The sequence below is a fragment of the Lissotriton helveticus genome, chromosome 7 (assembly GCF_964261635.1).
Source record: "Lissotriton helveticus chromosome 7, aLisHel1.1, whole genome shotgun sequence".
Taxonomy (NCBI): Eukaryota; Metazoa; Chordata; class Amphibia; order Caudata; family Salamandridae; genus Lissotriton; species Lissotriton helveticus.
In genome coordinates this window covers 1,652,309,767-1,652,886,482 of record NC_136068.1, presented here as the reverse complement: position 1 = coordinate 1,652,886,482, position 576,716 = coordinate 1,652,309,767, and the positions used below count along the sequence as shown (strand labels likewise).

General features: G+C 43.0%; 1 protein-coding gene across 1 annotated transcript; it reads right to left on the bottom strand.

The window, feature by feature from the left end:
* Positions 1 to 319,332: 319,332 nt before the first annotated feature.
* On the bottom strand, positions 319,333 to 567,570 carry LOC144769611 (uncharacterized). The gene is made up of 90 exons (XM_078653774.1): positions 567,537 to 567,570; positions 565,367 to 565,393; positions 558,318 to 558,451; positions 555,657 to 555,935; positions 554,470 to 554,607; positions 553,537 to 553,696; positions 551,263 to 551,672; positions 550,062 to 550,626; positions 549,088 to 549,686; positions 547,977 to 548,541; positions 546,854 to 547,452; positions 545,919 to 546,480; positions 540,160 to 540,359; positions 538,762 to 539,154; positions 535,005 to 535,291; positions 534,076 to 534,350; positions 529,352 to 529,766; positions 528,068 to 529,131; positions 515,996 to 516,588; positions 508,316 to 508,972; positions 503,379 to 503,949; positions 494,216 to 494,808; positions 490,818 to 491,379; positions 489,629 to 489,828; positions 487,922 to 488,314; positions 483,560 to 483,846; positions 478,625 to 478,899; positions 477,741 to 478,333; positions 475,598 to 476,165; positions 471,815 to 472,407; positions 470,330 to 470,891; positions 466,454 to 466,653; positions 465,546 to 465,938; positions 464,344 to 464,630; positions 460,694 to 460,968; positions 459,809 to 460,401; positions 458,166 to 458,733; positions 456,530 to 457,122; positions 455,059 to 455,620; positions 451,115 to 451,314; positions 450,187 to 450,579; positions 448,985 to 449,271; positions 432,227 to 432,501; positions 431,343 to 431,935; positions 429,697 to 430,264; positions 428,062 to 428,654; positions 426,590 to 427,151; positions 422,475 to 422,674; positions 421,615 to 422,007; positions 420,413 to 420,699; positions 416,760 to 417,034; positions 415,875 to 416,467; positions 414,229 to 414,796; positions 412,594 to 413,186; positions 411,121 to 411,682; positions 406,531 to 406,730; positions 405,639 to 406,031; positions 404,437 to 404,723; positions 400,785 to 401,059; positions 399,900 to 400,492; positions 398,254 to 398,821; positions 396,619 to 397,211; positions 395,147 to 395,708; positions 391,338 to 391,537; positions 390,506 to 390,898; positions 385,781 to 386,067; positions 384,274 to 384,548; positions 383,312 to 383,904; positions 380,316 to 380,883; positions 378,522 to 379,120; positions 373,151 to 373,706; positions 372,583 to 372,782; positions 370,308 to 370,700; positions 369,164 to 369,447; positions 368,215 to 368,480; positions 367,265 to 367,312; positions 363,306 to 365,822; positions 360,843 to 361,090; positions 360,129 to 360,690; positions 353,823 to 354,025; positions 352,116 to 352,505; positions 350,093 to 350,379; positions 348,822 to 349,093; positions 343,797 to 343,910; positions 335,174 to 335,358; positions 334,518 to 334,681; positions 333,640 to 333,888; positions 331,118 to 331,280; positions 325,190 to 325,301; positions 319,333 to 321,320 (listed from the first exon to the last, which is right to left on the bottom strand). The coding sequence occupies exons 1-90, from the start codon at positions 567,568 to 567,570 to the stop codon at positions 321,151 to 321,153; spliced, it is 37,335 nt and encodes a 12,444-aa protein (XP_078509900.1). The 3' UTR covers positions 319,333 to 321,150.
* Between the last annotated feature and the right edge of the window lie 9,146 nt (positions 567,571 to 576,716).

Below are 576,716 nucleotides of genomic sequence, written 5' to 3'. Positions count from 1 at the left end.
AAATATGGTAGCCTAACTTTGGCCATTTAAATATATTGCCTATATTAAATACAGTCATTTAGAATGGAGTACAGCGTCACCAAAAAAGGTGAATGCTGAGGTGTAAAACCTTCCTTATTCACTTGAGTGAGTTACGTCCTCTGCATGGATCTTGGTTGAACTATGCATAATCAGGAACTACATGTTTAAGGAAAAAAAAACATCAATGAAGGCCGATTAATCACTTATTCGGGCCTCATGAACACCCTCGAGTTCGATAGGTGTTTAAAGTAGTGTGGGCCGTGTACGGCTCGCCTTCCTTTTTGGATGTTTACAACGGATCTGGAACACCGACTCAGGGCTTCCTTAACAGCACTTGTATGGTATTCATAACTTTTCATGCAATAAAAATATATATACTTCTGGGACTTATCAACCAGTTACCCTGCTGCAATTGCGATCTATTCCTGTAAAGTGGAAGTGCATAAATGTTACAACCCTATATCGAAAACAGGCCCTAAAAATTATATTTTATTATATGCAGATGGACAATCAATGTTTTAAAATATGTATCCCATACCCACTTATGGCCCGAATACATATAAACTATTTTTATTTCTCATCTGCCATGCATATGATAAATATCTTATACGTCCTGCACCCTGCCACTGGGGGGATTCTGAGGCCCTGGGATTTGTAAAGGGCTCCAATTTTCCAGGCCGGACTACTGCCTTGCATCTGAGCCCCTGCCATCGACTCCTGGGTGGGTTTGTGAACAGCCACAGCCCCTGCATGTATTCATTGATGGGGTCCATGGCTCTCTAAAGCCCCTCTTGTTTCCTGTAGCCTTGCATAGGGGGTGCCAGGCCTCACCAGCTTCCTGTAGAACTGCCCTCATTAGCCCCCCTCCATGGTTCGAGTGCCGCTGTACTTGACCAGGCCCTTGGGACATATCCCCGGACCTGGGAGGGGCTTGCTTCAGTGCCTTTGGCTCCACTCCTTGCGATTGGGCTGGTGGATTGTGCACCTGGGACTGGACGTCCTCCCTCTTGCTTCTCTCCAGCATATTTAGTGGCCCAGACGTGATCCACCCCAACGCTGAGCTGCTGGCCTTGTCAAGTTCCACCTCAGAAAGATGGGCAAATACAGGTCTGCCTATTCATCACCTACACAGACACCGACAAAAATTAATCAGTTCACAGCAGGCAATTCCACTGGGTCCTCGGGTCAGCCACGCCCCTCAACTCCAGACCTTACCATGATACTACAAGTGAATCAGACCTCACAATCAGTGGTGGAGAACAAGATAGGGGAGGTTTGAATGGATGCGGCCCCACTGCACCAGCATCTCTGCAATTCTACAGCAGGCCGAATACCAGATCTCCTCCACTGAAGATGACATCTCCACTCTCAAAAAAACAGATTTCCACTCTACTCACAAGGACGGATGATGCCGAAAATTACTCTCAATGCAACAATATCCACTTGATTGGAGTCCCGAAATGGTGGTGGACCATGTGGGGAGTTGGATAGAGTCTTGGATGCTACCCGATCACCTCTCTTTAAGGTTTGCCATTGAGAGGGAACATAGAGCCTAGACCCACCAGGCCTCCTTCCGGGGGCCGACACCTCACCGCATCATCGCCCGAATACTCATCTTTCAGGACAGGGATGACATACTTTGACAAACCCTACAACAGGTGCAGGAGGTCCAGCAATGTCAGCGTTCCTACACAGAGGTTAAGAAGAAGCTGAGAGCAATTGGGCTCCAATATCACCTGCTCTTCCCGGCGCTCCTCTGGGTTCTCCACCTGAACAAATCACACTTCTCTGATATACCTGAAGCAGCCTGGCAGTGGCTCAAGGAGGAGCGTCTACTGCTTGGCCCTGCTGCTTCCCCCTCCGGACACTGGGAGGCCCCATGCGCCTTGGGAATGCAGACCACATAGACAACGGTAATTGAAAGGGGTGATCCTTATCACCTGAGGGATTCCCCAGGAGGCCCCCCAACATCTTCTCAGCTAACCTTGATTCCTACCTCTGGAGGAGGGAAAAGGTAGTTGCGGCCAAAGAATAGTTGGCCTCACTTCGGGACTTGGCTGTCCCCATTCCTACCCGACCTGTCCTGCAGCCCTATCATTTGATGGCCAGCTGACTAGCTACTCCCTGATCTAAAGGAGACCCTGATTTCCCCTTTTGGTACTGGCACAGCAATGCAGAGGATGCATAGCAACTGTGTATATCCCCGCCATGAGTGCCCGACTCGTTTGAGGAAGAGTATCGACAACGGGCACAGACACCATGGCACCTGGGTAAGGGACAGTCTCCTTTCTCATCATACCTCGCTTGACCCGGCTGCTGTTCCAGGTGCCCTTGCAAACTTGCCATGGGCAAAAACTAGGCCTGGGTGGAGTTTGCTGAGTTGCGCTACGAGGAGCTCGAAGAAGTGCAAAAAATCTTTGTTCCCCAAGCCGCGAAGTGAGTTAGATAACTGCTGCTCGCATTGATTTTCAGTGCTGGGTGTTTGTCCGCACAGTGCAATCATCCCGAACAGCATCATGCACAGCGCAAGTGGGCGCTGCTTCTTTTCTGCTGCTCCAGTAGATTTTTTACTCGAGCAACAGCTTTCTCAGCACGATTGGATGGTTTCTCAATGTGAAAAAACCCATTGAAAAATCTCGCTAGGATATGGAGTTTCCTTGCTCACCAACTTTACGTTGAAGAATGTGAGTGAGGAAAAAAACTCAGCAAGCTCCACATAACGTGTAGTGAGGACAAATCAGCATACTCCCTGAGCAGAGTTTACAACCCAGGCATAGCAAGAACCTGAATCTAATGACAATGCCTGCTCCTAATCTTTATCCTGCCTCACGGGCCTACTCATAATGTGGCTAAGCTAACGCCTCTGGGCCCCTTAGGTCTGCCAGATGGGCAAGAAGCTTCCACCTGTCTGTTTGACAACAACTTTTGTCAAACTTTCAATGTTAAGATGGGGGCTCTCTCCCCCGTCAAGGCGTACAGAATGCTGTCAGGCACCTTGGTTCCTGTTTTTTTAACCTTTTTTACAGGGCAACAGATTCTTCTGGGGTAGAAGTATCGAGGGGTGGGTGTTGGGGGTGGGGCTATGTTTACAAAATGTTATTTCTTCTTTCGATTAACCTTCCTTTTCCTCCTTAGGACTTGGCACACTCACATGTTGTACTTCTATACATAGTCGAGGGATAACAGCCATTTACCACATTTGACTAGCACACTTTTTTTGGGTTTCACAGGCCCTTTCATAATAAACATAAACTCACACCCATATGACCATCTGAGTTATGTCATGGAATGTCAACGGCCTGTTGGACTGAGTGAAACATGTGGTGGTATTTGCTTTTGCTCACCGACATGTCCATTCATAGCCCGGAGGTGCTACAACAGAGTCTCCCATGCGAGGTACTCCCATGGTGCGGGGGGGGGTTACCATCCTTCTGCACTGTTCCTTTATGCTTGGAAGGGAAAGGGGCAAGGGGGCTATATCACCTTGGAGGGCTCCTTAGAGGGCCAGGAGAATTTAGTGGTGTGCATCTATGTACCACCTGCATCTCTGTCCTCTTGACTTCAGGACCTCTCCCGTCTCCTGACCCATGTTCCTTAAGGGTGCTAGGAGGTCATTTTAATGCAGTGCCTGACCCTGACATTGATAGCTCTGTCGCCCCCACTGCTTCCCATGGGATTGGTGCCAGTCGTCTCACCAACTTGGCTGCGCCCTTGGGGCTTTGCTACGCTTGGAGATTCTGCCACCCCCAGTGTTGGCAATTCATGCACACCTTGTTGGCTCACCACACCCACTCCTGTATAGAACTGGCCTTCTTACTCACTCCTGATTGCCAAATGTTGACCCAGATTCAGATTCTGGGCTGTGCTTTTTGGACCACTATCCTTTACTCCTGCACCTGGGCCTCCCTTTGATGGGCCAGCGACCAATGTGGTGCATAAAACCCTGATACTTCCAGGACAAAGAGTTAATTTGCCCACTCAGGTCTGAGCTTCGGTCCTACTTTGAGACTAATGCAGGCTCCGTGGCCAGGGTGGAAGCAATAGGGTCCGCGAGTAAAGCTACAATGCAAGGTCTTGCTAAGAGCTATATTAGGGGCTGGGAATGGGACCGCTCAAATCTCATTGCTCAGCTGGAAGCGCAGGCCCTGTCAATTATCAGAGGGGCATCGCTCGCCAGTTGAGCCTCATCTGGGAGGATTTTGGTTACACTCCATAGAGGCGGACAATCACATTTGGAGGGTCACAACGACCAGGATTTAAGCTGGGGAGAGATTAACAGGAAACTAATTTACTGGTTGATCTCCCATCAACAGGCCAACAGGATCATCCCTGAGGTCCACAATGTGTACGGACAATCTGGGTGCTCCCTCCCAGAGATAGCTCAGATCTTCACACATTACTACCAAAAAGTATAAGCTACACTTGTAGCTGGGGACGTGATGGTATCTATGGATTTCCTTGACTCACCCCCTTTTCCCTGCTTATCCTCCTCTGGGGCCTGCTCACTGGATGAGCAGAAGAAATTGGAGAGGCACTGTCTGGCATGGCACCGGGCAAAACACTGAGCCAGATGGTGTCCACATAGAGTCCTATAATACATTCTGGGAAACTCTCACTCCCTATCTTTTGTAGCTCTACCAAAGGCTGTTCAAGTTGTGTCCTCTCCGGATGAGGTGTGATACCTAAGACGCAGCCCCCCTCCACCTCATGTGTGGATTATCATCCGGTATCACTCCTTAACTGTGAAGTAAACATTTTGAGGTGATGTTGAAGAACCGGCTTCGGCAAATCTTAGCGAGTCTTGTGCACCCACACCAATGTGGCTGCATGCCATCCCATAGCACGAGACACTGTATCCGAAGGCTGCATGTGGCCCTGGCTCAGAGTCACTGACTGCCTCTGGGCTCATCTCTACTCCTTACTGATTTCAAGAAGGCCTTCAACTGGGGCTATCTACAGTCGGTGCTGGCTCGGGCAGGAGTCAGCCCAAATTTCAGGGCATGGTCCAGGTTCTTTATACCCATCCCACTGCCCTGATTCAGGTAAATGGAGTCCTCTCCGACATCTTCCTTATAGAAGTGGGGACCAGACAAGGTTGCCCCCTGCCTACCCTCCTTTTTTCTCTGGCAATAGAGCCTCTGGCTGAACTCATCCATACAGATCCCCCCTACACTGGTTGGATGTGGGGCCACGAAGACTGCATTGTGTTTTATGCGGATGATGTACTACTATACCTGGCCTGAACAGCTATGAACGAACCCAGGTGTATTGTGCTGCTTGCACAGTTCAAAATTACAAAAAACAATTTGATGGACAGAATGTAGATCAATGTCTTACATTCACCCCAGTACAAGGATCTGGGCCTAAATCCATCGTTTTTTGCACTCCACACCACCCTGGGTCAGATAATGGCTTTATGCAAATCAGCTCTGACCCTGTGCCCCATGGGAACAGTCCAGTCCGAACTACAACAGCCATATCTTTCCCAGACCGGAATCAAGCATCCGAGGACCGGACCGGTTTCGAGGTAACACCTCTCATCAGCCCGGCTAGCTTGACTCCAGTGGTGTGGAGGCTCTGGGACCCACGTCTGGGCTACCCCAGTACACTCAGGGAGAAAATTACAAAAAACAATTTGATGGACAGAATGTAGATCAATGTCTTACATTCACCCCAGTACAAGGATCTGGGCCTAAATCCATCGTTTTTTGCACTCCACACCACCCTGGGTCAGATAATGGCTTTATGCAAATCAGCCCTGACCCTGTGCCCCATGGGAACAGTCCAGTCCGAACTACAACAGCCATATCTTTCCCAGACCGGAATCAAGCATCCGAGGACCGGACCGGTTTCGAGGTAACACCTCTCATCAGCCCGGCTAGCTTGACTCCAGTGGTGTGGAGGCTCTGGGACCCACGTCTGGGCTACCCCAGTACACTCAGGGAGAAAATTACAAAAAACAATTTGATGGACAGAATGTAGATCAATGTCTTACATTCACCCCAGTACAAGGATCTGGGCCTAAATCCATCGTTTTTTGCACTCCACACCACCCTGGGTCAGATAATGGCTTTATGCAAATCAGCTCTGACCCTGTGCCCCATGGGAACAGTCCAGTCCGAACTACAACAGCCATATCTTTCCCAGACCGGAATCAAGCATCCGAGGACCGGACCGGTTTCGAGGTAACACCTCTCATCAGCCCGGCTAGCTTGACTCCAGTGGTGTGGAGGCTCTGGGACCCACGTCTGGGCTACCCCAGTACACTCAGGGAGAAAATTACAACAATTTGATGGACAGAATGTAGATCAATGTCTTACATTCACCCCAGTACAAGGATCTGGGCCTAAATCCATCGTTTTTTGCACTCCACACCACCCTGGGTCAGATAATGGCTTTATGCAAATCAGCTCTGACCCTGTGCCCCATGGGAACAGTCCAGTCCGAACTACAACAGCCATATCTTTCCCAGACCGGAATCAAGCATCCGAGGACCGGACCGGTTTCGAGGTAACACCTCTCATCAGCCCGGCTAGCTTGACTCCAGTGGTGTGGAGGCTCTGGGACCCACGTCTGGGCTACCCCAGTACACTCAGGGAGAAAATTACAAAAAACAATTTGATGGACAGAATGTAGATCAATGTCTTACATTCACCCCAGTACAAGGATCTGGGCCTAAATCCATCGTTTTTTGCACTCCACACCACCCTGGGTCAGATAATGGCTTTATGCAAATCAGCTCTGACCCTGTGCCCCATGGGAACAGTCCAGTCCGAACTACAACAGCCATATCTTTCCCAGACCGGAATCAAGCATCCGAGGACCGGACCGGTTTCGAGGTAACACCTCTCATCAGCCCGGCTAGCTTGACTCCAGTGGTGTGGAGGCTCTGGGACCCACGTCTGGGCTACCCCAGTACACTCAGGGAGAAAATTACAAAAAACAATTTGATGGACAGAATGTAGATCAATGTCTTACATTCACCCCAGTACAAGGATCTGGGCCTAAATCCATCGTTTTTTGCACTCCACACCACCCTGGGTCAGATAATGGCTTTATGCAAATCAGCTCTGACCCTGTGCCCCATGGGAACCGTCCAGTCCGAACTACAACAGCCATATCTTTCCCAGACCGGAATCAAGCATCCGAGGACCGGACCGGTTTCGAGGTAACACCTCTCATCAGCCCGGCTAGCTTGACTCCAGTGGTGTGGAGGCTCTGGGACCCACGTCTGGGCTACCCCAGTACACTCAGGGAGAAAATTACAAAAAACAATTTGATGGACAGAATGTAGATCAATGTCTTACTGTTGTGTTTGCAATTACCGCTCTAAGTGTACTGGGGATGCTCAGACGTGAGTCCCAGGCACTCCACACCACTGGAGTCAAGCTAGCCGGGCTGATGAGAGGTGTTACCTCGAAACCGGGCCGGTCCTCGGATGCTTGTTTCCGTTCTGGGAAGGACATGGCTTTTGTAGTTCGGACTGGACTGTTCCCATGGGGCACAGGGTCAGTGCTGATTTGCATATCGCCATTGTCTAACCCGGGGTGGTGTGGAGTGGAAAAACGATGGATTTGGGCCCAGATCTTTGGACTGGGGTGAATGTGTGACATTGATCCACATTCTGTCCATCACACTTGTGTTTGCAATTACCGCTCTAAGTGTACTGGGGATGCTCAGACGTGAGTCCCAGGCACTCCACACCACTGGAGTCAAGCTAGCCGGGCTGATGAGAGGTGTTACCTCGAAACCGGGCCGGTCCTCGGATGCTTGTTTCCGTTCTGGGAAGGACATGGCTTTTGTAGTTCGGACTGGACTGTTCCCATGGGGCACAGGGTCAGTGCTGATTTGCATATCGCCATTGTCTAACCCGGGGTGGTGTGGAGTGGAAAAACGATGGATTTGGGCCCAGATCTTTGGACTGGGGTGAATGTGTGACATTGATCCACATTCTGTCCATCACTGTTGTGTTTGCAATTACCGCTCTAAGTGTACTGGGGATGCTCAGACGTGAGTCCCAGGCACTCCACACCACTGGAGTCAAGCTAGCCGGGCTGATGAGAGGTGTTACCTCGAAACCGGGCCGGTCCTCGGATGCTTGTTTCCGTTCTGGGAAGGACATGGCTTTTGTAGTTCGGACTGGACTGTTCCCATGGGGCACAGGGTCAGTGCTGATTTGCATATCGCCATTGTCTAACCCGGGGTGGTGTGGAGTGGAAAAACGATGGATTTGGGCCCAGATCTTTGGACTGGGGTGAATGTGTGACATTGATCCACATTCTGTCCATCACTGTTGTGTTTGCAATTACCGCTTGCACAGTTCAAGCAGGCATCCGGTCTGCAGATGAACCCCTCTAAGTCAGTGTTAGTTCCTCTGGTACTCTGGTATATGGATCCCCTTGCATCCTGAGCTAACCTGGGCCCTTCATCTCCAGCCTCTGATCCGGAAAACTAAGTCAGACTTTTCAAGTTGGTGTACTCTCCCCCTCAATCAATCAATCAAGCAATCAAAGCATTTATTTATAAAGCGCGCTACTCACCCAGAGGGTGATGTCCTGGGACATTTTTCCCTCTACAAATTGATGATTCTCCCGTGCTTCCTTTATGTTTTGCAAAACTTGCCTTTTGACTTTCCCCAAATTTGGTGCTTAGCGTAAACATTTATGTGGCAGGGCTCTCTGCTGTTCGTCACCCTTGAGTATTGTCAATGGGGGTCCTATGATGGAGGCCTGGTTATGCCCAATCTCTATCTCTACTACCTATCCTCTCATCTGCTTGTCATCCTTACTGGTTCAATAGGGGGTGGTAGGATCCCGCCTACCAGGTTTAACTCTCCCTTTTAGGTTTCCCTCATCTTCAAGCCATGCTGTATGTGGTGCCAAGCTCTCTCACATTGCCCCTGGTGACCCGGTGGTGTGGCATGTACAATGGGAGACCAAGCTTAAGCAGCAGAAACCACTTGGGCACGACCCTGGTTAAAGGAAACAGTGGCTCTTAGCGGCTTCTATTCCTGGGACCTCATTGCCATTAGAAGGATGGATGGTCGCGGGCACATGTGCAGTCCTTACAGGATCTCTAACAGGTGTACAACTTTACAAATGCCCAGTTCTATAAATACCTCCAACTCAGACACTTCTTTCAAGCCCACTCCTACCCAATGGATACTCTCCCAGAGTTCAATCTCTTGGAGGTTTAGCTGTGGATGGGGCCCATGGGCCGGGGTGGAATTTCTCAGATTTACCTCACACTTATTATCAATTGACCCGGATCGCTAGACCACCTTAGAACCCAGTAGGATGGTTGGATAGGCTCTGTGGAGGACAAGCAAGATGCACTGATGGCTGCCCGGGAATTCAAAACCTCCTGTAAGCTGAGTATCATTCAAACCAACTACCTTTACTCTATATTTACTTATTATGCAATTTATATTGCGCAAACTAAACCCGAAGGTGTCAAGGCGCCTATCAAAAGGTCAAAATTGCAGAGCACCGCTACAGTTATGCGCGTACAAAGAGGTGGGTCTTTAGGGCAGATCTAAAAGCTTGTAGAGTGGGGAGAGACCTTACTCCAAGAGGGAGAGCATTCCACCATTTAGGGGCCAGATTGGAGAAAGCTTTACCCCCCCATCTGGTCTTCCGAATACGAGGAACGGAAAGAAGAAGTCTGTTAGAGGAACGAAGATTCCTGCCAGGATTATAATGGGACAGAATAGATCCAATGCCAGTGAGGCTGGTTTTAGCTAAAGCCTTGTAGACCATGCACATGATCTTAAAAAAGATACGGTCCACAACGGGAAGCCAGTGAAGCTGCTTCCGGGCAGAGGTGGCAGAGGCACGTCGGGGTAGATCGAGAACAAATCTGGCTGCTGCATTCTGGACCACCTGCAAGCGCTGCAGCTGACTTTTATTCAGTCCAGCATACAGCGCATTGCAGTAGTCCAGACGAGGCCCAGGAGCGCAACGGCAAGTTGCTTTCTTGCCTGTAAAGAGAGATAGTGCCTGATTTTCCTTAGTATATGGATGATACCCCAACAGGTCGATACAGTCCTGTTGACCTGTTGGCACATGCTAAGGATAGGATCGATCATAACCCCCAGATTTTTAGCCGAGGAGGTAGGATCAGGGCAGGCACCCAGTGAATCCGGCCAGCACTCAGCTGACCAGATCTCTTCCTTTCCTCCAAACACCATCACCTCAGTCTTCTCCCCGTTCAGTTTCAATGAATTGTGAATCATCCATTGGCCGACTGCCTCCATGCAAGATCTAAAGTTGGCAGCAGTCGACGTAACTGACTGGGAGAGAGAGACGAGGATCTGGGTGTCATCCACATAGGAGACTACCTCCATCCCAAAAGATCTAATAAGTCTGGCAAGGGGGGGTCACATAAATGTTAAAAAGGGTAGGACTAAGCGCTGACCCTTGAGGGACCCCACATTGCACAGACAGGGATGGAGATAGAAACTGACCCAGCATCACCCTTTGCTCTCTATGATCAAGAAAAGAGGAAAGGAGCCCCAGGGCCGCCCCCCGAACCCCAATCTCCTTCAGTCGAGATGTTAATACCGAGGGAGAAAGGGTATCGAAGGCAGCCGTGAGGTCTAAAAGGATCAGGAGAGAGGTCTGTAGCCATCTACCCGCGAGCGGATGTTATCAAGCACTATGGTGAGGGCAGACTCGGTGCTATGTTCCCTCCTGAATCCATGCTGGGATAGATCCAGACAGCCCGAACTCTCCACGAAGGCAGCCAGATGTTTATTTAAGTAGGCTTCTAACATCTTCGCGGGAGCCGGGAGCAGTGAGATGGGGCGAAAGTTTTTTAATACCCCAGGGTCAAGAGAGGGCTTCTTGAGCAGTGGTTTAACCACAGCATTTTTCCACTGCTGGGGAAAAATGCCCTCCTTCATCGCCCTATTCATGATGTCAACCAAAGGGGGAAGGAGGGATTCTCTACACTGCTTAAGGTTCTTTAGCGGGCAGACATCTACCGGAGAACCAGATTTAGTTTTGTTAAGGAGAATCTCAAGATCTTGGCAAGAGAGAGGAGGAAAGTATTCCAGATCCACGAGCCGAGATAGTTCTACAGGATTAGAGCCCAGGACAGCGGGCACCTGAGGCTCGGCGGTAGAGGATCTTTGCGACTCCAAGGCAATGTAAATGTCCGATATTTTGGACTGAAAGAAGGAGGCTATCTTGTTGCAGAGCTCCTGAGATGCAACAACAGAATCTGGGATCTGGAGAGAAGTAAGAGAGTCGACAATCCTGAAAAGCTCTCTAGGAGATGAGAGTGAGGATGTGAGGACCGTAAAGTATTCTTGTTTGGTCTTAATCACTTCCAGCTTGTATCTTTTTAACAGGATCTTGTGGACTTCTCTATCCTTTTGGTCCCAGCTTGAATGCCATAGGCGCTCCTGTCTCCTTACTTCTTGTCTAAGGAGCCTTAGTTGTTCTGAGAACCAGGGAGCTGAAGGTCTTTTCCTGACTGAGTAACAGGACCTAGCAGGAGCCAGTTCATCCAGGGCCTCCGAGATGGTCTTTTCATATTGCGAAACCGCTGAGGGAACATCCATCCCCTGAGTAGTGAACAGACTAGATGTCCACGGATAGAAAGAGTTTTCCCTGATATTTTTAAAATTCCTTCGTACTTCCATTGTACTCGGGGCCCTTCTAATAGTATCCTGGATCGAATAGGTCAGATTAAAGGGAACGGCCAAATGATCCGACCATGAAAGATGGAAGGGGTCGGTTACAGTCAGCCTCTGATCGTTAGAAAAAATCCCATCGAGCGTGTGCCCCGCTCGGTGGGTGGGTCCTTTCACCAATTGGGTGAGTCCACAGGCTGACATAACTTCCAGCAGGGAAATAGTGTCATAGGCCTCCAACAACTCTAAGTGAAAATTAAAATCACCCAGAATAGTGAGATTTTGGCGGCCAAAATAAGGTTCCAAAACCTGAAACAATTTCAGCCCAAAATCTGTTCTGGGGCCGGGGGGACGATAAAGCAGAATCCCATTAAACGCGGGATTAGAAGAGTCGGACAGGGAAAAGTATAGTACTTGGAACACATCCTTGGGGTCAGAGACAGGTATAATGTGGCATTGGAACCTGTCTTTATACAGGATAGCCAGCCCACCACCACCTCGGCCCATCCTGTCCTGCCAGGCTAAGTAGTAGCCCTCAGGGACCGCTTCAACAAGATCTGGACATGAAGAGTCTTTAGCCCATGTTTCGGTAATAAAGACCCAAGAGGGTTTCCTTTCTAGTATGAGCTCCTTAAAGACCATATTATTTTTAATGAGTGAGCGAGCGTTGATTAGAAAACAATTTTTGCTCAACGCACTGAAACCAGAACAGGACTCCAAGGGAGAGGGGGGGAGGGTAGGTTGGAACCTCTCGAGTCTACCTGAAAGCAGCCACATCCCATGGGTAGTAGGAAGTCTTCAGGTGTGCACCTATGGAAACAAGGTGCTAGTGGAGGTTTGAGCCGTAGTACATCCTGTAAGGAGTATTTCAATGAGTGATGGCCTACCTTATCCTGACCTGTAGTCCAGCCATCCAGCCTGTCCTCGGGCTGGACTCTGGCGTGACTCCGGCGTGGCTGCGGCGAACACGCTGCGCGCACACGCTGCGCGTCATTATGACCAGTGTAAGTAGAGCTCTAGCCAGTCCTCCTGACTGCTAGAGCGCGGGAGAGTCCAGCGTTTCCCTACACCCACCCAAGATGGCGCTCACCAAATCCTGAGCGCGAGGGACCGGCCCGCCAAAGTAGCGGTGAGGAGCCTATTAAGGTGCAAGAATGCGAGCGGGGGTTTAAAAACAGGGGATAACAGTGAAAAACAAATTAAATTAAGGACAAAAAGGGGATAATTAAAACAGAAAGTATCCTGAGCACGAGCCTAGCTGTGTTAGTGCTAGCAAAGCATATATACCTATCTCCACTCTGTCTGCAATGAGCAGACCCGCGTACCCACATGTTCTCGGTGTGGCGCTGACCAAGCCGAGAACCAATGTAATGCTCCAGTACTGGACAGGGGTGACCCAGGAGTTGTCAGAGGTTCTGGGATGGGAGGTTCCTCTTTCCCCCTTATTGGTCCTTTGTGGGGTGTTCAAGGGTTCCGGGGTTACATGGGCTGAAAGGTCTTTACTGGGTACGGCCCTCCTGGTGGTATATTCCCTCGCAATGAATGGACTCCAGACCATCCGCTCTATCCTAGTGAAGAAGGTATGTTGATTGGGGTCTTTTAAATCGGTGGCTGCCACCAGAAACATGCACAGGTGTGGGGGAAATGGCTTGAACAACTTGCTTAATTGGCTGTATCCCTGTGCTGGTGGGTTGTGCAGGCAAGTCTTGTCTTACAATTTCTGGATGTCTTGCCCTAGATGGACTATTTATCAGTTGCAATGATGATATGTGTTGCTTGTTCCACTGTTTCACCAGTGCTACTGGTCTAAAACTAATTACGTTTTAAAGTAATACACAATTTTTCTCAAGTGATGAGGTCAAAAGCAGCACGTAAGTCAACAAAAACTAGTTGAATATGTTGTTTCTTAATTGTCACATACTTACAAAGAATTTTTTAAAATTAAAAAATTCGATCCCTGGTCCCTTCTAAAATCCTGACTTTCAATCTTCCAATCAAATGCCTGGAAAACAGCTTCTGTGATATATCAATGAGGCTTATTGGCCTGTAATTTGATTGCCCCCGGCTCCTTATTACATGCTTTAAGAACTGGCACCGCCTCAGCACCTAACCAAGACTCGTGTTCCTAAGCCCCTATAATAAGGTCACCCAGGATTTTATTCAAGCCCAGGGCCTTATCCCTCTGTTGGGTGGAAAGGGCAATCTACGTCTCATTTAAGCTAAAAAGATCTAAATCAACAGGGCATGACTCCCCAAAGCTCTCTATGCATTCTTTATCATCTTAAACTAAAGGGGTGTATGACAAATTTGCATATAGAGCTCTAAAATGATTAACTCCGAGGTGCGGTTGAATGTAAATGATTTCCTCCACAATACTAATCTTGAAACCCTTAGCTACCATATGCCAATCCTGCTTACAATCCTTTACTGTTGCTGCATAAAGGAATTCTTGCCATAACTTCCTACCACTTTCTTTTAGCCCTTATGTGTGCTACTAGATACTTTTTCCTTTGTTCTGTTACAAGGTGGCTGTTTCTAATTTTAACAGAGGGCATTAGTTCTGCTCTACAAGCCTTACAATTGTCATCATACCATTTAGTTTTATTGGTACTAAATGCCTTACCTTTAATCTCCTTAACAAATATTTTTTTGATTTTCCTGTATAAATGTTTTAATGATCTAATTATATGATGTCCCACATCTGCATATTTTTAAAATTCATACATGACTGGAGGACACCGTTGTAAATTTGCGCTAGAACTGTTGAGTTACCTTCAATCTTTGACCACTTAACCCTCCTCTTATTATTACTAAGTATACTCGGATTAAGATTATTATCTTCAATTGATTATTGTTGTAAATCAAAAATCGACTCGAATTCAGAATAAGAGATTTTCTAATCACTGTACCTTTACACTGCTGAATTCTGACACCAAATGAACCCACTTCCTTAAAGCATCAAGGTAAAGCTGTTCCTACTGGATCAAGTATTGTAGAAAAATTGACAAATAGTGGTTTGGCTTTACCATGGTTCTGTATCAACACAAACAACGCAGACTCTTCATGTTCCTAACACTAGAGCATAAAATCATTTTTGTAATAAGGCATTCCCAGAGCCTGGGTGGGACAGATACTTTCTATAAGCTCTGGAAAGGTGTATATGCATTTGTTGTCCCAGAGTAGCAGTTCAGACACAGCTTTGTGTGTATGTCTATGTAGAGGTTTTAACACTATGAAAAAGTTGGGAATTCTCTGACAACAGTAGTCCACCATTCCTAGAAACATTCTGACTGCTCTCTGTGTCATAGGGAAGTTCATTGTCAGAATTCTCTATTGGGGCACTTTCCTAGTTCCCTTTCCAATGTGATGCCCTAGATACAGATCCTCCCTGTGACAGTACTGCAATTTTGAAAGAGATACTTTGTGTCCGTTCTCTGCTAAACGGTGCAATAAGGCAATGGTATCCTGTTTGTATTCATCTTGTTTTGTCGATACCACAAGTAGGTTGTTGATATTCTGAATTGGAACATAATCACACACTAACTGCAAGGCTCATTGATTTTTTCTCAGAATCTGATTAAAGATCGAGGGCCCTATGTATATGCCTGTGAAGCATTGCATAATACCATCATTTTGTTTGGAATCTGAATACAAAGAGGAATTGATTATTGCCATGCAGAGGTTTGGACAACAATACTTGACACAGGTAAATGACTGAAAACCATTGAGCATCATAGGGGATTTGGAATAGTATCACCGCAGGATTCAGAACCAAGAAACAACATGGGACAACTATGTGATTCAACCTTCTTCAAATTTGAACAATCCTCCACTATTTATTCGGTTCTTGCAAACCCATCACAGGGGAGTAGCAGGGACTCACTATTATATATTTTAGGATGCTTTGCTCTAGCATGGATTCAATTATGATAATAACTTCTGCCACTACACTGGTGAGAGGTTGTATTAAGGTGTTTGGGATACTCTGCATCTAGTTTTATAGTTATTCTCAAGGGGTAAACTTCTTTGATTAGATCAATGTCTTTGTCAGTAAAATCCCAGACATCCTCTTTCCCTGATAGTTGGAGGCAAGTTTTCCCTTGGCAGAACTGGGATCAGCCTAATTGATTCTCAATTTAAAGCGTGTATTTTTATTTTTTGTCTGGAACTCAAAGCCACCAAGTGCACAATAGATCACATAGTTCACACTGCAATGTGAATCCTTGCAAAAATGGATTTTAATCTCATATTAAAAACTGATGATCTTCCTCCCTAGGTATGTTTTCACATGGAACTTAGCTGAAATGGAGTATGTGTTATTAGCAACACTTACATATTGGGCTTGAAAACAATCTACCTGCATCACTGCACCAGCAACAGGACTTGAATTATTTCCTGAAAATTGTCACATATGGTCGATTGTGACATCCTTTCTATGGCAATTTAGTTTTTAATTACATGAATTTCTCCTTAATCTTCTTCTGCCTCACTTCGAGTTAACCACTGTAATACTTGCATACCTCAAAATCTCATCAAGGGACTTTGACTGCCAACAAATGATGTTGTATTTGGGTACAAATCTATTGAAGCAATCCAAGAATTATAATGGAAGATAAACCACTGAAACTTTCACACTATTTGATTTCTGCTACACCCCATAAATACCTGCACGAACTTCTAAGCATACTACAAAACTAAAGCTCTTCATTATTGTACACATCGATTAACCTTAACTCAAGCCAAAGTAGAGTTTATTGGGTAATTAATTAAAATCATTACAATACCATAGCGTTCACAATAGTGTGGCCCTCACCACTATAATGCAAAAAAACAACCTACCTCTTAAAAAGCTTGCAATATTGCAATGTCTCATCACCATTTAAGAGCTTTTTCTATAGGTAAGCATATATATATATATATATATATATATATATATATATATATGCGGTGCTGGCTCCTTCCGAAAAAAGAGAAAACAGAGACCCAAGGGGATATATTTGGAGGCTTTATTCAGGAAATTGCCGGATGCATTTCTTGCTGGTGTTGTGCATTCGTCAGTGCCCAAAGCCTCCACAGGAATATCACTCTGATTGCGAGTCCCGCCTCTCTTTTGAACTCGGTGTCACGAGTCCGCACCTCCCCCAGAAAACCTAAAACAGCACACCTGTGTAGTGTCCCATGCATCTGGGAAAACTGCAGGTCCCAGAGTCCCTTGTCAGTGGACCATGGGGGTTAGTGCTGGGGGGATCAAATTAAAATTCTGTGCAGAAAGCGGGAACACAGCAAGGTGAGTCCATAAAAACAAAGCAAAATGTCATGCTCCGTATTTTTCGGCTGCTTTGTCCATAGCCAAGCCTCCTCAGCTCCCCTTCGTACGCCTCAGCCCCAGGTTGCAGGTATCCATTAAGCAGGGGCGGCGAAGACAATGCCTGCAGCCCACAACGAGGTTAGAATAACCTCGCCACTGCCGGTTTTCCTCCTGTGCTCTGGGGCGGGATTAGGACCAACCAAATAACTCTGTTGAAGTAAAAAATTAACTGAGAACAGTCCAAGCCTGTGAAGTCCGATCCCAAGGTGAGGAGGGGTGCTCTGTGATAGCGTCTCAGCCTGACGCGTGAATATGTGCGGTGCTGGCTCCTTCCGAAAAAAGAGAAAACAGAGACCCAAGGGGATATATTTGGAGGCTTTATTCAGGAAATTGGCGGATGCATTTCTGGCTGGTGTTGTGCATTCGTCAGCGCCCAAAGCCTCCACAGGAATATCACTCTGATTGCGAGTCCCGCCTCTCTTTTGAACTCGGTGTCACGAGTCCGCACCTCCCCCAGAAAACCTAAAACAGCACACCTGTGTAGTGTCCCGTGCATCTAGGAAAACTGCAGGTCCCAGAGTCCCTTGTCAGTGGACCATGGGGGTTAGTGCTGGGGGGATCAAATTAAAGTTCTGTGCAGAAAGCGGGAACACAGCAAGGTGAGTCCATAAAAACAAAGCAAAATGTCATGCTCCGTATTTTTCGGCTGCTTTGTCCATAGCCAAGCCTCCTCAGCTCCCCTTCGTACGCCTCAACCCCAGGTTGCAGGTATCCATTAAGCAGGGGCGGCGAAGACAGTGCCTGCAGCCCACAACGAGGTTAGAATAACCTCGCCACTGCCGGTTTTCCTCCTGTGCTCTGGGGCGGGATTAGGACCAACCAAATAACTCTGGTGAAGCAAAAAATGAACAGAGAACAGTCCAAGCCTGTGAAGTCGGATCCCAAGGTGAGGCGGGGTGCTCTGTGATAGCGTCTCAGGCTGACGCGTGAATATGTGCGGTGCTGCCTCCTTCCGAAAAAAGAGAAAACAGAGACCCAAGGGGATATATTTGGAGGCTTTATTCAGGAAATTGGCGGATGCATTTCTGGCTGGTGTTGTGCCTTCATCAGCGCCCAAACCCTCCACAGGAATATCACTCTAATTGCGAGTCCCGCCTCTCTTTTGAACTCGGTGTCACGAGTCCGCACCTCCCCCAGAAAACCTAAAACAGCACACCTGTGTAGTGTTCCGTGCATCTGGGAAAACTGCAGGTCCCAGAGTCCCTTGTCAGTGGACCATGGGGGTTAGTGCTGGGGGGATCAAATTAAAGTTCTGTGCAGAAAGCGGGAACACAGCAAGGTGAGTCCATAAAAACAAAGCAAAATGTCATGCTCCGTATTTTTCGGCTGCTTTGTCCATAGCCAAGCCTCCTCAGCTCCCCTTCGTACGCCTCAGCCCCGGGTTGCGGGTATCCATTAAGCAGGGGCGGCGAAGACAGTGCCTGCAGCCCACAACGAGGTTAGAATAACCTCGCCACTGCCGGTTTTCCTCCTCTGCTGTGGGGCGGGATTAGGACCAACCAAATAACTCTGGTGAAGCAAAAAATTTACTGAGAACAGTCCAAGCCTGTGAAGTCCAATCCCAAGGTGAGGCGGGGTGCTCTGTGATAGCGTCTCAGGCTGACGCGTGAATATGTGCGGTGCTGGCTCCTTCTGAAAAAAGAGAAAACAGAAACCCAAGGGGATATATTTGGAGGCTTTATTCAGGAAATTGGCGGATGCATTTCTGGCTGGTGTTGTGCCTTCGTCAGCGCCCAAAGCCTCCACAGGAATATCACTCTAATTGCGAGTCCCGCCTCTCTTTTGAACTCGGTGTAACGAGTCCGCACCACCCCGAGAAAACCTAAAACAGCACACCTGTGTAGTGTCCCGTGCATCTGGGAAAACTGCAGGTCCCAGAGTCCCTTGTCAGTGGACCATGGGGGTTAGTGCTGGGGGGATCAAATTAAAGTTCTGTGCAGAAAGCGGGAACACAGCAAGGTGAGTCCATAAAAACAAAGCAAAATGTCATGCTCCGTATTTTTCGGCTGCTTTGTCCATAGCCAAGCCTCCTCAGCTCCCCTTCGTACGCCTCAGCCCCAGGTTGCAGGTATCCATTAAGCAGGGGCGGCGAAGACAGTACCTGTAGCCCACAACGAGGTTAGAATAACCTCGCCACTGCCGGTTTTCCTCCTGTGCTCTGGGGCGGGATTAGGACCAACCAAATAACTCTGGTGAAGCAAAAAATGAACAGAGAACAGTCCAAGCCTGTGAAGTCGGATCCCAAGGTGAGGCGGGGTGCTCTGTGATAGCGTCTCAGGCTGACGCGTGAATATGTGCGGTGCTGCCTCCTTCCGAAAAAAGAGAAAACAGAGACCCAAGGGGATATATTTGGAGGCTTTATTCAGGAAATTGGCGGATGCATTTCTGGCTGGTGTTGTGCCTTCGTCAGCGCCCAAAGCCTCCACAGGAATATCACTCTAATTGCGAGTCCCGCCTCTCTTTTGAACTCGGTGTCACGAGTCCGCACCTCCCCCAGAAAACCTAAAACAGCACACCTGTGTAGTGTTCCGTGCATCTGGGAAAACTGCAGGTCCCAGAGTCCCTTGTCATTGGACCACGGGGGTTAGTGCTGGGGGGATCAAATTATAGTTCTGTGCAGAAAGCGGGAACACAGCAAGGTGAGTCCATAAAAACAAAGCAAAATGTCATGCTCCGTATTTTTCGGCTGCTTTGTCCATAGCCAAGCCTCCTCAGCTCCCCTTCCTACGCCTCAGCCCCGGGTTGCGGGTATCCATTAGGCAGGGGCGACAAAGACAGTGCCTGCAGCCCACAACGAGGTTAGAATAACCTCGCCACTGCCGGTTTTCCTCCTGTGCTGTGGGGCGGGATTAGGACCAACCAAATAACTCTGGTGAAGCAAAAAATAACTGAGAACAGTCCAAGCCTGTGAAGTCCGATCCCAAGGTGAGGCGGGGTGCTCTGTGATAGTGTCTCAGGCTGACACGTGAATATGTGCGGTGCTGGCTCCTTCCGAAAAAAGAGAAAACAGAGACCCAAGGGGATATATTTGGAGGCTTTATTCAGGAAATTGGCGGATGCATTTCTGGCTGGTGTTGTGCCTTCGTCAGCGCCCAAAGCCTCCAAAGGAATATCACTCTAATTGCGAGTCCCGCCTCTCTTTTGAACTCGGTGTAACGAGTCCGCACCACCCCGAGAAAACCTAAAACAGCACACCTGTGTAGTGTCCCGTGCATCTGGGAAAACTGCAGGTCCCAGAGTCCCTTGTCAGTGGACCATGGGGGTTAGTGCTGGGGGGATCAAATTAAAGTTCTGTGCAGAAAGCGGGAACACAGCAAGGTGAGTCCATAAAAACAAAGCAAAATGTCATGCTCCGTATTTTTCGGCTGCTTTGTCCATAGCCAAGCCTCCTCAGCTCCCCTTCGTACGCCTCATCCCCAGGTTGCAGGTATCCATTAAGCAGGGGCGGCGAAGACAGTACCTGTAGCCCACAACGGGGTTAGAATAACCTCGCCACTGCCGGTTTTCCTCCTGTGCTCTGGGGCGGGATTAGGACCAACCAAATAACTCTGGTGAAGCAAAAAATGAACAGAGAACAGTCCAAGCCTGTGAAGTCGGATCCCAAGGTGAGGCGGGGTGCTCTGTGATAGCGTCCCAGGCTGACGCGTGAATATGTGCGGTGCTGCCTCCTTCCGAAAAAAGAGAAAACAGAGACCCAAGGGGATATATTTGGAGGCTTTATTCAGGAAATTGGCGGATGCATTTCTGGCTGGTGTTGTGCCTTCGTCAGCGCCCAAAGCCTCCACAGGAATATCACTCTAATTGCGAGTCCCGCCTCTCTTTTGAACTCGGTGTCACGAGTCCGCACCTCCCCCAGAAAACCTAAAACAGCACACCTGTGTAGTGTTCCGTGCATCTGGGAAAACTGCAGGTCCCAGAGTCCCTTGTCATTGGACCACGGGGGTTAGTGCTGGGGGGATCAAATTATAGTTCTGTGCAGAAAGCGGGAACACAGCAAGGTGAGTCCATAAAAACAAAGCAAAATGTCATGCTCCGTATTTTTCGGCTGCTTTGTCCATAGCCAAGCCTCCTCAGCTCCCCTTCCTACGCCTCAGCCCCGGGTTGCGGGTATCCATTAGGCAGGGGCGACAAAGACAGTGCCTGCAGCCCACAACGAGGTTAGAATAACCTCGCCACTGCCGGTTTTCCTCCTGTGCTGTGGGGCGGGATTAGGACCAACCAAATAACTCTGGTGAAGCAAAAAATAACTGAGAACAGTCCAAGCCTGTGAAGTCCGATCCCAAGGTGAGGCGGGGTGCTCTGTGATAGCGTCTCAGGCTGACGCGTGAATATGTGCGGTGCTGGCTCCTTCTGAAAAAAGAGAAAACAGAGACCCAAGGGGATATATTTGGAGGCTTTATTCAGGAAATTGGCGGATGCATTTCTGGCTGGTGTTGTGCCTTCGTCAGCGCCCAAAGCCTCCACAGGAATATCACTCTAATTGCGAGTCCCGCCTCTCTTTTGAACTCGGTGTCACGAGTCCGCACCTCCCCCAGAAAACCTAAAACAGCACACCTGTGTAGTGTTCTGTGCATCTGGGAAAACTGCAGGTCCCAGAGTCCCTTGTCAGTGGACCATGGGGGTCAGTGCTGGGGGGATCAAATTAAAGTTCTGTGCAGAAAGCGGGAACACAGCAAGGTGAGTCCATAAAAACAAAGCAAAATGTCATGCTCCATATTTTTCGGCTGCTTTGTCCATAGCCAAGCCTCCCCAGCTCCCCTTCGTACGCCTCAGCCCCAGGTTGCAGGTATCCATTAAGCAGGGGCGGCGAAGACAGTGCCTGCAGCCCACAACGAGGTTAGAATAACCTCGCCACTGCCGGTTTTCCTCCTGTGCTCTGGGGCGGGATTAGGACCAACCAAATAACTCTGGTGAAGCAAAAAATTTACTGAGAACAGTCCAAGCCTGTGAAGTCCGATCCCAAGGTGAGGCGGGGTGCTCTGTGATAGCGTCACAGGCTGACGCGTGAATATGTGCGGTGCTGGCTCCTTCCGAAAAAAGAGAAAACAGAGACCCAAGGGGATATATTTGGAGGCTTTATTCAGGAAATTGGCGGATGCATTTCTGGCTGGTGTTGTGCCTTCGTCAGCGCCCAAACCCTCCACAGGAATATCACTCTAATTGCGAGTCCCGCCTCTCTTTTGAACTCGGTGTCACGAGTCCGCACCTCCCCCAGAAAACCTAAAACAGCACACCTGTGTAGTGTTCCGTGCATCTGTGAAAACTGCAGGTCCCAGAGTCCCTTGTCAGTGGACCATGGGGGTTAGTGCTGGGGGGATCAAATTAAAGTTGTGTGCAGAAAGCGGGAACACAGCAAGGTGAGTCCATAAAAACAAAGCAAAATGTCATGCTCCGTATTTTTCGGCTGCTTTGTCCATAGCCAAGCCTCCTCAGCTCCCCTTCGTACGCCTCAGCCCCGGGTTGCGGGTATCCATTAAGCAGGGGCGGCGAAGACAGTGCCTGCAGCCCGCAACGAGGTTAGAATAACCTCGCCAATGCCGGTTTTCCTCCTCTGCTGTGGGGCGGGATTAGGACCAACCAAATAACTCTGGTGAAGCAAAAAATTAACTGAGAACAGTCCAAGCCTGTGAAGTCCGATCGCAAGGTGAGGCGGGGTGCTCTGTGATAGCGTCTCAGGCTGACGCCTGAATATGTGCGGTGCTGGCTCCTTCTGAAAAAAGAGAAAACAGAGACCCAAGGGGATATATTTGGAGGCTTTATTCAGGAAATTGGCGGATGCATTTCTGGCTGGTGTTGTGCCTTCGTCAGCGCCCAAAGCCTCCACAGGAATATCAGTCTAATTGCGAGTCCCGCCTCTCTTTTGAACTCGGTGTCACGAGTCCGCACCTCCCCGAGAAAACCTAAAACAGCACACCTGTGTAGTGTCCCGTGCATCTGGGAAAACTGCAGGTCCCAGAGTCCCTTGTCAGTGGACCATGGGGGTTAGTGCTGGGGGGATCAAATTAAAGTTCTGTGCAGAAAGCGGGAACACAGCAAGGTGAGTCCATAAAAACAAAGCAAAATGTCATGCTCCGTATTTTTCGGCTGCTTTGTCCATAGCCAAGCCTCCTCAGCTCCCCTTCGTACGCCTCAGCCCCAGGTTGCAGGTATCCATTAAGCAGGGGCGGCGAAGACAGTACCTGCAGCCCACAACGAGGTTAGAATAACCTCGCCACTGCCGGTTTTCCTCCTGTGCTCTGGGGTGGGATTAGGACCAACCAAATAACTCTGGTGAAGCAAAAAATGAACAGAGAACAGTCCAAGCCTGTGAAGTCGGATCCCAAGGTGAGGCGGGGTGCTCTGTGATAGTGTCTCAGGCTGACGCGTGAATATGTGCGGTGCTGCCTCCTTCCGAAAAAAGAGAAAACAGAGACCCAAGGGGATATATTTGGAGGCTTTATTCAGGAAATTGGCGGATGCATTTCTGGCTGGTGTTGTGCCTTCGTCAGCGCCCAAAGCCTCCACAGGAATATCACTCTAATTGCGAGTCCCGCCTCTCTTTTGAACTCGGTGTCACGAGTCCGCACCTCCCCCAGAAAATCTAAAACAGCACACCTGTGTAGTGTTCCGTGCATCTGGGAAAACTGCAGGTCCCAGAGTCCCTTGTCATTGGACCACGGGGGTTAGTGCTGGGGGGATCAAATTAAAGTTCTGCGCAGAAAGCTGGAACACAGCAAGGTGAGTCCATAAAAACAAAGCAAAATGTCATGCTCCGTATTTTTTGGCTGCTTTGTCCATAGCCAAGCCTCCTCAGCTCCCCTTCGTACGCCTCAGCCCCGGGTTGCGGGTATCCATTAGGCAGGGGCGGCGAAGACAGGGCCTGCAGCCCACAACGAGGTTAGAATAACTTCGCCACTGCCGGTTTTCCTCCTGTGCTGTGGGGCGGGATTAGGACCAACCAAATAACTCTGGTGAAGCAAAAAATTTAACTGAGAACAGTCCAAGCCTGTGAAGTCCGATCCCAAGGTGAGGCGGGGTGCTCTGTGATAGCGTCTCAGGCTGACGCGTGAATATGTGCGGTGCTCGCTCCTTCTGAAAAAAGAGAAAACAGAGACCCAAGGGGATATATTTGGAGGCTTTATTCAGGAAATTGGCGGATGCATTTCTGGCTGGTGTTGTGCCTTCGTCAGTGCCCAAAGCCTCCACAGGAATATCACTCTAATTGCGAGTCCCGCCTCTCTTTTGAACTCGGTGTCACGAGTCCGCACCTCCACGAGAAAACCTAAAACAGCACACCTGTGTAGTGTCCCGTGCATCTGGTAAAACTGCAGGTCCCAGAGTCCCTTGTCAGTGGACCATGGGGGTTAGTGCTGGGGGGATCAAATTAAAGTTCTGTGCAGTAAGCGGGAACACAGCAAGGTGAGTCCATAAAAACAAAGCAAAATGTCATGCTCCGTATTTTTCGGCTGCTTTGTCCATAGCCAAGCCTCCTCAGCTCCCCTTCGTACGCCTCAGCCCCAGGTTGCAGGTATCCATTAAGCAGGGGCGGCGAAGACAGTGCCTGCAGCCCACAACGAGGTTAGAATAACCTCGCCACTGCCGGTTTTCCTCCTGTGCTCCGGGGCGGGATTAGGACCAACCAAATAACTCTGGTGAAGCAAAAAATGAACAGAGAACAGTCCAAGCCTGTGAAGTCCGATCCCAAGGTGAGGCGGGGTGCTCTGTGATAGCGTCTCAGGCTGACGCGTGAATATGTGCGGTGCTGCCTCCTTCCGAAAAAAGAGAAAACAGAGACCCAAGGGGATATATTTGGAGGCTTTATTCAGGAAATTGGCGGATGCATTTCTGGCTGGTGTTGTGCCTTCGTCAGCGCCCAAAGCCTCCACAGGAATATCACTCTAATTGCGAGTCCCGCCTCTCTTTTGAACTCGGTGTCACGAGTCCGCACCTCCCCCAGAAAACCTAAAACAGCACACCTGTGTAGTGTTCCGTGCATCTGGGAAAACTGCAGGTCCCAGAGTCCCTTGTCAGATGACCATGGGGGCTAGTGCTGGGGGGATCAAATTAAAGTTCTGTGCAGAAAGCGGGAACACAGCAAGGTGAGTCCATAAAAACAAAGCAAAATGTCATGCTCTGTATTTTTCGGCTGCTTTGTCCATAGCCAAGCCTCCTCAGCTCCCCTTCGTACGCCTCAGCCCCAGGTTGCAGGTATCCATTAAGCAGGGGCGGCGAAGACAGTGCCTGCAGCCCACAACAAGGTTAGAATAACCTCGCCACTGCCGGTTTTCCTCCTGTGCTCCGGGGCGGGATTAGGACCAACCAAATAACTCTGGTGAAGCAAAAAATGAACAGAGAACAGTCCAAGCCTGTGAAGTCCGATCCCAAGGTGAGGCGGGGTGCTCTGTGATAGCGTCTCAGGCTGACGCGTGAATATGTGCGGTGCTGCCTCCTTCCGAAAAAAGAGAAAACAGAGACCCAAGGGGATATATTTGGAGGCTTTCTTCAGGAAATTGGCGGATGCATTTCTGGCTGGTGTTGTGCCTTCGTCAGCGCCCAAAGCCTCCACAGGAATATCAATCTAATTGCGAGTCCCGCCTCTCTTTTGAACTCGGTGTCACGAGTCCGCACCTCCCCCAGAAAACCTAAAACAGCACACCTGTGTAGTGTTCCGTGCATCTCGGAAAACTGCAGGTCCCAGAGTCCCTTGTCAGTGGACCATGGGGGCTAGTGCTGGGGGGATCAAATTAAAGTTCTGTGCAGAAAGCGGGAACACAGCAAGGTGAGTCCATAAAAACAAAGCAAAATGTCATGCTCTGTATTTTTCGGCTGCTTTGTCCATAGCCAAGCCTCCTCAGCTCCCCTTCGTACGCCTCAGCCCCAGGTTGCAGGTATCCATTAAGCAGGGGCGGCGAAGACAGTGCCTGGAGCCCACAACGAGGTTAGAATAACCTCGCCACTGCCGGTTTTCCTCCTGTGCTCTGGGCCGGGATTAGGACCAACCAAATAACTCTGGTGAAGCAAAAAATGAACTGAGAACAGTCCAAGCCTGTGAAGTCCGATCCCAAGGTGAGGCCGGGTGCTCTGTGATAGCGTCTCAGGCTGACGCGTGAATATTTGACCGCGCGAAAATTTGAAAAAAATAGGTTTTTTTCGCACATATGGGCCTCCTCAGCCACCCTCAGAAAACCTAGGGGGTCAGGATACGTCTACCGTGCCCCCTTCCACCCATTCTGAACATTATTTGCCCTCCATCTTGTATCTCAATTCTACCGAAACACAAAATGGAGGACTCCCGTAACGCTGCCGGTTCGCGTACCGGGGCGCGCACCGGGAAGCGCTCGCTCAAAAAAGGTGGGAAAGTAATATACAGAAAAACCACTGGAGACACTTTCACCAAATATAGATTAGCTCATACTACATACCAATCCCTACCATTTTCACACATTTGATTGGAATTCCATTTAGCCATTTAGCCTGTAGACCTCTCTAAATACCCTGAGGTGAATTACTTCACAAAACACATCTGAAGTGTTGGAATTGACAACCAATTAAAATGTTACTTTCATTTTCTACTTTTTTTACCTGACATTTGATTAGTTATGTACCTGAATATATATAAAGAAAGAGAGAGAAACACAGCCATTTTGACTACTACTTCCTGAACTACATTGCAAGATCATTTTCACTGACAACTTAAACTTGTTTTTAAAAGGTAAGATGTTATTTTATAAATTTGAAAACATTTTCAGATAGTTATATACTATCCCTCTGTAAGAGTTAGACATTGAGAAAGGCTTGTTTATTATAATTATTGATTGATTTAGGTTTCTGTGGTATAATTATGAATTTACTTAGGCTTTTTCACAGGCACTTTTTAATAGTACTACTTCACGCCTGAAAAGTACCTGTCTGAACTTAAACCCAACAGTGCCCCATCTCTACTGATAGATTTATTTTTTATGCAAATTTCAGCACAAAAATGGAAGGAGAATAGAACGTTTCCTTTGAAATTGTCCTAGAGATGAACAATGAGGAAATCATTGAACCCATTGACTTGGAATTCATGGATGAATCACGAGACCATGAACTTCTACAATGTGTAGAATCTGTGGATTTCTTACTTCAATATGAGGACGGTCAAATGTGGGAAGTTATGTTCAGTGAAAAAGAAGACATATCGGACAGTCAAATGTTAGACGTTCTATTAAATTTTGAAAAAGAATCAGAAAAATAAGATTATATTTAATAATAAAAAATTGTTTGAGTCTTTAATCATTTTTATATGTAATTCATAAACTAGTACTAAATTGATTATAATGTAAAGTCAGACTTATAGTATACTGTGCACAATCACAAAAATAAATTTATATTTAATAATCATAAATACTGCTACTTAAAAAAAAAAAAACAACAACAAAAAACAATCAATAAACATACAATATTTCAAAATATCATAGTCTATCATTCTTTTTTCCTTATAGTACGCTCCCCAGACTGCTTCCCGGTGCGCGTACCGGGCGCTCCTGGCCAAAAAAAACAAAAATATATATATTTTTTTTTGCCCCGCGGGGCCCTTTTAAAGCCTCCACATCAAACCTAGGGGGTCAGGGAGGATCTACTATGCCCCCTTATGGTCATTTCCCCCTTTGTTTTGGCCTCCTCTTGTCTCTCGATCCTACCGAGAGACAAGATGGCGGCCGCTCCGGACTGTTTAGAATGTTGACAGACACCGGAGAGCCAATCAGCTTCGCTTCGCGAAGTTCCGTTACGCGTCAGGTACGCGAACCGGGGCGCTGCCCGGAGCACGCTTACAGATATATATTTTTTTTTTAACGTTAATTTCTCAAAATCCACTGGAGCACATATATTGAGACCTAGCAAAGGCACATCGGGCTACCAGTCCCTACAATTTTGCCAAGTTTCGTGAAAATCCATTCAGCCATTCGAGCTAAAAGTGAGGCCAACCGCCCTATGGAAAATTGCATGGGAAAAACACGTTTTGGGACCCCCCTTTTTTCTCGGCCCCCCTTGACAAAACCCCCCCCACATTTTCAGGGGCTGCTCAGAAACAAAATGTGCCATTTTCCTGAAAATTTCAGCGAATTCCGTCCTCAAACGCCAAAGTTATTCGACATAGAATTTTCAAAAATCCCATAGAGAAAAAATCCTAACTATATATACCTACTGGCGACCGCCAGTAGGTAATATATATATATACATATATTTTGGGGACACCGGAGGCCTTGCAGATGCGGATGGCAGCTCGGGACAGCGGTGAGAGCGGCTTGTGGGTTCACCTGGTTCCGCATTCCTGCGGTGGTCCCTGCTAAAACATTGCATGCTGGGACTTGGAGTGCACTCCACCATGCTAGAACTATCAGTAGGTGGAGCTTACTTGCACTCTAATTGGGGCGTCAACCTGCAGCAGCATTTCCACTCACCACCCGTCACACTCTGGGCGCTGATGAGGCCACACGGCCGAAATGCATACGCCCGCTGATTTTGCTGTACCTGCATTAAAGAGACTTCTACTGTCCCCATACTGGGCCTCTGCCTTTTTCTTTGAAGAAGGATTCTTGGACATATATATATATATATATATATATATATATATATATATATATATATATATATATATATATATATATATATATATATATATATATATACATATATATACATATATATATATATATATTCACTAAAAAAACATATGTTTCACACCAGTTATAGTTAGCTGAACATTTTACTCATACAAAACCATTGAAATTCCCACGTTATAGTTAGTTGGACTCACTATAACGCGCGCGCCCACAATCCACTGCTGATGATGTTACATATTACATCATTTATGACATGGTCAGTGACATCACTGATGACATCACTGATGACATCACTGATGACATCACTGATGACATCATCCAGTGACTGTGTGTTTCTGTAAAGTTTAAATAGGTTTTACATATTCAAGAATGAGTGGGTGTATAAGTGTTTGGATGAAGGATTTAGTTGGTGCGTGACTGACTTTATGAGTGAGTGATTAAATGTGTCTTACTGAATCCATGGCTTAGTGACTAAACTGTCTGAATGTGTGCATCAGTATGTGTCTGTTGTTGTGTAAGCTGCTGCATGTGTTGATCAATAGCTATATGAGTGTCTATATGGGTTATTGATTGGTTGCCCAAGTATTAGTATGTGAGGCTCAGTGTGTGTATGGGTGGTAGGAGGTGTGTGACTCTGTGCATAGATGTGTGAGCAGTTGATTCACTAGGTGTATGGGTTCAAGAGTGCATGAGGAAACCGCTGTATGGCCGGTTGACTGTGTGCATAGCTGTGTTGGTGAGTGAATGGATATCTCAGTGCTACATGTCCAAGTAAGTACATATGTAAAACACAGTGCATGTGAGAGTTCACATATATAAATTACTATACATGAGACCCAGTGATTGTGTGAATGGCTGTATGGATCAATGTGTACTTGTATCAGTGATTGTATAAAAGAGTAAGTATGTCTTAGTATATGTTTGTATGATTGAGGTGTTGTCTGTATAACTGTATAGATGAGGAAATGGGAGTCTGATTGATTCTTTGGATGACTGACTAGATGTGTGAGTAACTCCATGGATGAGTGGCAGTGTGTGAGTGTCTGTATAGGTGTATGAGTGCATATGATTGTGTTGCATTGATGAGTGGCTGTATGTATGAGTGATTGTATGGGTGAATGAGTGGATGTGTGTGTAGACCTAGGAATCAGTGAGTGCGCATGTAGTAACTAGTATTGGTGTGTCAATGGTTTCAGGAATGGTAGTTTATATTTAACATTGGGTGTATCAAAGGTTAGATTAGAGTGTGAGGAGGTGCATCGTATTATCACATGGATGATGTCACCAGTGATGTCACTGACCATGTCATAAATGATGTAATATGTGACATCATCAGCAGTGGATTGCGGGCGCACGAGTTATAGTGAGTCCAACTAACTATAACGTTGGAATTTCAATGCTTTTGTATGAGTAAAATGTTCAGCTAACTATAACTGGTGTGAAACCTATGTTTTTTTCTGTGAATTTCAAAGGTTTTTTAAATGCTAATTCCTAACTATAACGATTGTGAAACCTATGTTTTTTTTTAGTGAATTTCAAAGGTTTTTTTAAATGCTAATTCCTAACTATAACGATTATGAAACCTATGTTTTTTAGTGAATTTCAAAGGTTTTTTAAAAGCTAATTCCTTGCTATATCAAGTTTGTAACCTTCGATTTTTAAAGTGAATTATTATTTTGTCAATGTATTTTTCATGTAGGTTTTTTTTATCATTTTGCCTCGGAGCGCTTAGGGTGCGCGCACCGGTAAGGTCACCCGAGAGCGCAGCGAGAGCGATATTCCCGCGTGCGGTAAAAAAAAATTGTATTTAAAGTAAAAAATAATGCAAGACATTTAGTGGCATACTTATAAAAGTAATATTTTTGATTTTAAATACCCGTATTTTAACTTTAAATGTATTTCCGAAAAAGTAGCAAAACGTCATTTAGGCGCGGCGCGTAAGCGCCCCCGGACGCGTCTACGTTCGTGCCGCGTAAGTGCCCCCGGAAGTGCTCTGGTGCGCGCAGTGTAAGCGCGTCAAGTCACGTGACCTTAAAATAACACTTTTCATTGGTTCTTTACAGGTTTTTTACAACTAATGAAAACACCACCCATTTCCTTCACTACCTCTTTCACTTTGGAGAGAGCAAGACCTGTTCCCTATTTCTCTTCATTACTTTTGAAAGAATGGCTGCGAGACCACCTAGCAGCAGTGAGGACTCTGATGAGTTTATCCAGGAGGACCCTCTTCAGCCAAAGGTGAAGGAGCACTTTATATGGAAATTTTTTACAATTCCACCAGGAGAAAAGAAAGTAAATGCTCCTAAGATGGAGTGTAGGATTTGCCAAACAGTGCTTTCACGGGGTGACCCTAGAAGGAAATATAGTTTTGGTAACTCAACAATGATCAGGCATGTTCAAAGGAGGCACCCCCAGAACTATGCCCGGGAGAGTGTCAGAGACCTGGCACGTAATCCCCCAAGAGATGACGCCTCAACATCCACCGGAGGAGCAACATCATTGGGGAGAGGAAGAGCAGTGGAATTGGAGATGATACCGAACATTCAGCCAGTATTTTCTGACATCACCATTAAATGTAAGCAGTGTGATGAACTGCTTTGCTTCGAAGAACAGAGTATCAAGCTAATTGCACGCAAAAGAGAAGACCATCGGTGCCCTCCCCAGCCCTAATTTTTCCCCTTTTATTTGCTCCTGTTGAGCAGTTTGGCATTCCCTATCTAAAAAAGTTCGGAAAAAGTAAAAAAAAAAAAAAAGAAGAAAAAAAACAGTTCTTTTTAGAACTACCTCCAATTCTCCAAAAAGAGCTGTATTCTTTACAAATTCAAAAGGACTGAGTGAAGTGGAGTGCAGTGAGAGAGGAAAGGAAAATGAGTGAGGGAGCTAAGAAAGGGACGAGAGGGGAAGGGAAGTGAAGTAGGGGGATTGAAAGAAGGTGAGTGTGGGAGGGGAGTGAGGGGAAGGGGAGTGAACATGGGGAATGAGGATAAGTGAGGAAAGCAGAGTGAGGGAACAGGGGTGAGGAAGGGTAAGAGAAGAGCAGTGAGGTTGAGGAAAGAGGGATGATAGAGAGTGGATAAAGGCAAGTGAGCGTGATACAAGGTGAGTGAGGGAGTGAGGAGACAGAGGAAGTGAAGGAAAGAATGAGAAAAGAGGACTGAGTGAGGGAGCAAAGAAAGATATGTGAGGGAATGTGGCTGAGTTATAGGGAGTGAGTGTAACAGAAGAGGAGTGAGAGTCTAAGAGGACGGATAGAATGTGGGTAACAGAGAGAGAGTGACGGAAGGGGAGTGAGTAAGTAAGAGGACAGAGGGATTGAGAGAAGGAGTTTTTGAAGTGGAGTAAGGAGAGTAACAGAGGGTGAAAGACTGAAGAAGTGAAGGAAGGGAAGAGACAGGAAGGGAAGTAAAACAGGAGAGCTGAACGAAAGTGAGTGTGGGAGTGTGGCTGAGGTTTAGGGATTGAGCGTAACAGAAGAGGAGTGAGAGACTAAGAGGACGCAGAGAATGAGGGTAACAGAGAGAGAATAAGAGAAGGGGAGTGTAGAAGTAGGAGAACAGAGGGAGTAAGAGAAGGAGTTATCGAAGTGGATTAGGGAGAGTAAGGGAAGGGAAAAGAGTGAAGAAGCGAACGAAGGGAAGAGAGAGGAAGGGAAGTAAAACAGGAGATCTGAAAGAAAGTGAGTGAGGGAGTGTGTCTGAGTTTTAGGGAGTGAGCGTGACAGAAGAGGAGTGAGAGACTAAGAGGATGCAGAGAATAAAGCTAACAGAGAGAATGAGAGAAGGGGAGTGTAGAAGTAAGAGGACAGAGGGAGTAAGAGAAGGAGTTAGTGAAGTGGATTAAGGAGAGTAAGTGAAGGGAAAACAGTGAAGGAGCGAAGGAAGGGAAGAGAGAGGAAGGGAAGTAAAACAGGAGATCTGAAAGAAAGTGAATGAGGGAGTGTGTCTGAGTTATAGGAAGTGAGTGTGACAGAAGAGGAGTGATAGACTTAGAGGACGGAGAGAATGATACTAACAGAGAATGAATTAGGGAAGGGGAGTGTAGAAGTAAGAGGACAAAGAGAGTAAGAGAAGGAGTTAGTGAAGTGGAGTAAGGAGAGTAAGGGAAGGGAAAAGAGTGAAGGAGCGAAGGAAAGGAAGAGAAAGGAAGAGAAATGAAGGAAAAGGTCTAAAAGAAGGTGAGTGTGGGAGGGGAGTGAGGAAGAGGGGAGTAAACATGGGGATTGAGAATAAGTGAGGGAAGCGCAGTAAGGGAACGGGGGTGTGGGTGGGTGAGAGAAGAGTAGTGAGGTTAAGGAAAAGAATGTTGAGAAACTACATTTTGTACGTCAAACTTACCTTATAGGTAATGTAAACTTACTTACATATTTATAGTAAATTTAATATCTGTGGAAGAGAAAAAAAAGTAATTTATAATATATATTTTACAATACAAGAGAGAAAGCAGGAGATTAAAAGTCATAAAAGGGTAGTAAGAGATAAAGTAGGAGAGAATAACTCAGAAAGAAAAACAAAGGAATGGTGAAGGTCAGAGAGAGTGAAAAAGAAATAGAGGGAGAGCAAATTACAAAGAGGATAATGACATGGATACATTCAATGACAGAGAACAATAGAAGGAGAGAGAAATGAAAGTGAGTAAGATACTAAAGGAATGTGCATTAGGAAAACTAAAGAAAGAAAGGAGAGTAAAGAAAGGGGAGTGAGTGACAGGGAAGCTGGAGTGATTGATGGTGGATTCATGACATTGAGGGATGGAATGTGAGTGAGGGTGAATGTAGAGTCGTAAGACAGTGAGGGGACAATGGGAGTGAGGGTAACAGAGAGGAAGTGAGGGAAGACAAGTGAGAATATGAGAGAACAGAGGGAGTGAGAGAAAGAGTGAGTAAAGCGGAGTTAGGTGAGTGAGGGAAGAGAAATGACTGAGGGAGCATAGGAAGGAAAGAAGGGGAAGAGAAGTGAAGCAAAGGGACTGGGAAAATATGAGTGCTTGAGGAGAGAAAGAGGAAGGGGAGTTAAGGATGATGAATGAGGATAACTGAGGGAACCAGAGTAAGGGAACAAGGGTGAGGGAGGGTGAGTGAAGAGCAGTGAGGTTGAGGAAAGAGAGAAGATAGAAGGAGAATAAAGGCAAGTGAGCATGAGACAAGGGGAGTGAAGGAGTGATGACATAGAGGTAGTGAAAGAAAGAGAGACAGAAAGAGATTGAGTGAGAGAGAAAAGAAATGTAAGTGAGAGAGTGTGGGTTAGTTATAGGGAGTGAGCGAGACAAACGAGAAGTGAGAGACTCAAGGGATGGAGAAAGTAAGGCTAAAAGAGAGGGACTGAGGTAAGGGGACTGAGGAAGTGAGAGGACAGAGGGACTGACTTAAGGAGTGAGAGAATTTGAGAAAGGTGAGTAAAGGAAGAAGAATGAGTAAGGGAGCAAATGAAAGAAAGAGTGGGGGAAGGGAAGTGAAGAAGGGAGACTGAAAGAAGTTGAGTGTGGGAGGGGAGTTAGGGAAAGGTCAGTAAACATGAGGAATGAAAATAAGGGAAGTGGAGTAAGGGAACGGGGGTGATGTAGACTGAAAGAAGGGTAGTGAGGTTGAGGAAAGACGAGTGATAGAGAGTGGATAAAGGCGAGTGATTATAAGACAAGGAGACTGAGGGAGTGAGGACATAGAGGTAGTGAAGGAAAGAGTGAGAGAAAAGAACTGTGTAAGGGAGCAAAGAACGGTAAGTGAGGGAGTGTGGGTGAGTTATAGGGAGGACCGTCATGGAAGAGGAGTGAGTGAGAGAGGGAGGGGACCGAGAGAGTGAGGCTAAGAGAGAGGGAGTGAGGTAAGGGGAGTGAGGATGTGAGAGGACAGAGGGAGTGAAAGAAGGAGTGAGTGAAGTGGAGTAAGGTTAGTGAGACAACGGGAATTATTCAGGAAACAAAGAAAGAAAGGAAGGGGAGGGGGAGTGAAGTAGAGTGACTGAGAGCTGGAAAGTGGTAGATGGGGGAGAGGGAAAGGGCAGTGAAGAAATGGAGAATGAGGATAAGTGAGGGAAGTGGAATAAGGAAAGTGAGGTCAGGGAGAGTGAGAGTAGGCTAGTGAGGGTGAGTTAAGAGGAGTGATAAAGAATGGAAAAAGGTGAGTGAGCATAAGACAAGGGGAGCATAATATATATTTGATAATACAAAATACAAAATAATTTGTACAACATGTTATATGGTTTATTTTTGCTGTTCTCAGAATATATTGAATTTCACTTAAAACAGTGACTTCAATACTACTCATCATATGACAGCGGGCAAAAAAAAAACAACGGGAATTATTCAGGAAACAAAGAAAGAAAGGAAGGGGAGGGGGAGTGAAGTAGAGTGACTGAGAGCTGGAAAGTGGTAGATGGGGGAGAGGAAAAGGGCAGTGAAGAAATGGAGAATGAGGATAAGTGAGGGAAGTGGAATAAGGAAAGTGAGGTCAGGGAGAGTGAGAGTAGGCTAGTGAGGGTGAGTTAAGAGGAGTGATAAAGAATGGAAAAAGGTGAGTGAGCATAAGACAACGGGAGCATAATATATATTTGATAATACAAAATACAAAATAATTTGTACAACATGTTATATGGTTTATTTTTGCTGTTCTCAGAATATATTGAATTTCACTTAAAACAGTGACTTCAATACTACTCATCATATGACAGCGGGCAAAAAAAACCAATCAAAATGATTGTGCTTAAAAAAAAACATACAACGTTTCAATAAATAATGTAAAATTTAGAAAAAACTTATCTTAAGTCACTTTTGATCCAGGTACTTTTCCACGAGGCCAAATAGTATATGGAAAGTCCTTTTCTTTGGAAATTACTCACGAGTGTTCTTAATCTCCCATTTACCCGAGTTTCTGAAAGAAAAGATCCAACATCTTTTACATTATGAAACAATAGTTTTATTTCCAACTCCTCACTTACTTTTCATTAATATTTCCTACAATACTCACATCACACACTACGTGATACACTTATACTACCTCTATGACAACTACATGTTTTTTATTATCTTCAGCACTCTCACTCGGAAAGTAATTTTGAACATCAAACTAATTTTTATTAACTGCTCCAATCTTCATAGGCCAGTTACCTTCCCTAAAATTTCGGTTGTAAGAACACTAGGTAAGAATTTTGTAAGTCAGAAGGCAAACGTTGTTTTTGACATTTGACATTTTAAATAAGCTGTGTAATGTCCTGATGTTGTAGAAGGACCATCATGGTAAATAATTGCTGCAGTTGCAAAGGTTCTTCCTGAAATTGACAATTGAGAAGCCACAACATTTTTAAATAAAGTTGTCAATTTAGTTCCATCAGGTCAACATCGTTAGAACATTAAAATTACATACTGTCCATAACTTTGTATAAATAATGTTGATAGCATTGCAGATTTACATCGAGTACAGACCATGTTTTGATTTGCTTCTCTAACTAGATTATTAAAAGACACTGATTTGCAGTCTGGTAAAGTCAAATATATAAATCTTTCATTGTCTATAGTAGTACTACTTGAAAAGGAGCAATTGTCGCAGTCATGTTGCCATTTATAAGAAAGGCCAAAAAGATTTTCTACATCTACACCTTCATCTTGCAATACAACAAGCATATACATTAGAAATTCCTGACAATCTTGTTGAATATTCTGTGAAAATTGATTTAGACCAGAACATATGTCTAAAACATTTCGAATTTCAGAAACACTTTGTATTTTTGTTCTATCACTCTCAAACACAGAATTCAACAAACAACAAAATCTTTGATCTCGATTTTCAGCAATCTGCTCTTGTACAGTTTGGTGAAAAAAAACAGCATTAACCACTACATTAGCATAGCACTTGATGCCAGAACTGTTTTCAAACTGAAATCCAACAACATCTTTAACTGAATCCTTTTCCTTTCTGCTTACAATTACTGGTTCATCTACTTTTTTTCTTTTTGCTACAACTTCACTACAATTTTTCTCATTTCTTCTTTTTCGGCCTACTACACGCTTTCAAATAGAGGATATTGAGGTAAATTTGGAGCATACTCTCTTCTTAACCTATTATATTCTTTTACACAATTTAGATCTGCACTAATATTTGTGTCATCAAAATCAATCAAGTACAATCCAAATAAAGTTCTAACTAGAGATAAAGCAACATATGCCATACCCTCCTTGAACACAGAACTTCCAATATTCACCAAAGCACTATCTACACTTAAACCTTGAGATTTATGAATAGTCACTGCATATGCCAAAGAAACAGGAAACTGTTTTCTGTGGACATATAAATCTTTCACAAGCAAAAACGACTGATTTGTTGTACTTCTTCAATACCATCAAATTAAATTTTTATAAATTCAATTCCATCTCTATTTCGGTAATTCACAAAATCCACAACATGACCCATTGCTCCATTTACTAAACCTCTTTCGACATGTAAATTACATCGTATAATTATACGACAATTTAAAGATGCATACAGAGTCTTTTCCAAACCAGCTGTTTTAGATATTGTCTTCTCTAATCCAATTTTGATTTCAACTTTTCTGACAAAATAATAGTTGCTCCTTCATGTTCGATTTTATCAATAGCTTCCAGTTTTACAATCTCTTGATTTTCCAACTTTAACATTTTGTTGTTGAAGATTGAACATTCTTGCAGAGTTGGCATCAAGCATATGACAGATTTTTTTTCAGGAACTTTCATAAAAATATTCTCTGGGAGAATATTTTCATTTGGAAACAAATTTGAAATTAATCGTCCATGTAAAGCTTCTTTGCCATGCTCAGTTAGTTTTCCAAATCTTACATCTTGTAGAATATTTTTATAATCTTCATCCTTTGCCTGTCGCATATTTTGAAGCAGTTCTGCATATTTGAAATTTAACCATATGTTAACATTTCCAATGCTTCCTAAGCACTTCCTGATATCTTCATGCGTAAGCATTTTAAACACTGGCTGTCCTTTCACTGGAGTTAGTTGCAGTAGATCTCCAAAAACAATGACGTGTTTGCCTCCAAATAACACATCATAGTCTGTTTTAAGAATTTCTTGCATTCTTAAATGCACAAAAGCAAGCATTACATTTGATACCATGCTTACTTCATCAATGATAAGAAGTTTCATTTTCTTTAGGACTCTTGAAACTTCACAACAACCTTCTCCAGATAGCTTGTGGTATTGTAATTTATTATCATGCTCTACTGGCAGCATCAATAAGCGATGTAAAATAATCCCTTTAATGTTGTGTGCTGCCTACCCAGTTGGAGCAGTAACAACACAAGAGAGCGATGACTCCGTTCTTTTCTGCAGATATGTTGCAATTGCTTTAATCAAGAAACTTTTTCCAGTTCCTGCTTCTCCACTCACGTACAATTGGACAGGTATGAATGATGTACATGAGCACTCTCTTTTCTCAAACAATGCTCAATGTGTTCTGTGACTTCGTCATATATTTGTCTCTGCTCATCGTTTAGTTCTTTTTCCAAATCTTCTAAGTTAACTCCATCCTCCTGAGCTTGTTCCATGGCTCTTTCAACTTCATCCATGGCAGTGGCAGATTCATTTTGTATAATTGGTCCTCCTAGTGGATCGTGACTCAATGAAGCAGAACTCTGACTATCTTGAAAACTGTCTCTAGCAATCTCTGCTGCAATTGTAGCTTCTTGCTGTATTTCCTCATTCCACATTTGCAGATAATTTGAAAAAACAGGACATTCTATGGTATCCTTGGTTGCATTGAACGAATCTTCATAAGTAAGAAAATCTCCAAGTAGTTCCTCTTCTGTATGCCAAGGCTTAAAGAGTTGCAAAAGAGCTAAGTAATAAAATTCCCTTTTGTCTGGAGATTCACAACTCAATTTTCGATGATTAATCAAATGGCCTTTTCTTTACTTCACTAGACAGCCTTCACATCCAATTACAGCATATACACCTTTATTGATGTCTTCTGTGACGTTCCTTTTAAAAGTATAGGTTTGCAGAACTTCATAGAGACAAACGTTCTCAAGTTGAGTACTTTTATTTGGATAGTATGTATCCAACATGTTTGTCTTCAAAATATCTGTACTGTCTGGTTCTTTCTCCGCCAAATACTCTATTTCTTGTATAGATTTCAAAACTCGGTTTCGTGTTGCAGCAAGACCTAGACTCACCCAAATGATGGTACTAGATTTGGCAAATAGACTTGCTGATTATAACCGATCAGAACATTCTTATGCTCCAATTTCTCGATGCGACAACATCTTGAGACTGTAACTGTATAACTTCTTGCTTAGACTCTTTTCATGTGAAATTTCCTCCCACATTTCGTTCAGTTCCGTTTTTTCAGATTTTGTGATGTAAGACGTCACATATCGAGCCACAGCAATAGAGTTGTCAGCCACATATTGAATATCCATGTTAGCATTCCACATGGACAAAATGACTGGGTTGTAGTCATTTATGTATTTGGACTCCTCATTTCTTCTTAGGTTGTATGTATTTTTAGGTGATTTTCTTGTCACAGTATGTCGCAGAGAAGACATAAAATTGTTGACTCTTCCTTTCGATGTTACTGGACGTGGAAATGCAAAACGACATTTCGTGTAGAACTTGTCCTTGGATTTGTATTTTCGACGACAGTATTTTCCACAACGATGGGTTTGAAAGCGTAAAACTTGATGTCTCAAATTGTTTTCTTCTGTACTTTTCGGAACAGCACATGTAGAATACTGCTCAATGAAACTCATCACTTTCTCATCTGAATATGTTCCAAATATTGGTGCATCTTTAATCCACAGCAGCATATGTATGTGAGGAGCACCTCTTGCTTGATACTCCTTTCTCCAAAAGAAATCAAACACCTCTCCAAGCGGAGGATTTTTTTGTTTGTAATAAAAGACATCATAGCTTCAAGCCTATGATTGAAATACCTGCATACATTAACTGGATCCAAAGAGAACAGTTCTCCAGGTGTCTTGTATTCAATATTTTCAATGTTTTTATATGCCTCTCATAGAAATTCAAGTAAGTCTTCCCAAGCATACTCAGCACAGCTAAGAGTAAGGAACCATGTAGGAGTTCCTAAGTTTCATAGCATACATTTCAATTCCCCATGACGATGGTACCAATACTTGTTAGTACCACGCTGACATGCCATGAGATTAATTAGCTGAGATTCCAAAACACTGTCTTGCAGTTTCACTTTATCCATAAAGTCCTTTGCCGAAACATTTTGTAGATGTGCTACACTTTTCAGTATATGGTTCACTGCATAAGAAAGTCCAGAAAAGTCCCTCTCAAACAGTAAATGGAACAAATATGGAATGCATTGACGAAACCTTGGATCTTCTGCATATAATCTTGAAGTCCGGTATTCAGATGCAGGAATTTGAACAGGTCGGTCGTCATATCGTCCACCTTCACCTGTTGGAAATAACTGTGGAAAACAACAAGCTTCCAAACTTTATTCCCATACACTAATGGGACTTCCTTTTGCTTCTTTCATTTGAAACAAGTCAATAGCATTCCCCAATACTTCTTTGGAATGCAATGGATGAACACTATAATGTTCATACATTTCTTCACTTCTGGAGACATCAACTTTTTCTATTTGCCCAGCGGAGAAATCACTGTCCTCTTCTACAGTTGTTTCCTCTTCTCCCACATACACATTTTTATAGTACTGATTATTTTTTACCAGATACAACGTTGCCTTTTTGACTTTCCTAACATCCACTAATTATTGCCAGATTTTCTTACTCTTTGTCGGAACACAATTAACTAGAATAACCAGAGGTTCCTCCTCTACTTTTTCTACACCAATTGTATCAATATTTTTCTTAAAATCTAGAGGCACATAAACAATTCTTCCCTTTAATCCTCTCTGTAAATCTGAAGGAGGCAATTTCCCTGTCTTAGGCTCCATGTGAACAATAGCCTGAAAAGGATGCACACATTGAATCAGAATAGACCCATAGGTAATTAAATCCATCAATTCAGAAGGAATGTCTACCAACTCCAGATTATTATGAACAGCTCGAGCAGGCATTCTGTTTTCATTTAATTTATTATAACAATATTTACAAATACATTGATCAGAACCCAAATCAAAACAATTTTCTACCAACAAATAAGTTGCAAAATCCTTCCACTCATTATTATTTACCTTTTCGCTTTTTACATATAAATCAACTAATACTGTACTTGAAATCTCTACATTCTCTTCTACATTACCTTGTATTACTGTATCAATTTGTGCACTGTCCTCTTTTTCACCAAAGTAACAAAACTCAATTTCTTCACAAATGTTTTTCACATCTAATTCAGTCCCATGCAAAAGAGCACTGTTTAACTGTTTTAGTTTAAGTGCTGGACTTTTTGCATAATACAACCTTCTCATTAATTTCCTCACTTTATTATGATGCACTGCTAACATCCTAAAAGGGTGAAAAACACTCTGACATACTTTTCTTGAAAGACAAGCCAGTGAATGCCCTTGCAAACCTGTTTTTTCTCTCGCTCTACAAGGATCTAACTCTTGCATAATGTTCAGTTTTTGTTTTAGACTTTTCTTAGTATATGTCCGTAAGAAACTGCGAAACAAATCAATTGAATCCTGTCGCACACTACAAATACTACTACAATTCCAAGTATACACTGGAGCCTTAGCACATCTCCCTAAAACTTCACCAGCTAACACCTCTTCTGTATTTCTAGGCACAATCTTTTCTTTTTCAACCGGACAACCGTCCTTCACCTCATATGCTCGATCACTGGTGTCAACTGCATGCACCAAATCATTATCCTGAAAGTAACTTTCTTCATCAAAAAATGACTCACAACTTGAACTATGCTTCCATTCTCCAGAAAAAACATCACAAAAATTAGTCTGATTAATTATTCTTTTCCACTTACATTTTGATTTTAACACATTGATTACCTTATCTAGTGTACGTATTCTATTCATTACTAATCCATATAACTTATTTTTTACTTTAAATGCTTCATCCACAATCTTTACTATGTTTTTTTGTTGTTGTAAAAAGCGGTCTTTTTTTGATACCTCTTCCCTTTTTTTAATAAATTGAATACTATTCTGTTATAAAACATTTGTCTACGAATTTCAATAAATTGATTTCTCCTTCTATTGCTATAGACAATATCATCTCCTTCTACAGGTCTAAACATTTTTAAGGAGCACAATTTCTTCTTTCTTATTAAAGGTGTCTTGTTCTTCTTTGAAACATCATCCTTTTTTTTGACATTTCAATAACTTCCTGAGAAAATTCTTAGTTTGCTTACCAGGAGCATTATTTTTTTTCACTGAAGATTGTGTTTTGGATGAGTCTTCTATTTCGCTTTTCTTGGACCTTAAATCTTTTTTGTTACATGTAATCTACCATGTCTGTCTCTACATGCAATATGTGTGTCTCTGGTCATACTATTTCACTGTCTCTACTGGCAAAAAACAGACCACATATATATAAGCAAGACATAACATTCCTCGTTCATTTCAAAGGCACACCCTGGATCTTGATTGCACAGCTTAGAGCCTATTTCTGAAGTAAGAGGCCTAACACAGACGCTGCCTAAGATTCCCTACTAGAACATATACTAAAGCCCAACTGACTTTAAAAAAACATATACTTCAATATTTTTAAATACATCAACTAAGCATATTATTCACCCAGATCCATTTAAAATCAAGCTTGACTCACAGTGTGATCTTAGACACATGACCAGGATGCTACATGTAATCTACCATGTCTGTCTCTGCATGCAATATGTGTGTGTCAGCTCATACTATTTCACTGTCTCTACTGGCAAAAAACAGACCACATATATATAAGCAAGACATAACATTCCTCGTTCATTTCAAAGGCACACCCTGGATCTTGATTGCACAGCTTAGAGCCTATTTCTGAAGTAAGAGGCCTAACACAGACACTGCCTAAGATTCCCTACTAGAACATATACTAAAGCCCAACTGACTTTAAAAAAACATGTACTTCCATATTTTTAAAGACATCAACTAAGCATATTATTCACCCAGATCCATTTAAAATCAAGCTTGACTCACAGTGTGATGTTAGGCACATGAGACACATGTCATGACACACACATAAAGAGAGAAATGACACACAGAAAAAGAGAGATTATGCACGTGCAAAGTGACATGAGACACAGACACAGAGTACCCTATAAGCCAAGAGAGGCAAACTGTTAGAAGGTACAAGTGACATTATTGAAAAATGTGAAAATGTAATTCCTTATTTCAAACAGGCACTCAGTGTGAACCTTGACCAAAATTTAAAAGCCAGACATTTTACCAGAAAACATTTTCCATAGTAAATCATTTTTTACACAAAGCACAGCCCATTTAAATGACCACTACAAAACAAAGCAGAAACCTAACTCATTTCAAAACTTTCATTTCAAATATGCACCATTCAATTTTTAAACAGCATTACAAAAAAACATGACACACAATACTAGAATTAAGAAGCACAATATGCTTCTTAATCTTCCTCATAGTACATACAGCAGTCTATCTTTATTAAAAGAATCATTACTCACCTTTAAAAATGCTTTGGAAGATGGAGAACAGTGTCAGTCACACACACCAGATTTCCTTAAGCAGAATCTCTAAATAATGCGTCTGTCACTGGAGCCTTTCAATAATGGCAGAGATTCCCTCTCATTTCAGACCCATATTCTTGTACATAACCAATCAAAATTCTTCCCACACAAATTCAAACCAAACTGCACATTTTAATTGGTTGTACATTTCAACACTTTGAAACTCACATAATATTCACCCATCCCCCCAGTGCTCATTCAGCCTGTTACCATGGTAACTCCCACCCAACCCATAACACAGTTCAAAAGTTCATCATAGAATGCAAAAGAATCCAGCAAGGGTGTTTGACCTTTCAATGTACTAGCTAATCATGTGCAATGTTTCTTTAAATGACCTTTTCTCAACCATTAAAATGACTTCTTACAACAACATAAAAAGCATACACCCTAATTTTCAGTGCTGAATTTTAAGAAAGCACCAATCATTGCACTGAATCTCAACCACTTTTTTCATAATTCCTACTTACAAACTGCCATTTCATTTCCACAACTCATCTGAATAGAAGCACATCTACCTTCAAGATGCCAAAAGTCTGGTTTGTGGGTCATAGCTTTGTCTACTGGAGTGAAACATTTGCAAATAACAGAGGTATTTACAACCTTGATTTACCAAATGTGGACATTGTGTGGATAGGACAGAGAGGATTAAGAAGTCACCAATTGATACCATTGATAAAATCGTTTATGCATCTACCACACCCTGACCTCATAATTGTGCACTGTGGTGGCAATGACTTGGGCACTTTGACTGGGGTTGGTCTGGAAATGCTTTTAAAGGACATCTTTGGACAATTGATGTCACTTTTTCCAAAAACTGCATTGGTATTTTCGAATATATGACAAAGGCAAAAATGGAATTGGTCCAACAAATTTTGTCCACAGATTGAGAAAGCAAGGAAACATGTGAATAAATCTGTTTGTGCTTTCCTCAGAGACTACGGTATGGGTTCCATATACCACAACAACTTGCGTTACAACATGCAAGGCATCTATAGGAGAGATGGTGTACATTTCACAGATGAGGGGAATAGAGTCTTCCTCTTGAATTTGAGACTCTGCAGTGGTACCTACTTGTAGGTACAAAAACACCCACATAACACAACAGCTCTTTTCAGAGCTACTCTACCTCTAAGCACTCTAAATTATTTTTGTACTCTAATTTTTACACTGTTTTTCCCCGGGGTGCGCGCACCGGTGAGCGTACATGGGAACGCACCCAGCGCTCACCTCGCGAAAAAAAAAAAAAACTTTTATTGCCCTTCAGGGTCCTTCTAGGCCTCCCTCTAAAAACCTAGGGGGTCAGGGGGTGTCTACCCTGCCCCCTTTTAATCATTTCCTCTTTTTTATTTTCACCTCTTGTGTCTCGATTCTACCAAGACACAAGATGGCGGACTCTCCGGACTGTTTGGAATGTTGACAGACACCCGAGAGCCAATCAGCTTTCCGCTCGCGCACTTCCGTGGCGCGCCGGGTGCGCTCCCCGGTACGCGTACCGGTAAGCGCTCGAAGCGCGCTTATTGAGATATATGTGTTTTTGAAGTTGCTTTTCATAAAAACCACTGGAGCGATTTCAAACAAATATGGAAAAGGCCCTACTACGTACCAGTGCCTATCATTTTACCAAGTTTGGTGTAATTCCATTCATCCGTTCGGGCTGTAGCCGTGTCTAAATGTCCTATGCAAAATTGCATGGGGAAAACACATTTGAAAGTATTGAAATTTAGAACCAATCAAAATGTTACTTTCATTTTGAATTTGTGTGTGATGAAGTATGATTAGTTATGTATATATCTTAAATAAGAGGAAAACACGGCCCTTTTGTGATACTCCTGTCTGAGGTACTTTTGAAAGGAATTTTGGGGGCTCAATTTCTGTAGTTTGAATTACACAGTACTAACTCTTCTCCTACTTTCAAAAAGGTGAGTTGTTAATTTGTAAGAGGAACTATGTTGCACACTTTAAGATAATTTGGAAAATGTTTTCTGTTAGCTATTTACAGTCATTCTGTTATAATTATGGATTAAGATAGGCTTCATCACATGCAGTGCTTTATATTTCGAGTACCTGCCTGATACTATACACTACCAATTAATACTAAATACTTGATTAAGCTACTTTTCTATTATGTATTACTAAAAATGTTAAATGAAAGTGATTACTTTTTTCTGCAATTTACAGCAAGAAATTTGAAATTAAAATAGATCAGAATGAGGAGACCAAGACCATTTTATCACAAGGAGGAGATGACATAAATAATTTTTGGGATGAATCTCTTGACGAACAATTTATCAAATGTTTGGATACAATAGAATTCCAACAATCATCATGTCACACTTATAATAAGGAGATTCCTGATCATATAATTGAAGAGGAAATTCCAGATGAGGACATGCTACAAGTTCTATTAAATTATGAAAATTCTGAACAATAAATTATTATTTTCAAATTAAATATTAGTTGACATAGTATTAATTTTTATTTCTAATTTTTGAGGTAGTACCGGTGAGCGTACATGGGAACGCACACAGCGCTTACCCCGCAAAAATTGCAAAAAAAAAAAATGAAGGGTTTTTGCCATTCAGGGTCCTTCTAGGCCCCCCTCAGAAAACCTAGGGGGTCAGGGGGTGTCTACCCTGCCCCCTTTTAATCATTTCCCTCTTTTTGTTTTCACCTCTTGTGACACAAGATGGCGGACTCTCCAGACTGTTTAGAATGTTGACAGACATCCGACAGCCAATCAGCTTTCCACTTGCGTACTCCCGTGGCGCGCCGGGTGCGTTCCCCGGTACGCATACCGGTGAACGCTCGGAGCGCGTCTATAGATATATATGTGCTTTTGAAGTTAATTTAAAAAAAAAAACACTGGAGCAATTGTCACCAAATATAGCAAAGGCACATCTGCGTACCAGTTCCTGCAATTTTGCAAAGTTCGGCGTAATTCCGTTCAGCGGTTCGGGCTGTAGCCGTGTCAGAACGTCCTATGGAAATTAACATGGGGAAAACACGTTTTGGGACCCCCCTTTTTTCTCAGCCCCCACTTCACGAATCCCCTCAAAACTTTCAGGGAAAGAGCGCAGCGGAGCTGGACAAAATTTGCGTTCAACTAAACTGAGAAGCCAATTGGAGGGTTAATTCACCAATTATGTGGGAGTGTCTTAAGTAGCACAAACTCAATGTCGTGCCTCTGAAGAGAGCGGAAGCTCAGAAACGCGTCAGGCTATTATTACCGACACGAGAACTGTAATCAAGCGGGACTGCAGAGTTGTCTTTTACCCAAACAAATGCCTTCTGGTCACCTGCTGCCGTGTGCGTCCTTACCTGTGGGTACTTGGAGCTTGAATGTAAACACGGCAGCCAAGCCGCGAAGGATTGCATCACCCCATGAAGGCAGGGGGCCACGTAGCCCGGAATCTTGTTGAGCTCCAAATGTGAAACAGCATGTGAGGGATCTATGGACAACACGCAGCCCGAGGCCCATCAGAGGGCTTCGTATGCCACAGTACAATTAAAGTGCATGGAAGTAAGTACTTAAGACACGGACTATAAGACCCAACATACATTGCGTTCAACTAAACTAAGAGGCCCATTGGAGGGTTAATTCACCAATTATGTGGGAGTGTCTTAAGTAGCACAAACTCATTGTCGTGCCTCTGAAGAGAACGGAAGCTCAGAAACGTGTCAGGCTATTATTACCAACACGAGAACTGTAATCGAGCGGGACTGCGGAGTTGTCTTTTACCCGAACAAATGCCTTCTGGTCACCTGCTGCCGTGTGCGTCCTTACCTGTGGGTACTTGGAGCTTGAATATATATATATATATATATATATATATATATATATATATATATATATATATATATATATATATATATATATTTTCTCCACCAAGGTTGCCCTTATGGAGCCACCACACAAGGAAGAGTTTACCGCACACGACGCCACAGGTGATTGGCTGTCAGCATGTAGAAATCCTTCACAGCAGCCATACGCGTTTCGCCTTTACAGCTTGTTCACTGGCCAAATGATGAGATGTGAGCTTTGAACATTTCGAACACCAATTTTATTAAAGAGTCCCGCCCAAGTGGGCGTTACCACAGGCATGCTGGTAGTAGTAGTCCTGATATGCCTGAAGACTCGGCAGTTCGTTAAAGCAAGTGCGCTGACAATCCATCATTAAATTGTAATCCCGGTTGGGCAGAAGGTAATTGCAGCATGATGTACAGCTTCCCAATATAAACCTGTGGCTCAGGCCCCCTCCTTTCCATACGAGTGTTAATAATTCCAACACCCAGGATCCGCTGACAGCGGAGGGGCAGCTCCGCGACCGGCAAGGCCGCTCAAAATTCTCTCCACCAAGGTTGCCCTTATGGAGCCACCACACAAGGAAGGGTTTACCGCACACGACGCCACAGGTGATTGGCTGTCAGCATGTAGAAATCCTTCACAGCAGCCATACGCGTTTCGCCTTTACAGCTTGTTCACTGGCCAAATGATGAGATGTGAGCTTTGAACATTTCGAACACCAATTTTATTAAAGAGTCCCGCCCAAGTGGGCGTTACCACAGGCATGCTGGTAGTAGTAGTCCTGATATGCCTGAAGACTCGGCAGTTCGTTAAAGCAAGTGCGCTGACAATCCATCATTAAATTGTAATCCCGGTTGGGCAGAAGGTAATTGCAGCATGATGTACAGCTTCCCAATATAAACCTGTGGCTCAGGCCCCCTCCTTTCCATACGAGTGTTAATAATTCCAACACCCAGGATCCGCTGACAGCAGAGGGGCAGCTCCGCGACCGGCAAGGCCGCTCAAAATTCTCTCCACCAAGGTTGCCCTTATGGAGCCACCACACAAGGAAGGGTTTACCGCACACGACGCCACAAGTGATTGGCTGTCAGCATGTAGAAATCCTTCACAGCAGCCATACGCGTTTCGCCTTTACAGCTTGTTCACTGGCCAAATGATGAGATGTGAGCTTTGAACATTTCGAACACCAATTTTATTAAAGAGTCCCGCCCAAGTGGGCGTTACCACAGGCATGCTGGTAGTAGTAGTCCTGATATGCCTGAAGACTCGGCAGTTCGTTAAAGCAAGTGCGCTGACAATCCATCATTAAATTGTAATCCCGGTTGGGCAGAAGGTAATTGCAGCATGATGTACAGCTTCCCAATATAAACCTGTGGCTCAGGCCCCCTCCTTTCCATACGAGTGTTAATAATTCCAACACCCAGGATCCGCTGACAGCGGAGGGGCAGCTCCGCGACCGGCAAGGCCGCTCAAAATTCTCTCCACCAAGGTTGCCCTTATGGAGCCACCACACAAGGAAGGGTTTACCGCACACGACGCCACAGGTGAGTGGCTGTCAGCATGTAGAAATCCTTCACAGCAGCCATACGCGTTTCGCCTTTACAGCTTGTTCACTGGCCAAATGATGAGATGTGAGCTTTGAACATTTCGAACACCAATTTTATTAAAGAGTCCCGCCCAAGTGGGCGTTACCACAGGCATGCTGGTAGTAGTAGTCCTGATATGCCACTGCTGATGATGTGCCATCACTGATGACATCACTGATGACATCATCCAGTGAATGTGGTTTGCTTCGTTATTTAAATATGCATTATATATATAGCAATTTGCATTGAAGAATAAGTGGATATATATAAATAAATATTTGGATGGAGGATTTAGTAGCAGTCTAATTGACGGTTTACTTGACCAATTTATAATGTCTCACTAAATATAGTGGATAGTGACTAAACTGTGTGAATATCTGTATCACTTTGTCAGTTGTTGTGTAAACTGATTCTACAGTTGGTTACTAGCTATGTGAAAGTCTATATTAGTTATTGATTAGTTAACTGAGTATTTGTATGGGAGTGTGAAAGTTAATTCCTAACTATATAACTCCTGAAACCTATGGTGTTTTTCAGTGAATTTCAACGGTTTTTTAAATGCTAATTCCTAACTATGTAAGGCCTGAAACCTATGTTTTTTTCAGTGAATTTGCAAGGTTTTTTAAATGCTAATTCCTAACTATATAAGGCCTGAAACCTATGGTTTTTTCGGTGAATTTGCACGTTTTTTTTAAATGATAATTCCTAACTATATAAGGCCTGAAACCTATGTTTTTTCAGTGAATTTCAAAGGTTTTTTAAATGCTAATTCCTAACTAGATAAGGCCTGAAACCTATGGTTTTTTCAGTGAATTCGCAAGGTTTTTTATATGCTAATTCCTAACTATATAAGGCCTGAAACCCATGGTTTTTTCATTGAATTCGCAAGGTTTTTTAAATGCTAATTCTATTAGCGGATAACGTTTTTATATATTAAAACGTTTTTTTAAATCTCAAATGCCTGCTTTGCTAACAGAGTTTTTAAGCACAGGCTCTTTTGTCTCTGGTGACCATTTTGGGAGACTGCATATCAGAATTTTTTAATGAAATATAAGAGGATTTGAGAAGTCACTCAAAATGTGCCCTAATTTTTCTTTCTTCAGCACTAATCATAATTTCTATGGCAAAATGAACCCCCTCATTTTGTTCCTTTGCAAATTAAATGTTTTAAGTGTTAACACTTTATTCCAACCAAGCTGACTTCAGGTGTGCCATACTTTTGTCATAAGTAAGACTGTTAGCGCTCTAGTTGTTCTTTAGAACACTCTGGGACATTCTGTCATTGGGCTATAGTTGGGCTACATCTGGCTGATATTTGGGCTACATTTGTTTTTTTTGTCTCTGGTGGCCATCTTTGGGCTACATTGGGCTACATTGGGCTACATTGGGCTACATTTGGGCTCTAACATATATATAGCCCAATGTAGCCCAATATATCTTTTTTCAAAGTTAATTTTCGTAAACACCACTGGAGCACATATCTTGAGACATAGCAAAGGCACATCGGGCTACCCCCTTTTATCTCGGCCCCCGCTTGACGAATCCCCCCCAATCTTTCAGGGAAGGACCGGAGTGCCGCAAGGCAAAGTTAAGGAAAATTTCAGGAAGATTCCTCAACCAGCACCAAAGTTATTCCCAATAGAATGTTGCGATTTCCCTATGGAAAACAATCCTAACTATATATACCTACTGGCTATCGCCAGTAGGTAATATATATATATATATTCACTGAAAAAACCATAGGTTTCACACCAGTTATAGTTAGCTGGAAATTTTACTCGCATAAAACCATTGAAATTCCCACGTTATAGTTAGTTGGACTCACTATAACTTGCGCATGCAATGCACTGCTGATGACGTCACATATTACATCACTCATGACATGGTCAGTGATATCACTCATGACATCACCGATGACACCATCCAGTGAATGTGTGTCTTTCTGAAAATTAAATATTAGTGAATAATGTTTAAATATTTAAATATATGTATTAGTGTTTCACTTTGTGTATAAGTAGCTACATTGGTTGGTGAGTAGCTACATGTGTATGTATATGGGTTATTAGATGTATTTTTTAATATCAGTATGAGTGTCTATATGGTTTGGTGAGGGTATTACTTAGCACATAGATGCATGAATGACTGACTCTCTGTTTGTATGTGTTTTGAAGACAGCATATGTGCAGGACTGTATGGGTGGATGAGTGTGTATGTGTCTGTGTTAGTGAGTGAATGACTGTCTCACCAGTGTCTTTCTCAATAACTACATATGTTTTAATCTAGCAAATGTGAATATTAATGTATATAGGTGAGTATATGTGAGAGTGAGGGATTGTAACTTTCAGGGAAGGACCGGAGCGCCGCGAGGCAAAGTTAAGGAAAATTTCAGGAAGATTCCTCAACCGGCGCCAAAGTTATTCCCAATAGAATGTTGCGATTTCCCTATGGAAAACAAGCCTAACTATATATACCTACTGGCTATCGCCAGTAGGTAATATATATATATATATATATATATATATATATATATTTGTATATATATATATATATATATATATATATATATATATATATATATATACAAAGAACACCTCTCCAACAAAGAAGCATGAGGACACAGCGGGGAGCTTGTCGGGGGTTCTTTATTCAGCAGCTTTTTGTGGCATGATGCATTTCTGCTCGCATGAGCCTTCCTCAGATGCCGCAGCTGAATCGAGGTGAGTCCAACTTCCTCCTTGTAATACTAGGCCCCTCCCATTGTTGTGAGGTCAGCAAGCTCCTCTGAATGTGTTGCAGCTGTAGTCAATTGTTCCGAACTACAGTTCCCAAAATTCACCTCTCCAGTGAGACCAGGTGCGGAGCTGCGATAATGTCCTGCAATGGACGCTGAATTGCCAGTCAAGGGGGGAAGTTTGATGATGCGGCCAAACCCCGAAGCTTGAATCAGGAACTCCCTCGAGTCCCCAACGTTCTGCCCCTGAATATCCAGTCAGGCTGGGCTGTGGATTTGGTGATACCGTGATCCCTTTTCCCCCGTGCAGTCACGGACTGTTATGCACAGCAGACACCAGCAAGGCTTGATCCAGAGGCGATCCTGCAAATTCCGTTAACACGGAAACACGAATGCCACATTGCCAGTACAATGCAGGATGCTTGTAGAACGAGGTCCTCAGAACGCGCACTAGCAAGCGCGTGAAATATACAAAGAACACCTCTCCAACAAAGAAGCATGAGGACACAGCGGGGAGCTTGTCGGGGGTTCTTTATTCAGCAGCTTTTTGTGGCATGATGCATTTCTGCTCGCATGAGCCTTCCTCAGATGCCGCAGCTGAAACGAGGTGAGTCCAACTTCCTCCTTGTAATACTAGGCCCCTCCCATTGTTGTGAGGTCAGCAAGCTCCTCTGAATGCGTTGTAGCTGTAGTCAATTGTTCCGAACTACAGTTCCCAAAATTCACCTCTCCAGTGAGACCAGGTGCGGAGCTGCGATAATGTCCTGCAATGGACGCTGAATTGCCAGTCAAGGGGGGAAGTTTGATGATGCGGCCAAACCCCGAAGCTTGAATCAGGAACTCCCTCGAGTCCCCAAAGTTCTGCCCCTGAATATCCAGTCAGGCTGGGCTGTGGATTTGGTGATACCGTGATCCCTTTTCCCCCGTGCAGTCACGGACTGTTATGCACAGCAGACACCAGCAAGGCTTGATCCAGAGGCGATCCTGCAAATTCCGTTAACACGGAAACACGAATGCCACATTGCCAGTACAATGCAGAATGCTTGTAGAACGAGGTCCTCAGAACGCGCACTAGCAAGCGCGTGAAATATACAAAGAACACCTCTCCAACAAAGAAGCATGAGGACACAGCGGTGAGCTTGTCGGGGGTTCTTTATTCAGCAGCTTTTTGTGGCATGATGCATTTCTGCTCGCATGAGCCTTCCTCAGATGCTGCAGCTGAAACGAGGTGAGTCCAACTTCCTCCTTGTAATACTAGGCCCCTCCCATTGTTGTGAGGTCAGCAAGCTCCTCTGAATGCGTTGCAGCTGTAGTCAATTGTTCCGAACTACAGTTCCCAAAATTCACCTCTCCAGTGAGACCAGGTGCGGAGCTGCGATAATGTCCTGCAATGGACGCTGAATTGCCAGTCAAGGGGGGAAGTTTGATGATGCGGCCAAACCCCGAAGCTTGAATCAGGAACTCCCTCGAGTCCCCAACGTTCTGCCCCTGAATATCCAGTCAGGCTGGGCTGTGGATTTGGTGATCCCGTGATCCTTTTTCCCCCGTGCAGTCACGGACTGTTATGCACAGCAGACACCAGCAAGACTTGATCCAGAGGCGATCCTACAAATTCCGTTAACACGGAAACACGAATGCCACATTGCCAGTACAATGCAGGATGCTTGTAGAACGAGGTCCTCAGAACGCGCACTAGCAAGCGTGTGAAATATACAAAGAACACCTCTCCAACAAAGAAGCATGAGGACACAGCGGGGAGCTTGTCGGGGGTTCTTTATTCAGCAGCTTTTTGTGGCATGATGCATTTCTGCTCGCATGAGCCTTCCTCAGATGCCGCAGCTGAAACGAGGTGAGTCCAACTTCCTCCTTGTAATACTAGGCCCCTCCCATTGTTGTGAGGTCAGCAAGCTCCTCTGAATGCGTTGCAGCTGTAGTCAATTGTTCCGAACTACAGTTCCCAAAATTCACCTCTCCAGTGAGACCAGGTGCGGAGCTGCGATAATGTCCTGCAATGGACGCTGAATTGCCAGTCAAGGGGGGAAGTTTGATGATGCGGCCAAACCCCGAAGCTTGAATCAGGAACTCCCTCGAGTCCCCAACGTTCTGCCAGCAGGTAATATACATATATATATATGTATATATATATATATTCACTGAAAAAACCATAGGTTATAGACCATATATAGTTAGGAATTAGCATTTAGAAAACCTTATTTTACTCACACAAAACCATTGAAATTCCATATATAGTTAGTTGCACTAACTATATATCGCGCACCCGCAATCCACTGCTGATGATGTCACATATTACATCATTCATGACATGGTCAGTGACATCACTGATGACATCACTGATGACATCTCAAATGACATCACTGATGACATCACTGATGACATCTCATTTGACATCATTCTTGTGCTAATACGATAAACCTCTTCAGACTCTAATATAACCTTAGATACACTCAGTGTATACAGACACTCACACACTGTCACTCATCCATGGAGTTACTCACACACCTAGTCAGTCATGCAAAGAAACAATCTCACCTCCATTTCCTCAACTATACAGTTATACACACCTTACTTATTCAAACATATACTAACACATATTTACTCTCTTATACAATCCCTGATACAAGTTCACAATGATCCATACAGCCACTCACACATTCAGTGGCTCTCATGCACAGTTATTTATATATGCCAACTCTCACATGTACTGTGTTTTACATATGTACTTACTATGACATGTAGCATTGAGATATCCATTCACTCATCAATACACTCATGCACACAGTCAACCGCCCATGTAGCTTTTTCCACATGCACTCTTGAACTCATACACCTAGTGAATCAACTGCTCACACATCTATGCACAGAGTCACACACCTCCCAGCCACCCCCACACAAACTCAATCTCCCATAGAAATACTTGGGCAACCAATTAATAACACATATAGCCTCTCGTATAGCTAATGATCAACACATGCAGCAGTTTACATCACAACAGACATAATGATGCACAAATTAAGACAGTTTAGTCACTAACCCATGCATTCAGTGAGACACATTTAATCACTCACTCATACAGTCAGTCACGCACCTACTAAATCCTTCATCCAGACACTTATACATCCACTCATTCTTCAATATCTAAGACATATTTTAACTTTACAGAAACATACAGTCACTGGATGTTGTCATCAGTGATGTCATTTGAGATGTCATCAGTGATGTCATCAGTGATGTCACTGACCATGTCATGAATGATGTAATATGTGACATCATCAGCAGTGGATTGCGGGTGCGCGATATATAGTTAGTGCAACTAACTATATATGGAATTTCAATGGTTTTGTGTGAGTAAAATAAGGTTTTCTAAATGCTAATTCCTAACTATATATGGTCTATAACCTATGGTTTTTTCAGTGAATTTTCAAGGTTTTGTAAATGCTAATTCCTAACTATATATGGTCTATAACCTATGGTTTTTTCTGTGAATTTCATTGGTTTTTTAACAGCTAATATCTGTAGCTGTAAAATGTATTCTTCTTTAAATCCAAAAATATATTTTATATGTTTATGAATAATTTTTTTTTTAAATATTTTTTTTTCTTCGTTCCCGCTTCGCGAATCGGGAAGCTTCCCGTTAGCTGACCTTGATGCCGCGAAATAGACCGCGAGCCGGTAAACGTTTCTTTACCGCAAGTGCCGCGTTAGAAAACAACATCGTGACGCCTCCCGTCCGCATGACGTTTCACGTTGTCGCGTGATACGTCATATGACGTGCTACGTTAGCGAACTGGTACGCGAAGCGAGTGCCAAAGCGCAGGTTTCTGGAAGCAAACCGGGAGGCCCTGCAAAGCGCTTAACGTAAACACAGCAAGTCATGTGACTTGGTAATAACACTTTTCATTGGTTCATTTCACTTTTGGTTTCCTAATGATGTAAGACTAGGTCATATAATCTAAAATGAACACTTTTGATTGGTTGAGAACTCTTGTTTTTCCCACATGATGAAAATCCCTCCTTCTTTCCTCACTCTGACTTTCATCATTGTGAGAGAAAGACCCTTTGTGATCACTGAGCAATGGCTTCTTTAGTAGCTTCAGCTGGTGCTTCCCCACCACCTCCACCACATCCAAGGAAGAGTGGACCACCTGCTCAAGTTGTAATTCAACAAGAAGAAGAAGAAGAGGAACAGGAGGACGAGCACGAAGAGAGGCAGTTTTTGCCTGAGCAGCCCAAGACGTCTCACCGGAAAGAAAACTTCATTTGGCAATTTTTTTAAATTCCCAAAGGTCAGAAAAAAGTAAATGCAAGATACGTAACTTGCCTTATATGTCAAGATAGACTGTCCAGAGGGACCGACAAAAAATACAGTTTTGGAAACTACACAATGCATCGCCATATGACTAGGTGGCATCCTAACAACTACAGTGCTGCACAGTTTCGGAACGACCTAGATAATCTCCCTATTATGGCCAGAAGATCTGTTGTACCGGAAGTAACGGGACCAGAGGGCAGGGAGATGGTGCCAAATATACAAATGAGATTTGGTGAAGTAAAACACACCTGCGTATTTTGCGATGGATTCATTTCCTACGGAGAAAGAAGCATCACTCTGATCAACAGAGCTATTGACTATCATATGCAAGTTTGTCCGAAACGCCCAAAATAATAAATACTTCTTTTTTTTGTTTTGTTGCTCCTGTTGAGCCCTTTACAATGAATCGTTTTCATTGCCCCCTCCAAGAAAAACCCAAAAAAATATAAAACTGTTCCGAAAAATTCAAAAACAGTAAAAAAATGTTCAGAAAAATAAAAAAAAAAGTTCTTTTCAGAACTACCTCCCCGTTATTAAAAAATTGGTACAATATTTGGAACTGTGCCAACCTCTATTTCTCTTAGTTCGCTTCCTAGTTCGCTCGCTGGTACGCGAACTGGAAGCGAACCAAAAACAGTAAGTATAAGGGAAGGAAACACACACTTATGTTAAAAGAAAGACAGCTATAGGGGAGTAAACTAGAGATACTATTACCCATAATCCACTGCTGATGATGTCACATATTACATCATTCATGACATGCTCAGTGACATCATCAGCAGAGGATTGCGGGTTTTTTGGCAACATGCCTTATCCACGGTTTAATAACGCTGCCTTTTGCTTTATATAAGTTTTCAAATTGTATGAAATATATACCAATAGGTCTTTATGAACCTTTAGGTAGTGCTTTTGTTCATGAGGTCTGGTCGCTTCCATACACATACAGATGTTTCAAAGATGATCAAGAAGTTTATCTGAATGGAGAGGAATGCACTGAGACGCCAGATCATTCACTAATGTGTAGGCACATACAGTTACACGATTCATGCAACAAACACCGACCAAATATGGCTTGCGTGTTGCAAGGCACGCCAGTTCCTGCTATCATCCCCACGTTCAAGTTGTTGGAAAATGGTAGTTATTTGATGCTCAATAATGAAGATTGTTCTGAGTTAATTAAAAGTATTCCTTTTATCGTAACAGTAAGTGAACGGGTTATTTGCTGCAGAAATGTTCTATTTCCTCCCACACATGAACATAGGGAGTTTTCAATCTGGCCACAAATACCAACCTTGGGACACGTTTCAACGGCATGGCAAGAATAAGAGCTCTTTTGTCTCAGAGAGAGGTGGCCTTGAGTTCGGCCCGTGAAACTTTCGTACTTCACATAGCGAACACCCGTACACAGGTTTGCCTTTCAATTTCAGCAACATGTTTCCGACTATCTTTAACGCATCCTCCACAAAATCCCTGGCACACTTTTTTAAAGTTGTTACCAGTGGTCTCGTGACTTCATTTGAGAAAATCTTTGGAGTCATCCCTGCTCCCTTTCATTGTATTTTCTGCACTCTGGTTCGTGGATTGGCATTTTTACTTGCATTACCAGCGGACGCTCTTGTGCTTTTTTACATTTTTAAATATGGATGTCCCTCCTATGCAACCTCCGACCCTGCAGCTGCTGACACTGTTCCGCAATCGCATGCTAGAATATTATGGCACAATGCCGTTGGCGATATTAAGCACGGCATATGGATTATCTTTTCGGTTCTCCTACTTCACCTGTGTCCAGCCTGTATTTCACTGCCTGACCTGTGATTTCGATTGGGCCATTGATTTGTGTCTCTGCGGACCGGTTTCTCCTGACGTCGACTTTAATCAGCTGATGACTCCTATCATTACTCACGAGTTGATTTGTCCTGGCGAAAGGATTATGGCTGTGGCATTGATGCATGGACTACTTGGTCCCTGGAATTTACTGGCGGCAGCACAGTCTTTCTTGGAACACAGCTTTCTTGAAAACCCACCGAGCTGTCCTCTGATGGTGATAGAGGATCCGGTGCTGGGAGAGCACGTATGTTCTTTTCCGCTTTTAAATTGGATGGCTGAACTGTTTTCGGATGAAGACGGTGACTTCCTATTGGAGGCTGTTGCAGCTTATTTTGCATACACAGTTATGTCATAGACCTTTTTCATGTTTGATATGCTGAGTACTAGCATTTCATTGACAATTCATTGACTTATTTGTCAAGTTTTTATTATTTACCTTGCCTATTGGCTTAAGACTCGATAAAGTACTTGGCTGTTTTATTTTTCTTTAGCATTGAATTTTCCTAGTTTTTAATGCTTTACCTTGCGGACCGTCCACATATAAACTTGCAATCTGCTCTCATGAGATGGCACTTCTATTATCTTATTCAGTTCGTTTCCGGATCATGAGGAGGTGTCATCTAGGTCCTGGATATCTTTACACCGTGTTAAGTTAGCATGGGCTCATTACCGGTTTAAACGCCATTTTTCCTTTTTTGCAACTTCTGCACACGACACTTAGTTGTTGCTTTAGCTTTCCACCTAGTAGTTCATCGTGGTTTACATGAGAATAATATGTTATTGGTCTACTATCTGCTTTACTTGTTAAACTATATCTGTACAGCGAGTGCTAAAGTTTCAAGAACAACACGATACAGAATTGTTATGAGGTCTGATCTCCACGACTTCATACTCATAACATAAGTGCAACTTCTGCCAATTCTGGGCATGAGGCGGGTTTTATATTGCTTTGCCGAACACACATACACAACAGTTGATGCGGTTCACATGAAGAGAGAGCTGGTGTATGCTGATGTGATTCCTTCAAATCTAAGACACTAAAGTATGGGCACGCCCTAAACCAACACAAAGAGACCTTCTTAGCAAATAATATAATATGTGTATTAGGGAGGGTGAGATATAAGCAGCCGCGGGCCGTGGAGGGAGTTACGATGGGGCAGGGAGGCGGGGAGGGGGAGAAGCAGGGTGGAGCCCTCTCTACCTTGCCCCTCCCCCTCCCCGCCTCCCTGCCCCACCGTAACTCCCTCCACGGCCCGCGGCTGCTTATAAGTGTTGCTAACTCTTATTCATTTACAGCATGTTAACATACTGTCACCATTCGCTTTTTATGTACTAGTAACTATGCTGGTAATTTTGCTACTGATAATATGTGTACTTGTATTCTCCACCCTGCTTCTCCCCCTCCCCGCCTCCCTGCCTCACCGTAACTCCCTCCACGGCCCGCGGCTGCTTATAAGTGTTGCTAACTCTTATTCATTTACAGCATGTTAACATACTATCACCATTCACTTTTTATGTACTAGTAACTATGCTGGTAATTTTGCTACTGATAATATGTGTACTTTTATTATCTAAGGTACTACGCCTGAGAAGACGGCATTAGTAAATAAACATTTCAAATACACATCTGTTCTTCTTAACTCCATGTTCTGGTTTCTAAGAAATCTATAACGACCGACTGTTCATGAGTTCCACGTATCCTGAGGTACTATAAGTTCATATTCTGGATTGTCTAAACATTGAGAGTTTGTTATATCCAATGTGACACTGTACCTAGCTTGCTAAATAGTTTTTGATTACTAACGTGAGTTTTGGGACACCCTAATTCGCCAAGGTTCCAATCCTCTGTCCACAGTTCTGTGTGAGAACAGAAACCCTGCGACAGGGGCACCCCCGACCCTTGCTGGAGCTTCATCACACTTGCGATACAACTCCAGCAATGCGCCACCTTTACGGCACAGATACATCACGCATCTGTGCTGTTTTTGCCCCATGATGCGCCGCATTGTAAATGCAGCACACCATAGGTGACGGAACAGCGGCACAGAATGACTAACACATCCCTGGTGATGCGCCAGTAATCATAAATCTATCCCTATGCTTCTTATCTTGTTAGAGATGAACCGCCATATGTATCATCAAAGTTATTTGCATTTCCTAAATAGCGAACTTTAAGGAATAAATAGCGATTCTTTACCATTCCTAGTTTGCGATGAGCTATTTGCTAATTAGCCGAATGTAGCCCAATGAAGCCCAATGTAGCCCAATGTAGCCCAAAGATGGCCGCCAGACACACAAAAAAACAAATGTAGCCCAAATATCAGCCAGATGTAGCCCAACTATAGCCCAGTGACAGAATGACCAATCAGCTTCGCAAACCTCCGTTACGCGAAGCGGAGCGCTGTTACAGATATATATCTTTTTTTGAACGTTAATTTCTCAAAATCCACTGGAGCACATATATTGAGACCTAGCAAAGGCACATCGGGCTACCAGTCCCTAATATTTTGCCAAGTTTCGTGCAAATCCATTCAGCCGTTCAATTATTATTTTTATTATTTTTTTTTGCCCCGCGGGGCCCTTTTAAAACCTCCACATCAAACCTAGGGGGTCAGCGAGGATCTACTATGCCCCCTTATAGTTATTTCCCCCTTTGTTTTGACCTCCTCTTGTCTCTCGATCCTACCGAGAGACAAGATGGCGGCCGCTACGGACTGTTTGGAATGTTGACAGACGCCGGAGAACCAATCAGCTTCGCTTCACAAAGCTCCGTTGCGCGAAAAGTCCGCGAACCAGAGCGCTGCCTGGTCCGCGCTTACAGATATATATCTTTTTTTAAACGTTAATTTCTCAAAATCCACTGGAGCACATATATTGAGACCTACAAAAGGCACATCGGGCTACCAGTCCCTACAATTTTGCCAAGTTTCGTGCAAATCCATTCAGCCGTTCGGGCTAAAAGTGAGGCCAACCGCCCTATGGAAAACTCAATGTTAAAAACACGTTTTGGGACCCCCCTTTTTTCTCGGCCCCCCCTGGACGAACCCCCCCCAAATTTTCAAGGGCTGCTCAGAAACAAAATGTGCCATTTTCCTGAAAATTTCAGCCAATTCCGTCCACAAACGCCAAAGTTATTAGACATAGAATATATATATATATATATATATATATTACCTACTGGCGGTCGCCAGTAGGTATATATAGTTAGGATTTTTTCTCTATGGGTTTTTTGAAAATTCTATGTCTAATAACTTTGGCGTTTGTGGACGGAATTGGCTGAAATTTTCAGGAAAATGGCACATTTTGTTTCTGAGCAGCCCTTGAAAATTTGGGGGGGGTTCGTCCAGGGGGGGCCGAGAAAAAAGGGGGGTCCCAAAACGTGTTTTTAACATTGAGTTTTCCATAGGGCGGTTGGCCTCACTTTTAGCCCGAACGGCTGAATGGATTTGCACGAAACTTGGCAAAATTGTAGGGACTGGTAGCCCGATGTGCCTTTTGTAGGTCTCAATATATGTGCTCCAGTGGATTTTGAGAAATTAACGTTTAAAAAAAGATATATATCTGTAACAGCGGACCGGGCAGCGCACTGGTTCGCGGACTTTTCGCGCAACGGAGCTTTGTGAAGCGAAGCTGATTGGTTCTCCGGCGTCTGTCAACATTCCAAACAGTCCGTAGCGGCCGCCATCTTGTCTCTCGGTAGGATCGAGAGACAAGAGGAGGTCAAAACAAAGGGGGAAATAACTATAAGGGGGCATAGTAGATCCTCGCTGACCCCCTAGGTTTGATGTGGAGGTTTTAAAAGGGCCCCGCGGGGCAAAAAAAAATAATAATAATAATAATTGAACGGCTGAATGGATTTGCACGAAACTTGGCAAAATATTAGGGACTGGTAGCCCGATGTGCCTTTGCTAGGTCTCAATATATGTGCTCCAGTGGATTTTGAGAAATTAACGTTCAAAAAAAGATATATATCTGTAACAGCGCTCCGCTTCGCGTAACGGAGGTTTGCGAAGCTGATTGGTCATTCTGTCACTGGGCTATAGTTGGGCTACATCTGGCTGATATTTGGGCTACATTTGTTTTTTTGTGTGTCTGGCGGCCATCTTTGGGCTACATTGGGCTACATTGGGCTTCATTGGGCTACATTCGGCTAATTAGCAAATAGCTCATCGCAAACTAGGAATGGTAAAGAATCGCTATTTATTCCTTAAAGTTCGCTATTTAGGAAATGCAAATAACTTTGATGATACATATGGCGGTTCATCTCTAACAAGATAAGAAGCATAGGGATACATTTATGATGACTGGCGCATCACCAGGGATGTGTTAGTCATTTTGTGCCGCTGTTCCGTCACCTATGGTGTGCTGCATTTACAATGCGGCGCATCATGGGGCAAAAACAGCACAGATGTGTGATGTACCTGTGCCGTAAAGGTGGCGCATTGCTGGAGTTGTATCGCAAGTGTGATGAAGCTCCAGCAAGGGTCGGGGGTGCCCCTGTCGCAGGGTTTCTGTTCTCACACAGAACTGTGGACAGAGGATTGGAACCTCGGCGAATTAGGGTGTCCCAAAACTCACGTTAGTAATCAAAAACTCCTTAGCAAGCTAGGTACAGTGTCACATTGGATATAACAAACTCTCAATGTTTAGACAATCCAGAATATGAACTTATAGTACCTCAGGATACGTGGAACTCATGAACAGTCGGTCGTTATAGATTTCTTAGAAACCAGAACATGGAGTTAAGAAGAACAGATGTGTATTTGAAATGTTTATTTACTAATGCCGTCTTCTCAGGCGTAGTACCTTAGATAATAAAAGTACACATATTATCAGTAGCAAAATTACCAGCATAGTTACTAGTACATAAAAAGTGAATGGTGATAGTATGTTAACATGCTGTAAATGAATAAGAGTTAGCAACACTTATAAGCAGCCGCGGGCCGTGGAGGGAGTTACGGTGAGGCAGGGAGGCGGGGAGGGGGAGAAGCAGGGTGGAGAATACAAGTACACATATTATCAGTAGCAAAATTACCAGCATAGTTACTAGTACATAAAAAGCGAATGGTGACAGTATGTTAACATGCTGTAAATGAATAAGAGTTAGCAACACTTATAAGCAGCCGCGGGCCGTGGAGGGAGTTACGGTGGGGCAGGGAGGCGGGGAGGGGGAGGGGCAGGGTAGAGAGGGCTCCACTCTGCTTCTCCCCCTCCCCGCCTCCCTGCCTCACCGTAACTCCCTCCACGGCCCGCGGCTGCTTATATCTCACCCTCCCTAATACACATATTATATTATTTGCTAAGAAGGTCTCTTTGTGTTGGTTTAGGGCGTGCCCATACTTTAGTGTCTTAGATTTGAAGGAATCACATCAGCATACACCAGCTCTCTCTTCATGTGAACCGCATCAACTGTTGTGTATGTGTGTTCGGCAAAGCAATATAAAACCCGCCTCATGCCCAGAATTGGCAGAAGTTGCACTTATGTTATGAGTATGAAGTCGTGGAGATCAGACCTCATAACAATTCTGTATCGTGTTGTTCTTGAAACTTTAGCACTCGCTGTACAGATATAGTTTAACAAGTAAAGCAGATAGTAGACCAATAACATATTATTCTCATGTAAACCACGATGAACTACTAGGTGGAAAGCTAAAGCAACAACTAAGTGTCGTGTGCAGAAGTTGCAAAAAAGGAAAAATGGCGTTTAAACCGGTAATGAGCCCATGCTAACTTAACACGGTGTAAAGATATCCAGGACCTAGATGACACCTCCTCATGATCCGGAAACGAACTGAATAAGATAATAGAAGTGCCATCTCATGAGAGCAGATTGCAAGTTTATATGTGGACGGTCCGCAAGGTAAAGCATTAAAAACTAGGAAAATTTAATGCTAAAGAAAAATAAAACAGCCAAGTACTTTATCGAGTCTTAAGCCAATAGGCAAGGTAAATAATAAAAACTTGACAAATAAGTCAATGAATTGTCAATGAAATGCTAGTACTCAGCATATCAAACATGAAAAAGGTCTATGACATAACTGTGTATGCAAAATAAGCTGCAACAGCCTCCAATAGGAAGTCACCGTCTTCATCCGAAAACAGTTCAGCCATCCAATTTAAAAGCGGAAAAGAACATACGTGCTCTCCCAGCACCGGATCCTCTATCACCATCAGAGGACAGCTCGGTGGGTTTTCAAGAAAGCTCTGTTCCAAGAAAGACTGTGCTGCCGCCAGTAAATTCCAGGGACCAAGTAGTCCATGCATCAATGCCACAGCCATAATCCTTTCGCCAGGACAAACCAACTCGTGAGTAATGATAGGAGTCATCAGCTGATTAAAGTCGACGTCAGGAGAAACCGGTCCGCAGAGACACAAATCAATGGCCCAATCAAAATCACAGGTCAGGCAGTGAAATACAGGCTGGACACAGGTGAAGTAGGAGAACCGAAAAGATAATCCATATGCTGTGCTTAATATCGCCAACGGCATTGTGCCATAATATTCTAGCATGCGATTGCGGAACAGTGTCAGCAGCTGCAGGGTCGGAGGTTGCATAGGAGGGACATCCATATTTAAAAATGTAAAAAAGCACAAGAGCGTCCGCTGGTAATGCAAGTAAAAATGCCAATCTACGAACCAGAGTGCAAAAAATACAATGAAAGGAAGCAGGGATGACTCCAAAGATTTTCTCAAATGAAGTCACGAGACCACTGGTAACAACTTTAAAAAAGTGTGCCAGGGACTTTGTGGAGGATGCGTTAAAGATAGTCGGAAACATGTTGCTGAAATTGAAAGGCAAATCTTAATTGAAAAGGGTGTGCACCTCTGTATGGGTGTTCGCTATGTGAAGTACGAAAGTTTCACGGGCCGAACTCAAGGCCACCTCTCTCTGAGACAAAAGAGCTCTTATTCTTGGCATGCCGTTGAAACGTGTCCCAAGGTTGGTATTTGTGGCCAGATTGAAAACTCCCTATGTTCATGTGTGGGAAGAAATAGAACATTTCTGCAGCAAATAACCCGTTCACTTACTGTTACGATAAAAGGAATACTTTTAATTAACTCAGAACAATCTTCTTTATTGAGCATCAAATAACTACCATTTTCCAACAACTTGAACGTGGGGATGATAGCAGGAACTGGCGTGCCTTGCAACACGCAAGCCATATTTGGTCGGTGTTTGTTGCATGAACCGTGTAACTGTATGTGCCTACACATTAGTGAATGATCTGGCGTCTCAGTGCATTCCTCTCCATTCAGATAAACTTCTTGATCATCTTTGAAACATCTGTATGTGTATGGAAGCGACCAGACCTCATGAAGAAAAGCACTACCTAAAGGTTCATAACGACCTATTGGTATATATTTCATACAATTTGAAAACTTATATAAAGCAAAAGGCAGCGTTATTAAACCGTGGATAAGGCATGTTGCCAAAAAACCCGCAATCCTCTGCTGATGATGTCACTGAGCATGTCATGAATGATGTAATATGTGACATCATCAGCAGTGGATTACGGGTAATGGTATCTCTAGTTTACTCCCTTATAGCTGTGTTTCTTTTAACATAAGTGTCTGTTTCCTTCCCTTATACTTACTGTTTTTGGTTCGCTTCCGGTTCGCGTACCAGCGAGCGAACTAGGAAGCGAACTAAGAGAAATAGAGGTTGGCACAATTCCAAATATTGTACCAATTTTTTAATAACGGGGAGGTAGTTCTGAAAAGAACTTTTTTTTTTATTTTTCTGAACATTTTTTTACTGTTTTTGAATTTTTCGGAACAGTTTTATATTTTTTGGGGTTTTTCTTGGAGGGGGCAATGAAAACGATTCATTGTAAAGGGCTCAACAGGAGCAACAAAACAAAAAAAAGAAGTATTTATTATTTTGGGCGTTTCGGACAAACTTGCATATGATAGTCAATAGCTCTGTTGATCAGAGTGATGCTTTTTTCTCCGTAGGAAATGAATCCATCGCAAAATGCGCAGATGTGTTTTACATCACCAAATCTCATTGGTATATTTGGCACCATCTCCCTGCCCTCTGGTCCCGTTACTTCCGGTACAACAGATCTTCTGGCCATAATAGGGAGATTATCTAGGTCGTTCCGAAACTGTGCAGCACTGTAGTTGTTAGGATGCCACCTAGTCATATGGCGATGCATTGTGTAGTTTCCGAAACTGTATTTTTTGTCGGTCCCTCTGGACAGTCTATCTTGACATATAAGGCAAGTTACGTATCTTGCATTTACTTTTTTCTGACCTTTGGGAATTTTAAAAAATTGCCAAATGAAGTTTTCTTTCCGGTGAGACGTCCTGGGCTGCTCAGGCAAAAACTGCCTCTCTTCGTGCTCGTCCTCCTGTTCCTCTTCTTCTTCTTCTTGTTGAATTAGAACTTGAGCAGGTGGTCCACTCTTCCTTGGATGTTGTGGAGGTGGTGGGGAAGCACCAGCTGAAGCTACTAAAGAAGCCATTGCTCAGTGATCACAAAGGGTCTTTCTCTCACAATGATGAAAGTCAGAGTGAGGAAAGAAGGAGGGATTTTCATCATTTGGGAAAAACAAGAGTTCTCAACCAATCAAAAGTGTTCATTTTAGATTATATGACCTAGTCTTACATCATTAGGAAACCAAAAGTGAAATGAACCAATGAAAAGTGTTATTACCAAGTCACATGACTTGCTGTGTTTACGTTAAGCGCTTTGCAGGGCCTCCCGGTTTGCTTCCAGAAACCTGCGCTTTGCGACTCGCTTCGCGTACCAGTTCGCTAACGTAGCACGTCATATGACGTATCACGCGACAACGTGAAACGTCATGCGGACGGGAGGCGTCACGATGTTGTTTTCTAACGCGGCACTTGCGGTAAAGAAACGTTTACCGGCTCGCGGTCTATTTCGCGGCATCAAGGTCAGCTAACGGGAAGCTTCCCGATTCGCGAAGCGGGAACGAAGAAAAAAAAATATTTAAAAAAAAAATTATTCATAAACATATAAAATATATTTTTGGATTTAAAGAAGAATACATTTTACAGCTACAGATATTAGCTGTTAAAAAACCAATGAAATTCACAGAAAAAACCATAGGTTATAGACCATATATAGTTAGGAATTAGCATTTACAAAACCTTGAAAATTCACTGAAAAAACCATAGGTTATAGACCATATATAGTTAGGAATTAGCATTTAGAAAACCTTATTTTACTCACACAAAACCATTGAAATTCCATATATAGTTAGTTGCACTAACTATATATCGCGCACCCGCAATCCACTGCTGATGATGTCACATATTACATCATTCATGACATGGTCAGTGACATCACTGATGACATCACTGATGACATCTCAAATGACATCACTGATGACATCACTGATGACGTCTCATTTGGCATCATTCTTGTGCTAATACGATAAACCTCTTCAGACTCTAATATAACCTTAGATACACTCAGTGTATACAGACACTCACACACTGCCACTCATCCATGGAGTTACTCACACACCCAGTCAGTCATGCAAAGAAACAATCTCACCTCCATTTCTTCAACTATACAGTTATACACACCTTACTTATTGAAACATATACTAACACATATTTACTCTCTTATACAATCCCTGATACAAGTTCACAATGATCGATACAACCACTCACTCAGTGGCTCTCATGCACAGTTATTTATATATGCCAACTCTCACATGTACTGTGTTTTACATATGTACTTACTATGACATGTAGCATTGAGATATCCATTCACTCATCAATACACTCATGCACACAGTCAACTGCCCATGTAGCTGTTTCCACATGCACTCTTGAACTCATACACCTAGTGAATAAACTGCTCACACATCTATGCACAGAGTCACACACCTTCCAGCCACCCCCACACAAACTCAATCTCCCATAGAAATACTTGGGCAACCAATTAATAACACATATAGCCTCTCGTATAGCTAATGATCAACACATGCAGCAGTTTACATCACAACAGACATAATGATGCACAAATTAAGACAGTTTAGTCACTAACCCATGCATTCAGTGAGACACATTTAATCACTCACTCATACAGTCAGTCACGCACCTACTAAATCCTTCATCCAGACACTTATACATCCACTCATTCTTCAATATCTAAGACATATTTTAACTTTACAGAAACATACAGTCACTGGATGTTGTCATCAGTGATGTCATTTGAGATGTCATCAGTGATGTCATCAGTGATGTCACTGACCATGTCATGAATGATGTAATATGTGACATCATCAGCAGTGGATTGCGGGTGCGCGATATATAGTTAGTGCAACTAACTATATATGGAATTTCAATGGTTTTGTGTGAGTAAAATAAGGTTTTCTAAATGCTAATTCCTAACTATATATGGTCTATAACCTATGGTTTTTTCAGTGAATATATATATATATATATATATATATATATATATGATTGGCTATATATATTCTCATCCCCTCCGAGGCTGCTGCTTCTTTCTTTGAGAGGAGGTATTTTCTGCATTTGCCTGCGCGCTATCCAGAAGCGCGGTTCAGTAGCCCCCTCATCGCAAGTGGCCAGGAGACTCTGGAACCTGCTTCGGCATTCTTCTTTTCTACAAGTTATTGTAACTCTCACTGGCTCGCCGGCAGTCCTCGCACCTGAAGCGATATTGCGAGACATTTCTCTCCACTTGGGCGGGGCCTTAATTCTCCCTGCTCACGCTACACAAGGGGCTTGGACCTATGGTTGATGGGGTCTGGGGACTGGAGGCTGCACCCCGAGTTTCAAATTCTGCGGTTTCATGGACGCTTTGCAGCGCACCTTGCCCTCTGCTATTTTCTTGTATTTATCAAGACCGCTCCACTGCCATACTCACCTGGGAGCTACTAATGCATCCTGGGACATGGAGTCCGCTGACTCACTCGGACCCGTCACATTGAGGATTTGCTTGCTGAGGGGCGGAGCTGTGACATTGTACCTATCACAAGGTGGCAGGGTGCTTCATTAGGCTGCAGAACGCCAGGACTTCCGCACAGACTACCGCAGGCGCTGATGAGGCCATACCGGCCGAAATGCATACGCCAATTGCTTTTGAATAAAGGTGTTGCCGCTTCTCATCCCCTCCGAGGCTGCTGCTTCTTTCTTTGAGAGGAGGTATTTTCTGCATTTGCCTGCGCGCTATCCAGAAGCGCGGTTCAGTAGCCCCCTCATCGCAAGTGGCCAGGAGACTCTGGAACCTGCTTCGGCATTCTTCTTTTCTACAAGTTATTGTAACTCTCACTGGCTCGCCGGCAGTCCTCGCACCTGAAGCGATATTGCAAGACATTTCTCTCCACTTGGGCGGGGCCTTAATTCTCCCTGCTCACGCTACACAAGGGGCTTGGACCTATGGTTGATGGGGTCTGGGGACTGGAGGCTGCACCCCGAGTTTCAAATTCTGCGGTTTCATGGACGCTTTGCAGCGCACCTTGCCCTCTGCTATTTTCTTGTATTTATCAAGACCGCTCCACTGCCATACTCACCTGGGAGCTACTAATGCATCCTGGGACATGGAGTCCGCTGACTCACTCGGACCCGTCACATTGAGGATTTGCTTGCTGAGGGGCGGAGCTGTGACATTGTACCTATCACAAGGTGGCAGGGTGCTTCATTAGGCTGCAGAACGCCAGGACTTCCGCACAGACTACCGCAGGCGCTGATGAGGCCATACCGGCCGAAATGCATACGCCAATTGCTTTTGAATAAAGGTGTTGCCGCTTCTCATCCCCTCCGAGGCTGCTGCTTCTTTCTTTGAGAGGAGGTATTTTCTGCATATATATATATATGTACACTCACTCACCCATGCAGCCCCTTGCAGATCTACTCATGAACTCATATACCCAGTGAATCACCCGCCCACACGTCCATGCAGGGAGTCATACCTACCCCACCCACCCACACATGCACTCAGGCACCCATAGAGGTACTCGGACAATCAATCATTAACCCATATAGACACTCATGTAGTTACTTACCAATCCATGCAGCCACTTACCACCAATTGACAGACTGATATAGACATTCACACAGATTAGTCTTTCACCAATGCATTCACTAATGCCTCCAATCGCTCAGCAATGATAAAGAGAACTGATTTATTGGCGGATAAAAACAAATCAAAAGAGGATGAATCAGACAAAATTCGCTTCATCACAACCCATTCAACGGCCAACCAGGCCTTCACTAAGATTCTCAAAAAAAACTGGCACATTCTCCATATGGATCCCACAGTAGCTCAAATTGTAGGAGATCACCCAAATGTAACTTATCGAAGGGCAAAAAACTTGAAAGACAAATTGATTCACAGTCATTTTCAGGAACAAAAGAAACCGGAAGCATGGCGGAGACCTAAAGGATTCTACAAATGCTCAGGATGCAAAGTATGCTGTATTGCTAAGACAACCAAGGAGATACAAATGGCAAACAAAAAAACTTGGAAAATTGAACAATTAATTAATTGTAAGACTCAGTTTGTTGTTTATGCCCTTGAGTGCCCATGCTCCCAGAAATATATTGGTAGCACCAAAAAAGAACTAAAACTCCGGATTCTGGAGCATGTTCGTGCCACAATCAACTGTGATCGCAGCAATGCCATGGCAAGACATATGGAGAAGGAACACAAAGGTGAATGGAAATCTTTGATCTTTTACGGAATCGAAAGTGTTGGACCAAATCGAAGAGGCGGAGACCGTGAATTGGTGATGAGACAAAAAGAGTCGAAACACATTATGAATTTCCGCACTCTGAGCCCGTTCGGGCACAATCAGGACGAAGAACTACACTGCCATCTGTAAAGTTGCACTTATCAGAGAATGACTGATGCCTACTCAGTATCTTTTTTACAAAAACTCTTTATTCTCACAAAATGTTTTTCAATCAGGACATGTTGAATGTTAAAGCATGAATTAAGGTGCAGAACCCTTTGTTGCCCACTAGAGGGCTGTGATTAGATTTGTGTTTACTTCATTTATTTTTGATATTAATTGAAATGTATAATTTAAATTGCATAATTGACGACCTCATGCCAATAACCGTAAAAATGAAGGTACCCACTTGAGGGCTTCATTAAGATTGTGTTGAGAAATCGAAATTCCGTTATGGTCCGATTATAATACATTATGCAGTAGTTTAATACTTAAGGTGCAAATAAGTTTGAATTGTGTAAAAAATAATATGTATATTTTCAAAAAGACCAACAAACTCAAGGTTCTGCCACACGTATGAACAAAATTAACAAACTACATGTCCCAGAATGCCTGTACAAATGTACAGGAAGTGATGTAATTTGCAAGGGTCCCCACCCCCTTTTTTCTCTCCTTTTCTTTTTGTACTTAATTAACAGTAACACTTGTTTCAAAAACACTAACCTGTGAGCAAGGTCTCCGTAGAGACCGAAACGCGTTGGGTTTTGCTGGTTGCTGAATAAAGAAATTATAATTTGACTTTAAACCCGGTGTGGTTTTGGAATTTGTCACACGGGAGTGCACGAGGAAAAGACTTCCCTATGGGAAAAGCTGAATTCATATATGTATATATATATATATATATATATATATATTACCTACTGGCGGTCACCAGTAGGTATATATAGTTAGGATTTTTGAAAATTCTATGTCGAATAACTTTGGCGTTTGAGAACGGAATTGGCTGAAATTTTCAGGAAAATGGAACATGTTGTTTCTGAGCAGCCCCTGAAACTTTGGGGGGTTTTGTCAAGGGGGGGCCGAGAAAAAAGGGGGGTCCCAAAACGCGTTTTTCCCATGCAATTTTCCATAGGGCGGTTGGACTCACTTTTAGCTCGAACGGCTGAATGGATTTCCACGAAACTTGCCAAAACTTGTAGATATTGTTTGCCCGATGTGCCTTTGCTAGGTCTCAATATATGTGCTCCAGTGGATTTTGATAAATTAACGTTAAAAAAAATATATATATCTGTAACAGCGCTCCGGTTAGCGCCCCGGTTCGCGTACCTGACGCGTAACGGAACTTCGCGAAGCGAAGCTGATTGGCTCTCCGGTGTCTGTCAACATTCTAAACAGTTCGAAGTGGCCGCCATCTTGTCTCTCGGTAGGATCGAGAGAGAAGAGGAGGCAAAAACAAAGGGGGAAATTACCATAAGTGGGCATAGTAGATCCTCCCTGACCCCCTAGGTTTGATGTGGAGGCTTTAAAAGGGCCCCGCGGGGCAAAAAAAAAATAAATTTTTTTTTGCGTGGGGAGCGCCCGGTACGCGCACCGGGAAGCGGTCCGGGGAGCGTACTATGAGGAAAAAAGAATGATAGACTTTTCAAATATTGTATGTTTATTGTTTGCTAAGGTGAGAAAAGATTCATTTAATTTAGATAGAAAAGTATGCTTTAGGGAGAAATTTAGGAAGAAAGTTGTGTATTTAAAATGTTGCTTTCTGTCAAGTGTTTTACAAATAGATTTAGTTTCTTTGAGTTTCATAGCCATGTTAAAAGTGACGCTTTCATGTGTGTTAGGGCATTTTAAGTCACTTCCCCATGAATCTGGGTGAATAATTAACTTACTTAATGTGTTTAAAAACGTTTCTTGAAGTCAATTAGGTTTCTTGATATGTACTGCTAGAGTTTCATAGGCTGCTTGGGGCATATTTACAAGGCCTTTGAGTCACTTTGACGTTATTTTCCCCATTTTAATTAAGTCATTTCCCCGTGGTGCAAAATGTTGCTTTGTGTCAAGTGTTTTACAAATAGATTTTGTTTCTTTGAGTTATAAGTGACGCAAAAATGGTGCAAGGGCCTTAAAAATACGCTTTCATGTGTGTTAGGGCATTTTAAGTCACTTCCCCATGAATCTGGGTGAATCATGTTTTTTACTTGATGTGTTTAAAAACGTTTCTTGAAGTCAATTAGGTTTCTTGATATGTACTGCTAGAGTTTCATAGGCTGCTTGGGGCATATTTACAAGGCCTTTGAGTCAGTTTGACGTTATTTTCCCCATTTTAATTTAAGGCATTTCCTCGTGGTGCAAGGTCCTTGTAAATACGCCCCCATGTGTGCTTGGCAAATTTAAGTACTGACAGGGTGTGCTTGTACATAGGAGCTGTGTTGTGTTTTCAAATTATAACCACAAAATCGTTTTTTTTTTTAAAAGAAATGCTTTTTACATTTCATAAGAACGTCAATATGGTGTGTGCTTCTTTAAATAAATATTTAATTTACACCATGAATATGGGAGAATAATTCTATTGTTTGCCGGTTTAAAAACACGTTTCTTGAAGTCATTAAGGTTTCACAATATGTTCTGCAAGAGTTTCATAGTCAACATGGAGGCAAATTTACAAAGCTTATGAGCCACATTCACGTCATTTTCCCCATGTTAAAAGTGACTTTAAAGGTGGTGCAAGGTCCTTGTTAATAAGCCCTCATGAGTGCTTGGTAAATTTAAGTCATTTCTCTGTGGTGCAAGGCTCTTGTAAATATGCCCGCATGTGTGCTTGGCAAATTTAAGTACTGACAGGGTGTACTTGTACATAGGAGTTGTGCTGTGTTTTCAAATTATAACATGAAAATGGTTCATAAATAAAAGGAATGCTTTTTACATTTATAACAATGACAAAAAGGTGTCTGCATCTTTAAATACATATATCACTTCTCACCATCAATCTAGGAGAATAAATTATTTGTTTGTTGGTTAAAAAATCGTTACTTTAAGACATCTAGGTTTCACAATATGTACTGCTAGAGTTTCATAGTTACAATGATGATAATGACATACATTTAGAACTGTGTAGGAGGCATGGAGAAACTGAGCCTTCTGTAAGTGTCAAGGAAGGTGAGTAATGTACATTGCTCTGTTGCATACAGTGCTCACCTTCTGCGTAATCTTGGATATGCTAGACTACATCTGCACAATGAGATACCTAAGCTGAGGAAATACAGGTGATGTGATTGTTAAATGAGCAAAAATATGTGCACGTTTTTCAATTGTATCACCTGTGTTTCCTAACATTACGAATCACATTGTGCAGATGAGGTTTAGGCCTGTCCAGGGAGACAGAGGAGGTCTGGCCTTTGTTCAAGAGTGCAGTGGACATGACTCCCTTCGTTGGTAGGCCTGCACATGTATTATCTCCTCTGTACTCTTCAACAAGCCTCAATTTAATCTGTAACTCTGAGTAGGCCTCACCTCAAACAAACCTCTAGATAGGCCACACCTTATCGGCATCCAGAAATAATAATTTAAAATGTTAGGGGCAGATTTATGATGGCCGTGCGCCTCTTTTGCGCCGCCATTGCGTCACTTTTGTGACGCAGCAGCAGTGCAAAAGATGCACCATGTTGCAAGAAAGGCGTCACTTCATCTGCAACAAGATACCGTCAGTTTAAACTGTATATATTTAGGACTGTTTTGGGGGCATGGAGAAGCTGAGGCTTCTGTAAGTGTCAAAGTTGTTGCATACAGTGCTCACCTTCTGGGTACTCTTTCATATGCTAGACTACATCTGCACAATGAGATACCTAAGCAAAGGAAACACAAGTGATGTGATTGTGGAATGAGCAAAACAAATTGCACGTTTTTAAATTACATTACCTGTGTTTCCTAACATTATGAATCACATTGTGTAGATGAGGTTTAGGCCTGTCCAGGGAGACAGAGGAGGTCTGACGTTTGTTCAAGAGTACAGTGGACATGACTCACTCCGTTGGTAGGCCTGCACATGTATTATCTCCTCTGTACTCTTCAACAAGCCTAAATTTCATCTGTAACCCTGAGTAGGACTCACCTCAAACTAATCTCTGGAAGGGCCACACCTTATCAGCATCTAGAAACAATCATTTAAAATGTTAGGGGCAGATTTATGATGGTCGTGCGCCTCTTTTGCGCCGCTGTTGCGTCACTTTTGTGACGCAGCAGCAGTGCAAAAGATGCACCATGTTGCAAGTTAGGCCTCACTTCATCTGAAACAAGATACCGTCAGTTTAAACTGTATATATTTAGGACTGTGTAGGGTGCATGGAGAAGCTGAGGCTTCTGTAAGTGTCAAAGTTGTTGCATACAGTGCTCACCTTCTGCGTACTCTTTCATATGCTAGACTACATCTGCACAATGAGATACCTAAGCAAAGGAAACACAGGTGATGTGATTGTGAAATGAGGATAAAAAATGCACGTTTTTCAATTACATCACCTGTGTTTCCTAACATTACGAATCACATTGTGCAGATGAGGTTTAGGCCTGTCCAGGGAGACAGAGGAGGTATGGCCTTTGTTCAAGAGTGCAGTGGACATGACTCACTTCATTGGTAGGCCTGCACATGTATTATCTCCTCTGTACTCTTCAACAAGCCTAAATTTAATCTGTAACCCTGAGTAGGCCTCACCTCAAACAAATCTCTGGATAGACAACACCTTATCGGCATCCTGAAACAATCATTTAAAATGATAGGGGCAGATTTATGATGGCCGTGCGCCTCTTTTGCGCCTCCGTTGTGTCACTTTTGTGACGCAGCGGCGGAGCAAAAGATGCGCTATGTTGGGACATATTTACAACTTGATGCATCTAGGCAGATGTGTCACGCTGTAAAATCTTGCCCCACATGAAACCTGCGTCAGGTTTCATGTGGGCGTTTTGTTGCAGGGTGGGCGTTCACTTGCATGAAAGCCCTGTAAAACTAACACAGTGAAATTTACAAGATTTCACTGAGTCAGCTTTATGGCATTGCTGAATCAAATCCTTACACCTGTTTGAAAGGAGTGACGAACCATGCAATGTGTGGCTTGCCAATGTGCATTGCAGTAGTCATGTCGCGCTTGCGACGTGATTCCTGCAATGCGCTGCTTTTGCGGCACAGATGCGTGACGCATCCGTGCTGTTTTTGCCCCATTGTGCTCTGCATTGTAAATGCGGCACACCATGGGTGGCAGAGCAGCAGCGCACGTTAACTGGTGCATCCCTGGGGATGCGCCAGTTAACATAAATCTGCCCCTTTACATTTAAGTATGAGCAGGGGACACAGAGTCGGTGAGGCTTATCCAAGGTTAAGAAGAGATCAGTCCTGTTCACTGAAAACTTGGACATAGGCCTCACCTCCTCAGCATCGCTGGACATGGTTAAATAATATCTGCAAAATGTTACTCTTGTTAAACAATTTTACTATTATAGTCTCTGAGATTTGTCTCTTACTCTGCAACATCTCATTGTTATTCTCTTTCTTTGAAGATAACGACAACATCAAGCATGAGTGATAATGAGCAATCTGTTAATCTCGATCTTATCATTGAACTTGTCATTGAAACGTCAGTGGAAGTAGATCCCTTGGATGATTTATATCCTGTGGATGATGAAGAATATGATGAGGATGCTGATTTGTCAGAATTGTATGACATAGGGTGGGCAGCTGACCTATTCGAGCCTATTAGCCTATAAAGACTTTTAAAAATAAATTTAAGTTACTGGAAATGAAAAGTAACCATGTTAACCGTTTCATTTAAAATTAAATACAACTTCAAAAACAGCTTGTGTGAAGTGTCTTTAATAAAATAGTGAAATATGCTAATAAAATTAGTTCAGATTCACATATAAAAGAGCACAGGTCAAATGTAGAAGCATTCCATTTCTTTGCTACTATTTGTCAGTTTTAAATTTGCCAATGCACTAAAAATTATTGTATGTAGAATTGACAACTAGTGTGTTAATTTTTTGACGACTGTTATTGATTTACTGTTTGGTAATAGTGGTTAATAAAATTTTTTATTATATTTTACCACAGATTCAACTGCAGATCATTTCAAAATTACACAATGCCATCGAAGGAAAGAAGGAGACAGGCTATAAAACGTCAAACACAGCAGCTTACTACATGCTTGCAGCTGTCCTCTACAATAAAAACTCGTCAAGTCACCAAGAAAGCTCCGGGTAAGACAACGAAATCATTCCTAAGAAACATTTCCAGAAAAAAAAGTATCACTACAGAACATGTTTTAGTCCAGAAAAAGAGAGCCAATTTAAACGGAAAGGGAAGGCCAATCAAAAATGTTACTGCTAGAGCAGGAGATAACTCTGTGCATGGTAGTAGAAGGAAAAATCAGTTTAGGGACATTCGTAGACGAATGTTCCGCAACAGGATAATTGGCAATTTGTTACAAAATATTAAGAAAGGTCAACAGAAAGTGGCTTTTTATAAAAGAAAGAAAAATCATGAGAAAATTATTGATCAGGCATTCGAAATTAAGCGAAAGTTATTTATTTTGATAATCAATAGAATTAGGAAACTAAACAAGGCAATTTATGATTTCAAATCAAATAGTAGATGATAGAGAACAGTTAATCGTAGTAATTTTTGTGAAGTTTTTTCAGGAGAATGGATACATAGTTCAAGTTGTGAGGCATTTTTTAATGAGGAGAGTTATTTCCAGGATAATGATTTGGTGCATGCAGTTGACACCAGTGGTCGAGCATATGAGGTGAAAGATGGTTGTCCGGTTGAAAAAGAAAAACTTGTGACAACAGAGGCAGAAGAGGTGTTAGGAAATGAGGTTTTAGGAAAACGTCCTAAGTGACCAGTGTATACCTGGAAGTGTAGTAGTATTTGCAGTGTGCGACAGGATTCCATCAATTTGCTTTGTGATTTTCTATGGAGATTTAATAAGAAAAGTTTGAAACAGAAAATGAAGTTGTTGCAAGAATTAGATCCTTGCAGAGTGAGAGAAGTGACGGGTTTGCATGGTCATTCATTGGCTTGTCTTTCCAGGAGAATATGCCAGAGTGTTTTTCATCATTTCAGGATGCTAGCAGTGCATGATAATAAAGTGAGGAAATTAGTTAGAATGTTGTATTATGCTAAGAGTCCAGCAATTATGCATAAACAATTATGCACTGCTCTTTTGCATGGTTCAGAAGTAGATGTGAAGAATATTTGTGCAGAAATTGAGTTTTGTTACTTTGCTAGTAAAGAGGAGAATGTTGAAATTGACCCAGAAGAAGAAGGTAATGTGGAAGAGAGTGTACAGATTTCCAGTACAGATAATTTTCAGAAGGAAATTGCCACGTTTCAGGTGAAATCAAGTGAGAGGCCTAACTTCACTTGTGTGTGTTGTCGACGCACTTATTATAAGAATCAGACTAAGTTAGTGGATTTATATGCAAAAAGTGAAATGGAAAATAATAGTGAATGGAAGGATTTCGCAACATACTTGATGGTAGAAAATTGTTTTGATTTGGGATCGGATCTACGTGTGTGTACTTATTGTTGTAGCAAATTAAATCAAAACCTGATGCCTGCTAGAGCGGTTCATAATAATCTGGAATTGGTTGACATTCCTTCTGAATTGAAGGATTTAAATACTTATGAATCTATTTTGATTCAAAGTGTCCATCCCTTTCAGGCTATTGTACGAATGGAGCCAAAGACTGGGAAATTGCCTCCATCAGATTTACAGAGAGGATTAAAGGGAAGAGTTGTTTATTTGCCTCTAGATTTGAAGAAAAACATTAATACAATTGGAGTAGAGAAAGTGGAAGAGGAACCTCTGGTTATCTTAGTTAACAGGGTTCCGACAAAGAGTAAAAAAATCTGGCAAGATTTAGTGGATGTTAGGAAACTCAAAAAGGCAACATTGTATTTGATGAAAAACAATCAGCACTACAAGAATGTATGTGTTGCAGAAGAGGAAGTAAGTGAAGAAGAGGACAGCGATTTGTGTGCTGGACAAATTGAGAAAGTAGAAGCCTCTAAAAATGAAGAAATATATGAACATTATAGTGTTCATCCTTTGCATTCCAAGGAAGTCATGGGGAATGCTATTGAGTTGTTTCAAATGAAACAAGTCAAAGGGAGTCCCATTAGTGTTTGGGAGGAAAGTTTGGAAGCTCGGTGTTTCCCACAGCTATTTCCAACAGGTCAAGGAGGAAGATATGATGAGCGACCTCATCAAATTCCTGCTTCTGAATACCGGACTTTACGATTGTATGCAGAAGATCTTAGGTTTCGTCAATGCATTCCCTATTTGTTTCATCTACTGTTTGAAAGTGATCTGTCTGGACTGTCATATGCAGTGAACCACATTTTGAAAAGTGGTGTACAGATGCAAAATATCTCGGCAAGGGACTTTATGGATAAAGTCAATGTGCAAGACAGTATTTTGGATTCTCACCTGATTAATCTCATGGCGTGTCAGCGTGGTACTAATGAGTACTGGTACCGTCGTCATGGTGATTTAAAATGTATGCTGAGGAACTTAGGAACTCCCACATGGTCCCTCACTCTCAGCTGTGCCGAGTATGGCTGGGAAGACTTACTTGAATTTCTACGAGAGGCAAATGGAAACATTGAAAATATCGAATTCAAGACACCCGGAGAACTGTGCTCTTTGGATCCAGTGAATTTATGCAGGTACTTCAATCATAGATTTGAAGCTATGATGTCTTTCATCATGAACAAGAAAAATCCACCTCTTGGAGAGGTGTTGGATTTCTTCTGGAGAAAGGAGTATCAAGCAAGAGGTGCTCCTCATATACATATGCTGCTATGGATCAAAGATGCACCCAAATTTGGAACAGATCCGGATGACTTAGTGATGAGTTTCATAGAACAGTATTCTACATGTGCTGTTCCAAAGACAAAGGAAGAGAAAAGCCTAAGAGAACAGGTTTTACGCTTTCAAAGCCATCGTTGTGGAAAGTACTGTCGTCGTAAATTCAGAAACAAGGACAAGTTCTACACAAAATGTCGTTTCAGCTTTCCACGACCGGTGATTTCTAAAGGAAGAGTGAACAGTTTGATGTCTTCGCTGTGACATAATACATACAATTTGAAAAGAAACAAAGAGTCCAAGTACATCAACGACTACAACCCAGTGATTTTGTCCATGTGGAATGCTAACATGGATATACAGTTTGTGGCTGATAACTGTATGGCTGTGGCTCGTTATGTGACATCTTACATCACAAAAAAAGAAAAGACAGAATTGAAGGATATGTGGGAGGACATTTCCCATGAAAAGAGCCTCAGGACGCCAGGCGCCAGGCCGCTCCTTCGCTGGAGCAGCTGTGCGCCTAATAAAAGTGCATAACATAACATAACAGTAAGAAGTTGTACAGTTCAGTCTGAAGAAGTTGTCGCATCGAGAAATCGGAGCTTACGAATGTTCTGACCGGTTATCTTCAGCAAGTCTCTATGCCAAATCTAGGAGTATCATTTGGGCGAGTCTTGGTCTTGCTGCAACGCGTAATCGAGTTCTGAAACCTGTGCGGGAAATTGAGTATTTGGCGGAAAAGGAGCCAAACAGTACCGATATTTTGAAGACCAACATGTTGGATACATATTATCCAAAATGAAGCAGTCACCTCGAGAATGTTTGTCTGTATGAGGTTCTACAAAATTACATATTCAAGAGGAACATCAAAGAAGATATTGATAAAGGAGTGTATGCTGTAATTGGAAGTGAGGGATGTCTGGTCAAGCAAACAAAATGCCAATTGGTAAACCATCGAAAATTGAGTGGCGAATCTCCTGAAAGAAAAGAGTTTTTCTATTTAGCTCTTTTGCAACTTTTCAAGCCTTGGCGAGCAGAAGAGGAACTGCTTGGAGATTTCCTCTGTTACAAAGACTCTTTCAATGCCGCCAAGGAGACCATAGAATGTCCTGTTTTTCCCAAATATCTAGAAATATTGAATGCGGAAATCGAGCAGGAAGCAACGATTGCAGCCGAGATTGCTAGAGACAGTTCTCAGGACAGTCAGAGTTCTGTTTCATTGAGTCAGGATCCACTAGGAGGACCAGTTATCGAAAATTAAGCTGCCACTGCCATGATTGAAGTGGAAAGAGCCATGGCACATGCTCAGGAGGATGCGGTTAACTTAGAAGACTTGGAAAGACAACTCAACGTTGAGCCGAGGAAAATATATGACGAAGTTACCAAACAAATTGATCATGGATTAAGTCATGAGAAGAAAGAGTGCTCATGTACGTCGTTGAAGCCTGTCCGACTGTACGTGAGTGGAGAAGCGGGAACTGGAAAAAGTTTCCTCATTAAAGCAATTTCATGTTATTTGCAGAAAAGGACTGAGTCGTCGCTGTCTTGTGTTGTCACCGCTCCAACTGGACTGGCAGCACATAACATTAAAGGTATTACTTTGCATCGTCTACTGATGCTGCCAGAGGAGCATGATAACAAATTACAATACCACAAGTTATCTGGAGATGCTTGTTGTGAAGTTTCCAGAGTCTTGAGGAAAATGAAACTTCTTATCATTGACGAAGTAAGCATGGTTTCCAATGTCATGCTTGCCTTTGTGCATTTGAGAATGCAAGAAGTTCTCAAAACAGAGTATGATGTGTTATTTGGTGGCAAACACATCATTGATCTTCTGCAGCTGACACCAGTGAAAGGACAACCAGTTTTTAAACTACTTACGCATGAAGAAACCAGGAAGTGCCTAGGGAGCATTGGCAACGTTAATATATGGTTAAACTTCAGTTATGCTGAACTGCGTGAAAATATGCGTCAAGCGAAGGATGAAGATTATAAGAATATTCTACAAGATGTTAGAATCGAAAAAGTGACCAAGCATGGGAAAGAAGCTTTACGTGCACGATTACTGTCAAATTTGTATCCAGAAGAAGACGTTGTGCCAGAGAATATTTTTCGGAAAATTACTGAGAAGAAATCTGGAATATGTTTGATGCCAAGTCTTGCAGAATGCGCCAGCTTCAACAACAAAATGTTGAATTTAGAAAACCAAGAGATTGTGAAACTGGAAGCTATTGACAGAATAGAGCATATGGGAGCAACAATTATTTTGTCTGAGAATTTGAAATCTAAATTGGATTAATTAGAGAAGACTATATCTAAAACTGCTGGTTTTGAAAAGACTCTGAATGTGTGCTTAAATTGCCGTATCATTTTGAGAAGGAATTTACATGTTGAAAGAGGTCTGGTAAATGGATCAATGGGTAATGTTGTTGATTTTGAGAAATACAGAAATAGAGATGGAATTGAATTTTTAAAAATTAAATTTGATGGCATTGAGGAAGTACAGCTAATTGGTCGTTGCTCTGCTAGGTTTTTGCTTGTAAAAGACTTATATGTTCGCCGTAAGCAGTTTCCTGTTTGCTTGGCATATGCAGTGACAATCCATAAATCGCAAGGTTTAAGTGTAGACAGTGCATTGGTGAATATTGGCAGTTCTGTGTTCAAGGAGGGTATGGCATATGTGGCATTGTCACGAGTCAGAACTTTATCGGGATTGTACTTGATTGAGTGTGATGTCACAAACATTTGTGTGGATCTAGATTGTGTTAAGGAATACAATAGGTTAAGAAGAGAGTATGCGCCACATTTGCCTCAATATCCTTTGTTTGAGAAACGTGTGGTAGGCCGGAAACGAAGAAATGTGACCAATAGTAGAGAGGTTGTAGCAAAAAGACGAAAAGTCGATGAACATGAAAATATAAGCAGAAAGAAAAAGGATTCTGTTGAAGATGTTGTTGGTTTTCAATTTGAAAATAGTTCTGGTGTCAACTGCTATGCTAATGTAGTGGTTAATGTTGTCTTTTCTCTAGAAAGTTTAAAAGAACAGATTGTGATCAATTCGGATCAAAGTTTTTGCTGCTTGTTGAATTCTGTGTTAGAGAAATGTAGCACTGATAGAACAAAAATAGAAAGTGTGTCTGAAATTCGAAATCTGTTAGACAAATGTTCAGGTCAAACGCAATTCTCTCAAAATATTCAGCAAGATTGTCAGGAGTTTTTAATGTATATGCTTGATGTATTGCAAGATGAAGGTGTAGATGTAGATCATCTGTTTGGCCTTTCTTATCAATGGCAGCATGACTGCGAGAACTGTAGGGTATCAAGTACTACTAGTGTAGACTCAGAAAGATTTATATATTTAACTTTGCCAGACAGTAAATCAGTGTCCTTTAATAAGCTAGTAAAAGCAGCCGATCACAACATGGAGTGTAGCCAATGTAAGTCTGCAATGCTGTCCACATTATTTATACAAACATATCGCCAGTATGTCATTTTGATGTTCCAACGATGTAGGCCTGATGGAACAAAATTGACAACTTTAATTAAAAATTTTGTGGCTTCGCAGTTGTCAATATCAGGAAGGACTTTTGTAACTACAGCAATTATATATCATGACGGTCCTTCAACAAAATCAGGACATTACACAGCTTATTTGAAGTCTAGAAACGGCTGGTCATTCTGCAATGATTCTGTTTTAACTTTCAAAGAAAAGTTGCCTTTTGACCTTAAAAATTCTTACCTGGTGTTTTTACAACCAAAATTTTAGGGAAAGGATCTCGGGATTTGCTCTGAGGAATTTCAAGAGGTTCTAATGGCTCCTACACTATTTGGCCTTGAGGATAAGTGTAGTACAGAGTAAAAAGTTATTTTTGAGTTTTAAGTAGTTCCTGAAAAAAAAGAAGGTTTTCTTACAGAAAGTGGTGGGCACTGATTATTTAAAGGACAACAGAGTATTTCCCAAAGCAAACGGTGTTCTTACCATAACACTTGACGTCATGGAAAAAAAACTGCACTTTGAATGAGTTCAGAAAAACTTTTTCTTTTAATAAGCTAATTCAAGCAGCCAATCAAAACATGGAGTAGAGGTAATGTAAGTCTGCAATGCTGTCCACAATATTTGTACAAACTTTTGGTTATAATGTCATTTTAAAATTCCAACTATATAAACCTGATGAAAGTAAGTTTTCAACTTTAATTACAAATGTTGTGGCTACACAGTCGTTGATTTTAGGAAGAACATTTGTAACTGCAGCTATTATATGACATGATGGTCCTTTGACAACATCCACTTATTACACAGCTTATGTAAAATGTAAAAAATGCTGGTGTTTCGTAAATGATTCCCATTTGACTATGATACAATGTTGCCTTTTGACTTAAAATATTCTTACTTTGTGTTTTCAGAAGAGAGAATTTAGGGCAGGTAACTGGCCTATAATGATTCTAGGAGTTGATATAATTTTATGTACTGTTTTAAATTGCTTTGTGATTAAAAGTGATGTAGAGAACTAAATAATTGTAGTAGTCATAGAGGTAGTGTAAGTGTGTCTCATAGTAAGCAGTATCAATGTCATAGGAAATGTGGAACATGAGTGAGCAAGAAGGGTGAGATATTACTAGTACAGGATTGTGAAAGTGATCTTGAACGTTTTCTTTCTGAAAGTTGCGAAAAAAGAAAATGACGGGATTTGCTTAGAAGAATTCCAAGAGTTATAAATGGCTCTTACATGATTTGGCCTTGAGGAAAAGTGCGGTAGAGAGCGAGAAGTCATTTATTGTATGTAACATATTTGTCAAAACGATGGAGCTTTTCTTTCAGAAAGTGGCGGGCTGAAAATAATAACAGCACAACAGAGTATAAGCTGTTCATAGGACATCCTTCGACGTCATAAAAAGTAAGTTACTTTTAAGGAGTTCTGATTTCTGATTGGTTATGTTATATGGTTTTTTTAAACACAATCATTTTGATTGTGTTTTTTTTCCCCGCTGTTATATGATGAATACCTTCAACTCACTGTTTTTAGTGAAATTTGATATATTCTGAGAACAGCAAAAATAAACCATTTAACATGTATAATTAATTCTGTACTTTGTATAGTTAATTTTAATTTGTACTCGTCTTATCTCATGCTCACTCATCTTTTACTACCTTCTATCAATCCTCCTTACATACTCACATTGCCTTTTGTTTTATTCTCTTTCACCCTTGCTCTCTAACTCCACTTATCTTTCAACCTTTGTTTCCCTAATCCAACTCTGCTTTTTTCTTTTCTCCCTTGCACCATTTTCCAGCTTTTAGACCTTCTGATTCGCTTGTCTTTTCCATTTTTCCTCCCTTTGTTTTCTAAATTAAATATTTTTGGGTTCTCCTTTTTTGGTGCAATCAGTTAGTATAACTCACCCTCACTCATTTATCTTTCTTTGTTGCCTCACTCAGTCTATATCTGACACTCTTTCCTTCACTTCCTCTGTCTCCTCTCTCCCTCACTCTCTTTTCCTTATTCACCCTTTCCTCATATAGTTTACCTTACTCACTTTCTTTTAGTAGCTTACACAACTTCAATTTAGTTTTCTCTTCTATCCTTCTTTTCTGTCACTGAAAGCATCTTCCTTTTTTTCTCTTAGTAATTTACTCTATTACAATTTCTTTTTGTCTCTGACTGTCTATCACCTTTTCTTTCTCTTTTTTTTTCTGCATGTTTGTATCTAACTTTATTTCTTTGTAAAATTAGATGATTGTCAATCTTTTCCCTTGTCTTTTCTAATTTTTAAATACATGTTTTAATATTTTTCAAATTTTTGTTGTTTCTTTCACCGATTGAAAGTATAAAAATAACAAGTGACTAAGTTAACGACAATTATAAGGTAAGTGTTGTGTACTCTTTTCGTTACATTTCTATCACATTTAACTTCTATTAGTTCCACTGCTTCATTTATTTAACCCTCAGTTTCCTGCCTTTGATACTTCCCTCATTCCTTTTTCTATTACTTACATACTCTACTCCCTCCACTCCTTTTCTCAGTCCCTCTGTTCTCATAGTTCCTCACTCCTGTTCACTCACTCCGTCTCTATTACTCTCACTATCTCTGACTCATCACTGTTTCACTACTTGTTCATTATGCTTTCTCCCTGTAGTTCAAGCACACTAAGGGGCATATTATCAACACAGGCGATAAAATTATCGCTGCTTTTATCGGCAGAAAACTGCTGCAAAAGCGGCTTTAGCCGCAGTTTTCTGCCGATAAAAGCAGCGATAATTTTATCGCCTGTGTTGATAATATGCCCCTATGTTATTTACATTTCTTTGCTGTTTCAATCATTCCTTTTCTGTCACTTCTTCTTTTCTGCTTTCTGTTTTTTCTCTCTGTTATTCCACATGTTTTAACTTTAGTCACTATCATACATCTTGTTTTATTCCTATTTATTATCGCTCACTATTTTCTTAACACTTTCCCTTAGGATTGTTCTTTTAGTCCGGTTCTATCCCTACCTCTCATTCCACATCCTTTACTGTTTTTCTTCTTAATTTGAACATTCACTCACATTCTCTAAGAAACTCTTGCTTATTATTCTTCTACTCTCCTTTTTTTCTTTCACTTCCTTATCTATTTTGTTTTTCACAATTATACCCTCTTCCATCTTTTCTTCTGTAAATAGATCTATTAAACAGTATCTCTGTGTTACTGCCTCTAGCTGTCTTTCTTTTAACATTACTCTCTGTTTCCTTCCCTTATACTTACTCTTCTTTTTAAAAAAAAAAAAAAAATTCTGGTTTGCTTCCGGTTCGCATACCGGCGCGCGAACCAGGAAGCGAATCAAAAGAAATAGAGCTTGCCAGAGTGCTAAACATTCTAGCAATTTTTTATAAAGGGGAGGTAGTTCTGAAAAGAACTTTTTTTTAAATTATTTTTGTTGTTTTATATTTTTTTTGTTTTTTTGGGGGGGGGACGAAAATGATTCATTATAAAGGGCTCAAAAGGAGCAACAAAAAAAAAGATAATTTATTTTCTGGGGTGTTTTGGACAAATATGATTGTCAATAGCTACGTTGATTAAATTTATGCTACTCTCCCTTTAGCAAATCAATTGGCCGCAATAAACGCACACTTGTTTCACATTCCAAAACTTCATCTGTATATTTGGGACCATCTCCCTCGCCTCTGGTCCCGTCACTGCCTCTTCATTTGATGTTCTGGCCACAGGAGGGGGGTTATCCTGCAGGTCACGTACCTGCGCAGCACTATAATTTATAGGGGGCCACCTCTCCATGTAGCAATGCATGGTGTAATTGCCATAGCTGTATTTCTTATCAGTCCCTCTGGACAGATCTTTTTTGCAGATGAGGCAGGTAACATAGCGGGTATTTACTTTCTTTTGGCCCCGGGGAAATTTGTAAAATTGCCAGATGAAATTTTCTTTTACATGGGACCTCCTTGGCTCCTCAGGCAAAAAATGCCTCCCCTCTTGCTCCTCTTCCTCTTCTTCCTCCTCTTGCTGAAGGATAACCTGAGTAGGTGGTCCTCTCTTCCTAGGAGGTGGTGGTGGTGGTGGGGGTGCACCAGCTACAGCTACTTCTGAAACCATTTTTTAGTAAGCAAAATAGGTCTTCCTCTCACAAAGTTGAAAGTCAGAGTGAGAAAAAAGGTGGGGGCTTTCATCATTTTGGAAAAAAAATAGTTCTAAACAAATGAAAAGTGTTATTTTTAGGTCACATGACCTAGCCTTACATCATTAGGAAACCAAAAGTGAAATGAACCAATGAAAAGTTTTATTAACAAGTCACATGACCTGTTACGCTTACGTTACGCGCTGCGCGCCGCGCCCCGGATCGCTTCCGGGGAGCTGCGCTTCGCGCCTCGGTTCACGCTCCGGAGCACTTCCGGGTGCGCTAACGCGGCGCGTCATAAGACGCATTACGCGAGAACGCCATACGTCGCGCTTACGCGACGCGTCACAATGTTGTTTTCTAACGCGGCAGTTGCGCAAACGGAACGTTTACCGGTACGCGGAGTGGGTCGCGGCACCAAATTGAGCTAACGGGAAGCTACCCGGTTCACGGACCGGGAGCGAAACAAAAAAAAAATAATGAAAAAAAATACAAAAATAATTTGTATTAAAAACATATAAAATATATTTTTCGATTTAAAGAAGAATACATTTTAAAGCTTTTGATATTTGCTATTAAAAAACCATTGAAATTCACTGAAAAAAACATAGGTTATAGACCATATATAGTTAGGAATTAGCATTTACAAAACCTTGAAAATTCACTGAAAAAACCATAGGTTATACACCATATATAGTTAGGAATTAGCATTTACAAAACCTTATTTTACTCACACAAAACCATTGAAATTCGCATATATAATTAGTTGCACTAACTATATATCGCGCACCCGCAATCCACTGCTGATCATGTCACATATTACATCATTCATGACATGGTCAGTGACATCACTGATGACATCACTGATGACATCTCAAATGACATCACTGATGACATCACTGATGACATCTCAAATGACATCACTGATGACATCTCATTTGACATTACTGATCACATCACTGATGACATCATTCATGTGATAATACGATGAACCTCTTCAGACTCTAATATAACCTTAGATACACATGTGACATGATCAGCAGTGGATTGCGGGTGCGCGATATATAGTTAGTACAAATAACTATATATGCGAATTTCAATAACCTATGGTTTTTTCAGTGAATATATATATATATATATATTCACTGAAAAAACCATAGGTTATAGACCATATATAGTTAGGAATTAGCATTTACAAAACCTTGAAAATTCACTGAAAAAACCATAGGTTATAGACCATATATAGTTAGGAATTAGCATTTACAAAACCTTGAAAATTCACTGAAAAAACCATAGGTTATAGACCATATATCGTTAGGAATTAGCATTTAAAAAACCTTATTTTACTCACACAAAACCATTGAAATTCCATATATAGTTAGTTGCACTAACTATATATCGCGCACCCGCAATCCACTGTTGATGATGTCACATATTACATCATTCATGACATGGTCAGTGACATCACTGATGACATCACTGATGACATCTCAAATGACATCACTGATGACATCACTGATGACATCATCCATTGACTGTGTGTTTCTGTAAAGTTTAAATATGTTTTACATATTGAAGAATGAGTAGATGTATAAGTGTCTGGATGAAGGATTTAGGTGCGTGACTGACTGTATGAGTGAGTGATTAAATGTGTCTCACTGAGTGCATGGGTTAGTGACTAAACTGTCTTAATTTGTGCATCATTATGTCTGTTGTTCTGTAAACTGCTGCATGTGTTGATCAGTAGCTATATGAGTAACTATATGGGTTATTGATTGATTGTCCAAGTATTTGTATGGGAGACTGAGTGTGTGTGTGGCTGGCTGGGAGATGTGTGACTCTGTGCAGATCAATGTGTACTTGTATCAATGATTGTATAAGAGAGTAAGTATGTGTTAGTATATGTTTGAAAATGTAAGGTACTCTATGTTTAAATGGAAAATGGAAAAAATAGAAAATGGAAGTGTGATTGATTCTTTACAGGACTGACTAGGTGTGTGAGTAACTCCATGGATGAGTGGCAGAGTGTGAGTGTCTGTATAGGTGTATGAGTGCATATGATAGTGTTGTAAAGATGAGTGATTGTATGTATGAATGATTGCATGGGTGAATGAGTGAATGTGTGTGTAGACGTAGGAATCAGTGAGTGCGTATGCAGTAACTAGTATTGGTGTGTCAATGGTTTCAAAAATTATACTCTGTATTTAACACTGGGTGTAACAGAGGTTATATTAAAGTGTGAGGAGATGCATTGTATTGTCACATGAATGATATCATCAGTGATGTGGTCATTGATGTCAAATGAGATGTCATCAGTGATGTCATCAGTGATGTCATTTGAGATGTCATCAGTGATGTCATCAGTGATGTCACTGACCATGTCATGAATGATGTAATATGTGACATCATCAGCAGTGGATTGCGGGTGCGCGATATATAGTTAGTGCAACTAACTATATATGGAATTTCAATGGTTTTGTGTGAGTAAAATAAGGTTTTTTAAATGCTAATTCCTAACGATATATGGTCTATAACCTATGTTTTTTTCAGTGAATTTTCAAGGTTTTGTAAATGCTAATTCCTAACTATATATAGTCTATAACCTATGGTTTTTTCAGTGAATTTTCAAGGTTTTGTAAATGCTAATTCCTAACTATATATGGTCTATAACCTATGGTTTTTTCAGTGAATTTCAATGGTTTTTTAATAGCAAATATCATAAGCTGTCAAATGTCAAGTACGTGGTAAGTAAAAACATTTTCGTGTTTATGCACACTGATCTGCTTTGAATGCTGCCCCCCCCCCTCATTTCTATTAGGAGTACTCTCTCTTTGCAGATAGTGAAGGGTAGTTAACGCAGGCCTTTGCCCCCGTTGTAATCCGTCGTGCCTGCTTCTCTCTCCATTTGATTGATTGTTCTCTTTGGTTCATTCTCTATTTACAAACAAGCACAGAGTCGCAATACTCTGTTTAGTCTTTGCAGATAGCGAAAAATCGTGTAAAAAAACTAAAGGAATCGAGCAAAATCAGTAGGCCACTAATGGGATCTCTTTTTGACCTCGCTAAAATAGAAACATTAGGAACAACCTGTTGAAAATAGCAATGTGTATGTACATAAGCGGCGTTCATTTGTGTTCACAGTACCCCTTGTTGATTGTTTGAATCGAGCATTGAATTGTTCGAAGTTGGTTCTCTTAAGGATCTTCTCTGCCTGCAAACGAGGAAGAATAGGAATATTCTCTCTCCCTTTGCAGATAGTGAAGGGTAGGTAACGCAAACCTTTAACACGTCGTGCCTATTTCGTTCCTCATTGATTGATTGTTTGCCCGAACATTGACTGTTTGGGAATTGGTTCTTTTTGGAGGTATTCCCTGTTTGCAAATAAACGTAGGAAAATCTTTTCAAGTAGTGAAAGGGTAGGTAATGCGGACCTTTCTCACCCGTTGTAATCTGTCATGCCTATCTACTCCCCACTGATTGATGCACCTGTTTCACCCGGACCATTTACTAGAGATAGGTCATCTGGCCCGACCAGAGAGCACCCCTAGTGAAAAGGGCATATGCAATAATAACGAAGTGATCACTGTATCCTGTTAACAGAAACTTTAGCATGAAACAACCTGGAAAGAAAGGAATAGGAAAACGAAAATCAGTAGGCCACTAATGAACTTTTTATTAAATAACAAACAAAGAAACGATAACAATGCGTAATGATAAAACCTATTATTGTCCTAGAAACAAGAAACGTTAGAAGTAAGCCCGTAATAAGAAACCTGAAAACAGTAAGAGAAACCAAGTGTGACATTGCAACGGCCACAAGGCAACGAGGCTTCATCGCCCCTCACTGCCCCAAAACGTGTCTGTCCCAACGCCTGCCACGGCCAAATAACGGCAAACTGGGAAAGATACAAGTCAGCAGACATCCGCCCCATTCTGGAAACTTCCAAAGTGCAACAGGTTTCCAGCTACGCCCAGCCGGAAGCAACACATATAAGGCGGGTCCTGCTGCCAACCGTCGGCCAGGAGATCATCACGTAAGGAGTAGCCAGAGGAGCGGCCGAGGCCAGCGGGACCCGGCCAGGGGGATTGACAACACTGGAGAGTTGCAGGGGGGGGAATGTCTATGTCCTCGACCCTCCCCTCTCTCTCCCAGTCCGGCCGTGGTGGCACTTGAGAGTTGCAGGTTGTCCCCCCACTCTCTCTCCCGGTCCGGCCACCAACGGCCGGGGGCTGGGGCCGACGGGATCCGGCTGCAGCCGATGAGCCAAGGAACCCGTTCATGGGGCCAGAGCAAAGGGCGTCCGGCCGCCATCCACCGGAGGTCCGGCCCAAAGACGGACGGGACATTTCTTCTTTCTTTTATAATGGCTGCGACAACACTGGGGGGGGATGTCTTGCACATGCCTCCGACCCCCCCCCTCGTCCTCATCGCCTGGTCCGGCCATAACAAATGTCAAGCGAGACGCCGTGGGGTGCACTGGGTGGGAGAGACGGTGCGAACAGGCCTCTCCCGCCTCCCCAGGTGGAGGCTTCCCAGCTGCACCCTCAGCGCTCCAGGCGCCCGGAAAAGGGTTCTTCCACTGTGGCGATGCTGCAACGTCTCGCCCGTCAGGGTGGAGCCCGTCCGCTCATTTGACCCCGCGATCGCCAGTAGCTACCGAACTCTCAAAATGGCGGTCGACCTGGCAAGAGCGGGCCCAGCATAAAGAAATGGCCCGGTCACTGGTTGACTCCACCACCGTAGTCCTCCACGACCTTGAAGATTCTAGAGGAGCCGCGGGAGTCCCCGACCCCCGCAGACACCCCCGATGGGGAATGACTGCCATGATCGCCCGTGGAGTGACGAAACTGTAGCCGCGGGACGTCGGCGCTCCCATGCTGGCGCCAGCCTCAGTTTGAATGACTAGAATCCTGCAGACCTCAGTTCCGGTGAAAGCACGGTGTGACCCGGTAGGAAAAATTGTTGCACCCCCTCCCCTTTTTGACTGATGGTTCAAACCACCGATCCTTTCCTTTGCCCTTTTAACAGAACTTTGGACTGCCTCCCCCCCCCCGCGGCGCCCCACGCCGTTATTTGCTGGGCGGCAACTTACTAGACATCACCTTCGTGCCATCTAGATTTCAGCGCGTTCTGCTGCCTTGGAACTATTCGCACAACAGACCGCTACTGATGACCCACCCCCAGGCAACATCTTCTGAATTTTCATAATTTGAAAGAACTAGTAACATGTCCTCATCAGGAATTTCCTCTTCAATCATCTCATCAGGAATCTCCTCATGAAAAGTCTGCAATGATGATTCTTGTAACTCTATGGTCTCCAAACATTCGATAAATTCGCCATCAAGAGATAATTTCATTAAATGTAGTGGATAATTCAAAAGAAATTGCCACGGTCTCTTCATTGTTTAAATGTTTTTACTGTTTTTGTTTTGTTGTATATATTTATAAGTTATTAAAGTTTTATATTCCTACTACTTTGTTGGAGTGCTATATATTTTTAATGTGACACATAATTGTAAAAACTTTGATGTACAAAGAGTCATCCCTGGAATCTTCCGCTTCAGGCTCGGTCCCCTCCCCAATCACAATACAGGATGGTTTTCAGATAGTAGGAATGCGTGTGGTTTGACGGATCTCATCGGGTGTGGGCCTTGATCTACTATAACTCCTTTGAAGAGGGGTGATTCTTTACAGCTGGGGCCATAAACTACATCTGCAGGGCTAGCTGATAGCCTGGACAATCGGACACAGAGGAAGAGGAGTGTCAGAGGGTGCGGTAGTGAATAGGGCGAAAGGGAGGTGTCGGGCGGGCACAGAGTGTGATTCTCAGGGAAGAGCAGCGCAGATGGGGGGAGGTTTATTGCCGATGCATAAGACAGAGAGTGGGGGTGACCAGTGCCTGGGGAAGATGCTTGCGAGGGTGGGGAGCCATGCTACGGATCAACAGCGTGCAGAGAGTGGGTCTGGTCAAGGCATCTAAAATGGCTGCCGTGCACGACAAAAGTGTGGCATTTCAAAAAAGGCAAGATGGCGCAGACAATGTTTTTCAACACTTCCTCATTTCCTTCTAATCGAACGTTAACAGACGTTGGTGCATATTACCAAAGTTAAGCGATATTTATCGCTAACGATGCTTAGCAACGAATTTTTTACCGCTAGGCATCGTCAGAAATTATCGCAGATAAACCTTGCTATTATCAAGGTTTATCGCAAATGCGATAAAAAACGGCCGCAATGCATGAATATCGCTAAAAAGTCAGCGATATTCATGCATTACCGAGCTAATGCTCTTAGCCATGTTATCCACCTCCCATTGGATAACATGGCTAAGAACTGCTCAGGGCAGGTGTTAGTTTTTGGAGATATTCGCGCTTGGCGCGAATATCTCCAAAAGTTGGTAATAGGAGATAGATATCTTGCATGTTGTAATGCAAGTTATTGTGGTATATGGAACTCATACCATAATCTCTCAGGAAAACAGAAACTGATCCTTTTGGGACCGCCTGAGAAGGCCTAGGGGGTGAGGGGTACTCTACTTTGCCCCCTTTTCACGTTCCGAACTATTTTATTTTACTCTCTTCTGTAATTACACAAAATGGCAGCGATGAGATGCATCAGAGACAGACAGTGAGAGAAAGGAGGCCGGAGATGAAGAAGAGATGTCAAATACACATTGGAGATAATATAGTGGGAGAAGGGAAGTAAATATGAGTAAACTTACCATGTAACATAAAAATGTTGCACTATATACTATAAGTCTCATTTTATACTACAATCACTTCGCTACAACCTCATAAAGTAAAAATAAAAATGAATAATGTCTCAAACAATTTTTGATTTCTAAATATAAATTTATTCTTATGAATTTTCAAAATTTGAAAGAACTAGTAACATGTCCTCATCAGGAATTTCCTCTTCAATCATCTCATCAGGAATCTCCTCATGAAAAGTCTGCAATGATGATTCTTGTAACTCTATGGTCTCCAAACATTCGATAAATTCGCCATCAAGAGATTGATCAAAAAATCATTCAAGTCATCTCCTCCTTGTGAGAATACTTCATTATTGGTGCTGTCAATTTCAATAAATGTAGTGGATAATTCAAAAGAAATTGCCACGGTCTTTTCATTGTGAGCCATTTTATTTTGAAATTGCTTGCTGTAAATTGCAGAAAAAAATAATCACTTTCATTTATCGTTTTTAGTAATACATAATATAAAACTAACTTTATCAAGTATTTAGTATAACAGAAGGACTGTAAATAAATAACAGAAAACATTTTTCAAATTATCTTAAAGTGTACAACATAGTTCCCCTTACAAATTAACAACTCACCTTTTTAAAAGTAGGAGAAGTGTTAGTACTGTGTAAATCAAACACCAGAAATTGAGCACCAAAAATTCCTCACAAATGTACCTCAGACAGTAGTATCACAAAATGGCTGTGGTTTCCTCTCATTTTAGATATATACATAACCAATTAACTTTCATCACACACAAATACAAAACCAAAGTAACATTTTAATTGGTTCTAAATTTCAACACTTTCAAATGTGTTTTCCCCATGCAATTTTCCATAGGACATTTAGATACGTCTACAGCCTGAATGGCTGAACGGAATCACACCAAACTTGGCAAAATGGTACATCAAACCTAAGAGGTCAGGGAGGATCTACTATGCCCCCTTATGGTCATTTGCCCCTCCGCTTTGGCCTCCTCTTGTCTCTCGATCCTACCGAGAGACAAGATGGCGGCTGCTACGGACTGTTTGGAATGTTTACAGACGCCGGAGAACCAATCAGCTTCGCAAAGCTCCGTAACGCGAAAAGTACGCGAAGCGGAGCGCTGTTACAGATATATATCTTTTTTTGAACGTTAATTTCTCAAAATCCACTGGAGCACATATATTGAGACCTAGCAAAGGCACATCGGGCTACCAGTCCCTAATATTTTGCCAAGTTTCGTGCAAATCCATTCAGCCGTTCGATTATTATTATTTTTTATTTTTTTTGCCCCGCGGGGCCCTTTTAAAACCTCCACATCAAACCTAGGGGGTCAGGGAGGATCTACTATGCCCCCTTATGGTCATTTGCCCCTTCGCTTTGGCCTCCTCTTGTCTCTCGATCCTACCGAGAGACAAGATGGCAGCCGCTACGGACTGTTTGGAATGTTTACAGACGCCGGAGAACCAATCAGCTTCGCTTCACAAAGCTCCGTAACGCGAAAAGTACGCGAACTGGAGCGCTGCCCGGTCCGCTGTTACAGATATATATCTTTTTTTGAACGTTAATTTCTCAAAATCCACTGCAGCACATATATTGAGACCTAGCAAAGGCACATCGGGCTACCAGTCCCTACAATTTTGCCAAGTTTCGTGCAAATCCATTCAGCCGTTCGGGCTAAAAGTGAGGCCAACCGCCCTATGGAAAACTCAATGTTAAAAACACGTTTTGGGACCCCCCTTTTTTCTCAGCCCCCCCTTGACAAACCCCCCCCAAATTTGCAGTGCCTGCTCAGAAACAAAATGTTCCATTTTCCTGAAAATTTCAGCCAATTCCGTCCACAAAAGCCAAAGTTATTAGACATAGAATTTTCAAAAATCCCATAGAGAAAAAATCCTAACTATATATACCTACTGGCGACCGCCAGTAGGTAATATATATATATATATATATTCACTGAAAAAACCATAGGTTATAGACCATATATAGTTAGGAATTAGCATTTACAAAACCTTGAAAATTCACTGAAAAAACCATAGGTTATAGACCATATATAGTTAGGAATTAGCATTTAAAAAACCTTATTTTACTCACACAAAACCATTGAAATTCCATATATAGTTAGTTGCACTAACTATATATTGCGCACCCGCAATCCACTGCTGATGATGTAACATATTACATCATTCATGACATGGTCAGTGACATCACTGATGACATCACTGATGACATCTCAAATGACATCACTGATGACATCTCACTTGACATCAATGATCACATCACTGATGATATCATTCATGTGACAATACAATGCATCTCCTCACATTTTAATATAACCTCTGTTTCACCCAGTGTTAAAAACAGAGTATAATTTTTGAAACCATTGACACACCAATACTAGTTACTACATACGTACTCACTGATTCCTACGTCTACACACACATTCACTCATTCACCCATACAATCATTCATACATACAATCACTCATGTTTACAACACAATCATATGCACTCATACACCTATACAGACACTCACACTCTGCCACTCATCCATGGAGTTACTCACACACCTAGTCAGTCCTGTAAAGAATCAATCACACTTCCATTTTCTACTCTATACAGTTAAACATAGAGCACCTTACGTTTTCAACCATATACTAACACATACTTACTCTCTTATACAATCATTGATACAAGTACACATTGATCTGTACAGAGTCACACACCTCCCATCCAGCCACACACACACTCAGTCTCCCATGCAAATACTTGGGCAATCAATCAATAACCCATATAGTTACTCATATAGCTACTGATCAACACATGCAGCAGTTTACAGAACAACAGACATAATGATGCACAAATTAAGACAGTTTAGTCACTAACCCATGCACTCAGTGAGACACATTTAATCACTCACTCATACATTCAGTCATGCACCTACTAAATCCTTCGTCCAGACACTTATACATCCACTCATTCTTCAATATGTAAGACATATTTTAACTTTACAGAAACATAGTCACTGGATGTTGTCATCAGTGATGTCATCAGTGATGTCATTTGAGATGTCATCAGTGATGTCATCAGTGATGTCACTGACCATGTCATGAATGATGTAATATGTGACATCATCAGCAGTGGATTGCGGGTGCGCAATATATAGTTAGTGCAACTAACTATATATGGAATTTCAATGGTTTTGTGTGAGTAAAATAAGGTTTTTTAAATGCTAATTCCTAACTATATATGGTCTATAACCTATGGTTTTTTCAGTGAATTTTCAAGGTTTTGTAAATGCTAATTCCTAACTATATATGGTCTATAACCTATGGTTTTTTCAGTGAATTTCAATGGTTTTTTAATAGCAAATATCATAAGCTGTCGAATGTCAAGTACGTGGTAAGAATTTTTTTTTTCGTGTTTATGCACACTGATCTGCTTTGATTGCTGCCCCCCACCCCTCATTTCTATTAGGAGTACTCTCTCTTTGCAGATAGTGAAGGGTAGTTAACGCAGCCCTTTCCCCCTTTGTAATCCGTCGTGCCTGCTTCTCTCTCCATTTGATTGATTGTTCTCTTTGGTTCATTCTCTATTTACAAACAAGCACAGAGTCGCAATACTCTGTTTAGTCTTTGCAGATAGCGAAAAATCGTGTAAAAAAACAAAAGGAATCGAGCAAAATCAGTAGGCCACTAATGGGATCTCTTTTGACCTCGCTAAAATAGAAACATTAGGAACAACCTGTTGAAAATAGCAATGCGTATGTATATAAGCGGCGTTCATTTGTGTTCACAGTACCCCTTGTTGATTGTTTCAATCGAGCATTGAATTGTTCGAAGTTAATTCTCTTAACGATCTTCTCTACCTGCAAACGAGGAAGAATAGGAATATTCTATCTCCCTTTGCAGATAGTGAAGGGTAGGTAACGCAAGCCTTTAACACGTCGTACCTATTTCATTCCTCATTGATTGATTGATTGTCCGAACATTGACTGTTTGGGAATTAGTTCTTTTTGGAGGTATTCCCTGTTTGCAAATAAACGTAGGAAAATCTTTGCAAGTAGTGAAAGGGTACGTAATGCGGACCGTTCTCCCCCGTTGTAATCTGTCATGCCTATCTACTCCCCACTGATTGATGCACCTTTTTCACCCGGACCATTTACTAGAGATACGTCATCTGGCCCGACCAGAGAGCACCCCTAGTGAAAAGGACATATGCAATAATAACGAAGTGATCACTGTATCCTGTTAACAGAAACTTTACCATGAAACAACCTGGAAAGAAAAAAATAGGAAAACGAAAATCAGTAGGCCACTGATGAACATGAACTTTTATTAAACAACGAACAAAGAAACGATAACATAACGTAATGATAAAACCTATTAATGTCCTAGAAACAAGAAAACGTTAAAATATGCCAGTGGTGAGAGACCAGAAAAACAGTAAGAGAAACCAAATCACCCCTCGCTGTCCCACCGCCTGCCACGCCAAAAAAATCGATAGACTAGGGAAAATGCAAGTCAGTAGAACATCCACCCCCACTCTGGAAACTTCCAAGGTGGGGCAGGGTTCCGGCTACGCCCAGCCGGGAGCAGCCCATATAAGGCAGGTCCTGCTGCCACGCCTCGGCCAGGAGATCCTAACGTAGGGTGTAGCCGGAGGAGAGGCCGAGACCAGCGGGACCCGGCCAGGGGATTGCCTTTACAACGCTGAACAGTTGCAGGGGGGGGGAATGTCTCCTCGACCCTCCCCTCTCTCTCCCAGTCCGGCCGCGGTGGCCCTTGAGAGTTGCAGGTAGTCCCGCCACATGCTCTTCCGGTCCGACCACCAACGGTCGGGGGGCCGAGGCCGACGGGATCCGGCTGCAGCCGATAAACCAAGAAACCCGTTCATGGGGCCAGAGCCAGGGGCGTCCGGCCGACATCCACCGGAAGCCCGGCCCGAAGACGGACGGGACACTTCTTTCTTTTATAATGGCTGCGACAACACTGGAGGGGGATGTCTTGCACATGCCTCCGACCCCCCCCTCGTCCTCATCGCCTGGTCCGGCCATAACAAATCTCAAGCGAGACGCCGTGGGGTGCACTGGGAGGGAGAGACGGTGCGAACAGGCCTCTCCCGCCTCCCCAGGTGGAGGCTTCCCAGCTGCACCCTCAGCGCTCCAGGCGGTGGCATCCTAACAACTACAGTGCTGCACAGTTTCGGAACGACCTAGATAACGGTTCTTCCACTGTGGCCATGCTGCAACGTCTCGCCCGGCAGGGTGGAGCCCGTCCGCTCATGTGACCCCGCGATCGCCGGTAGCTGCCGAACTCTCAAAATGGCGGTCGACCTGGCAAGAGCGGGCCCAACATAAAGAAATGGCCCGGTCACTGGTTGACTCCACCACCGTAGTCCTCCACGACCTTGAAGATTCTAGAGGAGCCGCGGGAGTCTCCGACCCCCGATGGGGAATGACTGCCATGATCGCCCGTGGAGTGACGAAACTGTATCCGCGGGACGTCGGCGCTCCCATGCTGGCGCCAGCCTCACTTTGAATTACTACAATCCTGCAGACCTTACTTCCGGTGAAAGCACAGTGTGACCCGGTAGGAAAAATTATTGCACCCCCTCCCCTTTTTGACTGATAGTTCAAACCACCGATCCTTTCCTTTGCCCTTTTAACGGAACTTTGGACTGCCTCCCCCTCTTTTACATTTTCTAGAGAAAACAAAACATTAACCACTACATTAGCATAGCAGTTGACACCAGAACTGTTTTCAAATTGAAAACCAACAACATCTTCAACAGAATCCTTTTTGTTTCTGCTGTGACCCTGCTACAGCACAGGCATTGTCCCCAGCAGTAATTCTGCAATGCCGGTAAGAATAGCTGTGGTGCCTACTGGACTCACTCACCCCCGCGGCGCCCCACGCCGTTTTTTGCTGGGCGGCAACTTACTAGACATCACTTTCGTGCCATCTAGATTTCAGCGCGTTCTGCTGCCTTGGAACTATTCGCACAACAGACCGCTACTGACAAGAATATTTCATTATTGGTGCTGTCAATTTCAATAAATCTATTGGATAATTAAAAAGAAATTGCCACGGTCTCTTCGTTGTTTAAATGTTTTTACTGTTTTTGTTTTGTTGTATATATTTATATGTTATTAAAGTTTTATATTCCTACTACTTTGTTGGAGTGCTATATATTTTTAATGTGACACATAATTGTAAAAACTTTGATGTACAAAGAGTCATTCCTGGAATCTTCCGCTTCAGGCTCGGTCCCCTCCCCAATCACAATACAGGATGGTTTTCAGATAGTAGGAACGCGTGTGCTGTGACGGATCACATCGGGTGTGGGCCTTGATCTACTATAACTCCTTTGAAGAGGGGTGATTCTTTACAGCTGGGGCCATAAACTACATCTGCAGGGCTAGCTGATAGCCTAGGACCGGCCTGGACATTCGGACACAGAGGAAGAGGAGTGTCAGAGGGTGCGGTAGTGAATAGGGCGAAAGGGAGGTGTCGGGCGGGCACAGAGTGTGATTCTCAGGGAAGAGCAGCGCAGATGGGGGAAGGTTTATTGCCCATGCATAAGACAGAGAGCGGTGGTGACCAGTGCCTGGGGGAGATGCTTACGAGGGTGAGGAGCCATGCTACGAATCGACAGCGTGCAGAGAGTGGGTCTGGTCAAGACATCTAAAATGGCTGCCGTGCACGACAAAAGTGTGGCATTTCAAAAAAGGCAAGATGGCGCAGACAATGTTTTTCAACACTTCCTCATTTCCTTCGAATCGAACGTTAACAGACGTTGGGGCATATTACCAAAGTTAAGCGATATTTATCGCTAACGATGCTTACCAACCAATTTTTTACCACTAAGCATCGTCAGAAATTATCGAAGATAAACCTTACTATTATCAAGGTTTATCGCAAATGCGATAATAAACGGCCGCAATGCATGAATATCGCTAAAAAGTCAGCGATATTCATGCATTACCGAGCTAATACTCTTAGCCATGTTATCCACCTCCCATTGGATAACATGGCTAAGAACTGCTCAGGGCAGGTGTTACTTTTTGGAGATATTCGCGCTTAGCGCGAATATCTCCAAAAGTTGGTAATAGGAGATAGATATCTTGCATGTTGTAATGCAAGTTATTGTGGTATATGGAACTCATACCATAATCTCTCAGGAAAGCAGAAACTGATCCTTTTGGGACCGCCTAAAAAGGCCTAGGGGGTGAGGAGTACTCTACTTTGCCCCCTTTTCACGTTCCGAACTATTTTATTTTACTCTCTTCTGTAATTACACAAAATACCAGCGATAAGATGCATCGGAGACACACAGTGAGAGAAAGGAGGCCGGAGATGAAGAAGACATGTCAAATACACATTGGAGATAATATAGTGGCAGAAGGGAAGTAAATATGAGTAAACTTACCATGTAACATAAAAATGTTGCACTCTATACTATAAGTCTCATTTTATACTACAATCACTTCGCTACAACCTCATAAATTAAAAATAAAAATAAATAATGTCTCAAACAATTTTTGATTTCTAAATATAAATTTATTCTTCAGAATTTTCTAAATTTGAAACAACTAGTAACATGTCCTCATCAGTAATTTCCTCTTCAATCATCTCATCTGGAATCTCCTCATTAAAAGTCTGCAATGATGATTCTTGTAACTCTATGGTCTCCAAACACTCGATAAATTCGCCATCAAGAGATTGATCAAAAAAATCATTCAAGTCATCTCCTCCTTCTGACAATATTTCATTATTGGTGCTGTCCATTTCAATCAATGTAGTGGAATCATTCAAGTCATCTCCTCGTGACAATATTTCATTATTGGTGCTCTCAATTTCAATCAATGTAGTGGAATCATTCAAGTCATCTCCTCCTTGTGACAATATTTCATTATTGGTGCTGTCCATTTCAATCAATCTAATGGAATCATACAAGCCATCTCCTCCTTGTGACAATATTTCATTATTGGTGCTCTCAATTTCAATCAATGTAGTGGAATCATTCAAGTCATCTCCTTGTGACAATATTTCATTCTTGGTGCTGTCCATTTCAATCAATCTAATGGAATCATACAAGTCATGTCCTCCTTGTGACAATATTTCATTATTGGTGCTCTCAATTTCAATCAATGTAGTGGACAATTCAAAAGAAATTGCCACGGTCTCTTCATTGTGAGCCATTTTATTTTGAAATTGCTTGCTGTAAATTGCAGAAAAAAATAATCACTTTCATTTATCGTTTTTAGTAATACATAATATAAAACTAACTTCATCAAGTATTTAGTATAACAGAAGGACTGCAAATAAATAACAGAAAACATTTTTCAAATTATCTTCAAGTGTACAACATAGTTCCCCTTACAAATTAACAACTCACCTTTTTAAAAGTAGCAGAAGTGTTAGTACTGTGTAAATCAAACACCAGAAATTCACCACCAAAAATTCCTCACAAATGTACCTCAGACAGAAGTATCACAAAATGGCTGTGGTTTCCTCTCATTTGACATATATACATAACCAATTAACTTTCATCACACACAAATACAAAACCAAAGTAACATTTTAATTGGTTCTAAATTTCAACACTTTCAAATGTGTTTTCCCCATGCAATTTTCCATAGGACATTTACATACGTCTACAGCCTGAATGGCTGAACGGAATTACACCAAACTTGGCAAAATGGTACATCAAACCTAAGAGGTCAGGAAGGATCTACTATGCCCCCTTATGGTCATTTCCCCCTTCGCTTTGGCCTCCTCTTGTCTCTCAATCCTACCGAGGGACAAGATGGTGGCCGCTACGGACTGTTTGGAATGTTGACAGACGCCGGAGAACCAATCAGCTTCGCAAAGCTCCGTAACGCGAAAAGTACGCGAAGCGGAGCGCTGTTACAGATATATATCTTTTTTTAAACGTTAATTTCTCAAAATCCACTGGAGCACATATATTGAGACCTAGCAAAGGCACATCGGGCTACCAGTCCCTAATATTTTGCCAAGTTTCGTGCAAATCCATTCAGCCGTTCGATTATTATTATTTTGTTTTTTTTTTGCCCCGCGGGGCCCTTTTAAAACCTCCACATCAAACCTAGGGGGTCAGCGAGGATCTACTATGCCCCCTTATAGTTATTTCCCCCTTTGTTTTGACCTCCTCTTGTCTCTCGATCCTACCGAGAGACAAGATGGCGGCCGCTACGGACTGTTTGGAATGTTGACAGACGCCGGAGAACCAATCAGCTTCGCTTCACAAAGCTCCGTTGCGCGAAAAGTCCGCGAACCAGAGCGCTAACCGGTCCGCTGTTACAGATATATATCTTTTTTTAAACGTTAATTTCTCAAAATCCACTGGAGCACATATATTGAGACCTACAAAAGGCACATCGGGCTACCAGTCCCTACAATTTTGCCAAGTTTCGTGCAAATCCATTCAGCCGTTCGGGCTAAAAGTGAGGCCAACCGCCCTATGGAAAACTCAATGTTAAAAACACGTTTTGGGACCCCCCTTTTTTCTCGGCCCCCACTGGACGAACCCCCCCCAAATTTTCAAGGGCTGCTCAGAAACAAAATGTGCCATTTTCCTGAAAATTTCAGCCGATTCCGTCCACAAACGCCAAAGTTATTAGACATAGAATTTTCAAAAAACCCATAGAGAAAAAATCCTAACTATATATACCTACTGGCGACCGCCAGTAGGTAATATATATATATTACCTACTGGCGATAGCCAGTAGGTATATATAGTTAGGATTGGTTTCCATAGGGAAATCGCAACATTCTATTGGGAATAACTTTGCCGCTGGTTGAGGAATCTTCCTGAAATTTTCCTTAACTTTGCCTCGCGGCGCTCCGGTCCTTCCACAATGTGCCTTTGCTATGTCTCAAGATATGTGCTCCAGTGGTTTTTACGAAAATTAACTTTGAAAAAATATATATTGGGCTAGATTGGGCTATATATATGTTAGAGCCCAAATGTAGCCCAATGTAACCCAATGTAGCCCAATGTAGCCCAAAGATGGCCACCAGAGACAAAAAAAAATGTAGCCCAAATATCAGCCAGATGTAGCCCAATTATAGCCCAATCACAGAATGTCCCAGAGTGTTCTACGGAACAACTAGAGCGCTAACAGTCTTACTTATGACAAAAGTATGGCACACCTGTAGTCATCTTGATTGGAATAAAGTGTTAACACTTAAAACAATTAATTTGCATAGGAACAAAATGAGGGGGTACATTTTGCCATAGAAATTATGATTAGTGCTGAAGAAAGAAAAATTAGGACACATTTTGAGTGACTTATCAAATCCTCTTAATCCATTAAAAAAATTCTGATATGCAGTCTCCCAAGATGGCCACCAGAGACAAAAGAGCCTGTGCTTAAAAACTCTGTTAGCAAAGCAGGCATTTGAGATTTAAAAAATACTTAGGATTGTTTTCCATAGGGAAATCGCAACATTCTATTGGGAATAACTTTGGCGCCGGTTGAGGAATCTTCCTGAAATTTTCCTTAACTTTGCCTCGCGGCGTTCCGGTCCTTCCCTGAAATTTGGAGGGGATTCGTCAAGCGGGGGCCGAGATAAAAGAGGGGTCCCAAAACGTGTTTTCCCCATGTTAATTTCCATAGGGCGGTTGCACTCACTTTTAGCCCGAACGGCTAAATGGTTTTCCACCAAACTTGGCAAAATTGTAGGGACTGGTAGCCCGATGTGCCTTTGCTATGTCTCAAGATATGTGCTCCAGTGGTTTTTACGAAAATTAACTTTGAAAAAATATATATTGGGCTACATTGGGCTATATATATGTTAGAGCCCAACTGTAGCCCAATGTAGCCCAGTGAAGCCCAATGTAGCCCAAAGACGGCCACCAGAGACAAAAAAAACTAATGTAGCCCAAATATCAGCCAGATGTAGCCCAACTATAGCCCAATCACAGAATGTCCCAGAGTGTTCTAAAGAACAACTAGAGCGCTAACAGTCTTACTTATGACAAAAGTATGGCACACCTGAAGTCATCTTGATTGGAATAAAGTGTTAACACTTAAAACATTTAATTTGCAAAGGAACAAAATGAGGAGGTTCATTTTGCCATAGAAATTATGATTAGTGCTGAAGAAAGAAAAATGAGGGCACATTTTGAGTGACTTCTCAAATCCTCTTATATTTCATTAAAAAAATTCTGATATGCAGTCTCCCAAGATGGCCACCAGAGACAAAAGAGCCTGTGCTTAAAAACTCTGTTAGCAAAGCAGGCATTTGAGATTTAAAACATAGTTAGGATTGTTTTCCATTGGGAAATCGCAACATTCTATTGGGAATAACTTTGGCGCCGGTTGAGGAATCTTCCTGAAATTTTCCTTAACTTTGCCTCGCGTCGCTCCGGTCCTTCCCTGCAAGTTTGGGGGGGATTCGTCAAGCGGGGGCCAAGATAAAAGGGGGGTCCCAAAACATGTTTTCCCCATGTTAATTTCCATAGGGCGGTTGGACTCACTTTTAGCCCTAACGGCTGAATGGTTTTCCACGAAACTTGGCAAAATTGTAGGGACTGGTATCCCGATGTGCCTTTGCTATGTCTCAAGATATGTGCTCCAGTGGTTTTTACGAAAATTAACTTTGAAAAAATATATATTGAGCTACATTGGGCTATATATATGTTAGAGCCCAAATGTAGCCCAATGTAGCCCAAAGATGGCCACCAGAGACAAAAAAAAACTAATGTAGCCCAAATATCAGCCAGATGTAGCCCAACTATAGCCCAATCACAGAATGTCCCAGAGTGTTCTAAAGAACACTAGAGCGCTAACAGTCTTACTTATGACAAAAGTATGGCACACCTGAAGTCATCTTGATTGGAATAAAGTGTTAACACTTAAAACATTTAATTTGCAAAGGAACAAAATGAGGAGGTTCATTTTGCCATAGAAATTATGATTAGGGCTGAAGAAAGAAAAATTAGGGCACATTTTGAGTGACTTCTCAAATCCTCTTATATTTCATTAAAAAAATTCTGATATGCAGTCTCCCAAGATGGCCACCAGAGACAAAAGAGCCTGTGCTTAAAAACTCTGTTAGCAAAGCAGGCATTTGAGATTTAAAACATAGTTAGGATTGTTTTCCATTGGGAAATCGCAACATTCTATTGGGAATAACTTTGGCGCCGGTTGAGGAATCTTCCTGAAATTTTCCTTAACTTTGCCTCGCGTCGCTCCGGTCCTTCCCTGCAAGTTTGGGGGGGGATTCGTCAAGCGGGGGCCAAGATAAAAGGGGGGTCCCAAAACATGTTTTCCCCATGTTAATTTCCATAGGGCGGTTGGACTCACTTTTAGCCCTAACGGCTGAATGGTTTTCCACAAAACTTGGCAAAATTGTAGGGACTGGTATCCCGATGTGCCTTTGCTATGTCTCAAGATATGTGCTCCAGTGGTTTTTACGAAAATTAACTTTGAAAAAATATATATTGAGCTACATTGGGCTATATATATGTTAGAGCCCAAATGTAGCCCAATGTAGCCCAAAGACGGCCACCAGAGACAAAAAAAAACTAATGTAGCCCAAATATCAGCCAGATGTAGCCCAACTATAGCCCAATCACAGAATGTCCCAGAGTGTTCTAAAGAACAACTAGAGCGCTAACAGTCTTACTTATGACAAAAGTATGGCACACCTGAAGTCATCTTGATTGGAATAAAGTGTTAACACTTAAAACATTTAATTTGCAAAGGAACAAAATGAGGAGGTTCATTTTGCCATAGAAATTATGATTAGGGCTGAAGAAAGAAAAATTAGGGCACATTTTGAGTGACTTCTCAAATCCTCTTATATTTCATTAAAAAAATTCTGATATGCAGTCTCCCAAGATGGCCACCAGAGACAAAAGTGCCTGTGCTTAATAACTCTGTTAGCAAAGCAGGCATTTGAGATTTAAAAACGTTTAATATATAAAAACGTTATCCGCTAATAGAATTAGCATTTAAAAAACCTTGCAAATTCAATGAAAAAACCATAGGTTTCAGGCCTTATATAGTTAGGAATTAGCATTTAAAAAACCTTTGAAATTCACTGAAAAAACCATAGGTTTCAGGCCTTATATAGTTAGGAATTAGCATTTAAAAAAAACTTGCAAATTCACTGAAAAAACCATAGGTTTCAGGCCTTATATAGTTAGGAATTAGCATTTAAAAAACCTTTGAAATTCACTGAAAAAACCATACGTTTCAGGCCTTATATAGTTAGGAATTAGCATTTAAAAAACCTTGCAAATTCACTTAAAAAACTATAGGTTTCAGGCCTTATATAGTTAGGAATTAGCATTTAAAAAACCTTTGAAATTCACTGAAAAAACCATAGGTTTCAGGAGTTATATAGTTAGGAATTAGCTTTTAAAAAACCTTTGAAATTCACTCAAAAAACTATAAGTTTTAGTGGTGTTATAGTTAGCTGGACATTTTACTCATACAAAACCATTGAAATTGCTACTATATAGTTAGTTGTACTAACTATATTTCGCGCACCCGCAATCCACTGCTGATGATGTCACATATTAGATCATTCATGACATGGTCAGTGACATCACTGATGACATTTCAAATGACATCACAGATGACATCACTGATGACATCATCCACGTGACAATCACATACACCTTTTCATACACTATTACAATTTTTCATCACTCTTTGTAAAATACAGAGTATCATATTTAAATCCATTGTCACAGCAATACAAGTATCTAAAAATCCACTCAGTGATTCATAGATGTATTACCACATCTAATCACTTACCTATGGATTCACTCATACATGCTGTCAATGAACAATAGAACACTATAAAAAATACTTATACATCTATATCGACATTAAACAACAGCATGCATCCTATTCACATATGAAGTCATCCTACTCACTTATGCAAACTATGGATCATACTTACATATTTACTTAGCAAAACACTTATACAAACACCACTTCTTCTATTCATTTAGATAGTAAGTCATACTTAGTGAATTATAAAATCATTATTACAAGTATAGAATTATCCATACAGTCACTCACACAATCATTGTGTCTTACGTATACTTATTTATATACAACAACTGACATATACACTGCCTTTTATTTTTCTAGTTTGTTGGACCTGTACCATTGAGAAATATATTTGCTCATCACCACACCCATAAAGATATTCACTCACCCAAACAACTGTTAGAACATGTAGTTTTAACTTCATATATCTACTGAATCAACTATTCACACATCTTTGGACAGTCACACACCCCCCACCGAACCACACACTTTCACACTCCCATACAAATACTCAGTTAACTAATCAATAACTAATAGAGACTTTCACATAGCTAGTAACCAACTGTAGAATCAGTTTACACAACAACTGACAAAGTGATACAGATATTCACACAGTTTAGTCACTATCCACTATATTTAGTGAGACATTATAAATTGGTCAAGTAAACAGTCAATTACACTGCTACTAAATCCTCCATCCAAATATTTATTTATATATATCCACTTATTCTTCAATGCAAATTGCTATATATATAATGCATATTTAAATAACGAAGCAAACCACATTCAGTGGATGATGTCATCAGTGATGTCATCAGTGATGTCATTTGAGATGTCATCAGTGATGTCACTGACCATGTCATGAATGATCTAATATGTGACATCATCAGCAGTGGATTGCGGGTGCATGAAATATAGTTAGTACAACTAACTATATAGGAGCAATTTCAATGGTTTTGTATGAGTAAAATGTCCAGCTAACTATAACACCACTAAAACTTATAGTTTTTTGAGTGAATTTCAAAGGTTTTTTAAAAGCTAATTCCTAACTATATAACTCCTGAAACCTATGTTTTTTTTTCAGTGAATAAATATATATATATATATATTTGTTTGTTTTGTTTTTATAAAGCCGAGCATGGCCGAAACGTGTTTGTCTGCCGATAGGAGCAGAATAAAAAACAATGGAGAGAGAGTAGCAGCCAATTTCCAACTAGGCATGCTCGCCTTCAGTAACTGGATGGCAGAAAACTGCCTTAAGCTTAACTCCGATAAAACGGAGGTTATGGTTTTTGGCAAACTCCATCCGATCTGGTCCAGCTCCTGGTGCCCTACTGACTTGGGTTCACCTCCCAATCCAGTGGCTAAGGTAAAAAATCTTGGAGTTATTCTGGATGGAAAGCTCACCTTTGCTGCGCATGCAAATACCATCGCATCTGCGTCCTTCCATAAAATCAAAACCATCAAAAAGATATTACCATACTTACCTCCCTGTTCAGACAGAACACTGATCACTGCCTTTGTAATGTCCTCATAGGACTATTGCAATGGGTTGTTTATGAACACCCAACAGAAAGTGATTCGTAAGTTGCAAACGGTGCAGAATGCAGCTGCCAGAATGCTCTCAGCCACACCTACATTTATGCCTATTGCCCATGTAATAAAAAGTTACCATTGGCTTACTGTGAAGAACAGAATAAAGTTCAAGGCCTTGTGCATTGCTTATAAAGCAACCCGCAACCAAGGACCGCGCTTCCTTTTAAATGCCTTTTCATTTCATGTCCCCAATAGACCACTACGGTCCGCTAATGCCTTCCTGATGTCCGTGCCTAGAACTAGAACGGTCTCCTGGGGTGACAGACGTTTCGTGGTCTCCACCGCAAAACTATGGAACTCATTGGATTTGCAGATACGATCGTCCCAATCCTTGATGATTTTTCGCAGAAAAATCAAAACATGGTTATTTAATCAATAGCTCCCCGTTGCACGCCCTTTAGAGTTTAGCTACTGTTTCTAGCGGCGAGACGCCCTCGGGCATTTGTGCGCTTAACAAGTTTCATAAATAATAAATAGTAAATAAATAATAATAATAACATAATTTATTCATAATCGCGAGTGTGCGCCACGCTTTGTCGTGTCCTTATCGTAAGGGGAAAAAAATATATATATATATAACATTCTTAAACCTTTTAGAAACACACACACTCACAGAATTATGTCATCAGTGATGTCATTTGAGATGTCATCAGTGATGTCACTGACCATGTCATGAGTGATATAATATGTAACATCATCAGCAGTGCATTGCGGGGGCGCAAGTCATAGTTAGCTCAGCTAACTAATGGCTAAATGACTCTGCTTTTGTATGAGTCAAATGTCAGCCTAACTATAATGTTCGGAAACCTGTGGTTTTTTCAGTGACTAAGGTTTTTTAAATGATAATTTCTAACTATAACGTCCCTGAAACATGTGCTTTTTTCAGTGCATTTCTAAGGTTTATTAAATGCTAATTTCTAACGATGCCTACATAGGTATTACATGTACAGAAAGAGGGTGAAAGGCGCAGAAAGAAGCAAGAGAAGTGCAGAAAAAAGCAACAGAGGTTCAGAAAGAGGAAGAAAGGTGCAGAAAGTATCAAGAGAAATACAGAAAGAGACAATAGAAGTCCAGAAAGTTTCATGTATTCCTATAGGTTCTGAATCGATCCCCCTATTCCTGACCCTATTCTGGTTAAACTAACTATCAAGTTAACTAACAGTCAGCCCATGAGGCAAGAAAAGCCCCCATGATGCAGATACCGTTATCTGACGCAGTCACACTACGGCACAGGAACGTGTTATCTGATTAGGTCATAACGCTTGAGATCTAATTAGACAAGCGACATTCCTCCAGCCCCTGATAAGGCATACGACGTTCTCATAACAAATCAAACCTATGACAACCTGGAAAATCCGTGCGGCCATTGTTTTGATTTCACAGAGAACTTTAGTAAAGAATGTGCTAACGAGCAAGTCGTATGACATCTTTATTGACGTATCTATGTCCATCCTTACGTCAATCTCGGCACCTTTAAGGTATAAATATTGCCGATCTTGCCCTATGCAAACACACGCGTGGTGACGAGACAGAGCAGCCATACTTGCCGAAGCCGAGAGCAGAAGCAGACCCCGCTGGCAGCAGCCCCGCCTTCCTGACGCGCTGAGAGACGCGCTGCTATCTCAAGCCGAGAGACCCAGCACCGGCGCTTCTGGGCAGCCCTCGCAGGCAGCCTGGAATATCGAGAGCAGAGAAAGAGATACCATTCCTCATTCATCCTAACTTCCAGGTACAGAACTGAATAACCCCTCACAGAGAATTCTTTAGTTATTCACTTGGCAAAAACAAACTTAACTTAAACTGTAACTTTCTATTCCCGCCCACGCATTAGACTTAGGTCAGGTACACGGGGTAGGCGTATTTAGAAACACCAGTTGAGTACGTTTAGTCAAATGTATATGTGTATGTAAATATATTTTAATCATTTTAAACATCATATGGCTCAGAAACCATATCAATGTTTTTACAGTATTATTTTATACTATTGCTTTTAATGTATGCACTTTACTTAACTATAAGTATTGCAATAATATCGATCCATTTCTCTTGTACGAGAAAAGAGACTGATCAATAAATAACACCTTTTTATTGAACACGCCCGTCTCTTCCTTTTCTCTACAATCTGATGAGACTAAGAATGCACGTACTGACTGAGTAAAATAATTGCCTTGTGCTCACACGACTCTCGAGATTGACTCTTGATTAGGGGAGAGCAAAGTTGTCATGTTCTATGGTTGTCAGAAACTAAATCCCTTCTTGTCTAATCAGGGGAGTTAATTCTTTCCTGAACATTCGAGAAAGTTTCTAGCGAACTCTGAGCTACGCTGGCAAACCCAAAACTTAAGTCTAGTATCGACAGTAGTAGACCTAGTTAACGTCTGGCCTAGGCCTTTACTGCTGTAGGTATTATTCCAATGCGCAGAGCCTATTGGGAAGATAGGAACTACACTACATGGCGCCCAACGCGTTTGGAAAGGGCGATAAAACTAACATAAGACATTTAGAGTAACTCAGTCGTGCTTTCTCACTCAGACCCCTTTTCCCAAATACTCCAAAGACGTCTGGAGTGGGTGAAAGGTAATATCCTCCAAAACCGCACAGGAGGGAACTCCTATGTATGGTTCTTGGTATAGTCAACGTTGAAGGATACACTGTTCCAAAATATTGTGCATCTAATCTCTGTTTCCATAAGAAACCTGATCTGCAAACAAAAAGAATAACCTTTCTAACAGTAAAATGTCAGAAAGTGATGAAGAAAGAGAGGCAGTTAGATTAGCAGCTGAAATAGTAGCAGCTGATACTGCAGCACTAGATGCAGACGGGGATATAATACTCATCCCGGTCGCCAAAAGGAAATCTATAACCTTAAAACTTATAGAAAATGGACTGACACCTAGAGGTGGCACAGTCATATTCGTAATTGAGGCACACGAATATCGGCAGACAGAGGTATACTATTCATGGATACATTTTCCAGCAGCAAATGCTGTAACAAAGTACTTCCACTATTACAAAATAGAGGTTCCACCCGACATTTACACTCCTTTCGAGGAGGTGGAAGTACCACTCAAATTCCAAGAGCATTTGCTCTTATTTGATGGCGCCCTAAAACATAACAATCACATTACAAGACTCGGTCCTTTAGGTAGACCAGGAGCAACGTGGCCGGTCTTAGCCGGATACACACCACACCCAGACATCGAAGGAATGTCTACAGGAGAGCTGTTAATACAGCTAAAACAATTACTAAAAATTCATAGACAATTAGTTCAGTATGTAATGCGGACTTCAACAATTCAGCCAGCGATTAAACTACCACAGCTGACCCCTCACCAGGGGAACACAAATAAAATCACACCACAGAACATCCAATCCTGCCTAGGTAAAGTTCCGGCTAAACGGGAACAGATACCATTCTGGTTGGCACAGAAAATCACCCAAATAGAGGCGGTGTTTCCTGACACCACCCCGCTAGAAAAACACAGGATTCTGACTATATGTCTCCCAATGGGAATCGCACCACACATAGAGGACTGTGACACTTGGGGTACAGTCTTTGCTTCAATCTACACAAAAACGCACGGTGTTCCATCCATTTCAGTGATACCAGATGTGCTAAAACAAATTCAAGATGAATACGGTCCAGAACCAGCTTTAACTCTTGGTATGAAATTACTGAAAGACTTCAAGCAGGTCTCGGCTATATTACTAGCCAACATAAAAGGTGAAGCAGCAAACGTGGCGATCCGCCAGAGGTTAAAAGAGACAGATATAGCAGACCAACCAGCTGAAATTGCCAGAATCATAGAAAAATCCTATGAGGAGCTAGGTAGAGATAGTTTAGGTGGAATACCAGTAAAACCGCAACTGACTGAAAGTCCAGAAAAAATATTTTTTAATAATAATTCACCAAAAAAGAACTGGGATGGAAACAAACAATCCAATCCAAAAGAAAAGAAATTCCAGTCCAGAGGTAGGTCTCCTAGGCGAAGAGAAAAATCTCCAAACCGAAGACAGAGGTCACCGCAGAGTGACCCCTCTGGGAATAGATATAACCTTAGAAATAGGGATAATATTAAAAAACCTGATAGATATCAAGACATTGATACATGTCCCTCTCAATCTTTTCAGACTTCCTCGCAGAAATCGGAAAGAAGAGGACGATCAGAACAAAGAGAAGAGCATGCCAAGTCCAAAGACAAGGAACCTGCTCAGCTAAAAAAGAAATTACAATTTCCAAAAAAGAAGGTAGCCAGTATCAAGGTAGTTAACAATGCAGAGAATACTGAGGACACAACTGAAAAACGGAGAGTGGGCTCAGACAATGCTAGACAGCGCAGCAGAGGTGAGCATAGCTCGCAAAGTCCTTATGAATCATCTGGAGACAGTGGACACGAATGAATATCTTCAAGTGGAAACTGCAGACACCAGAGTTAGCAAACCCCACAAGATATACGAGATAACATTACGTATAGAGAGAGATAAGACTAGGAAAATAAGAGGACTATTTTGGGATAATCTCTCCAAGGGCTATGATATCCTTCTTGCTGAAAAAGACTTGCCACCAGAGTTTGTCAGGGAGTGCCCTCATGGCGAAGAAGTAATTATGCCTGCCTTCTCGAATCAAATCCCGATTCATAAAAAATACTCACTTGCTAGAAAGTCACATGAACAATTTTTCCCACCAGTTCATGGACAACAATTTTTTAGCAGCCCCAAATTATTTTTTACAAAATTTTCGGGACACTTATCTTCTGCTTAAAGTAAGAAACTATTCCTAGAGAACTAAGATTTCTATTTTTAGATACTTTATAAACTTTAGTTGCCCGCTGGGATGTTCACGAATATTTTATTATGTGATGAAATGGTCTCGCACTTCCTTTCTGTATAGCTATGTTAAGAGCCATTTCATGTGTATTTCTCATATACCAAATAAGCAATAATGCATACCAATGCGTGTTTACTTTAGCGTTTAATTCATAGCTTAAGTGCATACAATATATATGACTGCAATTTTTCAGTATATTTGAAAATTTCAAAATGCATTAATGTATTTTGGGGTGGTAAGGTATACACTATACTCTATAGTATGTTGTACTATGTTATACTATGCATAGATTAGTAAATATGACCATAGTTAGCGTGGAGTGGGTGTCATGTATTCCTATAGGTTCTGAATCGATCCCCCTATTCCTGACCCTATTCTGGTTAAACTAACTATCAAGTTAACTAACAGTCAGCCCATGAGGCAAGAAAAGCCCCCATGATGCAGATACCGTTATCTGACGCAGTCACACTACGGCACAGGAACGTGTTATCTGATTAGGTCATAACGATTGAGATCTAATTAGACAAGCGACATTCCTCCAGCCCCTGATAAGGCATACGACGTTCTCATAACAAATCAAACCTATGACAACCTGGAAAATCCGTGCGGCCATTGTTTTGATTTCACAGAGAACTTTAGTAAAGAATGTGCTAACGAGCAAGTCGTATGACATCTTTATTGACGTATCTATGTCCATCCTTACGTCAATCTCGGCACCTTTAAGGTATAAATATTGCCGATCTTGCCCTATGCAAACACACGCGTGGTGACGAGACGGAGCAGCCATACTTGCCGAAGCCGAGAGCAGAAGCAGACCCCGCTGGCAGCAGCCCCGCCTTCCTGACGCGCTGAGAGACGCGCTGCTATCTCAAGCCGAGAGACCCAGCACCGGCGCTTCTGGGCAGCCCTCGCAGGCAGCCTGGAATATCGAGAGCAGAGAAAGAGATACCATTCCTCATTCATCCTAACTTCCAGGTACAGAACTGAATAACCCCTCACAGAGAATTCTTTAGTTATTCACTTGGCAAAAACAAACTTAACTTAAACTGTAACTTTCTATTCCCGCCCACGCATTAGACTTAGGTCAGGTACACGGGGTAGGCGTATTTAGAAACACCAGTTGAGTACGTTTAGTCAAATGTATATGTGTATGTAAATATATTTTAATCATTTTAAACATCATATGGCTCAGAAACCATATCAATGTTTTTACAGTATTATTTTATACTATTGCTTTTAATGTATGCACTTTACTTAACTATAAGTATTGCAATAATATCGATCCATTTCTCTTGTACGAGAAAAGAGACTGATCAATAAATAACACCTTTTTATTGAACACGCCCGTCTCTTCCTTTTCTCTACAATCTGATGAGACTAAGAATGCACGTACTGACTGAGTAAAATAATTGCCTTGTGCTCACACGACTCTCGAGATTGACTCTTGATTAGGGGAGAGCAAAGTTGTCATGTTCTATGGTTGTCAGAAACTAAATCCCTTCTTGTCTAATCAGGGGAGTTAATTCTTTCCTGAACATTCGAGAAAGTTTCTAGCGAACTCTGAGCTACGCTGGCAAACCCAAAACTTAAGTCTAGTATGACAGTAGTAGACCTAGTTAACGTCTGGCCTAGGCCTTTACTGCTGTAGGTATTATTCCAATGCGCAGAGCCTATTGGGAAGATAGGAACTACACTACAAAAGAGGATGAAAGGTACAAAAAGAAGCAGGAGAAGTGCAGAAACAAGCAATTGAGGTGCAGAAAGAGGCTTACTTTGACTGTACCTTTCCACAGACTCACACAAATTAGCCTAATCACTAATCCTTCTCCCAAGATGTCTTAAACCTCAATTATCTCTTGAATGTTCACTATTCATTGACTGCTCAGAATGTTAGGCCTACCAAATGTAAAACAGCAATCCTAACCATATCACTGTTGTGAGTCTAACCTGGTTTGGGAAGGTATGCATGCGTGTTTCTCTGCTTTTACCTAGTGACATGTTACATAAAAATAGACATATAAAAACTTGAATACCTGTGTTTCAAACAGCATACTCTGTAAATGTGTGTACCAAAAGGTTGAAGCAAGAGAAGTGCAGGAAGAAGCAACAGACATGCACAAAGAGGAACACGAATTTCAGAAAGAGGCAACAGAGGTGCAGACACAGACAGGAGAGGTGCATAAAGAGGAAAGAGAGATATAGAAAGAGGTAAGAGAGGTGCACACAGAGGGAAGAAGGGTTGAAAGAGACAAGAGAAGTGCATAAATAAGCTACAGAGGTGCAGAAAGAGGGAAGTGGGGTGTACAAAGAGGAAAGAAAAGTGTGGAAAGAAGCAACAGAGGTACAGAAAAAGAAAAGAGAAGTGCAGAAGGGGGCAACAGAGGTGTAGAAACAGGCAGGAGAGGGGCAGAAAGAGGGTACTGGGGTGCATAAATAGGTAAGAGAGGTACAGAAAGAGGGAAGAGAGGTGCAGAAAGAAGCAAGTGAGATGCAGAAAGAGGCAACAGTGATGCAGAAAGAGGTAAGAGGGGTACAGAGGCAGGCAAGAGAAGTATAGAAACAGGCAAGAGAAATACATAAACAGGCAAGAGAAATGCGGAAAGAGAGAACAGGGATGAAGACAGAGGCAAGAGAGGTACAGAAAGAGGGAAGAGGCATGTATAAGGAAGCAAGAGGGGTACTGAACTTTGCAAGGGAGGTGCAGAAAGAAGCAAAAGTAGTGCAGAAAGAACCAACAGATATGCAGAAAGAGGTAAGAGGTAAGAGGGGTACAGAAAGAGGCAAAAGAGGTGCAGGAAGACGCAAGACAACTGCAGAAATAGGAAGGAGAGTTTCATAAACAGGTAAAAGAAATACAGAAAGAGAGAACAGGGGTGCAGACAGAGGCAAGAGAGGTGCAGTAAGAGGGAAGAGGCATGTATAAAGAGGCAAGTGGGGTACTGAACTTTGCAAGGGAGGTGCAGAAAGAAGCAGAAGCAGTGCAGAAAGAACCAACAGATATGCAGAAAAAGGTAAGAGGGGTGCAGAAAGAGGCAAAAGAGGTGCAGGAAGAGGCAAGACAACTACAGAAATAGGAAGAAGAGATAAAGAAAGAAGCAAGAGAGATACAAAAGGAGGCAAAAAAGTTGGAGAAACAGGTAAGAGAGGTGCATAAAGAAGGAAGAGGGATGCAGAAAAAGGGAAGAGGGGTGCAGAAAGAAGCATGAGAGGTACAGAAAGAGGGAAGAGGGGTACAGAAGGAGGCAAGAGAACTGCAGACAGAGGCAGCAGAGGTGCAGAAACAGGCAGTAGAGGGTCAGAAATAGGCAAAACAGGTACAGAAACAGAGAACAGCGGTGCAGAAAGAGTTAAGAGAGGAACAGAAAGAGGGGTACATCAAAAGGCAAGAGGGGTACAGAAAGAATCAAGTAAGGTGCAGAAAAAGGCACCAGTGGTATAGAAAGAGGCAACACAGGTAGAGAAAGAGGCAATAGAGGTACAGAAAGAGGCTAAAGGGGTACAGAAAGAGGGAAGAGGGGTGCAGAAAGTAGCAAGTAAGATGCAGAAAGAGGCAACAGTGGTGCAGAAAGAGGCAAGAGAGGTACAGAAGCAGGCAAGAGAAGTACAGAACCAGGCAAGAGAAATACAGATACAGGCAAGAGAAATGATGAAAGAGAGAACAGGGGTGCAGACAGAGGCAAGAGAGGTACAGAAAGAGGGAAGAGGCATATATAAAGAAGCAAGAGGGGTACTGAACTTTGCAAGGGAGGTGCAGAAAGAAGCAAAAGCAGTGTAGAACGAACCAACAGATATGCAGAAAGAGGTAAGACGGGTGCAGAAAGAGGCAAAAGAGGTGTAGGAATAGGCAAGACAACTGCAGAAATAGGAAGGAGAGTTGCAGAAACAGGCAAAAGAAATACAGAAAGAGAGAACAGGGGTGCAGACAGAGGCAAGAGAGGTGCAGATAGAGGGAAGAGGCATGTATAAAGAAGCAAGAGGGGTACTGAACTTTGCAAGGGAGGTTCAGAAAGAAGCAAAAGCAGTGCAGAAAGAACCAACAGATAGAGGTACAGAAAGAGGGAAAATGGGTACCGAAAGAGGCAAGAGGGGTACAGAAAGAAGTAAGTGAGATGCAGAAAGAGGCAAGAGAGGTGTAGAAACAGACAAGTGAGGTACAGAAACAGGCACGAGGGGTGCAGAAAGAGGCAAGAAGAAGCAACAGAGGTTCAGAAGGAGGCAAGAGTACTGCAGAAAGAGGCAAGAGAGATAGAGAAACAGGCAAGAGAGGTACAGAAAGCAGGAAGAGGGGTGTCGAATGAGGCAAGATGGGTATAGAAAGAACAAACAGATATGTGGAAAAAAGCAAGAGAGGTACAGAAAGAACCAACACAGGTATAGAAAGAGGCAAGAGGGGTGCAGAAAGAGGCAGGAGAAGTGCAGAAAGAAGCAACAGAGGTACAGAAAGAGGCAAAAGAACTGCAGAAAGAGGAAAGAGAGGTGCAGAAAGAGGCAAGAGAGATGCACAAAGAAGGAAGAAGGGTGCAGAAAAAGTGATGAGGGGTACAGAAAGAAGCAGGAGAGGTGCAGAGAGAAGCAAGACGGATGGAGAAAGGAGCAAGAGAAGTGTAGAAAGAGGCAAGAGAACTGCAGACAGAGGCAAGAGAGTTGCAGAAACAGACAAAATAGGTATGTAAAGAGAGAACAGGGGTTAAGAGAGAGGCAATAGAGGTGCAGTAAAAGGGAAGAGGGGTGCAGAAAGAGGCAAGAGGGTTATAGAAAGAAGCAATAGAGGTGCGGAAAAAAGCAATAGAGGTGCAGAAAGAAGCAATAGAGGTGCAGAAAGAGGCATGAGAACTGCAGAAAGAAGAAAAGGGGGTGCAGTAAGAAAAGAGGCAAGAGCGATGTAGAAAGAGTCAAGAGAGTTGCAGAAACAGGCACAAGAGGTACAGAAAGAAGAAAGAGGGGTGCAGAAAGAAGCAAGAGAGGTGCAGAAGGAGGGAAGATGGGCGCATAAAGAGAGAACAGGGGAGCAGAAAGAGGCAAGAGAGGTACAGAAAGAGGCAAGAGGAATGCAGAAAAAGCAAGTGAGGTGCAGAAAAGGCAATAGAAGGCAGAAAGAGGCAAAAGAAGTGCTGAAAGAACCAACAGAGATGCAGAAAGAGGCAAGTGGGGTGCAGAAAGAGGCAAGATAAGTGCAGAGAGAAGCAATAAAGGTACAGAAAGAGGCAAGAGAACTGCAGAAAGAGGCAAAAGAGGTGCAGGAAGAGGCAAGACAACTACAGAAATAGGAAGAAGAGATAAAGAAAGAAGCAAGAGAGATACAAAAGGAGGCAAAAAAGTTGGAGAAACAGGTAAGAGAGGTGCATAAAGAAGGAAGAGGGATGCAGAAAAAGGGAAGAGGGGTGCAGAAAGAAGCATGAGAGGTACAGAAAGAGGGAAGAGGGGTACAGAAGGAGGCAAGAGAACTGCAGACAGAGGCAACAGAGGTGCAGAAACAGGCAGTAGAGGGTCAGAAATAGGCAAAACAGGTACAGAAACAGAGAACAGCGGTGCAGAAAGAGTTAAGAGAGGAACAGAAAGAGGGGTACATCAAAAGGCAAGAGGGGTACAGAAAGAATCAAGTAAGGTGCAGAAAAAGGCACCAGTGGTATAGAAAGAGGCAACACAGGTACAGAAAGAGGCAATAGAGGTACAGAAAGAGGCTAAAGGGGTACAGAAAGAGGGAAGAGGGGTGCAGAAAGTAGCAAGTAAGATGCAGAAAGAGGCAACAGTGGTGCAGAAAGAGGCAAGAGAGGTACAGAAGCAGGCAAGAGAAGTACAGAACCAGGCAAGAGAAATACAGATACAGGCAAGAGAAATGATGAAAGAGAGAACAGGGGTGCAGACAGAGGCAAGAGAGGTACAGAAAGAGGGAAGAGGCATATATAAAGAAGCAAGAGGGGTACTGAACTTTGCAAGGGAGGTGCAGAAAGAAGCAAAAGCAGTGTAGAAAGAACCAACAGATATGCAGAAAGAGGTAAGAGGGGTGCAGAAAGAGGCAAAAGAGGTGTAGGAATAGGCAAGACAACTGCAGAAATAGGAAGGAGAGTTGCAGAAACAGGCAAAAGAAATACAGAAAGAGAGAACAGGGGTGCAGACAGAGGCAAGAGAGGTGCAGATAGAGGGAAGAGGCATGTATAAAGAAGCAAGAGGGGTACTGAACTTTGCAAGGGAGGTTCAGAAAGAAGCAAAAGCAGTGCAGAAAGAACCAACAGATAGAGGTACAGAAAGAGGGAAAATGGGTACCGAAAGAGGCAAGAGGGGTACAGAAAGAAGTAAGTGAGATGCAGAAAGAGGCAAGAGAGGTGTAGAAACAGACAAGTGAGGTACAGAAACAGGCACGAGGGGTGCAGAAAGAGGCAAGAAGAAGCAACAGAGGTTCAGAAGGAGGCAAGAGTACTGCAGAAAGAGGCAAGAGAGATGGAGAAACAGGCAAGAGAGGTACAGAAAGCAGGAAGAGGGGTGTCGAATGAGGCAAGATGGGTATAGAAAGAACAAACAGATATGTGGAAAAAAGCAAGAGAGGTACAGAAAGAACCAACACAGGTATAGAAAGAGGCAAGAGGGGTGCAGAAAGAGGCAGGAGAAGTGCAGAAAGAAGCAACAGAGGTATAGAAAGAGGCAAAAGAACTGCAGAAAGAGGAAAGAGAGGTGCAGAAAGAGGCAAGAGAGATGCACAAAGAAGGAAGAAGGGTGCAGAAAAAGTGATGAGGGGTACAGAAAGAAGCAGGAGAGGTGCAGAGAGAAGCAAGACGGATGGAGAAAGGAGCAAGAGAAGTGTAGAAAGAGGCAAGAGAACTGCAGACAGAGGCAAGAGAGTTGCAGAAACAGACAAAATAGGTATGTAAAGAGAGAACAGGGGTTAAGAGAGAGGCAATAGAGGTGCAGTAAAAGGGAAGAAGGGTGCAGAAAGAGGCAAGAGGGTTATAGAAAGAAGCAATAGAGGTGCAGAAAAAAGCAATAGAGGTGCAGAAAGAAGCAATAGAGGTGCAGAAAGAGGCATGAGAACTGCAGAAAGAAGAAAAGGGGGTGCAGTAAGAAAAGAGGCAAGAGCGATGTAGAAAGAGTCAAGAGAGTTGCAGAAACAGGCACAAGAGGTACAGAAAGAAGAAAGAGGGGTGCAGAAAGAAGCAAGAGAGGTGCAGAAGGAGGGAAGATGGGCGCATAAAGAGAGAACAGGGGAGCAGAAAGAGGCAAGAGAGGTACAGAAAGAGGCAAGAGGAATGCAGAAAAAGCAAGTGAGGTGCAGAAAAAGGCAATAGAAGGCAGAAAGAGGCAAAAGAAGTGCTGAAAGAACCAACAGAGATGCAGAAAGAGGCAAGTGGGGTGCAGAAAGAGGCAAGATAAGTGCAGAGAGAAGCAATAAAGGTACAGAAAGAGGCAAGAGAACTGCAGAAAGAGGAAAGGGAGGTGCAGAAAGAAGAGGCAAGAGAGATGCAGAAAGAGTAAAGAGAGTTGCAGAAACAGGCAAGAGATGTACAGAAAGAAGAAATGGGGATGCAGAAAGAGGCAAGTGAGGTGCAGAAAGAGGCAAGTGAGGTGCAGAAAAAGGCAACAGTGGTGGAGAAAGAGGCAAGACAGGTACAGAAACAGGCAAAAGAAGTGCAAAAAGAGAATTGCTGGAAGAAGCAACTGAGGTGTAGAAAAAAGCAAGGGAAGTGATGAAAGAGACAAGAGAGTTGCAGGAAAAAACAAGAGAGCTGCAGAATAAAGCAAGAGAAGTGCAGAAAGAGGCAAGTGAGGTACAGAAAGAGGCAGGAGAAGTACAGAAAGAGACAGACGAGGTGTAAAAAGAGGCAAGTAATGTGCAGAATCAGGCAAGAGGGGTACAGAAAGAGGCTAGAGAAGTACAAAAAGAAACTACAGAGGTACAGAACGAGGAAAGATAACTGCTGAAAGAGGCAAGACCATTGCAGAAACAGGCAAGAGAATTACAGAAAGAAGAAAGAGGGGTGCAGGAAGAAGCAAGAGAGATGCAGAAAAAAAAGAGAAGTGCTGTAAGAACCAACAAAGGTGCAGAAAGAGGCAAGAGGGGTGCAGAAAGTGGCGAGAGAAGTGCTGAAAGAATCAACAGAGATGCAGAAGGAGGCAAGAGAGTTGCAGAAAGAGGCAAGAGGAGTACAAAAAGAAGCAATAGCGGTGCAGAAAGAGGCAGGAGAACTGCAGAAAGACGAATGAGAGGTGCAGAAAGAGGCAAGAGAGGTGAACAAAGAAGGAAGAAGGGTGAGAAATAGGGAAGAGGGGTGCAGAAAGAAGCAAGACAGGTGCAGAAAGAAGCAAGGCTGGTAGAGAAAGAAGCAAGAGAAGTGTAGAAATAAGCAACTGAGGTGCAGAAAGAGACAAGAGAAGTGCTGAAAGAGGCAAGAGAGGAGCAGAAAGAGGCAAGAGATGAAGGAAGAGGGTGTAGAAAGAACAAAGAGAAGGGAAGTGCAAAAAGCAGATGAGATGTGCAGAAACGCAAGAGAAGTGCAGAACAGGAAAGAAAGGTGCACAAAGAAAAAATAGGCAAGAGAGGCACAGAAAGAGGCAAGTGGTTTGCGCACTATTAGTACTAATTTAACACCTACATATAGGAGTAACAGGTGACCATTCCCGGCTTGCAAAGGGCCTTCCACTACGCTGTAACACTTGTCGCTGCATCCTTGGTAACGTTTGAGCAATTAGAGATAGAAATAAAGTTTTTTTGTCCAAATTTGCAGATTATGCAGCAGATTATGGATTATGGATTATGTGGCCACTAAAGAAAATGTTTAATCATGCGAAATATCGGTGCAGCTGAACAGTTGCGTAATTTCACTGACCCTGCTCATACCTCCCACTAGGTCCAGAAGTGCTCCTCAGTGGTTCCTTCTCTTTAAGTCTCATTGAGTTTATAGTTTAACTTCTATGGAAATGAAGAAGACTAAACATGAGGTTACCACTCCACAACACAGCCTACCATACCACATAATTACTTTCCATAACATATAATTCCACTCTACATAATTCCTATACGCTAAATACCATATACTTTCTATCCACATAATTTAATTGCATAACATACCACAGAAATCCACTACATACAGTGTACATGCACTCCACTCCAAAAACATTAGTAAAAAAACTTTTACATTTACAACGCCAATAGCCATAACTTTTGCAAATGCAAGTCCTATTACATTGGAAATGCTTCTTTAACTAGTAGTCGCATTTACAGAGTGGCGGAGAAAGGGGCTGAGCCTCCGACCAGCACCCAGGAATTCTGCTGCATAGCACTTACAGGAGGTACCAGGAGGGCTTCTTGGCCTCCAAAGTCCCTCAGAAGTAAAGTGGACTTCATCCGTCAACCAGTAGTGTGCCAGGAGGTGCATTTTCAGAGTGGTGGAGACAGGGAGGTCTTCTCTCCAATGACCCTTAGCATTCCTACTGTGTTGGACTTACTGGAAGTAACAGGAGAGGTAGTTACCCCTACGGACCCTTACAATTCAAGGAGATGTAATCCCCTAAACCAGAACGTACTAGGAGGTGTGTTCGCAGAGTGGTGGGGTAAGGGGGCAGGGCCTCCAGTGAGATGTCGACTTCTCTTTTCTGTATTCGTTTTTGTAAGGAAGGCTGTGTGGCCCCCCCTTCCCTTAATAAATTTTGGGTCCTGGGGACCCCATGCCCAGGTCCTGAGTCATTTAAAAATAAAAACAGGAAGGGGGCCCCCTATCGAGGCTGATTTTGGCCCCAGGGACCCCATCCCCAGGGAATGGCAACTTCTATTTTTTTTATACCTGGATTTAAAGGACGGGGGCCGTGAAGTGCCACCTTAATAAAAGGAATTTTCCAAAAAGAAAAAAATATATAATAATCAGAAAACACAAACATTTACTCATTACAATCTAAAAGTACAGCCGTCTGTGAATGCAAAAGCAGCTGGTTAATGGTAGAAAATAGGATGCAGACAGTGGAGCAGTGTGTTCATAGCCCAATATGTATGTTCAAATCTTCCTCTTTGTTCAGACCGAATGGAGTTCTAGTGTTTAAATCAATGATGTACTTAGGTTCAAGAATTCTAAGATGTTTCTCCATATCGCCATATCGCCACCTCGTATATGTTTAAAAACTATCAATTCCACAAAAGTTGAGCACATTTTTGAAGTGACGTGCATGAGCTTTTTGAGTGGATGTTTGGTACTACCTATGTAGCGCATGCCACATGGACTCTCCAATTTTCTATACCACATATTCAGTGGTGCAGGTAATGAATTTTCTAATCATTCATTCCTTGCCATCATGGGTTTTAAAGGTTTTGCAGTTACTAATGAACTTTAATGCTTTACAGGCATTACACTTGTAAAACCCCTCCTTCCTTTGTAGCCATGTCCCAGTGGGTTGTATCTGTTGGTAACTGTGAACCAACTTGTCTTTAAGTGTCATTGGTCATCTGTATATAATAGTAGGTGATTCTCCCATAGCTTTGTCAATGACGGGGTCAGCTTTTACAGGACCCCAATATTTCTTCATAAGTGCTCTGAGGCTCCTTGATTTAGTGTTACATGTTGTAATCATACGTGGATTGTTTCCCCGGGGTCTCTCCCATTCTTGTAATTCTCTCTTCACTAAAGAGAACCTCTGATTGTTTGACATTACTCACTTTAAATGTGGCTTGTTTCAAAACCCTCTCAGAATAACCACTCTGTTTGAACCTCTAGATCATCTTAGCGCTTTCTGCCTTAATGCGTTTATCAGTGATACAATTCCTGCGTGCACGCAGCAGCTCCCCATATGTAATACTGTTGATAAGGGAAGATGGATGGTGACTGTGTGCATGAAGTACTGTATTCCCTGCGGTTTCCTTTCTATAAAGGGTTGTTTCAGGTTATTATTCTTAACCGTGACTCTGATATCCAAAAAGTCACAGCATGTCTCGCTAATGGAGTGTGTGAAACTCAAGTTGAGATTGTGGGCTGACAATACATCGATGAAATCGGTGGCCAGATCCAGGCCACCATCACACATGATAAAGAGATCATTGATGTATCTCAGCCATAGTGGGATGTGCTCAGTGTATTTTTCCGGGTAACTTGACAAAGGCCTTCACAACTGAAACGCTTTATTTGTGAGCAATAAAATCCTCACAGTTATGGACGGTGTGCCGCCTCATTCCTTTCTGGTTTAAACCCTTTGAGATATATATATATATATATATATATTCACTGATATAGACCATATATAGTTAGGAATTAGCATTTACAAAACCTTGAAAATTCACTGAAAAAACCATAGGTTATAGACCATATATAGTTAGGAATTAGCATTTAAAAAACCTTATTTTACTCACACAAAACCATTGAAATTTCATATATAGTTAGTTGTACTAACTATATATCGCGCACCCGCAATCCACTGCTGATCATGTCACATATTACATAATTCATGACATGGTCAGTGACATCACTGATGACATCACTGATGACATCTCAAATGACATCACTGATGACATCACTGATGACATCTCAAATGACATCACTGATGACATCACTGATGACAACATCCAGTGACTGTATTTTTCTGTAAAGTTAAAATATGTCTTACATATTGAAGAATGAGTGGATGTATAAGTGTCTTGATGAAGGATTTAGTAGGGGCATGACTGACTGTATGAGTGACTGATTAAATGTGTCTCACTGAGTGCATGGGTTAGTGACTAAACTGTCTTAATTTGTGCATCATTACGTCTGTTGTTCTGTAAACTGCTGCATGTGTTGATCAGTAGCTATATGATTAACTATATGGGTTATTGATTGGTTGCCCAAGCATTTGTATGGGAGACTGAGTGTGTGTGTGGGTGGCTGGGAGGTGTATGACTCTCTGCATAGATGTGTGAGCAGTTGATTCACTAGATGTATGGGTTCAAAAGTGCACGTGGAAACAGCTGTATGGGCGGTTGACTGTGTGCATGAGTGTATTGGTGAGTGAATGGATATCTCAGTGCTATGTCAAAGTAAGTACATATGTAAAATACAGTACATGTGAGAGTTGACATATATAAATAACTGTGCATAAGAGCCAGTGAATGTGTGAGTGGCTGTATGGATCATTGTGAACTTGTATCCAGGATTGTATAAGTGAGTACATATGTTTTAGTATATGTTTGAATAAGTAAGGTGTGTATAACTGTATAGTTGAGGAAATGGAGGTGTGATTGATTCTTTGCATGACTGACTAGGTGTGTGAGTAACTCCATGGATGAGTGACAGTCTGTGAGTGTATGTTTATACTGAGTGTATCTAAGATTATATAAGAGTCTGAAGAGGTTCATCATAATATCACATGAATGATGTCATCAGTGATGTGATCAGTAATGTCAAATGAGATGTCATCAGTGATGTCATCAGTGATGTCATTTGAGATGTCATCAGTGATGTCATCAGTGATGTCAAATGAGATGTCATCAGTGATGTCAGTTGAGATGTCATTTGAGATGTCATCAGTGATGTCATTAGTGATGACATTTGAGATGACACCAGTGATGTCATCAGTGATGTCATTTGAGATGACATCAGTGATGTCATCAGTGATGTCATTTGAGATGTCATCAGTGATGTTATCAGTGATGTCATTTGAGATGTCATCAGTGATGTCATCAGTGATGTCACTGACCATGTCATGAATGATGTAATATGTGACATGATCAGCAGTGGATTGCGGGTGCGCGATATATAGTTAGTACAACTAACTATATATGGAATTTCAATGGTTTTGTGTGAGTAAAATAAGGTTTTTTAAATGCTAATTCCTAACTATATATGGTCTATAACCTATGGTTTTTTCAGTGAATTTTCAAGGTTTTGTAAATGCTAATTCCTAACTATATATGGTCTATAACCTATGGTTTTTTCAGTGAATTTCATTGGTTTTTTAAAAGCTAATATCTGTAGCTGTAAAATGTATTCTTCTTTAAATCCAAAAATATATGTTATATGTTTATTATAAAAAAAAATTTTTAATAAAGCTTCCCGTTAGCTCAATTTGATGCCGCGACCCGGTCCGCGAACCGGTAAACGTTCCGTTTGCGCAACTGCCGCGTTAGAAATCAACATCGTGACGCGTCGCGGAAGCGCGACGTATCGCGTTGTCGCGTAATGCGTCTTATGACGCGCCGCGTTAGCGCACCCGGAAGTGCTCCAGAGCGCGAACCGAGGCGCGAAGCGCAGCGACCCGGAAGCGATCCGGGGCGCGTTCCGCAGCGCGTAACATAAGCGTAACAGGTCATGTGACTTGTTAATAAAACTTTTCATTGGTTCATTTCACTTTTGGTTTCATAATGATGTAAGGCTAGGTCAGGTGACCTAAAAATAACACTTTTCATTGGTTTAGAACTATTGTTTTTCCCAAATGATGAAAACCCCTCCTTCTTTCCTCACTCTGACTTTCATCTTTGTGAGAGGAAGACCTTTTTTGATAGTTCAGCAATGGCTTCATTGGTAGCTTCAGCTGGTGGACCCCCACCACCACCACCACCTCCTCATGGGAAGAGAGGACCACCTCCCCAGTTCATCAGCAACACAGAGGAGGAAGAGGATGAGCAAGAGGAAGAGGAGACAGAAGGACCACAGTTTTTAGTAGAGCAGCCCCGGGTTTCTCATCGGAAAACCAGTTTTATTTGGCAGTTTTTTTCGATCCCTGAAGGGCAGAAGAAAGTAAATGCCAGATATGTCACCTGTCTCATATGTAAGGAGAAGTTATCTAGAGGCACCTTAAAAAAATACAGCTTCGGTAACTACACCATGCATCGTCATATGAGCAGGTGGCATCCTTTAAACTACAGCCGGGCAGAGATGCGTGACCAGCAGGACAACCCAACAACTCCTGTGGCCAGGTCATCATCACACATATCTTTGACACCAGCAGAGGCACGGGAAACCATATGAAGTTTACCTGCTTGTATTGTGGTGCATTATTGTCTTGTGGTAATATGAGTATTACCTTAATCAACCGAGCTTATGAAAATCACAATTGCCCTAAACGCCCCAGACAGTAATTTTTTTTTTGCTCCTGTTGAGCCGTTTCCAATGCCTGTTTTTTGTTGTTTCCCCTCCATCAAAAACAAAAAAAAACATAAAACTGTTCAAAAAATACAAAAAAAACAAAAAATGTTCAGAAAAATAAAAAAAATATATAAAACAACAAAAACATAAAAAAAAGTTCTTTTCAGAACTACCTCCCCTTTCAAAAAAATTGCTAGAATGTTTAGCACTCTGGCAAGCTCTATTTCTTTTGGTTCGCTTCCCCGTTCGCTTCCCGGTTCGCGAACCGGGAGCGAACCAAAAAAAAAAAATAAAAAAATAAAAGAAGAGTTAGTATAAGGGAAGTAAACAGAGAGTAATGTTAAAAGAAAGACAGCTATAGGGATTAAACCAGAGATACTTGTTTAATAGATCTATTTACCGAAGAAAAGATGGAAGAGGGTATAATTGTGAAAAACAAAATAAAAAAGGAAGTGAAAGAAAAAAAAGAGAGTAGAACAATAACAAAGAAGAGTTTCTTGGAGAATGTGAGTGAATGTTCAAAATAAGATTAAAACATGTGGAATAATAGAGAGAAAAAACAGAAAACAGAAAAGAAAAAATAACAGAAAAAGATTAATTGAAACAGCAAAGAAATGTAAATAACATAGAGCCATATCATCAACATAGCCAATAAAAGTTTTGCTGCTTTTATCGGCAGAAATGTGTCGCTAAAGTCGCGAAAACCACTTTTGCAGCAGTTTTCTACCCATAAAACCAGCAATAATTTTATTGGCTGTGTTCATAATATGCTCCTTAGTGTGCCTCAACTACACAGAGAAAGCATTATGAACAAGTAGTGAAAGAGTGATCAGTCAAAGACACTAAGAGTAATAGAGACGGAGTGAGTGAACAAGAGTGAGGAACTATGAGAAGAGAGGGACTGAGAAAAAGAGTGGAAGGAGTTGAGTAAGTAGGTAATAGAGAAAGGAATGAGGAAAGTAGCAAAGGCAGGAAACTGAGGGTTAAAGAAATGAAGCTGTGGAACTAATAGTAGGTGAATGTGATAGAAATGTAACGAAAAGAGTACAAAACATTTACCTTATAATTGTCGTTAACTTACTCACTTTTTATTTTTATACTTTCAATCTGTGAAAGAGAGAACAAACATTTGAAAAATATTAAAACATGTATTTAAAAATTAGAAAAGACAAGGGAAAAGATTGAAGGACAAACAGTTTTTCAACAACTTTGACACTTACAGAAGCTTCTGCTTCTCCAGGCCCCCTACACAGTCCTAAAGATATACATTTTAAACTAACAGTATCTTGATGCAGATGAAGTGAGGCCTATCTTAAAACATGGTGCATCTTTTGCACTGCTGTTGTCTCACAAAAGTGTCGCAAGACACTAACATTTTAAAGGATTGTTTCAGGATGCCAATAAGATGTTTCCTATCCAGAGGTTTGTTTGAGGTGAGGCCTACTCAGGGTTCCAAATGAAATTTCGAGTTGTTGAAGAGAACAGAGGACATAATACATGTGAAGGCCTACCAATGAAGTAAGTCATGTCCACTTCATTCTTGAACAAAGGCCAGACCTCTTCTGTGTCCGTGGACAGACCTAAAGTTCATCTGCACAATATCATTCGTAAACTTAGGAAACACTGGTGATGTAATTCAAAAATGTGGAGTTTCTTTTCCTCATTTCACAATCACATCACCTGTGTTGCCTTTGGTTAGGTATCTCATAGTGCAGATGGAGTCTAGCATATCAAAGAGTACATAGAAGTTGAGCAGTATATACAGCAATTTTGACATTTACAGAAGACTTAGCTTCTTATCTTGTTGGAGATGAAGTCAGGCCTGTCTTGCAACATGGTGCATCTTTTGCTTCACTGCTGCATCGGTTTCATGTGGCACGGGTTTTTTACAGCATGACACATCTGCCTAGATGCATCAATTTGTAATTTTGTTGCCTCATAGCAAATCTTTTGCACCGCCGCTGCATCACAAAAGTGACGCACAGTGGTGCAAAAGAGGCATACACCTATCATAAATCTGTCCCTAACATTTGAAATGATTGATTCAGGATGACGATAAGGTGTGGCCTCTCCAGAGGTTTGTTTAAGGTGAGGCCTACTCAGGATTGCATATCAAATTTATGCTTGTTGAAGAATACAGAGGAGATAATACATGTGAAGGCCTACCAATGAAGTAAGTCATATCCACTTCACTCTTGAACAAGGGCCAGACCTCTTCTGTGTCCGTGGACAGACCTAAACTTCATCTGCACAATGTCATTCGTAAACTTAGGAAACACAGGTGATGTAATTGAAAAATGTGGAGTTTCTTTTCCTCATTTCACAATCACATCACCTGTGTTGCCTTTGCTTAGGTATCTCATAGTGCAGATGTAGTCCAGCATATGAAACAGTACCCAGAAGTGCAGCACTGTATGCAACAACTTTGACACTTACAGAAGCCTCACCTTCTCCATGCCTCCTACACAGTTCTACATGTACATCATAAATGCAAACAGTACAGAATTAATTATACATGTTAAATGGTTTATTTTTGCTGTTCTCAGAATGTATCAAATTTCACTAAAAACAGTGACTTGAAGGTATTCATCATATAACAGCGGGAAAAAAAACACAATCAAAATGATTGTGTTTAAAAAACCCATACAACATAACAAATCAAAATTCAGAACTCCTTAAAGTTAACTTACTTTCCATGACGTCGAAGGATGTCCTATGAACAGCTTACACTCTGTTGTGCTGTTATTACTTTCAGCCCGACACTTTCTGAAAGAAAACCTCCATCGTTTTGAAAAATATGTTACATACAATAAATGACTTCTCACTCTCTACCACACGTTTCCACAAGGCCAAATCGTGTAAGAGCCATTTATAACTCTTGGATATCTTGTAAGCCAATCCCGTCATGTTGTATTTCCGCAACTTTCAGAATTAAAATGTTGAAGATCATTTTCACAATCCAGGACTACTAATATCTTACCCTTCTTGCTCACTCATGTTCTACATTTCCTATGACACTGCTACTGCTTACTATGAAGCAGACTTACACTACCTCTATGACTACTACAATTATTTAATTCTCTACATCACTTTTAATCACAAAGCAATATAAAACAGTAGACAGCATTGCAGACTTACATTCCCTCTACTCCATGTTTTGATTGGCTGCTTCAATTAGCTTATAAAAAGAAATAGTTTTTCTGAACTCATTCAAAGTGCAGTTATTTTTCCAGGACGTCCAGTGTTATGGTAAGAAGTTATGTCTCTGTACTACACTTATCCTCAAGGCCAAATCGTGTAGGAGCCATTAGAACTTCTTGAAATTCCTCAGAGCACATCCCGAGATTCTTTCCCTAAAATTTTGGTTTTAAAAACACCAGGTAAGAATTTTTAAGGTCATACGGCAATTTTTTTTTTGAAAATTAAAACAGAATCGTTGCAGAATGACCAGCCATGTCTACACTTTAAATAAGCTGTGTAATGTCCTGATGTTATTGAAGGACCGTCATGATATATAATTGCTACAGTTACAAAAGTCCTTCCTGATATTGACAACTGTGAAGCCACAAAAATTTTAATTAAAGTTGTCAATTTTGTTCCATCAGGCCTACATCGTTGGAACATTAAAATGACATACTGGCCATATGTTCGTATAAATAATGTGGACATCATTTCAGATTTACATTGGCTACATTCCATGTTGTGATCGGCTGCTTTTACTAGCTTATTAAAAGAGACTGATTTACTGTCTGGCAAAGTTAAATATATAAATCTTTCTGAGTCTACACTAGTAGTACTTGATACCCTACAGTTCTCGCAGTCATGCTGCCATTGATAAGAAAGCCCAAACAGGTGATCTACATCTACACCTTCAGCATGCAATACATCTAGCATATACATTAAAAACTCCTGACAATCTTGCTGAATATTTTGAGAGAATTGTGTTTGACCTGAACATCTGTCTAATAGATGTCGAATTTCAGACACACTTTCTATTTTTGTTCTATCAGTGCTACATTTCTCTAACACAGAATTTAACAAACTGCAAAATCTTTGATCAGAATTGACCACAATCTCTTCTTTTACATTTTCTAGAGAAAACAAAACATTAACCACTACATTAGCATAGCAGTTGACACCAGAACTGTTTTCAAATTGAAAACCAACAACATCTTCAACAGAATCCTTTTTGTTTCTGCTTATAATTTCAGGTTCATCGACTTTTCGTCTTTTTGCTACAACCTCCCTAGTATTGGTCACATTTGTTCGTTTCCGGCCTACCACACGTTTCTCAAACAAAGGATATTGAGGCAAATGTGGCGCATACTCTCTTCTTAACCTATTGTATTCCTTAACACAATCTAGATCCGCACAAATGTTTGTGACATCACACTCAATCAAGTACAATCCCGATAAAGTTCTAACTCGTGACAATGCCTCATATGCCATACCCTCCTTGAACACAGAACTGCCAATATTCACCAATGCACTGTCTACACTTAAACCTTGCGATTTATGAATTGTCACCGCATATGCCAAGCAAACAGGAAACTGCTTACGGCGAACATATAAGTCTTTTACAAGCAAAAATCTAGCAGAACAACGACCAATTAGCTGTACTTCCTCAATGCCATCAAATTTAATTTTTTAAAATTCAATTCCATCTCTATTTCTGTATTTCACAAAATCAACAACATTACCCATTGATCCATTTACCAGACCTCTTTCAACATGTAAATTCCTTCTTAAAATTATACGGCAGTTCAAGCACACATTCAGAGTCTTTTCAAAACCTGCAGTTTTAGATATAGTCTTCTCTAATGAATCCAATGTTGTTTTCAAATTCTCAGACAAAATAATTGTTGATCCCATATGCTCTACTCTGTCAATAGCTTCCAGTTTCACAATCTCTTGCTTTTCTAAATGCAACATTTTGTTGTTGAAGATGGCACATTCTGCAAGAGTTGGCATCAAACATATTCCAGATTTCTTCTCAGTAATTTTCTGAAAAATATTCTCAGGCACAACATCTTGTTCTGGATATAAATTTGACAGTAATCGTGCATGTAAAGCTTCTTTCCCATGCTCGGTCACTTTTCCAATTCTAACATCTTGTAGAATATTCTTGTAAACTTCATCCTTCGCCTGACGCATATTTTCATGCAGTTCAGCATAATTGAAGTTTAACCATATATTGACGTTGCCAATGCTCCCTAGGCACTTCCTGGTATCTTCATGCGTGAGCATTTTGAACACAGGTTGCCCTTTCACTGGTGTCAGCTGCAGAAGATCTCCGAAAACAATGATGTGTTTGCCACCAAATAACACATCATACTCTGTTTTGAGAACGTCTTGCATTCTCAAATGCACAAAGGCAAGCATGACATTGGAAACCATGCTTACTTCGTCAATGATAAGAAGTTTCATTTTCCTCAAGATTCTTGAAACTTCACAACAAGCATCTCCAGAAAGCTTGTGATATTGTAATTTGTTGTCATGCTCCACTGGCAGCATCAGTAAACGATGTAAAGTAATCCCTTTAATGTTATGTGCTGCCAGTCCAGTTGGAGCGGTGACAACACAAGACAGCGATGACTCAGTCCTTTCCTGCAAATAACATGAAATTGCTTTAATAAGGAAACTTTTTCCAGTTCCCGCTTCTCCACTCACGTACAGTCGGACAGGCTTCAACGATGTACATGAGCACTCTTTCTTCTCATGACTTAATCCATGATCAATTTGCATGGTAACTTCGTCATATATTTTCCTCTGCTCAACGTTGAGTTGTCTTTCCAACTCTTCTAAGTTAACCGCATCCTCCTGAGCATGTGCCATGGCTCTTTCCACTTCATTCATAGCAGTGGCAGCTTCATTTTCAATAACAGGTCCTCCTAGTGGATCCTGACTCAATGAAGCAGAACTCTGACTGTCCTGAGAACTGTCTCTGGCAATCTCGGCTGCAATCGTTGCTTCCTGCTCGATTTCCGCATTCAACATTTCTACATATTTGGGAAAAGCAGGACATTCTATGGTCTCCTTGGCGGCAGTGAAAGAGTCTTCGTAACAGAGGAAATCTCCAAGCAGTTCCTCTTCTGCACGCCAAGGCTTGAAAAGTTGCAAAAGTGCTAAATAGAAAAACTCCTTTTTTTCAGGAGATTCGCCACTCAATTTTCGATGGTTTACCAAGTGGCATTTTCTTTGCTTGACCAGACATCCCTCACTTCCAATTACAGCATACACTCCTTTCTCAGTATCTTCTTTGATGTTCCTCTTGAATATGTAATTTTGTAGAACCTCATACAGACAAACATTCTCGAGGTGACTGCTTCGATTTGGATAATATGTATCCAACATGTTGGTCTTCAAAATGTCGGTACTGTTTGGCTCCTTTTCCGCCAAATACTCAATTTCCCGCACAGGTTTCAGAACTCGATTACGTGTTGCAGCAAGACCAAGACTCGCCCAAACGATACTCCTAGATTTGGCATAGAGACTTGCTGAAGACAACCGGTCAGAACATTCGTAAGCTCCGATTTCTCGATGCGACAACATCTTCAGACTGAAACTGTACAACTTCTTACTGAGGCTCTTTTCATGGGAAATGTCCTCCCACATATCCTTCAATTCTGTCTTCTCTTTTTTGGTGATGTAAGATGTCACATACCGAGCCACAGCCATACAGTTATCAGCCACAAACTGTATATCCATGTTAGCATTCCACATGGACAAAATCACTGGGTTGTAGTCGTTGATGTCCTTGGACTCTTCGTTCCTCTTCAAATTGTATGTGTTTTTAGGTGATTTCTTCATCACATTATGTCGCAGCGAAGACATCAAACTGTTTACTCTTCCTTTAGAAATCACCGGTCGTGGAAAGCCGAAACGACATTTGGTGTAGAACTTGTCCTTGTTTCGGAATTTACGACGACAGTACTTTCCACAACGATGGCTTTGGAAACGTAGAACTTTTTCTCTTAGGCTTTTCTTCTCCTTTGCGTTTGGAACAGCACACGTAGAATACTGTTGTATGAAACTCATCACTGAGTCTTCTGGATCTGTTCCAAATTTAGGTGCATCCTTGATCCACAACAGCATATGTATGTGAGGAGCACCTCTTGCTTGGTACTCCTTTCTCCAGAAGAAATCCAACACCTCTCCAAGAGGTGGATTCTTCTTATTCATGATGAAAGACATCATAGCTTCAAATCTATGATTGAAGTACCGGCATACATTGACTGGATCCAAAGAGCACAATTCTCCGGGTGTCTTGAATTCGATGTTTTCGATGTTTCCATTTGCCTCTCGTAGAAATTCAAGTAAGTCTTCCCAGCCATACTCGGCACAGCTCAGAGTGAGGAACCATGTGGGAGTTCCTAAGTTCCTCAGCATACATTTTAAATCACCATGACGACGGTACCAGTACTCATTAGTACCACGCTGACACGCCATGAGATTAATCAGGTGAGAATCTAAAATACTGTCTTGGACATTGACTTTATCCATAAAGTCACTTGCCGAGATGTTTTGCATGTGTATACCACTTTTCAAGATGTGGTTCACTGCATATGACAGTCCAGACAGATCGCTTTCAAACAGGAGATGAAACAAATAGGGAATACATTGTCGAAACCTAGCATCTCCTGCATACAATCGCAAAGTCCGGTATTCAGAAGCAGGAATTTGATGAGGTCGCTCATCATATCTTCCTCCCTGACCTGTTGGAAAAAGCTGTGGGAAACACCGAGCTTCCAAACTTTCCTCCCAAACACTAATGGGACTCCCTTTGGCTTGTTTCATTTGAAACAACTCAATAGCATTCCCCATGACTTCCTTGGAATGCAAAGGATGAACACTATAATGTTCATATATTTCTTCACTAGTAGAGGGTTCTACTTTCTCAATTTGACCAGCACACAAATCGCTATCCTCTTCCTCACTTACTTCCTCTTCTGCAACATAAACATTCTTATAGTACTTATTATTTTTTTTCAAATACAATGTTGCCTTTTTGACTTTCCTAACATCCACTAAATCTTGCCATATTTTCTTATTCTTTGTCGGAACCCCATTAACTAAGATAACCAGAGGTTCCTCTTCCACTTTTTCTACTCCAATTGTGTTAATGTTTTTCTTCAAATCTAGAGGCAAATAAACAACTCTTCCCTTTAATCCTCTCTGTAAATCTGATGGAGGCAATTTCCCTGTCTTTGGCTCCATTCTTACAATAGCCTGAAAGGGATGGATACTTTGAATCAAAATAGATTCATAAGTATTTAAATCCTTCAATTCAGAAGGAATCTCAACCAATTCCAGATTATTATGAACTGCTCTAGCAGGCATCTGGTTTTGATTTAATTTGCTACAACAATAAGTACACACACGTTGATCCGATCCCAAATCAAAACAATTTTCTACCATCAAGTATGTTGTGAAATCCTTCCATTCACTATTATTTTCCCTTTACCTTTTTGCATATAAATCCACTAACTTAGTCTGATTCTTATAATAAGTGCGTCGACAACACACACAAGTGAAATTAGGCCTCTCACTTGATTTCACCTGAAACGTCGCAATTTCCCTCTGAAAATTATCTGTACTGGAAACCTGTACTCTATCTTCCACATTACCCTCTTCTTCTTGGTCAATTTCAACATTCTCCTCTTTACTTCCAAAGTAACCAAACTCAATTTCTGCACAAATATTCTTCACATCTACTTCTGAACCATGCAAAAGAGCAGCACATAATTGTTTAAGCATAATTACTGGACTCTTAGCATAATACAACATTCTAACTAATTTCCTCACTTTATTATGATGCACTGCTAGCATCCTGAAATGATGAAAAACACTCTGGCATACTCTCCTGGAAAGACAAGCCAGTGAATGACCATGCAAACCTGTCACTTCTCTCACTCTGCAAGGATCTAATTCTTGCAACAACTTCATTTTCTGCTTCAAACTTTTCTTACTAAATGTCCGTACAAAATCACAAAGCAAATTGATGGAATCCTGTCGCACACTGCAAATACTACTACACTTCCAGGTGTACACAGGACCCTTAGGACGTCTTCCTAAAACCTCATTACCTAACACCTCTTCTGTCTCTGTTGTCACAAGTTTTTCTTTTTCAACTGGACAACCATCTTTCACTTCATAAGCTCGACCACTGGTGTCAACTGCATGCACCAAATCATTATCCTGGAAATAACTCTCCTCATTAAAAAATGCCTCACAACTTAAACTATGCATCCATTCTCCGGAAAAAACTTCACAAAAATTACTACGATTAACTATTCTCTTCCATCTACTATTTCTTTTGAAATCATAAATTGCCTTGTTTAGCTTCCTAATTCTATTGATTATCAAAATAAATAACTTACGTTTAATTTCAAATGCCTGATCAATAACTTTCTCAACTTTTTTTTTTCTCTTATAAAAAACCACTTTCTGTTGACCTTTCTTAATATTTTTTAACAAATTGCCAATTATCCTGTTGCGGAACATTCGTTTACGAATGTCCCTAAACTGTTGTTTCCTTCTACTATCATGCACAGAGTTATCTCTTGCTCTAGCAGTAACATTTTTGATTGGCCTTTCCTTTCCGTTTAAAATGCTTCTCTTTTTCTGGACTGAAACATTTTCTGTAGTAATATTTTTTTTACTACAAATATTTCTTATAAATGTTTTTGTGCTCTTACCCGGTGCTTTCTTGGTGACTTGACAAGTTTTTTTCTTAGAGGACTGCTGCATTATATAATTTACCTGCTGTCTTTGACGTTTTGCAGCCTTTCTAAGTCTTTCTTTAGTTGGCATGCTGAAATCTTGAAATGATCTGCAGTTGAATCTGTGGTAAAATATAATAAAAAATGTTATTAACCACTATTACCAAACAGTAAATCAATAACAGTCATCAAAAACTTAACACACTACTTGACATTTTTAGTGCTTGGCAAATTTAGAATACAGAAATAGCAGAAAAGAAATGGAATTCATATTCATTTTACCTGTGCTGTTTTATATGTGAATCTGATCTAATTTTATGAGCATATTTTAATATTTTATTGAAGACACTACACATAACCTGTTTTTGAAGGTGTCTTTATTTTTAAATGAAACGGTTTACATTTTTACTTTTCATTTATTATAAATGTTTAAAAATAAATGTTTATAGTTCCATAGGCTCAAGCACGTCAGCTTCCCACCCTATGTCATACAATTCTGACAAATCTGCATCCTCATCATGTTCTTCTTCATCCTCAGGATTTAAATCATCCAAGGGATCTACTTCCACTGATGTTTCAATTACGAGTTCAATTATGAGGTCGAGATCAACTGATTGCTGATTGTCGCTCATGTTGATGTTGTCGTTATCTTTAAAGAAAGAGAACAACAATGAGATGTTGCAGAGTAAGGCACAAATCTCAGAGACTATAATAGTACAATTGTTTAACAAGAGTAACATTTTGCAGCTATTATTTAGCCATGACCAGCGATGCTGAGGAGGTAAGGCCTATGTCCCAGTTTTCAGTGAACAGGACTCATCTCTTCTTAACCTTGGATAAGCCTCACCAACTCTGTGTCCCCTGCTCATACTTAAATGTAAAGTGGCAGATTTATGTTAACTGACGCATTCCCAGGGATGCACCAGTTAATGTGCACCGCTGCTCTGCCACCCATGGTGTGCCGCATTTACAATGTGGAGCACCATTGAGTGAAAACAGCACAGATGCGTCACGCATCTGTGCCGCAAAAGCAGCACATTGCAGGAATCACGTCGTAAGCGCAACATGTCTACTGCAATGCACAGGAGCAAGCCACACATTGCATGGTGCATCACTCCTTATGCCTGTTTCAAACAGGCGTAATGATTTGATTCAGCAATGCTATAAAGCTGAGTCAGTGAAATCTTCTAAATTTCACTGTGTTAGTTTTACAGGGCTTTCTTGCAAATTAATGCATACCTTGCAACAAAACACCTATATGAAAACTGACGCAGGTTTCATGTGGCACAGGACTTTACAGCATGACACATCTGCCTAGATGCATCAATTTTTAAATATGTCGCCACATAGCAAATCTTTTGCACCGCCGCTGCGTCACAAATGTGACGCACAGCGGCACAAAAGAGGCACACGGCTATCATAAATCTGTCCCTAACATGTTAAATGATTGATTCAGGATGACGATAAGGTGTGGCCTATCCAGAGGTTTGTTTAAGGTGAGGCCTACTCAGGGTTGCAGATTAAATGGAGATGGGGCACCCCTGAGCCTTGCTGGAGCTGCATGGCACTTGCGATGCAGCTCCAGCAATGCGCCACCTTTACGGCACAGATGCGTCACGCATCTGTGCTGTTTTTGCCCCATGGTGCGCCGCATTGTAAATGCAGCGCACCATGGGTGGCGGAACAGCGGCGCAGGATGACTGGCACATCCCTGGGGATGCACCAGTCATCATAAATCTATCCCTAAGCTTCTTATCTTGTTGGAGATGAAGTGAGGCCTGTCTTGCAACATGGTGCATCTTTTGCATCACTGCTGCATCGGTTTCATGTGGCACGTTTTTTTTACAGCATGACACATCTGCCTAGATGCATCAATTTGTAATTTTGTCGCCACATAGCAAATCTTTTGCACCGCCACTGCATCACAAAAGTGACGCACAGTGGCGCAAAAGAGGCATACACCTATCATAAATCTGTCCCTAGCATTTTAAATGTGGAGCACCATTGAGTGAAAACAGCACAGATGCGTCACGCATCTGTGCCGCAAAAGCAGCACATTGCAGGAATCACGTCGTAAGCGCAACATGTCTACTGCAATGCACAGGAGCAAGCCACACATTGCATGGTGCATCACTCCTTATGCCTGTTTCAAACAGGCGTAATGATTTGATTCAGCAATGCTATAAAGCTGAGTCAGTGAAATCTTCTAAATTTCACTGTGTTAGTTTTACAGGGCTTTCTTGCAAATTAATGCATACCTTGCAACAAAACACCTATATGAAAACTGACGCAGGTTTCATGTGGCACAGGACTTTATAGCATGACACATCTGCCTAGATGCATCAATTTTTAAATATGTCGCCACATAGCAAATCTTTTGCACCGCCGCTGCGTCACAAAAGTGACGCACAGCGGCACAAAAGAGGCACACGGCTATCATAAATCTGTCCCTAACATGTTAAATGATTGATTCAGGATGACAATAAGGTGTGGCCTATCCAGAGGTTTGTTTAAGGTGAGGCCTACTCGGGGTTGCAGATTAAATGGAGATGGGGCACCCCTGAGCCTTGCTGGAGCTGCATGGCACTTGCGATGCAGCTCCAGCAATGCGCCACCTTTACGGCACAGATGCGTCACGCATCTGTGCTGTTTTTGCCCCATGGTGCGCCGCATTGTAAATGCAGCGCACCATGGGTGGCAGAACAGCGGCGCAGGATGACTGGCACATCCCTGGGGATGCACCAGTCATCATAAATCTATCCCTAAGCTTCTTATCTTGTTGGAGATGAAGTGAGGCCTGTCTTGCAACATGGTCCATCTTTTGCATCACTGCTGCATCGGTTTCATGTGGCACGTTTTTTTTACAGCATAACACATCTGCCTAGATGCATCAATTTGTAATTTTGTCGCCACATAGCAAATCTTTTGCACCGCCACTGCGTCACAAAAGTGACGCACAGTGGCGCAAAAGAGTCATACACCTATCATAAATCTGTCCCTAGCATTTTAAATGATTAATTCAGGATGACGATAAGGTGTGGCCTATCCAGAGGTTTGTTTAAGGTGAGGCCTACCTACATTCATGGGGAAATGAATTAAAATGTCCTTAAGACACATGAAAGCGTTTTTTTAAAGCCTTTGCAGCATTTTTGGGTCACTTTTAACATGGCTATGTAACTTAAACAATCAAAATCTAAATTTGCCAAGCACAGGTGGGAGCATATTTACAAGGAATTTGCACCACGGGGAAAGGTCTTACATTAAAATGGAAAAACAACATCAGAGACACTCAAATGCCTTATAAAGAAGCATACACCATTATGTCCTAGTCATAAATGTTAAAAGCATTCCTTTTCCTCAAAAACGATTTTCAAGTCTTAATTTGAAAACACTGCACATGGGGAAATGACTTAAAATGTCCTTAAGACACATGAAAGCGTTTTTTGATTGCCTTTGCAGCATTTTTGGGTCACTTTTAACATGGCTATGTAACTCAAACTATCAAAATGTAAATTTGCCAAGCACAGGTGGGAGCATATTTACAAGGAATTTGCACCACGGGGAAAGGTCTTACATTAAAATGGAAAAAATAACATCAGAGACACTCCAATGCCTTATAAAGAAGCAGACACCATTATGTCCTTCTCATAAATGTTAAAAGCATTCCTTTACCTCAAAAACGATTTTCAAGTCATAATTTGAAAACACTGCACATGGGGAAATGACTTAAAATGTCCTTAAGACACATGGAAGCGTTTTTTGATTGCCTTTGCAGCATTTTAGGGTCACTTTTAACATGGCTATGTAACTCAAACTATCAAAATGTAAATTTGCCAAGCACAGGTGGGAGCATATTTACAAGGAATTTGCACCACGGGGAAAGGTCTTACATTAAAATGGGAAAAATAACATCAGAGACACTCCAATGCCTTATAAAGAAGCAGACACCATTATGTCCTTCTCATAAATGTTAAAAGCATTCCTTTACCTCAAAAACGATTTTCAAGTCATAATTTGAAAACACTGCACATGGGGAAATGACTTAAAATGTCCTTAAGACACATGGAAGCGTTTTTTGATTGCCTTTGCAGCATTTTAGGGTCACTTTTAACATGGCTATGTAACTCAAACATTCAAAATCTAAATTTGCCAAGCACAGGTGGGAGCATATTTACAAGGAATTTGCACCACGGGGAAAGGTCTTACATTAAAATGGGAAAAATAACATCAGAGACACTCCAATGCCTTATAAAGAAGCAGACACCATTATGTCCTTCTCATAAATGTTAAACGCATTCCTTTACCTCAAAAACGATTTTCAAGTCATAATTTGAAAACACTGCACATGGGGAAATGACTTAAAATGTCCTTAAGACACATGGAAGCGTTTTTTGATTGCCTTTGCAGCATTTTAGGGTCACTTTTAACATGGCTATGTAACTCAAACATTCAAAATCTAAATTTGCCAAGCACAGGTGGGAGCATATTTACAAGGAATTTGCACCACGGGGAAAGGTCTTACATTAAAATGGGAAAAATAACATCAGAGACACTCCAATGCCTTATAAAGAAGCAGACAACATTATGTCCTTCTCATAAATGTTAAAAGCATTCCTTTTCCTCAAAAACGATTTTCAAGTCATAATTTGAAAACACTGCACAGCTCCTATGCACAAAAACACCCTGTCAGTACTAATACTTCACATTTTCTCCAATTACAATTTCTCAAACAAACAAAATCTATTTGTAAAACACTTGAGGCAAAGCAACATTTTAAAAACACAACTTTCTTCATAATTTTCTCCTTAAAGCACACTATTCTCTATCTAAATTAAATACATCTTTTCTCACCTTAGCAAATACTTTATGAGTTTCAAAACAGTCTCAGAAACACACCACTTTGTCTTTAGCAGAGCAAAAGGTATGCACTCCAGAGTCTGCAGCTATCAAAAGCACAGAAATGCTGTAATTCTTCACACATATCTCTCATGTCACCCAATCAAAACTCTTCCCTCACTTTTTTCAAATCAAAACCCTTCCCCCCTCTGCCCTCTCTGCCTTTTTTGCATAGCAGCCACCTCTGGGAAGACCTCTGGTGTTTGCAAGTTCACACAACAATGTTTCAATTGAACTCTGAACTCTCAGTGCACCTGCATATCCAGTGCAATCTTTCATTTAATGATTTTTTCTTGACCATTCAAAATACATCTTTCAAAGAACTCATCCATGCACCCTAACTTTCTGTTTCAGCAATCAAAATCCACCAATCACTGTTACTGCTTCATTAACACAGAAACTCCACAGTTTTTTTCATTTTAAACTCTTATTTTTTCAACTGCCATTTCATTGCCACACTTCATCTGACTGCAGCAGAACCTTCCCTCACCATGTTTTCTGTCTGGATTGTTGGACATAGTTACATCTACTGGGCTCAGAGGTATGCTGATAACAGAAATTTACCTAACCTCAATTTACAAGATGTGGAAATTAAGTGGTTTGGCCACAGAGGATTAAAATGTCACCAATTGATACCATTGGTGAAAACCTTTATGCATTTGCCAAAACCTGACCTGTTAATTGTGCACTGTGGAGGTAATGACTTGGGCACTTTGACTGGGGTAGGTCTGGAAATGCTTTTAAAGGACACCTTTGAGCAATTAATGGCACTTTTTCCTCAGACTGCCTTGGTATATTCAAATATATGCCAAAGACAGAAATGGAGGTGGTCGAACCAATTTTGTCCACAAGCACATATATTGAGACCTAGCAAAGGCACATCGGGCTAACAGTCCCTACAATTTTGCCAAGTTTCGTGCAAATCCATTCAGCCGTTCGGCCTAAAAGTGAGGCCAACCGCCCTATGGAAATTAACATGGGAAAAACACGTTTTGGGACCCCCCTTTTTTCTCGGCCACCCCTTGACGAATCCCCCCCAAATTTCCAGGGGCTGCTCAGAAACAAAATGTTCCATTTTCCTGAACATTTCAGCCAATTCCATCCACAAACGCCAAAGTTATTAGACATAGAATTTTCAAAAATCCCATAGGGAAAAAATCCTAACTATATATACCTACTGGCGACCGCCAGTAGGTAATATATATATAATATATATATATATATATATATATATATATATATATATATATATATTACCTACTGGCGCTCGCCAGTAGGTATATATAGTTCGGATTTTTTCTCTATGGGATAGAGAAAAAATCCTAACTATATATACCTACTGGCGACCGCCAGTAGGTAATATATATATAATATATATATATATATATATATATATATTACCTACTGGCGGTCGCCAGTAGGTATATATAGTTCGGATTTTTTCTCTATGGGATTTTTGAAAATTCTATGTCTAATAACTTTGGCGTTTGTGGACGGAATTGGCTGAAATTTTCAGGAAAATGGCACATTTTGTTTCTGAGCAGCTCCTGAAAATTTGGGGGGGGTTCGTCAAGGGGGGGCCGAGGAAAAAGGGGGGTCCCAAAACGTGTTTTTAACATTGAGTTTTCCATAGGGCGGTTGGCCTCACTTTTAGCCCGAACGGCTGAATGGATTTGCACGAAACTTGGCAAAATTGTAGGGACTGGTAGCCCGATGTGCCTTTTGTAGGTCTCAATATATGTGCTTCAGTGGATTTTGAGAAATTAACGTTCAAAAAAAGATATATATCAGTAACAGCGGACCGGGCAGCGCTCCGGTTCGCGGACTTTACGCGGTACGGAGCTTTGTGAAGCGAAGCTGATTGGTTCTCCGGCGTCTGTAAACATTCCAAACAGTCCGTAGCAGCCGCCATCTTGTCTCTCGGTAGGATCGAGAGACAAGCGGAGGCCAAACCGAAGGGGCAAATGACCATAAGGGGGCATAGTAGATCCTCCCTGACCCTCTAGGTTTGATGTGGAGGTTTTAAAAGGGCCCCGCGGGGCAAAAAAAAAAAAAAAAATAATAATGGAACGGCTGAATGGATTTGCACGAAATTGGCAAAATTGTAGGGACTGGTAGCCCGATGTGCCTTTGCTAGGTCTCAATATATGTGCTCCAGTGGATTTTGAGAAATTAATGTTCAAAAAAAGATATATATCTGTAACAGCGCTCCGCTTCGCGTACTTTTCGCGTTACGGAGCTTTGCGAAGCTGATTGGTTCTTCGGCGTCTGTAAACATTCCAAACAGTCCGTAGCGGCCGCCATCTTGTCTCTCGGTAGGATCGAGAGACAAGAGGAGGCCGAAGCGAAGGGGCAAATGACCATAAGGGGGCATAGTAGATCCTCCCTGACCCCCTAGGTTTGATGTGGAGGCTTTAAAAGGGTCTCGCAGGGCAAAAAAAAAAAATATCGTTTTTTTTGTTTTTTTGCGTGGAGTGCGCCCGGTTCGCGAACCGGGAAGCGTTCTGGGGAGCGTACTTTCTTGAAAATTAGTGAAAAAAGTTAGAGTAAAATAATAATTGTGAGTGATCAGATGTAGGGTAGCTCTGAGAAGAGCTTTTGGGTTTATGGTACATTTAGGTACTTATAAGTAGGTACCAATGCACAGTCTTAAATTCAGAGTGAAAATTCTGTTGCCCTCATCTGAGAAGTGAACTCCATCTCCTCTGTAGATATCTTGCATGTAGTAACGCAAGTTATTGTTGTACAGGGAGCCCATTCCATGGTCTCTCATGTAAGCTGAAACAGATTTGTTTACATGCTTCCTCGATTTCTCAATTTGTGGACAAAATTGGTTCGACCACCTCCATTTTTGTCTTTGGCATATATTTGAATATACCAAGGCAGTCTGAGGAAAAAGTGCCATCAATTGCTCAAAGGTGTCCTTTAAAAGCATTTCCAGACCTACCCCAGTCAAAGTGCCCAAATCATTACCTCCACAGTGCACAATTAACAGGTCAGGTTTTGGCAAATGCATAAAGGTTTTCACCAATGGTATCAATTGGTGACATTTTAATCCTCTGTGGCCAAACCACTTAATTTCCACATCTTGTAAATTGAGGTTAGGTAAATTCCTGTTTTCAGCGTACCTCTGAGCCCAATAGATGTAACTATGTCCAACAATCCAGACAGAAAACATGGCGAGAGAAGGTTCTCCTGCAGTCAGATGAAGTGTGGCAATGAAATGGCAGTTGAAAAAATGAGAGTGTAAAATGAAAAAAACTGAGGAGTTTCTGTGTTAATGAAGCAGCAAGAGTGATTGGTGGATTTTGATTGCTGAAAACAGAAAGTTAGGGTGCATGGATGAGTTCGTTGAAAGATGAATTTTGAGTGGCGAAGAAAAAATCATTAAATGAAAGATTGCACTGGATATGCAGGTGCACTGAGAGTTCAGAGTTCAATTGCAACATTGTTGTGAGAACTTGGAAACACCAGAGGTCTTGCAAGAGGTGGTTGCTATGCAGAAAAAGCAGAGAGGGGGCAGAGGGGGGAAGGGTTTTGATTTGAAAAAAAGTGAGGGAAGAGTTTTGATTGGGTGACATGAGAGATATGTGTGAAGAATTACAGCATTTCTGTGCTTTTGATAGCTGCAGACTCTGGGGTGCATACCTTTTGCTCTGCTGAAGACAAATTGGTGTGTTTCTGAGACTGTTTTGAAACTCAAAGTATTTGCTAAGGTGAGAAAAGATTTCTTTAATTTAGATAGAAAATAGTGTGCTTTAAGGAGAAAATTATGAAGAAAGTTGTGTTTTTCAAATGTTGGTTTGTCTCAAGTGTTTTACAAATAGATTTTGTTTCTTTGAGAAATTGTAATTGGAGAAAATGTGAAGTATTAGTACTGACAGGGTTTTTATGTGCATAGGAGCTGTGGAGTGTTTTCAAATTATGACTTGTAAATCGTTTTTGAGGAAAAGCAATGGTTTTAATATTGATGACAAGGACATAATGGTGTCTGCTTCTTTATAAGGTAATTGAGAGTCTCTGATGTTATTTTTCCCATTTCAATGTAAGAAGTTTGTCTGTGGAGCAAATTGCTTGTAAATTTGCTCCCACCTGTGCATGGCAAATTTAGATTTTGAATGTTTGCGTTACATAGGCATGTTAAAGGTGACTGAAACATGCTGCAAAGGCAATCAAAAAACGCTTTTATGTGTCTTAAGGACATTTTAAGTCATTTCCCCATGTGCAGTGTTTTCAAATTATGAGTTGAAAATCGTTTTTGAGGTAAAGGAATGTTTTCAAAATTTATGTGCGCCATATGCCCCCAAATTTCTTTTTCAGGGGTGCAGCAGGGTGTTCTTGAGACACCCCTGCACCCTCGGAAAAATTCGTAATTTGCGATGAGGTAATTGCTAATCGCAAATTGCACCTTCATTCCTACGGGCCTCCTGCTGCATGGAAATGAATGGGTAATTTGTAATTAGCAAATAGCTCATCGCAAACTAGGAATGGTAAAGAATCGCTATTTATTCCTTAAAGTTCGCTATTTAGGAAATGCAAAAAACTTTGATGATACATATGGTGGTTCATCTCTAACAAGATAAGAAGCATAGGGATAGATTTATGATGACTGGCGCATCACCAGGGATGTGTTAGTCATTCTGTGCCGCTGTTCCGCCACCTATGGTGTGCTGCATTTACAATGCGGCGCATCATGGGGCCGTAAAGGTGGCGCATTGCTGGAGTTGTATCGCAAGTGTGATGAAGCTCCAGTAAGGCTCAGGGGTGCCCCTGTAGCAGGGTTTCTGTTCTCACACAGAACTGTGGACAGAGGATTGGAACCTCGGCGAATTAGGGTGCCCCAAAACTCACCTTAGTAATCAAAAACCCCTTAGCAAGCTAGGTACAGTGTCACATTGGATATAACAAACTCTCAATGTTTAGACAATCCAGAATATGAACTTATAGTACCTCAGGATACGTGGAACTCATGAACGCTCGGTCGTTATATATTTCTTAGAAACCAGAACATGGAGTTAAGAAGAACACATGTGTATTTGAAATGTTTATTTACTAATGCCGTCTTCTCAGGCGTAGTATCTTAGATAATACAAGTACACATATTATCAGTAGCAAAATTACCAGCATAGTTACTAGTACATAAAAAGCGAAGGGTGACAGTATGTTAACATGCTGTAAATGAATAAGAGTTAGCAACACTTATAAGCAACCGCGGGCCGTGGAGGGAGTTACGGTGGGGCAGGGAGGCGGGGAGGGGGAGGGGCAGGGTGGAGAGGGCTCCACCCTGCCCCTCCCCCTCCCCGCCTCCCTGCCCCACCGTAACTCCCTCCACGGCCCGCGGCTGCTTATATCTCACCCTCCCTAATACACATATTATATTATTTGCTAAGAAGGTCTCTTTGTGTTGGTTTAGGGCGTGCCCATACTTTAGTGTCTTAGATTTGAAGGAATCACATCAGCATACACCAGCTCTCTCTTCATGTGAACCGCATCAAGTGTTGTGTATGTGTGTTCGGCAAAGCAATATAAAACCCGCCTCATGCCCAGAATTGGCAGAAGCTGCACTTATGTTATGAGTATGAAGTCGTGGAGATCAGACCTCATAACAATTCTGTATCGTGTTGTTCTTGAAACTTCAGCACTCGCTGTACAGATATAGTTTAACAAGTAAAGCAGATAGTAGAGCAATAACATATTATTCTCATGTAAATCACGATAAACTATTAGGTTGAAAGCTAAAGCAACAACTAAGTGTCGTGTGCAGAAGTTGCAAAAAAGGAAAAATGGCGTTTAAACCGGTAATGAGCCCATGCTAACTTAACACGGTGTAAAGATATCCAGGATCTAGATGACACCTCCCCATGATCCGGAAACGAACTGAATAAGATAATAGAAGTGCCATCTCATGAGAGCAGATTGCAACTTTATATGTGGACGGTCCGCAAGGTAAAACATTAAAAACTAGGAAAATTTAATGCTAAAGAAAAATAAAACAGCCAACTACTTTATCGAGGCTTAAGCCAATAGGCAAGCTAAATAATAAAAACTTGACAAATAAGTCAATGAATTGTCAATGAAATGCTAGTACTCAGCATATCAAACATGAAAAAGGTCTATGACATAACTGTGTATGCAAAATAAGCTGCAACAGCCTCTAATAGGAAGTCACCGTCTTCATCCGAAAAGAGTTCAGCCATCCAATTTAAAAGCGGAAAAGAACATACGTGCTCTCCCAGCACCGGATCCTCTATCACCATCAGAGGACAGCTCGGTGGGTTTTCAAGAAAGCTCTGTTCCAAGAAAGACTGTGTTGCCGCCAGTAAATTCCAGGGACCAATTAGTCCATGCATCAATGCCACAGCTATAATCCTTTCGCCAGGACAAACCAACTCGTGAGTAATGATAGGACTCATCAGCTGATTAAAGTCGACGTCAGGAGAAACCGGTCCGCAGAGACACAAATCAATGGCCCAATCGAAATCACAGGTCAGGCAGTGAAATACAGGCTGGACACAGGTGAAGTAGGAGAATCGAAAAGATAATCCATATGCCGTGCTTAATATCGCCAACGGCATTGTGCCATAATATTCAAGCATGCGATTGCGGAACAGCGTCAGCAGCTGCAGGGCGGGAGCTTGCACAGGAGGGACATCCATATTTAAAAATGTAAAAAAGCACAAGAGCGTCCGCTGGTAATGCAAGTAAAAATGGGAATCCACCAAGCACAGTGGAAAAAATAGAATGAAAGAAAGCAGGGATGACTCCAAAGATTTTCTCAAATGAAGTCACGAGACCACTGGTAACAACTTTAAAAAAGTGCGCCAGGCCCTTTGTGGAGGACGCGTTAAAGATAGTCCGAACCATGTCGCTGAAATGCAAAGGCGAATCAGTATTTAAAAGGGTCTGCACCTCTATACGGGTGTTCGCTATGTGAAGCACGAAAGTTTCACGGGCCGAACTCAAGGCCACCTCTCTCTGAGACAAAAGAGCTCTTATTCTTGCCATGCCGTTGAAATGTGCTCCCAAGGTTGGTATTTGTGGCCAGATTGAAAACTCCCTATGTTCATGTGTGGGAGGAAATAGAACATTTCTGCAGCAAATAACCCGTTCACTTACTGTTACAATAAAAGGAATACTTTTAATTAACCCAGAACAATCTTCATTATTGAGCATCAAATAACTACCATTTTCCAACAACTTGAACGTGGGGATGATAGCAGGAACTGGCGTACCTTGCAACACGCAAGCCATATTTGGTCGGTGTTTGTTGCATGAACCGTGTAACTGTATGTGCCTACACATTAGTGAATGATCTGGCATCTTAGTGCATTCCTCTCCATTCAGATAAACTTCTTGATCATCTTTGAAAATCTGTATGTGTATGGAAGCGACTAGACCTCATGAAAAAAACCACTACCTAAAGGTTCATAACGACCTATTGGTATATATTTCATACAATTTGAAAACTTATATAAAGCAAAAGGCAGCATTATTAAACCGTGGATAAGGCACGTTGCCAAAGCAGCCAACCTTTTGGATTTATACTGGAAATGTTAAAGGAAGAATTACGGAGTAGGGCCTGTAAATCTTTAATGGACAACCGAGTAAAATTACTCCAACCATCATATTCCTCTAACTCCGGGATAGTAGGGGTGTTTAATTTTTTAGAAGTAGCCAATCCAAAGCATTTGGTCTGGGAAATTGTTTCATTCACAAACAACATATGATTTGGGATGAGACATGCACGGTGCAAAGCCTCAGTGCCTTGTACCTGCCAGGTTTGTGAACCCCAAACTGATGTAGATCCTGGATATCTTTACACTGTGTTAAGTTAGCATGGGCTCATTACTGGTTTAAACGCCATTTTTCCTTTTTTGCAACTTCTGCACACGACACTTAGTTGTTGCTTTAGCTTTCATCCTACCTGCGTCAAGATCTATGCCTGCTTCAAGCAGGCGCAGGGTTTTGATGCAGCTTTGTCCTATCTGATTGTAAATGCGGCACACCGTGGGTGGCAGAGCAGCGGTGCACGTTAACTGGTGCATCCCTGGGGATGTGCTAGTTAATATAAATCTGCCCCTTTACATTTAATTATGTGCAGGGGACACAGAGTCGGTGAGGTTTATCCAAGGTTAAGAAGAGATGAGTCCTGTTCAGTGAAAAATTGGAGATAGGCTTCACCTCCTCTCAGCATCGTTGGACATGGTTAAATAATAGCTGCAAAATGTTACTCTTGTTAAACAATTTAACTATTATAATCTCTGAGATTTGTCTCTTACTCTGCAACATCTCATTGTTGTTATCTTTCTTTAAAGATAAAGACAACATCAACATGAGCGACAATCAGCAATCAGTTGATTTCGACCTCATCATTGAACTCGTAATTGAAACATCAGTGGATGTTGATCCCTTGGATGATTTCAATCCTGAGGATGAAGAAGAACGTGATGAGGATGCAGATTTGTCAGAATTGTATGACATAGGATGGGCAGCTGACGTGCTTGAGCCTATGGAACTATAAACATTTATTTTATAAATTTATAATAAATAAAAAGTAAATATTTAAACCGTTTAATTTAAAAATAAAGACACCTTCAAAAACAGGTTATGTGTAGTGTCTTCAATAAAATATTAAAATATGGTCATAAAATTAGATCAGATTCATATATAAAACATCACAGGTAAAATGAATATAAATTCCATTTCATTTCTGCTATTTCTGTATTCTAAATTTGCCATGTACAAAAAAATGTTCTATGTAAAAATGTTAAGTAATGTGTTAAGTTTTTGATGACTGTTATTAATTTACTGTTGGGTAATAGTGGTTAATAACATTTTTATTATATTTTACCACAGATTCAACTGCAGATTATTTCAAGATTTTAGGATGCCAAGCAAAGAAAGAGTGAGAAAGGCTGCAAAACGTCAAAGACAGCAGGTGAATGAAAAAAAGCAGCAGTCCTCTAACAAAAAGATTTGTCAAGTCACCAAGAAAGCACCGGGTAAGAGTACAAAAACATTCATAAGAAATATCTGTAGTAAAAAAAATATTACTACAGAAAATGTTTCAGTCCAGAAAAGGAGAAGCAATTCAAACGGTAAGGAAAGGCCAATGAAAAATGTTACTGCTAGAGTAAGAGATAACTCTATGCATGAAAGTAGAAGGAAACAACAGTTTAGGGACATTCGTAAACTAATGTTCCGCAACAGGATAATTGGCAATTTGTTAAAAAATATTAAGAAAGGTCAACAGAAAGTGGTTTTTTATAAGAGAAAAAAAATAGTTGAGAAAGTTATTGATCAGGCATTTGAAATTAAACGTAAGTTATTTATTTTGACAATCAATAGAATTAGGAAGCTAAACAAGGCAATTTATGATTTCAAAAGAAATAGTAGATGGAAGAGAATAGTTAATCGTAGTAATTTTTGTGAAGTTTTTTCTGGAGAATGGATGCATAGTTCAAGCTCTGAGGCATTTTTTAATGAGGAGAGTTATTTCCAGGATAATGATTTGGTGCATGCAGTTGACACCAGTGGTCGAGCTTATGAAGTGAAAGATGGTTGTCCAGTTGAAAAAGAAAAACTTGTGACAACAGAGATAGAAGAGGTGTTAGGTAATGAGGTTTTAGGGAGACGTCCTAAGGGTCCTGTGTACACCTGGAAGTGTAGTAGTATTTGCAGTGTACGACAGGATTCCATCAATTTGCTTTGTGATTTTATACGGTCATTTAATAAGAAAAGTTTGAAGCAGAAAATGAAGTTGTTGCAAGAATTAGATCCTTGCAGAGTGAGAGAAGTGATAGGTTTGCATGGTCATTCACTGGCTTGTCTTTCCAGGAGAGTATGCCAGAGTGTTTTTCATCATTTCAGGATGCTAGCAGTGCATCATAATAAAGTGAGGAAATTAGTTAGAATGTTGTATTATGCTAAGAGTCCAGCAATTATGCTTAAACAATTATGCGCTGCTCTTTTGCATGGTTCTGAAATAGATGTGAAGAATATATGTGAAGAAATTGAGTTTTGTTACTTTGGAAGTAAAGAGGAGAATGTTGAAATTGACCAAGAAGAAGAGAGTAATGTGGAAGATAGTGTACAGGTTTCCAGTACAGATAATTTCCAGAGGGAAATTGCGACGTTTGAGGTGAAATCAAGTGAGAGGCCAAATTTCACTTGTGTGTGTTGTCGACGCACTTATTATAAGAATCAGACTAAGTTAGTGGATTTATATGGAAAAAGTGAAAGGGAAAATAATAGTGAATGGAAGGATTTTACAACATACTTGATGGTAGAAAATTGTTTTGATTTGGGATTGGATCAACGTGTGTGTACTTATTGTTGTAACAAATTAAATCAAAACCAGATGCCTGCTAGAGCAGTTCATAATAATCTGGAATTGGTTGAGATTCCTTCTGAATTGAAGGATTTAAATACTTATGAATCTATTTTGATTCAAAGTATCCATCCCTTTCAGGCTATTGTAAGAATGGAGCCAAAGACAGGGAAATTGCCTCCATCAGATTTACAGAGAGGATTAAAGGGAAGAGTTGTTTATTTGCCTCTAGATTTGAAGAAAAACATTAACACAATTGGAGTAGAAAAAGTGGAAGAGGAACCTCTTGTTATCTTAGTTAATGGGGTTCCGACAAAGAATAAGAAAATATGGCAAGATTTAGTAGATGTTAGGAAAGTCAAAAGGGCAACATTGTATTTGAAAAAATATAATAAATACTATAAAAATGTATATGTTGCAGAAGAGGAAGTAAGTGAGGAAGAGGATAGCGATTTGTGTGCTGGTCAAATTGAGTAAGTAGAACCCTGTACTAGTGAAGAAATATATGAACATTATAGTGTTCATCCTTTGCATTCCAAGGAAGTCATGGGGAATGCTATTGAGTTGTTTCAAATGAAACAAGCGAAAGGGAGTCCCATTAGTGTTTGGGAGGAAAGTTTGGAAGCTCGGTGTTTCCCACAGCTTTTTCCAACAGGTCAGGGAGGAAGATATGATGAGCGACCTCATCAAATTCCTGCTTCTGAATACCGGACTTTGCGATTGTATGCAGGAGATCCTAGGTTTCGACAATGCATTCCTTATTTGTTTCATCTCCTGTTTGAAAGCGATCTGTCTGGACTGTCATATGCAGTGAACCACATCTTGAAAAGTGGTATACACATGCAAAACATCTAGACAAGTGACTTTATGGATAAAGTCAATGTCCAAGACAGTATTTTGGATTCTCACCTGATTAATCTCATGGCGTGTCAGCGTGGTACTAATGAGTACTGGTACCGTCGTCATGGTGATTTAAAATGTATGCTGAGGAACTTAGGAACTCCCACATGGTTCCTCACTTTGAGCTGTGCTGAGTATGGCTGGGAAGACTTACTTGAATTTCTACGAGAGGCAAATGCTAACGTAGAAAACATCGAATTCAAGACACCCGGAGAACTGTGCTCTTTGGATCCAGTCAATGTATGTAGGTACTTCAATCATAGATTTGAAGGTATGATGTCTTTCATCATGAATAAGAAGAATCCACCTCTTGGAGAGGTGTTGGATTTCTTCTGGAGGAAGGAGTACCAAGCAAGAGGTGCTCCTCATATACATATGTTGCTGTGGATCAAGGATGCACCTAAATTTGGAACGGATGCAGAAGACTCAGTGATGAGTTTCATAGAACAGTATTCTATGTGTGCTGTTCCAAACGCAAAGGAGAAAAAAAGCCTATGAGAAAAAGTTCTACGTTTCCAAAGCCATCGATGTGGAAAGTACTGTCGTCGTAAATTCCGGAACAAAGACAAGTTCTACACCAAATGTCGTTTCGGCTTTCCACGACCGGTGATTTCTAAAGGAAGAGTGAACAGTTTGATGTCTTCGCTGCGACATAATGTGATGAAGAAATCACCTAAAAACACATACAATTTGAAGAGGAACGAAGAGTCTAAGTACATCAACGACTACAACCCGGTGATTTTGTCCATGTGGAATGCTAACATGGATATACAGTTTGTGGCTGATAACTGTATGGCTGTGGCTCGGTATGTGACATCTTACATCACCAAAAAAGAGAAGACAGAATTGAAGGATATGTGGAAGGACATTTCCCATGAAAAGAGCCTCAGCAAGAAGTTGTACAGTTTCAGTCTGAAGATGTTGTTGCATCGAGAAATTGGAGCTTACGAATGTTCTGACCGGTTGTCTTCAGCAAGTCTCTATGCCAAGTCCAGGAGTATCGTTTGGGCGAGTGTTGGTCTTGCTGCAACGCGTAATCGAGTTCTCAAACCTGTGCGGGAAATTGAGTATTTGGCGGAAAAGGAGCCAAACAGTACCGACATTTTGAAGAGCAACATGTTGGATACATATTATCCAAATCGAAGCAGTCACCTCGAGAATGTTTGTCTGTATGAGGTTCTGCAAAATTACATATTCAAGAGGAACATCAAAGAAGATACTGAGAAAGGAGTGTATGCTGTAATAGGAAGTGAGGGATGTCTGGTCAAGCAAAGAAAATGCCACTTGATAAACCATCGAAAATTGAGTGGCGAATCTCCTGAAAAAAAGGAGTTTTTCTATTTAGCACTTTTGCAACTTTTTAAGCCTTGGCGTGCAGAAGAGGAACTGCTTGGAGATTTCCTTTGTTACGAAGACTCATTCAATGCTGCCAAGGAGACCATAGAATGTCCTGCTTTTCCCAAATATGTAGAAATGGTGAATGTGGAAATTGAGCAGGAAGCAACGATTGCAGCCGAGATTGCCAGAGACAGTTCTCAGGACAGTCAGAGTTCTGCTTCATTGAGTCAGGATCCACTAGGAGGACCTCTTATCGAAAATGAAGCTGCCACTGCTATGAATGAAGTGGAAAGAGCCATGGCACATGCTCAGGAGGATGCGGTGAACTTAGAAGAGTTGGAAAGACAACTCAACGTTGAGCAGAGGAAAATATATGATGAACTTACCATGCAAATTGATCATGGATTAAGTCATGACAAGAAAGAGTGCTCATGTACGTCGTTGAAGCCTGTCCGACTGTACGTGAGTGGAGAAGCGGGAACTGGAAAAAGTTTCCTTATTAAAGCAATTTCATGTTATTTGCAGGAAAGGACAGAGTCATCGCTGTCTTGTGTTGTCACCGCTCCAACTGGACTGGCAGCACATAACATCAAAGGGATTACTTTACATCGTTTACTGATGCTGCCAGTGGAGCATGACAACAAATTAGAATATCACAAGCTATCTGGAGATGCTTGTTTTGAAGTTTCAAGAGTCTTGAGGAAAATGAAACTTCTTATCATTGACGAAGTAAGCATGGTTTCCAATGTCATGCTTGCCTTTGTGCATTTGAGAATGCAAGAAGTTCTCAAAACAGAGTATGATGTGTTATTTGGTGGCAAACACATCATTGTTTTCGGAGATCTTCTGCAGCTGACACCAGTGAAAGGGCAACCTGAGTTCAAAATGCTCACGCATGAAGATACCAGGAAGTGCCTAGGGAGCATTGGCAACGTCAATATATGGTTAAACTTCAATTATGCTGAACTGCATGAAAATATGCGTCAGGCAAAGGATGACGTTTACAACACTATTCTACAAGATGTTAGAATTGGAAAAGTGACCGAGCATGGGAAAGAAGCTTTACATGCACGATTACTGACAAATTTATATCCAGACGAAGATGTTGTGCCTGAGAATATTTTTCAGAAAATTACTGAGAAAAAATCTGGAATATGTTTGATGCCAACTCTTGCAAAATGTGCCAAATTCAACAACAAAATGTTGCATTTAGAAAAGCAAGAGATTGTGAAACTGGAAGCTATTGACAGAGTAGAGCATATGGGATCAACAATTATTTTGTCTGAGAATCTGAAAACAAAATTGGATTCATTAGAGAAGAGTATATCTAAAACTGCGGGTTTTGAAAAGACTCTGAATGTGTGCTTGAACTGCCGTATAATTTTAAGAAGGAATTTACATGTTGAAAGAGGTCTGGTAAATGGATCAATGGGTAATGTTGTTGATTTTGTGAAATACAGAAATAGAGATGGAATTGAATTTTTAAAAATTAAATTTGATGGCATTGAGGAAGTACAGCTAATTGGTCGTTGTTCGTAAGCAGTTTCCTGTTTGCTTGGCATATGCGGTGACAATCCATAAATCGCAAGGTTTAAGTGTAGACTGTGCATTGGTGAATATTGGCAGTTCTGTGTTCAAGGAGGGTATGGCATATGTGGCATTGTCACGAGTTAGAACTTTATCGGGATTGTACTTGACTGAGTGTGATGTCACAAACATTTGTGCGGATCTAGATTGTGTTAAGGAATACAATAGGTTAAGAAGAGAGTATGCGCCACATTTGCCTCAGTATCCTTTGTGTGAGAAACGTGTGGTAGGCCGGAAATGAAGAAATGTGACCAATACTGGGGAGGTTGTAGCAAAAAGACGAAAAGTCGATGAACCTGAAATTATAAGCAGAAACAAAAAGGATTCTGTTGAAGATGTTGTTGGTTTTCAATTTGAAAACAGTTCTGGTGTCAACTGCTATGCTAATGTAGTGGTTAATGTTTTGTTTTCTCTAGAAAATGTAAAAGAAGAGATTGTGGGCAATTCTGATCAAAGATTTTGCAGTTTGTTAAATTCTGTGTTAGAGAAATGTAGCACTGATAGAAGAAACATAGAAAGTGTGTCTGAAATTCGAAATCTGTTAGACAGATGTTCAGGCCAAACACAATTCTCTCAAAATAGTCAGCAAGATTGTCAGGAGTTTTTAATGTATATGCTTGATGTATTGCATGATGAAGGTGTAGATGTAGATCACCTGTTTGGGCTTTCTTATCAATGGCAGCATGACTGTGAGAACTGTAGGGTATCAAGTACTACTAGTGTAGACTCAGAAAGATTTATATATTTAACTTTGCCAGACAGTAAATCAGTCTCTTTTAATAAGCTAGTAAAAGCAGCTGATCACAACATGGAGTGTAGCCAATGTAAATCTGAACTGATGTCCACATTATTTATACGAACATATGGCCAGTATGTCATTTTAATGTTCCAACGATGTAGGCCTGATGGAACAAAATTGACAACTTTAATGAAAAATTTTGTGGCTTCACAGTTGTCAATATCAGGAAGGACTTTTGTAACTGTAGCAATTATATATCATGATGTCCTTCAATAACATCAGGACATTATACAGCTTATTTAAAGTGTAGAAATGGCTGGTCATTCTGCAATGATTCTGTTTTAATTTTCAAAAAAAAATTGCCGTATGACCTTAAAAACTCTTACCTGGTGTTTTTAAAACCAAAATTTTAGGGAAAGAATCTCTGGATGTGCTCTGAGGAATTTCAAGAAGTTCTAATGGCTCCTACACGATTTGGCCTTGAGGATAAGTGTAGTACAGAGACATAACTTCTTACCATAACACTGGACGTCATGGAGAAATACGTGCACTTTGAATGAGTTCAGAAAAACTGTTTCTTTTTATAAGCTAATTGAAGCAGCCAATCAAAACATGGAGTAGAGGGAATGTAAGTCTGCAATGCTGTCTACTGTTTTACATTGCTTTGTGATTAAAAGTGATGTAGAGAATTAAATAATTGTACTAGTCATAAAGGTAGTATAAGTCTGCTTCATAGTAAGCAGTATCAGTGTGATAGGAAATGTAGAACATGATTGAGCAAGAAGGGGAAGATATTAGTAGTCCAGGATTGTGAAAATGATCTTCAACATTTTAATTGTGAAAGTTGCGGAAATACAACATGACGGGATTGGCTTAAAAGAATTCTAAGAGTTATAAATGGCTCAGACACGATTTGGCCTTGTGGAAATGTGTGGTAGAGAGCGAGAAGTCATTTATTGTATGTAACATGTTTTTGAAAACGATGGAGGTTTTCTTTCAGAAAGTGGCGGGTTGAAAGTAATAACAGCACAACAGAGTGTAAGCTGTTCATAGGACATCCTTGGCCGTCATGGAAAGTAAGTTAACTTTAAGGAGTTCTGAATTCTGATTTGTTATGTTGTATGGGTTTTTTAAACACAATCATTTTGATTGTGTTTTTTTTCCCCCGCTGTTATATGATGAATACCTTCAAGTCACTGTTTTAGTGAAATTTGATACATTCTGAGAACAGCAAAAATAAACCATTTAACATGTATAATTAATTCTGTTCTGTTTGCATTTATGATGTACATGTAGAACTGTGTAGGAGGCATGGAGAAGGTGAGGCTTCTGTAAGTGTCAAAGTTGTTGCATACAGTGCTCATATTCTACGTAGTCTTTTATATTTCATTACTTTCACTGTTTCTGACTGATCTAAAAAATTTTTTTTAAAAAGAACAGTAAGTATAAGGGAAGGAAACAGACAGTTATGTTAAAAGAAAGACAGCTATAGGGAATAAACTAGGGATACTGTTACCCGCAATCCTCTGCTGATGATGTCACTGAGCATGTCATGAATGATGTAATATGTGACATCATCAGCAGTGGATTACGGGTAATAGTAGAGATACTATTACCCGTAATCCACTGCTGATGATGTCACATATTACATCATTCATGACATGCTCAGTGACATCATCAGCAGAGGATTGCGGGTAACAGTATCCCTAGTTTACTCCCCTATAGCTGTCTTTCTTTTAACATAACTGTCTGTTTCCTTCCCTTATACTTACTGTTCTTTTTTAAAAAAAACATTTTTTTGGTTCGCTTCCGGTTCGCGTACCGGCGAGCGAACTGGGAAGCGAACTAAGAGAAATAGAGGTTGGCACAGTTCGTAGTGACGTAGTGATGTCATCAGTGATGTCATTTGAGATGTCATCAGTGATGTCATCAGTGATGTCATTTGAGATGTCATCAGTGATGTCATCAGTGATGTCACTGACCATGTCATGAATGATGTAATATGTGACATCATCAGCAGTGGATTGCGGGTGCGCGATATATAGTTAGTGCAACTAACTATATATGGAATTTCAATGGTTTTGTGTGAGTAAAATAAGGTTTTCTAAATGCTAATTCCTAACTATATATGGTCTATAACCTATGGTTTTTTCAGTGAATTTTCAAGGTTTTGTAAATGCTAATTCCTAACTATATATGGTCTATAACCTATGGTTTTTACAGTGAATTTCATTGGTTTTTTAACAGCTAATATCTGTAGCTGTAAAATGTATTCTTTAAATCCAAAAATATATTTTATATGTTTATTAATAATTTTTTTTTAAAATATTTTTTTTTCTTCGTTCCCGCTTCGCGAATCGGGAAGCTTCCCGTTAGCTGACCTTGATGCCGCGAAATAGACCGCGAGCCGGTAAACGTTTCTTTACCGCAACTGCCGCGTTAGAAAACAACATCGTGACGCCTCCCGTCCGCATGACGTTTCGCGTTGTCGCGTGATACGTCATATGACGTGCTACGTTAGCGAACTGGTACGCTTACCGAGTCGCAAAGCACAGGTTTCTGGAAGCAAACCGGGAGGCCCTGCAAAGCGCGTAACGTAAACACAGCAGGTCATGTGACTTGGTAATAACACTTTTCATTGGTTCATTTCACTTTTGGTTTCCTAATGATGTAAGACTAGGTCATATAATCTAAAATGAACACTTTTCATTGGTTGAGAACTATTGTTTTTCCCAAATGATGAAAATCCCTCCTTCTTTCCTCACTCTGACTTTCATCATTGTGAGAGAAAGACCCTTTGTTACCAGTGAGCAATGGCTTCTTTAGTAGCTTCAGCTGGTGCTTCCCCACCACCTCCACCACATCCAAGGAAGAGTGGACCACCTGCTGAAGTTATAATTCAGCAAGAAGAGGAAGAAGAGGAACAGGACGAAGAGCACGAAGAGAGGCACTTTTTGCCTGAGGAGCCCAGGACGTCTCACCGGAAAGAAAACTTAATTTGGAAATTTTTTAAAATTCCCAAAGGTCAGAAAAAAGTAAATGCAAGATACGTAACTTGCCTTATATGTCAAGATAGACTGTCCAGAGGGACCGACAAAAAATACAGTTTCGGAAACTACACAATGCATCGCCATATGACTAGGTGGCATCCTAACAACTACAGTGCTGCACAGTTTCGTAACGACCTAGATAATCTCCCTATTATGGCGCGAAGATCTGTTGTACCGGAAGTAAAGGGACCAGAGGGCAGGGAGATGGTGCCAAATATACAAACGAGATTTAGTGAAGTAAAACAAGTCTGCGTACATTGCAATGGATTCATTTGCTACGGAGAAAGTAGCATCACTCTGATCAACAGAGCTATTGACTATCATATGCAAGTTTGTACGAAACGCCCCAAATAATAAATTCATTTTTTTTTGTTGCTCCTGTTGAGCCCTTTACAATGAATCGTTTTCGTTGCCCCCTCCGAAAAAAAACCAAAAAAAATATAAAACTGTTCAAAAAAATTCAAAAAAAGTAAAAAAAATGTTCAGAAAAATAATAAAAAAAATATAAAACAACAAAAACAATAAAAAAAAGTTCTTTTCAGAAATACCTCCCCGTTATTAAAAAATTGGTACAATATTTGGAACTGTGCCAACCTCTATTTCTCTTAGTTCGCTTCCCAGTTCGCTCGCCGGTACGCGAACCGGAAGCGAACCAAAATTATTTTTTTTTTTAAAAAGAACAGTAAGTATAAGGGAAGGAAACAGACAGTTATGTTAAAAGAAAGACAGCTATAGGGGAGTAAACTAGAGATACTATTACCCGTAATCCACTGCTGATGATGTCACATATTACATCATTCATGACATGCTCAGTGACATCATCAGCAGAGGATTGCGGGTAACAGTATCCCTAGTTTATTCCCTATAGCTGTCTTTCTTTTAACATAACTGTCTGTTTCCTTCCCTTATACTTACTGTTCTTTTTAAAAAAAATTTTTTAGATCAGTCAGAAACAGTGAAAGTAATGAAATATAAAAGACTACGTAGAATATGAGCACTGTATGCAACAACTTTGACACTTACAGAAGCCTCACCTTCTCCATGCCTCCTACACAGTTCTACATGTACATCATAAATGCAAACAGAACAGAATTAATTATACATGTTAAATGGTTTATTTTTGCTGTTCTCAGAATGTATCAAATTTCACTAAAACAGTGACTTGAAGGTATTCATCATATAACAGCGGGGAAAAAAAAACACAATCAAAATGATTGTGTTTAAAAAACCCATACAACATAACAAATCAGAATTCAGAACTCCTTAAAGTTAACTTACTTTCCATGACGGCCAAGGATGTCCTATGAACAGCTTACACTCTGTTGTGCTGTTATTACTTTCAACCCGCCACTTTCTGAAAGAAAACCTCCATCGTTTTCAAAAACATGTTACATACAATAAATGACTTCTCGCTCTCTACCACACGTTTCCACAAGGCCAAATCGTGTCTGAGCCATTTATAACTCTTAGAATTCTTTTAAGCCAATCCCGTCATGTTGTATTTCCGCAACTTTCACAATTAAAATGTTGAAGATCATTTTCACAATCCTGGACTAGTAATATCGTCCCCTTCTTGCTCAATCATGTTCTACATTTCCTATCACACTGATACTGCTTACTATGAAGCAGACTTACACTACCTTTATGACTAGTACAATTATTTAATTCTCTACATCACTTTTAATCACAAAGCAATGTAAAACAGTAGACAGCATTGCAGACTTACATTCCCTCTACTCCATGTTTTGATTGGCTGCTTCAATTAGCTTATAAAAAGAAACAGTTTTTCTGAACTCATTCAAAGTGCACGTATTTCTCCATGACGTCCAGTGTTATGGTAAGAAGTTATGTCTCTGTACTACACTTATCCTCAAGGCCAAATCGTGTAGGAGCCATTAGAACTTCTTGAAATTCCTCAGAGCACATCCCGAGATTCTTTCCCTAAAATTTTGGTTTTAAAAACACCAGGTAAGAGTTTTTAAGGTCATACGGCAATTTTTTTTTTAAAATTAAAACAGAATCATTGCAGAATGACCAGCCATTTCTACACTTTAAATAAGCTGTATAATGTCCTGATGTTATTGAAGGACCATCATGATATATAATTGCTACAGTTACAAAAGTCCTTCCTGATATTGAGAACTGTGAAGCCACAACATTTTTAATTAAAGTTGTCAATTTTGTTCCATCAGGCCTACATCGTTGGAACATTAAAATGACATACTGGCCATATGTTCGTATAAATAATGTGGACATCATTTCAGATTTACATTGGCTACACTCCATGTTGTGATCAGCTGCTTTTACTAGCTTATTAAAAGAGACTGATTTACTGTCTGGCAAAGTTAAATATATAAATCTTTCTGAGTCTACACTAGTAGTACTTGATACCCTACAGTTCTCGCAGTCATGCTGCCATTGATAAGAAAGCCCAAACAGGTGATCTACATCTACACCTTCATCATGCAATACATCAAGCATATACATTAAAAACTCCTGACAATCTTGCTGACTATTTTGAGAGAATTGTGTTTGGCCTGAACATCTGTCTAACAGATTTCGAATTTCAGACACACTTTCTATGTTTGTTCTATCAGTGCTACATTTCTCTAACACAGAATTTAACAAACTGCAAAATCTTTGATCAGAATTGCCCACAATCTCTTCTTTTACATTTTCTAGAGAAAACAAAACATTAACCACTACATTAGCATAGCAGTTGACACCAGAACTGTTTTCAAATTGAAAACCAACAACATCTTCAACAGAATCCTTTTTGTTTCTGCTTATAATTTCAGGTTCATCGACTTTTCGTCTTTTTGCTACAACCTCCCCAGTATTGGTCACATTTCTTCGTTTCCGGCCTACCACACGTTTCTCAAACAAAGGATACTGAGGCAAATGTGGCGCATACTCTCTTCTTAACCTATTGTATTCCTTAACACAATCTAGATCCGCACAAATGTTTGTGACATCACACTCAATCAAGTACAATCCCGATAAAGTTCTAACTCGTGACAATGCCACATATGCCATACCCTCCTTGAACACAGAACTGCCAATATTCACCAATGCACAGTCTACACTTAAACCTTGCGATTTATGGATTGTCACCGCATATGCCAAGCAAACAGGAAACTGCTTACGACGAACATATAAGTCTTTTACAAGCAAAAATCTAGCAGAACAACGACCAATTAGCTGTACTTCCTCAATGCCATCAAATTTAATTTTTAAAAATTCAATTCCATCTCTATTTCTGTATTTCACAAAATCAACAACATTACCCATTGATCCATTTACCAGACCTCTTTCAACATGTAAATTCCTTCTTAAAATTATACGGCAGTTCAAGCACACATTCAGAGTCTTTTCAAAACCCGCAGTTTTAGATATACTCTTCTCTAATGAATCCAATTTTGTTTTCAGATTCTCAGACAAAATAATTGTTGATCCCATATGCTCTACTCTGTCAATAGCTTCCAGTTTCACAATCTCTTGCTTTTCTAAATGCAACATTTTGTTGTTGAATTTGGCACATTCTGCAAGAGTTGGCATCAAACATATTCCAGATTTTTTCTCAGTAATTTTCTGAAAAATATTCTCAGGCACAACATCTTCGTCTGGATATAAATTTGTCAGTAATCGTGCATGTAAAGCTTCTTTCCCATGCTCGGTCACTTTTCCAATTCTAACATCTTGTAGAATAGTGTTGTAAACGTCATCCTTTGCCTGACGCATATTTTCATGCAGTTCAGCATAATTGAAGTTTAACCATATATTGACGTTGCCAATGCTCCCTAAGCACTTCCTGGTATCTTCATGCGTGAGCATTTTGAACACAGGTTGCCCTTTCACTGGTGTCAGCTGCAGAAGATCTCCGAAAACAATGATGTGTTTGCCACAAATAACACATCATACTCTGTTTTGAGAACTTCTTGCATTCTCAAATGCACAAAGGCAAGCATGACATTGGAAACCATGCTTACTTCGTCAATGATAAGAAGTTTCATTTTCCTCAAGACTCTTGAAACTTCAAAACAAGCATCTCCAGATAGCTTGTGATATTCTAATTTGTTGTCATGCTCCACTGGCAGCATCAGTAAACGATGTAAAGTAATCCCTTTAATGTTATGTGCTACCAGTCCAGTTGGAGCGGTGACAACACAAGACAGCGATGACTCTGTCCTTTCCTGCAAATAACATGAAATTGCTTTAATAAGGAAACTTTTTCCAGTTCCCGCTTCTCCACTCACGTACAGTCGGACAGGCTTCAACGACGTACATGAGCACTCTTTCTTGTCATGACTTAATCCATGATCAATTTGCATGGTAAGTTCGTCATATATTTTCCTCTGCTCAACGTTGAGTTGTCTTTCCAACTCTTCTAAGTTAACCGCATCCTCCTGAGCATGTGCCATGGCTCTTTCCACTTCATTCATAGCAGTGGCAGCTTCATTTTCGATAAGAGGTCCTCCTAGTGGATCCTGACTCAATGAAGCAGAACTCTGACTGTCCTGAGAACTGTCTCTGGCAATCTCGGCTGCAATCGTTGCTTCCTGCTCAATTTCCACATTCAACATTTCTACATATTTGGGAAAAGCAGGACATTCTATGGTCTCCTTGGCAGCATTGAATGAGTCTTCGTAACAAAGGAAACCTCCAAGCAGTTCCTCTTCTGCACGCCAAGGCTTAAAAAGTTGCAAAAGTGCTAAATAGAAAAACTCCTTTTTTTCAGGAGATTCGCCACTCAATTTTCGATGGTTTATCAAGTGGCATTTTCTTTGCTTGACCAGACATCCCTCACTTCCTATTACAGCATACACTCCTTTCTCAGTATCTTCTTTGATGTTCCTCTTGAATATGTAATTTTGCAGAACCTCATACAGACAAACATTCTTGAGGTGACTGCTTCGATTTGGATAATAAGTATCCAACATGTTGCTCTTCAAAATGTCGGTACTGTTTGGCTCCTTTTCCGCCAAATACTCAATTTCCCGCACAGGTTTGAGAACTCGATTACGCGTTGCAGCAAGACCAACACTCGCCCAAACGATACTCCTGGACTTGGCATAGAGACTTGCTGAAGACAACCGGTCAGAACATTCGTAAGCTCCGATTTCTCGATGCGACAACATCTTCAGACTGAAACTGTACAACTTCTTGCTGAGGCTCTTTTCATGGGAAATGTCCTCCCACATATCCTTCAATTCTGTCTTCTCTTTTTTGGTGATGTAAGATGTCACATACCGAGCCACAGCCATACAGTTATCAGCCACAAACTGTATATCCATGTTAGCATTCCACATGGACAAAATCACCGGGTTGTAGTCGTTGATGTACTTAGACTCTTCGTTCCTCTTCAAATTGTATGTGTTTTTAGGTGATTTCTTCATCACATTATGTCGCAGCGAAGACATCAAACTGTTCACTCTTCCTTTAGAAATCACCGGTCGTGGAAAGCCGAAACGACATTTGGTGTAGAACTTGTCTTTGTTCCGGAATTTACGACGACAGTACTTTCCACATCGATGGCTTTGGAAACGTAGAACTTTTTCTCTTAGGCTTTTTTTCTCCTTTGCATTTGGAACAGCACACGTAGAATACTGTTCTATGAAACTCATCACTGAGTCTTCTGCATCCGTTCCAAATTTAGGTGCATCCTTGATCCACAGCAACATATGTATATGAGGAGCACCTCTTGCTTGGTACTCCTTCCTCCAGAAGAAATCCAACACCTCTCCAAGAGGTGGATTCTTCTTATTCATGATGAAAGACATCATACCTTTCAAATCTATGATTGAAGTACCTACATACATTGAATTCGATGTTTTCTACGTTAGCATTTGCCTCTCGTAGAAATTCAAGTAAGTCTTCCCAGCCATACTCAGCACAGCTCAAAGTGAGGAACCATGTGGGAGTTCCTAAGTTCCTCAGCATACATTTTAAATCACCATGACGACGGTACCAGTACTCATTAGTACCACGCTGACACGCCATGAGATTAATCAGGTGAGAATCCAAAATACTGTCTTGGACATTGACTTTATCCATAAAGTCACTTGCCGAGATGTTTTGCATGTGTATACCACTTTTCAAGATGTGGTTCACTGCATATGACAGTCCAGACAGATCGCTTTCAAACAGGAGATGAAACAAATAAGGAATGCATTGTCGAAACCTAGGATGTCCTGCATACAATCGCAAAGTCCGGTATTCAGAAGCAGGAATTTGATGAGGTCGCTCATCATATCTTCCTCCCTGACCTGTTGGAAAAAGCTGTGGGAAACACCGAGCTTCCAAACTTTCCTCCCAAACACTAATGGGACTCCCTTTCGCTTGTTTCATTTGAAACAACTCAATAGCATTCCCCATGACTTCCTTGGAATGCAAAGGATGAACACTATAATGTTCATATATTTCTTCACTAGTACAGGGTTCTACTTTCTCAATTTGACCAGCACACAAATCGCTATCCTCTTCCTCACTTACTTCCTCTTCTGCAACATATACATTTTTATAGCATTTATTATATTTTTTCAAATACAATGTTGCCCTTTTGACTTTCCTAACATCTACTAAATCTTGCCATATTTTCTTATTCTTTGTCGGAACCCCATTAACTAAGATAACAAGAGGTTCCTCTTCCACTTTTTCTACTCCAATTGTGTTAATGTTTTTCTTCAAATCTAGAGGCAAATAAACAACTCTTCCCTTTAATCCTCTCAGTAAATCTGATGGAGGCAATTTCCCTGTCTTTGGCTCCATTCTTACAATAGCCTGAAAGGGATGGATACTTTGAATCAAAATAGATTCATAAGTATTTAAATCCTTCAATTCAGAAGGAATCTCAACCAATTCCAGATTATTATGAACTGCTCTAGCAGGCATCTGGTTTTGATTTAATTTGTTACAACAATAAGTACACACACGTTGATCCAATCCCAAATCAAAACAATTTTCTACCATCAAGTATGTTGTAAAATCCTTCCATTCACTATTATTTTCCCTTTCACTTTTTCCATATAAATCCACTAACTTAGTCTGATTCTTATAATAAGTGCGTCGACAACACACACAAGTGAAATTTGGCCTCTCACTTGATTTCACCTCAAACGTCGCAATTTCCCTCTGGAAATTATCTGTACTGGAAACCTGTACACTATCTTCCACATTACTCTCTTCTTGTTGGTCAATTTCAACATTCTCCTCTTTACTTCCAAAGTAACAAAACTCAATTTCTTCACATATATTCTTCACATCTATTTCAGAACCATGCAAAAGAGCAGCGCATAATTGTTTAAGCATAATTGCTGGGCTCTTAGCATAATACAACATTCTAACTAATTTCCTCACTTTATTATGATGCACTGCTAGCATCCTGAAATGATGAAAAACACTCTGGCATACTCTCCTGGAAAGACAAGCCAGTGAATGACCATGCAAACCTATCACTTCTCTCACTCTGCAAGGATCTAATTCTTGCAACAACTTCATTTTCTGCTTTAAACTTTTCTTATTAAATGACCGTATAAAATCACAAAGCAAATTGATGGAATCCTGTCGTACACTGCAAATACTACTACACTTCCAGGTGTACACAGGACCCTTAGGACGTCTCCCTAAAACCTCATTACCTAACACCTCTTCTATCTCTGTTGTCACAAGTTTTTCTTTTTCAACTGGACAACCATCTTTCACTTCATAAGCTCGACCACTGGTGTCAACTGCATGCACCAAATCATTATCCTGGAAATAACTCTCCTCATTAAAAAATGCCTCAGAGCTTGAACTATGCATCCATTCTCCAGAAAAAACTTCACAAAAATTACTACGATTAACTATTCTCTTCCATCTACTATTTCTTTTGAAATCATAAATTGCCTTGTTTAGCTTCCTAATTCTATTGATTGTCAAAATAAATAACTTACGTTTAATTTCAAATGCCTGATCAATAACTTTCTCAACTATTTTTTTTCTCTTATAAAAAACCACTTTCTGTTGACCTTTCTTAATATTTTTTAACAAATTGCCAATTATCCTGTTGCGGAACATTCGTTTACGAATGTCCCTAAACTGTTGTTTCCTTCTACTTTCATGCATAGAGTTATCTCCTACTCTAGCAGTAACATTTCTCATTGGCCTTTCCTTACCGTTTGAATTGCTTCTCCTTTTCTGGACTGAAACATTTTCTGTAGTAATATTTTTTTTACTACAGATATTTCTTATGAATGTTTTTCTACTCTTACCCGGTGCTTTCTTGCTGACTTGACAAATCTTTTTGTTAGAGGACTGCTGCTTTTTTTCATTCACCTGCTGTCTTTGACGTTTTGCAGCCTTTCTCACTCTTTCTTTGCTTGGCATCCTGAAATCTTGAAATAATCTGCAGTTGAATCTGTGGTAAAATATAATAAAAAATGTTATTAACCACTATTACCCAACAGTAAATTAATAACAGTCATCAAAAACTTAACACACTACTTAACATTTTTACATAGAAGAATTTTTTGTACATGGCAAATTTAGAATACAGAAATAGCAGAAAAGAAATGGAATTTATATTCATTTTACCTGTGCTGTTTTATATATGAATCTGATCTAATTTTATGACCATATTTTAATATTTTATTGAAGACACTACACATAACCTGTTTTTGAAGGTGTCTTTATTTTTAAATTAAACGGTTTACATATTTACTTTTTATTTATTATAAATTTATAAAATAAATGTTTATAGTTCCATAGGCTCAAGCACATCAGCTTCCCATCCTATGTCATACAATTCTGACAAATCTGCATCCTCATCACGTTCTTCTTCATCCTCAGGATTGAAATCATCCAAGGGATCAACATCCACTGATGTTTCAATTACGAGTTCAATAATGAGGTCGAAATCAACTGATTGCTGATTGTCGCTCATGTTGATGTTGTCTTTATCTTTAAAGAAAGATAACAACAATGAAATGTTGCAGAGTAAGAGACAAATCTCAGAGATTATAATAGTAAAATTGTTTAACAACAGTAACATTTTGCAGCTATTATTTAACCATGTCCAACGATGCTGAGGAGGCAGCCGCGGGCCGTGGAGGGAGTTACGGTGGAGCAGGGAGGCGGGTAGGGGGAGGGGCAGGGTGGAGGGACCTAAAAACTGGCATATGAATAATTGCAGGTAAGTACACAATTTAATTATTCAAACGAATTTCGTAGCGCGCACAGCATCGCAAAATGCGATGCTGTGCGCACTACGAATTTCGTTTAAATAATTAAATTGTGTACTTACCTGCAATTATCCATATGCCAGTTTTTAGGTCCCTCCACACTGCCCCTCCCCCTCCCCGCCTCCCTGCCCCACCGTAACTCCCTCCACGGCCCGCGGCTGTGAGGAGGTGAAGCCTATCTCCAATTTTTCACTGAACAGGACTCATCTCTTCTTAACCTTGGATAAACCTCACCGACTCTGTGTCCCCTGCACATAATTAAATGTAAAGGGGCAGATTTATATTAACTAGCACATCCCCAGAGATGCACCAGTTAACGTGCACCACTGCTCTGCCACCCACGGTGTGCCGCATTTACAATCAGATAGGACAAAGCTGCATCAAAACCCTGCGCCTGCTTGAAGCAGGCATAGATCTTGACGCAGGTAGGCTGAAAGCTAAAGCAACAACTAAGTGTTGTGTGCAGAAGTTGCAAATAAGGAAAAATGGCGTTTAAACCAGTAATGAGCCCATGCTAACTTAACACAGTGTAAAGATATCCAGGATCTACATCAGTTTGGGGTTCACGAACCTGGCAGGTACAAGGCACTGAGGCTTTGCACCGTGCATGTCTCATCCCAAATCATATGTTGTTTGTGAATGAAACAATTTCCCAGACCAAATGCTTTGGATTGGCTACTTCTAAAAAATTAAACACCCCTACTATCCCGGAGTTAGAGGAATATGATGGTTGGAGTAATTTTACTTGGTTGTCCATTAAAGATTTACAGGCCCTACTCCATAATTCTTCCTTTAACATTTCCAGTATAAATCCAAAAGGTTGGCTGCTTTGGCAACGTGCCTTATCCACGGTTTAATAACGCTGCCTTTTGCTTTATATTAGTTTTCAAATTGTATGAAATATATACCAATAGGTCGTTATGAACCTTTAGGTAGTGGTTTTCTTCATGAGGTCTGGTCGCTTCCATACACATACAGATGTTTCAAAGATGATCAAGAATTTTATCTGAATGGAGAGAAATGCACTGAGACGCCAGATCATTCACTAATGTGTAGGCACATACAGTTACACGGTTCATGCAACAAACACCGACCAAATATGGCTTGCGTGTTGCAAGGCACGCCAGTTCCTGCTATCATCCCCACGTTCAAGTTGTTGGAAAATGGTAGTTATTTGATGCTCAATAATGAAGATTGTTCTGGGTTAATTAAAAGTATTCCTTTTATCGTAACAGTAAGTGAACGGGTTATTTGCTGCAGAAATGTTCTATTTCCTCCCACACATGAACATAGGGATTTTTCAATCTGGCCACAAATACCAACCTTGGGAGCAGATTTCAACGGCATGGCAAGAATAAGAGCTCTTTTGTCTCAGAGAGAGGTGGCCTTGAGTTCGGCCCGTGAAACTTTCGTGCTTCACATAGCGAACACCCGTACAGAGGTGCAGACCCTTTTAAATACAGATTCGCCTTTCCATTTCAGCAAGATGGTTGGGACTATCCTTAACGCGTCCTCCACAAAGGGCCTGGCGCACTTTTTTAAAGTTGTTACCAGTGGTCTCGTGACTTCATTTGAGAAAATCTTTGGAGTCATCCCTGCTTTCTTTCATTCTATTTTTTCCACTGTGCTTGGTGGATTCCCATTTTTACTTGCATTACCAGCGGACGCTCTTGTGCTTTTTTACATTTTTAAATATGGATGTCCCTCCTGTGCAAGCTCCCGCCCTGCAGCTGCTGACGCTGTTCCGCAATCGCATGCTTGAATATTATGGCACAATGCCGTTGGCGATATTAAGCACGGCATATGGATTATCTTTTCGATTCTCCTACTTCACCTGTGTCCAGCCTGTATTTCACTGCCTGACCTGTGATTTCGATTGGGCCATTGATTTGTGTCTCTGCGGACCGGTTTCTCCTGACGTCGACTTTAATCAGCTGATGACTCCTATCATTACTCACGAGTTGGTTTGTCCTGGCGAAAGGATTATGGCTGTGGCATTGATGCATGGACTAATTGGTCCCTGGAATTTACTGGCGGCAACACAGTCTTTCTTGGAACAGAGCTTTCTTGAAAACCCACCGAGCTGTCCTCTGATGGTGATAGAGGATCCGGTGCTGGGAGAGCACGTATGTTCTTTTCCGCTTTTAAATTGAATGGCTGAACTCTTTTCGGATGAAGACGGTGACTTCCTATTGGAGGCTGTTGCAGCTTATTTTACATACACAGTTATGTCATAGACCTTTTTCATGTTTGATATGCTGAGTACTAGCATTTCATTGACAATTCATTGACTTATTTGTCAAGTTTTTATTATTTAGCTTGCCTATTGGCTTAAGCCTCAATAAAGTAGTTGGCTGTTTTATTTTTCTTTAGCATTAAATTTTCCTAGTTTTTAATGTTTTACCTTGCGGACCGTCCACATATAAAGTTGCAATCTGCTCTCATGAGATGGCACTTCTATTATCTTATTCAGTTCGTTTTCGGATCATGGGGAGGTGTCATCTAGATCCTGGATATCTTTACACCGTGTTAAGTTAGCATGGGCTCATTACCGGTTTAAACGCTATTTTTCCTTTTTTGCAACTTCTGCACACGACACTTAGTTGTTGCCCTAGCTTTCAACCTAGTAGTTCATCGTGGTTTACATGAGAATAATATGTTATTGCTCTACTATCTGCTTTGCTTGTTAAACTATATCTGTACAGCGAGTGCTGAAGTTTCAAGAACAACACGATACAGAATTGTTATGAGGTCTGATCTCCACGACATGAGGCGGGTTTTATATTGCTTTGCCGAACACACATACACAACACTTGATGCGGTTCACATGAAGAGAGAGCTGGTGTATGCTGATGTGATTCCTTCAAATCTAAGACACTAAAGTATGGGCACGCCCTAAACCAACACAAAGAGACCTTCTTAGCAAATAATATAATATGTGTATTACGGAGGGTGAGATATAAGCAGCCGCGGGCCGTGGAGGGAGTTACGGTGGGGCAGGGAGGCGGGGAGGGGGAGGGGCAGAGTGGAGCCCTCTCCACCCTGCCCCTCCCCCTCCCCGCCTCCCTGCCCCACCGTAACTCCCTCCACGGCCCGCGGCTGCTTATAAGTGTTGCTAACTCTTATTCATTTACAGCATGTTAACATACTGTCACCATTCGCTTTTTATGTACTACTAACTATGCTGGTAATTTTGCTACTGATAATATGTGTACTTGTATAATCTAAGATACTACGCCTGAGAAGACGGCATTAGTAAATAAACATTTCAAATACACATGTGTTCTTCTTAACTCCATGTTCTGGTTTCTAAGAACTATATAACGACCGAGTGTTCATGAGTTCCACGTATCCTGAGGTACTATAAGTTCATATTCTGGATTGTCTAAACATTGAGAGTTTGTTATATCCAATGTGACACTGTACCTAGCTTGCTAAGCGGTTTTTGATTACTAAGGTGAGTTTTGGGGCACCCTAATTCGCCGAGGTTCCAATCCTCTGTGCACAGTTCTCTGTGAGAACAGAAACCCTGCGACAGGGGCACCCCTGAGCCTTGCTGGAGCTTCATCACACTTGCGATACAACTCCAGCAATGCGCCACCTTTACGGCACAGACACGTCACGCATCTGTGCTGTTTTTGCCCCATGATGCGCCGCATTGTAAATGCAGCACACCATAGGTGGCGGAACATCGGCACAGGATGACTAACACATCCCTGGTGATGCGCCAGTCATCATAAATCTATCCCTATGCTTCTTATCTTGTTAGAGATGAACCGCCATATGTATCATCAAAGTTTTTTGCATTTCCTAAATAGCGAACTTTAAGGAATAAATAGCGATTCTTTACCATTCCTAGTTTGCGATGAGCTATTTGCTAATTACAAATTACCCATTCATTTCCATGGAGCAGGAGGCCCATACGAATGAAGATGTAATTTGCGATTAGCAATTACCTCATCGCAAATTACGAATTTTTCGGAGGGTGCAGGGGTGTCTCAAGAACACCCTGCTGCACCCCTGAAAAAGAAATTTGGGGGCATATGGCGCACATAAATTTTGAAAACATTCCTTTACCTCAAAAACGATTTTCAACTCATAATTTGAAAACACTGCCCACGGGGAAATGACTTAAAATGTCCTCAAGACACATGAAAGTCTTTTTTTAAAGCCTTTGCAACTTGTTTGGGTCACTTTTAACATGACTATGTAACTCAAACAGTCAAAATCTAAATTTACCATGCACAGGTGGGAGCATATTTACAAGGAATTTGCTCCACGGGGAAAGGTCTTTTAATTTACTATTGGAAAAATAACATCAGAGACACTGAAATGCCTTATAAAGAAGCATACACCATTATGTCCTTGTCATAAATTTTAAAAGCCTTCATTTTCCCCAAAAACGATTTTCAAGTCATAATTTAAAAACACTCCACATGGGGAAATGACTTAAAATGTCCTTAAGACACATGAATGCGTTTTTTGATTGCCTTTGCAGCATGTTTCGGTCACCTTTAACATGCCTATGTAACGCAAACATTCAAAATCTAAATTTCCCTTGCACAGATGGGAGCATATTTACAAGCAATTTGCTCCACAGAGAAACTTCTTACATTGAAATGGGAAAAATAACATCAGAGACTCTCAATTGCCTTATAAAGAAGCATACACCATTATGTCCTTGTCATAAATATTAAAACCATTGCTTTTCCTCAAAAACGATTTACAAGTCATAATTTGAAAACACTCCACAGCTCCTATGCACATAAAAACCCTGTCAGTACTAATACTTCACATTTTCTCCAATTACAATTTCTCAAAGAAACAAAATCTATTTGTAAAACACTTCAGACAAACCAACATTTGAAAAACACAACTTTCTTCATAATTTTCTCCTTAAAGCACACTATTTTCTATCTAAATTAAAGAAATCTTTTCTCACCTTAGCAAATACTTTGAGTTTCAAAACAGTCTCAGAAACTCACCAATTTGTCTTCAGCAGAGCAAAAGGTATGCACTCCAGAGTCTGCAGCTATCAAAAGCACAGACATTCTTCACACATATCTCTCATGTCACCCAATCAAAACTCTTCCCTCACTTTTTTTCAAATCAAAACCCTTCCCATCTCTGCCCCCTCTCTGCTTTTTCTACATAGCAACCACCTCTTGCAAGACATCTGGTGTTTCCAAGTTCACACAACAATGTTGCAATTGAACTCTGAACTCTCAGTGCTCCTGCATATCCAGTGCTTACTTTCATTTAATGATTTTTTCTTCGCCACTCAAAATACATCTTTCAACGAACTCATCCATGCACCCTAACTTTCTGTTTTCAGCAATCAAAATCCACCAATCACTCTTACTGCTTCATTAACACAGAAACTCCTCAGTTTTTTTCATTTTACACTCTCATTTTTTCAACTGCCATTTCATTGCCACACTTCATCTGACTGCAGGAGAACCTTCTCTCGCCATGTTTTCTGTCTGGATTGTTGGACATAGTTACATCTATTGGGCTCAGAGGTACGCTGAAAACAGGAATTTACCTAACCTCAATTTACAAGATGTGGAAATTAAGTGGTTTGGTCACAGAGGATTAAAATGTCACCAATTGATACCATTGGTGAAAACCTTTATGCATTTGCCAAAACCTGACCTGTTAATTGTGCACTGTGGAGGTAATGATTTGGGCACTTTGACTGGGGTAGGTCTGGAAATGCTTTTAAAGGACACCTTTGAGCAATTGATGGCACTTTTTCCTCAGACTGCCTTGGTATATTCAAATATATGCCAAAGACAAAAATGGAGGTGGTCGAACCAATTTTGTCCACAAATTGAGAAATCGAGGAAGCATGTAAACAAATCTGTTTCAGCTTACATGAGAGACCATGGAATGGGCTCCCTGTACAACAATAACTTGCGTTACTACATGCAAGATATCTACAGAGGAGATGGAGTTCACTTCTCAGATGAGGGCAACAGAATTTTCACTCTGAATTTAAGACTGTGCATTGGTACCTACTTATAAGTACCTAAATGTACCATAAACCCAAAAGCTCTTCTCAGAGCTACCCTACATCTGATCACTCACAATTATTATTTTACTCTAACTTTTTTCACAAATTTTCAAGAAAGTACGCTTCCCGGTTCGCGAACCGGGCGCACTCCACGCAAAAAAACTAAAAAAACGATTTTTTTTTTTTTTGCCCTGCGAGACCCTTTTAAAGCCTGAACATCAAACCTAGGGGGTCAGGGAGGATCTACTATGCCCCCTTATGGTCATTTGCCCCTTCGCTTTGGCCTCCTCTTGTCTCTCGATCCTACCGAGAGACAAGATGGCGGCCGCTACGGACTGTTTGGAATGTTTACAGACGCCGGAGAACCAATCAGCTTCGCTTCACAAAGCTCCGTACCGCGTAAAGTCCGCCAACCGGAGCGCTGCCCGGTCCGCTGTTACAGATATATATCTTTTTTTGAACGTTAATTTCTCAAAATCCACTGAAGCACATATATTGAGACCTACAAAAGGCACATCAGGCTACCAGTCCCTACAATTTTGCCAAGTTTCGTGCAAATCCATTCAGCCGTTCGGGCTAAAAGTGAGGCCAACCGCCCTATGGAAAACTCAATGTTAAAAACACGTTTTGGGACCCCCCTTTTTTCTCTGCCCCCCCTTGACGAACCCCCCCCAAATTTTCAAGGGCTGCTCAGAAACAAAATGTGCCATTTTCCTGAACATTTCAGCCAATTCCGTCCACAAACGCCAAAGTTATTAGACATAGAATTTTCAAAAATCCCATAGGGAAAAAATCCTAACTATATATACCTACTGGCGACCGCCAGTAGGTAATATATATATATTACCTACTGGCGGTAGTTATAGTTAGGACCTAGTTTCCATAGGAAATCCTCAACATTCTATTGGGAATAACTTTGGCCCTGGTGGACGAATGTTTGCGAATTTCTCAAAGAAGATGACTCGGTCCGCTGAGCTCATTCTGTAACAGTTTTGGGGGGATTGGTGAAGTGGGGGCTGAGATAAAAGGCAGGTCCCAAAACGTGTTTTTCCAATGTTATTTTCCATAGGACGTTTCGACACGGCTACAGCTTGAACGGGTGAATGGATTTATAAGAAATTTGGTAGAAAGGTAGAGTGTGGGTCGCAGATCACGCTTTTGTTTAAATGGTGTAAATCCGTTCAGTAGTTGCTGAGAAAATTAAAGTTGAAATCAGTTATATATCTGTAAGCGAGCACGGGTGCGCGCGCCTATGCGGGTGTGCACGAGCGGCATTGTGATTTGCTGTTTAACGTCTGTCAACATTCGATTCGGAGGAAATCAGGAAGTGTTGTCCTCCATTTTGTTAGTGCGAGTGAATATATAATACAGAACAAAGGGTTAGTATATGGAAAGGGGAGAAGGTAGAGATTGTCTGGCCGGGTAGGTTTTCTAAGGGGGTGCAGTATGGACCCTGAACGCGAAAAGACCATTTTTTTTGGGAGAAAAAATTTGTGGGGTGCACGCATTCGGTCGCGCACCCCTATTTACAAGAGTGTGAAAAACTATAGTGGTGAGAATGGAAAGGGAGTAGGGTGGAGAGTGTTTGATTTGGTAAGTTTCTTGAGGGGTTTATTAAGGATGACAAAGTGTAAAAGTAGCTTTTTTTCTCAAATAAGTTACATGGTGCGCGCACTCGGTCGCGCACGGTGATCAAAAAACATAAAGAAAGATGGAGATAAATTACAAGTTTGAGTGTTTAGATCTAAGGTGGCTCTTAAAAGAGCCCTTGTGTTAATTGAGTTTTTTCTGCACTTATAAGTAAGTTCTGATGCAGAGTCTCATGTTACAGAGGAAAATTCTATTTCCCTGATCCGTGAAATGAACACCATCTGTTCGATAGATGCCTTCCATGTTGAAACGCAGGTTGTTGTTGTATATGGAACCCATGTTATATTCTCTGAGGAAAGCAGAAACAGATTTATTTACATGTTTCCTTGCTTTTTCAAACTGTGGACAACGTTGATTGGACCAAATTCCATTTTTGTCTTTGGCATATATTTGAATACATAAAAACCAAAGGTGATGATGGACGGAGCGTTGACAATACAAACACTCACCCCCAGTCAACTGATCTGGGTTTAATCCATCACCGTTCTTTAGCTCACTCCGCCACCCCAGTTCAGACATGGCCATATGCAAATCAGTCTGACCCTGTGCCTCATGGAAACAGTCCAGCCCGAACTGCCAAGCCATGTCTTCCCTGGACCGGAATCAAGCTTCCCAGGACCGGTTTCTGGCATTACAGCCGTCTTCAGCCGGGCTTGCTTGACTCCAGTGGCAAAGTGAGCAAGGGACTCACGTCTGAGCATACCCTGCCAACTTAGGGCGAACAAAGAAAAACCAAAGGTGATGATGGACGGAGCGTTGACAATACAAACACTCACCCCCAGTCAACTGATCTGGGTTTAATCCATCACCGTTCTTTAGCTCACTCCGCCACCCCAGTTCAGACATGGCCATATGCAAATCAGTCTGACCCTGTGCCTCATGGGAACAGTCCAGCCCGAACTGCCAAGCCATGTCTTCCCTGGACCGGAATCAAGCTTCCCAGGACCGGTTTCTGGCATTACAGCCGTCTTCAGCCGGGCTTGCTTGACTCCAGTGTCAAAGTGAGCAAGGGACTCACGTCTGAGCATACTCTGCCAACTTAGGGCGAACAAAGAAAAACCAAAGGTGATGATGGACGGAGCGTTGACAATACAAACACTCACCCCCAGTCAACTGATCTGGGTTTAATCCATCACCGTTCTTTAGCTCTGAAGTTCTGTTAAGTTAATGGGGGTTGTGCGCCGTTTCTTCACTTTCTTTCAACTCTGAATTATAGTTTTGAATGTATTTGTGGTAAACTGAATAAACAGCATATAAAATGTAATAAAATAGAAAGAAATTAATTGAGATTTGGGAGTGTTTGTATATAATTTGTAAAGTTGGTTACAGATCCAAAAAGGAATTGGCAGAGACACAGATAATGCAGGTAGAGAGAAAAATAGTTGATTATATGTGATATTGTCGACAAAAAGTGGGAATGCTATAGGTATTTTGGGGCAGATTTATGAAGGCCCTGCGCCGCCGGTGCGTCACTTTTTCCCATGTTAAAAGTGACGCACCGGCGGCGCAAGGCCTTCATAAATCTGTTCCTTTAAACATTAAGTTTGAGGAAAAAATTACAGTGTGGTTTGTGGCCGAGGGATGCAGTTGTTGGGGTGGGGTGAGAAGGAGAAGTGTCCCAGTACAATCAAATGAAAATTTGTGACCATGAGGTTGTACACAGGTTCGTGGAGTATATGCCTTCATAAATTGATGTAGAAGATCAAATACATATAGAGGTTTCTGTGTTCCTCTGTGTGACTCCATTTTCATCTCACTGCTGCTTTCCATATCAGTTGCTTTGTGTTATGTTACTGTGTGTATGTGTGTGTGTGTGTGCGTTCAGTCTGGGCTGAGGAAGTTTGTTGTGCAGGCAGACATAGATAGTCACATCAAAGTACTTGGCAGGTTTGAAAATATTATTTATATAATTGAGATGGTTTTTGGAAGCGTTAGTCAGTGTATGTCGAGTTTCAGAATTACCGCTCGGTGGGCTCCACAGAGCTGAGGGTTTGTTGTGTTTCTGTCTTAGTCAGTTTGGTTTTTTACTTTGTTGTCTGATGGCTGGCAAAGAAGTGTTTGTTATAGTGAAGATGAAAGGGTGATAAGTACTGAAATACGAGATAGCATGTGCTCTGTGGAAGCGGGGGAGCAGTGATTAACATTCTGAGTGAAGCACAACTGCGGCGGTGCTTCGTTACAGTGCTAAATTATTTTTTTGCCAGAGGTACGATTGATGCTATGGTTCACAAGACGTAAAGAAAGGCTTGACTGACCGTCGCAGGCTAGCGGGTTAAACTATGAAAAATTCAGGTTGAGAAAAGATAACATGAACTGAGTGCAGCTGAGATTACGTCAAACACATGAATACAGTTTTAGTATACATTATTTCAGTTGTGAATATGGGTTAAAAGAGGGAACGTATATATTTCAAATTTTTATTTAATGATCCAGTGCTTTGAATGGAAGTTTTTTATCTAATACAAGTAAACATAATATAAAGAAAGTAGTGGGTATAGTTACTATTCCATACAACACAAATGATGGAAATGTAGTATGAAGCAAAATGAATAACTTTAAAAAAACATATTGTACAGCCTTGTAATCAAATATATTTAATTACATTGCATGCAAGAAGGTGTCTTTTGATTTTAAGTTCAGTAATCATATATGAAAATGCTAATGGTTAAACATCACCTCATTAACAGTTAGTTTTCAGCATACGAAGCAGTAACAAGCTTGTTGTATGGTATTGTGAAAGGAAATGAAAAACGCGCCAAAAGCGAGAATTTGGCTGGAGGTGCATGTATGTTATCTGCAGGGACGTTCGAAAATCAGTACTCAGAACAACTATTGTATTGAGATAATTTTTTGAAAGGTTTCAGTACTCGATGTGACATACAGGTTGATAAGCAAGGGTAATATCAGGGTAATCATATACTTTTCAGTTATGAATCAAAAATCTTTCAATAGGCATAAAACAAAAGCAGCACATGTTTGTGAGGCGGAAATAAGGAGCAGAAAGGGAGTATGGTGATAAACGATATAAAAAGTCATTGTAACTATACACATTTATCAGGGCATATTTAGCCATATTTTACGCAGCCTTGCTTGGAGAATATTTCAAATCAGATAAGATCACATAAGGTAGTGATTTGTTGAAATTAGAGCATCATGAAATGTTTTGAACAAAATGGAGTAGGTGGGGGAAAACAAATGAATTCCACATAAATTAAAAAATTGTCAGCAGCAGGAAATTGCAATGTCCAATGTTATTAAAGCCAATAGGTCAGTTTATATAAAATATAAAAATAAAAAAATAATAGGAAAAATTAGGAAGGGAAAAAATAGTCAAGATATCAATGGTTTGCAGAACAGTTATCCTACCATTGAATAGGCAAAGTAAGTGGCAACTGCTTCTAAAAGAAAGTCATTGTTGTCATCCGAAAACAAGTCAGCCATCCAATTGAAAAGAGGAAATGAACATACATGGTCATTAATTATCGGAGCCTCTAGTAGCATCAGAGGAGAACTCGGTGAATTTTCAATGTAGCTGTGTGCCAAGAAATCTTGCGCCGCTGCGAAAATATTCCAATGACCCAGAACTCCATGTATCGCTGCAAAGGCCATAATCCCTCCGTAGGAACAAAGCTGTTCATGATCAAGTAACGGATTCATGAGATCATTGTAATTCACTACAGGAGGTACTGAGTTGCAGAGACATAAGTCCAGGGCCCACATGAAATCACAGCTCAGGCAATGAAATACAGGCTGCACACAGGTGAAATAGGTAAATCGAAACGTTAATCCATATGATGCACTCAAAGTCGCGAGCGGCAGAATGCCATACTGGTCAAGCATCTTGTGGCGAAATAGTTCTAAGTGTTCCAGCTCGTTTGCGAAGGCAGGACGGACATCCATTTTGTAATAACGAAAATAGGAATACAAAAGTTGCAGCTGCTGGTAGTAGATGAGGAAGTTCAGAAACATAGATCTGAAAGTATGGAGTGAGAGTAGTAGAATGCCTTTAAATGATTTGGTGGAAAAAAACACCAAACCATTGGTTAGTAGCTGCAAAAAAAATAGTGCAGCTGGGAAGTGGAGGAGCGTTAAAGATTATGAGAGTCACCTTAGAAAATTGTAAAGGAAGGTCACTATTTAATAAGATATGCAGTTTTCTGCGAGTGTTAGCTAAGTGAATGAGATATGTTTGTGAACAGAGGCTCGGGTAGCTTGATTTTGGGACAATAAGGCTGTTGTTCAAGTCTAGGGATAGAAGTTTGAGTTCAAGGCCGTATTTCGCGGCCAGATGAAAAACATCAAGGTTCCCATGCGTGGATGGATGAAGTTTATTTTTATAGAGAGGCATATGCAGAGTGACTATTACAGACTAAAGTTTGTTGTTTAAAAAGTCATAGTAATTGACATTGCTTGAAAATAAATAATTACTGCTGAGTGTTAAGGTAAAATTCGGCATTATAGGAGAAACCGGTGTACCTTTGAAAACACATGCAACATTAGAGCGCTTCATGTAAAATAAGTGATGCAATTGGTAGTGCCTGGATGTGAACGATTATGTGCGGCATTGATATTTTTGACACTGTGGGCCTTATTTATGAAGGCTTGCGCCACCGGTGCGTCACTTTTTCCCATGTTAAAATTGACGCACCGGCGGCGCAAGGCTTTCATAAATCTGCCCCTGTGTACTTATGAGTAGTGGAGAAGTGACGCAATGAAATGATGTTAGGTGAGCGTAGTGTAGTTACGGAACGGAAAACGTTTACAGAGAGTTACATTTAGTATGAAATACTTTTTATTTTTTTCACAAACTTATGTATGAGAATATTGTTACAGTGTTAGCGGGACTGTAAGTTGAAGTTTTATAACCATTAGTGAGATAAGTAAATTAAGGTTTATTTAAAATGTGCAGCTAATAATCTGTGTGAAAAGGCAATAGTCCACTGTCTTGTAAATAGGGGTGCGCGACCCAATGCGCGCACCACGTAACTTTTTACGGAGAAAAATAAAATAAAATTTCACGTTCAGGGTCTTAACTGGACCCTCTGAGAAAACCTACTCGGTTACACAATGTGTACCTTCTCTCCTTTCCATGTTCTAACCCTTTGTTCTGTACAATATATTCACTCACGGTTACAAAATGGCGGCCAACACTTTCTGATTTCCACAGATTCTAATGTTGACAGACGTTAAACAGCAAATCAGAATTCCGTAAAGTGTATATTTTTGCAATTTTAAATAATAGGCAAAATAAGTAAACTTAAAGTCCTGAAACAATCTTCAAATGTCGTGTGCCTTTGCACCATTAAATTTTACTTATAAAGCACGTGAATCACAGTCTTGCAAATAGGGTTGCGCGACCGAGTGCGCGCGCCCCGTAACTTTTTTAGAAAAAAAAAAGTTGTTTTGGCGTTCAGGGTCTATACTGCACCTCCTGAGAAAACGTACTTGCTTAGATAATCTGTACCTTTTTCTCTTTCCATGTTCTCACCATTTGTTCGGTAGATTATATGCACTCGCAGTAACAAAACGGCGGCAACACTTCCTCATTTGCTCCGAATGGAATGTTGACAGACGTTGAGCAGCAAATTATAATTCCGCAAGCTGTAAATTTTTGCATTTTTGAAAAACAGTCAAAATTATAAAAGTTTAAGACCTATAACTATCTTCATGTCACCTCTCCTTTTGCACCATTACATTTTAATTACAAACCACGTTTCCGTTTCATTACACAGGATTGTTTGTCGGTTTTGTAGATTCAATACATAGACACTTGTTCTTGTGTGTGAATGGCATTGTGATTTGTTGTTTAACGTCAGTAAAGGGGGCATATTACCAAGCAATAGCGATAATTATCGCTATTGCTTGGTTAGAGAGGAAATTTTACCGCTAAGCTGCGGCGATTTGTACCGCAGATAAATCTTGGTATTACCAAGGTTTATCGGAAATGCGATAAAAAACGGCCGCAATGCATGCATATTGTTGAAAAGTTAGCGATATTCATGCAATACCGAGCTAATGCTCTTAGCCATGTTATCCACCTCCCATTGGTTAACATGGCTAAAAACTGCTCAGGGCAGGTGTTAGCTTTTGGAGATATTTACGCTTAGCACGAATATCTCCAAAAGTTGGTAATAGGAGATAGTGATGTTAGCGACTGTTTCCAGTTGCTAAAATCTTGCCACGCCCACTTTAGGATATCATTAGTGATAATTATTAGTGACATGCAAAGTGGCGCCCAAGATGGTTGCTATCTCTTACTAGCTGTCACTAACTGGTGTTAGCGACAGCTAGGTAATAGGGAGATAATTTTATCTTCACTTTCTTGACTTTTAAAGCCAAAAAAGCGGAGATAAATTCCCTTGATAATATGTCGAATTCGGGGGAATTCAGAAAGTGTTGACCGCCATTTTGTTAAAAAATACCCTGCACATAATGTATATGTATTTAGGTAATACATATAGAAAGTAAGGTTGTGTAGTAGTGCATATCAAAAATATTGCATGTAGTATCCTGGTAATGTATGGTAGATTATATTGTATATAATGATTGATTTAAAAAAAATGTAGGGGGAAAAATTTTATAAATAAATGTGGTTCACAAAGACATCTTGGGTCTCATTTATGAAGGCCTTGCGCCGCCGGTGCGTCACTTTTAACATGGGAAAAAGTGACGCACCGGTGGCGCAAGGATTTCATAAATAAGGCCCCTTAAACTTAGGCTTTACGATATATATTGGATAGAAAATTAGGGAATGTATATGGTAGGCATGATATTTGGTAAAATGGGTGTATATTGTGTAATACATATGTGTGTATTATGTTAACTAAAATTCAGTTGTGTATTTTTTTTAAAGAGTGTTTGGTGCTGAAAAGCAACAACCTGAGGTTGAACGTGAGAGTATAGAAACAGAAAATCCTTTTTTACAGGTGAGTTGATAAATTTAAAATGATAACTTATTTTTGAGAAGATTATCATAATATGCATGTTTTAAAAAAAAAATTAACACTGCTTCTCTTATACATGAGGGTTTTAATTTGTACTTTAAACATGTCTGAACATGCTTGTAGTACATATGTATTTTGAAATACGGTTTTATTGTTAATTGTTACAATATTTTGATGGGCCGGGTTCATGTGTTATTTTGTATACAGTTTGGGTTCATCTATCCTTTGATTGTAAGAGTTTTCTGTTTACCTTGGTTAATTTTTGCTAAGTCATCATTATCTCTCAACTTTATGCTGTATCATTTGTGTACAGTAATTTTTGAGAAATTATAGAGGTATATTATGACATGGCTGTTGGCGTGATGGACATTTCGGATGCATTTTTGTGACAGTACTATCTATTTGCATTCTATTATATGCATTTGCACAGGTGTATTATGATGAGGTCACTCGGACGCCATTGAGGGAGTAATGGTAGGGCAGGGAGGGAGGGAGGGGGAGGTGTAGGGTAGAGAGATCTAAAATATAGTATATAGATAAATGTAGGAAAGTATATATTTTAATTAGTAAAATATTTTTTTCAGTGTACACAGCTTCGCATTTTGGAATGTAGTGCACACTGTAAAATTCATTTAAATAATTAAATTATGTATTTACTACAAATTATCTGTATCCTGGTTTTTAGGTCCCTCCAGCAAAGATCCTCCCCTCCTCGTCTCCCTGCCGCACCATAATTGCCTCCACAAGTTGCGGCTCATTGTGGTTTCATATGACTATGATGAAATGTTTTACATTCGATGAAATTTACATGATGAGTATGCTGTTAAAGGTAAAAGCAACTGCCTCTGTGGGAAGTAGCAATCGGTTTAGTGAATGTTTAATTGGTATATTGTGAGTTATTCCTTCAGTTTGCATACAGTTTGAATCACAGTTTATAGTGGTGAAGTTAGAAAATAGATCTCTACAATAAAATTAGAAAGTGTATAAATAATTCTACAGCACGAAATGCAGAAAGCAAATTTCACAGTGAAATGTATTTTTATAGCACAATTTTAATTTAAAAAATTAAATAGGAAACTGTTAATGTCTAGGATGAAAGTATCTGTTTTTTTTTAAAATAAAGAGGAAGGTCTTATAATAATCAATGTAGTTAATGTCTTTAAAAGTATGAAAGTGTATGTAGTTAAAAGATTACTCAAGGTAATCATTGGTTAACTAATAATAAAAAAATATATAATTTAGTCTTTATATTTTTTTAAAAGGAGACAGAAGATAGAAAATTAATAAAAACATGGAAGATTACTATGAAAATGAGAATATCAATTTTGAAATGGCAAAAGAAGTCCTAGAAGAATTAATTGAAGGAGTATTTGAGGATGAAATTTCAACTGAAAATGAGGACATTTTGGACAGCACTTTTGATAGTGCATACTTAGAGATGGTGGAAGAAGAGAATTTAGAAGAGCAAAATAGTAATGAAATATCAGATGAAATTATGCTAAATGTGATTCTGGAATATGAATTATTAAATGAATAAAATAATTTTTGATTAAATAAAAAAAATTGAAAATATTATTGTTGTACTGTTAATCAGTATTCTCTTTTTTAAGAATGACAGTAAAAGTTGTGATAAGGTGGATAAAAGATTAAAGTTATAAAAATAAAAAGCATTAGGAACATCGACAATGCTTGAAAGTTAGAATAGTACTTATATGTCTCAAAAATTACATTCATAGAATACATGTGTAAGGATAACATAGATATGGAGTGTCACAAATTTAGAAACAATATTCACTATAGGATTTCCTACTCTGACCAGAGACTGTTTCTTTGTCTTTATTCAAGTTATAAAATCAAGCATTGGTTATAATTTGTATGGTATATGGTAGTAGGGGTCTATAATATTTTTTAACTTTTTTCCAAACAGGTTATCATTAATATCAGAAACATCAATCAGTATGCCGACGAGAAATGAAAAAAGAAAGCTGTATAAAAAGACATACCATTTGAAGAGAAAAGAGGGACAAGATTTACGTAATCAACAAAGGACGGAGAAAAACAAGAGTGCTCCTGGTAAGAGCAGTAAGGAATTTAAAAAAAAATTGTGTCAGAGGAAAAGTCAATTGGATAATGTTGCAAAGGAAAAACAGTTTTCAGGATCTACAAGGAGAAATGGACAACAAAAGAAAACTGTGTTGGAAAAGACTGGTGAGGAAAATATGTACAGTAAAAGACGTACAAATCAGTTTGCGGAAATAAGGAAACGTATGTTTCATAAGAGAGTTGTTATGAATTTATTACAAAAGGAAAAAGTTTCTAAAAGGAAATCTGCTTTTTATAAGAAAAATAAATATATAGAGGAAGTTGTGGATGATGCGTTCGAGACGAAAAAAAAATTGTTTATTTTAGTGCTTAAAAGAATAAATACACTAAATAAGGCAATCAGAGTTTTAAAAGCTAGGAGTAAATGGAAGAGACACATAAATAGAACTAATTTTTGTAAAATATTTTCTGGTAAATGGATGCATACTTCAAATTCTGAGCCATTTTTTAATGAAGAGAGTTACTTTCAAAGTAACGATTTGTTGCATGCAGTTGACACCAGTGGTCGAGCGTATGAAGTGAAGGATGGCTGTCCTATTGAGAAAGAGAAAATTGAGGTCAGAAATACAGAAGGGGAAATAGGTGGAGAAGTTTTACAGGAATGTGTTCATGCTCCTGTTTATAGTTGGAATTGTAGCAGTATTTGCAGTGTGCGACAGGATTCAATTGATTTCTTTCGCAATTTCTTACGTAAGTACACTAAGGAAAGATAAAAAAAAAAATTGTACTATTGCAAGAATGGAAAGGGGCGACCATTCGGTCCCCCTGAACTTATGGTGGAGTACCTCGATCCCCCCGGGAAGCCATCTTGGGCGGGAGGCGAGTCTCGGCTGGTATGCCCGAAGCGGCGTAGCCGGGGCGCGCCTTTTCCCGCCCTGGAGTGGGTTGTCCTAGACACTGACGCACTCGGCCACGCCCTCGGTGGCGGGCGGGGGCGGGTTGACGCCCGCCCCGAAGACGGATAAAAGAAGCAACAAGCCAAGAAACATCCTCTTGTTCCTGTGCTCTGAAGCTGCACCTCCCCACTGCACGTGAGCTCAGGACGGAACGAAGAGCCAATTTTGAGCGTTGTAATCTTTCTCTTTGTTTTACAGATATCCCGTCTGGGAATGCCTAAGAAAGTCGAAAAGCGGGTCAGTACCGATCAGATGCTCCGCATGCTCATGAAGGAGGTAGCCGATTTGAAGAAGCAGATGGCGGCTAAGAACGGGGAGGGAGGACCGAAACGGCCTTTGCCGGGAGTAGTCCCCGGTGGGAGAGGCAAGAGGTCCAGAAAGGGGGCGCTTGGGGGTGAAACTCCGGTCCCTGATACCCCACTTGAGGAGCCAACCCCGGTGCCGAAGGGGGGGAATCCGATCCCCGTGGTGGTCACCCCCGTGACCAGAGAAGATATGCCTCCCGAGTTAGCGGCACAATTGGCAGCGTGGTTGGGAAAAGATAACGAGGGCACCACGGCTGACGACGCCCGGGCAGTAATGAGACAACTGCGGGAATCTAGGGAGGCTGCGAAAACACCAGCTTCTGTTACCCCGCCAGTTACGGTGGCGGAAAATGCAACGGGCCCAGTTTCGGCGGCAAATGCAGCTTCTGGTTCAGGTAAGCGGCCATTGCCGATCGCGGGGGAAGGGTCCGTACCTTCACGAAGGGAGAAGGTGGCTCAGCATGTTCCACTGGAAATTAGGGAAAAGATTTGGGCGAATAAGTATGTTAATATTTTTTCTTTGCTTACCGACCATTACGAGATGGAGCATGTTAAGAGCCAAAAGGAGCTCATGCATCCGAGTGTTTGGAGCGCAAAAATGGCCGCCTTTAAGGTTGACGAAAACATTGGTACTTGGGGCAGAGCGTGGGGCATTTTTACCTACATCATGGGTGAGCGCAGGCCCGAGTTGCTGACCGAGTTGCCTATTTATCAATCACGTATCATGGAGTACTCCGTAGCGTATGGGGGCAATCAGTGGTTCTGCTATGACAATATTTTTAGAAAAGCTAAGGAACATGACCCAGTTTTGACTTGGGATTGTTACGACTCCGTGTCATGGCAAAAAATGGAAAGTACTGGAATGTTAAAAGTACCATTGTCAGGGAGTAGCGGGGGTGAATCTTCCCGCCAATACGCTGGGCCATCCTTTCGGACGGGTGCAGGTAGCGAGTACCACTCGAAGACGAGTGGCAACGCAGGTAAAAGGGGGATCTGTTGGAATTTTAACAGAGGTAAATGTACGAGGCCCCAGGGGTCATGCAAGTTCAGACATGAATGTGGGGGATGTGGGCATCCATCCCATCCTGAGTCCATGTGCAGAGCCAAAACGGGTGATAACGGTGGTAAGGGAAGCGCCAAACAGGTCTGAAATAGTCCGAGGGGCGACTTTACCTACTCCGATTGATACCATGGCAATGATTCCTTGGCTCAGTGAATACCCGGATCATGCTTCCGCTGGGGTGTTGCGGAACGGGTTTTCATATGGTTTCCGCATCCCAGTGGGGGATTTTCAGGGTGTAGCTAACTGTACGAATCAACTATCGGTCTTACAGCATTCGGCTGTGGTACAGGCAAAGATTGGGAAGGAGGTGACTCGAGGTCGTGTCGCCGGTCCATTTGACTTGCCACCGGTGGATAATTTTGTTTGTTCCCCTCTAGGGGTGGTCCCCAAGAAGGACCCGGGTGAGTTTCGGCTGATACATAACTTGTCAGCCCCACGTGGTCTTTCCGTGAATGATGCGATAGACCCGGAGGTGTGTTCGGTGCGGTACGCATCTTTCGATGAGGCCGTCGCCATGTTGCATCGCCTGGGGCCCGGGGCGCTGATGGCAAAATCAGATATCGAGTCAGCGTTCCGGTTGCTCCCGGTACACCCAGACGATCAGCGTCTCCTCGGTTTTAGGTTTCAGGGTCGCTATTACATGGACAGATGTATGCCAATGGGATGTTCTATATCTTGTGCCTATTTTGAAATGTTCAGTTGTTTTTTGCAATGGGTCTTCACAAAGAAGACGGGTTTCCAACATGTTATGCATTATCTCGATGATTTTTTGTTCTTGGGGGCAGCCGGGGACCCAGAATGTGGACAGGCTTTAAATGAATTTTGTGTCTTGATGAACCAATTTGGTGTGCCATTGGCGCCAGGTAAGACCGTGGGTCCCTCGACTTCCCTCGAGTTTCTGGGGATCGAGCTCGACTCGGTAGAGGGTTGTTTTCGACTACCAAGAGAAAAGGTTTTGAAATTCAGGGCATCCCTTGAAACATGTATCAGTGAGACTAAAGTAAAACTGCATCAATTACAACAAGTGGTGGGCCAGTTGAATTTTGCCCTGAGAGTAATGCCGATGGCCCGCCCCTTTTCCCGCTCGATTGCACAAGCCATGGTCGGCCTGAAGGAGGGTCATCACCGCACAAGGCTCTCGGCAGAGGTTCGCCAGGACATGCGCATTTGGTTGGCATTTCTTGCGGATTTCAATGGTCGAATAGTCTGGATAAAACCGGCGGTGTCCTCTGAGGAGCTGGGGCTGTGGACAGATTCGGCGGGAAGTATAGGTTTTGGCGCCATATTCGGCACACAATGGACGGCTCAAAAATGGCCGTCATGGTGGCATGAGTGCGGATTGACGAGGAACATTGCTTTTCTCGAACTTTTTCCTATTTTGGTGGCCCTGAAAACTTGGCCTGAGGGGTTCCGGGATCAGTCTGTGGTGTTTTGGTCTGACAACATGACCGTGGTAGAGTGTATCAATAATCAGGCAGCACGTTGCAAATGGATGCTGAGACTGCTTAAAGAAATTGTGTTATTGTGCATGCAGTTGAATGTGCTCTTTAGGGCAAGACATGTCCCGGGGGTATTGAACCAAGCGGCTGATGCGCTTTCTCGTTTCCGTATGCAGGCCTTCTGGGGTTTTCTGCCCGCAGCGGACCCGGTGGCAGCACCCTTTCCCGAAGCTCTCTGGTCTCTCGGTGCCCCGAACTACAAAACCTCGTGGGAGAGAGTTTAGCGCCCAGGACAAGGAAGGCATACGAAGGGGCGTTCCGTTCCTACTGGTCCTTTTTGGGTTCTGCTAGGGGGGAGCTTTGGGGCCAGGAGGAGCTTGTCGTTAAATTTTTGCTGTCTTTACATCAGGCAGGCAAATCAGTAGCTACGGCCCAGAGGCATCGGGCCGCCATTTCCTTTATGGCAAGGGCTCATGGGATCCAGGACCCGACAGCGTCTTTCGTAGTCCAGAAAGCGCTACGGGGGTGGCAACGCCTGGAGGGTCGCAAAGCAGATGAGAGGCGCCCGATAGGTCTGGATAGGTTGGCCCTGTTATTTTCCGTACTCCCGGCAACGTGTTTATCACAGTATGAGACAGTGTTATTCCGAGCCGCTTTTGCGCTAGCATTCCATGGGGCTATGCGGGTAAGCGAACTAGTGGCGAGGAACAAGCGGGATACGATGGGGGGATTGTGCCAAGAGCACGTTCAGGTCAAGGGGGAGACAATGACTGTCTCGTTTGTCAGGTCCAAAACCGATCAGGGTGCGTTTGGGGACTGCATAATCATACAGAGGATTCCCGGGTCCCCCATGTGCCCTGTGGTTTGCGTAGAGGAATATTTAGCGCAGAGAGTGGCATCATGGGGGGGGACCTTTTTGAGACACGCTGACACCACCCCACTGACAAGGTTTCAGTTCCAGCGGGTGCTTGCGATGTCGATTTCAGCCGCGGGCTTGAACCCCGGCGAGTTTGGGACCCATTCTTTTCGGATAGGGGCTGCTACAGAGGCTACAGCCAGGGGTCTGAGTGTTGAAGAAGTAAAACGTGTAGGGCGTTGGTCCTCGAACTGTTATAAAAGGTATGTGCGCTTGCACATGTTATGAAGCTGTAATGATGTACTCACGCTTCTTGTTTTGTTTGGTTTTCAGTTGCGCAAGCCTACGAGGCGGGGCGGACTGTGCAGTCGACCCGACACATGGGGACCAGCGGTCAGACATCACCGGCTGGGAAAAAGGAGGTGTGGGTCGTGGGCCACTCATACGTGAGGCGTGCCGCGGACGTATTCAAAGCAGGTGACATGATTCACGTGGCTGGGGAATACGGGTACAGTGTGTCCTTCTACGGAAAGGGCGGACTCTGTATTGACCAGTTTCAATCCTTTTTCGAGGGTTTGTTAGGGCGGACAAGGTCACCGCCGTCTATAATCATAGTCCTTCTTGGGGGCAACGATTTGGTGGCCACTGGTAGACGACTTCTTCTTGAGGCAATGCTTTCCACAGTAAGTTGGTTGGCAAGGAGAGTTCCAGGGTGCACAATTGCATGGTCCCACATGATCCCACGAAAAGTGTGGCGGGGGGCTATTTCTGTTTCTGCTCTGAATCATTCAGTAAGGAAAATAAATAACAAAGTGAGTAGATTGTTTCGTTCAAGTTCTCTGCATTCTGTCTCGCATGGTTGTATCAGAGGGGACAGTATGTATTTGGGGGACGGTGTTCATTTGTCCCGGGTGGGGAATAAGTTACTCATAGGAGACCTCATAGCCTGGTTAAAGAGTTTATAACATGACCTTTAGGCAGGAGTTGTTGTGGGGGGTCCGGATAGCCGGTCAACTATCCGGCCTGTGGCGGTAAGGTCATGATCGGTGAGCAGTAATTGGAAGATCCCTATGGGGGGGCGTCACCCATTACGGATGGGAGCGCTCGGGGGAGGTGGCCATTGGCCCCTCAACGGGGAGGCGGTCCCGTCTAAGGATAGGCCGCCGGAAGGAAAGGAAAGGTGGTCAAGGCCCCTTCCTGGATAGGAGGGGCTACGGGCCCTCCTGGGGAATTTCCCGGGGCCAGGACATCTGCGACGGCAGATGGGTAAGTTGTGTGGGGTTCGGGAGGGGGTTTACGCTACCTCTTAGACACCTCACACGAGTCCTCGGACGACCGTTAAATGGCGTCGAGTTCATTGGGGCCCCCGACAAGTCCAAGGGAAATTGGTAGATGCACTTGAGGTACGCCTCTGTGCGGTTGGTCCTCTCACAAGTGAGGGTTGTATTTATGGTTTAGGGATCTGACACCGGTTACGACCTTGCCGTTGGCCCTTAACGTTAGGATGTACAATTTCAAGTCAAATGTTTTGTAGGATGTTGGATCGGCTAGGAGAATCTTTGTATTAGAGATCTGTTAAGGTTAGCCAAACATCGTAATGTGGAAATGAAATTGTACATAATATGAAACTGTTATTTTAATGTTTTGATTTTGTTTCATATTTTAATAAATACGGCCGGGAGGGTCACTCCCTCCCGCCTTCCAAAAGTCCAGAACCGTTTCGGTTTCCCATCCTTGGGGATTGTGTCGAGAGGGGGTGGCGGGTATCTCAGCCATATGGAAAGGGGCGACCATTCGGTCCCCCCGAACTTATGGTGGAGTACCTCGATCCCCCCGGGAAGCCATCTTGGGCGGGAGGCGAGTCTCGGCTGGTATGCCCGAAGCGGCGTAGCCGGGGCGCGCCTTTTCCTGCCCTGGAGTGGGTTGTCCTAGACACTGACGCACTCGGCCACGCCCTCGGTGGCGGGCGGGGGCGGGTTGACGCCCGCCCCGAAGACGGATAAAAGAAGCAACAAGCCAAGAAACATCCTCTTTTTCCTGTGCTCTGAAGCTGCACCTCCCCACTGCACGTGAGCTCAGGACGGAACGAAGAGCCAATTTTGACCCACCCACCAGCCCCTGAGGACAGCTAGTCGTTTTGAAATACAGTTTTGATGTGGTAACCCTATTTTCTTACAGGTTGTGAGGATTGTCGTGATAATTTTTTGAGTATGCAATAAAGATGGTCACTTTCAGTATGTTGTGCAAATAAAGGATTTTGCAGTGGTGTTGATCAGTAATCATGCTTTTAATAGGCTATAATTCTTTCGTGAGGTAGTAATTTAGGTAGATTTGTCGTATTTATTGTCAGGCGGTAAGGTCATGATCGGTGAGCAGTAATTGGAAGATCCCTATGGGGGGGCGTCACCCATTACGGATGGGAGCGCTCGGGGGAGGTGGCCATTGGCCCCTCAACGGGGAGGCGGTCCCGTCTAAGGATAGGCCGCTGGAAGGAAAGGAAAGGTGGTCAAGGCCCCTTCCTGGATAGGAGGGGCTACGGGCCCTCCTGGGGAATTTCCCGGGGCCAGGACATCTGCGACGGCAGATGGGTAAGTTGTGTGGGGTTCGGGAGGGGGTTTACGCTACCTCTTAGACACCTCACACGAGTCCTCGGACGACCGTTAAATGGCGTCGAGTTCATTGGGGCCCCCGTCAAGTCCAAGGGAAATTGGTAGATGCACTTGAGGTACGCCTCTGTGCGGTTGGTCCTCTCACAAGTGAGGGTTGTATTTATGGTTTAGGGATCTGACACCGGTTATGACCTTGCCGTTGGCCCTTAACGTTAGGATGTACAATTTCAAGTCAAATGTTTTGTAGGATGTTGGATCGGCTAGGAGAATCTTTGTATTAGAGATCTGTTAAGGTTAGCCAAACATCGTAATGTGGAAATGAAATTGTACATAATATGAAACTGTTATTTTAATGTTTTGATTTTGTTTCATATTTTAATAAATACGGCCGGGAGGGTCACTCCCTCCCGCCTTCCAAAAGTCCAGAACCGTTTCGGTTTCCCATCCTTGGGGATTGTGTCGAGAGGGGGTGGCGGGTATCTCAGCCATATTAGATCGTTGCAGAGTGAGAGAAAAAATAGGTTTGCAAGGACATTCTTTGGCTTGTCTTTCAAAAAAAATATGCCATTGTGTTTTTCATCACTTTAGGATGTTAGCAGTGCATCATACCAAAATGAGAACATTTGTCAGAAATATGTATTATGCAAAAAGTCCAGCACTTAAACTTAAAGAGTTAAATAGTGCTCTTTTGCATGGATGTGTATTAGATGTGAAGAGTATTTGTGCAGAAATTGAGGTAAGTTATTTTGGTCGAGATGAAGAGAATGTAGAAACTGATATAGTTATAGAAGGAAATGTGTTCTAAAATGTTGGACATTTTCATACTGAAGAATTTGAACAGGAAATAACAAAATTTAAGGTCATTGCAGGTGAAAAACCAAATTTAACTTGTGTGTGTTGTTGACGCATTCATTAGAAAAGTCAAACTAGGTTAGTTGATTTATATTTAAAAAGTGAAGATGAAGATAATACTCAGTGGAGAGAGTTTGCAACTTATTTGCTGGTAGAAAACTATTTTGATTTGGGTTTTGAGCAACGTATTTGTAAATATTGTTATAATAAATTAAATGAAAATAAAATGCCTGCTAGAGCTGTTCATAATAATCTTTAGTTGACAAATATTCCATCGGAACTGAAGGATTTAAATACTTATGAGACTATTTTGATTCAATGTGTACATCCTTTTCAGGCTATTGTTCGTATGGAGCCTAAGACTGGGAAATTAAATCCTACAGATTTACAAAGAGGATTAAAGGGTAGAGTTGTATATTTGCCACTTGATTTAAAAAAAAATATGGCGACAATTGGTATTGAAAATGTAGAAGAGGAACCTCTTGTTATTCTAGTTAATGGTGTACCTACAAAGAGTAAGAAAATCTGGCAAGATTTAGTGGATGTTAGGAAAGTGAAAAAGGCAACGTTGTATTTAGTCAAAAATAATAAATACTATAAAAATGTGTATGTAGAACAAGAAGATGTAAGTGATGAAGAGAATAATGATTTCTCTATTGGACAAATTAAAAAAGTCAACATGTCCAGAAGTGAAGAAATTAATGAACATTACAGTGTTCATCCACTGCATTCCAAAGAAGCAATGGGGAATGCAATTGAGTTATTTCAGATGAAAAAAGCATAAGGAAGTGCTATTAGTGTGTGGGAAAAAAGTTTGGAAGGTCGTTGTTTCCCGCACTTATTCCCAACAGGTGAAGGTGCGCGATATGATGATCGACCTATGCAGATTCCTGCATCTGAGTACCGGACAACAAGATTATATGCAGAAGATCCCAGATTTCGTCAATGTATCCCATATTTGTTTCATCTTCTGTTTGAGAGTGACTTATCTGGTCTTTCTTATGCAGAAAACCATGTCTTAAAAAGTGGAGTGCATCTGCAAAATGTTTCAGCAAAGGCTTTTATGGATAAAGTGCAACAGAAAGATAGTGTTTTTGGATTCTCATCTAATTAATTTAATGGCATGTCAGCGTGGTACTAATGAATATTGGTACCATCGTCATGGAGATTTAAAATGCATGCTACGAAACATGGGAGCACCAACATGGTTTGTAACTCTAAGCTGTACAGAGTACGCCTTGGAAGATTTATTGGAATATCTTCGAGAGGCAAATGTAAATATTGAAAATATAAACTACAAGACTCCAGGAGAATTGTGTTCGTTGGATCCGGTTATTGTTTGCAGATATTTTAATCATCGATTTGAAGCAATGATGTCGTTTCTTACAAACAAGAAGAATCCACCGCTTGGTGAAGTTTTGGATTTCTTCTGGAGAAAAGAGTATCAAGCTAGAGGTGCTCCACATATTCATATGTTACTATGGATCAAGGATGCTCCTAAATTTGGAAAAGACTCTGATGACACTGTACTGTCTTTTATTGAGGAATATGCCACTTGTGACATACCTAACAGTACAACTGATAAAGACTTAAGAGAAAAAGAGTTACGGTTTCAAAGACATCGTTGTGGAAAATATTGTCTGCGAAAATTCAAATCAAAGGATAAGTTCTATACAAAATGTCGTTTTGGATTTGCACGACCAGTGCTTTCAAGAGGAAGAGTGAACTATTTGATGTCATCTTTGTGACATAACATCAGAAGAAGATCACCCAAAGATACATACAATTTAAGGAGAGGAGAAGAGTCCAAATATATAAATGACTACAACCCTGTCATTTTGTCCATGTGGAATGCTAACATGGATATACAATATGTTGCAGACAACTATATTGCTGTGGCTCGATATGTAACGTCTTACATCACGAAATCTGAAAAGACGGAACTGAAGGAGATGTGGGAAGATATTTCTCATGAAAAGAGCCTAAGCAAGAAATTGTATACATACAGTTTGAAGATGTTGTCACATCGAGAAATTGGAGCATATGAATGCTGTGATCGATTATCATCAGCAAGTCTTTATGCAAAATCTCGAAGTATCCTGTGGGTGAGTTTAGGTCTAGCAGGAACACGAAACCGTGTTTTGAAAACTGTGCAAGAAATTGAATATTTAGCACAGAAAGAACCAAACAGTACAGACATTCTGAAAACAAATATGTTGGATACATACTATCCAAATAGAAGTAATCTGCTTGAAAATATTTGTCTGTATGAAGTTCTTGAAAAATATACTTTTAAAAGGAATATTAAAGAGAATGTTGAAAAAGGTATGTATGCTGTAATTGGACAGGAAGGATGTCTGGTGAAACAAACAAAAGGACATTTGATTATTCACCGAAAACTGAGTTGCGAAAATCCAGACAAAAGAGAATTTTACTATTTAGCTCTTTTGCAACTCTTTAAACCATGGCATAGTGAAGAGGAACTACTTGGAGACTTTGTAAGTTATGAAGATTCTTTTAACGCATCTAAAAGTAGTATAGAATGTCCTGCTTTTAGTAATTATCTCAAAATGTTGAACGACGAAATAGAGCAAGAAGCAACAATTGCAGCAGAGATTGCTAGAGAAAGTTCACAAGACACTCAAAGTTCAGCATCGTTGAGTCAGGATCCACTGGGAGAACCAATTATCCGAAATGAAGCAGCCACTGCCATGGATGAGGTGGAAAGAGCAATGCAGCAAGATCAAGAGGATATAATAAACTTAGAAGAATTGGAGAAGGAATTTAATCTTGAGCAAAGACAGATATATGATGAAGTGACAGAGCACATAGAGCATGGTTTTCGTCATGAGAAAAAAGAATGCTCATGTATGTCATTTCAACCTATTCGACTATATGTAAGTGGAGAAGCTGGGACAGGGAAAAGTTTTCTTATAAAAGGAATTAGTACCTATCTACAGCAAAAAATTCAGTCACCATTGTCTTGTGTTGTGACAGCTCCAACTGGATTGGCAGCACGTAATATTAAAGGTATTACTTTACATCGTTTACTGTTGCTGCCAGTTGAACATGAAAACAAATTACAATATCACAATCTATCTGGAGACGCTTGTTATGAAGTTTCAAGAGTTCTTAAAGAAATGAAACTTCTTATTATTGATGAGGTAAGCATGGTATCCAATTTAATGCTTGCTTTTGTACATTTAAGAATGCAGCAGATACTTAAAACTGACTATGATGTTTTATTTGGAGGGAAACATGTCAGAGTTTTTGGAGATCTACTGCAACTAACTCCTGTAAAAGGACAATCTGTATTTGAAACTGTAACACATGAAGACACCAGGAAGTGTCTTGGCAGTATTGGAAATGTTAATATATGGTCACATTTCAAATATACTGAACTGATTCAAAATATGAGACAGGCAAAGGATACTAAATATGAAAATATTCTTCAAGATATACGGATTGGAAGATTAACTGAAGATGCAAAAGAAACTCTACAAACTCGATTACTTTGTAAGTTGTTTTCCAATGAAGATAATGTACCTGAGAAAATATATAGTAAAGAGGTAAAAGATAAGTCAGTTATATGCTTGATGCCAACTCTAAAAGAATGCTCAGTTTTCAATGAGAAAATGTTGAAGTTGGAAAATCAAGAAATTAAGAAATTGGAAGCAAAAGATAAAATAGAGCATGAAGGAAGTACTATTGTTTTGTCTGATAAATTAAAGTTAAAATTGGATAGTGTACAGACATCTATATCTAAAACTGCTGGTTTAGAGAAGAATCTGTATGTATGTTTAAATTGTCGGATTATTTTACGGAGAAATTTACTTGTAGAAAGAGGTCTGGTGAACGGAGCAATGAGTAATGTTGTTAGTTTTGTAAATTACCCAAATAGAGATGAGATTGAATTTTTACGAATAAAATTTGATGGAATTGAGGAAGTTCAACAAATCAGTCGCTGCTCAAGTCGTTTTTTACTTGTAAAAGACTTGTATGTCCGTCGGAAACAATTTCCAATTTGTTTGGCATATGCAGTGACTATTCATAAATCGCAAGGTTTAAGTGTAGATTGTGCTTTGGTAAATATTGGAAATAGTGTATTCAAAGAGGGTATGGGATATGTTGCTTTATCACGAGTTAGAACTTTATCTGGGCTTTATCTAATTGATTTTGATGAGACAAAGATCAGTGCAGATTTAAAATGTGTAAAGGAGCATAATAGGTTAAGAAGAGAATATGCTCCAAGTTTACCTCAATATCCTTTAATTAAAAAGAGTATAGTTGGTCAGAAAAGGAGAAATGAGGAACAATGTACTGAAGTAGTAGAGAAACGAAGAAAAAAAGATGAGAGTGTCATTGATAAGACTAAGGAAAAGGTTAGTACTACAGAGATTGTTGGATTTAAATTTGAAAATAGGTCTGGTGTCAACTGCTATGCAAATGTAGTGGTTAATGTCGTTTTTTTCTACAAAGTTTACAGCAACAGATTAGAGAAAATCAGGAGCAAACATTTTGTTGTTCTTTAAATTCTGTGTTTGAAAAATGTAGCAGTGGTAATAGTGAAGTAGCAAGTGTTTCAGAAGTAAGGAATGTTTTAGACATATGTGCAGGAGTAAATCAATTTTCTCAGAATATTCAGCAAGATTGTCAGGAATTTATTATGTATATGCTTACAGTTTTGGAAGAAGAAGGTGTAGGTATTGATAGTCTTTTTGGCCTTTCTTATAAATGGGAACATATTTGCCATAATTGCTCATTTACAAGTAGTACTGACATACATACAGAAAGATTTATATATTTAACATTACCAGATCGTAAAACAGTATCCTTTAATGAACTAGTTAAAGATGCGTATCTGAATATGGTCTGTTCTCAATGTAATTCAGAAATGTTATCTACTTTATTTATCCATAGATATGGACAGTATGTTATTTTAATGCTACAACGATGCAGAGCTGATGGAAGTAAATTGTCAACTTTAATTAAAAATTATGTGGCTTCTCAAATATCTATTTCTAGAAAAACATTTGTCACTGTAGCAATTATTTTTCATGAAGGGTCATCTATATCATCAGGTCATTATATAGCTTATTTGAAGAGTCCAACTGGTTGGACACTGTGCAATGATAGTCAATTAAGTTTTAAGAAATGTTTGCCTTCTGAGTAATACTGTAAAGATATGAAAATGTGTTCTTTAGAAATATGATGTGATTAAGGGTGTTCAAATATAGAAATGAAACTTTTATGTGCCAAAGTGATAGCATCAGGTAAGGTTTCCTTAATGTTTCTGCTACAGGACATGTTGGAATTAACTTATACTATTTGGCTACGCGAAAAACAATGATATATGAAAATGTTGACTTAAGATAAATGTTTTTAGAGCATACTTACTGGGAAGTTTGTTGAGAGGTAGTCAAAAAAAACAAATGAACTCATACCATTTGGCCTTGCGGAAATGTATGAGATATCTAAATGTGGACTTGAGATAAATCTTTCTAGAACATACGTACTCGCGAGTTTGTTGAGAGGTACTCAAAAAATAATGACTTATCTCATAGTATTTGGCCATGCGGAAAAAAATGAGATATCAAATGTTGACTTGAGATAAATGTTTTAAGAACATAGTTGCACGGTTATTTGTTGAGCGGTATTTAAAAGTGACTGGTATAGTTTAGTTAGTTTATAATTGTGAAATATGTCTTGTACTTACTCAAGAAATTGCGAATTAGAGAAAAACATTTAAGACATGTTTTTTTCTAGGTATTTATAGTATGTATAGAGATGTTGTACGGGTTTTTTAAATACAATCATTTTGATTGTGGCTTTTTTTCCCCGCTGTCACATGATGATTACTATTGAAATCACTGTTTATAGTGAAAATCAATTTATCTGAGGACAGCAAAAATAAACCAGTAAATATGTTGTTTAAGTTATTTTGTTACATTGGATTTAGAAGTATGTATTATAACAGATTTCCTTATTGTCTTCCACAGATATTACATTTTTAAGGTAAGAAGAATTAATCATATCTGAGTGTTTTGTGTATCTGTCTCTTATCCTTATTTTTTTCATCCTCTTCCTTTGTTACTGGTGTTTAGATATGGTTATTCTCTTTAACTCATGCTTTTACTTTTACATTTTTTTTGTTAGTATTCTATTCAGTCTTTCTTACTCTTCAGTTTCCTATTTATGTTACTTTATAGAGAGTCACCTTTATTGATCCATTATCACCTTTGTTTCCTGAATCTTAACTTCTTTGTCTTACTGTACCTTACAATTTGTTTCTTTACTTTGTTTCCTTTATTTATGTTCAATTTCCAATCTAAAAACTATAGTTTAGTTTTCTCACCCTACTTCATTTCTGTCGATCTGTCTCTCTTATACTCCATGTCTGTTTGTATTCCATTCATGTTCTGTTACTCTACCTTTTTGACTCTTTTTCTCTTAGTATTCTTTCTACATTTTATCTAGTTCTTTAAAACATTTAGGTACTCTTAGTCTGTTTATTTGATAGACTGTTTGTTTCGTGTATTATCACTGATCATACTGTCATTTTGTCTGTCACTTCACTTTCCTTTAGACAGTCATTCTTTGAGTGCTTTTATTTCTTTCAAAATATTCTGTCTCGGTCTCTTTCTGTCCCTCAGTCTTCTTTTCTTTCACTTTCTGCTTCAATCACTTCTACTTTGTTTTGTTTTATGAAATAACACCATAACCATATTTTTACTTTTCTTTCACAGATAGCATGTTTTTCAAATATTTAAAGTTTTTCTTTATTACTATTTCTTAGGTAAGTATAAATAATAAAAACACTTTTTTAACCCAGTGTTATTTCTTTGAGTATCCTGGTCATACTAGTGTTGTGTTTTATGTGAGCATTTCCATGGAGGATTAGCTGCACGGTCACAATGAGCCTCTTAAAAATTAATATAAGAAATCAGCAACATTTCAGTCTGTTAGTTCACTAATGTGGATGTGTGAAAATATTGCAGGTAAATGATGTGTGTTACAGAACTTTTCAGCATATTATCAAGGGAGTTTTATTCTGCATTTTTGATTTTAAAAGGCATTATAGTGCAGATAAAATTGTCTCTCTAGTATGTAGCAGACGCTAACACCAGTTAGTGATAACTAATAACAGATAATAACTATATTGGGATTTGCTTTGTTTGTCTGTGAAATTTAATATAATTGACATACAAAGTTAATATTGCATGATGTTAGTGATTGGAAACAGTTTCTAACATTGCTATCTGTTTTTAAGCACTTTGGAACATATTTGTGCCATATTCGAAAAAGTACAAAATCAAATAGCTGCCCCTGAGTAGTTCTTAGGTATATCATTTAATGGTCGGTTTATAACTTGACTAAGACAAACAGCTTTGTAGTGGATGAATATTGTTGACTTCACAATTCGGCCTGGGTACTGACGAAAAAAGTGGCCCACATTCAAGAGGCGTGGCCCATATTTATTGGGTGTCGCTCACATTCAAGGGGCTTGCCCTTTCATAAAACACCATTTGCACATACAAGGAATGAAAGTAGGAGGATACTGTTCTTGCACAGGACACAGGGCCAAGGTGTCAATGGCGTACATGCTGAGCAACTAAAAAAATAGCAAGGCCCCTTTCTGTCACAAAATTATTCTAGACCTCTAGCACAGGAGCACCTGAAAAGCAGCAAAGCCGCTGCTATTAGTAACCTTAGTCCTTCACAGGCCTTCAGCTCAGGAGCACTTAAACAGAGGTAAGGCCCCTGCAATTAGTAAATTAATCAGCCCTCCAGGCCTCGGGAAAATGTTCTGGCAGGGGAGCACAAAACACAACTAGGTAGCCAGGGGGAGGTTGAGGTGAAGCTGGTGCATGGGAAGTGCACTGCCAGTGTGTTCTGGCAGTTTGAGTGTTTACCATTTACTGTAGTATTACTGTTGTACCTGTGTATGCTACTCTTTTGTAACTTGCACACTTCTCTTTTCTGTGATATCACACTGTATGCTACCTTTCACTTTTGTTTGCTTTAGATACTTGCTGCATGGGTAGGGTGACCAGATTCTCAAAACAAAAAACAGGGACAGGTCATAGACATAGAAGTAGGACTATAGTTTGCAGTAACCATCGACATAAAAGTAGGACTATTTGACAGCTGTCATAGACACAGAAAAGCGACTGCAATGATAGGTCCCTCCACAGACCGAGAGGAAGCATTACAGATGACGAATCAGAGGTATTTTATTACCACTTCCAAGTCCCTTTGTGACTACCAAAATTCATAAACTTAGACTTTTGGTCTAAGGTTATCATTGTGAATCATGCACAAAGTACTAACGCTGTTAAGACCAAGTGCCAATCAGCTTGAAGTGCATATTGTCACTGCACTCTAGCACTAAGCAGTAAGCTCGTCATGTGGACATCTCCATTCTGCTGGCTTACAAGGCCAAAGTCAAGTTGAATTTGGGCATGAGAGGTGTGGCGAGGCAATCGGAAGGGCTGCCTGTAGAGCTTAAGAATGTACAGAATGAGTGACTCCATCGTATTGCCTCTTGGCCACACGCACACACAGACTTGCACATAGCAGCCATCAGGGACATGTACACACAACATGCATGGCACAGCACCTTTCAGAGGCCGGCTGATGTAACATGATTTCTCTGTGCTGGCCTAGATGCTCACTTGACACTGCTTACTAATGCCACTACACATGATCTATCATCTCCCACATAATTGCTTATTAGTAGCTCAAGGCTACCAGCTGCACTGGACCTGACCAAGCACTGCCCGTGCTTTTGGTGGTGTGTGCATGTGGTGTGTTACAGCCTGAGTGGAATAAATTTAGCGGTGGGGGTATCAGCTCAGTTCATACTAATGTACCTCAGGTGTAAGGGTTTAGTAGATATGTCACCTGTAGGATTAGGAAGACCTGTGTTGTTATCCTGGCTGTCCTCACTTGACCGGATTGTGGGATCCTACGCATGACTTGCTCTTAAGTACTTTTGAAAAACAGGGCAGGATGTAAGCAGGCACAACGTTTGAACATAAGCATGATGGAAATTATACAAGATGCAATCTAATTCCTCGCCGCATACTTTGGAAACAGAAGACTGGCGCTGAGAAATGTAACTTAATTTCCTTTTCTGTCCCTCAGTTCTCAATGTGGGCTACTCGAGAACATTAATTTATTCATTCAAGAGGTTTACACTGTATGTCTCATAGGGAATTCATGGGTGTTCCGTATACAGGATATGTAAGAAAGAAAGGCAGTTTGTCTTTGTGTCACAGAATGTGCACTCATCAACTTGCAGAGGAGGCGGCCAACCAGACTAATGAAAAACCGGGACATTTGTGTGTATAAGCCGGACACTGTTCGAAAACGGGGACATTTGACTCATTTGGAGAAAAGTGTCGGGACACGGGGACACTTCTCCAAAAACGGGGACCGTCCGGGGAAAACTGGGACGTCTGGTCACCCTATGCATGGGCTGCATGGGGCCCAGGCGGGCCGAGGTGAAAATGGCTCAAAGGCCTGAGAAACACATTGGCCCCCAGGGAGGCCGATTCTTGGAAACAATCACCCCTCCCCAGCCAAGCCTTAGCTTCATTGCTTGGCAGGCCAGGGGCGTCCGGCCGCACAGCGACGCTGCTTTTATTTTCTCTGTGTGTCTCTGTGTACTCTGTGGGACGTTTTTTTTTTCTCCCCTTTCCAAGTCCACTCTCTGTGGTTTGGGACAGGGGAGAAATAAATGGCCCACAGAGGGCACTGAGGCACCGGCCCTTCGTCCCATGCCTGAATGTCCGCCTTGCCAATCCGCCTCTGACTTTAACCACTGTTTGAAAAAAGGGAGGAGTCTTTTCAAAGGTGGTGTTGGATGTTATTCTGTGGGCAGATTAAAGCACCTAAACTACAGATTTGTGTGTAATATAGTGTAGTGCTCGACTGGAGGTATGTTGTATGTCTGATTGCATGCAGATATGTAGGTCAGCAAATAACTTCACACAAACAACAAGCAAAGACTTTTGGCTTTGAAAATAGGTGCTACTTTATTTACGTACAAAAGCAGTAACCATGGTATTGTTGAATATGTTAATGAAAATACTGCTGTTTAAAATTCATGAGACAATGAAAGAACGTTAATCTGATTTCTTAATTTTCTTTCATACCCTTTTTTAAAGAAACTGTTTCATCATATGCCATGCTGGTGGTTTCACTTTTTTTCATGTAAGACAATGTCTTCTGTTCATTGAGGCAGGAAGCTCCTTTGAGAATTCCAATGGGCGGGTTGGGTGCTCCTGCTGCAGTACAATTCAAGGCCGTTTCAGCAGGGTCTGTCAGCGTTATCATAGTGGAGGAGCGCGCAGCTCTCTGAGATGGATACAGTTACACATAACAGGGTAGTGACGTCTGTGGAATTTACGGACGATTAGGCAACCTAGTGTGCTCCGTGCCCTTGGTACCTCATTACGGCGGACTGGGGAGCCACGGTGTACAGTTTGGGAATCACTAGTTTTAGAATTTAAATTTGATAATTCTATGACTTCTAAGCGTTAAAATTGGCCGCTGGTCTACGAAAAAATATTGGAAGGAAGCCAACATAGTGATAATTTTTGCTAGTTGTTTACGGTTACTAGATTTCTAAACGTAAAAACCGGACATTAAATGAAAATAGAAGAAGGACTATACTTTCATTTCTAGTGATGAGAGTGCATGTAAGCAGAGAATTACAAAAGAGGCAGTGTGAACATAATTTGAATACATATGTGATAGTACTCCTGTGACAGCCTGCGGCACTTGACATTACCGCGTGAAAACACGCGTTGTTTTTATGTACTAATGTGTGCTTTGTAAGTAAGAGAGGGGGTTGATTTAGTTTTAGTTTCCACACCTCCACGTTAACGCTGCCAAATGCTTTCATGAAAGCTGCTCGTGGCACTCGTACGATAAACAACTTTATTTAAACTGTTTTTCTAACAGCCGCCGTGTACGAGATAGCATTTTTGCCTTTAAACAGATTTTGCTTCTAGTTTAACATATGCCTACTATGCATCTCATTAACTGTGTGTGCGGCACACATGCAAATTGCTTTTAGCGCAGGCGGTTTTATGACGTTCTCATAAAGATGTTGAAGAATATTTACAAAGATTCAAAAAATTTTATCGCTGCCTTCAACGGCAGGAAGTTGCCGATATAGCGGCGAAAACGGCGTCCATAATATGCTTAATAAATTGCAGTCGAACGCAATGTTAGATATAAAGGCATATAACGTATGTTTTAATTTGAATTTTGAAAAACAAACGGGCATATTATAATGGACGGTCGATATATTTTAGCCGCTTTCATCGACAGGAAATTGGAAATAAAGCGGCGATAATGGGTTTCATAATATGCCGTATGGAAATCCTATGAAAGCCCATGTGAGATGCAAAAACATGTAGTATGGGCTACGATAGGATTTTCATACAGCATATCATCAAGTGCATTATCGCCGCTTTATCGGCAGTGTCCTGCCGATAGAAATGGCGACATTGTATCGTCCATCCATGATAATATGGCTTATATTATGAAGGCGATTATCGGCGCTTTTGTTACTGCGTTCTGCCAATAAAAGCGACGTGAAATTATCACGTCTTCTTCATAATATGCCCTAAGTATTGCCGCATTTTTTATTATTGTTCTGAAAATGCGGCGATACTTTAGCTTATTAATAGAGCTCTTTTTGGTACAATGAGGTAGTTCTGAAAAGAACAGTTTTTAAAAAAAACTTTTTTATTCTTTATAATTTGTAAAGCTGGAACCAAATTTTTGAACTTTAAAACATGAACATTTGAAGTTGTTTAAAAATTAGATGCATTCGAATCTTTTATGGTCACGAAATCTTTTCTCAATAAGAATGAGGCTCTGCTCCCCGTATACAATCAATCCTTTGCACTTGTTGCATTTTATATGCACTTTTGACATAAATGGTTTCAACTCCATATGTTCAGTCGATGGAGATGTAGGTCGTCTGGTCGATGAAGTACTGGCCTGAGAAGGTGGCAGTTCTGTGGCCATAGCTCTTGTCGCTGCCTGTGCATATTGAACAGGGTGGACTTGGATCATATGCCTCTTCATAGTATGAATTGAAAAGGAATATTTTTTGGTTGGATTTCCTCTTGAAAGTACGGAGCCACAAATTGTGCACGTTACTTTTGGAGCATTTACTTTTTTTTGCCCCTCAGGAAAGGTAAAAAATTGTCAAATAAAAGATTCCTTTTTTTTTTTTGAAAGGAAGATAAACATTTTCTTCGGATTCTGAAGAAGAATTGCATGCGGCCGCCATTTCACCAAAGTCTCCGAAAAGATGAAAAAGGTTGTTCTCTCTTCAGCGCCAAAAAGATAGTGAGGGAAGTTGGTGGTTTCTGGAAAATTGCAGAATAGAAACTACTATGAACCAATAGGAAGTGATCTTTTCAAGTCACATGATTTTACATGCGCGTATTAGGACGTATACGCGGTGACAGAATCCGGACACGTACGTGAATTAGAAGTATCGGTCTAATGTAATGAAGTCTTAAAATGTGAAAAGGAGGAAAGGTATACATTCTAAATGTTAAATACCTTGATATGGGGTCACAAGAACAATGCCGATACAGTATCAAACCTTTTTTATTGTTTCAAAATACCGGGGTGCGCGCACTCGGTCGCGCAGCACAGTACGTTTTTCAACATTTAGTGGCAAGTCTGAAAACGGTAAAATGAAGGTAAGGTAAACAGTTTGTAAAGCTTTTGAAACTTACAAGGAGTCCCTAAGCAATTCTAACAGTGAAGAAAAGTTTGTAATACTATGAAAACATTTCTTGAACATTTTAAATAAACTATAGATTACATTTAAAAAGTATTTCATATTTCGCAATTAATAAAAACAATGAAATATAATGAAAAAATATAATTTATAAACAGCTTATAGTTAGAAATTTGCCTTTAAAAAACCTATGAAATTCACTGAAAAAACCATAGGTTTTACACACGTTATAGTTAGGAAGTAGCATTTAAAAAACCTATGAAATTCACTGAAAAAAACATAGGTTTTACACACGTTATAGTTAGGAAGTAGCATTTAAAAAACCTATGAAATTCACTGAAAAAACCATAGGTTTCACACCAGTTATAGTTAGGAATTAGCATTTAAAAAATCTATTAAATTCACTGAAAAAACCATAGGTTTCACACCAGTTATAGTTAGCTGCAAAATTTTAGTCGCATAAAACCATTGAAATTCCCACGTTATAGTTAGTTGGACTCACTATAACTTGCGCGTGCAATGCACTGCTGATGACGTCACATATTACATCACTCATGACATGGTCAGTGACATCACTCATGACATCACTCATGACACCATCCTTGTGACAGACTGTCGGACCTCCTTTTACTGTAATGTAACCCTTGAAACACATGTTCAATAATAGAAACTAAAATTTTCAAAAAATTGAGATACACATACCAGTTACAACAACCAATTCAATAATACCCACATCTATGTACACATCCACTCATTCACCAACAGTTATATATAGTCACTCATACATATACTAACTCATCATATGTAGTGATACAGCTATACATTTTGTTACACACCGACAGTCATCCAAAAGATACTCTCACACATACTCACACATGCAAATAAACTATTGAACATCCATTTATTTGCATATACAGCTATACACACACTACCACCTTACTTCTAAGGAAACTTACACATACATATATACATCAATATTCACATATATTAGATTAAAACATATGTAGTTATTGATAAAGAGACTAGTGAGACAGTCAGTCAGTCTCTAACACACACATATATACAGTCTTTCACCCATACAGTCCTGCAGATATGCTGTCTTCAAAACACATACAATGAGAGAATCAGTCACTCATGCATCTATATGCTAAGTAATACCCCCATCAAAGCATACAAACAGTTATACTGATACTAAGGAAAATATCTAATAACCTATATACATAGACATGTACCTACTCACCAACCCATGCAGCCACTTATACACAAAGTGAAACACTAATACATATATCTAAATATTTAAACATTACTCTCTAATATATGTATTCACTAAGATACACTTAATACACCAGTTAACCAATCAATTTTAAAAAAAACATCCATATAAACACTTATTTAAACATTTATTCTTCCATCAACTTTTACATATACATATATAACACATGTATTTTTCAGAAAGACACACATTCACTGGATGGTGTCATCAGTGATGTCATGAGTGATGTCACTGACCATGTCATGAGTGATGTAATATGTGACGTCATCAGCAGTGCATTGCACGCGCAAGTTATAGTGAGTCCAACTAACTATAGCGTGGGAATTTCAATGGTTTTATGCGACTAAAATTTTGCAGCTAACTATAACTGGTGTGAAACCTATGGTTTTTTCAGTGAATTTAATAGGTTTTTTAAATGTTAATTCCTAACTATAACTGGTGTGAAACCTATGGTTTTGTCAGTGAATTTCATAGGTTTTTTAAATGCTACTTCCTAACTATAACGTGTGTAAAACCTATGGTTTTTTCAGTGAATATATATATATATATATATATTCATTGAAAAAACCATAGGTTATAGACCATATATAGTTAGGAATTAGCATTTACAAAACCTTGAAAATTCACTGAAAAAACCATAGGTTATACACCATATATAGTTAGGAATTAGCATTTAAAAAACCTTATTTTACTCACACAAAACCATTGAAATTCCATATATAGTTAGTTGTACTAACTATATATCGCGCACCCGCAATCCACTGCTGATCATGTCACATATTACATCATTCATGACATGGTCAGTGACATCACTGATGACATCACTGATGACATCTCAAATGACATCACTGATGACATCACTGATGACATCTCAAATGACATCACTGATGACATCACTGATGACATCTCATTTGACATTACTGATCACATCACTGATGACATCATTCATGTGATAATACGATGAAGCTCTTCAGACTCTAATATAACCTTAGATACAGTAAGTGTAAACAGACACTCACAGACTCTCACTCATCCATAGAGTTACACACACACCTAGTCAGTCATGCAAAGAATCAATCACACCTCCATTTTCTCAACTATACAGTTATACACACCTTACTTATTCAAACATATACTAACACATATTTACTCTCTTATACAATCCCTGATACAAGTTCACAATGATCCATACAGCCACTCACACATTCACTGGCTCTTATGCACAGTTATTTATATATGTCAACTCTCACATGTACTGTGTTTTACATATGTACTTACTTTGACATGTAGCACTGAGATATCCATTCACTCAGCAATACACTCATGCACACAGTCAACCGCCCATACAGCTGTTTCCACATGCACTTTTGAACCCATACATCTAGTGAATCAACTGCTCACACATCTATGCACAGAGTCATACACCTCCCAGCCACCCACACACACACTCAGTCTCCCATACAAATACTTGGGCAACCAATCAATAACCCATATAGTTAATCATATAGCTACTGATTAACACATGCTGCAGTTTACAGAACAACAGACATAATGATGCACAAATTAAGACAGTTTAGTCACTAACCCATGCACTCAGTGAGACACATTTAATCACTCACTCATACAGTCAGTCATGCACCTACTAAATCCTTCATCCAGACATTTATACATCCACTCATTCTTAAATATGTAAGACATATTTTAACTTTACAGAAAAATACAGTCACTGGATGTTGTCATCAGTGATGTCATTTGAGATGTCATCAGTGATGTCATCAGTGATGTCATTTGAGATGTCATCAGTGATGTCATCAGTGATGTCATTTGAGATGTCATCAGTGATGTCATCAGTGATGTCACTGACCATGTCATGAATGATGTAATATGTGACATGATCAGCAGTGGATTGCGGGTGCGCGATATATAGTTAGTACAACTAACTATATATGGAATTTCAATGGTTTTGTGTGAGTAAAATAAGGTTTTTTAAATGCTAATTCCTAACTATATATGGTGTATAACCTATGGTTTTTTCAGTGAATTTTCAAGGTTTTGTAAATGCTAATTCCTAACTATATATGGTCTATAACCTATGGTTTTTTCAATGAATTTCATTGGTTTTTTAAAAGCTAATATCTATAGCTGTAAAATGTATTCTTCTTTAAATCCAAAAATATATTTTATATGTTTATTAATAATTTTTTTTAATATTTTTTTTGTTTCGCTCCCGGTCCGCGAACCGGGAAGCTTCCCGTTAGCTCAATTTGATTCCGCGATCCGGTCCGCGAACCGGGAGCTAACCTCGCGAAATTTTTTTTAAAAATGTTTTTTTTTCGCACATATAAGCCTCCTCAGCCACCCTCAGAAAACCTAGGGGGTCAAGATAACTCTACCGTGCCCCCTTCTACCCATTCTGAACATTATTTGCCCTCCATCTTGTATCTTAATTCGACCGAAACACAAAATGGTGGACTCCCGGAACGCTTAAGGTTCGCGAACCGGGGCGCTCAACGGTTCGCGTACCGGGTCGCTCCCTGGGAAGCGCACCATCAAAAAAGGTGGGAAAGTAGTTCACAGAAAAGCCACTGGAGACAATTTCACCAAATATAGATTAGCTCATACTACATACCAATCCCTACCATTTTCACAAATTTGATTGGAATTCCATTTAGCCATTTAGCCTGTAGACCTCTCTAAATACCCTGAGGTAAATTACTTCACAAAACACATCTGAAGTGTTGGAATTGACAACCAATGAAAATGTTACTTTCATTTTCTACTTTTTTTACCTGACATTTGATTGGTTATGTACCTGAATATATATAAAGGAAGAGAGAGAAACACAGCCATTTTTGACTACTACTTCCTGAACTACATTGCAAGATCATTTTCACCCACAACTTAAACTTGATTTTAGAAGGTGAGATATTATTTTATAAATTTGAAAACATTTTCAGATAGTTATATACTATCCCTCTGTAAGAGTTAGACATTGAGAAAGGCTTCTTTATTATAATTATGGATTGATTTAGGTTTCTGTGGTATAATTATGAATTTACTTAGGCTTCTTCACAGGCACTTTTTAATAGTACTACTTCACGCCTGAAACCATACAGTGCCCATAGATTACTTCTCTGTTATAAACTCACAAGTACCTGTCTGAACTTAAACCCAACAGTGCCCTATCTCTACTGATATATTTATTTTTTATGCAAATTACAGCAAGAAAATGGAAGGTGAGCAGAATGTTTCCTTTGAAATTGTTCTGGAGAACAACACAGAAAAAGATATTGAGGACAATGATGACTCTGATTTCATGGATGAATCACGGGACCATGAAGTAGTTCAATGTGTAGAATCTGTGGATCATTTACTTCATTATGATGACGGTCAAATGTGGGAACTTATGTTCACTCAACAAGAGGACATATCGGACAGTCAAATAATAGACGTACTAATAAATTTTGAAAAACAATCCGAAAAATAAAATTGTATGTAATATTAAAAAATTGTTTGAGTCTTTAATCATTTTTATATGTAATTAATAAACTAGTTAAATGTTAGAAATGCTATTAAATTTTCAACCACAATCACAATAATAAATAATTGCTTAAAAAAGTTAAAAAAATAAAAAATAATCAACAAAACCAACAATCAATTAACATACTGCATTTGAAAAGTCTCTCATTCATTTTTCATTGCAGTACGCTGCCCAGAACGCTTCCCGGTTCGCGGACCGGGCGCTACCCACGAAAAAAAACAAAAAAAAATTATTATTTTTTTGCCCCGCGGGGCCCTTTTAAAGCCTCCACATTAAACCTAGGGGGTCACGGAGGATCTACTATGCCCCCTTATGGTTATTTCCCCCTTTGTTTTGGCCTCCTCTTGTCTCTCAATCCTACCGAGAGACAAGATGGCGGCCGCTCCGGTCTGTTTAGAATGTTGACAGACACCTGAAAGCCAATCAGCTTCGCTACGCGAAGTTCTGGTACGCTCCCCGGTCCGCGAACCGGGGAGCTGCCCGGTCCGCTGTTACAGATATATATCTTTTTTTAAACGGTAATTTCTCAAAATCCACTGGAGCACATATATTGAGACCTACAAAAGGCACATCGGGCTACCAGTCCCTACAATTTTGCCAAGTTTCGTGCAAATCCATTCAGCCGTGCGGGCTAAAAATGAGGCTAACCGCCCTATGGAAAAATCAATGTTAAAAACACGTTTTGGGACCCCCCTTTTTTCTCGGCCCCCCCTGGACGAACCCCCCCCAAATTTTCTGGGGCTGCTCAGAAACAAAATGTTCCATTTTCCAGAAAATTTCAGCCAATTCCGTCCACAAACGCCAAAGTTATTAGACATAGAATTTTCAAAAATCCCATAGGGAAAAAATCCTAACTATATATACCTACTGGCGACCGCCAGTAGGTAATATATATATATATATATATATATATATATATATATATCTATTCACTGAAAAAACCATAGGTTTCACACCAGTTATGGTTAGCTGGAAGTTTTACTTGCATAAAACCATTGAAATTCCCACGTTATAGTGAGTTGGACTCACTATAACTTGCGCGTGCAATGCACTGCTGATGACGTCACATATTACATCACTCGTGACATGGTCAGTGACATCACTCATGACACGAAAACAACATCGTGACGTATCGCGCAATCGCGTGATGCGTCATATGACCGCGTAAGCACACCCGGAAGCACGCGAGCGCATACGATCGCACAACGTCTCGACGCGCTTACGCTATGCGCCCCGGGGCGCACCCCGGGGCGCGTAGCGTAAGCGCGTCGGGTCATGTGATCTGAAAATAACACTTTTCATTGGTGCAGATCAGTTTTGGTTTCCAAATGATGAAAGCCTGGATCATGTGACTTGAAAATAACACTTTTCATTGGTCCAGAACAGTTTTGTTTTCCAAATGATGAAAGCCCCCACCTTTTTTTCTTATTCTGACTTAGTCCTTTGACTGAGGAAGACCTGTTTTGAGTTCTATCTCTACTCTTTACTAGTATAAAATGGCTACAGTAGCAGCAGCAGCTGGAGCATCTGCCCCACCACCACCACCACCACCATCAAAAAGACCACCAGAAGATTACATTGGTGGTCAAGAGGAAGAGGAGGAGGATGATGAAGAGGAACAACAGACAAGGCAGTTCCTGCCTGAAGATAAACAGCCCTACAAACCAAAAGAGCACTTTATATGGGAGTTCTACAAAATCCCAAGGGGTTTTAAAAAAGTTAACGCTGCAAAGGTGACTTGCTTGATTTGTGGTGCTGAGCTATCCAGGGGGAACCCTAACAAAAAATATTCCTTCGGGAATCATACCATGATTCGCCACATGGTGCGTTTGCATCCAAACAATTACTCTCATGCAGAGTTAAGGGACCTCTGCGGTAAGCTACCCCCATCAACATCTAGACCCTCAACATCCAAACAACCCACTCCATCGGGTCCGGGGGCAAGAGACACATTGGCTACTATTCAACCCAAGTTTGGCGATTACAAAATCGTGTGCAAATATTGTAACAAGACACTTAGCTATGGTGAGCAAAGTATCGAACTTATCATGGTTGCTGGTGATAACCATAAGTGTCCGAGAAAACCCTAATTTTTCCTGTTTTTTTTTTTGCTCCAGTTGAGCCATTTACAATTCCCTGTTTTTTGTTTCTCCCCGTAAAAAAAACAAAAAAATTATAAAAGTGTTCAGAAAAGCCAAAAAAAGTACAAAATGTTCAAAAAAAAATAAAAAAAATATAAAACAACAAAAAGAAGAAAAAACCCAGTTATTTTTAGAACTACCTTTAACTTATAAAAATAAACCTGTATTTTTAAAGAATCTCTGTCAATCTTTTTTCTGCAGGGTACGCGTACCGGTACGTGCACCGGGGCGCGCACCCAAAAAAATTTTTTTTTTTAAATAATGAAGGAGTTAGCATGAGGGAAGAACACAAAGAGAGTAACGTTAAGAGAAAGAGAGCTACAGGATGAACACAGAGGGATTGTTTATTACATAGTAAAAACAGAGGAGGTGTAATAGGGTGAAAGTGAGAAAAGTAAAATGACTAAAGGAGCGAAAGAAGGGAAGAGAGAGGAAGAAGACTAAAATAGAGATAGTGGGAGAATGTGAGTGGGTGTGGAAAGAAAAAGAAAGGACAGTAACAACATGGAGAATGAAGGGTAGTGGCGGAACCGGGATAAATGAAGAACGGTGAGGTAGGATGAGAAAAGACCAGTTAGTATAAGTAAAGAGGGGTGAAAGAGGGTGAAAATTTTAATTAAGACATGGGGAGTGACAAAGAGAAAGGACAAAGAGAGTAAAGGAAATATTACCTGAATGGGTTTGAGTGAAACAGCAAAGAAAGGTAAGTAATGCAGTGTGTGTTACTTATAGGAAGTCAGTGGGTGTAGGTCGGGGTGTGGGTGTGTAAGGTATGTCTGTGTGTGTGGGTGTGTGGGGTGTTTCGGTGTGGGTGGAGGTGAAGGTGTGTGAAATATGTGTTAGGGGTGTATGGGTGTGGGGTGTATATGTGTGCGATGTATGTGTGTGTATGGAATGTGTGTGTGTGTGTGAGGAGTGTGTGTGGGGGATTTTTTGTGTGTATAAGGTGTGTGTGTGGTGTGTGTGTGGGGTGTATGTTAGAGGTGTGTGTATGTGTTGAGAGGGGATGAGGTGTGTGTGTAGGAGTAAGGTAAATAATTAAGAAAAACAGAATGAGTGAAGAAGCAAAGGAAGGGAACAGAGGGTAAGTGAAGTAAAGAATAGGGATTGAAAGAAGTTGAATATGAGAGGGGAAATAGGGAAATTGGAGTAAACATGGAGAATAAGAATAAGTGAGGGAAGCAGAGTAAAGAAACAGGAGTGAGGTTGGTTGAGAAAATATTAGTGAGCTTAAAGCAAGGGGTGATGACAAAATACATTTGTTTAGTCATACTTACCATATAATAAATGTAACTTTAATTAAAAAAAATTCTACACTTTGTATCTGTGAAAGAGAGAAGAAAAAATAAGTTATAATTAGTAAAATATGTATTTTAAATTAAAAGATACAAATGAAGAGGTTAAAAAGCTTAACAGTGTATTTAGAAATAAAGTAAGAGTGAAGGACACAGAAAGGGAAATAAAGTAAGGTAGAAGGATAAAAAGAGAAAAAAAGAAATAGAAGGAGAGCAAATTACTAAGAGTAAGGCATATAGATTCACCGACAGAGAGGAAGAGAAGAACAGAGAAATGTACTGAAGGTAAGAAAGATACTAAAACAATGTGAGTTAGCAAAACTAAGTCAGGAAACAGTAGTAAGTAAAAAGATAATAACAGAGACGGAAAAGAGTCTAATTAAGGATGCATTTAGAAGAACGAAGAATAGAAGATAACTAAGAGTAAGTGAAGAACAGTCAGAGTGAAGGGATGAAGGGAGAGAGGATAATATACAATGATTGAGGGAAATGGAGTGAGGAAGTTAGTAGACAGACACACTAAGAGAAAAACTGAGTGAGGTGGAGTACAATAAGTGAGCAAAGGAAATGAGTAAGGGAGCAAAAAAAGGAAAGAGAGGAGAAGACGACTAAAACAGTGGTACTGAGACAAAATAATTTGGTGATGAAAGTAAAGAGAAAGACATTGAAAGAAAGGAAATGAGGGATAGTAATGGAACCAGAGTAAAAGAAATGGGATGAAGAACAATGACAGAGGAGCAGTGAATTTGATGTAAAAGAAATGATAGAAGGTAGATAAACACAAGTGAACATAATACAAGGAGAGTGAGGCACTGAGGACATAGATGTAGTGAACGAAAAATAGAGAGAAGAGGTCAAAAGAAAGGAGCAAACAAAGATAAGCGAGGGAGAGTGAGTGATTTATAGTGATAGAGTGCGACAATACTGCTCAGTGAGTAAAGAGGAATTACTAAAAGAGCAAAGGAGGAAAATACGGAAAAGGGAAGTAAAGCAGAGCGACTGAAAGCTGAAAAGTTATGCAAGGGAGAGAGGGGATGCAGACAGTTGAAATGAGAATGAGGGGTTGTGAAAGAAGTGGAGTAAAGGAACAGGGTTGAGAGAGAGTGAAAGAAAGACATTATAAGTGAGTAAAAAAAGCTGAAAGAGGGTGGAAAAAGAAAAGTGAGTGTGAGACAATGGGACTATAATTTAAATTACAGAATACAAACTATAGATTAACTTGTACAACATGTTACATAGTTCATTTTTGCTGTTCTCAGAATATATTGAATTTCACTTAAAAAAGTGAGTTCAAACTACTCATCATATTACAGCGGGGAAAAAAACCACAATCAAAAAGATTGTGTTTTTTGAAAAAACATCTAAAGTTAAAAATAATAAATGTACACTAATCTTTGATTCACTTACTTTTCCTTTAGGCCAAATAATATATCATGAAGGTCCGTTTCTTGTTGGAAAGTACTCTGCTGTTCACTAAAAATTCCATTTCATCGACTTTCTAGAAGAAAAGCTCCAAAAACATCAGAAATATTTTCATTATTTTCATATACTCCTTTTTTCACTCATGACTCTTTGCTCATTCCTTAACTTTTCCTTTAGGCCAAATAGTGTTAGATGTATGAGTATTTTTTCAAAATAATTAAAAGAAACTCTGAAATTAACGTTTTTAAATAGCAAACTAACCTTTATTAACTGCTCTCGTCTTCATAGGCCAATTACCTTTACTTAAATTTCGGTTCTAAAACACTAGATATGAATTTTTTAAGTCAAAAGGCAAACGTTGTTTAAAAGTCAAATGAGTATCGTTACAAAGGGTCCAACCTTTACACATTTTTAAATAACATGTGTAATGCCCTGATGTTGTTGAAGGACCGTCATGATAAATAATAGCTACAGTTCCAAACGTTCTTCCTGAAATTGATAACTGAGAAGCCACAACATTTTTAATAGAAGTTGTCAATTTCGTTCCATCAGGTCTACATCGTTGGAACATTAAAATGACATAGTGACCATAACTTTGTAGAAATAATGTGGACAGCATTGCAGACTTACATTGGGTACACACCATATTGTGATCAGCTGCTTTAACTAGATTATTGAAAGACACTGATTTGCAGTCTGGTAAAGTCAAATATATAAATCTTTCAGTGTCTATTCTAGTAGTACTTGATAAAGTACAGTTATCACAGTCATGTTGCCATTGATAAGAAAGGTTAAAAAGATTTTTTTATATCTACTCCTTCATCTTCCAATACATCAAACATATACATTAAAAATTCCTGACAATCCTGCTGAATTATCTGTGAAAATTGATTTTGACCAGAACATATGTCTAGAAGATTTCTAATTTCTGAAACACTTTCTATTTTTGCTCTATCACTGCTAAATTTCTCAAACACAGAATTCAATAAACAGCACAATGTTTGTTCCCGATTTTCAACAATCTGTTCTTGTAAATTTTGAAGAAAAAAACAACATTAACTACTACATTAGCATAGCAGTTGACACCAGAACTGTTTTCAAACTGAAATCCAACAACATCTTCAACAGAATTCTTTTTCTTTCTGCTTACAATTACAGTTTTATCTACTTTTTGTCTTTTTGCTAGTACCTCACTGCAATTAATCTCATTTCTTCTTTTTCGGCATACCACACGTTTTTCAAACAGAGGATATTGAGGCAAATGTGGAGCATACTCTCTTCTTAACCTATTGTATTCTTTAACACAATCTAGATCAGCACAAATCTTTGTTTCATCACACTCAATCAAGTACAAACCTGATAAAGTTCTGACTCGTGATAATGCCACATATGCCATACCCTCTTTAAACACAGAACTTCCAATGTTCACCAAAGCACTATCTACACTTAAACCTTGAGATTTATGAATTGTCACTGCATATGCCAAACAAACAGGAAACTGTTTTCGGCGAACATATAAGTCTTTCACAAGCAAAAATCTAGCTGAACAACGACAAATTTGTTCTATTTCGTCAATGCCATCAAATTTAATTTTTAAAATTTCAATTCCATCTCTATTTTTGTAATTCACAAAACCAACAACATGACCCATTGCTCCATTTACCAGACCTCTTTCAACATTTAAATTCCTTCTCAAAATGATACGGCAATTTAAACACACATTCAGAGTCTTTTCAAAACCAGCAGTTTTAGATATAGTCTTCTCTAATGAATCCAATTTTGATTTCAAATTTTCTGACAAAATAATTGTTGCTCCCATATGCTCTATTTTATCTATAGCTTCCAGTTTCACTATCTCTTCATTTTCTAACGTTAACATTTTGTTGTTGAACATGGAACATTCTTTCAGAGTAGGCATCAAACATATGCCAGATTTCTTCTCGTTAAATTTCTTCAAAATATTCTCTGGAAGAATGTTTTCATTTGGGTACAAATTTGAAATTAATCGTCCATGTAAAGCTTCTTTCCCATGCTGACTTATTTTTCCGATTCTTACATCTTGTCGAATATTTTTATAATCTTCATCCTTTGCCTGCCGCATATTTTGGAGTAGTTCTGCATTTTTGAAATTTAACCATATATTAACGTTTCCAATGCTTCCTAGGCACTTCCTGGTATCTAGCATTAGATTTGAGACCATGCTTACTTCATCAATGATAAGAAGTTTCATTTTCTTCAGGATTCTCGAAACTTCGGAACACGCATCTCCAGATAGCTTGTGGTATTGCAATTTGTTATCATGCTCCACTGGCAGCATCAGTAAACGATGTAAAGTAATCCCTTTAATATTATGTGCTGCCAGCCCAGTTGGAGCGGTAACAACACAAGACAGCGGTGATTCAGTCCTCTTCTGCAGATAAGTTGCAATTGCTTTAATCAGAAAACTTTTTCCAGTTCCCGCTTTTCCACTCACATACAGTCGGACAGGCTTAAATGAGGTACATGGAAAGGGGCGACCACTCGGTCCCCCCGAACGTATGGTGGAGTACCCCGATCCCCCCGGGAAACCGTTTTGGGCGGGAGGCGTGGCTTGGCTGGTATGCCCGTAGTGGCGTAGCCGGGGCGCGCCTTTTCCCGCCCAAGAAGGGTTGTCCTAGACACCTACACCGTTCGAACCGCCCCGGAGGCGTGTTGGGGAAGGCCACGCCCTCCCGAAGAAGGATAAAAGGAGCATCTTGCCAAGGAAGCATCCTCTTGTTCCTGTGCTTGGAAGCTGCACCTCCTCGTTGCTCGTAAGCCCGAGACGGAACAAGGAGCCAATTTTGAGAACTTGTAATTTTTGTGTTTCTCTTTCAGTGAGTCCGAAGCTTTGGATCCAGGACCTCGTTTGAATCCCGCGATACGATGCCTGGCAAGAGGGTCGGAAAGAAAGTTGGGACTGAACAACTGCTTCGCACGCTGGTGAAAGATATGGCGGACATGAAGAAGCAGATGGCGGCAATGAATGGTAGACCGAAGAAGACCATCGGGCCAGCATTGCCGGGAATAGTCCCTGCCGGGAGAGGTAAAAGGGTCAGGAGTAGGGCGGCAGGTGGGGAGGCCCCGGTTCTTGAGTCACCACCGGCGAGCCCGGTCGGTCCAGTGGGGGCCCCAGTTCCGATCCCGAACGCGGGACAGCCGATCCCTGTGGTAGTTACGCCCGTGAGTGAGGGGGATATGCCTCCCGAACTGGCCGCTCAGTTGGCGGCATGGTTGGGCAAAAACAACGAGAGTGCTCCGGCACCAAGAGACACGGCGGCAGAGGCCAGGTTGATAATGAAGCAGTTGCGGCAATCGAGAGATGCTGCGAAGGCACCTTGTCCTCTTGTTTCCCAGCAGGTTCCTTCGGATAAACCGGCAACGGTCGTTGGAACAACAGCTGCAACAGATACGGCTCATGGTTCTGGTAAGCAGCCGTTGCCGATAGCAGGGGAGGGATCGTTACCCTCTAGGAGGGAAAAAATTGTTCAGCATATCCCGATGGATGTGAAAGAGAGGATTTGGGCCGATAAATATGTGAACATGTTTTCGTTGTTAACCGATCACTATGAGATAGAACACGTTAAAAATCAGAAGGAGTTGTTGCATCCGAGTGTATGGCGTGCAAAAATGGCGGGTTTCAGGGTGGAGGAAACAATCGCTAATTGGGCCAGGGCGTTCGGTATGTTTACTGCAATCATGGGGGAACGTAGGCCTGAAGTATTATCAGAATTGGCCTGTTATCAGACACGTATTATGGAATTTTTTGAAGCATATGAAGGTAATCAATGGATGGGTTATGATAACAAATTTCGTAAGGCCAAGGAGCACGACTCATCCCTGACGTGGGATTGTTTTGACTCCATTTCCTGGCAGAAGCAAGTTATGCCGAACACGGCAAGGTCGTCTTCTTTGGGCGGGAATGGCGCAGAGCCTCCCCGCCATTACTTGGCGGCGCCCTTTCGGGCAGGCGCCAATGGGGATCAGCACAACAAGAATAATGGGAACTCAGGTAAAAAAGGGGTGTGTTGGAGCTTTAACAGAGGCAAGTGCACTAGGCCACAAGGAACATGCAAGTTCAGGCATGAGTGTGCAGGGTGTGGACAGTCCTCACACCCCGAGAGTTCGTGCAGAGCAAAGAATGGTGAGACAGGAGGTAGAGGGGGGGCCAAACAGGTCTAACATCGCCCGAGGGGCACAGTTACCTACTCCTGTTGACATCATGGCATTGATCCCTTGGCTGAACCGATACCCAGACCATGTCTCCGCTGGGGTGTTGCGAGACGGTTTCTCATATGGTTTCCGCATCCCGGCGGGGGGTTTACAGGGGGAAGCACAGTGTAAGAATCAACTATCTGTGCAACGAAACACGACGGTGGTGCAGGCAAAAATTGCAAAAGAGGTGACCCGAGGTCGGGTTGCGGGGCCGTATGTGCACTCGCCTGTTGTTAATTTTGTATGTTCACCGTTGGGAGTAGTCCCCAAAAAGGACCCAGGTGAGTTTCGGTTGATCCATAATTTGTCTGCTCCCAGGGGTCTTTCGGTGAACGATGCGATTGACCCGGGACTGTGTTCGGTGCGGTACGCATCCTTTGATGAGGCCGTCGCCATGTTGAATCGCCTAGGGCCCGGAGCGCTGATGGCTAAATCAGATATTGAGTCAGCGTTCCGGTTGCTCCCGGTACACCCACAGGATCAGCGCCTCTTAGGTTTTGTGTTCCAAGGACGTTATTACATGGATAAATGTATGCCGATGGGTTGCTCCATTTCTTGTGCATATTTTGAGAAGTTCAGTACCTTTTTGCAATGGGCGTTCACTAGAGCCACGGGCCTCACACAGGTAATGCACTACCTTGATGATTTTCTGTTTCTGGGGGCAGCCGGGGGCACGGAATGTGAACAGGCTTTGATGGAATTCTGTAATCTCATGAAAAGTTTTGGTGTGCCATTGGCACCGGGCAAGACAGTGGGGCCATCTACGTCTCTCGAGTTTCTTGGAATTGAGCTGGATTTAGTAGAGGGGTGCTTCCGTTTGCCCAGGGAGAAGGTAATGAAGTTTAAGGCCGCACTAGAAGTATGCATTGGCGAGAGAAAAGTAACTCTCCATCAGCTGCAACAGGTTGTGGGTCAGCTTAACTTTGCCCTCAGAGTAATACCGATGGCCCGCCCCTTTTCCCGCTCTATCGCACAAGCCATGGTGGGTCTCAAGGAAGGACACCACCGCACAAGACTGTCAGCCGAGGTTCGCCAGGACATGCGCATATGGTTGGCATTTCTGGTGGATTTCAACGGTCGTGTCGTGTGGAACAAGCCAGCAATTTCCTCCGAGGAGCTGGGGTTGTGGACTGACTCGGCAGGGAGTGTGGGTTTTGGCGCCATATTTGGTGAGAAATGGTCGGCACAAACATGGCCGGCGTGGTGGCACGATAGTGGGCTCACAGGTAACATCGGGTTCCTCGAGCTGTTCCCCATTCTGGTGGCCTTGAAAACATGGCCAGAGGGGTTGCATGATCGTGCTGTGGTGTTCTGGTCTGATAATATGACTGTTGTTGAATGTATCAATAATCAGGCAGCACGTTGCAAATGGATTTTGAGATTGCTGAAAGAAATTATCCTGCTATGTATGAGATTAAATGTCCACTTTAGGGCAAGACACGTGCCGGGGGTACTGAACCAGGCAGCTGATGCACTCTCTCGTTCCCATATGCAGGCCTTCAGGGGTTTTCTGCCCTCAGCGGACTTGGTGGCGGCACCATTTCCCGAAGCTCTCTGGTCTCTCGGTGCCCCGGATTACAAAACCTCGTGGGAGAGAGTTTAGCACCCAGGACAAGGAAGGCATATGAAGGAGCGTTCCGTTCATATTGGTCATTTTTGGGTTCAACGGGGGGGGAGCATTGGGGACAGGAGGAGTCTGTTCTGCAATTTCTGGTAGCACTACATCAGGCAGGCCGATCACTGGCAACAGCCAACAGGCACAGGGCCGCCATTGCCTTCATGGCACAGGCGCATGGCATCCAGGACCCCACATCGTCCTTTCTCGTGAAAAGAGCGTTGCGTGGGTGGCAACGCCTTGAGGGTCGGAGAGTGGATGGAAGGCACCCGATAGATCTGGCTAGGTTGTCCCTGTTAATGTCCGTACTCCCTGCGACTTGTTCATCTCAATCAGAGACGGTGCTGTTCCGGGCCGCTTTTGCATTAGCATTCCATGGGGCTATGCGGGTGAGCGAGCTGGTAGCAAGGAATAAGTGGGATACGGGGGGAGGTCTGTGTCGAGACCACATTCAGATCAAGGGTGACACAATGGTGGTCACAATAGCCAGTTCCAAGACCGATCAGGAAGCCATCGGGGACAGTGTGGTAGTGCAGCGGATCCCGGAGTCTCCCATGTGCCCGGTAAAATGTGTGGAGGAGTATTTAGCGCATAGGGCGGCATCATGGGGGGGGAGTTTGTTGAGACACACCGATGCCACCCCACTGACGAGGTTTCAGTTTCAGCGGGTGTTAACAATGGCAATCGCGTCAGCGGGCTTGGACCCGAGCGATTTTGGGACCCATTCCTTCCGGATAGGGGCTGCTACGGAGGCTACAGCCAGGGGTCTGAGTGTTGAAAAAGTGAAACAATTGGGGCGTTGGTCCTCGAATTGCTATAAGAGGTATGTGCGGTTGCACATGTTGTGAAGCCTATGTCATGCACTCACGCTTCTTGTTTTCTGTTTGATTTTCAGTTGCACGAGCAGGCCTTGCGGGGCGGTCAGTGCTGTTGACCCGACACCTGGGGACCAGCGGTCAAAGTTCACCGGCTGAAGAAAGAGTGGTGTGGGTCGTTGGCCACTCATACGTGAGGCGCGCCGCGGATGTATTCAAAGCAGGTGACATGATTCACGTTGCGGGGGAATACGGGTACAGGGTGACCTTCCACGGAAGGGGCGGGCTCTGTATTGACCAGTTTCAAGGTTTTATGGAGGGTTTGTTAGGGCGGACAAGGTCACCGCCGTCTGTAATCATAGTACATCTTGGGGGCAATGATTTGGTGACCATTGGTCGACGAGTACTTCTTGAGTTAATCTTGGCCTCGGTAAGCTGGTTGGCAAGGAGGGTTCCGGGGTGCACGATCGCATGGTCACACATGATTCCTCGGAAGGTGTGGCGGGGGGCCCTCTCTGTGTCAGCTTTGAATCACTCGGTAAAGAAGGTTAATAGAAAATTAGGTAGATTGTTTCGCACAGGAAAGTTGCATTGTGTACCACATGGATGTATCCGGGGGGACCATATGTATCTGGAGGATGGGGTCCATTTGTCCCGGGAAGGAAATGTCTTACTCATAGGGGACTTCCTAGCTTGGTTAAAAAGTTTGAGTAGCCATGACCTATAGTAGGAGTTTTTTGGGGGGTCCGGATAGCCGGTCAACTATCCGGCCTGTGGCGGTAAGGTCATGATCGGTGAGCAGTAATTGGAAGATCCCTAGAGGTGGGGCGCCACCCATTATGGATGGGAGCGCCCGGGGTGAGGCGGCCATTGGCCCCTCACACGGGGAGGCGGTACCCTCTAAGGATGGGGACGCCGAAAGGGAAGGCGGTCATCGGCCCCTCCCTGGGGAGGAGGGGCTACGGGCCCCTCCTGGGAATTTCCCGGGGCCAGGACATCCGCGACGGCGGATGTGGTAAGCAGTGTGGGGTGGGAGGGGGGTCTACGCTACCTTCTAGACACCTCACACGAGTCCTCGGACGACCACCAAGATGGCACCGAGTAAATATGGGGCCCCCGTTAAGACAAGGGAAATTGGAAGTTGGCACAGAGGTACAGTCCTCTGTGCACCCGCCCCTCACAAGTGAGGGGGGAGTTATGGTATTAGGGATCTGACACCGGTTACGACCTTGCCGTTGGCCCGTAATGCTAGGATGTACAATTTGATTTTGAGAAAATGCATCGTAATGTGTAAATGAAATTGTACATGATATGAAACTGTTAATTTAATGTTTTAATTTTTGTTTCATATTTTAATAAATACGGCCGGTGAGGGTAACTCCCTCACCGCCTTCCAAAAGCTCAAGAACCGTTTCCGTCTTCCCATTCTTGGGATTTGTGTTGGGAGGGGGTGACGGGTATCCCGCCCATATGGAAAGGGGCGACCACTCGGTCCCCCCGAACGTATGGTGGAGTACCCCGATCCCCCCGGGAAACCGTTTTGGGCGGGAGGCGTGGCTTGGCTGGTATGCCCGTAGTGGCGTAGCCGGGGCGTGCCTTTTCCCGCCCAGGAAGGGTTGTCCTAGACACCTACACCGTTCGAACCGCCCCGGAGGCGTGTTGGGGAAGGCCACGCCCTCCCGAAGAAGGATAAAAGGAGCATCTTGCCAAGGAAGCATCCTCTTGTTCCTGTGCTTGGAAGCTGCACCTCCTCGTTGCTCGTGAGCCCGAGACGGAACAAGGAGCCAATTTTGACCCACCCACCAGCCCCTGATGACAGCGATTTGTATTGCAATAAAGTCAATTGACATGGATATTATCTCTTCTCAGGTTGTTTCGGAAAAGTTGGGATGGTCGTGATATGACAATAAAATGGTTGCTCTTTTCTGGCGAGGTATCACAGCTAAATGTAAAAACTGTTAGGGCATAGTTGGAGGTTTATGTTTTTAAAATGCCCAGTATAACTGTTATTCTCTTTTAGTTTAAAAACTGTCGTATTTATTTTCTGGTCGGGCGGTAAGGTCATGATCGGTGAGCAGTAATTGGAAGATCCCTAGAGGTGGGGCGCCACCCATTATGGATGGGAGCGCCCGGGGTGAGGCGGCCATTGGCCCCTCACACGGGGAGGCGGTACCCTCTAAGGATGGGGACGCCGAAAGGGAAGGCGGTCATCGGCCCCTCCCTGGGGAGGAGGGGCTACGGGCCCCTCCTGGGAATTTCCCGGGGCCAGGACATCCGCGACGGCGGATGTGGTAAGCAGTGTGGGGTGGGAGGGGGGTCTACGCTACCTTCTAGACACCTCACACGAGTCCTCGGACGACCACCAAGATGGCGCCGAGTAAATATGGGGCCCCCGTTAAGACAAGGGAAATTGGAAGTTGGCACAGAGGTACAGTCCTCTGTGCACCCGCCCCTCACAAGTGAGGGGGGAGTTATGGTATTAGGGATCTGACACCGGTTACGACCTTGCCGTTGGCCTGTAATGCTAGGATGTACAATTTGATTTTGAGAAAATGCATCGTAATGTGTAAATGAAATTGTACATGATATGAAACTGTTAATTTAATGTTTTAATTTTTGTTTCATATTTTAATAAATACGGCCGGTGAGGGTAACTCCCTCACCGCCTTCCAAAAGCTCAAGAACCGTTTCCGTCTTCCCATTCTTGGGATTTGTGTTGGGAGGGGGTGACGGGTATCCCGCCCATATGAGCACTCTTTCTTCTCATGACTCAATCCATGTTCAACCTGTTCTGTGACTTCGTCATATATCTGTTTCTGCTCAAGGTTTAATTGTTTCACCAAATCTTCTAAATTAATTACATCCTCTTGAGCTTGCTCCATAGCTTTTTCCACTTCATCTATGGCAGTGGCAGCTTCATTTTGGATAATTGGTCCTCCTAGTGGATCCTGACTCAATGAAGCAGAACTCTGACTGTCTTGAGAACTGTCTCTCGCAGTCTCTGCAGCAATTGTTGCTTCTTGCTCTATTTCTTCATTTAACATTTGCAGATCATTTGGAAAAGCAGGACATTCTATGGTATCCTTGGTTGCATTAAAAGAGTCTTCATAACAGAGAAAATCTCCAAGTAGTTCCTCTTCTTTGCGCCATGGTTTAAAGAGTTGCAAAAGAGCCAAATAGTAAAATTCTCTTTTGTCTGGATTTTCACAACTCAATTTTCGATGACTAATCAAATGACCTTTTCACTAAACATCCTTCACATCCAATGTCAGCATATATTCCATTATTGATATCTTCTCTGATGTTCCTCTTATAAATATATCTTTGCAGAACTTCATAGAAACAAGCGTTCGCAAGGTGAGGACTTCTATTTGGATAGTATGTATCCAACATGTTTGTCATCAAAATATCTGTGCTTTCTGTTTCTTTCTCTGCCAAATACTCTATCTCTTGTACAGATTTCAAAACTCAGTTTCGTGTTGCAGCAAGACCTAGACTTATCCAAATGATGGTTCTAGATTTGGCATAGAGACTTGCTGATGACATTTGATCAGAACATTCATATGCTCCAATTTCTCGATGCGACAACATCTTCAGACTGTAACTATATAATTTCTTGCTTAGACTCTTTTCATGTGAAATGTCCTCCCACATTTCCTTCAGTTCTGTCTTTTCTTTTTTTGTGATGTAAGACGTCACATATCGAGCCACAGCAATAGAGTTGTCAGCAACGAATTGAATATCCATGTTAGCATTCCACATGGACAAAATCACTGGGTTGTAGTCGTTGATGTACTTGGACTCTTTGTTTCTTTTTAAATTGTATGTATTTTTTGGTGATTTCCTCGTCACAGTATGTCGCAGAGAAGACATCAAATTATTTACTCTTCCTTTAGAAATCACTGGTCGTGGAAAGCCGAAACGACATTTTGTGTAGAACTTGTCCTTGTTTCTGAATTTTCGACGACAGTACTTTCCACAACGATGGGATTGAAAGCGTAAAACTTGTTGCCTTAAACTGTTTTCTTCGGTAGTTTTCGGAACAGCACATGTTGAATACTCTTCAATGAAGCTCATCACTGTCTCATCTGAATCTGTTCCAAATTTGGGTGCACCTTTAATCCACAACAACATATGTATGTGAGGAGCACCTCTAGCTTGATACTCCTTTCTCCAAAAGAAATCCAAAACCTCTCCAAGGGGAGGATTTTTTTTGTTGGTAATAAAAGACATCAGAGCTTCAAATCTATGATTGAAATATCTGCATACATTCACTGGATCCAAAGAACACAGTTCTCCAGCAGTTTTGAATTCTATATTTTGAATATTTGCATTTGCCTCTCGTAGAAATTGAAGTAAGTCGTCCCATGCATACTCAGCACAGCTAAGAGTGAGGAACCATGTATGAGTTCCTAAGTTTCTTAGCATACATTTCAATTCCCCATGACGGCGGAACCAATACTCATTTGTACCACGCTGACATGCCTTGAGATTAATTAAATGAGATTCCAAAATATTAGCTTGCAGATTCACTTTCTCCATAAAGTCCCTCGCCGAAACATTTTGCAAATGTGCTCTACTTTTCAGTATATGGTTTACTGCATAAGAACGCCCAGACAAGTCACTTTCATTCAGTAAATGAAACAAATAGGGAATGCATTGACGAAACCTTGGATCTTCAGCATATAATCTTACAGTTCGGTATTCAAATGCAGGAATTGAAGTGGTCGATCGTCATATCGTCCACCTCGGAAATAGATGTGGAAAACAACGAGCTTCCAAACTTTCTTCCCATACACTAATGGGACAACCTTTTGCTGCTTTCATTTGAAACAAGTCAATTGCATTCCCCATCACTTCTTTGGAATGCAAAGGATGAACAGTATAATGTTCATATATTTCTTCACTTCTTGATACATCAACTTTTTCAATTTGGCCTGCTGAACAATCACTGTCTTCATCTGCAGCTGTTTCCTCTACTTCAACACATACATGTTTGTAGTACTCATTGTTTTTGACCAAATACAACGTTGCCTTTTTGACTTTCCTAACATCCACTAAATCTTGCCAGATTTTCTTACTCTTTGTCGGAACCCCATTAACTAGAATAACCAGAGGTTCCTCTTCCACTTTCTCTACACCAATGGTATCAATATTTTTCTTGAAATCTAGAGGCAAATAAGCAACTCTTCCCTTTAATCCTCTCTGTTAATCTGAAGGAGACAATTTCCCTATCTTAGGCTCCATGCGAACAATAGCCTGAAAAGGATGGACACATTTTATCAAAATAGACTCATATGTATTTAAATCCATCAATTCAGAAGGAATGTCTACCAACTCCAGATTATTATGAACAGCTCTAGCAGGCATTTTGTTTTGATTTAATTTATCATAACAATATTTACAAATACGCTGATCAGAACTCAAATCAAAATAATTCTCCACCCACAAATAAGTAGCAAAATCCTTCCACTCATAATTATTTATCTTTTCACTTTTTACGTATAAATCAACTAATCTAGTTTGATGCTTATAATGAGTTCGTCGACAACACACACATGAAAAATTCGGCCTTTCACTTGCTTTCACCTTAAACCTGGTAATTTCCTGGTCAACCTTTTCTGTACTTGAAATCTGTACATTGTCTTCCACAATACCTTGAATTTCTGTGTCAATTTCTACACTGTCCTCTTTTTCACCAAAATAAGAAATCTCAATTTCTTCACAAATCTTCTTCACATCTAATTCAGTTCCATGCAAAAGAGCACTGTTTAATTGTTTAAGCTTAAGTGCTGGACTTTTTTCATAATACAACATTCTCACTAATTTCCTCATTTTGGTATGATGCACTGCTAACATCCTAAAATGATGAAAAACACTCTGACAGACTTTTCTAGAAAGACAAGCCAGTGAATGCCCTTGCAAACCTGTGTTTTCTCTCAATCTGCAAGGATCTAAATCTTGCAACAACTTCATTTTCTGTTTCAGACTTTTCTTACTATATGTACGTAAGAAATTACAAAACAAATCAATTGATTCCTGTCGCACACTACAAATACGACTACACTTCCAAGTGTACACTGGACCCTTAGTACGTCTCCCTAAAACTTAATCAGTTAACACCTCTTCTGGTTCTCTAGGCACAAGTTTCTCTTTTTCAATCGGACAACCGTCTTTTACCTCATATGCTCGACCACTGGTGTCAACTGCATGCACTAAATAATTCTCCTGGAAGTAACTCTCCTCATTAAAAAATGGCTCACAACTTGAACTGTGCATCCATTCTCCTGAAAAAACTTTACAAAAATTAGTCTGATTAATTACTCTTTTCCATCTACTTTTTGATTTAAAAACATCAATTGTCTTGTTAAGTGTCCGAATTCTATTGATTATTAAAATAAATAATTTTTTCTTAACTTCAAAAGCCTGATCAACAATCTTCTCTACATTTTTCTTTTTCTTATTAAAAAAAAACATCTCTCTGTTTTCCTTTCCTAATGTTGTTTAACAAATTTAAAACCACCCTATTGCAAAACATTCGTTAACGAATGTCTCTAAACTGATTCTGCCTTCTATTCCGATACATATTATTCTCTCATGCTCCAGTAGTAAGATTTTTTGAGGGCCTCTCCTTCCTTTTCAAACTTACTCTCTCCTTCTCTTTTCTACATGATGTCCAACATTTTTTTTTATCTACATATGTTCCGTAAGAAAGACTTAGTTATCTTACCAGGAGCTTCTTTCCTGTTTTTTGAAGTCTTTGTTGTGGAGGACTGCTGTAATTCCGATGCTGTTTTTGTTTGTAACCGCATATCATTTTTCCTTCTTCTTTGCCTTGAGGGCATCTTTCCTAACTCTTGAAATCTTGATTTCAATCTGTGTTAAAGAAAAAAATAGCACATTATAGACCACTATTATCAAACAAAAAAGCAATGACAAAAAGCAAACGGTCTATTCAGGTTTACAGATCAAGTGAGGATTCTCCAGGGGTGCAGAAGAGGTGAGACCTGTATTGAAGAGTGTAGTGGAAGAGAGGTATGTCCACAGGTACAAAGAAAGTGAGACCTGTGTCTAAGAGTGCAATAGGAGATAAGCTTCATGAAGTCTAGTCCACTGCACTCTTACTCACAGGCTTCACCACCTATGCTTCCAAGGAAAGGCCTCTCTCCCACTACAGTCTTGAACATAGACCTCATCGCCTCTGTACCTCTGGACATGCCTCACCTCATCTACACAATCTACTTCCTAATCTAAGGAAATACAGGTGACATTATTGTGAAAGCATGAAATATATGTATTTAATCATGCAGACACTATTTATTCCTTCTCCAAAAACTAAAAGTCATTGATTTTCACTAAAATTGTTTTTTAAATAACATTTTAGACACACAGTGCAGGTCCTATGTACAAGCATTCAGTGTCCATGACTACAGTGGAGAGGACTAACCTCCTCTCACCCTTGGACAAGCCTTACCTCATCTCTGTCCTCTGAACAGGCCTCAATGTATTGAGTATAATTGATAGTAAGTAGGTGCAGATGAGGTGACGCATGTCCAAGGGTGTAAATAAGCTGAAGCCTGTCTAAGCATGCCAATTAGTTGAAGTCTATTCAGATGAGGTAAGGATTGTCTAGGGGTGCACAAGGGGTATGGCCTCTATTGAAGAATGTAGTGAAAAAGAGGTCTGTCCACGGGTGCAAAGAACTTGAGACCTGTGTATAAGAGTGCAGTGGGGGATACGCTTCATGAAGCCTAGTCCACTGCACTCTTAGACACAGGTCTCACCACCTACGCTCTCCAAGAAAAGCCTCTCTCCCACTACAGTCTTGAACACAGGCCTCAACTCCTCTGTCCCTCTGGACATGCCTCACCTCATCTGCACAATCTACTTCCTAATCTGAGGTAACACAGGTGACATGATTGTGAAAAGGTCAAAAAATGTTATGTAATCATGCACACACTATTTATTATTTCTCAAAAATGTAAAAGTCATTAATTTGCCCCAAAAATGTTTTAGTAGTGTAATGAAAAGCTTATACATATGACCTTTTCTCTGTTTTTGAAATGTTATTCTAAAAAAAGATTATGAGGCTTAAGCAGGAGTGCAGATGTGATGAATCCTGTCCAGGGGAGCACAAAAGGTGAGGCTTGTGTCCAAGACTGCAGTGGACAGGACTAAACTGGAGTAGTGTGCAAAAAAAAGATGAGCCTCATTTAAGAGGCCCTGCGTCAGTTTTGCACTGCTGATGCGTCACTTTTTGTGACACATCGGCGGCATAAAACATGTGCCTTGTTGCGCCATATTTAAAAAGTGACGCATGTATGTAGAGGCGTCACTTTTTAAACCTCTTCGCCACATTTTACCTCTGTCAGGTGTAATGTACACAGAGGGGTAATTTCTCCGCAAAAAGCCTCGTAATAGTGATGCAGTGACATCTATGAGATTTCACTGCTCACTTTTAGGACACTGTTACGTCAAAATCTTGCGCCTTCCTCACAACAGACATAAGACTGAGGCAAACGCTTTCACATGGAGCTTTCCCCATGTGAAAGGATGCATTGCTGGAGTACAAACATTCCATTTCAGTACTGAAAACTCACTATTTTACAAAATACATTTCCTCTCTCTTGCAAACAATCCTACCAAGCATTACCAAAAAAATGACACAAACCAACAGCAAAGAAGCTCAGTGTGCTTCCTAATCTGAGATAACACAGGTGACATGATTGTGAAAAGTTCAAGTTTTTTTATGTAATCATGCACACACTATTTATTCTTTCTCAAAAATGTAGAACCCATTGATTCGCCCCAAAATCGATTTTTCAATAACATTTTAGAAACACAGTGCAGGTCCTACTATTTATTCTTTCTCAAAAATGTAAAAGTCATTAATTTTCCCCAAAAATGTTTTAGTAGTGTAATGAAAAGCTTTTCTCTGTTTTTCAAATGTTATTCTACAAAAAGATTATGAGGCCTAAGCAGGAGTGCAGATGTGATGAAGCCTGTCCAGGGGAGCACAAAAGGTGAAGCTTGTGTCCAGGAGTGCAGTGGACAGAACTAAACTGGAGTAGTGTGCAAAAATAAGACGAGCCTCATTTATAAAGCCCTGCATCAGTTTTGCACTGCTGATGCGTCACTTTTTGTGATGCATCGGCGGCATACAACATGTGCCTTGTTGCGCCATATTTATAAAGTGACGCATGTAGGTAGATGCGTCACTTTTTAAACCTCTGCGCCACATTATACCTCTGTCAGGTATAATGTATACAGAGGGGTCATTTCTCCGCAAAAAGCCTCGTAATAGTGACGCAGTGAAATCTATGAGATTTCACTGCGTCACTTTTAGGACACTGTTATGTCAAAATCTTGCGCCTGCCTCACAGCAGACATAAGACTGAGGCAAACGCTTTCACATGGAGCTTTCCCCATGTAAAAGGATGCATTGCTGGAGTACAAGCATTCCATTTCAGTACTGAAAACTCACTATTTTACAAAATACATTTCCTCTCTCTTGCAAACAATCCTACCAAGCATTACCAAAAAAATGACACAAACCAACAGCAAAGAAGCTCAGTGTGCTTCCTAATCTGCGGTAACACAGGTGACATGATTGTGAAAAGTTCAATTTTTTTATGTAATCATGCACACACTATTTATTCTTTCTCAAAAATGTAGAACCCATTGATTTGCCCCAAAATCGATTTTTCAATAACATTTTAGAAACACAGTGCAGGTCCTAATATTTATTCTTTCTCAAAAATGTAAAAGTCATTAATTTGCCCCAAAAATGTTTTAGTAGTGTAATGAAAAGATTATACATATGACCTTTTCTCTGTTTTTCAAATGTTATTCTAAAAAAAGATTCTGAGACCTAAGCAGGAGTGCAGATGAGATGAAGCCTGTCCAGGGGAGCACAAAAGGTGAGGATTGTGTCCAAGAGTGCAGTGGACAGGACTAAACTGGAGTAGGGTGCAAAAAAAGATGAACCTCATTTATGAGGCCCTGCGTCAGTTTTGCACTGCTGATGCGTCACTTTTTGTGACGCATCGGCGGCATAAAACTTGTGTCTTTTTGCGCCATATTTAAAAAGTGACGCATGTAGGTAGATGCGTCGCTTTTTAAACCTCTGCGCCACATTATACCTCTGTCAGGTGTAATGTACACAGAGGGAGCATTCCCCCGCAAAAAGCCTCATAATAGTGACGCAGTGAAATCTATGAGATTTCACTGCGTCACTTTTACGACACTGTTACGTCAAAATCTTACACCTGCCTCACAGCAGGCGTAAGACTGAGGCAAACGCTTTCACATGGGGCTTTCCCCATGTGAAAGGATGCATTGCTGGAGTTGCATCATTTTTGTGACAAACTCCAGCAATTCGTCACTTTTGCGCTTACAGATACATCAGAAATACTGACTTATCTGCAAGTTCTTGAAACATGATGCGTCATACATTAAATATAATGCGTCATTGGTGTCACAAGGAGTGCACATTGAAAAGTGACGCATCGCTGTTTTCATAAATAAGGCTCTCAGTGTGCTTCCTAATCTGAGGTAACACAAGTGACATGATTGTGAAAGCTTCAAATAATTTTATTTAATCATGCACACACTTTTTATTCTTTCTGAAAAATGTAAAAGCTATTAATTTGCCCCAAAATCGATTTTTCAATAACATTTTAGAAACACAGTGCAGGTCCTATGTACAAGCATTCCATTTCAGTACTGAAAAGTCACTATTTTACAAAATACATTTCCTATCTCTTGCAAACATTCCTACCAAGCATTACCCAAAAAATGACACAAACCAACAGCAAAGAAACTCAGTCTACTTCCCAATCTGAGGTAACACAGGTAACATATTTGTAAAAGATTCAAATATTTTTATGTAATTATGCACACACTATTTATTCCTTCTTAAAAATGTAAAAGCCATGGATTTGCACTAAAATCGTTTTTCAATTACCATTTTAGGAACAGAACACAGGTCCTATGTACAAGCATTCATTTTCACTACTGAAAGCCATTAATTTGCCCTAAAATCGTTTTTTAATTAACATTTTATGAACAGAGCACAGATCCTATTTACAAGCATTCATTTTCACTACTAAAACCCATTGTTTTGCACTATAATCGTTTTTCAATTGCCATTTTAGGAACAGAACACAGGTCCTATGTACAAGCATTCATTTTCACTACTGAAACCCATTGATTTGCACTAAAATCGTTTTTCAATTACCATTTTAGGAACAGAACACAGGTCCTATGTACAAGCATTCATTTTCACTACTGAAACCCATTGATTTACCCTATAATTGTTTTTTAAAATAACATTTTAGATACAGAGTGCAAGTCCTATGTACAACCATTCACCTTCACTACTGAAACATCACTATTTCACAAAATACAAATCCTCTATTTTACAAATATAGAAACCATGCATTTTCAAAAAGCATCACACAAACCAACAGCAAAGAAAATCAATGTTCTTCTTAATCTGAACTCTCTATCTAAATGAATCATAACTCACCTTTACAAATGTTTTGGGAGATTCAGAACAGTGTTAGATACACACACCAATATTTCTTTAGCAGAGCAAAAGGTGTGTTCTCCAGGCACTGCAACCATTAATGGCACAGAAAACCTCTAATTCTACACACATATTGCTCATGGTTACCAATCAAAACTCTTCCCTCTCTATTTTCAAACCAACACCCTTCCCCCCCCCCTCAGCCCTTTCTACCTGTTACCATAGCAACTCCCTCCTCACTGAGCTCTCAGGGTTAAAAGTTTATTCTACAATGTTGCAAATGAAGTCAGCAAGGATGTCTGACCTCTCAATACACCAGCTTATCCGCTGCAATCTTTCTTTAAATGACTTTTTCTTAACCATTCAAATGACTTCTTTCACAGAACAGAACCATGCACCCTAACTTTCAGTTTTCAACTATCTGAATCCTCCAATCTTTGCTTGTGATTCAAGAGCACTGAAACTCTACATTTGATTTTTGCAAACTCCTACTGTTCCAACTGCCATTTCATTCCTACACTTCATCTGACTGCACCAGAACCTCCTCTCACCATGTACTCTGTCTGGATTGTTGGACATAGCTACATTCACTGGGTTCATAGGTATGCAGCTACCAGAAATTTTCACAACCTTGATTTACCAAATGTGCACATAAAATGGATTGGCCAAAGAGGATTGAGATGTCATCAATTGATACCATTGGTGAAAACCTTTTTCCATCTGCCACACCCTGACCTCATAATTTTGCACTGTGGTGGAAATGACGTAGGCACTTTGACTGAGGTAGGTCTGGAGATGCTTTTAAAGGACACCTTTGGGCAATTGATGGCACTTTTTCCACAAACTGCCTTGGTATATTCCAATATATGCCAAAGACAGAAATGGAACTGGTCCAACCAATTTTGTCCACAATTTGAGAAAGCACGGAAACATGTGAATAAATCTGTTTCTGCTTACATGAGAGACTTTGGAATGGGTTCAATATACAACAATAACTTGTGTTACAACATGCAAGATATCTACAGAGGAGATGGTGTGCACTTCTCAGATGAGGGGAATAGAATAGTCCTCCTGAATTTAACACTGTGCATTGGTACCTACTTGTAGGTACCTAAATCAGCCACAGAACCCAAAAGCTCTTTTCAGGGCTACCCTACCTCTGATCACTCCAAATGATTATCTTTTTCTAACTTTTTTCACTATTTTTCACCAAAGTACGCTCCCCGGTACGCTGCCCGGTACGCGTACCTGTCGCTCCCCCCGCGAAAATTAAAAAAAATATTTTTGGGCCTATATGGGCCTTCTAAGACCTACTCAGAAAACCTAGGGGGTCAGGGAGTGCCTACCGTGCCCCCTTATACCCATTCCCAACGTTGTTTGTCCTCCATTTTCTGTCTCAAATCTACCGAAACACAAAATGGAGGACTCCCGTTGCGCTTACCGGTACGCGTACCGGGGCGCTCACCGGTAAGCGCTCCCAAAAAATGTTTAAAAGTTAATTTACATAAAAACCTCTGTAGAGAAGTTCACCAAATATAGAATAGGCCATACTACATACCAGTCGCTACCATTTTCCCAAATTTGGTGGAATTCCATTGAGCCATTTGGCCTGTAGCCCTCTCTAAATATCTTGAGGTAAATTACTTGACAAAAACACATCTGCAGTGTTAGAATTTACAACCAATTAAAATGTTACTTTCATTTTCTACTATTATTTCATGACATTTGATTGGTTATGTACATGAATATATATAAAGAAAGAGAGGGAAACACAGCCATTTTGACTACTACTTCCTGAAGTACATTTCAAAAGGATTTTCACTGAGAACTTAAACTGCTTTTTTAAAGGTAAGATGTTATTTTGAAAACTGAAGTATGTTGTGCACTTTAAGTTAATTTGGAAAACATTTTCTGGTAGTTATATACTATCCCTCTGTAATAGTTATATATTGAGATAGGCTTCTCTGTTATAGTTATGGATGGAGTTAGGCTTGTCTTGTATAATTATGAATTTACTTAGGCTTTATGACATACACTTTTTTATATTTCTACTTCCAGCCTGATACCATACACTGCCCAAATATAACTTCACTGTTAAAAAATCAAAACTACCTGTCTGAACTTAAACCCAACAGTGCCCTATCTCTACTGATATATTTATTTTTTATGCAAATTACAGCAAGAAAATGGAAGGAGAGCAGAGTATTTCCTTCAAAATTGTTCTGGAGAACAACGCTGAAAAAGTTATTGAAGACAATGATGACTTAGATTTTATGGATGAATCACTGAACCATGAATTACTTGATTGTGTGAAAGCAATAGAATCATGGAATGAAAATGAGGACATTCCAGACAATATATTGTTAGAAGTTTTATTAAATTTTGAAAAAGAATCAGAAAAATAAATTTATATTTAATAATCAAAAATAGTTCGAGACATTATTCATTTTTATATGTATTTCATGAAGTAGTACCAAAATGATTATAATATAAAGTGAGACTTATAGTATACTGTGCAACTTTTTTGTGTTACATAGTAATTTTGCTCATAGTTACTTCCTTTCTCCCACTTTATTATCTCCAATGTATATTTGATATCTCTTTTTCATCTCCTGCCTCCATGTTCTTTTTGCTTTCCTGACAGACTATGATATGGATTCCATATACCACAATAACTTCTGTAACAACATGCAAGATATCTACAGAGGAAACGGTGTACATTAAATTTAAGACACAGCACTGGTACCTACATGTTGGTACTTAAAACACCCCAACAACACAACAACTCTATGCAGAGCTACCCTACCTATAAGCACTTTAAAGTATTATTTTACTGTTTCACTGGGTTTTCCCCTTGGTACGCTCCCCGGTAAGCTCCCCGGTGCACGTACCGGGCGCTCCCCCCGCGAAAATCGAATTTAAAAAAAAAAAAATGTTGGCCCGCGGAACCCTTTTATGGCCCCCACATCAAACCTAGGGGGCCAGGGGGGGTGTACCCTGCCCCCTTTTGGTCATTTCCCCCTCTGTCTTTTGCCACCTCTAGTGTCTCGATCCTACCAACACACAAGATGGCGGCCGCTGCGGACTGTTTCGAATGTTTACAGACAACCGAGAGCCAATCAGCTTTCCGTGCGCAAGTCGCGTAGCGCTCCCGGTGCGCTCCCTGGTGCGCGTACCGGGGCGCTTATAGATATTTTTTTTTTAACCCAAATTACTCAAAATCCTCTGGAGCACATATCTTGAGACATAGCAAAGGCACATCGGGCTACCAGTCCCTACAATTTTGCCAAGTTTGGTGAAAATCCATTCAGCCGTTCGAGCTAAAAGTGAGTCCGACCGCCCTATGGAAATTAACATGGGGAAAACACATTTTGGGACCCCCCTTTTATCTCGGCCCCCGATTGACGAACCCCCCCCCCCCAAACTTCAGGGAACAGGGAAGGAGCGGAGAGCCGCAAGGCAAATTTGAGGCAGATTCCTCCACTGGCGCCAAAGTTATTCCCAATTGAATGTTGTGATTTCCCTATGGAAAACAATCCTAACTATAACTACCTACTGGCGATATATATATATTAACTATAGTTAGGACCTAGTTTCCATAGGAAATCCACAACATTCTATTTGGAATAACTTTGGACCCGGTGGACGAATCTTCGCGAATTTCTCAAAGAAGATGGTCTGCTCCGCTCCTTCCCTGAAAGTTTTGGGGGGATTTGTCAAGTGAGGGCTGAGAAAAAAGGGGGGTCCCAAACCGTGTTTTCCCCATGTTATTTTCCATAGGACGATTAAACACGGCTACTGCCCGAACTGCTGAACAGAATTACAATAAATTTGGCAAATTGGTAGAGTCTGATTCGCAGATCACACTTTTGCTTAAATGGTGTAAATCCCTCCAGTAGTTCCTGAGAAAATCAAAAGAAAAAAATATATATATCTAGCATTCCGAGCACGAGCTGATTGGCTGTCAACTGTCTGTCAACACTCCAAACCAGAAATTGATGCCGAACCTCGTCCCCTAGCCGGTGGACAGCTCTTTGGGGAGCGCTTTGTTAAAGACGTTTCAAAGTACGTAGGCACCTTTACGTCGCTGGATAAGGCGCAAACTGCAATAAAGAGGTTCTTCCAACAGGGTGTTTTTAATCGGGCCGGACGAGGAAGGGGCCACTCGTCAAGCCGTGGCCTCCAACTGGGCTCCCAGAGAGGCGACGTTGGTCGCGGTAGAGGGGGATGGGACTCCACACGTGGGGGTACCTTTTACTCTTCCCGTAGAAGGTTCAACAAAGGAAGATTCCAGGATGGCAAAAACAGGGCAAGCTTCAAAGCCCAGCATTCCGCAGGTGAGTGTTGTAGACCATTCTCATCTTCCTTTGGGGGGTCGTACTCAGCATTGCCTTCCACAGTGGCAACAGCTGACTCAGGATGCGTGGGTGTTACAAACCGTCAAAGGTTTTCACTTAGAGTTTTATTTTCCTCCTTTTCAGCAATTCCTTCCCGCAGATCTCCATTTTTCCCAACAAGATCGCAGTTTTATAGCCAAAGAAATTGCAGAGTTGCTGCAGAAGCACGCGATAGCGCCGTGCAACGAGGTGCCTCACGGCTTTTGCAGCAACGTCTTTATTGTGCAGAAGAAAGGGGGTGGGAACAGGCTTGTTCTGAACCTCAAGGAATTCAATCAGTTTCTCACATACAACCATTTCAAGATGGAAGGAATCCATCTTCTGGCAGACTTGTTGCAAGAAGAGGATTGGCTGGTCAGGTTGGACCTCAAAGATGCCTACCTCTCAATACCAATCTTCCCGCCACACCGTCACTTCCTCTAATTCAGGTGGGACGGCCAGTGGTATGAATATTTGGCCCTTCCTTTCGGGCTCTCATCGGCTCCTTGGTGCTTTACCAAGGTGATGAAGCCAGTAGTCGCACACCTTCGGGTGAGAGGGGTACGACTGATAATCTATCTAGACGACATTCTGATTATGGCGCAGAATTCAACGACGCTCCTTCAACACCTGCGTCTTATAACAGACCTTCTCCAAAGCTTGGGTTTCGTGCTCAACCTCGCGAAGTCGGTGGTGTCCCCGACACAAGTGATAGACTTCCTCGGTTTCACGATAGACTCCAAAGCAGCTCAGCTGTGCCTTCCCAAGGCGAAGTTGAGAGACCTCAAGAAGGAAATACTGGCCTTACTGTCCAGGCAGACGGTCTCACTTCGAGCCATTGCCAGGGTAGTGGGGATTTTAGCCTCGTCGATTCAAGCGATATTTCCGGGCCCTCTTCATTACAGGGCCCTCCAGCGCCTGAAGATCAGGCACCTTCAGAGAGGGTTATCATACTCTAACAACATTCCGTTATCTCAAGAAGTCAGGACTGAGCTACAGTGGTGGCTGGGCCACGTGGATGCCTGGAATGGCAGGGCCCACTTCGGTTCCCAACCAGAAGTGGTTATAGAGTCCGACACCAGCTGCTGGGGCTGGGGCGCGGGCGCACGCTGTGGCGACATCTCCACTGGCGGAAGATGGTCACCACAGGAGTTGTCTTTACACATAAATTGCCTGGAGCTGCTCGCCGGGTCTTTCGCAATTCGAACATTATCCCCAAAGCGGACCTCCTGTTGCATCCATCTCCGCATGGACAATGTGTCCGCGGTGCAGTATATCAACAAGTTGGGAGGCACGAGATCATCTCTTCTGGTAGAAATAGCCAAGGACTTTTAGCATTACTGCCTCAAGCATCAGATATCGGTAGTTGCGGAGTACATTCCGGGACAGTCCAACCAGGTAGCGGACTGGAACTCCAGACACCTCAGGGACTACAGCGACTGAAAGTTGCTTCCCGAAGTGTTTTGGTGGCTTCAGAAAACTTGGGGTCCGTTTCAGACAGATCTTTTCGCGTCCAGGATCACGTGCCAGATCCCGCACTTCTTCAGCTGGAGGCCAGATCCGATGGCTCAGGCGACAGATGCTTTTCTCCAGAATTGGTTGGGCGTGACGCAGTATGCATTTCCCTCATTCCTGCTGATCCCCAGAGTGATGACACAGGTGATCAGACAACGGGCAGAGCTAGTCCTGGTGACTCCGTGGTGGACGTCGCAATCATGGTGCCCGACATTATTGCAGTGGAGTTGCGACCTTCCCAGGTTGCTCCCACAGTCAAACTTGTTGTTGCTGGGCCCTCATCAGGAACAGCACCCCATGATCATAGACGGACGGCTCACGCTGATGGCATGGAGGCTTTCAGGGAACAGTGGCACTTGCCAGGAGTTTCGGACAAGGCTTCTGAGTTTATCAGGCCATTATGCGTTGTGCAGATTGGTCTTCTGAATCGACTTTTAAGACTTTTTATTAAAAACCGGTGGGTGATGTTACTTCTGTTGTTTTTAATGAGCATTAAACTGGCATAAACTGAAGCCTCCGGTCCTGTAATAGAATCAAAAATTTGCTAGCATTTGCGCCAAGAATGTTCAATTCTATTAAGGACACGGAGGCTGTAAAAAAGCTTACCCGCCCATGTTTACTGATATGACGTTAGTTTATACAGTGGTTACGGTACTTTCATTTCCTTTATTTCAGGATCAGATAAGAAGTCTGAATAGAAGACGTTCGCTGACACGAGCTTATGCTTGAAGAGTTGTTTATTCTTCCACGTTGGAGGAGGTTTTTGGACTGGTATCTGTTGATATTGGACTTGCGTTCTCTGCAAAGAAAGAGGATGATGGAAGCACGCAGAGGGTTCTTATGGACTATGGAGGCGTGGCCTATATGTATGCATCATGGGCAATGTAGTTGTTTATAAGATAAAATGGGTTTTCATTGGCTGCTGTGTTTTGCAGTAAAGATAAGAGAAGCATAATCCTCGCCTCCGTGTCCTTAATAGAAATAAAAATTCTTGGCACGAATTCTAGCAAATTTTTGATTCCTTTGTGTTCTACTGCAGCTTCCCAGAGTGTTCTAAAGAACAACTAGTGCACTAACAGTCCTACTTATGACAAACGTATGGCACACCTAAAGCCATCTTGATTGGAATAAAGTGGTCACTCTTAAAACATTTATTTTAAAAAGGAACAACATGAGGGGGGTTCATTTGCCATAGAAAGTATGATTAGTGCTGCAGAAAGAAAAATTAGGGTACATTTTGAGTGACTTCTCAAATCCTCTTCTATTTCATTAAGAAATTCTGACATGCAGACTGAAACATGCACTTTGAATACCAGCAGCTGACTTCCCTGGTGAGCAGTATCTTTACTACAGTGATCTAATGAGCAACTAGAGTGCTAACATTCCAAATTCATGGCAAATATGTGACACATCTGAATGGCTTCTTGATGGTACCAAAGTAAGCAAGCATTGAAAATCCAATAGGTTTCGCCCTCGTTTAAGTTAAAGCAATTCTGTTTGTAATTAGGTGGATTTTTAGCTTTGCTTGTATTAGTGTTTTTCAAACTTTCATGTACATAACATGCATTTGTATGCATATATGTATATGTATGCATGCATTTATATTTGTATTTATATAGAAATGCATTTTATATATATGTTTATACATGTATGTATATATGTACACACATACATATATATAAATGCATATGCATATATATATATGCATATGTGTGCGTGTAGAGAGAGGTAGAGAGAGGTAGAGAGGTAGAGGTAGAGAGGAAGAGGTGTAGAGGTAGAGGTGTAGAGGTACAGAGGTAGAGTTAGAGAGTAGTAGAGAGAGAGGTTGAGAGTAGAGAGTGAGTATTCGAGAGTAGAGAGTGAGTAGTAGAGAGTAGTAGAGAGTAGTAGAGAGAGTAGCAGAGAGTGAGTAGTAGAAAGTAGTAGAGTGAGTAGTAGAGAGTGAGTAGTAGAGTAGTAGAGAGTGAGTATTAGAGTGATTAGTAGAGAGTAGTAGAAGAGAGTAGAGGAGAGAGAGAAGTAGAGTAGTAGAGAATGAGTATTAGAGTGAGTAGTAGAGAGTAGTAGCGAGAGAGAGAAGTAGAGAGTGAGTAGTAGAGAGTGAGTAGTAGAGTGAGTAGTAGAGTATTAGAGAATGAGTAGTAGAGAGTAGTGGTAGAGAGTGAGTAGTAGAGTGAGTAGTAGGGAGAGGTAGAGTGTGTAGTAGAGAATGAGTAGTAGAGAGTAGTACAGGGCACGTAGTAGAGTGTGTAGTAGAAAGTGAGTAGTAGAGAGTAGTAGAGAGAGAGTAGTAGAGTGAGTAGTAGAGAGTGAGAAGTAGAGAGAGTAGTAGAGAGTGAGTAGTAGAGAGTAGTAGAGAGCAAGTAGTAGAGAGTGAGTAGTGGAGAGTGAGTAGTAGAGAGTAGTAGAGAGCGAGTATTAGAGAGTGAGTAGTAGAGAGTGAGTGGTAGAGAGTAAGTAGTAGAGTGAGTAGTAGAGAGCTAGTAGTAGAGAGCGAATCATAGAGAGAGTAGTAGAGAGCAGTAGAGTAGTAGAGAGTGAGTAGTAGAGATTGAGTAGTGGAGAATGAGTAGTAGAGAGTGAATAGTAAAGAGTGAGTAGTAGAGAGTGGTAAAGAGAGTAGTAGAGAGTGAGTAGAAGATAGAGAGTAGTAGAGAGTAGTAGAGAGTGAGTAGTAAAGTAGTAGAGGGGTGTGGTAGAGAGTAGTAGAGAGTAGTAGTGAGTAGTAGAGAGTAGTAGAGAGTAAGTAGTAGAGAGTAGTAGTAGAGAGTAGTAGAGAGTGAGTAGTAGAGAGTATTAGAGAGAATGAGTAGTAGAGAGTAGTGGTAGAGAGTGAGTAGTAGAGTGAGTAGTAGGGAGAAGTAGAGTATGTAGTAGAGAGTGAGTAGTAGAGAGTAGTACAGAGCACGTAGTAGAGTGTGTAGTAGAGAGTGAGTAGTAGAGAGTAGTATAGAGAGTAGTAGAGTGAGTAGTAGAGAGTGAGAAGTAGAGAGAGTAGTAGAGAGTGAGTAGTAGAGAGTAGTAGAGAGCAAGTACTAGAGAGTGAGTAGTGGAGAGTGAGTATTAGAGAGTAGTAGAGAGCGAGTATTAGAGAGTAAGTAGTAGAGAGTGAGTGGAAGAGAGTGAGTAGTAGAGAGAGAGTAGTAGAGAGTGAGTAGTAGAGAGTAGTAGAGTGAGTAGTAGAGAGAGAGTAGTAGAGAGTGAGTAGTAGAGAGTAGTAGAGTGAGTAGTAGAGAGAGAGTAGTAGAGAGTGAGTAGTAGAGTAGTAGAGAGTGAGTGGTAGGGAGTAGTAGAGAGTGAGTAGTAGAGAGCTAGTAGTAGAGAGTGAATCGTAGAGAGAGTAGTAGAGAGCAGTAGAGTAGTAGAGAGTGAGTAGTAGAGAGCGAGTAGTAGAGATTGAGTAGTGGAGAGTGAGTAGTAGAGAGTGAATAGTAGAGAGTGAGTAGTAGAGAGTGGTAAAGAGAGTAGTAGAGAGTGAGTAGTAGATAGAGAGTAGTGGAGAGTAGTAGAGAGTGAGTAGTAAAGTAGTAGAGGGGTGTGGTAGAGAGTAGTACAGAGTAGTAGTGAGTAGTAGAGAGTAGTAGAGAGTAAGTAGTAGAGAGTAGTAGCGAGTGAGTAGTAGAGAGTGAATAGTAGAGAGTGAGTAGTAGAGAGTAAGTACTAGTGAGCGAGTAGTAGAGAGTAGTAGAAAGTGAGTAGTAGAGAGTAGTAGAGTAGTAGAGAGTGATTAGTAGAGTAGTAGAGAGTGAGTAGTGGAGAGTACTAGAGAGTAGTAGAGAGTGAGTGGTAGAGAGTGAATAGTAGAGAGCAATAGAGAGAGTAGTAGAGAGTGAGTAGTAGAGAGTGAGTAGTAGAAAGTAGTAAAGAGTGAGTAGTAGAGTGAGTAGTAGAGATTAGTAGAGTAGTAGAGAGTGAGTAGTAGAGAGTGAGTAGTAGAGAGTGAGTAGTAGAGAGAGTAGTCATTCAAAACCAGGCGGCGAGACTGGCCCTCGGGATACCGAAGTGGCAGTCTGCCAAACCCCTCCTCATCAAACTGCATTGGCTCCCTGTCAGCCTAAGGGCTGCCTTTAAGCTTGGTTGCCTTATCTTTAAATCTCTCTCTGGCTCTTGCCCCGCTTTTCTGAAATCCCTCATTCGACCTTACTGTCCTTCACGCAATCTTAGATCACTTCACTTACATCTCCTGGTGGTCCCTTCCTTTAAACTCTATAGATCTGGTGGTCGAAGATTCGCCTTCCTCGGCCCCAAATTCTGGAACTCCCTCCCTCTCCCAGTTAGGATCTCTGGCACTCTCATCCAATTCCGCAAATCACTAAGAACCTGGCTCTTTCCACAAACTAGCTAAATTCCCTCTGTCTCTTCTTAGCACCCCTCCAGCGCCATGATACCCACGGTGACAGTGCGCTTTACAAGCACCCCCTTAACATAACATAACATAACAGTAGTAGAGAGTAGTAGAGAGTGAGTAGTAGAGTAGTAGAGAGTAGTCAGTCAGTGTCAGTCAGTGTCAGTCAGTCAGTGTCAGTCAGTCAGTAAGTGTCAGTCAATCAGTGTCAGTCAGTGTCAGTCAATCAGCATCAGTCAGTGTCATTCAGTCAGTGTCAGTCAATCAGTGTCAGTCAGTCAGTGTCAGTCAGTCAGTGTCAGTCAATCAGTGTCAGTCAGTGTCAGTCAGTCAGTGTCAGTCAATCAGTGTCAGTCGGTGTGAGTCGGTGTCAGTGTCAGTCAATCAGTGTCAGTCAGTGTCAATCAGTCAGTGTCAGTCAGTCAGTCAGTGTCAGCTAGAGCAGCTCTGCTGACCTGGTTCTCTGGCTCTAAAGCAGCTCTGCTGACCTGGTTCTCTGGCTCTAAAGCAACTCTGCTGACCTGGTTCTCTCCCTCTAAAGCAGCTCTGCTGACCTGGTTTCTCTGGCTCTACAGCAGGTCTGCTGACCTGGTTCTCTGGCTCTAGAGCAGCTCAGCAGACCCAGTTCTTAGGCTACAGAGCAGCTCTGCTGATCTGGTTCTCTGGCACTAAAGCAGCTCTGCTGACCCGGTTCTATGGCTCTAAAGCAGTTCTGCTGCCATGGTTCTCTGGCTTTTGAACAGCTCTGCTGACCTGGTTCTCTCCCTCTAGAGCAGCTCTGCCGACCTGGTTCTCTCCCTCTAAAGCAGCTCTACTGACCTGGTTTCTCTGGCTCTACAGCAACTCTGATGACCTGGTTCTCTGGCTCTAGAGCAGCTCTGCTGGCCTAGTTCTTAGCCTCTAGAGCAGCTCTGCTGACCTGGTTCTCTGGCTCTAAAGAAGCTCTGTTGACTTGGTTCTCTGGCTCTAGAGCAGCTCTGCTGACCTGGTTCTCTGGCTCTAAAGCAGCTTTGCTGACCTGGTTCTCTGGCTCTAAAGCAGCTTTGCTGGCCAGGCTCTCTGGCTCTAAAGCAGCTCTGCTGACCTGGTTCTCTCCTTCTAAATCAGCTCTTCTGACCTGGTTTCTCTGGCTCTACAGCAGCTCTGCTGACCTGGTTCTCTGGCTCTAGAGCAGCTCTGCTGACCTAGTTCTTAGTCTCTAGAGCAGCTCTGCTGACCTGGTTCTCTAGCTCTAAAGCAGCTCTGCTGACCTGGTTCTCTGGCTCCAAAGCAGTTCTGCTGAACTTATTCTCTGGCTCGTAGAGCAGCTCTGCTGACTTGGTCCCTTGGCTCTAAAGCAGCTCTGCTGACCTGGTTCTCTCCCTCTAAAGCAGCTCTGCTGACCTGGTTCTCTCGCTCTAAAGCAGCTGTACTGACCTGGTTTCTCTGGCTCTACAGCAGCTCTGCTGACCTTGTTCTTAGGCTCTAGAGAAGCTCTGCTAACCTGGTTCTCTGGCTCAAAAGCAGCTCTGCTGACCTGGTTCTCTCCCTCTAAATCAGCTCTGCTGACCTGGTTCTCTGCCTCTAGAGCAACTCTCCTGACCTTGGTCTATGGCTCTAAAGCAGCTCTGCTGACCTGGTGACTGGTTCATTATAGTCTTACACCAGTCCAAAACAAGGAGTAAATAAAGACACGTGCAAGTTTGAAATGTTTATTTCTAATGCCATAATCTCATGCACAGTACCTTAGATATTACAACCAAACATAATAGCAGAAACAAGGTTGTCAGCATTGTTACTATTCTATAAAATACAAAGGGAAAAAGCAACCTATAATGCAAAAGGTAAACAAATGTAAAATATTCCTACATTTCACCCTCCCTACCTAGCAGGTTAGTTTATAACTACAGAAAGTCTCATAAGATTACATGGGCAGACCATACCTCTGGTACTCAGCAGTAGTGGATCACATTGAGTTCTGCACAAACTGTCAAGATACGAATGTTCTCCAACTGTGTGTAACTTTGCCTCCACAATGCATTATGAAACACGCCAGTATCAGAGGTGGCCACAGCTGCATATGTATTATGGCTCGAACGTGCGAGGATCATTCTGAATAACAGACACAGTATTCAAGATAACCTTGATGTTCCATGCTCTCACTATACACCCTAAACTAGCGAGGCAGTCTAAAAATGTAGCATACCAAATTATTCTCATGTAAAGCAAAATACTCAGCCTTCTCTAAACAATATCACAAGTGCGTCTGGTGTGTAAAGCAGAGCAGGAAGGCAAAAATGGCGTTTAAGCTTCTAATAAACCCATGCTAACTTAACACGGTGTGAGTGCAAGGCTCAGCCCACGACACCCTCCCTCGATCGAAGCACGTGATATAAACGTGGGCAAATTAGGAATGCAGAGTCCAAGCCTAAAAAGCAGAGTCAAGTTCAAATTTGCAAAAAAAATTATTTGATTTTTGTTAGAAAACAGTAGCTAAATAATAAAGAATACGTAGAAAAATCAAAGAGTCTTAATCCAACAGCGTATAAGCACAGTATGTAGCAACAGCCTCCAACAAGAAGTCATTGTTCTCATCTGAAAACATTTCAGCCATTCAATTCAATAGTGAGAATGAACATACATGTTCCTCAATGACCGGAGCCTCTATCACCATCGCAGGAAAACTCGGGTCATCTTCAATGTAACTGCGTGCCAAGAACTCAAGCGCCGCTGCAAAAACATTCCAACGTCCCATTATTTCATGTATCGCTGCTAAGGCCATAATACCGCTGCCAGAACAGAGCAAGTCATGTACCACTAAGGGGCTCATCAGCTGGTCATAATCCACGTTGGGAGAAACCATACAGCAGAGACACAATTCCAGGGCCCAGTCGAAATCACAGCTCAGGCAATGGAAGACAGGTTGAACGCATATGAAAAAGGAGAATCAAAACGATAATCAATAATCTGCACTCAGTGTAGCCAGAGGCAGCGCTCCGTAATAACTAAGCATACGGTTGCGGACCAGCAACAGCCGAGACATATTGTCTTCAGCTGCAGGATGTGCATCCATATTTAATTAAACAAATAAATAAAAGCACACCAGCAACTAATGCGAGTATTAAGCGGAATCCACCAAAGATGCTGGAAAAAATCAAATGAAAAAAATCACGAAAAAACACCAAATATAGTTTAAAAAAAAGCCACAAGGCCAATGCTTCTAACTTTAAAAAAGTAAGGTAACCCCGTAGTCAAGAGCGCATTAAAGATACTCTAAATTAACTCCCCAAAATTCAAGAGCATGTCTGTATTTAATAAAGCATGCACTTCTGTGTGTGTGTTTGCTACATGAAGGACAAATGTTTCTCCAGCAGATGTAAGAGCGACCTCTTTTTGAGTCAATAGCGCTCTTATAAGACTTATTTGGTTGACTCTGCTTTCAAGGTCGGAATCGACGGCCAGATGGGAACATCCAGCTTCCCATGCAGAGGAGTAAACACAACTTTTTTATAGCAAACCACACGCTCAGTTACCGTAATCATGTAAGCGATACCAGATAGCATCGCACAACAATCTGCATTATTTCAAAGTAAATAACTCCAGCTTCCAGAAAACTGAACATTGGTATGATAGCAGGTGTCGGAGTGCCTTTCAAAACTCAGTCCAAATTAGGCGCATCTTTATTATAAGAGCCATGCATTTCTAAGTGTCTACAAATTAAGGAGTGATCTGGTGCTATTGTGCAATCTCAGCCATTCAGATTGACTTCTTTTCACTCCCTCAGGCACCTATATGTAAATGGTAATAACCAAGCTTCGTGGAGATAAGCACTGGCTAAAGATCCATATCTGCCTATAGCATAGTATTTTATGCAAACCTCAAACTTAAACAAGCTAAAAAGTAACGTTATGATACCGTGGATGAGTGACCACTTCTAACCATTTTCATAGCGCGCCCTGTGCTTTGACAGTGAGAGAGTGATCGCACCATAGTTTGTACTGCTAATCATTCTCAGCATACGCTACGAATACGCTTTCATGTTACACATCGCATCAAAGTTTCCGTGTGACGTCATGTACGCACCCCTTACTCAAAAGACGCGAATGTTTTTAATTCTTGAAATACATATACTTATGTATTTAATGAACATACTAACAGAAGACATTATCTAGAATAATTAAGAAATAATTTTTTTTTTACTTTCAAAAATCCTATAGTACTTCTATATTGTAAGAGTGGGGCTGCGTTGCTTTCCGCCTGGTGCCCTGGAGTCCACACGCCCAGACCCAGTTCATAAGCAAGCATTATCATCACCACGAAGCCATTAGCATGCATATGGCTCTACCACACATGATTTTACAACTAGTATGCATTTACCACGCATGATAAACGCATAATCTTAATAATGTCTTTGTGGTGAAGAACATGCGTTATAATGGCTGTGGCTTACGTCCTTCAAGTTAGTTTCTAGGTATACGTGTGACCAAGTCTGATAATTTCATCAATCACAGACAAAATATGAGGAGGGTAAAATGAAAGTAACAGGTATAATAAAAATAACGGAGGAAAACTACTCAAATGGCGGTGGACGGAGTATTTAATCAACGTTTGGCGCCTCAACACTACATTTCAAATAAATATAGATACAATATGTTTATTAATATACTACAAAAGTATAGCAGCGGATGATACACACGACCCGGGAAAAGAAAGCGGCAAATTTAATACCTGAAATGAGGAGAGGTTTGCTTGGTGAACTTGAAGCAAAAGAAAAAAAACGTGCGGTTGGAAACAAGGCTGAGTACAATTGGTGCAGAAAAAAAAATTGACATTTTACATACTATCATAGAAATGTAGCTCAAAAAATTTGCCCCCGGAATTTGCCCTCCTGAGACCTAATGAATAAAACGGACTTCTCGTTTTTTTTTCCCTTTTCCATCGCGTATGAGTACCATATGCATACGCGGCAATTTTTTATTTTTATAAATTCTTGTAGTCCAAAGTCATCTAATTTCATGGGATCAGGGTCCCAATATTTATACCCAGAAATCCTTTGTTCTCTGAGGTAAGAGGGGCCTTTGCCCAGTCCAAACCATTTCTGAAGCACTCTGTTTACCAGACTTCTCCTTTCCTTTCAGAGTGCAGGGCATGAGCATCAGACGCCCCATAGGAGGTGGAGCCAGCATTGTGAAAGGCAAGTACAGTCCTGGAGCACTTTAATTACAGGACTCCTTCTCTTCTTTCAGTGTGCAGGGCAGAGACATCAGCCGCTCCCCAGGGGGTGGAGCCAGCATTTTGGAAGGCAGGCACAGCCCTATTCAAGGTTCAGGTGAACTCCTCCCTCCCAACTAGATGCAGATCTCTCTACTCACCACTGGGGCACTCAGCCTGTCTCCTGGAATTCCACAGCCCTGTCATTCACAAAACCAGATATAGGAATACACAAACTAGCAGAGGCAGGTTTGAATGGTTAGACAAGCAAATACCTACTTTCTAAAAAGGGTATTTGCAATGGTGCCCATTCTAACAACGGGGGTGGTGGTTCTGGGAGCTTGAGGGGGGTCATTGAGGTCCCCACACTTCTAATTTTGCAGAGGGGCCTTGAAGCCCTCCACAACCATTTATTTTATAGCCCCGGGGGGTGGCTCTCAGTCTTGTATAGGAAACAGCAATGTTGAGAAAATCTTCCGGTAAGATAACAAAGGATTTTGAAGTCCATATTCGGTGTTTTTGTTGTGGTTTGCAGGCATTAAAGCGACGACAATTTCAATGCCGTCTTTGTAAATATGCCACTAAGTTTTGTAATGTCGACAATCTCGTCTTCCATTTAAATAGGCACAAAGTATTTATTGAAGTTCATTGTCAATCATGAAGCAACACTGTCTAATTGTGATCGATAAAGAATTGAATGAGTTGTGTACTTGTTTTGCTCGTAATGTGCATAGGGGCAGATTTACAAGTTCATTGCGTTACTATTGCATCACTTTTAAGATGGGAAATGATGCGAAAGTGGCGCAAGGGGGTTGTAAATCTGGTACACAGGGTTCTGTTTTACTTTGCTTTTCTTTCTGTAATGTAGAGGATCCAGCATAAATATAACGGTTTCTGTACAGCCAGTACCTTTCAACCCTACCCCCAAATGGTTTTCTGCCTGTTACCATAGTAACAGTTCATGGAACACATAAATGAGCACAGAGGTCAGAAGTTCACCACACTATGTTGCTAATCGAAACAGTTACTGTGCTGGAGTTTTTAATTTTTTCCATACGTACCGTTAGTCGTAGCTATAGATCTGGCAAAGAGTTAGCCTCAGTATTATCAGTATTATACTTCAAATTATAAATATCATTTCTATTTTTAAATATTTCTTAACTATATCATTATCACACTAAATAATAGTGAAATGTTGTCAGAAAAAGAAGACGTATATACTTTTTTAAATTAACTTTTATTAAGACAATAATAAATAACTGGAAACGTAACTTGAGGATGACAATGGAATAAATAACTAGAAACATATCTTTAAAAAAACAATTCCACAAAATGTGATATGGACTCCAATTGAAGTAGGGTAGGTAATCTGCAAAACAAAACTGAAAACAAGCGTTTAAAATAGATTGATGTGACTAAGGGCCCGATGTAGGTCACCAAATACCAGTCGGTAACGGCCAAATTCGGCCGTTAAATGGGAATAAATGGGAAATACCGAATCGGTATTTACCGATTCGGTAAATACCGAATCGTACAGAATCGGTAATTTATTACCTACATCTGCCTGCTTCCGATTTACCGACTCTTAAATACCATATCGGTATGATTCGGTATTTAAGAGTCGGTAATTTGGAATTACCTACATCGGGCCCTAAATGAGGCAACACTTGGCAAAATGTATTTTGCACAACTGCAGTGTACATTATACATTTCACCTGTCTTACAAGCCTGCATTCAAGAGTTGTCTGTATGGAAGTGCCTACTTCGTCAGATTTACACTATGGACCAAAAGGTCTTTAAAATGATTCAGAGATGAGACAGAGTTAGGTGAGAGATCAAGTTATTATGCAGGACAATATTCTTTAGGGATTATTTACAAGACTCTTGCACCACTTTTGTGTTACTTTTCCCATGTTGAAAGTGACGCAAAAGTGGTGCAAGGGGTTTGTAAATAAGCTCTTTTATTCATAATGCATTTAATCGTAGGTATTGTAGATCTAGGCTGCTTTGCTTACCTTGTGTAAACACTGTGACCAACAGAGTTCACAACTTGAACTCAGCTTTGGTTGTACATGTCAGAATGGATGGCAGCGTCCATAACTTTACAAACGATGTGTGAGAGAGAGGAGGGGGGTGTGGCCAGGCAGCCAAGCAATGCGGACGCAACTCGATAAAGCTCCATCCACAGGGCCCCTAATATCCTTCATTTCTCCTGCTGAAGTGCCATTTTCTGTCCCCCCCAAAGCGTAGCCGGTGTGAGAGCATGCCAGGGAGCCCCCGGGACGTGGCGAAGCTTGGATCACTGAGGAATTGAAGGTGGCGAGGTGACCGGACCCCGGCGATGCTAAGCAGCCAGCAGTGGCTTGCGGCCTCGGCTCCCTCAGGAGCCCCCCGCGGCACGGCGAGGGGCAGTCCCGGCAGCGACAGACCCTGCCTTGGACCCGAGGCCACCGGGCGAAGTGCGGTGGACTGAGGCAGCCCCGGAAAGGTGGACGCAGCCGGAGACTGGGAGAGTAGCGGCTGCGGAGGCGGCGGACCCCGGCGTGCCGGAGCCTGGGCGCGGCGGTCTGCCGGAACAGCGGTGAGGAGCGGGAACGGGGCCTGGCCTGCGATACCTGCCCGCCAACACAGCGGACCTGGTCGGGAGACGGCGGCACACTGGACCCAGGCATGCCTACAAGCTGCAGGAGTGATACCCTGCTTCTGGAGCGGGCCCCTAGATGCCCTCAGCACAGCAGATTGCGATGGGCCGGCTTCGAGACAAGTCTCAAACGAAGCAGCAGGGGGCGAAAGACCCGGGCCCCACGCAAGAACACAGACGAGATGACATGGAGCCCATGACCACCCTGGCGGCGAATATGGACACAGTTTTAGCGGCGATGGAGCACATCGGAGTCACCCTGGCGCAAACTAAGACCTCCTTGGAAGCCCGGATCGACAAAGTCACATCCGACTTCACATTACTGCATGCAGACCATCGTAAATTATCAGAATCAGTGGCCACACAGCGCCAATCGGTCCAAGAACTCCAGCCCATTGTGCAAAGCCACACCTCAGTGCTGCAAGACCTAATAGATAAGGTTAACGCACTCGAAGATCGAGCGAAGGATGCAGAAGGGCGCTCCCGGCACAACAACATCTGGGTAGTAGGCCTACCGGAGGGAGAAGAAGAAACGACTCCTGAGCAGTAAACGGAGGCATGGCTGCAGGCACTTATGTCACCTGGGGTGCTGTCCCCGCACTTTGTGGTGGAGAGAGCGCATCGAGTGCCACTGCAGGCCCAGCGGCCCGGGGCTCGGCCTCGACCGTTTCTCTTCACACTCCTGAACTACCGTGACCGAGACGCGGTACTCCACGAAACCAGGAGGATGGATGACCTCAAAGTGGGCAATAGCCGAGTGATGTTCTTCCCAGATTACACGGCTGCAGTGCAGAGGAGCAGAGGTTCGTACCTTGCAGTAAAGAAGCAGCAAGAAGAACTGGAGTTACCTAACTCCCTGCTGTTCCCCTCCCGCCTGCGGGTGGTCACCAAAGAGGGCACGCGCTTCTTCGAGGCCCCATCAGAAGTCTGGGACTGGCTGGAGGAGACCGGGCAATGGTTGGGGACGAGGCATACAGACCCGGGAGAGGGCGGATGACAAGAGCAGCGCTCCAGGAGACGGAAGAGGAAGAGGGGAACTCGGCGGGCAGCGGGCCTGGGCCAGGTCACGCCCAGCCCAGAGAAGATGCGGCAGGAGAGGCAAGTAGTGTTGGAGGCGGTCGCAACACTGGGGGCGTCGAATGCAATCGGCTGTTCAGACTACCGGCAGCAAAGCGAGCAGGACGTGAGCAGCCCGTCCTCACTATCCACCGAGATGTCAGAGGACACTGGCCTACCCGTGGTGACGCCCCAGACTGCTGACATCCTTATATGACTGGCTGTTGAAATATGATGGACAGATGGCGTACTCTGAATTCAATGCCCTGTTCGATGTATCCTTAATGTGCTTGCTGCACTGCGCTGACAGACTACGTTACTGGCTCCCATAGTTGGCGCAACCCTGCGATCACACACTGCAGGCGCGCCTCCCAGCTTAGGATTAGGCACCATTTAGAGGCCTGCGCGCATGATAACCCCTATTCGAGGGCTCACACTGGCCCTGCGCGATACCCGTACTGCTCCAGCACAGGAACTTCTCAGGCACCCAATGGGCCGAGGTATAGGGGCGCCTTGGTTGGACTGCTGTCTGCGTGCTCCACCACATACGCTTTGCGTTGAGTAAACGTGTCATTAAGAGGTAGATTCCCTTTTTCTGGTTTGGACGTATGTCCCGTTGGGAACTCGCCCACCATGTTGAACTGTTAGTACTGGTTTATGCTTTTTGCAAGTGGCACGCAGAGCACCCCCACCCCCCCCGGGAGGCTACCCCCTGGGCCCGCAAAGAACCCCCTCCTGATCCCCGGGTGGCTACTATAGGACCATGCAGATGGCATGCACCGATGTCATGACCTGGAACATCCGCGACATGCACAACCCCTCACGCCGCTACTCAGTCTTCTCCTACATTCAACGTCACAAGGTGGGGATTGCGCTTCTACAGGAGACACACATGTCCCAGTTAGAACTAGACAGACTCCGTAGGTGCTGGAGAGGGCAGGTCTACGGCACAACATACTCAGCGCATGCGCACGGCACGTTGATCTTGGTGAGGGCGGGGGTCCCTTTTATATGCGAAGACACTCAGGTGGACCCGGAAGGGAGATACTCCCTCGCGAGGGGGAAATTAAACGGACAGGAAGTCCTATTGGGATCCTTATATGCCCCCAATACGGACCAGCCCTACTTTCTAGTGAATTTAAATCAGATCCTTCATCCATATATGGGTCTCCCTTGGTTGCTTGGCGGGGACTTTAACATGGTTCTTGACACTCACTTAGACCGCTCATTCCCACCCCTACGTGCTGCCGCAGCAACGTCAATGGCGCAAGCTCTGCGGGACTGGCTGGCACACTGGGGAATGCACGATGTTTGGTGCGTACAGCACCCGACAGACAAAGTGTACTCATACTACTTGCCGGTTCATGATTTGCACGTCTGTTTGGACTGCATTATAGGCTCTCAGTCCCTGCTCCCGCTCCTGGCTAGGTCAGAATACCTCGGTAGGACACACTCAGACCACAACCCTTTGTGGTTCCAGCTTAGCTGGGAGACGGACCGGACCCCGGTACCCACATGGCGGCTGCAGCCCACCACATTGGAGGATGCTGAGTTTAGGTCCTCACTGGGCACGGCCATCCTAGCCTACTTTGAAGTGAACGCGGAGACAGCGAGCGACCCCGGGGTGGAATGGGATGCGCACAAAGCAATTATCAGCGGGAATTGTTTAGGTGCCACGTGGAACATCCGCGCCACAGTGTCAGCTTCCCTGACCCGCCTGGAGTCCAAACTCCTACAATACGAAAGGGAAAGCGAGGGGACTGGTAGGCACTCGACCAGGCTCGGTACCCACAGAGGCGAGCATGCGGCGCTACTTGAAAAATTGAGATGCCATAATTACACGGCGCACACGGCCAGGACGCATGCTAAGGTGGACAGAGCTGGCCGCCTATTGGCCTGGCTGACATAAAAGACGGGCCTTGGTGCTCCGATCGGTGCCATTTGCACAGGAGGAGGGGCCATCGCGTATACACAACGTGAAATTCACCGGGCGCTAACTGACCACTACCGGGAACTTTATAAAGCCCGATGTACTGGCCCTAGACATATCCTACTGGAGTTCCTGGATTCAGATGATTTACCCGCAGTCACTGAGGAACAGAAGGCTTTGCTCGGTGTCCTGCTTACTCTAGAAGAGGTGGGAGATGCGATTCAGGCACTGGCGGCTGGGAAATCCCCAGGGCCTGATGGCTTGCCAGCCGAGTACTACAAGGCAAACAAGGAAACACTAGTGCCTGGCTCCTTCTGCTATATAATGCAGCAATATACGCAGATCTATTTCCACCATCCCTGCGAGAGGCATTTCTAGTGTCCCTACCCAAGCCTGATAGAGACCCCACGGACTTGGGCTCCTACCGTCCGCTGGCCATGCTTAATACCGACTACAAAATCTTTGCCAAGATCCTTGCGTAACGCCTGGCGCCGTTGGTCTCCCACCTAGTTCACCCGGATCAAAATGGGTTTGTGCCAACCCAGTCCACATCCCTGAACCTCAGGAGATATTTCAGGGTAGCGGCGGAGGCAACGAGGGACTGGTCCAGGGCAGGGTGGCTGGTGCTAGATCTAGAAAAGGCATTTGATAGCCTGGAGTGGGGATATTTGTCATCGGTACTGGTGAAATACGGGCTGGCCGTACATTTCCTGCAGATGGTAGACCTCCTATACCGGGATCCTGTGGTCCGTGTGCGGCGGGACCGTACATCTCGGAGACAGTGGCGGTGGGCAGGGGCACCCGACAGGGGTGCCCCCTGTCTCCGTTACTCTTCGCGCTGGCCATGGAGCCCCTGGCAGAAGGCATGAGGCGGACCCTGGGCGATGGCATCCCCCTGGGTGTTGCCACCCACCAAGTGTCGCTATATGTTGACGATCTGTTGGTTCTTCGTCAGGGATGTGGGCTGCATTCCGGAGCAGCTAGCCCAGCTGCTGAGCCGCTTCGCTGGCCTATCGGGCCTCCAGGTCAACACAGGCAAGTCCAGCCTCTACACATTCAGCAATGAGGTCGGAGATCCAGAATACCACCTCCATGACACGAGAGTCCAATGGAGAGCAGACACGATCAAGTATTTGGGGGTCCAGATCCACCGTCAGATGACTGACCTCTTCAACGGAAACCAAGGACGGGCCGTGGCAGCGCTCAAGTCCCAGATTGGCTCCTGGTCCACGCTCCCCCTGACGCCCACGGGCAGAGTGGCTCTCGCTAAAATGGTCATGCTCCCCCGCCTCCTATACCATTTTACTAACTTGCCCATATATATACCTGCCTCTTTCTTTTCCATGCTTAATAAGGTCCTGCGTGACTTTATCTGGGGAGAGTCCCGGCACCGGCTGTCGCTTGGCAAACTGTTCCTACCCGCAGACAAGAGCGGATTGGCCGCTCCCTGCTTTGAGCATTACTATCTGGCGGTGCAGATCCAATGGATCGCCCCTTGGTTAGCGGATAGCGAGAGAGAGGACACTGCAACGAGCGAGCCACCCTACTCCTTCGAGAGGGTCACCGCACTTTTCCATCCGCTGGCGACACCGGCGCGCCCTGCCCTGTTGATATTAGCGGTGGCATTTAAATGCTTCCGCAGAGCATTGTCACTCACGAAGAAAGTGCTCCCCTACGCACCGGCAGTGCTGCTAGAGGGCTCGCCAGGAGGCGAGGGGGTTCTCACAAGCCTCCTGTTGAAACAATGGCTTGATGAGGACGTCCAGACCCTGGGTGATCTATATAGGGACATTAGTAGATAGTGCTCAAACTTTTATTATTTTTAAACAATAAATGTATTTTTGTAACATCTCATAATTTTACAGACATTCCAACACAAGTTTATCAGATATGTCATTCATATAAATTTCCTCGTTAGCAGTTTCTGAATTAATGTGTTCTAAAATTTCAACATAATTTAATACTTCCCAAAAATCTCCATCAAACCTTTCGTCTTCGAAATCATACCTCATTTCTCCGGCACTAATTTCCCCTTCTTCACTCCCATTGCCTGTGACAGATACGATTAGTTCTTCAATTATACTCAAGATATTATCCAAAATCTCCTCAGTATGAGGCTGTTCTCTTTCCATAATTTTTCCTTTATGTTCTTGCTCCTTCTATAAAAATATAAACAGTTAATTTTATCTCTTTTCATAATATATAATACAAAACTACAGTTTTCACCTATTTTGGCCTTCAAAAAATACTATATAAATACTATTATCTAATAACATTCCATTAGTAGAGTTTTAGTCCTGCAAGGTTATATAAATATAATTTCTCATAAGAATATCCTGTTCTTAGCTTTTCTTAACTTTTGAAACCAGTCACTCCTTATGACTATAGGAAAAGACTCAGGCTATTATACTAAAATACACTACTAAAAAATGTAGAATATATCTATTCACCTTACCCATTCCAAAATAATAAATGTGTTTTAGTAAAATGAAAAAGATACTATTCACTGTCCAGATTAACACTGTGTATCTGTGTATATTTAAACATCCTTATCACACTACTTTTTGAATACTTCATGTCTTTACTCTATCTCTATTCCTCATCTATAACTTAGTCTAACCCTACTAATTACCTACCCCTTCAACTTTCGAACTAGCCTCTCCTCTAGTATTTATCTGCAACCTTGTAGCTTGCGGTTCTTTATTTTTTCACTGCTTATAACCTATAATTACAAAAAATTCATTAACCTAGGCCTCTCAGTTTATTATCTAATTTCTATATTATTAATTTCCTTGTGTTCTTCTACTAACCGTTCTTTATGCTGTTGCTTATTATCTATTCTGTCAATCCTTGAATATCTTGTGTTTTTTACTAACGTTCCTTCTTAATTCAACAGTGTTTCTGGTATTCCTCACTCAATGTGTTCTTTCCCTTATGACCTTGCTTATCACAAATGTTCTTGTTTCTCATTTTAGGTTACAGAAAATACATTGAGTGAATATATTCAATATTCTCTATAATGTCAGGTAAGTTTAGTCACTCACTAACTTGTCATACGATTATTTTCCAAGAATATACCTTTGTCAACTATAAGGTATCACTTAGGTTTCTTGTATGGTTTCTTGTTCTCTCTGCTCTTCAGATGCTGAACATGACTGAGTCCGTCTGCCCTGAAGGAGCCGCGACAGGAAAATTAACCGCTGTCCAATGTGTGGGCTTCTTCCAACTCAGAAGCTGAATTCTAGTTGCGGACATGACAACTAAGGTAAGTTTAACCGGGAACCTTCTTTAACTCTCTCACAAATATTTGTGCTTTCTCTTCAGGAATATCTATGGAGCAATAGAAAATGGGTCTGAACTCAGGAACATCATAGGTGAAGCGCGCCTCACCAAGGATTCCCCACAGGTGTGTGCTAAATGACTAGACCACCATCGTGTCTTTCCACGAGGCGGCCATCTTAGAATTACTCTGTTCCACTAAAGCACTCCAAGTATGTTTCCTTGCGGATTCTTCATCTCTTCTGCAGCAGCTAGGGTTTAGATAAGTCATTATCATATCCCCTGATTGATGAGGGGTTTTGACAGGTACATCCAGTATATAATTTTTTGAAATATCCTTAAAAGATACAAACCATCTTTACACACTTACCTTCTCATCCATGTTTTGTTGCTTCAGCTCGTTTGAAGCACATTTCATCGACCATTTTTAGCAGTTACTTGTACTGACCTTAAGCATATTAAATAATGAAAAAAATATATATTATAAAATTACCATCTGTGGAAGACACAAAAAAATATTGTTCCAATATATCTTTTACAACACAAAATAATTTGTAAACTATTAGATTTGCCTTTTTTGCTGTTCTCAGAAAATATTGAATTTCACTAGAAAAAGTGAGTTCAATAGTACTCATCACATAACAGCGGGCAAAAAAAAAGACAATCAATAAGATTATCTTAAAAAGCCATTCAACATTCTCAATAAAAATCTAAAAAATAGAAAAAAACATATCTTAAATGTTTTTTTCTAAGAACAATTTCTTACGTAAATATGACACATCTCAAACAATCATAACATAACAAAACATTATGATTAATTTTCATACACTGTAAATAATATTACTTACAAATATATGCTAACAAAATATATAACAACAAGTCCTTTATGGTTTCACGTACTACTCCATACGGCCAAATAGCATGCGTCAAATTCTTAGTTTGGTAATTGTTCAATAGTAATCCTGAGCGTCTGCCTCCCAGCCTTCTGATCCAAAACCACCGGCACCATTTTCTACGTCTCCCAGTGCTCATCCCTCAGCCCGACGCTTTTCAACATCTACATGGCCACCCTCACACAAGTAGCCCACCATCACAACCTCAACATCATCTCCTACATCGACGACACCAAGCTCATCCTCTTCCTCATCAAGAATCCACATACCACCAAAGCAACCTCCACGACACAAAGGAGGACATCACCAACTACATAAAGAGCACCTCTCTAAACATGAAATCGCACAACATAAAAGTATTCATCCTCAGACCCACCCCCTCAGCCTCAGACGACTCCTGCTAGCTCACTACACTGTGGACAGTACCAACACCTACCAACCATATCGACAACCTAGGATTCATCTAAACTCCTCCTATGTGTAGGCAAGTCTACACCGTCTCCTCGTAGTGCCATAACACCCTCCACATGATCCGCAACATTTACAAGTGGATCCTTACCAAAAGAAGAAGAACAGTGACACAATCCCTCATCAGCAGCAGACTACACTATGGCAAAACACTCTAAACATGAATTCCAGCCAAACACCTACAACAACTACAACAAATCCAAAAGACCACCACCTGACTGATTATGAACGTTCCCTGCTGCAGCCACATCACTCACCACCTAATACACCTACACTGCCTCAATATCAACAAGAGGGTCACCTTCGACCTCCTCACCCTCACTTACAAAATACTCTACAACACCAGACTAATGTACCTTAACAGCAGTAATTCTAAAAAGGCCACATTTTGAATTTAAAATTTTGGCTTTAAAAATATTAGGTAAGAATTTGGTAACTCTTTAGGCAAACGTTGCTTCAAAACTAATTGACTATCAATACAATGTATCCAACCTTTCAGACATTTTAAATAAACAGTGTAATGTCCAGATGTTGTAGAAGGTCCATCATGAAAAATAATTGCAACAGCTACAAAAGTTCTTACTAATATTGAAACTTGACCAGCTACACCATTTTTAATTAAAGTGTTCGATTTTCTTCCATCAGCTCTACAACGTTGCAGCATTAAAATTACATACTGGCCATATGTTTGTATAAACAATGTTGATGACATTTCTGATTTACATTGGCTACACTCCATGTTTTGAGTTGCTTCTCTAATTAGATTGTTAAAAGACACTGATTCACAGGCAGGTAAAGTCAAATATATGAATCTTTCAGTGTCTATGTGAGTGCTACATATGAACAAACAATTTTGACAATCATGTTGCCATTTAGAAGAAAGGCCAAAAAGGTTTTCAATATCTATACCTTCATCTTCCAGTACACCAATCATAAACATTACAAATTCCTAACAATCTTGCTGAAAATTCTGCGTAAATTGACTAGAACCAGAACATATGTCCAAAACATTTGGAATATCAGAAACACTTTGTATTTTACTTTTATCACTACTACATTTCTCATAAACAGAATACAACAATGAACAGAATCTTTCGTCCCGATTTTCAACAATTTGCTGTTGCAAAATTTCAAGAACAAAAACAACATTAACAACTACATTGGCATAGCAGTTGACACCACAAATATTTTGAAACCAAGAACCAACATTGTCTTCAACACTGTCCTTTTTCTTTTTGGTTGCAGGCGCAACTTCATCTTGTTTTTTTTCTTTCTCTATAGTTTCAATACAGATATTCTCAAATCTTTTTCTACCTACCACACGCTTTTCAAATACTGGATATTGACCTAAATTGGGTGCATATTCTCTTCTTAACCTATTACACTCTTTCACACAATTTGCATCTGCACTAACCTTTGTCTCATCAAAATCAATCAAGTACAATACAGATAAAGTTCTGATTCGAGACAAAGCAACATATACCATACCCTCTTTAAACACGGTACTTCACTAAAGTACTATCAACACGTAAACCTTGAGATTTATGACTGGCCAAACAAACAGGAAACTGTTTTCTGCGTACATACAAATCTTTTACAAGCAAAAACATAGATGAACAACGACTAAATTGTTGTACTTCAGCAATTTCATCAAATTTGATTTTCAAAAATTCAATCCCATCTCTATTTACATATTTAACAAAATCAACAATTTTACCGATTGCTCCATTTACGAAACCTTTTTCCACATTCAAATTACGTCGTAAAATTACGCTACAGTTTACACATGCATACAAATTCTTTTCTAAACCAGCTGTTTTACTTATCAATTTCTCTAAAGAATCCAATTTCTTCTTCAACTTTTCATTCAAAATAATAGTGATTCCTTCATGTTCTATTTTATCAATAGCTTCCAATTTTATAATTTCTTCATTTTCCAACGTTAACATTTCTTCATTGAATATAGAACCTTCACGTAGTGTTGGCATTAAGCAGATTACAGATTGCTTTTCTGCAATTCTCATGTATATTTTCTCTGGCCCAATATTTTCATTTGGAAACAAATTCGAAAGTAATCGACTATGTTAAGCTTGTTTGCCATGTTAAATAATTTTTCCAATTCTTATATCTTGAAGAATAGTTCCATAATCAGCATTGTTTGCCTGTCGAATATTTGTAATAACTTCCTTATACTCAAAATATGACCAAATGTTTACATTTCCAATGCTCCGCAAAGACTTTCTGGTATCTTCATGCGACAGTGTTTTAAACACTGACTGTCCTTTTACAGGAGTAAATTGTAGAAGATCTCCAAAAACTATGACGTGTTTCCTCAGAATAATACGTCATACTCTGTTTTAAGAATTTGCTGCATTCTTAAATGCACAAAAGAAAGCATTATGTTTGATACCATGCTTACCTCATCAATAATGAGCAGTTTCATTTTCCTCAAGACTCTTGAAACTTCACAAGAAGCTTCTCCAGATAGCTTGTGGTATTCTAATTTATTTTCATGCTCTACTGGTAGCATTAGTAAACAATGTAAAGTAATTCCTTTAATATTGTGGGCTGCTAATCCAGTTGGAGCAGTGACAATACAGGACAAATGCGACTCAGTTGCTTTCTGTAGAAAAGTTGTGATTACTTTAATTAAAAAGCTTTTGCCTGTTCCAGCTTGTCCACTCAAGTACATTTGGATAGGTTCAAATGATGAGCAAGAGCACTCTTTCTTCTCATGAAGTAATCCATGGTCAATCTGTTCTCTCACTTGCACATATATTTCTTTCTGCTCAGATGTAGTTGTTCTTCCAAGTTTCCTAAGTTTGTTACACCTTCTTGACTTTGATACATTGCTGTTTCCACCTCTTCCATAGCAGTTGCTGCATCATTTTGAACAGTTGGTTCTCCTAGTGGGTCCTGACTCAATGGAGCAGAAGCTTGACTGTCTTGAGAACTGTCTCTAGCAATCTCAGCTGCAATTCTAGCTTCTTGCTGAATTTCGTCATTCAACATTTTCACATAATTAGCAAAAACAGGACATTCCATAGTATCTTTACTTGCATTGAAGGAATCTTCATAGCTCTCGAAATATCCAAGTAATTCCAATTCTGAACGTCATGGCTTGAAAAGTTGCAAAAGAGCTAAATAGTAAAATTCCCTTTTGTCAGGTGTTTCGCAACTCAGTTTACGGTGATTAATCAAATGTCCTTTTCTTTGTTTCACCACACATCCTTCAGAACCAATAACGGCATATATACCATTATTAATGTTTTCGGTAATATTCCTTTTCAAAATATAGTTTGTGAGCACTTCATAGAGACAAATATTTCGATATTATGTATCCAACATATTTGTTTTCACAATATCTGTACTTTCTGGCTCTTTTTCAGCTAAATATTCAATTTATTGTACAGATTTAAGAACTCGGTTTCGTGTTGCAACATGACCTAGACTCACCCAAATGATTCTTCTAGATTTGGAGTAAAGACTTGCAGATGATAACCGATCCGAGCATTCATACGCTCCAATTTCTCGATGAGATAATATCTTCAAACTGTAAGTATATAACTTCTTACTTAGACTCTTCTTGTGGTAAATCTCTTCCCACGTTTCCTTCAATTCTGTCTTTTCTGATTTTGTTATGTAGGATGTTACATATCGAGCAACAGCAATGGAATTGTCCGCAACATATTGAATATCCATATTGGCATTCCACATAGATAAAATGACTGGGTTATGGTCATTTATATATTTTGACTCTTCATTTCTTCTTAAGTTGTAGGTATTTTTTGGAGACTTTCTTGTGATAGTTTGTCGTAAAGAAGACATAAAACTGTTCACTCTTCCTTTTGATATTACAGGTCGTGGAAATGCAAAACGGCATTTGGTGCAGAATTTGTCCTTAGATTTGTTCTTTCGACAACAGTATTTCCCACAACGATGGCTTTGGAATCGTAAGACTGTTTGTCTTAAGTCCTTATCTTGCGTACTTTTGGGTATATCACATGTAGCATATTCTTCAATAAAAGACAACATAGAATCATCTGAGTCTGTTCCAAATTTGGGAGCATCTTTGATCCATATTAGCATGTGTATGTGAGGAGCACCTCTTGCTTGATACTCCTTTCTCCAAAAGAAGTCCAGAACCTCTCCAAGAGGAGGATTTTTTTTATTGGTGATAAAAGACATCATAGCTTCAAATCTATGATTGAAATACCTGCATACATTAACTGGATCCAAAGAGCACAATTCTCCAGGTGTCTTGTATTCAATATTTAGTATATTTGGATTTGCCTCTCGAAGAAATTGAAGTAAATCATTCCAAGCATATTCAGCACAGCTTAGAGTAAGGAACCATGTGGGAGTTCCTAAGTTCCTTAGCATACATTTCAGTTCTCCATGAAGACGGTACAAGTACTCATTAGTACCAGGCTGACACGCCATGAGATTAATTAGCTGAGATTCCAAAACATTATCTTCAGCAGTACTTTATCCATAAATTCATTTGCCGAAACATTTTGCAGATGGACACCTGTTTTCAATATATGGTTTACTGCATAAGAAAGTCCAGACAAATCACTCTCAAACAAAAGATGAAACAAATACGGAATACATTGTCGAAATCTTGGATCTTCTGCATATAATCTTGATGTCCGGTATTCAGATGCAGGAATCTGCACAGGTTGGTCATCATATCGTCCTCCTTTTCCTGTGGGAAACAATTGAGGGAACCAACGAGCTTCCAAGCTTTTTTCCCATACATTAATGGGACCTCCTTTTGCTTCTTTCATTTGGAATAACTCTATAGTATTCCCCATCAATTCTTTAGAATGCAGTGAATGAACACTGCAATGTTCGTAGATTTCTTCACTTCTGGACACATCCACTTTTTCAATTTGTCCAGATGGCAAGTCACTATCTTCTTCTACAGTTATTTCTTCTTTTCTCGCATACACATTTCTGTAATATTCATTATTTTTTACCAGATACAACGTTGCCTTTTTCACTTTCCTAACATCCACTAACTCTTGCCAGATTTTCTTACTCTTAGTAGGAACTCCATTAACAAGAATAACTAAAGGTTCATCCTCTACATTTTCTACACCAATTGTTTCAATATTTTTCTTTAAATCTAGAGGCAAATATACAACTCTTCCCTTTAATCCTCTCTGTAAATCAGAAGGAGGCTGTTTTCGGCTCAATACGAATAATAGCCTGAAATGGAGGGAGCCTGTATGTATGTCGTTCCCGGTAAGCCCTCCGCAGTCCTGGGCCAGCTAAACACAGAAGACATATTAATTACAGAAGCACGGCACGAGTGCGCAGCTACAACAGAAGCACCAGCCGTTGAGGCAAGTACCGTGGAAACAGCAGAAACAACAGAAACAAAACCAGTAGAGTCTACCCCTTAAGCCAAGCATGATAACCCGTTCAGCTTTAAACAGGCACAGCTCCTGCCCGAACAGCAGTAAACGGGCATTGATTACAGACTTTCTAAAGGTAGCAATAAAAACCACTGAGGAAAATCGGAGTCGACACGTGCCCAACCATTCCAAAGTTACCACTACAAACATCCCAACTATCACTGACAAATACTTCCAAAAAGATGACAACACGATTGGTCTAGGTGATAAAAGTATCACCAACAGTGAGGTTAAAAGGAAAGAAAAGAAAGAACCCCGGCACATGGGACTGGATTCCACGGGTGATAAGCATAAAGACACCAAACACCCCCAATTACAAACATCTAAAGCCCTCCTCCTGTCAGAAACCTTCCAAAGCAATCCCTTTCAGGTAACAGAGGCTCTCATTCATTTTAACTCGCCAATTTTGGTTAGGCCCTGCCAGTTCCAGCAACAACAATCTTCATCCAGCTACAGCGGACACAGTAGCCCAAATGGGCATATCAAAATGAAGTCATCACATCAGTCGAATATAATCACCTCGAGCCCTTTGGTGTCGGGAGCTTTCTCCCCTGCCTGTCGGCGGAACTCCAAATCAAATACCTATAATCAAGATAAATTTGTTTCATTGTCCCACTCACTGGAAATAGATAGATAATAGATAAGGTATACACCTGTTACAACGCAATTTTTACTCCGCACTACCACTACAACGCGACCATTACTCCGCATACCATTACAACGCATTGCACTGGGGGGCGCTCTAGGATAGGGAATAAGTTTAATTTTCTATCCAACACCTTCCCTAGTGTCCACGGGGACTGGAGTTGGAATAGAAAATTATACTTACCACTATCCAGCACCTCTAAGCGCTATGCGTTGTAACGGTATTCGTTGTAAATACCGCGTTGTAATGGTATGCGGAGTAAAAGTATGCGTTGTAACGTCATACATCCAATAGATAAATACAACTACCAGGACATCAGTCAGGGCAAAGTAGACAACAAGATATCAAGCCAATCAAGTTACCCAGGATTCTCCAGCTATCTACCACTTTCCGAAAAAAAGGTATCACCCACTATATTCTCTGGCTGGCTAAGCAAGCCACCCACAGGGCACACGCACCACTTGGAAAACCACGCTCGCCAATCACCAGTAGAACGAAATCGCCCTTACACATCCCTAGTCTGGCCTCACCTACTAAACACAATGGACACCATCAGCAAGGCAATGACTCTTCACGCAGACAAATTGGATACCCAAGTCGACCTCCTGAACATTCTCGCCATTCATGTTCAGGGGGTGGAACAAAAGTTGCACAGCTTCAACGAGATGATCTTCAGGGTGCAGCGAGACCGGGAAACAGCTTACCAAATGTGCCAATGCCACTGCACCCAAATCATCGATAAACTAGCCTCAGTGCCAACTTTATTGACAGAATTACTGGTTACAACAAGAAAAGTTTTGACCAAGTCTCCAACACCAATAGAGAACTAAAAAGAAGCTCCAAAGGAAAAGGTCTTGGATGGTCTTAACTCCTGTGTGGGGCTTAAAAATAGCAAAATGAGTTCAACCCCCGGACCAACCGAACTAAGCAAGACAACTACACCTTCACCTAATCCACCAAGCACTCTTGACAATTCCGGTGCTTTGGACTTATCACTTCAAGCTCAATGTAAGCAGTCTCCATCAAGACAATTAAAAGTATCCAAGCCACTAACTAAACGTGAGAGAAAACGACTGAGAAAGTCCAGAAAGACCAAACACACAAGCCAGGCATCAGATCAATTCCGGCTAAGATCTGTTCAAAACGGAATCCCTGAAGATGACAAAGTACCACTAAATAGCATTGAATCAGCCAGGCCCAAAGAGCAATCGACCTCACCTCCTATGCCGCTAGTCATCCAAAGTACTTCAATTCTCAACTCAAGGGAGCCACCTCCGCCAGAAAAAATATATAGTTTATTCAAACCTGCAGCAAGTAAGGTGAAAAACAATCTAAAAACTCAGGCCACACAATCAACAGTATAGAGCATCTCAACGGCCACAAGGGAAACAAGACCGGGGGAGGCTACCTTGACCCAGGAAATTGGCCCAGGTGTAGGCAGTAAACAAATAGGGGAGGTGAAATTCATATACAAAGAAACACTCCGGAATTCCAAGATTTATTTCCGATTTTTCCACAGCCCAAGGTGGCGAAGAACGAAATCAGAAGGAGCTCTGTAAAAGAGTGGCCGCACGACACGCCAAACAATAATAAATTGGCTTTTAACCCCCAATATGTCTCAAGGGGAGTGCATGATTTCCTCAATAGAACTGCACTGCTCAAATTATTTAAAGCTCTCCCCTCCTTGAGCCATATCAATTCCAATGATATCGAACGTATTGAGTTCAAACAAAACTCGAGTCCCACGGGTCAAGAATTAACAATTGCCACATTCGCTAATAAAACTCCTATCGAACACATCTGGCAGCAGAAGGACACGTTTGGCAAATGGGGCTTTGAACTAAAAAAGATAGTCCCTTCCTGTTATCCCAGTCCATTACAACAACCACCTCACTCAATGTGTCTGTTAAAAGGGGCACTAGGCCCAGATCTACGCAGCCTTACAAAGGAGAAAGAGTCCTTGTTCAGGAAAATCACCATCACTTTTGACCATCCTGAAGCCAGCAAGCCCTCGGGTTCCGGCACCTGAGTGTGGCAGTTACCACCACTGGAAAGGCATGAATAACCCCAACAGCTTAACACACATACTAAGGCTGCAATATATGTTCTTGAACGTGCACAGCCTGCACACAAAACTAGAAAATCCCGACTTCATGGATTTCATAACACAGTACAATATTCTTCTTTTTCAAGAATCTTGGCAGAAAAGCCCTTCTCCAATAATTGATTACATAGAATTTCAGAATCCAGCTAAAAGAGCCACTAAATACAGAAGAGCAAAAGGAGGCCTTTCCACCTTTATTTCAACAGAAATCCCATGGCACGCTTCTATAATAAACCTAGACTGCTCTTGGATGTTATGTGTCAAATTAAATGCCTCGTTGCTCCACATTCTCCTTATACTCAACATCTACATCCACCCGGCATCCAAACGAAAGAGCCTAAGAATTGACAGCTAATCACATCTCTAATAACACTAAAACTAGCCTACACAGATGCTAACATCATACTGCCGGGCGACTTCAACATGAATTTACAACACAACAGTAATAAGGACACAACAGAGGCCATATTAGCCTCCAATCGACAGGTCTCCCTCGGTAAGAGATGTGCAGCTCGCCTGAATGATCTCTCAATGCAAGTGCTCAATGGTCAAATCCCAACAGATCGGCCCCCAGCACATACAAGGGTCACCCAAAAATCATGCTCAACCATCGACTACACGTTTACGGACTACGACCTTTTCCCGTACATTGAGAACTTTCAAATAAAAGATAGGGCAGAAAGTGATCATCAACCACAATCGTTCACTTTATTAGGAAGGTTCGTACTTCCAGAGAAACCAAAGGCGATGTCTTCTTTAACCCAATGTTATAACTTAAAACGCCTCTGCTGGAAAAAGGAAAACATTGAGGATATCACATGTATATACTCCAGCCTCTTGGAAAGATCTAATCAAAAAACACTGAGCATAAAGGCCTGGGAGTCCTTCATCCACGTAATAAATAACACATTTTCCAAGCACGTCCATGGCCATAAAGCAGGAAATTTAAAGGGGGCAGCCTGGTACTCCAAACGCTTGAGGAAACAAAAACGACAACTAAATAAGTACATCAGACAATTACGATCACGGGGACCAGAACACCATCAGGGAGTCCTGCTTATAATTGCAAAAGCAAGAAAAGAGCAGAATAGGGACATAAGATTGGCCAAAAAAGAGTACAATTAACATATCTGGGCAAAACTTCTCTATGCATGTAAACTAAGGGACTCCAAGCGTTTCTGGGATCAAATCAATCAGTTAACTAATGGCAGGAATCGACATCATAACTCGGATGTAATGGATACAACTTGGAGGGCCCACATCGAACACCTATACAATGAAACTCGATCTCCAATTGCCCTGAATAACGGAACAATACCAGAAAATGGGGCCGGCGGCGGAGGACAAGCGAACAATACGCTGACCCACGAACCGTCTCAAGACTTAGAGTCTTTTTCTGCTAAAAAACTACTAAAGATAATAAAAAACTTAAAACCTGAGGGAGCTCCAGGTCCCAATGGACTACCAAATTCCCTGTTTCGGCATGACCCTCTATTTTGGTCTCGCCTCCTGACTCCCCTTTTTACTAAAGCCATAACATGCGGTTTGATCCCTGAGTCCTGGAGAGGAAGTATCCTTATCCCAATCCATAAGTCGGGTTCCCGCTTGGATCCCTCCATTTACAGATTAATCGCACTGATAGATGTGGAGGCGAACCTATACGCATCTAATCTTTTTTTTTGAGCTAGAGGCTTGGGTCAGCAGATCAAACTTAATACCTTACACGCAAACTTGATTTCGGGCAGGGATGGGCACCCTCACCAATATTTCAGCGGTTACTCTCATAGCCAATCAGTCATTTGCAAAATCTAAGCCCTTGTACACCTGCTTTATCGACCTAAAAGCAGCTTTCAATAAAGTTTCAAGAGCCAACTTATGGGCAAAAATGCAAGACTGGGGGGTTCCGCCACGACTCCTGACGGCCATCCTCAATCTATACTCACACACGTGGGTACAAATCAAGAAAGGAGATGGGTATAGTTTAACTGACAAAATTCCAACATCCAATGGGCTCAAAGAGGGTTGCGTACTGGCACCCTGCCTATTTAACATTTACACCTCTGACCTCGATAAGCGCCTCAGGTTAATCCAAGCCGACCCTCCAAAATTGGGAAAAAAAACGATCACTTGCGTCCAATATGCCGATGACATCGTCCTGCTAGCACAAACTCCTATAGGCCTGCAGAAACTGATTACAGAATTAGGAGACTATGCCATTTTGAACCAACTCACGATTAACCATAAAAAAACAAAAGTAATTTGTTTCTCGAAATCTATTAAAACATCGAAAATGAAAACTTTTTCCTGGAAATTGGGTGAGCATCTATTGACTAGGGTTATGTGCTATAAATACCTAGGCTTCCAGCTAGATTGTAAGCTTAACTTCAAATCACACTTGGACCAAGGTCGCATGAAAGCCAAACAAATGTTGTTCGCTTTTAAAGCCCTAAGGAAAAAACTTATAGGATGCTCCACCGCCCACCTGCTTAAAGTGATTGCTGCAAAAATGTTATCTTCCATTTCATACGGCTCAGAAATTCTGAATACTAAAGATGCCACAGTCCTAAATTCCGGTCTGGGAAAGACATTATTATTATTATTATTATTAAAATTTTATATAGCGCGCAGTTACCCTTGGGCATCCCAGCGCTTTTCCAGACACCATTAAAAAACGGTACGTTTAGTGCAGTTAAGCAGGAAACAGATGGGTTTTAAGACCTTTGCAAAATCGCAATGTGCAAGTCTCAGCGCGCATTTCAAAAGGAAGCGAGTTCCTGAAAACCTTCTCCCGCCAGTCCGAGCCCTTTTAACTCTGGGGACTAAGAGAAGATGCTTTTGATCAGAGCGCAATGTTCTGCTCGCTTTATATGGGACCACTAGGTTCCTCAGTATTGGAGGGCCCTTCCCCAAAAGGATTTTATGGGCAGTACAGAGTGCTTTAAATTTGACTCTTTCTCGCACTGGCAACCAGTGCAGCGCCTTCAGGGCAGGTCTGGCGGACTGTGTCCTAGGGATGCCCATAAGCAACCTTGCTGCCGCATTCTGGACCTGCTGGAGTTTATCCAAAGTGGATTCCGGGGCGCCCAAAAAAATTGCATTATTATAATCTAATCTTGATGTGATCAGCCCCTGGATCATCAACTTCCTTGATGTTACAGGCAGAAGAGGGAACATTTTGCGAGCTGACCGTAGCAGGGCAAAGCACACTCCTGCAGTTTTCTTGGCATGGGTCCTAAACGACAAATCTTGCTCTAGCCAAACCCCTAGGCTCTTGATCACCTCTTTCGACATGGCTTGGTAGTTCGGACTGGACTGTTCCCATGAGGCACAGGGTCAGAGCTGATTTGCATATAGCCAGTGTCTAACCCAGGGTGGTGTGGAGTGCAAAAAAACGATGGATTTAGGCCCAGATCCTTGTACTGGGGTGAATGTATGACATTGTTCTACATTCTGTCCATCAACTGTGTTTTTTGCAATTTTCACCCCAAGTGGGCTGGGTATGCTCAGACGTGAGTCCCAGGCTCTCCACACCACTGGAGTCAAGCTATCCAGGCTGATGAAGGCTGATAGTCAGAAACCGGTCCTTGGATGCTTGATTCCGGTCTGGGAAAGACATGGCTTGGTAGTTCGGACTGGACTGTTCCCATGAGGCACAGGGTCAGAGCTGATTTGCATATAGCCAGTGTCTAACCCAGGGTGGTGTGGAGTGCAAAAAAACGATGGATTTAGGCCCAGATCCATGTACTGGGGTGAATGTATGACATTGTTCTACATTCTGTCCATCAACTGTGTTTTTTGCAATTTTCACCCCGAGTGGGCTGGGTATGCTCAGACGTGAGTCCCAGGCTCTCCACACCACTGGAGTCAAGCTATCCAGGCTGATGAAGGCTGATAGCCAGAAACCGGTCCCTGGATGCTTGATTCCGGTCTGGGAAAGACATGGCTTGGTAGTTCGGACTGGACTGTTCCCATGAGGCACAGGGTCAGAGCTGATTTGCATATAGCCAGTGTCTAACCCAGGGTGGTGTGGAGTGCAAAAAAACGATGGATTTAGGCCCAGATCCTTGTACTGGGGTGAATTTATGACATTGTTCTACATTCTGTCCATCAACTGTGTTTTTTGCAATTTTCACCCCGAGTGGGCTGGGTATGCTCAGACGTGAGTCCCAGGCTCTCCACACCACTGGAGTCAAGCTATCCAGGCTGATGAAGGCTGATAGCCTGAAACCTGTCCTTGGATGCTTGATTCCGGTCTGGGAAAGACATGGCTTGGTAGTTCGGACTGGACTGTTCCCATGAGGCACAGGGTCAGAGCTGATTTGCATATAGCCAGTGTCTAACCCAGGGTGTTGTGGAGTGCAAAAAAACGATGGATTCAGGCCCAGATCCTTGTACTGGGGTGAATGTATGACATTGTTCTATATTCTGTCCATCAACTGTGTGTTTTGCAATTTTCACCCCGAGTGGGCTGGGTATGCTCAGACGTGAGTCCCAGGCTCTCCACACCACTGGAGTCAAGCTATCCAGGCTGATGAAGGCTGATAGCCAGAAACCGGTCCTTGGATGCTTGATTCCGGTCTGGGAAAGACATGACTTGGTAGTTCGGACTGGACTGTTCTAATGAGGCACAGGGTCAGAGCTGATTTGCATATAGCCAGTGTCTAACCCAGGGTGGTGTGGAGTGCAAAAAAACGATGGATTTAGGCCCAGATCCTTGTACTGGGGTGAATGTATGACATTGTTCTATATTCTGTCCATCAACTGTGTTTTTTGTAATTTTCACCCCGAGTGGGCTGGGTATGCTCAGACGTGAGTCCCAGGCTCTCCACACCACAGGAGTCAAGCTATCCAGGCTGATGAAGGCTGATAGCCAGAAACCGGTCCTTGGATGCTTTATTCCGGTCTGGGAAAGACATGGCTTGGTAGTTCGGACTGGACTGTTCCCATGAGGCACAGGGTCAGAGCTGATTTGCATATAGCCAGTGTCTAACCCAGGGTGGTGTGGAGTGCAAAAAAACGATGGATTTAGGCCCAGATCCTTGTACTGGGGTGAATGTATGACATTGTTCTACATTCTGTCCATCAACTGTGTTTTTTGCAATTTTCACCCCGAGTGGGCTGGGTATGCTCAGACGTGAGTCCCAGGCTCTCCACACCACTGGAGTCAAGCTATCCAGGCTGATGAAGGCTGATAGCCAGAAACCGGTCCCTGGATGCTTGATTCCGGTCTGGGAAAGACATGGCTTGGTAGTTCGGACTGAACTGTTCCCATGAGGCACAGGGTCAGAGCTGATTTGCATATAGCCAGTGTCTAACCCAGGGTGGTGTGGAGTGCAAAAAAACGATGGATTTAGGCCCAGATCCATGTACTGGGATGAATGTATGACATTGTTCTACATTCTGTCCATCAACTGTGTTTTTTGCAATTTTCACCCCGAGTGGGCTGGGTATGCTCAGACGTGAGTCCCAGGCTCTCCACACCACTGGAGTCAAGCTATCCAGGCTGATGAAGGCTGATAGCCAGAAACCGGTCCCTGGATGCTTGATTCCGGTCTGGGAAAGACATGGCTTGGTAGTTCGGACTGGACTGTTCCCATGAGGCACAGGGTCAGAGCTGATTTGCATATAGCCAGTGTCTAACCCAGGGTGGTGTGGAGTGCAAAAAAACGATGGATTTAGGCCCAGATCCTTGTACTGGGGTGAATGTATGACATTGTTCTACATTCTGTCCATCAACTGTGTTTTTTGCAATTTTCACCCCGAGTGGGCTGGGTATGCTCAGACGTGAGTCCCAGGCTCTCCACACCACTGGAGTCAAGCTATCCAGGCTGATGAAGGCTGATAGCCAGAAACCGGTCCCTGGATGCTTGATTCCGGTCTGGGAAAGACATGGCTTGGTAGTTCGGACTGGACTGTTCCCATGAGGCACAAGGTCAGAGCTGATTTGCATATAGCCAGTGTCTAACCCAGGGTGGTGTGGAGTGCAAAAAAACGATGGATTTAGGCCCAGATCCTTGTACTGGGGTGAATGTATGACATTGTTCTACATTCTGTCCGTCAACTGTGTTTTTTGCAATTTTCACCCCGAGTGGGCTGGGTATGCTCAGACGTGAGTCCCAGGCTCTCCACACCACTGGAGTCAAGCTATCCAGGCTGATGAAGGCTGATAGTCAGAAACCGGACCTTGGATGCTTGATTCCGGTCTGGGAAAGACATGGCTTGGTAGTTCGGACTGGACTGTTCCCATGAGGCACAGGGTCAGAGCTGATTTGCATATAGCCAGTGTCTAACCCAGGGTGGTGTGGAGTGCAAAAAAACTATGGATTTAGGCCCAGATCATTGTACTGGGGTGAATGTATGACATTGTTCTATATTCTGTCCATCAACTGTGTTTTTTGTAATTTTCACCCCGAGTGGGCTGGGTATGCTCAGACGTGAGTCCCAGGCTCTCCACACCACTGGAGTCAAGCTATCCAGGCTGATGAAGGCTGATAGCCAGAAACCGGTCCTTGGATGCTTGATTCCGGTCTGGGAAAGACATGGCTTGGTAGTTCGGACTGGACTGTTCCCATGAGGCACAGGGTCAGAGCTGATTTGCATATAGCCAGTGTCTAACCCAGGGTGGTGTGGAGTGCAAAAAAACGATGGATTTAGGCCCAGATCCTTGTACTGGGGTGAATGTATGACATTGTTCTACATTCTGTCCATCAACTGTGTTTTTTGCAATTTTCACCCCGAGTGGGCTAGGTATGCTCAGACGTGAGTCCCAGGCTCTCCACACCACTGGAGTCAAGCTATCCAGGCTGATGAAGGCTGATAGTCAGAAACCGGACCTTGGATGCTTGATTCAGGTCTGGGAAAGACATGGCTTGGTAGTTCGGACTGGTCTGTTCCCATGAGGCACAGGGTCAGAGCTGATTTGCATATAGCCAGTGTCTAACCCAGGGTGGTGTGGAGTGCAAAAAAACGATGGATTTAGGCCCAGATCCTTGTACTGGGGTGAATGTATGACATTGTTCTACATTCTGTCCATCAACTGTGTTTTTTGCGATTTTCACCCCGAGTGGGCTGGGTATGCTCAGACGTGAGTCCCAGGCTCTCCACACCACTGGAGTCAAGCTATCCAGGCTGATGAAGGCTGATAGCCAGAAACCGGTCCTTGGATGCTTGATTCCGGTCTGGGAAAGACATGGCTTGGTAGTTCGGACTGGACTGTTCCCATGAGGCACAGGGTCAGAGCTGATTTGCATATAGCCAGTGTCTAACCCAGGGTGGTGTGGAGTGCAAAAAAACTATGGATTTAGGCCCAGATCATTGTACTGGGGTGAATGTATGACATTGTTCTATATTCTGTCCATCAACTGTGTTTTTTGTAATTTTCACCCCGAGTGGGCTGGGTATGCTCAGACGTGAGTCCCAGGCTCTCCACACCACTGGAGTCAAGCTATCCAGGCTGATGAAGGCTGATAGCCAGAAACCGGTCCTTGGATGCTTGATTCCGGTCTGGGAAAGACATGGCTTGGTAGTTCGGACTGGACTGTTCCCATGAGGCACAGGGTCAGAGCTTATTTGCATATAGCCAGTGTCTAACCCAGGGTGGTGTGGAGTGCAAAAAAACGATGGATTTAGGCCCAGATCCTTGTACTGGGGTGAATGTATGACATTGTTCTACATTCTGTCCATCAACTGTGTTTTTTGCAATTTTCACCCCGAGTGGGCTGGGTGTGCTCAGACGTGAGTCCCAGGCTCTCCACACCACTGGAGTCAAGCAATCCAGGCCGATGAAGGCTGATAGCCAGAAACCTGTCCTTGGATACTTGATTCCGGTCTGGGAAAGACATGGCTTGGTAGTTCGGACTGGACTGTTCCCATGAGGCACAGGGTCAGAGCTGATTTGCATATAGCCAGTGTCTAACCCAGGGTGGTGTGGAGTGCAAAAAACCGATGGATTTAGGCCCAGATCCTTGTACTGGGGTGAATGTATGACATTGTTCTACATTCTGTCCATCAACTGTGTTTTTTGCAATTTTCACCCCGAGTGGGCTGGGTATGCTCAGACGTGAGTCCCAGGCTCTCCACACCACTGGAGTCAAGCTATCCAGGCTGATGAAGGCTGATAGTCAGAAACCGGTCCTTGGATGCTTGATTCAGGTCTGGGAAAGACATGGCTTGGTAGTTCGGACTGGACTGTTCCCATGAGGCACAGGGTCAGAGCTGATTTGCATATAGCCAGTGTCTAACCCAGGGTGGTGTGGAGTGCAAAAAAACGATGGATTTAGGCCCAGATCCTTATACTGGGGTGAATGTATGACATTGTTCTACATTCTGTCCATCAACTGTGTTTTTTGCAATTTTCACCCCGAGTGGGCTGGGTATGCTCAGACGTGAGTCCCAGGCTCTCCACACCACTGGAGTCAAGCTATCCAGGCTGATGAAGGCTGATAGCCAGAAACTGGTCCTTGGATGCTTGATTCCGGTCTGGGAAAGACATGGCTTGGTAGTTCGGACTGGACTGTTCCCATGAGGCACAGGGTCAGAGCTGATTTGCATATAGCCAGTGTCTAACCCAGGGTGGTGTGGAGTGCAAAAAAACGATGGATTTAGGCCCAGATCCTTGTACTGGGGTGAATGTATGACATTGTTCTACATTCTGTCCATCAACTGTGTTTTTTGCAATTTTAACCCCGAGTGGGCTGGGTGTGCTCAGACGTGAGTCCCAGGCTCTCCACACCACTGGAGTCAAGCAATCCAGGCTGATGAAGGCTGATAGCCAGAAACCTGTCCTTGGTTGCTTGATTCCGGTCTGGGAAAGACATGGCTTGGTACTTCGGACTCGACTGTTCCCATGAGGCACAGGGTCAGAGCTGATTTGCATATAGCCAGTGTCTAACCCAGGGTGGTGTGGAGTGCAAAAAAACAATGGATTTAGGCCCAGATCCTTGTACTGGGGTGAATGTATGACATTGTTCTACATTCTGTCCATCAACTGTGTTTTTTGCAATTTTCACCCGAGTGGGCTGGGTATGCTCAGACGTGAGTCCCATGCTCTCCACACCACTGGAGTCAAGCTATCCAGGCTGATGAAGGCTGATAGCCAGAAACCGGTCCTTGGATGCTTGATTCCGGTCTGGGAAAGACATGGCTTGGTAGTTCGGACTGGAATGTTCCCATGAGGCACAGGGTCAGAGCTGATTTGCATATAGCCAGTGTCTAACCCAGGGTGGTGTGGAGTGCAAATAAACGATGGATTTAGGCCCAGATGCTTGTACTGGGGTGAATGTATGACATTGTTCTACATTCTGTCCATCAGCTGTGTTTTTTGCAATTTTCACCCCGAGTGGGCTGGGTATGCTCAGACGTGAGTCCCAGGCTCTCCACACCACTGGAGTGAAGCTATCCAGGCTGATGAAGGCTGATAGCCAGAAACCGGTCCTTGGATGCTTGATTCCGGTCTGGGAAAGACATGGCTTGGTAGTTTGGACTGGACTGTTCCCATGAGGCACAGGGTTAGAGCTGATTTGCATATAGCCAGTGTCTAACCCAGGGTGGGGTGGAGAGCAAAAAAACGATGGATTTAGGCCCAGATCCTTGTACTGGTGTGAATGTATGACATTGTTCTACATTCTGTCCATCAACTGTGTATTTTGCAATTTTCACCCCGAGTGGGCTGGGTATGCTCAGACGTGAGTCCCAGGCTCTCCACACCACTGTATTCAAGCTATCCAGGCTGATGAAGGCTGATAGCCAGAAACCGGTCCTTGGATGCTTGATTCCGGTCTGCGAAAGACATGGCTTGGTAGTTCGGACTGGACTGTTCCCATGAGGCACAGGGTCAGAGCTGATTTGCATATAGCCAGTGTCTAACCCAGGGTGGTGTGGAGTGCAAAAAGACGATGGATTTAGGCCCAGATCCTTGTACTGGGGTAAATGTATGACATTGTTCTACATTCTGTCCATCAACTGCGTTTTTTGCAATTTTCACCCCGAGTGGGCTGGGTATGCTCAGACGTGAGTCCCAGGCTCTCCACACCACTGGAGTCAAGCTATCGAGGCTGATGAAGGCTGATAGCCAGAAACCGGTCCTTGGATGCTTGATTCCGGTCTGGGAAAGACATGGCTTGGTAGTTCGGACTGGACTATTCCCATGAGGCACAGGGTCAGAGCTGATTTGCATATAGCCAGTGTCTAACCCAGGGTGGTGTGGAGTGCAAAGAAACGATGGATTTAGGCCCAGATCCTTGTACTGGGGTGAATGTATGACATTGTTCTACATTCTGTCCATCAACTGTGTTTTTTGCAATTTTAACCCCGAGTGGGCTGGGTATGCTCAGACGTGAGTCCCAGGCTCTCCACACCACTGGAGTCAAGCTATCCAGGCTGATGAAGGCTGATAGCCAGAAACCGGTCCTTGGATGCATGATTCCGGTCTGGGAAAGACATGGCTTGGTAGTTCGGACTGGACTGTTCCCATGAGGCACAGGGTCAGAGCTGATTTGCATATAGCCAGTGTCTAACCCAGGGTGGTGTGGAGTGCAAAAAAATGATGGATTTAGGCCCAGATCCTTGTACTGGGGTGAATGTATGACATTGTTCTACATTCTGTCCATCAACTGTGTTTTTTGCAATTTTCACCCCGAGTGGGCTGGGTATGCTCAGACGTGAGTTCCAGGCTCTCCACACCACTGGAGTCAAGCTATTCAGGCTGATGAAGGCTGATAGCCAGAAACCGGTCCTTGGATGCTTGATTCCGGTCTGGGAAAGACATGGCTTGGTAGTTCGGACTGGACTGTTCCCATGAGGCACAGGGTCAGAGCTGATTTGCATATAGCCAGTGTCTAACTCAGGGTGGTGCGGAGTGCAAAACAACGATGGATTTAGGCCCAGATCCTTGTACTGGGGTGAATGTATGACATTGTTCTATATTCAGTCCATCAACTGTGTGTTTTGCAATTTTCACCCCGAGTGGGCTGGGTATGCTCAGAAGTGAGTCCCAGGCTCTCCACACCACTGGAGTCAAGCTATCCAGGCTGATGAAGGCTGATAGCCAGAAACCGGTCTTTGGATGCTTGATTCCGGTCTGGGAAAGACATGGCTTGGTAGTTCGGACTGGACTGTTCCCATGAGGCACAGGGTCAGAGCTGATTTGCATATAGCCAGTGTCTAACCCAGGGTGGAGTGGAGTGCAAAAAAACGATGGATTTAGGCCCAGATCCTTGTACTGGGGTGAATGTATGACATTGTTCTACATTCTGTCCATCAACTGTGTTTTTTGCAATTTTCACCCCGAGTGGGCTGGGTGTGCTCAGACGTGAGTCCCAGGCTCTCCACACCACTGGAGTCAAGCAATCCAGGCTGATGAAGGCTGATAGCCAGAAACCTGTCCTTGGATGCTTGATTCCGGTCTGGGAAAGACATGGCTTGGTACTTCGGACTGGACTGTTCCCATGAGGCACAGGGTCAGAGCTGATTTGCATATAGCCAGTGTCTAACCCAGGGTGGTGTGGAGTGCAAAAAAACGATTGATTTAGGCCCAGATCCTTGTACTGGGGTGAATGTATGACATTGTTCTACATTCTGTCCATCAACTGTGTTTTTTGCAATTTTCACCCCGAGTGGGCTGGGTATGCTCAGACGTGAGTCCCAGGCTCTCCACACCACTGGAGTCAAGCTATCCAGGCTGATGAAGGCTGATAGCCAGAAACCGGTTCTTGGATGCTTGATTCCGGTCTGGGAAAGACATGGCTTGGTAGTTCGGACTGGAATGTTCCCATGAGGCACAGGGTCAGAGCTGATTTGCATATAGCCAGTGTCTAACCCAGGGTGGTGTGGAGTGCAAATAAACGATGGATTTAGGCCCAGATCCTTGTACTGGGGTGAATGTATGACATTGTTCTACATTCTGTCCATCAGCTGTGTTTTTTGCAATTTTCACCCCGAGTGGGCTGGGTATGCTCAGACGTGAGTCCCAGGCTCTCCACACCACTGGAGTCAAGCTATCCAGGCTGATGAAGGCTGATAGCCAGAAACCGGTCCCTGGATGCTTGATTCCGGTCTGGGAAAGACATGGCTTGGTAGTTCGGACTGGACTGTTCCCATGAGGCACAGGGTCAGAGCTGATTTGCATATAGCCAGTGTCTAACCCAGGGTGGTGTGGAGTGCAAAAAAACGATGGATTTAGGCCCAGATCCTTGTACTGGGGTGAATGTATGACATTGTTCTACATTCTGTCCATCAACTGTGTTTTTTGCAATTTTCACCCCGAGTGGGCTGGGTATGCTCAGACGTGAGTCCCAGGCTCTCCACACCACTGGAGTCAAGCTATCCAGGCTGATGAAGGCTGATAGCCTGAAACCTGTCCTTGGATGCTTGATTCCGGTCTGGGAAAGACATGGCTTGGTAGTTCGGACTGGACTGTTCCCATGAGGCACAGGGTCAGAGCTGATTTGCATATAGCCAGTGTCTAACCCAGGGTGTTGTGGAGTGCAAAAAAACGATGGATTCAGGCCCAGATCCTTGTACTGGGGTGAATGTATGACATTGTTCTATATTCTGTCCATCAACTGTGTGTTTTGCAATTTTCACCCCGAGTGGGCTGGGTATGCTCAGACGTGAGTCCCAGGCTCTCCACACCACTGGAGTCAAGCTATCCAGGCTGATGAAGGCTGATAGCCAGAAACCGGTCCTTGGATGCTTGATTCCGGTCTGGGAAAGACATGACTTGGTAGTTCGGACTGGACTGTTCTAATGAGGCACAGGGTCAGAGCTGATTTGCATATAGCCAGTGTCTAACCCAGGGTGGTGTGGAGTGCAAAAAACTATGGATTTAGGCCCAGATCCTTGTACTGGGGTGAATGTATGACATTGTTCTATATTCTGTCCATCAACTGTGTTTTTTGTAATTTTCACCCCGAGTGGGCTGGGTATGCCCAGACGTGAGTCCCAGGCTCTCCACACCACTGGAGTCAAGCTATCCAGGCTGATGAAGGCTGATAGCCAGAAACCGGTCCTTGGATGCTTGATTCCGGTCTGGGAAAGACATGGCTTGGTAGTTCGGACTGGACTGTTCCCATGAGGCACAGGGTCAGAGCTGATTTGCATATAGCCAGTGTCTAACCCAGGGTGGTGTGGAGTGCAAAAAAACGATGGATTTAGGCCCAGATCCTTGTACTGGGGTGAATGTATGACATTGTTCTACATTCTGTCCATCAACTGTGTTTTTTGCGATTTTCACCCCGAGTGGGCTGGGTATGCTCAGACGTGAGTCCCAGGCTCTCCACACCACTGGAGTCAAGCTATCCAGGCTGATGAAGGCTGATAGCCAGAAACCGGTCCTTGGATGCTTGATTCCGGTCTGGGAAAGACATGGCTTGGTAGTTCGGACTGGACTGTTCCCATGAGGCACAGGGTCAGAGCTGATTTGCATATAGCCAGTGTCTAACCCAGGGTGGTGTGGAGTGCAAAAAAACTATGGATTTAGGCCCAGATCATCGTACTGGGGTGAATGTATGACATTGTTCTATATTCTGTCCATCAACTGTGTTTTTTGTAATTTTCACCCCGAGTGGGCTGGGTATGCTCAGACGTGAGTCCCAGGCTCTCCACACCACTGGAGTTAAGCTATCCAGGCTGATGAAGGCTGATAGCCAGAAACCGGTCCTTGGATGCTTGATTCCGGTCTGGGAAAGACATGGCTTGGTAGTTCGGACTGGACTGTTCCCATGAGGCACAGGGTCAGAGCTTATTTGCATATAGCCAGTGTCTAACCCAGGGTGGTGTGGAGTGCAAAAAAACGATGGATTTAGGCCCAGATCCTTGTACTGGGGTGAATGTATGACATTGTTCTACATTCTGTCCATCAACTGTGTTTTTTGCAATTTTCACCCCGAGTGGGCTGGGTGTGCTCAGACGTGAGTCCCAGGCTCTCCACACCACTGGAGTCAAGCAATCCAGGCCGATGAAGGCTGATAGCCAGAAACCTGTCCTTGGATACTTGATTCCGGTCTGGGAAAGACATGGCTTGGTAGTTCGGACTGGACTGTTCCCATGAGGCACAGGGTCAGAGCTGATTTGCATATAGCCAGTGTCTAACCCAGGGTGGTGTGGAGTGCAAAAAACCGATGGATTTAGGCCCAGATCCTTGTACTGGGGTGAATGTATGACATTGTTCTACATTCTGTCCATCAACTGTGTTTTTTGCAATTTTCACCCCGAGTGGGCTGGGTATGCTCAGACGTGAGTCCCAGGCTCTCCACACCACTGGAGTCAAGCTATTCAGGCTGATGAAGGCTGATAGCCAGAAACCGGTCCTTGGATGCTTGATTCCGGTCTGGGAAAGACATGGCTTGGTAGTTCGGACTGGACTGTTCCCATGAGGCACAGGGTCAGAGCTGATTTGCATATAGCCAGTGTCTAACTCAGGGTGGTGCGGAGTGCAAAACAACGATGGATTTAGGCCCAGATCCTTGTACTGGGGTGAATGTATGACATTGTTCTATATTCAGTCCATCAACTGTGTGTTTTGCAATTTTTACCCCGAGTGGGCTGGGTATGCTCAGACGTGAGTCCCAGGCTCTCCACACCACTGGAGTCAAGCTATCCAGGCTGATGAAGGCTGATAGCCAGAAACCGGTCCTTGGATGCTTGATTCCGGTCTGGGAAAGACATGACTTGGTAGTTCGGACTGGACTGTTCTAATGAGGCACAGGGTCAGAGCTGATTTGCATATAGCCAGTGTCTAACCCAGGGTGGTGTGGAGTGCAAAAAAATTATGGATTTAGGCCCAGATCCTTGTACTGGGGTGAATGTATGACATTGTTCTATATTCTGTCCATCAACTGTGTTTTTTGCAATTTTCACCCCGAGTGGGCTGGGTATGCTCAGAAGTGAGTCCCAGGCTCTCCACACCACTGGAGTCAAGCTATCCAGGCTGATGAAGGCTGATAGCCAGAAACCGGTCCTTGGATGCTTGATTCCGGTGTGGGAAAGACATGGCTTGGTAGTTCGGACTGGACTGTTCCCATGAGGCACAGGGTCAGAGCTGATTTGCATATAGCCAGTGTCTAACCCAGGGTGGAGTGGAGTGCAAAAAAACGATGGATTTAGGCCCAGATCCTTGTACTGGGGTGAATGTATGACATTGTTCTACATTCTGTCCATCAACTGTGTTTTTTGCAATTTTCACTCCGAGTGGGCTGGGTGTGCTCAGACGTGAGTCCCAGGCTCTCCACACCACTGGAGTCAAGCAATCCAGGCTGATGAAGGCTGATAGCCAGAAACCTGTCCTTGGATGCTTGATTCCGGTCTGGGAAAGACATGGCTTGGTACTTCGGACTGGACTGTTCCCATGAGGCACAGGGTCAGAGCTGATTTGCATATAGCCAGTGTCTAACCCAGGGTGGTGTGGAGTGCAAAAAAACGATTGATTTAGGCCCAGATCCTTGTACTGGGGTGAATGTATGACATTGTTCTACATTCTGTCCATCAACTGTGTTTTTTGCAATTTTCACCCCGAGTGGGCTGGGTATGCTCAGACGTGAGTCCCAGGCTCTCCACACCACTGGAGTCAAGCTATCCAGGCTGATGAAGGCTGATAGCCAGAAACCGGTTCTTGGATGCTTGATTCCGGTCTGGGAAAGACATGGCTTGGTAGTTCGGACTGGAATGTTCCCATGAGGCACAGGGTCAGAGCTGATTTGCATATAGCCAGTGTCTAACCCAGGGTGGTGTGGAGTGCAAATAAACGATGGATTTAGGCCCAGATCCTTGTACTGGGGTGAATGTATGACATTGTTCTACATTCTGTCCATCAGCTGTGTTTTTTGCAATTTTCACCCCGAGTGGGCTGGGTATGCTCAGACGTGAGTCCCAGGCTCTCCACACCACTGGAGTCAAGCTATCCAGGCTGATGAAGGCTGATAGCCAGAAACCGGTCCCTGGATGCTTGATTCCGGTCTGGGAAAGACATGGCTTGGTAGTTCGGACTGGACTGTTCCCATGAGGCACAGGGTCAGAGCTGATTTGCATATAGCCAGTGTCTAACCCAGGGTGGTGTGGAGTGCAAAAAAACGATGGATTTAGGCCCAGATCCTTGTACTGGGGTGAATGTATGACATTGTTCTACATTCTGTCCATCAACTGTGTTTTTTGCAATTTTCACCCCGAGTGGGCTGGGTATGCTCAGACGTGAGTCCCAGGCTCTCCACACCACTGGAGTCAAGCTATCCAGGCTGATGAAGGCTGATAGCCAGAAACCGGTCCTTGGATGCTTGATTCCGGTCTGGGAAAGACATGACTTGGTAGTTCGGACTGGACTGTTCTAATGAGGCACAGGGTCAGAGCTGATTTGCATATAGCCAGTGTCTAACCCAGGGTGGTGTGGAGTGCAAAAAAATTATTGATTTAGGCCCAGATCCTTGTACTGGGGTGAATGTACGACATTGTTCTATATTCTGTCCATCAACTGTGTTTTTTGCAATTTTCACCCCGAGTGGGCTGGGTATGCTCAGAAGTGAGTCCCAGGCTCTCCACACCACTGGAGTCAAGCTATCCAGGCTGATGAAGGCTGATAGCCAGAAACCGGTCCTTGGATGCTTGATTCCGGTGTGGGAAAGACATGGCTTGGTAGTTCGGACTGGACTGTTCCCATGAGGCACAGGGTCAGAGCTGATTTGCATATAGCCAGTGTCTAACCCAGGGTGGAGTGGAGTGCAAAAAAACGATGGATTTAGGCCCAGATCCTTGTACTGGGGTGAATGTATGACATTGTTCTACATTCTGTCCATCAACTGTGTTTTTTGCAATTTTCACTCCGAGTGGGCTGGGTGTGCTCAGACGTGAGTCCCAGGCTCTCCACACCACTGGAGTCAAGCAATCCAGGCTGATGAAGGCTGATAGCCAGAAACCTGTCCTTGGATGCTTGATTCCGGTCTGGGAAAGACATGGCTTGGTACTTCGGACTGGACTGTTCCCATGAGGCACAGGGTCAGAGCTGATTTGCATATAGCCAGTGTCTAACCCAGGGTGGTGTGGAGTGCAAAAAAACGATTGATTTAGGCCCAGATCCTTGTACTGGGGTGAATGTATGACATTGTTCTACATTCTGTCCATCAACTGTGTTTTTTGCAATTTTCACCCCGAGTGGGCTGGGTATGCTCAGACGTGAGTCCCAGGCTCTCCACACCACTGGAGTCAAGCTATCCAGGCTGATGAAGGCTGATAGCCAGAAACCGGTTCTTGGATGCTTGATTCCGGTCTGGGAAAGACATGGCTTGGTAGTTCGGACTGGAATGTTCCCATGAGGCACAGGGTCAGAGCTGATTTGCATATAGCCAGTGTCTAACCCAGGGTGGTGTGGAGTGCAAATAAACGATGGATTTAGGCCCAGATCCTTGTACTGGGGTGAATGTATGACATTGTTCTACATTCTGTCCATCAGCTGTGTTTTTTGCAATTTTCACCCCGAGTGGGCTGGGTATGCTCAGACGTGAGTCCCAGGCTCTCCACACCACTGGAGTCAAGCTATCCAGGCTGATGAAGGCTGATAGCCAGAAACCGGTCCCTGGATGCTTGATTCCGGTCTGGGAAAGACATGGCTTGGTAGTTCGGACTGGACTGTTCCCATGAGGCACAGGGTCAGAGCTGATTTGCATATAGCCAGTGTCTAACCCAGGGTGGTGTGGAGTGCAAAAAAACGATGGATTTAGGCCCAGATCCTTGTACTGGGGTGAATGTATGACATTGTTCTACATTCTGTCCATCAACTGTGTTTTTTGCAATTTTCACCCCGAGTGGGCTGGGTATGCTCAGACGTGAGTCCCAGGCTCTCCACACCACTGGAGTCAAGCTATCCAGGCTGATGAAGGCTGATAGCCTGAAACCTGTCCTTGGATGCTTGATTCCGGTCTGGGAAAGACATGGCTTGGTAGTTCGGACTGGACTGTTCCCATGAGGCACAGGGTCAGAGCTGATTTGCATATAGCCAGTGTCTAACCCAGGGTGTTGTGGAGTGCAAAAAAACGATGGATTCAGGCCCAGATCCTTGTACTGGGGTGAATGTATGACATTGTTCTATATTCTGTCCATCAACTGTGTGTTTTGCAATTTTCACCCCGAGTGGGCTGGGTATGCTCAGACGTGAGTCCCAGGCTCTCCACACCACTGAAGTCAAGCTATCCAGGCTGATGAAGGCTGATAGCCAGAAACCGGTCCTTGGATGCTTGATTCCGGTCTGGGAAAGACATGACTTGGTAGTTCGGACTGGACTGTTGTAATGAGGCACAGGGTCAGAGCTGATTTGCATATAGCCTGTGTCTAACCCAGGGTGGTGTGGAGTGCAAAAAAACTATGGATTTAGGCCCAGATCCTTGTACTGGGGTGAATGTATGACATTGTTCTATATTCTGTCCATCAACTGTGTTTTTTGTAATTTTCACCCCGAGTGGGCTGGGTATGCTCAGACGTGAGTCCCAGGCCCTCCACACCACTGGAGTCAAGCTATCCAGGCTGATGAAGGCTGATAGCCAGAAACCGGTCCTTGGATGCTTGATTCCGGTCTGGGAAAGACATGACTTGGTAGTTCGGACTGGACTGTTCTAATGAGGCACAGGGTCAGAGCTGATTTGCATATAGCCAGTGTCTAACCCAGGGTGGTGTGGAGTGCAAAAAAACTATGGATTTAGGCCCAGATCCTTGTACTGGGGTGAATGTATGACATTGTTCTATATTCTGTCCATCAACTGTGTTTTTTGTAATTTTCACCCCGAGTGGGCTGGGTATGCTCAGACGTGAGTCCCAGGCTCTCCACACCACTGGAGTCAAGCTATCCAGGCTGATGAAGGCTGATAGCCAGAAACCGGTCCTTGGATGCTTGATTCCGGTCTGGGAAAGACATGGCTTGGTAGTTCGGACTGGACTGTTCCCATGAGGCACAGGGTCAGAGCTGATTTGCATATAGCCAGTGTCTAACCCAGGGTGGTGTGGAGTGCAAAAAAACGATGGATTTAGGCCCAGATCCTTGTACTGGGGTGAATGTATGACATTGTTCTACATTCTGTCCATCAACTGTGTTTTTTGCAATTTTCACCCCGAGTGGGCTGGGTGTGCTCAGACGTGAGTCCCAGGCTCTCCACACCACTGGAGTCAAGCAATCCAGGCTGATGAAGGCTGATAGCCAGAAACCTGTCCTTGGATGCTTGATTCCGGTCTGGGAAAGACATGGCTTGGTAGTTCGGACTGGACTGTTCCCATGAGGCACAGGGTCAGAGCTGATTTGCATATAGCCAGTGTCTAACCCAGGGTGGTGTGGAGTGCAAAAAAACGATGGATTTAGGCCCAGATCCTTGTACTGGGGTGAATGTATGACATTGTTCTACATTCTGTCCATCAACTGTGTTTTTTGCAATTTTCACCCCGAGTGGGCTGGGTATGCTCAGACGTGAGTCCCAGGCTCTCCACACCACTGGAGTCAAGCTATCCAGGCTGATGAAGGCTGATAGTCAGAAACCGGACCTTGGATGCTTGATTCAGGTCTGGGAAAGACATGGCTTGGTAGTTCGGACTGGTCTGTTCCCATGAGGCACAGGGTCAGAGCTGATTTGCATATAGCCAGTGTCTAACCCAGGGTGGTGTGGAGTGCAAAAAAACTATGGATTTAGGCCCAGATCATTGTACTGGGGTGAATGTATGACATTGTTCTATATTCTGTCCATCAACTGTGTTTTTTGTAATTTTCACCCCGAGTGGGCTGGGTATGCTCAGACGTGAGTCCCAGGCTCTCCACACCACTGGAGTTAAGCTATCCAGGCTGATGAAGGCTGATAGCCAGAAACCGGTCCTTGGATGCTTGATTCCGGTCTGGGAAAGACATGGCTTGGTAGTTCGGACTGGACTGTTCCCATGAGGCACAGGGTCAGAGCTTATTTGCATATAGCCAGTGTCTAACCCAGGGTGGTGTGGAGTGCAAAAAAACGATGGATTTAGGCCCAGATCCTTGTACTGGGGTGAATGTATGACATTGTTCTACATTCTGTCCATCAACTGTGTTTTTTGCAATTTTCACCCCGAGTGGGCTGGGTGTGCTCAGACGTGAGTCCCAGGCTCTCCACACCACTGGAGTCAAGCAATCCAGGCCGATGAAGGCTGATAGCCAGAAACCTGTCCTTGGATACTTGATTCCGGTCTGGGAAAGACATGGCTTGGTAGTTCGGACTGGACTGTTCCCATGAGGCACAGGGTCAGAGCTGATTTGCATATAGCCAGTGTCTAACCCAGGGTGGTGTGGAGTGCAAAAAACCGATGGATTTAGGCCCAGATCCTTGTACTGGGGTGAATGTATGACATTGTTCTACATTCTGTCCATCAACTGTGTTTTTTGCAATTTTCACCCCGAGTGGGCTGGGTATGCTCAGACGTGAGTCCCAGGCTCTCCACACCACTGGAGTCAAGCTATCCAGGCTGATGAAGGCTGATAGTCAGAAACCGGTCCTTGGATGCTTGATTCAGGTCTGGGAAAGACATGGCTTGGTAGTTCGGACTGGACTGTTCCCATGAGGCACAGGGTCAGAGCTGATTTGCATATAGCCAGTGTCTAACCCAGGGTGGTGTGGAGTGCAAAAAAACGATGGATTTAGGCCCAGATCCTTGTACTGGGGTGAATGTATGACATTGTTCTACATTCTGTCCATCAACTGTGTTTTTTGAAATTTTCACCCCGAGTGGGCTGGGTATGCTCAGACGTGAGTCCCAGGCTCTCCACACCACTGGAGTCAAGCTATCCAGGCTGATGAAGGCTGATAGCCAGAAACTGGTCCTTGGATGCTTGATTCCGGTCTGGGAAAGACATGGCTTGGTAGTTCGGACTGGACTGTTCCCATGAGGCACAGGGTCAGAGCTGATTTGCATATAGCCAGTGTCTAACCCAGGGTGGTGTGGAGTGCAAAAAAACGATGGATTTAGGCCCAGATCCTTGTACTGGGGTGAATGTATGACATTGTTCTACATTCTGTCCATCAACTGTGTTTTTTGCAATTTTCACCCCGAGTGGGCTGGGTGTGCTCAGACGTGAGTCCCAGGCTCTCCACACCACTGGAGTCAAGCAATCCAGGCTGATGAAGGCTGATAGCCAGAAACCTGTCATTGGTTGCTTGATTCCGGTCTGGGAAAGACATGGCTTGGTACTTCGGACTGGACTGTTCCCATGAGGCACAGGGTCAGAGCTGATTTGCATATAGCCAGTGTCTAACCCAGGGTGGTGTGGAGTGCAAAAAAACAATGGATTTAGGCCCAGATCCTTGTACTGGGGTGAATGTATGACATTGTTCTACATTCTGTCCATCAACTGTGTTTTTTGCAATTTTCACCCCGAGTGGGCTGGGTATGCTCAGACGTGAGTCCCATGCTCTCCACACCACTGGAGTCAAGCTATCCAGGCTGATGAAGGCTGATAGCCAGAAACCGGTCCTTGGATGCTTGATTCCGGTCTGGGAAAGACATGGCTTGGTAGTTCGGACTGGAATGTTCCCATGAGGCACAGGGTCAGAGCTGATTTGCATATAGCCAGTGTCTAACCCAGGGTGGTGTGGAGTGCAAATAAACGATGGATTTAGGCCCAGATGCTTGTACTGGGGTGAATGTATGACATTGTTCTACATTCTGTCCATCAGCTGTGTTTTTTGCAATTTTCACCCCGAGTGGGCTGGGTATGCTCAGACGTGAGTCCCAGGCTCTCCACACCACTGGAGTGAAGCTATCCAGGCTGATGAAGGCTGATAGCCAGAAACCGGTCCTTGGATGCTTGATTCCGGTCTGGGAAAGACATGGCTTGGTAGTTCGGACTGGACTGTTCCCATGAGGCACAGGGTCAGAGCTGATTTGCATATAGCCAGTGTCTAACCCAGGGTGGGGTGGAGAGCAAAAAAACGATGGATTTAGGCCCAGATCCTTGTACTGGTGTGAATGTATGACATTGTTCTACATTCTGTCCATCAACTGTGTTTTTTGCAATTTTCACCCCGAGTGGGCTGGGTATGCTCAGACGTGAGTCCCAGGCTCTCCACACCACTGGATTCAAGCTATCCAGGCTGATGAAGGCTGATAGCCAGAAACCGGTCCTTGGATGCTTGATTCCGGTCTGCGAAAGACATGGCTTGGTAGTTCGGACTGGACTGTTCCCATGAGGCACAGGGTCAGAGCTGATTTGCATATAGCCAGTGTCTAACCCAGGGTGGTGTGGAGTGCAAAAAGACGATGGATTTAGGCCCAGATCCTTGTACTGGGGTAAATGTATGACATTGTTCTACATTCTGTCCATTAACTGCGTTTTTTGCAATTTTCACCCCGAGTGGGCTGGGTATGCTCAGACGTGAGTCCCAGGCTCTCCACACCACTGGAGTCAAGCTATCGAGGCTGATGAAGGCTGATAGCCAGAAACCGGTCCTTGGATGCTTGATTCCGGTCTGGGAAAGACATGGCTTGGTAGTTCGGACTGGACTATTCCCATGAGGCACAGGGTCAGAGCTGATTTGCATATAGCCAGTGTCTAACCCAGGGTGGTGTGGAGTGCAAAGAAACGATGGATTTAGGCCCAGATCCTTGTACTGGGGTGAATGTATGACATTGTTCTACATTCTGTCCATCAACTGTGTTTTTTGCAATTTTCACCCCGAGTGGGCTGGGTATGCTCAGACGTGAGTCCCAGGCTCTCCACACCACTGGAGTCAAGCTATCCAGGCTGATGAAGGCTGATAGCCAGAAACCGGTCCTTGGATGCATGATTCCGGTCTGGGAAAGACATGGCTTGGTAGTTAGGACTGGACTGTTCCCATGAGGCACAGGGTCAGAGCTGATTTGCATATAGCCAGTGTCTAACCCAGGGTGGTATGGAGTGCAAAAAAATGATGGATTTAGGCCCAGATCCTTGTACTGGGGTGAATGTATGACATTGTTCTACATTCTGTCCATCAACTGTGTTTTTTGCAATTTTCACCCCGAGTGGGCTGGGTATGCTCAGACGTGAGTCCCAGGCTCTCCACACCACTGGAGTCAAGCTATTCAGGCTGATGAAGGCTGATAGCCAGAAACCGGTCCTTGGATGCTTGATTCCGGTCTGGGAAAGACATGGCTTGGTAGTTCGGACTGGACTGTTCCCATGAGGCACAGGGTCAGAGCTGATTTGCATATAGCCAGTGTCTAACTCAGGGTGGTGCGGAGTGCAAAACAACGATGGATTTAGGCCCAGATCCTTGTACTGGGGTGAATGTATGACATTGTTCTATATTCAGTCCATCAACTGTGTGTTTTGCAATTTTTACCCCGAGTGGGCTGGGTATGCTCAGACGTGAGTCCCAGGCTCTCCACACCACTGGAGTCAAGCTATCCAGGCTGATGAAGGCTGATAGCCAGAAACCGGTCCTTGGATGCTTGATTCCGGTCTGGGAAAGACATGACTTGGTAGTTCGGACTGGACTGTTCTAATGAGGCACAGGGTCAGAGCTGATTTGCATATAGCCAGTGTCTAACCCAGGGTGGTGTGGAGTGCAAAAAAAATATGGATTTAGGCCCAGATCCTTGTACTGGGGTGAATGTATGACATTGTTCTATATTCTGTCCATCAACTGTGTTTTTTGCAATTTTCACCCCGAGTGGGCTGGGTATGCTCAGAAGTGAGTCCCAGGCTCTCCACACCACTGGAGTCAAGCTATCCAGGCTGATGAAGGCTGATAGCCAGAAACCGGTCCTTGGATGCTTGATTCCGGTCTGGGAAAGACATGGCTTGGTAGTTCGGACTGGACTGTTCCCATGAGGCACAGGGTCAGAGCTGATTTGCATATAGCCAGTGTCTAACCCAGGGTGGAGTGAAGTGCAAAAAAACGATGGATTTAGGCCCAGATCCTTGTACTGGGGTGAATGTATGACATTGTTCTACATTCTGTCCATAACCTGTGTTTTTTGCAATTTTCACCCCGAGTGGGCTGGGTGTGCTCAGACGTGAGTCCCAGGCTCTCCACACCACTGGAGTCAAGCAATCCAGGCTGATGAAGGCTGATAGCCAGTAACCTGTCCTTGGATGCTTGATTCCGGTCTGGGAAAGACATGGCTTGGTACTTCGGACTGGACTGTTCCCATGAGGCACAGGGTCAGAGCTGATTTGCATATAGCCAGTGTCTAACCCAGGGTGTTGTGGAGTGCAAAAAAACGATTGATTTAGGCCCAGATCCTTGTACTGGGGTGAATGTATGACATTGTTCTACATTCTGTCCATCAACTGTGTTTTTTGCAATTTTCACCCCGAGTGGGCTGGGTATGCTCAGACGTGAGTCCCAGGCTCTCCACACCACTGGAGTCAAGCTATCCAGGCTGATGAAGGCTGATAGCCAGAAACCGGTTCTTGGATGCTTGATTCCGGTCTGGGAAAGACATGGCTTGGTAGTTCGGACTGGAATGTTCCCATGAGGCACAGGGTCAGAGCTGATTTGCATATAGCCAGTGTCTAACCCAGGGTGGTGTGGAGTGCAAATAAACGATGGATTTAGGCCCAGATCCTTGTACTGGGGTGAATGTATGACATTGTTCTACATTCTGTCCATCAGCTGTGTTTTTTGCAATTTTCACCCCGAGTGGGCTGGGTATGCTCAGACGTGAGTCCCAGGCTCTCCACACCACTGGAGTCAAGCTATCCAGGCTGATGAAGGCTGATAGCCAGAAACCGGTCCTTGGATGCTTGATTCCGGTCTGGGAAAGACATGGCTTGGTAGTTTGGACTGGACTGTTCCCATGAGGCACAGGGTCAGAGCTGATTTGCATATAGCCAGTGTCTAACCCAGGGTGGGGTGGAGTGCAAAAAAACAATGGATTTAGGCCCAGATACTTGTACTGGTGTGAATGTATGACATTGTTCTACATTCTGTCCATCAACTGTGTTTTTTGCAATTTTCACCCTGAGTGGGCTGGGTATGCTCAGACGTGAGTCCCAGGCTCTCCACACCACTGGAGTCAAGCTATCCAGGCTGATGAAGGCTGATAGCCAGAAACCGGTCCTTGGATGCTTGATTCCGGTCTGCGAAAGACATGGCTTGGTAGTTCGGACTGGACTGTTCCCATGAGGCACAGGGTCAGAGCTGATTTGCATATAGCCAGTGTCTAACCCAGGGTGGTGTGGAGTGCAAAAAAACGATGGATTTAGGCCCAGATCCTTGTACTGGGGTAAATGTATGACATTGTTCTACATTCTGTCCATCAACTGCGTTTTTTGCAATTTTCACCCCGAGTGGGCTGGGTATGCTCAGACGTGAGTCCCAGGCTCTCCACACCACTGGAGTCAAACTATCCAGGCTGATGAAGGCTGATAGCCAGAAACCGGTCCTTGGATGCTTGATTCAGGTCTGGGAAAGACATGGCTTGGTAGTTCGGACTGGACTGTTCCCATGATGCACAGGGTCAGAGCTGATTTGCATATAGCCAGTGTCTAACCCAGGGTGGTGTGGAGTGCAAAGAAACGATGGATTTAGGCCCAGATCCTTGTACTGGGGTGAATGTATGACATTGTTCTACATTCTGTCCATCAACTGTGTTTTTTGCAATTTTCACCCCGAGTGGGCTGGGTATGCTCAGACGTGAGTCCCAGGCTCTCCACACCACTGGAGTCAAGCTATCCAGGCTGATGAAGGCTGATAGCCAGAAACCGGTCCTTGGATGCATGATTCCGGTCTGGGAAAGACATGGCTTGGTAGTTCGGACTGGACTGTTCCCATGAGGCACAGGGTCAGAGCTGATTTGCATATAGCCAGTGTCTAACCCAGGGTGGTGTGGAGTGCAAAAAAACGATGGATTTAGGCCCAGATCCTTGTACTGGGGTGAATGTATGACATTGTTCTACATTCTGTCCATCAACTGTGTTTTTTGCAATTTTCACCCCGAGTGGGCTGGGTATGCTCAGACGTGAGTCCCAGGCTCTCCACACCACTGGAGTCAAGCTATCCAGGCTGATGAAGGCTGATAGCCAGAAACCGGTCCTTGGATGCTTGATTCCGGTCTGGGAAAGACATGGCTTGGTAGTTCGGACTGGACTGTTCCCATCAGGCACAGGGTCAGAGCTGATTTGCATATAGCCAGTGGCTAACCCAGGGTGGTGTGGAGTGCAAAAAAACGATGGATTTAGGCCCAGATCCTTGTACTGGGGTGAATGTATGACATTGTTCTACATTCTGTCCATTAACTGTGTTTTTTGCAATTTTCACCCCGAGTGGGCTGGGTATGCTCAGATGTGAGTCCCAGGCTCTCCACACCACTGGAGTCAAGCTATCCAGGCTGATGAAGGCTGATAGCCAGAAACCGGTCCTTGGGTGCTTGATTCCGGTCTGGGAAAGACATGGCTTGGTAGTTCGGACTGGACTGTTCCCATGAGGCACAGGGTCAGAGCTGATTTGCATTTAGCCAGTGTCTAACCCAGGGTGGTGTGGAGTGCAAAAAAATGATGGATTTAGGCCCAGATCCTTGTACTGGGGTGAATGTATGACATTGTTCTACATTCTGTCCATCAACTGTGTTTTTTGTTAATAATTTGCGCATCATGTTGAACGAACATTACACATTGTTTTCCACTCTTTTTTTAGTTTCAGGGTGCGTGGGCATTGTAAATATCCTTAATCCTCTTGGTATACATATGATTTCTATCTACTTCTCCAGAGCAATCATTTCCCAGCTTTTGTTTGTTTCTTTTTCATACATTCTTTCTACCTGGTTAAATAATTGCTTGAGGGTATTTGGTTGTGGGGACCGCTGCACTGCTCCCACTCGTTGTTTCATTGGCTATGTCTCATGGTGGCTTGAAGAGATTTGCTGGCTTCCCAGCGCGTTTGGCTACTCGGGCCTCCATGTTATGTTAAAAATTGCTGGGTTAGCTTTTCCCAGTACCACGTTTGATTCTCTCACTCCTTCGAGTCTTGAAGTGTTTCACAATTCTGTTTCCCCCAGTCACTGTTTGTAGAGCTTGTGAACCGCCGTATTGTGTACAGATCGGCTGTGCTTGTAAGCTCTCTCAAACTGTATCGCCCCACTGACACTTTTTAATAGCTGATGTTGCCACTCACCTCCTGGGAGACTCCGACTCCGCCACACAGCGCTCGACCTTCCGGTGATTTTTCTTTTGCTGCAACTTTCCCTGCAATGGGGCAGGGCCATTCAGGTCACTTCCAATCTCTCTATGTGACCCTCGGACCGTGATGCGCTCAGCTACCGGTGCTCTGCCTAGGGGCCGGATTATGGCCCAAACAACTAATTTAATCAAGGGACGCGGCATTCGAGACTGGGGTTTGTTTAAAGCTTGGTTTATTTACACTTCAGCTCGAATCAACATGTTTCAGCCTACCTCGGCTTTGTTCACTGTAAGTGAGACATCATTTGTTTTCACTTTATATCTCATTTCTGCCATAAAGGGGCATTATGGGACATGTATTATTCTTATATTCATGCAATATATTTACAATTTATCAGACGTTAATCACTTTTTAACTTATATACATTGAGATGGTTTAACAGCAATTTTACGTGCCTACTATGGGGTATAGTATCCATTTTTTTTACATGTTTGGCAGTCTCGATTGAAAAACTAAATTATTTCAGCTCTTATGTTCAATGCTGGTGTGTGCAGTGCAGCGTTTTGCAACCAATTGTCAAGCAAGTCAATATATGTCTAATCCTGGTGCAGTTAAGTCTCCTTACGTTACAGCAATGTGTCCCACGCAAAGGTTTGGTACTTCTCTTATGTCCCATTTCTACTTTTCATTTATATTTTGCTGTTTCTTTGTTTCTGTTTCTGGTGAAATTCACTTCTGATTCATTCTCAGTTTGTGAGGCATGTTGCGTAGGATCATGGTATTGTTCCGATGTAGTATCTCTTTTGATTTTAATGATTCATGCTTTGTACACCAGTTCCAAATGTATTAATTAAATAAAATAAAAAATAAATAATATATATATATATATATATATATATATATATATATATATATATATATATATATATATATGTATATATATGTCAGAATAGGTCACCACACGTAACTGGGGAGAACACAAAAGACTCGCACTCTAGGGTCCGTGTCGGAGTCGTTTATTGGCGACGCGTTTCGACCTGACGGTCTTCTTCGATAGCCAGTATGTATAAATATATATCTATATATATATATATATATAAACACGAAGTTGTAGCTGTTCCCAGCCTCTGTATCGGCGGGCTCACGGCAGGGGTAGCCACCCCCTAAATCAATCCCTTCCCAATATTCGCGGAAAGAATTACACAGGAGCCGTGGCCTCAGTCAAAGTGCAGGTTTATTTTCCAGACACAAAGTCCTATGCGTTTCGGAGTCAGACTACTCCTTCATCACGGGCAAAGATTGTGCATTTCTACAATACTAATAAAGTAAAATAATGTGTCACGTGATACAACAACATAAACAAAATACTTCGTACTTGTACTTTCTTGTGAAAAATTATTCTTGACTTTGTACGTTATTTTCAGGCGAGTGACAACTTGCTAATGTATTAAGCAATCATATTAAGAAATTGTTAAAACAGTGCTGCCGACCAGTATGATTACGAAATGGTCATCAATATTTTAAACAATTAAACAGAATTAATTGTTTGCTGTTAATTACACCTTTAGTGCTAGTATTGCGCCAGTCTTTGCAAAATTCAAATAAAGTCAAGTGAAAATGAAAAATAAATAATCATCTCCTTGACGCCAAGCGCGAGACTCGAACCCTCGGTCTCAAAAGACAAACCATTTCAACAGTCTATTAGCCGCTTGCGCTAAACAGTTTTACATTGCTCAGTATGAAACTGCCATCGTGTCATGGAGTTTCACGGTATCAGAGAGCATCAAAACACTTAAAGCTATTACATGTATTGCCCGAGTGGGCCAAAGCTGCTCATCTGTATGTACAAATTAAACACTTCTATGGTATCATCCAAAAATCACACGGTGTCAGCAAACTCATATACATGAAACAAATAAAAGTATTGCCCTAGTGGGCCAAAACTACTCTTAGTTAATATTGCGATCGGGTTAAACAAAATCATGCCCTGGTGGGCTCATGGTCTTGGTCAGCAAAGTAGGTTCTCATCACTCACTCTTGTACACTCATCGGTAATATCTAGAAAGATAAGATAAAGTCCTGTTAAAATCTTCATAGCCAAAAGAAGGGTTTCTGAAGAAAAAGCACAAAATTCTAAAAAACAACAAACGGTATAAGCAGCAGCAACTAGTACTTAACAAGTGCTAAATTTAATGCAAATGTACTGATAGTTCCTCGTCCATGTTCAAACCATGGGGCACCTTGGTGTTGAATCTGATAATAAATTTGGACTCAAGTTTTCTAAGTTCAAGTAGTCTATTGCCCCCTCTCATATTGGGAGGAACACAATCAATGGATGCAAATCTGACAAGATTGGCGTTACTTTTATGGTACTCTTGAAAGTGTCGGGCTATCGGATAGGTTTTATCATTATTACTGATTGCCCTTAAGTGCACCAGCACTCTCTTCTTTCCTTTGTGGATGGTGCTGCCGATATAATATTTGGAACAGGGGCATTTAAGGGTGTAGATGGCATATTGAGTGTTACAATTAAGGTGTTTTTGTATGACCCATGGAGCCTCATTGTCCTGAAATTTCAAGGATTTGATACTACTGCTGAATTTGCAAGCCTTGCATTGATTACAAGTAAAAAAGCCTTGCACTGCGTTCTTTTTAGTTGGAGTCGGGATCATGTTGCTACACAACTGATCACGTAGTGATTTGGGTTTTCGAAAGGTTAGGGATGGATAATCGCCTATACAATCTTTCAGGTCATTATCAGTTTTTAAGACCTCCCAAAACTTCTTGAGGCTTTTTCTAACTTCCCACGCGTGAGTATTATACGTCGTGATGAATCTTATTGTTTCCTTAGGCTTATTTAAGGATTCCTCAGATTTAGGAAATATAAGCTCCTGACGTTTGAGAGCATCCACTCTATTGATGGCTTTTTTGACTATTTTAGAACTATAGCCTCGTGTCAAGAATCTTTCACTCATAATGCTTTTCTCTTGTTCAAATTTCAAGGTTGTACTGCAATTTCTGCGAGCTCGTAATAGCTCACCATAGGGTATGCTCTGTATAAGATTGCGGGGATGGCAACTGTCCGCATGAAGTAGACTGTTGCCAGCCGTTGCTTTTCTAAATAGAGAGCTCACAATAGTGTTATTATCTATCTCAATTTTGAGATCTAGGAATTCCATGGAGTCCCTACTTATGTGATGCGTGAATTGGAGATTCATTTGGTTGTTATTCAGTATTTCCACAAATTCCAATGCTTGTAAGTCAGTGCCACTCCACACACAAAAAATGTCATCTATATAACGCAACCAGAGGACGGCGTGGTCTTTGAAAAGCCCGATCTCATGGACAACCTGCTCCTCCCACCAGCCCAGGTAAAGACCCGCAAAGCTGGGGGCGAAGCAGGTTCCCATCGCCGTCCCCTGGGTTTGTCTGTAGATGTTTTTGTCGAATAAGAAAAAATTGTTGGTTAGACATAACTCAATCATTTTCAGTAACATGTCAGTATGCTGAAAGAAACCCAATGGTCTACTTTGAAAAAAGTGTTTGCAGGCTTCCAGACCTAGTGTTTGTGGAATGCTTGTGTACAAGCTACAGACATCTAAGCCTAGCATTAAGTACTGGGGGAACCATTCAATGTCACTGATGTGTTTCAGGAAGTCGCTAATATCAAGGACAAATGAAGGAAGAGATTGCACCAAAGGCTGTAGAAAGTGGTCTACATACTTCGAAGTGTTTTCCAGGGCACTCCCACAGGAGGAGACAATCGGTCTCCCAGGTGGTCTTTGGGCATTCTTGTGCAGCTTGGGAAGCAAGTACAAAACAGGCAATCTTGGATATTTACAAGCCAAGTATGAAAATTCATCAGCACTTAATATGCCTTCATCTTTCCACATAGTAATAGGTTTGGCAACCCTTAACATAGCTTGATCATAAACTATTCTGGTTGTCTGACAATATCTACTGGTGTCAGACAATTGTGAATATCCTTCTTGTCTATACATTTCTAGGGGCCAGATGACTATATTCCCACCTTTATCACTTTGTTTAATGATAAAGTCACGGTTAGATTCAAGACTGTTCAACGCTTCTTGTTGTCTTTTAGTCAAAATATTTCTCATTTGAAATTTCCGTGATTTCAACTTTTTCAATTCACTGACCATTCCTTTCTCAAAACAATTGATTGCTTCACAGTTGATTTGAGGTATGAATATTGATTTGGGTTTAAATGGAGTCAATGCCATCAAATCTAAAGTCAAGTCATTATTTGTTACATTCAGGATGGGCTCTTCAACCCTCCCCTCGACACCCGCCAATTCATATACCTCCTGTAAAGTCTCAATGTCACCAATGCGGAGATCTGGTTGTTCATTAGAACGTTCAGTAGTTTGTTTCCTAGGTTTGTTTGAAAACCATTTTTTAAGTTTCAATTTTCTTATATAATGGAATAGGTCAATCCTTGATTCTGTGTAGTTAAAACTGGACGTAGGACAAAAAGATAAGCCTAACATTAAAACATCTAGTTCATCCTCACTTAAAATGTAATTTGAAAGATTTACCACAGTCTTGTTCTTCATGTTTTCTTGGCAAACTTGCCCCTTGTTCTTGTTCCCACCGGGCTGTCTGACTGCATAGAATAGTTTTGCTTTTTGCCTCCTCTTCCTCCTCTTCCACGCCCTCTTGCCGGGCTGTCGCTGTTGGCCATCGCATTTGACCTTTCTTTTGCCAGCAACTCGTACTCCCTTAAAAATCGTACTTTTAGTAATTCTGCTTCATTGTCATGTCCTTCAGGTATTGATTCAGAGTCACACTGCATGATTAGTTCAGTTAGTGTGGATACAACACCACCAGAAGCTGTGTGTTCTTCTGCTCTTTTGGGTAATCCTTCACTTTGTTGTACTTGGGTGGTATGTTCACTCCTTAATTTTTCAAACTTCTTTCCAAAAGTCAAAATTTGACTATTCTTATAGTCAATTTCGTCTCTCTCGAACTTGGATAATTTTTTCATTTTGATTTCCTCCTCTAATTTCTCAAGCCGTTTGTTCATTTTCTCCATTTCGGTATTGAATTCCTCATTCCCCAGTAATTCTTTTAGTTTAGCAATTATTTCTTCACTTTCTAGTGTTAGTTTTACACTTTCCTTTTCCGCAGATTTAATCAGTAGCTTCAACATGTTCATTGAACAGTTGTGATTGTTTTCCATCCATTGTGTTATTAGTTCTGAATCTGGTTGTTGTAGTGTGGGGGTTATGAAGATGCGCAAGCCCCGAGGTATTCTGTTACAATCCACGTAGTGTTGTAGGGCCGTGGCCTCCCACCACTTGGATTGCTCTTTTTTGAGCACTTTCCATAGAGTATCCCATAATTTCCGTTTGTCTTTCCCTATGTTAGGAGCAGTTGTGGTTTTGTCGCCGCCATTGTCAGTGCGGGCAATTTTATCAAACAGTAATGTCGCTGCCGCTTTTCGCTTGATGTTTCTTGTGTCCGCCATATTTATTTTACGGTTTGATACAAACACGTAAATCCCGATATTGTTTTCGTGCTGCACGTCTTTTTAGCAACGTGAGTTGTATTATCACTCACTCGCTCATCCGAATAACACAATAGTATTTACCATTTGTACGCAGCACCCGTGGCGTGTTCGCCGACTCACCGGCAAAGTCCAAGTTAGGAGATCGCAGCTCCCTGCTCCTCCCTCTCTTTGCTTCACCTGTGCTCCGGTTACACAGTCCTTCCGCTGCTTCAGTCCAAATGGCGATATCGTGTGGGCAAGGGTTTTTAAAGTTTATAAACACGAAGTTGTAGCTGTTCCCCAGCCTCTGTATCGGCGGGCTCACGGCAGGGGTAGCCTCCCCCTTAAATCAATCACGTCTACACCAGCGTTTTCCTTCCCAATATTCGCGGAAAGAATTACACAGGATCATACTGGTCGGCAGCACTGTTTTAACAATTTCTTAATATGATTGCTTAATACATTAGCAAGTTGTCACTCGCCTGAAAATAACGTACAAGGTCAAGAATAATTTTTCACGAGAAAGTACAAGTACGAAGTATTTTGTTTATGTTGTTGTATCACGTGACACATTATTTTACTTTATTAGTATTGTAGAAATGCACAATCTTTGCCCGTGATGAAGGAGTAGTCTGACTCCGAAACGCGTAGGACTTTGTGTCTGGAAAATAAACCTGCACTTTGACTGAGGCCACGGCTCCTGTGTAATTCTTTCCGCGAATATTGGGAAGGAAAACGCTGGTGTAGACGTGATTGATATATATAAGTGGAGAAACAACTTGTTTTTAGAAATTGTAATAAGCACTTTTGCACTTGTTTTGCATCTTTGCACTATGCTAAAATAGCTGCTCTTAGTCATAATATGGGATATTCTCATGGTAACCTTGAAAATTGCTATATGTACTTTTCATAGATCCCCACTTGGGGTATATTTATACATGAGCTTTATATTGTAATGAAAACAACAGGTCTCTAATGAATTTGGAGTTTTATATCTTAATTGGTATTTACATATCTATATAATCTAGTAGATTTGAATATATGACCATTAATGATGTCTTTTACATTTTTAATCAAAGTATATTGTTTCACATGAACTATTCAATATATTGAGACTTAACTCACTATGAGTTTTATTTTTAGACTAAATATGGGAAAAGGATGAAACTATTTCTTCAATCCGATGTTTTGTTCCCAGTCTGTTTTTCATTTCATTTAAACTTGTGACGTATTTGAAGTATGTACCAAGAGTCCGCCCTTTGTTTTGACTATTCATAACTCACCTGTGACTAAGCAATCACATCATGTGATCAAGACTGTGGACACAGTCGAAACGCGTCATGGCGGCTTGTTAAGCTTTATATTTGCACGAATAAAGACACCTTGAATCTGGCACCAGACCTGGGTTCCATTCTTCGTCATTTACCCGATTTTCAATCTCAGATCGGTGACGCTGTCGGCGTCTGGCGAGTATCTGCTCATATATATATATATATATATATATATATATATATATATATAAATATATATATTATTATTTTTTTTTTTTCCACGGGGACTTCATCCCCCAACTTAAAACGTGGCACAGGGTGTGTTTGCACAGAAGTGAAGGGAGGGGGCCGGAGCCTAATGTGACATGTGTGCAAATGCGCCCTGTGGTGTGTTTTAAGTTGGGGGATTAAGTCTCCTTGAATCCTGAGGGTCCCGGGGAGCCAACTAGCCCATCAGGTATCTCCAGTAAGCGCCACAGAGTTGCGTTCCAGAGAGATGTAAAAAGGGGCGAGCCTCGGACCACCTCTCTGCACTGCAGCCCTGTGGCACTTACCGAAGGTTACTGGCGGGCCAGTTGGCCCCCAGGGAACCTGAGGATTCAGGGGGAATTAATCTCTCAACTTAAAATGTGCCACAGGGCACGCTTGCACACTTGTCACATCATGCCCCGCTCACTCCCTGAACCACTTTGCAAACGGGCGCTCACCGGCATTGTAAGTTGGGGGATTACATCCCCTTGAATCCTGAGGATCCCTTGGGTCTAACTAGCCCACCAGATACCTCCAGTAAGCGCCATGAGGTGCGTTGTTGAGAGGTGTACAAAGGGGCATTGCCTTGGAACCCTTCTCTGCAACGCAGCTCTAAGCCGCTTCTTGGAGGTACCTGGTGGGCTAGTTGGCCCCCAGGGACCCTTAGGATTCAAGGGGACTTAATCCTCCAACTTACAACAGGGTCGGGACTGATGTAAGAAGTTAGCAATCTTGCTGTGTTGGACTTACTCGTGGCAATAAAAGGGATCGTTGCCCCCCAAGGTTGACGTTGGGGCTAAATACTACTCCTGTTACCTCCAGTAAATACCACACAGGTGTTTCAGAGGCCACACTCACCTTTCTCCACCACTCCACCATAATGTGACTGGTATGTTATAGTTAGAAATTAGCATTTACAAAACTTTAAAATTCACTGAAAAACCATAGGTTTCAGGGACGTTATAGTTAGTAATTAGCATTTAAAAAACCATTGAAGTTCAATTAAAAAAAAACATAGGTTTCAGGAACGGTATAGTTAGTTCACTCGTACAAAACCATAGAAATTGCCCCATTATAGTTAGTTCAGCTAACTATAACTCACGCACCCCCAATGCACTTCTGATGACGTCACATATTACATCATTCATGACTTGGTCAGTGACATCGCTGATTACATCACTGATGACATCTCAAATGACATCACTGATGATATCACTGATGAAATCATCCATGTGAATATCTGATGCACCTCCTCACACTCTAATATAACCTTTAATACACCCACTGTAAAATACATACTACCATTTTCGAAACCATCGACACACCAATACAAATTACTACATAGGAACTCACTGATTCCTAGGCCTACAAACACATCCACTCATTCACCCCTACAGTCACTCATACATGCAGTCACTCATCAATACAACACTATCATAATCACTCATACATCTATACAGACACACACCACCACTCACCCATGGAGTTACTCACACAGCTAGTCAGTCATGCAAAGAATCAATCACACTTTCATTTACCGACCTATACAGTTATACACACACCACATCACTTATTCAAACAGAAACAAACGCATATTTACTCTCTAATACAATCACTGATACAAGTACACACTCACCTATACAGCCACTCTCACAGTCACTGACTCTCATGTATAGTAATTTATATACTCCAACTCTCACATACACTGCCTTTTACATATGTAGTTACTTGGACATGTACCACTGAGACATCCATTCTCACACCAACATACCCATTCACACACTCACCCACCCTTATAGCTGTTTGCACATGCACTCTTGAACCCATACACCCAGTGAATCACCACTCACACATCTATGCACAGAGTCACATACCTCCCACCCACCCACACACAGACTCAGGCACCCATACAAATACTTAGGCAACCAATCAATAGCCCATATAGACACTCATGTAGCTAATGACCAACCCATGCAGCAGCTTACACAACAGGCAGACTGATACAGACATTCACACCGTTTAGTCATTAATCCATGCATTCAGTACGACACGTTTAATCACTCACTTAAACAATCAGTCACACACCTACAAAATTCTCCATCCACACACTTATACACCCACTCATTCTTCATTACACCTTGGCATATATATATAAAACATATTTAAACTTTATTGAAACACACAATCACTGGATGATGTCATCCGTAATGTCATCAGTGATGTCATTTGATATGTCATCAGTGATGTTATTAGTGATGTCACTGACCATGTCATGAATGATGTAATATGTGACATCATCAGAAGTGCATGAGTCAGTGCATACATAGAGTCTGAGTGAATGGATGAGTGCATCTGTAGTGCCTGAGAGAATGGACGAGTGCATGGGAAGTGCCTCAGTGAATGGTTGAGTGAAAGAGTAGTGCCTGAGTGATTGCATGAGAACCGATTCTGAAAGGGATTTATTATGTTTGTGAAAAGAATGTTTACTTTATTTTGCTGCATAATTGGTTTGGTTCTTGTTAGCTTGTTTTAGTGTTTCCTAGTGGTTAACATGTGAATGAAATGGATAATGCTGTGAATGTGAAAAGAGTGAAAAAGAGCTTTAGAAAGTTAGTCTTTGATATGTTAGATGTTATGTTTCCTTCTGCACATGTGATAATGAATGATGTGAAACTTAGATGTCTATCTACTTTCATTGATAAGCTTGCAATAGATACTCCTGGAGCATTAAAGCAGATATATGTGTAAATTATTTTTATTAGAGCTATGGTTGTGCAAAATCATTTAGCATTAGATATTCTTCTCATGAAGGAATGAAAAGTTTGTAAAGTAAGAGCCATTAAGAACTGTTGTACTTACATACCTTATAATAGTGGGCTAGTAATTCTTATATCACAAAACATTGTTAACCTTTTGCATGTCTTCCAATATTTCTAAGAGCCTGTCCTATGGGAAACTGTATGCTCCTTGTTTAGTAAGTTAAGAAAGGGTTTTTCCAAGGTTGATGACAGGATAGATAATTTGGGTGGGAGTTCTCTGAGCCTAATTTTACATCATGTAATAGACATAATGGCTTGAACAATTTTTTTGTTTCTCTTGCTAAAATGCTAAGACTGTGATTAATAAATATGCAAAGAAAGGTAATAAACGTTTGAAAAAAAGAATTAAACAAATGTGAGATGGAATGTATTAAATATTGTGCCTACAACAGCTGAAGTGTTGGAGGATTCCAGAAGGAAACAGAAAGTAATGACGCTGCTGATTAATAAAGTTTTATTAGTGATTTTTTTTAGTGATGTGATTATAATCAGAGGAGGAACTGAGACAGTTTTTAATGGGTTATTATTTTTTATGAAATAATATTATCATATAATTTTTATGATGGATCCAATATGTATATGTTGAATTAATATTGAAATGTGTTTACTGATGTAATTTAGTTATGCTACATATTTTAAAGAATCACCATATTGGGTAACATGGGTGCTGTTCTTACATTTTTCCAACATTCACTCCCATCACATCTACTCTACTCACAGACAAGTTAATGTCATGCATTTTTACTTTGTGTGTGTTTAATGAACTTTCTACTGTTCCTAACTGTAACATTTTCAATGTTTCATATTACATGGACATCTCCAGATAGCAATAACAGAGGACATGCTGGATGTTTTCTTAGAATGGGTAGAGTGAGTTTCTACTTAGGTACGTAATAGTGGCATTGAATTCTCTGATTTGCTAAAGCATGAGTTACTTGTGGCCATGCCATGATGAGTCTGTATTTCCTCTTACTGGTTATGCAAGAATTGTATATAAGACTGCCTTGGTTTAAGGGATTGTTGGACTAGGCCCTTTTTGCAGGGTCATCCCTGAACTGTTTGCCTTCCTCTTAGCCTTTATTCTGACATGGTTTGGTGGTTTTAGGACTCTGGGCACTTTAGCACAACTGGCCAGTGTAAAATGTGTGTGCTCTCGGTGGTAAACACCTGTTTGGCATATTTAATTTAACTGTTGGTCCCTTTTAAAGCGGTATCTCATACCCTGGGCTGGTATATAAAATACTACTGGTGGGCTTGCAGCACTAATTGCACCACCCACCAAAGTAGGCTTTCAAACCTGTCTCAGGCCTCTGTCTTTGCCGGGCATGTGTGTGCAGTGTTGCTGCCGCTGTGACGTGGCACCTAAAGTGCGTGCCATGTCTGTGACCACCCCTTTTATCATGCATGTCAGTCACCCCTAGGGTAGGCCCTAGCTAGCCTCATGGGCAGGTTGCATTGTAGGTAAAAGGTAGGACATGTACTTTAAGTGTGTGACATGTTCTGGTAGTGACAAACGGCCAATTTTGGTTTTTCACTGCTGTGAGGATGCCATCCCATAGAATGCATTGGGGATTCCATGATAATTGTTTTGGTGGTAATTCCTGATATGAGAGAAGCAGCATGGTCAAGTCTGGTATATTTGGAATATTAATAATAAATGTTGCGCAATGGTGTGCACAGATTTATTATCACTATTTTAGAAATGCACTTTTAGAAGTTGGCATTTCTGTGTGCTATGTGTCTGTCTGCCTGATGTGTATAGCATGTCGGGCTGGTAAATGACAGGGGCTGGTGAGGTGCGTGTGGCTCCAGGGAGGGCAGGGTGAGTCAGCGCTAGGCTGAATAGGAGATCTGCATTTGGAGCAGTGGGACGAGTAGTCCCCTGACCCTGAAAAGGTCTGTGCCTGCCTAGGTGAATGCTGGCTCCGCCCCCTTGTGGTGTGTCTGATGACAGACACCCAACCTGAAAAAGGAGAGAGAGAGCCCTGTAAACAAACTGCTCCACAACCTCCAGAACCAGTTGAGGCTGGATTCCCCTAAGCCCTGTGCCAGGTCAGAAAAAGAAAACACTGTACATATCCTGGTGGCTGTGACCCCATGTTTGGTGTGCTTTCTTTGTGATTTGGGACTTGATGCTGCTGGGCCCTGGGAGGAACCTCCACTAGGGACTGCCTCCCTGTTGGGGGGCCCTGTGAGCTGGTCTGCCTAGGCCCAGCCTTTGCCCTGGACCTTTTGGGGGTTTAGTGCCTCATGAGTACTATGGGGCATATTAGCAAGGAATAGCGATATTTATTGCAAAATGCGCTTAGCGCATTTTTTTTATCGCTGCCTATCGCTGGATTTGTTAGCAAAGAAAACATGCTATTAGCAACGTTTTTCTCGATTGTGCTAAAATATCCAGCTATGGCGGCGAAATGCATGATTATCACGCATTAACGCCAATGGAGACTTAACCTGAAAATCCACCTCCCATTGAATAAACAGGTAAGTCATGTCTTTAGCAGGCGTTAGATTATAGCGATAATCGCTCTTAGCGCGATTTTTTTATCGCTTTGCCTGCCTTGCTAATAGACGTTAGCTGTATTAGCGACTGCTTTCAGTTGCTATCAGTTTGGATACACCCACTTTGCATGTCATTAGCATTAAATTTCGCTGACATGCAAAGCAGTCCCCTAACCAGTCGCTATCACCTAAAAGCAGTCGTTAACTGCTGTTAGCTATAGCTTGCTGATAGGGCGATAAAAATATAGCCGCTTTATCGGCAAAAAGTGCTGCTAAAGCGGCGATATGGCCCTTGCTAATATACCCCTAATCTTTCATTCCAATAGCGTGGTGTGTTCTGCAGCGCTGGGCTGCGAAGTATTTGGAGGGAATCCCAGCATAGGGATTCCCCCGTGCGGCTGGAGGAGAAGCAGGAGCCCACCCCGCAAGCTAGTGCTGTTATTTGTGGAGTGGGTGCCCACCCTGCATTTGTGTGTTTAAATGGTGGGAGCCCACCCCCATTGTGCGCTCCTTGAGAGGCAAGAGCCTACCCCGCACTGTGGCACAGAGAGAGAGATTGTGGCCGCGATCGGCAGACCGGAGGTCAGGCATCTTGCCTGGTTGTGGGCAGGGCTTAGGGCATAGGAGCAGCCAATCATGAAGCAGAAGGCAGGAAGAGGCTGCCTGGGCCCAGGCAGGGCTCCCGTGTCTGGAGAGAGCCCCACGCGACAACAAACTACTGAAACTTTGATTCGGGTCCTGCCGCCACTGTGCCAAGCCTAAGGAGGCTGACGGTGGATGGGGCCCCCGCTGGAAGTCATACAGTCGGACCGCATATCCGGAAGGGAGCTGCTGAGAGAGTGGGGCCGTCGTTCCATGCTTCCCTGGCCGGGAGAGGCCCAAACCGAGAACGTCTGGCGTCCGGCCAACCATTCAGCCCTCGCAAGGGTGAGCTAGGGTGTCACGTCGACTGCGTCACCTTGCCGCTTCTGCCACTCCTGGTAGCAAAGGGCAGCAGTCACGTACAGCTCTAGTCTGTGGGACGGGCCATTGCCTGTGTAGAGCATGTGTTATGGAAGGCATGCTATGGGCTTGCTGCACCCCCTCCCTGCTGATGTCCGAGACTAGGGAAAGTCTCCCATGTAGGTGAGTCTGCCTGTGTCCACAGTTGGCATCACCCTGATTTGACCTCCGCATTTGTTTTCGCAGTCACACTGCATGCTACGGGACTGCCGGGGGTCATTTCTGTTAGCAAGGGACTGAGTAAGGCCTCTCTACCTACAGGGGAAGTCTTTAAGTGCTGCATAAGGGGTAAGAACACAGAAGTGCAGAGTAGGCACAGCGTTCATGCTGCCTGTATAATGCATGACTTGAATTGGCATGCATCGCCTGCTCTGAGATGACGTATATGTGGTGTCGTTGGACTAGAGGTGACTCTACTATAATGTGTGGTACCTGCTTGTAGTTACTGGGGTGCACTGTTGAGGATGTATCTATGCATACCGTGCTATGCTAAGTACCAGTATGGTGCTTAGCCCTAATGTGATACATAATGTGTGTTTTACGCCTAATGAGAATGCATAATGTGTTTATGCTTCTGATTTATGCATAATGTGGTCTATGCTTAATGCTAATGTGATATAATGCTGAGGTCATTATTGTGCCAGTAGTTACTGGTGGTATTTTACATTTGCTACTTGTGCTGGGTGATGGTTCTGACAGTGGCCCGATTGGCCCTGTCATGTATATAATCCCCTGTAAAGTGATACCTAACTACCAGTTGGCACAGTGTATATTGTGTGATTATGATTCTAATGTGTTTTGGATAATACAAAGGCTATTTTTGATATAACCTTGTGTGGAGTTTCTTTTGTGGTGTGCCTAGTGTGTTGCTGCTGTGTGTGTTGCACAAAAGCTTTACACTTGGCCTCTGGGATAAGCCTGACCACTCGAGCCAAGCAACCAAGGGGGTGAGAAGGGGTTATCTTCAGCGTGTATCTCCCTTGCCCTGACTAGAGTGGTGGTTTCTGCCTGGCTAAGGCGCTAGCACTAGCTAACCAGAAATCACAAGCCAGAAGAAGCATATCCTTTTCTACTAGGGAGATTATTACTCAGCTAAATTGAAGTTAGATAAGGTACCTTTCTACACATGATTAGACTGAGCAAGAACTGTTGATGGTACTTTTGGGGGTGATTAGATTTGTGAGGTGAACTGAAAACCCCAGTTCTGCTCCTACAATAGCAAACTGTGAACCACAGTTGAGCATTCTTAGGGGTATACATAGCTGATTTTCCTGGTCATCATGGGAGTTGGGACATTGGTGCTTAGAAAAAACACGTCTATACTGCAGAATGATCCCGCACTCTGCGAAATTGATGAGAGTCTCCCATATCTCACAGATATTCACATGTGTTGGGCAGATTGTGGGCCCCATGTGGTTGATGGACCATGTGCCATAGAGTCTGGAGGGTCCTGTGGTACATCCTTAAAGTAATACAATACGCTGTGACTGATTTTTAAGTATACAAAAAGTGATTGAGGGAATGCTTGAAATAATCTCAGCCATTGGTAATTACTTAGGTCGCATCCTAGTCCATCGTCATTTTGCACACCATGCCATCTTAGTATCGTCCCTTCCAAATTCAAATCAGTCTTGAGTAGAAAAAGTCCAGTCCGAACTGCTAGGCGAAGGCTTCCCTGAACTGGAGGGTCAACATTCAGTACAAAACAGCTTTAGTACTCGAAAGTTAATTCGTCATTGATGTTTGCGCTGCTTTGCATTTAACACTTCTTTAGCAAATCTGGGCCTGTATTTGGTATAAACAATTACAAAAGGCACCAGGGTGGCATTTCTTTTAGACTAGAGAAGGTAAGTTTTGTTTTCATGGTGGCAGTGGTCAGAAAGGAACTTCTTTGGACACTCATTTATGAATTGATTATTCAAGCTTTTTTTGCACTGGTCATTGCTAATGTGTGTTTGGATAAACAACTGTGTGGTAGGAAAAATTAAATCTGCCCAACTGGCTGGATGAGGGCATAGTGAGTAACAGTTATGATTGCCTGCGTGGATCTGGATTGGATGCAATTAGGAATCCCTGATGCTGATTTATTATAATCATGATCTAGGATATAAGAACTACAGAAGAGGGCCAGGGGCAATCACATTAAATGCGACAAGACTAGGCAGCCATTTTGAGACAGACCTGAGCACAAAACCTAACAAACAATTTGCCAAGGATAAGAATCGCTCCATCTGGGACTGCTGATCAACACAAAATGTGCAGTTGTCAGCAAGGATCGAGAAAGTGAGACGTATGCTGTAGGCTATTTGTGCAACAGACAACTAGCGAAAATCAGATAGGAGCCTCTCAGTTTGAGCAAGAACACGGCTTAGAGCGGGCTGGGTAGAAGTCTTATAGAGAGTAGGTCCATTTACATGCACGGCCTCTGAAGTGCCTGGTTAGTGTAAACAGATGGTTTTGCCATGAGGATGACTCGTCTATTGGCTTTAAGGGAAAGTGGGCAGAGTTCGGTCTCCAGTATTAGAGGGATGGTTAGGAACTGGTCAGTGGCTACAAAAGGTGGGGAACCAGCCTGCCCAGCTTGGCTCCGTAACTTCCTCTTCGCAAATGATAATCAACCAGCCACAGCCCGTGGAGGGAGTTTACCGTGGGGCAGGGAGGCGGGGAGTGGGAGGGGCAGGGTTAATAAAACGAATTTGGTAGTGCGCCTTGCATCACAAAATGCGATGCAGTGCGCGCTACGAAATTCGTTTTATTAATTAAATTGTTTACTTACCTGCAATTATCCATATGCCGGTATTTAGCACCCTCCACCCCGCCCCTCCCCCTCCCCGCCTCCCTGGCCCACCGTAACTCCCTCCACGGGCCGCGGCTGTAAACAACATATTGTGATATATAAGACATTACTCATCAGGGTCCAGATTTACTAAGGGATTGCGCTTTTGTTGTGTCATGCAAGGTGATGCAAGGTGACTCAAGCCCTTAAACAAGATTTACTCTGCCATGCAGAGCTACCTTGCATTGCATAATAAATCTGGAGTAACACAAGGCAGCGCAATGTGCCACCTTGCTCTACTCTTCCCTGGGAATGCATGGGTGTTCATACACATCCACCAAAGGATTTTGGTTATTTCTCCTTGTTTTTATCTCTTTCTAAATGTGCTGCATTCTGAAAGAACACCTCAGGGGACTGTTTTCGTAAACATTCTTGCCTGCAATACAGGCACCCTTGCACCATGGCACAAATAATCCTGCATTGACACAAGGCTGCACTAAGTGAGCCAGCACAGATTAAGAGCAGGTATGCACAATTGTCAGAAAGTGCCTCCTTTAGTTATGGTCAACCACACTTTTTCTGCTACTGGTACTGATGTTTTAGCGATTGATGTGCACTGGGTCCATGGTAGCTAGGCCCCAGTGCCAGTGCTGTTTCTCAAAAATAAGGTAAAATGGCCTAATTTTAACACAATTGGCACACACTTTGGTACCCCTGTAAGTCCCTAGTTAGTGGCAACCCAGGTACTTAGGGTATGAGCACCAAATATGGTTCCTAAGGGTTGCAGCATGCATTACACCACCCTGAGGGACCCCCATACAAATTGTATGCAGCCTGCCATTGCAGACTGCGAGTCATGGTGCAAACCATGAGTGAAAATTTCAGACTCACTCTGTGCCATGCCTAAGTCAATGCATGTAATATATGTAAATGTTAGACTTTGCATCCATGGCGTAGTTTCCCCGGATTTTCTTCCTCTACTGCCTGTATTTTGACAATATACTGGACTTCGTTTTTGCCTGCTTTAATGTTCTTGGTACTTTGCCACTGTTGATCAGTGTCAGAGTGCAATTGCTCCCTGTGTAAATTGTAATTCTGAATGGTTATCCATGATTGGCATATTTGATTTACTGGTAAGTCCCTAGTAAAATGCACTGAGTGTGCCCAGGGCCTATAAGTCAAATGCTACCAGTGGGCCTGCAGCACTGACAGTGCCACCCTTGAGTAGCTTGGTAAAAGTATCTCAGAACTGCCACTGCAGTGTCTGCTTGTGCAGTATTAAACTGCCATGTCAACCTGGAAGTGCACCCACTTGCCAGAACCTATCTTTCCCTTTTCTTACATGTAAGGCTCCCTTCAGGTAGGCCCAAGCTACCCTTATGGGCAGAGTGCAGGGTATGCGAAAGGTAGGACATGTAGTGGTGTCACATGTCCTGATAGTCAAATACTGCCAATGTTGTTTTTCACTATTCAAAGTCTAACTGTCCAATAGGTTAACATGGGAGTTGCTTTGAAACATCTTACAAGTATTACTTTCCATTGGGACAAGATGGAGAAATACATCTTAGGCTCTCAGAATTAAATAACACATCTTTTTAGGAAGTTGGTTTTAAAATTGTCTGCTTTAAAATGTAACTTTTTAGAAAGTGAACAGAGCAGACATTTTCTTGTTTATCCATTCTGTGGGCCCTGCTGTTTGTGTATTGACTGTCTGGTTTTGGAGAGACGGGTGCTGGGGATGTGCATTCACTGAAGACAGTGACAAGGGGGTTTGAGGTGTGTCTTGGACTCATAGCTGGGCTGAATAGACCTTGGCTGCATTTAGAGTGGTGGGAGGGGTTGCCCTTGCACCTGAATATGTTCTGTCTCCTATGCACAATGCTGTCTCCACTTCCTGTGGTCATTCTGCACCAGAGAGGACAGAACTGGTTTAAACTGGGCTCAGAGACCTTTGCCACAAAGAGAACAAAGAGAAATTTTTTTATTAGTATTGGACCTTAAACCCCAGAGTATTAAATCACTTCTGGACTCAAGAGGAACCTCTACCAAGGAGAATAACTAGAGAGCTGGGGGGAGGAGTACTACTGCTTTGCTGTGTTGCTTTGCTCCTTTGGCCTGCAGGTGCTACTTCTGCCACAGAGAGGAAAAAGACTATAACTTTGCTGTGAACTTGCTAGAAGAAGAATCTCCAAGGGCTTGTGTGGGCTTGCCTTCTGTTCTGACGTCTCAGGGCCACAAAGACTTCACCTACACCCACTGACTAGCACCTAGACTACTCTGTGGAGTCTTGTATTCAAAGGGCACCAGTTCCAATTCCGGAGCCCTGATAATTTTGTGGAGGTTGCTGCAAAGCAAGAAGAACAACCCTGATGCCGTCATCGCCACCGCCAGTGATGCCGCAACCTGCACTGAGGCCGGGTGAACCGCTTGTGAAGTGCACGATGCAGGGCCCCACCTACATCGCAGCTCCAACGCCCTTCGGCGCCTGCCGGTGCCTGCAGTTATCGGCCTTTCTGATACCTGAGCTCACACCGATGACGTCATCGCCAGCGTCAGCATCATACTATCGCGGAGATGATAACCGATGCGGATGACTTCACAAACTCTTTGACATCGAAAGCTGCTCTTCAACAACAACACCTCACTTCCATGACCCGTGCATCGCCTGCTGAATTAGTTTCCAAGATACTGTTTTTGGGAGTCTATGTGACTCCGTGCCTGATGTGCGCACCACAAAGTCATGCTGTCATGACATCCTAATAGGCCCAGGTGGAGCAATTTTATTTCTATGGTTTTTTGAAGTAACCAGTTTAAAAGCCATAACTTGGTACATGTATGTTAGATGTTTTTCGTTTTGGCCTTGTTTGGTTTAGATAAAAAAACTTTATTTTTCTAAACTGGTGTGGTTTTCATTTGTGGTGTTTTCACTGTGTAACTGTGTGTTTGGGTCCAAAGACTTTACTCATTGCGTTTGGGATAAGTCCGCCTACTTGTGCCAAGCTACCAAGGGGGTGAGCAGGGGTTATCTAAAGTGTGTAACTCCCTTACCCTGACTCGAAGGAAGGGTCCCTACTTTGACAAAAGTGCATACCTCTGCCAAATAGAGACCTCCATTTCTAAGAGTAAGTCAGCCCTACAGCAGGCCTTGCAGCCCTAAGGCAGGATGCATTATATTACATATGATGGCAGATCTGCATGAGCAGATATGCCCTCGTGCTCTCTAGTCCAATTAGTAGATGGTAAAAAGAACAGGGAAGCCATCTTAAGTATATGTACTCGGCACTGGTCATTACAAGTTCCCCATCTACATAATGGATATATTGAAACATATTGTGTTTGGTATCAAACAGTGTCCTAATCTATCTATACTGTTGCCAGTACAAGATTTATGACATGCACTAAGAGGGCACCTTAGAGTTGCCCCTGAAAATCTACCACTATCTAGTGTCCTGCCTGACTGGTATCGACCAGCCTGCCACCACAGTTTTTGACCCCCAGCAGCTGGGAACCCTTGCTCTCGGAGGCCAGAAAGAATGCCTGCTCCAGAGGAAGGTGTTCACCCCCCCTGCAGCAGGATGGCCAGTGATTTAGCATATAAATGCCAGGGACTTCAAAGTCCCAGCTGCCTTTGATATGCGACCCCGGCTTACCCCCATACCTGGGAGATACCACCCTCCCGCCCGAGGCCCATTTGTTGCCAAGACAAGTTGCTCAATTTGCTGTGCCCAGCAGGCTAGTCGCACATCAAAGATGGACTGCCTGATGTGCTCCACCAAAGAAGGATTCAACAATATGGTTTTTGGCGGAATTAGGAAGTCTGGGACAGGGTTATGCCAACTCCCCACAGGATATGGTCATATAGGTGTTGTGGTGACCCCAAGGCTAAGTAGTCCATTAGCTACTACCCTTCACTGCCCTTAATGCCCCTAAATTCTGTATTTAGGTGCCCCCTGACACCAGGATTTTAGATTCATTTGAAGAAGAAGGACAAAGTAGGGCCAAAGAAGGCAAGAACTGTGGACTCACTGAGGACTTGGAGCCAAACCTTGTCTGGCTGCTACTTGTCTAATAATTGCAAAGATCCTGCAGCTGTGCATCCTCCCAAAGCCTTGTAGGGCTGTCAGAACTTTGCTAACCAGTCAGCATCTCCCTAGAAGTGGAAGAGCCAAGTCCCTGCAGTCTTCAGGCACCGACCCCACCATCTGGCACAGAGATCAGTTGGCCACTGGGTACACTGATGCAGCAGCTGTCCAGGAAGAGGTCAACATGCTCCAGGCAGTCAGATTCATCTCTCACTAAGCTTGGAGATGCCAGGACCTCCTGTACAGAAACCCGGTGTACCGGAGCCCTTGCAACCGCCAAGGCCTGTTCAGTGTTCAGCCAGCACCACCAAGCCAGACCTACTGACACGGGCATCAGCCCTGGAGAGGTCATTAGTTAGAGTGGCTCAACTGTTTTGTCCTCATCTCCAGATCGACCTAAAAGATGACAGCCTCCAACGCAAGCAGACCACAGGACAAAACACATCTGCACCTGAGCCCCACAGCCTGAGTCTGAACCTACCTACAGTGCACTCTTGCCCCAGAGACCCTCAAAACCCGAGACCCCCTTTGGGTTTCAACAGAACTTTCCAAAGTCCCCACTTGCAGCATTTTTCTGTTACAGGTATTGCCTATAGACTTCAGCGGAAGCATCAAGGCTACCCTTGACATCAACACCTCTGCACCCGCACACACCACCCTGTAACTTGATTGCAAGTACCCCTATGCAGTTTATGTTTCTCTCATTGGATAACATTACAGCATTCAAGACTGATGCCTCAAATCAGACAGCTGTATTTTTTGTGTGTCTGAAAATCCCTAACTCAAAAAGTACTTACGTAATCTTGTGGACTTGGTTTCTAAATTAATTAAAAAATCTATGCTGTTTTTCTAAATTGGTGTTGGATTTCCTTATTGAGTGTGTGTCTCATTTATTTACTTTGTGTGTGCAAAAAATGCCCAACACTTCCCTTTGAAAAGCCTAAACTGCTCGACCCCACTTCTCCAAACGAGAGCATTTGGGAATTTTAAAGGAAGCCCCTGTACACTAGTAAGGGATACCAGAACTCTCTACAAAGTGCACCTCATGTTGGTACATTATAGAGAAAGCTAGCTTCTACAATCATATGCTAGATAACATGGTGCACTCCTGTTCTCTCAACTTGATATTGCACAGCAGCACGTTGACTTGCTATATTGTACTCATGAAATGTTAGTAAATCTCAATATCTTTTTTTCTTTTTCACTCTGTGGCTTCTAAGCTCATCTGCCATTCTGCATTCATTTATCTCGTTTCACGCATAATCCCTTCCCTGGTCCCTTATGCTGCTTCAAAATACTATATTCAGTTGGATTTCAGACTGCTTTTATCGCACCACTGCAGTCACCGGCCCTCCTCTCGACCTATATGGAAGTGATATGTTCCTTTTAAGACTGGGTAATATTTCACAGCTCATTTGAGACCTCAAGTTAGCTGTGTCTGGCCTGCTCGGTATAGTTGTTCCATTATGTGCAGTGGTGGCTGCCTGTGAACAGGGATGGTGAGGCGAGGGAGGGATAAAAAAAGTACCTTCTTTGCTGCTGTCGCCACCTCACCGCACACCTCTCTCTCATCTCTCCTCCGTCTTCTGTTCTGCTGGAAGAAGCACTGGAAGTACCCAGGTTTCCGGACACTGCGGCCAATAACGACTCCGCAGGAGCAGCGTTGTGATTGGTCTGAGCAGCCTGTTTGGCTGCTAAGCCAGTGCCTGCGGAGGCTGGGTATGTTCTCCACGGGGCTGTGCAACACAGCCCAGTGAAGAACATGCCAATTGCGCATGATGGTTTGGATGACCCTAGAGGGCCGGTCAAAGCGTCATGCGCACATACGGAGGGAAAGCAAACCACTCCTGAACCCTCTTTGGTGAGCTAGCCCCACCCCGCTCGACCTAGCTGAAGTCACAAAGAAAAATAAAATGATAATAACTTCTTGTTATTATCATTTTTTTTATTTTCCACTGCTCAACAAGCAGTGGGGATATGTTCCTACGCCTTAGCGGAGGAGCTGCCACTGATTATGTGATGGAAACTCACTGAAATGAATACACTAGTATTCCTATATAGCCATCTCTGTGTTTAACAATATTTGAGCTTGCAATGATAAACAGTTTGCCCTGTTGACTGATATTGTCATATGGTGCAGCAAGGTTTCTTTAACTCCAGCCTGAAATCTTAACAGATCAACACTGACTGCTTGCTGTCGATGTCTATCAATATATGCAGCCCTTGATTACTCTTGATCATTGATTCCGCGCATAAATGAGATATCTTAAGCTGACAACACCATATTGACTACCTAAAAAAAGTAAAACACCTCTTTGTGCAGGAGCCACTACAATGACAGTTCACACGTTAGTAATCTCCTGCCTGGGCCCTGCATCTTCCTGGGCCGTGCAATGCCATCTTGCATTCTGCAGCGACAAATGTTTTAACTAAAATGATAGCTTCGAGCGTGTCTATTCTCACAAACTCCATTGACTATCATAAAACACAATGCACAAATACGAGGCCGGGGGGAGGCGAGCAGCAGCGCATACCTTGCAATTTGACGAAGAACGGCGATAACAACAACAGCGCTTGAACAGCGCTTGAGTGCTTGAGCCGCGGGAGACTGGGATAAAGAGAGGCCGAGCCTTGGCCACCTTGATAGATATAGCGAGTTGGCCCCTCCCACCTGAGGGCCCTCCCCTAGCCTGTGAATGGTGAATGCGGGGTGCCCTATCAGTGTCGGCTGGAGTTGCTGCCGGGTGGGACTAAAGCGCTGTCCCGCCCATGTTCCCATGCGGGTCACACGGTCAGCGGGCACAACCTCCATTGACTATCATAAAACACAATGCACAAATTCAAGCTCAGCTGCATTCCATAGAGGGCAATATACCTGAAAATCCCCTATTCTTCGCACCTCTTTTGCTTATCTCTTGGATTAAAACGTCTTATGCTCCTTCTGAAGGTCGACAATAGCCTGAGACTCTCCTCCACTCAAGATTAGAGCCCACCCTTGCACTTCTGAACCAGGACACAGCTAAAGAGACATCTATACTGTCTACTCTTGGGCTGATCCGTAGACTCCTTCAACCCACTTTTATGATCCTCTTGTGTGTTCCTTTTCTGTACTACCTTTCCTTTATGTTTTCTATGACATGTGACTTGCTATCCATGCATTGCTACACACACCTCCTCAGGGGTGGTATTTGCTATACAAATGCAATTTCAATAAAAATTCAATTAAACACATAATAAAGTAACTCTCATTCCTGTTATTGTATTGTCATCCTGCTGCGAGTAATGGTTCTCTCTCATTGGTAAAGTGCCTAAATAAAATAATTAATGAGGAAATCCAGTCAGAAACATGCAGAAGACAAGAATTATAGGATAGCACAATTAATGCACAGAAAGATTTATTTTAAATAATAAATATTCTTACAGGGATGGATCATCACGCACCATGAAAGCAATCAGTATAAAGTTGCAGATGTATACATTGCACAGGACATAAAGGACCCACAATTTTAAATACAGAGATGATTCAAACACAGACGTTTTCTCCATCAAAGTGAACACACAAACATTCCTTCATCGAAATGGACATCTATAAATAGGCAAATATTGCTACCTGTGATGAAAAGTGTGTAAATTCATGTGTGCAATCAAGTAGTATAGGCACATCAATGTATGCAAGACCGTTCACAATGCTTTTTACTGTGTCATTTGTAAAGGGTTCACACAGGAGCAGAAGCATGTCTCAAGCATGTCTTGAAGGGAAAAATTTTCCTCAAATTTGATATACTTTTTCTTCTAAATACATATCTTTCAGCTTTTGGAAAATATGTACATTTTTAAGATATTTTCTACCTCTGCTCTCAACGGTGTAGAGTGTGGCTCGACTTAATTTAATGTATATGTAGTGGAACAGAAATGTACACCTTTTACATTACACATTGATTTATTTCAATGAGATGTAGAGTCATGTTTGGCAGAATACCCAGTGACCCAACCTGAAACTGACTCAGAGGTCTTTTGACCAATAGTACTAATTTTTCAACAGTCATAAAATGTATTTAACAGAGCAGATCACATCACCATTAGTTTATTGGCGTCTGAATCTATGACAGGCAATACTGCTCTCTGACTAGTGCGATTGAGCTGAATAGTATAATTCATACAACATCTCTCCCCATGAAGGTACGAATGAGCGATAAATGTAACCAATACAATAACATTATAAGGCAGCCACATACAATCAGGTGATCAAACAATTCACAAAAGTGTGACAATGCTGCCTATATCCAATCAAAGCAAGTTATCATTATTATTTATTTAGAAACCCTCCACCTAAATATCAAAGAACATCTTAGACAGGAGCCTGGTTATCTGCAATCAAAAGCTTTGCTTTAGCACCAACCACCCGTTTAAAAAACGGAGAGTTCAGAAATTAGCAGTTTTCCAGGGTTTTAAAGAAAAGTGATGATGAGGTAGCCAAGGAAAAGGGAAAGCCTGTTTAGAAATTCAGCTACGAAATTAGATTAACTGTGGTGAAAGTCAGAGACAACCGTCTAAATTTGTAAAGAGCAAAGTTCATCACACTTGTCATGGTCAGCAAACTATAAATTGGTGATTTATTGTGAGCAACATGAAAGAAGGGCAGTGAGTTGTCATGGACAGTGTTTTATCTTATAATCAGTTTTTAAAATATGATTCAGTAACCAAGTAGGTTAATCTATGGCAGCTCTTTTTAGTGCATATTGAGAACCTAGGACTGGCAATGCCACCAAGGATAGATGATGAGGGGTAAAAGATTTAAGGTGTTGAGGTCTATCAAACAATCTGCTTTCAAAACCATTTATATAGAGATTGCAAGCATCAAATTCATTGCCCTATTGTACAAATTCTGAATTCAACACATAGATATCCATCTGAGAACAGTTGTAGGGTTTACTGTCTTCAAAACAGCCTGTAATCTGCAAGATGGTGAAAATAAGTGTTTCAATCCTTTGTTTGATGCAAGACAGCTGCTTGAGACTTTTGTCTGACTCCTGCTTCTTTTTACAAAGCAGAGATGCATCTACCAGTTGCTGGATCTTAAAATGGCTTTCCTTTTTCTGGAGTTGTATTGAAACATGCTTTTCAGAAGAGGTGGGATTGATGGCTTTGGAACCCAATTCTTCTTTGTCAGTGAGTTTACTTTGTTCCTCGGGATCTTCAGCTCATGACAAGTACCAGCCAGCAGAGCAGCAGCAGCAGTGGTAGACAAGCGGCAGCAGGAGGGTGGGAGTTATTCACCTGGGATTGAAGCATCAGTATTTCATATAGTTCCTCATCATTGCTGCTGCTATTGTTGTTGTTGCTGATAGAGGACGATCCTACATAAGCTGAACAGAAACAAAACTTAGTTTGCAAAGCTCAGGCTATACATTTATAAATCAAGTATACTATATGACCCTTCAATCCTTACGAGGATATAGCAGGCACAGCTCAGGATATTTGTACTGTCATAAACGTAGAATGCTATCTACTAGCTTCATCCCTCTAATAGAAGACAAAAGTTCCCCTCTCATCTAGATGCATTTATTCTTCTGTACCAAACACTCAAGGGAAAAAATAAACTAGCCTGCATCACCTTTTGTCAATTCTCCTACAATTCCTTAGCTCAAAGACTTGAGAAAACCAGAACAAATGTGAGTGTTGCATGCATTATTTTATCTAAAGGGAAGCACCTTCCCCAATGTCTTCTGTGCTTGACCAATGTCTCCCGGACTTGAGGTAGGTTTAGTTTAAGGTGAGTATGTGTACAATGGATAAAAGAAGCTAGTAGTTCAAAGCATTTAGTAGCAAGGCAAGTTTCTGAACTTAGTACCACAGCCCAATTACAGAGTACAGTTGTTTCGGTAAGGAGTCAAAATGACATTAGTCCAAGAGCTGCTGATTTCAACCATATTCTTATTTCAACCATATCTAACTAATGGTAGAGGAACTATTTAAAGTTTACAGATTCTAAGTCTCCATATTTCTGAAGTAGGAGTACAGTTTGGGTGCTATAATTGCTTACAAACCACAATCATATAGACAGAGGCCAAAAATTGAAAATACCTACACCCACCCATCAATGCTCATTTAGTCTTCTGTCCAATATACTCAAGGGACACTAGCTTGCGTCACCTACCACCAATTCTCCTACCATCCCACAGCTCACAGACTTCAGAAAACCACAACAAATGTGAGTGGTGCATTTATAACATTTTCAGAAGGGAAGCACTTTATCCAATGTTTTCTGTGCTTAATCAGGTATTCTGGACTTGAAATACGTTAAGTGTAAAGAGGTGAGTATGTGCACAGTGAAAGAAGAAGCTAGTTGTGGAAAGGGTAGAGGCAACAAGGCATTTTTCTGTACTTCTTTACACAGTTCAACTACAGAATACAGTTGTTTCAATAAGGAGTCAAAATGGCATTAGTCAGGGTGATGATGATTTATTAATTTCCTTGCTTCACCCATCTTGCAGCAATCACACCAATGGTAGTGTAACTCTTCAAAGTTCACAGATTCTAAGTCTCCACATTTTGCAGCAGGAGTTGAGTTTGGGTACTATCATTGCATAAAAGCCACATCAACATAGATAGAGGCCAAAAAATTGAATACCTACACTGGAATTGCATATTGTCTTCTCTTTTGGAAGCCCTACATGTTTACTGACAGAAATGAAATGGTTATTGGTCTATACCAACATGCATGTGACTGTATCCCCCTGTCACTGAGCAATTCCATTTGATGGCTCAGAAAAATTAAAGCTTGCCCGAAAAATGGTGACACACAGATCAAACATTTAGGCCCCAACATTGACTTCCATCCTTCTGCAGCAAGTTATTCAAGCACAATTCAGCCTAGGAACAATAGCTCTTGTCATTTGCAGCACAGTAAAATCCACTAAATGAAAAAGAATGTATTGGTCATTGATCCGGTAGCCATGAGGTCTCATGTACAGGCATTTTTAACACAACATTGCCCATAGTAAAGCAAGTAGTCTTGCGGTAGTGAGGGATTACGAGGCAAGCAACCTCACTAGATACTGTCACACTTTTCAAGTGTTACAGTTCAAAATCTGAAGTTATCACTAACATTGTATACTAAACAATTAAAGGTTCTCTCATATTGTGTGTCAAATCAGAGGTAAGTATATTTTGATTAGAAAGAAGTTATGAGCACTGGCATACTTTTAAACGAATCTGTTTGTCCTTTCCTAGTTGAAGTTATTGTAAGTCGCCATAATCAGTGTTGAAGGTCCACCAAGGCACATATAGAACAGCATTGCAAACTAACTGTACTTGACTTAGTCCACTGTAGAGGTGGTTGTATTATTGAGTTTGGAGATTACATTTTACCACTGACACTATAGAATGTTAAAAGACTTCCAAAAACTCTCTCCTAGGTTGATCGATACTCATGGACGAATACTCTTTCACTACTCAATTTAATGCCATATCTGAGCTTTGCCCTGTTTTTATTGGACAGCTTCCTGATGTTGATCTTGGTGGACAGCACAATCAGTAAACTGCCTGCTTCTCTTCTACCTCAGCAGCCATCTCCACAAATACTGAAACTTTAGGCTTGCATGATAACCCTTCCAAGGTTAGCTACCCTCCACAGTTCACCTCACATTTCAGACTGTTGCCATAGGTTTTTTGCATCCCAAATCTACAAATGGCTACACCATTCCATTATCTATGTAGTCTATGAATTTGCACAATGTGTAACTCAAATCTACAACATTTCTTAACATGTTTGGAGGGTAAATATTTATAGGAATCTCATGGTAAGTGTATTTGAAGCTTAACTTCCTTACCTTCTATCTAATGACTGTCTGATTAGAACATCTAGCATATAGGTCTCATTGCATGCCTGCTTAGCTTGCATAGGAGAGTTCTCTGTGGAAAAATTGTAGTAGGAGAGGTCTATAGGCATCATTATCTAAAAATCTAAATCTATATTCACAAAGTCTTTAATATATATATATATATATAACCTGTACACTGCAGGTTGAAACGTTTTGCGGGGACTTGAGGGGTTCTGAAGTTTTTATCGACTGGATGAAGCTCGCCCAGTTCTGCATATGGCCTTAAACACAAGGATTCCGCCTTGGTTTCCCCATGTACCACCAGCCCAGGTATGGAGCATTTTGGGAGTTGCAGTGTTATTAGCCCTGCATTGCAATCAACGATCACATGGTTGGGGGAGGCGTGCACCTAGCATTTTAAGAGTGCAGCAGAGACTGACAACAGCTGGGTGTTACGGACTTTCAGTTGGGCAGTGGCGTCTGAGGAAGGCTCACGCCGAAATGCATCACGCCTTACCTGCTTACTAATAAAGAACCTCGCATCTAATCCCCGCTTGTGGCTCCTTCCTTCGGCATCGGTGGAGGTTGTTTTGTGATATTTTCGTGTTGGCCAGAAACACGATAAGGAGCCCACGTTTCATCAAGCTGGCTGCCTGTCATCTGGTTCCTGCGCAAGCAGTTTTGTTTCCAGCCAAGGTATTGGCAGGGGGCAGCCCACCTCCAGCAAGCAGGAAAGCAAGGGATGCTGCTGGATGGCAGTCTGTGACTTCATGGATGAGGTTGGTGCACTGTTACATGCCCAAGACCCGGCGGACCTGTACACTGCAGGTTGAAACATTTTGCGCGGACTTGAGGGGTTCTGAAGTTTTTATCGACTGGATGAAGCTCGCCCAGTTCTACATATGGCCTTAAACACAAGGATTCCACCTTTGTTTCCCCACGTGCCACCAGCCCAGGTATGGAGCATTCTCGGAGTTGCAGTGTTATTAGCCCTGCATTGCAATCAACGATCACATGGTTGGGGTAGGCTTGCACTCAGCAATTTAAGAGTGCAGTAGAGACTGACAACAGCTGGGTGTTACGGACTTTCAGTTGGGCAGTGGCGTCTGAGGAAGGCTCACGCCGAAATGCATCACGCCTTACCTGCTTACTAATAAAGAAACTCGCATCTAATCCCCGCTTGTGGCTCCTTCCTTCGGCATCGGTGGAGGTTGTTTTGTGATATATATATTTTTTAGTATAGCCTGCTATTTTCAAGTCGTCGGTTACGCAAGTTTCTGGCCAACTCTCACATTTATGACACACCCATACAAGTTATCTTATAACTAACATGAGATGTGAAAAAGAAAAGTGGTCAGGTGTACTCTAACACAACAGGACGGAGTCAGAGGTTTTTTAGACGCCCTCCTTACCATGTGTATCTGACATTGGTTCTGTTCCATAGACAAAGGGCCCAGTTGATATGAGTGATCCTTCCACCACTGGACTTGCCTGCGCTGCTCGGGCAGACCTTGATGAGCACAGCTGAAGGAATAAAAGAGAAAACCACTTAAATGACCCTTTATCCAAGACATGGTAATAAAAACTGTGCTTTCTCATGAGTTACAATTCTCAAAAACATACATCTCACTTTTATGCACTGATAAATCCAAGATAATTGAAATATCATCAATTAAAATATCACCTCCAACTAGATAAAATGGAAAATGCAGCAACAGAAGTACCCTGTAATATGTATTGTATGTCAGTAAATGCACTCTTGTAAAGAATATTTGCTACAACACAGCATGCCAAGTCACTTTGTTAACATCTTTTATGGTGTAACATATGTCAATACTTGTAAACATTTCCTATGAGAACCTTTCAGAAATGGGTGACAGCAAGCATATGTCATCTTTTACTAATATATTGACACTCTATGGGGTGAGGTGCACTCTACAAATATACTTGTTTTTCATCTTTTTTTACTGCTCCTTACATTGAAAAATGAGGTGGAATCTTTAAAGCAATTGCGCTCAACTTCACATCATGTATCACTCCACATAACAGAAAACTGTACACCCTCATTACTGCACTACTGCTTGAGGCAGTGATAAACGGTTTATAAAGCGTTTGAAGAGGTACACACAATGTCACATTGTATTCTTTAGGGGCCAGATGTAGGTTGGTCGGTAACGGCCGAAAATCTGTATTTTCGGCCGTTACCGACCGGTAATCCTGAAATGGTATGTAGGGCCCTGAATTTTACAGAATCGGTAAATTTACCGATCGGTAAATTTACCGATTCTGTAAAATACCGATTCGGTATTTTTTACCGATTCGGTAAATATGAGATGTAGGTGGGACTCTTCTGAGTCCCACAAGCCGTACAGAATCGGTATTTTACCATCAAATCTATTTTATGGTAAAATACCGATTCCGGTGTGCATGCACATGTGTGCATGCACACCTGTGCCATATGACAGGCAGACCTGCCCTTAGGGCAGGTATGCCTGCCACATGGCACCCGAGCCTCTTTTGGGGGTGCCAGAGGGTGTCAAAGTGACACCCCCTGCACCCTTGTGTCAGTCGGTATTTACCGATTCGGTAAATACCGAATCGGTAATGCCCATTCATTCCTATGGGCTTCAAAGCCCATAGGAATGAATGGGCATTACCGGTCGGTATTTACCGAATCGGTAAATACAGATTTTTACCGATTCGGTATAAGGAACATCTGGATGCTCCTACATGTCCCCCCTTCTCATTTACCGATTCTTATTTACCGAATCGGTAAAATTCGGTAAATAAAAATCGGTAAATGAGTCCTACCTACATCGGGCCCTAGGTGTATTAAAAAAACAGGCAGTTGGGGTGAGCGATATGCACTGGACATCTCCCAGCCTGGATTCTGCTCCAACCGCAGCACTGAAACTGCACTCATCACTGCCACCGATCACATTAGACCACACCTTGACTGAAGAGAAACAGCAGCCCTGATCCTCCTTGATCTCTCAGCAGCTTTTGACATCGTATCCCACCCCACCCTGATCAAGAGACTCACCAACATTGGAAACCAAGGGATCGCCTCCTTCCTCACCGGGATAACCCAGAAAATTCTGCCTGCCTCCATATACTTGCAAACACAAAATCATTATCTGCTGTGTCCCTTAAGGTTCATCCCTCAGCTCCACTCTGTTCAACACCTACATGACCCCGTAACCCGGCATCATCAGAAACCATGTCGTCGGCCTAGGATATGATATCCTAGACCAACGACACCCAACTCATTCTCTCGCTATCAAGAGCCCTCCACCACAAGGGCCAACTTCCACAGGTGTATGACAAGCAACACAGATTGGATAAAAGACAACAGCCTGAAACTCAACACAGAAAAAACGGAAGTACTGATCTGTGGGAACAACACCTCCCCGTGGAACGACTCCTGCACCCACACCAGTGGACCATGCTTGCAACCTTGGCATCATCCTGGATAGCAAACTCACTATGAAAAATCTGAATAATGCAGTCTCCTCCACCAGCTTCCTCACTCTCAACATGCTCTGGAAGATCTTCAAATGGTTTCCACGCAACACCAGACGTGCCGTCAACCAAACCCTTATTACCAGCTGATTGGACTACAGCAGATGTCTCCAACTAGTCGATCGCGAGCTACCAGTAGCTCTCAGACACCTTTAAAGTAGCTTGCAGCCTTGAGTTCGTTTTTTAAATGAGCACAGGTTCACAATTTTCTTTTGAGATAAGGGAAGGCTGTGTTTACTTCACATTATTATCCTTAGGCTGCATATCGCAGGACCTGATAATGAGCAGTGCTCAGTCAGATTTATGGGCCAGGCTGTGTCACACAGGTGAAGAACTGAAGCACTGAAGTATTTAACTCTTAAATAAAAGTCCTTGTAGAATAACATTTGGAGTGTGATATCAAATTATGTTTCTGAATACTTTTGAATGGGAGAAATTTTAAATGAGGTTACCTTCATGATTTGGTTTTGATTTTAAGTTTCTCCTATTTCAAAGTGTCGCATTTACAAGCAGCAGGTTTTTTTCTCCCAGTGGGCAATAGAAAATGTGGCATATTTATAACTGAAAAATAGCCATTTTTTTCAAATTGGGGAGAATTGAAAAAGTGAAGAAAACTTTGTTTATGAAACATTAAGTATTAATGTCTTTCGCCACCTTCAATTTAGCCCAACATATCTTAATGTTCTATGAAACATGTTAATTCAAATCCCTCCCATTTAAACAAATGTATTTTACTGTTATAAATATGGAAACATATGTTGTAAATGTGACACTTGGAAATAGGAGAAAATGTAATCGATGAATTTTTATTGAATCCATGTATACAAAGTAAACTCTTCCATTTAATTTTCTTGATACAGTACCTTATTTATAAGTGAAAAATACAGCCAATATTTTAGGTTGGAGAAATTTAAAGTGCGGAAAAATGTTCCATATTCTGAAGATTTTTTTCAGAACATTTTTCTGCACTTTAAATTTCTCCCATTTGTGTTATACATGTACCATGGGCACATATGGCAAAAGGCATGTCCTGTGCCACAGTTACATATGGCACAGTCTCTCAGTCAGGCAGACACATATATCACTCTCAAAGGCACATATGTTCATACATCCTACAAGACCACACTCTCACTAAACACTGACAGCCCTGGTATAGTGCCCCTAGTCAGAGCATTTTGTTCAAACCATGGCATCTGGCTCTATGGACATTAGGCTTACAGTCAATTTTAGCTGGGCGTGGGGGGTCATGTAACAATGCACAAGTTGCCTAGCCTTCAGTAGCTCACGATTATTTTCACTTATCAGAAGTAGCTTTCACAACAGAAAGGGTTGGAGACCCTTGGAGTACATCACACAATCTACACAGGAATCAACACACACCTCCTAAATTGAATACAGACCATATGAAATGTTGTTGCCAAACTCATATTCAACCTCTCCAAGCGGAACCACGTCATCGCACTCCTCAGGAAGATCCACTGGGTCTCCATTCTGAAGAAATGCCACTTCAGGATACTGACCCAAACATACAAAGCCCTGCACAACAAAGGACCAGCATATAGCAATCACCACCAGAACTTCCACCGACCCTCCAGACACCTTGTCTCCACCCCCCCAACCTCACTTAGACTACTCTCATACGTCGACGCCACAGTGTAGGTCGTTTCTTCACCTACCTTGCGCCAAGTCCTGAAAAAACCTCAGTCTTTACCTCCCATCCTCAACCTTGCTACTGGAATTCAGGAAAGGACTTAAGACATAGCTGTTCAACTGAGCCTCCACAGCAAGGTCCCCAGCGCCTTGTGGGTGATTAGCCACATTTTACAAGTCATGATTAATCGCTTGATTGACATTCATCACGAAAATTGTTAACCAACATTTTTCTTTCTGCAGCAGACATTTTTCAAGGGTATCTTCTCATCTCAATTTCTGAACATGAGATTCATGACCGCTCAAAGGGAAATTGCTCTACCCCTATCATATTCTCAACTCGCACAAACCCATGTCAGTGGAATCATCGACTAGGACATATTCCAATGTGGAGTGACAATGAGGAAGAAGGTCAGAACTGTAGAATTTTCCTTCCAGTAGATAAAGAGATATGAATTGAAATGACAAGTTAATTTGGAAAGATTCCACTGGAAGACGAAACAGGTATGAGCTACACCCAGTTCCTTGATGAATAAAGTGTGTGAATGGAAAAGAACAAGAAGTTTAAAAGTGCTTCTGCAGCTATTTTCATACACAATTTATTAGACGTGTTGGTTTTCAAAGATGTCCATCCCCAAGTAGAAGCACGCTCTCTTCAAAGCCAATGCTGTTGTGAGTATTGTTTTTTTACAGTATTACGGATATCATCTCTCACTGATTATTTTAGGGGAGATCATACTGAAGTTATTGAAGTATACACCATTTAATCATACAATACTATGCTGTATTGTTGCCTTGCATAAATAATGGAACAGCCTGAAGGCCAATTCAACAGCAATGCATCACCAAACTAGAAGTGCGTATAAGTGGTGCAGTGCAAACAAGAAAACTTCCTGAAGGCTAGACTTCAGCAAGCATGTGTCTATAATGTAAACAACATGGCTTCACACACCACACTTGCACAAGTAGTACTGCAGTTCAGGAAAAAGCTGAAGACCCATCCTTTTAACGAATATCTCTCCTGAAATACATGGCTTACCCACTCTTTCAACCTCCACTACATCAATAGAGAAGAAGAAGTCTGTTTCTTGTCCAAAACATGTCCATAATAAGTTAGATGTGAACATTTTTAATACCAATACATACGCAAATATAGAAAGATAACTAAGACTGGCTCAAAGCCAATACTATTTTCTGTTACCGATATCCACATGATTAGCAGGTTAGGAGAAATTACATAAAAAGATAATGGAGAGACATGTCAGCTTGCCTTGGTATTACATGATATGCATGATCGGAAATAATGTATAGTGTGTGATACTGGACTGTAAAAACGTTCTAAACTAAATGATGTGTCATGTGCTTTTCATTACACATTGCACATATTACTTTGTTTGTAAACAACATTGTCGAGTACCTGTTAATGACTAATTAATTTTGGAGACTTCATTCAATCAGCTCGGTTATCAGCACCATCAGAATAACCTTGTCAAGTGCAAGAACCATCAAACGTCAATGACATACACACCAGATTCTAAAAACCCATAATAAAGAGCGTAATGCACTGCATAATTAACATGTGGCTGCAGTGAAAGATATCCAGAACCTTGATACGTGTCTAAATTATTTACATGTTTAAAGCTACATCTCCAAAATCTGGACTGCAAAGGATCTCAACTCCCACTTGAGTAGTTTCATTGAGTGAATACAAAAATGTAATCTAATAGTCTGGTAAATCGAACAGTGTGTACTGTGCAAATACCAGACCGATGTACACCATGGTTTTCTACCAGAATTTCCATCTTTTTGGGCCTGGCTCGAAAGTCTCTACCATGTGGTTAGAGAACTACTATTCAGACCCAGGTTTGATATGTGACCTCCCTGCACGGACAACAGGAGGCTAATTAAAAGGGTGAGAGAGGTTTCTTTATCTAACTACCAAACAAGTAAAAGGCATGTTTGTGTTCTCCCCACTGGCAAGTACTGCAGGAGTGAGACTGTCCAGGAGTGACAGACTAGTTTGCCTAGTGAGCAGTACAACCACATAATCTCCATTGATGAGTATGCATCATATTCATCCTAAAGTAAAATCAGGCAAAGAACAAAGGCAGTTAGCACAGTTTTGAACCACTGGAAAACAAAGTCCCTGGTGTATCAGCTTTACTCACCGTGGAGCACACAGATTTCCTGATGTTACAGAGGTTGACCTGGCAGTGAATGTAGATCATGTGTGAATCACTGATGAATTCGAACACATTGAAGGAGAATCTCTTAATGGTAGGGAGATCCTGCCCTTCCAGACTCACTGACCCATTGTTGCTGATCGGACACCTGATTCAAACAACAGAAAACATACACTTATGGTGAGATTGACAACAAAAACTGCACATAACCTAATTCTACACGACGAGGACTCGTGGCCCTACTATCTTTACCAGTTTAAAAGTTATCAGCTTCTTGCACAAAACGCCCTTGTACTAAATAATTTTCCTTCAGATGCATTACGTCCAACAATCAAAAGCAGAATCTGGATCCAGGGAGGAAGAATAATATCAAGCATTGCCACCTCGATGTCAAGTTTCATGTAGATGAAGGGGATAGTGTAACTGAAATGGGATGCCAATCACTCACTCTTCATCCAGTCTTGTCTCATCTCCGGTCTTTCTGCTGGACACTTACGTCAGTCCACAGCTAAATCTGTATGTATTATAGCAACTATTTCCAAACGACTTTACAATTCTACACCTAATGGAGGTTCCTCGACAAATAATAGTAAAGCCAGTGTTTGATGAAGTGTTCAAGCTAATAGCTTTAGCATATGACATTTTGTATATCTGACATCTTTTTCATTTTATTTAAAAAAAACTCTGCACACCTTCATTTACCCTTGTAAAATATATCGATAAAATTCTAGTAGGGAAGATATCCTAAAACACACACAGGTGCAGCAAACCTTTAGGGGGCTCACTCAAAGCCCCTTAAATCTATGCTTTGACATGCGTAAAGATATACAGTAAGATGTTTAGAGTTTTAAACATTTCATCCTTGTTGTATGGTAAAATAACTGAAAAAAGGTTAAAGATTTATTCTTAAATGTGTCCTTGCCTTCTCCTAGAATTAGTTTTAATGTGACATAGCAATAATTGCTTTAAAGTGCTTAAGAACCCTCCATTGCTTATATTTTAATAACGGTGTCCTTTTAGTCTTATCATGTAAATACATTAATGTTGACCAATATGGGTCCTATATTCGATTAAAGGTTCCAAAATCTGCAATGTCAGAAGCACGCAGGGATGTGTCATCCGTGTGGGGAAAGTAAGTATGATCAGCACTGGGACAATATCTGGCAATAGCCGCTTTCTCATTTGATTGATAAAGATGCTTCCCTGTTCCACACGTGGGTCACTGGCAGGAAGGTCTACCATTAGTAACATTCATGTACTTTGGATCTCCCTTTTACAAAACATCTATCTACGTGATTAGATTATTTGAATATTTCTCCAGAAAGAGGTCCATTTTGTACATGTGGCCTTACAATTAATGAACCTCTGACAGCAGTGCCCCCTTCTGTTATGTAGTTGTTGTGAAGGAGAGCTGTTGTTCAATTGCTGTCAAAATATTAAAATGATTAGGCACAATCTCTGTATGTGCTCTAAAGAGCACACATTGATATTTCATAGCTGCATACATCAGAATCCTTATGGCATATCTTGTTCAGATAATACGCATAACCATGACTCCATCTCAGTCAGAATAAAACAGAAAAAGAAACTTATTTTGGTTGAAAACAGTAAGTGAGCACAGACTATTGAGTTAGAGCGAGAGGGAGAAACAGAAAGAGAAAGATAGAGAAACGTGGGTGTGGAAGGAGAGAGTTTAACAGTGAAAGAAAGACAGTAAGATAAACAAACAGAGAGACAATAGGATCAAGAGAACGAGGGGGTAGAGATAGAATAGTTTCAAATAGACTAAAAGAACATCCCAACGAAAATAAATGTCAATATCCAACAAAGAAAGTATAAGTTTACATAATTTATTATCATTTTTATGTTATGGTATTTTGTTTGTATAGCGCTCGAATACCCTGGGGTGTCTTGGCGCTGCCTTGAGCAAAGGAACCAGATGAACATGTACAGATCAGAGCTAAAGCACAAAAAGCCATGTTTTCACTGCCTTTCTAAACGGCAAGAGGTTTTCAGAACATTTAAGGGTAGAGGGTTCCACAATTTGGCAGCACCCATGACAAAACTTTTGCCACCACAGGAAGATTTCCTAAATTTAGGGACAATCACGTTCTTTAAAGTTAGTGAATGAGGAGCTCCAGGGGGAATATACCAGCGAAATGTTTGAATAAAGTATTCAGGCGAAATGTTGTGTAATGTATGGAAGGTAATACACAGGGTTTTAAAAGCAATCCTTTTCTTTCTGGGAAGACAATGGAGTTTGTGTAGTGCCATGGAGGCTGAGTGATATTTGGGATGAAGAAGACTAGCCAAACTGCCGCATTTTTTAAAACTTGGAATTTGGCTAGAAGATTTTGATGCATATTAAGGTATACACCATTGCAGTAATCAAGGTTAGATAAAACCAGAGCTGTTACAACTGATTTTTGGAGAGAAGGAGGAAGGCGAGAAAGGATTTTGTTAATAATCTATTGCTAGACCAAACTCTTTCTTATCTGAAAACATACCCGTTTCTGATGAGATCCCATCGTGTGGTAGAGTCAGGGTCAATGGATGGAGTTGCCCAACAGGATCTTAACTGCAGCACCCACAGGGTGGTATCAACATCAGCCACCTCAATAGAAACGTAGACCCTTTCGTTGATGGTGAGGACCACAGGGCACACTGGGATGAGCTGGCTGAAGTTAGCGTCTTTATACAGGATGAGAGATGTTTCCAGGTGTCCTTGGCCATTTGGCAATGAGATGTTGATCACACTGTTAAAAACAGCAATATATCAATGAAGAGGGCAAGGCAATATTGGTAGGGAAAAATTAGGTGAGTACGAAAACCATGTCCACAACCAACAGACTACCGTCACACCAGTAGGACAAACACTTATTAAATGGGAGAAAAAATCGTTTGTGGCAGTTTTTGCATAACTATTGAAGTTTTAGACTCCGATATATCAGTGAACTATCAGGACTTGATCCACAAAGAATTCTCATGTCCAAGTTTTAAGGAGGAAAATAGAAAGAGACCTACACAATATAAAAGATGCTCGCCTGGGAAAGTGGCTGGTAGATATAATGGATACTGCGAAATGAGTGGCACCTTTTACAGAATATGTAGCAGGATGCATGTCCCAGAGGCAATATAATAGGCAGAGGCTGCCATGCATAACAGCAAAGAATTAGTGGCAAGCTATCCGTTGCCCCTTCTGAAGTGCTAGGCGTTTTGGCATCATAAATATTAGAAGAGTAAACATCAGATGCCTCATCTTCAATAAAGCTAAACAGATTCCCATGCGGTTGCCAAGTAATGGCATGATAGCATATTTGATAACTGGAAGCACCAGATAAACTACACTCAAACAGCACTTAATAACAGAGAAAGAAACACTTACCTTGGCACAACATGTATTGCCCAGAGGAAGGACAAGCTAATGTTGAGTGGATAGGCACAAGAGAAGTCAATGTGAATGTGTCTATCTTGAAGAATTATTGGACCTTGTTGTTGGATGTAGTGTCCTTCAACTGCATTGGAATAGACAGCATGAGTGTCATTGACCTGAAAGATAAAAATAAAAATTGGTTCATATTCCAAAAAGGTAATTCATATTCCTGCTAACAGTGAGGAAATACTATGAAATCACCGCGTTAGTCAGTGGGTGTCCCCAGTAACGACAACGGCCAGGGAACAGTTAAAGTAAGAAAGCTCAGTGTGTATGGCTGTGCATGAGTGTGTTTCACTGTGTGCAATTATGTGTACAGACCATTATAAGTGTGTGCCGCGGTGTGATGCAATTCTATAAAAGTATGGTTGCTGTAAATTATATATAATGTTGGAAATTAACGTGGCTAGTTACAAAAAGAATAGTTTAGTGTAGATTAGAAGAACCTAATACATTGGAAAGCATTTTCTGACACTACTAGGACAGCTTGCACATAAAACACATAATATTTACAATTGAGCTAGTCATTGTTGATCCTATTCTAATCTTTTGATTATCAACAGTTCCCTAGTAAATTGTCGCAAATTTACCCTGGCTGATTCACTTACCTTCAGTTGGCTTCCACAGCTCTTTGATATACTGCCAAAGGAGAAGAGGATTCGATCATCCACCAGTGTCCCAAGACAACTAGGATCCGCCAGGTGAAGAGTTTCAGCTGGGATCCCGTTGGCACTCAGCAATGATCTCGAGAAGGACAAGCAGCTCTTACTGCCTTCGCAGACGAGATTGAAATCTGAAAGTTACAAATGCAATAGCTAGTCAGTTTGGGCTGTTACATCATTAATATCTGTATTAGCAGAACTTGTCACCAGATTGGCATTTATTCCCTTAAAAAGTTTTCAGAGTAGTTTTGACTACTTGGGCAGAATGTCACATCAGAGGAATGTCACGTGGTTTGCATGAGGATCTGGTCATGTGTGAAGAGATCTTGCTGTAAATATTGCTGAAGACCACCGTGAATGGGTGTCACTGTGTATGTTTGCTATTGCTGTGACTGGGAGTCACTGTTGTGGTACCTCATTGTTTTAGCTGGGAGTTGTTGTGGTATTAAGTCATTCTTGTGGTTGGCTGTCATGATACGTCAATGTCATTGCTGTGACAGTGTGTCAATGGATGGTTGATATTCCATTTTTGTGGCTCGGTGTCACTGTGGCTCTTTGGCATTTTTGTGGCTAGTTTCACTGTGGCTGTTTGGTGTTGTTGTGACTGGGTGCTTCTGCAGCTATATGCCACTGATGTGAATGGGTGTCACTGTGGTGGGATAATATTGTTGTGGGCGGGTATCTCTGAAGCTACATGCTATTGATGTGGATTGAGTGTCTCTGTGGCTGTATGCCACTGCTGTTACTGGGTGTCACTGAGGTGGTATAATATTGTTGTGGAGGTGTGTCACTGTGGCTGTATGTCATTGTTGTGGAAGGGTGTCGCTGTGGATAGTTTGCCATTATTGTTGCTGGATATTGCTGTGGTGGCATGCCATTGCTGTAGATGGATGCAAATGTGGCTGCATGTCATTGTTGTGACTGGGTGTAGATTTTGCAGCCAAGTATTGGTTTAGCTGGGTGTCAGTGTGGCTCTATGCAAGTGCAGGGGCTGGGTGTAGCTGTGTCTATCACTTATTGTTTTGGCTGGGTGTCACAGTTGCTCTAGACATTGTTGTGACTGTGTGCCACTATGATTATGTGATGTTGTTGTGACTGTGTGTCACTATGAATATATGATATTGTTGAATCTGGGTGTGACTCTGCCTGTATGTTGTTTCAGTGGCTCAGTGACACTTCTGATGTAAGACACTGTTAAAAAGGGCATCACTATGGCTATACGTCATTTTTATATGATGCCCCTGACGTTTACCAGTTTCTGTGGATGGGGGTCACTGTTGTGGTACCTCATTGTTTTAGCTGGGAGTTGTTGTGGTATTAAGTCATTCTTGTGGTTGGCTGTCATGATACGTCAATGTCATTGCTGTGACAGTGTGTCAATGGATGGTTGATATTCCATTTTTGTGGCTCGGTGTCACTGTGGCTCTTTGGCATTTTTGTGGCTAGTTTCACTGTGGCTGTTTGGTGTTGTTGTGACTGGGTGCTTCTGCAGCTATATGCCACTGATGTGAATGGGTGTCACTGTGGTGGGATAATATTGTTGTGGGCGGGTTTCTCTGAAGCTACATGCTATTGATGTGGATTGAGTGTCTCTGTGGCTGTATGCCACTGCTGTTACTGGGTGTCACTGAGGTGGTATAATATTGTTGTGGAGGTGTGTCACTGTGGCTGTATGTCATTGTTGTGGAAGAGTGTCGCTGTGGATAGTTTGCCATTATTGTTGCTGGTTATTGCTGTGGTGGCATGCCATTGCTGTAGATCAATCAATCAATCAATCAGGTCATTTGTAGAGCGCACTACTCACCCGTAGGGTCTCAAGGCGCTGGGAGGGGGGGGGGGGGTGCCGCTACTGCTCGAACAGCCAGGTCTTGAGCTTCTTCCTGAAGGAGAGGTGGTCTTGGGTCAGGCGCAGATTGGTCGGAAGTGAGTTCCAGGTCTTGGCGGCCAGGTAGGAGAAGGATCTTCCTCCTGTTGTCGCTCTTCGGATGCGGGGGACGGCGGCGAGGGCGTGGTTGGTTGATCTGAGGAGGCGCTTGGGAGTGTAGAAGTTGATCCGGTTGTTGAGGTAGCTCGGGCCTTGGTCGTGTAGGGCTTTGTGCGCGTGGGTGAGGAGCCGGAAGGTGATTCTCTTGTTGACCGGGAGCCAGTGCAGATCTCTCAGGTGTCCGGAGATGTGGCTGCGACGGGGGATGTCGAGGATGAGTCTCGCCGAGGCGTTCTGGATCCGCTGGAGTCTCTTCTGGAGTTTGGCGGTGGTTCCGGCGTAGAGGGCGTTGCCGTAGTCCAGTCGGCTGGTGACGAGGGCCTGGGTGACCGTCTTCCTCGTCTCGGTGGGGATCCACCGGAAGATCTTACGTAGCATGCGCAGGATGTTGAAGCATGACGAGGAGACGGCGTTGACTTGTCTGGTCATGGAGAGGGAGGAGTCCAGTATGAAGCCCAGGTTGCGTGCGTGGTCCGTCGGTTTGGGTGCGGTGCCCAGGGCGGGGGGCCACCAGGAGTCGTCCCAGGCGGAGGGCGTGGAGCCCAGGATGAGGACCTCCGTCTTGTCTGAGTTCAGTTTCAGGCGGCTGGTCGTCATCCATTCGGCTACGTCTCTCATCCCTTCGTGCAGGTTGGCTCTGGCGGTGTCGGGGTCGTTGGTCAGGGAGAGGATCAGCTGGGTGTCGTCGGCGTAGGAGATGATGTTCAGGTTGTGTTTGCGTACGATGGCCGCGAGGGGGCTCATGTAGACGTTGAAGAGGGTGGGGCTCAGTGAGGATCCTTGAGGGACGCCGCAGATGACTTTGGTGGCCTCTGACTTGTACGGTGGTAGGCGGACTCTTTGTGTTCTTCCGTCGAGGAAGGAGGTGATCCATTCCAGTGCCTTCTCCTAGATGGATGCAAATGTGGCTGCATGTCATTGTTATGACTGGGTGTAGATTTTGCAGCCAAGTATTGGTTTAGCTGGGTGTCAGTGTGGCTCTATGCAAGTGCAGGGGCTGGGTGTACCTGTGTCTATCACTTATTGTTTTGGCTGGGTGTCACAGTTGCTCTAGACATTGTTGTGACTGTGTGCCACTATGATTATGTGATGTTGTTGTGACTGTGTGTCACTATGAATATATGATATTGTTGAATCTGGGTGTGACTCTGCCTGTATGTTGTTTCAGTGGCTCAGTGACACTTCTGATGTAAGACACTGTTAAAATGGGCATCACTATGGCTATACGTCATTTTTATATGATGCCCCTGACGTTTACCAGTTTCTGTGGATGGAATGTTAAGAATTGATTGTTGAAATAAAGCATAGAGATAAATGTAGATGAACATTTCTGGGTCTGAGAATGATGGATAGTGGGGGACATTGGTGTATGAGACAATTAGAGATAGACAGTTATGTATTTGAAAACCTGTGAGCCTACACTTAATCTTTAGGGATGAGCTTGGCTTCTATTTCTGAATTTCTGTTCATGATTGACAGGGATTTGTTAGAAATGAAGTTTAGTCGTTAAAAGGAGAATAAAGACAACATTTGTAAACCAGAAATTGTAACATAAGGCAGAGGATTGAGAAAGTGCACATATAAAAGATAGGGTGGGATAGAAAAAGTTATTTATACAAATAATTCTGGCTACATTAAAAAGAAAGTGGAAAAAAAGCAGAATAACATATACAGAAAGAGCAAATCAATCAATCAATCAGTCACTATATGTATAGTGCAGTACTGTCACTCTTAAGGGCATGTGGGTGCTGAGGGTGTTGTGTCCCCATTAAAGAGCCAGGTCTTGAGTCTCTTCCTGATGTCCACCAGAGAGGGTGCTGTTCGGAGGTGTTGGGGCAGGTCGTTCCAGGTCTTGGCTGCAATGAAGGAGTAGTAGTAGCCACCTCTGTGGCATCTTCGGATGCAGGGGTGTGTGGGGGCAAGGAAGGCAGAGTGCAGGTGTCCTGCTGGCAGTTGGAAGTTCAGCCAGTAGTTAATAAATGATGGTCCTTGGTTGTGGAGAACTCTGTATGCGTTTGTGAGGATTTTTAACTGGCATCTCATCTGGGCGAGGAGCCAGTGGACGCTTCAGATGTGAGGGGTGATGTGAGTCCATTTGGGAAGTTCCAGATGAGTCTGACTGCGATGTTCTCTGTGGTCTGAAGTCTGTTTATAAGGTGGGTGGAGAGTCTGGCTTAGAGACCATTGCAGTAGTCGAGGCAGCTGATGACAAGGGCCTGCGTGACTTTCTTTCTGGTCTAAATGGGGATTCATCTGAAGTTTCAGTGGAGCATGTGGAGGGTGTGGAAGAAGGGGGAGGCGTCTGAATTGGCTTGTCTTTTTATGGTGAGTTGGCTGTTGAGAATGATGCTGAGTTTGCATGTGTGGTCTGTTGCTTTAGGTGTTGGTCCAAGTTCTGCCAGCCACCAGCTGTGGTCCCATACGAAAGTGTTTCTTCCAAAGATCAGCACTTCTGCTTTGTCAGAGTTGAGTTTGAGTAAGCTGTTTCACATCCATTTAGTTATGTTGGTCATGGCATTGCAGAAATTAGATTTGGCGTTGGAGGAGTCATTAGTGAGTGAGAGGATTAGTTGAGTGTCATCGAAGTAGAAGATAATGTTGACTCCATGGGATCTGATGACATCTGCGGGGGGGTCAGGTAGATGATGAACAGGGTGGGACTGAGGGATGATTCTTGGGGTACGCTGCAGATAAAAAAAATTGGTGCAGAGATGTCAGATGCTCTCATTGAGCTCTGACGGGAAAGAGGCGATCCACTTGAGGGCGCTCAGCTATATGCTGAAGTTGTGAAGTCCGTCGATGAGGGTATGGTGGGAGACTGTTGAACATAGCAGAGAGGTAGAGGAGGATCAGCGCCACCATCTAACTGCAGTTGTGGAGGGTTCTGGTTTCATCTGTAGCTGGGATCAGTGCGGTATCAGCTCTGTGGTTGCATGAAATCCTGATTGTGTGGCATCAAGTAGGTAGTTTTGTTCCAGGTATTCGGTGAGCTGTTTGTTGATGGCTTTCTTCAGTATTTTGAATGGGTCAGGAGTAGGGAGATCTGATGGTAGCGTTTGAGGTCGCTGTGGTTGGCAGAGGGCTTCTTTAGGAGTGGTCTGACCCCTGTGTGTTTCCAGGCATGTAGGAAAGTTGCTGTGGAGATGGAGTTGTTGAGGATGCTGGCGAGTTCTGAGCTGATTGAGTTGGCTTCAAGGTTGAAGAGTTGGTCAGGCATGAGTTGTTGGATGCCCCATAGTGGATAGTCATCATGATGGGTGTGGTGGCCTGAGTTGTGAGCAGCAATCAGGTAGTTATCGCTCGGCTGATGATCACTGGTCGGTCGAGGTTGTCAAGGCTGAATTTGGGGGGTTGGGTGTCGAAGTTGCTTTAGATGCTGGCAATCTTGCTATGGAAGTAATCTGAGAGGGCATCACAGAGTCCTTGGGAGGGGTGGATTTTGAAGAGTTCCATTGTGTGATTGGCTGCGGTGTCGATGCAAGCTGTGACGGCTGCTCTCTTGACTTCTTTGATGCATAGGTGGTAGTTGTTGAGGGCTGCTTTGTGGGTGGCTCTGTCCAAGGGGTTCACAGTTGCACTTGGTGGTTCTGAGCTCTGAGGTGTACCAGCTGCCATGTTTTGAGGTTTTGTTGATTTTTGCTGGTTTCATTGGGTTGACTCTGTTAACGCATTTGTTGATCCAAGTGGAAAAGTCCTGGACTGCCAGGTCGAGGTCTGCTGACATTTAAGATCAAGTTGTGTTGAGAGCTTAAGACCATAGCATCTCATTCACCTTGCCCCAACTGCAGGGGGTATTGTAATGGTTGGCGGTGGGGGGATGCAAGCGGAGATGGTAAAGTGAACTATGGCATGGTCTGTCCTGGTGAGTTCTGTGACATGGGTGAATTTGATGCTATTGCTGGAGGTACAGATGGTGTTGAGTGTTGTCTGGCTTTGTGTTTGGGTTCAGAGACTAGTTGGGTGAGGCCGATTTCCTTGAGGTTCTCTATAGGGGCGGCAGCATGGGGTCATTGATGTGAAAGTTGAGGTCGCTTAGCAAGACGTAGTGGAGGTGTTAAAGGCAAGGGGTGCGATGAGATTGGAGATTATGTCACAGTAAAGTGGTCGGGGTCCCAAGGACTGTAGGAAAGAGTTCCTCTTATCGTTGTCTTAGTGTCGGTTTGCAGTCTGAAGTTGAGGTGTCCATAAGAGGTTAAGGGACACATGTATCAACCAATTTTGCTATCGCAAACGGGTTGATTCGCAGAATTGGCCCATTTGCGAACACAAAAAAAGGCTTTTAACATGTATCAAACCCTATTTTGCGATTCGGTAACCTGTTACCAAATTAAAAAATGGGTTTGTGATTCAGTATTTGGAAGGGGTGTGTTTAGGGTATCCCTTCCATATACCGAATCGCAGCGGTATGCATGAATGTTTTGTGACCGTGAATGCAATCACAAGATCATTCACATTTTACCATCAACTTCAAGTAGGAATCCTGATTGTGTGGCGTCGAGTTGGTGGTTTTGTTCCAAGTATTTGGTGAGCTGTTTGGTTATTGCTTTCTTGAGTATTTTGAATGGGTCGGGGCTGGGAAATCTGATGGTAGCATTTGAGGTCCCTTAGGTCAGCAGAGGGCTTCTTTAGGAGGGGGTCTGACCTCTGTGTGTTTCCAGGCATCTTGGAAGGCTGTTGTGGAGGTGGAGTTGTTAAGGATGCTGGTGAGTCTCGAGCTTGGCTCCAAGTTAAAGAGATGGTGGGGGCCATGGGTCGTTGGGTGCCCTGGAGTGGATGGTTAACATGATTGCTGTGGTGGCCTGAGTTGTGAGCAGTGATCAGGTAGTTAAATGCTGGAAATCTTACTGTGGAAGAAATCTGAGAGGGTGTCACAGATTCCTTGGATGTGGTAGATGGTGTCCTCCCGACTGTTGGGTTGAAGTATTCCTTGACAATTTGAAAGAGTCCATTTGTGTAGTTGATTGCGGTGTCGATGCAAGCTGTGATGGCTACTCTCTTGGCTTCTTGGATGCATAGGTGGTATTTGTTGAGGGCTGCTTCGTGGCGGCTCAGCTCAAGGGGTTCTCAGTTGCACTTTGTAGTTCTGAGCTCTGATGTGTACCAGCTGGCATGTTTTGAGATTTTGTTGGTTTAAGCTGGTTTTAGTGGGGTAACTCTGTCGATGCATTTGTTGATCAAAGCGGAGAAGTCCTGGTAGTAACATTCACATTTTACCACAAACTTCAAGTTGGTGGTAACCCATTCACAAGGGGTAAGAAAAACAGGCTGCTCTACAAAAAAAAGAGTGCTTTATTTAAAAGCAATCACAGACATGGTTGTCTGCTGATCTTGCGATTCCTAATGGGTTGCAAATTGCAACCGATCTCATTAATATTCATGAGGTAGGTAATTTGCAACACACTGGGAATCGCCGAAATGTTCAACACACTTTCATACATGCACTTTTGAGATTTCCTAATTTTGAATCGCAAACTATTTCTTCATACATCTGGCCCTTATGGTCATCATTTTAGGCAGTGTATTGAATAGTTTTCTTAAAGATGATGGCAATGTACCCACCAGGTTTGTCAGTGTGGTCTCGGTGTATCATCTTGTAGCTGTCGGGAGTGGAAGTGGTGATGTCGGGGAACGAGGAGGGGTTAAGTCATGTTTCGGTGACAAAGGTAATGTCCGGAGAGAGGTTGGTGATGGTGTCTCCGGAATTCCGTATCGTATTTACAGGAGGAGTGAGTGTTGAGCAAGATGCATTGGTGTGGCACCAGGTTGTTTGTGGCCTTCTGAGCAGGAGCGGTGTGGGCTGCAGTGTGGGTGGGTTGTCCTGTGTGGCAGGTGAAGTGGCAGCAGGTAAAGGGTCCTTTGGTTGTTCACAGGGAGGCCATGAAGCAGCTGTTGTTCTGGTGTCCGTGGGCCGTGCCTAAGAGCTCCTCAGCAGGGTAGCAGTGGATGGTGGGAGGGCTAGGAGTCCGGGCGCTGGGCACAGTCCAGGTGCGGATGGGCACGGAAAGGCTTCCCTTTGGTGTGCCTTTGGCGTGCTGGTGGCGCGGCTGCACAGCAGCCTCCATAAGTAGCCCTGGCGGATCTGTAATGGAGGTGGAAAGCGGGAACAGCGGTGGGCAGGAGAGAGAGTGAGCGGGACGAAAGGGGGGGGGGCAACCAGCTGTACCAATGACCCAGAGGGCACTTAAATAACCTTAACAGGAAGACGACCAGATACAATAAATAAAAAAATAATCAACCAAAGCACAATAACAATAAAGAACATTTACCAACAATAAAATGACATGCCCAGCAGGAATGAGTTGGAAATTCCAACTAGACAGGTCTCTGGACAGCGGTGGCAAACTGCCCGCAGTGGGGACAGGATCGCTATGCAGGTTGTGGTCCAGTCACAAGGAGCTATCCAGCAGGAGATGGAAACAGCACTCAAGACCAGAGGCGCGAGAGAAAAGCAAGAAAGACAACTGCTAGAAGTCCAAAGCACAGTTCAATATGAGGTATAGACAATGACAGAATAAATATAGGAAACTGAAAAGAAAGCAAGAAAAGAGAGAGGACACACAATACAGAAGTATGATAAAGTTTCACCATAAAGGTCTTGGTGGTTGTGCGTCTCATATTTGTTACAGGTGTACTTTTCGTCAACCTCGCCGCACCATTCGTCATCCGAGCAGGCCAAGATGTCGCAGGAGTCCAGTAAACCTTTTGACAATACAAAAAAACAAAGTGTTGAAATTTGTTCTACAAAAGTCTTTGTGCTGGAGCTGGATGTCTTAGCTGGTTATAATCATGAGCAAGAAGTACTACTTTGAGACTGAGAACAACTCAAAGGATGACCCAGCAAAACCATCGGGCACACCTGTGAACTCTAAAAAATTGTCTCCTGCAGGTCATAAAATACAAAATTAGTGGGCCGAACCTTAGTAATTTCAAGGAGTTTTGTACATTAGATGCCATATTACAGTAATGGTGTAAAAGGGAATGGAGCTAGGGATGTAGCTATCAATAGTCCTACAGGGGAATTGGCACAGGCGTTTAGAGCAGTGAAGGGACAACTGAACTCTAAATGTCTGCATTGTGTTACCAAACTGGATCAGGGTGATTTTTTCCTTGCTTGCAATGGGTACCATGAAACGCTTGTTACAGGCACTGAAAGGAGCAAAAGGTATTTGAATTAAGGCTTAATATGGGCAAATCAGATATCTAGCTGCTTGCATTAACTTTAAAATTAGAAATGTATTCAATAGGTTGCCTCACTTTTCACGTGCGAATGATGTGACTATACTTAAGAAAAGGCAGGTTTATATTATTTTCAAGTGCAAATTATTATTCTTACATTTGGATTGCTTTCCTTAAATCTTTCTTAGAGTCATAAAATGACTCATACGTCGAAAATATAGACAAAGGTAACTTTTGCTTGCTTCTGTCTATATTATCCTGGCAGCAAAAGAGTGCGAAAGTGCAAGTAATAGGACTTTAGATAATCTTTCGCCCAACAGCAAACACAGTTTGTGCAATCCTTAACAATACAAGTTCAAGTTCAAAGAATCTTTTTTCAGTTTATATCTAACCATAAACAACATATAAAAGCAAGGGTAAAGCCAGGCATAAAGGCATTAGGATTTAGTGGATTAGTAATATATAAAATAATTAAATAAAATCGGGGAACCCAATGCATTCAGGGACAATAAGTATAGTTCGTTCCTTCCCTAGATACGTATGTTATAAAAACAATCAGTCAGTAAATGTGGCCATACATATATAAAAACTGTTAATTTCCCCACTCTCTTCCTTTGGATAGTTGCTGCAATTAAATTTTTAAACATAGTTTGTCAAACATCAGATTGCAACAGCTGCAAAGATTCCATTGCCCCTTGCATTTCCTCATCTCTAATTTTCTTAAAAGTGGTTTAAAATGCGGCTGCGTTGAGCAGTATACAACTCACACAAAAATGCAGTTGTGGTTGTAATGCTAAAGAATTGCAAGGGCATGGAATCAGATCTTTGCTCGTGTAAACATTAGAGGGATAGAAAGTAGTGGGCCATTTCAAGCCTAAATCTTATCAAGTACATCATTTACCAACGAGCTGCCATAAGCAGACATGGCTCGATGGAGAGGGAGATAGGCAAAGGAAAATATGCTTCAACTGATTTCTTCCTCATCCCAGCCACTCATCTTTTCTATGCTAAGCTCTATGATAAGTCGGGTTCCCTAGTGATTCGTCAGTCCTAGTGATGGAATGCGGGGAGTCATATAGATCCATTCTATCAATTGCTGGTAGGTCTTCCCTAATATGGGCTAGCCATCTGATTGTATTGAAATTCAAAATTATAGATTGAGTTATAGATACCTCAGGCCTAGACCATATATAAAACCTGAGCAAAGTGGGTGCCATTCTCAATTGATCCCCCAAGAAGCGCAAACCTAGATCTCCATGAGTGATAATAACAGGCACAGTGGGATAAAGAGTAAGCAGTCTCCGCAAAAATCTGATTTCACCAGTCTGAAGTGTGTAGCCCCAATGCCCGCACCATCTGAAATGACTGGGAAAGGTCTAGCTTTGTAGAATGTCACTGCCACATTTACTAGCATAAACCTTGACTTGGAGACAAATTTAAACAGAGAGGTGGAGGATGCTTCAAATTGCATTGATCTACCACCCTCAAATGCTTACACATGAACCTCCCTATTAAGTAAAAATAGGGACATGCCCAAGAATCATGCCATTGCTGTGAAAAGGGGAAATCCTGCTCTGTGGCGAGCCAGAGACCATAGTGTAAGATTTAGATGTATTTGTGCGGATTCCCAGCTTGTACATGAAAGAAAAAAAAGTATCTGCTGGTTTCTGAAGTCCCTACCCTCTCCTGGCCATAAAGCTACAGTCATCCGCATACATCAACACAGGAAGCAGGCGATTCCCAGACCTAGGAGGATCAGCTGAGGAAGCGATAAGCTTCTCGTCCAAGTTATTCATGTAAAAACTGAATCAGAAAGGGGCCAAACAACTGCCCTGCCTGCCACCCTTTCCAGGGCCGGACTGGGAACCACAACCGGCCCTGGCAAAGTGCTTGGCGGCCCCTTCTCCCCCTCCCCACTCGGGTGGGGAGGGGTCAGAGGTGCCGCCGAGCTCTTTACCAGGACCGGTTTTCTGCCGATTTTGGTACAGGGATGATTTTGCAGCTATGCTGCAAAAACGGCCCGGTAACAAAAACAGCCCCCATGGGCCCAAAACCGGTCCCCACCCGTGCGGCGCACCGGGGGATTGTCTGGTGCCGGCTATGGCCAGTCCGGCCCTGACCCTTTCTAATCTTAAACAGGGAGGTACATTTCCTGCCAGGGCCAAAGCAAACACTGCCCTCTACGTCCAAGTGCAGCCAGGCAAGAAGATTAATAATTTGGGGATTAGTACTCTCAGCTGATAGCATGTTCCAAAGCTTAGTCCTGACTATGCTGTCGAAGTCTGCGCTAAGGTTCATAAAAGCCAAATAGAGACAGCATTTTTTGACAAGAACGTATTTGGACATAATTAAATAGAGGTATAAGCACTGGTTGAAGTACCCTAACCAGACATAAAGCTGTATTGAACTGGGGTGAATATGTTCTTCTCATGGGCCCAACATCAAAGCTTTTCCAGCAGCACACTACCTAGAATGTTGGCTGTAGCACCTATAAAAAATATGGGCCGGTACCAATACAGATCGCTCCTGTCCCCCTTCTTGAAGATAGTAATGATAATCACCTAAATTCAGGATTTAGGAGGGCCAACCAGGGACAAACAGAAGAATAATCTTGTCAGTAGAAGAGCGCAAAATGTCAGATTGCCCTTAAACATGTCGGCTGGGATGCCGTCTGACCTAGGTGACTTGACACAAGGGCACCTGTCTATTGCTGAGGTAACTTCCTTGAGAGTAAAGGTAGAGTCCTCACTGCCAACCATGTTACTTGTTGCAGCCGCCCTGAATTGATCAGGAACAATTGTATCATGTGAGTCATATAGCCTATTGAAGGAACAAACCCAAACATTTTCAGAGAATATGTGACTACGGGTTTTGACAGAAAAAATGTCCATTGACCATCTTACAGGAAAGAACAGAGTTGGTCCTGGCATATGCACAAATCAATTATTTCCTGGCCTCACTCCGAATCCAGTTTTTCTTGTCCTCTACAGCAACTTTGTAGAGTTTCCTGCATCTTCTAATTTCATCCTGGTTTCTCTGGAACATTTGTGTTGCCTTAATGAGACTGGAGTGGACTTGGATGCAGGATTTATCAAACCACCTATGTGAATTTGGGGCCTGTTGGCATTTGGGGAGCTGTTGGATCGAAGAAAGCCTGCTTGCATATTTCAGCGTATGCTCCTATGGCTGAAACGGGTTCAGAGCTGCGGTTAAAACAGATATCAAACTTATTGTTCTTCACGTCCCTAAATTTGTTTTAAAAAAGGCACCTGGCTCCACATCCAGCCATCCCCTCCACCCACCCCCCTCCCTCGGTATTTGTGTAATTGATCAGCCCAGACAGTGTGTACTCTGTTAGGGACACACTTACACAAAAGCTAATGGCCAGGGGGTTATGATCGCTCAGAATAGTAGGCAAAACCTAGTACCCACTCACCTTCTCCATCAGTCTCTTTGGGAGTGTAACATTATCAATCATAGTCCCCCTGTCTCTTCTTGTGCACGTTATCCAACTCAGCCTCATTAGTAGCTATATCGATTGTAAGAAACAGATCAAACGTTTACAACAACCAGTTCAATCTGTCCCCACACCAATCATAGCTGAAGAGAGAAAGGTCACAAAAACCTGTGTCATCCCCCTACAAACAATATCCACCGAGATGGGACACAGTCTCATAATGAAATCCCATCCCGACAGTATGACATAGTCCTCATCCCTTGGCTGCTTGATGCATTCAAAACTGCTGTTGCTGTGTTCAAAACAGAGGTAAGTCATCCTATAACCTGTATAATCTTTACTGGCTAAGTTGGTATGATAGAAATGTACAAGTGCCACTAGGGAAACATTTAATCAAGACACACATGTAATCTGGAAAAAAGGGGAATCAACATACTATTTCAATTTGGAGACACCCAATGTGACAGTAATGACAGCCAGGAGGCAATACCTATAATGACCAGAAGATGATCTCAAAACCGGAGTCAACACTAAATGGAAACTGTCCAGGTGTAGAAGACATTAGGACCACATTTCCTGGAGACAGATGGTCTGTTGGGCATTGATTAGTTATAACAAGAATTAATCAACAATCTTCCCTTCAATTCCCGCTGTATTCCAAAAGAGTATGTTTATATGAGGGCACAAAATTCCAGAATTGTCTGCAGATGGAATGACCAAGTTGTTTAGAGAGGAGCTGGCAAGTAGAATTTACGTAGTGCTTACTTGGGACAGTGAGGTCTTCTCTAGACAAAGAAGACAAAAGAGGGGAGCCCACTTTTAAAGTACTCTTTTCATAACCATGTGCAGTCATATCAGGATTGAAAGAGCTTGCAGAATTGTCACATTCTGCAATTCACAATACATTTATACATGGTTATACCAGCCTTAGTATGAATATTTTAAAGTTCACTTAACAAAGACAGAGGAGTACTTACAACAATAACCTTCAGGACACCATGTGTGGATGGTCACCCCATGGGTGTTGCAGACTTGCACATATGAACCAATGGCTGAGTACACCATCACATTGTCCGTGCCATACAGAGTGAGGTCATACAGGCAGGCGTTGTAAAAAGGTTCCGGGTCTTCATACCAGTGACAGTCCTCGAAGGGCCCAGTATGATTTGTGACTATGCTACAGAGTTTTTTAACTTCGTGTCCAGCATCTTCAGGTAACCAGGTCGGGGTCTGGACCATATCTTTACAACTGTAGAAAGACATGGTAAGAAAACGTACGTAGTGATTGAAGTGAAGTAAATGACTGACAAAATAAGGTTTGAACAGCAAAATGCGTGTGAGTTTGTGGTGCTTTAATTCATTTGCATGACATTCCACCCTGTAATTTCTGCTTTCCATCCATTCCACTAAACTTACTATTGCAGTCAGGGGATTTTCCCCGGTACTAATTTGTGTCTGCTGGCACAAAATCTCCACCGATAGTGATCAGGGCTGGACTGGCCTTTTACCACCCTGTCATTTTCCTGGTCAGCTGCAAGGTGACAGTGTTTGTCGCCATAGGCCCAATCTACTCATGGCCTCCTGTAGAGTGGACTTGGTTTGTATGTATGTATGTATGTGTTATTTCTAAAGTGAAAACCTACCAAAAAGGCAGGTTTGAGCGCTTGTGCCATGACTGATTTGGGTTTTTAATCCAGCCCTAGTGGTGAATTTGAGACTCAAATCAAATCATTTATGATCAAAGATTGTGAATCATACCATGTGTTCCTTTTGTTTTATACAAATGGAAGTGTTTGTAGTATGGAATAGAATAGAAATGGAGAGCAATGGAAACAAATAATAGTTCTCAACCAAGTAAGCAGATGCATGCAGTAGAAATTTATGTGCTCAGAAAATATAATGATAAACATACATAATTATTATTCTATATTACTGCTATTACCATTACAAATTCAAAGGTACTCATTTTCTCGATCCTTGGAATGATAAACTGTTGAGTTAACCGCACCAAGAATTAATTCTGTGAACGATTTTTCAGATATCTATGGGGAAAGTGCATTAAATCGGTGCGGCAGATTCCAAGAAATTGAGTTTCAATTTGCAATCCATATTTGTTTTGGTACAATATGCACATAGTGAACCGATATAATTTTTGTAATCAGAAAGAGTAATGGTATTAGGCATATTTACTGTTCTCAAAATGGATTGCGCGTGAAGGATAGCAGGGGGTTGTTTAGGAAACTCTTACCCTGCAGTGCTGGTGTCTGATTTCCAGGAGTTTCCAAATTCCTGATCGCTCGTTGCCTTGATTCCGTTTGGTAGCACTTTATCATCCTCAGGCTTTCCATTGAAGTTTCCACACACCCCAGTGAGTTTGTTCTGGTATTCTGGACCAGCTCTAATGAGCAGTGTACTAACCCCGTCATACTGAACCTCCATGTTCTGTGTTGTCTTTACCAGAACAGCTCTACCTTCAGAGGTGATTGTGGCAAGTGAGCCAATGTTTGCTGGCAGATGCGTCAAAACCCCATCAACCTGTGACAAAGAAAAGGCACATGGTTTATGGTTTACCCTGGCACGATTCTGAGATGTCAAGAGTACATGATTTAATAACAGCATTACATTTGACTCTAACTGTGCAGTTATTCAGAATGAGTAACGTGTGTAGGCCTACTTTACCTATGGCTGCAATAGGTATGCTCCTAATTTCTAGAAGTGTAGTTTTCCTGCAGACTAAAACCATCAACTATATTACATGTAAGGGTCTTCTGTGGTGCCATGTACATTAAATATATAATTCTGCTGAAATAAGAAATAATGTATTGAAGAAAGCAAACAATTACTCCCATATATTGGGGATAGTGACACAGTAAAGAGTTAATGTACTGCTTCTACTCTGGAATCTATGTGATCAGTACATGAATTGTCACTAAGTTGGCAATACGATTTTGAGGTTGAAAATCCTTTTTGTTTGAGTAAGAAAGTTAGCCATCATTATAAAATGTTACTAACTGATAAGTAAATGTTTCTGGCACAAGACTGTGATGTTAAATATAAAAGCCTTTTTTGGCCTTCAAAGGAATGAATGAACACGTCAGCTTATAAAGCGTGAATTTACATACAAGGGCTAAGAGAACTGAACCAACCCAGGAAACCAATCCTGATAGAAACTGAACTGAGCAGGGAAACCAATCTTACCTGAAAAGGTAGGTCTTGAGAGCCTTCCTGAAACCATTGATCCTATGTGGTAAGCTTCTAATTGAAATATATTTTCATTTATTAATTCTGCATTGGCAAAAACGTAATGTTTGTTGAAGTGAAAGCGATATTAGCAGAGCGGAAAACATAATCTGTTTGACACACCTCGAACTTTCTGAAACAAGGAGGAACCATCTTGTTGGAGTAGAAGAGGTGCTGACAACATTGACAATCAAGCCACCTGATAATTTGATCACAAATAGTGTGATCTTAATTTAATGTCTATTCTATGTCAAAGTACAAGCGGTTTATAGAGATGAGATTAATTGTACAGCAAACCATGTACTTTAACATTGAATACAATAGCTGAACGCGCCATTAGGATTTTCTCAATTAGTTGATCTACTCTTACTCCTAGTACATGATTTTGCCTAGGGACTATATTCCAAGTCCTTCTCTTCTTGCTGAATTCACTGTATTTTATATCCCTTATGACCAGCAGTAACTTGTAACTTTATCCGAAATATGTCTGCTGGTACCATAGTTCTTTACAGTCCTACGTTTCAAATTGCATGGCGGCCACTATGCCAAAATTCTATTCCTACATCTATATTAACTTACTACTGCATTTACTATTAATATCACTGTCTGAAGTGTTTCCAATATGCAGCAGAAAGTAAACGAGTGGCGGTGTGTCCAGTTAGTGTTCATTTACATAAATTAATATTATAAATGTTAGCACATCAAAACTTCTAATCTGTTCTTTTAAAACCGAGGCGGCAGGTGTTGCCTTCTGCAGTGATTGGCTTTCAGCACGTATCAAAGCAGTCATTTCCGAGGGCTGAAAGTCTGAATCTTCATGCTGATCCTACATTTAATTTTGTAAGGGTGGAAAAGCCTCACCACACCCTTTGTGAAAAATGTTAAGTGTTGGAGACATTTACAAAAAGTGAGATAGAGTGTAACAGCTTTGTGAGCAAACCTGTCCCGAAGGCGAACGTCATAGATGGGTGGATGTATGTATAGAAGTAACATGGATGTTGATGGCATGAATTGTGCCTCTTGTCACGCACCTGTACGCTTCTGCTTTGTCCCACAATGATACGTTTGCTGATGCCATTCAGTGCCAGCCGGATATCCACTCCAGATACAAAGGTGACTTTTGTGTTTCCACGGTGTCTGTTCTCTGCAATTACACGGAACGAGAAATTGGAGGACTCCGAGGTCTGTGAGACCTCATAGGCACAGGCCCCCTGGAAGGAGGCCTCTGCTCCATCAAAGGTGAAGTAGTGGGGGTCCCCAGTGACTGTGCAGATACTCAGGTGATCCTGGCAGGCCAGTCTTCCGCCCTTGACAGCACATGTCTGGTCTGCACTGCAGCTGGAGGCGGCACACTGGAAGGTTCCTGGAGAGCTGCAGCTGCACTTCTGAGAGCAGTCAGAGAGCCAGACATGCTCACCAACCTGTAATGCAGAATGGTAGCTTCAATACAAAAAGCTAAATACATCTCTGAAAATATCATTTATTCAGCTGGGACATGCAGTAATGCATAGCTTATGATCAATGGTCATTTCTTAAAATTCCACTAATAAAACAGTTTAGACAGTACATTTACCATGTTAGTATATTTTTCATGTTCACAATCCAAGGACAGTCGGAATGGGAAATCATCTAACAAACAGTTACAAATGTTTCTAATTATTAATACAGTGATAATGAACAGGACATCATCTAGGAATGCAAACAATACGTATATGAACTGCTAACTAGATGGATGATATGTGTTATTGCTTTTACTTTATACCAGCTGAAATCTACCAACACAATTTCATTTACCACTTCATACAAAATTATCACTGCTTTGTCAGTTCACATTTTAACCCTCTGACTGACTACCCTGTCATCTTATCTACCACACCCACTATATTGTACCATGCATTCTCTGGGAATGGTTCACTGTTACCATTCGAGCTCCTGTCAGCTCAATTACCAGTCTTCCTCCCAATGCTACTTCCAAACTGTGAGGCAGAGGGTTCCTTCTCAATGAAATTCCACTATCTCACATCCAGTTTGCCTTGGCTTTAACTGTAATAAACAGCTTAGCAGCTCTGCATGGTCGCAGCTCTATTGCCTAGATCACATTGCAATATAGTTTCCAGGTCTTCTTCCTAGTAGCTAACACATCATGAGGCAATGTTTGAACTTTCAGAAGAACTTCATTTTATCAGTTTAAATTTTTCATCCTAGCACTTTACAGGCAAGTAGCACATGTCTGCAAACTCTAGGGGCCTGATAAACAAAGGAAAAAGGAGTCTCCACAGTTGTAAACTTACTATTAACTTGTAGTATGTGAATACCCTCAAAATAGTTAAACTTACACAAAAGTGTAAGTTTACCTTTGTGAATCAGGCACCAAGTGTGTTCACAAAGTACTACCACGCTTCCTGCTCTTGCAATGCCTCCCATATGGGAGATCTTTGATAACTGCCTGTTTACTTGACCAAGGCTAGTGTAGGATCTAATATACTTATTGGTGGTAACACTGAATTGTGCAACAAATATCACTGTTTGGAGGGCTCTCCATAGCCCTGGCTTTGCATTAGTCCTTTAAACATCATAATATTAAAACTGACATACGGTTGCATTGACTTACTAACAATAACAATTTATCTACATGATTAACTGATTATATTTGATATGGGCACAACGAAAATCGTGCTCAAATCTTTTGGGAATAAATATTACATATCTTTAATGTATGGAAAGACTTTTACACTTACATTATAATAACGCCCATCATGCACACAGCCGCACTGCTCAGCCTTTATACATGCGTCTCCACTTCTCAGGTATCCTTGATCACAGAAACAGCCTTCCAGACCAGTGGGCCCGCATTGAGGCTGAACTAAGGCTGCAGCGCATGTGTCTTGGCATCTTTCACCGCTGCAGAGTTCATAGTGGCTGTTCATTGGGCACTGAACGCCTGCAAGCAAGCAACAAGTAAATGCTTTAAGATATATATAGATATATCATTTTGTTCAATTCTTCTTTAAATACATTTTTTCAGCCCTCTTTTATGCATCTAATCTATTACTTTCTGTCTCCTGTTCTCACGTCTCTTTTTCGCGTTTATTCTTTTCGTCAGGTCCTCTATTGCAGAGCTCAGTTGAAAATGATTGCACGATCTGCCAAAACTGTCCCAGGTAACCTTATTGGGCAGCAGAGACTGAGTAAAACAACCGGCACACTCCTTTCTGGTCATTGTGTGTTTTACTTTAATCTTAATGACACAGATGTCTTCCAGGAACAAAAGCAATGTATTTGAGGTTAACTGGTAGAAATATGACATGTTTGTGAAATTGCATCGGTTAAAATGTGTATACCATGAAGCGTATGTAGTTGGATTAGGTAGAACGCTTGCTGAGCCTCAAAAGGCATGAAACTGAACTACGTTTTTTAAATCTGATTCTATGTGGGATATACTGTAGGCGTTGATTGCATTTACAAAAACTGAGGCCCCACTACTGAGTAAAGTTACATTGTATTCAACAGAGACTGAGGAGCTGCAGCAAATGCATGCTAGATGTGCATCTCATAACCCTCACTGAAGGAAGGAACCTCTGGGGGTACATTATCCTGCAAAACAGTCCCATAGCAGACTCGCCAGCAGATAGACAGTCTGGTTTATTTGGAATGACTTAATAATATGGTAAAAGCTCTCAGTGAGAGTCTAGTAACATGAAAGAACTCAAAGTGGCTCACATTAGTGACAACTGTATTGACATGAACATGCACTTTTACACAGGACATCGGGATGAGGCCTGCTTAGCAAGCATTGGTCTACAGCAGACACGAATATTCAAAATGCAAACTAATTGCTTTTTCTCCTTGGCCATCCCAGATTTTTCACATCTTTTTATGAGACCCTTTTTGATGGTATTAGGACTCTAGACACGGTGAGAATGCAATTCAGTGCCACAGTGCGTATTCTCTGGTCCTTAAATTAGATTGGTAAAATTGTCCTCACCAAATTGGTCATCTTAACTGTTGTTTAAGACCTTTGCAGAAGGTACTGAAAAGGCACCTATGGCATGAAAAGTATATGTCATATGTGGCCTGCACATATCTGTCAGGAACACTGCAGCTGAGTTGCTGTTTAAATGCCCTGCTGTAATACATTGCAAGGTGACAATTCTGTTTGCTAAGTATGATAAGCTAATCTTTACATATTTATAAGTTGCCGTTAATTGTCACTTGTAAGTGCACATGGCACACTACATATCTCGGTTAGTATGGTCTGACAGTGAAACAAAACCCAAATTCAATTTCACTCCGTAAACTTTGCTAGACTTGTGCCTGTTAAGGCCTTAATGGGAATAAAATATTCATTACCTATTAGCACGGGAAAATGCTAGACAAATTATTTAAAGTTATTTCTTACCTAATTTTTAAAAACGGATTTACTGGTAAAATCAGATCTTTGATAATGTAGGTGGAAAAGCAACTTTATAAATGTGTACGTTGTGCTGCCTTAGCCAAGGGGCTTAATTTTAGTGTTACCTATATGCCCTACAGAACCCCTGAGCACTTAACAGGTGTAACTATCTAAGAGTGGACTCGAACAGTTGGTAGAACAAAAGGTAACTTTAGAGCTACATCTTATGGCTTGGAGTCGCTAGGGAGGGCTTTTCCTATACATTCCTAGGACCATTCTTGACAGCCATGCTAAAGTCACAGTAGGGGAGAGAACAAGTTTGAGTCTTGGAACATGGGAGGAGAACTCATCTAAATAGGGTTGTGGTGTCTGGTGGCAGAGGGGCTCTGCATCTTAATATAGGAGGTCCTGGGTAATTTTATAATAAGGCAAAGAGGAAATGATCACAAAGGAGGTGGAGGGACCTGTGAGAAAATAGCCCAGATTGGATAGCAGAATTTCTCCAATCTCAGCACAGGAAAAATATGATACCTCAATCACCACCTTCTCAGAATATTCCTGTACCTTGGAAGCTTCCATCATAAGGAGACTCTCCTGAAATAAAGACGTCCCTGATTACTGCAGGAAGAGGAGTACTCAGTCAAGGACTACTGAAACCAGGAACTGGAAATGCTCTTAATGGTTCAAGAGGTTCGCATCCTGTTAACCTGCTTTAAAGACACAAAAACCAAAGGACCCCTGACTCCAAAAAGGCCCAGTTCTCTTCAGAGGACTGGCCCCTGCAGTAGCCCCCGGAGGCTAACTGGAGACTGATATAGTGCATAGAAGCCTGCCGTGAGGAGCATGGGAGGGGGCTGTTGGACTGACTAGAGAGAACTTACCGCATGGTTGTGGAAAAGTTGGACTTAGTCATCTTTTGACTTATGGTCGACTGGAACAAGATGGTGAGGCTTGCCCAGGTAGGTCAAAAGAAAATTGGGTTTGTCCCACTCTGAGCTTCTGCCATGCTGAAAAACGGTTCGGCAGGTCCTTGCAGTTAAGGCATCTGGTCTTGTGGAGCCCTGCCTGTCTACAGATTTCAGCCTTGTCCCACTATAGGATGCTTACTTCCAAGAAGTGGCTAAATCACAAAGTAATACCGTGGACTGGAGTAAGGAGGCAAATCTATCCAACCCATGTAGTAACCTCATCAGCTACAAAATCCAGGTTTGTACAGTTTTTGGTACCACTATCAATAGGATCAGTGGGAACTCTATGACAATGAATCTTACTTTGAGGTACCATCATTGGCCACAGACTTTGACCTTGTCCCACTGGAAGATTATGACTTCAATTTCAGAGACAACATGCAACGGTAAAACCTTGACCGGGACTCGAGCTTTGTGATCAAACCTCTGCTCCACTGCAGTCAAACTGGAATTGCAACTAGGTCCTAATTGACCATAAACACTGACTTTTGATTGTCTTTACCTTTTCACCTAAAAATGTCAAAACAAATCATAGCTCCAGTTTCCATATCCTATTTTAGTGATCTTGGTGTCTTTTTGCTCATTTTCCTTTATTTTTCAAAAATGCTTTGGGAATTTTAGTTTTTATAATTGTTTCCTCTTGCTTAGATGAAACAGGCTATTCTCTTAGAATTGCTCTTGCTTGCTCCAGAGCTACCAGGCATTCAACAAAGATTTTCTTAGAATTGTATTTTAATCTAAACTATGTGGATTTATTAGGTTGGTAGGAGCACCTCCTCTGAAATGAATGATCCCATTAATTACATGAAATGTTTCCTCCCAATTACTTTCTGCCACTTCCATTCTCTTCTTCACTTCTTCTATTACTGTATTAATGTATTGCAAACTATTCAATCTTCTGTGATCTGTTCTAGTATTGTGTGTCCCTGTTACCATTTTATTAATCCATTCTTTCTTGCTCTCTCCCCATTTAATTTTTCATCCCTTTAGTTTATTTCTGATACCTTTCTGGCCATTCCTTTACAACTTTTATTAAAGTTGCATTGTGTCAGCTATTATAGTATTTTTGTCGTTTTGTGTTCTAGACAGTTCTTTAGTGCCTGCATGATTCCACTTCCACAGCTTATCGCCTACTCTTTAAAAGCAAACACATCAGAATGATAGCTGTTAAACGGCAGGCATCTATGATCCCCTTAGGAGGTCTGCCCAGAATACTACTGCTAGAAGAATCTAATCCTTCAGGAAGAGTTTTACCGCAATGCCTGCCCAAACTCCTGTTAAGCATATCCTGGGTGCCCATCAGTGGCATCCTATTTTTCATTATGTTGCATTACATTATTCCATCTCATCTCATGTCTTACGGTGCATTTATAGCCATTGTGCAGATACATTTTACTATTACACCATGTCCCTTAGCATCATTGCAGACATTGTTATTAATCAAAGACTAAATATAACACTTTAGTGGTGAACACCAGGATAGTCTAAATTGACTATGACTGTGCTGGGGAGCAGAGAGTGTAGAGAGGATCAGTGCATTACTTAGAATGAAGTAATCCCAAATCCTTTCATCATCACGTTAAAATATGTCAAGTCACCTGGGAATTATAAGAGCATTGCTAATTTGATCATATTCAGATAATGTCCATTAGTTGTAGATATAATAGATTTAAATGAACAAATTACTTAGCTTTGATAAAACCTTATCTGGGAGGGATTCTATCTATCAGCACATTTCTGACCTTTGAATATTCCCCAGGCATCAGACTAGATCTGGAAACTTTTGATGAGCAGTACCCCTGCTGTGCCAGTAGGTAATGTTGTCCTGCTCCATGTTGCAGCAGCAAATGACGTGTGCGGTGCCAATATGGGCGCCAGCCCTAGGCACTGATGTCAGTTTCTTTTTACCACTTTCCACATCAGAAAAGCAAAGCCACAAGGAAAACTGGCCACTGGCCCACAGAAGGGGTGAGCACTAGACATTAAACAAAATGTGGAGAGCGAGGCAGATGGGAAGGTCAGAAAGGTATCTGCAGCTAGATAGAGTCTCTACCAGATAAGGTATTACCGAAGGGAAGTAGTAGGTGTATCTGATAGAGATTCTTTACTTTAGAATAGATACCCAAGGATTACCTCCACCGTTGTTAGGCCTGCAATATGGATTACATTAAAAAGTCCTGTACGACTAAATGGGCAAAGTGACTGTCAGGCCGGACCTGACTGTCCAGGCAGTAGTGCTTCGAAAATAAAGGTATTAAAGCTCACGATGCTGCTCACAGATATCCAGGACATGAACTCATTACACTAACGCAGTGTTGCAGCCTTGGCTCTAGTACAGTGAGCACACAAACCCATAAAGGGTTGCTTTTTTGACCAGTGTGTGAAGCTGATTTTGATGCAGAGCACTATCCATCGAAGATGGTCTATTCCTGCTTCACCTTACCACTCTTTGGCTCAGTATGGCATTCGAAGAGTTGATTGTCCACCCGGAACTCTTTTGTGCGGTCAAGGTAGAACAACAACTCTCTTTCTGGATGCAGCCGGTGGAGTCTCTCCTCTTCTTTAAAGAGATCAGGGAAAGCATAGAAGAGAGGCGGAGTGATAGACTAGCCTTCCTGGAAAGTAGTTACCATCTTTAATAAAAAACAATGCTCGAGTCCAGAGGACAAGGTTGTCTGAATAGATGGTAAGGTACGGAGGATTTTCAGTTAGTGCCTGTAACTCACTGAACTTCTGGGCAGATGTTATCACCACCCGAAAGACCATTTTGCTGGTTAGCAGTCTGAGTGGGAAGTTGTGGAGTGTGTCAAAGGGATTGCACATCAGAAATGTAAAAAACAAATTAGACTTCCCTCAGGGCATGATACAAGGTGCTGGTAGAAACATATGTTGGAGACTTTTGATGATCCTATCTGCAATAGTGGATTTAAAAGGGATGGTTGATCTGGCAACCACTCAAATGCTGAGATGGCAGAAAGAAAACGTTTTCAATGTGCCCAAAGCAGAGTCCTGCTGGGCCAAGGAAAAATTAAACAGGAGAACTTTGAAAAGGGGTGTAGACAGAGGGTCAGTATGCTTGGTCGGTATATCATACCACAAACCTGCTCCAATGGCTTGCGAATACCGTCTTGGTGGCGTGATTCCTGGCTCAAATGCGAGTCTGTCACTTACATCTGGATGTGGCAGGCACAGTATGGTTTGAAACCTGCCTGTTTAGTGAAAAATTCTCAAACCAGGTGACAAAGCTTTGAAAAATATCCAACCAAAGGTAAAAAAAGGTCAGGCAAAAAGTGACTGGAGTAGCTCCTCAGTGGCGTGGAAAGAAGAGAACTGACGCTGGGATGGCACCTACCACATACTACGCCGACAGCAGGTGTAGCTGAATGACGCCACCTACCAGCGTGGATGGACACTGCACATCAAAAGTATCCAGATCCAGTCTGATGCCTGGCGAATAATCGGAGGTAAGGAATCTGCAGCTAGACGTCTCTATCAGATATAATGGATAAACATAACAATGCCATAGAATTGCGGACCTCAAAGTGAAGGATAAGATGTTTCAAGTATGAAACATCAGTGTCACACCATTTGACTGCTGTGCTTTATCAATCTACTATTGTACTGAGAGCAAATGACTTTACAATTTAATATTAAAACATTCATTTAGGAAAACGATCCCTTACCACAGAAAGAGTTGTTTCTCCAGTTTTGAATGACCACTCCTGCTTCCTGACAGGCAGCCACATATGTCTCAACAGACTGGCAAAATACTATAGTGTTTCCTCTGGTAAGGCTACTGTCATAAACGCAGTTGGAGATGTAAGGCGTTGGATCCAGCTTTGAGTGACAGGCAGAGAAGGGTCCGCTAGGGTCTTGCATGATCTTGCAGGATGAGTTAGCCTTAATAACTTCTGTATTTTCAACCACAGTGCAGTTGTCCGAGCAGCCATGATCACAGCCAGTGCTCTCTTCAGACATCCAGCTCTTCCCAAAATAGTAGGCACTGCTGACAACAGAGCCATTTCGAATGGTGAAATCATCAGAGGACACACCATTAAAGTTTCCACACAGGCCTCCTGTTTGACCATGGTACCGAGAAGGAAGCTTGACAAAGACATTATGGACCATATCGTAGTTCACCGTTAGGCCAAAGCTTGTTTTCAGAATGGAGTAAGCTCCTTTTCTAAACACTACAATCCGGCCTTCTTGGAGATTCACCGGAAGGTTCACAGTTACTCCATTGACCTGTTAAATGCAGATACATTTTCGTTAGAGCAAATATCCAAAATATAAGTGGCCAAGTACTCAGATTTATCTTTTAAATCTAAATGGGAAAGTGCCATCAATGCAAGTTTCCATGAAGATGCATTACCAGAATTTCAAGAAATCATATTTACCTTGATGTGTCCTCGTCTACTGCTCTGGAGATGAATCTGGGTCTCGTTCAGAGAAATAATAACTTCAGTAGTCATGGCTACCCGGAGACCACTCAAGTTTTCGTTTTTCACCTCGACTCTAAAGGCTGGTGGAACACCAGAAGCAGCAGGGGCTTCAGTCATGACATATTTGCAGGTGCCCTGAAAGTCAAACCTCCTTCCATCAAAGCTGGTGTAATGTTGGTATCCAGAAGCCCAGCAGATGCCATCTTTAAAAAAAACAAGAAAAATTCCTCATGTTAATAATAAAGTGCTCTATATGTATCTGCTCATTTTTGTATGTGTGTGTGTATGAATATACATTGTACAATGTGAAACATAGTTACACCAGTACAGCTAGATAAAGCATAGGGAGTTAAACAGGATTTTATCAGAGTAATGTGAGAGGTTAGGGCAGATCGTTGAGTTGTTGAGTAGGTATAATTGGGCATATTTGGCAATAAGGTAGCTACATTCTTGCGACTCTCAAATTCATCCAGATGGTTGTCTTAGAAAACGTGTTATTAGTTAGTACATGCAAGACCTGTGTCTTCCTTAAAAAACCTTGTAGGGCAATCTATCTAACTATTACGTCGGTTCACACAATACGAGCACATAAGAACCCTCATTCTTGAAAAGGCAATTTCACAGCTGCCCACAGATGAGAGTAGAACTTTAGAAGACAGGTTGCTTTTCATCTGGGCGCTCCGAATCCATCCATCTCAAATTCGCAAATCACCTTTTTATGAATATCCCAGTAGCATCACAGTAGCCAGGAAAGTAACCAACACCAATGTACAGTTTAGTCAGTTGTGTGCACTATATAGATTTCCACATTACTGGATGGAGGTCTTTTTAAAGAAAAGTTACGTTTTGAGTACATTCCCACATTTTAGGGCTTTATTTTATCTCCAGAAATGCTAACATAAATTTACAAACATTGAAGATTGTCAGGAAGACATTTATTGGCTAACATCAACTCATGCAGATTGTGAGTAAACATACGTTATATATTTCACGTTTAGTCTCTTCCCTTAGTATTTTACCACGTAGAAACTCCCCTTATCCTATTAAGTTTTGGGGTTCCTTACTCATTTCACCCCATAAACACAGTTGCTCCTAAACTATTTATGAATAATTTACAAGTGTATATTAATATTCTGAAGATGATGCCTCCCAAGCTTATATAAGGATAGGTGTTTTCTGTATTCCTCATCGCTACCCATTCTAAATCTTCCTGGTTCCTAGCTCAAACCTTAGATTTATGGCAGTGGAAAATACACAATAATGGTGGCTATTCTATTGTCTTATGTGCAAGTATTGTTTTAAAACCTAACTTATTCTGAGATCTTTTTTGTGTACCTTATACTTAGGTGCACAAAACTTTTAGAGAACTGTGACAGAACGCCTTCTAAAAATAATGAAAACACAGAGATTACATCATGATGAAGAAAGAAACAATCAGCTGAAGACAGGAACTTTAAGTCAATTATGAAACTATAACAATTACTGATTTGTAATATATTTGTGTCTGCTTTTCCTACATCATGTCTGATATTGCTGCTAGAACTTTAGTAAAACAGTCAAATATATCTACAGACATAAGGGAATTAGAGAACAGAACTATGAGGACATAGCAAGAAAAACATAGGCCCAATAAACACAAATGAACTTTAGATCATAAAGCAGACGAGTTCACCATCCGAAATTCAACATCCTGATTGACAGAATCTGATTTGCTGACATTTTATAAACCTGAATTGCACCTACATCTTTGACAGATTTGCTTTAACCATAAGTATAGTGTTATAGGAAGTGATCATTGGAGATAGGCAGAGTCCTGCCATTGAAAACATTGTATAGAAATACAAACTCATATATTCAAGTTTAGAGGCATACATTTTCAAAGGGATTTTACACTTCTTTTGAAAACTTCCAAAGTACTGTCACAGACGATTGAGGAGAGTACTTAGCTAGGGTTAAAATCTTCCAAACATTCCTTTTTTTCAAAGGCTATAGAGGAAAAGGTTTCTCTAGAGATGCATTAGTTTCCCTTTTGATGAACAAAAATGCACTCCTACCAAATTTACTATGGAGTGTTCACCTACTGGAAACTCTGAAAGTGTAAGTATGGAGGGGGCGGGGGGGGGTTGTCTGAAATCTCACACCTCTCAACTTTTAGAGACTTGTAAAAGCATTAGTGTTGTTTGTGAATTCTAGACAAAAATAAATATTCTCTTATGGTATACAAACTATTTGATAGTAGATTCTTATCCTTTCCATCAAGAGGTTTTAAACTATTAATATTAACATTACTAATAATAATTAATAATAGGGAAGAGCAAGAATATGAAAGAAAAAAATTGAATAGATTGTATAACTGTCACATTTGAAAAGTTAATACGGAGCAGGTATTTTGCATGCAGTTCAATATTAACTAATTACCTGTGACAGATGCCTCAATAGTTGACAAAGTCATGGTTGTTGGGCTAGTCACAGATGCAGTTTTAGTAGTGGTGGTTACAGTTGTTGTAGAGACAAATTCGGGTCCAGTTGTAGTGGGGAAGATGCCAGAAACAGCTTTACTGGTGGTGGGTGGCCTTTGAGTAGTTGCAGATGTCACTTCAACAGCTGAAGTTGCTCTTGGGGTTGTGATAGATGCTACTTCAGTAGGGGTAGTTGCCCTTGTGGTTGTCACAGATGTTGAATCTGTAGCGATGGTGGTCGTCAAACTAGTTACAGATGTTTTTTCAGTGGCAGTGGTAGCTCGTGGGGTAGTGACAGCTTCAGTACTGGTGGTGACATTTGGAAGAGTTACAGTTGAATGTTCAGTAGGGGTGGTTGTCAGTGGGGTAGTGATATAAACAGCCTCAGTAGTGCTTGTGATGGTTGAGGTACTGACAGATGCATTTTCAGTAATGGTGGCTGCTGTAGTCGCAGATGGCCCATTAGTAGTGGCCCTTGTAGTTGACTCAGCACTGGTAGTGATGGCTAGTGTAGTGACTGAGGTAGATTCAGTGATGATGGTGGCTGTTGGGGTAGTCACGTGTAATCCATCTGTGATGATAGGTCTTCTGGTAGTCAAAGATGTTTCTTCAGAAGTGGTGGTGACAACAGAGGTTGTGACGGATGTAGGTTCAGTAGCGGTTGTGGCGGTTGGGGTAGTAACAGATGCAGCTTTAGTACTGGTGGTGACAGTTGGAAGAGTTACAGTTGAAGGTTCAGTAGGGGTGGTTGTTAGTGGGGTAGTGATAGAGACAGCCTCAGTAGTGCTGGTGATGGTTGAGGTACTGACAGATGCATTTTCAGTACTGGTGGCTGCTGTAGTCGCAGATGGCCCATTAGTAGTGGCCCTTGTAGTTGACTCAGCACTGGTAGTGATGGCTAGTGTAGTGGCTGAGGTAGCTTCAGTGATGATGGTGGCTGTTGGGGTAGTCATGTGTAATCCCTCTGTGGAGATAGGTCTTCTGGTAGTCAAAGATGTTTCTTCAGAAGTGGTGGTGACAACAGAGGTTGTGACGGATGTAGGTTCAGTAGCGGTTGTGGCGGTTGGTGTAGTAATAGATGCAGCTTCAGTACTGGTGGTGACAGTTGGAAGAGTTACAGTTGAAGGTTCAGTAGGGGTGGTTGTCAGTGGGTTAGTGATAGAGACAGCCTCAGTAGTGCTGGTGATGGTTGAGGTACTGACAGGTGCATTTTCAGTACTGGTGGCTGCTGTAGTCGCAGATGGCCCATTAGTAGTGGCCCTTGTAGTTGACTCAGCACTGGTAGTGATGGCTAGTGTAGTGACTGAGGTAGCTTCAGTGATGATGGTGGCTGTTGGGGTAGTCACGTGTAATCCTTCTGTGGTGATAGGTCTTCTGGTAGTCAAAGATGTTTCTTCAGAAGTGGTGGTGAGAACCGAGGTTCTGACGGATGTAGGTTCAGTAGCAGTTGTGGCGGTTGGGGTAGTAACAGATGCAGCTTCAGTACTGGTGGTGACAGTTGGAAGAGTTACAGTTGAAGGTTCAGTAGGGGTGGTTGTCAGTGGGGTAGTGATAGAGACAGCCTCAGTAGTGCTGGTGATGGTTGAGGTACTGACAGATGCATTTTCAGTACTGGTGGCTGCTGTAGTCGCAGATGGCCCATTAGTAGTGGCCCTTGTAGTTGACTCAGCACTGGTAGTGATGGCTAGTGTAGTGACTGAGGCAGCTTCAGTGATAATGGTGGCTGTTGGGGTAGTCAGAGGTAATCCCTCTGTGGTGATAGGTCTTCTGGTAGTCAAAGATGTTTCTTCAGAAGTGGTGGTGACACCAGAGGTTGTGACGGATGTAGGTTCAGTAACGCTTGTGGCGGTTGGGGTAGTAACAGATGCAGCTTCAGTACTGGTGGTGACAGTTGGAAGAGTTACAGTTGAAGGTTCAGTAGGGGTGGTTGTCAGTGGGGTAGTGATAGAGACAGCCCCAGTAGTGCTGGTGATGGTTGAGGTACTGACAGATGCATTTTCAGTACTGGTGGCTGCTGTAGTCGCAGATGGCCCATTAGTAGTGGCCCTTGTAGTTGACTCAGCACTGGTAGTGATGGCTAGTGTAGTGACTGAGGTAGCTTCCGTGATAATGGTGGCTGTTGGGGTAGTCACAGGTAATCCCTCTGTGGTGATAGGTCTTCTGGTAGTCAAAGATGTTTCTTCAGAAGTGGTGGTGACAACAGAGGTTGTGACGGATGTAGGTTCAGTAACGCTTGTGGCGGTTGGGGTAGTAACAGATGCAGCTTCAGTACTGGTGGTGACAGTTGGAAGAGTTACAGTTGAAGGTTCAGTAGGGGTGGTGACAGTTGAGGCAGTGACATATGCTGTTTCAGTAGTTGGTGCTGCACTTGTGGTAGTCACAGATGTTCCATCAATAGTGACAGCTGCTGTTGGGGTAGTCATGGAAGTTGCTTCAGAGGCAATGTGGGAGGTTGGAGTAGTCTGAGATGTTGTTTCTGTAGAGGGAAAATCCCAAACATTAATATAGAGCTCTGCTAATATTAAACCACACACTTAAAGACAATATACAAACACAATCATCAAGTTACCAGATTGTTTAATACAAACGTCCTTATACATACATTTACTAGCATGGTGAAAAATAATAAGGGGACCCACTTTTCTCTTATGTTTTGGTGCTCCCCCATCAATCTGACCTGATGTTAATCAGTTGTGAATTCTCCAATTAGGTATTCACAACATTTAAAATCCTTTTTACTGTGTACTACTCCCATTTGGGACCTGCTAGGGAGTCCACAAGACCACTGCCAGCTCTACAACAAACAAACCTAAGGTAAATGTTTCCTTTTAAGTGCAGCCTGGTTTTCTTTCAAAAAAGGGGCTGAATTTTTTTTCAAGTTTACATTATTGGAAATCATTCACAGACATGGTGGTCTGTTGACCTCAGCAGGCCACCATCCCTGTGATGGGCTTCAATCTAAATGAGTCATAATGTGCTACCTACCTAATGAGTATTAATGAGGTAGGTTGCTTGCAACCACTCTAAATATATCTTTTCTGAGGTAATCCATTAATACGCAGGTTTGATTGGAAAATTATTTACTATCACAAGAATTTGGGGCCAGTATTTTGAAGCAATAAATAGACTATCTGGCCCCGGGTCTGCCTCCTAATAATCCTGCCGTTACTTCTTTTCCTTTAATATAAATAAAGTCAACAAAAATCTGCAACATTACTTACCAGTCCCATGCCTTCGACATCCCTCCTATTTAGTTAACAAATTGCACATCTGTATGGGATCCAGAGTGAACTTTTGCAGGACCTTATTGCTCCCGGACATTGTCAAATTCTGCCATTCCAAACACTGTGTCTAGTTTTTCCCAACTGCCTGACTCGGGTGTGAAGCTCCCTCTTGCTGTACCTTCATTATTCGACACCATAATGGATTGGCGCTTTTTTATATAGTGCAAACTCGAGACGAAGGTATTGGAGCACTTGGAGTAGACACCAAAACTCGAACAAGATGCTCCAATTCCAACGTTGGCAGCTGTGGTCGTAATGCCACATCCTCAACCTTGCTATTTCTAAAATCCATGAAATCTTTCTTGGTAGCAACAATGTCATCAATGAATATTATCAGATCCTCGTCCAGGCGTTACAAGGATGCCTAAAGTATATGTTAAAATGAATAGGTGTGCTACTACCTTCAAACCAATTTGTGACCACTGCAATCAATTAAATGTGACAGGGCGTAAAAAAAAATTCAGGTTAGGTCACTCTCCCACTTTACTGGTAGGTTAAGAATGGCCATGTTAATCAAGAACACCTCTGATTCAGAAAGAACAAACACAAAGGAGTACATGGGGAATTTATTGAAATAAGGTCAAAGTATGAAACCACGGGTTTTACACTAACACCTTGAATGGCTGTTACTTACCTGGTGTTGAGACTGTGGTGATTGCTGCTGCTGTTGTTGTTGGTAATGCTGTGGATGGATAACAAAGAAATCAGGATATTTGTGTACAGAAACCCTTTGGTAAACAAAGCCCGAAACTGGATGGAAAGCAGAAAGTTAAAAGACAATATGGACATTTCGCACCCAGATTTCCCCCCACCCTTACAGCATTGGACCTTGTTCACTCTCACAGATCCTGTCTCCTGAAGAGAAACTATAAAGATGCATCAAGTGCTCTGCTAGTGAACATAATAAAATGACAATATATTAAGTGTAGCTTTGATATTTTATATGTTCATAATAGGATTAACAAAAACACACAAACCTACTAATTTTGTCAAACAAGTTGAGCATGATAATGACTTTTTCCAGGGTGCCAAGTCCTCCTCTTAACTTTCCAAAATGGCTACAAATGTACCAATGAACACTTTGAGGCTGCTAAAATAAGAAAGCCCTTTGAAGCTATTTTAAACTATGAGATTGATGGGGCACGCTTCAAAAATAACTTCTTTCTGCTCATTAGACTTAGTGATCACCTTTCACTTCTTGATATAGGTTGTAATGTTCAAAGGTGATCACAGGGTCAAAATCTGCCAGCGATCCAGTAAATAACTTAGTTGTGTAAATATATATAAAAAGAAAGAATATAGTGTGCTCTATATTACCCACTATACTAATAATGCCAATGCTAGAATGCTGAAAAATTCTGAGTGCATTTGACGTTTTTATTCTATTATTTTAATAAAAAACCAAAACCATAAATAATGCAAGACAGTCCAAAATAATCTGGGAATAGTTTAGGACTGTCGTGGCCTCAATCTATCTGGCTCTGTCCTACAATAAGTGGCCATTTAATGAACAAAAAGTTGCTACCAGGCCACCATCAATCTCCAACTTTTCTAAAGTGCAATGTATGGTAATCGTACACTTACAGCATTGCACCTCGGTTTTCCAATCAGGTACGGTTACACCGTGGGCACTGCAGATCACCTCATAGGAGTAAGAGGCAGTACACAGCATATCCTTAGTCGAACCATATGTGCACAGGTCATACACACAAGAAAAGTAGTGCGCCTTTGGATCTGTGTGCCAGTGGCATTCAGCAAAAGGTCCCCAAGGGTTTGGAATAATGCTACATTGGCTCTCCATGGCTGCAAGATCTGGGCAGGGTTCATCAATTCCATCATCATCCTGACACCTGGAGAAAAAAGATACAGATCAGAAGATCTTCGCAGGCCATATCAAGAGAACAGACCGAGAATCTGATTGCACGCTATCTTTGTCTTCTCAGTAGCAGCAATACTCTGCAAACAGGTGTGCAAAATTGGGGGAAGTAGAATTTAGCCCACACTGTGTTTTGGTAAAAAAAATACACAAAACTCTACCAAACGAGGTCATTTATTTTTACGTAAATGAATAAAAAAGGATGTGAAATTAAACTTTAGAGTAGGAAAGTATATGAAGCTCATTTGTCAGTGAATTCTCATGAAGCATAGCTATTTAGAAGCAAAACATTTTAGGTGTAGGCAATGTTGTGTTTCCAGATTTTGCAAATTTGTGAAGTAATGCTATTTTGCAAATGTTTGCTGACGTATTTGTAATATTTTACACTCTTAACTTCAAAAGATTTCTCTAGCCCAAGCATGCAGAATATATGTGCTTTTCAACAAGAAAAATGCATCTTAAGAGTACACAGCACCATAACAAAAGGAAGTCATATGTATGGTCTATTAGTACGGCCAGGGAAGATCATTCACAGCCCAACCCTCATAGCAGCACCATATTTTGGCAGGCAAAATCCCATTTTTCAATTCGCCTAGACATGCTTAGAAATTGCCTGTCTTAAACTTCCTTTGGTCAAAGTAACACCTTGATCCGTACCCTTGGACATTAATGTTGGCTTTCCAGGAGTTCCCAAACTCTGCATCACTCCGGGCTATGATTCCGCTGGGCATAAATTTGTCATCACTCTGGTCGTAGTTATAGTTTCCACACAGCCCTAGTAATTGGTTGTGATACTCTGGCCCAACACGAACAACCAAAGTACTCGCTCCATACTGAATCCTGACAGAGAAGGCTGTGTCGACTGTTATCATTTGTCCAACCATGGAGATACTTCCTAAGGTACTGAGCTGGTCGGGTAAGGCAACTGCTGACCCTTCAACCTGGAAGAGAAAAATATCTTGTCAAACATTAACAAGAAAGGAAACGTATACGTTTTTCTTGTGTTACCTCCTATGTTGCCAACATATTCATCAATCTACTACATAAGAGGGAATCAGTGGAACACTAACTCTTTGGATTATTATTTTCTAATCAATTTAAGGTAAGAAGCGGTATCTCAGTTCCAGTGAGAGTTGTGTAAAATGTCAAAGAACACTTGCATCAACAAGGGGAGTATTCTTTAACGTTTTTGCCTTTGAGAACTTCATGAAGTTTCTACAGATTCTAGCACCCAGCTGGTACAAAATGAAGCTAGAGAAAAGCAAGCAAACTCTACATTTTTGAAGGAAAAATACCTTTAAAAACATATTTTGTCCGGAAATTTCACCCGCAAATAAAGTTTACAAGCATTGCATCATTAGCAAATTGCTTAATTATCAATTTTATACAAGCCAGACAGCCTAATTTTACTTTCGCACACTCCTAGTTTCATTGTCAATCACGTGAAGCAAGTGCCATGAACAATTTTGGTAGCTTGCTCTAAAATGAATTAAAAATAAAAAGGGTATCCAAGATAACTCGGTAACATAAAAGAAACACCTCTTACTGATTAATGGCCGTATACGTACACATGAGATAACAAAGAGACTACACCGTAAAGGACACACAAACAAATAAAAGATGCATTATCCATGAATCTAGTGTAGGGATGAGTTTTACATATTTTCTATGGGATAACAAGGAGGCATGTCTTCACAAAGAAACACGCAGATGTGGCATTTGCTCAAGCATACACCACAGGTATTGAGGTAGCTGGCTGGAGGCAGCCTATTTCTATGGTGTTTGCTCATCTAACACTCACCAGCACTGGCTTTCCCTCCTCCAGAATGACGTGAGCTCTGTCTTCAGTACTTTCCAACCAAATTTCAACCCGGTACACAAAGGATACTTCAGAGTTCCCACGGCGCCCATGGAAGGCAACGACACGGAAAGAAAATCCAGAGATGATGCTTGATGTCTTGCTGATCTCGTAGGCACAGGTCCCCGGGACGTTTGCGACGGCGCCATCATATGTGTAGTAGTGGGTGTCACCGCTCACCATGCACAGTGCCCAGTCTGGCTGGCAGCCCAGCTTCTCATTTTTGATGGCACATTGCTGGGCTTGTGGGCAGCTGGAACTCTGGCAGCGGAAGACACCAGGTGAATCACAGCGGCACCGCTGAGTACAATTTGAGAGCCAGACGAGGTCGCCAACCTAAGACACAAGAGTTAGGAGGATAGGAGGGAAAAGTAGAATCAGTAAATCTGGTTTGGAGTTTGCACTCATCCCGCAAATGTTTCTTACACGTTTTTGATTGCAGTCCATGAAGTAGAGCCACCGTGGGAAGTACAGGTGATATCCAGTTAACATGAAATGCATTTATTACCAACTCTAGTAGAGTGCTAGAGAAGCATGTATCAAGCTTTACATATAATGTATGTTAGTTTATAGTTTTATGAGGTATCCAACAGACTATGAGAGTCTACATCAGATGACTAGAGCTGTTGGTAGAGCACTATCCATGCTCTAAGGGAGATTAGCATTGTTTTTCCTCTGAACACAGCATGGGTCTTTCTGCTATACCATCAAATGCACTCACGCTATGTAGCAATGAGAGTGGAATGCATTGGATTGTGTCTGGCCATTCTCTCCTAGGGATTCTAATGCTACTAGGAAGCTATATTTGGTGATAGAGTGTGTAGTGGAATGTTACTGTTCAAAATACATTGGGTTGTTGGTGATTGGTGAGAGTGGGCTGAGAAGAACCTGCTGTGTATCTGCCTAATAAATCTCTTCAAACTACTACAGACTTGGTGTGAATACTACACGCTCCCATAATGGCTGGTCCTCTCGTGTGCTTGTGTGCACTTTTATGGGGTAAGTCTGGTGCAGAGAGGGACTTTGCTCCCAGAGGAGTAATGAAAAAGAATGTGATGTGGGGCCCCAGCAGTCCCCCATATCTCACAGGTCTAGCCAGCGCTATATAAAACTCTTTAAATAAATAAATAGGCCTTGGGCTGAAGCCCCTCCTCCTCCCTTTTCACTCCCACCGCAGGAACTAAAGGGCCTGCGCTACACCCCAGACTGCACAGTCAGGCTGTTACACCAAAAATCCACTCTCTCCAGCAGATGAGCATACTCTGAATTAACATAAGCACTGGTGAGAGTGAAACAGTGGAAAACAAAGCACTGCTTTGTAGAAGACAGACGGGCTTTCAACGCAGGAAGACAGCGCCAGCACTTCGGGTGTCCCTTAGACCCGCCACACATACAGCACCAAGTGGAGGCTGTGACTTTGCCTTATTTCTTAGGGGGTGCTCTGTGTGAAGGGTGACCAAGCATCCCTGATTTGCAAGGACGGTGTCGGGTTTTCACCAGCTGTCCCAGCACTTTTCAGGATATTTAGCTCATGTCCTGGTTTTTAGAGAGGGTCCACTGAAAACAGGGGGAGGTGCTTTTTAATGTTTTACAAAGCAGGGATAGTTAGCAGTTGTTTCAAGGAAGCAATTTAATTAACAGGCAAGCTACTGAGTTTAAAAATTGCATTTAATGTATGTTCTAACTTCCTGTTCTTTAGTTCTCTGCTGAGAATCGTTGCCATTCTGTGCGCACGCTTGTATAAAATTGTAGTCCTTCTTCTATAATTAGGCATTCTTTGGGTTTTGGCTTTAAATTATCTGTGAACCAGAATCTACAATATTGTGTAGGGAGTGCAGCACAAGTCTTCCCTCATTTGCATAGGGCCAGGCCTTAAGCAAATGAGAGCACCATCCCTTCATATGGCAAGTTTGTGAAATGTGCACCCATCCCCGCAAGGAGTGCGAAGGGTCATGCACGCGTCTGCAGTCCGTTCTTGAAGATAACATTTCCCTGGGAGTGCAAAAGGCAGGTACGACCTCCATTCCCCTATCCCCCGATGCCCCTCCCATTAGCCTGCCCTGGGTGCGGACTGGTTGGGTTTTTTATTGCTCACATAAGAGGTGAAGTTACATATTTGCATCGGGTCTCCCAGCTGTTGATGGAAGCCTGATGAAGAGTACATAGCAGTAGCTAGGAGAGCGCTGCTGCTGCGGATCTAGGTGCTTGGTGTACTCACGTCATAGTAGAGCCCCTCGTGCTGACAGCCGCACTGCTCAGCTCGGACGCAGCTGTCTCCGCTTCTCATGTATCCGCCATCACAGACGCAGCCCTCGGAGCAGGTCGCACCGCAGTGAGGCAGGAGGGAGGTGGCATTGCACGTGTCATGGCACTGCGGCCCGCACAGCTCGTAGTGACTGTTTACTGGGCACTGAAGGCCTGCAGGAAGACAACACAAGAAGAGTAACAGGTCAGTTCAGCTTGCTAGTTGTTTGTGTGAATGCTTGACTCGAGCAGAGTGCTCTAGCTTCACGCTAAAATGAAAATAAAAAAGTGGAAATGCTCAAGTGACATTTCATGTTGGTTCCTTTGTGACGGGCAGCTTCCACTGTGGGGCTGCACACATTAGAGCAAGCTCACTCTAGCTAACTGGGACCCCGAAGCCTCAGTCAACCCAGACCTCCTCCTCATTACAAGGCATTGCACTTGCAGACTAACGTTAACCCTGTGGCTCTCTCAGTTACCTACTGATATACAAACACGCTACTGCTGGTAATATTCAGGCACGAGAAAAATGTGTCTCTCACCACAGAAGGAGCCATTTCTCCAGCTGCTGATGGCCACGTTGGAGGCCTGGCAAACGGCTGCATAAGTCTGAATGGCCTGGCACAGCACTGTGCTGTTCGCTTCAGTCAGGCAGTGGTCGTAGACGCAGTCAGAGTAGTAGTGAGCCGGGTCGATCTTTGAGTGACAGGAGGAGAAGGGCCCTCTGGGGTCTTGGATGATCCAACAGGCTCGCTTGGAGGCCATCATCTTATCTGCACTGCAGACGGGGCAGTCACCTGAGCAGCCGTGGTCACAGTTAGTGTCGCCCTCTGACATCCAGCTGGAACCAAATGTGAAGGCGAGGTTGACTAGAGAGCCACTTTGAGTGGTGAAGTCATCGGTGGTCTTGCCATTGAAATTGCCACACAAGCCACTGGTTTGGCCCCAGTACTGTGCAGACAGGGTGACAAAGACACTGTAGACCAGGTCATAGTTCACCGTCAGGCCAAAATTGGTTCTCAGTACTGTATAGGCTCCGCTCCTGAAGATGACAATGCTATCGAGGTTTACTGGCAGAGTCTCAGCTATCCCATTGATCTGACAGAAAGAAACAAAGAAAGTTAAGAGAGAAAGAAGCAAGGCATATAGAATGTCAATGTATTTTGAGCTGTGCAAAACAAGCATATTTGCCAACAAAGTCGTCCAGCAGCCCATAACCATAGAAACCATGGTCTCTTCAGCCTCTTGAAAATAAGCAGGAAATTTAAAGCATCCTTGTTCAGACGCAGAGTGTTCACTTCTTTCTGGAATGAAGAGGAGGAAGGGGCCTGAAAGTATTACTAATAACAGTGTTCATTCACATCCTGTGGAGTACGTCAGTTAAAAATGTTACTGAGCTAAACAAGGGAATTCAATAAAACTCTGTTTTCATTTAAAGACCAAACCAGCATGTTTTATCACTCCTTAATACCTGCAAATGTACAACTTATTGGTATCTGTTTGTTTCTTTTATTTTAGATATTATTCTGCCTTTGGAATTAGGGTAATAAGTTTTGCTGTATGCAGTACTTTAGTATGTACAAAAATATCCTGTGAGGGAAATCTAAAGAAAGGTCCCCAAATACCATTTTATTTACACAACCTTTGTCTTACAAGTTACAGGGGTCATTTAGAGCTTGGTGGATAGCTATAAGGCAGCTACAAAAAAGGGTCGGAGCCCCCCGTTCACTAAACACAAGCTTTCTTTGATCTTTTAAAAAGTTGGGGAAGTGCTGGGTTTCCTTTGCAGAGACTCAGCTTGCTTCAGCAGCAGGAACCTTTGACCTACAGCCCATCTGCCACAGGGCCCTTGGTCAGTGCACCTCAGAATATCCACCCTAAGCAGGAAGGTCAGCATGCGAACCCCACCTTGACGAAGTCTAACTTCCACAACTGCATGAAGCACATCTCAACATGAATAAAAGACAACTGCCTGAAACTCAACACCGGCAAAACAGAAGTTCTGATCTTCGGCAGACACACCACTCTTTGGACTGACTCCTTGTGGCCAGTGGAGCTCAGACCTACCCCCATGCTGAAAGACCATTCCTGCAACCTCTGCATCATACTGGACAGTGAACTCTCCATGAAATGTCAGGTCAACTCTGTCACCTCAGCCTGCTTAAACACAGTTACTTGCTCCGCACAGTCTTCAGAAGGCTCCCCATCAGCACAAGAAAAACTGTGACACAGGCCAGCATCGCCAGCTGCCTCAACTACAGCAACGCAATCTATGCCAGCACCTTCACTGAACTCATGCAAGGACTCCAGACAATCCAGAACGTAGCAGCTAGACTGATCCTCAACCTGCCCAAGAAGACATACATTACCCTGCACCTGGAAGACTTCCACTGTCTACCCTGTGCAGAAGAGATGCCAGTTCCAGCTCATGACCCACACCTACAAAGCTTTCCACTACCAAGGACCAGACTAAGTGAACCGCCACCTGACCTTCACCAACCCACCACAAACCTTTGCTCCGCACACCTTTTTCTTGTTCAGACACCTCACTTCCGCTGCAGCTGTGCCTGAGGATGTTCCTTCTCCCATCTCACAGCCAAAGCTTGGAACTCTCTCCGCTCCATCTGCACACTTCACCCTCGTTGAACCACTTCAAAAAGGACTAATACCTGAAGCAAAGCACCTGGATACCCAGGGCTGATTAGCCACGCTGTATAAATGCTACTTGATTGATTGAGGGCTGCAAAGAAAAACCTAGAAGTCCCGAACAGACTCAAAGAAATGGCTTCCAAGCACTAGCAGAACAGTCCCAAGAACCTCATGGCCATTGTCTTTTTACTTTGAGAGTTTTTTTGTTAAAAAGAAACAACAAGCATTGCCAACTCGATGCACAACACGTGGTGCCTTTTAGGCAAAGCTTCAGTGTCTTCACTGGAGCTGCAGTCACAGCTGAGGCTCTACTGAAGAGACAAAGATCCCCGCCTACTTGACAGGGATCTCTAAATATGGCAGGTGGGTTACTGTCAGGAGAGAAGAGATACTTTCTTGCTTTCTAATATATGCTGGCTCACACTCAAATCTCCGTCCCTAGTCTTCTTTGATGTTATTCTTATATCCCCTTTAATTTATCAGCCATTAGCTGTATGGTGGTGACCTATTATATTCAAACAATTTACACTTAGATGAGGCGTGGGAATAGCTCCATGCTCAGAATAGGACGCCTATGTTCTCCGTGGTTGATTCAATACTTATCCAGCTCAGGACTATTTCGGTCTGACAGTGTTCAGAGTGAATAAGTTGTATCCTTCTACTACTGACTTAATGAGACTCATTTTCTTTTGTCAGTCCACCGTGGGAGTGCATGTATCTCCTTAGTTCCCCTTCATCCCTTTCCCCTGCTCTCTAATTCTGCTTTTTAACCCACAATCACTCCTTTCCCAACACTCAGTGGTTCAATTCCCCATCACATTTCCTGATTTTAAAGGGAGTTCCCAGCAGATTAACATTGCTGTTTAGCTACTCGTTATCTTTTTTGTCCTCCTGCATATTTTCTTTGTTTACTTTAAATTATCTTTCTAAAAAGATCATACTTTATTTTAAACCCAACACTGAAAAATGTGCATGCATTAGTGGCCATCATGGAATGGCTTTTCACTAACACAAAACCAATTCCCAGATCGAGGACCATGAGTCGCAATGAATGCACATTAATCATAATGCCCTGGCAGCCATTTTGGCATTAACTAAGGCCACAACAAACAAGGCAAAAGACTGACAAACAAATATCTCGCCTTTTACTGGTAAAAATCTATTGACAATACCAATGCTTATTTTATGCTGCTTTTTCGTACTGAATCTAGAAAAACTGTGGTACTTGGTATCATTTTTTTTACATCAATCACCTGAAAATGAATTCAGTTAAGAAGTAGCCATATCACATTATTTATCTCCTTCTTTTAATCAGTCATTATTAATCTATAATACCCTTTTGCATTTTTTCTTTTGCCCATCCCCCATTTACTTTGGTGTCTTCCCCTTCACGTTTACTTTTTCATACATGCATGTCACCATAGCCACTTACATACATTAAGTGGGCTTTCTTTTTGACTGAGATTCTTTACTAAGGAACACTGCAAGTACTTTAATATGATGACACATAAATATGTCTCTATGGTCACATCTTCATTGTGCAAACTGTGGTATCATTAAAGTGTGTGTGCTAACCCACAACCGAAGTTCAAACCAGTGCTGACCTGGCGAGGTGGTGGACCTCTAGACAGGGCCCAAATGAGGCCCTTTATCTCCCAATATTGTCATCCTCTCCATGTGATTGTTTACAATGTTTCTCATCATGGATTGCTGATGCTTATCATGTGCTTAGAGGACGTGTTTGCTTCTGGTGAAAAGAAACAAAGCCAGTAATGTAGCTAGGCACTTTGCCGTCTGTGTCAGTCCGTGCCTTTGCCGCCCGCAACAACCACACTGAAGAGTGAGGGGTGCTGGTAATGACCCCTGAACCCTTGATTTCATGCTACATATATCAAAAGCTTTGACAACCATTGAATTCTATAACACTTCAACCTCACTAGAGGACATATCATTCATTGTGACCTGGGGTGCGCAAAAGGAGTGTGCACTCGCTTTGCACACTCCTAGGGCGCAGACTTGTGTCCGCCCCTTTCTATAGTAGTGAAAGGCCTGGGGCACATGTAGCCCCAGCGCTATCTTGAAAGGGTGTGCCCTCATTTCCAATGGAGGATATGCCGCTTGCAAATTCAGAAATCTCTTTGCCTATGCACCCGCACCATATTAAAACATGGGCATTGAACAAAACAGGCCCTTAGGAGGTGCCCTCACAGAGCGCCACAAAAAATGTACCCACAGTCAGTGGATCTCCTGAAGGAAGCTCTCTGAAGGGTGTCCCACCAATGCCCCTAAATATCACCCAGGAGGCAGGTGCAGTCAGTCACTACACATGCCTGCAAGAGCATCTCTAATCCCTCTTCAAAGTGCAGGGGGGTTACCGCCTGCACTGTGAGACACAGAATGGTTATGAAGCAGCCGCTCCTTTTTTCAGATGAACGGGCTGCTTCCAGGGCAGTGCAAGCTCCCGGGTCTTTTGAGGGTAGCACATTCACCATAATAGGGCTCACTTTCCCTGATTAAGCCAAGCGCACCTGTTTAAATGTGCACCATGGTGCAAACAGGAAAAGTGCACCCTATCAGTAATACAGGCCCATATTCCTCAGCCATATTTCACAAACCTGTTAGCCATTAGGAAGTAAAACTACAGCTGATTTAGGGATATATTTCTCCACTGCCAGCGCGTTCCCATTACTCCTCTGACTGATACAGTCCAGTTGAATTTCTGATAGAGATAGTTGAATAGCTGCTAAAAACTCATCTTTTCTCATTTCTGTTTTCTGGCATTCGTTCCATCCCAAGCGCAGAGATACCCTCATGGGTGAGTCAGCGCTATACAAACCAATAAACTTCAAACTTCAAACTGATGTGAGCTGAAGATAATCCTTCAAGGCACTGTCAACGCGTGTTTTTAGTATGTAATGCTCTTCCTTTTATGCGGCCAAACAATGAGCAAATAGCAATAAATGTGTTTTTGCCAGGAATCATACGGGAAGTAAGACGGATAATAGAGTCTGTCCTATCACAACGTCAAGTGCAGTATTTAAAACTTTGGTACTCAACTATATGACACGAGTGGGTTGCACTGGATGCAAGCATTGCATTTGTGTTTTATGTTCATAGATGTTCAGAAATATCTTTGGGTTTTTTTAATTCTCAGAAAAATACATAAATGTAATCAACATTCAGCAGAAAATATAGACTTTCTCTTTTTATATTTGTTAATTTGTGTTGTCTAGCTTTTCTGAGTTACAACCCATTCATATTTACCTTGACAGTAGACCTTCTGCCACTCTGGAGATGTATCTGCATCTGGTTCAAGGTGACAAAGACCCCTGTTGATATGGCCGACTGAAGGACTTGGCTTTGCTTATTCTTCAACTCAACTCTGAAGAAGGGCAGATCTCCTATCACTCCACTGTACTCAGACAAGATGTATTTGCATGTGCCATGGAAGTCAAACCTTCTCCCATCAAAGCTGGTGTAGTGCAAGTCCTTCGTGGCTCGACAGATGCCATCGGGTGGCGTATGGCAGCCATAGATACCCTTGATGGTGGTGCATATTTTCCCATTTGTGCATGGAGAGTTTGAGCACTGGACAAGCCCAGTTATGCCATCACACCTGCAAAATGTCTGGCAGTTGTCTTTTTTCCAGAAAGTTTCCTCAGCATGGTAATATCTTCCATTGTCTGTGCAACCACATTGATTTTGAGCTACACAGTCCATACCACTGAGCACAAACCCAGTCATACATTGGCATGCTTCCAAATGTGGAGTAAGACAGGTAGCTGGCACAGTAGTGTTTGCACATGTGACTGGGCATGAAGATCCATACAGCTCATACTGCTGGTTACTGGAACAGTTCAACTCTGCAGAAAAAGAAACGAAATAGAGGCACTTTAACCAGAGGCATACTACTGGAGGCAACTTTACAGCTAGTTTAACACAATTTGCCAACCAACTTCAATCATAATCAGACATACACATATATCTATAGTTATGTAAATGCATTTGTAGTATATAGTACAATATGTCAGGTAAGGTATGATATAGCATGGTATACAATAAATCAAATTTTCTTGTCTGATGGGTTAATACAATCCATCAACAAGTACAACCTTAATATTAATCTTGCAAAAGCTAAAAGTAATAAAAATGTTCAGAATTTAAAATCAACAGTGAAATATTTTTACAGAGTTACAGTTGTAATTCAGTCATAAAGTTGGCCAACCTCAATGATTTTTTTCTTGTTATCCAAGCAGCATGTGAAGCAAGGAAAGGTGTGTATGTTTCCTCAAGCACAAAGGAGACCAGTATTTTCTTTTCTTTGAAATCTAATAAACAAACCATTGTGTCTGCCAGAAAATTATCACCCGTGTCTAGTATTATGTCCTACATAGGTGTACTTGTGACAAATTTAGAACTGGTGGCCTACTTCACACACATAGGAACATAAGGACCCTTTCAATAGGTATTCATACATGGGGAGCTTCTGTTGCCCACGTAGGCATGGAATGATTGTTAAGGAAGCATAAGGCAAAAATCTGAACGTTTTCCAGAATATTTGCAATATGGCATATATTGGATTCAGATGGAAATCTCAATCTTTTTTGAGGGAATCTTGATAAACTGGAAACTATTTCCAGAATGATGGGTGACTACTTCATGTCTCTGGAAATATTAAAAGTAGGTTGGCTCCACGTCATCTTGGTATAGACTTGAGAGTATCAACTACTTAGAATACCAATTGTATTGGAGAAGGAACTGTTGCCTTTAGAGCTGCCTGTATTTTGCTTGTAGGAATTTAAAATGTTCCTAGATATGTTCTAAGTCACAGTGACAAAGTAAATTGCATTGGCTTCCCAATTAGTCCATATATTTATTCTGGGAAAAGATGATTTAGTGTTTGGATGTAGATCTTGTATGATGAATATGCAAATTGCATAATGGTAAACTGTGAAAATGTAACTCCATCTGAAACTCCACTGTTGCTGTTGTTCATAAAAGTTGTTGAGTAGGCAGGACTACCAACGTACTGAATATGTGGAAAATAAACCTACTTACCACAACCTAGAAGGCTCCTCCATGGCCGGATGGCAATACCATGACTCTGGCAATGGTGGGCATAATTTTTCACAATTTCACAGAGGGCCTGATGGTCACCATCAGTTCCACACATGTCATAAACACAGTTCTTGAAGTAGACCTCAGTGTCAGGATTGATGCTGTTGTTAAAAGGACCCATTGGATCTTTCATGATTCCACAATAGTTCTGGTTGCTGAATTGAGATACCATATCCACACCACACACTGGTGGATTGTCAGTGTCTATGCAATTGAAAGGAGAGCCTTCACCATCTTCCTTCCAGCTGTTTCCAAAGGTGACCACACTTTCCACCAGAGATCCAGCAGGAACCCTAAAGTCATCACTGTTGTTCCCATTGAAGTTTCCACAAAGGCCAGCAAGAGAACCAGAGTATGCTGCAGGCACCTGCACAGCTACATGATCCATCCAGTCGAAGGACACCAAAAGTCCAAAGTCTGTCTGAATAACTGCAGAGGAGCCACTGTAATAGACCTGGATCTTCCCAGATTGACTGGAAATTGGGAGATTACACCCAGAGCCATTCATCTGAAATTAATTTTAAAAACATTACATCAAAATATATGATTATGTAACAGTGGTTTAAATTAAACACTTCTTCTACATGGTTGATGTTCTGTCTGCCTAAAAATACTATAGCCAATGCCTTAATCATGCTAAACATACTAAAATTAACATTTTCATCCTTACATATTTTTCATGTACAATTATGGCTCTGCACCTTTTCACCTTTTAGCCTATCTCCAATAGTCAGATGTACACTGAACTATAAAGTTATGTTGTTGATGACTTGAGAGTGGTGATTTCAATGTCCTACATAACAGATTAAAGAAGAGTATTATTGGGTTTCTCTCAGGGGAGTGGCATACATGAAGGGATATTAAAGTGGCCCAAAGGGTTGAGTCATTGAGATAACCTGTACCTACTCTTTATGCATGCGATTTCTGTTTCACAGTTATCTTTGTCTGTTACTCAGCCAACATTGTTTTTTAATTTAAAAATCTGTTCCGTTGTCAAAGGTAATGATGAACGTTATTATCTCAGTTATCTGAGTTCACTTTGTCTCTGTTTCTTAACTGTTCATTGCCCCTGTGTGTTTTTCCTCACAGGTTTGGGCTTTTTGGTAAACCCTACATGCCAGCTTCCACTACTGAGACGTATGCACATGTTGTCAGCTGTTTCAATACTTCAGTGACGCCGCAGTTTAATTGATTACCTTAACACAATCTACAACTGGATGAAGTAGTTTAGGTGAAGAACGGTCACTATGATCATAATGACCTATGTTAAGTAAATTGATGGAGTAGTTCTAGAGGTAATCTACAGGTCAATATCGACTTCAGAGCATGATCAAGCCTGAAAGGGATATTGCTTTATCCATCCAGTTGGCCAAAATAATCAATCTGCTTGAGATATTGTGGAGACAATTTTTAAAAAACATATACCGATCAGTCTTTAAAAATCTGTATTAGAAAATACAAATTTCTGGAGAATATTACAGTAGTGTGATCAGTTGTCCGAAATTGATAAGTGTATTTAAACTACTATTTTAGCTTCCATTCCTTTAGTTTATATCCAGCATTTCGGGAACATATTGCACAATCTTGTTCTGTGGCATTATTTATATGTGTAAGACTATTCTATAGCTTCTTAAAAAAACGTCTCTAGATATCTACAGTTTATGTGTGGAAGATCTTGCAGGGTACTTCCACAATTGGTGGAAAAATAATTTGCTTTTCAAATTTCTGCTTCAAGCAATGTTCATGGTGAAAGCTCAAGTCCCTCCCCTTCAAAATCCTCCTCATATGTGACATGAAGGAAGCGTCTAATGTGGCCCATGGCCATGTCTGGTGATCACCCTCTGATGTTCAGCATCATCTGCGAGGCCTGGTTCACACTTGATTATAAACGACTAGCAATAAAGCGTAACAGTCAACAGACAATCTTTCCTATTGTTGTCTATGGTGATCGGTTAGAAGCATTTTGCAGAAATTTAGGCAGGAAAAAGCAGTATCTAACACCAAAGGAGCATACCTATAAATGAGTGGTGCATTGTGGTAATTTGTTTGCTCAGGTGCCATGTTCTTAGTTTATGCTCTGGCTGACCATAGCTGTAAATACTCTGTGTTTTTGTTATGCTTCTCATATTTGTAATTCAATGTTCAATGGTGCTTATTATTAGGACTGGGCATAGTTCGCGGAGTTTTGCTACGTGGAACTCAGCAAAGTTACAAAAAAACTCAGCGAAGTGCAAACTACAGTTTGTGCTGGTTTTCCTGCCCCGCGGGTAGAAATTCTATCTGAGCGGCAGCTCGCGCTCGCGAACTTACTGTTCGCAATCGCGAACATACCGCTCGCAACCGCGAGAGGGTAAAAAACTCTGCTGTACATCGTGAAGAGCAGTTTTCTGCACTCTGCGAGCTTTTCAGAGTGCGGAGTGCAGAGTACTCTGGAAACTCCACGAACGGAGCGAAGTTCACCGCCCAGGCCTACTTAAGATGCTGTTTAATATGCAAAAAAAATGTCATTGTTGTGGTCACTGAAGACTTGCTGAGAAGTGCATAAATATACGTACATCCAGCTATAATACATGGATATGTTCGTTAAGCACCCAGCATTTTCCTTAATGGCATTCTGCAATGGACAAATGTGCAGGAGCGTGACCGTATGTTTTTCCTGCTCATAAAGATGACAATTGTTTTTTAGCCTGCTCGCTGATGACTGGCACAGTGACCAGACCTAGATATCAGTTCATTAGATGTATTTCTCATTGTGTTGAAACAGTCTGATAACTAGTGCCACCTGAGGAGCACTTTACAAATCTATATATCTTCCATTCTTGCTATTGGTCTTAAATGTTTTCGTAATAGCTGCTTGGATCTAAGATTAAGAAAGAGTCATCAAGTTAGTTAGCTGAGAAGAACAAATAACATTACCTAAACAAATATCATCTTACCTCAACTATGCCATGTTCTCCACTTGCTATAGAAATCTTCTCTCCATAGACATTTACTTCCACTCTTCGAGTCCAGGCCACCACTGGTGATGATCGGTGCTCGTTTTGCACCATGATGCTGAAGTCATTTAGAGTGCCTGCCTGTGAGCTGGTCTTGCTGAGGGTGTACCTGCAGGTTCCCTGATAGTCAAAAGCCACTCCATCAAAGGTGCGATAGTGAAGGTCACCAGAGGCCCCGCAGATACCACTTTCAACAGGGTAGCACTTCCTGATTTCGCTCACAACTTTGCATTCTTCTAGGGCGGCACATGTGTGGACCTCACACACCATCTGTTGTGCATTACAGGTGCATTTCTGGCTGCAGGTATCTGTTAGGAAGACCTCATCTCCCAGGTTGTAGTAGACCCCATCCATGGTGCAGCCACACTGACTTACAGGGATACAGAGGCCAGAGTGAAGAGCAAACCCTTCATCACAGAAACATCCATCCACGCTCTCTGCGGCGCACATGACAGTTTGATGAAGGTTGCGGCAGGTGGTTGGGCAGCCAGTGCCAAACAGTTCATAGTGGCTGTTGTCAGGGCAGTTGTCATCTGTGGAAAATAAAAGCAGGTAGAATAATTTAATTGTTACTAGTTTAAGCAATGGGCGTGCAGTAAATCAAGAGCAATGCGTTGCATACTGCTGAATTTAATTTTTCTTTGAACATCCTGTTCAAGGTACATTCAGGTACCAAGATTTTCAAAAATGGCTGAGATTCAAATGCTTCTAAGGAACACAAATTAGATTTCTCTATAGAATTGAAAAAAACATTTGAAACACACATTGCAATTTAGCAACATTTGCTGATATTGCTCACTGTTTATCTTTATCCTTCCTACTACTGAGAAAGGAATTACTGGAAAAAGCTATGCCAAATATCTAAAGCCTATCTAAAGCTGTGCACAGAGCTGTAGACCTACCACATTGCAGCTCCGCCTTCCAGTCTGGAATCACCAAGCTGTGAAGGTTACAGATGTCCTCGTAGGCCTGGACAGCTGTGCAGAGCATCCCCTTGTTGGTGCCGTAGAAGCAGAGGTCATACACACAAGAGGCCACAAATGGTTCCGCGTCCTCGTGCCACTGGCACTCATCGAAGGGGCCTGATGGGCGGGTGATGATCCTGCACTGTGCCTCGATGGCTCCCAGATTGGTGCAGGTGCCGTTGGAGCTGGTTACACCTGTATCATCCTCACACCTGAGGGGAGAAGAGAGAATGAAACTTAAATATAAGGAGTCTTGGACTTAATATGAATTGAATTTGTGTTAAAATCAAACAGAGGAAAGATGCATCCATTTCAATGATTGCCAGCAAACCACGACCATGGCTGTTTCACAAACACTCCTCTTACCCCTCCCCCCCCTTTAGAAAGACACTTATACACTGCGATTGCTCCCATTTCCGGCTGTTTCTCAAGCTCAGAATGCTCAGCAATACAGACTTCTTTAACTTTCAGTGTAAGATTCAGTGGGAATTTTACTACTCATCTCTTCCCAAGTGAACGAGTCCCAGCTGCAAAGAGTCCCAGCGGGGAGCAGGGCAGGCTATGTTAATACACTGAAGACGGGGTGATGCTGGGACACAATGCAGGGGACAATCAGAGTGTGTGTGGCATCCACAGCATCCAGTGGGTGGCACCATGCCCGTAGTGCAGCGGTATGTGAAGCAGTAAAGCTTAGTGACACAGATGGCACATACTCATTCAAAAGTTGCCACCCTGGGAGTTACCCCTTTGGTCTGCCCCTTGCAGAGCATGGAAGGGTCTGCACAGAAGGGGGGCTTGTCCTGCACCCCTGGCTAGGCAGGTAGTGGATGATGCTCGCGCTAGGGCTCTGTGCCTCTTAACTAGTGATCACCGCCTTGCCGAGTCCCCTTTGGGCCCTGGTGGTTACTGAGGTGCACTGAACACATGTTTTTTGTACAGCACTTTTGGTGCTGTGAAGTTGACATCATCCATATTTCAGTGATTGCGGTTTCTTGTGCGGGTCTCCGGGATGCCTCCATATCCCAATAATAGGACCCACATTCAATAGCTTGTCCAATCTCTACCCAGCGCCTGGAAGCACTTTCAGGATTACAGAGGGCTTTACACACTGGCTTTGCTCATTCATTCATTCATGCTTTTTATGAACATTTCATGAGCAGCTCCTACTGACTATGCTGTATATTATTCACTATACATTTCACTGCCCCCTGTTTCATCTACCATTTATTTCCTCTAAACGTCACAAGTGCCTCAGTATATCATAAAACGTATTACCTGACATCGGTATTGCGGTATTTAAGGTCATTTTAATTTTACATATTTGGGACAAAAATATCACTTACCTGCAAGGAACAGAAAAACCAACAAACACTTCCACAACCCACAGAATGTTGCATATATTTTGGTGTTTCTTTTCTGAAAGTTAAGACGTAAATTGGCTCACCCTGCTGAATCGATGTCTGCTTTCCAGGAGTTCCCAAACTCTGCATCGTTGCGCGCAAGAGTTCCATCCGGCTTCTTCTTGTCGTCCTTGGGGTTCCCGTTGTAGTTGCCACACATCCCCCGCACTTGGTTCTGGTACTGGGGCCCAACTTGTACTGTGACTGTGTTTACCCCGTTGTACTGGATGCGGACCCCGAAGGCTGTGTCCACAGAGATGGCGCTCTTGGCCGCTGTGACGGTTCCAAGAGACCCCATCAAGGCTGGGAGTCTGGTCTTGACTCCATTGATCTGAAAGACATAAAATATCCCTTTGACAGATCACGAACTTTAAAAGCAACAAGAGCCAAATGTAAATCAATCACGTTGTAACTACCAACGTCTGCTTTTAAAATATCATTTAGTAGGTAATTAGAGTCAATTAAGGGCACGTGGCCTCCAATATTTCTTGGTTAAGTCATTAAAGTGCTGACTCACCACTTTTTTAGGTTTCGCCTTGCCGAAAGCTGCGTAGCAGACTTTTGCAAGGCGAAAACTTTTGAGAATAATATGTGGCTTATTCCCGCCTCTGTCTTCCATTGGCTAGCTCCATAAATGGAGGCTAGCCATTGGAAGACAGAGGCGTCCGTCATTCACCGAGGCGATTCATGGGCGTTCCTGGGATGTTTTTCTCATCCAGCCCCTTTTAGGACGTCAGTGCCGCGGTGGGCGGGGTTTATTTTTTGGGTCGTCGAGGTTTCATTTGCTCATTCCGCGGCCGACTGCCACCGGAAGAAGTCCTGGTGAGTGCTCCTCTCCCGCTGTCCGTGTGCCCGTTCCCGCTCCCGCCCTCCTCTCGCTGTCCGTGTGCCCGTTCCCGCTCCCGCCCTCCTCCCGCTGTCCGTATGCCCGTTCCCGCCCTCCTCCCGCTGTCCTTATGCCCGTTCCCGCCCCACCCCCCTCCCGCTGTCCATGTCTCCGGCCCTGGCCCCACTGTTTTGTTTTTGGATCCATTTCCCAAGGCCAGAAATGAGAAGGCCTTTGTACAACTTCACAGGTCATTAATTGACACTGAAAGACATCTTCCTCCCTGTGAAGTGTTTTTTGTGTAACAAGAATTACCACGGCTTGCAAAACTCTGTATTAATGAGTCGACTTTTTACAGTGATTTCAGGCTATGCGAGCCAGTGCAAGTGAGCAAACTCTCCAGCACGTTTGTAGCAAAGTTCAAAGAAAAGCGTGGACTGTGAAACGTACGTCTATGTTGGGAAATATCCACCTGAGCCCAAGATTACCTCCTGTAAAGCAAGGGCATGCTCAGTGGTTTGGGGCAACATACTATCGTTCCTGAAGCTTGACACATCCAAAAAAGAAAACATGCAGGCCAGGAGTCGCTTTCCCACCTCTATCCTGGGACCTGAGTAGGTGACCGTTGTCCTTCGTCATTATGTCTCGCTGCTGATTGGCTGAGACTACCTACTCCCTGAATCTAGATGGTAGGCCTCTATGGGGGAGGGCAGAAGACTCCAAGCCACACCGACCCCCTCTGACGCAGACAAGCACAGCACAGCCCTGCCATGAGAACCCACCCCCTTAAGGACGTGAGAGCGATTGAAGTCTGTACCTCTTAGCATATAAATCTTAGATGGAAAAAAACACAAGTAAACAACGTGAACAGGCGCTTACTGTCAAGGTTGCTTTCAGACTTCAGCCTGCAGATAATAACACTCACTTGTGGCGCACATATGTGAGGGAGAGACGCCCTAAAAGCAAAACATGGAGCCGCCTGGCACCAAGGGGTGCGTGAACGGGCGTGAAGTGTTGACGACAAAGCTCCGATTCGCACCATTCACCAGAGATTTTGAGGGACTGGCTAGAGACGGCCCTAAATCGTTTTGAAAGGGCGGGGGGAGGGAGGGGGCGAGTTGCCAGTTTCATTTTTTTCCGTCTTCTGTAAGCTAATGAGGGTGAAGCGTGAGCCATAGGCAACGAGGCCACGAAATTAGATGTGACAGGGAGCTTGATCATAATTATCTTAACGAGGATAGGGTTAATTACAGTGGAAACTTAGACTTCCTTCTCCTCGGCTTTGGCCGAGTGGAATTGGTTGTGATGTTTTGTCATTTTGATGTGACTTTGGGAAGTGCGATGGAAAGTCTCCCGGGCAGCGCTCGGGCTCAGGGGGAGGGGAGGCGGAGCCAGCCCAGTACGAAGGTAACTGAGATGGGACCTGTGGGTGAGATGTCATTAAAGTAAGGACTGTAGCTGGCGCCCCAGTCTGCGCTGTTTATTAACGTGCAGGGACAATCAGTGCGACGTAGCCACGCCAGAGTGGCTCGCCATTTTACCGGCTCAAATGTGGGACAGCCCATCTTTCCTCTGAAAACGCATATTTTACAGTTTTAGGCCTCCGACATCAGAGCTGTCACCCAGGTTAGCAATGCTTAATGTGTTAAAAAAAAGATAAGTACTGCGGCCTTCGAACTTTAGTGTTACCCAATATTGCTATATTTCACATTCCAGACAGTGGCCAAGGTGCCAGATTCCTTGCTTGACTAGGACCTCAAAGGACATTGGCTTGGAAGCTGCCTTTGTTATGTCTTTCCTATCCGCTCTGCTTCTTTCTTTTTTGCTGTGGGTCAAAGTGTGATACATTTGTTCATGTGAAAAAAAGTCCTGATCACAATAAATAGTGCTGGTGCGGCCACCACCTGCAACCGCTGGCAAGCATAATTCTAGTGCTGAGATCCACTGATCTTCATAGAGCATTTCCTTAGGTTGGAGTCCAACCATCAGGGCAAAGCTATCCTGATTACAAAAATAATTACACAAGCAGACTTCAGAAAGCATAGTATTTCATCAAGGTGTAAACAGGTAATATGTTTAGACCATTTACACAAGTGTTATTCTACAGGTAACATAGCTCATAGACACGAAGGAGCTATCATGCATGTCTCTTTGTGTGACAGCATTTTTAAAAGTTCAGGCCTTAAACGCCAAAAGCTATCCCTCAGGTGTGATATCTTTCAGTCTCAATTCTAGGTTCACAGTTATAACCTTGGTTACACCTGCTTTACAAGCTAGGTCGCTAGTATCGTAGTTGCAACTTCTAGATAGAGAAGATATATGTGTATTTGACTGCTCATATTAGGAACCTTTGGAAATTAAGGATTCTCAGAACTCTCCAGACTGCACTGATGTCATTAAAACTGCTCCACTGTCCACCCGGAAGGATAAGTAAGCAGTGATGCTGAATAGACAAGCCATCATTCAGGACAGGTGTACTTAGCAACAGCATAAATTGGCCATGTATGGTAAATATAATTTTAATTGCATTCATGTAGCGCTTACTACTCCTGACCAGGTGTTGTAGCGCTTTTTCGGCAAGTAGCATGCTACTCTGGAGCCCAAAAAAGGGTTAGTGATATATTAGTATAGGGAAATATAAGTTGTTAATGTGAGTCTGTTAGTTGGATTTAAGAGGACAAAGGATAGATAGTGGAGGGAAGAGTCTAGAACATGTTATTTGGGAGTTCATAGAAGTAAAATGAGGTTTTGGATGAGCCAGAGGAGGAGTAGAGGAAGGAAGAGTCTAGAAATGCTTATTAGGAAGATCATAGTAGCACAATGAAGTTTGGGATGAGTCAGAGTTGAAGTAGAGGATATATTTACAGATGTATAGGATGAGATATAAAGTAATGCATTGGAGAGAGTTGAAGGCTTTATTTTATTTCTGCAGTAAGAGTATGATGCTGGTCACTGAACAGCATTGCTGATTCTGGGTTCAGTAACTCAGCCACGGTTGGCAGCTGCAGTATATACAATTGGGGCTCTATGTTCAAGCATGTAATAAATGTTGTGTGCGACGATATATTCACCGAACAGTACAAAAGCTAATGGCAATGTAAATGACAATGCCATTTATTTATCTGTTTTCAAAACCAACACATAAATACAAATTTTGTCATTTACAATGCCAATAGCTCTAACTTTTCCAAAGGCGAAACCACTGCATTGTAAATGCTTGTTTAAACACAGTTTCTGCATTGATCCCTGAAAAGAATGCGAGGGGTTTTGGAATCAATAACAAGGGATCGATAGGTTCTTCTGGTCCCTCTGTAGGATGAGACACTAGTTATGCACTCACTTTGTATAGTGAGGGCACATGGCAGCGGTTACAAGAACCCACAGTACACTAAGACAGGATTCCTGTCTATTAAACTTCAAATTGACATTTTGTAGGCCATGAAGCCTTTTTGGAGCTACCTGAAACAAGTCAATATCAAAAAAGATTTCTAGTAAATTTATTAAAAGTTACCAAATTACAATTTTTATAATTTTATCTAACTGTAAAAGTACAAGGACTATGATTGTAAAAACACGACTCATACAGTACTATACTGGAGCACACTTTTCTGCATCCATATCATTCTCAACGCAAATCTGGAATCAAACATGTGCCTGTATTTAGTGTTTGTGCGACTAATGTAAATAACTATAATAAATATTTCCAATCATAATATTATGAGTAATTTTTCTTTGGCCTTGAATGCTGTCTAAATTTTCCTATTTCAATTTTAAAAGCTGAATTGTTACACAGCAATAAAGCACAATTTTCTTCAAAAATGTGGTCGAATTATGTTGTGAAGCTCTTGCATCTGAGGAGGGAGCTTTTCACCAGTGAATCAGGTGAACATGATTAGTAAGGAAATGTCTATAATTCATAATATAGATAAAGTGTTAATCTCACCAGAGGAACCTTTCCTTGTTCAAAGACCAGCTTGAAGTTCCCATCAGTGCTGCTCAGCCAGACGGTGACGCGGTACACAAAGGACACTTTGGGGTTCTGGTAGCGTCTGTTCTCTGCCACCACCCGGTAGGAGAATCCTGAAGGAGCGATTGAGCCCTGGCTGATCTCGTAGGCACAGGTCCCCATGAAATTGGCCACAGTGCCATCAAAGGTGTGGTAGTGTGGGTCTCCCGTCACCGTGCAGATTGCCCAAGGGTTCTGGCACCCTAGCTTCCCGTTCTTCACTGCACACTCCTGTCGCTGGGCACAACTGCTGCTAGCACAGCGGAAGTTACCAGTGGAGTCACAGCGGCACCTCTTGGAGCAGTCAGAGAGCCAGATGTATTCTCCAACCTGTGAGACAGAGAAAGGGGCTTATATGGAGAGGAAACTGAAAACAGAGAAATTCCATGCATGGATAACATGTGACAGAGAGAGATAGAAGGTTACAGAGAGGAAAGAGACAGGCAACACACAACATCCTCAGACATAAGAACACACAGAAAGTATAGGCCATACTTACAGGACAGGACAGACATTCATGGAAAAGACATGTAAAAAGGAAGATAAGCAGAGATTGGAGGGAGATAGATAGATAGATAGATAGATAGATAGATAGATAGACAGACAGACAGACAGACAGACAGACAGACAGACAGACAGACAGACAGACAGACAGACAGACAGACAAGAGAACCAGGCTCTAAGAGAATAGGAGGAGACTGAACAGAAGATATATTTTAAATGTGAAATGAATCATTTGCAATACCAGTGCTGAAGAAGTTATACTCACGCTGTAGTACATCCCCTCGTACTGACAGCCGCACTCCTCTGCCCTCACGCAGTTGTCCCCGCTTCTCTGGTACCCATCATCACAGACGCAGCCCTCAGAGCAGGTGGCACCACAGTGTGGGAGCAAAGAGGAGGAGACACAGGAGTCCTGACACCTCCGGTGGCAAAGTTCATAGTGGCTGTTGATTGGACACTCTATGCCTGCAGATACCAAAAGGAAAACATTGTCATTTAGAAGGCGTAACAAACTTAGCAGTCAGAAAATACAGCATTGAAAACACTATCAGTTCCAGAGGACGAAAAGCATAATCTATCACATGACCATTGCAGACAACAGCCTTTACCTATCACACAACTATTGCAGGCACCAGGCTTTACCTATCACATGACTATTGCAGGCACCAGCCTTTACCTATCACATGAGCAATGCAGACACCAGCCTTTACCTATGACATGACCATTGCAGACACCAGCCTTTACCTATCACACGAGCAATGCAGACACCAGCCTTTACCTATGACATGACCATTGCAGACAACAGACTTTACCTATCACACGAGCAATGCAGACAACAATCTTTACCTATCACATGAGCAATGCAGACACAAGCCTTTACCTATCACATGACCAATGCAGACACCAGCCTTCACCTATCACATGAGCAATTCAGACACCAGCCTTTACCTATCACATGAGCAATGCAGACACCAGCCTTTACCTATCACATGAGCAGTTCAGACACCAGCCTTTATCTATCACATCAGCAATGCAGACACCAGCCTTTACCTATCACATAACCAAAACTGACGCCACCTTTACCTATCACATGAGCAATGCAGACACCAGCCTCTACCTATCACATGAGCAATGCAGTCACCAGCCTTTACCTATCACATAACCAAAATTGACGCCACCTTTACCTATCACATGAGCAATGCAGGCACCAGCACTTACCTATCACATGAGCAATGCAAACACCAGCCTTTACCTGTCACATGAGTAATTCAGACACCAGCCTTTACCTATCACATGAGCAATGCAGCCACCAGCCTTTATCTAGCACATAACCAAAACTGACGCCACCTTTACCTATCACATGAGCAATGCAGAAACCAGCCTTTACCTATCACATGAGCAATGCAGACACCAGCCTTTACCTATCACATGAGCAATGCAAACACCAGCCTTTACCCATCACATGAGCAATGCAGAAACCAGCCTTTACCTATCACATGAGCAATACAGAGACCAGCCTTTACCTATCACATGAGTAATTCAGACACCAGCCTTTACATATCACATGAGCAATGCAGCCACCAGCCTTTACCCATCACATGAGCAATGCAGAAACCAGCCTTTACCTATCACATGAGCAATACAGACACCAGCCTTTACCTATCACATAAGTAATTCAGACACCAGCCTTTACCTAGCTCATGAGCAATGCAGACACCAGCCTTTAACTATCACATAATCAATACTGACGCCACCTTTACCTATTACATGAGCAATGCAAACACCAGCCTGTACCTATCACATGACCAATGCAGACACCAGCCTTTACCTATCACATGAGTAATTCAGACACCAGCCTTTACCTATCACCATGAGTAACGCTGACACCATCCTTTACCTATCACATAACCAATACTGACGCCACCTTTACCTATCACATGAGCAATGCAGACACAAGCCTTTACCTATCATACGATCAATGCAGACACCCGTCTTTAACTGTTGAATTAAAGTGAAATATTATCCTACTACTTTACATGAACTCTTTGTGATAATGTGTAGTTTTTTGCCAGTCTGCACATGTCACATCATTTAGCAGATGAGGTTTTCCTACACCTATGGGAGGTGCAAAAGAGCTGTATGTAATTACAGTGGTGAGGCACCAATGTTTGTGGAATAGGGCAAGTGCTTAATTTGAGCCAGTGTTTTCCAGTGCACAACATCGGCACTTAATTGTCAGCACCGGCTCTCGTGACAGTTCACCACAAGGTGACGCTCTCTGTTTAATTTTGGAATGAGCACAACAACTGTGTCTATTAAGTCAAATTGCATTGAAAATGAAAAATACCCGCCTCCATGCCATTATTATAGCTTTGTGTGGCCTGAAATAGTTTGAATTGTCACGCTAGTAGGAGTGTAATGGATAGGTGTTATGTTGGTATTGATCTTTGGCAGCGCTGGCGGGGTCAATACATGGCGCAGGCTGCAATAGTCTTCTCAGAAGGGCCCTGGCCTTTGTTACAAATTAAGCACTGACAGGGCAGTAATGAAAGTCTGACAGAGAATATTTAATTTGCCTTTCTCGATGCCAGACTTGTCACCCCAACAATGCTCAAGCATCTTTGTTAAAAACTGACCTTTACACCACTTAATTGACGCTTTGGAGTCAATGGATGCCATGAGTCCTAATGCAAGCACCAAAATGATAGAAAATCATCTCATTCCAGGTCTGCATTAAATGACAGCTCTAGTTGGATTACCTTAGGACATGGATCCCTCGGCACCATTGTCGCTCCATTTTGTGTTGTCCTCATTTAACAAGGGCATGCACACGTCATGCCTCGTCAGGTGTTTATCCCTCCCCAAGAGCACCGCCCAACTACTGTTAAACATACGCACTGGACATTGTAGGGCATTGTTTTGGGACTACTTTCTTATTTCTTCAATAGCCCTCCTGTTTTTACTAGCAACAGTCGGTTGAACCAAAGACGCTGCCTCTTCGATGCTTTTGCTCAACGAATGCCTCTCGAATATCTAGATAGCAAATATTTATATTTACAAACACACACGCGTCCTCTTGCACCTTAATCGTTTATATTACGCTGAGCTGCGGATTTTTGATTTCGGCTCAAAGAAACGTTTTGTTTTTCACCATCTTGCCTCCCATAAGTATATTTGAATAATCAGCACTTTTTGATGTGGTGCTCGTCTTGCCCTTTATCTTTTAGCTTCGTCTGCAACTGGCTTCTTGGATATTTGTTGTTACTCCCCTGGCTCAATCATGTGCCCACGGCCGGACTGGCTTTGCCAATGCTTGTTGTTCATGCTACCCCTTCTGGTTGCGCTCCCATCACTTCTCTTTCATTCCTACTCTAGCCCTTCTATTATCTTTCTCGTTTTCAATTCTCAGCCGTTCCCCATTGCTCTGCTACACCGCTAAGCACCTCCTGTCAATTTAACTCCCCGTCATGTCACAGGTAAACAGAGATACAGACCCCCAGGCAGGCAGTTGTAAAAAGCAAACACAAAAAACAATAGAACGTGTCTCGTTTTAAAAAAAAACTGCAGCGGATGTAACACACTATGAGGTCCTTCAATTCCCTGAGCCTCGGTGCCACTGCACCAGCAGCTACACTCCCGAATTCACATCCGGAGGTTAGAGAGTCGAGCAAACAGAATGGCCCATACAATACGAAAGGCCACTTGGCGCTATGTTAGCCGATGTTTCGAAAGACAAAATTGAATGTACTGTAATAAAAAAAAATCTTCAATTTCAGATTGTGCTAATGTCTGTAGCTTCATGAATGTGCATATGGAGCTGTCAGTATATGTGAAACTAGAGAATTATGGATGCCGGCCTGTACCACAGACTGCTCATAAGCAAAGTGGTGAATTTCTCAAACAATGTTGGCTAGAACTCAGAGGCATTCTACATACAGGTGTTACCAATAAAGCATTTATCAAATGTACATTGAACACACACATACTTTCACTATTGCTTAATGGTTTTTCCTGTTCTTTTTTTCTCTGGCAGAGTTGATTCACTCCCTGAAAACGAAGAACTCCTTTACTCACCACAGAAGGAGCTGTTCCTCCAGCTGCCAATGGTCACACTGGAGGTCTGGCAGGCGGCTGCGTAGGTTTGAACGGCATGGCACAGGACCGTGCTGTTCCCTTCAGTCAGGCAGTGGTCGTAGACGCAGTCAGAGTAGTGGTGAGCCGGGTTGATCTTTGAGTGACAGGAGGAGAAGGGCCCTCTGGGGTCTTGGATGATCCAACAGGCTTTCTTGGAGGCCATCATCTTGTCAGCGCTGCAGACGGGGCAGTCACCTGAGCAGCCGTGGTCACAGCCAGCGCTGCCTTCAGAAACCCAGCTGGTGCCAAAGGTGAAGGCGTTAGTAATGACAGACCCACTCCGGGTAGTAAAGTCATCGGACACCACCCCGTTGAAGTTCCCGCATAGACCACTGGTTTGGCCTCGGAATCGAGCAGGAAGTGTAAGGAAGACGCTGTAGACCATGTCATAGTTGACTGTCAGACCGAAGTCTGTTTTCAGCACCGTGTAGTCCCCACTTTTAAAGATGACGATTCTTCCACTGTTGATGTTCACTGGCAGACTCTGAATGATTCCATTGATCTGATGGAGAAAGTTACAGTAAGTGGCTCGTTATTAAAGTGATGGTTGCTCTGGCCATAAAGAATATTACCAAACAAACGAACTCCTTTTTCCTTTGCTTTTACTCCAGATGGGACGATTGCAAGTTGTCTTTTTTAAAAGTGACTTGTTTCGTGGTTTTTAGGTGTCCAAGAGACATCTCTATAATACTGAAGCTGTGATAGCTAAGTCCCTCACCTGACCCTGGTGTCCCCACCACATGCTCACCTTTCAGCTGCGGTATGGATAACCTCGTCACAATAAACGTATCTGCACTTTTACAACATTTATAGCTCAATATTAGCCTGCCCCAACTAGAATTATTGTCTTCACAAGTCACCTGTACACCTATTTCTGCCGTGATGAACACATCAGCAATCCAGCATGCAGTTAGCTATTTTACATATATAATGCACCGTAAGCTGGGCTCTCGCGAGAATAGGTGTTTCTTAATTCGGTAAACCATTCCATAACCAAGCTACACAAGACCGGAAATAAACAAAAGAAAGAAAGATAACAGGGAAGAATTCTGAATATAAGTAGATGGGGAAAAAAAACACATTAAAATGTCCTCAGAAATCCAAAACAAAATTGAGCAAAGATGTCTAAACCTATCGGAGCCAGAAACAAGAACTGTGTCTCAAGCAGCTGGCCTTTTCTTAGGTACGGCTAACAGCCTGTCGGGGCCGTGGTAAGCTAACCATCATTGTGAGCAAAAAAAAAACGACGAGAGACCATATCCAACAAAGCCATCTAACCAAGTCAGCAGCGTGGAGAAAAGCATCATTTCAGTGCTTTAATGAACACTGTTTGCTGCTCAGAAAACATGGGTAAGTTATTAATGTGCGGAGTTGGCATACATTAGGATGACTTCATCCAAACTATAACTTACCTCAACTGTGCCACGCTTTCCACTCTGGAGATGTATCTGGGTCTGATACACAGAAACAAAGACCTCCTTGGTCACCGCCACCTGCAGTCCCTGCAGCTTTTCATTCTTCACTTCCACTCTGAAGAAGGGCAGAGAACCATTGGGACCTGGGACTTCAGACAGAACGTACTTGCAGGTGCCCTGGAAATCAAACCTTCTCCCATCGAAGCTGGTGTAATGAGGGTCTCCTGAGGCCCGGCAGATACCATCAGGCAGAACGTGGCAGCCATAGACGCCTTTGACAGTGGTGCAAGTCTCACCACTGGCACAAGATGACAGTGAACACTGGACAGTCCTGGAGGAGCCATCACACCGGCACAAAGTCTGGCAGTTGTCCTGTTTCCAGAAAGTGTCTCCTGCTTTGTAGTATTTGCCATTTTCTGTGCAGCCGCACTGACTCTGTGGCACACAGTCTGTGCCACTTAGAACAAACCCGCTCTCACACTGGCATCCTTCCTTGCACTGACCACGGCAGACGGTTGAGGCATTGGCACAGGTAGCAGGGCAAGAAGATCCACATAACTCGTACTTCTGATTACTGGGACACGTAATGCCTGTAAAATAAAAATGCCATTAAATTGAGACCTACATGGATACTTGGTGCGTATCATTGTACAGTCAGAAAAACTGCACAAATATAATTACAATAAGAAATACAACATATTTTTGACCTTCTACTACTGCTACTATCACTACTACTGCTACTTTTGATAATATTGATTACGATAGCAATACAAATAAAATGTTGGATAGTGTGGAATACCAGAGTAGTGTCCTTGGAGCACTGTATACACATCACAGCTGTTTCTGTGTTTCTCATACCTTTGGAAGCAATACATAAAACAGGGAAGTGGAAACATTGACTCACTGGTTCCTACAACCAGCAGAAGAATTCACTAGAGTGTTCACTTCAATAACAGTACCTAATGCAAAGAGGACAGAATGTGTTCCCAGACCTATTTAAAGGTTAGAGCTGGGTCAATGATGTAGGAAACAGCGAACTAATAATCAGCCAAACCCATAACTATGGAAATACAGGGATAAAGTCGATTGTTTTATTCTGATTCAGTCAGATGGATCAAGAAACCCATGTAACAGAATATGATATGTCTCAACATCGGTCCATTTTCCAAATTATTAAAAAAATAAGGATTGCAGTGATAAAATAAAAGGTAAATCTGTGGTGATAGTATCACATATAACGGAATTTCATTCACAGAATGAAACATTTAACGTAGAAGTTTTTTTTTGCTCTATTTGGAAGATGAAGGCAGATTCTACCCACCATTGTGTTTGATTTATTATAATAAGTATCTAAGTGGCAATTATAGGTAAGTTATGAGCAGCAAGTGTGTTCATGTGGATTTACTCATGTCTTTCCATGGGGCAAAGAAATGCATTTGTGTCCCAGATAAAGTCAAATTTCATGTGTTTCAGAAAATCAGGACAGCAAAGTAATATTAGGGTCTATCTTGCACGGGTTGGGGTCCACATCATTACACTATTGAAACTGTAACTCACCTACACTGCCCTGGGGTAACTAAAAGGCACAATGAGGAGTACAATCAATAAAAATCAAACATTTTGTCGACATACCACATCCAGTGAGTGTCCTCCATGGCTGGATGGCATTGCCACGGCTCTGGCAATGATGGGCATAATTTTTCACAATTTCACATAGTGTCTGCTGATCGCCGTCTGTTCCACACAGGTCATAGACACAGTTCTTGAAGTAGATCTCAGTGTCAGCATTGATGCTGTCTTTAAAGGGACCGTTTGGATCTTTCATGATTCCACAGTGGCTCTGGTTGCTGAACTGGGACACCATGTCCACACCACACACTGGTGGATTGTCAGTGTCTATGCAGTTGAAAGCAGAGTCCTCGTCTTCTTCCTTCCAGCTGTTTCCAAAGTTGACCACACTTTCCACCAGAGATCCATCAGGAATCCTGAAGTCATCACTCTTGTTCCCATTGAAGTTTCCACAAAGGCCAGCAAGGGATCCTGAGTATGCTGCAGGCACCTGCACAGCCACGTGATGCCACCAGTCGTAGGAAACTACAAGGCCAAAGTCTGTATCGACGACTGCTGAGGAGCCACTGTAATAGACCTGGATCTTCCCCGATTGACTGGAAACTGGGAGAATATGTTGGAAGCCATTGATCTGAAATAATTATACATAGTTTACATTAAATTTATGAGAGGCAATTAATGGTTCTCTTTGTCGTTTCTTTCTTCATGCCTCACGCTTGATTTTCATTTCCTCTGCATATGCACACGTGTAATTGCGATGAATTTATCATATTTAAAGTCATAAAGATTCCTGATGAAGAGATTTGTACATCATAATAGAAAACTTCACTTAACTTCTACCGCCCAGGTCCTATCATTATTATTTGTCCACCATACAAGATATCTAGTGTATTCATCCTCATTAAAATAACTTCCAAAAACTGGGACATACATTTGTTCTAATGGCTCTTATTTTGTTTGCAATCTAGATTGCCACTTTTTACAATCGCTCAAAAAAAATGGTTAATTTATTTATGCATGGATAAATTGAGTTGCATTGTTGCTGCTGATTGGCATAAATTGAATGAAAAAGACATGCCTAAGCAAAGTGGTGCATCATGTATCCATTATTGATGGTTGTTCAATCTTTTATTTTTATCATATCACCGTGGCTGTCGCTTGCAGTACACAACTAATGCCATTAGTGGGCGCCCATGATGCTTGTTACCGTGTCCTCAACATTGTATTTATGAGGACAGTCGTGCAGTCTTGAGTGCAATTAAAGAGTTTGCAAAAAGTGAGTTGCCTGGTGCTTGCTATATATAAAGCAGTATACCTCCTTGTACAACAAATGACTCTTTGGCACTCTCAGCATTCCCGTGGCATTTTATTGTTTGCAATAATTGTCCAGTTTGCAAATGAGTTAAGACGTGATGCTGTGCTTTACCTCTTCAAGAAGCAATCAAGCTTCAAGGCTTGTACCTCTGGAATTGACTCATGCTCTACACATATTTTATTCATTTCTTTTTCAGTACACTAAACGTTTAAGCATGCTTCAAAACCATTTCTACTATTAGCTTGATACATTTATTGTTATTCCCTATTCTTGCTAATGGTTTATTTGTTCTCCTAATGGTTGCCCAGACCTGTCATTAACAAATAGACACATCACATTCTCTTTTAGATTAGGTACATTTCTGCATATTCATAGAAATCAGGTAATTCATTACCTGAACTTGGCCATATTCTCCACCTGCTATGGAAATCTGCTCTCCGTAGACATTTACTTCCACTCTTCGCGTCCAGGCCACCACTGGTGATGATCGGTGCTCGTTCTGTACTACGACGCTAAAGTCAATGAGAGAGCCGGTCTGGGAAGTAGACTTGCTGAGGGTGTACTTGCAGGTGCCCTGGTAGTCGAAGGTGACTCCATCAAAGGTGCGGTAGTGAGGATCTCCAGAGGCCCAACAGATTCCGCTGTTTACAGGGTAGCACTTCCTGATTCCATTCATGACCTTACATTCTTCTAGGGTGGCACATGTGTGTGCCTCACACACCATCTCTTGTGCGATGCAGGTGCATTTCTGGCTGCAGGTATCTGTTAGGAAGACCTCATCTCCCAGGTTGTAGTAGACGCCATCCATGGTGCAGCCACACTGACTTTCAGGGACACAGAGGCCAGAGTGAAGAGCAAACCCTTCATCACAGAAGCATCCGTCCATGCTCTCTGCGGCGCATGCAACAGTTTGATGAAGGTTGCTGCAGGTGGTTGGGCAGCCAGTGCCAAACAGTTCATAGTGGCTGTTGTCAGGGCAGTTGTCATCTAGGAAGAACAAAACAAAGTAAACTTATCAATTTTAAGTTGACGGGTTTGAAGATAGAGGTGGAATATCTTATGAGCAATAGTTTTCTTGTTGCTTAATTAAACCCTTCTGTATAGATTATGTAAACACTGTGGTTGGGACTATTGGGGTTTAAAAGTGAAATTCAAATGCATCTGAGAAACACAAATTAAATATCTCCATACCTATTTGTCCAGGCTATTATTGTGAAAGGGATTAATGGAGTGGGGCAGCTCAAGTATTTAAAGCAGTGTAGGGAGATGGTTGACTTACCACATTGCAGCTCCGCCTTCCAGTCTGGAATCACCAAGCTGTGAAGGTTACAGATGTCCTCGTAGGCCTGGACAGCTGTGCAGAGCATCCCCTTGTTGGTGCCGTAGAAGCAGAGGTCATACACACAAGAGGCCACAAATGGTTCCGCGTCCTCGTGCCACTGGCACTCATCGAAGGGGCCTGATGGGCGGGTGATGATCCTGCACTGTGCCTCGATGGCTCCCTGATTGGTGCAGGTGCCGTTGGAGCTGGTCACACCTGTATCATCCTCACACCTGAGGAGAGAAGAGAGAATGGAACTCAAATATAAGGAGTCTTGGACTTAATATGAATTGAATTTGTGTTAAAATCAAACAGAGGAAAGATGCATCCTTTTCAATGATTGCCATATAACTTTTCTGTTGTTCCGGATTCATGGAAAGGCCCAATCCTACATCCCATTTATAAAAAGGGGGATGCCTCTGATCCAGGGAATTATAGACTGATTGCACTACTAGAAGTGGAAGGAAAGGCATTTGCAAAAATGCTCTTGAAAGAGCTAGAGTCATGGATCACGAGTAATCAAGTAATCCTGCATTACCAGACTGGCTTTCAGCCGAATTCGTCAACCCTGGACAATGCCATTGCACTTTCATATCTGGCAACGAGGGCAATTGGGGCTACCGCCCCTCCATTATATGCATGTTTTGTGGACTATAGTGCCGCCTTTGACCGAGTTGATCAAAATATCCTGTGGGCAAAATTGGGTAAGTGTGGTATACCATGGAAACTGCTTATGGGCATCTTATCACTCTACACTGGCACGTGGGTGCGAGTGGGTGCGAGTAAAGCTTACTAGTACATGCGCAACTGCCAAGATCTTCACAAACAGGGGACTAAAACAGGGCTGCATGATCGCCCCCACCCTGTTTAACTTATACACTGCTGACCTGAAAGAAGCACTGTTAAACACTAACATCTTTCCTCCAAAATTGGGCCACCCAAGACTGCTAATTATGCAGTACGCGGATGATCTGGTTGTGTTGGCTCATACAAGAATTGGCATGAAAAGGACACATTACATGATTACAACATGGAAAACAAGCTCACAGCTAATGCATCTAAGACTAAAGTGCTGATCTTTGGTCACAAGCCAAAAAAACAAATACTGACATGGCAGCTGGGTCCTCTAAGGATAAGCACGACCAACAAGTACACCTACTTAGGAGCAAAATTTACAGATACCTACAGACCAGTAATGCAGGTCAAAGCAATGGAGGCAAAAGCACTTAAGCTAACATATGGCTTGTGCAAATTACACCACAAGCTTGTAAGCCACTCGACGGAAGGGATCCGACGAGTTATGCAAGCCAAGCTAATGCCTACACTCACCTATGGCCACCTTGTCTTTCCTGGTCTGTTGACTAAAACATTGGAGGGACTATACACAATGGCGTATAGAGACGTCTTCAAGCTCCCCTACACGACCAGGCATTCACTGATCCGATTAGAGTTCAACATCACAGCAATGGACATTGAATGTAAAAAAAAAATAGTCAAATTCCAACATAACGTGAGCAATGCATGCCCGGGCTCAATCAGGGCAGTGCTACGGGTGGTCTTTTCAGACAACAACAGTCGCTGGGCGAGGTATCTCTTGATTGCCAAACAAACACTGGGACTAACAATGGAACCTTCTACAGACATACCACTAACAAAGTGCAGCTTAAAGATCCTGCTAAAAAAGTGTGGCAAGAACATCTCGAGGCAACAGGACCTTGAACGGATTAGATCAGTACTGGGTGCAGAAGGCCTTGTTAACTCACATGAAACTACCACATGCCAGCCCTACTTAAAAGCAGGCCTTGGAAGGCAAGCCCTACAAAATGCCCTGAGAGCGAGGCTCTTAACTTTGCCTATATAAGACTATAGAGCCCACCGGAAAAACTGGTCATCAAGTGGCTCCGGCTGTTGTCTGTGTCAACACCACACAGAATCTGCGGAGCAAGTGTTTGGCTTCTGTCAAGCTTTGTTGTACCCAAGGCGGTTGTATTTAAGAACTATGCTTATACAACACGGCATTAGATCATGTAAAGAGGCTTTAAGGCATATCTACACTACCACAGTCCCGATGGAGCTGGCACTAATTGGGAAGTTCTATGCTGCTGCTGGAATGCTCATACGATCAGCCAGAGAAGTGACAGCTGAATAAACTATGCTTTGAGCACCACTGACACTTGAACCTACATATCACCACATTTTTCAATATTATATATGTCTATACTAATGTTTGGATAGGAACAGGACGCCCTGAGCAGTTTTGCACATAAACCGCTCGTCAATCTCTGCATGCTTTGTCTTTAAATGGACCACTCCTTTTTCCCTTTTCTCTTGTTGGTACTAAGTTATTTGCATTCTGCTACCCTATTGTATCTCCACATTTTAAATGTGTTGTTTTATCTAGATTTTATGCATTTATTATTACCTTTTTTCACACGTGCACTTTCTGCCGTTTTTGTAAAGGATTTTAATTAATCATACAATAAAGATGAACCTCCAAGTGTTTCACAAACACTGATCACGTCGCTCATCTTACCCCCCACCCACTCCCTTCAGAAAGACACTTATAAACTGCGATTGCTCCCATTTCCGGCGGTTTCTCAGGCTCAGAATGCTCAGCAATACAGACTTCTTTAACTTTCAGTGTAAGATTCAGTGGGAATTTTACTACTCATCTCTTCCCAAGTGAACGAGTCCCAGCTGCAAAGAGTCCCAGCGGGGAGCAGGGCAGGCTATGTTAATACACTGAAGACGGGGTGATGCTGGGACACGATGCAGGGGACACTCAGAGTGTGTGTGGCATCCACAGCATCCAGTGGGTGGCACCATGCCCGTAGAGCAGCGGTATGTGAAGCAGTAAAGCTTAGTGACACAGATGGCACATACTCATTCAAAAGTTGCCACCCTGGGAGTTACCCCTTTGGTCTGCCCCTTGCAGAGCATGGAAGGGTCTGCACAGAAGGGGGGCTTGTCCTGCACCCCTGGCTAGGCAGGTAGTGAGTGGATGATGCTCGCGCTAGGGCTCTGTGCCTCTTAACTAGTGATCCCTGCCTTGCCGAGTCCCCTTTGGGGCCTGGTGGTTACTGAGGTGCACTGAACACATGTTTTTTGTACAGCACTTTTGGTGCTGTGAAGTTGACATCATTCATATTTCAGTGATTGCGGTTTCTTGTGCGGGTCTCCGGGATGCCTCCATATACCAATAATAGGACCCACATTCAATAACTTGTCCAATCTCTCCCCAGCGCCTGGAAGCACTTTCAGGATTACAGAGGGCTTTACACACCGGCTACGCTCATTCATTCATTCATGCTTTTTATGAACATTTCATGAGCAGCTCCTACTGACTATGCTGAATATTATTCACTATACATTTCACTGCCCCTGTATCATCTACCATTTATTTCCTCTAAACTTCACTAGTGCCTCAGTATATCATAAAACTACCTCGGTATTGCGGTATTTAAGGTAATTTCAATTTTACATAATTGGGACAAAAATATGACTTACCCTGCAAGGAACAGAAAAAATCATCAAACACTTCCTCAATCTACAGAATGTTGCATATATTTTGGTGTTTCTTTTCTGAAAGTTAAGACGTAAATGGTCTCACCCTGCTGAATTGATGTCTGCTTTCCAAGAGTTCCCAAACTCTGCATCGTTGCGCGCAAGAGTTCCATCCGGCTTCTTCTTGTCGTCCTTGGGGTTTCCGTTGTAGTTGCCACACATCCCCCGCACTTGGTTCTGGTACTGGGGCCCAACTTGTACTGTGACTGTGTTTACCCCGTTGTACCTGATGCGGACCCCGAAGGCTGTGTCCACAGAGATGGCGCTCTTGGCCGCTGTGACGTTTCCAAGAGACCCCATCGAGGATGGGAGTCTGGTCTTGACTCCATTGATCTGAAAGACATAAAATATCCCTTTGACAGATCACGAACTTTAAAAGCAACAAGAGCCAAATGTAAATCAATCACGTTGTAACTACCGACGTCTGCTTTTAAAAAATCATTTAGTAGGTAATTAGAGTCAATTAATGGCACGTGGCCTCCAATATTTCTTGGTTAAGTCATTAAAGTGCTGACTCACCACTTTTTTAAACACAGTTTCTGCATTGATCCCTGAAAAGACTGCGAGGGGTTTTGGAATCAATAACAAGGGATGGATAGGTTCTTCTGGTCCCTCTGAAGGATGAGACACTAGTTATGCACTCACCTTGTATAGTGAGGGCATATGGCAGCGGTTACCAGAACCCACAGTACACTAAGACAGGATTCCTGTCTATTAAACTTCAAATTGACATTTTGTAGGCCATGAAGCCTTTTTGGAGCTACCTGAAACAAGTCAATATCAAAGAAGATTTCTAGTAAATTTATTAAAAGTTATCAAACTACAATTTTTATAATTTTATCTAACTGTAAAAGTACAAGGACTATGATTGTAAAAACACGAATCATACAATACTATACTGGAGCACACTTTTCTGCATCCATATCATTCTCAACGCAAATCTGGAATCAAACATGTGCCTGTATTTAGTGTTTGTGCGACTAATGTAAATAACTATATTAAATATTTCCAATCATAATAGTATGAGTAATTTTTCTTTGGCCTTGAATGCTGTCTAAATTTTCCTATGTCAATTTTAAAAGTTGAATTCTTACACAGCAATAAAGCACAATTTTCTTCAAAAATGTGGTCGAATTATGTTGTGAAGTTCTTGCATCTGAGGAGGGAGCTTTTCACCAGTGAATCAGGTGAACATGATTAGTAAGGAAATGTCTATAATTCATAATATAGATAAAGTGTTAATCTCACCAGAGGAACCTTTCCTTGTTCAAAGACCAGCTTGAAGTTCCCATCAGTGCTGCTCAGCCAGACGGTGACGCGGTACACAAAGGACACTTTGGGGTTCTGGTAGCGTCTGTTCTCTGCCACCACCCGGTAGGAGAATCCTGAAGGAGCGATTGAGCCCTGGCTGATCTCGTAGGCACAGGTCCCCATGAAATTGGCCACAGTGCCATCAAAGGTGTGGTAGTGTGGGTCTCCCGTCACCGTGCAGATTGCCCAAGGGTTCTGGCACCCTAGCTTCCCGTTCTTCACTGCACACTCCTGTCGCTGGGCACAACTGCTGCTAGCACAGCGGAAGTTACCAGTGGAGTCACAGCGGCACCTCTTGGAGCAGTCAGAGAGCCAGATGAAGTCTCCAACCTGCGAGACAGAGAAAGGGGCTTATATGGAGAGGAAACTGAAGACAGAGAAATTCCATGCATGGATAACATGTGACAGAGAGAGATAGAAGGTTACAGAGAGGAAAGAGACAGGCAACACACGACATCATCAGACATAAGAACACACAGAAAGTATAGGCCATACTTACAGGACAGAACAGAAATTCATGGAAAAGACATGTAAAAAGGAAGATAAGCAGAGATTGGAGGGAGATAGATAGATAGATAGATAGATAGATAGATAGATAGATAGATAGATAGATAGATAGATAGATAGACAGACAGACAGACAGACAGACAGACAGACAGACAGACAGACAGACAGACAGACAGACAGACAGACAGACAGACAGACAGATAGACAGACAGACAGACAAGAGAACAAGTCTCTAAGAGAATAGGAGGAGACTGAACAGAAGATATATTTTAAATGTGAAATGAATCATTTGCAATACCAGTGCTGAAGAAGTTATACTCACGCTGTAGTACATCCCCTCGTGCTGACAGCCGCACTCCTCCGCCCTCACGCAGTTGTCCCCGCTTCTCTGGTACCCATCATCACAGACGCAGCCCTCAGAGCAGGTGGCTCCACAGTGTGGGAGCAAAGAGGAGGAGACACAGGAGTCCTGACACCTCCGGTGGCAAAGTTCATAGTGGCTGTTGATTGGACACTCTATGCCTGCAGATACCAAAAGGAAAACATTGTCATTTAGAAGGCGCTAACAAACTTAGCAGTCAGAAAATACAGCATTGAAAACACTATCAGTTCCAGAGAACGAAAAGCATAACCTATCACATGACCATTGCAGGCACCAGGCTTTACCTATCACATGACTATTGTAGACACCAACCTTTACCTATCACATGAGCAATGCAGACACAAGCCTTTACCTATCACATGACCATTGCAGACACCAGCCTTTACCTATCACATGTGCAATGCAGACAACAAAATTTACCTATCACATGAGCAATGCAGACACAAGCCTTTACCTATCACATGACCAATGCAGACACCAGCCTTTACCTATCACATGAGCAATTCAGACACCAGCCTTTACCTATCACATGAGCAATGCAGACACCAGCCTTTACCTATCACACGAGCAATGCAGACACCAGCCTTTACCTATCACATGAGCAATGCAGACACCAGCCTTTACCTATCACATGAGCAATTCAGACACCAGCCTTTACCTATCACATGAGCAATTCAGACACCAGCCTTTACCTATCACATGAGCAATGCAGACACCAGCCTTTACCTATCACATGAGCAATGCAGACACCAGCCTTTACCTATCACATGAGCAATGCAGACACCAGCCTTTACCTATCACATGAGCAATTCAGACACCAGCCTTTACCTATCACATGAGCAATGCAGACACCAGCCTTTACCTATCACATGAGCAATGCAGACACCAGCCTTTACCTATCACATGAGCAATGCAGACACCAGCCTTTACCTATCACATGAGCAATTCAGACACCAGCCTTTACCTATCACATGAGCAATGCAGACACCAGCCTTTACCTATCACATGAGCAATGCAGACACCAGCCTTTACCTATCACATGAGAAATGCAGACACCAGCCTTAACCTATCACATGACCAATGCAGACACCAGCCTTTACCTATCACATGAGCAATTCAGACACCAGCCTTTACCTATCACATGAGCAATGCAGACACCAGCCTTTACCTATCACATGAGCAATGCGGACACCAGCCTTTACCTATCACATGAGCAATTCAGACACCAGCCTTTGCCTATCACATCAGCAATGCAGACACCAGCCTTTACCTATCACATAACCAAAACTGACGCCACCTTTACTTATCACATGAGCAATGCAGACACCAGCCTCTACCTATCACATGAGCAATGCAGTCACCAGCCTTTACCTATCACATAACCAAAATTGACGCCACCTTTACCTATCAGATGAGCAATGCAGACACCAGCACTTACCTATCACATGAGCAATGCAAACACCAGCCTTTACCTATCACATGAGTAATTCAGACACCAGCCTTTACCTATCACATGAGCAATGCAGCCACCAGCCTTTATCTAGCACATAACCAAAACTGACGCCACCTTTACCTATCACATGAGCAATGCAGAAACCAGCCTTTACCTATCACATGACCAATGCAGACACCAGCCTTTACCTATCACATGAGCAATGCAAACACCAGCCTTTACCCATCACATGAGCAATGCAGAAACCAGCCTTTACCTATCACATGAGCAATACAGACACCAGCCTTTACCTATCACATGAGTAATTCAGACACCAGCCTTTACATATCACATGAGCAATGCAGCCACCAGCCTTTACCTAGCTCATGAGCAATGCAGACACCAACCTTTACCTATCACATGAGCAATGCAGACACCAGCCTTTAACTATCACATGAGCAATGCAGACACCAGCCTTTAACTATCACATAATCAATACTGACGCCATCTTTACCTATTACATGAGCAATGCAAACACCAGCACTTACCTATCACATGAGCAATGCAAACACCAGCCTTTACCTATCACATGAGCAATACAGACACCAGCCTTTACCTATCACATGAGTAATTCAGACACCAGCCTTTACATATCACATGAGCAATGCAGCCACCAGCCTTTACCTAGCTCATGAGCAATGCAGACACCAGCCTTTACCTATCACATGAGCAATGCAGACACCAGCCTTTAACTATCACATAATCAATACTGACACCACCTTTACCTATTACATGAGCAATGCAAACACCAGCCTGTACCTATCACATGACCAATGCAGACACCAGCCTTTACCTATCACATGAGTAATTCAGACACCAGCCTTTACCTATCACCATGAGTAACGCTGACACCATCCTTTACCTATCACATAACCAATACTGACGCCACCTTTACCTATCACATGAGCAATGCAGACACAAGCCTTTGCCTATCACACGATCAATGCAGACACCCGTCTTTAACTAGTGAATTAAAGTGAAATATTATCCTACTACTTTACATGAACTCTTTGTGATAATGTGTAGTTTTTTGCCGGTCTGCACATGTCACATCATTTAGCAGATGAGGTTTTCCTACACCTATGGGAGGTGCAAAAGAGCTGTATGTAATTACAGTGGTGAGGCACCAATGTTTGTGGAATAGGGCAAGTGCCTAATTTGAGGCAGTGTTTTCCAGTGCACAACATCGGCACTTAATTGTCAGCACCGGCTCTCGTGACAGTTCAACACAAGGTGGCGCTCTCTGTTTAATTTTGGAATGAGCACAACAACTGTGTCTATTAAGTCAAATTGCATTGAAAATGAAAAATACCCGCCTCCATGCCATTATTATAGCTATGTGTGGCCTGAAATAGTTTGAATTGTCACGCTCGTAGGAGTGTAATGGATGGGTGTTATGTTGGTATTGATCTTTGGCAGCGCTGGCAGGGTCAATACATGGCGCAGGCTGCAATAGTCTTCTCAGAAGGGCCCTGGCATTTGTCACAAATTAAGCACTGACAGGGCAGTAATGAAAGACTGACAAAGAATATTTAATTTGCCTTTCTCGATGCCAGACTTGTCACCCCAACAATGCTCAAGCATCTTTGTTTAAAACTGACCTTTACACCACTTAATTGACGCTTTGGAGTCAATGGATGCCATGAGTCCTAATGCAAGCACCAAAATGATAGAAAATCATCCCATTCCAGGTCTGCATTAAATGACAGCTCTAGTTGGATTACCTTAGGACATGGATCCCTCGGCACCATTGTCGCTCCATTTTGTGTTGTCCTCATTTAACAAGGGCATGCACACGTCATGCCTTGTCAGGTGTTTATCCCTCTCCAAGAGCACCGCCCAACTACTGTTAAACATACGCACTGGACATTGTAGGGCATTGTTTTGGGACTACTTTCTTATTTCTTTAATAGCCCTCCTGTTTTTATGAGCAACAGTCGGTTGAACCAAAGACGCTGCCTCTTCGATGCTTTTGCTCAACGAATGCCTCTCGAATATCTAGATAGAAAATATTTATATTTACAAACACACACGCGTCCTCTTGCACCTTAATCGTCTATATTACGCTGAGCTGCGGATTTTTGATTTCGGCTCAAAGAAACGTCTTGTTTTTCACCATCTTGCCTCCCATAAGTATATTTGAATAATCAGCACTTTTTGATGTGGTGCTCGTCTTGCCCTTTATCTTTTAGCTTCATCTGCAACTGGCTTCTTGGATATTTGTTGTTACTCCCCTGGCTCAATCATGTGCCCACGGCCGGACTGGCTTTGCCAATGCTTGTTGTTCATGCTACCCCTTCTGGTTGCGCTCCCATCACTTCTCTTTCATTCCTACTCTAGCCCTCCTATTATCTTTCTCGTTTTCAATTCTCAGCCGTTCCCCATTGCTCTGCTACACTGCTAAGCACCTCCTGTCAATTTAACTCCCCGTCATGTCACAGGTAAACAGAGATAAAGACCCCCAGGCAGGCAGTTGTAAAAAGCAAACACAAAAAACAATAGAACGTGTCTCGTTTTAAAAAAACTGCAGCGGATGTAACACACTATGAGGTCCTTCAATTCCCTGAGCCTCGGTGCCACTGCACCAGCAGCTACACTCCCGAATTCACATCCGGAGGTTAGAGAGTCGAGCAAACAGAATGGCCCATACAATACGAAAGGCCACTTGGCGCTATGTTAGCCGATGTTTCGAAAGACAAAATTGAATGTACTGTAATAAAAAAAAAATCTACAATTTCAGATTGTGCTAATGTCTGTAGCTTCATGAATGTGGATATGGAGCTGTCAGTATATGTGAAACTAGAGAATTATGGATGCCGGCCTGTACCACAGACTGCTCATAAGCAAAGTGGTGAATTTCTCAAACAATGTTGGCTAGAACTCAGAGGCATTCTACATACAGGTGTTACCAATAAAGCATTTATCAAATGTACATTGAACACACACATACTTTCACTATTGCTTAATGGTTTTTCCTGTTCTTTTTTTCTCTGGCAGAGTTGATTCACTCCCTGAAAACGAAGAACTCCTTTACTCACCACAGAAGGAGCTGTTCCTCCAGCTGCCAATGGTCACACTGGAGGTCTGGCAGGCGGCTGCGTAGGTTTGAACGGCATGGCACAGGACCGTGCTGTTCCCTTCAGTCAGGCAGTGGTCGTAGACGCAGTCAGAGTAGTGGTGAGCCGGGTCGATCTTTGAGTGACAGGAGGAGAAGGGCCCTGTGGGGTCTTGGATGATCCAACAGGCTTTCTTGGAGGCCATCATCTTGTCAGCGCTGCAGACGGGGCAGTCACCTGAGCAGCCGTGGTCACAGCCAGCGCTGCCTTCAGAAACCCAGCTGGTGCCAAAGGTGAAGGCGTTAGTAATGACAGACCCACTCCGGGTAGTAAAGTCATCGGACACGACCCCGTTGAAGTTCCCGCATAGACCACTGGTTTGGCCGCGGAATCGAGCAGGAAGTGTAAGGAAGACGCTGTAGACCATGTCATAGTTGACTGTCAGACCGAAGTCTGTTTTCAGCACCGTGTAGTCCCCACTTTTAAAGATGACGATTCTTCCACTGTTGATGTTCACTGGCAGAGTCTGAATGATTCCATTGATCTGATGGAGAAAGTTACAGTAAGTGGCTCGTTATTAAAGTGATGGTTGCTCTGGCCATAAAGAATATTACCAAACAAACGTACTCCTTTTTCCTTTGCTTTTACTCCAGATGAGACGATTGCGAGTTGTCTTTTTTAAAAGTGACTTGTTTCGTGGTTTTTAGGTGTCCAGGAGACATCTCTATAATACTGAAGCTGTGATAGCTAAGTCCCTCACCTGACCCTGGTGTCCCCACCACATGCTCACCTTTCAGCTGCGGTATGGATAACCTTGTCACAATAAACGTAACTGCACTTTTATAACATTTATAGCTCAATATTAGCCTTCCCCAACTAGAATTATTGTCTTTACAAGTCACCTGTACACCTATTTCTGCAGTGATGAACACATCAGCAATCCAGCATGCAGTTAGCTATTTTACATATATAATGCACCCTAAGCTGGGCTCTCGCGAGAATAGGTGTTTCTTAATTCGGTAAACCATTCCATAACCAAGCTACACAAGACCGGAAATAAACAAAAGAAAGAAAGATAACAGGGAAGAATTCTGAATATAAGTAGATGGGGAAAAAAAAACACATTAAAATGTCCTCAGAAATCCGCAACAAAATTGAGCAAAGATGTCTAAACCTATCGGAGCCAGAAACAAGAACTGTGTCTCAAGCAGCTGGCCTATTCTTAGGTACGGCTAACAGCCTGTCGGGGCCGTGGTAAGCTAACCATCATTGTGAGCACAAAAAAAACGACGAGAGACCATATCCAACAAAGCCATCTAACCAAGTCAGCAGGGTGGAGAAAAGCATCATTTCAGTGCTTTAATGAACACTGTTTGCTGCTCAGAAAACATGGGTAAGTTATTAATGTGCGAAGTTGGCATACATTAGGATGACTTCATCCAAACTATAACTTACCTCAACTGTGCCACGCTTTCCACTCTGGAGATGTATCTGGGTCTGATACACAGAAACAAAGACCTCCTTGGTCACCGCCACCTGCAGGCCCTGCAGCTTTTCATTCTTCACCTCCACTCTGAAGAAGGGCAGAGAACCATTGGGACCTGGGACTTCAGACAGAACGTACTTGCAGGTGCCCTGGAAATCAAACCTTCTCCCATCGAAGCTGGTGTAATGAGGGTCTCCTGAGGCCCGGCAGATACCATCAGGCAGAACGTGGCAGCCATAGACGCCTTTGACAGTGGTGCAAGTCTCACCACTGGCACAAGATGACAGTGAACACTGGACAGTCCTGGAGGAGCCATCACACCGGCACAAAGTCTGGCAGTTGTCCTGTTTCCAGAAAGTGTCTCCTGCTTTGTAGTATTTGCCATTTTCAGTGCAGCCGCACTGACTCTGTGGCACACAGTCTGTGCCACTTAGAACAAACCCGCTCTCACACTGGCATCCTTCCTTGCACTGACCACGGCAGACGGTTGAGGCATTGGCACAGGTAGCAGGGCAAGAAGATCCACATAACTCGTACTTCTGATTACTGGGACACGTAATGCCTGTAAAATAAAAATGCCATTAAATTGAGACCTACATGGATACTTGGTGCGTATCATTGTACAGTCAGAAAAACTGCACAAATATAATTACAATAAGAAATACAACATATTTTTGACCTTCTACTACTGCTACTATCACTACTACTGCTACTTTTGATAATATTGATTACGATAGCAATACAAATAAAATGTTGGATAGTGTGGAATACCAGAGTAGTGTCCTTGGAGCACTGTATACACATCACAGCTGTTTCTGTGTTTCTCATACCTTTGGAAGCAATACATAAAACAGGGAAGTGGAAACATTGACTCACTGGTTCCTACAACCAGCAGTAGAATTCACTAGAGTGTTCACTTCAATAACAGTACCTAATGCAAAGAGGACAGAATGTGTTCCCAGACCTATTTAAAGGTTAGAGCTGGGTCAATGATGTAGGAAACAGCGAACTAATAATCAGCCAAACCCATAACTATGGAAATACAGGGATAAAGTCGATTGTTTTCTTCTGATTCAGTCAGATGGATCAAGAAACCCATGTAACAGAATATGATATGTCTCAACATCGGTCAATTTTCCAAATTATTAAAAAAATAAGGATTGCAGTGATAAAATAAAAGGTAAATCTGTGGTGATAGTATCACATATAACGGAATTTCATTCACAGAATGAAACATTTAACGTAGAAGTTTTTTTTTGCTCTATTTGGAAGATGAAGGCAGATTCCACCCACCTTTGTGTTTGATTTATTATAATAAGTATCTAAGTGGCAATTATAGGTAAGTTATGAGCAGCAAGTGTGTTCATGTGGATTTACTCATGTCTTTCCATGGGGCAAAGAAATGCATTTGTGTCCCAGATAAAGTCAAATTTCATGTGTTTCAGAAAATCAGGACAGCAAAGTAATATTAGGGTCTATCTTGCACGGGTTGGGGTCCACATCATTACACTATTGAAACTGTAACTCACCTACACTGCCCTGGGGTAACTAAAAGGCACAATGAGGAGTACAATCAATAAAAATCAAACATTTTGTCGACATACCACATCCAGTGAGTGTCCTCCATTGCTGGATGGCATTGCCACGGCTCTGGCAATGATGGGCATAATTTTTCACAATTTCACATAGTGTCTGCTGATCGCCGTCTGTTCCACACAGGTCATAGACACAGTTCTTGAAGTAGATCTCAGTGTCAGCATTGATGCTGTCTTTAAAGGGACCGTTTGGATCTTTCATGATTCCACAGTGGCTCTGGTTGCTGAACTGGGACACCATGTCCACACCACACACTGGTGGATTGTCAGTGTCTATGCAGTTGAAAGCAGAGTCCTCGTCTTCTTCCTTCCAGCTGTTTCCAAAGTTGACCACACTTTCCACCAGAGATCCATCAGGAATCCTGAAGTCATCACTCTTGTTCCCATTGAAGTTTCCACAAAGGCCAGCAAGGGATCCTGAGTATGCTGCAGGCACCTGCACAGCCACGTGATGCCACCAGTCGTAGGAAACTACAAGGCCAAAGTCTGTCTCGACGACTGCTGAGGAGCCACTGTAATAGACCTGGATCTTCCCCGATTGACTGGAAACTGGGAGAATATGTTGGAAGCCATTGATCTGAAATAATCATACACAGTTTACATTAAATTTATGAGAGGCAATTAATGGTTCTCTTTGTCGTTTCTTTCTTCATGCCTCACGCTTGATTTTCATTTCCTCTGCATATGCACACGTGTAATTGCGATGAATTTATCATATTTAAAGTCATAAAGATTCCTGATGAAGAGATTTGTACATCATAATAGAAAACTTCACTTAACTTCTACCGCCCAGGTCCTATCATTATTATTTGTCCACCATACAAGATATCTAGTGTATTCATCCTCATTAAAATAACTTCCAAAAACTGGGACATACATTTGTTCTAATGGCTCTTATTTTGTTTGCAATCTAGATTGCCACTTTTTACAATCGCTCAAAAAAAATTGTTAATTTATTTATGCATGGATAAATTGAGTTGCATTGTTGCTGCTGATTGGCATAAATTGAATGAAAAAGACATGCCTAAGCAAAGTGGTGCATCATGTATCCATTATTGATGGTTGTTCAATCTTTTATTTTTATCATATCACCGTGGCTGTCGCTTGCAGTACACAACTAATGCCATTAGTGGGCGCCCATGATGCTTGTTACCGTGTCCTCAACATTGTATTTATGAGGACAGTCGTGCAGTCTTGAGTGCAATTAAAGAGTTTGCAAAAAGTGAGTTGCCTGGTGCTTGCTATAGATAAAGCAGTATACCTCCTTGTACAACAAATGACTCTTTGGCACTCTCAGCATTCCCGTGGCATTTTATTGTTTGCAATAATTGTCCAGTTTGCAAATGAGTTAAGACATGATGCTGTGCTTTACCTCTTCAAGAAGCAATCAAGCTTCAAGGCTTGTACCTCTGGAATTGACTCATGCTCTACACATATTTTATTCATTTCTTTTTCAGTACACTAAACGTTTAAGCATGCTTCAAAACCATTTCTACTATTAGCTTGATACATTTATTGTTATTCCCTATTCTTGCTAATGGTTTATTTGTTCTCCTAATGGTTGCCCAGACCTGTCATTAACAAATAGACACATCACATTCTCTTTTAGATTAGGTACATTTCTGCATATTCATAGAAATCAGGTAATTCATTACCTGAACTTGGCCATATTCTCCACCTGCTATGGAAATCTGCTCTCCGTAGACATTTACTTCCACTCTTCGCGTCCAGGCCACCACTGGTGATGATCGGTGCTCGTTCTGTACTACGACGCTAAAGTCAATGAGAGAGCCGGTCTGGGAAGTAGACTTGCTGAGGGTGTACTTGCAGGTGCCCTGGTAGTCGAAGGTGACTCCATCAAAGGTGCGGTAGTGAGGATCTCCAGAGCCCCAGCAGATTCCGCTGTTTACAGGGTAGCACTTCCTGATTCCATTCATGACCTTACATTCTTCTAGGGTGGCACATGTGTGTGCCTCACACACCATCTCTTGTGCGATGCAGGTGCATTTCTGGCTGCAGGTATCTGTTAGGAAGACCTCATCTCCCAGGTTGTAGTAGACGCCATCCATGGTGCAGCCACACTGACTTTCAGGGACACAGAGGCCAGAGTGAAGAGCAAACCCTTCATCACAGAAGCATCCGTCCATGCTCTCGGCGGCGCATGCAACAGTTTGATGAAGGTTGCTGCAGGTGGTTGGGCAGCCAGTGCCAAACAGTTCATAGTGGCTGTTGTCAGGGCAGTTGTCATCTAGGAAGAACAAAATAAAGTAAACTTATCAATTTTAAGTTGACGGGTTTGAAGATAGAGGTGGAATATCTTATGAGCAATAGTTTTCTTGTTGCTTAATTAAACCCTTCTGTATAGATTATGTAAACACTGTGGTTGGGACTATTGGGGTTTAAAAGTGAAATTCAAATGCATCTGAGAAACACAAATTAAATATCTCCATACCTATTTGTCCAGGCTATTATTGTGAAAGGGATTAATGGAGTGGGGCAGCTCAAGTATTTAAAGCAGTGTAGGGAGATGGTTGACTTACCACATTGCAGCTCCGCCTTCCAGTCTGGAATCACCAAGCTGTGAAGGTTACAGATGTCCTCGTAGGCCTGGACAGCTGTGCAGAGCATCCCCTTGTTGGTGCCGTAGAAGCAGAGGTCATACACACAAGAGGCCACAAATGGTTCCGCGTCCTCGTGCCACTGGCACTCATCGAAGGGGCCTGATGGGCGGGTGATGATCCTACACTGTGCCTCGATGGCTCCCTGATTGGTGCAGGTGCCGTTGGAGCTGGTCACACCTGTATCATCCTCACACCTGAGGAGAGAAGAGAGAATGGAACTCAAATATAAGGAGTCTTGGACTTAATATGAATTGAATGTGTGTTAAAATCAAACAGAGGAAAGATGCATCCTTTTCAATGATTGCCCTATAACTTTTCTGTTGTTCCGGATTCATGGAAAGGCTCCATCCTACATCCCATTTATAAAAAGGGGGATGCCTCTGATCCAGGGAATTATAGACTGATTGCACTACTAGAAGTGGAAGGAAAGGCATTTGCAAAAATGCTCTTGAAAGAGCTAGAGTCATGGATCACGAGTAATCAAGTAATCCTGCATTACCAGACTGGCTTTCAGCCAAATTCGTCAACCATGGACAATGCCATTGCACTTTCATATCTGGCAACGAGGGCAATTGGGGCTACCGCCCCTCCATTATATGCATGTTTTGTGGACTATAGTGCCGCCTTTGACCGAGTTGATCAAAATATCCTGTGGGCAAAATTGGGTAAGTGTGGTATACCATGGAAACTGCTTATGGGCATCTTATCACTCTACACTGGCACGTGGGTGCGAGTGGGTGCGAGTAAAGCTTACTAGTACATGCGCAACTGCCAAGATCTTCACAAACAGGGGACTAAAACAGGGCTGCATGATCGCCCCCACCCTGTTTAACTTATACACTGCTGACCTGAAAGAAGCACTGTTAAACACTAACATCTTTCCTCCAAAATTGGGCCACCCAAGACTGCTAATTATGCAGTACGCGGATGATCTGGTTGTGTTGGCTCATACAAGAATTGGCATGAAAAGGACACATTACATGATTACAACATGGAAAACAAGCTCACAGCTAATGCATCTAAGACTAAAGTGCTGATCTTTGGTCACAAGCCAAAAAAACAAATACTGACATGGCAGCTGGGTCCTCTAAGGATAAGCACGACCAACAAGTACACCTACTTAGGAGCAAAATTTACAGATACCTACAGACCAGTAATGCAGGTCAAAGCAATGGAGGCAAAAGCACTTAAGCTAACATATGGCTTGTGCAAATTACACCACAAGCTTGTAAGCCACTCGACGAAAGGGATCCGACGAGTTATGCAAGCCAAGCTAATGCCTACACTCACCTATGGCCACCTTGTCTTTCCTGGTCTGTTGACTAAAACATTGGAGGGACTATACACAATGGTGTATAGAGACGTCTTCAAGCTCCCCTACACGACCAGGCATTCACTGATCCGATTAGAGTTCAACATCACAGCAATGGACATTGAATGTAAAAAAAAAATAGTCAAATTCCAACATAACGTGAGCATTGCATGCCCGGGCTCAATCAGGGCAGTGCTACGGGTGGTCTTTTCAGACAACAACAGTCGCTGGGTGAGGTATCTCTTGATTGCCAAACAAACACTGGGACTAACAATCGAACCTTCTACAGACATACCACTAACAAAGTGCAGCTTAAAGATCCTGCTAAAAAAGTGTGGCAAGAACATCTCGAGGCAACAGGACCTTGAACGGATTAGATCAGTACTGGGTGCAGAAGGCCTTGTTAACTCACATGAAACTACCACATGCCAGCCCTACTTAAAAGCAGGCCTTGGAAGGCAAGGCCTACAAAATGCCCTGAGAGCGAGGCTCTTAACTTTGCCTATATAAGACTATAGAGCCCACCGGAAAAACTGGTCATCAAGTGGCTCCGGCTGTTGTCTGTGTCAACACCACACAGAATCTGCGGAGCAAGTGTTTGGCTTCTGTCCAGCTTTGTTGTACCCAAGGCGGTTGTATTTAAGAACTATGCTTATACAACACGGCATTAGATCATGTAAAGAGGCTTTAAGGCATGTCTACACTACCACAGTCCCGATGGAGCTGGCACTAATTGGGAAGTTCTATGCTGCTGCTGGAATGCTCATACGATCAGCCAGAGAAGTGACAGCTGAATAAACTGTGCTTTAAGCACCACTGACACTTGCACCTACATATCACCACATTTTTCAATATTAAATATGTCTATACTAATGTTTGGATAGGAACAGGACGCCCTGAGCAGTTTTGCACATAAACCGCTCGTCAATCTCTGCATGCTTTGTCTTTAAATGGACCACTCCTTTTTCCCTTTTCTCTTGTTGGTACTAAGTTATTTGCATTCTGCTACCCTATTGTATCTCCACATTTTAAATGTGTTGTTTTATCTAGATTTTATGCATTTATTATTACCTTTTTTCACACGTGCACTTTCTGCCGTTTTTGTAAAGGATTTTAATTAATCATACAATAAAGATGAACCTCCAAGTGTTTCACAAACACTGATCACGTCGCTCATCTTACCCCCCACCCACTCCCTTCAGAAAGACACTTATAAACTGCGATTGCTCCCATTTCCGGCGGTTTCTCAGGCTCAGAATGCTCAGCAATACAGACTTCTTTAACTTTCAGTGTAAGATTCAGTGGGAATTTTACTACTCATCTCTTCCCAAGTGAACGAGTCCCAGCTGCAAAGACTCCCAGCGGGGAGCAGGGCAGGCTATGTTAATACACTGAAGACGGGGTGATGCTGGGACACGATGCAGGGGACACTCAGAGTGTGTGTGGCATCCACAGCATCCAGTGGGTGGCACCATGCCCGTAGAGCAGCGGTATGTAAAGCAGTAAAGCTTAGTGACACAGATGGCACATACTCATTCAAAAGTTGCCACCCTGGGAGTTACCCCTTTGGTCTGCCCCTTGCAGAGCATGGAAGGGTCTGCACAGAAGGGGGGCTTGTCCTGCACCCCTGGCTAGGCAGGTAGTGAGTGGATGATGCTCGCGCTAGGGCTCTGTGCCTCTTAACTAGTGATCCCTGCCTTGCCGAGTCCCCTTTGGGGCCTGGTGGTTACTGAGGTGCACTGAACACATGTTTTTTGTACAGCACTTTTGGTGCTGTGAAGTTGACATCATTCATATTTCAGTGATTGCGGTTTCTTTTGCGGGTCTCCGGGATGCCTCCATATACCAATAATAGGACCCACATTCAATAACTTGTCCAATCTCTCCCCAGCGCCTGGAAGCACTTTTAGGATTACAGAAGGCTTTACACACCGGCTACGCTCATTCATTCATTCATGCTTCTTATGAACATTTCATGAGCAGCTCCTACTGACTATGCTGAATATTATTCACTATACATTTCACTGCCCCCTGTATCATCTACCATTTATTTCCTCTAAACTTCACGAGTGCCTCAGTATATCATAAAACTACCTCGGAATTGCGGTATTTAAGGTCATTTCAATTTTACATAATTGGGACAAAAATATCACTTACCCTGCAAGGAACAGAAAAAATCATCAAACACTTCCTCAATCTACAGAATGTTGCATATATTTTGGTGTTTCTTTTCTGAAAGTTAAGACGTAAATGGTCTCACCCTGCTGAATTGATGTCTGCTTTCCAAGAGTTCCCAAACTCTGCATCGTTGCGCGCAAGAGTTCCATCCGGCTTCTTCTTGTCGTCCTTGGGGTTTCCGTTGTAGTTGCCACACATCCCCCGCACTTGGTTCTGGTACTGGGGCCCAACTTGTACTGTGACTGTGTTTACCCCGTTGTACCGGATGCGGACCCCGAAGGCTGTGTCCACAGAGATGGCGCTCTTGGCCGCTGTGACGTTTCCAAGAGACCCCATCGAGGATGGGAGTCTGGTCTTGACTCCATTGATCTGAAAGACATAAAATATCCCTTTGACAGATCACGAACTTTAAAAGCAACAAGAGCGAAATGTAAATCAATCACGTTGTAACTACCGACGTCTGCTTTTAAAATATCATTTAGTAGGTAATTAGAGTCAATTAATGGCACGTGGCCTCCAATATTTCTTGGTTAAGTCATTAAAGTGCTGACTCACCACTTTTTTAAACACAGTTTCTGCATTGATCCCTGAAAAGACTGCGAGGGGTTTTGGAATCAATAACAAGGGATGGATAGGTTCTTCTGGTCCCTCTGAAGGATGAGACACTAGTTATGCACTCACTGTGTATAGTGAGGGCACATGGCAGGGGTTACCAGAGCCCACAGTATACTAAGACAGGATTCCTGTCTATTAAACTTCAAATTGACATTTTGTAGGCCATGAAGCCTTTTTGGAGCTACCTGAAACAAGTCAATATCAAAGAAGATTTCTAGTAAATGTATTAAAAGTTATCAAACTACAATTTTTATAATTTTATCTAACTGTAAAAGTACAAGGACTATGATTGTAAAAACACGAATCATACAATACTACACTGGAGCACACTTTTCTGCATCCATATCATTCTCAACGCAAATCTGGAATCAAACATGTGCCTGTATTTAGTGTTTGTGCGACTAATGTAAATAACTATATTAAATATTTCCAATCATAATAGTATGAGTAATTTTTCTTTGGCCTTGAAAGCTGTCTAAATTTTCCTATGTCAATTTTAAAAGTTGAATTGTTACACAGCAATAAAGCACAATTTTCTTCAAAAATGTGGTCGAATTATGTTGTGAAGTTCTTGCATCTGAGGAGGGAGCTTTTCACCAGTGAATCAGGTGATCATGATTAGTAAGGAAATGTCTATAATTCATAATATAGATAAAGTGTTAATCTCACCAGAGGAACCTTTCCTTGTTCAAAGACCAGCTTGAAGTTCCCATCAGTGCTGCTCAGCCAGACGGTGACGCGGTACACAAAGGACACTTTGGGGTTCTGGTAGCGTCTGTTCTCTGCCACCACCCGGTAGGAGAATCCTGAAGGAGCGATTGAGCCCTGGCTGATCTCGTAGGCACAGGTCCCCATGAAATTGGCCACAGTGCCATCAAAGGTGTGGTAGTGTGGGTCTCCCGTCACCGTGCAGATTGCCCAAGGGTTCTGGCACCCTAGCTTCCCGTTCTTCACTGCACACTCCTGTCGCTGGGCACAACTGCTGCTAGCACAGCGGAAGTTACCAGTGGAGTCACAGCGGCACCTCTTGGAGCAGTCAGAGAGCCAGATGTATTCTCCAACCTGCGAGACAGAGAAAGGGGCTTATATGGAGAGGAAACTGAAAACAGAGAAAATCCATGCATGGATAACATGTGACAGAGAGAGATACAAGGTTACAGAGAGGAAAGAGACAGGCAACACACGACATCCTCAGACATAAGAACACACAGAAAGTATAGGCCATACTTACAGGACAGGACAGACATTCATGGAAAAGACATGTAAAAAGGAAGATAAGCAGAGATTGGAGGGAGATAGATAGATAGATAGATAGATAGATAGATAGATAGATAGATAGATAGATAGATAGATAGATAGATAGATAGATAGATAGATAGATAGATAGATAGATAGACAAACAGACAGACAGACAGACAGACAGACAAGAGAACCAGGCTCTAAGAGAATAGGAGGAGACTGAACAGAAGATATATTTTAAATGTGAAATGAATCATTTGCAATACCAGTGCTGAAGAAGTTATACTCACGCTGTAGTACATCCCCTCGTGCTGACAGCCGCACTCCTCCGCCCTCACGCAGTTGTCCCCGCTTCTCTGGTACCCATCATCACAGACGCAGCCCTCAGAGCAGGTGGCTCCACAGTGTGGGAGCAAAGAGGAGGAGACACAGGAGTCCTGACACCTCCGGTGGCAAAGTTCATAGTGGCTGTTGATTGGACACTCTATGCCTGCAGATACCAAAAGGAAAACATTGTCATTTAGAATGCGCTAACAAACTTAGCAGTCAGAAAATGCAGCATTACAGACACTATCAGTTCCAGAGGACGAAAAGCATAACCTATCACATGACCATTGCAGGCACCAGGCTTTACCTATCACATGACTATTGCAGACACCAACCTTTACCTATCACATGAGCAATGCAGACACCAGAATTTACCAATCACATGACCATTGCAGACACCAGCCTTTACCTATCACATGAGCAATGCAGACAACAATATTTACCTATCACATGACCAATGCAGACACCAGCCTTTACCTATCACATGAGCATTGCAGACACCAGCCTTTACCTATCACATGAGCATTGCAGACACCAGCCTTTACCTATCACATGAGCAATGCAGACACAAGCCTTTACCTATCACATGAGCAATGCAGACACAAGCCTTTACCTATCACATGACCAATGCAGACACCAGCCTTTACCTATCACATGAGCAATTCAGACACCAGCCTTTACCTATCACATGAGCAATGCAGACACCAGCCTTTACCTATCACATGAGCAATGCAGACACCAGCCTTTACCTATCACATGAGCAATTCAGACACCAGCCTTTACCTATCACATCAGCAATGCAGACACCAGCCTTTACCTATCACATAACCAAAACTCACGCCACCTTTACTTATCACATGAGCAATACAGACACCAGCCTCTACCTATCACATGAGCAATGCAGTCACCAGCCTTTACCTATCACATAACCAAAATTGACGCCACCTTTACCTATCACATGAGCAATGCAGACACCAGCACTTACCTATCACATGAGCAATGCAAACACCAGCCTTCACCTATCACATGAGTAATTCAGACACCAGCCTTTACCTATCACATGAGCAATGCAGCCACCAGCCTTTATCTAGCACATAACCAAAACTGACGCCACCTTTACCTATCACATGAGCAATGCAGAAACCAGCCTTTACCTATCACATGACCAATGCAGACACCAGCCTTTACCTATCACATGAGCAATGCAAACACCAGCCTTTACCCATCACATGAGCAATGCAGAAACCAGCCTTTACCTATCACATGAGCAATACAGACACCAGCCTTTACCTATCACATGAGTAATTCAGACACCAGCCTTTACATATCACATGAGCCATGCAGCCACCAGCCTTTACCTAGCTCATGAGCAATGAAGACACCAACCTTTACCTATCACATGAGCAATGCAGACACCAGCCTTTAACTATCACATGAGCAATGCAGACACCAGCCTTTAACTATCACATAATCAATACTGACGCCATCTTTACCTATTACATGAGCAATGCAAACACCAGCACTTACCTATCACATGAGCAATGCAAACACCAGCCTTTACCTATCACATGAGCAATACAGACACCAGCCTTTACCTATCACATGAGTAATTCAGACACCAGCCTTTACATATCACATGAGCAATGCAGCCACCAGCCTTTACCTAGCTCATGAGCAATGCAGACACCAGCCTTTACCTATCACATGAGCAATGCAGACACCAGCCTTTAACTATCACATAATCAATACTGACACCACCTTTACCTATTACATGAGCAATGCAAAAACCAGCCTGTACCTATCACATGACCAATGCAGACACCAGCCTTTACCTATCACATGAGTAATTCAGACACCAGCCTTTACCTATCACCATGAGTAACGCTGACACCATCCTTTACCTATCACATAACCAATACTGACGCCACCTTTACCTATCACATGAGCAATGCAGACACAAGCCTTTACCTATCACACGATCAATGCAGACACCCGTCTTTAACTATTGAATTAAAGTGAAATATTATCCTACTACTTTACATGAACTCTTTGTGATAATGTGTAGTTTTTTGCCGGTCTGCACATGTCACATCATTTAGCAGATGAGGTTTTCCTACACCTATGGGAGGTGCAAAAGAGCTCTATGTAATTACAGTGGTGAGGCACCAATGTTTGTGGAATAGGGCAAGTGCTTAATTTGAGCCAGTGTTTTCCAGTGCACAACATCGGCACTTAATTGTCAGCACTGGCTCTCGTGACAGTTCACCACAAGGTGGCGCTCTCTGTTTAATTTTGGAATGAGCACAACAACTGTGTCTATTAAGTCAAATTGCATTGAAAATGAAAAATACCCGCCTCCATGCCATTATTATAGCTTTGTGTGGCCTGAAATAGTTTGAATTGTCACGCTCGTAGGAGTGTAATGGATGGGTGTTATGTTGGTATTGATCTTTGGCAGCGCTGGCAGGGTCAATACATGGCGCAGGCTGCAATAGTCTTCTCAGAAGGGCCCTGGCATTTGTTACAAAATAAGCACTGACAGGGCAGTAATGAAAGACTGACATAGAATATTTAATTTGCCTTTCTCGATGCCAGACTTGTCACCCCAACAATGCTCAAGCATCTTTGTTAAAAACTGACCTTTACACCACTTAATTGACGCTTTGGAGTCAATGGATGCCATGAGCCCTAATGCAAGCACCAAAATGATAGAAAATCATCCCATTCCAGGTCTGCATTAAATGACAGCTCTAGTTGGATTACCTTAGGACATGGATCCCTCGGCACCATTGTCGCTCCATTTTGTGTTGTCCTCATTTAACAAGGGCATGCACACGTCATGCCTTGTCAGGTGTTTATCCCTCCCCAAGAGCACCGCCCAACTACTGTTAAACATACGCACTGGACATTGTAGGGCATTGTTTTGGGACTACTTTCTTATTTCTTCAATAGCCCTCCTGTTTTTACTAGCAACAGTCGGTTGAACCAAAGACGCTGCCTCTTCGATGCTTTTGCTCAACGAATGCCTCTCGAATATCTAGATAGCAAATATTTATATTTACAAACACACACGCGTCCTCTTGCACCTTAATCGTCTATATTACGCTGAGCTGCGGATTTTTGATTTCGGCTCAAAGAAACGTCTTGTTTTTCACCATCTTGCCTCCCATAAGTATATTTGAATAATCAGCACTTTTTGATGTGGTGCTCGTCTTGCCCTTTATCTTTTAACTTCGTCTGCAACTGGCTTCTTGGATATTTGTTGTTACTCCCCTGGCTCAATCATGTGCCCACGGCCGGACTGGCTTTGCCAATGCTTGTTGTTCATGCTACCCTTTCTTGTTGCGCTCCCATCACTTCTCTTTCATTCCTACTCTAGCCCTCCTATTATCTTTCTCGTTTTCAATTCTCAGCCGTTCCCCATTGCTCTGCTACACTGCTAAGCACCTCCTGTCAATTTAACTCCCCGTCATGTCACCGGTAAACAGAGATAAAGACCCCCAGGCAGGCAGTTGTAAAAAGCAAACACAAAAAACAATAGAACGTGTCTCGTTTTAAAAAAAACTGCAGCGGATGTAACACACTATGAGGTCCTTCAATTCCCTGAGCCTCGGTGCCACTGCACCAGCAGCTACACTCCCGAATTCACATCCGGAGGTTAGAGAGTCGAGCAAACAGAATGGTCCATACAATTCGAAAGGCCACTTGGCGCTATGTTAACCGATGTTTCGAAAGACAAAATTGAATGTACTGTAATAAAAAAAAAATCTTCAATTTCAGATTGTGCTAATGTCTTTAGCTTCATGAATGTGCATATGGAGCTGTCAGTATATGTGAAACTAGAGAATTATGGATGCCGGCCTGTACCACAGACTGCTCATAAGCAAAGTGGTGAATTTCTCAAACAATGTTGGCTAGAACTCAGAGGCATTCTACATACAGGTGTTACCAATAAAGCATTTATCAAATGTACATTGAACACACACATACTTTCACTATTGCTTAATGGTTTTTCCTGTTCTTTTTTTCTCTGGCAGAGTTGATTCACTCCCTGAAAACGAAGAACTCCTTTACTCACCACAGAAGGAGCTGTTCCTCCAGCTGCCAATGGTCACACTGGAGGTCTGGCAGGCGGCTGCGTAGGTTTGAACGGCATGGCACAGGACCGTGCTGTTCCCTTCAGTCAGGCAGTGGTCGTAGACGCAGTCAGAGTAGTAGTGAGCCGGGTTGATCTTTGAGTGACAGGAGGAGAAGGGCCCTGTGGGGTCTTGGATGATCCAACAGGCTTTCTTGGAGGCCATCATCTTGTCAGCACTGCAGACGGGGCAGTCACCTGAGCAGCCGTGGTCACAGCCAGCGCTGCCTTCAGAAACCCAGCTGGTGCCAAAGGTGAAGGCGTTAGTAATGACAGACCCACTCCGGGTAGTAAAGTCATCGGACACCACCCCGTTGAAGTTCCCACATAGACCACTGGTTTGGCCGCGGAATCGAGCAGGAAGTGTAAGGAAGACGCTGTAGACCATGTCATAGTTGACTGTCAGACCGAAGTCTGTTTTCAGCACCGTGTAGTCCCCACTTTTAAAGAGGACGATTCTTCCACTGTTGATGTTCACTGGCAGAGTCTGAATGATTCCATTGATCTGATGGAGAAAGTTACAGTAAGTGGCTCATTATTAAAGTGATGGTTGCTCTGCCATAAAGAATATTACCAAAGAAACAAACTCCTTTTTCCTTTGCTTTTACTCCAGATGGGACGATTGCGAGTTGTCTTTTTTAAAAGTGACTTGTTTCGTGGTTTTTACGTGTCCAAGAGACATCTCTATAATACTGAAGCTGTGATAGCTAAGTCCCTCACCTGACCCTGGTGTCCCCACCACATGCTCACCTTTCAGCTGCGGTATGGATAACTTCGTCAAAATAAACGTAACTGCACTTTTATAACATTTATAGCTCAATATTAGCCTGCCCCAACTAGAATTATTTTCTTTACAAGTCACCTGTACACCTATTTCTGCTGTGATGAACACATCAGCAATCCAGCAAGCAGTTAGCTATTTTACATATATAATGCACCGTAAGCTGGGCTCTCGCGAGAATAGGTGTTTCTTAATTCGGTAAACCATTCCATAACCAAGCTACACAAGACCGGAAATAAACAAAAGAAAGAAAGATAACAGGGAAGAATTCTGAATATAAGTAGATGGGGAAAAAAACCACATTAAAATGTCCTCAGAAATCCAAAACAAAATTGAGCAAAGATGTCTAAACCTATCGGAGCCAGAAACAAGAACTGTGTCTCAAGCAGCTGGCCTATTCTTAGGTACGGCTAACAGCCTGTCGGGGCCGTGGTAAGCTAACCATCATTGTGAGCACACAAAAAAACGACGAGAGACCGTATCCAACAAAGCCATCTAACCAAGTCAGCAGCGTGGGGAAAAGCATCATTTCAGTGCTTTAATGAACACTGTTTGCTGCTCAGAAAACATGGGTAAGTTATTAATGTGCGAAGTTGGCATACATTAGGATGACTTCATCCAAACTATAACTTACCTCAACTGTGCCACGCTTTCCACTCTGGAGATGTATCTGGGTCTGATACACAGAAACAAAGACCTCCTTGGTCACCGCCACCTGCAGGCCCTGCAGCTTTTCATTCTTCACCTCCACTCGGAAGAAGGGCAGAGAACCATTGGGACCTGGGACTTCAGACAGAACGTACTTGCAGGTGCCCTGGAAATCAAACCTTCTCCCATCGAAGCTGGTGTAATGAGGGTCTCCTGAGGCCCGGCAGATACCATCAGGCATAACATGGCAGCCATAGACGCCTTTGACAGTGGTGCAAGTCTCACCACTGGCACAAGATGACAGTGAACACTGGACAGTCCTGGAGGAGCCATCACACCGGCACAAAGTCTGGCAGTTGTCCTGTTTCCAGAAAGTGTCTCCTGCTTTGTAGTATTTGCCATTTTCTGTGCAGCCGCACTGACTCTGTGGCACACAGTCAGTACCACTTAGAACAAACCCGCTCTCACACTGGCATCCTTCCTTGCACAGACCACGGCAGACGGTTGAGGCATTGGCACAGGTAGCAGGGCAAGAAGATCCACATAACTCGTACTTCTGATTACTGGGACACGTAATGCCTGTAAAATAAAAATGCCATTAAATTGAGACCTACATGGATACTTGGTGCGTATCATTGCACGGTCAGAAAAACTGCACAAATATAATTACAATAAGAAATACAACATATATTTGACCTTCTACTACTGCTACTATCACTACTACTGCTACTTTTGATAATATTGATTACAATAGCAATAAAAATAAAATGTTGGATAGTGTGGAATACCAGAGCAGTGTCCTTGGAGCACTGTATACACATCACAGCTGTTTCTGTGTTTCTCATACCTTTGGAAGCAATACATAAAACAGGGAAGTGGAAACATTGACTCACTGGTTCCTACAACCAGCAGTAGAATTCATTAGAGTGTTCACTTCAATAACATTACCTAATGCAAAGAGGACAGAATGTGTTCCCAGACCTATTTAAAGGTTAGAGCTGTGTCAATGATGTAGAAAACAGCGAACTAATAATCAGCCAAACCCATAACTATGGAAATACAGGGATAAAGTCGATTGTTTTATTCTGATTCAGTCAGATGGATCAAGAAACCCATGTAACAGAATATGATATGTCTCAACATCGGTCCATTTTCCAAATTATTAAAAAAATAAGGATTGCAGTGATAAAATAAAAGGTAAATCTGTGGTGATAGTATCACATATAACGGAATTTCATTCACAGAATGAAACATTTAACGTAGAAGGTTTGTTTTGCTCTATTTGGAAGATGAAGGCAGATTCTACCCACCTTTGTGTTTGTTTTATTATAATAAGTATGTAAGTGGCAATTATAGGTAAGTTATGAGCAGCAAGTGTGTTCATGTGGATTTACTCATGTCTTTCCATGGGGCAAAGAAATGCATTTGTGTCCCAGATAAAGTCAAATTTCATGTGTTTCAGAAAATCAGGACAGCAAAGTAATATTAGGGTCTATCTTGCACGGGTTGGGGTCCACATCATTACACTATTGAAACTGTAACTCACCTACACTGCCCTGGGGTAACTAAAAGGCACAATGAGGAGTAAAATCAATAAAAATCAAACATTTTGTCGACATACCACATCCAGTGAGTGTCCTCCATGGCTGGATGGCATTGCCACGGCTCTGGCAATGATGGGCATAATTTTTCACAATTTCACATAGTGTCTGCTGATCGCCGTCTGTTCCACACAGGTCATAGACACAGTTCTTGAAGTAGATCTCAGTGTCAGCATTGATGCTGTCTTTAAAGGGACCGTTTGGATCTTTCATGATTCCACAGTGGCTCTGGTTGCTGAACTGGGACACCATGTCCACACCACACACTGGTGGATTGTCAGTGTCTATGCAGTTGAAAGCAGAGTCCTCGTCTTCTTCCTTCCAGCTGTTTCCAAAGTTGACCACACTTTCCACCAGAGATCCATCAGGAATCCTGAAGTCATCACTCTTGTTCCCATTGAAGTTTCCACAAAGGCCAGCAAGGGATCCTGAGTATGCTGCAGGCACCTGCACAGCCACGTGATGCCACCAGTCGTAGGACACTACAAGGCCAAAGTCTGTCTCGACGACTGCTGAGGAGCCACTGTAATAGACCTGGATCTTCCCCGATTGACTGGAAACTGGGAGAATATGTTGGAAGCCATTGATCTGAAATAATCATACACAGTTTACATTAAATTTATGAGAGGCAATTAATGGTTCTCTTTGTCGTTTCTTTCTTCATGCCTCACGCTTGATTTTCATTTCCTCTGCATATACACACGTGTAATTGCGATAAATTTATCATATTTGAAGTCATAAAGATTCCTGATGAAGAGATTTGTACATCATAATAGAAAACTTCACATAACTTCTACCGCCCAGGTCCTATCATTATTATTTGTCCACCATACAAGATATCTAGTGTATTCATCCTCATTAAAATAACTTCCAAAAACTGGGACATACATTTGTTCTAATGGCTCTTATTTTGTTTGCAATCTAGATTGCCACTTTTTACAATCGCTCAAAAAAAATGGTTAATTTATTTATGCATGGATACATTGAGTTGCATTGTTGCTGCTGATTGGCATAAATTGAATGAAAAAGACATGCCTAAGCAAAGTGGTGCATCATGTATCCATTATTGATGGTTGTTCAATCTTTTATTTTTATCATATCACCGTGGCTGTCGCTTGCAGTACACAACTAATGCCATTAGTGGGCGCCCATGATGCTTGTTACCGTGTCCTCAACATTGTATTTATGAGGACAGTCGTGCAGTCTTGAGTGCAATTAAAGAGTTTGCAAAAAGTGAGTTGCATGGTGCTTGCTATATATAAAGCAGTATACCTCCTTGTACAACATATGACTCTTTGGCACTCTCAGCATTCCCGTGGCATTTTATTGTTTGCAATAATTGTCCAGTTTGCAAATGAGTTAAGACGTGATGCTGTGCTTTACCTCTTCAAGAAGCAATCAAGCTTCAAGGCTTGTACCTCGGGAATTGACTCATGCTCTACACATATTTTATTAATTTCTTTTTTAGTATACTAAACGTTTAAACATGCTTCAAAACCATTTCTACTATTAGCTTGATACATTTATTGTTATTCCCTATTCTTGCTAATGGTTTAATTGTTCTCCTAATGGTTGCCCAGACCTGTCATTAACAAATAGACACATCACATTCTCTTTTAGATTAGGTACATTTCTGCATATTCATAGAAATCAGGTCATTCATTACCTGAACTTGGCCATATTCTCCACCTGCTATGGAAATCTGCTCTCCGTAGACATTTACTTCCACTCTTCGCGTCCAGGCCACCACTGGTGATGATCGGTGCTCGTTCTGTACTACGACGCTAAAGTCAATGAGAGAGCCGGTCTGGGAAGTAGACTTGCTGAGGGTGTACTTGCAGGTGCCCTGGTAGTCGAAGGTGACTCCATCAAAGGTGCGGTAGTGAGGATCTCCAGAGGCCCAACAGATTCCGCTGTTTACAGGGTAGCACTTCCTGATTCCATTCATGACCTTACATTCTTCTAGGGTGGCACATGTGTGGGCCTCACACACCATCTCTTGTGCGATGCAGGTGCATTTCTGGCTGCAGGTATCTGTTAGGAAGACCTCATCTCCCAGGTTGTAGTAGACGCCATCCATGGTGCAGCCACACTGACTTTCAGGGACACAGAGGCCAGAGTGAAGAGCAAACCCTTCGTCACAGAAGCATCCGTCCATGCTCTCTGCGGCGCATGCAACAGTTTGATGAAGGTTGCTGCAGGTGGTTGGGCAGCCAGTGCCAAACAGTTCATAGTGGCTGTTGTCAGGGCAGTTGTCATCTAGGAAGAACAAAACAAAGTAAACTTATCAATTTTAAGTTGACGGGTTTGAAGATAGAGGTGGAATATCTTATGAGCAATAGTTTTCTTGTTGCTTAATTAAACCCTTCTCTATAGATTATGTAAACACTGTGGTTGGGACTATTGGGGTTTAAAAGTGAATTCAAATGCTTCTGAGAAACACAAATTAAATATCTCCATACCTATTTGTCCAGGCTATTATTGTGAAAGGGATTAATGGAGTGGGGCAGCTCAAGTATTTAAAGCAGTGTAGGGAGATGGTTGACTTACCACATTGCAGCTCCGCCTTCCAGTCTGGAATCACCAAGCTGTGAAGGTTACAGATGTCCTCGTAGGCCTGGACAGCTGTGCAGAGCATCCCCTTGTTGGTGCCGTAGAAGCAGAGGTCATACACACAAGAGGCCACAAATGGTTCCGCGTCCTCGTGCCACTGGCACTCATCGAAGGGGCCTGATGGGCGGGTGATGATCCTGCACTGTGCCTCGATGGCTCCCAGATTGGTGCAGGTGCCGTTGGTGCTGGTCACACCTGTATCATCCTCACACCTGAGGAGAGAAGAGAGAATGGAACTCAAATATAAGGAGTCTTGGACTTAATATGAATTGAATTTGTGTTAAAATCAAACAGAGGAAAGATGCATCCTTTTCAATGATTGCCCTATAACTTTTCTGTTGTTCCGGATTCATGGAAAGGCTCCATCCTACATCCCATTTATAAAAAGGGGGATGCCTCTGATCCAGGGAATTATAGACTGATTGCACTACTAGAAGTGGAAGGAAAGGCATTTGCAAAAATGCTCTTGAAAGAGCTAGAGTCATGGATCACGAGTAATCAAGTAATCCTGCATTACCAGACTGGCTTTCAGCCGAATTCGTCAACCATGGACAATGCCATTGCACTTTCATATCTGGCAACGAGGGCAATTGGGGCTACCGCCCCTCCATTATATGCATGTTTTGTGGACTATAGTGCCGCCTTTGACCGAGTTGATCAAAATATCCTGTGGGCAAAATTGGGTAAGTGTGGTATACCATGGAAACTGCTTATGGGCATCTTATCACTCTACACTGGCACGTGGGTGCGAGTGGGTGCGAGTAAAGCTTACTAGTACATGCGCAACTGCCAAGATCTTCACAAACAGGGGACTAAAACAGGGCTGCATGATCGCCCCCACCCTGTTTAACTTATACACTGCTGACCTGAAAGAAGCACTGTTAAACACTAACATCTTTCCTCCAAAATTGGGCCACCCAAGACTGCTAATTATGCAGTACGCGGATGATCTGGTTGTGTTGGCTCATACAAGAATTGGCATGAAAAGGACACATTACATGATTACAACATGGAAAACAAGCTCACAGCTAATGCATCTAAGACTAAAGTGCTGATCTTTGGTCACAAGCCAAAAAAACAAATACTGACATGGCAGCTGGGTCCTCTAAGGATAAGCACGACCAACAAGTACACCTACTTAGGAGCAAAATTTACAGATACCTACAGACCAGTAATGCAGGTCAAAGCAATGGAGGCAAAAGCACTTAAGCTAACATATGGCTTGTGCAAATTACACCACAAGCTTGTAAGCCACTCGACGAAAGGGATCCGACGAGTTATGCAAGCCAAGCTAATGCCTACACTCAGCTATGGCCACCTTGTCTTTCCTGGTCTGTTGACTAAAACATTGGAGGGACTATACACAATGGCGTATAGAGACGTCTTCAAGCTCCCCTACACGACCAGGCATTTACTGATCCGATTAGAGTTCAACATCACAGCAATGGACATTGAATGTAAAAAAAAAATTAGTCAAACTCCAACAAAACGTGAGCAATGCATGCCCTGGGCTCAATCAGGGCAGTGCTACAGGTGGTCTTTTCAGACAACAACAGTCGCTGGGCGAGGTATCTCTTGATTGCCAAACAAACACTGGGACTAACAATCGAACCTTCTACAGACATACCACTAACAAAGTGCAGCTTAAAGATCCTGCTAAAAAAGTGTGGCAAGAACATCTCGAGGCAACAGGACCTTGAACGGATTAGATCAGTACTGGGTGCAGAAGGCCTTGTTAACTCACATGAAACTACCACATGCCAGCCCTACTTAAAAGCAGGCCTTGGAAGGCAAGGCCTACAAAATGCCCTGAGAGCGAGGCTCTTAACTTTGCCTATATAAGACTATAGAGCCCACCGGAAAAACTGGTCATCAAGTGGCTCCGGCTGTTGTCTGTGTCAACACCACACAGAATCTGCGGAGCAAGTGTTTGTCTTCTGTCCAGCTTTGTTGTACCCAAGGCGGTTGTATTTAAGAACTATGCTTATACAACACGGCATTAGATCATGTAAAGAGGCTTTAAGGCATATCTACACTACCACAGTCCCGATGGAGCTGGCACTAATTGGGAAGTTCTATGCTGCTGCTGGAATGCTCATACGATCAGCCAGAGAAGTGACAGCTGAATAAACTATGCTTTGAGCACCACTGACACTTGAACCTACTTATCACCACATTTTTCAATATTAAATATGTCTATACTAATGTTTGGATAGGAACAGGACGCCCTGAGCAGTTTTGCACATAAACCGTACGTCAATCTCTGCATGCTTTGTCTTTAAATGGACCACTCCTTTTTCCCTTTTCTCTTGTTGGTACTGAGAGAGCGCAAACTGACTTAAATGTATGAGTACATCACACTTACCTGTAGTAAGCACAAATCATGAGGAGAAATGCCATGAGTGCTAATAGTATCTGCAATTATATTCTAAATGTATAGCTAATATAGAGATTTAAGTAGAAGTGGAACTAATACAGAAATGTGTGACATTATATGATTTTATTAGATGTGATTATTTTTGAATCTATGTCGTATAACTGTTAAAATGTAAGATGGTAGGTGGTTAAACGCAGAATGTGGTAGGCCTCAGGGCCAGAACTGGAGGGAAAGGGAAGGTGTTTCTTTTCACGACACAGATTGTATTAATGTTTTGGTCATTGCATTAATGGGCCAGGATTTATAAAAATGTTTACTGAATAATAGAATAAGAGTATTAACATGCTTTAATTAATGAAGAAGTTGAATGTTATAATCGTTATGAGAAATATTGTAGGCCTGAAATGTTTTAACGTTGATTTATACGTACATGTCTGGGCTGAGAAATGTTGCAAGCCTTTCTTTTTGGAAGTCTATGAGAGTTGGGTTCTTGGCGGCAGATATCCGTCTGCAACAGGAAAGGGGGGATCCAATTATAAATGAATGAATAGAGGTCTGTTCAGTAGACGGCCCAGACATGGAGGAGGGTTCTGGAATGTTTAAGGGGTATCAGCGGGCCGGAGAAGAGTCTGAGAAGCAAGGTCAACTCTAACGTACGAGGCCCAATACAAAGCATCATGGAAAAAGCCAGAAGCTACACCACGTGAGGGGCGTCTCGAGAGGGGCGTCTCAAATGTTGTTGACTGTTTTGTATTAGGAACAGCACCCCTGGGTGGAGTTAGAGCAGATACCTGAGGACCCTTTAGAGAGCGGATGGGTAGGCAGAGAGGGGTCATGACTGGAGAACTATAGGTTTTCACCAAGAGACTTAGAGTGAGTGACTTCCCTTGGGGGTCATTCACTGCTGACACCTTTGTTAGGTTGGGGCTTGGTTAAGTAGGGATACCATCTAGAGCAGGGTAGGGACAGCCTAACCTGTGCGTTTTCCTCCAACTTAAATGAAGGAGAGATATGCGTCAATGCTGATAGCTTTATTATTCTTAGAACTTGTGTTAGTGATTTCCGTTGCTCGTCTGAGGGCTTTCCGAGAGCACATGTATGTAATTGGACCTGTGTATCTCGTGAATCTCATTCTGAGATGCCTGTATTTGCAGCTTATCATTTCCTTACAATAAACTTTTGAAAGCTAGAAGTTGTCTGTGATCTTTGGGAGTAGAGTCCTTTATTGGGTGAACTAACTTGGAAATAGGTGTACCTTGTACCTTAAAGACAGGCAACAAAGGTTCAGTCGACCAGATCGAGGTTTGGATCAATAGTGCTAAGGTATCGATCAAAATCTCGCCCTTCCAGTTGGTAGCTATAGAGGATGGTTGCCTTCTTGAGGACGGTAACCTAGGCCAGGTTAGCTTACCCCAAGGCCCCTAGAAATCGATGATCGGAAGAACAGCCCGCCGAAGAAGATCCGGATGACGTGAGACAGAAAAAGCAGCAGTATCGGTCGAGAGTGAGTATAAAGGGTTATGCGTGTTAGATTGCGGTGTTTTGTATTGTATCTATGTTGTAATGTCTGGCGGAGTTGAATGTCTGTAGAGTGACTGTGGAACAGGTTGTGAGCGCGCGCAACCGGTGGAAATCTTAAGTTCAAGGAGAGCTTAAGTGGTTCGGGTGTATCGGACACCCAGAGTAATTGTCAACTAGTGTGAAGGGGGTCATGAGGTACCATTGATCACCCGAAAGACCGAGATAGGGGGAACGTAAGAGTGAGTGCGTGAGTAACGGACGCTGGTCGGAAGTTACTGTGTGTGTAAGCAACCTATCAGAGAGACGATAGACATTTCGTCAGTTGTGTTGACAATTACAGATAGACTGTGGACGTACAGTCGAGAGAAGTGACCGCTTGGTCGGAAGTAGTCATTTTTCGGTGTATGAATGGGACGCATGCATAACCGGGAGACGAGTTGAGAAAGGAGGGGTGCTGCTGCGAAGCGGAGAAAAGTGACGTCAGACAGGGTCGCGACGTGATTGGCCGACCGGAGAAAGACCGCGCTGCGATAGGCCAAGCTAGCAAAGCCGCGACAGGATTGGTGGATTGTCATCAGGAAGTAAACAGAGTAGCGAGGCTGGATATTGTGCGCATAATCATGAAGTGTTTTAAATGGTTGAAAGCGGTGTTTAAAAAAGAGAAACGGGGATCGTATGAAGGGGAAGAAGCCCCGCCGGAGGGTACGCCAGCTCGTTATATGGCAGTGAATGTTGGGCTGCATACGATCCTTTGGATATCAGAGTGGAGTAAGATTACTGAAGGAAATGAGGAACTGACGTTCCCGAAGTACGGGACGTTCAGATTAGAGGTGTTACATCGATTAAAATCAGTCATGACCTCAATGAGACCCTTGCCTAGACCAACCCAGTTTGAAGCTCTTGATGCATGGATTAGGGCAGCGCATGAAAAGAATATGAACAGACGACAAGAAAGGGTGAAACGATCGGTAAGGGCAGTGCAGGATGCCAGGTGGGATGCGGATGCTAAGAGATGGAGAGTGCATAACATGGAAATAAATAAACTGTACCCAGTGTTAGAGGTGCCCGTAAATAAAAGTCCCCTAGAAGAAGATGATGAGAGCGAAACAGAGGACAGCCTGATAAACAGATTATTGACAGACAGGCCACCCCCGTATAATAGAGCAGGGGGAGAGGTCGAGCATACAGAAGGAGACAAGGGGGGCAATGCAGGAGAGCATAGACCGCTTCCCAGCTCAGAATGGGATCCTGAGCCAAAGAAAGAGCTGTCCCAGCCTAGTCAGGTGCAGCAGGTAGTCGGTAGGTTTGTGGTGCAAAGAGCGCCGGAAACGGAGAGAGCCACATCCTACACATTACCAGATGCACTACAGGTACCTGTTACCATAGGTCCTATAATATCGATATATGACCAAGAGAGAGCAAAAGGGGAAGAACGGGTACGGAAGGACAGAGAAAGAGCAGAGATGGCAAGGAGGAGCGATACGATTAATTCCCCAAGTCAGATGCCGATACCAAGAGAGTGGAGCACCCCGATGCACACAGCAGGGGACCCAGGAGGAGATCCTGGGGGCCCTAGATGGCCAGCGGATCTGAGGGGATCTGGACGAAAATCCTTTCAAGAGCTAAATGAGTACATGAAGCAGTGGGATGAGGCAGTGAAGGCCCAAAAGAACATCATAGCTGCGGAAGCTGAAAGGGAAAGTCAGGACAGCCGAGCTCGGACTCACTGCGGGGCTGGGGAGAGCAGCCCGGAGTGGGACTGTAGAGAGAGAGAGAGTAGGGGAGTCACCCATTGGGCCCGGAGTGGAGATAGAACAGATCTGGAAAACGGGGGCCCCGGGAGTGGAGGGGTGGCGCGCCCAATACTCAGTGAAGGGGAGAGGAGAGCACAAGAGTACAGAAACAGCTTTAAGTGTCCACACTGTGTGCCTGGCACCAGAGAATTGAATGGGAGTTGTGAGAGGTCGCACCATAGACCCTGTGATGACGGAAATGAGCGCAGCCCAGGGAATATGGGGAACCAGGAAGGATCGTATCGGATACTGAGCGATACGAGGCAAAGGGAGAGTAGCGACCAGAGGGAAAATAACAGAGAGGTGTACGGTGAGAGGAGAGAAGAAGAAGAGAGTGGGCAGAGCAAGAGTAGGGGTAACAGGCCCGTGTTCCATCACCTTCCAAGACAGGATGGCCGAGCATGGGACCTGGAGAGATGGGAGCAAGGGAGGCCACCCATTAACTCTCCCGAGCCCAAACGCAGAGCTCGAAGTTGGGATGGTAGGGAGACCAGTGAGCCCCCTTCAAAAGACATATTGCGAGCTGAGATAAAAGCCAAGAGACTTGATGTCACCAGCTTAAGGTCAGACCTGGATGACATGGTAGATGGTACCCTGCCTTTAGAAAGAATGGAAATGTATGAGCAGGATGAAATACTGTATATGGCAAAGGACATCACTCGAAAGGCGAGAGCAGTCCATGAGAAGTTAGTCGAACTAGCAGGCAAATATATGGTGGATCTGTCAAGAACCAAAGCATTACAGGGTAACCACAGGCTGCATTACACAGATCGAGACCTAGATGAGAGGAGAACGATTGGGCTGAAAACACACATAAGGGAACTGATCGCTGGAATAAGGACATGGAGAGCACTAGATAAGTGGGAAGAGAGGTGGTCCAAGAAAGGGACCGGCAGGAGAAGCACGCTTGGTATGACACCAGGACTGCAGGGAATAGAAGCATACCCTTTGCGGGAAGTCGCAAATGGGAACTATGTGCATGTCCCTTGGAGTAGGGGAGATTTAGCTGCTTTTACCACCTCCTTCCCCAAATTGCGGGAAAACCCTGTGGAGTGGTACAAGCAAGTCGAGAGGTTTGTAAAAATCTCAAAAGTCCTATGGATAGATCTGAACACGCTGTTTGACATTGTAGTACCAGGAGATCTGTGGACAGCATGCAAGGTTAGCGCTGAGTGGCCCACAACGGAGCCAGAGAGAGATGCTAAGACTAATGGGCCGTCCGAGATTGTGATGGCAAAATTCGAGAGAGTGATGACTTGGCTGAAAGAGAAAGTGCCAATGCAAGACATAGATTGGGTCAGAATAGACCGAACCAGACAGGAACCCAAAGAGACAGTCCACGAATATTACGAGAGATTGCTGAAGGCGTTTAAACAGTATAGCGGCTTGGATGTAATGGATCCAAAGGACATAGGGCAATTTGTGTCCAAGTTCGTCCTGGGACTGAGACCGGATATTAGTTTAATGATTCAGCAACACTCGATTTGTTGGCAAAGTAAACCCCTAGATGAAATACTGAGATATGCCAGGTACTGCTGTGATGAGATAGACTCCAAGGCTAAGAAACTAAAAGAAAAGTTGATGGTGGTACAGATGCAGGCAGCAGGAAAGGGGGGACCGCAGCAACAGCAGCAAGGGACAGGTACAGGAGGAAAGAAGCAGTACAGTCAGAACAAGGGCAATGAGGAGAGTTCTACCTTTAGACCTAGAATAGACATAGGTGCCTTGAAGAAAACGACTAGGTGCCACCAGTGTAACGAGGTGGGGCATTGGAAACGCGAGTGTCCCTACAATGTAGAGATAGGAGAACAAGAGATAGAGGAGGAAGAGGTCCAAAGCGCGCCTACAAGAGGGGTAACGCCATACCAAGGAAAGGTGCTCAAAGGGGGGGGGGCTCCTCCCCGAGCCCAGTTCCCGCAACCTCCTCGAGTAGGGAGTATGGGTAAGACCTATAGACAAATGCCCCTGTTTGTGGAAGGGGAAGAGTGCTATTATGTGGACCCATTAACCGGACAGAGAGTGGAAAGAGAAGACTGCACCCTTGGGGCAGCCTTAGAGGTGGACCAGAGGGGACCCTATGTCGAAGCAGAAGTAGCAGGGTGCCCTACGACATTTCTAGTGGACACAGGAGCCACTAGGTCCACGATCAGATCAGCTGCAGTTCCAGACCTGCCCATGTCTGGAGAGACCATACAAGTGGTAGGGGTCGCAAATAGGAGAATAACCAGCCAATTGACAGAACCGGTACAGGTGAAAATAGGGAAGTACAGCGATGAGCACCAATTTGTGGTTTGCGATTCAAGCCCTGTGTGTCTGCTAGGAAGAGACCTGTTGTGTAAATTGAATTGTACTATATATTGTACACCTCAGGGAGTGGAGGTATTGACCAATGATGATGACGCAGATTTCAAAGTTGCAAACTCAAGAATATGCGTGGAGCTGTATCCTACTTTGACAGTAGATGAGCTCCCCTGGGACTTGAGAGAGACAGTGGCACCAGAAGTATGGGATTTCACTGGGGAAGAGATAGGTTTGGTCAAAGGGGTGGACCCAGTGAAAATTGTAGTGAAACCGCATGCTGAGTTCCCAAGAACACCCCAATATAAATTGACTCCAGAAACGATTGCAGGTATAAAACCCGTGATCGAGTCCATGATTAAACAGGGAATACTGAAAGAAATCGTGGGTAGTCCATGCAACTCCCCGATTATGGGTCTGCAGAAACCAAATGGGAAATTTCGGATAGTGCAGGACCTTCGAAAGATTAATAACATAGTCGTTTCGTGTTGTCCAGTGGTACCGAATCCATCAGTGATACTGTTTCAGATTCCATTCCAAGCAGAGTGGTTCACAGTGATCGATCTTTGTCAGGCTTTCTTTTCGATCCCTCTGGACGAAGAAAGCCATTTTCTTTTCGCATTTAAGCTGGAAAATCGCGTCCTAACATGGTGTCGTATCCCTCAGGGGTATACAGAGAGTCCATCGATCTTTAACCAGCTTTTGAAGAAAAATCTTGAAAGTCTAGTGCTGCCCCAGAAGTCAGTTCTGGTCCAGTACATAGACGACCTCCTCGTGGCGTCAGAAACAGAAGAAGCTTGCAGGGAGGACTCCATTGCTTTGTTAAATCACCTAGCTGCCAATGGGCACAAGGTGTCCCCGGGAAAATTGCAGTACTGCCTGACAGAAGTGCAGTACTTGGGACACAGAATAGAGAAAGGCAAACGAAAGGTGTCACCAGACAGGATAGAGGCGATCATGAAAATGAATGCGCCTAAAACACAGAGAGAGGTCAGGATGTTCCTAGGGATGGTGGGTTATTGCCGACAGTGGATCGTGAACTTTTCACTGAAAGCAAAGCCCTTGCAAAAACTGACGCACAAAGAGGTGAGTGATCCGGTACCATGGGACAAAGACTGTTTGATGGCGTTCTTACAGCTGCGAGAGGACCTGTGTCGTGCTCCGGCATTGGGAATGCCTGATTACAATAAACAATTTTTTCTTTACTGTTGTGAGAGAGAAGGGTGCGCGTTGTCTGTGTTGGTCCAAATCCATGGGAATGCCCGTAGACCAGTTGCTTATTTCTCGGCTACTTTAGACCCAGTAGCCGCAGCGTTGCCCGGATGTCTCAAATCCGTTGCTGCAACGGGTGTCAGCATTGAAAGATGTGAAAATATCGTCATGGGGCACCCGTTAGAGGTGTGCGTGCCCCATTCTGTTGAACTGTTGATGACCAGGACCAAAACACAGCATCTGACAAATAGCAGGCTCACGCGATATGAGCAAGTTATTCTTGCTGCAGAGAATGTGACCCTCAAAAGATGCTCTGTTTTGAACCCTGCCACCTTGATGCCACTTCCAAATGATATTGATGATGATGATGAATGTACAGACCATGACTGCCTCGATGTGACTGAACTATGCACCAAACCCAGACCCGACATCGTAGATGAGCCACTGACTGACCCAGACGAAATTTTCTTTGTCGATGGCTCATGTGTAAGAGACGAAGTTGGGCAGTTGAGAGCGGCTTACGCTGTTTGTACAATTGCTGGAGTTGTGGAAGCTGGGTGCCTGGAAGGAGTACACTCCGCTCAGGTAGCCGAGATTATTGCCCTGACACGTGCTTGCTTAGCAAGCAATCAAATTCGAGTCACCATATACACCGACAGCCAATATGGTTATGGGGTAGTTCATGATTACGGGCAGTTATGGTCTCAAAGAGGGTTCATGACCTCTTCAGGCTCTCCCATTCGCAATGGAGAGTTTGTGCGCCTGTTGTTAGAGGCGTTGCAATGCCCAGCAAGTATCGCAGTTGTAAAGTGCACCGCACATACCAGAAATGAGGACTTTGTTTCGAAAGGCAATAGATATGCTGATGAAGTTGCGCGGTATTGCGCGGAACAAGGTTACTCTTTCACAGAGGTGGAAGTGGGTGGAATAAATGTAAGAACTGAATTAGCCATGATACTGGAAACTGTTGATACTTGGGATGAACTGTCAACCATGCAAGAAAACGCTCCTGATTCTGAAAAAGAAACATGGGAAAAGGCAGGATGTGTAATGGGTGAGACCCATTTTTGGGTCTCAGCAGACGGCAGAGCAGTGTTGCCCAATGAGATGGTGAGTCCAATGGCTAGACTCATACATGGTCCCGTACACTTAGGGAGAGATGCTATGCTGAGAGTGTTTAGACAGACTTGGTACAATCCTAAGTTTAGAATAGCAGCAGAAGCAGTGTGCCAGCGTTGTGTGACCTGCCAGCAGCTGAACGTAGGGAAAAGAACACCAGTTGCACTAAGTCACATAGGAAGGTCTGGAGGTCCATTCAATCGAATGCAGATAGATTTCATTGAAATGCCAAGGTGCAACCGCCTCCGCTATGTCCTGGTGATTGTTTGTGTGTTCTCCAGATGGGTTGAGGCATACCCTACACGTAGGTGCGACACCCTCACAGTGGCCAAGTTACTGCTCAGGGAACTCATTCCTCGCTTCGGGGTGCCGGCCTTTTTGGAATCAGATAGGGGAACACATTTTAACAGCGAGCTTGTGAAGATGGTTTGTGTAGCGCTAAATATTGACCAGAAGTTGCATTGCAGTTACCGACCAGAAGCCTCAGGGATTGTGGAGCAGATCAATGGCACGATCAAGGCCAGGATAGCGAAAGTGTGCTCCTCAACGACCCTGAGTTGGCCTGACGCCCTGCCATTGGTCCTCATGAGCCTTCGTAGTACCCCAGACAGAAGAACAGGGTTGTCACCACATGAGGTGTTAATGGGGAGAGCAATGAGGCTGCCATCCGTCCCAGCTACTGCACTGTTAAATATCACAGATGATATGATCCTGGACTATTGTAAGGGGCTGTCTGACGCCATTCGTTCTGTGTCCCTTCAGGTGCAGGCTGCCGAGGTTCCAGCGTGCCAGGGCCCGTGTCATGACCTGTATCCTGGGGACTGGGTCCTGGTGAAAAAACACGTGAGAAGAAGCTGTCTGGATGTTCGTTGGCGTGGGCCCTTCCAGATCATCCTGATCACGAACACAGCTGTGAAGGTGGGAGGCCTGCCCAATTGGATCCACGCGTCACATACGCGAAGGGTTCCAGCACCTCTGGAAGAAACAGCTCCTCTCTCGGATAGACGTCCAGCAGAGGACCGAGAAGCCATAGAGGGGGCTAGCCAAGCTGTAGAGGTGCCAGCGGAAGCAGGGGAAGAGTCTGACCAAGCTGAGGACGGTCAGTACAACAGCGAAACAGAAGACGCTACAGAAGGAGAAAGTAGCTGGGAGTACGAGTCAGACCCTGACAGGTCTGAGAGAGAGCGAGAACAGACAAGAAGGAGAAGGAGTAGAAGGGCACGAGGAGAAGCAAATTGGCCGCAAAGAAGGAGCTCTAGCCTGAGGTCAACTCCAGAAGTAACCCTTCCTCCGATATCAGAAGACTCAGATCCAGAAGAAGGTGCTCAGGGCGCTGAAGCACCAGACCGAAGAAGGTCAAGAAGAGTGCGTGTGCCTAACAGAAGATACTCCACGCCTGAGTGGACATATCTGGCGACAAATGTCTGTGAAACCGGAGACAGGGAGGATCCGAGCGGTGGTGGTGTCCAGTTCTGAGCCCATTATCACCGTGGAAATACGACTGTTGGTACCCGGTGTCGAACAAGAAGGGTCACTAACATTCATGCTCCCCAGACCTCCCCGCCTCAGCAAGTTAAAACACATGTTCCTTTCAGAATTGCAATTCCCCGACTTTGGTACAACGATAACAGCACATGAAGAGCACAATCTTCGTTTGGAAATATTGAACTATGCTATTGAAGCTGCAACAACAAATCTGATAGTAGACTGTTAAAGGACTTTGTAAATAAAGCAAGCAGAAAAAGAAGATTACCTAGCGCCCAGGAAGCAGAGAATTTTAGGGAACTTCCCTTGAGTTGATGGAGAAGGGCTAGGGTTGTCTTTTTTGAACTGTTAAAGGACTTTTGCGAAGAAGGTTGTCAGCCTCCAGTTGTGTGGATTCTAAAGACAAAAGGATTAAAAAGAGACTGTAAAGGAACGAGAGGAAAAGAACTTTTTGCTAAGATAAGAGAGAGCCATATTGTCTGACGAAATGGAGGCCGGCACCCAGAACCGCAGAGCTAAATGTATAATAGGTACACTAATAGTAGGAGTGATAATATTAATAGCTTTAGTGGTAACAATTTCTTATGTAAAGGGACATGAGGAAGAGGCAAAGGTAACTGATGTGAATTCTGTAAAAACGCTTACACCCACTGTTGTAGGTGAAAAAGGGGAAAACACTCAAGAGAAAGCGTTATTAGCTGCAGAAGCCCGCAGGTTACACGTAGACGAGTCCCAAGGAGACTTTAGGTCAAATGCTTATGCTAAACTTTTATATGAATACGTGGATGCCATGGAGGTTAAGGATTGTTATGTCTGCATGCAGTTGCCTGCGTCTGTAGATGAAGGAATCCGATATCATCACCTCCCGCTGACATATGGCATTACATGTAGCTTATTGCTTAGTATATTTTATGAAAGAGATAGTTTTGAATACTATTTCTCCAATTATGATTCAGTGCTGCCAGAAGTCCCAAATTATAAGCAGATGAACAAATGGGATTACTGGAAGAGTGAAGACAGATTGGCTAAGTTCTTCATTCCTTGGATTACCTTAGATACTTCACATGCCCGTAGAAATAACCTGACATGTAAGGTGTCAGAAGTCGAGAAGAAGTTCATAGGGCAGGTGGATGATCGTTACAGGAGACAAAAGATTTTGAAAAAATCAGGACAATGGAAAACAGATTGGACCGAGGAAGAGAAGGCACACAAGAGAAAGGGTAGTAGTGGTCCAATAGCTTTAGATAAGACGCAGAGAGGAAAGCTATGTCTTCACCGAGCCAAAACGTATTATGAAAATGTATACGTGGGTGAAGTTGACTGTGAACATGCTTTCAATCTAGAGTACTATACTAAGGATTTCCTAAAGGGAATGCAAGTGATTCCAAATGTGTATTTTGTATGTGGAAGAAATGCTTACGTGAGACTACCTGACAACTGGTATGGATCATGTTACCTAGCAATTGTCTTCCCCAAAATATATCATGCACAAGACTTAGTGATCATTGAGGGCAAGACATCTTCGAGGGGAAGGAGAGATGTAGGAGATGCAGAAATGGTTGGAGATGTCTTTGGAGCTATGTTCCCTCTTTTGGGAGTAATCCTTAATGATGTTAAAATTAGACGACTGGCAACAGTTGTCGACAGGTTGTCTGCCAGCACTGCTCAGTCCTTAATGCTGGTAGAAGGAGAGATGCAATCGATAAGGGCTATGGTTCTTCAAAACCGTCTTGCGTTAGATGTCCTATTAGCAAAAGAGGGCGGAGTCTGTAAGGCTTTGAAGGTCCAGGAATGCTGCACTTACATTCCAGACAATTCGAAGCCCCTTGAGAAAGTTATTAGGAACATAACTAATATTCACAAGGAGATCGAAGACTTGAGTAGAGAAAATGTCTGGGAAAAGGTGGGCCACGGAATGAGTACAGTTGGAGGGTGGTTTTCCACCTTAGGCAAAAGCTTTGTTTGGTATATCCTAAAGCCTATCATCATAATATTGATCTGTGGGATTATATTGTGGGGATTGGTGAGGGTATTCAAATGGTACAGAGCAAGAAGGTCAGAAAGGGCCCAAAGAGAGCAGCTGCAGAGATTGGCTGCCATACAAGATAATCAGTACAGGAGTCTGAGGGCTCTGGAAGCGCAGAGAATGCCAGCAATAACTGCAGTTTAAATGTTAGTGATGACCCCGAGAGGTCATCAAAGGGGGGAACTGAGAGAGCGCAAACTGACTTAAATGTATGAGTACATCACACTTACCTGTAGTAAGCACAAATCATGAGGAGAAATGCCATGAGTGCTAATAGTATCTGCAATTATATTCTAAATGTATAGCTAATATAGAGATTTAAGTAGAAGTGGAACTAATACAGAAATGTGTGACATTATATGATTTTATTAGATGTGATTATTTTTGAATCTATGTCGTATAACTGTTAAAATGTAAGATGGTAGGTGGTTAAACGCAGAATGTGGTAGGCCTCAGGGCCAGAACTGGAGGGAAAGGGAAGGTGTTTCTTTTCACGACACAGATTGTATTAATGTTTTGGTCATTGCATTAATGGGCCAGGATTTATAAAAATGTTTACTGAATAATAGAATAAGAGTATTAACATGCTTTAATTAATGAAGAAGTTGAATGTTATAATCGTTATGAGAAATATTGTAGGCCTGAAATGTTTTAACGTTGATTTATACGTACATGTCTGGGCTGAGAAATGTTGCAAGCCTTTCTTTTTGGAAGTCTATGAGAGTTGGGTTCTTGGCGGCAGATATCTGTCTGCAACAGGAAAGGGGGGATCCAATTATAAATGAATGAATAGAGGTCTGTTCAGTAGACGGCCCAGACATGGAGGAGGGTTCTGGAATGTTTAAGGGGTATCAGCGGGCCGGAGAAGAGTCTGAGAAGCAAGGTCAACTCTAACGTACGAGGCCCAATACAAAGCATCATGGAAAAAGCCAGAAGCTACACCACGTGAGGGGCGTCTCGAGAGGGGCGTCTCAAATGTTGTTGACTGTTTTGTATTAGGAACAGCACCCCTGGGTGGAGTTAGAGCAGATACCTGAGGACCCTTTAGAGAGCGGATGGGTAGGCAGAGAGGGGTCATGACTGGAGAACTATAGGTTTTCACCAAGAGACTTAGAGTGAGTGACTTCCCTTGGGGGTCATTCACTGCTGACACCTTTGTTAGGTTGGGGCTTGGTTAAGTAGGGATACCATCTAGAGCAGGGTAGGGACAGCCTAACCTGTGCGTTTTCCTCCAACTTAAATGAAGGAGAGATATGCGTCAATGCTGATAGCTTTATTATTCTTAGAACTTGTGTTAGTGATTTCCGTTGCTCGTCTGAGGGCTTTCCGAGAGCACATGTATGTAATTGGACCTGTGTATCTCGTGAATCTCATTCTGAGATGCCTGTATTTGCAGCTTATCATTTCCTTACAATAAACTTTTGAAAGCTAGAAGTTGTCTGTGATCTTTGGGAGTAGAGTCCTTTATTGGGTGAACTAACTTGGAAATAGGTGTACCTTGTACCTTAAAGACAGGCAACAAAGGTTCAGTCGACCAGATCGAGGTTTGGATCAATAGTGCTAAGGTATCGATCAAAATCTCGCCCTTCCAGTACTAAGTTATTTGCATTCTGCTACCCTATTGTATCTCCACATTTTAAATGTGTTGTTTTATCTAGATTTTATGCATTTATTATTACCTTTTTTCACACGTGCACTTTCTGCCGTTTTTGTAAAGGATTTTAATTAATCATACAATAAAGATGAACCTCTAAGTGTTTCACAAACACTGATCACGTCGCTCATCTTACCCCCCACCCACTCCCTTCAGAAAGACACTTATAAACTGCGATTGCTCCCATTTCCGGCGGTTTCTCAGGCTCAGAATGCTCAGCAATACAGACTTCTTTAACTTTCAGTGTAAGATTCAGTGGGAATTTTACTACTCATCTCTTCCCAAGTGAACGAGTCCCAGCTGCAAAGAGTCCCAGCGGGGAGCAGGGCAGGCTATGTTAATACACTGAAGACGGGGTGATGCTGGGACACGATGCAGGGGACACTCAGAGTGTGTGTGGCATCCACAGCATCCAGTGGGTGGCACCATGCCCGTAGAGCAGCGGTATGTGAAGCAGTAAAGCTTAGTGACACCGATGGCACATACTCATTCAAAAGTTGCCACCCTGGGAGTTACCCCTTTGGTCTGCCCCTTGCAGAGCATGGAAGGGTCTGCACAGAAGGGGGGCTTGTCCTGCACCCCTGGCTAGGCAGGTAGTGGATGATGCTTGCGCTAGGGCTCTGTGCCTCTTAACTAGTGATCCCTGCCTTGCCGAGTCCCCTTTGGGGCCTGGTGGTTACTGAGGTGCACTGAACACATGTTTTTTGTACAGCACTTTTGGTGCTGTGAAGTTGACATCATTCATATTTCAGTGATTGCGGTTTCTTGTGCGGGTCTCCGGGATGCCTCCATATACCAATAATAGGACCCACATTCAATAACTTGTCCAATCTCTCCCCAGCGCCTGGAAGCACTTTCAGGATTACAGAAGGCTTTACACACCGGCTACGCTCATTCATTCATTCATGCTTTTTAGGAACATTTCATGAGCAGCTCCTACTGACTATGCTGAATATTATTCACTATACATTTCACTGCCCCCTGTATCATCTACCATTTATTTCCTCTAAACTTCACTAGTGCCTCAGTATATCATAAAACTACCTCGGTATTGGGGTATTTAAGGTCATTTCAATTTTACATAATTGGGACAAAAATATCACTTACCCTGCAAGGAACAGAAAAAAACATCAAACACTTCCTCAATCTACAGAATGTTGCATATATTTTGGTGTTTCTTTTCTGAAAGTTAAGAGGTAAATGGTCTCACCCTGCTGAATTGATGTCTGCTTTCCAAGAGTTCCCAAACTCTGCATCGTTGCGCGCAAGAGTTCCATCCGGCTTCTTCTTGTCGTCCTTGGGGTTTCCGTTGTAGTTGCCACACATCCCCCGCACTTGGTTCTGGTACTGGGGCCCAACTTGTACTGTGACTGTGTTTACCCCGTTGTACTGGATGCGGACCCCGAAGGCTGTGTCCACAGAGATGGCGCTCTTGGCCGCTGTGACGTTTCCAAGAGACCCCATGGAGGATGGGAGTCTGGTCTTGACTCCATTGATCTGAAAGACATAAAATATCCCTTTGACAGATCACGAACTTTAAAAGCAACAAGAGCGAAATGTAAATCAATCACGTTGTAACTACCGACGTCTGCTTTTAAAATATCATTTAGTAGGTAATTAGAGTCAATTAATGGCACGTGGCCTCCAATATTTCTTGGTTAAGTCATTAAAGTGCTGACTCACCACTTTTTTAAACACAGTTTCTGCATTGATCCCTGAAAAGACTGCGAGGGGTTTTGGAATCAATAACAAGGGATGGATAGGTTCTTCTGGTCCCTCTGAAGGATGAGACACTAGTTATGCACTCACTTTGTATAGTGAGGGCACATGGCAGCGGTTACCAGAACCCACAGTACACTAAGACAGGATTCCTGTCTATTAAACTTCAAATTGACATTTTGTAGGCCATGAAGCCTTTTTGGAGCTACCTGAAACAAGTCAATATCAAAGAAGATTTCTAGTAAATGTATTAAAAGTTATCAAACTACAATTTTTATAATTTTATCTAACTATAAAAGTACAAGGACTATGATTGTAAAAACACGAATCATACAATACTACACTGGAGCACACTTTTCTGCATCCATATCATTCTCAACGCAAATCTGGAATCAAACATGTGCCTGTATTTAGTGTTTGTGCGACTAATGTAAATAACTATATTAAATATTTCCAATCATAATAGTATGAGTAATTTTTCTTTGGCCTTGAATGCTGTCTAAATTTTCCTATGTCAATTTTAAAAGTTGAATTGTTACACAGCAATAAAGCACAATTTTCTTCAAAAATGTGGTCGAATTATGTTGTGAAGTTCTTGCATCTGAGGAGGGAGCTTTTCACCAGTGAATCAGGTGAACATGATTAGTAAGGAAATGTCTATAATTCATAATATAGATAAAGTGTTAATCTCACCAGAGGAACCTTTCCTTGTTCAAAGACCAGCTTGAAGTTCCCATCAGTGCTGCTCAGCCAGACGGTGACGCGGTACACAAAGGACACTTTGGGGTTCTGGTAGCGTCTGTTCTCTGCCACCACCCGGTAGGAGAATCCTGAAGGAGCGATTGAGCCCTGGCTGATCTCGTAGGCACAGGTCCCCATGAAATTGGCCACAGTGCCATCAAAGGTGTGGTAGTGTGGGTCTCCCGTCACCGTGCAGATTGCCCAAGGGTTCTGGCACCCTAGCTTCCCGTTCTTCACTGCACACTCCTGTCGCTGGGCACAACTGCTGCTAGCACAGCGGAAGTTACCAGTGGAGTCACAGCGGCACCTCTTGGAGCAGTCAGAGAGCCAGATGTATTCTCCAACCTGTGAGACAGAGAAAGGGGCTTATATGGAGAGGAAACTGAAAACAGAGAAATTCCATGCATGGATAACATGTGACAGAGAGAGATAGAAGGTTACAGAGAGGAAAGAGACAGGCAACACACGACATCCTCAGACATAAGAACACACAGAAAGTATAGGCCATACTTACAGGACAGAACAGAAATTCATGGAAAAGACATGTAAAAAGGAAGATAAACAGAGATTGGAGGGAGATAGATAGATAGATAGATAGATAGAAAGATAGATAGATAGATAGATAGATAGATAGATAGATAGATAGATAGATAGATAGATAGATAGATAGATAGATAGATAGATAGATAGATAGATAGATAGATAGATAGATAGATAGATAGATAGATAGACAGACAGACAGACAGACAGACAGACAGACAGATAGACAGACAGACAAGAGAACAAGGCTCTAAGAGAATAGGAGGAGACTGAACAGCAGATATATTTTAAATGTGAAATTAATCATTTGCAATACCAGTGCTGAAGAAGTTATACTCACGCTGTAGTACATCCCCTCGTGCTGACAGCCGCACTCCTCCGCCCTCACGCAGTTGTCCCCGCTTCTCTGGTACCCATCATCACAGACGCAGCCCTCAGAGCAGGTGGCACCACAGTGTGGGAGCAAAGAGGAGGAGACACAGGAGTCCTGACACCTCCCGTGGCAAAGTTCATAGTGGCTGTTGATTGGACACTCTATGCCTGCAGATACCAAAAGGAAAACATTGTCATTTAGAATGCGCTAACAAACTTAGCAGTCAGAAAATGCAGCATTACAGACACTATCAGTTCCAGAGGACGAAAAGCATAACCTATCACATGACCATTGCAGGCACCAGGCTTTACCTATCACATGACTATTGCAGACACCAACCTTTACCTATCACATGAGCATTGCAGACACCAGCCTTTACCTATCACATGAGCAATGCAGACACAAGCCTTTACCTATCACATGAGCAATGCAGACACAAGCCTTTACCTATCACATGACCAATGCAGACACCAGCCTTTACCTATCACATGAGCAATTCAGACACCAGCCTTTACCTATCACATGAGCAATGCAGACACCAGCCTTTACCTATCACATGAGCAATGCAGACACCAGCCTTTACCTATCACATGAGCAATTCAGACACCAGCCTTTACCTATCACATCAGCAATGCAGACACCAGCCTTTACCTATCACATAACCAAAACTCACGCCACCTTTACTTATCACATGAGCAATACAGACACCAGCCTCTACCTATCACATGAGCAATGCAGTCACCAGCCTTTACCTATCACATAACCAAAATTGACGCCACCTTTACCTATCACATGAGCAATGCAGACACCAGCACTTACCTATCACATGAGCAATGCAAACACCAGCCTTCACCTATCACATGAGTAATTCAGACACCAGCCTTTACCTATCACATGAGCAATGCAGCCACCAGCCTTTATCTAGCACATAACCAAAACTGACGCCACCTTTACCTATCACATGAGCAATGCAGAAACCAGCCTTTACCTATCACATGACCAATGCAGACACCAGCCTTTACCTATCACATGAGCAATGCAAACACCAGCCTTTACCCATCACATGAGCAATGCAGAAACCAGCCTTTACCTCTCACATGAGCAATACAGACACCAGCCTTTACCTATCACATGAGTAATTCAGACACCAGCCTTTACATATCACATGAGCCATGCAGCCACCAGCCTTTACCTAGCTCATGAGCAATGAAGACACCAACCTTTACCTATCACATGAGCAATGCAGACACCAGCCTTTAACTATCACATGAGCAATGCAGACACCAGCCTTTAACTATCACATAATCAATACTGACGCCATCTTTACCTATTACATGAGCAATGCAAACACCAGCACTTACCTATCACATGAGTAATGCAAACACCAGCCTTTACCTATCACATGAGCAATACAGACACCAGCCTTTACCTATCACATGAGTAATTCAGACACCAGCCTTTACATATCACATGAGCAATGCAGCCACCAGCCTTTACCTAGCTCATGAGCAATGCAGACACCAGCCTTTACCTATCACATGAGCAATGCAGACACCAGCCTTTAACTATCACATAATCAATACTGACACCACCTTTACCTATTAAATGAGCAATGCAAAAACCAGCCTGTACCTATCACATGACCAATGCAGACACCAGCCTTTACCTATCACATGAGTAATTCAGACACTAGCCTTTACCTATCACCATGAGTAACGCTGACACCATCCTTTACCTATCACATAACCAATACTGACGCCACCTTTACCTATCACATGAGCAATGCAGACACAAGCCTTTACCTATCACACGATCAATGCAGACACCCATCTTTAACTATTGAATTAAAGTGAAATATTATCCTACTACTTTACATGAACTCTTTGTGATAATGTGTAGTTTTTTGCCGGTCTGCACATGTCACATCATTTAGCAGATGAGGTTTTCCTACACCTATGGGAGTTGCAAAAGAGCTCTATGTAATTACAGTGGTGAGGCACCAATGTTTGTGGAATAGGGCAAGTGTTTAATTTGAGCCAGTGTTTTCCAGTGCACAACATCGGCACTTAATTGTCAGCACTGGCTCTCGTGACAGTTCACCACAAGGTGGCGCTCTCTGTTTAATTTTGGAATGAGCACAACAACTGTGTCTATTAAGTCAAATTGCATTGAAAATGAAAAATACCCGCCTCCATGCCATTATTATAGCTTTGTGTGGCCTGAAATAGTTTGAATTGTCACGCTCGTAGGAGTGTAATGGATGGGTGTTATGTTGGTATTGATCTTTGGCAGCGCTGGCAGGGTCAATACATGGCGCAGGCTGCAATAGTCTTATCAGAAGGGCCCTGGCATTTGTTACAAAATAAGCACTGACAGGGCAGTAATGAAAGACTGACATAGAATATTTAATTTGCCTTTCTCGATGCCAGACTTGTCACCCCAACAATGCTCAAGCATCTTTGTTAAAAACTGACCTTTACACCACTTAATTGACGCTTTGGAGTCAATGGATGCCATGAGCCCTAATGCAAGCACCAAAATGATAGAAAATCATCCCATTCCAGGTCTGCATTAAATGACAGCTCTAGTTGGATTACCTTAGGACATGGATCCCTCGGCACCATTGTCGCTCCATTTTGTGTTGTCCTCATTTAACAAGGGCATGCACACGTCATGCCTTGTCAGGTGTTTATCCCTCCCCAAGAGCACCGCCCAACTACTGTTAAACATACGCACTGGACATTGTAGGGCATTGTTTTGGGACTACTTTCTTATTTCTTCAATAGCCCTCCTGTTTTTACTAGCAACAGTCGGTTGAACCAAAGACGCTGCCTCTTCGATGCTTTTGCTCAACGAATGCCTCTCGAATATCTAGATAGCAAATATTTATATTTACAAACACACACGCGTCCTCTTGCACCTTAATCGTCTATATTACGCTGAGCTGCGGATTTTTGATTTGGGCTCAAAGAAACGTCTTGTTTTTCACCATCTTGCCTCCCATAAGTATATTTGAATAATCAGCACTTTTTGATGTGGTGCTCGTCTTGCCCTTTATCTTTTAGCTTCGTCTGCAACTGGCTTCTTGGATATTTGTTGTTACTCCCCTGGCTCAATCACGTGCCCACGGCCGGACTGGCTTTGCCAATGCTTGTTGTTCATGCTACCCCTTCTGGTTGCGCTCCCATCACTTCTCTTTCATTCCTACTCTAGCCCTTCTATTATCTTTCTCGTTTTCAATTCTCAGCCGTTCCCCATTGCTCTGCTACACTGCTAAGCACCTCCTGTCAATTTAACTCCCCGTCATGTCACAGGTAAACAGAGATAAAGACCCCCAGGCAGGCAGTTGTAAAAAGCAAACACAAAAAACAATAGAACGTGTCTCGTTTTAAAAAAACTGCAGCGGATGTAACACACTATGAGGTCCTTCAATTCCCTGAGCCTCGGTGCCACTGCACCAGCAGCTACACTCCCGAATTCACATCCGGAGGTTAGAGAGTCGAGCAAACAGAATGGTCCATACAAAACGAAAGGCCACTTGGCGCTATGTTAGCCGATGTTTCGAAAGACAAAATTGAATGTACTGTAATAAAAAAAAAATCTTCAATTTCAGATTGTGCTAATGTCTGTAGCTTCATGAATGTGCATATGGAGCTGTCAGTATATGTGAAACTAGAGCATTATGGATGCCGGCCTGTACCACAGACTGCTCATAAGCAAAGTGGTGGATTTCTCAAACAATGTTGGCTAGAACTCAGAGGCATTCTACATACAGGAGTTACCAATAAAGCATTTATCAAATGTACATTGAACACACACATACTTTCACTATTGCTTAATGGTTTTTCCTGTTCTTTTTTTCTCTGGCAGAGTTGATTCACTCCCTGAAAACGAAGAACTCCTTTACTCACCACAGAAGGAGCTGTTCCTCCAGCTGCCAATGGTCACACTGGAGGTCTGGCAGGCGGCTGCGTAGGTTTGAACGGCATGGCACAGGACCGTGCTGTTCCCTTCAGTCAGGCAGTGGTCGTAGACGCAGTCAGAGTAGTGGTGAGCCGGGTTGATCTTTGAGTGACAGGAGGAGAAGGGCCCTCTGGGGTCTTGGATGATCCAACAGGCTTTCTTGGAGGCCATCATCTTGTCAGCGCTGCAGACGGGGCAGTCACCTGAGCAGCCGTGGTCACAGCCAGCGCTGCCTTCAGAAACCCAGCTGGTGCCAAAGGTGAAGGCGTTAGTAATGACAGACCCACTCCGGGTAGTAAAGTCATCGGACACCACCCCGTTGAAGTTCCCGCATAGACCACTGGTTTGGCCTCTGAATCGAGCAGGAAGTGTAAGGAAGACGCTGTAGACCATGTCATAGTTGACTGTCAGACCGAAGTCTGTTTTCAGCACCGTGTAGTCCCCACTTTTAAAGATGACGATTCTTCCACTGTTGATGTTCACTGGCAGAGTCTGAATGATTCCATTGATCTGATGGAGAAAGTTACAGTAGGTGGCTCGTTATTAAAGTGATGGTTGCTCTGGCCATAAAGAATATTACCAAACAAACAAACTCCTTTTCCTTTGCTTTTACTCCAGATGGGACGATTGCGAGTTGTCTTTTTTAAAAGTGACTTGTTTCGTGGTTTTTAGGTGTCCAAGAGACATCTCTATAATACTGAAGCTGTGATAGGTAAGTCCCTCACCTGACCCTGGTGTCCCCACCACATGCTCACCTTTCAGCTGCGGTATGGATAACCTCGTCACAATAAACGTAACTGCACTTTTATAACATTTATAGCTCAATATTAGCCTGCCCCAACTAGAATTATTGTCTTCACAAGTCACCTGTACACCTATTTCTGCCGTGATGAGCACGTCAGCAATCCAGCATGCAGTTAGCTATTTTACATATATAATGCACCCTAAGCTGTGCTCTCGCGAGAATAGGTGTTTCTTAATTCGGTAAACCATTCCATAACCAAGCTACACAAGACCGGAAATAAACAAAAGAAAGAAAGATAACAGGGAAGAATTCTGAATATAAGTAGATGGGGAAAAAAACCACATTAAAATGTCCTCAGAAATCCAAAACAAAATTGAGCAAAGATGTCTAAACCTATCGGAGCCAGAAACAAGAACTGTGTCTCAAGCAGCTGGCCTTTTCTTAGGTACGGCTAACAGCCTGTCGGGGCCGTGGTAAGCTAACCATCATTGTGAGCAAAAAAAAAACGACGAGAGACCATATCCAACAAAGCCATCTAACCAAGTCAGCAGCGTGGAGAAAAGCATCATTTCAGTGCTTTAATGAACACTGTTTGCTGCTCAGAAAACATGGGTAAGTTATTAATGTGCGAAGTTGGCATACATTAGGATGACTTCATCCAAACTATAACTTACCTCAACTGTGCCACGCTTTCCACTCTGGAGATGTATCTGGGTCTGATACACAGAAACGAAGACCTCCTTGGTCACCGCCACCTGCAGGCCCTGCAGCTTTTCATTCTTCACTTCCACTCTGAAGAAGGGCAGAGAACCATTGGGACCTGGGACTTCAGACAGAACGTACTTGCAGGTGCCCTGGAAATCAAACCTTCTCCCATCGAAGCTGGTGTAATGAGGGTCTCCTGAGGCCCGGCAGATACCATCAGGCATAACATGGCAGCCATAGACACCTTTGACAGTGGTGCAAGTCTCACCAGTGGCACAAGATGACAGTGAACACTGGACAGTCCTGGAGGAGCCATCACACCGGCACAAAGTCTGGCAGTTGTCCTGTTTCCAGAAAGTGTCTCCTGCTTTGTAGTATTTGCCATTTTCTGTGCAGCCGCACTGACTCTGTGGCACACAGTCAGTGCCACTTAGAACAAACCCGCTCTCACACTGGCATCCTTCCTTGCACTGACCACGGCAGACGGTTGAGGCATTGGCACAGGTAGCAGGGCAAGAAGATCCACATAACTCGTACTTCTGATTACTGGGACACGTAATGCCTGTAAAATATAAATGCCATTACATTGAGACCTACATGGATACTTGGTGCGTATCATTGTACAGTCAGAAAAACTGCACAAATATAATTACAATAAGAAATACAACATATTTTTGACCTTCTACTACTGCTACTATCACTACTACTGCTACTTCTGATAATATTGATTACGATAGCAATAAAAATAAAATGTTGGATAGTGTGGAATACCAGAGCAGTGTCCTTGGAGCACTGTATACACATCACAGCTGTTTCTGTGTTTCTCATACCTTTGGAAGCAATACATAAAACAGGGAAGTGGAAACATTGACTCACTGGTTCCTACAACCAGCAGTAGAATTCACTAGAGTGTTCACTTCAATAACAGTACCTAATGCAAAGAGGACAGAATGTGTTCCCAGACCTATTTAAAGGTTAGAGCTGTGTCAATGATGTAGAAAACAGCGAACTAATAATCAGCCAAACCCATAACTATGGAAATACAGGGATAAAGTCGATTGTTTTATTCTGATTCAGTCAGATGGATCATGAAACCCATGTAACAGAATATGATATGACTCAACATCGGTCCATTTTCCAAATTATTAAAAAAAATAAGGATTGCAGTGATAAAATAAAAGGTAAATCTGTGGTGGTAGTATCACATATAACAGAATTTCATTCACAGAATGAAACATTTAACGTAGAAGGTTTGTTTTGCTCTATTTGGAAGATGAAGGCAGATTCTACCCACCTTTGTGTTTGTTTTATTATAATAAGTATCTAAGTGGCAATTATAGGTAAGTTATGAGCAGCAAGTGTGTTCATGTGGATTTACTCATGTCTTTCCATGGGGCAAAGAAATGCATTTGTGTCCCAGATAAAGTCAAATCTCATGTGTTTCAGAAAATCAGGACAGCAAAGTAATATTAGGGTCTATCTTGCACGGGTTGGGGTCCACATCATTACACTATTGAAACTGTAACTCACCTACACTGCCCTGGGGTAACTAAAAGGCACAATGAGGAGTACAATCAATAAAAATCAAACATTTTGTCGACATACCACATCCAGTGAGTGTCCTCCATGGCTGGATGGCATTGCCACGGCTCTGGCAATGATGGGCATAATTTTTCACAATTTCACATAGTGTCTGCTGATCGCCGTCTGTTCCACACAGGTCATAGACACAGTTCTTGAAGTAGATCTCAGTGTCAGCATTGATGCTGTCTTTAAAGGGACCGTTTGGATCATTCATGATTCCACAGTGGCTCTGGTTGCTGAACTGGGACACCATGTCCACACCACACACTGGTGGATTGTCAGTGTCTATGCAGTTGAAAGCAGAGTCCTCGTCTTCTTCCTTCCAGCTGTTTCCAAAGTTGACCACACTTTCTACCAGAGATCCATCAGGAATCCTGAAGTCATCACTCTTGTTCCCATTGAAGTTTCCACAAAGGCCAGCAAGGGATCCTGAGTATGCTGCAGGCACCTGCACAGCCACGTGATGCCACCAGTCGTAGGACACTACAAGGCCAAAGTCTGTCTCGACGACTGCTGAGGAGCCACTGTAATAGACCTGGATCTTCCCCGATTGACTGGAAACTGGGAGAATATGTTGGAAGCCATTGATCTGAAATAATTATACATAGTTTACATTAAATTATGAGAGGCAATTAATGGTTCTCTTTGTCGTTTCTTTCTTCATGCCTCGCTTGATTTTCATTTCCTCTGCATATACACACGTGTAATTGCGATAAATTTATCATATTTGAAGTCATAAAGATTCCTGATGAAGAGATTTGTACATCATAATAGAAAACTTCACGTAACTTCTACCGCCCAGGTCCTATCATTATTATTTGTACACCATACAAGATATCTAGTGTATTCATCCTCATTAAAATAACTTCCAAAAACTGGGACATACATTTGTTCTAATGGCTCTTATTTTGTTTGCAATCTAGATTGCCACTTTTTACAATCGCTCAAAAAAAATGGTTAATTTATTTATGCATGGATAAATTGAGTTGCATTGTTGCTGCTGATTGGCATAAATTGAATGAAAAAGACATGCCTAAGCAAAGTGGTGCATCATGTATCCATTATTGATGGTTGTTCAATCTTTTATTTTTATCATATCACCGTGGCTGTCGCTTGCAGTACACAACTAATGCCATTAGTGGGCGCCCATGATGCTTGTTACCGTGTCCTCAACATTGTATTTATGAGGACAGTCGTGCAGTCTTGAGTGCAATTAAAGAGTTTGCAAAAAGTGAGTTGCCTGGTGCTTGCTATATATAAAGCAGTATACCTCCTTGTACAACAAATGACTCTTTGGCACTCTCAGCATTCCCGTGGCATTTTATTGTTTGCAATAATTGTCCAGTTTGCAAATGAGTTACGACGTGATGCTGTGCTTTACCTCTTCAAGAAGCAATCAAGCTTCAAGGCTTGTACCTCTGGAATTGACTCATGCTCTACACATATTTTATTCATTTCTTTTTCAGTACACTAAACGTTTAAACATGCTTCAAAACCATTTCTACTATTAGCTTGATACATTTATTGTTATTCCCTATTCTTGCTAATGGTTTATTTGTTCTCCTAATGGTTGCCCAGACCTGTCATTAACAAATAGACACATCACATTCTCTTTTAGATTAGGTACATTTCTGCATATTCATAGAAATCAGGTCATTCATTACCTGAACTTGGCCATATTCTCCACCTGCTATGGAAATCTGCTCTCCGTAGACATTTACTTCCACTCTTCGCGTCCAGGCCACCACTGGTGATGATCGGTGCTCGTTCTGTACTACGACGCTAAAGTCAATGAGAGAGCCGGTCTGGGAAGTAGACTTGCTGAGGGTGTACTTGCAGGTGCCCTGGTAGTCGAAGGTGACTCCATCAAAGGTGCGGTAGTGAGGATCTCCAGAGGCCCAACAGATTCCGCTGTTTACAGGGTAGCACTTCCTGATTCCATTCATGACCTTACATTCTTCTAGGGTGGCACATGTGTGGGCCTCACACACCATCTGTTGTGCATTACAGGTGCATTTCTGGCTGCAGGTATCTGTTAGGAAGACCTCATCTCCCAGGTTGTAGTAGACGCCATCCATGGTGCAGCCACACTGACTTTCAGGGACACAGAGGCCAGAGTGAAGAGCAAACCCTTCATCACAGAAGCATCCGTCCATGCTCTCTGCGGCGCATGCAACAGTTTGATGAAGGTTGCTGCAGGTGGTTGGGCAGCCAGTGCCAAACAGTTCATAGTGGCTGTTGTCAGGGCAGTTGTCATCTAGGAAGAACAAAATAAAGTAAACTTATCAATTTTAAGTTGACGGGTTTGAAGATAGAGGTGGAATATCTTATGAGCAATAGTTTTCTTGTTGCTTAATTAAACCCTTCTCTATAGATTATGTAAACACTGTGGTTGGGACTATTGGGGTTTAAAAGTGAAATTCAAATGCATCTGAGAAACACAAATTAAATATCTCCATACCTATTTGTCCAGGCTATTATTGTGAAAGGGATTAATGGAGTGGGGCAGCTCAAGTATTTAAAGCAGTGTAGGGAGATGGTTGACTTACCACATTGCAGCTCCGCCTTCCAGTCTGGAATCACCAAGCTGTGAAGGTTACAGATGTCCTCGTAGGCCTGGACAGCTGTGCAGAGCATCCCCTTGTTGGTGCCGTAGAAGCAGAGGTCATACACACAAGAGGCCACAAATGGTTCCGCGTCCTCGTGCCACTGGCACTCATCGAAGGGGCCTGATGGGCGGGTGATGATCCTGCACTGTGCCTCGATGGCTCCCAGATTGGTGCAGGTGCCGTTGGAGCTGGTCTCACCTGTATCATCCTCACACCTGAGGAGAGAAGAGAGAATGGAACTCAAATATAAGGAGTCTTGGACTTAATATGAATTGAATTTGTGTTAAAATCAAACAGAGGAAAGATGCATCCTTTTCAATGATTGCCCTATAACTTTTCTGTTGTTCCGGATTCATGGAAAGGCTCCATCCTACATCCCATTTATAAAAAGGGGGATGCCTCTGATCCAGGGAATTATAGACTGATTGCACTACTAGACGTGGAAGGAAAGGCATTTGCAAAAATGCTCTTGAAAGAGCTAGAGTCATGGATCACGAGTAATCAAGTAATCCTGCATTACCAGACTGGCTTTCAGCCGAATTCGTCAACCATGGACAATGCCATTGCACTTTCATATCTGGCAACGAGGGCAATTGGGGCTACCGCCCCTCCATTATATGCATGTTTTGTGGACTATAGTGCCGCCTTTGACGGAGTTGATCGAAATATACTGTGGGCAAAATTGGGTAAGTGTGGTATACCATGGAAACTGCTTATGGGCATCTTATCACTCTACACTGGCACGTGGGTGCGAGTGGGTGCGAGTAAAGCTTACTAGTACATGCGCAACTGCCAAGATCTTCACAAACAGGGGACTAAAACAGGGCTGCATGATCGCCCCCACCCTGTTTAACTTATACACTGCTGACCTGAAAGAAGCACTGTTAAACACTAACATCTTTCCTCCAAAATTGGGCCACCCAAGACTGCTAATTATGCAGTACGCGGATGATCTAGTTGGGTTGGCTCATACAAGAATTGGCATGAAAAGGACACGTTACATGATTACAACATGGAAAACAAGCTCACAGCTAATGCATCTAAGACTAAAGTGCTGATCTTTGGTCACAAGCCAAAAAAACAAATACTGACATGGCAGCTGGGTCCTCTAAGGATAAGCACGACCAACAAGTACACCTACTTAGGAGCAAAATTTACAGATACCTACAGACCAGTAATGCAGGTCAAAGCAATGGAGGCAAAAGCACTTAAGCTAACATATGGCTTGTGCAAATTACACCACAAGCTTGTAAGCCACTCGACGAAAGGGATCCGACGAGTTATGCAAGCCAAGCTAATGCCTACACTCAGCTATGGCCACCTTGTCTTTCCTGGTCTGTTGACTAAAACATTGGAGGGACTATACACAATGGCGTATAGAGACGTCTTCAAGCTCCCCTACACGACCAGGCATTCACTGATCCGATTAGAGTTCAACATCACAGCAATGGACATTGAATGTAAAAAAAAAATTAGTCAAACTCCAACATAACGTGAGCAATGCATGCCCGGGCTCAATCAGGGCAGTGCTACAGGTGGTCTTTTCAGACAACAACAGTCGCTGGGCGAGGTATCTCTTGATTGCCAAACAAACACTGGGAGTAACAATCGAACCTTCTACAGACATACCACTAACAAAGTGTAGCTTAAAGATCCTGCTAAAAAAGTGTGGCAAGAACATCTCGAGGCAACAGGACCTTGAACGGATTAGATCAGTACTGGGTGCAGAAGGCCTTGTTAACTCACATGAAACTACCACATGCCAGCCCTACTTAAAAGCAGGCCTTGGAAGGCAAGGCCTACAAAATGCCCTGAGAGCGAGGCTCTTAACTTTGCCTATATAAGACTATAGAGCCCACCGGAAAAACTGGTCATCAAGTGGCTCCGGCTGTTGTCTGTGTCAACACCACACAGAATCTGCGGAGCAAGTGTTTGGCTTCTGTCCAGCTTTGTTGTACCCAAGGCGGTTGTATTTAAGAACTATGCTTATACAACACGGCATTAGATCATGTAAAGAGGCTTTAAGGCATATCTACACTACCACAGTCCCGATGGAGCTGGCACTAATTGGGAAGTTCTATGCGGCTGCTGGAATGCTCATACGATCAGCCAGAGAAGTGACAGCTGAATAAACTATGCTTTGAGCACCACTGACACTTGCACCTACATATCACCACATTTTTCAATATTAAATATGTCTATACTAATGTTTGGATAGGAACAGGACGCCCTGAGCAGTTTTGCACATAAACCGTACGTCAATCTCTGCATGCTTTGTCTTTAAATGGACCACTCCTTTTTCCCTTTTCTCTTGTTGGTACTAAGTTATTTGCATTCTGCTACCCTATTGTATCTCCACATTTTAAATCTGTTGTTTTATCTAGATTTTATGCATTTATTATTACTTTTTTTCACACGTGCACTTTCTGCCGTTTTTGTAAAGTATTTTAATTAATCATACAATAAAGATGAACCTCCAAGTGTTTCACAAACACTGATCACGTCGCTCATCTTACCCCCCACCCACTCCCTTCAGAAAGACACTTATAAACTGCGAGTGCTCCCATTTCCGTCTGTTTCTCAGGCTCAGAATGCTCAGCAATACAGACTTCTTTAACTTTCAGTGTAAGATTCAGTGGGAATTTTACTACTCATCTCTTCCCAAGTGAACGAGTCCCAGCTGCAAAGAGTCCCAGCGGGGAGCAGGGCAGGCTATGTTAATACACTGAAGACGGGGTGATGCTGGGACACGATGCAGGGGACACTCAGAGTGTGTGTGGCATCCACAGCATCCAGTGGGTGGCACCATGCCCGTAGAGCAGCGGTATGTGAAGCAGTAAAGCTTAGTGACACCGATGGCACATACTCATTCAAAAGTTGCCACCCTGGGAGTTACCCCTTTGGTCTGCCCCTTGCAGAGCATGGAAGGGTCTGCACAGAAGAGGGGCTTGTCCTGCACCCCTGGCTAGGCAGGTAGTGGATGATGCTCGCGCTAGGGCTCTGTGCCTCTTAACTAGTGATCCCTGCCGTGCCGAGTCCCCTTTGGGGCCTGGTGGTTACTGAGGTGCACTGAACACATGTTTTTTGTACAGCACTTTTGGTGCTGTGAAGTTGACATCATTCATATTTCAGTGATTGCGGTTTCTTTTGCGGGTCTCCGGGATGCCTCCATATACCAATAATAGGACCCACATTCAGTAACTTGTCCAATCTCTCCCCAGCGCCTGGAAGCACTTTCAGGATTACAGATGGCTTTACACACCGGCTACGCTCATTCATTCATTCATGCTTTTTATGAACATTTCATGAGCAGCTCCTACTGACTATGCTGAATATTATTACCTATACATTTCACTGCCCCCTGTATCATCTACCATTTATTTCCTCTAAACTTCACTAGTGCCTCAGTATATCATAAAACTACCTCGGTATTGCGGTATTTAAGGTCATTTCAATTTTACATAATTGGGACAAAAATATCACTTACCCTGCAAGGAACAGAAAAAATCATCAAACACTTCCTCAATCTACAGAATGTTGCATATATTTTGGTGTTTCTTTTCTGAAAGTTAAGACGTAAATGGTCTCACCCTGCTGAATTGATGTCTGCTTTCCAAGAGTTCCCAAACTCTGCATCGTTGCGCGCAAGAGTTCCATCCGGCTTCTTCTTGTCGTCCTTGGGGTTTCCGTTGTAGTTGCCACACATCCCCCGCACTTGGTTCTGGTACTGGGGCCCAACTTGTACTGTGACTGTGTTTACCCCGTTGTACTGGATGCGGACCCCGAAGGCTGTGTCCACAGAGATGGCGCTCTTGGCCGCTGTGACGTTTCCAAGAGACCCCATGGAGGATGGGAGTCTGGTCTTGACTCCATTGATCTGAAAGACATAAAATATCCCTTTGACAGATCACGAACTTTAAAAGCAACAAGAGCCAAATGTAAATCAATCACGTTGTAACTACCGACGTCTGCTTTTAAAATATCATTTAGTAGGTAATTAGAGTCAATTAATGGCACGTGGCCTCCAATATTTCTTGGTTAAGTCATTAAAGTGCTGACTCACCACTTTTTTAAACACAGTTTCTGCATTGATCCCTGAAAAGACTGCGAGGGGTTTTGGAATCAATAACAAGGGATCGATAGGTTCTTCTGGTCCCTCTGAAGGATGAGACACTAGTTATGCACTCACTTTGTATAGTGAGGGCACATGGCAGCGGTTACCAGAACCCACAGTACACTAAGACAGGATTCCTGTCTATTAAACTTCAAATTGACATTTTGTAGGCCATGAAGCCTTTTTGGAGCTACCTGAAACAAGTCAATATCAAAGAAGATTTCTAGTAAATGTATTAAAAGTTATCAAACTACAATTTTTATAATTTTATCTAACTGTAAAAGTACAAGGACTATGATTGTAAAAACACGAATCATACAGTACTATACTGGAGCACACTTTTCTGCATCCATATCATTCTCAACGCAAATCTGGAATCAAACATGTGCCTGTATTAAGTGTTTGTGCGACTAATGTAAATAACTATATTAAATATTTCCAATCATAATAGTATGAGTAATTTTTCTTTGGCCTTGAATGCTGTCTAAATTTTCCTATGTCAATTTTAAAAGTTGAATTGTTACACAGCAATAAAGCACAATTTTCTTCAAAAATGTGGTCGAATTATGTTGTGAAGTTCTTGCATCTGAGGAGGGAGCATTTCACCAGTGAATCACGTGAACATGATTAGTAAGGAAATGTCTATAATTCATAATATAGATAAAGTGTTAATCTCACCAGAGGAACCTTTCCTTGTTCAAAGACCAGCTTGAAGTTCCCATCAGTGCTGCTCAGCCAGACGGTGACGCGGTACACAAAGGACACTTTGGGGTTCTGGTAGCGTCTGTTCTCTGCCACCACCCGGTAGGAGAATCCTGAAGGAGCGATTGAGCCCTCGCTGATCTCGTAGGCACAGGTCCCCATGAAATTGGCCACAGTGCCATCAAAGGTGTGGTAGTGTGGGTCTCCCGTCACCGTGCAGATTGCCCAAGGGTTCTGGCACCCTAGCTTCCCGTTCTTCACTGCACACTCCTGTCGCTGGGCACAACTGCTGCTAGCACAGCGGAAGTTACCAGTGGAGTCACAGCGGCACCTCTTGGAGCAGTCAGAGAGCCAGATGAAGTCTCCAACCTGCGAGACAGAGAAAGGGGCTTATATGGAGAGGAAACCGAAGACAGAGAAATTCCATGCATGGATAACATGTGACAGAGAGAGATAGAAGGTTACAGAGAGGAAAGAGACAGGCAACACACGACATCCTCAGACATAAGAACACACAGAAAGTATAGGCCATACTTACAGGACAGAACAGAAATTCATGGAAAAGACATGTAAAAAGGAAGATAAGCAGAGATTGGAGGGAGATACATAGATAGATAGATAGATAGATAGATAGATAGATAGATAGATAGATAGATAGATAGATAGATAGATAGATAGACAGACAGACAGACAGACAGACAGACAGACAGACAGACAGACAGACAGACAGACAGACAGACAGACAGACAGACAGACAGACAGATAGACAGACAGACAGACAAGAGAACAAGTCTCTAAGAGAATAGGAGGAGACTGAACAGAAGATATATTTTAAATGTGAAATGAATCATTTGCAATACCAGTGCTGAAGAAGTTATACTCACGCTGTAGTACATCCCCTCGTGCTGACAGCCGCACTCCTCCGCCCTCACGCAGTTGTCCCCGCTTCTCTGGTACCCATCATCACAGACGCAGCCCTCAGAGCAGGTGGCACCACAGTGTGGGAGCAAAGAGGAGGAGACACAGGAGTCCTGACACCTCCCGTGGCAAAGTTCATAGTGGCTGTTGATTGGACACTCTATGCCTGCAGATACCAAAAGGAAAACATTGTCATTTAGAATGCGCTAACAAACTTAGCAGTCAGAAAATGCAGCATTACAGACACTATCAGTTCCAGAGGACGAAAAGCATAACCTATCACATGACCATTGCAGGCACCAGGCTTTACCTATCACATGACTATTGCAGACACCAACCTTTACCTATCACATGAGCAATGCAGACACCAGAATTTACCAATCACATGACCATTGCAGACACCAGCCTTTACCTATCACATGAGCAATGCAGACACAAGCCTTTACCTATCACATGACCAATGCAGACACCAGCCTTTACCTATCACATGAGCAATTCAGACACCAGCCTTTACCTATCACATGAGCAATGCAGACACCAGCCTTTACCTATCACATGAGCAATGCAGACACCAGCCTTTACTTATCACATGAGCAATTCAGACACCAGCCTTTACCTATCACATCAGCAATGCAGACACCAGCCTTTACCTATCACATAACCAAAACTGACGCCACCTTTACCTATCACATGAACAATACAGACACCAGCCTCTACCTATCACATGAGCAATGCAGTCACCAGCCTTTATCTATCATATAACCAAAATTGTCGCCACCTTTACCTATCACATGAGCAATGCAGACATCAGCACTTACCTATCACATGAGCAATGCAAACACCAGCCTTTACCTATCACATGAGCAATGCAAACACCAGCCTTTACCTATCACATGAGCAATGCAGCCACCAGCCTTTATCTAGCACATAACCAAAACTGACGCCACCTTTACCTATCACATGAGCAATGCAGAAACCAGCCTTTACCTATCACATGAGCAATGCAAACACCAGCCTTTACCCATCACATGAGCAATGCAGAAACCAGCCTTTAACTATCACATGAACAATACAGACACCAGCCTTTACCTATCACATGAGTAATTCAGACACCAGCCTTTACATATCACATGAGCAATGCAGCCACCAGCCTTTACCTAGCTCATGAGCAATGCAGACAACAGCCTTTACCTATCACATGAGCAATGCAGACACCAGCCTTTAACTATCACATAATCAATACTGACGCCATCTTTACCTATTAGATGAGCAATGCAAACACCAGCACTTACCTATCACATGAGCAATGCAAAAACCAGCCTTTACCTATCACATGAGCAATACAGACACCAGCCTTTACCTATCACATGAGTAATTCAGACACCAGCCTTTACATATCACATGAGCAATGCAGCCACCAGCCTTTACCTAGCTCATGAGCAATGCAGACACCAGCCTTTACCTATCACATGAGCAATGCAGACACCAGCCTTTAACTATCACATAATCAATACTGACACCACCTTTACCTATTACATGAGCAATGCAAACACCAGCCTGTACCTATCACATGACCAATGCAGACACCAGCCTTTACCTATCACATGAGTAATTCAGACACCAGCCTTTACCTATCACCATGAGTAACGCTGACACCATCCTTTACCTATCACATAACCAATACTGACGCCACCTTTAACTATCACATGAGCAATGCAGACACAAGCCTTTACCTATCACACGATCAATGCAGACACCCGTCTTTAACTATTGAATTAAAGTGAAATATTATCCTACTACTTTACATGAACTCTTTGTGATAATGTGTAGTTTTTTGCCGGTCTGCACATGTCACATCATTTAGCAGATGAGGTTTTCCTACACCTATGGGAGGTGCAAAAGAGCTGTATGTAATTACAGTGGTGAGGCACCAATGTTTGTGGAATAGGGCAAGTGCTTAATTTGAGCCAGTGTTTTCCAGTGCACAACATCGGCACATAATTGCCAGCACCGGCTCTCGTGACAGTTCACCACAAGGTGACGCTCTCTGTTTAATTTTGGAATGAGCACAACAACTGTGTCTATTAAGTCAAATCGCATTGAAAATGAAAAATACCCGCCTCCATGCCATTATTATAGCTTTGTGTGGCCTGAAATAGTTTGAATTGTCCCGCTAGTAGGAGTGTAATGGATAGGTGTTATGTTGGTATTGATCTTTGGCAGCGCTGGCAGGGTCAATACATGGCGCAGGCTGCAATAGTCTTCTTAGAAGGGCCCTGGCATTTGTTACAAAATAAGCACTGACAGGGCAGTAATGAAAGACTGACATAGAATATTTAATTTGCCTTTCTCGATGCCAGACTTGTCACCCCAACAATGCTCAAACATCTTTGTTTAAAACTGACCTTTACAAAACTTAATTGACGCTTTGGAGTCAATGGATGCCATGAGTCCTAATGCAAGCACCAAAATGATAGAAAATCATCTCATTCCAGGACTGCATTAAATGACAGCTCTAGTTGGATTACCTTAGGACATGGATCCCTCGGCACCATTGTCGCTCCATTTTGTGTTGTCCTCATTTAACAAGGGCATGCACACGTCATGCCTCGTCAGGTGTTTATCCCTCCCCAAGAGCACCGCCCAACTACTGTTAAACATACGCACTGGACATTGTAGGGCATTGTTTTGGGACTACTTTCTTATTTCTTTAATAGCCCTCCTGTTTTTAATAGCAACAGTCGGTTGAACCAAAGACGCTGCCTCTTCGATGCTTTTGCTCAACGAATGCCTCTCGAATATCTAGATAGCAAATATTTATATTTACAAACACACACGCGTCCTCTTGCACCTTAATCGTCTATATTACGCTGAGCTGCGGATTTTTGATTTCGGCTCAAAGAAACGTTTTGTTTTTCACCATCTTGCCTCCCATAAGTATATTTGAAAAATCAGCACTTTTTGATGTGGTGCTCGTCTTGCCCTTCATCTTTTAGCTTCGTCTGCAACTGGCTTCTTGGATATTTGTTGTTACTCCCCTGGCTCAATCATGTGCCCACGGCCGGACTGGCTTTGCCAATGCTTGTTGTTCATGCTACCCTTTTTTTTTTGCGCTCCCATCACTTCTCTTTCATTCCTACTCTAGCCCTCCTATTATCTTTCTCGTTTTCAATTCTCAGCCGTTCCCCATTGCTCTGCTACACTGCTAAGCACCTCCTGTCAAATTAACTCCCCGTCATGTCACAGGTAAACAGAGATAAAGACCCCCAGGCAGGCAGTTGTAAAAAGCAAACACAAAAAACAATAGAACGTGTCTCGTTTTAAAAAAACTGCAGCGGATGTAACACACTATGAGGTCCTTCAATTCCCTGAGCCTCGGTGCCACTGCACCAGCAGCTACACTCCCGAATTCACATCCGGAGGTTAGAGAGTCGAGCAAACAGAATGGCCCATACAAAACGAAAGGCCACTTGGCGCTATGTTAGCCGATGTTTCGAAAGACAAAATTGAATGTACTGTAATAAAAAAAAATCTTCAATTTCAGATTGTGCTAATGTCTTTAGCTTCATGAATGTGCATATGGAGCTGTCAGTATATGTGAAACTAGAGCATTATGGATGCCGGCCTGTACCACAGACTGCTCATAAGCAAAGTGGTGGATTTCTCAAACAATGTTGGCTAGAACTCAGAGGCATTCTACATACAGGTGTTACCAATAAAGCATTTATCAAATGTACATTGAACACACACATACTTTCACTATTGCTTAATGGTTTTTCCTGTTCTTTTTTTCTCTGGCAGAGTTGATTCACTCCCTGAAAACGAAGAACTCCTTTACTCACCACAGAAGGAGCTGTTCCTCCAGCTGCCAATGGTCACACTGGAGGTTTGGCAGGCGGCTGTGTAGGTTTGAACGGCATGGCACAGGACCGTGCTGTTCCCTTCAGTCAGGCAGTGGTCGTAGACGCAGTCAGAGTAGTAGTGAGCCGGGTTGATCTTTGAGTGACAGGAGGAGAAGGGCCCTGTGGGGTCTTGGATGATCCAACAGGCTTTCTTGGAGGCCATCATCTTGTCAGCACTGCAGACGGGGCAGTCACCTGAGCAGCCGTGGTCACAGCCAGCGCTGCCTTCAGAAACCCAGCTGGTGCCAAAGGTGAAGGCGTTAGTAATGACAGACCCACTCCGGGTAGTAAAGTCATCGGACACCACCCCGTTGAAGTTCCCGCATAGACCACTGGTTTGGCCGCGGAATCGAGCAGGAAGTGTAAGGAAGACGCTGTAGACCATGTCATAGTTGACTGTCAGACCGAAGTCTGTTTTCAGCACCGTGTAGTCCCCACTTTTAAAGAGGACGATTCTTCCACTGTTGATGTTCACTGGCAGAGTCTGAATGATTCCATTGATCTGATGGAGAAAGTTACAGTAAGTGGCTGTTTATTAAAGTGATGGTTGCTCTGGCCATAAAGAATATTACCAAACAAACGAACTCCTTTTTCCTTTGCTTTTACTCCAGATGGACGATTGCGAGTTGTCTTTTTTAAAAGTGACTTGTTTCGTGGTTTTTAGGTGTCCAAGAGACATCTCTATAATACTGAAGCTGTGATAGCTAAGTCCCTCACCTGACCCTGGTGTCCCCACCACATGCTCACCTTTCAGCTGCGGTATGGATAACCTCGTCACAATAAACGTAACTGCACTTTTATAACATTTATAGCTCAATATTAGCCTGCCCCAACTAGAATTATTGTCTTCACAAGTCACCTGTACACCTATTTCTGCCGTGATGAACACATCAGCAATCCAGCATGCAGTTAGCTATTTTACATATATAATGCACCCTAAGCTGTGCTCTCGCGAGAATAGGTGTTTCTTAATTCGATAAACCATACCATAACCAAGCTAAACCAACCGGAAATAAACACAAGAAAGAAAGATCACAGGGAAGCATTCTGAATATAAGTAGATGGGGAAAAAAACACCCACTTTAAAATGTCCTCAGAAATCCGCAACAAATTTGAGCAAAGATGTCTAAACCTATCGGAGCCAGAAACAAGAACTGTGTCTCAAGCAGCTGACCTATTCTTAGGTACGGCTAACAGCCTGTCGTGGCCGTGGTAAACTAACCATCATTGTGAGCAAAAAAACAAACCGATGAGAAACCATATCCAACATGGCCATCTAACCATGTCAGCAGCGTGGAGAAAAGCATCATTTCAGTGCTTTAATGAACACCGTTTGCTGCTCAGAAAACATGGGTAAGTTATTAATAAGGAAGTATGTGCGAAGTTGGCGTACATTAGGATGACTTCTTCCAAACTATAACTTACCTCAACTGTGCCACGCTTTCCACTCTGGAGATGTATCTGGGTCTGATACACAGAAACAAAGACCTCCTTGGTCACCGCCACCTGCAGGCCCTGCAGCTTTTCATTCTTCACCTCCACTCTGAAGAAGGGCAGAGAACCATTGGGACCTGGGACTTCAGACAGAACGTACTTGCAGGTGCCCTGGAAATCAAACCTTCTCCCATCGAAGCTGGTGTAATGAGGGTCTCCTGAGGCCCGGCAGATACCATCAGGCATAACATGGCAGCCATAGACGCCTTTGACAGTGGTGCAAGTCTCACCACTGGCACAAGATGACAGTGAACACTGGACAGTCCTGGAGGAGCCATCACACCGGCACAAAGTCTGGCAGTTGTCCTGTTTCCAGAAAGTGTCTCCTGCTCTGTAGTATTTGCCGTTTTCTGTGCAGCCGCACTGACTCTGTGGCACACAGTCTGTGCCACTTAGAACAAACCCGCTCTCACACTGGCATCCTTCCTTGCACTGACCGCGGCAGACGGTTGAGGCATTGGCACAGGTAGCAGGGCAAGAAGATCCACATAACTCGTACTTCTGATTACTGGGACACGTAATGCCTGTAAAATAAAAATGCCATTAAATTGAGACCTACATGGATACTTGGTGCTTATCATTGCACAGTCAGAAAAACTGTACAAATATAATTACAATAAAAAATACAACATATTTCTGACACCACCAATTTCTAATTTCTAATTTAAAACATTTATAAAGCGCAGCGTGCACCGTACGGTTTCTTGGCGCTAGTAGATAGTTCGACACCTGAAGAAAATAAAACCTGTCGTGGGCAAAAGGGGAATTACACAGGGAAGGCTTGTTTGAAAAGAAACGTTTTTAAGTCTTTACGAAAAGAAAGATAATGGGTTGCAGAGCGGAGGTGATCAGGGAGGGAGTTCCAAAAAGTGGGGGCAAGGGTAGCGAAATTGGTTCCACCCCACTTTTTACGTTTGAAACGTGGGATTTGGAGGAAGGATTTGGAGGAAGAGCGAAGCTCTCTGGTGGGGACGTATTCATTTAGTAACGAGGCAATGAAAGCAGGGGCAGTGCCTTGACGGGCCTGAAAGACCATACAACCGGTCTTGAACAGGGAACGTTCCTTAACAGGGAGCCAGTGAAGCTCTCTGAGGAGGGGTGTGGAATGGTGGTACCGTGGGAGACCATAGACCAGCCGGGCCGCCTGGTTCTGAACCATCTGGAGTCTCCGCAGACTATATGCTGGAATGCCGTTGTAGATGGCATTGGCATAATCTAGCCTCGAGATCACCAGTGCGGCCATGATCAACTTAAGTGCCTGTGGGGAAAAGAAGCGGGAAACAGAGCGGATAGTTCGGAGGGTGAAAAAACAGGAGGAGACAACAGTGCTAATTTGTGAGTGGAGGGTGAGCTGGTTGTTGATTTTAACCCCCAGTGTTTTAACTGCGGTTGAGGGAGTGGGGGAGGGACCAAGAGAGGAGGGCCAGAATCGTGAATTCCAGGGACTGGACGAACCACCGGTGAGAACCAGCTCGGTTTTGTCCGGGTTCAATTTAAGATGGTTGTGGTTCATCCAGTCCCTGATGAAAGTCATAGTAGACTGAAAGTTAGAGACAGAAAGAGGAGAAGTGGACAGATCAAAGATGAGCTGGAGGTCATCGGCGTAATTGTACACGGTAACCTCCAGCTGCTGAAGAGCAGAGATGAGGGGGGAGATGTAGAGGTTAAACAACAAAGGAGAAAGAGAAGATCCCTGGGGAACACCACAAGTGACAGGAAGTGGAGTGGTCGTGAAGTCTCCTAACCGGACCGCCTGAGTGCGGTCCCTCAGGAAGGAGGACAGCCAGATCAGGGCTGAGCCCTCAATTCCAGCCGCCCTGACACGGGACAATAAGATGGTATGGTCAACCGTGTCAAAGGCGGCAGAGAGATCGAGAAGCACCAGCGCCTGATGATTGTTATTGTCCATACCCTTCCTGAGGGTGTCCAAGACCGAAACCACAACTGATTCGGTCGAATGCCTGGGGCGAAAGCCAGCCTGGCGGGAGGCCAATCCACCGTTAGCCTCTACGTGGGCGCTGAGAACCGCGGTGGCATGGCGTTCCAGCACCTTGCCCAGGTAGGGCAGCAGGGAGATTGGGCGGTAGTTGGCTGAGATGGCAGGGTCAGCGCCAGGTTTTTTTAGGATGGGCACTATAGTGGCTGTTTTAAGCGCCGGGGTCACTACTCCCTGTGCAAGGGAGTTGTTGAGGAACGTGATGGGGGCTTCGGGGCAGGAGGAGTAAATATGTTGCAGGATTCGAGCCGGACAGATATCTGCCGGGGAGCCCGACTTTACTTTGGGGAGTATCTCGCGGAATGTGGCCTCAGTAAGGGGAGGGATAGAGGTAAGATGATCGCGGACAGTGGGGAAGGAGGGATCCACAAAGGTAGGTGAAGGGGGGGGGATATTAGCCTTGATGGTAGTGATTTTCTCTAAAAAGTAAATATTGAGTTGGTCGCATAATGATTGGGATGGAGGGATTTGGAATGAAGCTCTGTCAGAGTAGGCCAGGTTATTCACTATACTGAATATTTCTCTAGATTTGTTTTCCGCTGCCACTATTTTTGTAGAGAAATAGGTGGTTTTGGCAGAGAGAATTGCAGTTTTGTAGTCAGCAAGTGATTTGAGATAGAGGGTTTTTGATAAGGGGGAATAGTTTCTTCTCCACTGTCTCTCCGCCTGTCGAGCGGACAGTTTTAGCTCTTTTAGGTGGTCGTTAAACCATCTATTGGAATCCTTTGGTCGTCGGATGGAAATGCGACGCAAGGGGGCCACTGAGTCGCAGCCTCCAGTCAGCCAGGTGTTAATGGCGTTGGCTTGAGAATGGGAGGAGAGACCGGAGAGAGTCGGAATGGAGTTCCGAAGCAGGGAGGACAAGGAAGGGAGGTCGACTCTGTTCCAATTCCGCGCCCAAGTATTTCTGGCGTGTGGGACTTTGGGTACAAGGTAGTGAAAGATAGAAAAGGAAATAAGGGCATGATCGGACCAACAGCAGGGGGATACAGTCACCGGGGATAATTGGAGATTGAGGGACCAGACCTGGTCCAGAGAATGACCGTGGGAGTGGGTGGGGACAGTTATGTGCGGGACGAAGTTCAAAGAAGAAAGAGATTCTGTGAACTCTTTCGAAGCAGTGCACTCAGAGGGGTCCTAAGGCCAGTAATTAAAATCGCCTAGCACCAAGACCGAGGCGTAGTTGACCACCAAATTGGCCAGCAGGTCTTGAAATGCCGGCAGGAATAATGAGGAAGACTGGGGTGGGCGGTACATGAGGAGGCAAGTAATAGGGGGAGAAAAGGATAGGGAACGAACCACAAGAACCACAAGAACCACCACTACTGCTACTATCACTACTATTGCTACTTTTGATAATATTGATTATGATAGCAAAAAAAATAACATTTTGGATAGTGTGGAATACCAGAGCAGTGTCCTTGGAGCACTGTATCCACATCACAGATGTTTCTGTGTTTCTCATACCTTTGGAAGCAATACATAAAACAGGGAAGTGGAAACATTGACTCACTGCTTCCTACAACCAGCAGTAGAATTCACTGGAGTGTTCACTTCAATAACAGTACCTAATGCAAATAGGACAGAATGTGTTCCCAGACCTATTTAAAGGTTAGAGCTGTGTCAATGATGTAGAAAACAGTGAACTATTAATCAGCCAAACCCATAACCATAATGAGGAGTAAAATCAATAAAAATCAAACGTTTTTTCGACATACCACATCCAGTGAGTGTCCTCCATGGCTGGATGGCATTGCCACGGCTCTGGCAATGATGGGCATAATTTTTCACAATTTCACATAGTGTCTGCTGATCGCCGTCTGTTCCACACAGGTCATAGACACAGTTCTTGAAGTAGACCTCAGTCTCAGCATTGATGCTGTCTTTAAAGGGACCGTTTGGATCTTTCATGATTCCACAGTGGCTCTGGTTGCTGAACTGGGACACCATGTCCTCACCACACACTGGTGGATTGTCAGTGTCTATGCAGTTAAAAGCAGAGTCCTCGTCTTCTTCCTTCCAGCTGTTTCCAAAGTTGACCACACTTTCAACCAGAGATCCATCAGGAATCCTGAAGTCATCACTCTTGTTCCCATTGAAGTTTCCACAAAGGCCAGCAAGGGATCCTGAGTATGCGGCAGGCACCTGCACAGCCACGTGATGCCACCAGTCATAGGACACTACAAGGCCAAAGTCTGTCTCGACGACTGCTGAGGAGCCACTGTAATAGACCTGGATCTTCCCCGATTGACTGGAACCTGGGAGAATATGTTGGAAGCCATTGATCTGAAATAATTATACATAGTTTACATTAAAATATAGGAGAGGCACTTAATGGTTCTCTTTGTCGTTTCTTTCTTCATGCCTCACGTTTGAGTTTCATTTCCTCTGCATATACACACTTGTAATCGTGATAAATTAATCATATTTGAAGTCATAAAGATTCCCGATGAATACTTTTGTACGAGTATATCTGATTGGCACTTACACTGTGAGATGCAGTGAGTATATCTAAGTGAATCTTGATCCCATAAATATATGAGCGGACCTTAAACTGTATATTTGAGTCAATAAGTACATCTGAGTCTATATTGTGCTTTCTTTTAGAATATACGACTGTGTTTTGGTCTATTTAGCTGAACCATTAATACATTCTGAGTGTAGAAGGATCGTAATAGACAACTTCACGTAACTTCTACCACCCAGGTCCTATCATTATTATTTGTCAACCATACAAGATATCTACTGTTTTCATCCTCATTAAATTTACTTCCAAAAACTGGCATATACCTTTGTTCTGCTGGCTCTTATTTTGTCTACAATCTAGATTGTCACTTTTGGATGTATGACGTTACAACGCATACTTTTACCACGCATACCTTTACAACGCGGTATTTACAACGAATACCGTTGCAACGCATAGCGCTTTGAGGTGCTGGATAGTGGTAAGTATAATTTTCTATTCCAACTCCAGTCCCCGTGGACACTAGGGAAGGTGTTGGATAGAAAATTAAACTTATCCCCTATCCTAGAGGGCCCCCCAGCGCAATGCGTTGTAATGGTATGCGTGGTAATGCCTGCGTTGTAATGGTAGTGCATTGTAAAAAATTCGTTGTAAACGTTACATACTGTCACTTTTTATAGTCGCTCGCATAAATGGTTACTTTGTTTATCCATGGATAATTTGTATGGCAGGGTGGCTGTTGATTGGCATAAAATGAATGAACAACACATGCCAACGCAAAGTGGTGCATCATGCATCCATTACTGATGAAAGCTCAATCTTTTATTTTCATCTATCAACGTGGCTATCGCTGGCACTACTCAACTAATGCCATTAGTGAGCGCCCAAGATGCTTGTTACCGGAACCTCAACATTGTATTTATGAGGACAGGCTTACAATCTTGAGTGCAATTAAAGATTTTGCAAAAAGTGAGTTGCCTGGTGCTTGCTATATACAAAGCAGGATACTTCCTTGTACAACATATGGTTCTTTCGCACTCAGGGCATTCCCCGTGGCATGTTATTGTTTGTAATAATTGTCCAGTATGCAAATGAGTGCAGAAGTGATGCTGTGCTTTACCTCTTCAAGAAGCAATCAAGCTTCAAGGCATGTACCTCTGGAATTGACTCATGCTCTACACATATTTTATTTGTTTCATTTTCAGTATGCTAAACGTGTCGCCTCACACCATCTCCACTATTAGCGTGATACATTTATTGGTTTTCCCCATTCTTGCTACTGGTTTATTTGGTCTCCTAATTGTTGCTTAGACCTGTCATTAACAAATAGACACATCACATTCTCTTTCAGATTAGGTCAATTTCTGCATGTTAATAGAAATCAGGTCTTTCATTACCTGAACTTGGCCATATTCTCCACTTGATATAGAAATCTGCTCTCCATAGACATTTACTTCCACTCTTCGTGTCCAAGCCACCACTGGTGATGATCGGTGCTCGTTCTGTACTACGACGCTAAAGTCAATGAGAGAGCCGGTCTGGGAAGTAGACTTGCTGAGGGTGTACTTGCAGGTGCCCTGGTAGTCGAAGGTGACTCCATCAAAGGTGCGGTAGTGAGGATCTCCAGAGCCCCAGCAGATTCCGCTGTTTACAGGGTAGCACCTCCTGATTCCATTCATGACCTTACATTCTTCTAGGGTGGCACATGTGTGGGCCTCACACACCATCTCTTGTGCGATGCAGGTGCATTTCTGGCTGCAGGTATCTGTTAGGAAGACCTCATCTCCCAGGTTGTAGTAGACGCCATCCATGGTGCAGCCACACTGACTAACAGGGATACAGAGGCCAGAGTGAAGAGCAAACCCTTCATCACAGAAGCATCCGTCCACGCTCTCTGTGGCGCATGGCGCACCCTGGTTTAGGTTGCGGCAGGTGGTTGGGCAGCCGGTGCCAAACAGTTCATAGTGGCTGTTCTCAGGGCAGTTGTCATCTAGGAAGAACAAAACAAAGTAAACTTATCAATTTTATGTTCACTGGTTTGAAGCTGCATGTGGAATATCTTATGAACAATATATTAATAGTTACTGAATTAAACACTTCTCAGCATATTATGTAAACACTGTGCTTGGGACTATTGGGGTTTTAAAGTCAAATTCAAATGCGTCTGAGAAACACATATTACATTTCTCCATAACTGATTCTCCAGGCTATTGTTGTGAAAGGGATTAATGGAGTGGGGCAGCCAAGTATTTCAAGCAGTGTGGGTGGATGGTTGACTTACCACATTGCAGCTCCGCCCTCCAGTCTGGAATCACCAAGCTGTGAAGGTTACAGATGTCTTCATAGGCCTGGACAGCTGTGCAGAGCATCCCCTTGTTGGTGCCGTAGAAGCAGAGGTCATACACACAAGAGGCCACAAATGGTTCCGCGTCTTCGTGCCACTGGCACTCATCGAAGGGGCCTGATGGGCGGGTGATGATCCTGCACTGCGCCTCGATGGCACCCAGATTGGTGCAGGTGTCGTTAGAGCTGATCACACCTGTATCATCCGTGCACCTGTGAGAAGAAAACAAAGCATAACTAATTTGTAAAATCATCCTCACACTGTATTAGGTGTAGTGAAAATGAAGACACACTTAACGCTGTGCTAATTAAGGGATGAATTGTATAGTGGAGTGTTACACCCTTGTACAGTTGTTTGAGAAACATTGATTCTACATAGCTCCTCCTTTACTCCTGTAAAACGCCCTGTTTGCAGACACATAAGGAGAACATGCTTATACAATTAAAGTTTTTTTTAATTGAGTTTTGAAAAGTCTTTCAAACATTGCATGTTTTACTTTCAAACTATGTTTCTTTAAAAATAGAACACTGCAGCTTTCCCTAAATGAGTGAGTTCTAATTCAGTAAAGTAGACGAGCATTAGTCCATTTACTAAAAAACAGAGCACCATGTGGAAGCTCCTAATTCCACTTTCTCTCATCTTCCCCAAGACATCAACCATTGGCCAAGCTAAAAAAAAAATCAGCCTTTAGGTGAGATAAATCAAACTTCTTTATTGTGCTGCACGACTTTCAAACTAGTTATCTCTCATCTCCACACTTCAAGAAGTTTCCTCCCTCACGACCGACTACAATGAAATGACGTCCACCATCAAAAGATACGTTTTCCCTCTCAAAAAAGGGACTCGATAACAGTAAGTCAGCTTCTTTGTAGTCTGAAGACTGAGCGCTGATGCCTAAGGGCACCTATCTATTTTGTGTATTTACCATTTCTATTGAAAGTTTCAGATATACACAGAAAATGCACCAGCATTCCAGAAGCAGGTACTCTGATCATGTACCACCACGTGGCTTAAAACATTTATACGGCTCAATAATTACAGAAGAGAAAGTTCTTCACCACCTCAACCCCCTCCCCCGCATCAGTGTAACTAGCATCAAGCTCTCGAGAAGGACATAAGTGCCTTTGTAATACATTTGACTTTCCTCCTATTGCGGTGAAAATGACACCGCACATGCCTAACACCCATACATTTGACAAATTCTGTGATGTGGTGTATCCAATATGGTGCCTATGAGGGCGTAAGACATATCTAGCACCTATTGCAATACCTCATTAAAATCCCCTGCCAGAATCGATCTGCTCATTCAGGCCTTTAGTATGACGAACTGAATCTTTTCAAGGAAATTTTTTGCCAGCAGGGCGGAGCATAAATGATGGTTAGAGTCAGTGACCTGTAGCATGTATGACCCAATGAGGTGATGCAGAGACTTAGCATGTCTCACAACACCTTTAGCGACTTAAGTGACTGGAAATGGAGAAAAACATGGCTATCCCCTGTAGCCTCGTAATAATCCCACATGTAGGACAGAGGGGAACTCATATCTTGATGGAAATCAATGGCATGAGAAGATATCTGACTCTTACCAAAGGCGTATTTTGCCCCTAGAGGTGATGGCTACATTTTACCAATGGATCCAGTGGTGTCTCTATAATGGAGATGGGAACGACACATTGGCAAGATGACAACTCAGTAAAATAAAAACGGTTATTTACACATTGGAGTCTCCAAGATACCTACAGGATTCTTTGAGAATGTTGGAAATCCTATGTTTCTGACCCCATATGTTATGACTCCAAAAATCGGACAACTGATGGCTTTTTCCAGGAATAGAGACAAAACACAAAAGCCATTTGCTCCAACGTGCCTTACTGTGAACCATAGTATTATTTGAAAATGTTGGAAATATCATGTTTTTGAGCCCTTGGGACAACCAAGTGTAGATTAAGACGAGCTGTGTACTACAAGAGAACCAATGTGTAGACTTTGAGGATGCTGAAATTCCATATTTAAAAGGGTCATATTTGTGTGTTGTGTTAATGTCAACAATCATAAATGTGGCAATAGTATCTTCGTATCTGAGAAGAAGAGATATTTTGATGGAGAATTTCCGACATGGAAAAGGTTTTGAAATTGGCTGAGCAAATTTCTATGTTTCTGGGTAAAGGAGGTGGCTAAAGACCCATTTCCCGAAGAATTTCTGCTGGAGTCTTTTTGACTGAGGAAAAGACACAATCATATGAAAAGCAACATTATTTGTTGCTATGCACAATGTTTGTGTGTAGTGTATAATAGTCTTTTTGTCAGAGTTAAAAAAAAAAGTCATATTAGCCTGGGGCCTTACAATGTAACACAATAGAGCTATTTGATGCAAAAGAAACCATGGAATTATGTGTAAGATTGAGAATTTTGAAAATCTCATTATTTGAGTACAAACGTTTGTGGGATTAATATTAATAACCATATTTTACAAATATGGCTACTCACTAACTTGTAGAGGTATTCCTCTGGCAGTTAAGAAGGCATATCAAAAAAGCTTCAGATTCTTGATTGAAATTGCAAGCCTAAATGTATCGTCTCCTTTCACAAATGAGGCCAGTGGTGCGTTTTCCTGGAGTTGAGAAAATCACTCCAAGGACAACCCAATGTAACATGAGAAAGACATTTGTTCCAAGGAATTCTGTTATAGTTGTGGGACGTTTGATATTGTTAAATATGTGAAATGATTCTGAGCCCTAATGCTAATCACTAAGGTACTAGTTGAGTCTCATGAATGGGCCCACACTTTGATAAAGCCTCTGTTCCGTAACAGAATAATTGTAATTTGGCCGATCAATCTACTATAACACGAGACAAGTTAACTGTTCCAAATGTTTCAATGGTAAATAGAGCTGTCTTTGTGTAAGCTGCACATCCTACAGTTCTGAGACCAAATGCAATGTCCACATTTCACATAAGGGAAAAATTAGCCCCTTTGGTAGATAAAAAGGATGCAAACACAACACAAAATATAAGCAGCAACAAGCATGAACGTTTCCTGTGGGATAGATAGCTATTGTTGAGAATCCCGTTAAGTAGTCTTACTTTCTCCCTGAGAGATTCCCACCACAATTCATAAAGGAATATATTCACAAGAACGTGTGATAACTACCGCAAGAGTAGCGTAACGCCTATCGCGGGAAAATAACCCCTTGGCTATGTGAAATTCACCAGGTCAGAGCAGGTGTAAATTTCCTGCTGCTAACACGCCTTATCGCGTGTTTTGAGTTCTTATCGCCGGTCTGGCTGGTCTATGTGAATGTTGAGGTGTGGTGTTGTCACAGGTTTTGTCACGGGAACGCCTTCTCTGCATCTCATTAGCGATAGTTGCGGGGCTCCTATGTGGCGATGTATTTTGTGGCTGCTATCGTGGGAAAACTGGTGCTGTGGGCTGTTAGCACCTGCTTGTGAATAGTGGGGTAAATTTATCATGACTTTGGCTGCGATGTAGTGCCGTTGATTCAGTGATAGCTCCTTGTGAATATACCACAAAGTATTTCAGAGGTGCTATGTTGACAAGGTACAGAACGTAACTTTGGTATTCCAAAAGGTAGCATGTCAAAGGTATTTGAGCCACATGTACTCATATAAATGTAATATATTTAGAGAAAGTTTCATATTCCAAGTTGTTTAGACTAAATATAGTGCTTTGTTTAAATTATATTTTTTTCCAAATTACCATCGTTTTATTAGAATGATCAGTTTATCGACAACAGCGTAAAAGAAAAAATAAACTAGTGAAAAAAATAAACTAAAATACTAAAATTCAGGAAAGTACAAATCAATTATTTAAACGGATTTTTTTAATGGTGAATATTTAAAAAACAACTTTCTTACTATATTTTATTCTGTCCGGTTTTTAACTCTTTGGAATTTGCCTAAAGTGTATTTTTGGGCATTACTAATACTATAAAACTGCAACTTAAAACCTAACTATTAGAAAAGTAGCAATCCTTCCACCTTAAAATTGTTAACACCAGCTGGCACATGCATCAATATTGCATTTTGCGATTCCTTAATTGCGAAAAATAAGGAATCGCAATTAAGGAATTGCAAACTGCAATGCATGAAGAAATTGCTGAAAAAATAGCGATTTCTTAAAATTCCTTAATTGCGATTCTCTAATTGAGAATCGCAATTAAGGAATACCTCCCCATCCAAACCTATGGGCCTAGAGGCCCATAGGAATGAATGGAAAGACATTCTTAATTTGCAATTCACCATTAGAAATTCGCAAATTAAGAATGCAATTTCAAGGGTTCAGGGCTGTCCAAAGGACACCCTGTTGCATCGCTGAAATCTGCTTAGAAGTACATTTTGCACACTCACATGCCCCAAGGGCATGCGTCTGTGTAAAATGGAACTTTGAAAAATGCACTTTAGTGCATTTTTCAAAGTTTTCGCAAATTACCATGAAGGTCAACTTCATGGTAATTTGCTCCTCTTATTTGCGAATTCGCAAATTTTAAAAGTTTGATGCATTGCATTTAAGGAATCTCAATTTGAGATTCCTTAAATGCAATCGCAATTTAAGAAATCGCAATTTTGCTATTTTTTAAATTGCGAAAATTACAAAAATGATAATGCATCTCGGACGAATTTTGTTATTCACACCATTTGCGAATGCAATTTCCAATGATGCGTGTGCCCGCAGATCTCTTGGTCCTTTACAACTTGTCTTGATGATGGCCAATCATGTTTTGTTATATGATTACATTAGCCTATTATGCAGGCATTCCGCTCCTGCAATTCTATGAAAGTTTTCATGAAACGCTAGCATGTTGCATTTATTCTGCTGCTTTGATTTACGAGCTGAGATAAGCAATCACTTACACTGCAGAACTGATATCTGCTTTCCAGGAGTTCCCAAACTCTGCATCGTTGCGTGCAAGAGTTCCATCCGGCTTCGCCTTGTCGTCCTTGGGGTTTCCGTTGTAGTTGCCACACATCCCCCGCACTTGGTTCTTGTACTGGGGCCCAACTTGTACTGTGACTGTGTTTACCCCGTTGTACTGGATGCGGACCCCAAAGGCTGTGTCCACAGAGATGGCGCTCTTGGCCGCTGTGACGTTTACAAGACGCCCCATCAAGGCTGGGAGTCGGGATTTTACTCCGTTAATCTGAAAGACATTGCAAGAACCTTATGACAGACACAGAGTCATTCCTTCAATCACCAAAAATCAAAGCTTGGACAAATCACTAACATTGTTTCACAAGCAATTTGTAAAAGTAAAACGATTTATCTAGAGTTTACAACTTAAAGGTCATATCAGGAACAAATAGATAATAAGACAAAATAGCATTAAAAGAGTTGCCAATGTGATCAAGAACCTGACTTCAGGAATGCCTGTTGCCAAACCAATGACCTTAACCCACACTCAACATCCTGTGATTCTGAATAAATGACTTAATCTCCCCCTGCCTCACAAAAATGAAAGTGTCTATTTGTAACGCAATTGGTGCTCAGGTAAAACGCTCTGGTACCTTCAGGTCTAGTTTGTGCTATATAAAACTTAAATAAAAAACCTCACCTTTGAAAACAAAAACTCAGAATCGATCACAAGAGAGAAAGGGGTTGTTTAAAGTTTGGCAGGTGCTGAACGTTGTCAAAAAATGGAGTACATCTCCTCCTCCCTACCTAAAGAGCATACATGTATTTGTACTCTAACTAGTACTGTAGGACACCCACCAACTTTTGGCAAGTTCCCTCAAATCTCTAATTAACGACCAGAGTCATGAAACATCTCAAGCCTGTAAAATTAAAGCCATTAAAATATGTGGCCAACGTGACACTGGTCACATAGTGGACTAGAGGGAACACAGTGATTGGCAAACAACTGGTGGTTCTGTAGAATTCGAATCTGTTAAGCGTTCTCTTTCTTAGGTTCTTACTTATTTGTTCGAGCAAAAGGCCAGACTGCAGATGATGAGAAAGTGGCTAGAGATTGAGCAGGCGCCCAGAGCTGCCGGGGTGGGGTGGCTAGAACACCTGCTACCAATCACGGTTAAATCGGAGGCATTATTGAATATGTCATATGTTTATGTCGCTCTATTTTGAAAGCTTGTCTAACAGCTAAGGATAAAGCTGAGTAAACCCCCAGGAGTGTGGTGCAATGCCGGTGCCATATCTAAGACTACCTTAATATATTCCATGTGCTCGACTCCAGGAATATGGTGTAGGGTGTCATGGTCTGGTATCAGTCTTCATCGCATAGCAGCCCTCATCAGCGGGAAGATTGTGCTGCTTGCGGCCGGGATAATAGAGGTTGTCTATACATATCTCGCTTCAGTTCCTGTGCAACTGTCTTGCTTTTCCGGTGTTGTTAACGCACACACACTCAGTTATCAACGTACATGGCTTACCAGCAAGATAACATTCCTGATAAAAGGGGCCAATAATAATGCAGTAAGGAGTGGAGCCCCCATGGTCGATTACGATAAGTCTTGGTAGGCGGCTGGGAAGCAGGTCAAACCAGGAGTAGGTAGGGGTGTGTTACAATCTCACTTCTTGTTCCAGCTGGCCAAGTGTGGGGGATTACACCTGGGAGCAAGTATCCCAGTGGCAGTGCTTTCGTTGTAAAAGAGTGAGGGCAGGTGCCCAGATTTCTGCTGCTGAGAAGCACACTATAAAATATAAGTGCCAGTCCCCATAAGTAAATTTAGTGGCCAGCGCAGTCTTCCACGGACTCAGAGTAAGCACTGCCCGGTGGGCCAATGCGGTATGCGGTGCCCCCACCTCACCTCTGGGATGGTGGAGGTTATGGACATGTGGTGAAGTTGTCACAATTATCTTCCCGTACATTCCCTTTAAGAAGGAGCAGGGATGCCCTGTGTGGAACATGGGGAAGGTTGTTGCATGGTGGGGCCTGCTGGCACACTGCACACAGTGAATGTCACAATAAGTATGTGCTTCTCCCCTGATGGTGAAGGAGTTGGACATGCAGTGAAATTGTCACAATTCTTTTCCGGTACATTCCCTTTGGGATGGGCAGGGATGTCCTGGGTGGAACATGGGGAAGGTGGGGCCTGCTGGCATACTGCACACTGTGCACAGCGGATGTCACAATAAGTATGCACGCCTCCCCTGATGGTAGAGGAGTTGGACAGGTGGTGAAGTTGTCACAATCATTTTCCGGTAATTTTTCCTGTAGGAAGGGGCGGGATGTCCCGGGTGGAACCTTGGGGAAGGCTGTTGCAAGGCAGGGCCTACTGGCACACTGCGCACAGTCAATGTTACAATAATAGGTGCTGCATGCTATTGGAATGAGGAATGTGCTAGTTTACTTGGGTATTCAGCCTCTAGCTTGCTGGTCAATACCGCCAGCGGTATGGGGCTGGGCGAGTTCCAGTCAAATCAATAAACGGATACTAAAAGATCCAAAAAAAAGTTGAACAATTCCATCATAAGAATTTTAGCATATTCCACAATAAACACAATTTGGCACAAGTTGCTCCAAAAATGGTACAAGGAGTTGTTCTGTCAGAATGGGGTACATCTGTGGGCAAGAGGGCAGGACATCTTTATCCAGATGATTCTGGGGACTATTCTGGCTGTGGGCAAGAGGGCTGGACATCTTTATTCAGATGATTCTGGGCACTATTCTGGAGCACTGTCAGCACCGGGTGGAGGGGGAGTGCGCCAGGGAGCTTCTCCACCTGTGGCGAAGTGCTGACAGTCAAGGATGCACAACAATGGTTGTTCTGTGGTTGGATGGACCCCAGGAGGGGGTAGGATTGATGTGTGCAGTGGATAGGCTAGGAGGAGGGACTGACCTGGCGGTAGTCCTGGACTCTACAGTTCCAACCCACAACGTATGGACTGAGTACAATCTTGGGGAGGCTGCCTTTGTTCAGGTACCCCGGTGGGCTGGTGAGGTATGCGGTGCCCTGGATTTCAATTAGTGCAACTGACTGTTTGCTGTGGCGCATTGGGGCCTGCCTGCACAATGTGCGCAGCAGAGTGTAATAAGTGTAATGTTGTACCTAATTTCCTTACTGCTGTTGACATGTTGATGCAGTTAATGTGTGATGCTGTGAATAGTTGTATATATCCAAGAAGTATATTTTACTCTCGTAATGGTCTGTGGTGAATTACTTGGATTGATGTGAATAAAAGGCTACGCCTTGGACAACATACCCTGATTCCGAGAGTTCTTGGGCACAGCAGGGCATTAAGGTGATGGAAGTTGGGGAGGAGTGAATGTCACGTTGTGTGCTTACTATAACTTTCCATAGTCTGCGGTAGACATGCTATACTGACGTATCCAACAACACAAGATTTGATTAAAGAAATCACGAGGTGCACTCCTGCTCCCACTCACTTTTACTCAGTCGAAAACTGCACGGTATATTTTCCTGTTCAGGTTATCGGCTGGATTCCTGCCAGCCATGGTCCCTACATACAGTCAGAGAGGCCCCCCAATCCCACCTCCTACCCCAATAATAAGAATGTCTGTCAAGCTGAACAAAAGTCAGCCTGACTGGAACTCTTATTGTTCAGGTCAGGCAGCCAGAAGAAAGATGTGCTTTATGTGCTGGTGCTTGGCTGCCTGAGCTGAGCTCTGCCCTATGGGTGTGACCTCCTCAATCTAGCAAAATGGTGTCAAGGCCCTCCCCTCATGACGAGGTGGAGCCTGACTGAAAGCCTTGAACCTGGGCGATCCAGTTCTAAGCCTTGAAGTGTCCAGGGCCGAGTGTCAATCAGTCACACCTCATCACAGAATTGTGTCAGAGAAACAGTCATACTGACCCATCTCACTTTTTGACAAGTGAAAGACAGCTGCTTTCCCTTATTGGATGGCCTGGGTCAGCCAGTAAGGGAAGGCAACAGTCCCAGCCCTCTTTCGACATTCGAGGCATCCCTCCTGGAGATGTGCAGTGAAGGTAACATATGTTTTTGATAGTATAGGCGTGTCTGTGTATTTATGAATATATGTATATATTTTGATTTGTGAATAGATGTGTGTGTGTTTGTAAAGTCATGTGTGTGAGTAAACGTGTGTGTGGCCCCTCACTCCCCTCTCCACTAAAACTAAAGGGTGTCACTGATTCCTCGATGCTCGTAGACAATAAGCTAAAACATTTTAATTGGGGGCGACTGCTCTTGGAAAAGTGAATCATACTGATATAATCAGTCTTTGATGCACAAGTACAAATATTAATCCATATTCATCAAACGGAAAACAAACATCTTACCAGTGGAAGTTTTCCTTGTTCAAAGACCAGCTTGATGTTCTCATCAGTGCTGTTCACCCAGACGGTGACGCGGTACACAAAAGACACTTTGGGGTTCTGGTAGCGTCTGTTCTCTGCCACCACCCGGTAGGAGAATCCTGAAGGAGCGATTGAGCCCTGGCTGATCTCGTAGGCGCAAATTCCCATGAAATTGGCTACAGTGCCATCAAAGGTGTGGTAGTGTGGGTCTCCCGTCACCGTGCAGATTGCCCAAGGGCTCTGGCACCCTAGCTTTCCATTCTTCACTGCACACTCCTGTCGCTGGGCACAACTGCTGCTAGCACAGCGGAAGTTACCAGTGGAGTCACAGCGGCACCTCTTGGAGCAATCGGAGAGCCAGATGTATTCGCCAACCTGCGAGACATTGAAGGAGTCAACAAAATAATCAATAGCAAAGGTAGAAGAATTAATTATACATCTATGGTTGAAAGAATGGATACATCGATCAGGACATGCCTATGTGAAGTACACTGACAGATGAGGTGTTGGGACACACAGTGAGTATAGAAAATATGTAGTGGTTTTGAACAGTGGCAAGAATAGAATGTACATATAGGGCAAATGAACGTAGTCAGAAAGGCAGAAGAGGAAAAAATAGACTTACATAGCAGAACAAATAAATTGTAAAGAACAAATAATGACTTTCTTATACTATGCATGCTCTGTGAAAGCCAAAAGTTACTTGTCAGTTAGCCTTCTAAAATACAATGTTTATTAGAGAAATAAGAGAGCTGAAGCAGGTAATGGATCTAGAAAGAGACGCCGATCATCAATCTCATCTTGAATATCATGCAGTCTCCTGAAGGAACCAGTGAAGGAAGATGAGAAGAGGAGCAAGATTGTCAAATGGCCATGAGACAAAGCAATATGCATAGTGAAGAAAACGTCTAAGAGGTGTAGGAGGGGCATAGGTAAAGTCAGCAATAAAGGTATTTTGCTATAAACAAAGGACTAAAGCATGATGAGAGGAAGCTTGAACATCGGGGTTTGTCTTGGGTGGTGGAGTTATCAACAATACAGGTTAGGTCAGATTGGATAGGGGTGTATGGATTGTCAAATCAGTGAACGCAACATGAGTTCAACAAAATTGGTGCAGACGGCCAGAGTAGAGAGAAGAGTAGGGAAAGGTGTAGACGAATAAAAGAATAATCAGAGAAATGTGAATGAACTGTATTTTAGTCGAGCTGATTTTAAGAGACTTAAGGCATGCAATTAGGCAGCCAATTGAAGAACATATTTCGTAATGTTAAAGTATCTTCATTAATAGCTAGTATGATGTTTAAAAGTGTGGTGGCCTAATATTTTAATCAGCATATGGTATAGTTTTGGAAATATTCAGTGGATAATGAACATGAATAAAGCTGGGCCGATAGCATAAGTCGGTTTAGTAAAAGATGAATGAATGAATTGGTACTTACACCTATGTGCCTATACAAGTGGACTGACAAGGTGGAATATCGAAATAATAATGATACCCTGAAGAAATGAGATGTAGAACTCTAAAAGGTATCAAATGAAAGCATGTTCTTATGCCGTGGGTTCTGTCTAAGACGGGTTGATTGAGGCTCCAGGGGAAGGAAACTGGCAAGCTAGCACTCAGGTTTTCATACTCAAAAACTCATGTTTATGTGTGAGGAGGAGACTGTTGACTAGGCAAGTTCCACTCACATTGTAGTACATCCCCTCGTGCTGACAGCCACACTGCTCCGCTCTCACGCAGGTGTCCCCGCTTCTCTGGTACCCATCATCACAGACGCAGCCCTCAGAGCAGGTGGCACCACAGTGTGGGAGCAAAGAGGAGGAGACACAGGAGTCCTGACACCTCCGCTGGCAAAGTTCATAGTGGCTGTTGACAGGACACTCCATGGCTGCAAATACCAAAAGGAATAATATTGGTGGCGAGTATTAACACTCCTATCTGTTACAAAATGCAACATTAACAGATCGAATTAAGTGATGAATTATGAGTGAGCAAAGTATGGTCTCTCATGTGACCTATGGAGATACCAGTTAATAGTCAGTGTTAATTGTGCCCAGATTATGTTTAGTAACCTTTTTGTGAACATATTGTTTTACTCTCCCCTCTGTTAATATGAAACAATTAAGGTAGTTGTGCCCTTCCTACACAAGTGCATGCAACAATGGATCACTATGCAATTACAGTCTCCAAGGACTAGTTCTAGTCGACGTGGCCCATCTTTATTCTGATGTCGTCCATTCACAGATGATCAATTTTGGGCATATCACTACACAAAATCAGCATGCCAGCATTTGCACAATTATGATTATTCGAGCTTAGTCACGTTGAAAAGATGAATCCATACATTGCCATTCACATCAGGTATTAGGAGCTTTGCAAATTAAAACTGTTTTATATGGGTTCATTAAATACACGATTAGGGTGAAGTCGTCAACAGACAAAGAGTAAAAATGTACCTGGTTGTATTCACGTATTTTATGATGGTGGCTAGGATGTGAAATGTAGCAACCCCTTAAACTACTCACTGTACTAATTAGTATTGCACTTCACCAGACCATGGAATCATCATATAATGCACATTGCTAGTTTACCCCACTACAGGATCATCATATAATGCACACCAACCAATTCCTTTAGCAGATTTGTGTCTTAAGGTAGACCGCCCTTATGTGTAGGAAGTGCTTCATGCTGATAAGCATGTGCTGATAATGCTCTGGCTAGGAGTCATCTGCAATGGAGCATTTGTTCCGGCCAGTTAACTACAATACAGGGTTGCTGTATGTTTAGGTCTCAAATTGTTGTCAAACCTTTTTCTGTTCAACATATTAACTTGCGGAATTGATCCACTTCATTTATTATATGAAATCATGAACTCACCACAGAAGGAGTTGTTTCTCCAGCTGCCAATGGTCGTATTGCCAGCCTGGCAGGTGGCTGCATAGGTTTGAATTGCATGGCACAAGACCGTGCTGTTCCCTTCAGTCAGGCAGTGGTCGTAGACGCAGTCAGAGTAGTAGTGAGCTGGGTTGATCTTTGAGTGACAGTAGGAGAAGGGTCCTCTGGGGTCTTGGATGATCCAACAGGCTCTCTTGGAGGCCATGATCTTGTCTGCACTGCAGACTGGGCAGTCACCTGAGCATCCGTGGTCACAGCCAGCGCTGCCTTCAGAAACCCAGCTGGAACCAAAGGTGAAGGCGTTAGAAATGACAGACCCACTTCGGGTAGTAAAGTCATCGGCCATCACCCCATTGAAGTTTCCGCATAGACCACTGGTTTGGCCTCGGAATCGAGCAGGAAGTGTAATGAAGACGCTGTAGACCATGTCATAGTTGACTGTCAGGCCGAAGTCAGTTCTTAGTACTGTATAGGTTCCACTTTTAAAGATGACTATTTTTCCATTGTTTATGTTTACAGGCAGAGTCTGAATGATTCCATTTATCTGGTTGAGAAAGTCATAATAAAAGGTTTGTTATTACATGAATTGTACATGAATTGTTTAGGCCACAAAGTAAATCAACAAAATATCTGAAGCCTATAACATAATCTTCAATACAAGGTAGACATATCAGATTTGCCTTCAAACATCACTACATTAAGTATATATTGTGTGATGGAATCACATTAAAATTATAATGTAATCCTGAGTGAATTTGCAATTGGCATATATATAACTCTAACCTCTAATATATGTAGTAGACCTTTGTACTTACTACCATTCCTATGTGATGTTAGAGTTTATCTCTTTGTATATCTTACAACTTATACATTTGCAATTTTTTGTGTTTGTATGTCTTATGTAACTCATGTAATACAAAGTCCTTATGCAACTGGTTCTTTTGTAAAGTGCTCTGACACCTTCGGGTAATGTTCTCGCTATATAAAATCACATTAAATAAAAAAATAAAAACAAAATGGAATTAAATTGATTGACTTCCAATAGATGGAGAGATGTTGGAAATGAAAAGTGAGAGAGTGTGGCAAGGGCTGAAAGTATTCTGAATTGAGCATGTTTCCACAAGTTGGGGAGAAATTTTTGAAATTGTAAATGCTGCAGCTTCTTCTATAAAGGATGCCTCCAGGAGGTTAGGAGTTCCATGCCTCTGATTCATGCAGCTTGGCATTCATTTTATCGTAAATGATGAGAAAGATGATACGATTTGAATGTTCTAGGTGGTAGATATCTTTGCGAGCAAAAGACTAAGAGTGCCAACATCTTAAGCCAATGTCTGTGAAACAGTGTAGCCGTAATCCTATAGTACGTCATGTAGAACAATGACAATACATATTCCATCTTCAGATTCCTTTTGTATTACATAACAACACTAAAAATAAAAAAAATCTGTATACGATCTAGCAGTAAATGGAGGTTCGCTCCAGCTAGCAGTACTTTTATAATTTGTTTGGGGGGCAACTAATTCTATCTATTTTTGTGTCATGTTTAAATCTATCAAACTCAATAGTACATAAAACAGTTAACTCCTTCACACATATAACACATGCTAGATTGTGGTCATGAGGGAATTTATAAAGCTCAGACCAACTTAGTTTTCTAAGACAAAGCTGCAGAACTCTTGAGAATTACTGGATAAAAATCAAACCATACGAAACTGACTCTCCAAAAAACGTCACCATAAAATATAATTGTTGATAGCTATACATTTTTAGCCACGCACTAAAGAACTGCATAATGTAATTAAAAACTTGCAGTAGCCCATTCTCAATTCTTTAAAAAAAAAAAAAGTGGTGGCATTAACTCCACTCAAAGTAAAAGGATGGTTGCATGCACCATATGTCTATCCCATCCTACAGTGGTCACCTGCAAGGCATTAAACACAACATGTAACCACCAGTGGACAGACTACTCATTTGGTCCCAAAGTGAAACCATTCAAATCTTACCTCAAACATAAAAACTAGCTGTAGATATCAGTCTGAAAACTAGAATTCTCATTCTCACCTTGTGAAGTCCTCAAAAAGCAGTTCTATTTTCTTGAAAGATAAATCTAAGTTCTGTAAAAACCTCCCCACTTAAACTAAGTCTTTGTTCTAATCTCTGTTTATCCATAATGGTTAGGCGGAGTTCTGCATGCAGCAAAGTGCATTAGGTTGTGCAGTTTGTGCTGTTTTTTAGCTCCGGGTGTTTGTCCAGTACTGGAAAATCAGCGCTAAATGGCATCAGCACAAGAGGGCGCTGCTTTGTCGCTGGGGTACAGTTTCTACTAGAGCGGCAGCTTCCTCAAAGTGGACGGATGGTTGCTCAACACAAGCGATCGCATTCATTGGCGACACCCCCCCCGCATTGCAAAATCTCACTAGGAGGTGGTCTAGCATTGGATTTTCCTTGATTGCATTAGCCAATTTAACATTGACGAGCGCGGGTGAGGAAAAACTCTGCTCGGCTTCGCGTATAAGAGTTTTTTTTAGAACTCTGGGTACTCTGTGGAGTGCAGAAACCTCTGCAAACTCCACAAACGGAGTAGAGGTCACTGCTTCACCCTAGTAATGGTATGAGGCTGAAAAAATGTAACTCTCTGATGTAAAGAGAAATCATGTGAAGGCCCTCTCTTAAACCTATGATTAAATGTGAAATCTAGAGACTCATAGTGAGTTTGTTCAAAGTAAAATTTTACCCAGGAGCCAAGCCAAGGTTTTATTAGACAGGAAACGAGGTAATACAAGGAAGAAAAAACATAAGGTAAGACTTCTAAATCTATACATCAAGGATCTAGACGAACATTCACACGGACATCAGAACTGATAATACCCTACTTCAAATCAGAAATAAACTAAAGGCAGAGCACTATCACCTGACCCACTAGGTACCCTCTTTCACTCTGTGTCTCCTAAAACATTCTAATAATGTATGTTGAACTCTTACCCAAGTGTTTAATGAGCCTTTGCTATCAGGTGATTTGTGCTAAATAATTACCCCTACATACATACGTACATGAAAAGTTGTTAGTCTGTAGGAGTGTGACAATATCACCGTGTATGGTTTGAACAATTCTGTATCTCATATGCCTGTTTGGTTAGGAGAATGAACTCAAAACGGTATCAGAGAACTGCAATACTCTCTAGATAATCCGAAATGGAATTTGAACAAAATACAGATGAATTTCAATGTATGCAAGTCTCTGCTAGCATGTTTCTTTCATATGCATTTATGTAAAATCTAACACTGCTATTTTTTCAATATGTTTATGAAAGGCTGGCTCAGATCAAACAAAATAAAAAGGAGCAGGTATTTGCCCTAAGTCATATAGACTCTTGAAGTACCTCAGCTGTGCCACGCGTTCCACTCTGGAGATGTATCTGGGACTGATAGACAGAAACAAAGACCTCCTTGGTCACCGCCACCTGCAGGCCTTGCAACTTTTCATTCTTTACCTCTACTCTGAAGAAGAGCAGAGAACCATTGGAACCTTGGACTTCAGACAGGACGTACTTGCAGGTGCCCTGGAAATCAAACCTTTTCCCATCGAAGCTGGTGTAATGAGGGTCTCCTGATGCCCGGCAGATACCGTCAGGCAGAACATGGCAGCCATAGACGCCTTTGACAGTGGTGCAAGTCTCACCAGTGGCACAAGATGACGGTGAACACTGGACAGTCCTGGTGGAGCCATCACACCGGCACAACGTCTGGCAGTTGTCCTGTTTCCAGAAAGTGCCTCCTGCTCTGTAGTATTTGCCATTTTCTGTGCAGCCGCACTGACTTTGTGGCACACAGTCAGTGCCACTTAGAACAAACCCGCTCTCACACTGGCATCCTTCCTTGCACTGACCACGGCAGTCGGTTGAGACACCCGCACAGGTAGTAGGACAAGAAGATCCACATAACTCATATTTCTGATTACTGGGACACGTAATGTCTGTAAAATAAAAATGCCATTAAATTGATAACTAATGAATTGATAACTACGTTAGTAATTGTCACTCAAATTGCACAAAGGTACATAAGAGAAAATAAAAGAACAAAATAATGATGCTATTACTATTCATAATAATAAACGTTCAAACTACTTTTATTATTATGAATAATAACAATAACAAAACAAGAAAATGGAACTATTAATTTCAATAACAAAAACAAAGTAATACCAGTATTAATAAGAATAATAACAATAATAATGAAAATAACTGTGTAGTCAATGGAGGTATTACTATAACCAATCGGAATAGTACTCATGTCTAAGAATGCAATGAAGGAAAATGGAAATGTATCAATATGTGGCAAGTCACTGATTCCTTTTGCTCATGTCACTGCCTACACTGCAGAGCAAGAACATCCGATGCAACAGCATGATAGCTTCACTTGTATGTTTTCCTATCAGGAAGAGCCAACCTCTATAAACGAGATATCTAATAGTTAACATTTTGTAAATTAGACTAAAAGCTGACGAAGGTTTAAACATCATGTTGTTATTTACCAAGAAGTTTGGACAAACTCAATGTAACACTGGCTATATCTTTAGTACATTTAGTAAAAGTTTTTATTTTTTCCGAATTAAACTTGTTCTTTTTTCCACAGCATCAAATAATGATAAAGGATATGCCTCCTGCATCCTTTTGGTGTTCTATCCTGATGAAGTGAACCATTCTGTAGGGTGTTTTCGGCTCAAAGTAAAACATTCTTAGCTCTCGATTTAGTAGATGAGGTTGGGTTCGTCGGGTGCAATTTTTGATAAAAATATTAAATGAAGTCGACCTTTATTTGCACACGCTTCAAGAATCAAATGTTAAGACCCAGGGCTTTTCTTAAGGAACTCTGCAATAACATAGTGTTATCATAATATGGATATCGTATCGAAAAAGTTAATTTAGCATAACTGGAGGAAATCACTTTGTAAAGGTTCACTATGCATAACCAGAGGATTGCCATTGCAGCAAAGTTAATTTACCTACAGCAGTCCTTTTGTTGTTTGACTGCCCAAGAAATCCACTACAAGGAATACCTGATTCTGAGTCCGGGTATTCAATGCTTTAATAAAACTATGGAAAGATAGAAGTGTTTCCAGTGCTGTTACACCCCCAAGGAAATAACTTCTTGCCATCGTATTCCCCGACTTCACCAAGTGCTCCACATATATGGGAGTGTGGTGGAATGGCTGTTAACACAGAAGTGTGTTAGCATGCCAAACGTACTTGTCTGTCAGTGGAAATATTAGCAGACCCGCTCATTAGGGATTTCAGGCCATGCTAACAGCAGCTCTCACCGAGTCTTTCAGGATGATGCTGGCTCTCTGCTCTGACAGACGGGAGGGAGAAACGCATTGGTGAGGAGAACGAAGGTTGCTGGGGAAGGTTAGCAGGATGCCAGGTATTACTATCTTTAAAATATTAGGATGGGACAGGACACTACATATACCCCCAGATGCATCAACAAACCAATTTGCGATTCCTTAGTAGCGAAAAATACCGATTCACTATTAAGGAATTGCAAAATGGAATGCATCAAGAAATCACAAAAAAAATAGCGATTTCTTAGAATTCCTTATTTGCCACTCTCAAATTGCGAGTAGCAATTCAGGAATACCTCCCCATTCATTCCTATGGGCCTAGAGGCCCATAGGAATGAATGGGAAGACAATCTCAATTTGCGAATCGCAATTAGCGATTCACAAACTCAGATTGCGATTTCAAGGGTGCAGGGGTGTCCAAAGGACACCCTGTTGCACCCCTGAAATTGATATGTGCACATATGTTGTGCACACACATGCCCTTAGGGCATGTGTGTGCGCAACATGGAACTTTGAAAAATGCACTTTTGCAAATTACCACGAAGTTGTACTTCATGGTAATTTGCGTGCCCTATTTGCGAATTCGCAATTTTAAACACTTTCATGCATTGCATTTAAGGAATCTCAAATTGAGATTCCTTAAATGCAAATAATCACAATTTAGCGATTTCTAGAATTGCGATTTTTGCATTTGGGATGATGCATCCCAAATGCAAAAATACAGCTGGCAAAGGGCCAGATTTCTCAGAATCTGGCCCTTTGCGAGCGGATTTTTGTTTGATGAATCTGGTCCTAAGTCCATGTACTTGGGGCAGGAATGAAACTAACAAGGGTGGCGGGGATTTGTAGCAGGTCACAGGCATACAATAGTTTTTAAAAAAAGTTGGTGGCTGTGCTTTTCTGTTCTTGATGCTTTATGCATCCTTCTCTCCTATGAAGCTTATCCACATTGTCAACCATAAGGGGTGAAAGGATTTCTGAGGTCACACATAAAACCGAATTGTAAATGAGTATTTCTGCGTGGAAAATATGCATCACACGTGCAAATGTGCTTGCTAACTCTTATTTTCCCTACAATATGAACTTGTCAATGTCAATAATGTGGCGTTTTCAACCTTGGGTTCCAGGTGACATAATAGCCAACTCTAGCTTTAATTTTTTCCTCTATTTGATGTCACTTGTAACCCCTCAGTTAAAAAGAACCACCTTACCAACATCTATAATTCTCTACAAAGACTGCCATTGCCATCAGTACCAGATTAGTTATCTGTTTTTCACTGCTATATTGTTACAGCAATGGAAAACAATCTTTTCCCCACTGGTGTTGCATCCTAAAGCAGTGGTTCTAAATTTGTAGTCCGAGGAACCCTGGGAGAGTGTGCATGGCCTACTCAGGGGTCAATGACTGTTGTACAAAATGAAAGAATATTAACATTAATCATTATTAAAATGAATAAAGTATATACAAATAAAGAAGCAAAATTGTATTTTTAGAATCTTTTTTCATATTTGATTGTAAATTACACAAACAATTTCAATGATTCAGCATTTCTTTGGTGTATAGTTGTTTTTGTACATGGTGGTGCCAACTTAGATGCTTTGGGAACTTTGCCACTGCTGATCAGTGTCAAAGAGCAAGTGCTCCCTGTGTAAAGTGTAATGGTAATTGGTTGCCCATGTTTGGTATGTCTGCCTTACTAGTAAAGTCCCTAGTAAAGTGTGCTATGTGTGCCAGGGCTGGTAATGCAACTGCTACTAGTGGGCCTGCTATATAACAATACAGGGTGTGGCTCTTAATCAGTAAGGTTGAGCCCTTTAACTACGAAAACAAAGCAACTGCCAATACTGATAAACATTTCCAGATCTTAATTTTCTGGCGTAAGATCAATGAATCAATACAACCATGCGCTAATCAATAGCTTTTATTTCAATAGCCCCTGTTATTTTTAAATTACGCCAGAGAATTAAGATCTAGAAATGTTTATTAGTATTGGCAGTTGGTTTGTTTTCGTAAAACCTGCATCGCTAATTGTGCCACCCACACCAGTAGCCTTAAAGTGAGAGCTCAGGCCTGCCACTGCAGTACCTGTGCACAGTTTGTTAAACTACCATGTTGTCCTGACAAGTACACCCACTTGCAAGTCCTTACCCTTCCCTTTTTATGCACATCAGCCACCCCTATGGTAGGTCCAAGGTAACCCCTTGGGCAGGGTGCAGTATACGTGAAAGGTAGGACATGTACTGAAGTGTTCACCATGTCCTGACAGTGAAATACTCTCCATTTTGTTTTTCACTGTTGAAAGGCCATCTTGCCCATATGACAGAATTGGGGAGGCTGTGTAATATGTTTCTAGCCTATCTTCCCATTGGCTTAAGATGGAGAGGTGAAGTTTAGGGTGCCTGAAGTCACAATTTAATAACACATCTTTTTGTGAAGGTGGTTTTTGCATTGTGTGTTTAGAAACCACTCTTTTAGAAGTGGCTGGGTTTTTGTGTTTTAACATTGCTGTGTGTCTCTGCCTGGTTGTGGTTTGATAGGCTCTGGGGAAGGTATTGACCCAGGGGAGGAGGTGAGACAGCAACAGTCTGACCAGCATCGGGAGTGTTTGGAGGAGGAGTAGCCCCTGGAAGTGAAGAGGACTGTATTGCTGCCATAAAACAATGGTTCCATCTCCTGCTGAGTGATTAAGGATCCAGACTCCCACTATCAAAGGAAGAAGGTGTCACTGGCAGGGAGACACCCAGAACTAGTTTGAACAGGGGTCAGTGCCCCCTGAACAGAGAGACTTCAAAGACATTGAGGGGTATAACTATGAGAGCTTAAGCCCCTGAACTTTGGAAAATGGAATGAACAAGACTGTAAATTATTAAACCTACTTTGTGGTCAAGAGGAACCTCTGCCAAGGACGAAACAGCTGAAGAGAATGAAGGAAAGGACTGACCCTTGCTGTGTGTTCTGGGGCTGGCCTGCAGTTTGCTGCTTTAACCAAGGAGAGGTTAAAGGGACTTTGCTGTGTGCTGTATCCTGAAGTAACGTATCCCCAAGGGCCAGAGGACAGCTGGCTCCCTGTTGTGGAAACTCAGGAACACAAAAGTTTCCTGATGTGTCTCCGTGATGCTGTGTGCGTGTGCTTTTTGAAGCCGGAGACCCTTGTAAGGATTGCCCTGTGATCGTGCGCATCACAAGTCCAAATGAGTCTCAGCGATGCTGTGTGCGTGTGCTTTGTGCAGCCTGAGACCTTCGTGCATATTGCCCTGTGATCGTGTGCACCCCAAACTCAAGGGAGTCTAGGCGATGCTGGGTGCGTGTGCTTCGTGCAGCCTGAGACCTTCGTGAGGAGTGCCCTGTAACCGCGCACCCAGAGCTCAAGTGAGTTTAAGCAACACAGTGTGCATGTGCCCTGTTGCAGCCTGAGATCTTCGTCATTGTCATTAGCCCGGAACGGGATCCCCAGAGGAGCTGTGCCGCCGGTCTGAGTCCATCTCAGCCAAGGAGGGACCTCTAACCATCCCAGTGTCAGGGGTGGGGGGCCCAAGTTCCACTGCCCAGAATCAGAGAAGCTGCATCTGAGGCCCAAGTCGAGAGGAGAGGCGAGCGAGGTTGCGCCCCCCAGGTACTGCTCAGCTCAGTGTTGCGCCTGGGGCAGGGTGCAGGCTCGAAGAGCAATGCTCTTGGCCTTTCACATTCTTGCAGCCCGAACCTCCTCTGAAGTCCGTATTGTGGCCCGTACTTTCCGAGGAGTGGCAGTACTGGGGCCGGAGTGTGGACCTACATGTTGTTTTACACTATACCTGCATTGAGCGCATGATTTGGCAGTAGCTGACAGCGAGTCTGCCGTAGTGGCATAGAGACTGTCCTAAGCACCGTAATTGATGCCCTAGTAAATTATTTCGGCATAACAAACTACCTGATTGTTGCAATACGCATTACATCATTTTGGTATTACGAACTGCCTGATTGTTGCATAACGCATTGCACAGCCTCTAGGTCAGCCTTGCACGTAGGCGTGAACATAGCTACCACTGAGTACACGGAGTGGATTGACAGGGCCTGTCACAAGTTAGTCTCTCCTAAGTTATTTCGGCCCACTAGGTCGGTGCCATCTGCTCCATGGTTATCCGACGAGCTTAGAGAAGCTAAAGCAATACGCAAAAAGCTAGAACGGATCTGGCGAGTGAATTACAATGAACTAGATAAAGAGAGACTAAAAGTCAGCCAAAGTGCTTCTAAAGATAGCATCAGGAACGCCAAGAGTGCCTATTATACGGACAGCATTGAGAAGGCCAAGTTTTCAGCAAAGGAACTTTTCGATACGGTGGCCAGTCTGACCTCCCCTAAATCGGTGACTGTGCCACCCAATATCGAACTTTGTGAATCACTGGCTAACTTCTTTTTGAACAAGGTTCAAGCAATCTTCACCACACTTGATCCGCAGGTGACCCATAGCCTCATGGAGGGGTCCCATAGGGTCTATCCTGCCGGGTCCTCGGGGATTAAATTTTCGGCCTTCGAGCCAGTAAATTCCGGCGATGTTCTAAAACTACTGATGGCAACCAAGTCAGGTTCACCCCAAGATCCTTGCCCTACGTCAATTGCAAAGTTGGCAGCTGTCCCCATTGCAGACTCCTTAGCCAGCATTTTCAATCTGATGTTTGAGAAGGGCGACTTCCCCACAGTGTGGAAGCGGGCATCCATCCGCCCACTACTCAAAAAAACCTCGCTGGATATTACGGACCCTAACAGCTATAGGCCAATAGTCAGATTGTCTTTGCCGGCAAAACTCATTGAGAAAACTATGAACTCCCAGCTCTGTTCATTCCTGCGTAACTCGAAGGGTCTAGACCCGGCCCAACATGGGTTTAGGGAAGGACACAGCACTAAGAACGCTCTGATCAAGTCCACAGAGGAGGTACGGATGGTGCTGGACGATGGGGGCCAAGCAGTGCTGATCCTTTTGGATCTGTCAGCGGCCTTCGATATGGTTCACCATGCTATGTTGGTGGACCGATGGGAGGGCTGCGGGATCCAGGGGCAAGCACTTAACATTCTGAAAGCCTTCCTGAAAGACCGGGTACAAGTGGTGGCTATGAGTGATTTTGAATCAAGACCTTTCGAACTCCCCAGGGGGGTCCCTCAGGGATCCTCCCTAAGCCCCACTTTATTTAACATCTATGTATCCTCTCTTGCCCCGGTGATCCGATCCTTTGGGTTCGAGTTAACATCTCATGCCGACGACACCCAGATTGTGGTCTTGGTGCTTCCGGGGAAAGAGTTGGGGGTGGCAGCCAGGTTTCAAGACTGCATGTCTGCAGTCAGCTCTTGGATTGCAAAAAGCTGTTTAAAATTGAATTCCTCCAAGACAGAGGTCCTTATCTTTGGGTCAAATACTAACCTTTGGAGCTCTAAATGGTGGCCTACAGACATGGGAGCTCCACCATATCCGGCTCCAAAGGTGAAGAATCTTGGAGTCATCATTGACAACCAACTTTCCTTTAAACCCCAAGTCAATGCGATGACTTCGTCCATACATTGGATTCTGAAAACTATTAGGAAGATTCTCCCCTTCTTACCGGAGGGAAGCAGAAAGACGGTAGTGACAGCAAATTCTTTCACGCCTCCACTACTGTAACAGCATTTTTCTAGAGGCCCAACAGGGGTTGCTCAATAAACTTCAGGTCCTACAAAACGCGGCAGCCCGCCTCATTGGGGGCTTGCCCACGTTTTCATCAGTTACTAGGGAACTGGAGAAGTTGCACTGGCTCCCGGTGCGGATGAGGATTTTGTTTAAAGCCCTCTGCATTGTCTTCAAGGCACTGCATGGATTGGGCCCGGTGTTCCTTCAGGATCATTTCCAATGGTATAGACCAGGGACACAACTAAGGTCGGCCAGCATGGGACTGATTAAAACAGCCCGTATCAGGAAGGCACGCTGGGGGGCAGGAGCTTTGTTGGGGGAGCAGCAAAGGCATGGAACTCCCTCCCTCTAACACTCAAACAAAATACGAGACTGTTGGCATTCAGAAAAAAACTGAAAACATGGCTCTTTAACCTCTAGTTAGGGAGGCTCAATCTCAGGGAGTTACCACTTCAGGGAGTTACCACTTCAGCGCCAGGACACCGGCTGGTATTAGCGCGCTTTATAGGTTTTATAAATAAATAAATTACTTCTGCATAACGAACTACCTGATTGTTGCATTGCGCATTACATCATTTTGGTATTACGAACTGCCTGATTGTTGCATCACAAATTGCATTATTTCTGCATAACAAACTACCTGATTTTTGCATTATGCATTACATCATTTTGGTATTACGAACTGCCTAATTGTTGCATTATGCATTACATTATTTCTGCATAACGAACTGCCTGATTGTTACATTATGCATTGCGTTATTTTTGCATAATGAACTGCCTGATTGTTGCGCTCCTAATTGCAATATTTTGGCATTTTTAACTGCCTGATTGTTGCATAACTAACTGCATTATTGTTACATTACAAAGTTCCTGGTTCTTGCATTACAAACTGCCTAGCATTGCATTAGAACTGCATTGGATCATCTAGAATTGCACATTAATACTGCAAGAACCTACAAGGACTTGCTGGCCTAATAACCGGCAAGGTGAAACATTACAAATATGCATATGTTGGATTTTTATTGTGTGATCTCATCATATATCTTTTTATATAAACATATACTTGTTTTTTATGAAACTCGTGTAGAGTCTATTTGTGGTGTCATTATTTGGTTACCAACGCAAATACTTTATACATTTGCCTTAGAGATAAGCCTGGCTGCGCATGCTAAGCTACCAAAGGGGTGAGCAGGGGCTATGTGAGAAGTTGTCCTTCCTTTCCCTGACTTAGAAGCAAGGGTTTCTATTTGGCCTAAGGTACCTACCTCAACCAACTACAGACCCCCAGTTCTAACAATTACTAAATGGAATTTACAAATGAATGTCACAGAATTCCAGGTGTGACCAAGAAGTCTTTTGTAAACTTTAAGTATTTGGAAATCTGCTTTCTAACGAGAATGGAAACCTGCAGCTGCAGATTTCCAACTTTTTTGTTAAACAGTCTATAAGTGTTAGGATCACATGAGTATGTTAATAAAAACGTTGTTTACTGGGTAGAACTGAGATAAAGGTATACTTATTTTGTGCATATTTCTAGATTTAACAACATAGGCCTTTTTTACATACCGCATCCAATGAGGTTCCTCCATGACCGGATGGCATTGCCACGATTCTGACAATAATGGGCATAACTTTTAATAATTTCACATAGTGTCTGCTGGTCGCCGTCAGTTCCACACATGTCATAGACACAGTTCTTGAAGTAGACCTCAGTTTCAGGATTGAGGCTGCTGTTAAATGGACCAGATGGATCTTTCATAATTCCACAGTGGTTCAGGTTGCTGTACATGGACACCATATCTTCACCACAGACTGGCGGATTGTCAGTGTCTATGCAGTTGAAAGCAGAGTCTTCATCATCATCTTCTTTCCAGCTGTTTCCAAACGCACTTGCTCTGCCTACTAGGGATCCATCTGGAATCCTAAAGTCATCACTTTTGTTTCCATTGAAGTTTCCGCAAAGTCCATCAAGAGATCCTGAGTATGTTGCAGGCACCTGCACAGCTACATGATGCCACCAGTCATAGGACACCACAAGGCCAAAATCAGTCTGGAGGACAGCAGAAGAGCCGCTGTAATAGACAAGGATCTTTCCAGACTGATGAGAAACTGGAAGAATATACTGGGAGCCATTCATCTGAAATGCATAAATATAGTGTTCATTTTAACGCATGCTTTTGATTAGATTGCTATCTGCATTACCCTGCAACATATCTCACGGTTGTTTTCATTTTCTCTCCAGTTTAACACTTTCAATCACACTAGACTATTCAAATGTAAGGCCTCCAAATCGCACCATGAAGCATGTAACTTACGTTCGCTTTTCAAATCTTCACTTGTTTTCTTTCCTTCCTTAAAATTTTTCAGGCGGCATTGTGGCTCAACATGTTTTTATCTTTGTTTATATCTATCAATATTATGCTGGGCACTATCCAAGGCTTTTTGCCGAGTCTGCCCTATGGAGGCGAATGCCCAATATTGCAGGAAAAACGATTTCCCCCCAGGTTAGGATAGTAGAATGACAGAGAGACTGGCTGCAGCATACCGATAACCTGTAGCAATGGTTTATGCCTTACCTTACCTTTATATGATACTGAACTTTTGCTTGGTGTTTGTGAAATTCTTTGCAACATTGAAACTTTAATATGGAAGATTAAACTCATTGACAACGCTTTGCTGAGGTATATTTTTGTCTCTTGCTCAGTGTCTTTCTCCCCAGTTTTGTTTCAATTGTATCACCCGCCTGTCAGTTTTCTTGACTACTGCAATTCGTTTAATGCTTCAACCAAACCTTTATGTACATCGATCAGCATACAACAATCTACATGCACTTTGTTAAAAAAAAAAGCAAACTGATGAACTGGTGGTATTTGAAGTCAATCCACATATAAGTATAGTTTTCAGGAGCTGGCCAAGCTTAAAAAAAGGGTTATCATCTACTTAACATTTTGTCCCAAAAATATTCTTGTTAGGTTAATATGCAAAGAATTCACAAGTTTGCAATGGTGTCTTTCTAAATACATCAGTATTAGGATAATAGTGTCAGTATAATGAAATAGCTGCATTATTCTGGTGTCTGCCATTGACAAGTGCAATTGATCCCTATTGATGATGTTATTTTAATGGGTATTTGTAAATTATGGAATGATTGCACTGATCATCCATTCTCTAAAGCAGATCATCTAACTGATGCACACAGTACTTGTTCTGTAGAGGCAGCTCTTCTTTCAGAGGATAGTCTTAGAATCTTTCAAAATACATAGACTATAAGTGTGGGCGATTTGAGAACAGAAAAAATGTCTGAGCGGTAGTGTGCTTGCTCTGCTTTCAATTGAACTGATTTGATTATTATTGGTGATCAACGTCAGAACCTTTCCCTTCTGCAATTTTGCTCTGTGCATTTGAAATCTTACTATGGGTTGTAAGCAGAACCTGCTGTTCATTGCTTGAACTTCCTCACCATGTTAGTGAGGACTCGCACTTATTTTATTAAGCCACAAACCACCAGAGGCTGACAGTACTGGGATATTGTCCGATATTTGTGGGTAACATTGATTGTATTTAATACAGGATGGAATCCTTTTTCAGGAAATAAAGATAAAACGATATAAATATATGTTAACACAATGAGACATGTCTCTCAATTTGATATGGGTAACGATGGTCATTGCTGTGTTCATCTAGGGCATTCTTGTGTCAAGCTCTAGCTGTAAGGATGGTGACAAATACTGCAATATATATATATTTTTTATACACTTTATTTTTGACATTTTCAGGTACATTACATTGTTAAAGAGTGCATTGATTCGTACACAGTTCACAATCCACAGAGCATGCATGTATCAGTTGACCCATATTATAGAACGTTGTAAATAAAAAACCATCAGAAGAACAGCAACTAGTCCTGTACTATATGCGGTAGTTGCGCATAGTATATTCCAGCTTCTCATACCGACAACTCATTGCCCCCAATGGAGACTCGGCATCAGTGATCAGGTCCGATGGCTGATGCCTGTCGCACTCCCCTCCAGGTCACACACCCCAGTATAACAGTGAAATCAACACCTGCTTCTGCGGTATGCAGTTTCATTTGCCTAGGAAAAGGGCATTCCGGTGTCTCATGCAACCAATAAGACTCACATGGTCAATCCCTACTTACACCTCCGCGCACCAGGGGAAAACCCAAAAAAGACTCCCCCATAAAGCTTCAAGTGGTCGTCCCATCCGAGGCGTCATCATGCACCTGAGCTAAGTAGCACTGTAGTGGGGCCCATATGTCCCTGGGCCGTGAGGCAAGTGGTAGCAGCTCAGAGTATGTATGAAGCTGTTCCTGGCAATATGTAAGATCGTGAATCCAATCCTTGAACTTGGGTGCCCTGCCTCTGCCCCATCGACATGCCACTCTACGTTTGGCCATCAAGAGGGCTAGAGCAATACATTTGCGGTATGTTGCTTGTAGGGGCTCCATATATCCCAACAAAGCTTAGACAGGGGAGGGGTCTAGTTCAACATGAATCATTTTAGATAAAGCTGCGAATACTTGTCCCCAGTACCACTGCACCTCCCCGCATCCCCACGCTAAATGCAGAAAATCAGCTCCTGGGGCGTCGCATCTATCACAGGTGTCAGTAGCACGAAGACGGAATCTATGCATTCGGACCGGGGTGTAGTATAGTCGGTGTATGTATTTATAATGGAGGATCCTAAACCTGCTGCTGGCAGAAATGCGCTCCGTCTGCTGGAGACAGAATCCCCATTGTTCGTCTGTTAGTGGAGTGTCTAATTCTTGATCCCATCTCAGTTTAGCAGCTAAAGCTGGGTAGTCTATGTGCGCGTGTACTGATCTATAGAGCGTAGATACAAGTTTACAAGGGGTGTCATTTTGAAGCAAGAGCTGCAGTGGAGGGAACGTCGGGGGCTCATGTGGGAAGTCAGGTGTGAGGGCTTTGAGACCCTGACGAAGTCTAATGTATAGGAAGACATCCAGCGGGGTCGGTTGTATGCTCTCATATAGATGATCCATAGATCGGAATATGCCATTATGGTATAGGTCCCCCATGTTGTAACGTGTATATTATATAGCAGTTTGCGAAAACCAGCTTCTTGTAGCAGGGGCAATCGCGGGTGGTAAACCAAAGGCAGCAAAGGCGCATATAGCATAGCTGCCTCCATCTTATAAGTAAGTCGAGACCACGCTGTTACTGTGCTCATTACTGTCGTAGGTGTCTTATCTCTACCTGGTACCAGGGCGTAGAGTGCCCCTTCTATGGGAATAGGATGGGCCAGCCAGTGCTCCACAGCTAGTTGGGGCATATAACGAGGCTGGTGCATCCAGAAATAGGCATAATGAGCTTGAGCTGCTTGGTAATACAATTCGAAATCTGGTACGCCAAACCCACCCTGAGCATAGGGCCTAATCAAGGTTTCCCATTTTAGGCGAGGCGACTTCCCTCCCCACACACGTCTGATGAGTTCCGTCCGAAGTTGCTGGAAGAAATATCTACCAGGGTAGAATGGGATATTTAAAAATAGGTATAATAATTGGGGGAGAATCACCATTTTGATTAAGGACGTCCTACCAGCTAAAGAAAGGGGTAACGTGATCCACCTCGTTATGTTATCAGTGATACGCATCATAGTGGTGCCATAATTAGCTGTAAGTAATTCATCCCTATTCTTCTCAATACTGATGCCCAGATATTTAAAGTCTCCTTCGCACCAAGCAATGGGGTAGTCAAGTCCGAACTTAACCGTGGACGCCGTGAGTGGGAATATGCACGATTTACCCCAATTAATCTGAATTCCAGAGAGTCTACCAAACCTTATAAACTCTCTTAGGATGGGGTTTAAGTTGTCGCACGGGTTGCGCACATATAAGGTGATGTCGTCCGCATACATTGATATCAGCAGTTGACGCTGAAAACAACGTAGGCCATTGTCTTTGTGATGTTGCCGCAATTTTGCAGCCAGGGGCTCTGTCGCTATGGCAAATAGAAGCGGCGACAGGGGGCACCCCTGTCTAGTTCCCCTGGTAACTGGGAATTCCGAAGACAGTTTGCCATTAATAAGAACTCTAGCTCCCGGTCGGTCACACAGGAGCCGAATCCATGAGATGAATATCGCTGGAAAACCCATCCTCTCAAGGACACGGAATACATAGTCCCACTCCAGGGAATCAAAGGCCTTAGTAGCATCAAGAAATATGGCAGCCATAGGTAGGTCCTCATGGACTGAGTCCAAGACAGAAAAAAGGTACGTAAATTATGCGAAGTGGCTCTGCCAGGTACAAAACCAGACTGGTCAGGTAAGATTAGGGTAGGGAGCAAGAGGCTGATGCGAGGGGCTATTAGTTTTTCAAGTATTTTCACATCGCAGTTCAGGAGGGAGAGGGGCCGATAAGAGTCACATTTAGTCGCAGGTTTCCCGGGCTTTAGTAGTGATGTTATAAGCGCGACACGCATAGAGGGCGGTAAGTGGCCGACCTCAAGAGCGTCCTCGTATACCTCCTTCAGTACAGGGGCCATAAAGTCTATGTATGTCTTGTAAAATTCTATTGGAATTCCGTCTAGTCCCGTAGCTTTCCCGGACTGCATGCTCATGATGGCATCACGCACTTCATCCACCTCGAAAGGGGCACTTAAGAACGCTCTTTGTGCATCACTAAGCCACCCAAGGGAAACGTCAGCCAGATAGTCTTGTAAGCAGAAGCTACCAGTTCTAGTGTAGGTGTATAATGAGCTATAGTGCTCCACAAAGGCATTGAGGATCCGAGTCGTGTCTATACACACTTCTCCGGTTGGGTCCTCGAGTTCTAGGATAACATTAGGTGTTCTGGCCAGTTTCATCGTCGCAGCCAAGGCCTTACCAGGCCTCTCGCCCTCGCCATAGCGCCTAGCAGCCCAGTATTTGCCTCTAAATTTCGTTTCTCTGGCAGCCTCCTCAGTATATTCAGAGACCTTTTCGCGGATAGTCAAGAGGGTAGCATCGTCAGCGTTCCTAGCCAATGACACCTCAAGGTGTGTAAGATCTGCCTCAAGGGACCTCAAACGTGTCAAGATGCTCCTTAAAACTCCGGAGCCCTTGGCAATGAAAAGCCCTCTCAAAGTTACTTTAAACGCGTCCCAGATTGTTTCAACGTCATTGACCGAGTCTTTATTTCTCTGAAAAAAGTCTAGGCATTCACAGCGTAATTCTTTCTGGAATACCGCGTCAAGCAGCATCGTAGGTTGCATCCGCCATGCAGTTGTGGGGGGCCTAGATCCGCTGAGCGTAACGTGATTTTCACGGGGGAGTGGTCAGAATACGTCCTGGGGAGGTGCAGTGCTTTAGTAAGTGAAGTAGAAAGTTGTGACGTCAAAAATATGTAGTCAAGCCACGCCCAAGAGCGCGCCTGTGCCGTGAAGTGTGTACCTTCCCTAGAGCCCGCGTTTAAATGCCTCCAAGCATCCACTAGACTATACTCAGTGAGCACCGATCGTAGCGTCACCCTTGCCTTAGTGTAATGGTGCGGGGGAAGATGAGACCTATCCACGGTAGGGTCTAGAGTAGTGTTGAAGTCACCCCCCCAAATAATGTGTTGAGGACCTGTTCCCACGACTGTTGCCCATAGCTCCGTGAAAAAGTGCGGGTGATCAATGTTGGGGCCGTAGCAACATACCAGTGTCATAGCAATGTGCCCCAATCTACCCCACATCATACAATAGCGCCCCTGGCTATCCACTCTCACACCGGTCATGGCAAAGGACGCACCTGTACCCCTAGCATAGTTAGAGAAGGACGAGAACACCGTGTGTACTGCCCATCTGGAGGCGAAAGTGTGGGAGGTGTGTGCCTTGAGGTGGGTTTCTTGGAGAAGGGCGACGTGCACCGAGTGACGATCTAAGTATGACAGGATGTGACGTCGCTTCCTAGGGTCCCCCAACCCCCGCACATTCCACGTTAATACATTTAAATCAGTGTCCTCCATGGAAAGGCAATGTTTCAACAGTTAGCAATCGATGCGCTAGAAGCCAATGGGTTGTCCGACCAGGTCGTGAATGAATATACATGCCAATAGAAGCCTGTGGGGTAATGCTCGTGTGTACACAATGCCGTGCGAGAGAACATTCCCGCAGATAATCCGCATAAAGTCCTGTCAGAATAAAACGTAAGAACTCTTTGAAAGCTTGGTCAGTTAACAACGTACTCCAACTCGTAAACATCCCTCTCAACTTGCCCCGCCTAGGGATCGTCATCACCATGCTAAAGTAAAACAGTTCAAGCATTTGAGTAAAAACAATGCGGAGGTGATAAAACTTCTCCCTGTTCACACTGGTCCCCACCCTCCCCGCCTCCCACTGAAGCAACCCAAACTTGCCAGAAGTCCCGTCCCACCCACCTCCCACACCAACGAGTAACCATCCCAACAGCTGCAAGGCAGCAAACACATCCAAGGGGGTACACCCTATGGGGGTCATCAAGGGAGGCACAGAGCCACCCCCCACAACCTTGCCCTTCGTCCTGTACGGCCTGAAGTGGGCACGGTCAAGGAAGGGGAGTGGTGCCCGAAGTACAGTACCACCAGCATACCAACACTCGTCTACTGTGTACTCGGTCGATAGCAGTGTACATTGTGATTGAAAGCAGTTCACCAGTTCTAGGATGGCAGCAGTGGATCAGCAAGGCATCCAGGCGATCGAGCCCGGCATTTAGCCATCACCGTTCAGCGATTGGGTATCTTCCTGCGGCACATCATCAGCTCCCCTGCGACCGGAGCGTGCATGGCGCAGAGTTTTCAAAAAATCGCTCACTTGTTGTGGAGTTGTAAAAAAATGTTGCTTGGCTTGGTGAGTCACCCGCAACTTGGCCGGGTACAACAATGCATAATCCATTTGCAGGTCTCGCAGTTTCCGTTTGACATCAAGGAATTTACGACGTTGTTCTTGCACCACAGGTGTGAAATCTGGGTAAATAGAGAAGTTGACCCCCTCATATGACAAGGTACGGTTGGTGTGTGCTGCCCTCAGTGCTGTGTCTCGATCTCGGTAGTTGAGAAGCCGCGCAATGATGGGTCGCGGGGGAGCTCCAGGTTTGGGCTGCGGGCCCAATGAGCGATGCGCTCTTTCTACGATAAATTCCTTGGAAAATGCGTCAGGACCTACAGCCGCCAGAAGCATCCTCACCACGTACTCCTCCATGCGCCCTGTGTTGGTGGATTCTGGCACGCCCACCACGCGAAAGTTGTTTCGACGGCTTCGGGCTTCCAATTCCTCGTTCTTAGCCGCAATAACTCTAAGGACATTATCCATCCTGGAGAGTTGCGCCGTGTGAGAAGCTGTGGTGTCGTCAGTAGTAGATATACGCCTCTCCGCTTCCGTGATGCATTCCTCATGAACGTCTATTTATTGCGCGATGGCGTCCATCCTAGAGGAGATCCGGTCTACTTTATCCACTATTGTGGCAAACCCTTGTCGCATCTCCTGCATCAGTTGATGCATATCCACCGGCGCAGAGTTGGAGCCAGTTCCAGATCTCGCAGCGCCGTGGGGTTCCCCCGCATCCGACGCATTTTTCAGTCCTTTCTTGGGGGCTGCAGAGTCGAAGGACAGCTTATATTGTTTGTTATCGGGCTTCCCCATGGCGGAGTGTGGCGTGCGCACGTAGGTGTTAGCACAATCACTTCCTGGAGCGGCAATAGGCAATTGCGTCCGAGCACAGCACAAAGCAACAGGATCTCCTTACAAGCGATGTGAAGAGCGCTTCAGGCCAGGAACAGCCCGTGCAAAACGTCAGCGCTGAAGGATGGAAAGCTGTGTATGTACATGCAGGGAGGCTCAGTCAGTCACAGCTATGTGAGGTGCAGAACAATATCAGTAGTCAGAGGAAACCAGTGGGACAATATGTAATATGTGTCTCGATGAGGCAGGTAGCAATGGAGTCCCCAGAAGTGCGGGTTCAGGCTTCGGAGGGTCGGGAAGGTCAAAATCGGCTGGCACCCGCAGTAGCCGTGTACCACGCACACAAATATGAGGGGAGTGTGGGACAATTACCGCAGGCCAAGAGGGTCAGCGTGAGCCTCCAGCAGGCAACACCACCTCCAACAATAGGGACCGGTGTCTAGGCGCCTCCGATAGTGAAAGTCAAGGATGCACCATTCAAGAGCACCAGGTCTCAGGCGAGCCGCATCCGTGAGATAGGTCAGGCCAAGTACGCCGGTCCGCTGCGTAGCCCAACCAAGATGTTGAGGGCCCAAGGACAGAACCCATGCAGCCCACAGCAGTGTAGAAGCAATAGCCCAGTCAGTCTATGCAGGCACCGCCACAGTCGTCAAAGTGCAGTGGGTAAGCACTGTGCAGGGAACTGCAAGCTGGCACTCTCCAATGGGCAAGGCAAGGGGTCTCGTCAGGGACGTGATGTGGCAGCCATGTTTCCCCCGCCAGTAGCGCGAAGGGCACACATTCAGCTCCCCCTCCTTACCGCCCATGCACAGATCCGCGGTCCGCCGCCGATGCCCCCTCCGCATGGGCATCCATAGAAATGCTACCAGGGGGGGGCAACATTTTAACTTCATCACCATCCTCCGACATGATTGAGCACAAGTATTAAATACATTTAATAAAAATCTAATAAGACAAAGAGCTAAATAAACAAAGAAACCCATAGGGGGAACAGAAAAATCTTGTGAGGCACCACAGCAGATGACCTGGCAACTACCATAACACAGTGGGAAAAACTAAAAATGGCCAGAAAAAACAAAAAAATTCTATATCAGGTTGATGTGGTTCTAGAGCATGGGTACTCACAAACTTTCTCTCGGGGGGGGGGCAAATTTACAGTGTGGTTTGTGGCCAAGGGCTGCACCGGTGGGGGTGGGGTCAGTGGGGCAGGGGGTTGGGGCTAGAGCAACAAAAATACTATGACCATGAGGTTGAACACATGCCCCTGCAGCGGACGCCTTCATCCACTGAGCCACCAGACCAAGCATACACACATCTCTCTCTATCTCTTTCTCTCCTCCCTCTCACTCTCCTCCCTCTCTCTCTCCTACCTCTCTCTCTTCTACCTCTCCCTATCGCTCTCTTTCCCTCTCTGTCTCCCTCCCTCTATCTATCTCTCTTCTCTCCCTCTATCTATCTCTGTCTCCCTCGCTCTATTCATCTCTCTTCTATCCCTCTCTCCGTCTCCCTCCCCCTCTCTCTCTCTCTGTCTCCCTCCCTCTATCTATCTCTCTTCTCTCTCTCTCTCTGTCTCCCTCCCCTCTCTCTCTGTCTCTCTCCCTGTCTCCCTCCCTCTCTCTGTCTCCCTCCCTCTCTCTCTGTCTCCCTCTTTGTCTGTCTCCGTCTCCCTCCATCTGTCTCCCTCTCTGTGTCTCCCTCTCTCTGTCGCCCTCTCTCTCTGTCTCCCTCTCTGTCTCTCTGTCTCTCTCTCTCTGTCTCCCCCCTCTATCACCCTCTGTCTCCTTCCCTCTCTAATTATCCCTCAGTCTCCGTCTCCCTCTCTGTCTGTCTTAGTCCCTGCCGCTGTCTGTCCCTGTCTGTCCCTGTTTCCCTCCCTCTGTCTCCCTCTCAGTTTCTCTCTGCCTGTCTGCCCCTGTCTCTGCCTCCATCTCTCTCTGTCTGTCTCTATCTCTATCTGTCTCCCTCCCTCCCTCCCTCTTGCTCTCCCTCTGACTCACTCTGTCTGTCTCCCTCTCTCTCTGTCTCCCTCTCTCTGTCTCCCTCTCTCTCCCTCCCTCTCTCTCCCTCTCTCTCCCTCTGTCTGTCTCCCTCCCTCTGCCTCCCTCCCTCTCTCCCTCTGTCTCCCTCTCTCTCCGTCTCCCTCCCACTATCTGTCTCTCTCCCTCTGTTTCCCTCTATCGGTCTCCGTCTGTCTCCCTCCCTTCGTCGCCCCCCTCCCGCTGTCTGTCGCCCTCTGTCTCCCTCCCTCTGTCAGAAGCCATTTATTTATTTCAGGATCTATTCATAAAATATAATCCTAGTACATTAATAAATCACTGGATGCATTTTTCATAATCCTTCACCTATCAAAGTGTTTTCTGTTAAAGAAGAGCAGATCTGATCAACGAATTGGTCTTTTTAATTAGAGAAAACGGCCCGAAAGAACAAAAGGAAGGTGACTTGGAAGGCTCTGGCCTGCTTCTGTGTAAGGATGCTGTGCGGTCCGTGCATTGCCCACACATCTGAACCCATGTGGATGCTGCCATTGCAGTGAAGCATGCCAGTGAATCCCCCCTCACCCCACCGCTTGCTGCAGGCACGTAACATGGCCACTTCAAGACTCGTCTGCAGCGTTCTCTTGTTCCATCAGGTCTGCGTTTCTGCACACTGCATCCTGCCACAGCACCATGGACGTCATATTGGGGTCACCAGGGGCTGCGGCTGTGACCCCTGGCTCGTGCCTTTCAACCCATAACACTGCCTTTGTGACACCTGGCCTGACCGATCACACAAAGAGTGAGGGAGGGAGACAGACAGACAGGGAGTCTTTAAAAGACCATTTACTTGTTAATGAGGCTAAGTTGTGAATCGCAGCACTGCTGCATTGGTGTCAGCTGACACTATTTAATAAAAAAAAAAAACACAGGTAGGATGTCTGCACTGCAAGGCACCTTAAAGGCAGAGGGCCCATTGTCATTCTTTATGTGATGATCTGGAGCTGACAGAATGACAATGGGCCACGCCACAGTCTGCATGAGATTCGGAAGGGGCTGCTTCAGCCTCTAGAGTTCAGAGAGAAGTGCGAGAGGCCCCAAGTGAGAGAACTTTTCAACTCCTGGGGCTTCTCGCACGAGACCAGCACAGCCTGCTGTAATTACCACATTGTCACTGGGCCAGAACAGGACAGACCGGCGATCCAGGGGGGGCAAGCGACCCCCCTTGCACCCCCTGCGGACGCCCATGCCCCTCCCCAAAACGTGCCAGTGCGAGCAGGGTCTGCAGACGTCCGCCACCTCCAGAAGAAGCCCCCGCCAGCAGGGCATAGATCGCAGGCAGCGGAGATGAGCCGGTCTGGGAGAAGGCGCCAAGATACTCTCGCCACTGGGTAAGTCCGGTATGAGGGGGAGTGGGGTCTTTCCCACGACAGCCAGCGGGTACCCAGATATATAACAGTCCTCTGCGGGTCACTGTCCGTCCACTCCTCCCTCCCGTATATGGTGCTCCACTGTACGCAGGGCCTCACCAGCAGGCAGAGCGCCCACGTAGCTCGCCGTCCAGCGTGTATGCCAGCCGCCTCCGGCGACGACAGTAGGGCACAGGGCTGCCCAGGAGTCCAGTCAGGCCGACCGGGTCTGGGGGCGAGGCATAGCAAGGATCACCGCCGCCTGTTGGCCGGCGAGGTCCACACGCCTCGTGGGCAGCCGCAGACTCACGTAATCACGGGCTCCGGGCAGCGCAGGCAGACAAGCTCCAGCCCAGCTCCCGGTGCAGGGTTGTCACTGCTGTAGCTCCAAGCCGGAGCCTCCGATTGTCGTCAGCTTTTCACCGAGTCTGCTCGACAGGATACCCCACAAGCTTCTTGTAGTTTTAAGAGTTTTGGCGCTGGTGGTAAAGGATTAATATAGGATCATGCAGTCAGGCAGCAGGAGCCTCACTACAGTGCGGCCATTCTGCTTGTGTGCCCCCTAGCGCCCCCCCCCCAAATACTGCAATATATTTGCTTGACTTTCTTTAAAGTATAAACTTGCACTATAACGCTGAATTAAAAAAAATCGCACTACTAAAAAGGAATCAACACTGTTGAAAAAATTACCTAATAAAGATCACCCACTAGACATAAGACAGTTAATATACAAACAAAAACAATGTGTATTCATCATTTACGAAAACCATTGAAAAAACCTTTTAGGAAGGAAAACATGTACAAATAGCCCCCCAGTTAGAGGAAGGCAAAAGAGGAGTGACACGCAGAGTAAACAGAATAGCAAATAGAACAACACAGTGCCAGAAAAGGAAAGAAGCAAACTAGAACAAAAAGTAAGCTTAGCAACTTGAAAAGTGGATGTAGAGGAGGAAGGAGTGCAGGATGACTCTAGCTGAAAGTGGAATAAGGGGGTACAGGGGATAAGGACCTGAACAAAATAGAAAGAAATACCGCAGAGTGAGAAGGAGTCTAATATAATTAAGTGGGGGTGAAGCACAGCAGAAGGCTGAATAGAATAATGTCTGCTTCTTAAAATAACCATTGAAATCACAGGATTTAGTTACCTTAACAGTGCCATATTCCCCACTTGCTATGGAAATCTGCTCTCCATAGACATTGACCTCCACTCTTCGCGTCCAGGCCACCACTGGTGATGATCGGTGCTCGTTCTGCACCATGACGCTGAAATCAATGAGAGAGCCGGTCTGGGAACTAGACTTGCTGAGGGTGTACCTGCAGGTGCCCTGGTAGTCGAAGGTGACTCCATCAAAGGTGTGGTAGTGAGGGTCTCCAGAGCCCCAGCAGATTCCGCTGTTTACAGGGTAGCACCTCCTGATTCCATTCATGACCTTACATTCTTCTAGGGCGGCACATGTGTGGGCCTCACACACCATCTGTTGGGCAGTACAGGTGCATTTCTGGCTGCAGGTGTCTGTTAGGAAGACCTCATCTCCCAGGTTGTAGTAGACGCCATCCATGGTGCAGCCACACTGACTTTCAGGGACACAGAGGCTAGAGTTAAGAGCAAACCCTTCATCACAGAAGCATCCGTCCACGCTCTCTGCGGCGCATGTGACAGTCTGATGAAGGTTGCGGCAGGTGGTTGGGCAGCCGGTGCCAGACAGTTCATAGTGACTATTTTCGGTGCAGTTGTCATCTGCAGAAAAGAGATCAAAATGAGTAGAGTCACATGATTGTTACTACTGTCTCATTACTGGATGTGGAGGAAATCTGTGTGGAGTATACCATTACAATTGCATAACAAATTGTCCGTTAAAGGCGTTATAATGATGTAGTCATATACTTGCAAGTAATATAAATTACAATTGTCTTTAGAAATTACCACATCTGATGTACTTTGTTAGTTTAGCATCTGTTGCTTGGAATGCCTAATAAGACTGTATTTGTGAGGAGGCTTCTTCGAGGATATGAAAACAATTGAAACGAAAGATAATCCAAAGTGAGATTTATTCTTTGAGAGGCTCCAACCACCAACCTGCTGTCACAAATGGAAGCCTCATACTCAAATAACTATAACGGGTCAGAGGTAAGAATACCAGAGTATTCTAAGTTAGGCATAACTATACTGCTAACCCCAATTACATATATTTCTGTTCCACAAATAACAAAACACACAGAATATGATAAAAAGCAAGTAGGGCAAAGGACAAACGAAAAGAAAATAAACAGTGAGAAAAAGAAAACAAAAAATGAGTAAAAAATACAATTTAACTTACAGTTTACCAATATATTGCTCAATAATGCAATAAAAAGAACTAGAATATAAATATATCGTAGATTTTTCACTGGATCTCACTTTAAAAGGTGTAGAGGGACTAAATGAGAACAGCATTTCTGTTATTGCTAAACCTAATGATGACAGCAATATTGTGAACTATAACAATGATAAGGGCAAGAAAGATAAAGATAGCAATTTGGACCAACTACTCTCCCCTAGGTTAGGAGGGTCAGGTCAAGTCGATCCAGTGGATTATCATATGCCCACTAATTTGGAGCAATCTGTGCCTTCCTTGGTTCTGTTCACCCCACTGGCCCCCCCATTACCTTTTGCTCCTCCGAGTGTAGCACCTGGTGTGAGCTTACAGTCGGTTCTTCAAGATGCTGGCTCAACAGCTTCTACCAGAGGCGAGGGAGGCGAGGGAGATCCTAGTATTGCCTATGATACCACTCACGCCTTGAATACTGATTTGGTCACCACATTGCAGGCTTCCTTTCAGGGAATGTTTGCAACTTTGGCTGCGGACATTAAAAAGGGCTTTGAGACCTCTGCATCAAATCAAGCTGACATTCGATGCTTCTGTCAATCTTTGGACAGTAAGCTTGGTGCTCTTACTACCAGGACAGAAACTCTCAAAGATTCTGTTACAGAAGTGAACATCAACTTGAGCGCCACAAAAGCAGAACTAGTGAACCTTAGACAAGAGAATCAGAGCTTGTCCGTCAGGATGGAGACTTTAGAAAACCATGCCCGGAGGAATAACCTACGAATTCTGAATATACCGGAGGAGAAAGAGGGTTCAGATATTAAACAATTCGTGGTCTCTCTGTTAAAGGAAGCATTACGACTAGACATGTCTGAGCAAGAAATAGCCTTGGATACCCAGCGCATCCACAGAGAGCCCTTTCGAAGGAACCCCCAGAGAACAAAACCAAGAAAGGTTTTGGTTAATTTTCTCACCTACTCTGTTAAAGAAACTATCCTGAATATTGCACTGAAACAGAAGGTGGTAAACGCTAAGGGGTTCAACTTCCAGATTAGATCGGACTTATCTAGAATTACTCTTGATAAGCAATGGGAGCTTGGTAAGAGGTTGGAAGCCTTCAGGAGTCAGGGGGCCGTCGCCCAGTTGGTTTTTCCGGCAGCACTAAGAGTCATGTATAAGAACACTATGCACAATATAGGATCAGTGCAGGCCGCAGACGAGTTCCTGCTGAGCATGGGTAGGAGGACGGAGTCTGCTAAGTAGTTTGGGCCTATTTTCTACTCCATCTGTTCTTTGGTCCATGCTAGTTACTGCCTCCTTCCCTTCCAGGTTTCTGACGAGCTCACTAATAGCTTACTAAAGCTAACTTAAGACTCTGTTAGAAATTTGGTAAAAGGTATAGAATCTCCATTTATGTTGATATAAAGATATTGAATAGAAAAACTAGGAGATACATAGAAGAAGAGTAAAGTGGTGTTGGGTAGGTGGAAAAAAAGGAAAAAAGAAAAGGGGAAAAAAAAATAATAATAATAATAATAAATAAATAAATATATCGTAGATACATGTCTTATCAGAATGTATAATCACAATCAAAATCTTGGTGATGAGATGGTCTTAGACATATTCTCCAAGACTCACTGTGTTTTTTTCTTATCACAACTCCATCTTTATTTAAGGCATTATTAGTCTTGCTCCTTTTTGTCGTTCACCAAAAACGTTGACGTCACTGCTGGTATTGACTGAGAAAATAATATTTGGATGAAGTCGTAATGTAACCATCTTTAAGTTTTACACCTCCATTGATCAACTTTATTACTTTTACCAATTCACGGAATTTTGATATATGTTGAAATACAGTCGTTGTTTTCACAACTCCAACTCGCCCTACTCCCACCAAACAATCTACCACTGCTTGCCATAGGTCGTAATTGGTCTTTTAGTTGCCTGTTTGCTCGACTCTCTCTTACAACTCGCACATCAGTATCAAAATCGTCACTATCATTTATTTCTTTGACCCAAGCTGCACACAAATCTGTACATGCTTTACTCCTTTTAATAAACTCAACCAGATCACTGTCCATTGTGGCATGTGGTTTAAATATGTAGGACTCTAGTGTCATCCACTTCCTTCCCATACTTGTGGCCAATTTCATCCCTTTTGTAAGTCCTGTTTAAACTCTCAACTATGTCATTTGCTTGGGGGTGATAAAGTGAGCATTTTTGTGAGTAGTCCCTCTCTTCCTTAAGTAATCTTACATCTTCCTAGAAGTCACGTACAAACTAATATCCCTCAATAACATCCTGGGACTCCCCTCATTTTAAAACTCCAGATAAAAAAAATTTGAACGCAGAGTCGGTATTGATATCTTTTACAATTCTGACCTTAGGCCACCAGGAAGACATATTTATTAATACAAGTACTACTATGGCACTTTTTCTCTTTGAATAGGTCCTACAACGTTGAAGGGTACCTAAACCTATTAACCTGACGGAATTTCACTACAGCTTATGGGTTGAGTCCCTGTCTTCTTTACCTTGACATTTAGTTTGCAATCCAACCATTCTCCTATTACTGTGTCAGCTTAGAAATCCGTGCATTGCCTGTGATAGTCAAACCTTAACATTCCTTAATTTTTCAAATGCCACGATATCCTACATGAGCTTAGTCTACCAGAAAAATCCTATTTGTCTTAGGAGGTATCAGATGTAACCAACGATACAATAAACAATCCAGCAGGGGTAACTTATTTCTGATAGACTAAAAAGTCCTGTTATTGTTATTGTCTCTGATCTGGCCTCCTTTCCACCCCTTTTGATCTGGCAATCTACCTCCATCAACTACAACTCTTTTCTCAACTCTTCAAACCAGTCTTGTTCACTCACACAATACTCTGTGATGGTGCACACTTTAAAACCTTTGCATGTCCGCTCATCTTGATTAATTTCAACCTCAATATTATCTTGTTTCAAAAGTCTAGACAAAGAATTGGCATCTTTATTACTCACCACGGGTGTATACATACTCCAAACACAAAATCTGTCAACCCCCCACAACATCTGGAGATATGGGGTGACACTGAGCCCAACTTCTTCATCTCAGCATTTCTTTCAGCGGTTTATGGTCAATGTAAGCATCAAACTATGACTCCTCTTCCCAAAGGAATTTTAAACTTTGTTATGTCCCAGAACAAAGCCAGGGCACCTTTCTCAATAGTACATTACTTTCTCTCAGCAAACCTCAATGCCCAAGTGGCAAACAAAGTAATGAACACGTTACTTACCTTTGATAACACCTTATCTGGTAGAGAAAATATCAAGCTGCAGATGACTTACCTTTGAATTTCCCCAGGTGTTAGACTGGATCCAGAAGATTTTTTTATGTGCCGTATCCCTGCTCTCCGTAGATGGCATCAGTCAGCTTTGCGTGCCGTTGTCCGTGCAGGAAGTGACATCTTCGTCACATATGTAGGTGCCGAATCGGCATGCTGATGTCACTTACTTTTCACAATTGTCCACGCCAGAAGCGCAGAGCCATGGAGTGCACTGATACTGGTGTGTCCAAAGTAGGGTCCAGTTCCTAAAAATCTGTCCACAGAGCGGGTAGGATGGGTGGGTGGGTAAGGAATCTGCAGCTAGCTATTGTCTCTATCAGATAAGGCATTACCGAAGGTAAGGAATTTGTTCCTCTGATAGAGACATCTAGTCACAGTTTTCCTACCTTTGAATTGATACTCAAGCAATACCATCCTCAGAAGTGGGTCTCTGATAAATTTAGACTAAAAAGCCCTGCAGGACTGTCCCTGTAGACCTGACTATCCAGGCTGTAATGCTTGGTAAACATGTGCAAGGATGCAAACATTGCTGCCTGACAGATGATCAGGACTGGAACTCAACAGGGTCACGCAGTGGTCGCAGCCTTAGCTCTGGGGGAAAGAGCTCTTAAGACTTCCCAAGACTGCTTCTTTGCCAGTGCATATCAGATCTTGAAGCAGAGAATGAGAGATGGTCTGCTTCTGCACCGTCCAACCTTTCTTCACACCAGCATACCCAACAAACAGTTGGTCATCCACCTGCAAAGCTCATGTGCAATCACGGGAGAATGACAATGCTCTTTTTGGGTCTAGACAGTGGAGTCACTCCTCTTCATTGGAGGGTTGAGGAGGAGCATGGAAAGTGGACAAGGTGGCAGGTTGGCCCACATGAAATGGTGGAACCACTTTTGGTAAGGAAGAGGCCCTAGTGCAAAGCACCAGTTTGTCAGGAAAAACTGATATAAAGGGAGGCTTGGATGATAAAGCCTGCAGCTCACTCATGGCCAATGCAATTGCCACAAGAAAGGCTGTTGTGATGGTGAGCAACCTGAGGGGACAGTTGCGTACAGGCTCGAAGGGAGCACACATCAGAAATGCAAGAACCAAATTAAGGTCCCACTGCGGCATAATGAAATGGAAAGGTGGGAGCATATGGACAAGACCTTTTAGAAATCTATTTACAACAACAGCTGCTGCTCAATCTACATGCAAGAAATTGAAGAGTTGACAGGTTCGGGGGGAGGACTCTCCCCTGATGCTGCGACAGATGATCCTCCCAAAGGGGCAGCCTGATGGGGGGATCATGCTCAGAAGCTCTGGATACCAGACTCGCGATGCGTAATCCAGAGCCACAATTATGGCTTGGGCCCGGTCATTCCTGCCTGAGCTCCACTTGAGACGAAAAGCATCTCCAAGCGGGAGCTGGCTTGGAAACTTCAGCGCACAAAATTGCTGACATTGCTCTTTCTCAGGAAAGGCGAACAGATCTAACCAAGGCTCTCTCCAATGCTGAAAGAGACACAGTGCCACCTCACGTTGGAGATGCCATTGATGATCCGCTAGGCATCAACAGCTGAGTATATCCACCCTGATATTCAGAGAACCTTCCAGGTGTTGAACCATGAGGGATACTCCCTGCTGTTCTAGCCAAATCCAGAGATGCAGGGCCTCTTGACAATGGGTCCCCAACCCCACTGTGGGCTGTCTGTTGCAGTACCACGTGGTAGTGGCATTGTCCGTTAACACCTGCACCAGCCTTCCCACGATGCCAGTTGGACCGCATAGAGCTCCAGCATGGTGATGTGGAGTCAAGATTCCACCGGAGACCAGAGTCCTCTGATATCTACCTCCCATCCCAGGAGTGATGTCCCTGATGCTGCGCCCACTGGAACTATAGGTCCCACTGCAGATTCCGCATATGCCATCTGGCATGTCACCAGCAGGATGCAGCAGGCCATGAGGCCCAGCAGAATCACAGTCAGTTTCACCAAACCTAGGATAGAGGCTGAAACATCAGTATCATACCATGGACTCGCTGCTCAGGAGGATAAGCACGAAACTGCTCAGATGAAAGGGAAGGGACAGTCTGAGAAGGAGTTAGGTGTGACTCTGGACTGCTGATAGTGAACCCCAGATGACGCAGGAAGTCTGTTGTAGTCTGGAGGTGGGAGACAACAGCCTGGGGGCGAGTTAGTCTGCGCAGATGAATTGCGACCACTGCCATCACCTTGGTGAACACCCGAGGGGTGCTGGGAAGGCCAAAAGGGAGCACAGTGAACTGAAAATGCTCATGGCCTACCGTAAACCACAGGTAATGCCAATGGAGAGGTTGGAAGGGGATGTGAAAATAGGTGTCTTACAAGTCTAACACTACCATTCAGTCTCATGGCTTTAGGACAGATAAGACCTGAGCCAATGTAAGTATCTTGAATTTCTTCTTTTTGAGGAAGTATTTGAGGGATCAGTGATCAACGATATAATGAAGGCCCTTGTCTTTTTCCAGAACCAGAAAGTATTGGGAACAGCAACCACATCTGATTTCTGGCACCAGAACCCGCTCTATGGCCAAGAGAGCCATGACTTCCTAGCTGAACAGGGACAAATGATCCTCCCTCAGCCTGTCGTAGCATGGAGGCATGGAGTGAGGAGAAGTTTCAAACGGGAGAGAGTAGCCCCTTCGTATGATCTGCAGAACCCACTTGTCTTATATTATGGACTGCTCATCATCTGCTGCCCAGACCCCAGTGCCTGTGCTCTCTCCTAAAATTGTTCTGTTCGACTAGGTAATTCCAAATTGGCAAAGGCTTTACCCCCTTATAAGTCCCTAGTATATGATACCAGAGGTACCCAGGGCATATGAGGTAAAGAGGTCCCCAGGACTGCAGCACGGTTTTGTACCATCCTGAGTGACCCAAATAAACTGCTGACAGCAGGCCTACCATTGCAGACTGCAGGAGCAGTGCAAACTGCTTGAGCTTGACTGTGCCTTCACCATGGGTTGACCAGTGAAATGCACTATCTCTAGTATATTTAAGGCACCTCTAAGGTAGAACTCCTCTGCCCAAGTGCTGGTTGCAGTATATTAAAGGTGAGAACATAAGTGCAAGTCGAATTGTCCCTAAAGTGGTGTTTCCCATGGGAAAATACTTTACGTGTTACCTGTCCATAGGATAACATGGGCGCCACACGGGCATTCTTGAGGTTGGCAGCTAAATTATGATACAACATAAATATGTCATCTTTGTACCCTGGGTGATGTGGCAGGCAGCAATGTGGTACCTTAGAGGTTACCCACGTGGTCACCACAGCTTCTCTCTGCTTATGCTGACCAGCCAACACTTGTTTTGTCTTGTAATGTATCCAGACTTACTCCTAAAATGGCAGTTCAGGAGATAGTCAGGCTGACCCAAATATAGAACATTTCCATGGTTGAGTCTGGAATTAATTAGGGCCTGGATCACTGTTTACCTTGTATCAGTAAGGGTAGAAATGTTCTCAGTGTACGTAGCAACCTGAAGCAGGTGCCTACCAGAGCTTGAATTTGGGATTTCATAGATAAAGTATTATCAATTTTGATTCCCAAGTGTTCTACCGAATTTTGGAGAATAGCCAGAGGGGGGTATCCTGGTGCCACCATGATCTCCAGACCTCAGAAGGTGGAGTTCCGAAGAAACTTATCTCCGATCTGTCTGGATTGTGTTTACGTTGTTTATGGCCATCCATGTATGTGGTGATGTCTGACTATATATATCCGGAGGCCATATCTGCCCAGTATTGCCAGCGAATTGGCCACTCGTACTGTTGTTCCTGGCATAGTTGAGTACCTCTTCCCAATGTTATCAAGGCATCTGCCTTACTTGTGAGGTAGGGTTTATATCAGTGTGGAAGGATTTTTGACTGGAGTTGTGCAGTCTGTGTAATGAAAGAGTCTGGTTTCAAATATCCAACCAGACATGGTGGTGTATCTTCAGGAGCTTTGCATTGCTTATTGATCCTTGAAAATTGGGATTGCCCTTACAGCTTTTCTAGATTGTTCCTTAAAATCATAGAGAAGACAATCCAATTGTTAGATTGTTATTGGAAGTCGTTAATGTTTAGCCGCTCTCTCCATAAGAGTACGGAAGTCACTGATATCATGCGGTGGGGAGTCCACCGGTTGTGTTGTGGTGCAGGAGCCGAAGGTGTCGGTATGAAATAATTGTCTAATACATTGGGCATTGACTGATTATATTGAATTTTACCATCCTCTCTATCATCATCGGAGGAGGACAGGTCACATGTCTTACCGAGGAGGCATGGCATTATTTGACACCGGAGTCATTCTTGGAGTGGCGTGTGGTGGCATAGGTTCAGGTGATCTTGGTATAGGAAGTTGTGGCCGAATCGGAGATGCTTTTTAACTTTTCAGGACTGGGAAGCATTTATAGTAATCCTGCAACATGCCCTGTAATTCATGCACTAGAGCCACAGGAACCTTATTCATGGGCTCTGGAGTTAGAGGCGGAGCATAGTGCGGAACTATTGTCTAGGCTTTTCTATATATTGCTGCCTTTCAAATGCATGCTCATAATAGTCCCCTTCATCTTCTTCTTGGTACTGGACATTCAGTTCAGATGGACTACGAGCTGTACCAAATAGTCCATCATCATCTTTAGAGTTGTCCATATCTAATAGATGACTTGGTGGCAAGGAGGACACCTTGCTAGGTGAAGTATGTTTAGGGGTAAAGGTTCTTGTATTGGTTTGTCCATCTATGATGGTATCGTCGATGACATCGTAAACAATGTTGTCAACAGTTCCAGTGCAAGGTGTAACATAGGTGGTTTCTTTTTCCCTCTCGACGAGGTTGTCGTCATCAATGAGGTTGCAGAGGATTTATTAAGATGTAATGTCAGGGATGAAGAGGGTGTTGAAGGCACTGATCTAGTGACCTCTGAGGAGGTTTTATACTTTTTCCCTCTATGAAAAGGGACTTTTGAAGACTCACGGTGAGCCTTTTTATGGCTTTTCTGTGCAGCACTGGTCACCCTTGGCACAACCTCTCCCTTTTAGTTGACCTTTCCTGTGATGTAACAGAATCTTCACTGTCCTCCTCCTCAGCAATGACACCTGTTTCCATTTGAATTTTTGTAACCACATTAACAGCCTCCCCTCTCTATCTTTGAGTTTTAGATTAAAAGGTCCAACATGTTTTACAGTCCTTTACTTAGTGGGCCGAATAAAGGCAGTAGATACACTCCTTGTGAGGGTCTTTGCATTGTAACTTCTTCTTTCTAAAGGTCCCACAAGTTATTTCAATTGTTCTAACGTGTTAGTGCCAGGTGCTGGGAAATGAAACAGCAGAAATAATCTGGTTAATCCAAATCACGTTAGTAGCTGAAGAACTGAGCAGAGCTCAGGGAGACTCCCTTTCATAAGACGTGTGACAGAAAATCCGAGGGAATATGCCTCTGCAGGGAGTATTTTAAAGGGTGTACCACCTGATTGGCTGGAGTTTAGTTTGTTATAAATGATGTAGATACGCTATTTAAGTCAATGTAATCAGAAGGTACTGTGGGACTCCCACCTCATCTACTGGGAATGATTCAAGCATGTGAATTCATGAAAGATCCAATACTGGAGAACCCGAGTTTAACAAGTCTACCCCATAATTTAACAGTCTCACATCTGTTTATTTAGAAGTGTTTTGACATAAAAAATGATGTGCAAAATCTTTGTCAGGCACAGATGTCAGACACCCTCCTAAATCCTTTAATATTTTCACTTCTGCAACATTAATTTTGATTACATCAACAAGATGCTAACATGTGACTTTCTCATTATTGTCAAATACTAGCTATACAACATCACCTTGATCCACAAAATCACCTGGCTCAAACACCTTATTAGTTTTAACTCTACCTATCAAACTTCTACAATATTTTACATAATGTTATTTTCTCCCACAAGGATTTTAAACTACTTTTGTTGCCACACTATTTTTGTGGTTTGCTATGCAGCCAGGAATTCTGCAAAGGTAGCACAAGACCCTGAATATGGGGCTTACATTAATTCTTTTTCTTTTGATAATCAGTTTTATTGAGTTTCCAATGTAACCAAACAAACAGCACCATTCAGGATTACATCGCATGGGAATAGTCCAGGGTAAGAACAACTCACATTGACATAAAAGTTGACATACATGCAAATCAAAGGCCCAAATCCCTAGAAGCGTTCCGTAGATCCAGCCGACCCACCTTAAATCTCGATAACCCCCACCCACTTCCCCCACATTCGGCGAAATTTCCAGTGGCATCCCCTGGCCACATAAAGAGGTCGTTCCTGGGCGGCACACCAGTCCACCCCCCTGCGCTGACGTGCCAATGTTGGTGCTGTAGCCATCAGCCAATGGGCAGCGATATCCCTCTTTGCTACCACCAAAGCTGTGTTAAGAAGTAGCTTTTCGGCTCTGCTACCGTCCACACTATCAGTTATGCCCAATAGAATATGTGTAGGAGCCAAAGGGACCTCCCAGCCCAAGACCTTCGTCAATTCTCCAGTTAAGGACTCCCAGTACCTCTGTATCGCGGGACATAGCCACACCATGTGATAGAAGTCTGCTCTGGGATGGGAGCGGCGGGAGCAATGGGCACTCGACTGGAGCCCTGCCCTGTGAAGGCGCAGCGGTGTAAGATAGGCAGCATGCAGGAAGTAAATTTGGACCAACGAAAGCCTTGCCGAGACTGTGATTGTTTTGGGGTCCATCAAGGCATCTCTCCAGTCAGCATCCTCTATCGCCCCAAGCCAGCCCTCCCACTTATCACAGAGGTGAGAGAGGGAGTTGGGGGTATTATTAGTGAGTGATTGGTATATTATGGAAATCCCCTCTTTCCCCAATTCACCAGTTATAATCTGTGCTTCCGGCGAACTGTACTCTACGGCAAGGAAGTACCATTTGGGATTTATGAGGGAAGGGCATGGCGCAGCTGCAGGTAGCGGAAAAGTTGGGAGGGGTGGGGAGAATACCTGGCCTGCAGGTCTTGAAAGGAGCGCAAGTGGGTACCACTCCAGACATCGCCCAGCAGGGATGTCCCAATGAGATCCCACTGGCGGAACGCTGCCAGGTACACCACCTCCCCGAGCCGGGTGCCACACCACAGGGGGGTATATTGCGTCAGCCTGCCCAACCAGCGGGTATGGTACAATGAGGCCCGCCAAGCCAGGAACACTCCACAAGTAACCTCAGGGAGAGCCTGAGTGACAGCCGCACCATAGAGCATCCCCTGGAGGGAGGCGAAGCCCAGAGTGTGCAGTTCCAGGCGATACGCCGGATCGGACCACCCGCCGTTAAACCAGTAATGAAGCGTGAGTAGTCGGGTCGCTAAATAATACACATAGAGGCTCGTCAGAACAAGACCTCCGTCAAAAGGTGGAATGCTGCACTGGGCCAGGGCCAGCCTGGCCCTCTCCCCCCATAGAAACTTCGCAATCAGACCATCCAACTCCCGGAATCAAGACCTGGCAAACAAGAGGTGTGTGTTTTGAAGCATGTAGAGAAAATGGGGTAAAATCATCATTTTGAAAAGGGCTATCTTTCCCAAAGGGTTTAGGGGTAGAGTACGCCATTTCGAGAGATCCGCACGGACCTGTTTGACCATCATGGTGACATTAAGCGACCATGCAAGTTCGGGGAGAAGGGCCACCCAAATCCCCAAGTCTTTGAAGGGCTGTCGTCGAAGGGGGATCGTCGACTGCAAATCAAAGCACTCCCGCGATACGTGCAGGGGGACCAAAACAGACTTAGCAGGGTTGAGCCGTAGACCAGAAGTACATTCGAAGAGGCTAAGCACCTGGAGGCATCGGGGTCCCAACTGGGCTGGGTCAGCCAAAAACAGCAGGACGTCATCCGCATGAAGTGCGATTTTATCCTCCTCAAAGCTGGGCCACCGCCAGCCCGTGAGGGAGCAGTCATTACAAATAAGGCAGGCAAGGGGCTCCATAGCCAGAGAGAAGAGGATCAGAGAGAGGGGGCATCCCTGTCGCGTACCACGGCGGATGGGGACAGAGTGAGATAAAGCTCCGTTGACTAGGACCTGCGCCCGGGGCCGCTGGTACAGCATCTGCACCAGCTTGCGGAAGGGAGCACCAAAGCCCATCTGCTCCAAGACATCCTCCAGGTAACCCCAATCGACCAAATCAAAAGCCTTCTCAAAGTCAACCAGCAGGAGAGATAAATATGGGGACAGCAAGTGCCGAGTTGCAAGAGTAAGATGAAGGTGTCTGAGACAACGTCTGGTGCCTCGGAGAGGCATAAATCCACACTGGTCCGGATGTACCAGTGTGGCTAGATGGGGTCGTAGGTGGTTGGCCAGGATGGAGGCAAAGATCTTACGTTCAGTGTTGATGAGCGAGATGGGACGATAATCCGAACAACAACTCATGGGGAGTTGAGACTTTGGGATCACTGCAATGGTCGCCAGGTCCGTCTCCAGGCAAAAGGAGCCACACTCCACCGCTTCATTATACATCTCAATGAGAGGCGGGACCAAGGTATCTCGGTAGGACAAGTAGAATTCTTGGGAGAGCCCGTCTGGGCTCGGTGTCTTACCAGCTACCATGCGGGATATGGAGTCAGTCACCTCTTCAGGGGAAAGCGGAAGATCCAGGTCCGGCACCGCCGAATCACTAAGACGTGGAAGGGGGAAATGCTCTCACTGGAGGAGCTTGTGGAGGGAAAGACCAGGCCCCCGCACCAAATATAGGGTAGTGTAGTAGGTAGCAAAGCACTGAGCCACCGCCAACAGAGCCCGTTGCATCCCGCCACTCGCATCGACCACCTCCGGTATTATACGATTGGCTAATGGGTAGATGAAGGAGTTTCCCATTTTTATCCCCCCAGCCGTACACTCCAGCCACCGAAGAGTGCCAAAGGAGCTTGGCAGCTTCCATGGAGGTCTGTCGGATCTCGTCCCTCAGGAATGTAAGCCTCCTATGCTGGGCCTCATCCCTGTCCTCGGGCTGGAGGGTCTCAAGCTGGGCGGCCTGCGCTTCAAGAAGAGTGACCTGGTATTCCCAGGCTGCACGGGGGAGCTTAAGCTGGCCCTTTGCAAAACTTTGGATGGTGGCCTTGCCGGCCTCCCAGAGGGTGCGAGAGGAGGACACTGAGCCCTGGTTTGTAGTTAAATAACGTCGGAGCTCGGCACCAACGCTGTCTCTAAACTCACCGTCCTGGAGGAACCAGGCGTTAAACTGCCAAAATGGGCGGGAGGAGGGGGGAGGGCCCCCGCAGGGAGGGACACCAGAGAATGATCCGAAAGGCCCTAGGAAGGATAGAATCATTTGAGTTGCCCGAAAGTCCAAGGCCTGCAGGAAGATCTAATCTATGCGCGCATGGGTGCGGTGTGAGGCTGAGGTGTGGGTATGTTGCCGCACAGTCGGGTGCCAAAGTCTCTAGGCATCTCCGAGCCCCAGGCCGACGGCCCATGTGGTGAGGAGGCCAGATTGGGTAGTTCTGGAGGTAGAGGAAGGGGACCAGGAGTCAAGGACAGGGTCCATAACAGCGTTAAAATCACCTCCCACCAGGGTCAGTCCCAGGGGCGGGGCAGCAATCACAGGGGTAAGCCTATGGAGTGTGTGAGCCAGTAGGGCGGGGGTGCATAAATCACTACCAAATTAAGGGGACGGTCTCCGAGGGACCCTTCTAGAAGAACAAAACAACCCTGCGGGTCATGCGTCACTTTACCCGCTACTAGTGGAAGAGCGCAGAGCGCCTGGATAGCCACCCCTTTCGAGCCTCTATTGAATCCAGAATGCCAGACTGCTCCAAAGCCATAGCGCACAAGGAAAGGGCAATGGTTGCCTAATAGGTGGGCCTCCTGAAGCAGAAGCACATCTACGGCCTGACGCTGAGCGTATTGCAGGACGGCAGCACGCTTAATCTTGTCCAGTAGGCCGTTCACACTCCATTGATGATATGGAGCGAGGACGCTCCGGTAGACATGAGGGAACCGTGCAGGAAACCGGGCCGTCGGCCTGCATGGTGGAGCGGGTGGGGGTAAAGCCGAGCGGAGAGCCAGTAGACTTGGGAGCATGTCAATGTGCGGGATGCGTTCACCCAGATATAGCGTGCCAGAAGTGGTGCAGAGAACAAGAAAAATAAGAACCAGAACAAACGGGAGCTGCAACTCCAGACCCCCACCCTACACTTCAGGAACAGAAGCATCTATCGCCCAACAGTAAATAGGGAAGCAAAAAAACAAACTAAAACGCTACCTTAATTCTTACAACTCCTTGCACTTGCATTGTTAAACTCCAGTATCTGCATAGTACTTCCACATAAGCTAAAGAACGCTAACACTGTTTGTCCATCACAGTAATTTCATTCACTGGTGTGTCATCCTTTAACCAAATTCCACTCTCACGCTTTCAAACTTACACTTTACCATGAAGTGGTCCCCTTTATGTTCTTATCAAGCAACACTAAACTTAGGTATAAATGCAAGATTCCCCAAAGCAGTTACCCAATCCTTCACACTGCAAACCATCTGACAATATATGCCAAAATATTATCTTTCCAAAACAATGGACATAATAAGATGGTGCTTGACCAGCTTATTCACAAATGTGTCTTACTGATAAAGTACTATACCTTCATCCTTGCCACAGAAATCAGGTGTACTGACATAAACCGCTTGCCCTTCAGGACCACAACAATGCATTAAAAATGAAGTTTTCTTTTTTGGATACTTTTTTGGATCACACCATGGCATAACATGTCAAAAAGATTTCCAATGCTCTCTATTTAATAATAGGTTCAATGGAAGATGAGTAGAAAAATAGTGACAACATAATATTTTACATAGTGAAACAACATGAGATCCAAAAATACCTAATAAAAAATAATGAAAGAGTGAAAAGAAACAGAAGAAAGAAAATAATTGTGTGAACTAATTCTACATCAATGTCTGGACCTGACATTGAACAATCATTTTGCAATCTTCCTGCCCAGTTTAGATTAAAGGAAGGAAAAGGGTATCCCTGCAGATAATAGATTTTCATTATGTGAATGAAATCTAATGAAAAATATATTAATGTGTGGAGGAAATCTCAAACCTTCACGTCCAATACTATTTAAAAGGCAATAAGATGATCAAGATAAAAACAATCCTTATAGTTTCACAATGAAGCCAATTGCTATGGATTTTCATCTATATGTAACATAGTTTAACAAATGTGCTGATACAATACACCAGAAACATCCATCGGAAACTTGTGCTTCAAGCAGAATCACTTTTAGAGTCAATGGATAATCACTATACAAAGGCTTGAGGTGGTGCTGTCTTGGTGACTTGAACAAGTAGAATATTAGGCATGTAGTGCATGACTTCAACATTTGAAGGACTCACGGCATCACGTGAAGGTGCACACCATTGCACAGTGTGACGACATCGCAGAGATGGCATGCACGAGGGTTTCTACAAGACTAGAGCCAGTGATGGCATCACTCGGACCATTATAGCGAAACTTACTGCCCTCATCAACATCTCGCTTGTCCAAGGAGAAGTCCCACAAAGCTGGAAGGAGGCTGTCGTCAAAGGACTACTCAAGAAGCCTTCACTAGACCCCACGGACCTCTCCAACTATAGACCCATCTCGCTCCTCCCTTGGATAGGCAAGGTCGCGGAGAAGCTGGCAAATAAAAGGCTATCTCATTTTCTAGAAGCAAACCATCTCCTCAAAAGCTCCCAGACAGGCTTTAGACCAGGCCAGGGCACCGACACCGCCCTCCTTGCTGCCGTAGAGAGGGCAAGAGAAATCATCGACACAGGAGGATCAGTGGCAGTGGTCCTCCTAGACCTTAGCGCCGCATTCGACACTGTCAGCCACCAGGTCCTAACCCAGCGCCTGGATAACATCGGCGTGAAAGACAGCGCGCTGAAATGGCTCACATCCTTTCTCTCCCGGCGCTCCTTCCAGGTTTGGGAAGGAGAAAGCCGCTCCCCCTCTATCTCCCTCCGGTGTGGAGTGCCTCAGGGCTCTTCATTGAGCCCCACACTTTTTAACGTGTACATGGCCCCACTGGAGGAGCTGGTTTCACCATTCGGAGTCACCATCGTCAGCTACGCTGACGACACCCAGCTGGTGGTGACACTCTCCCACCCCAAGCTAGAGCCCTCCAATCTACGATACTGCCTCTCCAACGTCCATCAATGGATGAGTGACTCTGACCTCAAACTAAATGGGTCAAAGACAGAGATCCTCCTCCTAGGCCACAAAACAAGGAGCCTCCCCTCAAACCTCTGGCCCGCCTGTATGGGTGAACCACCTACTCCCAAAACAGAGGTCAAGAGTCTGGGAGTATGGCTGGAGACAGATCTCTCCTTCAGGACACAGGCCAGGAAAACATCTGGCATCTGCTATGGCCTACTTAGATCATGCAGAAAAGTGCTCCCTTTACTACCACCCCAGTCCCGCTTACTGCTGATCCAAGGTTTAGTTCTATCCAGGCTAGATTATAGTAACGCCATATACCTTGGAGCACCGGAAGCCACTTTCCAAATACTGCAAAAGACCCAGAACGCCGCAGCTCGCCTACTCACCAACACCCCAGCAAGAACTTCAGCCAAACCAGCTCTGAAGAAACTTCATTGGCTCCCCGTGAGGGAAAGAGTCGCTTTCAAGGCCTTGTGCCTAGCCCACAAGGTTCTGCACAATGCCGGCCCCCCTATTCTGGAAAATTGGATCACTCCATACAAACCGACGAGAGCGCTCCGATCAGAACTGGGAAACCTTATCATTGTCCCCAGGGTGAAGAAGGCCCGCATAGGCGGCCGCCGCTTCTCAGTTAACACAGCCAAAAAATGGAATGCGCTCCCCCCGAGTCTCAGAGCTGAACCAAACCTCCTACGATTCAGGAAAACCCTCAAAACCCTCCTTTTCCCCTGACACTTCTGTAGTTTCTCCCTGCCCCTTCCCTTAGGAGTCCGAGGTTTCAGCGCTGGGATACTCGAGGGTGACTACGCGCTCTATAAGAACCTAAAAAAAAAAAAAAAAAAAAAAAGAGACACACACCAGTGTAGCAGTGTACTGATGGTTTGTGAGCAGTGTCACTGAACTGACCTTGCACTTTGTTATATTTAAAAAAAATGCACATAATGAGTGACCCACCACAGTTCAGTGCCTTACAATCTATCCAATGAGTGAGACTGTATAGTACAGCACAAAGTAATATGTGCGTGCTGAGAAGCAAAACACAAAATATTGGCAGCAGTAGTGAAGTTGAAGCCTCAAAACATATGCAAGTCTGTTTCTTCCACTCATCGCCAGATACAGAAAACTTCTTACAGGACAGGTCCACACTATAAACGGAGGATTATGAGCCAAAGACATATTTATTCTTTAAGGGCCTGAACTAACCGGGGTGACAACTTCTGCGTCAATTGTCACAAATAGAAGCCTTTATAATCAAACAGCTCTAAAAGATCAGGAGTGAGACTACCAGGGGCATACAAGGTGAAGCAATACTAGGCCACTAACCCAGATAGCACATTTTTCCTCACCTACATTATACAAGTAGATGAATTAGACATCACAAGCAATTAAAGAAGTTAAGGGACACTCCTGACTTACCACATTGCAGCTCGGACCTCCAATCAGGAATCACCAAGCTGTGAAGATTACAGATCGCCTCATATGCTTGAACAGCTGTGCAGAGCATCCCCTTGTTGGTACCGTAGAAGCAGAGATCATACACACATGATTCATAGAATGGATCCGCATTCTCATACCAGTAGCACTCATCAAAGGGGCCCGATGGGCGAGTGATGATACCACACTGGCCTTGAATGGCTCCCAAATTAGTGCAGGTTTGGTTAGTGCTGATCAAACCAGTATCAGCCACACAACTGAAAGCAAAGAATAGAAATTGACTGAAAATGTATAAAGATATTTGTTTTGGCATCTGCTACAACATATAATAATATTGACTCAGTGATAATCATCTAGAAGCATTTTGATGTCTCTATCATTGGCTTGCATGTAATGTCATTAACATGCTTCCTATTCTTGTATATATGTAAACCTTTCCGCTGAGGTCAGTCTGTAGTAGGCTACTTAGACTGTTGTTGCTGAAGAATCCTTGAAGCTTCATAAACAAAAATATTAAATGGTTATTTGAAGGAAATCTAATCAGTGAATTAAACTGAATATTCGAGAAATTGCGTAGTATGAGATGTTGTGGGTATTGGAAAAAAAACGATTTAGGTAAAGGTTTATGGTATTTAACTGTTCATTGTGTAGCATAATCATGGAGGTTGCTTATAGGACAGTTTGTATTTTAAATACAATTAATGGCTTACAATCAAAATATGTTGTAAAATAAAATCAGCATTCACAAGCAAGGAGGTTCTAAGGGTAAAGGAATTAAGATGTACTACAGGTACAGGCATATAAATATTTTAAATGTTAGGCTAGCTTATGTGAATCCAGCCATGCAAACATGAGATATCATGGGTCATGTATTCTTTATCTACCATCATTGTCTGTGTTTCTCTATTTACCCAGGGGCACTGATATCTGCTCTCCAGGAATTCCCAAACTCTGTGTCATTCCTTGCCATGGTTCCATCAGGCTTCAACTTGTCATCTCTGCCATCTCCGTTGTAGTTGCCGCACATACCCCGCAGTTGGTTTTGGTACTGTGGCCCGACTTGCACCATTAAAGTGTTGACTCCGTTGTATTGAATACGGACTCCAAAGGGGGTTACCACAGAGATTGTGCTCATACTTGCTGTCAAATTGCAGATGGATCCTAGACTGACCGGGAGTTTAGTTTTGACACCATTAACCTAAAAGACATAAAAGGGAGTCATTCATTGTGCCTCTTTTTCAGAGTACACACATGCTTCCAACAAATGCACACACACATGTATACACATTCGCTCACACACTCACACACACCCTAATGATTAAAACGTCGGAGCATTGCAAACCTAGCTTTTGAGTGCTTTACAGCCTCTTTAATAAAGGGGAAAAATATGAAGTCAAAGCAAGGAATTCAGGGTCAGATATCTGACTGTTTTTAGCAGTTTCAAATGGAGAATCAAGCCGCTTGTGACCGCTAAAATGGCTTGCAGCATGTACCAACCCTATTTTGCGAATTGGTAACCTATTACGGACTCGCAAAATAGGATTTGCGAGTTTTGCGAGTCAGTATTAGGAAGGGGCATGCCAAGGACATCCCTTCCTAATACTAAGTCGCAGGGGCATGCATGAATGTTTTGCGACAGGAATGCAGTCACAAACATTCATATTTTACTGACTCAGTGAAGGAGGTAGTAACCCATTTGCAAACGCAAACCCTAACGGGTCTCTTCCCCTCTGTGAATGTGAATGTCTAAATTTTTTAAGAGCAGGGATCACTGCCTGCTCTTAAAAAATGAAAAGGTAGGCATTGATGGCCATTACATCACTGCAGCAGGACGGCTTTACACAACCCCAACCAAGCTTTGAGATGCAGGCCGTCACCGCGAACAAATAAGGACTGAGAATCAGGCCCCAAGCTGGAAATATCTCGAGTCAACAAGCAGGAAATATCTCAAGTCAACAAGCAAGTATAAGTTCGGCATCAAGCTCGGCAGTGCACATATCAGGAACAGGAAAAGTGGTTCAAACCTCAGGCACAACAACATTCTGAACCAGAGTAACATCCTCTGCCTCTTTAAACATCCTGCCACCCTGGACCAGATACAAACAGGGTACCTGGAATGGGTGAGATTCTTGAGCATCCAGGGGGATACCCATGGCAAATCCACAGTGGTGGGTATGAAGCAAAAGGAACAATGACAAGCCGTTCTGAATAAATCAGCACAACTAGGGGAGTGGGGCATAGACATCCAGACCTTGCCACATGTAAAATATCCACATGTCCTAGCATCAAACAGTTGGGGCAAGAGCCCCTGGTCAGTCCTGCACAGGACAAACAACCTAGGGACTCACAGCAGCAGCTGAATGGGCTACAAGGACACTATGGGCATCAGGATTTCCTGTTGAAATCTTCATTGGGCCATCTACACAAGTCCCCATGCTCTGGATCAAACCGGAACTCCAAGAAGGTGGCAGTACTATTCCTAACAGCTTGGGCCCCAGGCCGGGCAGTGCGAAGGCCAGGGGAGCAATCCCACCCAAGCAGCAACTAACCATAAGTTCATGGAATATTGCAGGGATCATTAAAATCATAGGAAATGAAGACATGAAACAGTTTCTAGGAAATAGAGATATATTGTGCTTTCAAGAGACTTGGGCTCTGACCAGTACTCCACTTGCAGGGTGGTCTATCAATTTTTATAAAACGTGCCAGCAACCTGGTGGCCATAGATACTAAACTGACTACATCCGGGTTACAAGCACTGCAGATTTGAAGTTTGAATCTCAACTCTCATCCACGTCACCTTCTGATAATAAACTGCTATATCAACCCAGCACAGTCTATTATGAAAGACTTTATGGAGGCGGTGTCATGAAAACTAGATGATCTTTTAGATAAACATAAATCCTACCAGGTAATCCTAGCTGGGGACTTTAACCTAAAAGATCTCGATAAAGCAAATTCCCCTTCACGGGGGATGGGCCGGGCAGAACCACTCCACAATCTCCCCAAAAACCACAAGTTGTCTACAACTCATGCTCTGAAGAAGCACAAGTGACATCCTGGCAGCCACAACCAACGTTCTGTGATATCTCAAGAATCAACTATATATAGTCAGTGAAGTAATCGCGGCCAGACTTAAAAGACTTCTAAGTCAAGGATAGGACGGAAAGCGATCACAGGCCAATAAGAGCAGTGATTCAGCTGGAAGTACCGACAGCCACCATCTTTCAAGCCAATGGAGATTCGAGAGTGGAAAAAAACACAAAGTCTTGAGGAGGATTAAATGGTCAGAAAATATTTGCAAGAAGTTGCAAATTTGGTTGGATCAGAAACAGGAAGGTACTCCATTAATGCACCGATCATCTATAAAGGACTGGAAGACTGTCGTAGAGGACCTCCAATCGAAGCTGGGAAACCCCCAGCCAAAACGCTTCAGCCCCGAAGGGCCACCAACAGCAGGAACCATATGTTTAACAAAAGTTATACTTGAAGGCAAATGAGCCCTGCGCAAGGCTCTGCCAATAAAAAAAAGAGGGAGCAGATCAATGGTGGGTCCATCGGTCGCAACACTGAGGTCTGCCTTAAAACAAAAATTGTGGGAGCACAGAAAAGTCCATACAGAGAGGGAATGGCTTAAAGTTTTCTCTCTGCTTAAGGAAAATAACCTATCTGGACTGTGGAGGCATATCAAGCAGCTGAGTAGTTGAGGGCCAACAAGAGAAAATGGAGTAGCGGAGCAAGACTGGCTAAATTATGTGAAGCAATTATATGCACGTGAGTCATCAAACAAAGGTAGCTCAGAAGAATCCATCCGCTGGGAGGGACAAAACCAGCCAAAGAATATAAAGTCTGGAGAACAATAGCCATTCTTGGCAACACCCCCACTGAACAGAGTGCCAGGGCAGAGTAGCACTACGTGAAGCCAGGCCTGATAAATCCTGCTTTGGTCTTTAAGACCCTCAAGACCATGAGGAATGATGGATCTCCGGGGACCAACGAGATACCTGCCCCTGTTTTCAAAACCGCCCCAAATTTTAAGGCAGCAATTTTAACTCCTCTCTATAACCAGATCTTCTCCACAGCCTAGACACCAGACTCCTGGAGGGGTTCTATACTGGCCCCCGGCTTTAAAAAAGGTGATTGTTCAAAGCCATCAAATTATTGCCCTTCTTGACCTTGAAGCCAAGGCACATGCCCACCTCCTTTTGAAGGATCTGGAGTCCCGGTCTGAAGAAAAAGGCATCATCCCCTTTTTTCAGTCAGGTTTTAGGTCACAGTCATCAACCCTGGACAACATGCTGGCGTTAGCTCATCTATCATCCCAGTCAGGAAAGAAGAAAATGCCCCCACTATTTTTCTGTTTTATCGATTCTAGCACAGCTTTCGATAAAGTCGACACCTTCATGTTCAGAAATGGTTTTGTTAATCAGTTGCACGTTATACAAGTAGGACTTCACTACTGTATTGTGGATCTATAAGCCAGATGAAAGTTCCAAATTGCTGTTGTTAGCTAATAGAAATATGTTCTGAACTCGAAGAGAGGTCAATAAAGGAGTGAAGGTTAGGTAAACTCTGGAAAATACATTGGAACATGAGATAAGCGAAATCAGAAATGCCAGCAATAGATATGATGTACATGGACCTCCATTACACAAATACATGTCTCACCAGAGGAGCTTTCCCTTGTTCGAAGATCAACTTCACATTCCTCTCCGTACTGTTGAACCAAATGGTGACCCGATATACAAAGGACACTTTGGGGTTCTGGTAACGCCTGTTCTCTGCCACCACCCGAAAGGAGACTCCTGAGGAGGAATCAGACCCCTGGCTGATCTCGTAGGCGCAGGTTCCCATGAAATTGGCCACCGCCTTGTCAAACGAATGGTAGTGGGGATCTCCGGTGACTGTGCAGATTGCCCCGGGCATCTGGCAACCAAGCTTTCCATCCTTCACAGCACATTCCTGACCCTTTGTACAGCTGCTATTGACGCAGGTGAAGCGGCCTGAAGAGCTGCACCGACACCTTTGGGAGCACCCTGGAAGCCAAACTAGGTCACCAACCTGTGAGACAGAGATGAAGAGAACCATGAAAAGATATGAAAAAGAAAAATACAGTCACTCTTGTGACTGATATAAATTAATTTACAATCTTAATAGCCTCAAAATGTCAACAATATTCACTGTGGTAGTTACAAAAAGTCAAAGAGCTACTTTCACAACAAACTGCCACTGAAAACATACATTGCAAACATTGTCTAACTATTTTACCCTTTTAACAAAGTAGGTCAACATTTTAAAAGTATTAAAATATATTTTTGAAATGAAGTACATAAACTTTATAATTTTGTCTTGGTACAATAAATGTTTTAGGCGATGGGAGCTAAACAGTGTATGGGGCTAGGGTGTAACAATAACATTTCGATGCCACAGGTCATGGACTGAAGTTGTGCATTTGTAAATCGGCCAAAAATATCCTATAATTTAGAGTTTGGGGTAATTACATAAGGTAATTCTAGGGTTCTTGGTTAGACTTTTCACGTAGTACTGTTTTCTATGCTTGCATTAAGGATTGTAGTTCCGCTTTGTCCTGTCATAAAAGGAGAAAGATGTTCCCCAAGATACACAATATAAACCAGAACTGGATGTGCTGCTCACAAATAAACATGGACAATATATACATATCTGTTCCAAATTTCTATCTAGTACTGTTTTTGATTCCTGTTCTGAGCAAATTGACCAGGGAACAGCAGTGTACCTTCATAACCTACCTGTGTTGACAATGCTGGAGTAGAAGTGTCCAGGGGCAGTGGTACCAGGAGCAACAGGGCTACAGTGGCTATGTATGAGTATGCCCTCCCCTAACATTGTCTGGAGTTGCCACTGCCTGGCTGCTCGATTATCAAACACTGATAAACTGTATGCATCCTTACTTCCCTTCGGTAGATGCAGACATTTTTGAGTAAGAAGGAACTGTGATGAGATGATTGCATTTACAGAGGCGGTACACACTCAATTATATAATATTTTGCACTCTAAATAGAGATGGTATATAGTAGAACTACTCACATTGTAGTATAATCCATTATAAGAACATCCACACTGTGATTCTTGGACACAAACATCTCCACTTCTCTTGAACCCGCTGTTGCAGACGCAACCCTCAATGCAGGTAGCATCACACTTGGGCATCACCATAGAACTCGCACACAAATCTTGACAGTGCTTCCCACAAAGTGTGTATTGACTATTCACTGGGCACTGCATGGCTAGAAACGATAAAAGCATAACGAGAATTACTTCAACACAACCATGACAGTACGCACGCAATAGCCATTACAACTGCAATTGGAAACAACTAAATGGAAGTCTCTTGATAAGATATCATGCTGATATTTATCCAAACATCTGCGGGTTAACTTCTAGGAAAATAAGAAATGTATTTTAAAATCAAAATACTATCCTTGAGAGAGAACATAGGCACGTGATGTTATAGCTGGATTATCTGTCAATCAATTGAACTCTCTGTGATTGTACTTCCTAACGTGCTGCTTTCAATGTACACTTGATGTCCATTTTCTTCCAGGACTTATGCCAATAAATCACAGCATTTCAACTTGTTCTATATCACAACATATCTTTTATTAATAAGTGTATTATCTGATATTTGTATTTTTCGAAGGGGTGGCAATATCACTGCTACATTGCACAAATATGTTTGTAGCATTGTCCTGTACATGTAATATCACTGTAATTCCAGTATTTAATCGCTGACTGCTGAAACATCTCAATACCGTCATGAGGGTGTTAATTAGATTCGCATGTCTGATGGAATTCATTGAGAATCATGGAACTCATTCTGCCTCTGCTAAATGGAAATGTTCAAAATAGCCAGCTTTCAATTGCGCATGCACATGAGGTATGCAGACTTAATTTTCTTTAAAAAAAATTGATACTGTAGAATATGCCTTTTATGTTTTGCCTTGCAGAGGCACAATGTGTGTGCAGTTTCACCAAGTATTTTTTACAACTCATGATGCCCTTTTTCTCATCAATGAGTGTTCGTAGTGTCATGTATATGCTTTATGAGTATCTGTACAGTCAGTTTATGCATAATCGAATCACATCACTTTTAAGATTTCTCATGCAGGAGTGCCCTGAAAGGTACTGGGTTATTGTTGCTCTTGGCCATCTTTGCAGATTCAGCCCCAAACTTCTGCAGGTTTATCTCCAAACCTTTCTCCTTCACCCCCTGTTTGGCTTTTAGGACTCAGCACATTACCACTGCTAACCAGTGCTAAAGTGCTTCTGCTCTCTCCTTTAAACATGGTAAAATTGGCCTACGCCCAATTGGCACATTTAATTTTTTTATAAGTCCCTACTGAAATTGTACTACATGTACCCAGGGCCTGTAAAATAAATGATACTAGTGGAACTGCAGCACTGATTGTGTCACCCACTTAAGTAGCCTTTTAAATATGTCTCATGCATGCCATTGCAGCCTGTGTGTGCAATTTAAACTGCCATTTTGACCTGGGAAAATAAACCTTTTTCCCAGGCCTAAACCGTCCTTTGAATATATGTCACACCTAGGGTAGGCCCAAAACAGCCCATAGGGAAGGATGCAGTGCATTTAAAAAAGCTGAAAATGTATTTTTAGTTTGTACATATCCTGGTGGTGAAAAGCTCCTAAATTTGTTTTTACTACTCTCCCATAGGATAACATTGGGTTACATTATTACATTTATTAAGTGATAATTTTCAATTGGGAGCAGATAGGAATATCAAGTTTGATGTCAAAAGTATTGGCATGTAAAACTCTCTTTAATGGTAAAGTCAGATTTTAAGTCACACCTCTGAAAATGACACTTTTAGAAAGTTGGCCTTTTCTTTTCCAACCTTTTTGTGTCTGCAGCCTGTATCATGTGTCACATGACTGAGTGTAACTGGTAGTTGGTCTTTGTGTACTGCTTCCAGACAGTGGGACAAAGGGGGGTGTGGGGCCCGATTTACAAAGGTAAACTTAGAAGTTTGGTCTAAACTTAGAGCACACATCTAAATTTACAAATCTGAGAATTCACAATGGGCATTTACAAGTACTATCTTTATGTCTGCACTCTGGTCGGATCTGAACCTCATGTGCGGACTTAAAGATAGTACTCGTAAATGCCCTTTGTCAATTACGAAAGTCGTAAACGTAGGCGTTTGGTTTAAGTTTAGACCAGGATAGGCTAATCAATGGAGAGAGCGAGGGTTTTGAGGGGCGAGTCCCATCCCCAGATATGTAATTGTGAAAACAAATTGGACTGGCCCACTGTGTGGAGGTAGTGGAATATTAGTTGGTATTCCAAGTCACTTGTAAATTGAGCTTAGTCAGCTGGGCACAATAGCTTTTGTTTATAAACCCCTCACACATCAACCTGGTTGGTGTCATGCTTCATCATTGGGGTCCAACCAGGCAGCCGAATGCCGCCTGGTTGTGCTTCAACGCCTGACTACAGCGGAGCAGGTGTGGTGCAGTAGTGTGATGTGGGTGAAGGTGGGTAATAAAATGCACCTCTGGGAATCCTTGCCCAATATTTTATTAGTGGCGGCCCAGAGTGTGAGATAAAAGTATGTGGTGCACCTACAAGTAGAAAAATTGTGACTACTTAGTTGTCTAGGTGTTGGCGGTCTACATGTTTCAGTCCCAGGAGAAAAGTGTACGGGACTTTCGTCAGGACCAGGTAGTGAGTGGCAAAAAGTGGTGCCAGGTGTGAATAATATCCAACACACGCGCTAAGGTGTGTGGAAAAAGGTTAAAAAATCCAGTTTTTTGAACTTACATATACTGCAGTGAAGCGACGCCGTGGGCACCAGACTAGGTTTAACGCAGAGGACTCCTCACTATCAAATAATACACGGGAGAACCTCTCCCCTCGTCCTGATCTTCTGGACTATAACCCCTAGCGAAGATTTTTCTCGCTTCACTGCAGTATATGTAAGTTGAACAAACTGCACTTTTTAACCGTTTTCAACACACATTAGCGCGTGTGTTGGATATTATTCACACGTGGCACCTCTTTTTGCCACTCACTACCTGGTCCTGACGAAAGTCCCGTACACTTTTCTCCTGGGACTGAAACATGTAGACCGCCAACACCTAGACAACTAAGTAGTCATAATTTTTCTACTTGTAGTTGCACCACATACTTTTATCTCACACCCTGGGTTGCCACTAATAAAATATTGGGCAAGGATTCCCAGAGGTGCATTTTATTACCCACCTTCATCCACATCACACTACTGCACCACATCTGCTCCGCTGTAGTCAGGCGTTGAAGCACAACCAGGCGGCATTCGGCTGCCTGGTTGGACCCCGATGATGAAGCATGACACCAACCAGGTTGGTGTGTGAGGGGTTTATAAACAAAAGCTATTGTGCCCAGCTGACTAAGCTTAAGTTTAGACCAAACATCTGCGTTTAACTTTTTCAATCGTGTCCTATGTGTTGGCAAGATCATCCATCTCTGACTTGTTGGTGGTGGAGCTCTCACCAATTACTACACTTGCACATCACACAGCCTCTGCTGAGCACACTCATAAAGGGTTTGACACTAGTCTGTTGTGACCCCAGACACCCAGACAAGCTGTGGCCAGGGCAGGGAGACAGCAAAGTCCAAAAACCTCTGGTGACGGAGACCTCCAGAATCATCTCCTACTTTAAAGCTGGCATCAAGTGTAAGTGCTGAACCCTCAGAATCAGCTCTTCAGTGGACCTCTGGACCTGTGGGAGGCTCAGAATGAGTGTTGTGTTTCTCCGCAAAAATAACTGTTATTTTGTGGTCCTGCTGCACTGCTATCCTGCTGTCTGAGTGAAAAGGACTGGACCTGTATCATGAACCCAGGACCACCAGAGTGACTCCAAGGACTAGTTGGCTGGCTTCCTGACCAGAGCCTCAGAGACAGTAAAGGCTCCAACCACCTTAAACCTAGTGCCTGGACTCCATCTGCTGTGAGCCTTGCCCTCCAAGCGGAGCCACACATCTCTTCGACCCTTGGAAGTGGGCTTGAAAGTGCTCTAGCAGCCCAGCTGTGGTCTTGTGGGCAGAACTGATGGAAGCACAACGCAACTAATTGCAGCACTGCAGCTTCCTCAGAACTGCTGCTGGGCAAGGTATCCTTGGCACAGGAACTTGCAATACTTCTTAACTAGGACTTTTGATACTTCGTTCAGTGGGCCTCACTTAGTCCCTGTATCTGGCTCATGCTCCATCGCGGTCGGCCTGAACTTGTGACTTTGTCCAGGTCCGGCACAACCAGATAACCACAGTTGGTGCTTTTTGTTTCTCTGCACTATTTTCACTTCAATCTTTAAAATTGTATATCTCCAGTTTTACTGAATCGATTTTCGTTATTTGGGTTTCAAATAACGTATTCAATTTTTATATATTTTCCTAAATATATGTAGGATTTTTCTTGTCTTGTGTTTCTTAATTATTACTCTTTGAAGTCCTGCATAAATACTTTACACATTGCCGCTAAGTTAATCCTAGCTGCTTTGTGCGAAGCTCCCAGAGGGTTTAGCACAGTTTAATGTGGGGGTTGCTTATGTTTCACCCTGACAGAGACTCCTGTTGCTGCTTGAGTTGGGTTTAACCACCCTCAAACAGTAACCCAATTCCCTAAAGTCATGATAAATGTGAGTCTAAGAACATAACCCCCATCATGCGATACCACTCAGGTCATGATAATAAGATGGATCTCTGGATTGTGATGAACATTCCTAGATGTCGTTGATATAGATTTATTCTTAGGTTGATTCAGACATTAGCCCAGAACACTAACAGCTTCCACCAATAAGTTAAGATGTTATTGGTATCCAATCATTACTTAGATAAGCCTAGGAAATAATGCTTTGCGGGTTGTTATTAGAGTAAACCGATTGCTTATTCAGTCCAAACTTTGCCTCTGAAAAGGAGAGGATTTGTGTATGAGTGTTAAGGTCAATCTCCACACGCACTTATCTTTTGGTGCAGGATGGATCTGTGATGTTATTCCATGTCACAAACTCGAGTACTGGCTTCCCTTTAGCAATAATAGGAGGATTAAATAAAAACGTATAGAAACATAGTACCTAATACTGCTTGTCTATGGACACTCTAATGTGCTTCTCAATGTTCGAACAGTTCACAAACTGGACTATAAAATATGTCGTCCTGTTTCCTAGGGGGATGTCTACATTTCTCTAGAGGCATGTCTCCTGATGAACATGCGTAAATGTGGAGAAACTTACTTCTTGTATAATCATTTTGTGCAACATTTATTATTCTGTTTGAGGGGGAAAATGATCTTGCATGTACCACTTAAGAACATAAAGGTTGAGTCTTAATGAAGAGACAAGGATTTGCTTCTTCTTATCATAAACACATTTTGGACATTTGAGATCGACAAACACATGTAGATAGGTCTCATCCAAGGGCAATATATAGCTTTGGCACCTTTTTAAGGATTGTCTGCATTCTCTCCGTGGCAACACTTTCCACTTCATGAAGAATCACTCCATTGATGTTATTATTATTAGGGGATTTTGCTTCAAACATATTGCAGCCGGTGTTATTTATGATATGTAAGCTATTATTTACAGCTAACAGGTGATTACAAAACACTGCATATTCTTCATGTGGTTAGATTTCTCAGTAACAACTTAATACCACATTTACTAAGATTAAATTTCCCTGTCACGACCTTTATGAAATAAAGACATCATTAAAACGTTACTGTCAGCTATCTTTTGTATTGTAAAATATAAATACACATACATAGAAAATATTAGGAAATGTTCTCACCACAAAAGTTAGTACTTCTCCAGTTCGAGATGCTAGCGTTTGAAGCCTGGCAGGTAGCCACGTAGGCCTGGATGGCTTGGCAAAGGACTGTGCTGTTCCCACCGGTGAGGCAGTGGTCATAGACACAGTCAGAGAAGTAATTAGCTGGGTCCACCTTCAAGTGGCAGGATGAGAAAGGACCTTTTGGGTTCTGAATGATCCAACAGGCAGATTTTGATTGACTAAGCATATCTTGGTCACATACAGGGCAGGAATCAGAGCACCCATGGTCACAGCCTGTACTGCCATCTGACATCCAGCTTTTTCCAAACTCAAAGGCATTTTTAACTATGGATCCATTGCGCATGGTGAAGTCATCAGAAGTCAAGCCATTGAAGTTCCCACAAAGTCCTTCAACTTGCCCCCAATATCGAGTAGGGAGGGTAACAAAGACGCTGTAGACCATGTCATAGTTCACCCGCAGACCAAAGTCTGTTTTTAGGACTGAATAGGATCCACTTTGATAGATAATAATACTTCCACCACTGAGGCTAGCTGGCAGACTCACAACAGTTCCATTCACCTGAAGAAAGCCGAAAGAGAAGGTTCAGTTCTAGCATACACCACTGAAAGGATCAAGACAGTACTATAGTTTACAAATTTCTGGTTTTGTATGTGAGATTTTAAAAATATCTTATGTGACACTGAGGGGTCGATAAATTCCACACATGCCCAGTGGGATGTAAATTTCAATATACATAAGGGCAAATGTTTTGGTCCCTGTGCCTAACAAACATGGTGGATCTTGTATATTGTTATCTGGTGCTCAAGCAGGGCACTCTGATGCCTTAGGGTCATGCCACACTAGACAAAATTGCACTAAAAAATAAATAAATAAAGATAGATAGATGGATAGCATAATACAACAGTTCAATAGCAAACAACAAAATTCTTACCTCCGCCATCCCCCGTCTACCACTTTGGAGATGGATCAGTGTGTTATATGCTGTTACAAAAACCTCGGTAGTTACAGCTACACGAAGACCTTGCCAGTTTTCATTTTTCACCTCCACTCTGAAGAAAGGGAGGGAACCAGTTGTCCCTCTTAGTTTAGACAGGACATACATGCATGTTCCTTGGAAATCAAATCTCTGTCCATCAAAACTGGTGTAGTGAGGATCTCCAGAGGCCCGGCAGATACCGTCTGGTAAAGCATAGCAACCGTACACCCCTTTAATGCTGGTGCAGACCTCAGTGGATGCACAGGGGGAGCTTGAGCACTGGATTGTTCCTGTAGATCCATCACATTTACACAATGTCTGACAATTGCTTCCTTGTCGATAGGTCTGGCCTGCCTTGAGATATAGGCTATTGTAGGTGCAGCCACACTGATTCTGGGGCACACACTCATCAGCACTGAGGATGAAGCCACTGTTACACTGGCATCCTTCTGCACACGGAGTAGAGCAGTTGGATGAAGAATTAGGAACAGCACAGGACGAAGGACAAGATGACCCACAGAGCTCGTAGTGGCTGTTGCTAGGACAGATGAGATCTGTAAAAATACAGTAATTCGGTCATTTAATAAACATTCATCTAGCCTTTAGACTGGGCATACTGGATTGCAACTTTAACCGCAGACTCATCCTACCCTACTTCTGCTCCCAAATTAATAAATATGTTGGTCTGTGTGGGGCTTTATTCATATTGTGCTGCCAACAATACACCAAGCTGCATTTTCTGGTGTGCATGCCCCACCGTCCCCAGCTTACCTTTCATTCTCTTCTACATCTTGGGATGCTTGCATTTATAGTATGAGCAAGTATCAAGCTGAAGAAAATATGGACTTCCAGGACCACTTAGTGGCATTAAGGCCTCTTTTGCTATATATGTTTCCAGAACATAGTGGCATTTGAATTAAAATATAAGCATTTGCCAGACATACGGCCTGATTCATAAAGCTTGTTTTCATGAGTACAGAGAGACCTTTCTGATGGGTATTTAATCTTAACAATGAAAGTGGGCCAATGATGAGAGAGGAAGGAGAGCATCATGTAGAAGGTGTAAATCAGCACTCACCACATCCTGTCAGGTTCCTCCAGGATAGAACTGGGAGACCACGGTTTTGGCACTCCTGTGTGTAACTTTGAAGACTGTCACACAAATTCTGTATATCACCATCTGTCGCACACAAATCATAGACACAATTGTCTATGTAGGTGCTGGGATCCTCCAATCTATTGCAGCCCCTGAATGGCCCAGTGGGATCAGCCATTATCCCACATGACTGTAGGGATCTGTACTGAGTTTGCAGAGTCAGGTTACACTGTGGCTGGCTGTTGGTATCCAAGCAGAGGAACAGAGAATCACCCTCTTGCCAACTGTTCCCAAATGCTCCTGCACTAGTAAGCAAGGTACCGTTGGGAGCCCTGAAATCATCACTCTTGTTGCCATCAAAGTCACCACAGAGGCCACAGAGAAGCCCCGAGTAGGCCACGGGAACCTTGACAACCACACGTTGGCTCCAGTCATAGGTCACAGAGAGGCCAAAGTCTGTCTGCAGTTTGGCTGTGGAGCCGCTCTTGACGACCAGGATCCTCCCTGACTGCAGATTAACTGGGAGATTGACCAGTGATGCATTCACCTGAAACGAAAAACAACATGCAAATCTGAGTCTGCGCCTATCTGGACATTCACATCACAGCATTCCCTGACTGTAGCACACACTGACCCAACCAAACATGGTCTGATAAAAAACGGTCTTCCGAAACATATCTGCACACACCATGCTTGAGAACGTACTATATTAATTAATTTCCCTCTTTTGCTGTAATACACGTATGTGCTCAACCACAGCCATCTTCAACGGAAATAATGGATCTGATCTCTAAACAAATACCAGTATTCCTTAACCAATACATCTGTCTGATACAGCCAGCCCCAACAAGAGGTTCAAGAGTTTCATGTAACACATACACCTTCGCTCTTAAATTATAAGATCAGCTTGCTCTAGGGGCCACCGTAAAGCTCCCATTTGGAGTTACTTGTCTTAATGAGTGCCTAATACATTTTAATGCACATATGAATTTACAGCTTCAATTATATTCCAGTCTGAACATTTGTTTCCAATAACCTCTGCTAAAGATAAAAACACATGGCAGTGTACAGAGTGTATGAGTTAGCTCCTCACCTGCACTTTATTGTTCTGACCCACAACTATTGATATCAGCTCGCTATAGACTCTGATTTCCACAGATCGTGTCCAAGCCACCCTGGTGGATGTCCGGTGCTCGTTAACAACCTGGATGCTAAAGTCTGACAGATTTCCACCAGCTCCACAATACCTGCTGAGCGTGGTTTTACAGGTTCCTTGGTAGTCAAATAGGCGTCCATCAAATGAGCTGTAGTGGGGATCCCCTGATGCAGTACAGATCCCATAGGGTCCTGGGTAGCAGCCTCTTACACCATCCACAACTTTGCATTCCTGCAGAGAACTGCAGCCGTAATCTTCACACACCATGTCCTGGGCTGCATCACTGCAGGTGCATTTCTGGCTGCAGGTGTCCGTCACAATGGCCACATCCCCCAGGTTGTAGTACTGGCCATTCATTCTGCAGCCACACATGTTGATAGGGACACAGTCACCACCGCTCAAGATGTAGCTGCTGTTGCAGAAGCATCCTTCTCGGCATGGCAGGGTGCAGTACAGATTGGAAGTGGAATCGGAGCAGGTGGATGGGCAAGCCGTGCCACAGGTCTGGTACATACTGTTGGCAGGACAGGAGGCTCCTGTAAGATAAAACGGATGCAGAAAGATGCAGATGTTTTTCTCTAAGCCAACATAAGCAAGTCCCATCACATGAAGTGCAATAATGAACTTAACAACTTATTTCACTGCGACAATAAACAATAAACTAAACCGATCAGTTGTCCATATATACACACACGCATCACACAGTAGATTCTCCTTCAGTGGGTTGTGCCACATTTTTAATACAAAATGTTTTGTTTTATTCTGAAATTGCTAAAAAAAACTAACACATATCCCAGCTCAGCTCATATCCAACATGGCACAAAAAGCCCATTGTTAGTGATATATATTTAAAAATGTTGACATTTTTGCAATTAAAGAACCTCAGTTTCACGCATCTGGTTATCACTTACCACAAAATCCAGAGCTTCGCCACTGCCCAACTGTGATGTTTAGTGACTGGCATCGCTCAGTGTAAGCCTGCAAAGCATTGCACAGGGTGGACTGATTCCCTCCAGTGGCGCAGAGGTCATAAATGCAGCCAGACACAAAGGTCTCTGGAGACAGAACTGGAATACAAGACGCAAAGGCGCCTGTGGTGAGCCTCATCAAGCCGCAGGAGGTGCTAGCATTGTACAGAGTCTGGGTTTGGCTGGTGCATGTGGGCTCCGTATAGACATCACTACACAGAGCATCGTTATCCGGCACCTTCCAGCTCTTGCCAAAGAGCGCCTCCGTGGACGCCTGAGTACCACTCGGGGTCATGAAGTCATCCGAAGAATTGCTGTTCAAATTCCCACAAAGGCCACAGGTGGAGTTCGCGTAGTTGGGCAGAAGGGTGACTGTTGTGTGGGAAAAGCCATCGTACGTCACAACCAGGCCGAAGTCTGTGCTGACGGCCACGGAGAAGCCGGTCTGATAAGCCTTTAGGTTTCCACCAAGAAGAGTCACTGGAAGACGAACCTTAATGCCATTTAGCTGAAAATGAACAGAAATAATTTGAATGAAGCTTGAAGAAAGAAGGCAGCGTTAGATAGTTAAGTGACACTTCTACGCACTATTAAACATGGGCCGGATAGATGACTGATCAATCGATTTTCCAAACACATCAGAGAAAAACTGTCAATTGCATAGAAAAAAATCTCAATCAGCACAGCATTCCCCTTGCACGTTGGGGTTGTCTATGGAAAAGCCACATAGGAATAATAACCTTTCAGACATGAGCCACGTGACTGTGGTTCAGGTGTGTGCTGCTGCTGGAAGAATGGGAAACCTAGGTGGCAGTCCGAGCACTGCTGCGACCCCAGGTGTGAGTGACTATGGGAGTGGGAAGACGTCTGTCTGTCTGCAAGTGAAAGAGAGCCGAGGAGGCACCAACCCAGCCAAGTAGGCTGGATTGACACTCTCTTCGTAAAATGACTCTTAGTTATATTTGTAGAAGCAAGTGTGTGGTGTTAGCTGGTGATTGAGGTGCAGAATGAACCAATCAGCATTATGGGAAAGTACAAAACAGCAAACTTTTCAAACAAAAGTTAAGTTGGAAAGTGGAACAAAGGTTCTGTGGGGTATATTACACGTGTTAGTAGCTCTCATGGTCACAATGATTTGACTTACATAGACTTGCCCACTCAGTCCTTTGCTCATGACGATTTCATTGCCATATGTCACCACGCGCACAAGCTTGACCCACGCCACTGCTGCATTCCCACGATTCTCGTTCTTGGCTTCGACGCGGAAGTAGGTGAGGTTGGAGCTGTTGCGGCACAAGTGAGAGAGAAGATAGGTGCACGTGCCCTGGAAATTGAAGTAGCGCCCATCAAACGAGGTGAAGTGAGGATCCCCGGAGGCCAGGCAGGTCTTCTTGCCCGTGGCCTGGCAGCTGTAGTAATTTGCTACGGGCTTGCAGGTTTCATAGGACACGCAGGGTTGTTTCTGACAAGTGATTATGCTGGTGTTTAGACACTGGCATTTGAACTGGCAAAAGGTGGTGTTCCAAAAGGTTGTGCCTGCTTTCAGGAAAGCCCCTGAAATAAAATGAGTATGAGGCATATTAGCAATAAATAAGTCTCTGTGTCCTGTTTGACATTTCAGTAGAACTGACCTGATGCGTTGTGTGAATAGGGCACCGAGCCGCTCTTCTGCAAAATCTGGCTTTGTATTACCTTTTCTGTAATACAAGTCAAACTTCCAACAGAAGACTGCGGGGCTTATTTGCAAGCTCCTTGCGCCGTCGGTACGTCACATTTTGCCATATTAAAAGAGACGCACCGGCGGCGCAGCAAGGGGCTTGTAAATAAGCCCCTCTGTATTCACAAAGCCTTTCCTAGTTATACAACCGATTAATGTACACTGAGCATACCGCAAAGTATCCAGTACGTGGCCTTATATCTGTATATATTCATTCATGTAATGCATTCACTAAGGAAGGCAGTAGATTCACAAAGAAATTGTTGATCAATAAAGTAGTTTTGCATTAACAAATGGCTGGATTTACCATTGCTGGGTATTAACAAAAAGTGATCTAGGCTTTATACATTCATGTACTCCTGTGTATCATACACGAATAAATCTCACACAGTGGATGGCGAGTGAACAGTGCAAAGAGTGGTTTGCCTTGAAAATTTGTGAAAGACCGAAATTGTCATTTTGTGGCCATTCACAAAATTGTTAGAACCCTTTCAACTCCCTGGAACTCAAAGTCGAGAGTTAAACTCTTTTCAGAATGGTATGGGAAAAAAACATTCCATAATTCATCGGGGTGCAGGTGGAGGTGCTTCTCCATGGGGAAAAATGGTTTCCCCACCGAGTAGTTTAGAATAAAATGGGGGGAGGAGGAAACATGTACACTTGCATAGCGGTGCAACCTGTCTAGAAAGTGGAATTGCGCATACAGTTCGGCACTGGGGAAATACCAGTACAGAACGGGTGAAAGGTCTATACTTAGTAAACAATTGTAAGTCATGTGACTGTCTCATGAGTATGACCGGAAAGATGAAAATGGCGTATCTCTCCAGGCGTACTCCTAGAACGTTTTGAGAATAGCCCAAAGTTGTAAATTTACACCCATGCACAGGAACATATAGGGGTCAAAATGTATGCCACATTTATGAATTGGGTCCATGTGAGCCTGTGAATGTGTGTAGGGGGTTGAAGAGGCGAATGCAAAACTATTAGATTCCATTGGGTGGCATGTTGGAGTGAGAAGATCTCAAGAACAGGATTTAGAGAAGTTTTATCATTTAATGTAATTCCTCCTCCTGTTGTTTATCCTGTTTTTATCCACTCCCTGATCCCCCATCCCCTCATGTAAAAGCCGTCTTCTTGCTCTACACAAGCCACCTACACTTATCATAATACCCGTTGAAGAAAGTTGCCTCCACCACGGAAACTCCCTTGTTCCACCATGTGCCACACAAACTCCCTCCATCCCCTTGATATGCACCTTACATGCACTTCTTTCTACCAGCATCGTGAATACTTTGTTTCAGCCATCATTTCTATCACCAGCCAAGGTACAGCATTTCACTGCTTTGGGGCTACAATCTGGGTTGATAAAAAACTCGTATCTACATTCATACAGTGGAACTAATCTTGCAAAATGTAACCCCGCTTTTTTACTATGGTACATGGCTCCACCATCCTAACACGAATGAACTGAGACTAAAGTACTTAGGCAAAATATAAATTTACCTGCGGGGGCGCTCCACATATACTTAAAAAAATAGTTTTTCAAGCGATTTGCAATGATTTGGTGCTGCCACTGGGTGGCGTCCAAGCACTGCTACATTCCCTATGCTTAGTAAAGTGACGGGCATGCTACCCAGTGTCCCCTGCTATGTGGTATGCAAGGAAAGAGCACTTCGACAAAACTGATAAAAGCTGCCTCACCATTATACACGCATCCGCCCGCACTCTGGAAGGTGTCCACTCGGAACGCCCACACCCCCGGGGTGTTGACATTACTTGTAGATGCAATGTTCAAGATGTCCGCTGTCCTTGATCCTGGCACACTGAAGTAGTAAGAGGAGCCTCCACTGTTAAAGCCAGCCTGTGGGGGGAGAGGAAAGCAATGGGTCAGGACAAGTCCATGGGGTTTATACAATGGCTAAATCCTGCTCTGCTAGTAATTGAGAATTTCCCAAAACATTTCCATCACTCCTATGAATAAGGTGGTTGAGTCGGGGGGAGAGGGGGTGACTAAGCGGTATTAGTCCTATTTAATAAGGTTTCAAACACCAAACAACAAAAAAATATAGTTAATATATTGGTGGTGAACAAATATGAAAAGTGTCCTGCACAATACCGGGGCGTTCCTGCGGCCTCTCAAGGGGCAGGAGTGCGCATTTACTTGTCATCTGTCTTCGCGGCCGAGGCTTGAGGTGCCAGGGTGCGCCTTCCAGCAGCATGGAATGAGAGGTGGGAGGCTGCTCCGCCGCAGTGCCTGTTGTGTTGCCCTGCTGCCGCACTGCCCCACAGAGCTTCTGTAGCCCGGGGTAAGAGCGGGGAAGCAACATTCCTTGCAGCCTGAAGCCCCGGCCCTGCTGGATGAGACAGACAGCTGCAGAGATCAGACCCGCTCCAGAATAAATAGGCGGAGGCAAAGTCAGAAAACCTCTCCCATCTTTTCGGTTTCATGACTTCGGGCACCTTTGCAATTTCACTTTGCCCAATTTGAGACTCTCAAAGTGCCCATGACACTTTATGAAGAATGGTCCCATATGGTTATCGTCCACATTCACCTTAATAGTCTGATTAAATGTAAATCACTTCCAAAGTTTTTTATTAGTGTCAACAAATGTTCACTTGGACAAATCTGCGTACCTGTGCCTGTGTGCCTCCTAACCCAGTAGTTCGGCTCCCGCCACTTGCAGTGCCGGTCGTCCAGACGATGACGTCATAGTTCAGCAGAATAAAGTCCATGACACCATTAGAGATGAGTACGGCCTGGAATGTGTTCACCTGTAATGACGACAAGAAGTGGTGAGAAAGACAAAGGTCACAGCAGGGCGCAGATGCACAATGCTTACCCGCATAAACAACACTGGTGTATCATTGTCATAATCCCAGAATGACTTGCGAGTTTGGCACGTACTGACTCGCATCTGGGTCTATATCACCCTTACAATAGTTATTTTCAATTGCAGGTCTTGCTATTTTTTTTCCTATTTTGAAGATGCACGTAGAGCTTTAATTAATGTATTTCAGCACATATATGACCATATGGAGGCACGGTATGTTTGGGTCGTATGTATGGTGTAAGGTCTACATCACACTGTGCGCAGGCTGATTTTCACTATCTCACACGAGGGACATTTTAGGGATTTTGGCCGGGGTCCCGGGTCGGAACACTTTTGAATGTATGATCCAATTTCATTTTTTTCATGCCCTCTCTGGCTAGGTACTCGCACTGGCACACAAGTCCAAATTCTAAATGTGTTTGCATCCAACATTCAGGGAGGCTGATGTGTGTTTTCAGTATTTTAATAAATGCAAATAATCTCTCTGACCCCCTTACATTTCTCATGTGTGACGTCCTGTTTCGATTCAAAATAATATCTAATGGATGTTGCATGGTGTTGAACAACATAAATACACCACTTCTCTGCAAAATGTCTGTAACGACTTAAAAATACTTTAAAAGAAAACGGGTTTTAAAATAAGCTGTGTTCAAAGATCGTATCCGGTGCTTTAAATGGGCCGGTACTGTCGGAGTACCTGCACTTGTATTTTTTCTATTTCAAGCACTGATCGTGTCATCAGGACTGTTTGCAGAACAAAGCTGGTTCAAGTAGACAGTTGATGAGACTATCAAGGGCCCCCTGAAATGCTGGGGCCCTGGGCTAGAGCCCACTTTGCCTTAAAACGTTTCTGATGTCACGCGATCTGCTGTTGTTCGTGTCAGTATCACTTACTTTGAAAACACCTTTTGCCGAGCCATGTGTGTGAGCACAATACAGTGCCGGCTCATTCTCAAATTCGTACCGATATCTGAACCAATATGTAGCTACCTTTGTAGACGTCGAGCCATAATATGCCACCTTGTCCCACGTGGCGATGTACAGCCAGGTGGCATTGAATGAGAGGTCAAAGTAGCGGTGGACGTCAGACGAAGCTCGCTGCAGGAGAGTGGCGTTTCTGGACTCTCGGTAGAACACGCTTCCTGCAATGCGGATGTCCACATCTGCCCAGAATGGCGCCACGAAAGCTCGTCCGTCGGAGAGAGGAAAAGGATCCGAGGTGTACTGGGAGACTGCCACCCCGAAGGACACCACCCCGTTCGTGTTCACCTGCGAAAAGAATTATGAGTCTTATTAAAGCACTTGAAAAACTTACTATAATCCAAATGACATTCTCATCTGTGCGGCCGCATTACCAGTCTTTGTACTTGTACAATTACACCACATGAGGGCACCCTATCCAATAGAAACGGTGAATGGTGAAGCTTTTGACTGACTGATGTTTACATGTCCTGAGGGTACAGCAATTAACTAATTTGTAAATGATGAAAAGAAAGGGTTGACTGTTGCAGTGCCCCGCGCACTGATCGACGCGGCCATGGTTTCTCATATATCTTGAAAAGGCTGCTAAAAAATGTCTGTTTGCACGTATTCAAATAGTTTGAGTTGATATTATTTTTCATATTGAGGTTAAGCTGTATTGTCTTTAAAAGTTTTTCAAAATGGTTTGGCTGCGTGTAACGTCTACCGTCGGGCCTAATCCAAAATCAATGGCCTCAAAAACTCGTAAATGTCCTACTTTTGCTTATTCGCAAACATCTCCCCAATACTCCAGACAATTTATGAACATTATATAAAAATAAGAGAAATAAGGGTTTTAGTGCACATTTTTCACTTGTTTGAAAATCTGTTTGTTCAGGTCATGCAACAAGGTTCATTTGCATATTTAAAGTTTTTTTTCTCCATTGGGAAATTCTTATATTCTCTTCTAGAGAGACTCCTTCCTATACACCGTTTTATGAACTGGGATTGGTACTTAAGGAGTCACACTGGAATTATATCTACTTTCAGGATTATTTGGTTCCAAATTTACAGTAGTTCCTAGGGTGGGAATGTCCCAACACAATGTCTCTGAAGTACACACCAGTGGGTGTTCTTTTTGTTTTGCTTCTTTCATGTCACCAACCACAAAATTATGATGGGGTAAATCCTCCATATTGACTGTTTTTCCAATATGAGTCTAGAAATTCACCTATGCAAATTCTGGGAATCATTTTGTAAAATTCAGAGCCCCAAATGCCTCTTGGTGCCACAGATATTACATGCTATATGTTTTCGGAATTGGTGTCTATGTTGTCTGATCTTAGTGGTCCTGCTGGATCACACTGCAAAGCTTTTATAAAGGTGTACAATCACTAACTAGGAAATCAAAAAGATGGTTTTGTTGTGCTCGGTCTAATGCTTCCTGGGTCTGGAAGGTCTCTCTATCTTCGGTTTATCTGCCAACTAACATTATCCATTTGTGATGTCTGCAAACATATTAGAACAATGGAATGTTGGGAGCTCCATTAGAAACAATGGAGTGCTCTGGGCTTCCAATGGTCAATAGAAGCCCGGAGCTTTCAAAGTTTGTAGACAGAAAGAGCTGTGGACAAAAGGCCTTATGGAACTTGAGGGGATTTTAATCCCCTCGGGCTTCATGAGGCCTTTGTTTTACAAATTAGAACATTCTGCCCTCCAAGAGCAGAATGTTCTAATAGCCTTAGAGCCCTCTGCAATGGGCTCTACGGGCCATTAAAGGCCCGATCCCTTGTTAAACGCCCTCGCCTTTGTTTCGGGCCTTTAACGCTGGAGCAGGCTTTTAATGGCCGGTAGAACCCACTACAGCGGGCTCTGACGCTATATTAGAACATTGGAATGTTGGGAACGGCAATAAAAACAATGTAGTGCTCCAAGCTTCCAATGGCCAGAAGAAGACCGGAGCTCCAACATTCAAATGTTTATTCACAGCAAGAGCTGTGAAAAAAAGGCCCCATTTTAATAACCACAGGCTCCAAAAGGCCTTTGTTTTATAAATGAGAGCATTAAGCCCTCTAGGGATGGAATGTTCTAATAGCCTTAGAGCCCTCCGTAGCCGGCTCTAATGGAGATGGCCTTAAATGGCCAGTACACCTGCTTCGGCGGACTCTGAGGCTATATTCATCTTCCATATAACTGACTGCTGATAATAACATGTATGATGTTCAAACATCGCTTTTTCATCTTGAACCAATTTTCTACCTTTGGAATTGTTCTGTTCGGCTCACTGGTAACTTCATGAAATGAGTTAGGATTATTTCATTCAAATAAAATACATTCCTATATCTAGAAGCATTATATCTTGATGTACCAGAGAGATGCCGCTCACTGATGAGGTCTAGAAAGGTCAAGATACATCTGTAGTTGCTTCTGTTCCCATTCAGAGGGGATGTGGCCTACAGACTGTGCTAGAATATCTCTTTTGGGGCATTTGGATAAAGTTGATATACAGGTGAATAATACACACTTAGAGAATTTACAACCTATTTGGATTTCTTCAAGCATTTCCTCACATTATTTTTGCAAGTGCATTGCGTTTTGTTAAATAGTAGTCATTAGCATAAAAGGCTTGATTTAAATCCACAGATCCTCCAGAACATACAATAGGGTAATCTGCATTACATTGTGACTTACAATAAGAGTTGTGTATGTCTGGTCGAAGAAGCGGAATGGCACAGTAATGGGGAGTGCAATAGTGCTGCCATCATCCACTTTGCCCATAGACACATCTCCTAAATTCAGTCCATATGGGTACATCACGGGATTGCCTGGAATGAAAACATTAGTGATAATCATTAACATGCATCAACCATATTTTATTCAAAAAGTCTTAAGAGAAATTGGACTCTCCAATGGATTTTATTTGCACACTGTTAGAAATGGGGTCTCTAGCTGGCAACGGTTTGCACCTGTGTCCAAGTAGGGACCCTTCTCTCTAGTTAGGAAAAGGGAGATACACTTCTAAAATAACTCCTGCTCACCCCCTTGGTAGCTTGGGAGGAGCAGGCAGGCTTATCTCAGGGGCAGTGTGTAAAGTATTTGTGCACACATACAGTAATACAGTGAAAACACTACAAATGGACACCACACCAGTTTAGAAAAATAAGTAATCTTTATCAAAACCAAACAAGACCAAAATGATAAACATCCACAATACTTTGATGAAAATATATGACTTTCAAAAGGTAGAAACGGTTCTCTTCAAAGCAAATTGCAGATGCAACACTTTCAACACAAAGTACCTTGGATGTGTCAAAATCATAAGCAAGAACAGCAGCAGGGAAGGTGATGAATCGGTTCTTTACTGCCACGCAGGGGAGGTGATGCGTCGATTCCTTACTCCAGGGGAGGTGATGTGTCGTTTCCTTACAGCCATGCAGGGGAGGTGATGCGTTGATTCCTTACTGAAGGGGAGGTGATGCGTTGGTTTCTTACTGTGTTGGGAGGTGATGCATTAGTATCGTACTGTAGCTCAGCGTCCTTGTAGACTTGGCACCCCGGTGTGATGCGTGAGGATCAGGGATGTGTCTGTTCTTGATGCGGCGGCGGCAACGGCGCTGCGTTGATTTCTTCAGCCGCAGCCCCACGATGCATTAGTTCTTGCAGCCCCACAGCAGTAACTGCGTTAGAGTCGGTGCAGAGATCTCAAACTTTGGAGATCTATGCACAGGACTCAACGTGTGGCAGATTGTTCAGCCACTGGCATGCGCTGCATGGATTCTTCTGCCGCAGAGCATGTAAATTTCCCCCGCTCAATGGTGCTGCATCAGAAAAACAGGCACTGGGAGGGCAATGCGTCAATTTTTTAGGTTTCTTCAAGGTTTTTCAGCTCAGAGCAACAAGAACTACATTCAGAGGCTCAGAAATGGAACTGGAACCTCCTGGCAGGTCAGAACTCCCAGCGGTGGAGGTAAAGGAAGCTGGTGGTGAAGTCTTTGCATCCGTGAGACTTCAGAACAGGAGGCAAGTACACACAAGCCCTTTGAGATTCTTCACAAGCAGGTTCAAAGCAAAGTACCAGTGTTTTTCCTCTCCTTGGCAGAGGCAGCAACTGCAGGCCAACCCTCAAAGCAACACACAGCAAAGGAGCAGTTTCCTCCTCTCAGCTCTTCAGCTCTTCTTCCTTGGCCGAGGTCCCTCTTGATTCCAGAAGTAATCCAACATTCTGGGGTTTTAGGTCTAATATGTATACCCTATTTTGTCTTTGTAGTCTTTGTTTCAAGGACTATGAGCTCAGTAAAACCAGTTCCGACCTAAGTGGTCCAGCTTCACCACAGGAGATGGAGACAGCATTGTGCAGAGCAGACACAGCCTATTCAGGTGCTAGTTAAAACTCCTCCCACCACTCTAAAGGCAGAAAGTTCTATTCAGCCTGGCTATAAGTCACCCTGGAAAGGCAGGGCACACCCTAACCTCCCATGTGACTGTCTAGAGAATGGGTATCCACAGCTTCTGTCACTTCCGGACCAGATGGTGAGTACATAAACAGGTAGAGGCACACAGGATGGTTAAATTAGAAAATGTCCACTTTCTAAAAGTGGCATTTTCAAACACACAATTAAAAAAACACCTTTACTAAAAGAGCTGTTTTGAAATTCGGAGTTCAGAGAGCCTAAAATCCAAATCTTGATCTTGTCCCAGTGGAAAGTTACACGTGTAAGATGTTACAAGGCAGCTCCCATGTTAACCAAAACAGTCTTTCTATAGAGAAAAATGAAATGTTCAATATTTCACTACCAGGACATCTTAAGCACACCAGCAATTGTCCTGCTTTTCACATACACTGTACCCTGACATTGAGGGTACATTGGGCCTACTTTAGGAGTGCCTTACATATAAAAAAGCGAAGACTAAGGTTTGGCAAGTGGGTGCACTTGCCAGGTTGACATGGCACTTAAAAACTGTGCACAGATGTTGCAGTGGTAGGTCTGAGAGCCATTTGGAAGGCTACTGGTGTGGGTGGCACAATCAGTGCTGCTAGCCTACTAGTAGCATTTGATTTACAAACTCTAAGCGCACACAGCGCACTTTACTAGGAGATTACCAGTAAATCAAATATGCCAATCATGAATAAACAATTGGAATCACAATTTACCCAGGGAGCACTTGCACTTTGGCACTGATCAGCATTGGCAAAGTTCCCAGAGTATCTAACCTAAATCAGCAAAAACGAAGTCCAGCACACAGTAAAAAAATACAGGAGGTAGAGGCAAAAAAAACAGAGGAAACTACACCAAGGATACCAGGTCTAACAGAGACTTCCTCAGCTGTTGCCCACCTTGAACCTTGGGCTCTGAATCCATTATTCTGTTGCTCAGAGCTCAGTGGAGCAGTGAACTGCTGCTGTGCCCTGAGAAGATGCAATGTAAGCAGTCTGGCAGAAGGGAGATACACATACTGCAGACTCTGCTGATAATATACACCACCACCATTTCAAGATGGCGGCTGTTTGAGCTTCACTACCATCAGAGACCTGGTCTGCTCCTGTCATCCACTAATGTCAGGAGCATCCCCTGTGGAACCACTGCTACTTCCGGAGGTAGAGCAAAACTCCACATACACATACCTTTGCCTGCAAGCCCATTCTCCCTTCACCTTTCAGGCAAGTAAGTAGCCCCAACATCTCCATAGGAGTAGATGCCCAAGAGCAAATACTGCTGCCGATGGCCCTGCACTTCTGCTCTATCCAAGCCATGTTTGTCAGCCGCAGCTGCAAAATGTCCCTCTCTCCCTCCTGCTTCTCAAACTTTTCATTTGAGTTGATCGCAATTTCTTTTTAGGATGTAGACGGCCAGAGCCCTGAAACCACTGAGGAGACTCAAGCCTGTGGTAAATGGAGCAGAGTGCTTCATAATAATAATAATAATAAAAGAGCTTATAGAGCGCTCAGTAACGCCATCGCGGCGTGTCCCCGCGCTGAAGCTATCAGTGAAACTGGGAGAGAGAGCAGCAGATGCCGCTATTGCCAGCTGCCTCATGTCCCGGAGAATGCAAAGATATGCATGGCAGGCTGAGAAAATAATGTGTTTAAATTCTTTTGTGACACAGTGTTGTGTTTAAATCAACGTACACGAAATAATATAGAATGTAGGCGGCTGCAAAAGAAAAGGAAATGAGGGTTCTGCGTCTGATGTGATAATTGACACTGTGGCGCAATCTTTGACAAAGTTTTAGTCTTGGACTTCTTGTTCTGTCGTTACGTCGAGTCTCTTGCTCTACATCTCAGAGCCTGACCTGCTTCCACCATGCATGTACTTTATACCACAAATGTGCACAATTTTGGTTTTAGGCAAATAAAGGTCTCTAGTGGGCTACTGCATTTCTTACATTGGTAGGATCATACGTGCATAGAAAGCACTCTCAATGGACACCGTTGTGTAAAGGGTTCAGGTCCCCTTCTTGTTATAGGTAAGTGTTCTCTTTGAATAGGACAGTAACGATAATGTACTAGGATGTGCTCCCATTCAACCAGGCTGTGCGCCAGTATGTTAGGAAGTCTCAACAACACTTTTTGAAGCACTCACATTGGACAAGTGTGTGTTTGCAGGGTCAAGGACTCTTACGTTCGGTCAAGCCGCACTCCCTTAAGCCATTTAGAAAAATAGATATTAACATATATAAGGACTTTTAAAACACAAGATGATTAACCTCAATTGTAAAATATCCGTAGGACAGCAAGGCGTAAGCCCGTGTTTGAGTTTGCCAAAGCTTGTGCTTTTTTGTTGGTTTGTGCGTGTGGCATTGGTTTGATTCTATCTCATGTATGTAAATGGGAGCCGAGAATTGCACTTAGAATGTGTAGAACTGATTTGTTCAGCTAGTTTGGATTGCCAGTGAATGTCAAAGAGATCCACAGTTATGCTCATGGTCCAATCACTTGCAATTTCTGTAAGCTAGTAGACCCTTGAACACCTGATACAGCCATATAAATTGCTACGTGATGTTTGTGATTAGTGCAAACGGAAGGAGCAGACAGTGGGATTACAAAGGGAGGGTTTGGCCAATCACTATTTTGCAATTTTCATTGGTTCATAAGTTATGTAATTAATGTGCTGGGAATGCAGTCACTTTTACCCTGAGCTTGAATGCGAGGAAAATATGATAATAAGCCACACTTATGTGTTTAGACTAGTGAGGAGATTGCATAATGTGTTTATACTGGTGAGGTTGGTGCAGAATGTAATTTGCGCCTGATGTGACTGTGCATAATGTAGTTTATGTTACAGGTTGAGGTGGAGTATAGTGCTTACCAGTGGTTACTGGTTGTACGTTTATGATCTGATTTACTTTTACTAAGTTCACTTGGTGATGGTTCTGACAGTGGTCCATGTGGCCCTGTCAGGTGTACATAATCCCTTGTAAATATTGCCCAGTGCCAGTTGGCACAGTGTATGCTAGGTGTCTAATATTCTAATGTGTTATGAGAATACAAAGGCTATTTTTATATAACCTTGTTTGGAGTTCCTTTTGTAGTGTGCCTGGGATGTTGTTGCTGTGTGCGTGCGCAAATGCTTTACACATTGCCTCCGGGATAAGCCTGACGGCTCGTGCCAAGCTACCAAGGGGGTGAGCAGGGGTTATCTTTGGCGTGTAACTCCCAAGCCCTGACTAGAGTGGTGGTTTCTGCCTGGCTTTGGTGCAAGCCTTAGAATACCAGAAATCCCATTTCTAACAGTACCAATGAGAAAGAATTCCACTGGATAAAAGCAATAGGTGCAAAGCAACTGTCACTAGCCTGGAACACCTTGACTTCAAATACTGTTAGATGATTTATGGAAGGAGAACAATATAAACACTTGGCGAGTCATGCAAATGATCCTAAAGTTAATACATTTAGCCACGGGACATAAATTGAGTGACGTCACTTAATTATTGATGAGACGGGCTCTTAACATTTGTTGCCTCGTAAGAATTGAAATGATGCAAGCTGCAATCTCAAGTGTCATTGGAGTTGAGCTTTTGGTGATACACTTTGGATTCCATTTATGGTATCAGTTCAAAGAGTATTTGTGTCACCACAGGTTCACCCTGTATGGTTATGATAGAAAGGGAATAAGTAGTTGAGGACAATTGTTCAAAAAAGCCTGACACTGTGGCCTGGAGTTCCTCAGAAAGTGCATGATGAAAAGATCTACTCCGGTTTGACAAAGCCTGGGGCAAGGTTGGACAATATCGGACCTCATTCTGGACTGCCTCTGGAAATGAAGATTTCGTTTGGTTCTCCACCATCAGGATTGCTGTCCTGGTCTGCTTCCATCCCTCAATTTATGGCCTGCTTACAGTGTCTTAGTCTGGTTTGCTTGTATGTCAGTTAAAAGGTAGATTAACCAGTTAGGCCTCACAGGGACAGTTGTATACTGACAAGGCAAATGATTTTAAGATAAATATCATTGAGTTGAGACAGGTATCAGATAAATGTCAGTGAGTAGAGATATGAACTAATATAATGATAAAAAGAAATGTCTGACACCAAATCTCCTCTATCCCCTGTATGGCTAAAAGAGGGATAAGCACTGAGTGGTCTACGGTATAAGACATGGCTGTATTGTTCTTGTCAATCATCTGATGCAGGTCATCAAGTTTTGACACTTTGGCTGACTTTTTAGTCCTGTTTGGGCTGACAGCAGCTACAAAATGTTCATACAATTTACAGGATCCCAACACCGATTGCAAATGTGTTCTAAAATATCTAAAACATTCGGAAATAGCAAATATTACATGTTTTAATGATATTGGTTAGTTTTCTTTATTTCTAAATGTAGTTTTGTTTTACTCAAGAGATTCACTAGGAGTAAGGTGATAAACATAGAGCTGGAACTACCATATGTTACTGTGACTATTAAGTCATAATGATATGATGATTCCTGTAAACAATGTCAAAACTGCAATAGCTGCAGAAATTAAAAGAGGGCTATTAAGCAGAGATTGCACAACATACAAACACATAGAACAAGACACATATACCATGGTGTTTCAGCCAAAGATGTTACCAGAGACTTGATCTTTGTTTTTCAGATGATCGTGCTGAGCTATTTGTGTCAAAATAACATGTGTGTCTGTTCTGATCTGTGCCTCACTTATATGTTCAAAACAATAAAACGATGATTTAAAATTACCAAAGATTATGGGGACAGAGTAAAAATAGAGGATACACAATAAACACATACGATGGAATTTACCACACATCTATAAACTGATAATGCTGCCATTAACATGCTGCTACTACATGAAAAGAGAGGAAAAGTTCAGAACTAATATCTAGAAAAGGTCCACAATGACTGTAAAACTTCGGGGTACATATACATTTTTACAACTTGTGGACCACCTGGAACAGCGAGGTTCATATCAAACAAGAGCAATGCAGATGAAGCAAGAGAAACTTTTCATAATAGAATCAATGAACAGATTAGAAATCAACAAGAAATATAATATGGAATGGTGAAAACGCTGTTTGAATGGAACTGGTTTATTATCTGATAATCATGATAAATTTAAGTTCCCAATAGCAACTTTTAAGGGCAAATTTCGTGTCCCTTTCTCGTATTTGTGTGTGGTGTTAGCTGTACTTTTATAATTCACTAATGCAGATACCCTGTGATGTAAAAAGGGTAACATTATAAATGTGCCTTCTGTGATGTGGATGGGTTATAAGTCTTCTTTAAATAATGGGACCCAGTACTTACTTTGAGCAGCGCATAATTTCAGACATGCTGTAAAAAGAAGGAAGACACGTTATCACTAAGAGCTAACGCATAATTCAAGACAAAACTGGATAAAATTGGCGAAGGCATGCAGGAGAAACAGAAATAACATGACATAGTCTGTAATGATATTTAGGATCATACACCAAATAAATCACCTCATAGTTTTGGTGCAAAATAAGTCTTAAAACAACTGGTAGATTTACTTTTGCTTGTAAATTAAACCGTGTGTTTTATCCCATATTACACATGCAATATTGTAGCTCATCTCTACTCTGTGCTATTATCAGTGACACATTTCCCCACCCTACACGTATCGCAACTGTTTCCAAAGGGTCGCAACACAACACTTGACCTCATGTACTCTGTCCTTCCTTTCTGTGGAACTCGACCAATATTTCAGTGTAACTCTGAGAACGGCATGAAGATTGCAGGCGTTGTAAAGTTAACAAAAGCATTGCAGAGCTGCACGGAAGAATTCAGGCGCATTTCCAATGTAATCGCCGGTGTATTTCTAAAAGCCCGTTCTCTGAGCAATATGTAATGGATTTAATGTAGTGTGCAGGTATGTAGGAAAAGATAACTTTGGATATCTTGGTGAAGAAGACTTTTCTATTATAATCTTCCTTTGTACTTCTACTGTGAGGCATCCTGGCTCTCAGTAGTAAACAATGAACATTGGTAGACGATTGAAGACAGCAAAAAAGCATGACAAGAAACTACTGGTTAACTACTGGGAGAAGTGTGGCTCACTGGTTAGAGGAGGCAGACCCTGAAGCCGAGGTCAGACCCGGGACCAGGGTTCAATTCCTGACGTGGTAGGGTCTTGAGCCCAAATGTCCACGGACTCGATAATTCTCGCTTCGGTGCCTACTCGAATCACGGGTTCACACTCTGCAACTCTGGGCAATAGCTTGCTTAATCTCCACTACGCTCCCCGCGGCGGGATACTTGGCTTTCACCTTGGGGATGCCCAGTAGGGGTTATCTCACAGGGAAAAAGCCAGGACGGGTTCCCAAAGCAAGCTCCTTTTGGACCTTGCGGTGATAAGGCGCTATAGAAGAACATTTGACATCTGTGTACCTAATCCCATATAGACAGTCAGTTTACCAATTAGAATGTGCTTACTTGTCCTATGGTTTGTAATTTTCAAAGACACTCTAATGCTATATAAGGGAAGCCCTTACACAATGTTTACGTAGCCGTATTAGAACCTTTCTTAACCCATCACTGAAGGATATCTTTCCTTGACGAAAAGTGGTGCCAAGGTCATATACCAGATTTTATGAAATGAGTTGTCTAGGCATATAAAAAATGACAATTGTTGACTTGCTTCCATGTAAAGGGCGAATGGCCTTCACTTCTATTCATGTTGCATAACTGTCATGTTCACATATATTGGCTGCACTTGGGTTAGTATGTTATAGATAAAAAAAGATTAATCATTGTGCAAGTTGATTTTTTCTATCGAACAATGTTTCAGTTTACTTATGGGGCTGATTTAGACAGGCCTAACAAATGACCTCACCATGTCTTTAGGTCGTATTACCCTTGATTACTGGGTTGATCATGCCATTCATGAGCGGCCCGTGCAGGTAAGAGCCGTGGGGCGGGGTGGGGGGGATTCGATAGACAACAAGGAGGGAAAATTAATCATTCATTTAATTTCCCTTGTCGTCGTCTGTCGCATCCCCACCCTCACCCGCCTCACCGATCTTACCTGCACGGGCTGCTCCTGGTGCCATTGGTGGAACGGTGGGGAACATCAGCATTATAGTGCAGGCACAACCCTACTGAGAGTCTTGCAGGGTAAACTGGCGGAAATGGTGCCTGGCAGAGTCACTTAGAAGCTGGAAGTCTCAGGATTCCCTTGCTGTCACCATGTATGGGCGCAGTATTCAAAAGCGAATCCCAAGGATTCAGTTATGTACACTAGTCCATTCTGCTGTCTTTTCGAAGTGTTTGTGCTATTCAAAAATACATACTGACACACATACCCTTTGTACAAGTGGGGAGTAAGAGATGAATCATCTTTAGTGCCCTACTTTTGTACTTCAGGCTTTTCCTAATGAAATAGACCTGTATCTTTGCAAAATTAAGGACCTATTACATTTCTTTCATGTCCTCGTACCACTGGACATGCAACACTTACTGTATATGAGCACCACAAGGGCGAGGGACGCCATGTCCAGTGGTGCAGAGTTATCACCAGATTAGGAAGACTGTGTCCATAGGCCCGATTTGAATACAAATCTGTACAAAAGACAACAATTATATCATGAAAACATCATGTGGAAAATTACCCAGACAAAACACGTTTTTCTCAATAGCAGTTATATATCATGGGGGGACAAAGCAAACACAAGGAGATGATGGATGGAAAACTGAAACTTTTCACACAGTCACCTCCAGTCACAGATCTGGGTTGAATCCATCATCGTTCTTTAGCTCACTTCACCACCTCAGCTCAGACCCAGCTATATACAAATCAGTCTTGACCCTGTGTCTCATGGGAACAGTCCAGCCCGAACTGCCAAGCCAGGCCTTCCCTGAACCGGAAACATGCATCCTGGGACCAGTATCGGGGTAACACCCCTCATCAGCCAGGCTAGCTTGTGTACAGTGGCAAAGGGAGAAAGAGACGCACATCTGGGCATACCCTGCCAACTTAGGGCAAGCAAAGCAAACACAAGGAGATGATGGACAGAGTGCTGAAGCCTTTCAGACACTCACTCTCATTCACAGATCTTGGTTGAATCCATCATCGTTCTTTAGCTCACTTCACCACCTCAGTTTAGAAGTTATATTTCATGAACATGTTTTTTAAAATGCAATTCAAACTCAGATATTCATCTTGGGTGTTCCAGTGGTTATTTTAACAACTGTATTCTCTTCCTGCCTTCCATTTTGTATGTCGTAAAATGAGAAAAAATATGACACCATCTATTTTCGTTCTTAGGAAGCATCTGCAGACCGCGACAGGGGCGGCTGCTAGAGGCAAGAGGGGTAGGGCGGTGGGGCCGGCTGGGGGGGGGGGGGGTGGGGGGGGGGGGGTTTGAGAGACGACCACAAGGGAAAATTTAGTATTTAATTAATTTTACCCAGTGGTCGTCTCTCAAAATCCTCCTCCTCCAGCCCCACCACCCCAACGCTCTTACCTGCAGCAGCCGCGGCTCGACCACGAAGCTCCTTTCCAATATGTTGTTGACCTGGAAGACTTTTTTCATGAATTTGTGCACATACATAGTGAATCATGTGCATGGAGAGGATCCTCTGTTCCTTGGAACAAAAAGGAGGCAAGAAGACTTAAAAGAGTGAATCTTGGAAAAAGGTCCCAAACTACTCTAATATTGCCCACTTATCCTGTAATTTTAAAACTGAGTTAATGAAACAGGGTGGTCAACAAAGCCCAACACAGCTATCATAGCAGCATTGCGGCACAGTCTGTACAGATTTCTAGTTTGGGATTTTCCAATAAATGACAGAAGCTGTGTAAGTAATTAAGTTTTGCCAGGTAAGAAAGGTTTGAGACCATACCCAAATGAGAGAGGTCTTTTTCCTCCAAAGCATTTCTCAATGATTCTGGAAGTGATCTCTGATGCAAAACTTTAAATGTCATATCAAAAGCAATAGACTTCAAAGCAGCCACTCATTCATTACTCTGAGTAACAGATATTTGAGAAAATTACTCTAGATAACCTTTAGATGAGCCAGGGCCTGTCTGATCACCTATAGTAATGAATATTGCCCTAGCTTTATTCAATACTAAGTAGCGGTTCATGTGAGGTTAAGTGCTTGTTGCAAATCTGCATGACATATATACTCTGTTTGGTTGACATGGGAGACTCTCTAGAGCAGTGGTTCCCAAACTTTTGACTCCTGAGGACCCCCATTGAGTCACCGCTGGAAGCCGGGGACCCCCAAGCAAGTTGTATGATTAAAATTTCAAATATTAAAACAGTAATTTGAAAAAAACACATGTGTGCACACAAAACAAATACTCAAAGTACTAAGGATTTTGGGGCCAGATGTACGACCATTTCATTTAGGGCCTCGCAATTGGCGACACATTGCAAGTGGCAAATTCCAAGTCGCTAAATGAAATGTCTAACAGTGTGTTTAACACTGTTTGGCATTGCGAGGCTCATTAATAATAATGAGCCACTTGCAATTTGCGAGCCCATTGGGAATGCCAGCCCTCCCAGGGATGGGGCCTGCTGGGCTCAACAGACCACCATGTCTGGGACTGCTTTTACAGAAAGCTGTTTTTTTAAAAAAAATGCAGACCGTTTTTCATGCATTTAAAAAAAAAAAAAAGAAACGTTTTTGTATCATTTTCTAAGGGCAGGCACCACTGCCTGCCCTTAAAAAATTATTTTGCATGAATTTGCAAAGGAGAACGGGTCCCCTGGGGACCCCTTCCCATTTGCGAATGCATTACTATCTACTTGAAGTAGGTGGTAATTGCGAGTGTTTTGCGACCGCAATTGCAGTCGCAAAACATTTGTACATGGTTTTGAGACTCGCTATTTGGAAGGGAATGCCTCTTCCAAATAGCAAGTCGCAAAACCTATTTAGCAAGTCACAAAAAAACTGTGACTTGCGAAATAGGCTATGTACATGGCCCAATAGACTTTTGCATGCGCAAACCGGTTTGCGAACCCGTTTGCGCAAATAAAAACAGGTCGTACATCTGGCCCTTAGTATTTTATATTGAAGGAATAGCCCCTCTGTCACATGTATTTCATTTGTTTTACAGCATCTCTCATACCATTGTAGGATGTCAGCACTTTACATCACACACATATAGAGACAATGAATCATACATGCAAATCAGTGTTTAGAAAATGTTACATAAGGTAAAGGGGACTACAAGGTGTAGTATTCACATGTCATTCATACTGGTAGGTATTTTTAAAGAGTGCTTGGTCTGGAAAAGCACAAACTCAGGAGTCAGAACATAACACAGTGGCTAACAGTGACTTTAACATTAAAAATGTATTTCCACCCTAATAATTTTTTAGCAGCATCAGGATAATGAATGACTGGGAAAAAACATAAGTTACTAACCGGTACCATGCAGTTTGCAAGCAGCTCTTTGATGACAGTTTATAGGTCCCTCTGCTAGATTACGATTGCCACTTATGAATTGCACACTAACAAAAGAGTCTCTGTGACAAAAGCAGTAACCACAGACCTATGCACATAAAATACTGCTTTTTAAAATGCATGTTACACGTTCTTTGCAGTAGGCATATTAACCCTCTGTGCTATATTAGTTAAGTCAAACATGCCACTGAACAAAACTCTCATCTCTCTCCAGCAGGTACATTAATCACTGGCATCAGCTTGACACTTTTATTGTTACTCGAAAGCTGCTAATTATACAGGAAATGTTGCTGTGCTTTTAAATCTTCTGCCTACGGACCCCCTGGGAATGTGTCACGGACCCCTGGGGGTCCGCGGACCCCAGTTTGGGAAACACTGCTCTAGAGCATACGAAAATAACACTGCACCAATTAATACAGGAATCTTACTGGAAGTGCATCACTTTTGATTTTATTTGTTTTATATTGTGAGAAGAAAGTGTACAAATGTCACAATATGCACTATCATCAGAATATATAAGGGTACAGGCTTCATGCCTCAGGAAGCAAGACATGCAATCGTTTTTCCAGCAGAACATTCCTTCCAGAAGCAGGGCAGTGGAGCAGTCCTTCTGAGTGTTACATAGGTCAAGAAGTGATCTGAAAAGTTTGTCTACCTGGTGACAGCTTTGAAGTGGGAGAAACTTCTAGGTTTCCCCTCACATCTGGTTCTGGCATTTTCTTCCTCCCAATGCCCTGGCCCCAGGATGTCTGGAGTCACAAAAGCCAAGTGTGAAGTTCTTTGTATGCAGGATGAGGCAGCGCCTATGAATTTCTGGTCTGGTAGGTGACAGCTCTGGCCCTGCCATCAGGTCAGGATGGGACATCCTGCCAATAATCATTCGCCCCTTTGTGGTACTTTCTAGTAGGAATGTAAAATGGCCAACTGCCAAATACAGCGTGTCAAATGGCCCAGGATACAAGTACCAAATGAGTAGGACAAGAGAATGAAGACTTTCTGTATGTGGCATTTTCAGAATTGTGACTTAAATTTCAACTTTACCATTAAAGGGAGTTTTACATTACAGTTCAATTGAGACCAAGCTTAACATTTCTATCAGCTCACAATTAAAAGTGATCACTTATTAAGTGTAACCAGGTAACCCAATGCTGTCCCACAGGAGAGGTAGGCTTTGCAGATGTGAATTTTTTTTTCACCTCCAGGGTATCTAAAACTTTACATGCCTACTTTAGGTGTGACATATATATTTATGAAAAAGGAGGTTGAGGCCTGGCAAAAGGGTTATTTTGCCAGTTGGAAATGACAGTTTGAAACTGCACACAGGAGGCTGGCATGGCAGGCCTGAGACATGTTCAAAAAGGCTACTTAAGTGAGTATAATAAGCACTGCAGACCCCTTTGTACTATTTAATTTACAGGCCCTGGGTTCATGTAGTACCACTTTACCAGGGACTTACAAGTAAGTTGAATGTGACAATTGAGTGTATGTCAATTTTAACATGTTTAGAGGAGAGAACACAAGCACGTTAGCACTGGTTAACAGTGGTACAGTGCACATATTACTAAACCAACAAAAACAAATTAAGCAAAATAGGAGGAGTGAAGGAATAACCCAGTAGAGAGGGCAATGTTTAACCCCTTCTATGCTGATGACAGCCGGGAGCCGTCATGGCTCACAGTGCTCGTGTGCTGATGACGGCTCCCGGCCGTCATGACCGCACCTGCGATCGGAATGTGCCGCACAGGCGCAGAATCGCGGCCGCGCCCAAGGGGTTAATAGTCAGATATGAGAGAAACCCCATTAAACTGCCGGCTTTTAGTCTAGTGCTAAAAAGCTTCCAGGGCAATAGGCACAGCTCACTGTGACAATACCAATCATCACTCACTTAGGAATGGGCGCTACAAAGCAAAATCTGTAACCTCTCCTGGGGTTTTGTGGCTGAAGCGCCTAGATACCCTCATGGATGATTAGCCTTGTTCTACAAATTCACATACCATTAAATGTACTATCGAAAATATTTAGTATCACGATATTGAATTGGAATTGCGTTTATATAGTGTGATATCTGTTTTTTATACATTAATGGTGCAGTATGTTCTTTTGCCTGATTCATAAAACAATCCTTGTAGTCCTTGACTTGCATAGGTTTACTCCTTCCTTCACAAAATTCTAAGATTTGGAAATCTACAATAGGCAAATATTTTAGGGTGTATTCTTGTTCCTCCTGTTGCTGCTCTTTCAGATTTTCTGAGGACTAGAATACAGAGGAAATGTGCATCAACACATTCTTTCCCCTGATTTTTCACATTAAAAAAAAAGGTGTGGAAAAGGTTTTCTTCCACAATACTGAAAAATATGGAGCTCTTTGAGAACTATAACCCTCTAGTTGAAGGTTTAGACCAGTTATTTTTACAACTACAGGTAAATGTGGTATTAGTATTGGACGTGCCTTTGGGAATCAAACAAACATATGGCTTGTTATTTACAATAGTGAACCACCGCCGCTACTAGTTTACACATCCCTCACCTAGATGTAAAGTAGTGTCAACATCTGATGATTTTGTTCATTTTATGCATTTGTAAGTACTAAGGGCCAGATGTAGGTCGGTCGGTAACGGCCGAAAATCGGTATTTTCGGCCGTTACCGACCGGTATATGGGTGACAGGTATGTAGGGGGCATTATTTTAACGAATCAGTAAAATTACCGATTCGGTAGTTTTACCGATTCGGTAAAATAAAAAATCGGTAAATTTACCGATTCTGAGGCACCGAGATGTAGGTGGGACTCTTCAGAGTCCCAGAGGCCTTACAGAATCGGTATTTTACCATCAAATCCAATTTGATGGTAAAATACCGATTCCGGTGTGCATGCAAATGTGTGCATGCACACCTATGCCATGTGACAGGCAGACCTGCCCTTAGGGCATGTATGCCTGCCACATGGCACCCGAGCCTGTTTTGGGGGTGCCAGAGGGTGTCAAAGTGACACCCCCTGCACCCTTGTGCAAATCGGTATTTACCGATTCGGTAAATACCGAATCGGTAATGCCCATTCATTCCTATGGGCTTCAAAGCCCATAGGAATGAATGGGCATTACCGATTCGGTATTTACCGAATCGGTAAATACCGAATTCGTCAGAATCGGTATTCCAGCACATCTGGAATACCTACATATCAACCCCTTAGATTTACCGATTTTTAATTACCGAATCGGTAAAATTCGGTAATTAAAAATCGGTAAATCTATTTTACCTACATCTGGGCCTAACTCTTTATGCATATATCCATAAAACACAGATGTCATTTGTGGTTGCTGAAGACTATTTTTATTCACTTTGCTGCATCAAAGTCTCTGTGTATCGGGTTATCTTTGTCAAACCTGCCTCGAGGTGTATTCAACCATGGCAGTGTTAAATGTTGCACTGGGCTATTGGGCAATCTAGCAGTGCCAGAAGGGATCGTCTAACAGGCCAGAGTGTGGGGCTTTTTTGGATTTGCCAATAACATTGTCCTCACCAAGGAGAAATTCGTGCTGTCTCCCAAATCTTGCAAAACACATATACAGTAAGTGGTTACAAATTTAAAACTGACCCGATTTGCAGATGCCTTTCCCATTTTATCTAAGTGATTGAAAATGGGAGCCACTTTTATGTCGGTGCCCAGACCAATTTTCTGACCCAGTCCTACCTTGACAGTGGCTAATTTGTGCTGGTGGCCACTGGCATCCTTGCTGAATAACAAGACTTGTTTTTCTTGATCAAACTTTGATGCACAGCCAAAAAAGCCACAAAATGGAAAAAAGAAGGAAGAAGAGAAAAATAGAAGTACATTGACAAGGGGAGAAAACAGAAATAATAAAAACAACTTGCAAGAGTGATATAAAGAGATAAGGTGAAAGATAAATGAGACAGAATTAAGAGTACTGTTCTGCCACCCTGATATAATACAAAGCTGGCACGGTCCTCTGAGCAAAACCTTGAACTTTGGGGTCCTCCACATATTTCTCTACAAAAATAGCTCTGGTATGTGGTTAGACAGACAACAATCCAGTTCTGAATTCTCCCATAAACCTACATTTAACTGCTCACTTCTACAGCAGCAGCATGCCAATGAAACACACACCAAACAGCTCGAGGGAAATTCAGCTGTCTGGCTTCTTTCTGGAACAGATCTCTTCAGAGCCGCCTTCTAATTATTGCTGAATAGGCATTTAGGATTTAAGCGACCACAAACATTACTTCTGACTCGTGTTTAGAATATAGTCAGGGTTGTTTGTCTGGTGGAGATGTGACCAGGTGCCTAGAGCTACCCCCTTGGAACTAAGGAACTAGGTTCGAATGCTAGCTTCTACTCAACATTCTGTGAATGTGGGTAAATTACCTAAACCCTACCTGCCCACAAATTTGAAATGTTTGCTCTCAGAACCCCTCGGGCCTCATCATGTTACATAAAACTGCAAAAAAAACAAAGAGCTGCTATGCCAGGCATACATCTTAGTTGCAACATGGTAGATCAAAGATTATGTCTGGGCTTCATCTGCATTTTCCAGACTGCATGGTAAGCTCTTCTAAAAATTCCTGACCATTCTAAACTAATGTTGCTTTAAAAAAAGAGTTCTCTTTCTCTGTTAAGTAAAAATGTGATGTAGAGCGGATAACAATGCTCACATGCGCAAGTGAAATTTAAATAAAAAATTGAGACCTTTCAACTAGGATCAAAATGTTGACGTATTAATTGACAAAAAAACACACTCAATTAAAATGATATTCCTCAATAGAAACTTAAGATTGGTAAAGGTGTATAGTTTTTTAGGTCGAGCATCAGCGCGCATTCGCTGTTTGCAAGACCTGCTGTAATGGATAAAACCACTTTATACCCGCATCCTGCTTAGGATAGGTCCATTCCAGCATTGTTCTTCTTTCCTGCCTCGTGTCTCGTTCCCGCAGCCGAGAGCTCACTTCCTTCCAAGGCTCAGGAGCACCGATCAAGTACAGTGTACTTTCGCTTGCCTTGTTATCTTTTGTTTCAGAGAAAATGTTTATCTTTCTTGAAGATCCCCTTCATGTACAGAAGAATGGGGCATATTACCAACAACTAGCGATAATTATCGCTATGTTGGCTTAGCGGCAATATTTTTATCTCCGTGCTGCGGCGATTTTTATCGCTTAGGAACCTTGCTATTATCAAGGTTTATCTCCTAAGCAATAGAAATCGGCCGAAATGGATGAATATCGCTGAAAAGTCAGCGATATTCATGCATTACCGAGCTAATGCTCTTAGCCATGTTATCCACCTACCATTGGATAACATGGCTAAGAACTGCTCGGGGGCAGGTGTTAGCTTTTCGAGATATTCGCGCTTATCGCGAATATCTCCAAAAGTTGGTAATAGGAGATAGCGATGTTAGCGACTGTTTCCAGTCGCTAACATCTTGGCACGCCCACTTTGCATGTCATTAGTGATAAATTTCACTGACATGCAAAGCTGGGCCCAAGATGGTCGCTATCTCCTACTAGCTGTCGCTAACTGGTGTTAGCGACAGCTAGGTAATAGGGAGATAATTTTATCTCTGCTTTCTTGGCTTTTAAAGCCAAAAAAGCGGAGATAAACCCCCTTGATAATATGCCCCTATGTCCCCTTCTGTGCGGCGGCTGCAGGGAGGTCTTTTATGCCCCAGGCTATACGACAATTTAAATATTTTGCCCACATCTCACACTACTATCTACATTTTATGCTTGAATATTGTACTTCAATGGTTGCCGGCAATATAAATGCATGCTGTACACGCTGTGATCAGTAAAAATATGCCATAAAAACGGATCTGAAAAAACAGTCACAAAGGAGATTTCGAAAAATAGTGGGGCATATTATCAAGGGGGTTTATCTCCGCTTTTTTGGCTTTAAAAGCCAAGAAAGCAGAGATAAAATTATCTCCCTATTACCTAGCTGTCGCTAACACCAGTTAGCGACAGCTAGTAGGAGATAGCGACCATCTTGGGCCCCGCTTTGCATGTCAGTGATATTTATCACTAATGACATGCAAAGTGGGCGTGCCAAGATGTTAGCGACTGGAAACAGTCGCTAACATAGCTATCTCCTATTACCAACTTTTGGAGATATTCGCGCTAAGCGCGAATATCTCCAAAAGCTAACACCTGCCCCTGAGCAGTTCTTAGCCATGTTATCCAATGCTAGGTGGATAACATGGCTAAGAGCATTAG

What these genes read in the sequence shown, in the direction of transcription:
- LOC144769611 (XM_078653774.1), bottom strand. Translation starts at nt 567,570, where the DNA reads ATGGCGTCCCTCGCCCTTGTGGTGCTCATATACA. An exon ending in ACGAGGGGATGTACTACAAT is followed by an intron (nt 488,315 to 489,628) that starts GTGAGTGGAACT and finishes AATGTCTCGCAG; the next exon opens with GTTGGCGAATACATCTGGCT. An exon ending in AACAAGGAAAACTTCCACTG is followed by an intron (nt 483,847 to 487,921) that starts GTAAGATGTTTG and finishes AATGTCTTTCAG; the next exon opens with ATTAACGGAGTAAAATCCCG.